This window comes from Telopea speciosissima, chromosome 7 (genome assembly GCF_018873765.1).
Source record: "Telopea speciosissima isolate NSW1024214 ecotype Mountain lineage chromosome 7, Tspe_v1, whole genome shotgun sequence".
NCBI lineage: Eukaryota > Viridiplantae > Streptophyta > Magnoliopsida > Proteales > Proteaceae > Telopea > Telopea speciosissima.
In genome coordinates, this window is record NC_057922.1 from 24,712,294 (window position 1) to 25,261,464 (window position 549,171).

Genomic DNA, 549,171 nt, shown 5'->3' on the forward strand with positions numbered 1-549,171 from the left:
GTGGAATAGTTGGGACAAGACGTGATTTCGTCATGAAAGATGCCAATGGCACACTTATTGGGAGAGCAACCAGGTATAGTTTCTTTGTTGCTCATTGTTTTCTTTCTTAATTGTTGAAACTGGAAATTTAAGCTTGACAATATAGGGAAACTGACTGAATTTACATGAATTATGAAATTGTCTTTGAGGGAAAGATCTATGTTATGTTATCTAGATCAAATTTGTGATACATATTTTTGTTGCAGCAAATGGGTGGCGATGAACAAACACACAAGACGACTCTCGAAAGTCACTGCTGAAGTGCTGGAAGAAATTCAGGATTTCTCTCCATTAACTCCACGGTAAGTTGTTATTTGTAATCTGGCCTCAAATTTGATATTATGCCTTGTTAGCCCCTTTTAAAGTCTGAAAACCTACAGCTGTGAGATCCATGAAGGTCCAAAGCAATGTTGGTTGATCATAGATTAAGATAATTGGATCCTAATTCCAGTTAGAATTAGGTTTTAAAGAAGAAAATGATATATTTTGATCTAATTAATTGTTTTGGTTGTGAATCCAGATTAGCTTTTCCAGAGGAGGATACCAGTAGCCTGAAGAAAATTCCCAAGCTTAAAGAACCTGCACAGTATTCTAGATTAGGGCTTAAGGTAAAAGATTTTTTACTACTCTTTAACATTAACCTTAAATTTCTAGAATCTGTGAAATCTTTTTCTTATAAGTTATCATTGCCTTGCCTTGGGAATTTGCAGGCTAGAAGAGCTGATTTGGACATGAACCAGCATGTGAACAATGTCACCTACATAGGATGGCTTCTTGAGGTTAGTAGAGATTCTCTGTACTTAAAGAAGAAGACCAACTCTTTCTCCTTTTGGTTTGATCTTCTGGTCTTGGTTTGTCTTAACTTTGTTAAGTATTTTAAATACCCTTTTTACTGAAATGTTATATTACCTCTTTGTCACAGAGCATGCCACAAGAAATTATTGACACCCATGAACTTCAAAAGGTTACACTGGATTACAGAAGAGAATGCCAACATGATGATGTGGTTGATTCCCTCACTAGTATGGAACTGATAGAGGATGCAGAAGCAATTGCAGAGCTTAATGGGACAAATGGATCTGCAATTGAGTGGAAAAACAAAGACGACTGCCGTCAGTTCTTGCATTTCTTGAGATTGCCCGGTGGTGGACTGGAAATAAATCGGGGTCGCACCGAGTGGAGAAGGAAATCATCAAGATAAGTTGTTGATAACTTGGTGTCCAGCTTACACTTTTTGTAACTGTGTGGGTGGAGAAAGGAATTGAACTAGATTGGTAAAGAGTTTTGTTCATTGATACTCTCATCAATGTTCTTTGCTCAGACTTGGAAGTTTTACTAGTCTTTAGTTGGGACTTCCCTCTGTTATTATGTAAAAAATATGTATTTTCTCTCATTGTGTAATATGACATTTTAGTATTTTAGGTTAGCAGTTTGTCATCTATCTGTGTATTGAATTCCAACTTTCATTGTATGGCACACCCCCTGAACTCAATAAAATCATTCTCTCAGTATTTGTTAATCTCTTACTTTCCAATCTATCATCTCTGTTTTCTAAGTGAAACCATTTAGTGATCTTTACTTGTTAATAACGGCATTTGTTGGGGAGAGAAAAGAAAACCCTTTCCCATTCATTTGCAAATTAATGAAGATACACAATAACCAAACGAGCGCAAAATTAATTTAACGTGGAAAATCCTTTTGTTCGAAAGAGAAAAACCACGGGACCTAGTCCAGGTAAAATCTTCCACTATAATCCATAATGATAATACAAATTTTCTCTAGCTAGACAATGCGAAGGTTACAAACATAAAGAGCAATACCCTTCTTGAATAACGACATCTCCATATCATTCTAGAGGTTAATAATCATTAAGAAAAAAAAAATTTGTTTAAAAAGATAACAAGATAATTTTCACCTTACAAGGTGGATTCACGAGAGCACAATACTCATAGAGGACTTGGTCTATATAGGTAGCCAGTCCATGGAGTCCGAAGTCAGAATTGAGCTCTAGCTGGTGCTCTTTACTTGCATATTTTCACACAATAGTACCCTACAAATGTTGAAATTGTATGTAAAAATAAAATGTGCTAGTAAAGAACATACCACAGATTTAAATTTAAGAGGTGTTAGGCTAGTGCATTTTCGGGCTCTACGGACCATGCATGTGTATTTTACTTAAATGTATGCATACTTACCAAATTTTGGATGGAGGGACTTACAAGTATATGAGGGGACAAAAAAGGTCCCAGGAGTAATCGATGTGGGATTATTCTCCCAACACTCCTCATGTTTGGCTTTTATGGAACTACGTACACGGGCATAGATGAACAGAGGCAGGTTCAGGTGACATCTGCAACAAGACTAGAGAAAATCCGCTCTGATACCATGTAAATATCCAACCCAAAAGCTCAAACGTTTGGGTGGAAAGACTCACAGGTATATGAGGAGGCAGAAGTTATCAAAGGTAACTAATGTGGGACTAAATTAATTAGCTTAAATCATTTTTTAAAGTAGTGGAATGTTCTGATTTTGGTTGTGTGGATGTTTTGAAAGTCTCGTTGTTCTAGCACTATCTTGATTTGGAAAATAGTGTTCCTTCGGATTGGGTTTATATGGAGTTGGAGAAGCTTGAGAAATATATCCAATGGTTTTTTGTTTTTTTTTTTTGGATAAGTAAATTATATTAAAATATATATATATACAAAAAAATAAAAAACCATCTAGAACCTCTTTAAAATATGCTTAAAGAGGGAAATGGGAGGCCCCTAACTAAAACGGGACAGGCCCCGTATCAACCAAAGTGCCAAAAACAAGGAAAAGACTGGATAGTAATCTCAATGGTTGAGAAATATATCCAATGGTTGTTAGATGCTAAAGATAATTTTTGGTTCCAAAAATATAGGCACCTCTATATTAGTGATGGAGATAGAAACACTCGGTCTTATCAGTATATTGCAAAGCATAATTGTAGACATCATTGGATTTCACATTTAATTGATTCCCAAGGGAATAAAATTCATTTTGTGGTTGAGATTGTTAATTTATTTTATAATCTTCTGTCTTCCATTTTTACCACTTCTAATCCCATCATTTGTTGAATCTCATTTTACTCCTATTATTAGGACTGAGTTTAATGCTTCCTTGACCGCAATCCTTGATGAGGAGATTAAATCTGTGGTGTTTAGTCTTGATGCATATAAAACACCAGTGTATGAAGGATTTCAAGCTACGTTTTCTCAGCACTGTTGGGAAGTTGTTAAGTCTAACGTTTATGGTTTTATTAGGGATTTTTTCTTGACTGGCACTTTAACTTTTGTAGTTAACTGTACTCTTATCACTTTAATTTCGAAGAAGGATAACTCTGATATGGTTAAAGATTTTGGGCCTAAAATTTTGTGCAATGTTTCTTATAAAACTGTGGCAAAAATCTTAGTTGTTGAATGTCTCAAGCCCCTTCTTGAGAGATTTATTTCTCCATTTCAAATTGTGTTTATTCCTAGGAGCAAATGTCCGATAATATTATCATTGCAAAGGAGATTTTTTATTTCTTAACTCATAAAAAAGTGAAAATTGGGATGTGTAGCTATTAAATTAGTTATGTCAAAGACTTATGATAGGTTGCAATGAGATTTTATTGAGGCTATTCTCGATTCAAACAAGTTTTCAAAGCGAGCTTGCCTGCATTACCAGTGAGTGGGTCAATGCCCGTCCTCCGTCGTAAGCGCGCATGCCTCTTCTTAGGCTATTTAGGCCGTCGGGTAGCTGCTCACAGGGTTCCGACCTCCGCTGACGCCTAGACCGGAACCATATCTCTTCCTTTGGCTTGATTCTTTGCTCTCCCGCCCGAGACCGTGCCAACCCCTTCTCGAGGGAAGAAGCCCTCCTACCTTTGAATTTGATTTTTTAATTGGGAGAGCGCAGTGGCCACACGCAATGCAGCCAGTGAGAGTGCACCTGTTGCGTCAAGAAATCATCGAGCGGTCCTGCGAGTGCCGTCACCTGCAAGTGGACCAAAGGGGTCAATCGAGAGAACCGGTGTGGTCCGGCCTAGGGCTCTCCGATGCCAAAGTTAGATCTCCTGGCGCAAGCAGATGAATAGTGATTATTCAGTATGAGTTTTGATGTCCTTTGATGGGGTTGCGTACCTTGCCTTTTATAGTAGCATATGGCGGTGTATGGCGGTGTGGAGAGTCCCCGTTTGAGGGCGATTGTCTTGTTGAGTGGATAGAGGCCCTGGGTAGCAGGACTCTATCACGATTGGCCATCTCCCGTGAGAGGGAGTGTCTGGTGGCATCGGGATCCTTGGTGGATAGATACCGCGTGTGGTGATAACGTCCTCGGTGCTTGAATCCGTCTAGATGACGTGACCTCTAGCGGCGGTCTAGAGTCCGGTAGTGACGTGAGTCTTAGCGTCTGAAGGGTCGTAGATGGGTGGCCCCCACCTCACGTGCCCACGATGCTTGCTTGGGTGCGAGGCCGCGCTGGGTGAGGCCGCGCTGGATGTGGGCTGCGTGGCCGGGCCGCGTCAAGTGGTGGCGCGCTGAGTGAGGCCGCGCCTGGTGAGGAGGCTGCGCTGGGTGAGGCAGCGCTCGGGTGAGGCCGCTCCTGGTGAGGAGGCCGCGCTGGGTGAGTGAGGAGTGAGGAGGCCGCGCACGATGCGGGCCGCGCCCGAGTGGTGGCGCGCCCGAGTGGTGTTGGGACCGGTTCGTTCCCCTTAGCTATGGAGCGGGTCGTGCGTGACACATGGCGGTCGTTGATTGGCCCGGTGAATATTGGGTGTATCATTTGCCCCCACTCTCTTGGGATAGGATGTCCAAGAGAGTAGGTGTCTTTGCATAGTGAGGGGTCCGCTGCGAATAAACTTTCTGTGGGGTTTGCTGTAAATCCAGCGATGAGGTAGGAGAGGTTGGGGTTCAAACCTTACCTCCTACACTTTTTCTTTTTGTTTTTGTAGGTATATGTTCCTTCCTCTCCCTTCTTCTTTCACTTCTCATTTCTAATTTCTTACTTTTTGTCTTTCCTTTTGCTCTCCTTTCTTCTTTTTGTCTTTTGTCCTCTTTTGGTGCCCTCCATGTGTTTGTTTTTGGGTCACCTCCACTAGTATCCACTTTGCTTGATTTTTGGGTCCTTGTGCTTGGGTGGTGTTCTCTTGGTGCCTTGGTTTGCTTGGAAAGCTTGAGTGCCTTGCCTCTTGTGACCTCTATTCCTTGGTTGTGCCTCGTGGTGTGGCTACGTCATTGCCTAGTGTGCTTGTCCTTCCGGCGCGATCACCTTTTTTCCGAGGTACATCGATTCCAACCCTTTTTTTTTTTTTTTTTTTTTTTTTTTGTGGGCGTCTCCTCGAGGCCGCTTGCGGGTGTGGCCACGGTGAGGCCATGCCTGCGGTGTGGCCGCGGTGAGGCCGCGCCGAGGCGTGGCCGCGCCCGCGGCAGGGGCCGCGCCCGTGGTGAGGCCGCGCCCGCGGCTGGGGCCGCGCCCGCGGTGAGGCTGCGCCCGAGGCTGTGGCCGCGCCCGCGGCGGGGGCCGCGCCTGAGGCTGTGGCCGCGCCCGAGGCTGTGGCCGCACCCGCGGCTGGGGCCGCGCCCGTGGTGAGGCCGGGCCCGTGGTGAGGCCGCTCCCGCGGTGAGGCCGCGCCCGCGGGTGAGGCGCGCTGCGGGTGTGGCCGCTGGCGGCCCAGGTGGCCATGCACGGGTGTGGTCCACGTCTTGCCGGTGATGCCGCGCCTAGGTGACCGCGGCGTGGACGTGATGGACCCTCGCTCTTCTTCCCTATTCCTCCTCTTGTATGTGATGGAGGCTGCTGTTTATATTTTGCGGGTGACATTCCTTTCCTTTTTCTTGCCAACTTCGAGGAGAATGCTTTCTCAAGTAAGTAGTTCGTTCCCCTCTTTTCCTTCATATCGTTCCGGGTGACCTTGGCCTGCTTGATCGGGGTTGGATCTTCGAAGGAGCGTTCCCGCGGATATTTTTCTTCTTTGCCTTCCCTGTTGGTAGTGAAGGGGAGGAGGAGGTTCTCGGAGATTCCACCCCTAGTAGGGGTCGTAGGGCCTCGGGCTTCTATTTCTGTTGGTGACCTTAGGAGTAAGTTGGCTTTCATTCCTAGCGTCTTGATTTCTTCGGACTTGGCGGTTCGCATCGGAGAAGACCCGTGATTATGACTTCTCAAGGTTCCACGAGGTCACTCTGTTGCTACACGAGACCGCTATAGTGGCTCGTGTCTCTCCCGAGGATGATGTTGTGGTGACAGAGGAGGGTGCGGTCTTACCGAGGAGAGTGTTGCTTGTCCCATTTGAGGTGATATGATGTCTCCTTCCGGATCGGAGGCTGCTCCTCCACTAGATGCCCCACGATTTTATAGATGTTCTTTCCGGGTGTTGACTTTTTGGATGATAACTTTTGGATTGTGATGCTTGCTTTTGTATGTACTTGACTCTTTCTTTAGATGTTGATATGATTTGATCCTTGTCGCTTTGATATTGATTACATTGTCTCCTGGTGATCGTTTGCGCGTTGATGCTCTCGACCCTTGATAGTCCTCGGGTTTTGGTAGTGACGTCGTGCCTTGGTGATCCTCCGACCTTGGGGTTAACGCCTTAGGCGTAGAGCCTCGCGGTGGCATGGCGCCTTAGGCATGAAGCCTTAGTGTTGGCATGTTGCCTTAGGCATGAAGCCTCGGTGTTGGCATGTTTGCCTTAGGCATAAAGCCTTAATGTTGGCATGTCGCCTTAGGCACGAAGCCTCGGTGTTGGCATATCGCCTTAGGCATAAAGCCTCGGTGTTGGCATGTCGCCTTAGGCACGAAGCCTCGGTGTTGGCATATCGCCTTAGGCACGAAGCCTCGGTGTTGGCATATCGCCTTAGGCATGAAGCCTCAATGTTGGCATATCGCCTTAGGCATAAAGCCTCAATATTGGCATGTCGCCTTAGGCACGAAGCCTCGGTGTTGGTATATCGCCTTAGGCATAAAGCCTCAATATTGGCATATCGCCTTAGGCACGAAGCCTCAATGTTGGCATGTCGCCTTAGGCATAAAGCCTCAATGTTGGCATGTCGCCTTAGGCACGAAGCCTCGGTGTTGGCATATCGCCTTAGGCATAAAGCCTCAATATTGGCATGTCGCCTAAGGCACGAAGCCTCGGTGTTGGCATATCGCCTTAGGCACGAAGCCTCGGTGTTGGCATATCGCCTTAGGCACGAAGCCTCGATGTTGGCATACCGCCTTAGGCACGAAGCCTCGATGTTGGCATACCGCCTTAGGCATAAAGCCTCAATATTGGCATGTCGCCTTAGGCACGAAGCCTCGGTTGAGTAGTAGAAGAAGCCGAGTATTCCCGATTTTTTTCAATTCATCTTTGAAGCGTAATGCCATCTACTGCTCTTGTTGGTGATGCCAAACTCATTGTTATCAACTGATAGTACTTCTTCAAGTATAGTGAGTTCCCAGTCGGTCTACCTTCTTGCCCCCTGGAGTCTTCAAGCGGTAGGTTTAGGCGTATCTGGCTTGGAGACTATGTAGGGTCCTTCCCGGTTGGGTGACTTCCGCCTTTTGTGGCGTGATGCACTTGCCCTCCGTAGTACTAAATCTCCCTGGTGGAATAGCCTTTCCTTGACCACAGCGTTATAGCACTGGCGATGCTGTGCGGTAGGCGGCGTTCCTTAGCGATGCTCTTCGCGGACCTCATCTATAAAGTCTAGGTTGCCGCCTGATCCGTCGGCATAGGTGCGTTCATTAAAGTGCGAACCCTATGGGACATAGCGCGAGACCTCTACCGATGCCAATGCTTGATGCCATATGCTAGGCGGAATGGGCTCTCTCCTGTGGGCGTCCGTCTTGTAGTTCGGTATGCCCACAGGGCGCTTGCAGCTCTTCTACCCACTTGCCTTTAGCTCCTTCTAGCCTTTTCTTGACTCCTTCCGGTAACATTACATTGGTGACCTCCACGACCATTGGCACGTGGGTATGCTACCGACACAGAGCGGATAGTCGATGTTGTATGTGAGAATGCTTGGAATTTAGGGTTGTTGAATTATTTTCCATTGTCTAAGACGAGGATCCGTGGCACCCGAACTGTAGATGACGTCGTCGCGGACGAACTTCTCCCTCTCTGTCTCGTTATCTTGGCCAAGGGTTTAGCTTCAACCTACTTGGTGAAGTAGTCGATCGCGACGACCGGTACTTTCTGTTTCTGGTGCTGCGGTGAAGTTGCCTAAGATGTCTAGTCCCCACATGGCAAAAGGTATGGGGTTGAGGATTGATGTCGCTTGGTGGCGGGTAGATGGAGTCGGGCGAACAACCCGACATTGCTCGCACTTCTTGGCATATTGGATGGCCTCCTCTTGCCTTCGTGGCGGTATAGTCCCGGCGGAGGATTTTGTAGGCTAGGGCTCGTCCCCCATGTGGCTTCCACATATCCCCTCATGGACTTCGGCTGGGCGTACTCGCCCCCTTAGGTCCTAGGCACCGGAGTAGTGGTCTTTGTTGCCCCCGCTTGTACAGACCCCGTCTAGGATGGTGTACTTGCGGCTCTCGTCCACGATCTTCCTTGCCTCGGCCTTGTCTTCGGTAAGGCGTCGTCTGTAGGTAGTTGAGTATAGGGTCCATCTAGCTAGGCCCCTCCTCAATCTCATTAACTTGCTTCTCCGGCATGTTAGCTCATGTAATATTTTCACGTACTTTTGCATTGGCCAGGTTTACGAGTTCATCATTGGCTAGCACTGGACGTTGCATCAACGTTGCATTCTCGATCCTTAGAACTCGAACCATCTCGAACTTCCGACCTCGGACCTCGAACCTCAAACCTTGAACCTTGAACTTCTACCATGGTTTGTCGATTGTGGCCCTTGGCCATGGCCAAAGACCCCCTTTTTATTTTCTTTCTTCTCTCTTTTCTTCTTTGCTTTTGGGCAGCGGCCTTTGACGGATGGCACCCAAAATTTATTTTTATTTTATTATTTTTTTCTCTCTTGATAGGTGACGACCATAGCCCTTTGGCCGTGGCCTCTTGGTCGTGTTCTTTTGGCCATGGCCTCTTGGCCGTGGCCTCTTGGTCATGGTCTTTTGGCCATGGCCTCTTGGCCGTGGCCTCTTGGTCATGGTCTTCGGCCATGGCCTCTTGGCCGTAGCCACTTGGCCTCTCTCTTTTGATAGGTGACATCCATTGATGCGACCATAGCCCTTTGCCCTTGGCCCCTTGGTCGTGGTCTTTTGGCCATGGCCTCTTGGCTGTAGCCACTTGGCCTCTTTCTCTTCCTTTTTTTTTTTTTTTTTTTAAGCTCTGTCTGCGGTAAGGTGCGTTCAACGACGAAGTCTGCCAAGGCTTGGCCTTTGATGGCCGTCCTTGGTTGGAACTTGATGTCATGCTCACTTAACTCCACCGCCCATGCTATCAATCGTCAGGAGGCGTCCGGCATGCAATATCTTCTTCAAGGGTAGGTGCGCGAGGGCTGCGATGGTATGGGCTTGGAAGTATGGTCGTAGCTTCTGGCTGCCATTACCAATGCATAGGCTATCTTCTCGATCCTAGTGTACCTGGTCTGCATCGATCGGGACATGGCGACGTAGTAGGTGGGCCTCTGGACTTTGTCTTCTTCCTTCGATCGGCCCTGACCGCGACAGGTGGCGGCGGTATAGCGCAACTCTTCGTTAGGTTCCGGTCGCCCAGCGGTGGGCTCTCTAGGTACTCCTTCAATTCTCCGAACGCCTTTTGGCACTCTTCCGTCCATGTGAAGTCCTTAGGGCTTCGGAGGTTCTTCAATGTTTTGAAGAATGGTAAGCACTTATCACCGATCGTGACACGAACCTGGAAAGGGCGGCGACCCTCCCATTCAACCTCTGCACTTCCCGACCGTTCGAGGAGGTGCCATCTCTTGGATGGCCTTGATCTTGGATGGGTTAGCTTCTATTCCACGGTGAGACCCGAACCCCAGGAATTTTCCCGACGTTACAGGCGCACTTTGCGGGTTTAGCTTCATCCGGTTCCTCCTCGATCGCGAAGGCTTCCTCTAGGTCGGTCGGTGTTGGTTGGTGTGGATGCTTTTCACAAGCATGTCATCCACATATACCTCCATGTTGCGCCCGATCCGCTCCTCGAACATCTTGTTGACCATTCTACGGTAGGTGGCCCTGCATTCTTTAACCCGAACGGCATGACGTTGTAGCGGTAGTTCTCTTTGTCCGTCCGAATGCGGTGTAAGACTCGTCATCCTCATACATGAGGATCTGGTTGTATCCGGAGTAGGCGTCCATGAAACTCAGCATCTCATGGCGGCGGTGGCGTCGATCGATAGGTCGATCCAAGGCGTGGGTACTCATCTTTTGGGCATGCCTTGTTCGAGGTCGGTGTAGTCGACACACATCCTCCACTTCCCACTTGGCTTTGGTACCATGACCACGTTGGCGAGCCATGTTGGGAACTTCTCCTTTCGATGAACCCCGATCGGCTTAACTTCTCGACCTCCTCCTTGATTTTGCTTGCCGGTCAAGGGCGAGATTACGCCGCACGTTGAATGGGCTTCTGGTTGGGTCGACATGTAGTCGGTGTTCCACTATGGAACGTGGTATTCCTGGCATGTCGGAGGTCGACCATGCGAAGACATCCATGTTCGCTTGGAGGAGGTGTCCAAGCCCTTCTTCTCGTTCCTTGCTTAGCGGCGAGCCGACCTGAACGACCTTGGAGGGGTCATCCTGGCTGAGGGGCCATGGGATGAGGTCTTCCACTGGCCTTCCCCTCTCTCTGTCAGTTCATCTCTCCGGTCACGATCATGCTTTCTAGGCAGAGTGCCATTCCACGGGTGTTGCCATTATTCTTTTTCATGAAGGTGGCGTAGCACTCCCTTGCTTTCTTCCGATCTCCTCGGACTTCGCCTACCCCATTCTTGGTGGGGAACTTCATCTTGGTGAAGTGGTGATATGACTCCTCTAAGGGTCGGTGATGGTCGCCCTAAGAGGCCGTTGAAGGACACCACGGACTTGACTACCATGAAATTTACCATGATGGTTACTTGTTGAGGTGTACCGAAGGTGACGGGTAGCTCTATGGTACCTCGATGGAGGCGGTGGCACTGAGAATCCATGGAGATAAGTGGGCTCGGTTTGAGCTGGTCGTCCCGAATCCGAGCTGCCGATAGGCGTCCAAGGAGAGTGCGTCAACGGACGCCCCTGTGTCTATCGGCCTGCGTGTACGGTCGATTGGCTACCTCCACCTGTACTACCAAGGCATCTTCATGCGGGAAGTTTAGTCCTTCCGAGGTCTTCATCGAGAAGGAGATCACCGCCTCGGCCTTGGCTATCTTCTTTGGGCTTCTCTGCCACTCCCACGAACCTGGCATGAGCTTTAGCTTTTACGGTGGACTCTTGCCCTGGTCCTCCAAGTATGGTGAGGATAGGAGGTCCCTTGGTGCCACTAGGTTACGTGGCATCTCTCCGCTCTTACGGGCGGTCTCTCTCTCGATCTGTTCTTCTTTCTTCTCGTCTCGGCTCCACTCTGTCTCCGTCGCGACCTCTATCTCCTTGGCACGAGCGGTTTTCACGTCTCCCCTTCACATACTTGTTCAAGCTTCCTGCTTTTACCAGTTGTTCTATCTCTCTCTTCAATTGATAGCACTCCTCCGTGTCGTGCCCATTCTCTTTGTGGAAGAGACAATATTTGTTAGGGTTTCGCTTCTCTGGCGCTGCTAGCATGGGTCGTGGCCAATGGAGTAGGTCACGGTCCTGGATCTGCATGAGTATCGGGACCTGGTGGTGTTGATGGTGTGAACTCGGGGTGCTTGCCCTCTCGCTTCTCTCGGCGGCGACGTCTGTCCTTCTAGATGGGCGGTCACTCTTCTCTTGTCGGCGCTCTGTCCTCGACCTCTTACCCTCGTTGCGGTCATCGGTGCTGACCTCTTGTTGTCTGTGGCTTGGCCTCGATTATTTTTGTTCTAGCTTGTAGTACCTCGGCCATATTTGCAAACTCGTTGCACCGCTCCGGAGCTCTTTCATAGTCCTGGTCTCATGGCGTGCCGAGGTCCTTGATCAAGTCCGGGTCCCTAATACCTCCTGCTAGGGCTGCATCTGTGTCCTGGTCATCCAAGTCTCGAACCTCCGGGACTCCTTGGTGAACTGGTAGCGTATTCCGAGAGATTCCCAGGGTTACGTACCACGTTTAGTAGATTGGCGGTGGTCTTCTTGCTTGCGCTGCTTTGGAAACGGGTGACGAGCTGTTCACATAGCTCGCAAGCGAGCATATAGATCTCGTCGTAGCCTGGAGAACCATGATGTGGTTTGCTCCTTAAGGGACGCGAGGAATGCCCGCAGGATACCACGTCCGACCCCCATACAGCGTCATCATGCCATTAAAGTAGTTGATGTGGTCATTAGGGTCGGTGGTACCTTTGTAGAGTTCAAAGGTGGGTAGTCGAAACTTGGAAGGTAATGTGGTGACATGATCTCTGCCGAGAAGGGGTGTTGTCCAGGTATGGAATGTGTCTCGCCTTTGGTTTGCTTCTTCAACCCTTCCGACTTCTCATCCAGGTCGTGGAGTCTTTGATCGAGCTCCTCGTCCCGTGTCTACGCCCCCACGCTGGCCGGACGTTCGCTGTGACCTCGTTCACGCTCTCTCTGGATGTCCCCCTCCCGCCTTGAGTGTTGGTGGGATGGGGAATGGTCACGCCGTGATGAATCCTGCCGTGAAGGTGAGGGGCTTTCCTCTCTGTAGGTCCGGCCGTCGTGGTAGGTGACTTTCTTCCGATTGTCCGTCGAACACGGACCTCCGGACCCGATCTCTGCGGGCTAGACACCCTCGCCCTGGGTGTTGGCGTCCTCCCACGTTCGACCGTGGTGAGAGGTCTCTTGTTCTCCTGGGATCTTGGGAAGGCTCCCCCCGCTGCGAAGTGGGGGTTGCTGTCGCGCAAGTCTCTCTCGATCTCGCCCCGGGAGATGATCTCCTAGGGTTTGGCTCTTGTTGAGGTATGGACTCCACCTCTTGCTTTGGTGAAGTCCTCCGACGGTGAGATGTCGCCTGACTGCGTCAGGTATTCTCGAAAGAGTCGTTGTTCATCGAGGATCTGTCGTTGCGGTCGTTGATCGACCCACGATGGGCTGGAGCATTGGGGTCGGTGTCACCTCCACCACCACATCGTTGGCCTCGTCATTGTTGGGGTCGGCGATCACGAATCGGTCATTAAGGGGGATCTCCTCCTCCGAGAGGGACATGGTCTGGTCGTTGGCTCGCGGCGAGAGCCCTCGGGGTGGTGATCCATTCCTTGCTCCGTTGTTGGTGGTGGTAGTCTTCCTTCGTGCCATTGAATGAGTATGGAAGCGAGTGGTAGTTGTAATGGCTAGCGTCGTTCCCCACGACGGCGCCAATGCATTGCGTCAAGAAATCGTCGAGCGGTCCTGCGAGTGCCGTCACCGCAAGTGGACCAAAGGGGTCAATCGGAGAGAACCGGTGTGGTCCCGGCCTAGGGCTCTCCGATGCCAAAGTTAGATCTCCTGGCGCAAGCAGATGAATAGTGATTATTCGTATGAGTTTTGATGTCCTTTGATGGGGTTGCGTACCTTGCCTTTTATAGTAGCATATGGCGGTGTATGGCGGTGTGGAGAGTCCCCGTTTGAGGGCGTTGTCTTTGTTGAGTGGATAGAGGCCCTGGGTAGCAGGACTCTATCCCGATTGGCCATCTCCCGTGAGAGGGAGTGTCCTGGTGGCATCGGGATCCTTGGTGGATAGATACCCGCGTGTGGTGATAACGTCCTCGGTGCTTGAATCCGTCTAGATGGCGTGACCTCTAAGCGGCGGTCTAGAGTCCTGGTAGTGACGTGAGTCTTAGCGATACGAAGGGTCGTAGATGGGTGGCCCCCACCTCACGTGCCCACGATGCTTGCTTGGGTGCAGGCGCGCTGGGTGAGGCCGCGCCTGGATGTGTGGCTCGGCCGAGGCCGCGTCAAGTGGTGGCGCGCTGAGTGAGGCCGCGCCCGGTGAGGAGGCTGCGCTGGGTGAGGCCGCGCTTTGGTGAGGCCGCTCCACAGTGAGGAGCGCGCTGGGTGAGTGAGAGTGAGGAGGCCGCCCTGATGCGGGGGCCGCGCCGAGTGGTGGCCGCGCCCGAGTGGTGCTTTGGGACCCGGTTCGTTCCCCTTAGCTATGGAGCGGGTCGTCAGTGACACATGGCGGTCGTTGATTGGCCCGGTGAATATTGGGTGTATCAGCACCCATTGGCATATTGGGGGCATAAGTTCCACTTTTCATTGGAGGGCGGGTTGATCATTTCGCAACCCCCCGCCCCCCATTGTGTCTGGGCATGGCTGCACCGCCCAACTAAGAACATTTTCCCTTTTTAATTTTTCAGGTTTTAGTCCTTTGTGGTGTGACCTAATTGGTCACCCTGATTTCTTCAGTATCTTAAACTAGAAGGCAATTATTTTGGTAATATTGACCCTTCAAGGGGCATTCATCAAAGTTGCCCTAATATCCAAGCTGATGGCATCCCAAATTTGTTGATACCTTCTTAACTTACCAGTCCTGACTTCTTTCCAAATGGAGCGAGAAAAGGGACATTGGAAAAACAAGTGATCCACTGTCTCAATGCCTTTCCAGCGGAGCCCAAATGCAGACGCCGACGACGAGTTGAGTGAATGGCAATGCAGCCTCATAGTTGTTAAAGGTAGATGAAGGGAAGAAATGAAGGACGAATATGAAGAGGTAAGTCCCAAGGTGGTGGAGATTGAAAGGAAGATGGTAAAGCTTGAGAAATCACAAGAAGGCGGCAAGAGGCTTTCAACAAGGACTGTTCAGGGCAGTGGAAATGGGATTCGCAGAGCTAACCGTATGGACAGATATTGGCAATTTAAGAGGATGGTTTGATACAGAGCAGTAGGTTCCATTGCTTTGGGAATTCTTCTCCACATCCCTTGTTTTATCCATTTTGAAACTTTTTAACTTCTTGTATATCTGTATCATTTCATGTTAAATAAGTACAATATTTATATGTAACTGTTGCTTGTTCTTCTTGTTCTAAAGGTCCAGTAAGTATGGTTATATCGGAGTCAAAGGGAAGGCCAAAGTGGAAGACCTACTTCAAGGAGACCGTACCCCTCCCTAGCGGGTTCGGTTCTTCCCTTCCCTTCCCTTCCACGGATCCGACTCCTCTCCAACACAGCATAGCATGCAGTACCCAGAGGCTTTGAACCACATGCCAACACACCGGGATGTGTGCTGGTGTGTGGATCAGGGATTCAGATCCTCTACTATCAACAATTTACCTGTCATCGTCCTGTTCTCAAAGCTGGGAGTGACACATGAATAAATACTGATCCAACAATCACTCTTAGGAGATTTCAAATCCCATATAAAATTTGGGTTATTTAGGTCCAACCCAATCTGACCGGTACCATCAAACCAAAACTCTCATCTCTTAACTTACTTCGCTCCACAAACCTCTGAAACTACAATGGCTCCCAGGAAATCAACAAGTTACCTCAAACCGCAGTTATCATTCCAATCTCCTTGTTAACTCATCCTGCAACGAGTGCTCGCCACTTTTAATTACCCAACTTGGAAACAGTTCAAAAATTCAAGGAGACCACCACCCCTGGCAAATAAGATTTCCGTGCTGGATGTAAAATCCAAGAAGAAAGGAATGGTAAGACGATCCCCTGAGACTGAGGTTTAAGGATTAGCAGTAAAAAAGAAAGAAGAAAAAGAAAATCCACATGTATGCAATATGTTATGTAAAGTAGGAAAAGGAAAACGAGAATTGATGTCATAGCAATCAAATCCCAAATCCCCCCTCCCCCCGGGCCTTCCCCAATTTGATTTTTACAGGAAAACAGAGGAATGAAGCCAAAAGGAAACAGAGCTCCACACTCAAAGCCAACAAGAAGAATACAAACTTCGTCACCATTTCGAAAATTACCGAAACAAATGAAAGGAAAAAAAGAACGAAATTTATCGGGTTTTATTAAAAAGAAAAAGGCACTGCAAAAACAAAAGGGACTCGTGAAAAAAAGCAGGAGTCTGATACTCTCTACAGTCGGAAAAACCCGTCGGGAAAACCAACAGGGACGCCACCATCACTGCGAGAAGGGTTGAAACATAAGCGTTTGTGGGCTTAATCATAGTAGTAATACCGTGGGTTCAAACTTGGCGAAGATGACAAAGATAAAGCTCACTACTTTTTCTTTTTCCCTCCCTTTTTTTTTGGTCATTGTGATGTGTTGGTGGGTTCCTCTGTTACAATGATTTTGACCCAAAACCCATGAACATTTTCTGAGTTAGATAACTTGGATTTGTAAATTTTTAACCTTGAGGAAAAATGTAAATTTTTAACCTTGAGATTTTCCTCATACTGGTGTGTGGTTGTGCCCTGTGAGAGAACTGATTAATGAAAGGAAAATGAATGTGATTTCCCTATTTTCAATCTCTCTCTCTGTGTTTCGCCTCAAATGGAGCCGCGGCCATGATTAGTGACTCTTAGAACGAGAGGACCAAGACGAAAGGAAGAAGAAACGACTTGGAAAACACATCGGATTCATTTTAGGGTTTTGTTTTGTTTTGTTTTGAACCCTAACGGTCGGGTCGATCTTAGTCTATTGGTATCGGTCGGATTGGGTTTGATCTATATAACCCAAATTTTAAATCAAATTTGAAATATCCTAAGAGTGGCCATTGGATCAATATAAATCCATGTGTCGCTCCCAACTTTGAAGGCAGGACGATGGCAGGTAGAGGATCAGGATTCGTGGATCAGGCCTTCGTACCACGTGGGAGAGGAGCTCAATCCTCCACCCCCTCTCCGAATTTTTATCCTCTCCTGTTATAGCACTGCACGGTGCTGTAACGCATCGTGTGGTGGCTACGGAGGTCATGTGCACCATGTGAGGCCCACTGTGCCACATGACCTCTGTAGCGTCGCACGATGCGTTACAACACCATGCTGTTACAAGAGAGGATAACGATTCCCCCCTCTGCACATCCAAAATACAAAAAGAAACAAAAAAATACTGATTGCAAAAGAGAGTGAAATTTCAAGATGAGAAAATATGAGGAAGTGTCCGAGAAGGTTAAATAGACAGAAAATAGAGAAAATCCAACTGTTGTATGGGATTGAATACTAAGGGACAGTAAATCCCAAGGAAAAGCTTGCAAGAGAGATTTAAGAGATACATATATTAGAATGCCCTTGGGAAGGCCTCGGGCTGCGCCATACTCTCCCCCGAATCGTTATCCTCTCCTGTTACAGCACGGTGCTGTAACGCATCGTGCGGCAGCTGCAAAGACCATGTGCACCATGTGAGACCCACTATGCCACATGGCCTCTGCAACACCGCACGATGTGTTATAGCACCATGTTATAACAAGAGAGGATAAAAATTCCTCTCCCCCCGCCAAAAAGAACTAAAAAATATAAACAAAACTGGACTGAGTTGTCAACTTTACCCAATGGTTCTCTCCATTCCAAGCTTTCAACCATTACAACGCGAGCTGTGGTGACTGTAGTCTGTTTTGAGCTGCACTCTTGGTGGGGGAGAGCGGACAGGGAAAGGAGAGAAGTAGGGGGACGGGGGAGATAGGTAGAGCACGGGGCATACAGCGAAAGGGAGAATTGGGGGCACGGCTATGGGCAGAGGGTGTGGCTGTGGGGAATCGTTATCACCTCCAATTCCTGCCCGCTCCAATTCCCTCCAATCCTTCAAATAGGAGCGAAAATGACCACCTTACCCACTGCCTGAACAGACTGCCCAAGGTGGGGTAGGGTGGTCATTTCTGCTCCTATGTGAGGGATTGGAGGGAATTGGAGTGGGCAGCAAATTGCAGGTGATAAAAATTCGGGAGGAGCAACCCTGAAATGGAGGGAGGGTAAAAATGTCTTTGATTTCTTTTATTACTATTACTTATTTTGACGATTCCATGCCTGATCCCAAAAGATGGATTCGGTGGACCAATGGACCGATTCTGGCCAAGGTAAATCAGAATCGGCATCCAATTCCATGCCCCAAATAAGATTTCTTGAACCCTGCTCACATGCCACATCCAACCCATCCAGATTATAGGAGTCTCAGTTTTGAACCCTGCTCCATGACCCATCTTCTACCCTAATAGCTCTATCCGTAAAACTGTAAAACAACCTTTTGCATTTGTCATCCATCAGACAACACTTCCTTGGCCGCTTACTCAGCTTCCCTTTGTCGCAACATTTATGACAAGCAGCAACCTTGGATGTTTTGTCCCAACAGCAAAACATGGCCTCTGCAGAACAAATTAAACCCAACCACAGAAACCACCAAATAGGTAACACAGAAGTAACAGAATAAAAAGAAAGAAAGTTCAACACTATAAATCTGAAGGGAAGGTTAGGCCATGTCCTAGACCAATCACAACCATTGGGATTTCGAACTTCTCAACCAAATAAAGTCAAATTCTAAATCTAGATTAAAAACCAAAAGAGATTGAGAGCTTCATGTCCATCCCTTGTTCCTTCCCCAAGCTGTGCAATGATTTCCCTTGTCTAAGCCCCCCTATATGCAAACCCACCTGTAACAGAATCGAAACATGAGCACAGAGAGAAGAGAAGACATTATTTTGAGAAAGAATGATCAATTTCCATCTAAACTAATAAATGATAGATGATCAGCAGAATACATCTGCAATCAACTGATACAAAAAGGAACAAGCAAGAAAAGAAACAGCCAGATCTTTTCGTATGTATGAAAACCTACCAAAGGGAAAAGAAAATGTAAGAAAGAACTCCTCCTTTCCCACCTTGTATAAATCTGATGGGCATGTATAAGCTTGGCTCAATTGGTAGCAGGCAGGTAGATCCTAATAACGTCTTTCATTGTCAGCCTTCGCCTACAGGTAGGACATTTATTCTGAGCTGTTATCGCAGCCTTGATGCACTTCTTGCAGAAGATGTGGCCACACTTGGTCGACATCTCCTCAACCAGTGGACCCATGCAAACAGGGCAGCTGAAGGTGGGCTCCTTGGGTGGTGGTGGTACGGGCGGTTGTGAAGGTTTTTTCTCATTCTGCAGCCATGGGAACAATTTAGTAGTCAGTCCAAAAAATATACTATGCCAAAGATGGATTTTCAGTAGGCACATCCACAAGCACCATCCATTACTTGTACAAACTAAGAATCACATTGCAGAATCACCACCAAAGATGTTAGAAAAAGCACTGGGCACGAAAACCATAGCAAATTTTCTCTCAACCATATAGCCACCCCCCCCCCCCTCTTTTCGTTTTGATATCAATCACCCACAACAATCCAAACCACATGGAAGCAAGTTTAGGCTTGGCGCAGTAATTATTTCAAGAAAGACAAATAATGCAATCAACCCATATTTTGACATGCCTTCCTAAATCCTGAACCTGTTCCATAACCCCTTCAAAACCACTAATTTCTGTCTTACATCAATGGGTCCCAAGGCTGCATTTCATTGAATTCATTAATCCTCTCAAGAAACATTTTAACAGCAAGAATCTTCACATGTATGCCAAATTTTACTTGCAAGTTCTGTATCTTAGCATTGTGATTTCAAGGTCAACAGAAAGTTCATAGACAACCAGTACTCCAATATATTCTGCCAACAGAAGGTACGGATAATTTTTGACAACGTGATCTTTATTGAGCTGCACACACTCGAGAAGTGAACTGAAACGACCGATTAAAGGATCCAAAAACATGTTTATCATATGCGACACAAGGAAATTCAAGAGTGATAATATAATAAACCTGAGGCAATCACAAAGCCATCTTATATATGCATCCATTGCCATACAATGAATAAAATACTCTTCTGGACACTCATTTTAGGGGATAAACGAGAAAAAAAATAAGAGGATGCAGAAGTACTTATTATTGTAATTGGTTATGAGGCAAAAAGAAGAAATAAAGTTGAAATCATAAATGCTTCACACAATTTGCAGCAGGTTAAATAATATAAAATATATATATATCGAGCCCACACAAGGTGTCTTGTCGGGTTGAAGTTTGTCAATTGATAGGAGGATCATATCTAGTATCTGCAGTTAAAAGTTTAGAGAAGTAGTTTTCTGCCCGGGAGTATGGCCTACCCACTCCTCCACAAAATAAGGGGCAGAGGCAGAGTTTAAAGTATTAGTGTGTATCGTACCGTATCGGCCGATACGTCTTGGTATCGGTTGGTGTCGATACAATACAATACCGATACGTATCTATTTTAAAAAAAACAATGTATCGACTATATTGATATGTATCAACCGATACATGTCGATCCAATACGATACAATATCATACAGTTGATACGTATCGATACAGCCGATACGTACTGTTATCAATTTTTTATTGTTTTTAAATGTATCGGTACGTGTCGATATTTATCAGTACGTATCGGTATGTATAGGTCGATACATATTGATACGTACCGATACATATCGATACGTATTGATACACATGCCTTTTTCATATTTTACACCAAACACAAACCAGAACCCCCAAAAATTAGGCCCACCCGTAGCAAGCAAACAAAATCTCAACTTTTTCTCCCTTCGGGTCGCGCCACAAAATATGTCGGGTCGGGTCGGATCCACATCGCACTCGAATCCTTGGAATTCAAGACATACTTAACACTTGAAAGGGAAAAGGTAGGTTTGCTTCAAATCTTGCATTTTTAGTTCTTTTTTTTTTTTGCTATGATTCAAGAAGAATAGGTTCAACTACCTATTAGATGCATGCTTTGTATATATTTGCAAAGATTTGAACTCAAATCCACCATTTTTCACTCAAAACTGAAAATGGCTTCCTTAAGGGTCAGTATTGTGCTTATGTTCGGTCAGTACACAACATCATCGTAGTTGCTCTTATTCTTGAAGACCCTTACAAACATGAGTTTGATCCACCCCGACATTCTTCATGGCAATAGAGTGACTCCGCATGTAAGAAATCTCATCTTTTGAAATCTCATCTTTTATAAAAATTTAGTAGTGCCGCACTTGTCTGGTTATACATTATTCACAATTCTTAGTGTATATGCATGATATATGACAAATATTGCTTGTTTATATTGTTTTTTGTGTCCAAAAATGTATTTCCATGTGTATTTTGATCATTTTCATGCGTTTCTGCACCGATCGATATGTATCTCCGATACAATACGATAGGTCTCTTAAAATCGCCCCGACCAATACGATATCAATACTTTAAACCTTGGACAGAGGTGTTTTTTATATTGGCGAGGAGAGAGATAGACTCATGGGAGTGCTGGTAGGCCACATTCCTAGACAGTTTTTTTTTCCCAAAAATTTATTTTAAGTTCAGTAAGCAGTTACTGTCCGCAAGGCCATTTGCTAAGGTTCTCATCTTTCAAGCATAGTCATCATGGCACCATGGCGAGCGAAGGTGCCCTCCTAGTGTTTTTTTTCCCTGTTGGGGAGGGGGGTTGGGATTAAGGGTTATAAATACGTCACTGTACACAACAGGCAATATAGGGATATAAATGCGCCCACCGATAAGTGGAATCCCATCAAGGACCAATGTGCTGGTTCATGTTGGGAACACGACTTACAGCAGAGACAGAGACGACTTCCTGCACCAGGTAACTCTTCTTCTTTTAGAAGTGACGGTGGCAGTAGGAACGGCAGCAGTGGCTGTGCATGCGACCAATGCTGATTTTTTTGGGGGGAAAATTACATCTACCATGGGGTTTCAAACAATTACGTCTACCATCCCTAGAGTTTCATCTATTTCATAAACTTCCCTTGTTTGAAAGATTCTTACAAACGTACCCCTACCGTTAGCTGAGAACAGTTAAGTGATGATGTCATCACCCAAATATTAACTAAATGCCCATAATACCCTTAATGAAGGTGCTTTTAAATCTTTTAGAAAAAAAAGGTGAGTTGACAATTTTATCCTCAATTGTTTTTGCTTCAAACTCATCACCAACCATCCTTTAATGTGCTTTTTTTTTTTTTTAATATAAAAAGGTGGGACCCACCACTTCTTCTTCTTCTTCATTTCCTTCGACCACCAACATCTGCAGTAGCTGTGATCTTCTTCGACGGCAACCTGCAGAGATATCCTTCTCAGCCAGAGGCAAAACCACCAAAGGTTAAACCGTGAAAGGGCCGGTGATCTTCTTCGACGGCAATCTGCAGAGATATCCCTCACAGCCAGACGCAAAACAATCAAAGGTGAAACCATGAACGGGCCACAAGGCCCACAGCTGCAAGACAGAGAGAGGTGTATGACCTATTGAGGGGTGCATTATGTAAACCCCAACCCCAATTAGGGTTTTTAGGCTCAAGGTGCTTGTAGCTGAAGAGGGCTGATTAGGGTTAGTTCTGGAGTACTGAAAATCCCGAACTGAAGATAATCAATGAATATAAACTGAGAAGTCAGAGATATGACGGAAACAAGGAAATTCTGAGAAATTGGAACTAAGGGCTTCGATGGAGCTGAAACTTCAGTCAAGTGGTGGTCTAGGAGGGGCCTAACTGTGGCTGAAATCTCAGGGATTTCTCTCAACTCTTTGGAGGTGCAATAGGATAAATGAAAAGCAGTGACCAGAACAGAGCAAGGTAATGAAATGGGTTGGAACAGGATCTTGCTGGTAGGATTTATGAGTATGTTCAAGCAGAGATCCTCTCCAAATCCTAACAAAGCCAAGCCGATTAGGTGGGAGATGGACAGATTCCTTTTTCAAAATTTTTTTTGGTAGACAATGTATTAGGGTTTTTTTTTCCCCCTGAATTCCGGTTACCCAAAACATGAAATTACACTGAAGCTGAGAAGTTTTCAAACTTGTATAAATGAAAGGGCTCCAAATATCATCTTGCGGGACTCTGATTTAGTTTTCAAACCGGAGATGCAAGGATGTCCGCCAGTGCAGCAATGGAAGGTCAACGGCATCGGAAAGTCCCAACCCTTATCGCACCAGGAACCTCAGGATATGCAATGGTAACAGGGGTGGGGAGGAGTGAGTTTACTTCTTATAAAAAATTAAAAGGGCAAAATTGTCATTTCTTACCAAAACTAACAAAGTTAGTACACAGGGGTACGGAAGTACTTTTTGAAACTCCATGGGTGGTAGATGTAATTGTTTGAAAAACAATTGCTAAAATGCAAAAAATAAATAAATAAGGGGAATATTCTATTTTAGTTTGAAAAATGAAGAAAATTAATGAAAACATAGGGAATATGTTTTCAGCTGTTTTTGATTAGTAATGAGATGTTCTTTAATTAATTGATGGTGACTATACACTTTGTTGTTGTTTAGGAGCCATATTTGAGGTGCACATGTTAATAATATTTGTATTCTTATTGCAACAGTGTACCAACTAGCGCTGCATAATGGCTGACCAAGGCCCCGGGGGGGGGGGGGGGACCCATGGCTGCATGGGAGACCCCTTCCAGTTGACAAGAAGAAATCTGAGTGCAATAATTGTAAGAAGAGAATTGGGGAATGTGGGGCACTAGACTGAAGCAGCATCTAGCTGGTTGGGACAGGAATGTCACGGGTTGCCCTAGTGTGCCAAGTGAGATAAAGAAGGCTATGGCAACGCATCTGAGGGGCGGGGTAGAAGCTAAGAGGGAGAAAGGGCAGTCAGGGATGAGTTTGATGATGCATGTCTAGACTCTAGAGAGGATGCCTGAGTTAGGGGAGTAGGATTATGACAGTGAGGAACCAGATTGGGATGATGTACGAACACAAGCAAAGGCTGCACAATTGAGGAGGGCAAGGTTAGAGAGCAGAGAGACTTTTAAGATGGACCAGGAGAGAATGATACAGATGGGCAGGGCCGCTGGTTCATCTAGACAGGCTAGAGATGAGCCAGAGCCACATTTACACCGGAGGAAGTTGAGACACGAAAAAGCACAAGATTCCATTCAGGAGGAGCCAGAGTGTGAGAGCCCGGGCCCCAGCCCCCACTCTCAGCCCGTGACCCAGATGTTTAGGCCCTTCAGTCGGATCCTTCCCTCTTCCAAGATAGGACAAAAAACAAAAGAAACTGAAACAGATGTGGACTAGTGCGAAGGAGAAAGTGGGGATTGCTTTCTCCAAGTGGGCTTTCAACTACAACATTCCAGCCAATGCCACTACATGGCCATACTATACAGGCTAGAGATGAGCTAGAGCCACATTTGCACCGGTGGAGGTTGAGACACAAAGAGCACAAGATTCCATTTAGGAGGAGCCAGAGTGTGAGAGCTTGGGCCCCAGCCCCCACTCTCAGCCAGTGAACCAGATGTTTAGGTCCTTCAGTCGGATCCTTCCCTCTTCCAAGGCAGGACCAAAAACAAAAGAAACTGAAACAGATGTGGACTGGTGTGAAGGAGAAAGTGGGGATTGCTTTCTCCAAGTGGGCTTTCAACTACAGCATTCCAACCAATGCCACTACATGGCCATACTATCAGAACGTGTTAGATGAGATAGTTAAGGCTAGCCCAGGAGTGAAGGGGCCCACAGCATGAGATGTATAATGTTTACTTGCCCCACCACAAGGCAAAGTTGATGGGTTATATTAAGGGGCTGACGAAGATGTGGGAGCATTATGGAGTGATTGTAATTGTGATGGTTGGACTGGACTCACTAGATCATCATCAGCTTCATGGTAAATTGTGATGGGAGGACCGTGTTCCTCAAGTCAGTTGATGCATACAAGGAAAAGAAGGATGCAAAGTACACAAGCAGTTGAAGGAGGTAATGAAGGAATTGGGGGTGGAGAATGTGGTACAGGTTGACACTGACAATGGGAGTAATTTTAAGAAGCCAGGGCAAAAATTGAAGAACAATCCCAGGTACAGACTCTTCTAGACTCCATGTGCAGCCCATCGCATCGATCTCATGTTGAAGGACATGGGAATCTGAAGATTGTGAAAGAGGTGATTGAGAGGACAAGACAAGTTATCACCTTCATCTACAAACATAGATTTTCCTTGCACTTGTTGAGGAGCAAGTGTGGTGGTGACTTGTTGAGGGTAGGGCTGACACAATTTTGCAACAAATTGGATCATTCTTCAGAGCTTTGAGTTGAAGAAGTCCAAACTTAGGTCCATGTTTGCTTTAGTGGTTTGACTGAGAGGGGTCTAGTTCTCGTCAAGGTTCTAAATCTCAGTGGCAAGGTTGGTTTCAACCAGCTAGGAAACCAAGATTTCTGAGGTTTCGACCTGGTTGTATTTTTCTGGGCAACATTCGACATGTCATGTGCTGCCAAACTCATCGAAACTATCGAAACTAGTCAAAATTAGTCAAAACTTGGTATTTTCGGTCGAAACTACTGAAATGTGTGAAATATGGTCGAAACCTGACTTGTACCAGGTTTCGTCTCGGTTTCTTGGGAAATAGAGATATCTTGGACAAAACCAATGGTTTCAACCAAGTTCTTGAACCATGATTCTCGAGGAGTTTGGGCAGCACAGGCCACCATTGCTAATGACAAGTCCTGGGATGACCTCAAAAAGGTTGTAAAGATCTTACGCCTGGTCATCACCGTGTTGGGAACGGTAGACTCACTAAAGAAGCACACCTTACCATACTTGTGGGAAGCTAAAGACATGATGTAGATGCAGGTAAAGACAATGTACAAACAAGTAACACAAGGTTCATTTCTATTATCAAGGATCGCTAGGAGAGGCAGTTCATGCATCCACTACATAAGGCTGGTTAGTTGTTACTTCATTGACCTCAATTTGTCATTTAGTTTCTTATTATTGTACTTTGCATTGTATTCAGCATAACATCTGGATCCTAAGTACCAATACAAGCATAGACTTGCAATGAGACAAGATCTGATTGAAGCAGTTCACATAGTGGTCAAGAGGTTTGAGCCAGATGCAACTTGCCATTCATTTATCAATCAAGAAGTGAGAGTAGGGCATTGTTTGGTGGTTAAGAACTTATGCAATTATAATTTTGGTATTGATGCTAACATTGGTACCAATAACTGAAATGGATGCAGATTAAAGGATCCAGGGATTACACTGGAAGTTTCAGCCGGTCAGTGGTTGTTGCGGCTCAAGATGGCGCCACTGCTGCTTGGTCCAATCACCTTAGTCTTTTCATTCATATTTAAATATGCATCATCATTTACTATTACCTAACAATTTTCTTTAATGCTCTTATGCAGCTGAATGGTGGTTGCAATATGGCAGAGACTCACCCAACGTAACCAAGATTAACAGTTAAAGTACTTTCCCAAACATGTTTTGCCACTGGGTGCAAGCACAACTGGAGTACGTTCAACCTCATACACTCCAAGAGGCGGAACCAATTGGGTGTTAAGCGGCTTGAGGACTTGGTCTATGTGCATTGTAATATGAGATTGAGAGAGGAGCACATACGCCTTTCCATGGAGAACAATATAAGCCCAATCGAGTTGGCCGAAATAATGTCATATATTCTGCCCATACATGACCTGCAATAGCTGTCAACAATCTTCAACTTTTACTTCAAAGAGCTTTCACGGAAAATATGTTTTCCAAATCACTTCCCCATTTCCCACTTCAGGTTATTGATTAAAGAACCCATCCAAAGGGCCACACCACACAACCTCAGAAACTGCTCACATAACAGTGCCCCCACCCCCCCCCCCCCCTCTTCACCACTTCTCTTCCATTCCACTCTCTCTATCACCCAACCTAAAAAGCTACAACAGATAGAAATCTCCGTGCACCTTCACATATGAAACCTTAAATTCGGTGGGATCCTGTCTACCCTCTGAATGGAGCTATACTTTCTTCACTGAACTTCTAAGGCATTACACAAGCAAACCCTTATCACCCTTCTCATGTCTCTAATACCCAAACTGCCCAATTTCCTAAGTTTTTGCACCTTTTTCCTCTTTACAAAGCGAAACGTTTCCCTTCTTTTCTCCCAGCACATTCACTCCATCCTGTTATTTGTTTTTTTTTTTTTTAAATCTCAATATGTTGGTACTGGAAGAATGGACATGAAATAACTGAGAGCGCTCCTCAAGGTAATTCTTTAATCTTCATTTCCAACAGGATAGTCTTCCTTCCATTATTTCAAGCACTGGATCCAACAGCAAAATCTCCCTATTCCCTGCCCAATAGGTCGACCCTAGTACAAGAAAGGAACAGACCCCACAACAAACCCAACTTCAAAACAGTCTCCCTTACGCTTTCATCAATATCACCCAATCCAAGACAACACAATTCTTCATATTTATTCTCCAACCCAAAGTTACCACTTCCAATAATGAAACTGTAAACAAAGCACCCCCATGCTTGATATTATCCGCAAGCGCCTCCAGCTCTGGAAAGGCAGACTCTTATCCTATGCGGGTAGGCTTGAATGTATCAGATCAGTCCTCCAATCTTCCTACATTTACTGGTGTGGCATCTTCGCCATCCCTAAAGCCATCATCAAAGATATTGAGAGCCTTTTCTGCGCTTTCCTCTGGAAAGGGAAAGAAACCTCCAAATTCCTGCATCCAATCAGCTGGAAATCCGTCTGTCTTCCCAAAGCTGAAGGTGGCCTTGGCATCCGCCGCATTCAGGACTCCAACATTGCCGAAATCCTCAAGCTCATCTGGAAAATCGCTTCCAAGCATGATTCCATCTGGGTCAACTGGGTCTACTCCCATCTTCTTAAGAATGACTCCATTTGGGCTGCTCCCCTCCGCCCCGGACGCGTCTTGGGTTTGGCGCAAGATCCTCCTTCTCCGGCCTCTTGCCCTTACAGCCATCTCCTCCGCCATTGTTAATGGCTCCTCTACCTCTCTCTGGCTTGACCCCTGGCATCCCTTAGGCATCCTTTACAATGTCTTTGGCCCTAGAGCTGTCTACAATTCTGGCATCCCCAAATCTGCCCCTCTGGCCATCATCATTTCGTCTGGTTCCTGGTCCCCTCCCTCTCCCCTTCCCCCTATCCTATCCCAAATTTGGCCTACCCTCCCCCCCCCCCCATTAACCTTCCCTCTCATGCCAATAGGGACAAGGCAATTTGGCTTCCCTCCCCCTCTGGTCGCTTTACCACTAGATCAGCTTGGAACCATGTCCGTAGCCCTTCCGCCCCCGTCCCCTGGCACAACCTAGTCTGGTTCAAAGGCTCCATCCCTCGCCATAGCCTTACAGCATGGAGGTCACTCCACCTTTGCCTTCCTACCCAAGCCTTTCTACTGCACCATCACATCCCCATCCATCCCTCTTGCACCTTTTGCTGGAACGGTTTTGAGGAGACTGCCCATCTCTTCTTCGCTTTCCCATTCTCTTCTACTATATGGAAAAAATCCCTTTCTTCCATCTGGTACCGAAGCAGGAGACACCTTCCATTTGACCGGGAATGCATCTGCTTGACCAACGCTTTTAAAGGCAGCACCATCTGTGATAGCATTGGCAAACTTGTTTTCGGCTCGGCTGTCCATCATATTTGGATGAAGAGGAATCTGAGGAGATGGACTTCCAAATCCAGATCTTTCGACTTGATTTGGAAAGACATCTCCTTCGAAGTTTCCTCTAAGATCAGCATTATCCCTCACCGTTCCTTCATGGATACCCCAAGGAACAGGCACATTGTTGTTACCTGGGGTCTGGATAGTAATTTGTTGCAGTCCCCTTCTAGTTTAAGGAGGACTTGACTTTCTTCTCTCCCCCCCCCCCTTCTTTTTCCCTTTTCCTCCTGCCCCTTCCTGGGGTTTGGTAATATATACTTATTCACCAAAAAAAAAAACTGTAAACAAAAAATACCATCCACATACCGCAAATGCAAGATCACTGGTAAGGTATTCCATGCGCTAAAGAATGGTAGGTCAATTGGAACAACAGCACCAGAGCGGTGGCCAGATAACAACAGATTCCTTTCCTTGGTTTCTGCTTTATTTATTTATTTTTTATAGGAAAAAGGGAAAAGGGCTATTAATCTTGGAAGTATGTATATCTATACATGATAACAAGTGCAGCTGTTGAAAAAAAAACAGAAACTGATCACATATATACCACATAATTGCCATGGTAAGGACCTAAATCCACCCTCAAAGACCTTATTGACCCCATTGAACTCTTTTCACGAGAAAGCACAATCCCTAAACATAGCTAAAATGAACTTTCATTGTCTTTAAATGTTAGATTCCATCTCAAAAGAACAGTCTGTTAAGTGGAGGTGCTCACAGGTAAATGAAGACAAGGATGATCCAACTCATAGCCGATGTGGAATCCAACACTCACCCTCACATGTAGGTGCGGAGGGCACGGAGGAATTGCCATATACGTGGAAGGACGGAATGGAATGGAATGGAATGGAATGAAATGGAAGCAAATCAGAAGCTGCTCTTACCATATTAGATTACATTTCAAAAGACCGGTTGGTTAACTTGAGGTACTCATAGCCAAGGTTACAAATTTGGTTTCAACCAGGATTTCAATCCTGGTCAAAACTGAAATATACCGTTGAAATCTGCGAAATGGGTCGAAATTTAGTCCATTTCATAGGTCAACTCAAAATGGTGGCCAAACGATGGAATTTTTCCTGAAATTTCTTGCAGTGCCTATTTAAGCATATGTTTACATATGTTTGAATCATTTATACTGGAGAAAAAACCCCTCAAAGTGGTAGTTTGGCTTCAGATCCTAATTTACTAATATATGTCGTAGGCTACTATATCCTTTCCCTTATATAGCCAAATCTACACATAATTTAGTCCTACAACATACAACATTCAATAAAAATTATTGAAATATGCAAATAGAAATGACGAACCATAAAATTGGAAAGCAGTACATAATTTCAACCATTTTGAGCAAAATCCCAACCGTTTGGTCATTTTGCCAAAATTTTGACTAAAACCTTGTAAACCTATCAAGTTGCTGGTTGCTTCTGGTAAAAACTGATTTAACTGTCGAATATTTCAATATTTTGACCAAAATTTTGAACTATAATCGTACGTATATGAAGACAAGGATGATCCCACTCACAGCTGATGTGGGATCCAACATTGACATCTTCTCCAGTCCATGAAAACACATTATCAAGTTCTAAAACTGCTTTAGGACCTCAGTCAATTTGAAACAATAAAAACTCTAAACCAAAAAGGTTCAAAACCCAACCAATGGAAGAGAATTCAGCTCATGCCAAACTACAGGAGCAAACCAAATACTGACATTATGTAACTTATGAAGATATAGGGATAATCCAAAGAAAAGATAACAAACTAAAGGTCATAAGATTAACACAAAGAACCATATATGCATAACTAAAATGATAAATGGTAGTTCAAGTAGTAGTAAAGTTGGATAAATATTACAGCTTACAGAGGTTTAAATAATTTCAACACTACTAAAATAGATGACCAATAAAAACGATAGAAAAAAAATCAATGAAGTACATGAAACTGCAACTAGAAACAAATATAATGCATAGAATATCCAAATAATTATTATTACCTTCGCACTGTTATTGCCTTCCAAGTTTATGTACATGTCACAGTTGATAACAGTCTGATTTGGCGGAACTCTTCTGCGCTTATTCTGACCATTTAACCTATTAATAGGGTCTCCTATAACACCAATACCAATTGAAAGATTACATATGTAAGGCCACAAACAAAATTTTGGACTGGCAAAAAAACAGATTCAAAATGGATTATAATATAAAAGAAAATTGTTGAATAAGTTAAAAGCAGCCGACAGCCTACAGCCTGAACAGCACAAACACTCTTTAGATGTATCAGAAACTCTCTGCCAGCAATAAAAGAGCACAAATGGATTCTGGTCAAAACCAATGGAAATTTTACACATAATTGAACATGTATGGATATAAAAAGTTCACCAATTGCATGCAGTCTATGTAAGGGCAAATCTTTAGTCATTTTCTAACTGTGTCCACACAAGTTCAAAACCAAGAGTCATGTCGACACTTATGGACACTTCCTCTATTCTTTTTACATGACAGTGGGGCACAAATGATACAGAGAGTGAGGGAGAGAGCATGCAAAAGAAAAACACAATGGTATGTATACTACTATCTGTTGGCATGAAGATGCAAAACAAAAATTCCGGTTAATAAAGCCTATAGTAATTCCGGGTTCAAAAACCCTATATAGGTTTGCTATGGGCCCACCCAGATACTACACAACTCAAATAATAAGCCGATGGCAGATCTGTAATTTAATGAAATTCAAGGCTAATAAGAGAAGGAACAAAATAGGCACTGTACGTAGGTGAAAGTAGAGTTATAAGTGAGGAGGTAATTGTGGAATAAAAAATAAAATAAGGAGAAAATGGAATAAGCAACAATGGGAGGGTGCTTTCGGTGGGGTTAAAGAAACAACCACGATAGGTTGTCTTCAACCTTTGAAAAAACAGACCAGCGGAAATGGTGGACTGGCTTAACGTTGAAAGCTCCCTCGCAAGAGACCCACTCGAAATATGACTAAACAGTATATGAAGAGAGGAGTTTCAGGACCTACAACTACACCTGGCGGAAGAACAGGGACCAAATGTGAGTTTCAGTTCGAAATTCTCAGTTCAGGAAGTCTGATAGTCTCGAAGTTCTCAGTCCAGGAAGTCTAGCATCTGTATGCTCAGCTGGAGAAAAAATGGAGTGGGAACTTGGAAGATAGCAGAAAGGAAAAATGATAGAATACTCAAACTAAGAAGTTGAACTAGAGCAGATCAACTCTCTCACATATAGTGGTCAGTTTTCAGAAGGAATGCGAACACCATAGAGTGTAGTGGGTGAAGTTAGCAAAACAAAAAAAGGGAGTCAATTTTAATTTGAAGTAATGTTACCCTGACGCTTCAAGATAGATGCATGTTTGTGTCTGACATGTGGACAAAGACTTAAAAACACAACACATGGACAAGACTACCACCAATTCCTTTATCAACCCCCCCATCCACTTCCATTGCCACTATCGTTACTGCACATACATAATTTCAAGGTTCTAAATCTAGGTGCCGACCTAGGTTTCGACCAGCCAGAAAACGAAATTTGGTCAAAACCAGGTATTTTTTTCCCAGCCAACTTGAGTTGGTGGTTTCAGGCCCAGAAATGCATTTTTTTGCTCTGGTTTTTTCTATACAGCCTGTTTTTGACATTCTAAACACAATACATGAACTATTTTTTTATTTTTTTTTAAAAAAACACTCAAAATGATATTTGTGGTTTTGACCCAAGTTTACTAGTGTACACTACTACACTGAAAGATCTTGTACAGTGTACACTACCCAGATTATAACTACTAAGTTCACATATAGTTAAACTACTAGAAAACTAAAAAAAATCATTTTAACCAAATAAAACATAAATTATACAACACACACCACTCAATTTGAAGTTGCGTGAAGAAATTCAACTTCTTGGCCTAAAACCTCCCTCCTTATGTCGAAACCAGCAGCTCTCGGTCAAAACTTGCTCAAAATGAGCAAGTGTCGATTGAGACTTGTGATTATAAATGGTTGGTTCGACCTGGTTCAACCATGTTTTGGTCGAAACCAGTCAAAACAGTGTATTTTTTATACTCCCTTAAAGTTTCGTCTTGGTCAGCTGCGATACCGAGATATAGTTCCATGCATAATTTATATGATAGCTTTCAAACTGCCCCATCCCACCCCCTCCAATATACAACCAGATACACACAATTGACATTTTCAACAAACACGAACAGAATTAAGAACATCAATAGATGATGAGATTTTAGTTTCAATATAATGTATGCCCTTATGGGGAAGGATGGTATCAGATCCAAGGATCAGATTAGTCTCTGCCGTTACAAGTGCAAACCAGCTGATAGACTAAATATTTGCCTGATTTATGAGAGGCGAGATTGGTCTTAATGTGAGTGTCAGCTGGATCAATCCCAACCAATCCTGATACAACTCCACTGATACGGCAATATGATCCCAATTCCTAAACCCTTGCCCGTGAGTCTCCAGATCTTTCTTTTTTTTTCAGGTTTGGTTAAAATCTGATACAACATGTCAATGTTGAATTCTGACCAAGTATTAAAAAACTTGAACTTGTAAACAGGATCGGCCTCTGTCCAATCAGAATCCAATTAGGATCAGCCAGAAATTGGCCGGAATCAGTCACATCAGAGGATAATGGGATCAGAGAGAAGTGTAGATTTCATTGGATCTCAGAATTTTTTGAGTTTTTAGCTCAAAACAGTAAGTTTCCTTCACTTGTCTGTGCTTTTGGTAATCAAAGAAAAAAAAGACAATGGCCCAAAAAATGAGATTTTCTTGCATTTTTTAACCGATTCAGATTCACTTGTAAAGAACCAGTGGAAATCGGAATCAGCCTCCATTGATTCCAACTCAAATCGGGCGACAACTGCAATTTCTGAAAAATTGATTCTGATGCCCATGCCTATCCAGAGGCAACAGATATTTGATGAGAGATGTTTGAACTATATCAATCACATTAATATGCAGGAAATGTAAGTCTTTAAAGAAACATCAAAGCAAATCACCAATAACTTTTAAAAAACTGTCAGCAAAGAGGAATAAGAGAATATGCTGAGATTTTCTTCAGCATTCTAAAATAGTAGTAAAATTTTTCACATAGGTGAGGAGAATTCCTTGAAAAAATAACCCTAGATGCATCCTGGATCGAGAGCACGATTCTCTCTCCCTCACCTCCCCCATCCCCAATTTTCTCTAACTCAACCCCCTCCCCATCCTCACACACCGGAACCCTATGTTTGGTGAATCTCTCTTGCACACTTTTCCTCATCCCTGATATTGGTCAATCATCAATGGAGGTTGCCTAAGTGCAGCCTAGATGCTTGGTGGACCTGTCCCGTGAAGCTCCTTGGCGGAAAGATTTCAGATCAGGTTTTCTCTCCCTATCCCCGATTCTCTCTTGCTCACAACTTCCCACCCCCAACTATCTCTCACTCGCCCCCCCATCCCCGACTATCTCTCACTCACCTCCCCCAACCCCGGCTCTCTCTTGAGCACTTTCCCCATCTGTGTTAACCATCATCTAAGGTTGCTTGAACGCAGCCTGGATCTTCGGTGGATCTGTCACATGAAGCTCCTTGGCGTCTATGAAGGATCTACATGCCTGCCAAGCTGGTCAGTTGGGTATGATATATTTCGTTGTTCTTTCTCAGAAAAAGGGGTCTAAGACTATAGACCGTACTATAGACCGTAGACCCCCTTGGAGAGTTCCCTCCTTAGAGAGGATTTCAGTGTTCAACTGCATCACTGCGGTAAGATCTTTTGGCACATTCTGGTGGAGGTCTAGTTTCTTCTGCAGTAAGATCTTTTTGCTCAATTTGGTGGAGACCCTCCGGTAACCATCTTTGGGTATTGTACTTTTGTAGATGGCAATCTTTTCACTTGGCATAGCATGAAGCAAAATGTGGTACCTCGTTCTAGTGCTGAGGCAGAATTTCGTGCTATGGCACAAGGTATTTGTGAATTACTATGGCTAAAGGGTTTATTGCAAAACCTTGGAGTTCCTGCCCGTCTCCCTATGATGTTGTATTGTGACACCAAGGCTGCAATCAGCATTGCACATAATCCAGTACAGCATGATCGTACCAAGCATATTGAAGTAGATAGGCATATTATCAAGGAAAAGTTGGAAGAATGACTGATTTGTATTCCCTTTGTGAAGTCTGCTGATCAACTAACTGATATTTTCACCAAGGGATTGTCTGGAAAGTTGTTTCATCCTACTTTAGTCAAGTTGGGCATGTTTGACATTTATGCTCCAACTTGAGGGTGAGTGTTGAATAATGTATACCAGAATACCGTGGGGGTATTCTGGTCTTTTTGGTATTTTATTTATGCTTTATTGATGTACTTTTGAGCAAGGGTAGAATTGTAATTAGGGTTGTGATACTGTTTACGTGAACAGTGCCATGAACATTTTTTCCCTTTGTAATCTCTTTCATTATTATAAATAGAGAGCTTGACTGATCTCATTGATCATTCAAGCATCCCATTCATTGTGTTCTGTTTACAATAACCCTAGTGAGAGGTGGTGGAAAGACATGCATAGCTTAAACCTTATACCAAGTTTGACTTTGAATAGAGCTGATTAGAGAGCAAGGATCCATGTAGCCAACCCCATTTAGTTGGGACAAGGCTATGACGTTGGTGTAGCTGTTTTCAGCACTCAAGCAAGCATGAGAAGAGGAAAAACAATTCTAGATGATAAAACACCAAAGTTCTAAGTGAACAATCGAATGCACGAGGGAAAAGGTAAAAGGCAAACCTGAGTTACCTTGATTAACATCAGACTCTTCATCAAGGAGCACAGGTACCCCATGGTTCCTCCTGGACTTGTTCCTAGCCTAAAAGGTTGCAAAGCCAATATCAGAAAACCAAGTCACTAAAAAGCAAGTCCATGTAAATGAAGAAACAGGGGCACAATTACTAAAGAAACCATACTTCAGCAAAACTCCTTGGAGATGAGATCACAACTTCATCATCAATGGCCTCCACATCAATTGTTGCAGCGGATGGCAATGTCCCTCCTTGGACACTACTCTGTGCTCCCTGAGACCCAATTCCAGTAAAGATCTCCTCCAGAGCTCTCCCCTCACCCGGAGGTGTATCATTGAGGTCCACGTCCAGTACCATCTTTCTCCTGCGAGAATCCCTCACATACCCTTTCAAAGGCCGCCTCGGACCACGAGTGCTCATGCTATTTAACGCTGCTACCGCTGTAGGGTCAGAGCCCACGAACCCTAAAATAGGAAAACAACCAATGCTTCTAAGTTCTAATGATTGAATGAATCTCTTAGATTGTACTTCCTCCAGAAATACGCCACCAAAAAGAAAATAACTTTATCTAAATTCCTCAAACTTTATCCCTATTTCCAACTTCCAAAACCCAGAAGAAGAAGAAAAATAATAATTTTTTTTGAGGGCACGAGTTCTAAACAAAACAAAAAAAAACAATCAAACCCAAGAATACATCGTTAACAACAGTAGAAGCAGAAGAATTACGACGCAAAAGGCCATAATTTCAGAAGGAGCATGAGAAAAAACCTAAACCCAAGCAAGGAATCCAAGGATAACCTTTAATCGCCTCCAACTATGGGCTTCGTTAGAAGAAAATTAGCTTTTCTTGCTTTGTTCTGAAACAAGGGGAAGAGGAGAGTTTCCTCTCTTCACCGTTAGGGAGTTATAAACGCTGAACAAGAAAAAATTTACGATCCTTCCTGTCTCTCTATCTATCAATCTCGCTTTCCGACGTCGTTTAAGTCTACTGGGACACGGAGGGTCGAAGATGGGAATAACTGAACCAGAAAACGGTCCACGTCTACTGGCACGCGTGAGAAGCGCCAATTGAACGTTGTGACAAACTCACGCGTGTGAATATATGATATGACAACAGAGTGGGTTCTTTTGTACGTTCATTCAACACACACCGCTTTGCTTTTGCTTCAACCGAGCAATCGGCGACTCGCGAGGGGAAGTCAATTTGCATACGCATGGGAGTGAAGTTTGGCCCTGACCATTCAAGTTCATCTTGGCCTACTTGGAGTTTGAATAGGGCCTATCAGAGAAATTGTTTGAACTAAAATAATATCGTAAGCATATGGATCAATCGTAACTATGAGTTAAACACGAAGAGATATACGTTACCATATTTTACTCACTTTAAAATAATATAAAATGAATCAAATTAAAGTGTTAAATTAAACTAATTAAACAAATAAATTAACACATTCAAACTCACAAGCATCTAACGAATTAAATTGACGTCCTAACACATATTCATCTAACCTATCAAACTAACGTGAATTGGAAAGAATAAATTACAGCCACACATTACAACCATATAAGAAAAATAAAAGAAATAAAGGGAGAAGAAAAAGAAGAATGAGATGGAAGAAGAGAGGGATAATGAGTTTAAAAGTTTAGAGAGTAAAAACCTGGATACTTGAACAAACCTTACATGGCTTCTTCTTCTAAATCTCCAAGTCTTGTCATCAACTTAGAAACTTATATTAGAAAGCTTGAAACTAAACTATAATTATTACAATCATATTGAAGATGTAAAATTAAAGCATGAATCAAAAGCATTACAACCATGGAATTGAAATAATGAAATCAAACTAGAGCGTAGAAAGTAAAAAACTAGAAGAAGATTATGAGAAATTTCACTAATTAATTGAACTAAAAACTGAATTAAAACTAAACTAACTTAAAAACTGAACTATAACTAACTTGTTACAACCCAAAGGTTTGGGCAAGGGGTATTTATAGGGGGAAGGGAGAAGAGAGAAGTGGGAACCGGTAGGAGAAATAATCCCTAAGAAAAAAGAATATTATCTTCTCCCTCTTCCTTTACATTGCCTTGAATCCCAAGAAAACATAAAAAAATAGAAAGAATGAGAGAAAAGAATCCTAGATACATAAACCTTCTATTTATTAAAAAGTAATTTTCTAATTCTAACTTATGCTTCATTTTCTTTGTAGGTGTCTTCTCCAAGTAATGAGATCAAGGCATCTTTGACTTTTCAACCTTCCATAGGTGATAATATTTTTCAAATTAAATCTATCCATAGTCAAATCCGAAAAATGCCCTTGAAAAGTTGGAGGAGAGAAAGAGCAAGGGTGATGATTAGGATTTCACTCACAATTAATGAAATGTCAAATCTATCTTTCAAAAAACGTGAAGCATGGGATGCTTATATGGGTCTCACTGTTGTATTCCTTACTAAAAATCACAAAAAATAGACCAAAATTTCATCCAATTTGGAGTTCGGGAGCCCAAGATATCTCAAGTTGAAGTTGGACTGCTCGAGAGCCTTCCAAATGGAATCTTTCGGCTGATAGAAAGATAACTTCTAATAACTGTGCTAAGGCCCCTAGAATCTGAACTTTCGCTTCACTTTGTCCCCGGTCGACTGTCAATAATTATAAATAGACTCCTGTTTACATAAACGACCGTAACTTCTTTGTTTTAACTAGGAATCAAGTGTCGTTTGAACAGTTGCGAAGCTGACTCGACGGGCTACGCATCCATACTATATACACCTCAAAATTATGCTAAGGGGGCCCACTATAATCACATTCAAATTTGATTGATTGGCGTGATTCTTTCAGTGCTCAATCCAAACTTGATTTTCTCGACTCCTGGGCGGTTCTGGCTATTCTTAGCATATTTTGCTCCATTTTCATAAGAATTCACCTAAAACCTGAAAAACATAAGAAAGCACCGAAGTAACTTTGTCCAATGTGGTGAAATGTATGTTTTATGTCCTAAGATTTCACACATAAATGTGCTCATCAGAAACCCTGGCTCTGAGTTAGGGCTGGGGTGGGCTAAGGTTTGAGGCCTAGTGTTGAGCCCAGCCCATCCCAGTCTGACCCTGTTTTCTTCTCCTTCTTCTTAATCTTCTTTCTTCTTCTCTCCAGCCTAGCCCAACCCCTGCATCTCCCTTCCCCTCCCCATGATCAGCGTCAATCAGGGTCAACTTGACTGACTCTGAGGGCGAGTCAAGGTTGGATTTTTTTTTACCCTAAGTCAGGGCCTGGGCCCACCTAAGTGGACTCATGGTTGGGTTGGGGTTTTAAAAGCCCAGCCCAACCTGACCATGTTGCAACCCTATTACAAGTATTAAATGGACTAGGTGTCAATAATATTTTTCAAAATTTTTCGGATAAAAAAGTGCATATAGTTATACTATAGTATGCGTCTTAGTTAGTAAGTTCGGGAACGGCAATTGAACGGGAACGGATACGTACGGCAGTTAAACGGATTAACTTTAAAAAAAATGGACATATATTCATTATATAACATGCATTCACCACCTAATAAACAAAATAATATCATGATTTTATTAACTAAAATAAACACAATAATATAATATGCTATATAACATCTCTAAGATTATCATTTAACATACCAAAATATCAATAATCTACAAGAAATGAATGTAGATTGTAAATGACATGAGCAAGTTGAAAGACCGAGAAACAAGAGGAGAGTACAAGACTTAAGTGCGCTTTGTTGAACGAGATGGCGAGGATGATTGGAGATGGAGGGCTACTTGCCCTACGTGGATGTTCAACGAAATCGAAGGGACGAAGGAAAGTGAAATCGTTCCTAAATTCTAATCTTTGATAATTTTTTAATAAAAACGTATATCGGTATTATTAGTATAATACGTGCTTGCTTAAAAACGCGTTTTTATTATAAAAATACGAAAATATGGGGACGGAGTATTACGTTAAAAGACGCGATATAATATGATCGCGACTTTACTAACTAAGGTATCTTAATACATGTTTATTACGTATCCTCCAAGAGTAAAAATGCAGGCATATTTTTACTATGCAACACCCATATAGTTTAGAACTTTGAAGAAGCGTAGTTGGGGATATCCGATGAGGAAGGAAACGTAGGTACATTGGTTTTTTCAGTGCCAATGAGCAAGGGAGATGTAGTAATCGTATCGACCACAGAAGAGACGAGCTACAGTAAGGTGGTATCGATCTTTATATTAATTAAATATGTATTTTTAAACGAAGTATACATATTATACGTGTAATAACAGTTTCATACGACCTATTATAAAAAAAACATGAGCTTTTCCGCATATTTGGAAAAATGCAAAAAAAATATGTTTTTAAGATTTATTCAGGTTGGAAGATGAGCAAAGTCTAAGATGATGGGAATCCTTTAGAGTTCACCTCCTGCAAGGAGGTCACTAGGAATGAGAGAGTTACATTGAAAAGGGTTGAAGTGGGAGGAAGATTGGGGAAAAAGGAAGATGAAATAAAATCTAATCAGATAAATAACAAGTGATTCACCACAAGATTCTACCTTGGGTGAGACACACAGAAAAGCCCATTCCTTAGACTTGTTAAAATTTGAAAGTTCTCAAAGCAAAACCATTTTTATAAGGAAGCATCATGCATTATGATTGTAATATTAGTATTTAGGTTTTTGCAAAGGATATATTCTCTTTTCCGTGTTCTTGTAAATATAAACTACTCTCCTTATGAACTAGCTAGAGATGTTAGCCCTGAATGGTTTACACTTTTAAAAATTGTATATCAGAAATCTAGGGATGTTATCTCTATAGCTCACAAGTGGGCATTTAAGGATAGAGTGGAGAAATTAGTTATTGTAATATCAGACGATGTTCCTAACTTCTTTTTAGTTAATTTCATTTTTTTTTTCAATAAAAAAAAAATCTGAATGCAGTTTATTCTTTATCATGATGGAAAAGGGAAAAGAAAAGTAATCAGCGGTGTTATTTATTTTCTTTCAATAAAAAAAAAATATCTGAATGCAGTTTATTCTTTGTTGTCATGGAAAAAGGGAAAAGAAAAGTAACCAGCACTGTTATTTTGATGTCTTAAGTGAAGTGAAGTTAGGGAGAGGAAGAAAAAAGGAAAATAAAAAAGGGGCTGTTCTGTCAATAGGAGTAGGAAAAGTTAGATTTTAGGATGTTATAGGTAAGGGTGTCAATCAGTTCGGTTTTAGTTATTCGGTTCAATTTCGGTTCGGTGCAAGATATATAATGGTGAAACCAAAACCAAACTGAACCAAGAACAGATAAGGCATTTCAAAACCAAAACCGAACTGACTTGGTTCGATTTAATTCCGGTTTTTTTAGTGTTCTGTATTTAATTTTAATCCAATACCTTTTTCAATTTAAGCCAATTTATAAGACATTTCCAACCTTGACACTCTAGACTCTCCAATCCCAACTCTTCCTTTCTAGTTCCTGTATAGCACATTGCACATTTATCAGTATATCATATCATATCATACTATCATATAAAAGCACGTTGTGGCAAATCTTTTAGTTACCTATTCTATCCTTCATTCTTATATAAAATTCCATTATTCAATTCTTAATCTTTATGTCATTCTTTCTTATAATTTCACAATCTTAGGTACTCTTAGTAATAATTAATATAATAATATTCATTATTATTTAAAGCAAATCTCTCCACAAAATTAGATTTATCAAAAGTAAATCGGTTAACAATTATGGAGAGAAAATCTCTCCAATTCTCTCTCATAAAATTAAGGTAATTAAAAAAATATCTAACTTTTTAAAAATAAAACAGGGGTAAACTTAACCTAACTTTTTTTTTCCTTTTTTTTTATTTAAATACCATCTTTTTCTTATTATTTCTTATCTAATTCCTTCTTTATTTTCTCCTTATTTTTTCAATACAACAGTACCTTACGCAGCCTCTTTTAAAATTTTTTTATTCTAAAATCGACCTCTTTCCTCTAAAACCCTTGGTACCTTCTTTTTTAATTTATTTTTGGAAAAATTTCACGAACACCCCCTAAAAATATCCAATATAGCCGAAACTTACCATATTTCGTAAAAAAGGCACAGACTATCCTTATTTTATGAAGAAATATGAACTCAATGGTCAAATTACCCTTAGAAAGATTAAAAGTACCATAATACCCCTTAAGGGTTTTATCCTCTTTTACCCAAAAAAAACAAAAAGCTTCATCGTTTTACTATAGCTGGGCTGAAGGAAGAAGACGATAGAACTCTGTACACAATGAGCTTCGACGCCATTGCTGGGAAGACGAAGAAGGATGAAAAACTGAGTGAAACCCTATTCAGCCAAATGCATTTTCCATTTTGGATGGAATTAATGTATTCGGAATTCCAGATGCAAAAGAAAAATTGAGTAAAATGAACCCAAAAATGAAGAACTAAACAAAATTAAAATAGAGGAATTAAGGAACCTGTCCTGCTAGTTATGGAGAGGATCTGGGCAAGTGGAAACTTTTCTATTGCTTTCTTCAAAAACATTTTGGGTTTTGTTAAAACCCATTGCTCTTCTATCACTGAAGAACTTATTGAACAAATCTTCATTCCTGCTCTTCTTCTTCTTCTCATTCATGTAGGGGGTGAACGATTCTTTTAACTATTGTAAGGTACGGGCCAAATCCAGAACGATTCTTTTAACTATATTATTACTTTTAACGGAAACCTCCTGCAACCCAAAACCCATCTCCATGAGCCCCACCTGAAGCACTCCCCTGTAAACCCATTATCTGCAAGCCCAAAGAGAACCAATTTACACAGCCAAAAAAAAAAAAAAAAATCTAAAAGAGACGCTCCCAAAGAGATCTCGAACAAACGGGAGGCGGTTGGGGAAAACTTGAACAAAAGGGCTGAGTTGCAGCGGAAATGTTCGATTATTCGATTAGATATTTTTGGGAGCTTCTAAACTCAGCCCTAGGGCGGTTTGAGATCTCGAACAAACGGACTGAGTTTCATAGATCTCTTCCACCTGTGTTGGTTGTCCTGCAATGAAATCTAAGAGAACTTCTCCGGGTTTCTCTACTGAAGCTTCTGGTTCAATCGGAGATATCAAAGCAAAGATGACAACAGTGGTTTCTCCCCCAAATCACCTGAAGCACTCCCCTGCAACGAAGAACAGGAAATAGCAGGTTTATGGCTTTTTTTTATTCAACGGCTACGATTAAAAGGTCAAAAAAATAAACTGTTCAGATTAAATTGTTGCGTTTAACGAAAATACCCCACTCATTCTTTCTAAATAACTAAGAGGGTAAAATCGACATTTTATCTTGGGGTGTCAATCTGCTTAACATTTGGGAGAAGTTTGCTATTTTGACGCAATATGGTAAGTTTCGGCTATATTGGATACTTTTAAGGGGTGTACGTGAAATTTTCCCTTTATTTTTTATTCTAAAATACGCTCTGCTTTCTCTCAAACCCGTCGCACGATCTTCCTCTCAAATCGCCCCCTTCTCAGTCCGATGTCCCTTTTTGGCAGCAGAACTGGTTCATCGTCTTCCTCTTATTCATGGCTGTCTCCTTCTTTGTTCTCGCTCTCTTTCTCTACCTCGGCCTTGACTTGGATCAGAGCGCTCCTTCCTCCGCTTCGGCCGCCGCCTTCAAAGGTTTGAGGTGAATCCCACGAATCTCCACTCTTTTTTTTTTTGTCAGAAAACTGATCGAATTCATTGGAAAAAGAGTTAAAACTTTCGTCAATTTCTTATCCTTGTTTATTAGATTACGTATGGGTCGGTGCTTAAGTTGATGCATGAGATGACAAATTTCCGGCTGCATTCACATGGTGTGCCTTACGGCTGCGGCAGTGGACAGCAGTCATTGACTGGTTTTCCCAACGTTGACGACTCTAATAGCTACTGGGTATCTTCTCACTTCCCCCCCCCCCCCTCTTTTGAGCGTTCTTGATTTGATGATGATAGGAATGTGAATGAAAATTTAAATTCCCCTCCTCCTGACCGTGTTTGGGGTTTAATTGGTTTTGGTTCTTGTGCAGATCGCTAAGCCAGTGCTGGACTCATCTGCTAAACAAAGTGATAGAATCAAAGGTGGAACTATTATCAGGTTCGGACTCGGAAATGGCTGCACAGCCACCTGCACGCATCTCCAATACCGGGCAACCTGGTGGTTGGTTGGTAATTTACTTCACAATTTTGACTATTTGAAGGCTTAATTGTAAGTAAAATTTGTGTGTGTTATTTTATGTTTCTAATGGGACTTTAGCATCCTATATAGTTTTTTGATGGTGAGAGAAAAGTAAGTGTAGCGTAATACCAACTTCCTAAATTATCACTTGGATTTTAGTGGACCATTTCCTTACATAGTAGTGTGATTGGGCAGTAGAAATGGAATTTACTATTAGAGGCACATTTCATGATTCTGTTAAAATCCCATTCTGGTTTTTGAACAGGAAGAAGGATTACAAGGATGTGAGGTACTCACAGGTAGTGTCTAATGCTTTGGATATGAAGATAGAGATGATTTGGTGTGATTAAAGAAGATTAAGTAATTTCTTATTTAGTTTGCATTGATTTTCTTTTGCATGTAGAATTTCCTGCACGATTGAAATGGGTTGCTTCCCCAGGATTCCTTAACTTATTGCATTTTTTGATGGTTTAATTTGGGAGCATTATAGTGTTTTTTTATTGACTCTTGCCTCTAAGAACAAAAATTGATATTATTGCATGGACGATTACATGAGTACTTTCTTAGTTCCCCTTGAAACGGAACATGTTGTATTCATTGTCAGTTAAATCTGTTTAGAGAATAGTTGATCAAATAGCATATGCACCAGTGGCTGTCTTAAGAAAACTGTGTATGCTATCCTTTTTGGATGTACTCTATGTTTAGCGGTTCATTAATTAAAATCTTAATATCAAGAATAAGAGTTGAGGATCATTGTAAGGTGAAGTTCTAATTAGTAATTACCAATTTGGGAAACTAAGAACTGAGAAAGTAAGGTTAGGCAATAAAAGTCAGCATTTGAGAATTCAAGAGGACAACACTAGAATCCCGTTTATTTGAACAAATGATTAGATCCACTTCTGGTCTTGATCAAGATATAGATCATAAATGTAATCAGAACCAATGCAAGAGTGAAGAACTGATGATTCTTTGTATGACTGAGTTGGACATAAAACTCAAAGCATGGCTGAGTGGGTACGTAGAACTCATAAGCACAAAATCAGGGATTGAAGAAGATTAACCACCAAAAACAGAGATAGAAATTTAATAACACCAACAGTAGCTTGATCCTCCAAGACACTGACCCTCCCCAAGATCTCCTGATTTCCTTCTGATACAGGAGGGGCCACCTCAACGAGACGTGGAAAAATATTACCTAATTGTCGGTAAGGAAGACAACATGGATGATATTGATCTGGTTATTGAACTTCTCAGTGTATCAGCACTAAATTAAAAGAAGAAGAAGAACAAGAAGAGAAGAAACAATTAGGTCTTATTTTTTCCATGGTGGATTTTATTCAAAGTTAGGGACCCAAATGTGAGAAAGAAATGGAGAGATTGGATTGATGGATTAAGTTCTTGTTAAATGATGGTGGGGATGGAAGGGGGGAGCCGTTGAGATTGGTTTACTTGCTTTTGGTTGATCTGCTTGTGCTTAGGAGGATAGTGATGGTCTTGGAGAGATTAATATCCCTGCAATAATACAAGAGAAAAATACTCATGTTAAATTCTATGTAGAGTTTTAACCAAAACTGTAGTTGTTGGTAACTTTTCTTATTCGTTAAAAGGTTGACCTTTGTTAACATTAAAGTATTCATAGTCACAACACATGCCTTTATTATGGCGAATGTTCAATAAATGCACTGAATCTTACATGTAACTTCTGCCTGAATCATTTAACTATGATAGAACTTCAAAGTGATTTACTTCTGATTTTCAGTGATTTGAAGACTTGGAATGGAGGGTTGATGTGTTCTGAATTTGGATAGGATCTTATAAGAAATTTAGTTTTTCTTTATAAAATATTCTTATTTTGAATGGTCTACTAATTTCTTTTGGGAGGTGGCTTCAAGCAATGTGCTTATGATGTTGGTTTGGTAGTTTAATAAATTAACTAATAAATTGAGGTTTAAACTTCTTGTAACAAATGATCTCTCTCTATCATGTATCCATGGACCAGACAGAGAGACAATCATGTTGTTAAATAATTCAACTTGTCATTAAGAATTTATTAACAAGAGTATTTTGGACCAGAAAATGCGCTGCAATTTCAAATAAAAAAGGATTGGGAAAATTAAGATAAAATCCTTTGAGCAAGAAACTTTTTCCGCCATTAATTTAACAAAAAAGTATCTTTTCTTATTTTTTTCTCGATCATTTTTTTTTTTTATAATTCTTTTATGTAAATTCTAAATTCTCCACGTGTTGGGGTGACCAAACATTTGTGGCAGTTGGGAATTTTATGGAGGAAAACACATGGACTTTGCTTTGGGCACTAAAGAACTTTCGGAGGAAGAACTTTTGCACTCTTCATGTTCACTACCAGCTTAGGGGATCCATGTCTGTAAGTTTCAAATTTCAAATTTTCCAAGGTTCGGTCTGAACCCCTTATAAAAGACTCACTTGCTTTGATGTATGATCTTGACTAAATAATGGATGCTTCTATTTTTATTCCTCTTTTACATTATATTTTCTCCAAGTAAGAATCTTTTGATTCATAGTTGGTTGACTGATGTCGCTACACCATACTCAGTAGTCAGTTCACTATGGACATGGTCTCTCAGTTGGACTCTGACTTAGTTACACAAAGACCATATCATCAAAAAATTTCATTTTAATAACATCTCATGGTAATATGTATCTTAGGGCTCGTGGATATAAGGATATCGTCATACTAACTCATTTGAGTGAATATCATTGCTTTAGAAAGCACTATTGATTTCTTTCTTCTTTTTGGAGCATAGTTGCTTGAGAAAACATTTTTCTAATTTGCCAAACAGAATTATATATTCCTTTCATGTTTTCTAATTAGTCGTTTACTCTCTTCTCCAATCTGTCCTTTATAGCTTTCATTTCTAATTAGGACAATTTCTAATGGTTTGTCTCGATTTTATTGTTTTCCCTAGATCTCAGTGGGTATGAAATTTCAGAGAGACTAGATTTGTGTTAAGTCAGGGCATACTGAGGAAAGGAAAAGAAAGAAATGCATGAAATTCTAAATGAGTACCTTGATATTTGTCTTCATGCAGCGGTAATGCTTCTTTTTCTTTTCCTTCAACTAATTTTGATGTTGATTTGCATTGCAAAAACAATTGATATTGTATGGTTAGATAAAGCGATGCCCATTTGTGAATTGACATTGTATTCTTATTCCCTAAATCCATTCTTTCTAATATGCAACCTGCTATTGTTTCATTACTTAACTGAATATGGATCGTCAATTGAACAATGACTCCCACTCTTACATGAATTGTAATTTTGGCATTAGGTTTGCATGATTTAATTCTCCTTGTTTTTAAAACCTTCTTGATTATTATTTCTTACGACTTCAATTTCTTCTAAATTCAAACACCCCCAAAATCCGTGCCCTTCATACTTTATTATGCAGAACAATTGCTATACCTATGTCCTTCATATCTGTAGCTGTGACATTAGATTTCTGTGAATTGACCTTACTGTTAATGTACACACATTTATTAATTCTTACAACATTTTTTTCTTCCAAATTTGACCACCCTCTCCTCGTCCACCTCCCCCTTTCTCTTTCGCATTGATCTCTTGCTTTTTCTCGATTTTTCTCTTATTTAGTACCCAAGATTAGCATGAATTTCTTGGCTTACTTTAACGAGAAAATTGTTCATTTTCTGGGCTTTGCTTCTCCATTAGTTTGATACCTTGACTTTTTCATAATTAACTACTGAGAGACCTTTTTGTGCTTGGCTTTAGTTTTTGATAAAGCTTACAGTTGGATGTTTGATGATCAACATTGATGGAATATTAATTATCTATTCTATATTCATGATTTTACTGTTAAGGAAGTGTTTGTTCTCCCTATTCTCAATACCATAAAAAGGCAAAAAGGGTGTTGTTCTCTTGGTTTTCTCCTGATCAATCTCCTCTCTTTACACTCTTGGGTTTTGTTAGGAACTTGGAGGCTTCAAATCTTAAATGAACTAATCAGCTAACGGAAAAGAGGGGTTTATAATGGGTAAAAAGCTTCAACACGAATTCTTCCATCCATGATTGTTATCATAGTTCTTGTATCTGTTATCTGATATAGCTTCCTTGAGTATCTGATATTTTGGGATGTGGGTCATCTGGTACCTCTCAGTGCTCTTCTCAACTCCACCCCCAATTATTGTTTTCTCCTCTTGTTTTCGATTCTATTCAAAGCTCTGTTCTTATAATTGTTAATACATGTCTCTGTTGGAGTTCTGAAGTTACTATTACCCTTTTGATTCTGCAATCTTATCCACACAAAATCCTGATGGGGAGAAGAGATAAGATGTATACCATGCGTTAGATGAATGGGTTGTCGGGATTCGCTAAACGCTCTGAGAGAGAATATGAGTGCTTCAGCACTGGTCACAGTTCAACCATCATCTCAGCTGCCTTGGGTATATCTCTACATACCTTCCTCTGCCTATATACATAACTCCTAATATATTGGAGATTTGATTAAAAAACATCGTCTTTCTCATTCCTTTAGGGAGGAGAGGTATGAGGAAAGGATGAGTCTCTCTATTTGTCTTTTTTACTTGAGGGGGGTCACCAAGTTATCAAGGAGTGGAAAAGAATGATTTAACAAATATTATTACATAAGAAGAGTATTAGTAGAGTTGTTTAGTCCATAACAATCATTTGGTGGTAGGTGTTATTGTTCAAAGACTGCGAAGGTTCTCTCACCAAATTGTTACTCCTTTTTTTAATGCAATAACGTGGTCGTCGAATGCTTCCCCACCTCTTTGCCTAAACCCATATCTATATGCGTGCATCTATTCTAATCATTGTTCAATTGTCAGAAAGTTCTTGTTTGATATTGGCCTTCATGAGAGCAAAGCAGAAGCTGCACTGAAGGAGGTGGTTCTTGGCCAAATGGATCAGGTGCAATAATATTTATATGTATTGGTATATATTATTTTACAGCTGAAATACCATTCACTGATTCGGAGTACTCACCCCCCCCCCAAAAAAAAATGTAGCTTTATATTCTACAACTCAGACATGAACGAATGAAGTCATAGACATCTTGACCCCCTTCCCCAAAAATAATGTGCTTCTGACAGTAGTTGGATAATGAAAACAATTGAATAAAAAAGATATTCAGGAGGTACACAAAGCTAATCAAAATTTGTGTAAAAAAGATACCTCTGTATAAGTATCATTTTATAAAAGTAGGTGTACTCATAAATTTCATACTCAAAAGGTTACGTGGGTTTAAAAAATGATCTGATTAGTTGATCTTCAACAAGATAAATGGCCTTTTATTGATTCTTATTTTCTTGGTATGAACATGGTACTGATAAATTTGTTTTAATTGAAGCTTCAAAAGAAGTATGTAGAAAAAACGTGTTTATGTGTAGATACATTGAATCAGGCCTGATTCTTCATTCAACATATATATTTTAGTAGGTCTTGGTGAATAAACTGCTAGGATGCACAAATATTGACCAGTTGCTCTCTCTCTCTCTCTCTCTCGCACACACTCACAAATTCTTGTCATTTACTAGTCATTACACAAACAAACATGATAACGATTGTTATACACTAAATTACTACCTAACTACAAAACCTAACATAATAAGAAATATAAAAGCAATGACCGGGATGATGTCTTTTAACTTTCATAAGTGATTGATATCATGGTTGGTCATGCCAATGTATCATATTCACCACCACAATTAAATAGAATGATAATTGGATTTCACATTAATATAATGTCCACATATATACATCATACAAATTAAACTTGTGAGTGTGGGATTTGGGTAGCAACTGGGCTACCATGTAGACATGTAGAATATTGCATTCAATATAAAAGGGCAAATTTCTTGGACTGTTGTGATTCATATTACACAACAGAGAAATGTCTTTTGGCTAATAAGGGAAATAACTCACCCATTATTTGATCCTAGTATACTAGATGTCCTCCACCAATGAGGATATCAGTTGGCAGACCAAATAAAAATAAGAGGAGGGGAAGGGATGAGGCAGCTAAGGGAGATGTTAGGAAGAGGTTCAGCAGTGTTAGATGTGGGAGATGTAAGACATTTGATCATAATATAAGGGCATGCAAAGGATGTCCAATAAAAGGAAAGGACATAGCTTCTTCTAGGAACATTGGGACCAAGGTAATACTCTACTCACAATTTAAATTTTTTAACATAAAACAATGTATGTTTATTTCCCTTTTTTCATATGGTTTTGTTGATGCAACTTTAGAGGAAGAGGAAGGACATGAGTACCACCTCCTCCCAGGGAGTAACTAGGTCCTCTCAAGCATCTTGTACAACTTCACAAACAAATGAACAAGATAAACTTTGGGAAAAAATGACATCCAAGGTTGCCAAAGAGAAGGCAAGGGGAGCTAGAAAATCTATCAAAGAACAAGCTGATTGTTGAATAGGTCTGAGAATAACTGCTTAAATATGGGAAGCTTTATTACAATTCTGTTTGTTCAATTCTTGATTGAGTTGAGTTGCTGATTTTCAGGTGCCACTGGTGATGAGTTACTGATTTTCTGAGTCGTACTACATATGTAGAGCTGGGTTGAGTTGATGTCAATAAAGCATATGATGTTGCTGTCTGTGTGGAGCTGAGTTGGTGGACAAGAGCTGATGAGGTTGGTGACGAGGAGCTGATGAGGTTGGTGACTAGGAGTTGATGAACTGCTTGAGTTGTTATCCTTGAGTCTGAGTTTATGAGTTGATGTTTGAAAATAATTATCTTGGTTTAAATTGTACTCTGTTTGAAAATAATTTAGGAATCTTAGTTTAATTTGTAATAGTCTTATATGGTGTGGATCTGAGTTGTTGATCATGACTCTATGTTGATGTTTGAAAACAAGTATTTTGGTTGAACAAAAGTTTTATTTTAATGGCCTACATGATCTTCTCATTGATGGAATCTTGGTTGAAATTAAGTTTTAATTTTATGGTTGCTATTTATATTTTTAACTTTAAAACTTCTCAGATAAGATTGTTGGGCTGGGGTGGGATCCAATGGTCAATGGATTTGGATGGATGTATTGATACCCTTAGAGAAATACAAAAGAACATAAACCCAACTGCCACACAGATAGAAACTAATCACCAGCTTTGGTATTTCGCTATACATAAACCCAGGTTTAGTTGGCCATTACTGCCAAAGAGAAGGCTGGGGTGGGGTCCAATGACCAATGGACTTGGATGCATCAACATGCTTGTATGCCATTGCCATTGCATCAATTCATTAAAAAACATGAAAATTTAATTGTGAAAGTCTGCATTACATCAATTCATTAAAAACCATAAAGTTGCATCATTCTAAGAGATCAAAAAGATGTGAAACAAAGGTCCTCTTCCCTTCCCCTTTCCTTTACATGTTTACATGTTCATAACACTTACAATTAAGTTCAAGACAAACAAAGCTACAATAATTTGACATTATCTTCATTATATTATATCAATTGACTTCTCCACAACCTTTATCAGACTATAGAACTCTTCACTCCTCTGTTGGTCTTCAGGAATAAATTCACTCACAGTATTTGGTGCATCATTGGTGTAACCACATTGTTCTGTTTCACCCATGACAGTATACCATTGGGTGAAGTTGCAACTACCATTGTTTTTGTCTGCATAGTTATAATAGAGTATATTTGGGTTGTCTATCGAGTTCGGAATCCTCACAACAGTTATTTTCTACAGAAACATAGCTTGTTCTCAAACTTCAAGTATCTTGAATTGCTCTCATTCACACTAACAGAAGACATCTTACCTGCAAAAATTCAAATTTGCATTTAAAATAGCTCTCTAGACCAAAAAGAAGCATTAAAAAAATTAGAAAATTTTCACATGACCTTCCTATTACCTATTCACATATTCACATATACACATTCTCCCTTCTTGAATCACATCAGATGATTATCACAGATGAGAATCACAACTGGAAAACAGAGTCCACAGAGTTTGGGTCTGGGTAAGACAACAGATGAGAATCATAGCTAGGATTCCTATGACTAAACTCATTATTAAGTCCCATCTTGAATCAAACAGGGCTTTGATTCCCTCTGCTCTGTTCTACTTCAACAACTCATTTTGGGCTAAGTTTGGGTCTGGGTTTGATAGGGTTTGCACAGTTTAGTGAGTTTTGATCTGGGTATGAGATGGTCTGATATGGGATGTGACTCCTATACAAAGAACTCCATATCATATCATTTTAGTCTATTGTAATGTTTTAATTTACAGTATAACATTCACATTATACCTAATCAAACTAATAAATGTCAAATTGATTATTCAATATCACACTGATTATTTCAGACAATGAGAAAAGTAAATTACTTACAACAAATAATCGATGTAGTTGTAGTAGACCTCAGCAAAAGACCTTAGTAGCAGCTCACTCAATCTGAGAGATAATGGAGTGCAAAGAAATAAGGTGGAATAGAGGTCGAAGGGGCAAATTCTCTACAAATCCAGGTCGATGGAAGCCTTTGGTGGCCGGATTAAACGTAGCGGCAACAATGTGCTCGCTTGAGAGGTGTAAGTGGTTGCCTGGGAGGTGTGGGGGTGGAGCTGTTAGGGCTTCCACTCTTCCTTCTTCTCCTTTCGATTTGGGGCAATGGTTCAAAGTATAAAAGAATGTCAGAGGTTTAGTTTACATTGAAGGGCAATATGGTCAGTTTAGTTAAAATTCTAATGTTTTTTGTTCAAAATTAACGGTCTGGATTAACTTATTAATTATTATGAAAAGTAGGACGGGGAGGTACATGTAAATAGTGTATAAAGATGGATGCATCGATAATAAATCCATACCTATGGGGAGGTATGCATAAATTTCCCTAATAGTAATAAATCAGTTTTCCCCCATCCTCCAAGGAAGCAATTATTGAGTGGCAAGAGCATGAACAACATTATTTGTCATTCAAAAAATATTTAAGTACACATAATAAAGTGGTGAAAGCTTGCTAATAATGTGATCAAGGTAAAGGTATCATGTATTTAGGGTGTCCTTGAAAATTGAAATGGATAATTTCTATTCGGGAGTATAGCTTTCACCCTCAAGAAGCAACCAATGAGTGCCCTCGAATGGAATCATTTATGGGGATGAAGAGGTCATTTCAAGAAAGAGGAGGAAAAAGATAGACACAAGGGAGTGCTAGTGTAGCTTAGCATAGGCTACACTTTTGGATAGAAGTCATTTCTCTTCTCCCCTGTTGTAAAAGACCCTCTTCCCCTCCGGCCGAGGTGCCCATTGTTTATTCATTCGAAAATAGAATACTCACATGAATTATGAAGAGGGTTTTCTTATAATGGTAGTGTAATAAGCAATCTGCACACTTCAACCACCGAGCAATTGAAAAATGATAGGAGAGAGAAATATCAATGTGTATCCCATTGTTTATTCATTCGAAAATAGAATACTCACATGACTTATGAAGAGGGTTTTCTTATAAGGGTAGTGTAAGAAGCAATCTGCACACTTCAACCAACGAGTGATTGAAAAATGATACCATCCATATAACCCACAAAATCAAAGTAGGAGAGAGAAATATCAATGTGTATCCCACTGTTTATTATTGTGAGGAAGGCAAAAAGAAATCTGTAAAATATCACTGTACCAATATTTTCCCCTATGAATTATTTGCAAATAGTGTACAAATTTAGGGTCGACATTCTCTATAGAATAGCGTGGCCCTTACACGTGTGCAGAGACCAATGAGAGCGCATGATTTGACATCATGGAGCTCTAAGTTCACCCTATGCCATATCTGATAGTTTATATTATTCTAACCTAAAATCTAATATAATTTTGCATTTTAGCTAACGAAATATTATTATATTTCAATTTAGTCAACCAAAGAAGATAGTGATCTTACTCAGCAAATAGAAGATAATGATCTTATCTTATTTTATGAGTGTTGGTCCCGCGAATAACTGGTGGAGATAACATTTGGATAAATGCAGATTAGTGTTTAAATTATTTATTTTCGGTTTGAAGAGTTGTATTAGCATAACCAATGGGAGGATGGTAATTTGATGTTGCCTTTGCATAAAGGCAAGGCGGGCATGCCTTATGTTCCTACTTCCTATACACCCATTTTTGAAAGAAAAAAAACATATTTATTATAACGATAATAATGGTCACATGGGTCCAAAATTTTTAGACCCATGTTTTTAAGGGTGTCAAAACTAAATTGAAACCGTTTATCAAAATCAAATCAAATAGTTTAAATTAAAACTGATAGATCGTTTAGTTAAAATGTCCGGTTATGGTTTTAGAAATGACACCATTTATTTAATCGATTTAGGTCGATTAATCCAATGGTTTCAAACCGTGTAATCCAATTAAAACTGATTATAACCACACCCTCTAACCGTTTAAAAACTTAACAAATTTTTTTTTTTTTTATAAACCAAAAATCAAAACTTAGCAAGTAGCAACTACTAAGCAGTCATGTTTCTTTATTAATGATTTAAAAAAAACTAATAACTTAGTAAGTAACAAGTAAAAACTATTAATTAATAACTAGTATTAATAAATAGAGTAGACAATGTGTATAGAACCGTCTAAAACCATATAGAACCATTTAATCGAAATCGTTTACTAAATGGCCTAGGTTTTGATTATGAGACCGTTTAGTTAAACGGTTTGATTACGGTTTCTACACTAAAGCAATCAAAAGCGAACTGAACTGAACCGTTTAACCGAAATCAGACCGTTTAACAACCTTACATGTTTTCAACATAATCACTTAATTTCAACATTTCGTTTTTGAGCAGAAGAGCCGTTTCAAGTAGTCTTCAATCCATTACATAACAATCATTATTCAATTGATTGGTTCAAGATCATTAACAAAGAAACATATTAATTCACTCATTTTGAATAATTATCACATCCAATTCGCTGCCCGCTCCAATTTTCTCCAATTCCTCACATAAGAGTGAAAATGACCACCGTACCCCACCTTGGGTAGTGTGTTTGGGCAAAGGTAGGGTGATTATTTCCACTCTTATGTGAAAAATTGGAGGAATTAAAAGAATTATACCGGACAGCGAATTAGCAGGGATAGCAGGGATAATGAGTGTATGGGGTGTAGCATGCTGTGGTGTGGTGGGGACAACAGGACAACTGAAAATTGAAAATTGAAAATTGAAAGCTGGAATATTTTTAGAAACCTTTCGTCTTTCTTTCCTGGTAAGCTGTCATAGTCGGTAAGCACTAACAGTCTAGCAGTAGCTTTTGAGTGTCTTGTAGGCAAGTCTTCCTCCAGTGAGGGGTTCACTCTTCAAATTATAAAAATAGGTTTTGCGTTTTGAGTGATTTGAGTTCCATCTCTCCTGCAAAATTTCTCGTTCTCAATCTACTTTCATGCGAATATGTTGAGTTCTCAGGCTGTGCTTCGATGTCTGGTTCTTGCATGGACGCTTCATCTCGCTTTCTCCTTGGAGTTCTTCAAGCCTTTCAATGTGAGTTACGATCACAGGGCTCTTGTCATCGATGGCAAGAGACGTATGCTTATCTCTGCTGGAATCCACTATCCTCGATCCACCCCTGAGGTACCCAATTCGTCTCACCAGTCTGTAATCTATTTCACGTTTCATTTTTAATTCAATATCATAAACTGAATCCTTTTATTTGCATAACTGGGTTTTTGTTTCTGTTTGGAGCAGAGTAGTTTACAGGAGTGATTCTGATGATTGACTATTGTTCTAATTTGGTTGCTATATCGATTGATCTTGTTTAGCTTCAGTTTTCCTTCTCGAGTTTGAATGTTCGTTGCAGTTACTTTGGGCTCGGCAACTGTTTGAATTAAATTTTATTGCATTTTAGTTATTGGATGATCCATAGTTTCTATGGTCTGATTGATATATACATGCCTGGGCGGTTGGAACTTGCAGTTTGATGAATATTCGTTTGGAAATGAATAAAGTAGTACGGACATGAAGGTGTTAGACTGTCTTGATTCCTGTTTCAGGGCAAATCTTAGTGGGGACATCTCAGTTACTTAGTTTATACTGGCATTTTAATTTTTGGCAATGCATTTTGTTTGGCTTTCAGTTGATGCTACAAGAGTATGAAGCTTCCAGTTGTTGAAATTCAATTCAGTTAAAACCATTGAATTCCAAATTTATGTTTTTGGATATCAACCAAACAGAAAGTCTTTTTGTTTGATGTGCATTGTCTTGCAGTTTATCGTTCCCTGAAAGTGGCAAATTTTGGGGTTATCTTAAGTGTGCATTATTTCTCGAATAAAGTATCTATAGTTGGAATTGGAAGGACACTGTGTTCATTCAATCATGGAGTTCTATTTTTTTTTGATACTCACGAACATGTTCAATTAATAGGCTTCTAGTAATTTCTCCTCCTCTCTTATATTTTTTAATAATGATTTTCTGTTGTTTATAGTTTAAACAATGTGTTCTTTCTTCTTCGAGTCATTTGACTTGATACATTTCGTATGATGTCAGATGTGGTCTGATCTGATTGTAAAAAGCAAGGAAGGTGGGGCAGATGTGATTCAAACTTACGTGTTCTGGAATGGGCATGAGCCAATCAGAGGACAGGTTCTGTAACTCTTCCTTTCTTGTTCTAACTTCGGTTTGCAGATGAACTTGGCAATGTATGCTTTGATCTACTTGTTTCCACTAAAATGTTCATTTTACCTTTGATGCTTTGTGCTCAGTATAATTTTGAAGGGAGATATGATCTCGTCAAATTTGTGAAGCTGATTGGGTCAAGTGGACTTTATCTCCATCTCCGCATAGGCCCTTATGCATGTGCAGAGTGGAATTTCGGGTGTTGTCTTCTTTCCATTGTTTTCTGTGTTTATTTGTATTATTCACTTGCACTTCTTGTTCCGTAAAACGCCAAACTGAAATGAAAACCTTAGATGTACTTTTGGCCAAAATTTAAAAGCATACTTCTATGCAGCATGGACCTAAATTAAAAGTACTGTTTAAGTACTGGAAAGAAGAAGGAAATAAAAAAATTGAAACACCCATCTCTGTGATTTGTCAAAGTGCCACTTAACTTCTGTTTTTTCTTTTATTTTTGGGGGTTTTGGAATCTCTTTCATTAGGTAGAGTAGGCTATTTATGTGAGGACTTCAAAATAAGAAAACGAAAAGCTATTTACACACATGCATATAAAATCTGACTATTTCACTCTTTTTTTTTTGGCATTATGAATTTGCAATTGCATGCAGTAACCTTATGCAATATGTCCTTGTTATTTTGATCTATAAGACGTCATTTTTTTGCATTGGAAAAGCTCATGAGTGTCCGTTTTGATAAACTTATCAAAGCAGTCCATCCTCATTGTGCCATTGGATAGATAGTAAATGGTCTGGATTAGTCAACTCTCAAATTGCAGAACTTAATTCAATACCCTCCCATGTATTGGCATGCATCCCCCATGTATGTTCATGCACGCCTATGGTTCTCAGACCACTACTGTACACTCTCCCATAGCCCTGAATTTTCAAACTTCTATTTTTGCAATTGGAAAACTCTGTTTGGGCTAAAATCTTACATGTTTGGAGGGGACCTTCAGATCTACCTGTCCACAAAATTTGGGACCTAACCCACTGCCATGTGTCATATATCTGGGCGACCTTGATGAGATTATCAAGGCAGTCCTCAAGCGAACATTTCAACTGACATCCAGTAGTTACTGTAAGATTAGAGATCTATAATTTCCACTTATTGTTTCAACATTTGTTTCCCACACCCAAGTATCGTTATATTTAACCTGGCAAAATGTATTGTATGCTTTTTGTATTCCTTTTTCTGATGAAGAAAGCCACCAATTTTGTTTTCTGGAGTTTTGGTAGGGATCTGAAAAAGGATAGAGTGTACAATATTTTTTTTTGGGTTGCTGCATAAAATAAGAAAAAAGGAAAACTGAAATACCCACTCATTTTATGGATTCAGCATTAAATATTTTATTTCTTGAATTACAAACATCAATGGCTTTGAAATCTTTGAGGAATTTATTTTCGGAACATTTTGGAAAATCTTGAAGAATATTGGAGATATTTGTGATGGAAGAATTCATTATGTTTTTGATACTTTGATGTGTCTAATAGAGGATACAGAAAACTGTCAGATCTCTCACCCAAATTTGGTTAATAATTTTACAGGGGATTTCCAGTTTGGCTGCGTGATCTTCCTGGTATTGAGTTCCGAACCAACAATTCAGTATTCAAGGTATTGCATGTTCATGTTTACATGTACTCAACATTCTGTATTGCATGTTTCATAGTGTCACCTCGAAGTTTGGATGTCGTCACTTCCAAATTACAAAGGGGAAGCAGAAGTTTTGTCAGACACTGGTCCTCATTACAAGCAGTATTTTACAGAATCACTGATCTACACTATTAATTCAGACTATCAGCTGAAAAGCATGAATGGTACCCTGTTTTCATGGCATATTCTGGTTGGATTGTTGGGCCGTGTGCTCAGACTTTTCTGATTGCCACCCCCCTCTGGTCCATACCTAAAAACATCAGTTATGAGATCCAACTAGAAGTGTTGGGCCACTTTACACACTGGTTTTCTGCACATTTGAGGTTTTAATTTTTTTTTGGGGTGGGGGAATGACGTTATACTTTTTAATTGGGTTTCAACTCTCAAGTTCCAAGAACTAGAGATTTGGTGCAACTTTTGATTCACTCTGTTGAGATGTTGGGAGTTGTAATCCCACATCGGTTTGTTCAGGTCCTTGGCGCCTTCATATACTTGAGAAGCTATCTCCACTTAATGCCTTAAGGTTTTGGATTGGAATCTTCAATATGATATTAGAGCATAGGTCCCTTTGTTGTCTGTCCACGTGTAGAGCGAGGTATGATGAAGCTACATGTGAGGGTGAGTGTTGAGATGTTGGGAGTTATAGAGTTATAATCCCACATCGGTATTTCAGGTTCTTGGTGCCTTCAAATACTTGAGAAGCTATCTCCACTTAATGGCTTAAGGTTTGGGGTTGGATCCTTCAACACACTCAATTAGGAATCTAAAACTGCTAAATAATGATTATATGTAGTTCACAAAGCAAATATGATCGTTTTTTCCCCTGGTTTTCTGCACCTTTGAGGTTTTAAATTTTTATTTATAGATATTTTTTTGGGGTGGGGGATGACTTTAAAATTTTTAAATGGGTTTCAACTCTCAAGTTTCAAGAACTGTAGATTTGGTGCAACTTTTGATTCACTCAATTAGGAATCTAATAGACAAAAACTGCTAAATAATGATTATATGTAGTACCCAAAGCAAATTTAGTGGTTTTTTTACGAAAAAAATTTGGTGTTTCTAATTGAAATCTTGATTGTCTTCACATTTTCCAGGATGAGATGCAGAGGTTTGTTAAAAAGATTGTAGATCTCATGAAGCAGGAGATGCTATTATCTTGGCAAGGTGGCCCCATCATAATGATGCAGGTTGTATGACGTTTACCATGTTCAGTCTACATATGAAATACATTTATTAGTAGGTCTAAATCTCATAATGTATTATTACCCTTTCATATCAATGGAAATCAACTAGCTAATTGAATTAGTAACAGGAACTATTCAATATTAAATACATTGCTTAATTTCATATCAACTAATGTGGGAATGGGTGTCGGTTTCCAGCCTGAATAGGGGATGCCTGATATAGAACCTACTATGAAAATTATATGTAGAGTAATATAGAAAGCAGAACCACTGGTTTCTGATATTTATATGGACATGGGTGTTCGATATGGCAGATTTTTGGAAAATGAAGTGTCCTTGTTATTTGAATGTGTGGGGGTGGGGGGGGGGGTGGGTGGGTCTGAATCATGAGCTATTTATCATGGCTTCTGAGTCCTTTAAAAGTAATATCCATTATCACTATAATTTTGTAATTGGAACCACATTTAACAGATCGAGAATGAATATGGAAATATTGAAGGATCATATGGTGAGGGAGGAAAGGAGTATGTTAAATGGGCTGCAAGCATGGCTCTTGGGCTTGGTGCTGGTGTCCCTTGGGTTATGTGCAGGCAAAATGACGCACCGGAAACTATGGTAAGGTCTTTGCACTCATAGATTCCTTTTATTTTTCGTTTCAGAAATTATTATCCGTCTTCAGTAATAAAAGAAACTGTTATGGAGTATGTGAAAATTGAGCATCCTAAATTGATTGATCGCTTGGTTAATTGCAGTCTATTAGTTTGATAGTTTTCAGATTTCTTTAAATGTGAACCCATTCAAGTTTTGGACTTTTTGAGGTCATTCCTCTTACTTTTTTATTTGCCTTCACAGATAGATTCCTGCAATGCATTTTACTGCGATGGTTTCAGGCCAAATTCTTACAAGAAACCAGCACTTTGGACAGAGGATTGGAATGGATGGTATGATGGCACCTTGACACATTGCAATTTCATGTGGTTATTGGTTAACTTTTTCCTTTTCATCTAAAATTATTCATGATGCATTCTAAACAAAGAAGGCACATCTCATTCTATCTCCTGGTAATGGTTGTATCAATTGGCAACTAAAAAAGTTGCTGATAGTGGTTGCAATTCCCATCCCCCCTTCTAATCTTAATGGTTTCTTAAGGGTGTTGTGAACTCTAGTGAGGTTATTTATAAGATCAAAGAGATCTCATGTTGTCTAATGAAAGGGTCATCAGTATCTTAGCAATATCAATTTCTGCTGGAGTAAGGTTCTACAAGTTCCCTTTTATTGTTGTTAATTGGCATGACTTTAACAAGTAAAAGCAAAGCTGTTTATACAATTTAAGTATTTAGTTTGTTCCGACTATTGAGTTGAAGAAGTTGGTGGGATGGTCTTCTCCAAAACTGTTAATAATTAAATGTTTTTCTTTTATTTCATAAATGATAATGTATAGAGAAGGGAGCCCCAGAGTAATTTCAAGAACCTGCTCGAAAATTACCAATTTCATTGGGTTTGGCCCAATATGCATCCTAGGCCTTATTGCCTTCCCAACATTGCTTTACTACTCAATTCACCATGGAACCGGCATCTAAGGCCACAAGATGTTTCTTGGATATGAGAAGGCATGGTCTTTCTAGATGAGCTGGGATACTTTCCATGAGCCTTAATAGCATGATCTGCCTCAAACTCTTCACTTCATCAGACTGTCAACCTGAGGGATGAGGTCATGACATAAGGATTGATGCTTTGGTTTCCTTTTATCAACATCATACTACCATGTTAATATCTGGCTCCACTTTCACATTCAGAGAGGTGTGATCTTGTTCAGTGGTAAGACATATCATCTGTCAAGCTAAAAGATGTTATTTTTACCAAAAAATAAGGTGGAAAAAGATCCCCATGCCGTCAGTGTGGGGATGCTTTCCTCACATCCCTAACACTCTCTCTTCTCCCTGACCAGATGGGCCCCCCAATTGACGAAACTGATTGGGGGATTCCCCCCCACAGTTGCGGCATCGGAAACCTTCTCCCAAAAAGATTTAGGATATTGTTACAATTTTTCTATGTACAACCCTGCATTTGTTGAAACCAAAGAGTGTACATTTAATTGGAGGAGAGTTTCTTAGTGTTCTAAGTTTGGCTATAATTAGGTTTTATGTGCAAAATGAGTACTAGTGTGAGTTGGTATGGGCTGTTATTGTTGAGGGACAGTTCCTTACCTACAGTTACTTCTCTTCCTAAAATGGGCTGTTACTTGGGGGGGCTGAACTGGAGCAGTGTCAAATGTTTTCCTTGCTACAAGAAAAAAAAAATGATAAAGGAAGTATGAAAGATCTGAGTGGTTTTATGTTGACTGCAATATTGAGTATTTACCCAGCCCTTTGGATTGTATAGTTGTGACATAGAATGCATATATATCACAAGGCATGGACTGATTAATGCTTTTCCTTTCCTTGTCTTTTTGATAATATGAATCTTCTCTCTCTCACTAGCTCACAAGCTTGCTCTAATTTTATATACATGTATATATGTCTACATTTATGGATAGATGTATGGCGATATGAGTGGCTCAGATGGTTTGTTCAATACTAATATCTATGGAATTTGAGAAGTTTATGTGGATTAACTTCACTTTTTTAAATTCATTTTTTGAAGGTATACATCTTGGGGGGAAAAATTGCCTCATAGACCAGTTGAAGACAATGCATTTGCTATAGCTCGTTTTTTCCAACGTGGTGGGAGCTTTCATAACTATTATATGGTAACAAAACTATCCAAGTTACATAAATCTAGCTGCTTTATTGCTAAATCGAAAAGAAATTCAAGCGTTAATTCTTAATAGAGCTAGATTATATTAGCAACTTGCCCATAGCAAGCTGAGTAAAGTGGTTCTTTATATTAGAAATTTAAATCATGGTTGAGAAATTTTGATATTAAATTAGCCAAGCCACGGAGTCAAGTTTCCCTTAAGACTTTTGAAGTTAAAGAGTTGTTTAACTGAGGTTTGAAAAAATGCCAAGACCTTGGCCAAGTGTTTCTAGTTATACCAAAGTGCATTGGAGCTTCAGAAGTTCATATTATTTTTTAAAGAAAGAGGAACCTAGACCTGTATCTGTCCCTCGGCAAATTGAGCAAATCGTGGTCAGCTTCTTTGGGGGAGAATATGGTGATAAACACCATTGGATCAGTTGGGAAAGCGTGTGCAGGCCAATTAAGGAGTGGTGGTGTGCTCAACTGTTGATTGGAGATCTCATTTGAGCAGTGGTGTCTGGAGAAGAACTGATTCTGTCTCGAGTGGATTTAGGTGGAATAAGGAGATCTTGATTCAACAAGTCATTTTATTGAATGTGAAAAGCTATGATTGGATCCAGGTGGAACTACCGTGGAAGTTTAGGTTTCTGTCACTTGGTAGATTCTTCTTTTTGCTCTTTGGTGAAAGAGGATAAAGGTGTCTAGGAGAAAGAATTATTAAAGGAGAGAAAATTTCGTCCACCAAGCAGGAAAGAGTGCGACCAAGGCTTTCTTAATGAAGTTTTCTGTTGTAAGTTAAAAAGGTTGAAGTGGCCCCTTAAAGATTGGAAAAAAAATAAAATTTGGTAAATATTTTCTACAAGGTGAAAGTTGCCGTAGCTAATCAATGGTTCTGAAACCCTAAAGGCAATCAATGGTTATGAAATCCTAAAGGCTGATTTTTTTTTGTCATTAAATGCTTTTAGCCATTATTTCCATGTTGAGTTTTAGTCTTTTAGACTTGTGGTACATTCCACTAGTACTACTACCATTGAATACTGGCTGTTGTCAACCAATCTCTCAATCCATCCCCAGTCCCATTCCCTTTCTCGTCAGCCTGGAAATCTAATGAAAAGACCTCTCCTAAGCACTATCCATCGCTAAACCAAGAAAGAAAAGATTCCTTATGTCTCAACCATATGCACTGAATGAGAAAAACTGATAAGAGCATTAGAGGGATATATAGTTCAGCATATTCTCTGTCTTTCCTAATTTGTTCTTCTGTACATTTTTAGTTGTATTACACCTGCCAATTGAAACTTTATATATACCAGCATAAAGCGTTAGTTGTCATGACTCCTGAATTTACTTAGTCATCTTTGAGGGATAGGGAAAATTTGTATCCAATGCCTGGGTTGCGAGTTGCAACAATGGCTAGAGTGTCTGAGTTCACAAGGAAATGTCCTGTGCAATCTCAAAACTGTAGGTGCTCAATGAACTCCATTTATTTAGGACAACAGTGGCCTTGTGTTTTAGCATGATCTATGCTCAAAAAAGATTATGCTCTCATATGACCCTAGGAAACTTCACCATTTTGTGATTTTTGAACACCCGTTATATAACAAGAAATATTTTTTTTTCTATTATATCGTGTCGGTGATTTGAATTTTGTGTGTAACATGTTTGTACTAATTAACACCTATATTTCCTGCTAAATGATTGCAGTATTTTGGAGGAACAAACTTTGGACGGTCATCAGGGGGACCGTTTGATATAACGAGTTATGACTATGATGCTCCCATTGATGAATATGGTAGGTAAATTCATCTGCGATAAAGAAAAATCTCATTTCTCATTCGGTATCCATTTGTGTTATCACATGCATTACCTCCACTCTCTTCCTGTTTCCCTCTCTTGGATCAATCTCTTTATTCTCTTCCTTTGGTCCATATTTTATCCAGTATTTAATTTGGTGATGGCTTGTTCTACTTAGGCCTGATAACACAACCTAAGTGGGGGCATTTGAAGGATCTCCATGCAGCGATAAAGCTTTGTGAGCCTGCTTTAGTTGCTGTTGATGATTCACCACAATATATGTGGTTGGGACCAAATCAGGAGGTTTGTGTTGATCTAAAGATTAAAATGAGATTCTTATTTGCATGAATATAAAGGGCGTACCCACTACCCAGTGCATGAGGCTCCTATTTGCATGAATATGTTGTCTAAAATATCATCACCGTAGGTTATATGCGCATGGAAAGAAAATTATTTAGGTCCTCAAATAGTCAAATTAGAAATATCTTAACCATTCAGTATTTGCTTCCTTACTTTTCCTCTTCCACAAATAGAGGATTTTATAAGCATTTTTCTGTCATCTTTTGCTTAGAATATGTCATATAGAAATGCATGTCCTGATAATAATTTTTTGAAGAACTTGCAGTTTTAGTTCAATTTATTCCCACATACTTCAACGTTGCAGTTTTAAATTTTCTTGACAGCAAAGACTGTTGTAATCACCTTTTCTCCTGACTATCTCTTTTAACAACTAATAGAAACTAGTTGCCATTTTCTGGTGAAGAACTTTGTTCTTTGCTAGCAATCCATTGTTGAGGAGTTGTTTCTTGTTCAAAATAAAATTTTCTTTTGTAAGTTTATTCATTTTTGTATTCTCTGTGGTCATGGCCATTTTCAGGCACATGTATATCGTCAACATGCTCATCATGAAGGCCTGAACCTAAGTCAGTCAGGAAACGGAATTGGGTGCTCAGCATTTCTTGCAAATATTGATTGGCATTGGTCAGCTACTGTGACATTCCTTGGTCGGCAATATACTTTACCACCTTGGTCGGTGAGTATATTACCAGACTGTAGGAACACGGCTTATAACACTGCCAAGGTCAGGTCACAACCATTTGCTTCACATTTCTACATTTGTTTTCATGGCTTAACAAATTTCCGTTGAAGTAATGATGGTTATCGGCTTATTTCTACATTTTCTCTTTAATTATGATATCTGTAGGCTTCTTGTGGAAATATTTTAACCATAATTTGAAATACTGGACATGAGAGAGAACTTGGAATCTTCACAGACTACTAAAATGTCTCATTCAGATTGCATCCTTCATGTTACTTGAGTAATGCAATATTACAATAATACCTTTGTTATCCAAAATTAAAAGAAAGAGAAAAGAAATAATTGAAAAAAAGTGTGCATTTCTCAATTTCCAGGTCCAGTCATCCTGATATACTGTTTTTCATAAGTGAGAGAAATAACATCATGTATTGTTATTCCAAAGAAAAGCATAAACCTTTTGGGTAGATTAAGTATGTTAACAAAACAACTTGGATAGATGATGTTATTTCACTCACTTGTGTTTATGTGGCCTTGATATTGCAGATTACCAACATAATCTGCAATTGATACGGGTGATACCCGTGGTACTTTTGTGAAATTTTCCTTATGTCAACATATATGTTAAACTCTGTTGGTATGCATATTATCATCCTTTACATAGCCTCTTCAAGTGTAAAGTTGAAGAAACCAAGTTGCAAACTCATCTTTCATAACATATACTCTGGAAGAAGCAAATATTTTGTTGATTTTAATCTATATAACTGAATAGAGATTCTGGATTTGAACTTCTAGTTATTCTTCGCAGTTGACCCTTAAATTCCAACTACGGAGATACATAGGCCTGTTTTTCTTCTCTCATAATCTAAATCCTGACCTCAGCTTGAAGCCCCCCCACTCCGATTCTCCAAGGGTGGGAAAGCTGAAGCCTTAAAACCTATTCTTCCTTAGGCACTATTCACATTTGATCTGCCAACATGTCCCTCTTCATAAGTTGAGTTTCACAGGGTAGTTTCATTTGCATCCATTTCATGGAACTTGCGTAAATGCTAAATTCATTTCTTAGTGTGATACATATAATGGATTAATCCATATCCATTAGAAAATGCTGTGATCTTAATAAATTGTACAAGCCGTCGGTTTTATCTCATCATGTTTTTGTCCAGAAGCTATTGTTACTTCCTTAGTATGCACTAAATCACTGATTAGGGTTGTTCCCAGGGCTTACAATTTTTTCCCAGGGTAAAATGTTGGAACAAGTGTAACCTTTCAATTTATGTGTAAAATTTGGTCGACTTATTCTTTCTTTGCATTTTATACCAGGTTGGGGCACAAATTTCCATCAAGACACTAGATTTTGGTTTTCCTCTGTCTTCTAATATAAAGGAACCTAAAGAATTTTTGCCTCATTCCGAAGTTCCCTTCGCTATCTCAGAAAACTGGAAGGCTCTTAAAGAGCCAGTTGGGGCGTGGGGCGATAATTTTACTGTTCAAGGCATATGGGAGCATTTAAATGTGACAAAGGACACATCTGATTACTTGTGGTATATAACCAGGTATGTCATTATCTGAAAATTCATGGTTGGAGACTCGTAGTCTTACCAGCCTGTTTAATATTCAATTGATTCTATTTTTAAACATTCTACGTAAGAAAATTGTTAAGAGATAAAACTTTATGTTATACCGTAGGGGTATTTTTGTAACGGCTTCTTATTATTTTGGTCTTGTGTGTAACATAAGCCAAGGATTTGATGTAAATTTTTTTATTTAGTGTTTGTGTATACATGACATCTATTAATTGGGCTGCTCTCTATTTTCTTTCAATCGGTTAGTATTCTTTCCCCCTATTCTCTTCCCTCTTTTCTTCTTCTTCTCCTTTGCAGATTTTCTTTATTTTGCTTTGTTACATGGTATCCAAGCAAGATAATCAGTAACTGTATACCCATTATTGCTGTTTTGAGAGTCTCTAAAGATCATTAACTGCTGCTTCTGTCCCTGATGGGTTCCTTTGTTTAATCACATATACAACAAGGGATTTCTATATGCTGATGAACGATATTCTGCTGTGGTTGAATACTCCTGCAATCAGGTCTAAAATAAGATCAGATAATGACCTGTGATTACTTTGTTTTTCAAGTTTCTTGATCTGAAAAAGGTTTTACGAGATCTAGTGACCCAATCACTAAACCATAGTGATATTTTGGTATCATGTTCTCTGCCCTAGGAGAGGAGTTTGACCAGAGTTTGGCCTTCATCTGGCTTACTGATCTTTGTTTTTTAGATTCCTATTTTTTAGGATCCAAGGTTTCTATTTGTGGCTTGTGTCTGCCGAGCCCCATCTATCCATTGGATTTATTCCATATTTTGGGGATGTTTTCTCTCTTCAAGGTCTATATTCAATCCACGTTGTAAGCAGATCCGAGCTCTTAAATTGTTGATGTTGAATTTCTCCTCTATTCTGCATTTCCTGCCCTGCAATATTGTAGAAACGAAACCTATAATGAGGCAGAAAAAATAGAAATTGCAAACAGACAATCACACAATGCACACAAGGATTTAGGTGGTTCGGCAAGATTGCCTATGTCCGTGGTGAGATGAGATCTGTATCAGTGTCAATAAAGAATAGGGTTACAGACGCTCGTCCAGACACCTCTCAGATTGCATTGCAGAGAAATAATCCTCGCTACAAATTTATAGCGAAACCCTATACAGGAATTTTGCTTGTGCTTCTACTAAAATTACAGTACATATATTTTGTGTTTAGTCCAGCCAATCTTAAAACCTTTTGATTTGCTGAAGGATTCCCCACAATTCTAACTTGGCATTGATTCCTTAAATCCCTATTCAGTCTTGTCGGTCAAAACTTTATCGTCCAAAGGCAGCTTACCTTGGGATTTTTATTTATCAGAAGGAAAAAAAAAGAAAGAAAAAGACTTCATTTATCCTGTGTGTGTCTAGTCTATTCATCAACAATTAATGCATAAAGATCTTCAATGCCAATCCTGGACTCTCCTTCAGGGGTAGATGTTGCTTCTGAATCATAGTTGTTAAGGCGCCTAGGCAAATCAAGGTGGTCGAGGGGGTTTAAAAACAAGGTGACACCAACAAGGCGGCAAGGCGACACCAGAAAGCAAGACGAGAATAAGGCGCCTGAACGCCAAGGCGTCGCCTTCACAACTATGTTCTGAATATTTGCTCTATGATGGAAAATGGGATAGCGATAATAACTTACCCCTCTGTTGTTCTCGACTTATGTAACTCAATTGAGCTCAGCTAAACCTTATCCAAACTACTTGGATTAGGCCACACGAACCCTTATCTGCCATTCTGATCTGTCAAGAGCATAATCCCATCTTAATCAACCTATATATATATTTAGTTACTTGGAGTGCTAAAAATTATAGCTTTGTTGCTTTCATTTTAGTTTAGTTACCAATAGGCTTAGACAATGATAAAGGGCAAAGTTAGAACTTAGAAGTTACGTGCTGTGAGATAGGCTGCCTAAATCTTTGTTGCTTCTTGTAAGTTAGTCATGATGTTGATTGGTCTTGTTATTCAATAGATTTATTTCTTATTACTCTCATAAAGAAAGTTTGTAACTGCTACAACTATCTGGGTCTCCCTTGAGTTTCTGTTCGAGCATAAAGTGTTCGTTACTGTTTCACCTAAAAGCTTGAATTGTTAGGGAAGGGCAGTGTCAATGTATACATCAACACTCCTTTGCACGTGCAGGCCAAGATCCCATGGTCCTTTCATGTGGAGCTCATGGTGGCATTTCCTTCGTGCGGCACCGAGGGAGAAAAAATGTCGGGAAAACTCTTCTGATGCACTTCCCTGGAGTCAAACACTTGACCTCCCTGCTCTGATACCATGTTCGCTTCCGTTTCACCTAAAAGCTCGAACTGTTAGGGAAGGGCAGCGGCAATGTATACATCAACATAAAGACAGCCTGCTGGTGCAACCATGACTTGTAGAATGCGTTCGCCACCATTTCACCTAAAAGCTCGAACTGTTAGGGAAGGGCAACGTCAATGTATACATCAACACTCCCCCGCATGTGCATGCTGTAGTCCCTTGCATGTGGAGGAGAAGAAATGTCGGGAAAACTCTTCTGATGCACTTCCCAAGAGTCGAACACTCGACCTCGCTGCTCTGGTACCATGTTCGCTAGCCTTTCACCTAAAAGTTCGAACTGTTAGGGAAGGGTAGCATCAATGTATAGATCAGCGGAATGGCTATCATCATCGTTGCAGTGTAGGTCTCCTAAATTAGCCTCTGAAACTGTATATCTTCTAGAGATTTCAGTATTCTCTCTAGATGTCTTTCGGATGCCTCAAGCATTGAAAATTAAGGAATCCAAGGTTCATGATATACTTTTTGTCTGCAGATTCATGGGGTCACTAGCAAAAATATATATGTTATACTGAATGAAAATGATTTCATGGGGTAGAATGTAGTTTTGGCTGCCAAAGAAGAAGCATTTCATTCAACCAGTCTTTCTATTTTAAGTCTGGAAGCATGGCATCGATTCAGTGACTTCATTTTTGCATTTCCCATATATATAGTCCGATCAGCTAATTGTGTACTAAGCAAAGAATCAATCTGTTATTATTATGATGTGAGTGCCAGGCATGCACCTTTTACACTTGGCACCACTACGCTAAGGCTGTATGCCTTTGTTCACCTTTTGTGCATTTCTGTGTCTTCATGTAACATTTTGGTTGTGCTGCTCTATTCAAGCAAACATAGCTCAGGTTCTCTTCATCCTACCAGCCATTGCAGCCCTAGTGGGTTTCTATGATTTGAGGGAATGGAGCATGCTCTATCATTTTGCAATTTAGTAAGGTTATAGATTATAGAACTTAGGTTTTGTGATCTTTCAAATTGCTCATGTACTTACTTCTGATTGCTTGTAATGCTGTATAATTCTGTGATGTTATTGTCATATTGTGTTAATGGTTCTAGGCCATTTACACTATGTTAGTTAGTTATCTGCATCGTACATTATTCTTTAGTGACAATATTTGTTATATTTCTTTTCTGAAAAATTGTGCCCTTTTTTTTTTGTTTGCCCGAAAATTATCTGGGACCCGGGCCAGCCCCTGCGATTTTATTAACAAAAGAAGAGAGCATAAGATACAATGGGGGGGGGGGGACTTAACCCACCTTACCCCAACCCGAGGAGCCTCACACTCTCACCCATACAGACTAAAGAAACCACCCAAGAACAATTTACATTCTGAAGACCGGAAGACCAGCCTTGTCCCCTTATTATCCTTCGTATGGCGGGGGGACCAGAAGAACATCGTGGAAAGTGGAACTAACCATAGCATCACAAGCTAAATTTGCCAAAAAATGCACTGCCCCGTTGCTTTCACTATAAGAAAACTGAACACTCACGCCTAAGACGTCAGCCAAAGAGAGCACCTCATGGAACTGAAAAATTGTGCCTCAGGCACAAGGGTGTTTTGGTGCTTCACATGCGCCACTTGCCTTAAATAACTCTGTGCCGAGAGGACCTTGTCAGTCATCTGAAGTTTTTAGTGTGATAATATTGATCTTCTTATCCTTGTGAACTTTGATCCTTTTTGTGCCATTTGGACCTTTAATATGTAGGTGGACTTATTTTCTTACAAACCATCAAGGATGATAATATTATGGATTCTCTAGCAGATTAATTTCAGTTAACACTTCCTGCACATGAGGAGCTGTTTTCTCTGAGTTGTTATATTCTTCATTAGCAATAAATTTTACTACTCTGCCTGTTTGCAACTTTCATGTGTATGCTCCTTTGCTGGTATTTACTCTATTAAGGTTGAGTTTCAGGAGTTAATTATTACCACTTCTTTAGTTTTAAATAATACTGCTCCCATTGTGTTAACTTTGTACCTGTTAAATTAATTGATTGATGATACCTCTATTTCTTTTTTTTTTTCTCTTTTGGGGGGGGGGGGATAACATCCTCTCTTTATCTCTAGGTTGGCTAAGGCACATTTTTATTGTCTACTAATTTCAATACAAAATCAATCAAACACAGGATACATATTTCTGATGACGACATTTCACATTGGGAGGAAACTGAAGTTAGTCCCAGCCTTAATATCGATAGAATGCGTGATGTAGTTCGCATTTTCATAAATGGCCAGCTTGCAGGTAATCGACTTTTCCCTTCAAAACTGATTTCAAATGAAACCTTTTGGAAATAATGTGTAATTAGGATATTTGTGCTAGCTGTCTGGCTTGGTGGAAGGCCACTAGTTAAACAATGCATTCAGAGCCTACCACTTAATCAGAGTGTGGTGATTATGCAAGGTGAAAATAGTGGTTCACAACGGCACTGCTCTTTCCTATATGTGGTATGCCAAAAGCCACAGCTGCAGCACATCCATAGCCTCAGTGGCTTACAAGATTGGTATGGTTAACTTAAACAACCCCCCCTCCCCCCCCCCCCAAAAAAAGAAAAGAAAAGAGGAAAGTGCGATGGGCCAGATGGTGATGAATCCCGTCAAGGAAATCACAAAAGAGGGGAAAAGAAAAAAGGCAGTTCACATATGAGAGGGTGTCATCTGTTCAGACAGATCTACAGAAGAGAGAGAGAGAGAGATTTATGCCGAAACCTCAAAGGGGATTGCTGGTATTGGCAGAATGATGCAGGACAAGCCCTAGAAGCTAAGGTATCCCGCAGTAGGACAGGACCACAGATCACTACACTCTAATATGGACTTGAGACAAGGGCTGGAGTTTGCATGACGCCACATTCCGCATTAGAAATAACAAAACAGAATTTACTAATTGCAATTATCAACAGAAATCAAATGAATAAACACTTTGGGTCTTAGGAATCAAGTCCAGCACCATATATGTTAGTTCCACACAGCTAAGCAAGAAGATTCATGGCATTGCATTCAAAGATTCAGTAGGCATGCATAACAGTCCATATAAGTTAATAAGCCACTGATTAGAAGTACTAGGAAAGTAGGAATATATGTAATGCCAAAACAATGCAGCCAATGCAAAATAAATACTGTTTCAGGTCTGAAAAGAGTGGGAATCATGCAAACATAATTAAAAAAAAAAAATTCTGTTTCAAGGTTTAAAGAAGGGATGGATTGTAGGGGTTGGTTTGGGGGTTAAGGTTACCAGATAAAACCTGGGAATGGGCTGGGGTGGTTAGTGACAGGATTAGGAAGGGGATGAAGGACTCTCAGTTGAGGGAGACGGAGAGAAAAGGGTTCGGCTGAGGGGAAGTGAAGGGAAAAAATGTTAATGGGACTGGGGGGGGGGGGTGTTTCGGTTAGAAGGACAGGGAGGGGAAAGGGGGTCACGACTGGGGAGATGGAGGTTGGGTTATTTCGGTTGCAAGGGAAGGAGGGGATGGGATTCTCGACAGCACCAGGGGGGAAGAAAGAAGTCACGACAGCAGCAGGGGGGGGGGGGAAGGGAGAAGAGGAAGGAGAGCCGTGGGGAAGGGGAAGAAAGAAAGAGAGAGAGATGAGGGAGAAAGAGAGAGATCGAGAATTACCTTGAGAGAGGGAGAAAATCGTAGAAGGGGAGGGGACTGCTCTTGCAGCAAGTCTTTTCAATATTCATTTATTCATTAATTTGATTCAATGTCTCAATACAACTTAAATAAAGACTAAACATGTAAATACCTGAAATACCCCTAACCTAATTTATAGCCAAAATAAACAACCAAAGTACCCAAAGTGCCCTCACATAAGTTATAAAGGCTGAAACTAAAGTGCAGAATTAAACAAATAAAAATACGAAAATGCCCTTCACTTATTCTCCTAAATACTAAAAGGAAAATGACAAAAATAGCCCTAGATGTCTAAACAGCCCCATGCTAGACTGTAGCCTCTGAAATCATAATCGAACCACAGCAACTGGTTCCGTGGGAGTAGTCTCCTACTCCTCTGGTAGTGGTGCACAAAGGGCCTCTGGTAATGGTGTGGCATGATGTCCCCATTACAGAAACCTTAGTTAGGTTCCTGCAATTTTTTTCAGTTTCCTAAGTCAGATGGTTATGGTTCTTAGAAGTTTGGATAACCAGACCAAGAGGAGGGCCCCAGGTTCAATCATCTAGATATGACCATCTGGTGCTCCTCCATGGAAGTATTATAATACACAGAAAGTTTTCTATTGTCAAGCATGAATTTTTCTCTTGTATTCCCTCTTTGTTTTGGCTTCTATTGTTTATGCATTCATGGATGCCTGCCATACATACTAAATAGCAACATCGATTCATTTATGTATTCATGTTTTAGTTTTTCATGCTTATGTAGTTTAGTTTGTCCATCTACCTGCTAATATGTGTTATGGAAGTGCAGGCAGTGCTGTTGGTAGTTGGGTCCGAGTTGTGCAGCCTGTTCATTTATTGAGGGGAGACAATGAGATAGCATTATTATCTGAAACAGTGGGTTTGCAGGTAATATATATGAAAGAACATTTTCATTTGCTTCCTGTTGTAACCTCACTGGAATTAGGTCCTTTTGATGATGGGATTAACTCCTCTGCTATTTGGAAGCTATAAAACCTTCTTTCTGTTGACAACAAAAGATTCCTATTGACAAGTAATGAAGTAACATGTACATGGGAAAAGATTTCCTATACATGAGATTTATGAATCAAGAGAACTAGGATCATCCTCATCACACATTCATGTTTCAAATTTTTAAGAGGAAAGTAAGACATGGATTCCCTATATACATGGAAATATATGTAATGTAGTCCTAGATAGGTAGGAGACCTACTAGGAGCCAGATAACAGGATCAATAGCAAAAGGGGTTGCTGGTTCGAATGGACAACACTAGGTTTTAGGTTAATTCTAGGGTTTAGGATGGGAATTTGGGAATGGGTCTTATATGGCTTTAATAGGCAGGTCTAGGGTGCTTTTATGGTATATAAATAATAGGATTTGGGAAGGTTTTAAAATTCTACAATTCTGTTGCAGGTTTTGGGCTTTAATGGAGTGAAGGAATGGAAGGGATAGAGTGGGAGTTATGAGCTGGATTTTGGATCAAGTGTGGGGAGAGGTGTGGGGGTTATAGGCTAGAAGTTTGGTTTGGAATTGATGGACAAATCTGAAATTATGAAGGAGTCCTAGTTAAGGTAGGAGTGCAGGTTTAATGGAGAATTAGGGTTTGATGGATGGAGGGGACTGTGGATTAGGTCTAAGGGAAGATGAAGGATGATAGAAGAAGGTTTAAAATAAGAAAACAGGTTCAAACTCACTGTATTGCAGGACAATGGCAGCAGCTTGATGATTTGAAAGAGCCTCCTGATCTTCACAATGCAAGGAGTCACAGGAGTCCACCTACCCTTTACCACCTTGAGATCCACAAGGATATACACTCACAAAGAGCAGCAACAATGGCAGCAAGCATAAAGCTAATTTTTATTAATCAAATTCGTCTCTAATGTTGGTCTCCCTTACAAACTTATATAGAAGACTCAAAAATAGACTTAGACATTAAAAATGAATGGCCTAACCCTATCCCTAACCTATTAGGTAACTTAAACTGACTAGGAAACTGGAATACTAAAGGAAATAGACTCAAAACATGGCTGGACTTATAGAGTTCTAATCCAGCCCAACTTACATCACATGACCAATTAAGTTGTCACATGACCACTTAACCAAGTCACATGATCACTTAAATTGAACTAATTGGATGCAACCAATTTGAACCGGTTCAATTAAAGAAAATAAAAATGAACAAAGTATTGGGCTAATCCCGTATGCAACCTATATACCCTTAGTTTAGGCTCATTAAGCGGCCTATTACTTAGAAAACCCTTGGGATCAAAGGCCCAACATATATATAACCCAACCCTAGGCCTATTTTAAAAGAAATAAACCAATTTCTATGATGAACCTGCATCAATATGTCAATGTATATGGGAAATAGTTCCTATATGGACAAGTGGTTTACTTGCGGTTTGTGTTTCCAGATTATTGGGATCGTCCTCCTCTCATGTTCATTTTTCATTGCTTTGAGAAGAATCCAAAATATGGATTTGTTTCTGATGAATTTTCTAGTTTTCAACTTGCCTTTTCCATTCCTTGAGTTAGTAGTATATCAATTAATAGACATGAGCTATTTTCTCTTGATGAGGTACAAGTTCTGACTGGTGTTCGTAAACTTTAAATAGATTAGTCATCTCCATAGTTTTTCCAGAATTTGTTCTTTCCATCCTTGACATTTACTTGGTGTCTGGTTTGATGTTAGTTCATTTCACTATTTCCATTATGCAAATCCATTCATTATGCAGAACTATGGTGCCTTCATTGAGAAAGATGGAGCAGGATTTGGAGGCAAAATTAGACTTACAGGTTTGAAAAATGGGGACATTGACCTCTTGACGTCATTTTGGACCTATCAGGTGATTTTTCTTCCTTTTTTTGTTGTAACATAATGTCTGTGAATCACGTGCTTGATTTGCATGGTTTTCAAGATTACTTGTTAATTTATGTCTATTGTCTATATCAGTTTCCATGTATTTAGCATATCATGCAATGTTTTGATATATTTATTATATTGTTGTTTTGAACATAAGGTGAAACTAGATTGTAAAATATCCTTTGCGCTGATACTTTTATTCCAAATTTTATGTGTGCCTTATTAAAACAATTCAGTCCATAAAAGATACTTGGGGAAAATTCTATCTTCCCCTACGTAAAACTGATTGGTAAATGGTTACCTAAATGATTCAGCTCTCTGCATTGACAACCTATTCAAAATTAGTAAATTGGTTCCAAGAGTCAGTGTCGATGATGCATAAGAACAGAAACCGCTATGTCTCTGGAATTGAGAGCATGTGAAATAGTGTGGCACAAATTCAGCTGACCATGAACCGATCCACACCCACCACCTTTTGGTGTGTTGAAGCCATACATGCCTATTCTTCAATTCATGAATGTTGATGGGTTGGATGGTTCAACAAACCAAATGATGGGTCGGTCATGCATGAGTTGCAGGTCCTATTAAGTTCCCAAATGCTGGCATTTATTCCTTTAGACACACATTCTCCGCCCCATCAAGTTCCTCTCTCTCTCTCTCTCTCTCTCTTTAATGCAATACTATAAATACGAGTTTATAACAGATGTATGAATGGTCCCTACTGATATGGCTCATCTTCTCCTTTAAACACATAAATGTAGTTCCTCTTTTGGACTGATTGTGTTGGTTCTGGTGGGTCAGCTGACCTTCCTGTGGGATGACTTGAATCAGGGTGGGGGTAGGCTAGTGGAAGGACAACATTTAACATGTTGTAACAGAAGAAGTTCAAAATATACCATTAAAATATTAAAGAAAACACTATGGGTCAATGGGTTTGGTTTGGGGTGTGTTGGATGGGATGATCTGGTTTGCCCTGATCTAGCTTAGGTTAATTGGGTTTGGCTGGGGGTAACTATGGGTGGGTGTTATCACAGTGGGAGTAGGCTGACACCTAGTACTGAGGGGCAATAACAAAGTATTTTGTGAAGAGAAATTTTACATAAATGCCCCAAATTGGTTTAATTAGGTTTGTGGGTTTGGATGCTCTAACCATTTATTAAGTAGTTAGGATTTGGATTGGGTGCTTTTAACTGGGTCAGAGGTCAGCCAATCCACCTAACTGCCACACCTAATTCAAAGATTAAATATAATTTTTACACTGGAAGAACATTGACTTCCTATATTCATTCTTCTTCATCAAAAGTTTCTTTTCAAATTTTATAATTTAGTAAAGCTCTGAATCTCTTTTTCCTTTGTTCCAGAATCTCAATTTATATTGGCCTTTTTCTTTAAATATCTCCCTCGTAGACTTTTGGTATTTTGTAACTTACCTGTTCTTCTGGACTACAGTGAGAACTGACTGGGAACTCAGCTGTTCTTTTTTTTTTTTTTTTTTTTTTTTCTTCTAATTGTTGGTGGGGCTGAAGGGTGAGTCATAATTTAGTAAAGCTCTGAGCCTCTTTTTCCTTTGTTCCAGAATCTCAATTTATGTTTGGCGTTTTTTCTCTTAGTTTCTACTTGTTTGTCTTCACATATCTCCCTCTTAGACTTTTGGTATTTCTTAACTTACCTGTTCTTCTGGACTACAGTGAGAACTGACTGGGAACTCAGCTGTTCTTTTATTTTATTTTTCTCCTAATTATAGGTGGGGCTGAAGGGTGAGTTTATGAGAATATATGGTCTAGATGAAAATGAGCAGGCAGATTGGATGGATTTGGCTCTGGATGCAACTCCGTCCACCTTAACATGGTACAAGGTAACTAACATCGGATCTTTTGTGGAATTTATTTTTAGATGCCTCTGTTGTCCCCCTTCCCCCCCCCCCCCCCCCGGCTCTTTCTTTCTGTTATCTGATAATATATTTGCGAACAGACATATTTTGATGCTCCCAAGGGAGTCGATCCTGTTTCACTCAATTTGGATAGCATGGGAAAGGGAGAGGCTTGGGTTAATGGCCACAGCATTGGAAGATTCTGGTCTTTAGTCGCCCCAAAAAATGGCTGTCCGAGTACTTGTGATTATCGTGGGACCTTTTATGATATGAAATGTGCCACAAACTGTGGGAAGCCTACCCAAAGCTGGTATGTTAATACCCTCTTAAGAATTTGAAGTGTTCATATATTGAGCTGCATTTATTATCACCTTATGCTAAACCTGGGACAAGGAGCTGGAATGTCAAGCATTTCTGTCTTTTGATCAAGATTTGCAAAATTGAGATTTTTGCATCTCTATATACTTTCTTAAAATGTGGGTAGACTCCCTTCTTTTCCCATTTTTTGGTAATATGAACAGTCAGAAACTCTCTCCTTGCAATCATTATATTTTTCATTTATCACGTGTTTCAACTAGTATTAATACTATAACAGTGTATAGCTGGAAATGTGTTCTCATTATGTTGGGGAAGCCTTTAACACATTTTTGTAACATTGCTAATACCCACTAATTTAGCCAACGCTCATGAGTGTCAAGCAGATAGGCAAACACATACGCTGGTAATAGCAGTGCTAGGGGGTGTTTCCACAACTTACAATTACAGAAAACCTGTCTTCTCTCTCTCTCCCCCCTCCAGCGCTGTTTATCCTCTTCGAAAATCATTTTATGTTCCACACAGATCCGCTCCCTCTCCTCTGCTTGGATGTTCTCACTTCTTATCCCCTCCCCTCCCCTCTCTCTCCATGGAACAATGGTGTCATAAACCTTCAAGGTGGAAGTTCCAGCAGCCTCATTTGCTGGTTGGGAGTCAAAAACTCAGATACTATCTGAATCTTTTTGATCAAAATGAAAAAGAGTAATGGGAGCGCCTGACTCTTGAGGGAAGCAAATCTCTATGGCTCCCCCTCAACCCCCAAAGGCAGAAATGCCATTTCCACATTCCACTACCATTATTTATTAATTTATGCTACGCTGGACAGACTCTATAGAAACTATGAAGAGCATATAGAGTTTTGTGTGTTACTAATGTTATTACCATCAGTAAAGGATCAGATGTTTGGTTCAAAAGTTGAGAAGCTTTTAGGCTTTCTGTTTACAATATTGTTTAGACACCAAATCTTAGTTCAAAAAAGCTTACAATCAAACAAAAGGGATTCTGGGTTGCACCAAATAAATGAATAAAATTTTACTGCGTATTCACTTTTGTGCAATGTCAGGACCTGCAAGACAGGAGGGTGCTCTTCTAGAATAAGATATTTAAGAGATTCATTAGAGAAAAATAATATTGTATATGACAGGAGGGCGGGCCTTGGTGCAACGGTAAAGGTTGCTCCATTGTGACCAAGTGGTCACGGGTTCGAGTCTGGAAACAGCCTCTCTGCGAAAGCAGGGGTAAGGCTGTGTAAATTATGACCCTCGGCAGCAGCCTTGTGCACTGGGTATGCCCTTTATGACAGAAGTAGGGGCATCAAAAGTACTTTTCGTAACCAAAGCATTAAAAACCCAAAAGTTTGGTCGACTTCCACTGTTGGAGTACGGACTTTAGATGTCTATTATGAAGATATTCAAATATATGTCAATTATAAGCATATGAGTGACCACAGAATCTTCCATGTTACAACTGAGTCGGCAGCCCAAAAAGGCTTTACTTGTCGGCTGTAAATACAAAATTCACAGGTTTTCAATATGAATTAATCTGGAGTGTTCATTACTCTTCTCTTTTTTTTTTTGGGGGGGGGGGGGACTAAGCTAGATAGATAGATAGTCATTGGATGTTTTTAAACCCCAGTTCAAATGGCATGTATGCCGTCTATATGGGATCCAATGCTGAAGGCTGATGTTCAAAATGGTCCTGAAGGCCAGGTTAGCATTTGAAATTCCTAGTTAAAAGTGGGTGGAATTCCGTCAATGTGTACTTCACAGTATCAAATTAGAGGTGAAGTTTGTAGCCAAAAAAAAAGATCCATTGATCATAGAGTTGCAAAATGGGTATGAAAAAATAACAAGTAGCAAGACTGAGAAACTAAAACACTATTATGAATTAGATTGGCCCTACTCCTTTATCACAAATTCCAAAGGCCCATCTGTTGTACTCCTTCAGTGAAGTTGCTGCTACTCTTCTTCTTGTGCTAAACTTGAATCACGAGTTATATGTTCAAAGGAACTCCAGTTAGACATCTCTCTCTCTCTCTCTCCAGAGCACCCTAAAACAGGTGTTCTGCTCTCCATTCTCTCTCTCTCTCTCTGTATTTGCTGGTTGGATTGCACTGGCTTATGCCTACAGTGCCTCTGCATAAAATGAGGTTCGATTGTTTGGTACTCTTAAGAAAAATGAACATCTTCTTGCATTGCAATGTATAGGCCAATTAAGAACAAAGCATGTTGAATATCATTGCTGAGATCTGCATGTCCAAGGATCAGGGAGAGTGTTGCGGAAGGATCACCATGTACCGTTCAAGGCCTTGAAGAAGTGGTTAAGACAGATCCTTAAGGGTGTGTAGTATCTTCACACCCACAAATCATGCAACATCTACAAATCTGAATGGCTGTAACATCATCAATGAAAATATCAGTCATCTCTTTTATCTTCACCTCAACTTCTTCATAATGACCCACATAAAGCTGCCCACTCACAAGCCTGTCATCAGAGAGACCTGGAGTTCGAGGTGGATCAAAGAGATCTGCAGGTTTTCTGGAAGGATGAGGAGTGGCAGTAGGTGCAGAAGGGCTTGGATGGTGGAGTTGGAGGAGGAAACAGGATGGTAAGATGTGCATAATAACATGGAAAGAAGGATATGGGTTTAAGAATTACCACAGGAAGTGGGGGGGGGGGGGGGCAATGAGGTCCTAAATTGAATGGTTATACTGATTTTGCTAATACAACTTCTAATTGTACTTTTGCATTTTTAATATTCAATAAATATTTACTAAAAGCTCAAAAATAATGAAAATTTGATTAGGATGATCTATTAAAGTTAGAATGGCTATACACTTATTGAGGAGGTTAGTGTACGTAAGCAGTTCTCATTTAGCTTGAACAGAAAGTACCATTTATTTTTTAATTGTAAAAAATTGATTGAGTGATAGTGTGTAGTTTCTTTTATCAGCGGAGTTTATTTGCTTTATCCCTACAGAAGGATACAAGGCCACTTTTTACATGGATAAAATCCAATATCACTGATTTTATTTGGTGGAAAATATGGATGCGTCACCCGACTAAATGATTTTGATGCTTAAATGTCAGCATTTCTAACACATCAAATATTGCTTTCCTCCAGGTACCATATCCCTCGATCATGGTTGCGGGCATCCAATAATCTTCTTGTCCTCTTCGAGGAAATAGGAGGAAACCCATTGCATATATCAATCAAGTCACGTATTACTGGAATTATCTGTGCTCAAGTATCAGAGTCCCATTATCCACCTCTTAGTGCCTGGTCACATCCAGCTATTATCCAGGGAAAAATCTCAATCGAGGATGTGCCACCAGAAATACATTTGCAGTGTGATGACGGACATGTCATCTCCAGCATAACATTTGCTAGTTATGGTACTCCTGGAGGCAGTTGTCAAAGTTTCTCAATGGGCAACTGCCACGCCCCTAGTTCAATGTCTATTGTAGTCGATGTAAGTATGATGCTTTTTTCTAGCATACATAGATGGGAGTAGTGGTGGCAGTAGGATACTAGGTTGGTAAGATAGGGTTGAACACCAAGCACAGTAACTGCTCAACTTGGACCTGACCTGGATTTGCACCCGATTGGAATTAGCCAAGCCATAACCTGGCTAGTTTTGTAGGTCCTTGTGTAACGATGGTTTGCATCAGATCTCTAACAGGTTAGGTGGCGAAACATCGGTGGACCTTTCTTCTCTATGCAAAGGTTTTATGCCCAAACTAGAATTATAGCATAAGACATCTAAAACTTGTTTGGTTGCTCCTATCAATCAAGTGGTTTGGAAGTGGGTCATTGAACTGGTCATCGATGGCTCTATTAAGTTTCTCTGATTTGATTATTCCTTCCATTGACAAATCCAAATTCTTACTGCAGGCATGCCAAGGAAGAAACAGCTGTTCCGTCAATGTTTCAAATGCAATTTTCGGAGACCCATGCCGAGCTGTCATTAAGACTTTAGCTGTGGAAGCAAGATGCACATCATCTCTTGGTATCAGTGATGCTTAGTTATGACACTTCAAGTAGCTGATGCACTGCAAAATAGAGCTGGTTGAGCCCCAGAATACAATTATGTGCTGCAATCCACTAATCGCTTGATGTATGAGATTTTGTTTATTATCATGTAATTTCCAGTGTTATCTTCTTTTGTTTATATTTAGGTACATACTCTAGTTTGTGCACTATGACTAGAATGTGTATACATGGAATAAGGATACATCTGTTTTTGGTAAGGTGTATCTGACAACTGGGTGCAAAATAAAACCCATTCACTATCTGCAGTCCAGATGACTTATACAGGAAAGATGAAAACTAACATTTAAGTGGGAAACATCTAGAGCAAAGCTAAATGCCGGTATATCAAATGGTTGCAGGCTTGCACACTGTGTAACTCTTCAACTGTTCTGTCATCTGTGGATGTCTACTTTTATAAGATAAGTTTACATTTGTTTTTGAGTCAACTTTTGATATTCTATATGGAACTTGGAATTATATGAAAAGATGAATTAAACACAATTTGTACTTAACAGTATCAGGATATGAGAGGAGAGGTGCCATACTTGGCTCTCTGTCCTTTCTAAGCAAGCGAATAGAGTGCTACTAAACAAGGAGGATCAATTCATTTGGACCAAGTATGGGCAGCTAGAAAATTTCTGCTGCTTGGTTTGTAGCAAAATTTTATCCCTCCCACTTTGCCATGCAACACTCACCTCTACTGTTCTGTGGTTAAAATTTTTTTAAATAGATGAGAAGATAACACGTGGCAAGCATGCATTCGGTAGAATCGAATTGGATTGGCTGATCCAAGGTTTGATCCACATCCGATTCCATGCCCAAGCTGCTACACTGCTCTACAACCGGAAAAGAATTCCTCCAATCGGCTTCCAATTCCTCAAATCATGATCTTAACTGTTCAAGTGATTAATTTATGGGTAGTTATTCATATAACAATGGAAGATGGTGTTTTCGAAAATCACAAGACAAAGTTATCTATGTTACAATAGAAGATGATGTTTTCGAAAATCATAAGACAAATCTGAGCTATCAATTTTAATATTTTTTTAAATTTAAATTGTTTGTTCTTGTTCAAAATTGGGAGACTGAATAGTAATATCTCGAGTATTAGTACACATGCATGGACATACACATGATGTGTCCTAAAAAATAAAAAGAGTATTAACTCTGAAATTTGACATATGACTAATTTGAATCATGTTCTTTCTATTCAACCGTTAGAATGGCCAGATCATCTGCCCACGTGACAAAATAAATACCTTGTGACATTTGGAAATAGCAAAGTATTGTGACAACAACAATTCACCTTTTTTTTCATTTAGGCTCTGTTGTTTCAGAGTAAAATTTTATTTAAATAATTTCATTTCAAAAAATTTCAAATGTAAAATTTTAAATGATTTTAAATGTTGAAAGGTGTTCCAATATTTGTGTACTTATGAAAGCAAACATTAGAAAAATTTTCAACATGTAACGGAATAAAATTTGCCAAATGGAGCCTCAATAAAACTAGTTTTTAAATCAATGAGAACAAAATATGAGCATAAGCATTAAGAATTGGTTTCTCCAACTGACCAATTTATCACGTGGCATATCATCATTATGCCAAAGCTCTTGCCACGTCAGAAGGATGCCACGTTATAGCAGAGAATCAGAACCATTTTAAGAGGCATTGACTGCCACGTGTCAGTATTCACGAAGTCCCAACACAATTAACAACGGCAACCCTTGTTGGCTTTTAGGAGCTTTCCGCTCGAGCATAGTTCGTTAACGGAAGCTCTTAACCGCCCTAAGAGGATTGGGATTTGGCGCCTCTGATCGGTTTGATCGTTTCTGCCATTTTCCCGCCAAGCCTTAGATGAGATTGTTAGTGCCAGCGGCAAAGATCCTCCGAAGAGGGTTTTGGAAGGGAAAACCCTTACCTTTTCATCTCTCATCTCCATTCTGTACGGACAACGCTGATAGCCTCCAGAGTTCCAAGGTCAAGATCTTCGATCGCGATCTTAAACGAATACAGGTAACCTCTCTCTCTCTCTCTCGTCCTCGTTCCTGCTATTCTATGTCCACACACCTTTCAGCAACGAAAGAACGACACTGAACTGCTATAAGAATGAACCAATGGGGCAGAAACCTTAATTATCAACTTTGTTTTTACTCGAATTCAATGTGGATCATTTTATAATTTCACCAGTTTAACAAAAGAACTTGAAGGTATTGGATATTTTTGCTTCTAATATAGAAAAGAGGAATAATTATTACTTGTTAACTTTAGATATTGTGAGAGAGGAATTGTGCAATGGAGGATGGGATTCTGTATATGATGGTAGAGTGTGGAAGCACTTCAAAGTTTGTGGGAGTGGTACAGAGATTGGAGTTATTGGGTAGGAGATGCGTGGTTCTTATTTAGTTACATGTTATTTACTTTTCTATGGGAAATGCATTTGAGGGGTTTGCCTCGGTTGATACACTTTTTGCTAAGAAATATGCTGAAGTATTCAAATTATATCTGAGAATTCTCTTAGACATTGCTATATGTTTTTTGCTACTGATGTGTTGTAAGAGAAAAGCTTATGGGCATTAGCATTAACCTCTAGCCTCTAGGTTTTCTGTTGCACTCCATTTTAGAACATAGCAAAGTGACGGACATGTGTGAGGATCCCAAGTTTGAGTTGATGGAGCTGTCATGTCGACCCCCCACATGGATTAAAGTTTTTGACTGATTTCTGTTTTGGGGTAAAAAAAATAGTATGTAATGTGCACCATGCAGCTAGGGTGTATTTGTTATTTTGGTATGGTTATTGGATATTTTATTGTAATTAATCTCATTAAGAGTGAGGTTACACAAGTACGAGGGTTACATTCTTTGATATTTTCTCTTTGAATTTTGTAAGTTTGAGTCATAGGTCAAACTTAGAATGTTCAGTAACCTAGATGTTTGGTGAGTATTGATGTTGACTAGGAATAAGAAATGGTGAGTTCACTTGGTTTCATAACATTATAAACATATGACAAAGTTACAAAATAAAAAATATACACTTTTTTCATTTCCCACACTAAGTAGAATTGAAGTATGGGTTGTTGCCCCAGTTTTCTTTTGTTGAAGAATAGCATTGATTGTTTTGCAAATTTCTGGAGCCCCTGGTTGTTGCTAAGAGATATTATATCATTCTACGTCATCTTCTAATGTTTCTAAACAAATATCTGTGGCAAATCAGATTAGCTCTATTACATCACTTGCTGCTTTACCATTTTAAGTTATACTACTGAAGTGCTTTAAGGTTTCAAGTTTTTGTAGTTTAGTGTCAATTTATTCATAAGGGATGTTTTATTTGAAAGGAGTTGCTCTTGAAAAGAAGGTTCTGGATTCTGTAGATCAGTAAATCTTTCACTTTCATATGATTTTTTTCGATGAAATTCTTGACAGATGATGCTTAGAAAGCCTTAATTTTGGTACTGGTGACAAAGGTTTGCTAGGCTTCTAAGTTTCTATCTTAGTCTATTTCTGGGAATGTTTATTAATCAGATATGAATTGGTAACTATTACCCTGTTTCTGATTTTATTTGCTTCTATTACTGAAATTCAAATGTTGTTTAATGCATAATTGGTTTGGTTTGGTCCATATCTGAACCTGTTTTCTGGTTCAAAACATGCTTCAATCAATTGGGTCACTTCCAGTGACCAGGTTCAATGAACCAGCTTTATCTATTAAAGTTGTGGGTCAAGTTTAGCAGTTTAATTTGATTATTTCATTATATTAGCTGGCTGGAATATAGGGATTAGATAAATCCAGTCCAGATTGTTTTTTTTTTTTTTTTTTTTAAATTATAGATTTTTAGTCAAGTAATGATTCTCCACGAGATGGAGGGATATAAGGTTCAGATAAATTTAGTTTTTTGAGTCAGTTGGGACTCCTCCAAAGCACCTGCGTATTGGGAGGGATTTCCTTCTCTGTTAAGATGCCTTTTTTTTTTTGGAAATTTACACATACCACCCCTGAGGTTTGACGAAAGGATATTTTCACCCCCCAGTTTTGGAAAATTCTGCGTACCCCCCTGAGGTTTGTAAACGGTAACAAATAAGTCCATTCCGTCAGTTCATGACTAACACTGTTAAAAATTAGACTTGAACTGACGGAATTGCCCTTCTAAGAAGAACCCAAAAAAAAAGAAACAAAACCTGCAACTCATCTTCCCCAATCGATTTTGGGGAAGATGAGTTGCAACCATCCCAGCTCCCATGTTTAAAACTCTTCCGACCTTGTGATTTTGGATATCTGCTTCAAACTGGTGGGAATTTTATCCGAATCTGATTGAAGGAACTCCTTCAAGTCCTTGGAAATGACTGAGATCGTCTCCGCGGAATCGGATACAGCTTCGGCCACAGAAATCAAGGCTTCAAGAAGCTTTAAAAACCTCTTCCTCTTCTTGACCACAGAAGGCAAATAATAGACCTTATAGGCACCATAACCAGTGAAGCCGAGCGCTGCTAGTAGCAAAATCCATTTCTTCTCCTCCGTGAGAAATTTAAACCCATTTGCACCAACTGCAGGTCCATGTAGAAGAAGAGCGAATAACCCTTTTGCACCAACTGCTGGTCCATGTTTGTGAATAACCCTCCGTGAGAAATCCAAACCCTTCCTGCTCTTGGGTCTCTGTTTTTCTTGGGTGCAAAGGACGACATTAAACCCATTCATCTGGAATGGCCCAAGATTTTTGACGGATTCAAAGTGAGCAGAAACCAAGTCTGTAGCTTCAGATGACAATGGTGAAAAATCTGCAGTTGGGCTGACACAGTAGGTTGAGTTGGATTTAAGAAGAAAACCTAACAGAGGATTGATAAGATTTGCGGTTAGTTCATCTCTAATTGTGTTGGAATTTAGATTTAAACAGTCACCAGAAAAGGAAGCCGACATCTTGATTTCTTTCTCCCAGCCCCATCTGACGAGGGAGTAGTAAATGTTCTTCAGAGATGGCAGAACCAAACCCCAATTCTCCTCATGATCTCTGTTGCAAAGGACAGCATTTCCCACCACAATGGTGCTGATTTTGGTCGAAGGGAAGTAGGTCAGAACATGGGTCCTGACCCAGCTTTCTGCCATTAAAATGCTCGAAGAAACCTCATAAAGATGGCGTTCACTCACGGAGACAGCAACTGAGACATCAGTGTGAGACAAGCTTTGAAGAATCATGGGAGATGGATCAAGGATGTTCAACGGTTTGATTGATTCTTGACCTGCATTTGCTAAAAATACAGAGAAATGAAACAAAATTTGAAACTAGAAAGAAAGCAATCCATCGGGCAATCCATCAATGGGGCGCTGGATGGTTGCAACTCATCTTCCCCAATCAATTTTGGGGAAGATGAGTTGCAGGTTTTGTTTTTTTTTTTTTTTTGGGTTTCTTCTTAGAAGGGCAATTCCGTCAGTTCAAGTCTAATTTTAACAGTGTTAGTTATGAACTGACGGAATGGACTTATTTGTTACCGTTTGCAAACCTCAGGGGGGTACGCAGAATTTTCCAAAACTGGGGGGTGAAAATATCCTTTCGTCAAACCTCAAGGGTGGTATGTGTAAATTTCCCCTTTTTTTTATTTATTATTTTATGCAGTTAAGACACTTCCAGCTCAATCCATTGACTGATTACGTTAGAGTCTTATTTTGTTTTAGTTTATACAGCTTCTATAAATAGTTGTAAGGCTTAACAGCCCCCATGAATTGAGTAATGGAATTTGTTTAGATTTAAATGGTGAGGTTGTTTCCTCTCTCCCCTCTCTCTTCCCCCCATGATTTGGGGTTCTCTCGCCTTCTCTCTCACCCCGCGACATCTCTCTTTCGTAATTCTTGCTGATTCACTTCTCCTACCCACCACAAGCAGATCTATCATTTTGATCTGCATCACTGTTTCAGTCCTTATGCTGAGGGGTAGATCTAAAATACACTTGGGATCTGTTTTGAAATCGGTCTGATTCATTCTTTGCATAGTACAATTCAGTATGTCTGGAATAGCTGGGATCAGTTATAACTCAGCCACTGAGTCTTTGAATTGCTTTACAACTTGGACAAATCGTATGATTCTTAAAGATAGTGGCTGAGTAAGCTCGCCGGATATTAGTCAATCTCAAACACTCAAACACTCAGTTTTTTGGTTTCTTTTTTTGGTTTTTTTTTTTTTTCTCAAAAATTTTCCTTCTCTTTAACCCCTCTCACACTTGTCAAAGGGTTTTAAATACCTGCTTTTGCTGTTTTGAGTTCCTTTGAGCATGAATTAGGGATTATCAATCTTTTTCTTCCCTATAATCCAATGCTCAAATATCTCCTTCAATATGTAATTGAATTTGATTCTTGTTGAGATTTGGAAGAAAACTGACTTGTGTCACTTTGACACTAGCCACATTTATTTGTAATGATGTGATAGAAGGTACAAGTACAATAATGCCCCTAGGGAAACAATATAGAAACTCTAATGACAGAAATACCCTTAAACCCATATTACAACACTCCCCCTCAAGCTGGTGCATGGATATCACACATGTTCAACTTGCATAAAATTGGGTGAAAAACCTTACGCTTAAAACCTTTGGTGAAGATATCTGCTAACTAATCACCTGCCTAAAAAGACTTTGCTCCAGCTTCTCCTTGATGAAATGTCTATCAATCTCTACATGTTTCGTCTGATCATGTTGAATTGGATTATGGGCAATGCTGATAGCAAATTTACTGTCGTAGTACAACATCATTGACATCTGAATGGATACACCCAAATCTTGGAGAAGACCCTGAAGCCATAGTAGCTCACAAATCTTGTGTGCCATGGCCCTGAATTCAGCTTCAGCAGTAGATCTTGCAACCACAACCTGTTTCTTGCTATGCCAGGTGACAAGATGGCCACCAACAAAAGTGTAGTACCCTGATGTGGAGTGCCGATCATCTGGTGAGCCAGCCTAGTCTACATCAATGAATGCCTCTACACGCATGTGATTATGAGGCGAAAAAAGGACACCCTTTCCTGGGGCTGACTTCAAGTATCGTAAAATACGGAACACAACCTCTATGTGAGAGGAATAGGGATCATGCATATACTGACTAACCAAACTAACCGCATAGGCTATGTCTGGGCGAGTATGGGATAGATAAATGAGACGACCAACCAACCTCTGGTATCTGCCCTTATCAATTGGTTCACCATTTTTGCCCTTGAGATGTGTATTGGCCTCAAGAGGGGTGTCAACAGGCTTACACCCTAACATCTCGGTCTCTGAAAGAAGGTCAATAGTGTACTTTCGTTGAGAAAAAAAGACACCCCTAGTGTATCGAGCCACTTCAATGCCAAGGAAGTACCGTAGCTTGCCCAGATCCTTAATCTCGAACTCCTTACCCAGGTATGCTTTCAGTCTAGTTATTTCAGTAGGATCACTCCTTGTGACCACAATATCGTCAATATATACTATGAGAATTGTGATATGATCACCGACACGTCTGATAAATAGAGTGTGATCAGCATTGCGCTGTTTGTATCCCACTGACACCATTGCCCTGTGAAAACGACCAAACCAGGCTCTAGGAGATTGCTTCAGCCCATACAATCCACGTTTCAGCTTGCAGACCTTTCCTTGATTTGCTTTACCAGAGTAACCAGGAGGAATATCCATATAGACTTCCTCCTCAAGCTCACCATGGAGGAAGACATTCTTAACATCTAGTTGTTGTAGCTCCCATCCTAGGTTAACCACACAAGAGATAATAACTTTGATGGTGTTCATCTTGGCAACTGGGTCAAAGCTCTCTTGGTAGTCGATCCCATAAGTTTGGGTGAATCCTTTGGCAACCATCCTTGCTTTGTACTTGTCCATTTGCAGCCAACTAGTTTCTTATGTGGTGGAAGGGTTACCAAATCCCACGTGTCATTCTTTCCAAGTGCCCTCATCTTCATTTATTGCCTCCTTCCATCGAGGATCTATTAAAGCCTCCTGGCAGTTCTAAGTGATAGAAACAGAGGACAAGGAAGACAAAAAAGCACGATAGGAAGGAGGTAAAGAGTTATATGACACGACATGAGAAATAAGATGTTGGGTACAGGTCCTATGTCCCTTGCGAACAGCAATGAGTAACTCGAGAGTAGGATCAAGAGAAGGAATACTATCACTAGGAGGGAGAGAATTACCTGGCTGAGTGTTGGATCCCAGATCAAGAGAAGACAACTGGCCAGGCATAGTGGTGGTAGTGGTGTCGACTTGCATAGGTGGTGTAGTGGTACCCTCATTACTATCAACTTGTCACCAAGAACGAGAATGAGAAAAAAACTTGAAAAGGTTTTGGCTCCCCCTGAACCGAAGAGTCAGTTCCAACCTTGTCTGTCATCCCCTCCTCAACCAAACTCTCCTCCTCCTGGAATATGGGGTTACTATTAAGAGAAACCACCAAAGGCACATCTTCCCTTAGAGCTGCAAACTCCCCTTGAAGAGGTGCTAACATAGGGTAATAAGCCTTTGTTTCATGAAAGACAACATCCATTGTTACAAGCACACGACGAGATGGTGGGTGGTAACACTTGTAACCCTCCTGTGTAGTGAAATACCGATGAAAATACACCGAAGACCATGTGGATCAAGTTTCCCATGAAGCTGATGGTTGCGAGCACAACAGACACAACCAAAAACTTTGGGGGGAAGTACAAAGGAATACGATCTAGTAAGCACCTCAATAGGGCAGCGAGAGTCTAGTACACTAGATGGCATCCTGTTGATGAGGTATGCTGCTGTAAGAACTGCTTCTCTCCAATACTGAGCTGGTACATGCATCTCAAACATAAGGGACTGGGTTACTTCCAGTAAGTGCCTATTTTTGCGTTCGACAACACCATTCTGTGCAGGAGTATCCACACAGCTGGTCTGATGGATAATGCCATGACCAACAAAATGCACCATCTACATACTCCTTCCCATTATCAATACGAAGGATCTTGATCTTGGCATCATACTGTGTCTGAACCAAATGGTGAAATAATTAAAAACAATGAAAGACTTCACTCTTATGACGCAACAGATATATCCATGTAAGTCTAGTGTGACAGTCAATAAAAGTAATGACATCAATATCCAGACACAGAAATACAATGGGCAGGGCCCCACACATCAGCATGAATTAATGCAAAAAGAACTGAACTTCTATTATCTAAAAGAGAATAAACACTTCTAGTTTGCTTGGTAAAGACATAAGCATCACAAAAGAAATTGTTTAGATTACACCGTTTAAACAAATCAGGAAAAACTCTAGCTAATGTGCCCAGTGGAGGATGTCTTAGACCCCTGTGCCACTGGTATAACTCAGACAATGCAGAAGTGGAATCAATGTGATGGGAGGAACTGCAGAAGAGGAACCACTGTCAAGCAAGTAGAGACCACCACTCACTTTACCACTGCCAATCATTGCCCCGTCACCAGGTCCTGAAAGACACAATATGAAGGAAAAAGATTGACTTTGCAATTCAGATTCCTAGTAATATGACTAATAGATAAAAGGTTAGTAGAGAAATTGGGAACATGTAATACTGATGATAGAGGCAGCAAGGAAGTACACTGAACAGTGTGCTTTCCTGAAACAGAGGAGAGGGAATCATCAACAACCCTAACCTTATCTTTACCTGGAGATGGAGAATACTGGAAAAAATGGTTTGAAGAACCAGTCATGTGGTTTGTTGCCCCTGAGTCAATTATCCAAGGGATGAAAACAACAGATGCACAATGACCACCAAAGAAGATACCTGAATTAGCAGAATGGGATTCAGATGGAACTGGCATAGAGGCAGCAGTGGCGGTGGAGGATGAGGACTCTAACTTGGTCATCAAACGACACAGTATGAGCAACTCCTCCTGTGAATCTGTGATAAAGAGGCACCAATAGGGGCAGTGGCATCAGAGCACTCAGTGTCATGTGCATGAGACTGATTGGACCGACCATGACCCCATCCATGAGGATTGTTGGGTCTCCCATGAAGTTTCCAGCAATACTCCTTAGTGTGACACTTCTTATCACAATAGTCACACTTCACAGGCTCCTTATCAGTAGTAGGGTGGTCACCTGATCGTGTAGAACTACCACGGGGCTGAGTGCCAGAACCAGAATAAAGAACAGATCGCTCCTGAGTGACAGGTTGTAGCATGGCAGAATAGCGGCTGTCTTCAGACTGAACCATCGAATAAGCTTGTTCAAATGATGGGAATGGATCACGGCTAAGGACATGTGCCCGTATCTGATCAAACTCCACATTCAGACCCGTTAGGAAATCTTATTTTTGAGCTTGTCTTCACTTTTCTTGAAAGCAGTAGCATCAGTAGAACAAACAGCCTGAAAGTCATCATAAAAAGCAGCTCTTGCCACATACCTCTTAACTCAGAATAATATTGAGAAAGTGACATCTCCTTCTGCTTGGTTTCATGGATCTTCTTTCTCAACTCAAAAACCGGCGCATCATTCCTTACCTGGGAATAGGTGTCCTTGGCTGCTGTGTCCATCAAGAGATATCCCTGTGCAATAGTAGGGGTCATCGAATTCAGTAGGAAAGACATAACTAGGTAGTTGTCAGAAATCCATTTCTTATGGGATGCACTAGCACTCACAGGATACTCAGATTCACCTGTAAGATACCCGGAAAAATCTCGGGAATCGATGGATAGAAAGCAAGATCTCGACCAATCTCAGGAAAATCACGGACACATGCTACGTCAACCGCAGCAACCAAAAACCAGATCTGAAACTGAAACACTGTAGATCTGATTTAGATCATGGGAAACAACCAAGAGAAAGACCCTTGGCGGGAAAAACCTCCACTGAGGGTGGGCAAACTGCAATCCTAAGAGGGGTCGCGGGAAGGAGGCGAGAGAGGTGAGAGAGGTGAGAGAAGCGAGAGAGACGAGGCACAAGAGTAGAAAGAGAGAGAGGGTTTTGGCATTAGGGCACAGATCCCATTTTGGATCTCCGCTCTGATACCATGTTGAGATTTGGAAGAAAATTGACTTGTGTCACTTTGACACTAGCCACCTTTATTTATAATAAAGTGATAGAAGGTACACGTACGGTAATGCCCCCCAGGGCAACAATTTAGAAACCCTAATGACATAAATACCCTTATACCTATATTACAACAATTCTGTGTGTTGACCTTTATTTACTTTGATTTAGAAGCTTAAGGTGGAGGTGATTTGAGGAGGTTTTGGCTGAGGATTTGATTTCTTGCTTTTTTGAATAGTTTGTGGTTGTTTCTCTTACTAATTTATAGGGATATTTATGTAGGACTATAATGTGAATCTTGTAACAATATTGGTATCGATGTATGAGCTTTCAAACCTCATTTATATGGTTTTCAATCAATGATTGTGCACAAAATTATGTGTATAATTAGTTCTTTATTTGTTTCAGATTTTTTCTACATATTTTCTGTAATTTTTTCCAATTTTGTGAGGAAATCATTTTTAATCCTATGATTCAAGATTCAAATTTTGATTTGATTCGATAACACCTCATTGGGATTCTACAATTGAGTTTGGTGTCGACAACTATGCACTTGCATCTTTCTTGTACTGTGGGCCATTTCCCACTGGGTTTTGAATCTGTCCTGTCTTTAGTCGTAATTGGTGTATGTGTTGAACAGATGAAATATATGGAAATAGTTTCCATATAGAAACACCCTCGTAATTCTTATGCCTTTCAACCTCCGTTTCCTCCTTGCACCCCCATCTCTCTCTCTCTCTCTTGGTAGGTACGTTATTTATTTATTTATTTTTCCTTCTTTGGTTCTAACATTGGTCGTTCTTCCTTGGCAGCGTAACCGAGCTGCATGGTTAATGCGTCCCAAGGATTCTTTAGTTGATACTGTTGCTGATAACCTATTGGACCGTTTGGAGGTTTGAGAGCTTCTCTAGATCTTTCTAGTACACTTTCTTTCTGTTCTGTTGGTTTCCATATACTGATGGCTAACTTGCTTGGTATAGACGCTATAAATTTTGATTTTGTTTCTAGTTGCCCTTAGTCAGATAAAATGCATCTTCTTACCCCTCCTAAATGAGTGTAAGTAATTATTAGAGAGGAGGAAGTAGAGAGGAGGAAGTGGAAGAAGTATAATGGAGGAGTAAAAAAGGCCCACAAGAGAAACAACACAATGCTACTCAAAATGATCTGATACCAAAGCAACCAAGATAAAACACCAGGACACTATATCTGGGCCATAAAACTCTCCAAGCACACCCTACTAGCCAAGTCATCAGATCCAAGGCAACCGAGAGAATGTTGACGGATGGTAAAGGTGTATCCCATGGATTACTGGAGAAAAAATATAGAATACTACGGGTGAAGCCGATTGAGTATGATTGTTAGTAAAATAGAGCTAAGCAATAGCTAGAACTGAATCCCTTCAACAATAAACTGATGATACCCCAGAACCTGGTGTCAGACAATACATTGTCTATCCAGCTTCAGCATATTGTCCCAAGAGGTGCTTCTGATGACTTCCTTAGTGATGAAATAGTGGAAGATATGGAGTCCGATTGATAAACTATTGAGCTGTTTGTCTTCTCTCCCTAAACATTCCATTGTATTCTCATCCCCAATGGACCAAATGGCCATGTGCCATGCTGAGCATCTGAAAGAGCCTACCCTTATCCCATTGTGAGTATATTGATGATATGTTTCTGGAAGAACTGTGCACAGATCAATGGATTTTGAAATTTGAGAATTATAAATGTTTATAATTTGTTCTTCCATTTTGCTCCATTTAAGTAGAAGTTTGTTTCAGAAAATGCCAAGACATTATACAAATTCGGTTCTAAAAAGTTTCAGGATCATAATATTTGTTGAAGTTCCATGGTGGAGGAATTACCTTTGCCATGTTTTTTACACCTTGCAGGACTGTACAAAAGCATTTCCAACAGCACTCTGTTTGGGGGGTTCGTTGGAAGCTATTAAGCGGTTGTTACGTGGGCGTGGTAAGAGCTTGTTAGATTTACGTCTTTTTTTCTCTGTTGCTATTCTGGCACTTAGAATTGCTATTTTCCTGAATATTTACTGTGACAAAGGACAAAAGAAAACAGCAAGAAAAATAAGAAGAATGATGCGATCCCGCGGTTTGAAAACCCTGTTTGGGTCTGCTGTGGGTCCACCCAAGTACACAATAGCCAATGGTAGGAGGGTAATGGTAGAACTGTAAATATATCAAAGTCAAAAGGGGGAGTGGCAGGGCCGTAATTAACCAAATAAGAGAGGGTCACTTGATAGAATAAAGGCAAGGACACGGGAAATTACTATTTATCGAGTAGGGGTGCACTTGGAAGGAAAACAAAAATAAGGATAGCAAAGAATAAGAGGAAAAGGCAAGGGCAATAGCGGAAATAAGAGTAAGAATGTAATATATCATTTGGGGATTTTGTCTTCGATCTCTCGATCAAAACAAGGAGGCAGAAGACCAGAACCAGCAAAGGAAGATAATTCCTTCAGTTGTTATCGATTGAGCCTGAAATTTCAGACGTAGAATCGCAACTCCAGGTTCTATTGATTCCCTCAAGCAACTACCCGAAATAGAGACCAAGGAATCAAGGAGAATGACCAGAAACAGAACCTGGCGGTAGGAATGAACCTAGGTGGAGTTGCAGATTTGGTCCTCACAACTCTTCCCCCTCTCGGTCAAAACTTGACCCACGGGCTTTCAAGTGTATCTTTTTGGGTATTCTGCTTCTCAAAAAGGTTAGAAGTGTTATCATCCTCCCTGCAAAAAATTGTTTGTTACGATGGACGTTACTTTTCACGAGGATGAACCTTATTATCAGTCTTCCCTTCAGGGGGAGACTCTAGAAGAAGAGAATTCACCTCCTTTTGTCATTGATATTGTTCATCTTCAGGGGGAGCAAGGTCTTCAGGGAGAGCAAGCTGATGAGATTGATGTTGTAGCTAAACAAAAGGATCTCATCACCTACTCTAGACAGAAGAAAAAGACTATCCCAAACATACCATATTCGTCTACGCCTCCCAAGCAAGTTGTACCAATCCAAGCAACTGGTAATGAATCTCCTCTTGATCATGATGATCACCCCCATTGCTCTTAGAAAAGGAGTACAGGCTTGCACCAAACGCCCTATTTCCAACTTTATATCTTATGAGTCATTGTCCCCCTCCTACTGTGCCTTTGTTTGTTCTCTATCTTCTCTGTCTGTTCCAAAGGGTTGGAAGAAAGCCATCACAGACCCAAAATGGAAGAATGCCATGGTAGAGGAAATGCTTGCCTTGAAGAAAAACGACACTTGGGAGCTTGTGCCTTGTCCTATTGGAAAGAAGGCAGTTGGATGGAAGTGGGTATTCACATTTCACAATAAAGCAAATTGCAGATTGTGGAATTTCGTGAATACTGGCTTGATCAATGTGATCACAGCCCAGCCTTTATTTATAATATTGAAATCATATGACAAAAATATAACTAAGCAATGTGGGACTAAAACCCACATACAAGAATACCCCCATGGACAGATTTACCCTTGGACCCATATTACAATACTCCCCCTCAAGTTGGTGCATACATATCAAACATGCCCAACTTGCTAACAGTAAGAAAGAACAATTTTGTACTGATTCCTTTGGTAAGGATATCAACCAACTGTTCACTAGACTGAATGAATGGAATACAAATAATTCCTTGTTCCAGCTTCTCTTTGATGAAGTGTCGGTCAATCTCAACATGTTTGGTCCGATCATGTTGGACTGGGTTGTGAGCAATGCTGATCGCTGACTTGCTGTCATAGTAGAGTCGCATAGGAAGATCAACACTCATCCCCAAGTCTTGAAGAAGCCCCTTGAGCCAAAGGAGCTCACAAATACCCTGTGTCATAGCTCGAATTCAGCAGACTAGATCGAGCCACAACACTTTTTTTTGCTTCTCCAAGTAGTTAGATTACCTCCAACAAATGTGCAATAGCCAGATGTGGACTTCCTATCATCAGGACTGCCAGCCCAATCTGCATCAGTGTACGCCTCTATCCGGAGATGGCCGTGTGGAGAGAACAATACTCCTTTCCTCGGAGCTGACTTGAGGTAACAGAGAATTCTGTATGCTGCTTCCAAGTGAGAAGAGTGAGGATCATGCATGTATTGGCTGACAAGGCTTACAGCAAAGGTGATATCTGGCCGTGTATGTGAGAGTTAAATCAATCGACCCACTAACCTCTGATAACTTCCTTTGTCCACTGGCTCACCTTCCTTACTCTTCAAATGTGTATTGGGCTCCAGAGGGGTATCTACTGGTTTACACCCAAGCATCCTTGTTTCTTTCAATAAATCCAAGGTATATTTCCTTTGAGAGAGAGATATGCCCTTAGCTGAATAGGCAACCTCAATCCCTATGAAGTACCTCAATTTGCCCAAATCCTTGACTTCAAACTCCGTGCCCGAATAAGCTTTCAGCTTCTGAATCTCATGTGCATCATTGCCTGTAATTACTATGTCATCAACATAGACAATCAAAAGGGTAACTTGCTGTCCCACTCTCTTAACAAACAATATGTGGTCTGCATTACTTTGCTTATACCCATATGCGATCATAGCCTTGTGGAATCGGCCAAACCAAGCCCTTGGGGACTGCTTCAGACCATACAGGGCTTTCTTTAACTTGCACACTTTCCCTCGAGTCTCTAAGGAGGTAAAACCCGGGGGTACCTCCATGTAGACATCTTCTTCCAAGTCTCCATGTAGGAAGGCATTCTTCACATCGAGTTGTTGAAGTTCCCATCCTTGATTTACAGCACAAGAAATGATGACCCGTACAGTATTCATCTTTGTTACAGGAGCAAAAGTCTCTTGATAATCGATTCCTTGGGTTTGAGTGAACCCTTTGGCGACTAATCTCGCCTTGTATCTTTCCACAGAACCATCAGCCTTGTGCTTCGCAACAAAGACCCATTTACAACCAACAGGCCTCTTCCCATGTGGAGAACTTACCAAATCCCAGGTCTGATTTTTTGCAAGGGCAAACATTTCTTCATTCATTGCCTCCTTCCATTTTGGTTCGGCTATTGCTTCCTGCCAAGTGTTAGGTATAGAGACAGAGGACAAAGAGGATATGAAAGCATGAAAGGCAGGAGTTAGAGAGTTGTAGGACACAAAGTTTGAGATAGGATGCTGAGTGCAACTTCTTTTTTGTTTGCGAACAGCAATGGGTAAATCAAGACTAGGATCAAGAGGGGACTTACCCGAAGTATGACTGGGAGCAAGATTTGGAGTAGGAACAGATGCCGATTGCGTAGGTGGTGCAGCAGTGGTGGTTTCTTTCTCTTTGTACCGAGGACCATCTGTAGGAAAATCAGTTCCCCGAGTGTATTTCTGTTTCACAAGTCTCTCCCCTTGCACCTGTTGCTCAATCTGTCCCACTTCTTGTTCTGGACTTGTAACTCCATCCTCTAGTTCAATAGAAACATCTTCAATGGTTGGTATCTCAACATGTAAAGGAGCAATCAGCGGGACTTCTTCATTACTTTGAGTCGCCCCCTGCAGAGGTACCGGCGGTGGAAAGTAAGCCTCCGACTCCCGAAAGACAACATCCATAGTAACCAACACCTTTCTGGTAGGAGGATGGTAGCATTTATAACCCTTCTGAGTCAGTGAGTAACCAAGAAAAATGCACCGTAATCCTCTGGGATCAAGCTTACCATAGACGTGGTGATTTCGTGCAAACACAACACAGCCAAACATTTTTAGGGGCACCACAAAGGTGGATTTGCCAACCAACATCTCCAAGGGACAGCGGTCACCCAAGACACGAGATGGAAGTCGATTGATTAGGTAAGTAGCTGTAAGCACGGCATCACCCCAGAAACGAGGAGGGACAGACATGGTGAACATAAGGGAACGAGCTACCTCCAGTAGATGTCTATTCTTGCGTTCAGCCACCCCATTTTGAGCGGGAGTGTCAACACAAGAAGTCTGGTGTATGATCCTATGGCCATCCAAATAGGAACGGAAAGCACCATCCATATATTCCTTGCCATTATCTGAGCGAAGAATCTTCACCTTGGCATCGAATTGGGTTTGGACCATTTTGTGGAATAACATAAAACAATTGAACACGTCACTCTTGCTATGCATCAAATATACCCAAGTCGTCCGGCTAAAACAATCGATAAATGTGACAAACCATCTAAACCCAGAGGGAGAAACACAACGGGCAGGGCCCTAAACATCAGAATGAATTAAACCAAAAGGATTCAAACTTCTGTTGTCTGAAATAGGAAAAATACTCCGAGTTTGCTTTGCCAAAGTGCAATCATCACAAGAAAAGTTGTGTTTATTACATTGTTTTACCAGACTAGGAAATAAAGTATATAAAACCCCAATCGGGGGATGGCCCAAACGACGATGCCAATTATTTAACTCAAGCAATGCAGAATCAAAACTAGAAGATGTTGGCTGTGATGTCAATGCTGTCCAGGAAGTTTCAAGCATGTACATACCACCAACTACCTTACCACATGCAATCATACTGTCCGTTTCCAAATCCTGAAATAAATAATGAGTTGGAAAAAATATTACTTTGCAGTTCAAATCCTTAGACTACTAATGGACAGCAAGTTAGTAGTAAACTTAGGAACATGTAAAACAGAGGAAAGAGTGAGAGAGGAGGAGCACTGATCGGATCCCTTCCCAGAAATAGAAGAAAGAGACCCATCAGCAACCCGAACCTTTGACTGTCCTGAAAGAGGAGTATATGTGGTAAAAACAGAGGAAGAACCTGTCATATGGTCGGTTGCGCTTGAGTCAATAACCCAAGAGTCAGGCATGACCGAGGTGCAATTCCCACCAAAAGAAATACCTGTGGAAGAAGGTGCATTGGAAGGAGCAGGTAGAGACAAAAGCCGAAGCCGCCATGGAAGGAGATACAGATGCCGAAGAAGATGTGTCCAAGCGATTCATCATATCCCGCAGATTGTGCAACTCAGCCATCACAGAAGAAAGAGACTGGTCAGATAGATCTTCCATGGTAACCTGATTAGCACGAGAGGAACTAGGCCAATTGGAACCCCCCCTTCCACGCCCACGAGTATCCGCAGGACAACCATGAAGCTTCCAACATCGGTCCTTAGTGTGCCAGTCCTTCCCAGAATGATCGCATTTAATAGGCGGGTGATCACTAGATGGCCGATCAGTAGGAGCAGGACGAGAGGAATTTCCACGGGAAGATTGAGAACCAGAAACAAGGGCTGACCGTTCCTGAGTGACAGGATGAACCATGGCAGTGCGCCTCGTGTCCTCAGCCGAAAGTATGGCATAGGCCTGCTCCAAAGAGGGAAGAGGATCCCGATTTAAAATATTGGACCTGATATTATCAAATTCAATGTTGAGGCCGGCCAAAAAATAAAACAGCCGTAGACCATCCTCCCACTTCCTGAAGGCCGTCGCATCAACATCTGTGGTAGCCTTAAATGTGCCAAAAAAATCCAATTCCTGCCATAGTGTGCACATGGTATTGTAATATTGGGACAGAGACAACTCCAGCTACTTGATAGTATGGAGCTTCTGACGGAGTTCATAGCATTGGGCTGCATTCCCAACCTGAGAGTATGTGTCATGAGCCATCTTCCAAATTTTCGCCGCGGTGTCAAGGAGCAGATAACGACCAGCAATGGTCTGGTCCATGGAATTAACCAAATAGGACATCACCAAAAAATTGAAATTCATCCATCGATCTTGAGCCGATCCAGCCTTTGTAGGCCTGACCTTAGTGCCCGTGATATAACTAGAGAGCCCACGAGAACCAATAGCAAATAAACAGGAATGAGACCACAGAAGATAATTGCTGCCATTCAACTTTATGGGATTCACCGGAAAGGGAACAAAGTCCCGCTGGTTGGAATCGTCAGAACCAGTTGAAGCAGTCGTGATCTCAGACTCATCAGGCATGGTGGCTGGAGAAAAATAGGCAGAGACAAATCCCCCCAAAAAAAAATCAGAACACGTATAGGGGGAAAAACGAACCCCTGGTGGGAGTCAACTCACCACCAAGGGACGGAAAAAAAATCGAACAAGGTGGAGGCCCTCCTGAGGTGTGTAGAGGTGGCGGAAAAGGAGGGAGGGACCTGCAGAGGTGGCGGGAGAAAGGGAGAGGGCCGGTGGTGGCTGGCGGAGGCGGTGGAGGGTTGGCAGTGGGTGCTGGTGGCTGGCGGATGTGTGGAGGGGCTGGCGGTAGGTGGCGGAAGTGGTGGAGGGGCTGGCGGTGGGTGGTTTTAGGGCAGAATGGCGGAAAAGAAAAAGAAGAAGAGAGAAAAAAACGAAAAAATTTTACTTCCCATATCCCCGGAATATTTTTGGCTCTGATACCATGTGGAGTTCCGTGAATACTAGCTTGATCAATGTGATCACAGCCCAGCCTTTATTTATAATATTGAAATCATATGACAAAAAATATAACTAAGCAATGTGGGACTAAAACCCACATACAAGAATACCCCCATGTACAGATTTACCCTTGGACCCATATTACAACACAGATGAAACCATTGCTTGCTATAAGGCCAGACTGGTTGCCAAAGGATTCACTCAAACCTATGGCATTGATTACCAGGAAACATTTGCCCCAGTGGCAAAAAGGAACTCTGTTTGAGCCCTGTTGTCTTGTGCTGCAAACATGGGATGGGATCTTCAGCAGTTGGATGTGAAGAATGCCTTCCTCAATGGTGATCTAGAAGTAGAAGTCTACATGGACATTCCTCCTGGTTTTGAATCATCAGCTACAATAGGGAAAGTGTGCAGACTCCGGAAATCACTCTATGGATTGAAACAATCTCCCCGCGCCTAGTTTGACAGATTCTGAATTCTATGCTGAAATTTGGCTTCAAACAAAGTAATGCGGATCATACCATGTTTATCAAGCACAAAATAGGCAATGTCACTGCACATATTGGTTATGTGGATGATATTAGTGATTACTGGAGATGATGAGGAAGAAATCTCCCTTCTAAAGACCCAACTGGCAACTGAGTTCGAAACTAAAGACCTAGGGCACCTCAAGTACTTCTTGGGAATCGAAGTGGCTAGATCCAACAAAGGAATCTTCATTTCTCAAACGTATGTTCTAGACCTTCTTGAAGAAACTGGGATGCTTGGTTGCAAGCGTGCGAATTCTCCCATTGAAGTTAACCACCAACTCAGCAGCACTGGTGGTAACTATGTAGAAAAGGAGCGATATCAACGTCTCTTCAGACTTATATATTTATCCTCCACTAGGCCGGACATCACCTATGCCGTAGGAGTTGTCAGTCACTTCCTATATGATCCGAAGGCTGTACATCTTGAGGCAGTTTACAGAATTCTTTGGTATTTAAAGCCAGCTCCTGGAAAGGGTATTTTGTTCTCAAATAATGAGAATATGATGTTAGAATCCTTTACTGATGCTGACTTGGCTGGCTCTGTTGATGACTGAAGATCCACTTCAGGCTACTGTACATTCCTTGGAGGAAATTTGGTAACTTGGAGGAGCAAGAAACAATCCGTGGTTTCAAAGTCCAGTGCTGAGGTATAATATAAGGCAATGACACAAAGGCTTTGTGAGCTCATTTGGTTGAAGAAACTTCTCCAAGATTTGGGAATAGCACCAAAAGGGCCTATGAGACTCTACTGTGATAATAAAGCTGCAATCAATGTAGCTCATAACCCTGTTCAGTATGATAGGACAAAACATGTTGAGATTGGTCGGAACTTCATCAAGGAGAAGATTGAAGGTCTGATTTGCACTCCATTTGTTACAACTGAGAACCAACTGGCTGATGTTTTCACTAAAGGCTTAAAGTTCAAATCCTTCCATCCGATTGTCTCCAAGTTGGGCATGCGAGATGTCTATGCACCAACTTGAGGGGGAGTATTGAAGGATGATTTGTTAACTCGTGACCCGGACTCGGATACACTAAAGTGTCCAGATTCATTATGTGTTAGTGTTAACAAAACCGAAATAATGGAATTGCTTGAATGATCTATGTGATCAGCCAAGCCATATATTTATAATCTAAAAAAATACAACTGAGGGACAATAATGACCCTGCCATAGCCGACATAGCTAGGCAGTGCATAATAATAAAAATAAAACACCAAAACTGGTGTACATTATTCAATACTCCCCCCTCAAGTTGGAGCAAATATGTCTATCATGCCCAACTTGACTAGATTAGGATGAAATAATTTCCCAGACAATCCCTTGGTGAAGATATCAGCAAGTTGATCAGCAGATGTCACAAAGGGAACACAAATCAGTCCTGCTTCTAATTTCTCCTTGATGAAATGCCTATCTACCTCAACATGCTTGGTACGATCATGCTGTACTGGGTTATGTGCTATGCTGATTGCAGCCTTGTTGTTACAGTACAACATCATAGGAAGACGAATAGGAACACCAAGATCCTGTAGCAAACCTTTGAGCTAAAGTAACTCACAAATGCCTTGTGCCATAGCTCGGAATTCAGCTTCGGCACTAGAACAAGCAACTACATTTTGCTTCTTGCTACGCCAAGTGACAAGATTTTCACCTACAAAGGAACAATACCCAGAGATAGACTTGTGATCTGCAGAACTGGCCCAATCGGCATCAGTGTATGCCTCTATCCGTAGGTGACCATGTGTAGACAGAAGAATGCCTTTTCCAGGAGCTGACTTCAGATAGTGAAGAATACGAAGAACAACCTCCATATGAGAAGAGTAGGGATCATGCATAAACTGACTCAGTACTCACGGCGACAACAATATTAGGACAAGTATGTGAGAGATAAATCAGCTTCCCTACAAGCCTTTGGTACCGGCCTTTATCAACAGGCTCACCCCCTTTTTCCTTGAGACGAATAGTAGGGTCCATAGGAGTATCTGAAGGGTGACAACCTAACAACCAGGTTTCGGCCAATAAGTCTAGGACATACTTCCTTTGGGAGAGAAAAATGCCCTTAGAGGATCTGGCAACCTCAATCCCAAGAAAGTATCGTAGTTTTCCTAGATCTTTGATCTCAAATTCTTGTCCAAGGAAGGTCTTCAACCGGCTGATCTCATCACCATCATTGCCAGTAACCACTATGTCATCAACGTAGACTATAAGAACAGTGAGTTTTTCACCAACCCTCTTTATAACGAGTGTGTGATCAGCATTACTCTGCTTATAGCCCACAGAAATCATGGCCTTGTGGAACCGGCCAAACCATGCTCGAGGTGACTGCTTCAGCCCATATAGTGCATGCTTCAGTTTACACACTTTACCTTTGTTTTTGTCACAGGAGAACCCTGGTGGAATGTCCATATACACCTCCTCATCCAGTTCTCCATTTAGGAAAGCATTTTTCACATCTAGCTGCTGCAAATCCCATCTAAGGTTGACTGCATAGGATAATAACACACGAACAGTATTTAGCTTTGCAACAAGTGCAAAGGTTTCCTGGTATTCTGTTAACATTATTAGGAGTTATTTTTTCTTTAGTTCAAGCTGGATCTTCTTTCTTTGCTTATTTGTATAATCCAGCTTGAGGGGGAGTGTTGGAATATGTAATCCAGAATACCATGGGGGTATTCTGGTCTTTTTAGGGTAGTTTTATTCTTCTTATGTTATTAAGTGTAAGTGGGCTATGTGGGTTTTAGTCCCACATTGCCTAGTTTAGTCTCTTTGTAATTTCCCCTCTATTATAAATAGAGGAGCTTACCTATCAATGAAGATAACACATTATTTTCTCTCATTCTCTCTTTCTAACCCACGATTCTGCCAACATGGTATCAGAGCTGGTCTGATCTCGGTTAGAAAAAGAGAAAAAACCCTACTCCATCTCTCCAATCGACCTCTCCTTCTTCTCTCTCTCCTCTCTCTCTTGGCTTCTCTTCGTCTGGTTTTCTTCTTCTTCTCCTTGTAAGGGGGCAGCACTAATGAGGTAAAATCCCTGACCAATGATTTAGTTGCTGCCCTCCTCCATTCTATCTATTTTTTTCATTAAAATTCTGCTGGAACCATCTCTGCGATTTGGAGTTTCTCTCTTCTTTGGAGATCAGATCTCTATCACCATGGAAGGCTGATCTTTCATTATTGGAGCCTCCTATGCACCCTTTTCCAGCACCTTTCATTCCATTGTCCTCTTTCCTTTTTTTCTTTTTCTCCATCTTTCATTATCCATTCCAGCCACCATACCCTAATCGATCTCAACTTGTCAAGGTTTTTCAAAACCCTAACTCCAATCGATTTTGGTGTTTCCTTTTTCATATGCAGCTAATCTTTTGGGGGTGATTCCCTATTACTACAAGCCCTACTCGACCGAAGTTTGGACCCTTTCTGATGGCTGGATTTGTTTCTACAGCAAAAATTCCTTAACCTGCCAATTTGGTTACCTACCAAAAACCCTGACTTTCAGGTTTCAGTTTTTGCTAATTTTTGGAGGGCTGATTACTCCCACTACAAGGACCAGCCGATCTTAATATTGCACCTTTCCAAGCTTTTTTGAAGACCCCTATCCTAATCGATCTCTATATTTCAGGGTTTTCCAAAACCCTGATACAAATCGATTTTTGGGATAGGGATGTTTGCTGCTGCTGTAGTGCTTTGGAGGTGGTTCTAACATTAAAATAGACACTCTACTTCATCAATTCATGGCTTGAAGAAGGTCTATTTACTGCAATAGCTGCTGCCCTAATTTTCTGCAAATTTTTGGTGTCTCTCCCTCTTGAAGATCAAGTCTCATTCTAACTGGAGATTGGTTGTTCGCATTGTAGGTCCCATTCAAGCAGCACTAATTAGCATCTGTTGCAAGTCTACATCAGCAATTGAAGCCCCATTTCTCTATATCGATCTCAATTTCAAGGTTTTCTAAAACCCTTACTAAAATTGATTTTATGGTTAAGGCTGTCTTATCAAGCTAATTTTTTTGAGGGGAGTCTTATACATACCAGAGGAGTATTCAACCCAAATTTCAGCATCATTCATGGAGTTTTTTTGACAAAACTCAGGTTTCTTCCTTATGGTCAATTTCTACAACTATCAACCTCTATTTTTTTGGTTTCTATGTGGTTGGCTGCATCAATTACTATTGGATCTGTCGAGATATTTATCTTATACTTGCTGGTTCTATTGAGCTTTACTACATCACTTGCTGGTTCTATTGCTTGGCTTCTGTAAGCATGACTGGTTAACATGTTACTGTTGCCTTTATGAGGACTATTGTTGCCCTGCTCTTGAGACCGAGTATCCTACTATTGGAGATCGAAGTTCTTCCACATGATTGAAGGTCGAATCTACTACTCTGGAGATCAGTTTCTATTTGGGATTACAACAGTTTGTTCCATGGTTATTGGTTGCGACTTCAAATCTATTCAGTTGTGAAGCTTTTCTCCAGGTTTATATCCGGCTTACTCTGGGAGACTGATCCAAGCATTATCATTAATCTAATTCATATTTGATCCAAGTTTTCTAGAATGTTATTACTTTGATTCAGCCCAGATATCTTTATCAGTTCTGTTCAGCATCTGGGAGCTTATAGATTGGAGTTTTTTGGACACTGGTTCTTCCTTGTGTGAAAATGGGTCAAGTTTTGAAGATTGGAACCTTTGCTTTATTCCAAATCAGATCTGATCATTGGAGTTTGGTGTTCGATTCTGCTCTGCAGGAGTTTCCATCTCAGAAGTTTGTTTGATCGATTGAAGAAGGTTGGAGATTGATGTTTTGTGTTACTCCATGACTCTTTATCCCATTGCTTCTTCAATTACCCATATCTTATACCATACCTTTGGCATTTACCCATAACCACTTTGGAAGTTTATGGTATACTCTACTTTGCCATTCCTTCCTTTTCCATTACCCTTAGCACCTCTTGGAAAATTCTGGAATATTATGTTTTTGCCCTATCTCTTACATCATCTCTGTTATGTCCACGTGTACTACAAGTGAGGGGGGGATTATGTACAGTACACCTGCAGACATTGTAGAAGCAAAACTTGCAGGAACACTTGGTGCAAAACATAGAAGATCAGAGTTTTCACCATTGCCAATGGGTATCTACTTTGTTATTGGGTTGAGTTTGCCGTAAGGGGGAGATTGAAGTATTAAAGTATTGAAGATGCTTGGTTATTGCCTGCTTATATAAGGTTCTACAGTTGGGTTGATTTTTTCCGTTGCTTGATCTTTTCAGCTGCTTGATTCATCTGCTTGCTGCCCTAGTTGCTTGTCTTCAAGATTATCAGTCAGAGATTCATCACTGGACAGCTGTTAAAGATTGGTGAAAGTTTGCTGCTCAAGTCTGCCCAGGTTTTGAAGATCTATTTTTTTCAAGTTCTTGAAGGTTTATTTGGGAGCTGCATTCATCTGTCAAGCTGGATTCTGCAACAACTTGATTTTTTTCCTTTTTTTGTTTAAGTTGGGCATTAGTACCTTGTATGCGCCAACTTAAGGGGGAGTGTTAGCATTATTAGGAGTTATTTTTTCTTTAGTTCAAACTGGATCTTCTTTCTTTGCTTATTTGTATAATCCAGTTTGAGGGGGAGTGTTGGAATATGTAATCCAGAATACCATGGGGGTATTCTGGTCTTTTTGTGGTAGTTTTATTTTTCTTATGTTATTAAGTGTAAGTGGGCTATGTGGGTTTTAGTCCCACATCGCCTAGTTTAGTCTCTTTGTAATTTCCCCTCTATTATAAAGAGGGGCTTACCTATCAATGAAGATAACACATTATTTTCTCTCATTCTCTCTTTCTAACCCACGATTCTGCCAACATAATCAATGCCGTATGTCTGAGTGAACCCCTTTGCCACGAGTCATGCCTTATACCTATCCACAGTGCCATCCACCTTTTGTTTCACTACAAACACCCACTTACATCCAACAGTTCTCTTCCCAGGTGGAAGAACCACAAGCTCCCATGTGTTATTTTTCTTCAAGGCCTCCATTTCTTCCATCATTGCTGCCTTCCACTTTCCATCTGATAGAGCTTCCTGCCATAGGAATACGAACAGAAGAAAGAGAATAAACAAAAGTACGAAAGGGAGTCATAAGACACAACATGAGATATGGGATGCTGAGTGTAAGTCCTGACACCTTTGCGAAAAGCAATAGGTAAACCAGGAGAAGGAACATTACCAGGTGGAGAGGCAGGTTCTGGATCCAGGTTCGGCAATTGGATGGGTACTGAAGCAACAGTTGATTGAACCTGCTTATGCTTCCTTGCATAGGTCTGCACATTACTGTCATCAATCCTCCTCTGAAATTCACAAATAGTTTTCTGGATAGGAGTCTGGACTGGGGTAGTTTGCTCCCCCTGAATAGGGATGGTCTCCTCTTGTATAGGGACCTCTCCCCTTGACTCAGAGGGAGGACTAGGAGCAGGCCGAACAGGAACAGACTCATTGTAAATAGACTGGAGTGGAGGTGGAGAGTCTATGGTCAGCACATCTTCAGTAACACTCTCCCCCTGAAGAGGTGGGGACACATAATGGGAAACATTCTTATGAAAGACAACATCCATACTGACCAAGGTACGTCTGGATGGAGGATAATAACACTTGTACCCCTTCTGAGTAGCGGATTAACCTAAGAAAATGCAGCGGAGACTACGAGGTTCAAGTTTACCAGGGGATCTTGTATCCCTGGCATAACAGACGCAGCCAAACACCTTAGGGGGGACAACAATGGAAGAGGAGCCAAGTAAGAGCTCGACAGGGGGTTTGGAATGAAGAACCCGACTGTGCAGCCTATTAATTAAATAGGCTGCAGTAAGGACAGCATCTCCCCAATAAAAGGAAGGTACATTGCGAGCAAATAGAAGTGCTCTAGCCACCTCCAAGAGGTGGCGGTTTTTTCTCTCAGCCACACCATTTTGGGCTGGAGTGTCAACACAATTGGTCTGATGGAGAATCCCATGGGCAGCAAGGTATTGTTGGAACTGACCTTCCATATACTTTGTCCCATTGTCACTCCTTAAAATTTTAAGAGTGGCATTGAATTGGGTCTTAACCAACTTGTGAAAATGCTGAAAACAGGAAAAGACTTCATTTTTTGTGTGCATGAGGTAGATCCAAGTAAATCTAGAGTAACAATCAATAAAAGTGACATACCACCGATGACCAGAAAGAGAAACTTTTCTACTAGGACCCCACACATCAGTATGAACAACATGAAATAAGGAAGAAGACCTATTATTAGAAATTGGATAACTTGAACGTGTCTGTTTGGCCAAGACACAAGGCTCACAAAAAAAATCTTCCTTATTACATTCTTTGACTAATGCTGGAAATAAAGAGGATAATGTTCCTAAAGGGGGATGTCCTAGTCTAGAATGCCATTTGTGTAATTCAGAAGAGAAAGATGCCGGGTGACAGAGCTGAGAAGGTAATGCCTGGGTAGATGCAGGTTCGCCATTAAGCAGGTACAATCCGCCATGCACTTTACCTGATCCAATCGTCTTCCCCGAGTCCAATTCCTGAAAAACACAATGAGTAGGAAAAAAAGTCACTTTACAATTCAGAGATTTGGTAATACTGCTAATAGAAAGAAGATTAGTTGCAAACTTGGGAATATGCAACACAGAAGACAAGGTAAGAGAAGGGGAACATCCAATGGATCCTTTCCTTGAAATGGAGGAGAGGGATCCATCAGCAATTTTGACTTTATCTTTGCCAGAAGCAGAGAAATATGTATTGAAGAGGCTAGAAGAACCTGTCATGTGATCAGTGGCACTAGAGTCTATAATCTAAGGAGTGGAGACAACCGATGCGCAATGACCAGCAAAGGGAATACCTGTACGGGCAAAGAAGGAACCTGAATTGGCAGCAGATGTAGTAGAGGCAGCGGAAGTGTGTAACAAACGCCGTAGAGCTTGGAATTCTTCCTGGGAGAAACCAACGTTAGTAGTGGGGCTTGGAGCTACTCTTTCAATGTGACTGGCTTTGTTTTTAGGCTTAGCACGACCACGTTTGGCCTCAAAATCAGTAGGCTTCCCATGTAATTTCCAACACTGGGCCTTAGTGTGATACGGTTTGTGGCAAAGATCACACTTCACAGGCTCTTTGGCTGTAGCAGCAGCAGCAATACTGTCAGAAGAAGGAATCTGGGTGGAGCCAGTAGCCTGTAAGGCTGATCTCTCAACTTTAGGAGTAACCATCATAGCAGCCCGACGTGTCTCTTCACTGTGAACATAAGAAAAAGTCTCCTCCAAAGTGGGGAAAGGAACCCGACCTAGAACTTGCACACGAATAGGATCATAATCATCATTAAGGCTAGCCAAAAATAGACCCGAAACTGGTCCACATAAGAGTGATAGGCAGTAATGTCGGCAGTAGTAGTGGGCTGAAAACGAGCATAGTAATCCAATTGCTGCCATAAACACTTGAGGGCAGCATAGTATTTAGTGACAGACAACTCCTTCTGAGTAGTGTTTTGGAGTGTCTTCCTAATCTCATAAACCTAAGCACCACTATCTGACCGACCATAGGTTCCCTTGACAGCAGTCCATATCTGTGTAGCAGTGTCAAGGAGGAGATACTGACTAGAGAGGTCAGTGTGCATAGAATTCAGAACAAAGGACATCACCATAGCATCATTGGCAGCCCATTTAGTACGAGCAGCACCTTCCTCAGTGGGCTGTTTGGTGGTGCCAGTAAGAGGGCCAGTAAGTCCCCTACCAGCCACGGTCAAGGAGACAGATCTGGCCCATATTAAATAGTTCGTACCATCAAGCTTAATGGCAGCAGCGTATGGAAGAAAGTCAATCCTAGTCTGACCATCGCTATCAGAAGTAGCCGTGGTAACATCAGAGTCCGGCATAATGATGACAAATATAAGGCAGAAATACCAGAAGAAGAAGCTGAATATGGGGTATGAAAACCCTCTTGGCAGCAGCAACACAAACAACCCTAACCCCGAAAATCGATAAAGTGCAGGGTTTTGAAAAAAACCCTGAAAGAGGTGATCAATTAGGGTTAGGGGTCTTCAAAAAATTCTGAAAAGGGCTGAGAATATTGTCGAGTGCTCTTTGTGGTTGGAGAAACACACCCTCCAAAAATTAGCAAGATCCGAAACCTAAAACCCCAAAATCGGTAAAAGTCAGGGTTTTGAAAAACCCTGAAATAGTGATCGATTGAGGGAAGATGGCTTCAATGGTGGATGTAGGGCTGCAGTAGGTGCTGTCCAATGTTGCGAGAGAGGAACCTTCAAAGGTGAACAATCAAACTCCAGGAATAAGTAGATCTGATCTTCAAGATGAGGGCTTCCAAATAATAGTAGAAGAGAACAGGGCAGCAGGTATCACAGATGAAAACCAAACTTGTATATCATTAATTGAGGTATGTAGAGGGCAGCAGCTAGATCATCTGATCACCTCATCAGTGCTGCCCTTAAGCAAAGAGAAAAAACAGAAAAAAAGAAGAAGAAGAAGCAAGGAGAAGGAGAAAAACGATGGAGGGGAAGGAGGGGGGAATGTTTTGTAACCTAGATCAGAGAAATTGGCTCTGATGCCATGTTAACAAAACCGAAATAATGGAATTGCTTGAATGATATATGTGATCAGCCAAGCCATATATTTATAATCTAAAAAAATACAACTTAGGGACAATAATGACCCTGCCATAGCCGACATAGCTAGGCAGTACATAATAATAAAAATAAAACACCAAAATGACCAGAATACCCCCACGGTATTCTGGTGTACATTATTCAACAGTTAGGGACTGGGGTCTCATCCATGGTACTAAATCTCATTTCGTTTCGGTGTTTCGGTCTGACTGAAATTTCCGAGATACCGAAATTTCGTCGAAATATGGTATTTTTCTGTGGGTGTAAAATGCCAAAAATGACTGAGATTTCTGAAAATTTTGAAACGAGATGTGACTGAAATTACCGAGATTTCCGAAACGAAATGATCGAAATTTCCAAAATTTCCGAAATATTCAAAATATTGCATTTTTTCATGTCGGACTTGCATTTCGTTTCGGACAGGTCGAGATACTCGAAATATTCAATATCTCGACCGAAATTTCGCGAGTTTTAGTACTATGGTCTCATCATCGAAAGCTAGCCGTTAAGGAGAGGGTGCCCAAGTACCTATTAGCTCACCCACATCCCCTTTCATATCCGATGTGGGACTATTCTTTTTAACTTATGCGTGGATATCCCAACAATCTCCCCCTCCACGTGGAGCCTGAGATCCCGATCTCCCCCTCCACGCGGGAGTTGACGTGGAGCCTGAGATCAAACCCCGAGAACCCTCGGCCAAACGGGAATTTCCACGCCCCGGCTCTGATACCACTTGTTGGGGATTTGGGTCTCATCCTCAAAATCTAGCCGTTAAGGAGAGGGTGCCCAAGTACCTATTAACCCACCCACATCCCCTTTCATATCTGATGTGGGACTATTCTTTTTGCCTTATGCATGGATATTCCAACATTATGCACATGTGATTCTGCTAGGATTTTATTTCCATTACTGTAATGGTCTCTAGTTATACATAAAGTGGTGACTTCTATCTTCTTGACAAGCCAAATCATTCTCTCTTTTCTCTCTTCTTCTCAACTAAGCCTAAGTACACAATGGAGTATGAAAGATGTGAGAATTGAGGGGCATTAACATTTTGTTAACCAAGCAATGATTACCACCCTTCAGTTAGAAGTTTCAGCTCTTTGAAGCAGGTGGATCTAAACAACTATCTTGGTTGGAATGATGTCTACCATTTCTTTGTTAGGTGGTATTGAAAAGCTCATTATGATGGATTCATCGCATGACATGATCAAATTGTGTAAAGATTCTGCACAAGATGCATCTAATAGCAATATTGAAACATCCTTTGTGGTTGGTGATGAGGAGTTCTTGCCCATAAAAGAAAGGTATGCCTACTCAGCAATCTGTAACAAATTATGTATTGAAAAGGGGTGGATTTGTCAGTAATTTTTTTTTCTCATTTCAGTTTTATAGATAATGTAATGGGAAGGAACCTTAATTTTTTATTACCTACTAAATATTTTTCTTCATGAAGCTCACTAGATCTGATTATCAGTTGTTTGGGACTACATTGGACAAATGATCTTCCAGGAGCAATGATTCAAGTAAGTGCTCCTCTCCCCTATAAGTCCATATGACCACTATTTTTATTTGTATATAGCTGGATAGATGAGTTCTTTTGTGGAACTGTTTTAGTAGTTAATGCTGACATTTTTTATTCAATTTTGGCAGAGTAGACTGGCGTTGAAACCTGATGGCCTATTTTTAGCAGCTATTCTTGGTGGAGAGACATTAAAGTTGTTTAATTCCATTCTTTGGGACAATAGTGGATTTTTAGTACATTCAGTAAATAACCATTTTTCCTTTGTCTTTTTTACTGGGAATTGGTCCCTAGGGAGCTAAGAATAGCATGCACTTTAGCACAGATGGAGCGTGAAGGTGGCATCAGTCCAAGAATATCTCCTCTGGCTCAAGTATGTAATCTGCTGCAGAATTCCCCTTAGGGATTATCAGAATCCGACATCTAATTCCATAGTCTCATTTCAAATTATTTTGGTATTCGTTCTTCAAGTAAGACATAGACATGTTTGTAGTGCATATATGTTCATAAGCATATGAATAGTTGAATTCACATAGATAGGAAAGTCCAGGTTATATAATGGATTTTTTCTTTTTGGAATGAAAAAAAAGGTATGGCAATGCGTTTGTCGGGAGTTAAACCCATGTCTATTACTTGGAAGGCAATTATCCTAACCATTGGGAATAATGGATTCAAATGCAATCATTTATGTAACATGTCTTCGTGCAAAGCACATTAATAACTTATCAAAGGTGCCGGAGCTAGAGTGCGATTATGGGACAATAGATGGTATGGAGAGGATCCGTTTAGTTCACGATTTCCAAGGCTGTATGCATTAGTAAGAGAGAAAGGAAGAATGAAATGGGACGGTATATCTTTAAATGATGGAGAAGTTTAAGGGTATTTTGGCTTTAGGGGGACTTTGAGGGAGGGGGAGATGGAGGACATTTTAAATCTTCCTGATCTTCATCAGATTTATATTGATGATGTCCGTGATGTTATTGTGTTTGGGGCTACATCCAGTGGTATTTTTGATAATAACAAAAATTTCTTTCCATGCTATCATTCTATCTCCTATGGGGAAGGCACCTTGAGGGATGGGGAGATGGAAGACATTTTAGGCCTTTTCCTATACCCACTTTTCCGTACAAATTGATTTGGAAATCCTTAACCCCACCAAATATAAGTTCTTATCATGGGAAATCTATTTTGAAAAAGTTAATGCATGTGATATGTTACAAAGAAGAAGAGCTAGTAGGTCTCTTTTACCCCAAAATTGTCAATTATGCAAGAAGGATGGGGACTTGTTTATTCATTATGACTTTGTTAGGGAACTAAGGATTCATTTCCTGGGTCTCTTTGGGGTCTGCTACATGGATCCTTGCCCTCCAATGGGCTCTATCCGAGGTCATACTTGGTACAAGACCTAGGCAATGCAAGTCCTTCCTCACAACTTCACCTATGGTCATTTTAGGCCTTCCCCTAGTTCTTTTAACCCCTTCAATTGGGATCATATCACTCTTCCTTACTGGGGCTCCCTAGGCCTCCGTTGAACATGACCATACCACGTCAAACGGCTCTCTCGGAGCTTGTCATTGATCGGGGCAACTCCTAGGTCAGCTCTAATCCGATCATTTCTTATTTTATCCTTCCTAGTTTTTCCACACATCCATCTTAACATCCTCATTTTTGCTACACATAGCTTCTCAATATGACACTTCTTAACTGCCTAACATTCTGCCCCATACCCATCATAGCCGGTCATACAACAATCCTATAGAACTTTCCTTTAAGCTTTAAAGGCATGGTTTAAAGTACCAGTACATATCGTACCGCATCAGCCGATACGTATCGGTATCGGTCGGTACCGATACGGTACATACCGATACGTCTCTTTTTAAAAAAATGGACTGTCGTGAATTGTACCGGCCGATATGGGCCGATACGATACCATCGATACGTCCAGTAAAGGGTTTTGTGAGTGGTTTAATACGTATCGATACGGCTCGATACATACCAATACGTACCGATACCATCGATACATTCCATAAAAAAGGCATTTTCACTAACAGACACGATACAACTCCTATTCTAACGGAAAAATGAATGAAAACTCTCAACCAAAAGTCTAAAATCTTACGTTTAATCTTGGTTTTTCATACTTTTAGAATAAAAAACGAATCAATGAGTTCAACAACATCATCCTTTGGATCATCCAATAGTCTTCATGGCTATAGATGATTACAACATGTAAGAAATCTTATCTTTTATAACAATTTCAATTTAATGCACTTGTTTGGTTAAACATTATTCTCCATTTTAGTGTTTATGCATGACACTTGTTATATATTGCTTATTTATATTGTTTTTGTTCCAAAAGTGTATTTCCATGTGTATCTTGACCATTTCTATAAAAAAGGTCGTACCCAGTGCACAAGGCTACCACGTTTAGCAGGGTCTGGGGAAGGTCCTTACCCCTGTTTCCAGGACTTAAACCCGTGACCAAGTGTTCAGCAAGTGAGCACTTGACCAACGCTCCAAGCACGACCTTCTATCTTGACCATTTCTATGCGTATTTGTGTTGTTCGATACGTATCTCCGATACGATACAATACGTCTCTTAAAATCACCCGATTGATATGATACCCGATACTGATACTTTAAACCTTGTTTAAAGGAATACAACGATCTCACAACACTCTGGACGCACCTCTCCACTTCAACCATCCCACTTTAATTCTCTGTGAAACATCATCCTCTATGTTCCCATCCTTACTTATGATTGCCCCAAATATCTAAAATAGTCACTTTGTGGAATCTCTCTTTCCATCTTCGTTCTACTAATCTTAAGGCCTCTTGTTTCCAAGGTTGGTCTCCAAAGCTTTAACTTAGCATTAATCCTTGTTTTTGTCTCATCCACCAAACGATATCATCGGCGAAGAGCATACACCACGGGACCTTGTCTTGAATGCTCTTAGTTAGGTCGTCTATGATGAGCGCAAAAAGGTAAGGAATTAAGGCTTATCCTTGATGTAACCCAATTGTAATTGCAAATTCCTTACCCTGACCTCCCACAGATCTCACACTAGTCACCATGCCCTCATATATATCTTTAATTACATCCACATATTTACTCAACACCCCTCTCTTCATTAGAACATGCCGCATTGTAGGATTTTTCCAGATCAATAAAGACCATATGGAGATCCTTCTTGCTATTTCTATATCTTTCCATGAGCCTCAATAAGTAGATAGCTTTTGTCGTGGATCTACCCGGGGCATAAAGCCAAATTGATTCTCTGATGTATGAGTCTCTCTATCTCTTTTGAAATTAGGGACAAATTTTTGTGGAGGTACACCATAACAGAGATCTTATGGAGTATATGGGAAGAAAGAAAAAACTGTGCAGGATTTGTGAATCCATTATGGTCCGGGCAGCTTAATGAACTAAGAACCAAGACAGATTTTGGGTGTCCCTTTCGATATTATTTGGAGTCGGGACAGGTGGTGAGGTCAGACCTACATAGAGAGTTGATTGTGCAAGAATGGTCCATCCCACCTGATTATGCTATGAAATTAAATTTTGATGGGAGTAGTTCTGGAAGCCCAAGATCAGCTGGGATTGATGGAGTGTTTAGGGGTCACTTGAGAAATATTCTTATGGGTTTTTAGGTTCTTATTGGAAATAAGGGTTCAAATATAGCAGAAATCAAAGAGATAATTCATAGTTATCTATTTATGCTACACAAATGTTGGACTCATGTTCTAGTGGAAAGGGCTCAACATTTAGTGATAAAGTAGTTTAACTCAAATCCTTGAAGATCCTGCAGAGATTGGCACATCTGATTAGTAGAGCAAAATCTCTATGCAACCAAGGGAACATCTTATTTTCTTGGAGAGGCCTTAATCGACTAACTCTTTAGCAGATGCCTTAGTCAAGGATGGCATGGGTAGAGAGGGCTTATACATAGATCCACATAGCATTGTATGAAGTGAGGTTTTTCGATAAGTATAAGGAATGTACAGGGGCAGTTTAGTAACTTTTCCTTGTAGACATTGTATAGTTATTTTCTAGCCAAAGGCCCAATAAAATTTCGTTATTCCATCAAATAAAAAATTAGTAACTTATCAAAAAAAAAAGTCTTAGGGATGCTATACTAGTTCGACTTGTTACCTGTATTGGATACCATGAATCATCAAATGACAAGAACGGACTGTCAGCATGGGGAGTTTTGAAACAGTAGTTTTCTTTTCCAGGTCATATGTACGTCAATCTTGTATATAACTTCATGTCTTAGACCCCAATCTCTATGACTCCTTATTCATCATTTCATCTGTTACAGACCTCCTTGTTGCGAGGCTTATGTTAGTGGAGAACTTCTCTTTATATGTAGATGTCGCATACTCGCATGTCACTTTGGGGCTGTCAAAGTAGTCAAAACAAGTCAATCAAGTTGAGGTATGATCAAGGTTTAAAGTATCGGTATCGGGTATGGTATCAGAAAGGTGATTTTAAGAGACGTATCGTATCGTATCGGAGAGTATTAACCATATCGGGTCACGTATCGACCCTATACAGTTGATACTTTTTAAGTATCGTATCGGTGACATATCGTATCGATACCCAAAAAATAAGATACGTATTGGTTAGTATTGGCAGATACGTTAAGATACTTAAAACCTTGGGTATGATCCCCTTGAATAGATTAGACTTGATTCAGTTGGTACCATATGCCAATTAAGACATCACATGGGAAGATGGTTTGTAGACTGCTTGAGGAAATTAGACTACTGGTTTGTTTGGGACCTTGAGTCTGTAAGCTTTTGCCTTTCCAACACTTTGCTCCTATGAGCTGTGTGAATTTGACTGTTTACCTCATTTCCGCACACTCTAGAGTTTAGTATCCTTAATTTGAATGGATTAGGATGTTCACCTGCAGTATGGGCCTAAGAATATTCTGGAGGAGATGAAGGGTTGAGCTTTTGCCCCACCATCTAGTATTTGTCTATTATTGTAAAGCTCATACAGAAAATTTATGGTGCATCTTTTCTTTTCACATGTATGATATGATTTCTAACTATATGCATCTTATTTCACTTCTATGTATTTATTTAAGATGTAATATAATTGAATTTCATACAGATAATGATAAAAAATTAATTAAGTGGATGTATGATTCTTTAGCAAGATAATTCAGTTACTGTCACATATGCTTTATTATTAGTGGATATCTCGTTTTAGTGTCTGAAAATGGCATTACTAGGATCATGTCATGTGGCTTGCTGTGGAAGCTTCTTTGGCCTTTTTCCTTGCTGCACCAAGCATAGGTTTTGATTGGTATGTGAATTGGCACCACTCCATGTTGTTGCCCACATATATCTTTGACCTTTAACAGTGAGTTTTTAAGGCCAGTGTTTTAGTTACAGTTCTAAATGCATTGTTTTTGCATTTAGGTGCGAGATGCCGGCAATCTTTTGACAAGGGCAGGCTTCACCATTCCAGGTGTTGATGTTGATGAATACACTGTTAGATATGACAGTGGTGAGTTCTTCTTTTACTTTTGGAGTTACCAGTTCCACCATGTGAGGCACATTGCATCTTAATGTTATAGGAGTCAAGATATCTGCTGTTGAAAACGATCTTAATGTTATAGGAGTCAATATATCTACAGTTGAAAATGTAGACTGCAAAATATGAAGTTTGTTCTAGTTCCAAATTCACAATGGGGGATTTTCCCTTTTTCTGTTCATTGATGTTGAAAAGATGTTCTCTCCCACACATGAGCTGCACTTGTTCTTTGTCCAATAAAACGGTCTTCTTTCCTCCCTTTCTTCTCCACCTATCTGTCTTCTACTTCCGTTGGAGAATGTACTTCAGATACCCTCCAGTTGTGCATTTCCTATGAACTGCAGATGTGTCTGTCATTCTCCATCTGGTGATTGGTACCAAATTCCCAAATTATTTGCCTTAGATCTTATTGCTTGGAATCTTGTTCCATCAGCTGATTTCTCAAGGTAGTTTTTAGTTTTTGTTTGTTTATTCCCCCCGCCCCCCCCCCCCCCCGCTGCGGTTGGATACAAGTAATGTGAACCCTGCTTGAAAACTGACTTTCAAATACTTCTGCCTTTTATCTTCAAATCTTTCAGAATTTTCTTACTGTAGTTAACATCTTATGTGAACCTACTTCCATTTTTAGTGTGTTAAAGGTTGGTTGTGCTGGTACTGTGGCCTGAAACGTAAAGTTCTTGATATCTTTACCATCATCAACATGGACTTCCACATGCAAGTGCATCCACTTCGAAAATTTTTTGTTGAAGGATGGAGTTCTGTTCCATGGAGAACAGCCTTCTTATGGGTACCTGGAACTTATCCATCAACTCATCAATGAATAAGATTATAAGAACATGTTTCTGGACTTGTGCTTTATGAACTGTCCATGGGGAAATCCAAATCCAATTCAAATTTTGTAGCTGAGTGCATCTAATGTGATTAACAGTTCACACTGATGTACCCTAATAATTGGTTGAACCTCCTTTCTGTTTCTCATGATTCAAGTTTACCGTTGACTTGTAGCTTTGGAGCTGATTGAACATTTACGTTCGATGGGTGAAACTAATGCTCTTCTGCAAAGGAATAAAGTAAGGCGTTTTTCAGAGAGAAGCAACCAATCTATGATAAAAAGTACATCTGTTATTGTTATTAAATGTCACAGGCTGATCTCTTAACTGTTCTCATTGGCTTGTATTTTGTGTTTCTGAATGTGGTCAAGATCTTAAAGAGGGATACTGCCTTGGCAACTGCTGCTGTATATCAGTCAATGTTTGCAGCAGAGGATGGAACTGTCCCTGCAACTTTTCAGGTAAGGGTTCCATTGCATAAATGATACTTACGAGACAAACTTATGTACTTAATGCTGAGAATCGATGTTCTAAAACTTGTCTTGGCCGGGTTTGATTTAAGTCAACTGGCTTCAATTGTTGAGTCAAGTGGATCCAAAAATTGACATCAGTAAATATGTATAGCATTTTGTTTTGATTTATAATATTTTGACCTGGTTGCAATATCATAATTTTCTTTTATCTTTGGTGATAAAAGTTAATTTAATTTCCTGGTAATGAGGATTAAGTTCCAAAACATTGAAACCTACACAAAGGAAATTAAATAATTAATGTATTTAATTACATTTATTTATTTTTTCTAATTAATAAAAGTTTAATTGGTGAGATTAAAATATTTGAATCAATCATAAAGTTAAAATCTAGTACTCCTATTAATAAAATTTGAATATACCAACAAGCAAATAACTCATACATTAATTATTAAAAAATTATTTAACATCATTCAGTTTTTTACATCATCCATCCCTACTTTTAATTTCTTTTGCCAAATTAACCTACTGTTCTTCCCTTTGTGTGGTCCATGCAACACCCCCCCTCCCCAAAAAAAAAAAAAAAGGAAGAAAAGAAGGGATGCTTCTTCTTCCTTGGTATGGTCCACACACTATGTTCTGTATGTGGAATTCCTCCAGCAACAACAACCCCCCCCCCTCCCTCCCCTCCAAAAAAAAAAGCAAGGGGTGGGGAGGTAGTGGAGGAAACAGGTAGGGTAGGATCAGGTAATGGTCTTAACCTTAAAATCTAAGGTAAGATGGGTGAAGCATCATCAATTGTAAACTTGGTTAGTGTTTTAGACTTTGGGTTTGGGGAATTGGGATTTCAAATGGGATGTGGTTACCTATTTGTCTGTACCTAGACGGGTAAATGGGGAGGTTTAGACCCCCTTACCCTGCCATTTCTTATACGGTAAGCATCCTTACCTTTACCTTCCAAACTAAGGTCAGGTAGGGTGGGTGGATAAAATGGGTAAAGGGATACCTTTTGCCAGCCCTTGTTGGGGGGGGGGGGGGGGACAGGTTCTAATTGTTTTGGAACTTGGTATTTAAAATGAAAAAGGCCGCGGAAAGAAATTTCCCCACACAGGATTACCACCCCTTCTTTATGGTTGGGGTTTCATTGTACAATACAGTTTTCTAAAACCAGACTGTTCAGACAGTGCAAATTGATTTGGATTAATATTCAGTGTGAATCAAAAGCATTCCAGTAGAGAGTTCTAGTGGTCCTCAGAATATTGTTGTGGATCATTGTTGATTACTTTGTTCAAGTGGTCTCATTTCAGATCAACACATTAACAGTGATGTTGGGTCCACCTAGTGGGTGGGATTTTTTCCAAACGAATTGATCAACTGAATTTCACCCTTAATTTGTCTGTTGTACTACATCTTAGGTAATTTAGGTCATGAGCCACATTTATGGATTAGAGAAGCGTAGTTGTGATGACATCACCTAGGCAACAAGGCACTCCTTGACCTCCAAGCCATGTGGTCACCACACTGTTAAGGTTCCTAGACTCATGGAAAGAAAGAAACAGAGGCTTCTTGAGATCCTCCATTTTCTGTAAATAAGAAGAAAGATAAGGGAAAAAACCCCTTGCAAGAAAAGGAGAAAAGGTTGCAGGAGAATGAAGTCACAGAAAAGAAGAAGAAGAAGAGGGAGAGGCTGAAGCTCATCTGGTTCTGTTGTCCCTCTCTCTCTCTCTCTCTCCTGGTGTCTTCTTCATTGGAACTGTGGAATAACTCCATGGCTCCACCATTTCCATGGTTCACCGTTGTCCATGTGGAGTTTGAACTTCAAAGTTATCTCTTCCTTCCATCCACCTCTTTGAATTTGATGCACTTACAGACCAACAATAGTACAATAAGAGAATAAGGTTTTAGATGATGGAAGAGAAGAGTAGAAAACTAGTTTCTAATTACCTTCCAGATGTAGAGGTCTGCTGACATTGTTAGGTTGATTCACCGGATCTGTTGCTGGTGCCACAAGTTACAGACGGGAGGGAGGGAGAGAGAGAGGGAGAGGGGAGAAGGAGCCATGGAGGGAGGGTTCATCAAAGACGAAGAGGTTCACGTTTTTGATATATATGATACATAAATCTCGGGAATGATGTAATGTATCCAGGTCTTTGGCCATATCTCTAGTCCCTGGCTAAAAATCACAATGGAATATATTCCTAGTATAAGAAAATTACAATTTACAAAACATACAATATCTTAAGGGTGGTCTCATTCAGCACAGAGTTGCCTAAGAGAACATCTGAGCGCCAAGGCGCCTGCCTTCCACCATGGCTCGCCTTGGTACATGATGTAGGACCTGTGGCAAGTGGCAACCCAAGAAAGGGTGAATTGGGTGATGCGGAATGATATGCCCAAATAAAAAAGCATTACTACTCAAATCAAAAGATGAGTGCAATTGTTGTAAGGAAATACACAGCACCATTGAGAGAAGGGGGGAAAGAGACAATGATAACCCAATAGATAAGAATGGTTCAGCCTCTTGCTTACGTCCACTACCAAGTAATATTCCCACACTTCGACTTTTCACTATGGATCAATTTCCAAATGGCATTGATCAAATCTTTTCAGAATTGTTTTCCCGAGCTCACAATTAACCCAAAGTGTTTCGGCTAATACTCAAACTCAAGTAGTTTTCTGGACTACTCACAACCTTTACAACAACAGAGATTCACCAATTTCCTACTTCAATGCTCTTTGAAGATTGAGTGTTTCGACTCAAATTTAAAAAGCCTCTCTAAGACAAGATAAACAAATGAAAGCACAAAGCTAAAACCTCTAGAAGATAGAATAAACAAGTTAGTAGCACAATACTATGTGTTACAATACCATCCATTGAATACCAGCAACCACAGAGAGAAAGAGAGACAAGAGAATGAGAGAAGAGGGTAATACTGCTGAGACCAGCACGCAGGCTCTATATCCCAGCAGCTCCCCCACCGATTGTATTTATAATAAAGAAAAAGAGTTTACAACTTAGATAGCTACTAGGAATCCAAACTTAGAGAACAAGTAGGAATCCTAGAGACAAAACAGTTCAAGCTACTTAGCTAAGAGAATAACAAACAAGAAAAGTCCTAATCTAACTAGGAAAACCTCAAACAGACCACCAAGCCACGATAGGGACACTCCCCCTTATTGTGGTACACTATAACACTGCTAACAATATGATTCTCAAAAACCCATAAACCAAGATTAAAAGATGTGCATAATGTGTGCAAGAGTCTTAGTTGAAACTCCCCTTAATCTCTCTTAAATAGAGGAGGAGGAATGGCCAAAAGAGACTCAAACGGCTCTATTTTTGGCAGAGCTGGTCGACCACGTGACAGGCCAGCTGACCTCCTTGGATTTAACTGTTGTAAATGTAAAAAGACCATTTTATAGAGGTTGGATCCAGCCGAATGATCGCCAGTCTAATGGGACATCATCCAGACACAGTCTGGGCTCCATCCAGCCACAAGCTGCATATCAGTCCATTTTAAGATGCTCTTGGGCAACTTCGTCCAGCTTCAAGCTAACCGGACTTCGTCTGGCTGGCCTTTTTTTGGGCCAGAGACCTATTATGACCTCCACAATGTGTTAGTCATCATGCCTAGCCTTATATACCAATTTAAGTCCAAATTGTTCCCTTATGGTCATAGGCAAAGTCCCCCAACTAAGGTTAAACCATTTAAGTCATGTTTGGGGGACTTAATAGGCAAAGTCCTATGGGTCTAAGAGATATGAGAATCAATTACAACTTAGAAAAGTTAAAACATTTACTAGTTAGAAACTAATACCTAAGTCTTCAATGCCAATGATGAACATCCTTGGAGATGTCTTAGCCACTTTAGCTTTGAGGCGCTTGATCTCCATGAAGTGGTTCTGAAAGCTTGATCTTCAATTGTAGTGCTTCAATCGTTCATTAATTTGGTCTTACTGAAGTAAAGCTTGAGTCTTCCAGTTGCCTTCCCAATGTCATCCAAGCTCAATCTCGATCTTCCAACTTGTGAAGTTTGCTTGACGACTTCATCTACTTGTTTGGGCTTGCCTTCCATGCAACTTCTTGATGCTTGAGAGGATATCAATTGACAATTCAAACTTAGGTTTTCCATCAACAAACACAAATTAGTAATCACCAAAAACATAGTCATAATATAAGGTCTCCACACATGACAACTATGTAGAAAAGGTTTATTAATCTCAGTGTTCACTACCGTTTCACCTAAAAGCTCGAATTGTTAGGGAAGGGCAATGTCAATGTATACATCATCACTCCCCTGCACGTGCAGGCCAAGATCCCATAGTCCTTGCACGTGAAGCTCACATGGCACTGAGGGAGAAGAAATGTCAGGAAAACTCTTGACCTTTCTGCTCTGATATCATGTTCGTTACCGTTTTACCTAAAAGCTCGAACTGTTAGGGAAGGACAGCGTTAATGTATACATCAACACTCAGATTTACAGTTGTAATAATATTTTATTTTTATTTTTATATGAAAATCATCTTGAAATTAAAGGAAATGAGTGGTCATATGTGGAAAAATGAAAAAAGAGATGAGCACCATTGTGCTAAGAAAATCCATGGACAATAATATTGAGTCCTAACGGGTTACAATTCTTTACCATCATAGGGTATTGCATCATATCCTAGTTCGTTTGTCAGTTTGTGTCATGCATATGTGACAATGACTAATATTTCCAAACAGAGTTTGTGGTTCCTGTGCCTGTTAATAACCTTGCTATCTTGAATAAAGCTCAAACACTTTCCTCCATATTTTCCCCTTAATTAGGCTCTGTGTGTTTCCAGGTAAAAACCATGTAAAAGGAAAAGTAAAATAGTATTTTTTTGGTACTAACCTGACCTGCAGATTTTCCTTTCACACTTTCCCCCCTGGAAATGAACGGAGCCTTAATGATTGTGTAACTGACTCGGAGACTTTCTAAATCTAGTAATTTAATTTTACTTCACTTTTCAACCAAATTCTTTGGAATTGAGTAGGAAAATAAGAACACATCTGCAGAGTTTAATTTTCCATTTTTGGAAAGATAATACATTATTTACACCATCATGATTACAAAATTTCTACTTTCTTTTTAATTTTCATTTCCCCTTGCAACCCAATGGAGCCTAAGGTAAAAGTCTTTACTCTATTTGGCTATTGCATCTGGTGACCAACGGCTGGTTGGACTGAATCAAAGTTCAAGAGTACTTGTTTCAGCTGGGCCTATTGCATTCATAGTCATGACTGAAGAAGCCACATTTCATTTTGTATTAGCTGAATATAACTTTTGAACTATTTCCATCATGTTGTGGCCATCATGTCACAATGGTTGCGCTATGTAACCAACATATCAGACTGTTAATAATGCATAGAGAATATGATGATATGTTTGGCCAAAAAAAGTGGTGAGGCCCCAACTGCACTTTCATGGTGTATGATTGTGCCTATTTAAGCTGTTGTTGTGGCTGTCATCTTTCACTGATGCAGTGTCTCTGAATTGTAGGTGATCTACATGACCGGCTGGAGGGAACACCCGTCACAGCAGAAGGCTAAAAAGAGGGGCTCTGCCAACATTTCATTTAAGGACATCCAGAAGCAATTTGCTACTCCAACCTAAGTCCATCTTCTCATTCTTCCTTTTCAATTTGTAACTTTTTATATATAAGAGAGCATGGGAAGAAGATCTCTTTGTATTCTTTCACTTGGCAATCTCGAATAAACAATCCATTCTTAGCGCCATTATGTGGCCCTTGGTCCTTGCTGTAGACAAATTGGATATATGATTTAATCTCATGTTTTGTAGCGATACTTATCCCATAAGATGTCTCTGATTCGAGTGTCGTTTTCATGTTTTTTTTTAGGGGGGGGGGGGGTGGAAGATGTATTGTGCCTGTGGATTCAAGCAGCAGGTTATGATCTTTTATTACTAAAAACATGCCCTGCACAGATAACTGCCAAATAGTTGGATGTTTAGGAATAACTTTTTTTTCTTCTTCTCAGAACGTAGTTTTTCTCATTAAACTGGTTCAGAAAAGATCTTCAGTCAACCGCAGGTCCTAACTGAAACGTTATTTCTAAAGGATTTCATGCTACACTTTGCCTTGATATTTACATCACTTGTGTGTGTCAAGACATCTATGGCCACGAGCACTAGAGTGCCTAAAAAGCATTTCAATTGTGTTTTAGGCTAAGTATCCTTACGACATTATTCACAGACATTGCCTTCCTCTAATGGCAAACGTAGCCTTCAAAGAATGAGTCAGAGAAGTTTACAATGCTAATTGCTCGTCAATTTTGTGACTGAAGAAGGATCTATTGGACCATGAATAAGTGAGAAAATAGGCTGTGAATACACCACTTAAAAAAAGAAGAGATAAAAGAGCTGTGATATAGAAATGGTTGTGACACAATTCATGTAGCTGGAAAGAGAACGCTATCTGGGTGTGTTGCTCCTGCACTCAGACACAGGGGTGTGTGAAATGACCGTCATGCTCCCAAGAATTTCTGCATTTTCATGGGAGTGTGACGGTCATTTTGCGAGTCCCTGTGTCTGGGCACAGGGGCAGCGCACCGCACATGCCCAGGTAGCTTTCTTTCTCCCTACAATTAATAAGATAAAATTGCAGTTACATAACCGCTAACCTACTAGCTACTGAAATTACATATTCTTATAAGTTAAACAAACTTTAAGGCAAGTCATTACTGATGAGACAGACGACAAAATACTGAATAATTCTGAAGGCCAGCCATCTTGGGTACCCTGCTATTAACGCACACTTTTACATCCTGGAATCCTTTTGCCATGACCTATTTCAGTACTTGTAAGATCCCTTTGGCTTTTGATATACTTCTGTGAAGATTGCCACCACCACCACCACCCCCTCCTCCACCCCTATCACAAGAAGATATACTTCTTTGAAGATGCAGTTCATACATGTTTCTGTTTTTCTGTAACAGTAGAAAGTAGAAACAGTTCCAAGTTTATCATACAACATTTGATGATACAGAATTACTCCAAAAAAAATTGGTTTGTTTTTGGAATGCAGAACAAACCGAACTGAAACCGATTGCAGAACCCAAAACAAAACCGAACTAAAACCGAATCTTTCCTTACTGGTTTGTTTTTTGATTCATCCAAATCGATTCAACCCGGACCAAAACTGGCCCGAACCGACCAATTGAACCACTAAGGAGTAAGGAGGGGCTTTATGATGATAAAGAGACTTATATATATGACATTTGGTATATGTTTGATCTCATATCATTATCGTCTTAAGATATAGCTAAGGGATCTGATCTGCTAGCTCCATATAAGCCTCTCATTTCATCTTTGGTAAGCTGCAAGAAATTATCAAATGTGGTAGTTGAGAAACCTCTTGTACTTAGCATTCCATTCCCATCTCAAGGCTATGTCAACCCCATAATGCAATTGGCAAAGCTTCTACACTCAAGGGGCTTTCATATCACCTTTGTCAATACTGAGTTCAATCAGAGACGCTTAATTCAGCCGAAAAATGGCGGCTTCGATGCAATAATCGAGGGCTTGACGACTGATTTCCGGTTCGAAAAGTTACCGGATGGATTACCACTGTCCAACCTTGATGCTACACAGGATGTTCCATCACTCTGCAACTCTGTCCAGAACAATTGCTTGGTACCTCTCATTGATCTCCTAAAGAAGCTCAGTTCCTCCTCTGATCTACCTCAAATCTCTTGTGTTGTCTATGTTGCAATGATGAGTTGTGGTTTACAAGCTTCTAAAGAACTTGATATCCTAGCAGTTGAGTTCTGGCCTGCTGCAGTTTGTGCCTTCATGGGATATCTCCATTTCCCTGAGCTTATCAAAAGAGGCATTGCACCATTGAAAGGTATGTTTAATTTGCTTATATGATAAAATTTTTGAGCTTTTTTAGTTAGAAAAGATGAATCCTTCCTTTTCAAGCAACCTGAAAAACATTCACATTTGTGGAATGGATTGAAAATGTTGCTTCGTCCACCACTGAATGCTTGGAATCATCGACATTTTTGCTCTGCTTCTATGTTTGACTGCTCTCAAGAAAACTAGAAACCAAAAAAAAAAAAAAAAGGCCAGAGTTGAAAAGCTAAAACCAATGCTTCTCTCTCTCTCTCTCTCTCTCTCTCTCTCATCTCTATCAAGTTCTCTTGATGCCATGAACAGCAACAGCAGCGACTTTTCTGCGGATGCTAAAGGCTCCAAAACAATTCCTTGATTTCGGTGCTTTGTAGAAATACAGAGAAGAAAAGAAAGGGATTGGTTTCTCTCTCTGTTTTTTTGCTTTTTCTTTCTTTGTTGGATTTCTTTCTCTCAATCTCTCTCCTCTCTTCCACTTTGTGCTTTGAAGTTTACTTCTTAGCTTTAGTTCCTTACAGCGATTTGGATTTCAGGAATAGAAACCTTGGACTGCAGAGTTCTCTGTTTCTTGTGGAAGTTTGGATTGTGCGGTTTTTAGTGGTGGGTTGGGGGAAGGTGGCTTGTTTTTTCCAGTTTAAGCGCTTCTGCTTTTTCTAGATTCGTGACTGAATTATTGGAGCTCAGGAGAAAGATTACGTAGCTTTTGGAAAGGGTGGTAGTTGGCGTAAAGGCTCCTGTCCTGCAGTGGCAGGAGCTGGAGCGTCCAGCCCAGCAAAACCACAGCAAAATCAGGGGTAGGGTGGTCATTTCACATGTGGGCCCATGTGGGCCATGTGAAATGACCACCCCACCCCCTGTTTTTGGGTGGTTTTGTTGGGCTGGACACTCCAGCTCCCGCGCCACAGCAGGACGGGAGCCAAATTCGGTAGTTGGGTGGTAGTGTTTTTCTTTTTGGGTAAATTATATGTCACCCCCCGGTTTTCAAACGAAACTTAAATCACTCCCTGATTTTTGAGAAAACTCAAATCATCCCCTGGTTTAGACCCCAATATGACAAATTAGTCCCTACCGTTAGTTTTATGCTGTTAAGTGATGATGTCAGTCAGTTAAATAAATTTAAATCTCTAAACTATCCTTGACCAATGTTGAAGATGAAGGAAGGGTATTGTAAATTTAATTCTAATGTTTTAGTACAAGGGTAATATAGTCTTTTCACATCAATAACTAATAGCAGACTAACACCGTTACTGTAGAGGGGGTGATTTGAGTTTTTTCAAAAACCAGGGGGTGATCTGAGTTTCGTTTGAAAACCAAGGGATGACGTGTAATTTACCCTTTCTTTTTCTATTGGAGCTCCAATGGCGAAGAGGCGGAAAAGGGGAGGATTCCAGTTTTCGGTTGAGGTAGAGTTCAACTAGAATATTTGTGTGAAGGGAAAAATGAGGGGAAGGATTTAAAAATTTTTGTTTGGTCATCCATGAGAAAGACGACTAAACAAGCTCAGGGTGGCCCAAGAATCATGATCGTGACTCTAATACCAGGAAGAAAAAGGCAAATTAAAGAAAATATTGATGTATTAATCTAACAGATCAACCCAATGGTTTTTTGAACCATGATCTTCCATACATCAATCATCTTTTCAGACCTCATTATATCGGCTTCTACGAATGTGTACAGATCCTTACCATATAGCAAAACTTCCATCTTTACTTTTTTCAAATCATTCAGTTGTTTCCATTCAAGGTGATCATTTGTGTTATAGTGTTTTCCTCAATCTTAAGCACACGATTCAAGAACCTTGCTATGATACCACTTGTTGAGAAAAATAATCCTTTAACACATGTGTGCGTAAGTTAACGGAGATCCACAACGATAATCGAATATTTAAAAAGTAAAAATTAGGGATGTAAATAGATAACAAAAAATTTGAATCCGATCCGCATCTGTACCCGCTTAGGGACATCCTTATTCGTTTAAAGATATTCGAAAAAAAAATCCAATTACTCCGATAAAAATCCGCCTAGAAAAAAAATCTGAATACTTAATAATAAAAAATTAAATAAATAATGATCTTGAGAGTTTTTGAAGATTCATCAAGTTCTAGAATATAGAGAAAAGTAGAATCATGTTCTAAGAGATATGGATTGAGAGTGAATTGTATCCGCTAGGGGGAGGAAGGTCGGGGTTACACAAGGCAAAGATGTAAACGGATAGTCAAAAATCTGAATTAGGTCCGAATTCGAATCCGAATCCATTTAGAGGTATCCGTATTCAACCAAGAAATATCCGGATCCGATCACGCCCGATTCGTATCCGAGCCGAATCTATTCCGTTTACATCCCTAGTAAAAACACACTGAAACAAATCAATTCAAACTACAAAAACACACGCTAATTTTAACGTGGAAGACTCTCTCAAGGAAAAGAAGAAAAAACCACAGGACCTTGTCTAGGTAAAACTTCCACTATGATAAATAATGAGATTACAATACTAAAGGCTACAAAAACATCTAGAACAAACTCTTCTTAGATTACAAAGCAACTCACCAAAAAAAGGTAGATTAAGAAGATCATAGTATTCTCATCTCAAACCCACTATGATAAAATAGTAAAAAGCCAAAATACCTCCCTTCTTCCCTTGATAGAGAAAACGCCGTCACGTCGCAACTAACTAGAGAGAGCACTTTCTCTTACCTCTTTCCTCTTCTCTTTCACCCTCAAGAAAAAGACAAAGCCAAAAAAGAGATTGCACAACAGAATTCTTCGTCTCACAAACTTAGAAACGGATCAGACATCTTCTCCCTCACCATAACTCATATATTTATATAATAATGAAGTTATTAAAGAACTCAAGTCCGTGATTTGAGAACAAAGTAAGGATGTCAACGGATATTCAAAAATCCGTATTTGATTTTGCATTCGTATTTGTTAGGAGAATTCGAATCCATCCGAAAACTAATCGGATACGAATATGATAATCCCCCTATCTGATCGATTATTATCCAATTCGTTTAGCAATCCTATAGTAATAAAATGTCTAAAATATATCGTTGTGTCCGTCTATCCAATTTTAAGTTACCTAATTGGATTTTATTTTCTTATTTTTGTAATTTATAAGTTAAGATAATGTAATTCTTTTTCTAGATTTTCTATTGATTTATATATATTATTTTATGCATTGTGATATATGGAATCACATATTTATTAAAATAAATACAAGATAAAATCAAAAGTAAAAAAATAAGGCAATCAAAGACTAACTGACTAAGGAGAGTAAAAGAAATGGTAGTTGCTAAACTCTCAACTCTCAACCCTAACCCTCTTACAATACGATAAAGATGTCAATGGATAGTCGAAAATTCGAATTCGATCCGTGTTCATATCCATTTAGTAGAATCCGTATTCCAAAAATCACTATCCGAAAACTATCTGAATCCGTCCGAAAACTAATAAGATATTATTCGAATCCGTTTGAATATAAACGGATACGAATATGATAATGCTACTATTTGACCGAATTCGATCAGTTTATATCCCTAGAACAAAGTCAGCAACCAAAGTTGAGTTGGTTACAGAAACCAATTCAACTTGGTAACAAGTGGGTCCCCTTAATTGGGATCCTCTCCATTGAGTGGAGAGTTGTCGGGATTTGTGCGGCACAATCCAGTCGTCGAATGTCTCATTGGGCACTCATTGAATGGGATGCTCATTGGAGAGGATCCAAATTCAGGTCCCCCTCTTCCATACATGAGGACCTTCACAACACGTTGATGCCTTTGCACACACTCTCATTGATCCCCACGTTGGTACAAGAGCCATGTGACTACAAAGATCTCTATTAACCCATTTCCTAACTAGTTTTTTTTTTTTTTTAATAATCTGGTTGATCAACACTCTCATTGGGCCCCACGTTGGTACAAGAGCCACGTGACTAGACAATGATTTCCAACCCATACTTCCTTTATGCTTAGAGTTTGCGGACCTTTCTTTCTGTAAATTTCACCACTTCTGTGTTCAAATACTCAGATGGTACTACTCTTTCCTCTATGTTATATTCTCTAGCTCTCAAGGTAGTATATGAACGTCGTGTAATCTCTCCTTGTATTTTGACTTAACTTTTAATATATTTTTTTTCTCATAAAAAAAAAAAAAAAACACTTTTGTTGGTGTCATGAAAGCCTTGTAATGTGGAGGCAGAATGATCGTACACGAAATTAATATATCATGTTGAATTTCAACTCAAAAGTTTCAAATGTTTGTTAGATGTTAGAAGGAACCAACCGATATAAATGCGTATAGAGATAGCCCTAATAATTGTTTACCAAAAAATAAGCCCTAATAATTTTAGAGGGTCCCTCCCTACTCCCTAGTGGGAAACAGATCCTCTATGGCGTGTTGTCCCGTCCTGTCTGTGCAGATACAGGGCCGTACGCAATGACCACCTTATCCCTATTCGAGTGCCTTGCCCAAACAGGGGTAAGGCAGTCATTACGCATGGCCTTGTGTCGACACAACATAGGCTGGATGGGTAGCTGCGCCGAAGTAGATCTGGATCCCTCCTGGTGAGGCCAAAATGATATAGAAGCTTCTTTACAAAGAATGGAGATTCTCACCTGTTCTTTGTTTGACATGACTTAAAATAAATCAGTGGAAAAGTGTTCTTTGTTTGGCCTAATTGTTCCTTTTTATGGCTCTGTTCTGAACAATATAGGTTCCTTCTCAATGACACTATATGGAAATGAATCAAGATTAATGGAAAGATATTTTAGGCAAACCCAATCCAACAGTCCTGATTGATTATAAAGAGACTCATATATGAGAAAAGACTGGGTATCGTAAGCTAGCACCTTATGGGATCTTTCTGCCCCTTCATTTTCTCCATTACATTTAATAAGGGGTGAAAATGACCACCCTACCCCCTGCCCGAACACACTGCTCGGGTGGGGTCCCCCCCCCCCTACTTCTCTTATTGACTTCTTAACATCTAGGTAAGGGATCTGCTAGCCCCCTTGGCTAACTCCATATAAGCCTCTCATTAATCCATCTTCTTTGGTAAGCAGCTAGAAATTATCAAACATGGTTGTTGAGAAGCCTCATGCAGTTTGCATTCCATTCCCATCACAAGGCCAAGTAAACCCTACTATGCAATTGGCAAAGCTTCTACACTCAAGGGGCTTTCATATCACCTTTGTCAACACTGAGTTCAATCAGAGACGCTTAATTCAGTCGAAAGATGGCGGCCCTGATGCAATAATCGAGGGCTTTACGACTGATTTCCGGTTCGAAAGGTTACCGGATGGATTATCACTGTCCAACCTTGATGCTACACAGGATGTTCCATCACTCTGCAACTCTGTTAAGAAGAACTGCTTAGCCCCTCTCCTTGATCTCTTAAGAAAGCTCAATTCTTCCACCGATCTACCTCGAGTCTCTTGTGTTGTCTATGATGTAATGATGAGTTGTGGTTTAAAAGCTGCCAAAGAACTTGGTATCCCAGCAGTTGAGTTCTGTCCTGCTTCTGCTTGTGGCTTTATGGGATTTCTCCATTTCCCTGAGATTATCAAAAGAGGCATTGCTCCATTGAAAGGTATCTTTAATTTTCTCATATGATAAAATTTTTGAGCTTTTTGGCTTTCTAGCTAGAAAGATGAATCCATCCTTTCCAAGCAAACCTGAAAAACTAGTATTGCCATGTAGATCATCAGAATTATATACTTTGCTTTAATTTCTGCTCTAAATGTTCTTTCATCATAATAAAATGGGGGGAAGTAGTTTTCTGTCCGGGAGTGTCGCCTACGCCAGCACTCCCATGTGTCTATCTCTCTCCTCCTCAAAACAAGGGGGCAAAGGTGTCTTTTCAAATGGGGAGGAGAGAGATAGACTCAATGGAGTGCTGGCAAAGGCCACACTCCCGGACAGAGAACTTTCTCCCTAAAATGGGGGAGGGTTCCCTCCGACGCTTGTGTGCAGTTTCGGGCGTTAGAAGGAGTAATTATGAAAAACCCCTTAACATAAGGGGTGTTTTGGGGATTTCAAAGGGGGTGCTACAGTAAAATGAGTGGGGGCATGCAAAAGGGGTTTGGATCTTTTCCCCATATAAAATAATCCTAATGTGTTTGTGTTTGTTTGCAGATGAGAATGACATTAGCAATGGATACCTAGACACTACCATTGATTGGATACCGGGCATGAAAGATTTCAGGCTCAAAGACTTACCCACTTTCTTAAGAACAACTGATCCCAATGACAAAATGCTAAACTTCTTCATTGAGGAAATTCAGAATTGGTTGAAGCCTTCTACAATCATATTTAACACATTTGATGAGTTAGAACATGAGGTTTTGGGTGCAATTGCTTGCTAGTTTCCTTCCATTTATACCATTGGCCCACTAATAATGCTTAGTAACCAGATACCAGAGAGTGAATTATCAAAATCTATGCCATCAACAAGCCTTTGGAAAGAAGACAAGGAATGCCTCAAATGGTTAGATAAAATGGAGGAAAACTCTGTTCTTTATGTGAATCTTGGAAGTATTGCTGTTATGACTGAGCAAAATTTGAGAGAGTTTTCGTGGGGCTTAGCAAATAGCAACCATCATTTCTTATGGGCCATTAGACCTGATTTAGTAATGGGTGAGTCTGCAATCTTGCAGAAAGAGTTCTTAGAAGAGATCAAAGATAGAAGCTTTATAGCAAGTTGGTGCCCACAACAAGAAGTGCTCTTGCACTCTTCTATAGGAGGGTTTCTTACACATTGTGGATGGAATTCTATTGTGGAAAGTATAAGTGGTGGAGTACCAATTTTATGTTGGCCTCCCTTTGCAGAGCAACCAACAAATTGTAGATATGCTTGTAGTATTTGGGAGATAGGTATGGAGATTGATAGTGATGTAAAGAGTGATGAGATTGAAACTCTTGTTAAAGAATTGATGGAAGGAGAGAAGGGGAGGAAGATGAGAAGTAAGGCTTTGGAATGGAAGGTGAAAGCAGATGAAGTTACCAAACAAGGATGATCTTCTTATAATAATTTTGATAGATTAATTAGTGAGGTTCTCCAGCCAAAAGAGTAGTTTCCAACCGAGTAGAATTGGGTTCAAAATTACTGTTGGGTTGTTTATGTCAGCTCATACAAGAAAACTATTAGTTATGTTGTCAAGTATGATCATGTATGTCCTTTTTCTTTTAATCCAAGACGATTATTAAAAAAAATAATTATCTAATATATATTTTATGGACAAGAGATCGTTGCTTGGTCGTGTAGCCCCTGCACTAGCGTAGGAGCCAATGAGACCATGCATAGGAGCATCATCAATACAAATTGGATTTTTTATTTCAAAAGGGGTGAGGTGGTAATTTCCCGCGCTCCTGTGTTTGGGCGCGAGAGCCACGTGATCAAGCAATATTCTTTTTCTCATATTTTATAAGGGAAAAGGTTGGGCATGCTGCCAAGATGCCTAGCATGTGTCATCCTCTCTCCTCCCCCTTGCCCTCTTGTGTCCAACCCTGTGATTGGTGTATGCCGATAGGTCACCGAAAGCTAGCGGCATGCTTAATCCTCTCTCATTTTATAATTAATTTGTTTTGTCTTCTTAATTAAAAAGTTGTACAATATTATATGGCCAAATGTTCTCTGTGCCAGGGGTGCAGGCTACGCTCGGACACATGGGGTTGGGCAAAATAACGACCCTACCCCCTGAATAGCAGGCCCATGTGTCTGGGCGCAGGCTGCGCTGCGGCACAGAGAACATCTGCCCATATTATATAATCAGTTTGTTTTGTCTTTTCACCTTTGACAATTTTATATAATCCATGGGAGAAGGATAGGCATATTGCCCATGTGTGGTAAAACTAGTGATGGCACCAATGTGGGCACGGGATGGAGTATCATACAAGAGGGACAAGGGATGATTAAAGAGGAGAAGAAAAGATAGACATGATCACAAGCTTATGGTACACCAGCAGTGTGCACAGCCTTTTTCTATAATTCATTTGTAATCTTTCATACATATAAAATCCTAATCATGGTAGGAGATTTTCACTTTGATTAGGTCAGTATGATGCTAGCGTGGGAGGTGTGAGGGATTCTATTCTATTCTGGGGCTCAGCAAACCTTTTCCTTAAACTTAAATATGAAATAAGGGGAAGAGACTGTTACCTGGTCGTGTGTGGCACATGGCTCCTGTGCCTAGACACAGGACAGTACGAAATGACCATTACGCTCCCATGGAAATGTGGAAATGTCTGAGGAAGTGGCAGACATTTCGCACGACCCTATATCTAAGCGCAGAAGTCGTGCACCGCACACGACAGTCAACGTTTTCTTTCCCTTATTTGTATTTTGAAACTCTATTTTCACCTTTTTAACCTTTCAAACATTTTCAAAAGACCCAGACTATGCACCATCCGATTAAGCTGATCTATGTTTGAGTTCAATCTCTAAAATTGGGATCTATAAATGGAATTTGATCCAATGTCAACTGGAAAAAACTCTCTAACCATGATTAAACTTTAAAACATTATACATTATATATAGCCGTCTTAGCTCAGCTGGTAGAGCGCATGGCTTTTAACCATGTGGTCGTGGGTTCGATTCCCACAGACGGCGCATTTTATAGTTTTGTAATCGATGGTACCTTTTGCACAAAAATCTGCCTACGGATGCCCATATGAGGAGGAGTAATCGGACGGTGGCAAGGCTTGTCAAATTGGTACCGTACCGTACCGTTTAAGAATATCATTTTCAATACCGATATCGTATCGAAATCGGTTTTGGTACGGTATGGAAAGCGGTATGGATTCGATATGGAAAACGGTATGGATTACGGTCTTGCTGTTTGTGGTGTGTGAAGTCTGAGAGTTGAATTATTATTTGTTATACCAAAAAACAAGGTGAAGTCTGAGGGTTGAATGCATAGGTATTTAATGACATGTGATAGTGACACAAAGCGTCTGACAGAAAAGTGAGAAAACATCTTCAGTCTTCAGTCTTAATAAGTTGGTTGCGTATAAATATAATAAAGGCCGGATATAATTTCTCGATCTGCACAATGGGTCGCCTGCCTTTACACCATGAATTGGTATTGCGTGTTGAACACTCGAACTATCATTTCAACTTTCATTTATTTAAGTTTACAATTATACCCTTAAAAACGGTACAATTTTGGTACATATCGATGGTATTGTATCGAATACCGATACCATACCATATCATGGTCAATACCGTTTGATCATATCGTATAGTATTTTTTTGCAATGGTACGATTTAATACGATTTTACACTGACAATTTTGATATCGATACATAGTTTCGGTACCAAATTGACACCCTTAGTTCATAGGTCTTTTGTGTTTGAGGGATCAAAAAGGTAAAAATAGAATTTCAAATTACAAATAAGCAATTGGAAAAATGGTGAGGAAGGACATGCATAGTCTAGGTCTTTTAGCTTAGTTTCTTCCAATGTATAGGGTTGTGCCTCTTTTCTCTTACTACCTATCTTTTTCGGATGGTGCATAGTCTAGGTCTTTAAAAAATGTTCGAAGGGTCAAAAAGGTGAAAATAAAGTTTTAAATTACAAATAAGGGCAGAGCCGATTGGAGAAGTGGTGAAGAAGGACATGCATAGTCTAGGTCTTGTAAGGATCCATGTTGCTGACCCCATTTAGCTGATTTTTTTCCAATGTGTTGGGTTGTGCCTCTTTTCTCTTACTATCTATCTTTTTTTGGATCCATGTTAGCTGACCCCATTAAGTTGGGATAAGGTTGAGTTTGTTGTTGTTGTTATTATATATGTACTTTTGTCTTCCGCATATTAAACATGTTCACATTCGTTTGAAACTATATAAATACATGTATCCTACGTAAGAGCTCAGCGAAATATGCTTTCATCAAGAAGTGAGGTTTTCAATTCAAAATGAACTTCTTGCCAATTCTGGAGAATCCTAAGTGAGGTGCCCAATTCTAAATGGACTAAAATTGTAATAGCATTGTTTTAATAAAATTTCCATTAAGAAGAAAAATAACATAGAAAAAATTAAAAACAAAAAAACAAATTCCTAAAGCAATTCACGTGTATAAAGTATATGCAAATAAGAGAGCGTAAGACTCGTACTTTCATATGACATGTGTCCTAATATAAATATAACCATATAGAATCAATTGCTTATACTTAAAAAGTTCTTATGCAAAACTACAACTCTTTCATCCTTCATTTCATGTTTATTTTTATCCTTTTATATTATTATTATTATTATTATTGAAACTTATAATGGGTTGTAGAATATAATATACATTAATGTTGGATGTTATAGTTTGTTTTGAACATTAGATTATTAGATGTAGGTATTCATGCAATAGTTCATCGCTTTATATGAGTATACTACCATTTTTTTGGTCCCCTTTTTTTTTTATTTTTTATCATACCATTCAAAGTTTTGCACCATTTAAAACTCGTACCGTAATTTTCCATTTTTTGTTGTTCCAGCTTTTGCTGTGGGTGGATAATCCAAAAAGCATTTAGTTGGGTATGAGGGTAATAATTATGAGATTACAGTAGTGGGTTTCTTTATAACTTCTGGTAAAACTATGTATCTTCCATTCATTTAGGGATTAAATACAAAATAATAAATATTTACTAGGTATGTATGTCTTTATAAGGGAAGAATTAAACAAGGTACAAGAATATAAATAATGGGAGAGGGTTGGGCATGCCGCCAGCTTTTGGTAAATTAGCGGCATGCACTAATTACAAGGCTAGACATGGGAGGCAAGGGGGTTGCTTCCAAAGAGGAAGGAAAGAGGATGACACATGTTGGGTACCTTGGCGGCGTGTCCAGCATTTTCTTACAAATAATATAAACAAAAGTTTTCCACCAATGAGATGGGAAGAATCCATTGTCCACTGATGATGTGACCATAAGATGGGACTCACGTCTCATCAATCAACTCCCACCCCCTGTTGACGAATTTAAAAATACCCTTCCCCTCGATCATCTACAGTATTGATGGCCATGGGCAAAGAATGACCATGGAGTGGGGAAACTCATTGTTATGGAATTATGTAGCTAACGCTTTTCAATGATGGTGAGGAACTTTATCCGCATAATAATGGTTGGTTTGAGTTGAAAAATATCTATTTTATTTATGTTTTAAGGCACACTTGGTTGCAAGGGAAGGAAAGAGAAGTGAAAATTTTCATCTAATAGAGAAACTTTTGTAATCATTACTTCACATTATTACATCACTAACTCCAAATCATTTTATATTTCGTTATTAAATTTCATTTTACTTTGCATCTAAACCCCTTGGATTTGATTTAAAAAAAAAAAGGATTAATTTCTAATGCCCCTTGAAAATGGCCAAACGTACGATTGCCCCTCCGAATTTTCACTAATACGTACCCCCCTGCTTTCCAAACTAAGTATCAATATAATCCCTGCCGTTAGACGTTATAACATAACCGATCCCAATTTTTGAACTTTGATGGACCATTCTACCCCTGGATAGGGTAAAACAACCAAAATGACCTTACCTAAAAAAACACCTGCAACTCATCCAAATCCAAACCCAAACCTAACCCAATTCACTTTCACCTACCTTCTTCATCCCTCGCTCTCTTTTTCCACCAATCTTCCGGAACACCATTGAAACCCTATCTCTAAACTTCCTCAAGTTTTGCTCTCTCTCTCTCTCTCTCTCTCTCTCAACCTTGTGTGTGGTTTGACACCATGCAGTTGGGTTTCTAAACCCAAAGCTGCAGAGCAGAAACTCAAAAAAGCAAGAAAACAGAGATTTCGTTCTCCTTTCCGTTTCAAAACCCCAAACGTGCAGACCACACCACCAGTGTTTTTCCGACAATGGCAAGGGGGTGGCCTCATCTGTCCTCAACGCGAACGAGAGAATAGCTCCATAGAAGAGATGACCATCATCTGATGTTATGGCAACAGAAAGGAGACAACAAACAGGTAAATTTACGGCTGGGAAATTGTACAAAATGTTAAGAGCCTCAAAGGAGAAGCCAAGGCAAGGAGGGGTTAATGATCCTTGTAAAGTTGAAAAGGGTTGAAGCTCAGCACCGATTCATTTCCCTCCTCTTACAAGTTACCACCTGTCTGCTCATTTAGCCATCATCTCTCATTAAAGACGGTGGTTGCAAAGAAAACAAAACCCACAAGTAAAAAAGAGAAAGAAATTAAAATCCATTAATAACTCTAAATAGCTGTAATTGATATCACAAATCTTCTCAAAAACCCAACACTTATTTCATCTGAGTTTCCCTAGAAAAAAATTAATGAGGAACAAAGAATTTAAACTGAGATTCTAATTTTAATTTATAGTTCAAGCCATGGCTGCTTCTTCTTCACTTCTTTGGCAGCTCCTTCTTCCTCAAGCTCGAACGCAAAGATAGGGGAATTTGAAGGAAGGAAGATGAATGGCTTGATAGGGTTTCTGAGGCTTGAACTATTTGGGGAATTGCGGAGATGAACGGAAGTCACCGTCGGAGGAGCAACGGCAGAGATGAACAACGCAGTGAAATGGTTTGGGTTTGGGTTTGGATGAGTTGCAGGTTTAATTCAAGGTGATACCTGTCTCTCACTCTTCAAATTTTCCGATTCTGCAAATTTCTTTGTAGACATTCATTTCAGATTCAAAAATTCATATTCCCTTTTTTTTTTGTTTTTTTTTCAAACAAGGGTATTTTTGTTATTCTATTCTATCAAAGAGCAGAATGATCCATAAGTTTTCAAAAACTAGATTACGTTATCACTTAACGTCTCAGACTAACGGGAGGGACTATATTGGTACTTAGTTTGAAAGGCAGGGGATACATTGCATTAGTGAAAGTTCAGGGAGACAACCATACGTTTGACCATTTTCAGGGGCATTTGGAATTAACCCAAAAAAAAAAAAAAAAAAATCCCTTGGATTTAAAGAGTAAAATAAAAATTACATAACAATGGGCAAGAGATCCAGTCAGGTCTTGTAGCGCCTAAAGGAACATGGGGTAGGGTTCTCAAACTTTTCCTGTATCAGCAAAAAACCGAACCAAACCGACTGAAAAGAAACCAAACTGAAACCAATATGATCTTATTGGATCATGTTCCAAATTGGGTTTTGTGACATTGAAACCAAATCAGACTACTGAAACTGATAAGACACCACAACGAACTTAAAAACCTGAAACCGATATAACACGATAAGAAACCAATACCAACCTGAATTTCATAAACAAACATACTTTTTTCATTTTTTTTTTTTGAATATATTTACATGGCAAACCCAAACCGATAGTAAACTGACAAGAGAAACCGTTACGAAACACGAACCCAAACCATGCCCCCTTATTGGATCATGTTTTGGACTCACTCATTGTCACACCAAAACGGGTGAAACCAAACTGAAACCTGTCCAAACTAACAAATTGACACCCCTAACACGGGGAACAATGAGAACGCACACAAATCATCAACATAGATGCGATTTTTTATTTCAGGGGGAATACTCTCACACGCTCCTGTGTCTAGACGTAGGAGCTATGCGACCAAGTAGCATTCCTTTTTCCTTAATTTACACAATCATGTTAGATAATGATTACAAAAATTTCTTTGTAAACCCCACAACCCACAGGGAGTTCTAGACTCCCTTTACTATAAGGTCTCAGAGGGCAAATCTATGCAACCTTACCTTGGCTTTTGGAAAGGCTATTTCCATGTTTCAAACCCTTGCAATATACTATGGCTCCCATGACCATTAAAAGTTAAGACCACCAAATTTGTATAAAGTCTATTTAAGGGTGTCAATTGATCCGGTTCCAGCCCTAAAGGGTCAAGCCCAGAACCGGACCAATAAGTTAATCGATTCCAAACTTGGGATCTAAGACCAGTAACTAATGGGTAGATCAGTTCCGGTTCCAATTTTTTTTTTTAAAAGAAATTCCATAACAAATGCTCCCTATATTCAGTAATATTATAATAACACAGTATGCAATCCATCATAATTTTTTTTTTCTCAAAGATTGGTGACCCTGACCAATTAGCACACACAGAGGCACACAGCACATCCATGATAATATGCAGCCATCCTAAGATGAGAATCACATATCCCGGTTAATATAAGTTCATGACATGGGGATTACCATACCAAGCATGCGTTATGTGACAGAATCCAGAACATCCAGTAAGATGAAATTACAGGTTTTATATGTTAAATAAGATTGAAGCCAAAAAGTTGTTTCACAAAAAACAACTCCTGTTCTCACTACAAATGCCAAATTTTGTGACAAAGTAAAAATGGGTTTCAACTTAGAAATGCTACAACTCTGTTCAGCAGATTTAAACCAAAAATGGTTTCTTCACAGTTGACTTTTACAGATACATTCAATTGTTCAGAACATTTACCTTTTACATTGAGAGTTATTAAGCAGGGAACAGAGTTGCTCAAGATCTCACAACTGAAACGCAAGCACAAACCTGATGCATCATCAAGATTAACAGCAACTGGCATATCCACAGAGACAAGGAAAAGATTTGCATTGCTGAGCATCTTTAAAGCTAGGCTCTGGCAAACTACCAGAAATCTGTCTTTTGTTAATGCACTGTGATCCTTCTCATGGTTTAGCTCCTCAATATGGTCAACAAAGGTGCACCTGTTTCAACACAAGGAATAACATCCCAGCATCTCCATTGTGAGTTTGCAACGTAAGGCGTCACTAGAAATATTTGAAATTACTTCTTTTTTTCTTTGCTTCTTGGGAGGGAGGGTCGGGAGCTTGGTACCAACAAAAAGCTTGCATATATTGCAATAGAAGGTCATTAATTTACATTGACCGATAATCATATACATGAAATACCAAAAATGCATCAATAAAGGAAATTAAGCCAGAATAATTGTCTCAATTATGCAGCACAAGGTGAGATCTCACACCCACAAACTCCTCCACTGACAAAACTCAACCTAAGCTACAGTGATGACTGGAAGAAAAAAAATCTGTACCATTTTCTTGGTTGAATTTTGGCAAGAATGAATGTAGGTCCTGAACAAGTATATCTAATATCCTCTTTTCCTCCCAGGACAGGAGGGGTCCAAGACTCGAAGGTATAATAAGCCAGAGTGCAGCATCACAGAGTACACCAAAGCATACCTTCCCACACCAACCCCCAGGAATAAAAAATACATTTTCGAGTTAAAAGGTCACAGGTAATGAATGCACTTTCAGGCATTTACATATTGGATTGCAAAAGAATTTCCTTCATAAAATCTAATGGATTCTAGACCTAGGAGAAGTGGATTTTGGTATAGAAGTCAAATCTTGTGGACAATTTCTCTATCCTTGATCTGATGGGGCATTCAGAAAAGCACAACTGAAGAATTCATCCATTTTGAGGCAAGATGAATTCCATGAAGTTGATTGGGTGTAGTCCTCTTGTCATATGCATGGTCCAGCTTGCCTAGAAAGGTAGAAGATCTCAAGTGGGACAAAATTTAGGAGTGGGGGGCATCATCTTGCAATTATAATGTAGTATAAGCTCCCATACTATATTATAGAGCCTTTTAAACATTCTAGTGCAAACTCTTGAGATCATAAAATGAGAAAAATCTTTAGGATTTCTATGCCAAAATTGTGAAAAGCAAGAAAAATTGACTTACCCCCGAGTGTATTCAAACATTCCACGAAGCTTAGACTCTTCACAAGTAAAGGCTTCAATCTCCATGGGAAGTGGTTTTACAAAATATCCAATATCAGGACGCAACTTAACAGGGTGCTTTTTCCCACAGCACCATATAACCAACTTGAGAGGTAAGAGGTGGTGATGAAAACGGACTTGGAGGACTTTTTTCTCCATTTGACCTGGTTGTAGACTTGTAATCTCTTCCATGGGAATTACTGTTGGCACGTCAGAAGGCATGGAAGAGCTGCAACATCACCAATGAAAATGTATCATATACAGGTAGCCGTTCTCCATGTGAAGCTACAATTTATCAAAGCATGTTAAACTACCAATTTATCAAACCAATGTGAAAATGGAGGCGCACTTCAACCACTGAATGAAACATATATCAAAATTCATGTCAACCTGAGAAGCTAAACCTTCCAAAACATTGACTTCCATTATGACCTTGTGGCATTTCTATATTTTTTGTGTCCAAGTTTCAGATCACCCAGAATTCACCTTTATGTTCACTTGAACGGTAATTCTAGGCTTCGGCCTGTCTGAATTGTATCATTTAAATTAACAATTTGGAACAGTGGGCCACATACATACAATAAAATGCACCATACACCAGTACAGAATTCCTCACAAGAAAAAAAGTAGTTTGAAGAAGCCAAGCAAAAACAGGGAGGGGGGAGACAGAAAATTAATGAATACATTAACCACCTTTCATGTTTTTCTGATGCTTGGTTAGCAGATTCTGGACTCTGATTAGATTCCTCATCAGTCAGGCTGATATTTTCCAAGGGTTCTGTTGAATGATTCTCAAAGAAAATTTCTACGCATAAAAGCAATTGGGATATGGTTGAAACCTCAGAAGAAAATAAATAATCCACCCTCAAGCCACTTGAAATTGCAGGATCTAAAAGAGTGTAGATTTTTGGCTTTACTCTATCAGCAATGTCCCTTAAAGATATTCTTGCATTAGACGGCACCTTTTGTATGGATGAGCTCACTTGTGACAAACCAGATGGTTCATTCAACCATGATTCTAGTGCTCTCTTAGACATCAATCCCCTCAATTCATCAGAGAAAGGCATCGAATCATCCTCCTCAGCAATTCCACTGGGTTTATTATGAGAAGAACAAGCATCTGACAATTGAATAAGGGAATCATTATTATCATCAACTTCACTCGCAGAACCAGAGTCTTCACTTTTATCTGAACTGGTAATAGAATATTGGGAACCATAACTAGAAGCACTTTCTTCATCCAAAGATCCAGATAGTGTATCAGGATCATTCATCCCAAAAGAATCATTATTGGTGGTTCCCTTGTCTGACCCTTTTATCCCTTGAACTATGTCTGTGTGCTGACCAAGGTCATCATAAAGAAGTGTACAAGGCTTCGGAAGAGGTTCATATCCTGGAGCAGCATGAAGAACTATCTGTGAAAGAGAACCAGGAAGATAAAACCGATCATTAATCGGCGTGGATGATGTTAATTTTGTCTTTCCACCAAATATGTGTTCCACAAGTAGATTTTGTGAATATGTATCGTGGGAATGACATGTTGTTCCTTTCTCGAGGACTTGTGAAGAGATGTAACAAGATAGCAATTTCTTCAGAACACGCGCTCGATCACGAATGTCGTAGTTTGGGTCATATTTAGCCAGTTCCAAAACATAAGTTAAGATTGTTTTGAACGTCCCTGTTTCTTCCCCTTGTGCAAATAAAACAACCTGAGAAGAAGTCATGGAGAGAATAATACACAATTCCCACATTTATCATATCAGAAAATGATCAATGGCAAAGAACAGGATAAACAGTCACATGTAAAATTTCATTACAAGAATAATGCAATCCCACATGGGGGTCTCTAAAGAAAGAAAAGGCATCTTAATAAAATGTTAAACAAAGCTGCTTCTTTTCTTTTTTGTCCCCCCCCCCCTCTCCACACCCCACCCAAAAATAAATAAATAAATAAATAATTCTAGTTACGTCCATAATTTTATGCCAACTCAAGTGAGGAATGATTTGTGGGAAAAAAAGTTTTAACTTAGCTCCTCCATCAATTTTGATTCTCCAGATACAACATACCTCAAATACAACTGGCACAAAAAAGATCCTACTGGTATCGGACACTGAAGCTAGTTGGAAGTTTTGAAGACAAAAACTCTTATTCTTTTGTCAGAAACCTGGTATGAACCCACTGAATCCATGGTTGTGGTGAAATAAGTTCCAATTGCCTAATTCAGATGTTAGATGCCTAAAAGTAAGAAAAACTCAAAAGAATTTACCAATAAAAGCCTATGGAGTGTGCTGCTCCAATTAAAAATATACTATTCAGCTCTGTGGTAATAAACAAGGCTGAACAACTATATGTAGCTTCCAAAACAAAATATGAGAGAGAGAGGTACCACACTTGAGTTGAGGTATAATTTATTAAGTCTTTAAGCATCCAATGGTTAAATTTAAACCACATCTTTTACTCAGCTCAAGCCCACGACTTTTTCATGCTTATATAATCAGAAACTAAACTCCTCAAAAGTCTTACTCGACAAACAGTCAAGAGACAACCAAAAGCCAAAACAAATGGTTTCTTACAACTGATTAGCTTTTCTTTTACTATCTGTGCTATTAATTGATTAGATAGATAAAAAAAGATTGAGAGGTAACAAAAATAAATTAGCTTAAGACTCAGAATACCTTAACAACAGTACTAAGAATCTGATGCTTTGTTTCCAACGCTTCTGTAGTAAAGCACCAAGCAAGGTACTTAAGTACAGTTGATAAGATCCTTGGGATTATCTGCCCGACGGAGTTGTACTCTCCCACTATCCAAATAATCATTGCACGGGCTGCAGGTACCTTAATCGAGTCCAAACTTCGAGCCAACTGAATAATCACCTTTATAAAATTTAAGGAAGTAGCAGCATCAGATGCAGCAACATCTTCAAAATCATAAATGCACATATAAAAACTAAGGCTTTGTTATGCCACATCCACAATACAGTATTCCATGATGTAGTGGGGCAAAAGCCACAGAAAAGCTTCTGAATGACTAACTAAAGAGCATCCCAGTGCACAAGGCTTCGGCTACTGCAGGTCTAGGAGGGGCAAATGTACGCAGCCTTACCCACTGCTTTGCAGGAGAGGCTGTTTCCAAGTTCTGAATGACTAACTAAATATGCAAACTATATAATATAGTACTTCCCAGTCGTACTGTACTGAACCATTTAACCACATTAGATGAAATTTCGCATGTAAAGTGGCAAATTTCAATACAATAAAATCTATGCTTGTTAAGAGTATTAATTGTTAGATGCTTTACAAAATAGAAGTAGCAGGAGCAAGTTGCATCATCCGAACCATCTTTCTATTTAGTGAATACTATCTGCATCAGATAATATTAGAAATTCACTAATTTGATGCTTCTGAATAATCTCAAACACTGCAGCACTTTTGTGCTTCACGATTGTCATGATATTATATGGTTAAACCATTTGATATCAGCTCCTAGGGTGGTAACTGATATTCAGGATACGACTGATCATATTAGCTGTCATCCATAATTGAAGTGTTCAAGTGAAGAAGACTTTAGCATAGTGGTGACCATGGTACAAAATTTCACGAAATTTTGCCGATATATCGGTGAATTTCAGAAATTTCGGTAGTGCCGAGACGAAATGTGAAAACGAAACAAAAAAAGTACATATTTCAACGATATTTTGGGACATTTCGGTATGTCACCGAAATATGGTATATGCCACTTAAAGGGTCAAGTGACCATGCTATAAATACCATATCTCGCAAGTCTCGGTCGAAATTTCAACCGAGACCTGCAGAGACCTCCATAACTCTATTTTGCTTCCGTTTTTGCTTTCTTCCACTCTTCCAACTTGGATCCAAGCATTGTTTTTCTTCATTTTCGACGGATTGTCGCCGGAAACACGTCGGAGCTTCATCCAAGCTCATCCTCCAAGGATTTTTCACTTCTTATGAGTTTTAATTAGTTTGTTTAACTTTCTTTTATGTTTTTGACTGCCTAATCAATGTGTATTTAACTATTTATACATTAGGGTCAGCGACCGTATATTGTCAATCAAGGGTGCATGCCCAAAACACCACTTTGAGTTCATTTTTTTGCAATATGAAGGTTTAAATGTGTTTATTTAGCTTAAATAAGGGTGTCCATGAAGTATCAGGCCTAGATCTGGCCAAAAACCCACCGAGATGGACTGCCGAAATATTGCAGAAAAAATGCAATATTTTGGCAAAATGTTGGCATATTTTGGATATCTCGGTAGGCCCGAGATACCGATATATCGCAAAATTTTATACCTTGGTGGTGACTTAAATTGAAAGGAGAGTCCTTCCCCAATCATAGGTATAAATATCCAAAGGCAGAGAGAGAGAGAGAGAGAGATGAAAAAATAAAATTAGAAAAACATATTACCAGATAAAATTTAAAAAAACAAAAAAGGAAATTGGAAAACCATCACAAGCTTAAACATAACAAAGTAGTTATTTGTACCCTTGACTAAGAATATGTGCTACACAACTTTCAGAAATCCATATAGAATAAGATAAGTGGCAAATACAGAAGAGATGTGTAAGGAGGCTAGCCAAGATACTTTAGCCACCAGCTTCTTTTTCAGCTGTTTACACATTCAAAATGTGAGAGATTATCGGTTCTGAAGTTTGCTTCTTTTTCCAAGTTCAGTCAAGTGCTGGTATAGCACTAAGTTCATCTTAATTAAGAGAATCACATGGAGGTTCTATTAGTTTTAGGAAATTTCATATTTTTAGATTAATTAGGATTTTTGCAGTACAAATCATCATAAGAGTCATATGGATCTTCATAAATATGAGTTTTATGATGTATGACAGAAGATTTTTCTGAAATGGAATAAATTTTGACTTGTATTGGGGTGGATGATAAGAAACTTCAACTATAGAAACCCTAGGATTATACCCAACTTAGCTGTCTCCGTCTTCTTTCTTAGATCTTCTGTATTCTTCTAGTTTGTTATTATCATAGCTGTCATGGTGCCAAGGCGATGGCCAGCAGCCTTGGGATCAGGCAAGGCCTCACCCAAAATGAGGCCTTAACTGCACATATTTTATGTCTTCCAATATTGTCTGCCAATTCCAGACATGAATTCTTCTTCTTTTTCTTCCCTTTTTCCCCTTAGTCTGGTATGGATGCCTTGGCGGTTAAGACAAACAGTTGCCTATGGTCCCCAAGACGACCTTGTGGCCTAGGTGAGGCCTTGACAACTATGGCTAATAGTCATTCTCCTATCAAGCGACCAGTAGCCTGGGGCACAGCAAGTCGCCTTGTGGCCTAGACAAACAGTTTTCTAGTGCATCCCAAGGAGACCTTGTGGCCTAGGTGAGGCCTTCACCACTATGACTAATAGTGGTTCTCTAATACTGTCCTGTTTTACTATATGACACTTCAAGTGAAGAGTTGCCTGGGGCATCCCGAGTCACCTTGGGGGCTAGGCAAGGCCCTGACAACTATTGTTACCATCCTATCTTTTATTTATTTTTTTGTTTTCCTATATTAAATTCAATAATCTACCATTTTCCATCAAATCTCTTTCAAAATCCCAATTCTAAAGTTTCAATTTTTTTTAATATGAAACAATAAAAATAGAATATATTAGAGGAAGCAGAGGAAAGAAAATAAACAATATGAAAGGCCCCAGAAGAAGGGAAACCCAGAAAGGCAAGCTCAAAAGAGAGTCAGCAACAAATCCAACCCAGAAAACTCCAAAAACCACATAACCATCACAGAGCAAACTCCCCACCCTGGTGGGGAACCCCTTCATTACCTTTGTCACATCAGATTCCCAGCACTAAAATCCCATAAGAACTTTAATTTTCTCCTTATTGTCTTATTTCTGGATACAAGGAACCAGCATTGCCTCATCCACCCAGTTGAGAACCCCTTCATTACCTTCGTCAGATCAGATTCCCAGCACTAAAATCCCATTAGAACGATAGTCAATGTGGTCCTATATAACTTGCATAAAGGGATATTTTCTTGTAACAGACAATAATGCAAGATAACTTAGTATCCTTTTGCATTGCAGCATCACAGCGCCTGTAATACCTCCAAGCTCTCTCAACCTAGGGGAGTCAAATTTACAGGTGACAGGTTAGTCAGTATACCTGCATTCGGGGTCTGTTTCATGCATGCAGAGAACTTGCAATAATCATGTTCTTATTTTTCCTTCGAGTTCTGTTTATCTAACTATTGAAGTGGTGAGCGGATGTGATGCAGATCCAAGCATGCGAAAGAAGAAGAGCCTTCACTAGGCTGATTTCGTTGGAGCCTTTAGTTTTTACCGTTTTAATTAGTAAGGTTAAAACAGTCTTTTTACTTTTATTTTCTTAGTTATTCCTCTCCACGATTTTAGAGGGATGAGTGTTTTATTTGTTTAAACTTATACTCCTATTTAGAGTATAAGTCTGCTATGTTTTTTTATGTTTTGTTATTAGGATTCAGGTTAGGAACCATTAGTCCTAATCTGACTAGGATTGGATTTAGGATTTGGGACTAGGATTCCTAGTTCAAATCTGGTTATTTGTGTAAGGCCTTTGGCCCTCTTTTTATTATAAATAGATGGATCGTGGGCAGGCTCCCCCACTAATTTTTGCATAAAAAAAACTCTTGTTTCAATCTGAAACTGCTGCCTGCGTGCTGCAGTCTCTGCTCCTCTGCGAGCTTGCATCCTTGTGGACTCAAGGTGGTGAAGGGTGGGTGGACTCCTGCGACTCCTTGCACTGTGAAGGTCAGGAGGCTCTATCAATCTTCAAGCTGCTGTCTTATTTCTGCATTACAGTAAGTGAACCTGCTGCCCTTTGTTTTCCTATATACAAACCTGATCTATTTCTCTTCTCCCATCACATTCGACCTCCATTAAACCTGCAACTTAATTCTGCCCCCTACAGCAGAATTTGAAAACCTATACAAACCCTAACTTCTTTACATCATTAGGATCCCCTAAACCTGCATATTAAAACCCTATAAACCCCTTTCCTAAAATCTGTCCCTAAACCCTAGTTCTCACAAACAGTCCATTTTCATAAGGCATCCTACCCGAAACCCTAGATTTCCAACCTCATCCAAATTCGATCCAACTTATACCATTAGACTTCTAGAAACCTGCACTTCAATACCAAATAAACCCTAGTTCGGAACCCTAACCCTAACCCTAGTTTTTGACCTAATTACCTAAATCTGTCCATTCGGCCAGCCCTATTACATAACCCTATTACCCTGGTTCCTAGTGGGACTTTTCCCACCTAGGACTACATTAGGATGTCTCCCCCTTTGAGCCACCCCCTTCTCTGTCGGGCTCCGGCAGGCCTAACCTGCTGTCTCCTTCCTTCCTCTCTCTCTCTGACTGTTCCCCCCCCTCTACTGGATGGAATGCCGTCCCCTCCACCATCGCCTCCCCCTGTTAGCCCTGCTCGCTCCCCGACTAGCCCTTTAGCCCCCCAGTTTGCTCCATGGAGCTCTCTGTTTGGGGAGGCCCCTGCTCCTTTGTCTGATGGGCTCCCTCTTCACTTTGTACCCCTACCATCGTTGGTTCTTCTAAACAAGCCTCCTGCCCTGCTGACATCCTGGAATCTGAAGCCCTGCTTAGGGAAAATTGTCTTGTGGGAAACTTTTTTGGCTCTAGGCCACCTTTTTTCCTTGTGAAGCAGTCCCTCTCCAAACAATGGCGACCTCAAGGTTCTTTGGACACTTACTTGTTGGACAACGGATTCTTTATCTTTAAGTTCTCCTCTCCTTTGGATAAGAATTGTGCTCTTGAAGGAGGTCCTTGGCTGGTAGGGAAGAAGCCAGTCTTCTTACGTCAATGGCATCGGCATCTGCAACTCCGGCGACTGGATCTCTCAACCATCCCTCTGTGGGTTTCCCTCCCTGGATTGCCTCTGCATTTTTGGTGCACTGAAGGACTAAGCACCATTGGTTCTGTCCTTGGTAAACCTCTGTTTACTGATGTGCGAACTAGACGCAAGGATCGGCTAGCCTTTGCAAGAATCTGTGTTGAAGTGTCGGCCATTGAAGATTTGCCTTCTTTTATCAAAGTCAATGGTGGAGACGATCACTCCTTTGAACAAGAAGTCCATTACGATTGGAAACCTCCACAGTGCCTGGTGTGCAAGGTTTTTGGTCACGACTTGCATCTGTGCTCCCCTCCAGCCAAACCGACTGATGCCCTTGCTCTCCCTGCTGACGTCGGTGTTGTTCCTCCTTGCGAAGTTGAGAAGGATGTCCCCGGAAAGCCTGTGACTCGATCTCAGTCTCGCGGCAAAGCGAGAACAAGATTCCGGCACCGGAAAAAGATTGGGCCGCAAAAGATCACCGCTGCTTCTTCCAAGGCTCAACCGCAATCCTCTCTGCCATCCTGGAATGATGATCAGAACCGCTTCAGCTCTTTGTCGCCTACTGAAGAAGACGACATCTACACTTGCCCTGAGAAACTCCAGTTTGATGTCTGTCCCAGAAGAAAATCTCATATGTCGGAAAAAGATTTTGAGGGTCTTTCCCCTTTGAGCTCTGGAAGCCCTGGCGATGCCACCAACTCTCTGGCAATGTCGACTTCAGAGTTGGAACCCTCTTTGCTCCCTGCTGCTAACGCCATAGTGCCTCCATCAACTTCTGAGGTTGCTTTTTATCCTTTGGTCAGCAATGACCCTGACGCTCCTCTGTTGGTGGGCCCCTCGTTGCCTAGTCAGCAACTCCCTCCTAACCCAATCTCCTCTGGCCCTTCCAGCCCTGGGTTGCACCCCCTCCCCCTTAACTCTTCCAACTCTTTACCCGAAGCCCCTTTTGGGTCGGGTATTCCAATCGTTTCAAGCCCGGATCTGGCCCACAAACATGACCCGCCTGGAAGTTCGTCTTCTTCACCCATTCCGAGTCCTTCTTCTTCTCTTTGAACTTCTAACAATGCCCGGCATGGCCCCTCATCTTTGGCTACCTCCCCTCTTCGAAGTTCTTACCACCGGTGTCACCACAGTGTTACCAGGTCAAAATCTGTTCTGGCTCGCCTTGACGTGCCTTTGCTGCCCCTTCTCCCCTCCCCCAAATGATGCTTGGTCTCATCTGGAATACTCGAGGCCTGAATTCAGCCTCGAAACATGCCGCTGTTCGCTCTCGCATTCGGTCCTCTCACTCCTGCTTCTGTTGCCTTTTAGAAACTCACATAAAAGAGCCTAACTCCTAAAAAATCCAATCCTCCATCACTCCGGGCTGGGCCTCCCTCTCCAACTATTCCCATCACCCGAATGGTCGCATCTGGGTTTTGTGGGATCCAAAAATTATCTCCATTACCTCCTTGTCTGCTTCTTCCCAGTTTATGTACCTGTCTATTTCAGATTGCCTGGGCCACTTTACTTGCTTCTTCTCTGTCATTTATGCCTCAAATTGCCCTTCCCAGCGTGCTTCCTTATGGTCTGACCTTTCCTCCATTGCTAGCCTTGCTGGCTCTCAGCCCTGGGGTTTAGCAGGGAACTTTAATGTCATCAGGTACTGGTCTGAAAAACAGGGGAGGTGATAATGTGGACTTGGAAGCTGTGGGTGCCTTCAATGATTGTCTTGAGAGCATTGGTGTAAATGACCTTCAATGGTCGGGGTTCCCCTTCACTTGGAGCAACAAAAGGGCTGGTTCAAACAAAATTGTTTGTAAGCTTGACCGTGTGTTAGTCAATGAGGACTGGCTAACCAACTTTCCTTCCTCTCATGCCACTTTTGAAAACCCGGATATCTCGAATCACTCCCCCATTTCCCTATCCATCCAACCTTCCATCTCTTTTGGTCCCAAACCCTTTAAGTTCTTTGACATGTGGACATCCCACCCAACTTTCTTGCCTCTAATCAAAGAAGCTTGGGATAAGCCTGTCTTTGCTTTTACCAACCCTATCATTGCTGTCTCAAGGAAGCTCAAAAATGTCAAAGTAGCTCTCAAGGATTGGAATCTTAAGACTTTTGGTAATATCACCATTCAAGTTGCAGAGTGCAAGGACAAGCTTGCAACAATTCAGGCTAGGCTCCAACTAGATATCCTAAACTGCCATCTAGTTGAAGAAGAGAAGGCTGCTTCTGAGGAACTCTCCTCCCTCCTGGCTCGTGAAGAAAGCTTTCTCAAACAAAAGTCTAGAATCAAATGGTTGGAGCTAGGGGACTCAAACACAGCCTATTTCCATCGCTCTGTGAAAGCTCGAGTGAATGCAAACTGCATTACTCATCTCACTCGCCCGGATGGTTCCATGGCTGAAAATGTGAAGGAAATCAAAGATCTAGCAGTGCAGCATTTTGAGGGTATTTTTGGGGGTACTCAAGGCCCTAATGGGAGTCTGCCGAGCCCTCTGCTCAACAAGTTCATTTCCCCTGATTATTTGGACTTCCTCAGCTCCATCCCTAAAGAAGAGGAGATTATAGCTGCAATCCATTCCCTCAAAGTGAATGGGGCTCCTGGGCCGGATGGTTTTAGCATGGGATTCTTCTTAGCTTCTTGGGACATCATCAAAAAGGATCTCATTGCTGCCATTGAGAGCTTCTTCTTCAACCCTAGTCAAATACAAGGTGTGAACCACACTTTTCTCTGTCTCATCCCCAAAAAGGAAGGAGCATCTACTATGAATGATTTCAGGCCCATTGCCCTCTGTAACCTTCTTTACAAGTTCATTGCAAAGATTTTGGCTCACAAACTCAAGAATGTGGTAGACATGGTGGTCAGCAACAACCAATCAGCCTTCATCCCGGGTAGGAATATATCTGACAATATTCTTCTCTGTCATGACATTGTCAGAGGCTTCGACAGAAAAAACCACTCCCCGGCTATCCTCCTGAAGATAGACATCCACAAGGCTTTTAACTGGTTGAGATGGGACTTCATTACCCAAGTTATGACAAAAATGGGTTTCCTTCCGGTCTTTATTAACTGGGTCAGCACCTGCATCTCTTCTCCAAAGTTCTCAATTCTGGTCAATGATAGCCCGTTTGGTTATTTTGGTGCTACTGTGGGGATTAGGCAAGGCTGCCCTCTTTCTCCTTACTTGTTCACTTTGGCAATGGAAGTCCTCTCTAGGAAAATCCAAATTTGTACTGACCGGCAGCTTATCTCTCCTATGCCCAAGTGTAAAGCTCTCAAGCTTACTCATTTGGCCTTTGCTGATGATTTGATGGCATTCTCCAGGGCTGCAATTGGTTCGCTTGAAGCTATCATGTCTTGTCTCCAGCATTTCCATGAGCTATCAGGTCTATGTACCAATCCCTTGAAGTCTCTCCTCTTCTTTGCGGGTGTTTCTGAACAAGACAAAAGGGCTTTCCTTGACAAATAGGGCTTCCTACAGGGTCAGCTGCCTGTCAAGTATTTGGGTCTTCCTTTGATCCCCGCTAGACTCTCTACCCACCATTGCACCCCAATGTTGGATCTTATCAGGAAAAGACTTCAACTGTGGAAAGGAAAGCTTCTCTCCTATGCAGGCAGGTTGGTTCTTATAAGATCAGTCTTGGAGGCTTCTTACATCCATTGGTCAGGCATCTATGGTTTACCTCAGTCTACTATCAAATCTCTGGAATCCCTCCTTGCCTCTTTCCTTTGGAAGGGGAATGATTCCTCCAGATTTCTTCGCCCTCTCAGTTGGGCTGCAGTGTGCCTCCCCAAGAAGGAAGGTGGGTTAGGCATCAGGAGAATCAAAGATGTCAACTCTGCGGGTATTATCAAGCTTCTCTGGAAGATTGTCTCTAAGAAGAAAACCATCTGGGTAGATTGGATATATTCAGGCGCCATGACTCTATTTGGATTGTCCCTGTCTCTTCAGATGCCTCTTGGGTCTGGAGAAATATCCTTGCTTGTCGGCAGCTGGCCCTTCAAGCCATCCGCACTCAGATTGGTAATGGGCTCTCCTCTTACCTTTGGTTGGACCACTGGCATCCTCAAGGAATCTTGCTTCCCTTGGTTACCCCTAGGGCTATTTATGCCTCCGGTCTTCACAGGCTTTCCTTGGTGGCAGATATTATGGATCACAATGGCTGGGCCCCTCCTATTTCCTCCGCCTCATTGGACCTTGTTTGGAATGATCTCCCCCTCATTTCTAGAAGGCCGTTGGCTAGAGGTGATCTTGTTACTTGGTCTTATTCCAACTGCAGCTCTTTCTCCTCCAAAGCAGCTTGGAACCTCACTCATACTAATGGCTCTGTGGTCCCTTGGAGGAAGCTCCTTTGGTTTAAGCATCACATTCCTAGGCACTGTTTCACAGCCTGGCGAGTCTTCACCAAATGCTTGCCCACGCAGGATTTTCTTCGCAGCCGGCACATCTCTGCTCCTTCAGCTTGCTGCCTTTGCTGGAGCAATGATGAAGATCTCAATCACCTATTCTTCGAATGCCCTATGTCTACTGCAATTTGGAAACTCAACAAATGTTGGCCTGTCCAAAGGAGAATTCTGCCCTTCTCTCGTGAGTGGATTTGGATCGATATGACCTTCGCCGGCTTTTCTATTTGTGACACAGTAGGCAAGATGGCTTTTTGTGCAGCCCTTTCTCATATTTGGATGGAGCACAATATTAGGAAATGGACCTCCAAATCTCGATCTTACAGTATGATTTGGGATTCCATTTCCTTTGAAATTAAAGCAAAATTATCTCTAGCTCCCCCTTCCTTTTGTATAGATTCCCCAAGGAACAGAATTATTGTTGATTCCTGGGGTCTCTCAAATGTTACTCTTGTTGCTACTGCCCCTTAGCCATTGCTTTGGCTGGTGGTTTCTCTTTTCTCTCCTCTTCTCCCTTCGGGGCTCTTTGTAATCTTTTCTCTTGGTAATATATATTTTTATTCACCCAAAAAAAAATCCCATTAGAACTTTAATTTTCTTCTTAGTGTCTTATTTCTGGATATAAGGAACCAGCATTGCCTCATCCTTCCTGTCCCCCCCCCCATGCTACATCAAGAAGACTTATTTCTTATCCAACTACAACCAAAGAAGAAGAAGAGAAAAGGTTGTAGGAGAATAGACAGAAGCAGTTCAATCGATTCCTTCGCAATAATGTTATTAATAAATTTAAAACTGAAGTTCCCAATAAACCCCTCACTTACAAATATATTCTCCCATAGAACACTCATAATTACAATTTCATATGTACCATTACAAACCCATACAAATTACCATTCCAATTTCCAATACTCCCCCTGAAGCTGGGGAATAGATGTCTTGCATGCCAGCTTGCCTAGAAGAGTATGAAATGGTTGAGAATTGATTCCTTTTATCAACACATCGGTTGATTGATCCCCAGCCTTTACAAATGGAGAACAGATACAACTAGATTCAATCTTTTCCTTTATGAAGTGACGATCAACTTCGAAGTGCTTTGTAACCAATCATAGGAAGGCCCTTATCATCCCCTAACAAGTGACTCTGGTCAATTGGAGAGTCAGCAAATTTACAACCTAGCATTCTAGTCTTCTTCCATAAATCCAGAACATACTTCTTCTGATAGATGTGAATTCCTATCTTCGATCTGAAATTGTTAGGCCAATTAGGTTTAAGTCTCTTCACCTCTTCTTGATCATTTCTTGTAACAATAATGTCATCCACATAGACAACCAGGTCTATGATTTTTCTCTTGTCATGTTTAGCTTGACTTTGAATGTACTTATTCTTCTGTATAGCTTGTCTAAATCTGTCAGACCAAGCCTTTGGTGACTATTTTTATCATAAAGAATCTTCCTAAATTGGCATACTTTACTTCCAGTTGTGGAGAACTTGAATCAGGTGGAGTTTGCATATATACCTCTTCTTCTAGGCCACTACGAAAAAAGGCATTCTTCACATCAAATTTATATAGAGGCCAGTCCTAATTCACTGCTAGGGATTAAAGCACTCTGATTGAGTTCAGTTTTGCCATCAGAGTGATGCTTAACTAAGAATACCCATCTGTAGCCTATTAGGTTTTGCCCTTTTAGAAGATCTACAAGTTCCCATGTACCATTCTTTTCAAGAGCCCTGAACTCTTCACACATAGCTGCCTTCCATTTAAGATTAGCCATTGCTACAAGCCTACAATAGCAGTTTGGGGAATGGTGATTGAGGATAAGGTAATTGAATAGGCACAACTTATATGAGAACTAGAGTTACAAACTTGGCTATAAGGTTAATACAGGCCCGTTAACCTTTCCTCGATGCAATTGGAAGATCTAACACAGGAGGATAGGTTAGAGTATTACCTGAATCAGGTCTAGAGAAGGACTCTTGGAAGGTCTTCTTTTCCTTCCATTTGTATATGAGTAACTTTTTTTTCTCAGTCCCTCCAAGGTTGTCTAGTTCCCTTGTGCCTCCATTCCATGCGACTCTCACTGCCTCACATTCCCGAGTAGTCACAACTTCTTTTACAACTCGTACATATGTAGCTTACCCATATCAAAAGAGAAGGATGCAACAATCATCTCTTCCCTTCAACTCTTCTACTGAAGTCTGAAGAGGTATCACGGATGAGTAAAAGAAAGGAGCAGATTCAAAAAAGGTGACATCCATAGAGACAAATCATTTGCGGGAGGGAGGACGATAACACTTGTATTCTTTTCTCAGTTGGAGAGTAACCCAAGAAAATATATTTGAGGGCCCAGGGATCAAGTTTGCTATGCTCAGATTTGCGAACATGAGCATATTAGGCACAACCAAACATTTTTGTAGGGATAGGAAAGGGCCGAAAGGCAAAGGAGTTAGAGAGTAAAACTTCTAATGGAAAGCAGAACCCAAGAATAGTAGAGGGACTACAGTTGCTGAGAAAGATAGCAGCTATAGCTTCAGACCAAAAAATTTTGGGGAGATGCACACTAAAAAATAAACTCCTACCGATTTCCAGCAAGTGGTGATTCTTCCTTTCAGCTGTCCCTTTTTATTGAGGGGTGTCAACACAAGAAAAGCTGATGAAGAATAGCATTATCACTAAAGATTTTTGCAGTCCCCCAAACATGTATTCACCCCCCGACCAGAAAGGGTATATTCAATGCACGAGGCTCCCACCACTGAGGGGTCTGGGGAGGGTCATAATGTACGCAGCCTTAACCCCAGCTTTGTGGTTCATGGAGAGACTGTTTCCTAACTCGAACCCGCGACCACTTAATCACAATGGAGCAACCTTACCATTGCACCAAGGTATGCCTCCTTACCAGATCGGGCAATATTTACCTTTGTTTTAAACCGAGTGAATACCATATGATAGAAATTCATGAAAGCAATGTACCCATCACTTTTATGTTTAAATAGATAAACCCAGATAGTACAAAAATAGCCATCAACAAATGTAACAAAATTGGTACATCCAAATAAAGAAGTAGCTGGAGCAAGTACCAAACATCAGAATGGAACATATGGAATAGAGTAGTAATTCTATTACTATGAAAAGGATAATGAGTTCTACAATGTTTCGCAAACTGACATGACTCACATATAAAAACATGGGTACTAGAAATATCATGAAAATAATGAGGTAACTGTTTTCTCATCACAACAAAATATGGGTGTCCCAAACATTGATGCCAGAACATGACATTGGCCACAAAGCTACCTTTTTTTTTTTTTTTGATAGTTAAGGGGGAGGTAAGATGTGAACCAGGAGGATTGAACCCAAGACCTCATGGTAGCAATGGGCTTTTACGCACCACAAGCTACCAAGTGCGCTACGCACTTGTTCACACCACGAAGCTACTTTCTCATCTTCTACACACAAAAGACTGTGCTTCCTCCACACCATGTAGATGGGTTGATGTTTAAACATATAGAATCCTTTCTTTTTACGTCCACTACCAATAATCCAAAGTGGAAGGCGAAGAACTCCACGGTTATGATATGGTTAATCTTTTCCATGCGATCCGAAATAGGCTAACATTTGATGCGTAAAAAAAATGACCAAGGAGATCTGAGACAGTGTCGCCTAAACTTTTGTACGTGTAGGGCACCTGCAAAAGTCTATCATCTCCTACTGAAGTGTTCGCTACCATTTCACCTAAAAGCTCGAATTATTAAGGAAGGGCAACGTCAATGTATACATCAACACTCCCCGCACATGCAGGCCAATAGGCGACATACATGGTCTTGTGTTTCATCTCCGATAGGTCTCTCAGATCAGAGAGAGAAGGAGAGATGCTTCGAGACCTGGCAGTAACACTGTTTGTCCCAAATCTTCCATCAATTCAACCCCACAGCTCCAAATTCCACCTGCTGTCCTCTTAAGTTAAAGTTTTTGGATTTCAGGTAGGATCCTTACATGTTCTAACTGCCTTTGGAACCTTCTGTAACTCTGCAGTTCCAAAACTTAAAAGGAGATTTTACACCCAGTCCCAGTTAGCTCTCAAAAAACCAGAAAGCTGGGTATGATACCAAGTTCAATCCCTGCTGGTTCTAGTACCAGACTGCAGGTCACAAGAGTGAGAAAAGAAGAAGCAGAGAAAGAGAACAGGATACGGGAGAATAGGGAGAAGTAATTCAATCAATCCATTCTCCTTAGTGATATTAACAAATTTAAAACTGGCGTTCCAATACACCCCTCACAAATATATTCTCCCATAAAACACCCATAAATACAATTCCATATGTACCCTTACAAACCCTTATCAGTTACCATTCCAACAGGCAGTCCATGTCACGCCAGCAGAACCCTTAGTCTGGAAACAGGTTTTAATACTAAATCCAAAAGGGGCAAGTACTCTTTGGCACATACAGTATGTGCCTCTTAGTCTTCTATTGGCTTTTCCCAACAAACAGGAGTAACAATTCTCCAACTCAAAACAGATAATGCATATTGAAAAGACCATATAATCACATTAAAATATGCAAATTTATGTCTCCAATCTGAAATAAATAAAACTAACAGACGAAAAATGCATTATCACATGATAAAATTAAACGAGAAGAGGAGAGGAAGACAAACAAGATGCACCTTTTCATGACTGGCTGGATCCTGCTTTATGATAGCTTTAATAGACATGATTGCTTGAGCCAAAACACATGCTTCTCCATCCATCAAGCACAAATCACTAGTCAAAGATTCTGCCACATATGGTGCAATTATAGATAATGAGCAAAACTTTCTAATTTGGGTACTCTAAAAAGAGGAATTGGTTGCAAACCCTGTCTAGTCAAAGCCAGAAGTCCTTCCAAGCAAGTGTTTGCAGTCATCGGAAGTCTTTGTGCACATAAGCCAATTGCAGCAATAGTAGCAGCGACAAATTTTCTATCTGGATCTTTAATGTAATCCTAGCGCACACTAAAAGATATGCATCAGTTCATTGTTTATAAATTCAATGCAAGTAATTGACAGGTAGCATTGAAAATTATTTGTGAGCAATAAGAATTACGTAAACTAGAAAACTTTCCATTGAAAAAGTAACATGGTTGCTTGATGGTGAGCAAATTTGAGAAGTAAATCAAATGCAACTCATCTTACTAAGCCTCTTCCCAAGTAAGTCAGATGGTATACTTAAAAACTTTCACGTGAAATCAGTGCAGAAGTGAACTGAGACCACAGTTTACTTAATTTCATTATGGGATTTGTATTACATTGAACCCTTGGGAACTCAATGTATTATACAAAGCGTAAACTAGAAGAAGTTGAGAAATAGAGTTCTTTATGCAGAATGACTTTCTATCTCAATACCATTGCAAGAAGTCCTAGGTACTCACCGAACTCTCTCAAACAATAATAGTGATGACAATGAACTCATCTAAGTCAATGAAAACTGCTACTAACTGGTGAGACCAAGCTCTATGCTAGAGCTTGAAATGCTTTTGTTCACCTGGGTCCTACTATAGCTCCATACTAAGGCAAAGGACTTTTCTTTCTACTACGTCAGACCTGGAATCAAAACCAAAGAACTCCTTCCCCAGAGAACATGAATGACGAAGACAGTACCAAGTACCAAACTTTAGCAACTTCCTGGACCGATCAGTTAGATACTTAGATGGGGATACCAACAGTCACTCTTGTCACCCTCCCCCCACCATCTACTCAAAAAATTTATCCCCTAATAACTTCAGCTTTATTGGGACTCATCTCCCCAGAATCACATGTAAACGTCCATCGATGGCAGATGGCCACAGAACACTTTGGGCAGCCCCCTCAAAGTTAAGCTTAATCAAACTAGGACCATTGACCACGCACCTAAAAAATAAATCGACTCTGACTTCTATTCTCAACATATTATATTATCCCCATCTGACTGTCCATTCAAAACAGCAGCCACTTCCATGACCAAATCATAGCAAATCTAGCAAAGCAGTTACAGCCTCTAGCTATCAAGCCTATCATGTTATTCCCATCAGATTATGAAAGGTACCATGAAGCACCAATCATGCAGAAAATTTCTGGTGAAGTAAACACTTCTGTTTTTCTATTATAATATTCAGCAGTGTCCACCTATGGAAAAAAACCTCCAGTATTTTTCCTTTTACAAGAATAGGGAGTTAATCTTCAAACCATTAATAACAACGATGTTCAGATTGACATCAAAAAAATCATCTCAGTTAACTCTCCACTGCTGCATAAGCTCATAGATATAAGACCAAATAATTTATAGCACTCTAGCAATAAAAGGGGGGAAAAACCTACAACTTCTGTGCCTAGTGTTCTTATATGAAATAACAAAACCATGCCTAGTGAATTTAACACTTCACAACTTGCCACATGACAGTAAATGATCGGTTCATGTGATAGAGGACCCATCACCCATCCCAATGGTTAAATTTCAGCCAAAAAAAGAGTAGATGAAGTGGCCCAAAATTACAAAGACATCATTTTGTATCTTTATATTTATTTTCCTCTTGTCCCAATTTTGTAATGTTCCTGAAACTTTGGATTAAACCTTGAACCACTTTCTTTACTCAGTTTGCACTGAAATGTTAACACTCAAATGGATATGGCATCCTCAATCACTTGGACCTACCCATGTACTGCCAAATGGTAGGTCATGAACTAAAATGCTTCACTAGTCGTAGCGAAGTGTGGAAGGACCCCATGAAGAAAATGTTGTGGTGTATTTTTACACAAAGATTAGAGCTCAAAAGGTGTCACAGTTTGAGAGAAAATGGGAGAAAGTAAAAAAAAAAAAAAAGAAGATTGTAATCCTGAGATGGTAATCCCCTTGTCATAAATATAAGAGCTCAAAAGGTGTCAGATGAAAAAAAAATAGTCTGAAGTGAAGGCTTACGGAAAAATAGACACAAAATATCCTGAGCTCTGACTGACAAAGCAGGCTTAAGTGGCCTCACAAGAACAAATCCATGAGTCAAAACTCAATTTTGGTCCTAACAAGAAGCCACAGTTGGTGTAAAGGTAGAATAGTAATCAATGGTCACCAGCAAAGGCTACATAATTATGGCCTTTCTAATCTTTTGAGATTTTGTTAATCAATGGTCAGAATAGTAATTTGTATTCTATTTTTAAGTCTGGTGTTGAGATTGGCAGTTGTATTAGTCCTTTTAATCATAGTTATCAAGGCGTCACCTAGGCATCGCCGCGTCGCCAAGGCGACACCATGGAGTCCAGGCTCCTTGGTTGCCTTGGACGCCTAGGCGGGAGCCTTGCCACCATGGCGGTGTTGCCTTGATTTTTTGACCCTCTAAAACACCATGGTCGTCTTCCCGCCTTGATAACTATGCTTTTAATCAGTTTACTAGGCCCGAGTCCAGCTCAACAAGTTAGAGTTAAAGTAGGCACTGAAAAGTCTAGTTGGAGTTGGGTTTTGAAATCCTTCATAACGAGGGAGCAGGTTTTCTTGGAAGCAATAAAGTTTTTTTTTTTTTTTTTTTTTTGGTGATTTGCTGCCCATTTGAACCCTTGAAGAGCTAGGTATCTATCTTATTTTCTTCACTCTTTTCTCTATTATTCCCCTACTAAACTCTAATGTGCTATGCTTGTTCATTCATTCTATTACATTGTTTACTGCAATTCTCTATTCTTCTTGACCCCTTGGCTGAATCTATTTTCTTTTCTCACAAATTAATTTCTATTACTCGTCTACCCGAATCTAGTTTTCTTCTCTCTCAATAGCAAAAGCGGATCTTCATAGGGAAATTCTCAATATTTCAAATTGTAAACTGGAAATGAACCATTTAGTAGCCACAGCCCTAGGAAATTGACTTCTCTCTATTCTGATTCATCTTTTCCTTCTTATTCTTTCTTAATTCTTGTATCCTCTTCATTAAACACCATATCACTCACCAATTATGTTTTCTATTAGATTTATTAATTCCATTTTATCTTAATTAAGATCTGTTCATTATGGTTTTCAATCCATCCATCTACTGTTCCTAAATAATATTGCTGTTTACTTGTAACTCAGATCAATTCCAGAAGCTATGAATGATCAGCATACTACATGTTTGTTGAAATTCCCCCATTGAACCAGTCCACTAACAGTTTAGGTTCAATTACCTTTCATGCATTTAACAGCACTGAGCCTTGACTAACTCTTTTTTTTTTCTTGACATGTAGATGACAAACTCTAAAAATTGACAAAATAAACAAGAACAACAGCTCCTCATTAACCAACTAGAATAAAATATATAATTTTAAAACAAAAGAAATACCTTGAACTCTTGAAAAATTAAGGAAATCGACGAATCTGTCGCAATTGTAGACAGTATTTCAAGCTTCAAAGATTTTATCTGATGCGAATCTGAAGAACTTATGAAGAAGTCTTCAAAGTGAGGTGCAAAAAGGGAAGGCATTGCCTTGGCAAACACTTGAACGTTGCAAAGAACCTGCAAAACATGAGAATCAAAACCAGCCTTCAACCCTCACTAACAGTAATCTGGACGGCAGATGAATATGAGGAGATTAATCGAAAACAAGTCAAAATAGAATTAGGGGAAACTCTATTGGAACCCCAAAGAAGAAACATGATTTTAAACTATCAATAATAAGGTCCACATAAAAAAATAAAATTAGCAGAAAGAAAACTGCAAATCCCACTACTTCCACATTAGGTCACAAAACTAAAAGGTTTTATATCTTATAAAACTTTGTTTCGTTCCACTCATTGTATGAATGAAGCCTCTCGTTTCATCATAAGAGTAAAGAAAATATCCATACAAAGATTTTGATCAGAAATTACTAAGTTGGTCTAACACTTTACGCAGGAAGAAATCCCAATCATTGTCCAAAAAACAGTAAATATCGTGTGGTTAAAATAAACACCCGCATCACCCTGATCATGCTATTCTGTGTGTTTTAGGAAGGCTTGGTAAGCTATGAGAGAGGTTAAAAAAATCACATTAAGGGCTAATCAGATACAATGAGTCAATCCAACAACAATAGTAGCAATACACATCCAGGTTAACTGATGGGGGAGTGGAGGAGAAGAAGAAGGAAGGAAAGAAAGAGTCATCCAACACCGTAGATGCTGCAAATATACATAAAAAGGGCGTACCAAGTGCACGAGGTTCCTGCCACTGCAGGGTCTGGGAAGGTTCATAATGTACGCAGCCTTCCCCTGCTTTCGCAATGAGGCTGTTTCCAGACTCGAACCCGTGACCACTTGGTCACAATGGAGCAACTTTTACCGTTGCACCAAGGCCCACCCTCATGATGCAAATATACGACACACAAAAGGAAATGCATTTCTAAACTTTCCAAAACATGTCAGAATTATTTAAAGTTTTGCAACTAGCTTCAGTAAAACAAATCTTCTAGAATGTCAGTGTTTCAAAAAAATCTTATGAAACTTAATATAAACACAAAAGTTATTTAGCTTTTGTAAATGGTTCTAGCTTACCTGCTGCATCAAATTTAAAAGTAAAAATTAACAATTTTCCTAAATAGAGAAAATGCTTCAAGTCTCGTAACCAGTTACAATGTGATAACAATGGATAGCATGAACAGTCATGAATGATGTGCAAACTCCAAAAGATATCCAGAACCAGAAGCAGATTTAAGGTAATATATGCAAGCAATAGCATTAATACCGTCCAGATTCAACTGGCTTACCAGTTTTTAGATTGTAATCTTTAAATTATCTTTGTTGGGTAGGTTTTTTTTGTTTTGGTTTGGTTTGAGTGAGAGTTTAGTTTGCTCTTTTGGACTGGAGTAAGGCGGGTTATGTCCCCCCCACCCCATTGTTTCTTGGTTTCATTTGATCATTAATAAAATTTAAGGGGCTTCCCCAGGTCCCAAATAATGTTCGGGTTAAAAAAAAAGGAGCATTAATACCGTCTTCACCAAACAAGGGGCATTACGCAGTGCTGGTCCCACCTATGCGAGATCCTGGGAAGGGTGAGTTTGGAGCCTGGTTCAGAATTTCGCGATATATCACCAATATATCGGCATATTTCGGAAATCTTGACACTAACGAGACGAGATGGCCTTCCAAAATCAAAAATGTTCAAATTTCGGTATATTTCAAAATTTTCGGTATATTTTGTGAAATTTCGGTATATTACTTAAACAATGTGTATTTAACTATTTATACACCAGGGTCCGACCGTATACTGTCAAGCAAGGGTGCAAACCCAAAACACCACTTTGAGTTCATTTTTTTGCAATATGAAGGTTTAAATGTGTTTATTTAGTTTAAATAAGGGTGTACATGAAGTATCAGGCCTTAATATGGCCAAAAATCCACCGAGATGGAGTGTCAAAATATGGTAGAAAAAATACCATATTTCGCCGAAATTTTGGCATATTTCGGAAATTTCGACCAGCCCGAAATGGCCAGACGAGATGAAATTTCGAACTATGGTTTGGAGTTGGTCCTAACCTTTGGCATATTTGCGCAAAGTGGCCACCCTTAAGACTCAAACTTGGGCATTTGCCCTGGCAGCCCAAACCTTTTACCATTGCTGTAAGCAATGGCCCCTAATAGCACCTTCACAAACAAGTTACAATAATTCAGAAGTTTGATATCAAATAAGGCTTAATTGAAATTTCATGAATGTAAAAGCAACATAAAGAAATCAAGAATCAAAGGAAACATATCAGACCGTTGTTATCAGACCATTGATATAGATATATAAAGAAAAACTTACCACATATTTTGAGGCACTGGACGATCTCAGAAGAAATAGAAGAGGTTTAACAATCCTATTCACGTCCTCCCTGGGCGTCATAATCCAGTGTACCCCAGCAGCTGCAAGTACCACTGCACTGTTATGACTCCATAACAAGGGTGATGTGGATTGCAGCAAAATCCTTACATCTTCATTATTTTTGCTGGATGTAAAATTTGCAGGATCCAATCCAGAGGCATCCATACTTGTTAAACCTGATCGTGACAAATATTCATCCGGTCCTTCAATGTAACATCTGGACAATAAAGTAGTTAATTCAGACTCATACGCCATGCCTCCTACATTGCCAGAGTCTTTCTCCGATGCAGCATGGTCCACACCATCCTCTTCAGAACAGGAACCCCGAGTAGAATGAGAAGAGAATAAAATGGATTCTCTTGGAAGCCCATGTCTTGCCACTACATACCGTAGTAGGATCCCGATCAAAACAATCTGACCCCACTCTTCAACATCAGGGAGAGTCTCACATAACCTTCTAAAGTTTCTTCCTAACAGTGATAACTTATTAGGACAGACACAGATAAATGCAGCAGCTGCAGCACCAACAACTCCAGGGGACTGGTCGCTCAGTAATATATTGACAATCTGCATAATATTTCATGTTATACAAAGGAAAAAATACGAAGAAACAATTGTGCATGAAAAAGGGAATATCAAACACAAGACACTCTTGATAATAGGTTAAACAACATCTGCAGCTCCTCTGATATGCACATGGAACACACACATTGGTACCAAAACCAACCATCAGACGTTCCAAGACTCCAACAATGGGATTTCATGGGTCAAGTATTAGCCCAACTGAATGACCATGACCATCCAAATAATACAATTATTTCTGAATGGTTAGTAATCATGTTGTTTTGGACTGTCAGGAAGATATGCAATGGAACACAATCAAATGTTTTACTCTAAATTCCCTCCATGCACTGCATACATGAACAGAGTCCAGATAGCTAGACAAAGCCATAAGGCCCATCGCCATAAAGGAAATTTATCCTAGTAATAGATATTATCTTCTTCTGGCTTCAGAAAAAGAAATTCTAAGCAGACCAGATGGGATTTCACATCCTTAGAGGGTGCAAAAGGTTTCATTTGTTTGAGGGACAATGCTAGATATTTGAAGTAAGCTGACCTCTTCAAGTGTAGAAGCATTTTCTTCCTGATGCAAATCATACAGCTTGGGAATAGCATTGGCAGCACATTTTCTAACATATACAGATGGGTCTCTGGCACATTTGCTCACAGCCATAAGAACTATGGGAGCAATTACGTGTAGACGTATTCCAGCCATGGCACGTAGGGCCCACGCTCGCACCAATGGATTTGGATCAGACAAATCCTTCTGGAAACAGTTAATTGATAGTAATGCTTCATTTGGACGCCTGAGATTAAAAGGAAAAACTGAAAATTAATAGACCGTAATACATCAATTCAAAGTTTAAAAAAATTACAAGAACTTCAGCATTTATCTCTGCATGACTGTGCTGAAAGCCTGAACCACACTACCACAGCAAAGGGGCTAGCATCAACATTATAAAATTTATTATTTGATCTCTGTTTCCTTTATGTCTAGTGTAAGTTAAGTTGGCATAACAGCAACCAAGGTTTTTCCAAAAGTGCTCTTTCTTCTTGACTTATCATGTGATTTAGGGATCGTTAAGCTTAGGTGGAAGATGGCTGAATGATTACAATCCACCAAACCAAAGAGGTAGTTAAGAGAAACACTAAAAAGCTAACCAAATCCACTCAGAGTTATACAGAAACAACCAAATGAAATTAGCGTATGACATACTTATCTGCGTAATGAAGCAAGTACAAGTAAACAAGCTTCTTTACTTCTAATGACTGAGATGCAACGTTCTTAACAACCTGCAGTTCAATGATCATAAAAGATGCATGAGATTAGAGGAATAGAGCACACAGAAATTGTTAAAACTGACACACACAACAGTTTCTTTTTTCTTTAAATTGCAGCTGTCACTAATTCTAATAGGTACTAAGAATTACCTATGAAAAATTACTAGTTAGTCTCAAGCTCTTCTCTTCTTTAGACTCTTTTTTTTTTTTTTTTTTCAATTTTTGAGATTGCCACTGCTTTGATTCAGTAACAAACATTTCATAGCATATCTATCTAAGGCCAAAATTGTTTATTAAAAAAAATAAATAAACCTTAACCAAAATGTGAACAAAAAATGGTAAAATTCACGCAATAACAGCACAAAATCTTACATTTAACGCATAAAAACAGCTTAATTTCTTCATTTCTTGTAACACAATTTGAAAGAGAACAAAAAAGGATCAATAACGCAAATAACAACATAAAATCATGCATTTAACACATTAAAAAAATCTCAATTCTGCATTTCGTACAACATTGGAACAGAAAAAGGATCAATTATGCGATAACAATACAAAATGAACACATAAAAAAAGCACAATTTCAATTGAAGATTATGCAGAATCAAGAATGAAACAGAACAGTTACCTGGGGAAAGAACCTGGACACATCGAAGCCCTGAGCGATGAAAGCGAGCAATCGCTTCAAAGCTTCACAAATCTCTGAGTCGTAACGGCTTTCAAGTGAGGGAGCGATATTGACGTCATCGGGATCGTCGTACAGGTGAGCATCAGTACCGATCCGAAACACCAAAGACGACGCTTTGCTCAGGCTCTCAGCTGTGGCACCGAATTGTGGAAACATCTCTGCTTTTCAATTTGATCGTTGGGGACCAAATTGCAAGAGAAAAAATGAGATCAACCTGGGTAGAGCAGCGTCCAGGAGCTCGACCCTCGCATCGTCTCTCTCTCTCTCTCTCTCTCTCTCTCTCTCTCTCTCTCTCGTATTCCGTCAGTGGCTGTGCAGACGCAAATATTGATGAAAGGATCTAACGGTTGAACAAACGACTGGCTCTCATAAAAGTTATGTTTGTTTGGCGAGAAACGAATTGAAAAGAAAAGGAAAAACATCTTTGTCTCTCTTAACTTTCCTTTACTTTCTCTTCTTTTGCTGTCAAAGTTCCACGCTTTCACCTCCCTTAAGCTGGCTTATAATAATCATGCATTGAGAATAAGAATAATATTTGGTTCGAAGATCCTGTAGTGGCGGGAGTCTTGTGCACAGGCCAATGGGTTCGTCTCTCCACCGTTTGAAATAATTACTTGAACACCCCCAACAGTTAACCATTTCTTTCAAGTAGGTCAAGTCCGTTAGTTTAGTGATGATGTCATCAGTTAAACTTTTTGTAATACCTAAATTACCCTTAAAAGGTATTGAAGTGATAGATTTACCCCTTCTTCTTCTTCTTCCTTCTGCAACAAATAAAACCGGAAAATAATGAGGAGCAAAACCATGAAGGGAGAGAAATAGAGAAAGCAAGGGAGATAGAGCAGAATCGGGTAAGAGTGAGGGAAAGGGAGTTGAAATATTGAAGAAAGGGTTTCAATCTTGTAGCAGCAGCTTGGATTCCAAGTTTTGGTTAATGCTTTGTCTTGGGTTCCTATTTGAGGTGGTGAAAAAAATCAAAGAAGAAAAAGGGAAAATTTTGTTTGGGTTCTCTGTTCTTTCCTGAAATGGTGAAATAAATAGAAGAAAATCGAGATGGATTCTCGCCTCCTCAATCTCTTGTCTAACCTAGTACTCTGGAAAAATCGCCACATCATTTGTAAGGTTTTCAAGAAGATAATCAAAAATAGTGAAGATAAGAACGAGTTCAGATCTGTCGAGATCCATGGTGGAAGTAGAGAGCCAGAAAACCCCAAGCCTAGCTGCGCAATACTCATTATTTCCATGGCGGAACGAGTTCAGATCTGTCGAGATCCATGGCGGAGGTTTGTGCTAGATTTTCAAGGCTGAATGTTGTGAGACTCTTGCCATTATTTCCAGGTCTTTTTTGAAATCGATTTGGGTTTGAAATCTATTAGGGTTTGAAATCAATAAGGGATAGGGGTGATGGGGTTGCATGAGGAAGAAGGAGGAGGAGGAGGAGGAGGAGAAGGGGGTAAATCTGTCAAATTTCATTGTTTCTATTGAATAGGTGATAAGGGTAAAATGGACATTTCCATTTCAACACTAACAGAAGACTAACACCGTCAAGTTTCAAGAGTGCCAAGTAATTGTTTCAAACGTTGGTAATCATAAGTAAAATGGCCATAGTACAGGGGGTGTCCAAATAATTTTCTCTTTTTAATAATATTTTATTCTCCCTCCCTTTCCCCTAAGGGTGTTAAATGATCCGGTTAGGTTTAAATCATTTAATTAAACGGTCTCAATTTTAAAACTATATATAACCGAAGCATTTATTAAACAGTTTCACAGTTTCATTTTAAATGGCTTGGCTTGGTTTCGGTAAACAATTTACATTTATGTACATCTAAGAATGTTAAACAGTTTGGTTCAATTTAAACCGTTTAATAAAATGGCCTCAGTATTGAAACCATTATAGAATTTTCTATTGAACGGTTTCGGTCCCATTTTGGTTTGATTTTGACATCCATTTTTCCATCTCGCTCTTCGATTTTTGTTGCTACAAAATTTGTTTTTATTTAAGGAAAATTACACTGCCGCCCCCTGAGGTTCGTACTAAATATAGAGTGACCCCCTATGTTTTTAAATTATATAGCCACACCCCCTGAGTTTTCACTCCGTTAGTTAGATGTTATGGTGTTGGTTAATTTTTCCTTCAAATGACTAATATACCCCTTTCAGGTTTTCATTCATCTCTCCTTAGATTGTCGACACGTGGCAGATAAAAATCCGACGATCAGATTTGGGTCATGACTTTCACCCACCAACCCTGACCTAACCCTAGTTACCCATCATCTCTCCTCCCTCCTTCTCGCTCTCTACTACAAATCCTTAGTTTTTCTATTTCTCTCTCCTCCTCTGCACAAAAAAAAAAGGGTAATTTACACATACCACCCCTGAGGTTTGACGAAAGGATATTTTTACCTCCCAGTTTTGGAAAATTCTGTGTACCCCCATGAGGTTTGCAAACGGTAACAAATAAGCCCATTCCGTCAGTTCATGACTAATAGTGTTAAAATTTATATTTGAACTGACGGAACTGCCCTTGGCAATTTAGGGTTTCAAATTAGGGAAAAACCCCAAATCTGAACCCTTAGCTCACCTGCCCCATTCCATTTCTGCGTCTACCCTAAATTAGGGTTTCGAAGAGAGATGTTTAAAAACTCAACTCAAACAATTCAATTATGCATAAAACTCTGGTTGATTGGTCGATCATGTAAGTAGAATATCTCAGCAAAATCAGAAATCTGAGACTAATAATTTGAGATATTGGAGAGTCCTGCTCTAGTTAGGAAACCAAATGATGCAGATAGGCGTTGGACAAATTAGATTTGAGAGTTTTTGGAATGAAATTTTGTTAGGTTAACCAATAGTTGCCATGATCCTTGTGTGCATCTCTTCCCTCCTTTGATTTCTACTTCTTCTTCTCTTCTTCTTCTTCTACTCAGCTACTGTTTGTGTCACTGTTGATAATACCTGACTGAGAAGGAAGTGATTGAACTCCTTGCTGCTCTTTGGTTTTGACCTGAGATCCTAATTGGAGGCAGTATCCATATAGGTAATCCTAATCCAAGGGTTCCACCACCCAAATCAACCCCTGTTTTGAAGATCAATCGTAACCTAAAACACGAACACTCCTAACGTAGTTTCTGGAAGTAGTGATGGGAATAACGAGACCCAAGTGTACCTGAATGTCTATGATCTCACCCCTATGAATAATTACATGTCCTGGTTTGGAGTAGGAATCTATCATTCGGAAATTGAAGGTATCACATCCCATTTCTACTTCTGCAATCAATTTTTAGTTTTTTTAAAGGGAAAAAATGGTATGATGGGTTTCATTTCTTTCCCCTTTGGAAGAAACTGCGTTTTTTTCAAGGTGTTGAAATTTCTTTTCTAAGGAGACGCGGGCGGAGAATGATGGGCAGGTGATGATGGAGCGCCAGAGCTTGCAGACTGCGCTAGCTCTAACAATGGATCGTATTGGAAGGTAGGAAAGGATCAGGCCTATTAAGTATGAACCCAGGGAAACCCAATCATATTGGACCGAACAAGCTCGAGTATCGTTTTCTTTCATTATTGACTACTGGAAGAGAATCAGAATAAAAAATCAAGAATCAAGAATTTGTTATTGATAGATAAAAATCAAACAAAAACCCAGAAAAGAAGAACAAATTAAAACTGAAAAAAGAAGAGGCTGATAGTGTAACAGTTGATTCAACTAATCCATTACAGTAACCATCCAATTTGATTGGTTTCTGGGTAGGTATGCTTGAGGATCGAGAGATGTGAGTCGCAGGTTTTTTTGGGGAAGATGAGTAGGTGCAGGTAATTTTATTTTTTTTTGGTAAGGGTAATTTTATCATTTCATCCCATGTTTTTAACATTGTTAGTTATGAACTGACGGAATTGACTTATTTGTTACCATTTGCAAACTTCAGGTATACAGAATTTTCCAAAACTAGGGGGTAAATATATTCTTTCACCAAACTTCAGGGGTGATATGTGTAAATTACCCCAAAAAAAAAAAAAAAAAAAAAAAAACAGGATGAAACAAATCCAGGAACGGTCTGACCCTCCGCCTCCTCTGCCCCTGCAGTTTCATGTTGCTGCGGTTGCTATTGGTATTAGCACTAGAAGCTCGGGAGAGCAGAGGTCTTTCTCAATGGCTTCTCGCCCCCAAACAACATCGAGGAGAGGAAAAGATAACGACCCTGATTACCACGTCCTCTAAATATCATTGACTTCATCCCCCTAGTGAACGAGATGGAAATCGATCAGAGAGGATCCGGGAAGGAGGTAGGAGGAGGAATTTGTTGTTACATGAAATGGGTTCGTTGAATTGCTCTGTTTTGTAATTGGGTTCGATTTGTTTGGTCAGAGGGAGAAGGGGGAGACAGAGAGGAGAAAGATAGCACATAATAGCACATTTCTTTATTTTATACTCAGAACTTTGATTTGAACAGAGAGAAGATTGCACTCATGAACTTCCTAGAGAGAGAGAGAGGTCTTGAATAACTTTGCAACTTCTATTATCTCTCATCATCCCTCTCCCTCCTTTAATTTAAGTATGCATATCCAATATATATTCTTCCCATTTCACATTTATTTATATATTCCACGGCCTTCCCAGGCAAGTGGGGAAGCTCGTCTTCACTGGTTCCAGATCGGAGGTGGTCCCGATCCCTCCGCCTCAGACAACGCCAGCGTTCGTGGACGTTTTCCGACGGCTTCGAAGGGTCCTTCGTACTCGGGCCGTTCCTGGATTTGTTTCATCCTCTTCTCTTTTTTCTTGTGCAGAGAAAGAGAGAGAAATAGAAACACTAAGAGAGGAGTTGCAGTAGAGAGAGAGAGTGAGAGGGAGGAGAGACGATGGGTAACTAGGGTTAGCTTAGGGTTGGATGGATAAAAATCATGATTCAAATCTGACTGTCGGATTTTTATCTGCCATGTGTCGATAATCTAAGGGGAAATGAACAAAAACCCTTAAAGGGGTGCATTAGTCATTTGAGGGAAAAATTAACCAGCACCGTAACACTTAACTAATGGAGTGGGACCTCAAGGGGTCTGGTTGTATAATTTAAAAATACAGGGGATCGTTCTGTATTTAATACAAACCTTAAGGGGTAGTAGTATAATTTTCCCTTTTATTTATTGAAAAGACTAGAAGGTAGCTATCCAAACAGTACCATTTATTATCTCTCCTACTCGGCTCCACTGAAAATAGATTGTGAAGCTCCCCACGAATTGAATCATCTTTACGATTTAGATCACCAACCACCTCATGGTTCCATTTCCAAAGAACCTTTGAAGGTCTTGGAGGATGGATTCAAATCATCTATTACCGAGTTGCTCAGTGGGACCATGTTGCCTAAACCAACATGGCGAGGCATGCAATGATCGTCTTACCTCCACTTGGGCAAGGTGCTTGAACAGGGGTAAGACGATCATTGCATGCTTCACCGTATCTAGGCAGCACGGTCTTGCAAGGCAGCTCGGCAGTAGAGGATCCAAATGGCTTGGAGGATACCCGCAGAATGTAAGCTACGCTTTAGTAGATGGACATGTAAACACAGAACACGCATGCGAAGAGATATCATTAAGGGGCAATTATTATCACTATTCTACACTTAGCCTATATTTAATAAAACTATTCTATCTTAAACTCTTTTTCTAATACTACTCTGCTTTTAAACTTTTACATCTCCTTCTACCCTCATATTTTTAAATATCCAGATTGCCCTTCCTTTTCACCTAGTGACTTGATAATCTATTTAACCTACCATTCTTCTTCTATTTTCTTTATTATTTTTGTCATTAAATAGTAAAAAATGAAAGCATCCACCTGCTTCTTCTCTCTCCCGTTTTTTACTCCATTTATTTCTTTTTCTTCAATTTTTTATTCAATATTTCATCCTCATCGTTCTTCTTCGAATAGATCATGGTTCTAAGTATCAGTATCGTATCGCCCGTATCGATTTTGCTAGTCATCGATACTGATACCGTATCAATAACACGGTACAAACAAGGGGTTAAATGGTCAGAAAACTCAATTTTTAAGGAAATTCATGGGTAATTTTGTCTGATACAGTTGATCTAGGCCGATACTGTGTTGGTAACATATTGGTTTTGCAAGTTACCAATACCGTTTCGATACCATGCACTAAAACCATGGAACTTATCGACTTTCTTCAAAGCACCCGACTTCTTCTCTCTCTTCCTCTTTTTATTCAATTTACCCTTTCGTGTTTTTTATTTTTTATTAACCTACACCATGATTCTCGAATCATCATTATTCTTCTCCCTCTTCATACTCGCAGAAGCAAAAGGCAACCCTCCCTCTTCATTACAATTGATCTCTACAAAACCATCTTCATCTCTCCTCAACCTCGTAGCTATGGGATAGAATGACACAAGATCAATCATCGGATTGTCTTTGCTTTATTGTCAATAAAAAAAATTAATTAAATAAAAAAATTGAAAAAAAAACCAAAAAACAATCGAATGGAGCAAAAAACGGGAGAGAGAAGTGGGTGGATGCTTCCAATTTTTACTATAAATGATAAAAATAGTCAAACATAGAAGAAGAATGATAGGTAAAATAGATTAGCGGGTAACTTAGGTGAAAAGGAAGGACAATCTAAGTATTAAAAAACATAAGGGTAGATGGAGATGTAAAAGTTTAAAAGTATTGGGGGCGATAAAGGTCGCCTGCATACTGAAGACGAAGAGTGATGCGGCACGAGCTCAAAACCCAAAACGCGTAACTTGCTTGGAAAAGGCAAATAATCTTCTCGATCAAAGAGATGAAACCTCGACTCCCACTTCTAATTAAGTACTTTTGCAGCTTAAATCTCTCAATCTTCCCAGGAAGGAGATCTGGGTAATCATATAAATGTCTTTGGACACACCAACGGTGCATTGGAGCCCAGTGATCTTCCATTGATATAGTCAGAAACTTTTGTATGTCGGGACAACAGTATGGTTGCAGATTAGAAAGAACCCATAGATCTGCCTTTCATAAAGAAGCCAGCAATCTCACAGAGTTTTCTTCAGAGAATGTCTTTGTTTTTCCTCTTTGGATTCTTATTTTAAGGCCTTTTTTCTCAAGGTGAAGAAGAGAACTCAAGGAAGAAGGAGAAGGAAGGCTTGGATCTGTTGACTCTCAACAAGGTTCTTCAAGAAGAAGGGTTTCTTGAAGGATTACTTTACTCTCTGCCATATTCTCAACCATTGTAACAGCTGGTTGTCTCACCACAAGTAGGCTTAATACTTGTATTTTCTCTATTGATAGTATTCCTCAAGCTTTGGACAAAAAGCTTCAGAGACTTTATTTTATGGGTTTTTCCATATTTGATACTGGAAGCTGCTGGTTTGATTTTGCTTAATGGTTTTTTCTTTTTCCCATTTGAGGGTTTTTGATGTATAATCTCTTCTTGCGATGTGTGTATTGTTCTTTTGGTGTTTGATTATCTACCTCACTTGGATTTCATTTATATTTATGTGGTCTGTAATAACCCAAACAGCTTTCTGGTGGTGGCTTAATGGAAAGGCTGTAGACCTGTATATGGATGGATGCCACTTTTCATATATGGATGAACATTCATCCTCATGGGATTATAATATATGTTGCTTTTGACTTGTGTTATTTTATTTTATTTTTTCATTTTATTTCTAGGTTTCTTTTTTAAAATTTCAATGGATCAGAGTTCAGAGGAAAAACCAAACATAAACGAAAGAAAGAGAAAGAGAGATTACATCCATAAGGAACTCTTGCAACATGCTACTGATTTGGTGATACAGCCCCAAAATTATATGTAGATATTACTCAACAGCTACAACAACGCATAGTTGAGCAAGAAGCTGAGGTGGCGCAAGCTGGGGAAGCTGAAGTGGCATTAGAAGCTACTAGACAAGCTGAGGTGGCATTGGAAGCTACTAGACAAAGAAGACCTCCCAGCTGGCTCAGGGATTATGTAGAGAGTTAATTTCCAAGTGGGTTACACAAGTTGTGATTCTGTTGGATTAGTTGTTACAATTGAGAATACCCTGTTACTCTCCAATTCTTGGTTACGTTACATTACAGTCTTTCATTGTAAAAGCTTTAAATAGCTGTTGTAAAAGGTTAGAAAACAACAACGAAATGATCAATTTCTTCTGTTCTCCTTTTCTCTCTCTCTCTCTCGCAATTCTAACCCTTCTATCTCCTTTGGGAGCTGAACCACTGTTCAGCTTGTTCTTATCTTCTCCTCTGTTCTCATCACTGGTGCTTTCATTGAGATTCTTCCATGGCTGAAGGTACTAGAACCCAGAGAATGGAGGATAACGTTCGTTCTCTTCTTGATTTCAAGAAGACTGCCGAGACACAACTACTGTTGTTGCAGCAGAGCAGTTTGGAGATCAATCAAAATCTCCAGCAATTCATGGCCACGGTAGAAACACAGCTCAATGATATCCATTTTCATCAAACTAACCAAGCCCCTCGTTCCAATACCGACATTCCACCATTGCAGCTTGCAATTTCGTCCTCTGCTCCACCGATGAAGCATATACGGCTGGATGTTCCTCGCTTTGACGGGTTGAACCCTGTAGATTGGGCCTTCAAAGCTGAGCAGTTCTTCCGTTATCACAATACACCTGAGGATCAACGTCTGGTCGTTGCTTCTTTCCATATGGATGGTGCTGCTTCATCTTGGTTTCAATGGATGCACAACAACAATCTTCTAGGCTCCTGGAAATCTTTTTTGGCAGCACTTCTTCAACGATTTGGTCCGACAGCTTTCGATGATCATAGGGGTGCCTTGTCTAAGCTCCAGCAGACTGGGGATGTTGCTGCATACCAGGCCCAGTTTGAACAATTATCCAATAAAGTTAGTGGCCTTTCAGAACAATTCCTCTTAAGCTTCTTCATTTCAGGATTAAAACCAGAGCTCAGGCGTGAGTTGTTAATCGCCCAGCCTACAACCCTCCTTCAAGCCATGGCTATGGCTCGGATGCAAGAAGAAAAATACCAAAAACTTCAATCTTTATGGCCCAAATCCAATTCCTCCACAGGTCTATTTCGATCTCCACACAACCAACCTGCTATATTACCAACACCCCCTGTCAATTTACCAACAACCCCAGCCATTTTACCAACACCAACCATCCATCATCCTTCTCAGATTCCCATTCGCAGGTTGAATTCCGCAGAAATGCAGGCCCGTAGGGAGAAGGGGCTCTGTTTCAATTGTGATGAGAGATATACTAAGGGACATAAATGTAAGCATCGTTTTTTATTACTGATAGCAGAGGACGATGTTGATCAGGAGCATATGAGCATTGTAGAGGAACTGATTACTGAGAAATCAAAAGTTAGTTTACATGCCTTGTCAGGGAAATTTGCTCCCTCTACAATAAGGTTAATGGGTACATATGCAGATAGGCAAATACAAGTGCTGATTGACAGTGGGAGCACCCACAATTTTGTACAAGCGCGGGTGGCACAACTACTGCAATTGCATATTGTTCCTATTAGAGAATTCAAGGTGCTGATAGGTAATGGTGATTACCTCCTTTGTTCAAAGAAATGCAAGCCAATTTCCTTACAATTGCAAGGCCATACTTTCACCATTGAGTTATACTTGTTGCCAATTGAAGGAGCCGAGATAGTTCTTGGGATTCAATGGCTGAGCATTGGGTCCTATCTTAACAGATTATAAGCATCTTACCATGAATTTTGAATGGGAGGGTCGCAAAGTTCGATTACAAGGAGAAATGGTCATCAGCATGACCTGTATCTCATCATCAATTGGCTAAAATGACAATACTGACAAATCGTAGCTTCATTTTATCATATGAAGATGGTATCTACAGACATTAATTTCGAGACAGAGCAAGAGGGGCAGCTACCGCCCTCTGTAGCACAAATCTTGGCAGAATTTGAGGTTGTGTTCAGAGAACCAACCCAACTACCTCCTACAAGGCAGTTTGACCATCGAATACACCTACAATCTGGGGCCAACTCAGTAAACGTTCGACCTTATAGATATCCTCAATTTCAGAAAGCGGAGATTGAAACTTTGGTACAACAAATGCTGACCAGTGGCATAATCAGAGTGTCCCACAACCCTTTCTCTTCTCCAGTGCTCTTGGTTAAAAAAAAAGATGGTTCATGGCGTTTTTGCATTGATTACAGGGCTCTCAATGCCATCACCATAAAGGATAAGTTTCCGATCCCTACTATAGATGAATTACTTGACGAACTCCATGGTGCTACTGTTTTTTCAAAAATTGATCTTAGATCTGGTTATCATCAAATTAGAGTTGTGGCAGAGGACATTCATAAAACCGCCTTTAGAACTCATGAAGGGCATTATGAGTTCCTAGTAATGCCTTTTGGCCTTACGAATGCACCTTCTACTTTCCAAGCACAGATGAATTCAATACTCAAACCATTTCTTCGAAAGTTTGTGGTTGTCTTCTTCGATGACATTCTTATATACAGCACTTCATTGATTCAACATGCACAACATTTACGGGAGGTAATGCAATGCTTGCAACAACATCAACTATATGCAAAAAGGTCTAAATGCAAGTTTGCTCAGGCCTCCATTGATTACCTGGGCCACATTGTTTCAGCTCAGGGGGTTGAACCAGATCCACAGAAAATTAAATGTATGATTGACTGGCCTATACCTGAAAATCTCAAAGCCTTGAGAGGTTTTCTTGGTCTTACAGGTTATTATAGGAAGTTTGTATTTCAGTATGCTAAGATTGCAGCCCCTCTAACCGACTTATTGAAGGCTAATTCCTTTCAATGGAGTGATAAGGCCTCTGCAGCCTTCAATGTTCTCAAACAGGCCATGGTTTCAGTCCCTGTCTTAGCTCTTCCGGATTTTACCAAATTATTTGTTGTAGAGACTGATGCTTCTCTTGTGGGAGTGGGGGCAGTATTAATGCAAGATACTCACCCCATTGCTTATTTCAGCAAAAAACTTAATAAACATTTACAGAATGCATCCACATATGTTCGAGAACTCTATGCTATTACCCAAGCTGTACAAAAGTGGAGGCAATATTTGCTTGGCAGGAAGTTCATTATTCAAACTGACCATAAGAGTCTTAAAGAGTTGATGACACAGGTAGTTCAGATCCCGGAGCAACAACACTACCTCAGTAAGCTAATGGGATTTGTTTACATCATCCTTTACAAGCCAGGCTATGACAATGGAGCTGCTGATGCACTATCTCGGTTACCAGGAGTGGCCAATCTTCCAGTTACTTGTGAGGACATGACTCCTACATCTGCCACTTTAACTGCTATCTCCTTTGTTACTTTTGATTTTATTGATCAGTTAATAGAAGCTAATCAGTCCCACCCTGAGCTATTAGCCATTCATGAGACCATTCAGCAGGATAGCAGAACTGAGGATGTTTATTCAGTTCGAGGTGGAATTTTATACTACAAGGACCGACTCAGAATTCCATCAGATTCACCCTTGAAACAACAACTCCTACATGAGTTCCATGATATTGCACTGGGGGGACATGGAGGTGTCAAGAAGACCTTAAAAAAATTGCAAGCAAAGTTTTATTGGCCAAACATGAGGACTGATGTTGAGAACCATATTCAGCATTGCTTAGTTTGTCAACAGGTTAAATACTCGACCCAAAGACCAGCTGGGACATTGCAGCCATTGAGTGTACCTCACCAAGTTTGGGATGAGATCACTATGGATTTTATTGTTGGTTTGCCACTATCTCATGGGTTTACGGCCATATTTGTGGTAGTTGATAGGCTCACAAAATACAGCCACTTTGCTGCACTTCCAACTCATTTTTCAGCTACTAAAGTAGCTGCTGTTTTTATCAACATGGTAGTAAAACTCCATGGGTTTCCAAGTTCAATTGTCACTGATAGGGACCGAATCTTCCTTAGTACTTTTTGGAAACATTTATTGATCCATAGTGGAACTACACTGAAGTACAGTACAGCCTATCATCCTCAAACTGATGGGCAAACTGAGGTGGTCAATAGATCCTTGGAACAGTACCTAAGGTGTTTTGCAGCGGATTACCCTAAGCAGTGGTACAAATGTTTGGCTTGGGCTGAGTTTTGGTACAACACTTCCTATCACACAAGTATCAAGATGACACCTTTTCAAGCATTGTATGGAAGAATTCCTCCCACGATTCCTTTTTATATTGAGGGTCACTCTTCAGTGGAGGCAGTGGATTCAGATTTATGTGATAGAGGGCTTTTATTACAACAGTTGAAGTCTAACTTACTCAAGACTCAGCAGCGGATGAAGGCTTATGCTGACATGCATAGGAGGGACTTAGAATTTGAAATTGGAGACTGGGTTTGGCTCAAGCTACAACCATATCGACAGCTCTCAGTGTCATCACGACCATCTCAAAAAATTGGCAAAAGATATTATGGTCCCTTTGAGGTTATAGGTAAAATAGGGGCAGTGGCTTATAAACTGCAGTTACCATCTCATTCACAAATCCATGATGTATTCCATGTTTCTCAATTAAAACCTTATCGCGGTCCTACTCCTCCGCTTGCTGTACTGCAATTACCCCCTGTCAATTTGGCTGCTCAACCAATAGTTGTTCCGATAGCCGTTGTGGGCCAACGACAGATTTGGCAACAGGGAAGGCTTGTACCTCAAGTCCTGGTACAGTGGGATGGGCTGTTACGGGAAGATGCCACTTGGGAAGATTTCTCTGGCTTTCAGGCCTTATACCCTCATCTCAACCTTGAGGACAAGGTTTGTTTCGATGGGGGTAAGGAGTGATACAGCCCCAAAATTATATGTAGATATTACTCAACAGCTACAACAACGCATAGTTGAGCAAGAAGCTGAGGTGGCGCAAGCTGGGGAAGCTGAGGTGGCGCAAGCTGGGGAAGCTGAAGTGGCATTAGAAGCTACTAGACAAGCTGAGGTGGCATTGGAAGCTACTAGACAAAGAAGACCTCCCAGCTGGCTCAGGGATTATGTAGAGAGTTAATTTCCAAGTGGGTTACACAAGTTGTGATTCTGTTGGATTAGTTGTTACAATTGAGAAGACCCTGTTACTCTCCAATTCTTGATTACGTTACATTACAGTCTTTCATTGTAAAAGCTTTAATAGCTGTTGTAAAAGGTTAGAAAACAACAACGAAATGATCAATTTCTTCTGTTCTCCTTTTCTCTCTCTCTCTCTCTCGCAATTCTAACCCTTCTATCTCCTTTGGGAGCTGAACCACTGTTCAGCTTGTTCTTATCTTCTCCTCTGTTCTCATCATTTGGCTAAATATCTGGAAAAAGATTTAGCCCCTGAAATTGAGCAGAGTTCAAGGGAAAAATCAGACCTAAGCGAAAGAAAGAGAAAGAGAGACTACATCCATAAGGAACTCTTGCAACATGCTACTGATTTGCTTAAATATCTGGAAAAAGATTTAGTCCCTCAAGAGGAGCCGACAGTATCTGAACCTCCTAGCAGATACTGTCATGACGATGACAAATTTAACGAAGGGTCCAGTATGTTTGGAAGGGTTTCTCATGAGGATGACTATAATTCTACAGGCAACCTTCTTCAAAAGATTGTAGATTTGAAAGCTATTTCTGATTTTATGGCAGAAATAGAATTGAAGAAGACCAACCTTCTCAACAGTTTGTTGGAAGATAGAGATCAAGTTCATCAAAGTACGTATCTCCATGAGGTTGTTGGTTATTTTATTACTTTTGTTTATATATGAGTTATGGTTTTAGCTACAAAATCTTACTTCATGGTTTTGTGTTATGTTTAATAGAGATACAAAAACTACATCAGGAAGAACAGAACCATATTCAGAGGATAATTCAATTAGAAAAACAATTAGATGCCAAAGATACTTTAATTGAGCAGTTAAAAGGAACATTAGAAGTGATGAGGAAACACATGAGAGATAAAGATGATGCTGATGCAGAAGTCCAGAAAAAGATGGAGTCAATGAAGCAAGAGCTGAACGATAAAAAAAAAGAGTTAGAGGGCTTTAAATCAGTCAACCAAACTCTTGAAAAGGAGAGAATAAGTTGTACTTTAGAGCTGCAGTTTGCTCGTTGGACATTAATTAATGTAAGTACTCTTAAGTGTCTACAATTTCTCATTCTTTACTGTTCATATCTTACCATGATATGTCTTTTACAGTACTACTAAACTATTGTTCATTAGCTTATGCTTTTACAAATTGGACATTTCATAATTTTTTTCATTTCTCATATGATCATCTTCCTCACTATTGCTGTTGTGAGACTAATTTCCTTCGTCATTCTTACAGGGTTGGAAACAAATATCAAGTGAAACGTCAGGTAGTTGTGCTCAAATTGGAGTCAAGAGAGTGGGAGTTCTGGACAACAAACCATTTCTTAATGCATGCAGATAGAAATATCCTGCTGAAGAAGCAGTTCAAAAGGCTGTAGATATGCATTTTGTGTGGGAGAACCACCTCAGAAGCGCAGGGTGGCACCCTTTCAAGATCATCTTTGTTGATGGGGAAAAACAGGTTGTTCATTTTAAATATGAATCTGTTATCTTCTCCTTCCATTGTCCTTAATTTTTTTTTTCCTATAGGATCTCGGAAAATCCACTACATCTTCCAGTTTATACATTGTTGTTATATCTCACCTGTTTAGTAACTAGCTCTTTCAAAATTATACAGAAATTAGAATAAAAATTATTGTATTATACTTTGGTACTCATATATTTTATATGTGCAGGAAATAATAAATGAAGAGGATGAAAAGCTGAAAAGCCTGAAGAATGATTTGGGTGGAGAAGTTTGCAGGGCAGTTACTACAGCCCTAAAGGAGATAAATGATTATAACTCAAGCCTGTGGTACATCAAATATGATCTATGGAACTTCAAAAAAGAAAGGAAAGCCACATTAACAGAAGGAGTTGCATTTATTCTGAAACAGCTTAAGCAAATGCGAAGGAGTTCATAGAAGCGGGCGTGATGGTTACAGATCTCCTTCCACATCTGGTGGAGCTCTTCATATCGTCCTTCTTACTTCTGGGAATGGAGTCCTTCGTTATAATCCTTTTGAATTTTCTTCTCCTTTTTTATGTTAGCCTGTGATTTTGTTCGGCCATGTTGATGATGAATGATGTAAAGCTACTTTTCCACCATATTTTTTAATCTTCTTTGTCTTGTTTTGTGTCTTTCCTTGCTGGTGTGGCATCATTGTAATTGACGATTGTGGGAGACTGGGAGTAGAGTGGGAAAATTATTTCCTCCAGTTCCCTGCCTGGCCCAGTTCCTCTAAAAAAGGGTGTACTAGAATGATCACCCTACCCCTGCCCGAACACGGAAAATTATCACTTCCAGTTTGCTGTTTGGCCCAGTTCCCCAATTCCTCTAATAGGGGGATGGTGGACCCCACCCGGGCAGAGTGTTTGGGCATGGGTAGAGAGGTTATTTCAGCCCCCCTTTGTTAGAGGAACTGGGGAACTGGGCTGGGCAGCCAACTGGAGGTGATAAAGATCCCCCGAACACAGCTTGGGAGGGGAGTAGACTTTTCTCTTGTGATGTGGGATTTTTTTCGCCCTAGTACTTGATCCCGTATTTCTCCTCAAGTGCTACTTGGGAGGTCGACACGTGGCTTATTCCAATCCAACGTTCACTGTGGAAAAATTATATTTTAAGCTCAAAAGATTAAGGCTACGTTTGGTAAATGTCTGAACAGTGTTCAAAACTGTTTTTTTTTAAAGAACAAAAAAACCATGAATTTACGTATGGTTTGACGATTTGTTTTTCTGTTCTTTTAGAACGAACCAAAAGAATCTTTCCATCAAAGAACGTTCTTTACAGACGGTCTGTAAAGAACAAGAACGACAAGTCGCGCATTATCCGGCAAAAAGCCTGTGACTCTTGAAAGGAAAGCTATCCTTGGGTAAAAAACGAAGGGGAAGAGAAGGAGAAGAGGAGGCGATCGAAAACCTGCAACTCCATAGGGCTTCAAGGTACGAACAACCTCTCGCATATCTCTCTCTCGCTCTCTCTCCCACTCTCTCTCTCTCTCTCTCTCTCTCTCTCTCTCTCTCTCTCGCACTCTTGGCAACTCGCTCTCGTTCTCTCTCTCGGTCGTCTGTATTTTGTGAAGTTTTTTTTATGGTTTTGAAAAGGTATGGATTTTAGGGATTTCTGAAGCAAAATTGATTTTTCCTTGCATGGATTTTAGGGATTTTACTGTTGCTAGATCGATCTGTAGTTTAGCCTGTGTTGGATTTTTATTTGGATTTTAATATCCTGAATCAGCCTCTCACCGTCTTCTCCTTCTTTTAACCTTCCTTTTTGTCTGGCTCTCTCTGTCTCGCTCTGTCCCTTACGCTCTCTCTGTCTCTCTCTCGGTCGTTGTTGTGTGAAGATCTGACTAGATCTGTAGTTTCTCTTTTCCCTCCTATTTGTTTTTTTGTCTATATATCGTTCATTTATAGGATGTACAAACCTGAAGATTTGCTCAGTTTGGATAGAGCAAAGTATAGTCAAGGAGGAGAGGGGAGAAAAGACGCACTAAGCAGGAATGGATGTTAGTCAGATGCAGAGACAGTTGAGGGAAATTACACAGCATCCTTGTTTCGTGAGGTTAGTCTTTGGTTTTTTTGTCCTTCTAATTCTCGGTAAATAGACTGAAATCTTAAATGGGTTCTTTTTGTTTGTTTGTTTGTTTGGGATTTTTGGATTTCTGTTCCGTTTTTTATCTGTTTGTTTTGGATGGTTTTATGGAACTACAGATGGGCAAATGACATCCAATGAGAAATAACTTTATGCAAAATATAGCAGCAACATTGCATAGGGGAAGAAATAGTGAATTCAGGAATATTTAAGGTTGTGCACCAGAAAATTTTCAAAGTTTGAACCACAAGGCTGGATTCTGCATTTGTCTTTTGGTGTTTCTCTGTATATAATTGATTTAATACAGAATTGTTTCTCTGTACTCTATGTTTTAAAACCCAAGATGAATAGAAATCGCAAAGATACATACAAGTGATATTTAGTTCCAACTTCCAATCTCAATCTTGATCTTCTTAGGCCAAGAGGGGAGAATTAAGGGGCTGGGGATACTGGTGTCAAGCTGTAATGTTCATATATGACCTAAGGGTGATTTACTAAAAGGAAAGGGGTCATGGTCTTGACCTTATAATGAGAGACCATTATTAATGGATCTTAATTAAAATTTTTTTCTTCTAATGTCATGTTTTGACCAATGGGTTGTAGATGTGTGAGAAAGCATATAAGAAGATCCAAAAAAAGGTAAGAATAAGTCACCCAGTACAGCCCATAAAGTCAGAATCAAGACAAAACCTATTGGAGATCTTTCTTTAGTTGGTTTTAAAACATATAAGAATCTGTGAATGGTTGGGATTTGGGAAAAAGTTCAAGAGTTGGAGGTAACAAGGAGAAGAGGGGAGATAAATCCATTAATGTCAGAAACTTAGAGCGGTGAATGAATATATGGAGAAAAGCAGCAAATTTAATAGCAAATCTGAGAAGTATCGAATATCAATCCCTTCCCCTGTTAAAATAGTTTTTTTAGGTCAATGTCCATCTCTACAATGAGAGGGAGTTAGAGATTGAGAGTAACAAATAGGGGAAGAAGATGTATGGGGGGGGGTGTTGAGATTAGAGAGTTGAGAATCTTTCATCATTTACTCCATTGCTTTCAAAATAACTGAGTCAGATAAAAGCTTCTATGAGGAAAGGAACTACTTTTGAATTTGAAGCAAACCCAGGAATCAGCAGCCCCTAGTTCCCTTTCTTTCATCATTATTTCATAAATGAAATGATTAGCAATATACTAGGACAACCAAAGACTATGAAAGTTTTTGTCTCCCTCTCCAATGGCCATTCTCCAACTCTCCAAAAAGTGAAAAAAGAAGACGAAGAAATTATAAGATTTTGAGTAAAGAAAAGGAAACACCAACAGGAAAAGCAAGAGAGGAAAAGGTAAAGAAGACTAAAGGAGAAAAGAAAGGAAGGATTTTTTCTTACTTCTTGTTTACTTGTCAAAATTCTCAATACATTTAACATTGGATTTGTCTCTAATGATTGGTTTTGTGACAATGTAATCAGAAGTCAAGAAGCTTCCTTTCCCTTTCTTTGATCCATAATTTTCAGTTCTCTGAGGCATGTATAAATCTGTTGATGATGATTTGGTTGGCATATCTTTGGATAGGCTAGGTTCATTTTGATAAGGTACGTGCAAAATTTGATAACTTGTCTCAGTCATGTTTTATCATGTATTGATTTTTCTAGTCATTTCAATGATTCTTTTTGAGTCCACGAGTTCTTATTGAGTAAATAGGAGGGCTTTAGGTGTTGATGTGAGAAAACTCCACTGCCCATACTTCAAGTATGGAAATCTTGCTTGTTAACTTTCTCATGCAAATATTCATTTCATTGCGACTCTCTTGATGTATTTCTGTTTTAGACCTTTGCTCATTACATTCCTCATGTAGAGATTCATGCTACTTCAATCTTTTTTGTTATATTTCGTTTTGGATCTCTACTTGATGGGTCTTTAGCTCAAATTGGTAGAGCACTTGGCACATGAGCATGTTCCAAGGGGATGGTGGTTCGAATCCACCAAGGCCCTTTTTAATGAGATATTTTAATTTTATGCTAAGGTTGGTTTGGTAATAGAAAAGGATTTTATAAGTATTTTTTTGGTAAAATTGACAAGGAAATGGCATTATTGTAATTAATATCAAATAGGAAAGAATAGGTTTTATCAAACACCATTTTCGTTCTGAACGGCATTCTTGAGACTGTTACCAAACGGTCATTTTCAGTCTCAGAACACCGTTCCAAATCAGAAACGCCAAAGAACGTTTCTAGTCAAGAACGGACGTTTTTTGTTCAGATATTTACCAAACGTAGCCTAAAGGCGCGTTTGGTAATGTTCAGAACGCCCTTTAGAACAGTTCTTTTGTTCTAAAAGAACAACAAAAGAACAAAAAAACATAAAAATGCGTTTGGTTGTGTTGTTCGTTTTTTCGTTCTTTTAGAACGAACCAGAGGTTTTTATCACCAAAAGAACGTTTACAGACCGTCTCGAACAAGAACGATAATTACATCGCGATATCGTGAAAACCCGTGATTTCGAGAAAAGAAGCCAACAACCTCCTTACGATAGATCTGGGGAAGAGAAGGGAATAGAAGGAGCAGAGGAAGAGAAGGTACCTGCAACTATGGCCAAGAAGGTAACCATGATCTTCTCTCGCTCTCTATCCCTCTCTCTCTCTCTCTCTCTCTCTCTCTCTCTCTCTCTCAATCTCTCTGTCTGGCTCTCTCTGTCCGCTCTCTCTCTCTCTGTGTGTCTAGGTTGTCCCTGTTGTGCGAAAATCAGCGGTTGATGGGGGGGGGTGGTTTTGTGTGTTATTGTGTCTCAGGAATTGGATCACCAACCCTATACTTGGAAGGATTCAGCCAAAAAGGTATGGGATTTTAGGAATTTTTTTGGTATGATTTGGGAATTTTGTATGATCTGTAATTTTAGGGATTTTTTTGGTATGATTTTGAGATTATGGAATATGAATTTTGAAGAAGCTGTGTGCTTGTCTACCATGTGAATTCAAGGGCATTATGAATTTGTTTCCTCATTTTTTTTTCAATTGCACAACACAGAACAGTCTGGTTAGTAATTGGGTCAGGTTCTAGTTGACCATTTGATCATTGGGTCATTCACTCAGACCTGATTCTCTGTCAATATGCTAGAATTTACTTATTCTTAAATGATTGTACTTGTCTGATTGTAAACCTGGCCATATAGTTCTAGTGGGGGTGGAGTTGTGCTGTAGTCCACACGGTGTAAGGATTATGCATTGAGGGAGAGGAGTTTAAAATGGAGTAAATGTAGTAGGTTATGTTATGACTTATGAGATTATATTTAATTTCAATTGATGTTTGTAATGTCTACTGTCTTTGAATGTGGAGATGGATGGTTAATCTGGGCACATGTGAAAAACATAACATGCCAAACTTTTCTGGTTATGTGATACTTTGAACAGGGGAGAGTCATAAAGGTTAGCATTTCATAATGCAATAGAAGATGTGAAAAGAGGAAATCCTGTTGATTATGTGATACTTTAAAAACCAAAAAAAAAAAAAAAAAACATACTATTTAACTGTTGGAGTACCCACTTGTTGAAGACTTCATTCTAAAACTTTCTGAATATGTGACTGCAGGACTCCAATTTGAGAACTCATGTGATGTTGGGGTTTTCTCTAAATTGACAAATGCATATTGCTCTTAATTATCTAGAAGTTTGAGAGAGAGAGATTTTTATGTTATACTAGACTGCTTCCAAGTTGGAGAACCTCTTGTGGATTTTGTAGCAGGTGGCCACTCATTTAATGTCCATGGAGAAGGATGATCCCAAAGGTCCTTTGCAGGCCTGCATTTCTCTACTAAAGACATGATATAATGGAAGGCTTTTGTGTCAGGGACTAATTTTCTTCAGCTTTCTCTGTGGAATTGGATCAGTTGGACAACGAAGTAACCACAGGAGCAATGCCTGCCTTTATATTTGTTATGATATAAACAATTGAATATGTTACTCCGGTTTTATTAGTAAATTTTAGATCTATAGTTCCTTGCTTCTAATGTCCTTAATCTTGTAAGATATTTTTTTTTCAGTTCTTTGCTTGTTTAAGGATCTCTCTCTCTCATAAGTTTTGTAATTCCCCCTCTTTGCTGTTCTGGTTTGTCTTTAATTCCCCCTCATTACTGCTTCTTTTAGTTGCTTGATAGGATGATTCAAACTTGATTTGGGGTCTACCACAATAATACACATTACATGGTTCAAATGAACCAGTTAGGACTATAGTCTTTGGCCTTTTAGTGAAGAATTCAATCTTGATATCTGAACTGCAGGGTAGAAATTAACAATGCTGTACACCAGTAAGTTGCATTATGATGATTCTATCAATTAATACAGTAAATTAATTAATAATACTCTAACCTGTGTCCCCTAATCAATGAGTACTTGATGGGTCTTTAGCTCAAATTGGTAGAGCACTTGGAACATGAGCATGTTCCAAGGGGATGGTGGTTTGAATCCACCAAGGTCTTTTTTATTCAATTGTTCATAGCATAGTCAGTTATGTCACTAATCCAATCAAGAACCCAATTTTAGTGGCATCTTTGAAATTTGATATATTTTTATAATTACTTTGGTTATGTTAATGAGATATTTTAATTTTATGCTAAGGTTGGTATGAGAAAATGATTTTACAAGTATTTTTGGTATAATTTACAAGGAAATAGAAATATTGTAATTAGTATCAAATAGGGAAGAACAGGTTTTACCAAACAGTATTTTCGTTCTGAACATGTTCTTGAGACTATAATCAAACGGTCATTTTCAATCATAGAACGCTGTTCCAGATCAGAAACATTAAAGAACGTTTCTAATCAAGAACGGGTGTTCTTTGTCCAGACCGTTACCAAACGAAGCCCAAATCTCATATTTTCCCTCCATTCTCTCATCTCTGTGAACGACTATAGAGTAAGGGTGTCAATCTGGAACCGTAACCGTATACCGAAACCGAAACCGAAACTACCTGTGTAAAACCGTACCAAATTGCACCGTTGCAAAAATGGTACGGTACGGTATGATCAAACGGTATTGACCATGGTACGGTACAGTAACGGTTTTTACGGTCATACCGTCGGTATGTACCAAAATCGTACTATTTTACCGTAACCGTACCGTTTTGGGGTGTAAACATGTAAAAATGAAACCGTACCGTTTTCGTGCCATATGTATACCATTTTTGTATCGTATATATACCGTTTTCATATACATACCATTTATAAAAATCAAATTTATACCGTTTTTGTATCGTATAGATATCATTTCGTACCGCACCAAAACCGTACCGTATATATATCATTTTCATATTATATAGAAACCGTACCATAGCGGTACGATTGCGATATTAAAAATAGGATTTTTAAATGATACGATACGATATCGGTATTGAGTACCTATTTTTGGTACCGTACCAAAACCGTACCGTTTGACATACTATAGAGTCCCACCATTCAACAAAAATCCTCTTCGTGAACGACGGTCAAACCAAAGTATCACGGCAGAGCCCCATCACGCGACGGAGCAGATCTATCACGGCGGAGCACCCTCACGCCGGCGCAATGTCTAACGGAGATGAGCTGCAATCGAACTTCTTGGGTTTGGAATCCCTAACTCCCTCCCTGCCAAACTCTGAGACGATCGTTCATCTTCCTGCAACTTCAATCACTCCAGGTATGCTCCATGGCTATCTCGCTCTCTCTTCCTCCTTCCTTTGCTCTATGCTTTATAATGGGATCCTGAGATCAGGGGATTAGGGATTTTCGGCGAGATTTGTGAGTTCTTCAAATCTCACAAATTGTTGTATATGATGATAGGGATTTATTAGGGATTTTTCATTCCTGCTAATGAGATTCTAAAAGCATAAGTTAGGGCTTTGTTGTATTTGGTTTTTTTTTTTATTATCATTTATTGTGTGGATTTGGTGTTAGGGATCGAACTTTTTTGATCATAAATCGAACTGCAATCGAACTTTTTTGATCATTTTTTTTTAATCATAAGTTAGGACTTTTTTGTGTGGATTTGTTAGGGATTTTTTTTTAAGTCATAAGTTTGGATGCAAATAAGTTTCTTTTTGATTTTCCGATCAGTTATGGCTTTCATTACTAGGGAGTAGGGGACAAGCATCTACTTACCTTGGAGTGTGTGTTTGGAACTGGTAAGCAGAACAAGAATGCCATTGTTAGTTGCATGATTTTGCCACGTATTTGTATGCAAATCTTTCTCTAAGACGTACTCTGCAATTGCAAACCAGTTGGAAGGTATAAGTGTTTGCAGGATTAGAAGCACAGGAAAGCAGGGATGCACATCACCATAACCATAGTCTATAAATGACAGAATTTAATGCCCTTGGTAGACTATCCTTGTCCATCCAATGACCTACGATTCACTTTCAATAGAAAGAGCTTGTAACCATTTTATGGTACACATACAAGGTGAAGAATGGTGGATCCGGCTCCTCTCCAGCGCACTTGTGCACCAAACGGTGTCCAGAGCACATTGTGCGGCTGAGGGGCTTCGATCCACATCACCGCACGCATCTCGGTGCAGTGGCGTGTGGATCGAGGCCTCCCCAGCCGAACGAGGGAGAGGAGCTCAATCCAAGAATGGTGCACATACAGTTAGAGCACTCTCAGTTTTTACTGAGCAATGAGCAGTTTTTTCTTCTGTTTTAGGCTTTGCCTAATTTTCCTCCTCGACATCTATAGCCACACTGCATGATGATCTATCTGCAATTTCCATCTGAAAATCGAAAGTAAATGGATAGGTCTTGGAAACAGAATACACTATTCCATTGTATTAAAGAATTGGCAATTATATTTCTTTGTTCATGCATGGGAAAAAGTTTTGAACTGAAAAGATTCGGTTCAGGTTTTCATTTAAGAACATCTACTTACCTTTCTCAAATGGCTTGCAACTCTCTATATTATTATATAATATTAACTAAGTGTCATGAACATGTAACTTTAATTGATTATTGGATTTTGCTTTCCATAATCTATAATTTAACACTTAATCCAAATCTTTGACCAGAAAAAATATCATTTGGAGTCAACCTCTTTGCAGAAGAGGGGAGAGAAACTTCTGGGTCTTGGACCGTAATCTAAGCAGCAACTCATTATTCCTTATCGTTAGAGTACTCCTCTCTAGATCTAAAGAGGACGGTGTGGGGGTAGATCCCCAAATCCCTTGTACCCAGAGTGGGAACTTCACCAAGGATAGTCAAACTTTAAAAAGTTACTCAACACTTTTATTTATGATAAGCATTCTCCATTATTTTTTAGGGGTGTTGTTCTCTGTGCCGCAGCGCAGGTTGCGCCCAGGCACATGGGGGTGGGCGCAATGACCATCTTGCTCCCAGAGTGGCAGGCCCATGTGCTTGGGTGCAGCTTGCGTTGCGACACAGAGAAAATTCTCCCTATTTTTTAATATTGATTGATTGTTATACAACTTTATATTTCTTGTTTCTTTGTGGACTAACTCTTTCATCACATAGCATACATTTTCATAGCACTTGTATTTTCAAACAACCACCCTTAATCCTGTTCACTTTTACACCCCCCCCCAAAAAAAAAATTCCTGTACACAAAGTGTATTCATAATGCATAGGTGGCTGATAGCTATATTTGGTGTTTTTTGTCAAGGGGGAATCTTATGTCTTAATCCACCATATGCATGCTTCATGTAGGGACATAATAAGTTCAGGGTTATTTCACCACTAATATAAATATTATTTGACACAAAAAATGCGTTAAAAAAATGTGCTTGTATGAGATTTTTAACGGAGATATATTTTTCCGCCGCTAAAGGTAGGTCTATAGGCTTAAAATATGGGTCTAACATCTTCTAAAGTAGTATACATTTAGTGCTACTAAAAACAACTTTTTAGAACTATAAGCCAACTTCTAGATTGGTTTTCTATGCCCACCTTTATACATAGCGCTTTTTAGTTAAAAAAATAAGAGGGCGGGTTATACACTCTTTAGAGGTGGTATTAAACAACCGCCGCTAAAAAAAGTCTCTACAGGAATGCTTTTGGAGCATCACTGTTATAAGTGAATATTCCCATTATTTTGACGATTCCATAACCATATATGTAGGTTGTACATGTGATGGAGGATACCACACACAACTTAGTGGTTGAATTTCAACCAAAAAGTGAAAGCTATATGAATCGAAAGTTGTGAAACTTGCAAAAATGCTATCAACTTCAAATATTGCACAACAAATCAAATGGGATCCAAATTTTGTAGATAGGTAGAATCCTAGGTCCCTTGCGCATGCATTCATGTTAAGTTTGGTCCTTGTCAAACTTTGCTTCTTTGTAAAATAGAGTTTCGAAATTTCAAGTGCATGAGAGTGCATAATAGTAGTTGGAATACTATAAATATGCATAGACATACAGATGCATGCCAATACACATGAAGGTATTTGATTGAATTGGGCTCTGAAATTTTGACACATGGCTATTCCAGACCATGATCTCTCTATCATGGTCTGGACCATTGAATACTATAAATATGCGTAGACATACAGATGCATGCCAATACACATGAAGGTATTTGATTGAATTGGGCTCTGAAATTTTGACACATGGCTATTCCAGACCATGATCTCTCTATCATCAGTTAGCATAGTCACATCATTTTTCCACACGATAATGTATTTAGAGTGAGCATGTCAAAATGGTTCATACCACAGGAGTATAGGAACTATTTTCCTTTTCCTTTTTATAAAGGGTGTGTGTTTTTGAGTTAATTGAATAGTTCACATTGTATAATATCTACAATGATGGGAGTATCATCAGTAACTTATGAAGTTTATGAACCATACTATGAAATTATGGGATAAGATAATTGAAACTTGAGAGATGAAACTAATATTTCAGATAACCAATTAGATTTTATGCCAGAAAGATCAACCACAGAAAGCTATTTATTTACTTAGGAGACTAATAGAAAGATTTAGAGAATATAAGAAATATATCCATATGGTTGTTTTTAACTTAGAAAAAGTGTCTGATAAAATCCTAGAAAATTAATTTAACAAATGTTAAAAAGAAAACTAATTTTAGTAAATATGTGGACATAGTTAAAAATATGTATAATAGTGATTGGTGTAAGAGCTGAAAGAGGGAAACTGTGTTTTACATTCTAGTCGGGTTAGGATGGATCCGATGAGTAAAACGGGCAGAGTTTCATGAAATAGTGCAAACCATTTTTGGCCATTAAATCTGTTTATGCCACGTGTCGTACAGTGAAGGTAGCATTGGCAGGTATTGCCAGATTGAAGAATCGGAGAGGAGTTTTTATCCTGAGTGAGTAGCCAAATGTGAAGGTTTATAAGAATTTGGACAGCCTTTTCTTAATGGCTAGTTTTTAAGGATGAATTCTATTTAAATCTCAACAACTACTAACAAGTAACAACACCCCGACCATCCATAAATGTACCACATGACCATGGACCATAGCGGCCTAAGAAACATTGATCATTTGGTTGGCCATCTATAATTAATGTTACTGTAGAAAACCTAGGACCTGCAACCAGTAACTTGAGAGAAGAGAAAAAAGAGAGAATGAGAGAATAATAACTTGTTTTTTTCATTGATAGGAAAGCCCCTCTATTTATAATAGAGGGGAAATTACAAATAGAAAGGGGAACTCCTAATGAGATTAGGAATTCCTAATCATGATAGGATTCCAAGTTACAATAGGAAAAGAACTAGAACTAACAACTCAAACTGAAACTAAGACTTGACATAATTAGAAACTAGGACTCCAACTAGGACTAGGAAAATAGAAGATACACATATCAACCAAATCACTGTTCACGTGAACAGTACTTCTCAACACTCCCCCTCAAGCTGGATTATACAAATAAGTAAAGAAAGAAGATCCAGCTTGAACTAAAGAAAAAAGAACTCCTAATAATGCTAACACTTCCCCTCAAGTTGGCGCATACAAGATACTAATGCCCAACTTGAACAAAATGAAAAAAACTAAGTTGTTGTAGAATCTAGCTTGACATATGAATGTAGCTCCTAAATAAACCTTCAAGAACTTGAAAAAATAGATCTTCAAAACTTGGACAGACATGATCAGCAAACCGGGACTGGAATGTCTTCCAAAAAAGGCAGCTTTCAACGATCTTCAATAGCTATCCAGTGATGAATCTCAGATTGTCATAGTGACTTAGAATCTTGAAGTGAAATAACTAGAGCAGCAAGTAGCGAAAACAAACTGAATCAGACAGCGGAAAAAAACTGTATCAACCCAATCGAAAGTCCTCAAATAGGCAACAACCAAATATCTTCAATATTTCAATACTTCAATCTCCCCCTTACGACAGACTCAACCCAATAACAAAGTAGATACCCATTGGCAATGGTGAAAACTCTGATCGTCTATGCTTTGCACCAAGTGTTCCTGCAAGTTCTGCTTCTACAATGTCTGCAGGTGTACTGTACATAATCCCCCCCTCACGTGTAGTACACGTGGACATAACAGAGATAATGTAAAAGATAGGGAAAAAACATAATATTCTAGAATTTTCTAAAAGTGCTATGGGTAATTAAAAAGGAAGGAATGGCAAAATTGTAATTTACTAGAAGTTTCCAAAGGTGTTATGGGTAAATGCCAAAGGTATGTTTTGGGATATGAAGGGAATTAGAATTATTGAAAGGGAACGGTGTTGGACAAAAAAAGGATGGCATGACTGTAATTTGGTGGAAATCCACTTTTAAATACAATCCAAGCCTAAGGGCAAACTGGTAATAAACCAGAATTTTCAAGGGTCAATTGGGTAGTCAAATAGGGGAATGTATTAAAAGGTAATGGCAGTTCCGTAAATAACCAAAATTTTGCACGGGCCTTTTTGGTAAACAAAAAGCAATGGGATGCAATAAGTAAAATAATGGCTATGGAGAGTGGCAATCTTGTAAATAACCAGAATTGTCAAGGGGCTCTTGGGTAGATAATTTAGATGAAATCTACTTACAAATACCACCCAAGGCAAAAGGGTAATGTTGGAATGAGCAGTAAAATAAGGACAAAGGTAGATAAGAAAAGATGATAAGGGCATAAAAGGGAACTTAAAGAATAAAATAAAACGCTAGGAATAAAGTAGAGTAACCAAAAAGGAAACCCACTTTGAGATATTGGATGTCTTCCTCATGCAACCAGCCAAAAACAATATAACGCTGTCTTCAACAGTTCAACCTCACGATGGGAGAAAGAACCAACCACAAGAGGAAAACGAGCCACAGAGGAAAACGAGAACCAGCAGCCAACTGATTCTTCGATCAGAAACAGCAGCAGCTCATGGAGAAAATTAATGTAATCTCCAAAAACTCAGATAAAAAAGCAGGGAAAGGAGGAGGCGGAACAAAAGCTGCAACTTCAACCTGCAACTCCAATCTGGCGGTAGGGGAACAGCAGCGATAAATATTTGACTCCGTGGAAGAACAGCTTCAATCGAACCAGCAGCGACAAAATACCAGCAAAGAATCGATACCACCAGAAATCAATAGCCAACATCAGAGAACAAGAGCCCATCCAACAACTAAGCCAAGCAACACTCAACAAGACGAAAACCAGAAAATCAGAGATCTTCCTCACGATAAGCAAAGAGAAACTGAGCAAAAATAGGGCAGGTCCTGAACTCCAGCCCCTCGATCACCGTAAAAAAAAGGATTGCACCTTCAACGAAAGCAGGTTCTTCAGAAGCATCTACAGCCCGGAACCAGGTTCATTAATCGATCAACAAATCAGTATTTATTTTGCAACTCATCTGAAGAGCAGAAATCAGATTCGAAATCTGATGTAGAGTTTTCAGAATCGAATAAATGAATTGAGTACATGAAACCCTAGTTCTTCTTTTTCTATGAACTAGGGTTTTCTTCTTCAAACCAGAAATTAAAATCGACTCTCAAAACAGCAATCTTGGAGAGATTCAATCACTGGTTGCCTAGCTCTGATACCATGTAGAAAACCTAGGACCTGTAACTAGTAACTTGAGAGAAGAGAAAAAAGAGAGAATGAGAGAATAATAACTTGTTTTTTTCATTGATAGGAAAGCCCCTCTATTTATAATAGAGGGGAAATTACAAATAGAAAGGGGAACTCCTAATGAGATTAGGAATTCCTAATCATGATAGGATTCCAAGTTACAATAGGAAAAGAACTAGAACTAACAGCTCAAACTGAATCAAAGACTTGACATAATTAGAAACTAGGACTCCAACTAGGACTAGGAAAATGGAAGATACACATATCAACCAAATCACTGTTCACGTGAACAGTGTCACGTGAACAGTACTTCTCAACAGTTACCAATATACTTAGATATTTATTTGTGTGTCTATGCATAGAGGCAGTGACAAGACTATGTATATTCCTCAGTTCATAAACCTGTAGAACCTAATATGATGCATAAAAGAATGGAAAAACGCAAAACAACAATCAAACAGTATGCATAAGGATTTACGTGGTTCGGCAAGGTTGCCTACGTCCATGGGGAAATGAGATCTGTTTCACTATCAATGGAGAATAAGATTACAATCGCTCGTCCTCACACCTCTCTCAGATTTTTTCATTACAGAGAAAGAATTCTCGCTTCATGTTTATAGCAAAAAATTTACCAAAATACCCATATAGTCCTTGCGGCCCACGGAAGCTCCACACAGCAGTCCAATCATCAAAAGTCAAGACACCAAACCTCAACAAAACCCAGTTAATTCCTCTAGAGTTTTGCAAAGCACCACAAAACCCCATTCACTAAAGTATGGAAGAACAGACACACCTGGGCTCAAATATGAAGAAGAGTAGAGAAGGAATCTCATAAAGAGAAGACGAAGAATGATGAGGCACGAGTCTGCGTGTAGTGTAGTTATCAGGACTCGGCTCCTGTCAATCCGGGCAACAGTGCTGCATGTGCAGCACCTGAGATGAGGCGGTGCACATTTACCGCCTTACCCCTGCCCAAACGCCTTGCCCGAGCAGGGGTAAAGCGGTAAATGCATATGCAGCACTGCTGCCCGGATTGACAGGATCTTTTTGTGTAGTTATCATGATAAGAAAACCCAAAACGCTTAACTTGCTTGGAAATAGGCAAATAATCTTCTCGATCACAGAGAGGAAATGTTTAATCCCACTTCCAATTTAGTTTTGCAGCTAAATCTCTCACTCAATCTTCCTAAGAAGGAGATCTGGATGGTCATATAAATGTATTTGAACACACCAACGGTCGCATCGGAGCCCAATGATCTTCCATGGATATAGTCAGAAACTTTTGTATATCGAGGCAACCGCAATGTCGCAGATTAGAAAGAACCCATAGATCTTCTTTTCATTAAGAAGCCAACAATCCTACATTCCTACCGATGACACGAACTTAGATTTGGGGAGAGAGAGAGAGAGAGTTTGTGTTTTTTTTAAAAATCTTTGGTTGCTCATACTTGGGGGTTTTCTTCAAAGAGTGTGTTTTTCTCAAGGTGTAGAAGAGAACTCAAGGAAGAAGGGAAAGGAAGGCTTCGGTCTTTTGGCTCTTAACAAAGTTGCTCAAGAATAAGGGTTTCTTAAAGGATTACTTTACTCTTTGTCATATCCTCAACCATTGTGAGAGCTGGTTGTCTCACCACAAGTAAGCTTCACACTTGTATTTTCTCTGTTGATTGTATTCCTCAAGCTTTGGACAAAAAGCTTCAGAGACTTTATTTTATTTTTCCATAATTGATAGTGGAAGCTGGTTTGATTTTGCTTAGTGGTTTTTTCCTTTTCTGTTAGAGGGTTTTTGATGCATAAACTCTTGTGTTGTGTGTAATTGTGTATTGTTCTTTTGGTGTTTGATTATTTACCTCAATTGGATTTCATTTATATTTTATATTGTGGGTAATAACACCAACAGCTTTCTGGTGGTGGTTTAATGGATAGGCTGTAGACCTGTATATGGATGCCACTTTTCACATTCCTCTCCCTTGAACATTCATCCTCATGGAATGATAATGCTACTTTTGACTTGTGTTATTTTTTTTTATCATTTTATTTCTAGGTCTCTTGTTTGAAATTTCAATGGACCAGAGTTCAGGGGAAAAATCAGACATAAGCAAAAGAAAGAGAAAGAGAGACTACATCCATAAGGAACTCTTGCAACATGCTACTGATTTGGCTAAATATCTGGAAAAAGATTTAGACCCTGGAATTGATCAGAGTTCAGGGGAAAAATCAGACCCAAGTGAAAGAAAGAGAAAGAGAGAATGCATCCATAAGGAACTCTTGCAACATGCTACTGATTTGGCTAAATATCTGGAAAAAGATTTAGCCCCTCAAGAGTTCCCATCGAAGCCTATGACAGTATCCGAACCTCCTAGATTCTGTCATGACAATGACAAATTTAACAAATTGTCCAGTATGTTTGGAAGGGTTTCTGGCGAGGAGGACTATAATTCTACAGGTCTTATAGGCAAGCTTCTCCAAAAGATTGTAGATTTGAAAGCCATTTCAGATTTTATGGCCGAAATAGAATTGAAGAAGAACGAACTTCTCAACAGTTTGTTGGAAGGTAAAGATGAAGTACATAAAATTATGCATCTCCATGAGGTTGGGCAAACAAGCATTCTTGTTGATTATTTTATTGCTTTTGTTTATATGTAAGTTTTGGTTTTAGCTACAAATTCTTACTTCATGATTTTGTGTTATGTTTAATAGGGATACAAAAACTGCACCAGGATGAACAGAACCATATCCAGAGAATAATTCAATTAGAAAAACTATTAGATGCTAATGATTCTTTAATTGAGCATTTAAAAGGAACATTAGAAGTGATGATGAAACACATGAGAGCTGATGCTGATGCAGAAATCTCGAAAGAGATGAAGTCAATGAAGCAAGAGTTGTACGACAAAGAAGGAGAGTTGGAGGACATTAAATCACTCAACCAAGCTCTTATAGTGAAGGAGCACAATAGCAATGATGAGTTGCAGGATGCTCGTAGGGAATTAATTCATGTAATTCCCATAGATTCATTCTTGGTCTACATTGTTAGATTTGTTCCTTTAGTTGGTTGTTTTATTTGTTTTGATCGGGTTCTTCCTCTTGACTAGTTGATTAGCTTATGCTGATACAAATTTTACATTTCATATTTTCTTTCCCAAACTCAATTTACCTCATGATTTTTCATCATCATCTTCCTCAATTTTGTTGGGGTGAGACTAATTTTCTTTGTTCTTACAGGGTTCGGGTAATATGTCGTATTTTGGTCGTGCTAAAATTGGAGTAAAGAGAATGGGAGTTCTGAACAATAAACCATTTCTTGATGTATGCAAACAGAAATATCCTGCTGAAGAAGCAGAGCAAAAGGCTCAAGATATGTGTTCAGTGTGGGATAAGCACCTCAGAAACCAAGGGTGGTACCCTTTCAAGATCATCATGGTTGATGGGAAAGAACAGGTTTTTCTTTTTTAAATATGAATCTGTTAGCTGCTCCTTCCATTATCTTAATTTTTATTTTCTTTAGGATCTCAGAAAATATAAGCTAAATCTTGCAGTTTATCCACTTTTGTTGTTTCTTTTTCTCACCTGTTTATTATCTAGCTCTTTCAAAATTATCCAATACTATAGTTCTTACATTAATTGTATTTTCATGTAACATGATCATGAGATGCAGGAAATAATAAATGAAGAGGATGAAAAGCTGAGAAGCCTGAAGAATGATTTGGGTGAAGAAGTTTGCAGGGCAGTTACTACAGCGTTAAAGGAGATAAATGATTATAATCCAAGCGGGCGGGACATCATATCTGAGCTATGGAACTTCAAAGAATCAAGGAAAGCTACATTAAAAGAAGGAGTTGAATTAATTCTGAAACAGTTACGAATATATAAGCGCAGAAAGTGATCTAAGACTTAAAGACTGAATAGAAAAGGTTCAGTTGTATGGATATGAAAAGAAAGCTTGGTCCTGTTGATATGTATGTAACTCAGGCCTCAAATGGTCAAATAGATAATCTATGTTAGCCAAATCTAACTCAGGTAGACATATATGATGTTAGATGTTATTATAAATAGCTCATTGTGAAAACCACTAGATTTGACCTAAGAAAAAATGGGCATCTTTAGTCATCTTCAGCTGCTCAATACAATGCTATGATTCAACTTTCAAGGATCTTGTTGATGATATAGTTCTGCTCCTTACATACCCCTGATCCATGGAAATAGCAATAAAAGATTTGGAAGTAGTTTTCTGTCTAGGAGTGTGGCCTACGCTGATACTCTTATGTGTCTATCTCTCTTCTCAAAACAAAGGGGCAATCGGAGCATAGGTGTCTTTTCATATGGAAAGAAGAAAGAGAGACTCATGGGAGTGCTGGCGTAGGCCACACTGACAAAGTTCTTTTTCCTTCAAAGATTTGTCATAAGCAATAACTGAGACCCGTCCTACTGCGCCTATATCTTAATAAAACTCTCATTACAAACAATAGTGTAAGATGCTCAAGGTATTCAACTAGTGTTAATGGTTTGGTAATCTTTTGAGTAATTTCTGGGGGGAAACAGAGAAGGTTGAAATCATGGACTCATTTATTGATATTTTCCGAAACAACTATTGGGTTAGGAGACGATTTGGAATACAATGCAAAAGTTCCTAGCATTCCAAATAAAATAACAAATAATGGAAAACATAGAAATGAAAAACAAAACAATTTTCCTAATAGGTCCTAGAGATGTAATGAACGATTCAATGAAATGAAACAAGGATTTTTTTTTTTTTTGGTAACGAATGAAACAAGGATTTAACATGGAGGTATTCAGTCCTTCCCAATAACCTTGTAACTCAAATTCTTTTTTAAAAAGCACTAGGAAGGAATAAATGCCAATTAGATTCTTTTTCAACCTTTGTTGAAAAATCAGGTTTTCTGACTCGACTCGTCTTCTAGAAAAACTTGATGACTCGGTCTTGTCAAACCCGGTCAAGATGAGTCACATTTTTTAATTTTATAATACAATAAATACGTATAAATTAGTAAAAAAATCATAAAAATACTGAAAAATATGGGAAAAAAAAGAATTCTAGTAATCACATATCAATGCATTTTGAGTTTATACCATTGAACAAGAGAAGGGAGTCGAGGAGTTGAGGCTTTCTTATTGTTTTAGATTATAGATTTACTATTTAGTTAACTCCGTTTCTAAGTGAACTAGTTATATAATTTTACTAAAAACGACTAAACTCGTCGATTTTGTCATGACTCGGGTAAAAAATACCGAGTCTTATTTGACTTGGACCATTTATGACCCAGTCTCATCATTTTTTACCTTCGCCTAGTCTACATGACTCTTGATCAGGTTTTCAAAATTTTGACTCAACTCGGGAGACTCGCCCCAGTCAAAACCCAGTTTTCCAACTATGTTTTCAACAGTACAAAACACAAAAGAATCATCAATACTAAGAAACTGACTCAACTAGTCTTTACTCTCTAGTTGTTAAACCATTATTTGATAATTTAAACAGAAAAATATGGAAGTTGGGATGTTAAGTTAGTTTTCCAAATGAGAGCCCACACAAATGAAGCACAAAGACTTGGGTTACCTACTAGATCAGCCTGACTACTAAAATGATGTGTTGAGCACATGATGCATTGTGTTTGTATTTTTTTTTGATGAGAGCATTGTGTTTGTATTGTCATTGTTGTCAACACACTCAGCCAAGAGCGGGCAGACTGTACATAGTTTGTCTAAACAAGTAGTGAAATAAGTTGGCCAAGCATGCAAGAGCATTGTGAGGATTACCCGTGTGAGGTGAGTAACATGATGAAGGTGAGTTGGTTAGTTGGAAGCTTCTCGGTTCAAGGAAAGACTATTGTGGAAGGAATTTTTATCCTCCCCTGTTACAGCACGGTGCCGTAATGCATCGTGCGGCAGCTGCAGAGGCCATGTGCACCATGTGGGGCCTGCTATGCCACATGGCCTTTGCAGCGTCGCACGATGCAGTACAACACCGTGCTGTAACAGGAGAGAATAACGATTCTTGAAGAGCAGAGCAGCGTAGATTAGATAATAAAACAATTGCAAAATTTTAGAATCAAATGTTGACTATTGCCATCACTATGTATTAATAATAGAGTGAAAAGTGGTTCAGTAGTCCCCATTTCAATTTGTATCTTAATTTCAATGCTTAAATTGCACGGCATAGACTAATTACAAGTCTATTCGCATCTATCAATCATCAATTTTTCATTAATTCTAAGCCTACCACTCATCCATATTGATTTGCCTCTTTTGTCCTAAAATTGCATGGCAATGACCAATTTACAAGTCCATCAATCTACCAATAATCCATTTGTATTAATTCTACCACTTACTACTCATCTATAAATATTTAATTCTTAATCTACATTGGATTCCCCGATGTGAATAAGGTTTATAAGAATTTGGACAACTTTTTCTTAATGGCTAGCTTTTAAGGTTGAATTCTACTTAAATCTCAACAACTACTACCAATACCTCGATCATCCATAAATGTACAACATGACCATGAACCTTAGCCGCCTAAGAAACATTGTCATTTGATTGGCCCTCTATAATTAATGTTACCAATATAAACTTAGATATTTTTTAGTGTGTTCAAGCATAGAGGCAGTGACAAGACTATATATACTCCTCAGTTCATAAACCCAGTTATTTCCTCCAGAGTTCTGCTTCCACCTCCTCTTCTCTTCCAAATTAACATTTTTGATTAATGGGTTATGCATTGTTGGTGTTTCTGTCCTTTTGGATTAATGCCGGCATTCTTTTTCTCTGCTGCAGCAGCTGCATCAGCTTGGCACAATATTCACCATCAAATGGAACAGATGATCTGCTAGCCTTGCTTGCTTTTAAGGCTCGCATAAGCCATGATCCCTTTCACCTTGTGATCAACTCTTGGAATGATTCCGTCTCCTATTGCGAGTGGCCAGGCGTTATATGCGGTGGTCGCCGGCATTCAAACAGAGTTAGAGCCTTGCGTTTATAGTCGAGTGGGTTGGTTGGTTCCAGGGCACCAGAAATTGGAAACCTCAGCTTCCTCCAAGAGATTTCACTCCAAAACAACAGCTTCCATGGTGTAATCCCTCATGAAGTAAGCTCTCTATCCAAGCTTCGTTATTTATTCCTACACAACAATTCTTTTGAAGGAAAAATCCCACCTAACATATCATGTTGCTCCAACCTCATAGTACTTGAGTTAAGTCGCAACAATATTGTGGGGAAAATTCTGGTACATCTCGGCACTTTGTCAAAGCTTCAAGTCCTTGCAATCAACGACAACAAATTGATGGGACAAATCCCACCTTCCTTTGATGGGAATCTGTCATCTCTTTACACCCTTGATGCAGGAAACAATGGTTTTAGTGGAAGTATTCCAAATTCCCTTGGCCAAATCAAAAGAATAGTGAATCTCAGACTTGGTGTAAATAAGTTGTCTGGTACTATACCTTCTGCTATATATAATCTTTCCTCACTCCGTGATTTTGTTGTCCAAGAAAACCAACTTCAGGGGAGTCTTCCACCAAATTTAGGTTTCAGCCTTCCTAATCTAAGGAAGCTTTCAATTGGACGAAACCAATTTCATGGACCACTTCCAATTTCAATTTCGAATCTTTCAAATCTTGTACAACTATATGCTCACAACAACAATTTTACTGGGAAAGTGGCTATTCATTTTGGAGGCTTATCAAAACTCACTGTGCTTACATTGGTCTATAATCATTTGGGAAGTGGAGAAGCTGATGACCTGAGTTTTATGAACACACTGACCAACTGTAGTAGTTTAGCACGTTTGTGGCTTGCTGTTAATCAGTTTGGTGGTGTGTTACCCAACTCCATAGCAAACTTGTCAACTCAACTCAGAGAGATTTCAATCAGACACAATAGAATATATGGAAATATCTCACCAGGGATAGGGAATCTTGTAAGCTTAAGTGTTTTAAGCCTAACTGATAACTTACTTGAAGGAAGTATTCCAACTTCAATTGGGAGACTTCAAATGCTAGTTATACTTTACTTGGCTGGGAATAAATTCACAGGACCAATCCCTTCTCTTGGAAACTTGACAATATTGAATGAGCTCCGTTTAGAAAATAACCATTTGCATGGGAAAATACCTTCAAGTCTTGGAAGATGTGAAAAATTGTTACGCTTGCATCTTTCTGGTAATAGTTTCAATGGTATCATCCCCAAAGAGATATTTGATATTTTCACATTATTTGAGCTAAAATTGAGTCGAAATGATTTCTTTGGTTCTCTACCTTCGGAAGTGGGTCGATTGACTAATCTTGAAATCTTAGATGTTTCTGAGAACATGTTGTCTGGTGAAATCCCTAGCACCTTTGGTACTTGTATTAGCCTAGAGCAACTTTTTATGGAGGGTAACTTATTTCAAGGATCTATACCATTGGCTCTGAGTTCTTTGCGAGGTCTTCAAGATTTAGATCTTTCATGCAATAACTTCTCTGGTTTTATCCCAATATATTTGGGAACGTTTCGAGTTTTACAAAATTTAAATTTATCATTTAATCATTTGGAAGGTGAGGTACCAACAGAAGGGGTCTTTGGAAATTTGAGTGTCGTTTCACTCATAGGAAACAATGAGCTTTGTGGAGGTATACCTGAACTTCATTTGCAAGCATGTCATACCAATAAGTCAAAAGAACATGGCAGGCCTAATGTTTTCAAGTTGATAGCCACCATATGTGGTTGTGGGGTCTTTCTGTGTTTGATTTTTATGACATTTTTTTTCATTATCTACCAGAGAAGAAAAGAAAGGAAAGAATCCATAACATTTTTGATAGGGGATCATCATTGTAAGATCTTTTATGCCCAACTTCTTAAAGCTACCAATGGTTTCTCTTCAACAAATTTGGTTGGCGTGGGGAGTTTTGGTTCTGTGTACAGAGGTGTTCTCAATCATGGGGAAACAATTGTTGCAGTAAAGGTACTCAACATTGAACAAAGTGGTGCTTCTAAGAGTTTCATGGCCGAATGTAAAGCCCTTAGAAACATTCGACATCGTAATCTTGTCAAAATCTTAACATCTTGCTCAAGTATAGATTTTGAAGGAAATGATTTTATGGCATTAGTATATGAATTCATGCCTGGTGGAAATTTGGAGGATTGGTTACATCCACATGCAAATAGCGTACAAGATGAAGAAAGGCATTTGAACCTTATTCAAAGATTGAATATTGCTATTGATATCGCAACAGCATTGGATTATCTTCACCATCATTGTCATGTGGAGATTATTCACTGTGATCTAAAGCCAAGCAATATTCTTCTAGATGATCATTTGACTGCACATTTGGGTGACTTTGGGATATCAAGAATTCTTTCAAAAGCTACAGGTAGATCTCAAAATCAAATTAGCTCAATCGAAATAAAGGGATCTATTGGATATATTGCACCAGGTAATGTATCTTTTTATTGATCTAGTATTATTGTTTTTCTCTTTTGTAAATTAGGAAGATGAATACAATTATTTGTCTCATCCACTTCACTACAAAGCTTGAGTCATTATTAGTGTTTCCTTAGTATAATCAAATCATACCTTGAATGTCATAGGATATACACTGTTATTTTATGAAGAATGCACTTAATTTGTGTAGGGGTTGCTAGTTTTTCTTTTATAGAGATTAATGTGTACACATGCCAAGTTAAAGTTGTGCAGCCAAATAACTTAGATATCATGCCATCAAATGATCTGTTGGATTCAGATCCACAACTATAGATCCTAGAGGCTACTATATTCCTTGTATGCACACTATAAGAACAGATTTGAAGATAGCCTAAGCTCTTTTGTGATGCAACTTATGACACTGGAAGCATATCTCATTGAAAACTCAAGATCCAAATAATTTGCTCTACAGCTCTGTCTAGTTGCAAGTAAAGGGAAGCGAAGTGATGAAATTAGTTTTGAAAAGATAAAGGAAAGTTATATAACTATGATTATGTAGTCTACCTAAAACTCTTAACATGTTTGATATTAAATTGTCTAGATGTAATCTCTATTTTAAATTTCAAATCAAAGGGATTTGGTTTCAAAGTAAAGTAAAATTAATAACCAGATTTGGAATGTTTTGGACATAGTTACACAATCATATGAGATAATGATTACAAAAGTTTTTACTTTAATATTGATTTGACTTCACTATCTTCCCTTTATTTCCTTTTCAAGCAGACGGAACAATGAGATTAATTTTCATATATGGTTCTACTTAATTTAACCCTTGAGTTCTACTGAGTAAGAAGAATAAGCTTCCTATGTTATTTTAATTTTTTAGTGGAGACCAATTGGATTTGCTCCTACTCTCACTTGTTATAAAAATACTAACCTATGATTAATAAATTATAGAGTATGGTGCAGGTGTTGACGTTTCCACGCGTGGTGATGTCTACAGTTATGGCATTTTCTTGTTAGAGATGTTCACAAGGAAGCGACCTACTGATGAAATGTTTAAGGATGACTTTAATCTTCATTGTTGGGCTGAGATGGCTTTGCATGATGGAGTGATGGCTATCGTCGACCCATCACTTCTCCCTATGGAAGAAGATGAAGAAGATGCAGCAAAAACTATAGCCAACATCACTACAAGTTGAAGATGCATGAAGGATAGAGTGCGAGAATGCCTTAATTCAATTATTAGAATTGGCATTACTTGCTCAGTTGAATCACCATGGGATAGAATGGACATGAATGATGTGGTCAAAGAGCTACATTTGATTAAGGACATTTATCTTCGAGCTGGCACCTGACAACAAAGCTGAACATTGGAAGGGAATGCCCATTGCTGATAGTATGTTAAACTGGTGTGTATTTGTATTTAAACATCATGTGGGTGACCTGTGTAGTACTAGTATGTGGCGTAATTTTTCTTGCATTTGGATATGAAATATATTATCTTACCCTAAAATAAATGTCAAGTTTCTTCATGCACCATCTTACTTGGACTGTTATCCTTACTTTTCGAAAAGAAAGAAAAAGGGCATATCTCAAATTACTATTGTTTCATTCACCACCAGGGTTCAAAGTTATTGGGCCTTTCTGAGTTGATTGATGGCCAAAATATCAGGTTTAATCTTTCCAAGATACACACTTTTTATCATCTTCTTTTTATAGAAATGAACTCAGTTTAGTGTTAATACATTGGTGTTAGAATTGGTTTTATTTCCCAAATCTGAATTGGTGAAATGGCCATGGGGATGTTTTAGAACATCATTTGAGATTCATTTCTGTAGTCTTAGGTTTCAAAAATGGAACATTAATATCTAATATAGTACCATGACAAGCTAGGATTCATAGGTCAAGTTTAGGTAGATTTTAATCAACACATTGACTTTGCAGTTAATTTTCTTTCATAATTTTATAGAATTTTTTATTTCAAAATTTTTATAAACTATTTATAAACATGTTATTGGATCCGGATTCGTCCAACCATGTATAGACACTCTTTTTGATATTTTCTATTAAAGGAAGAGGATTCCATGTTGAACAATTCTCTTGGTGGGGACCCCTCAACGATTTAGTACTATGTTGTCTCTTGGACGTCACAAAGAAACTCTCAATAAATCTTAACCATGGTTTGAGGAATCGATATTGTACTGGTTGATCCGGTCAATTTGTATCAGTATCAATGGAGACTCGATATCAATTTCTGGCCGATCCCATATTAGTGGATCGAAAACAGACAAGTATAAAATTGTAAACCTCATTGATCGAGACGGATATCGATTAAACCGTTTCCGATACTGATTACTAAAACCCTGATCTCAACCCAAAGGCCCCAACCACACTACAAGACAACTGTCTTATATTTGACTTGGACCAATAATCTCCCTCTGTCAACCATTTTATTGAATTGGAATTAAATGAAGAAAGCAATTGCAAGAAGGTAACAATCAAAAGAAGCTTTACATTGTTGACCATTGCCGTCAGTACTTATGTATGAAAGATTGGAGTGAATTAACGTTCATTCCCCGCCATTTCAATTTTCAAGTTTCTATTTAAAGCATTCCCATTATACATCCACACGGTGAAGACTGAAGACTCTTCTCTTCCACATGTCTACCTATCGGATTTGTATCGTCGGTCTGTGGCCTAGGGTTGAGCGGCAATCTTGCTGTGCTCAACTCACAAGCCATCACGTGGATTTCATATCGATTCAATGGTTGATAGATGAGATCAATTCAAAATTCAAAATTGCCGTTCAAATATCAAAATCTAAAAGGATCTCGTCTACCAACCATTGAACCTAGGGGTGCAAGTTTGGCCCTATCGGCCCGAACCCGCCTTGGCCCGCTCTGAGTCCGAACAGGGTCTAGGTTGAGATATTTGGCCCTGAGGGCGGGTCAGGACTGGAAATTTCTGACCCTGAGTCAGGGTTGGGTCGGGTCAAGGTTGAGGCCTCGAGCTAAGCTTCGCTCGGCCCAACTCAACCTTGTTTTAAGTTGTACTATAAAATATATATCAATATAATATATAAATTATAAACTTTAAACGTCACTCATATTTTGTTATATATGAAGATAATAAGTGATATAATATATTTTATTATAGTGTTATTTTATATAAAATTGATAGTTTTCTCCTCGGCCCATTCCAACCCATGCATTTCTTCCCCCTCCCCATGTTCAGGGCCAATCAGAATCAGCCCAACCTGACCCTAAGGGGAGGTCAATGTTGGAGTTTTCAGGCCCTGAGTCAGGGTCTGGTGGGGCCTGGGCCCAGCTAAGGGGTTGACGGTTGGGTTAGGGTTCTATAAAGCCTGGTCCAACCTGACCCTATTTCAGTCCTAATTGAACTGCCATGAAATCCATTGTGACGACCAATAACTTGAGTGTAGCATAATGGCCGCAGACGATCCAAATCCCTATCTACCTACGAATCTTCCATTTGTATGCATTAATTCTATTTCTACTAGCTACCCAATCTCCCATTTATAATATTCATTCAGTCTTTTTTTTTTTTTTTTCCGGTAATAATAATTGATTCAGTTATATGGTCAGAATCTATTGGGAATTTCTGACCACATTCTCCATAGGGGCCACCTTATCTCTTCCTTCTATTCGAAGCTGCTCGGGTCTTTCTTTAAGGACTTTGGCATCAAATGCTCCAAACATTCATGAGTGTGTCAACTTCTTCCATAGTTTCATACCAAATTGCTTCATAAAACCCAACTCTCCTCTTCCTCCTTCAAATTCAGTTTCAGTCATTGAGGGAGCTAGAGCTGCAACTACAAGTTAACTTCTGATTAATGGGTTTTCTAACATTGGTGTTTTTCTACATTTGCATGAGCTTGGCACAATATCCATCACCATCATCAGGATCTAATGGCGAAATGGATCGGCTAGCTTTACTGGCCTTCAAGACTCACATAACCCATGACCCCTTTCATGTTGTGAACTCTTGGAATGACTCTTTCCCCTATTGTGAGTGGTCAGGCATTTTTTGTAGTGGTAACCGACATCCAAACAGGGTCACAATCTTGGATTTACAGTCTAGTGGGTTGGTGGGTACCTTGGCACCAGAAATAGGAAACCTCAGCTTCCTTCAAGGGATATATCTCCAAAACAACAGCTTCAATGGTGAAATCCCTTCTGAAGTAAACTCTCTGTTCAGGCTTCGTTATTTATTCCTAAACAACAATTCTTTTGAAGGGGAAATTCCATCCAACATGTCACATTGGTCCAACCTTATACAACTCAATTTAGATCAAAACCATTTTGTGGGGAAAATTCCAGTAGAACTCGGCAGTTTGTCAGAGCTTCAAGTACTTTCTTTTCATAGCAACAGATTGACAGGACAGATCCCACCTTCAATTGGGAATCTTTCATCTCTTGAAGTCCTTGGTGGACGATTCAATGGTTTTACTGGAAGTATTCCAGATTCTCTTGGTGGATTGAGAAGATTAACTGTTCTTGCATTTGGTGTAAACAGCTTGTCTGGTATTATTCCTCCCTCTTTATATAATCTTTCTTCACTCAATTATTTTGATATTGGTGAAAATCAGCTTCAAGGGAGTCTTCCACCAAATTTAGGTTTCACTCTTCCTAATCTACAGTGGCTTTCAATTTCAAGAAATCAATTTGATGGACAAATTCCAATTTCTATTTCCAATCTTTCGAAATTGGAACAACTTTATGCTGTCCAATGCAATCTTACTGGGAAAGTGGGTATTAATTTTGGAAGCTTATCAAAACTCACTAGGCTTTCATTGGCCTCAAATCATTTCACAAGTGGAGAGGCTGATGGTTTGAGTTTTATCAACACATTGACCAATTGTAGTAGTTTAACCCATTTGTTTCTTGATAATAGTGGGTTTGGTTGTGTTCTCCCTAACTCCATAGCAAACTTGTCTACCCAACTCAGTATACTTAGACTTGAAAAAAATCAATTATCTGGTATGATACCAATAGGGATAGGGAACCTTATAAGCCTACAAGATTTGCGCCTATTTGGTAACTTACTAGAAGGAAGTATTCCTTCTTCAATTGGGAGATTTCAAATGCTTCATCTACTTTATTTACAAGGGAATGAATTCACAGGGTCAATCCCTTCTTCTTTTGAAAACTTGAGACTATTGATTGATCTTGCTCTAGATGACAATCACTTGCATGGAAAAATACCTTCAAGTCTTGGAAAATGCAAAAATTTGTTACGTTTGCGTCTTTCTGGAAATGGTTTCAATGGTATCATCCCCAAAGAGATATTTGATCTTTCCATGTTAATAGAGTTAAACTTGAGTAGAAATTATTTACATGATTCTATACCTTCGGAAGTGGGTCAACTGACCAAACTTGAAATCTTAGACGTTTCTGAGAACAAGTTGTCTGGTGAAATCCCTAGCATCCTTCGTGTTTGTACAAGTCTAACACACCTTTTTATGAAGGGTAACTTATTTCAAGGATCTATACAATTGTCTTTGAGTTCCCTAAGAGGCCTTCAAGATTTAGATCTTTCACACAATAACTTCTCCGGTATTATTCCAAAATATTTGGATACATTTTTGTTTTTACAGAATTTAAATTTAGCGTTTAACCATTTGGAGGGTGAGGTACCAACAGAAGGTGTCTTTGGAAATTTGAGTGCAATTTCAATCGTTGGAAACAATAAGCTTTCTGGAGGAATACCTGAACTTCGTTTGCCAGCATGCCAGACCCAAAAGTCAAAAGGGAGGCCTCATGTTTTCAAGCTGATAGTTATCATATGTGGTTGTGGGGCCTCTCTATGTTTGATCTTTATGATATTTTTTTTCATTATCTACCGGAGAAGAAAAGAAAGGAAAGAATCCACAACATCTTTGATAGATTATCATCATTTTATGATCTCTTATACCCAACTCCTTAAAGCAACCGATGGATTCTCCTCAGCAAATTTGATTGGAGTGGGGAGTTTTGGTTCTGTGTACAAAGGCGTTCTCAATCATGGTGAAAGAATTGTTGCAGTGAAGGTCCTCAATATTGAACAAAGAGGTGCTTCCAAGAGTTTCATGGCCGAATGTGAAGCCCTAAGAAACATCTGGCATCGCAATCTTGTCAAAATCTTAACATCTTGCTCAAGTGTAGATTTTGAAGGAAATGATTTTATGGCATTAGTATATGAGTACATGCCTTGTGGGAATTTGGAGGAGTGGTTACATCCACATTCAAATGGTGTACAACAAAGACATTTAAACCTTGTTCGAAGACTGAATATTGCCATTGATATTGCAACAGCATTGGATTATCTTCACCATTATTGTCACATGCAGATTATTCATTGTGATCTAAAGCCAAGCAATATTCTTCTTGATGATGATTTGACTGCACATTTGAGTGACTTCGGGATATCAAGGATTCTTTCAAAAGCCACAGGTAGATCTCAAAATCAAATTAGCTGCTCAATCGGATTAAAGGGTTCTATTGGATACATTCCACCAGGTAATCCACCTCTTTTATTGATCTAGTATATATGATTATTTTTTCTTTTTTTTTCAAAAATTGTGATTGACCGAACCTTAGTATGATGAATCTAATTTTTTGCCTCACCTACTTCACCACAAACCTTAAGTTGCAATTCCTGTTTTCAGTTACATTTTTTTTTAAAATATTTTTGGTCACTTTCTAAAAAAGAGAAAATTTAATATCTCATAACCATTGAAAAGTTGTACGTGAGAGAAAAATATTAATAAGTTATGTATGTTTCGATGATATTTGGAGTTTCTTTACATATGTATTAAAGTTTTGACTGCACCTTCCCTTACATCTTTCCTTACTATTAATCAAATCATACCTTGAATGTCATAGGCTACAAACTATGTTTTCGAATGAGGCATTTAGTATGTGTAGGGGTTGATAGTTTTTCTTATACATAGATTAATGTGGCTACATGTCACATCAAAGTTTGCAATCAGATTACTTGGATATTATGCCATTAGATATTTGTTGGATTTATAGATGATCCAAAACTATAGACCCTAGAGGAGAATATGTTCTTTGTGTACTCACTACAGAAACAAATTTGAAAATACTTTAACCTCTGTTGAGATGCAAATTGTGATACTGGATACACACCTCAACAAAACTCAAGACCCAAATAATTTGCTCTATAGGATTTTTGTCTATGTCCATGTCATGCTATTCTTCCAGTTACGACCAATAGACATTAGTTACAAAAGTACTAACCTAAGATGCATAAATTACAGAGTACGGTGCAGGTGTTGACGTTTCAACACATGGTGACGTATACAATTATGGAATTCTCTTGTTAGAAATGTTCACAAGGAAGCGACCTACTGATGAAATATTTAAGGATAACTTTAATCTTCACAGCTGGTCTGAGATGGCTTTGCATGATAGAGTGATGACTATCGTCGACCCATCTCTTCTCCCCATGGAAAGAGATGAAGAAGATTTAGAAACAACTGTAGCCAATACCACTGGAAGTCAAAGATGCATGAAGGGTAGAGTACAGGAATGCCTTAATTTAATTATAAGAATTGGAGTTACTTGCTCAGCTGAATCACCATGGGATCGACTGAACATGAATGATGTGGCCAAAGAGCTACATTTGATTAAGGACATTTATCTTGGAGTTGGCACTCAATGAGAAAGGTGATCAAACAAAATAGTAAGAGCAATGAAACTTGGTAAGTCATCATTTCCTTAAAAAATCGATTTTTCCATTTCTTTTGTATGAGCTAACCACACTTTTGAATTTATTAATTTGGGTAATGGAAGGGATTATGATTCTTTTATTATTATTATTATTATTACAGGGGCTGTGGAGGGGAGGAGCATCCCATATTGCCTTCATTTCAATATCCTCACTGGGCTTCAACAATGGTGAACGGCAAAGCAGGATTCAGGGAGAACTGCATTTTGATGGGATTGGGTAAACTTTATTAGGTTTTCATTTTGTTAGTAATACATTTCATGGCTTCTGAGCATGACAATTGAGGTCAGAAATCAAAATAGTTTTAACTTGTTATTGACATAAAGATATATGTTTCATGAATTAATAGTCTTGGTGGCTGGAGAAGTTGTTTCGCCTTGTTACACTCTTGAGTCTCACATCGGTTGCCTTGGTAACGATGTGTACTTATAAGACTTTGGGCTCTCCCTCCTCTCAAGCTAACTTTTGGGGCTGAGTTCTCCTGAAGTCTTGTAACACATCTTTTCTTTGGCCTCGCCCATCTTTCTTTCTTTTTTTCTTTTTAAACACACATGCAAATCCTTTGTGAACAGGATTAAAACTTGGGAACTAAACCCCAACAGTCACATAATGGATTAGGAAAAAGATTTACCGGAAGGGCTCCCCAATCATATAATTTCGAAGCAAATAATGAAACATGAATAGATCTAACCTTCCACATCTTTGTTCACCTAAAAGGTCTCACTAATTTGTGATTTTCTACTAAGAAAAATCACCTTATAAGCAGATTTCAATGTGACATTTCCATTCCTAGTAAAAGGCCATATTGGTTTATTAGCAATGCTTAGATTAGTAATATTAAAAAAGAGTAGAAGAAATTTCACACACCATTGGGATCAGTAAACAAATAGCTTTAATTTTGTTAATGTCCCAGCTTCCATCATCTTTCTTAAGATCCCTCACCTTAACATTGGGGTAATCTTTAAGTTCATTGGGGATGGGATCCAGTTATTGGTCCCCACTAAAATAGTACTTCAATCCCAAGTCATCCATCTTGTCTGATTCCTAATGAATAGTGAAGAAAAGGGCTTTAGAGAAACTTCTTTTTTGAGTGAATAAATAGGAGAGGGTTCCCTCTGATGCTCGTGTCAAATTTTGGGTGTTGGAGTAGGTAATTATGGGAAACCCTTAAATTGGGGGGGGGGGGGGGGAGGGAAGGATGTTTTACGGATTTCAAAGGGTGGGTGCTATGGTAAAATGGATGGGGGTGTGCAAAAGGGGTTAGGATATTGGCTTCATGGGGATACTTTCCCCCATAAATAATACATTAGAGAAAATAAAGGACAAAGAATGGAAGGTAAACCCCAACAACACAAGCCACCCAATAATCCAAAAACAACAAGAATTGAAGGACACCGGGCAGATCAAGGGAGAAGAACTACACAAACAACATTAAATAAAAATAAACCAACTTAGAGATATCCTTAGGTGGCCAACGGCTAGAGGGAGCTTGAGAATTGCATTGGAATATCCCAAGAAGAGGCAATAATTGGTTCCTTGGTGAACCTCTGCAAGGGGAATTGAGTGATTTGAAGTAGATGACTTTCTGACGGACGTTAAAGGAGATGGAGGCCCAGATCTGGGAAAATGAGCGAGAAAAGGTAGACCAACATCTCTTGTTCTATTCCCACAAAATATGATAAATTACAATACATAAGGTTAAATGGACAATGGAGTCACAGTCTGATTGTTGTTTGTGTAGTTTTGTCTGGGAGTGTGGCCTACACCAGCACTCCCATGTGTATATCCCTTAGATTCTTTGAGAGAAGATGATCATTGGTTCATTCTCTTTAATGTTGTTTGTGTAGTTCTATACCAGCACTTCCATGCTTATATTTCTTTCCTCTTCAAAACAAGAGGGCAGAGGTGTCTTTTCATATGGGTAGTGATCCACACAACCGTTTTTCTTTTTGATCCTTGCACACCGTTTGTTTCATAGATCTTCACATTCCACTTGTGACGATTTGCCAAACTCACTCTAATACCACTTGTCGGAGACGATTGCATAAATACGAGGAAGAAACCCAGAAAACAATCACATATAAACCCAAAAATTTAATGTGGTTAGGCACGAATGCCTGCATCCACTTTAAGAGAACCAGATAATTTTTCACTAAGCCTGAAAATCACTTGACACCATTCTCCACCTCATAATGCATGTGATCTTTCTTGCTTGCCTTCCAGAGTTTTTCCCCCCACCAAGATAATATATATAGAAAACCCTAAATACACTAATCCGCACACAATTACAATTTCATCTATATACTTATAATAATAGACCCAAATCTAACCCAAACATATATATAAGCCAAATACTAATTTTTATAGACCACTACAGTTTTAACGAAAGCAATTGTAGAAGGTAACAATCAAAAGAAGCTCTACATTGTTCTCTATTTCCATTTGCCGACACTGTGTATGACTGGAGTGAATCGACACATGGATTTAAGTGTAATCTAACGACACCCCCAAGTTACAAATGAGGATTTCAAATTAAGAAATCCTTCTATCACATATGCATCATGCTCAGATGTGCTTCATCCATCCTCGCCGGTTCGAATGACACCCTAGCCACGTGCCGACATCTCCCGTGCAAGGATGCGCCAGAGAGTAGCCGGACCCCAAGGTGAAGGACTCCTCTTCCTTGTTCCTTGGGACTTTCTTGCAGCACAATATGGTTGATTTGTCTCTTTCATGCCCAAGTTGCACGCCAAGTCAAGACGGCACTAACTACTGACACAAGTCTATCTATCTTCCATTTGCATTTAATTCGATCTCTATCTACAATTCTTCAGAATACATTAATTCTATATCTACCATTCCATTACCCCCAAAAACAAAATCTATATCTACCAACTATTTTGGTTAGAAACTATTATGAATCTCAGACCACAATCTCCATAGGCCCCTATTCTCTTCCTTCTCCTCAGAGCTGCTCTGTTCTTCGTTTTATAAGGACTTTAACATCAAATGCTCCAGACATTGATGATCGACTCTGTTTCTTCCATAGTATCATGCCCAAATTGCAATTTTGATGAGACCATACTCCTCTTCCTCCAGACATTTGATTGATGGGTTATGTGCTGTTGGTTCTTCTCTGGTGCAGCTGCATGAGCTGCTTCTCATTGGCCCAATATTCACCATCATCAGTATCACTTAATGGAACAAAAGATCGGCTGGCCTTGCTAGCCTTCCAGGCTCGCATAACCCATGATCCCTTTCAAGTTGTGAGCTCTTGGAATGACTCTGTCCCCTACTGCGAGTGGCAAGGCATTATATGTGGCGATCGCCGGCATCCAAACAGGGTCAGAGCTTTGCATTTACCATCTAGTGGATTGGTGGGTTCCATGGCACCAGAAATAGGAAACCTCAGCTTCCTTCGGAACATTTTGCTCCAAAACAACAGCTTCCACGGTGAAATCCCTCATCAACTAAGCTTTTTATTTAGGCTTCGTTATTTATATCTATTCGACAATTTGTTTGAAGGAGAAATCCCACCCAACATATCACGTTGCTCCAGCCTTATACAAATCGGTTTAGGTCACAACAATATTGTGGGTAAAATTCCAGTAGAACTTGGCACCATGTCAAAGCTTCAATTCCTTTCATTCCATGAAAACAACTTGACAGGACAGATTCCACCTTCCTTGGGGAACCTTTCATCCCTTGAATACCTTTCTGGAGAATTCAATGGTTTTACTGGAACTATTCCAAATTCCCTTGGCCAAATGACAAGATTATTGTTTCTCTCACTTGGTGAAAATAATTTGTTTGGTACTGTCCCTCCCTCTCTATATAATCTTTCTTCACTCGGTGTATTTCATGTCCAATATAACCAACTTCAGGGTAGCATTCCACCAAATTTAGGGTTCAGTCTTCCAAATCTAAGGTGGTTTTCGATTGGAGGAAACCAATTTCATGGATCAATTCCAATTTCAGTTTCCAATTTGTCGAATCTTGAACGATTTTGGACTGGCATAAACAATCTTACTGGGAAAGTGGATATAAATTTTGGAGGCCTATCAAAACTCAACATACTCTCATTGGACAACAATCATTTGGGAAGTGGAGAGGCAGAAGATCTGAGTTTTCTCAACTCATTAACCAACTGTAGTAGTTTAGAACAGTTGTGGCTTGGTTATAACCAGTTTGGTGGTGTACTTCCCAACTCCATAGCAAACTTGTCGACCCAACTCAGAAAGCTTCAACTGTCAGGCAATCGAATATCAGGAAACATTCCTGTAGGGATGGGGAACCTCTTAAGTTTACAACACTTAGGATTATTGGGTAACTTGCTAGAAGGAAGTATTTCTTCTTCAATTGGGAGACTTCAAATGCTTCGTCGGCTTTATTTAGAAGGGAATGAATTCACAGGGTCAATCCCTTCTTCTTTCGGAAACTTGACACAATTGATTGATCTTGCTCTAGATGATAATCACTTGCATGGAAAAATACCCACGAGTCTTGGAAAATGCAAAAATTTGTTACGCTTGGGCCTTTCTGGAAATCATTTCAATGGTATCATCCCCAAAGAGATATTTGATCTTTCTATGTTAATAGAGCTAAACATTAGTAGAAATTATTTCTTTGGGTTTCTACCTTCGGAAGTGGGTCAATTGAACAGTCTTGAAATCTTAGTAGTTTCTGAGAACATGTTGTCTGGTGAAATCCCTCACACCCTTGGTGCTTGTATGAGCCTACAACACCTTTATATGAAGAAAAACTTATTCCAAGGGTCTATACCATTCTCTCTGAGTTCCCTGAGAGGTCTTGAAGATTTAGATCTTTCACACAACAACTTCTCCGGCTTTATCCCAAAATATTTTGGAACATTTAAGTTTCTCCAAAATTTAAATCTATCATTTAATCTTTTGGAGGGTGAGGTACCAACAGAAGGAGTCTTTGGAAATTTGAGTGCAATTTCAGTCATTGAAAACAATAAGCTTTGTGGAGGAATACCAGAACTTCATTTGTCAGCATGCCAAACCCAAAAGTCAAAAGAAGATGGGAAGCCTCATCTTTTCAAGCTAATAGTCATCATATGTGGTTGTGGGGCCTTTCTATGTTTGATTTTTATGATATGTTTTTTCATTATCTGCCGGAGAAGAAAAGAAAGGAAAGAATCGACAACATTTTTTCTAGAAGATCATCATTTTATGGTCTCGTATGCCCAACTCCTTAAAGCTACCGATGGATTCTCCTCAACAAATTTGATTGGAGTGGGGAGTTTTGGGTCTGTGTACAAAGGTGTTCTCAATTATCATGGAGAAATAATTGTTGCAATAAAGGTCCTCAATACTGAACACAGAGGTGCTTCCAAGAGTTTCATCGCCGAATGTGAAGCCCTTAGAAACATCCGGCATCGCAATCTTGTCAAAGTCTTAACGTCTTGCTCAAGTGTAGATTTTGAAGGAAATGATTTTATGGCATTAGTATATGAATTCATGCCTTGTGGGAATTTGGAGGGGTGGTTACATCCACATGCAAATGGCGTACAAGATGAACAAAGACATTTAGACCTTGTTCAAAGACTGAATATTGCCATTGATATTGCAGCAGCATTGGATCATCTTCACAATTATTGTCATATGAAAATTATTCATTGTGATCTAAAGCCAAGCAATATTCTTCTTGATAATGACATGACTGCACATTTGGGTGATTTCGGGATATCAAGGATTCTTTCAAAAGCCACAGGTAGATCTCAAAATCAAACTAGGTCAATCGGATTAAAGGGATCCATTGGATATATCCCACCAGGTAAAATTTGTTCCTCTTTTATTGATCTAGTATGATTTTTTTTTTCTCATTTTTTGAAAATTTTTATTTGGGGCAAACCTTAGTACTTTTAATCTAATTATTTGTGTCACCTACTTCACCATAAACCGTAAGTTGCAATTATTGTTTTAATATAAATTTTGTGCATCTCTGGTCCATTTTTCAAAAAAGAAAAAATTTAATATTAAATATCCAATGAAAAGTTGTGAGAGGAAAATACTAATAAGGTTCGTATGCTTAGATTATGTTAGGAGTTTCTTTACATATGTATCAAAGTTTTGACTGCATCTTTTTTTACTATAATCAAATAATACCTTGAATGGCATGGGCTATAAACTATGGTTTCGAATGATGCATTTAGTTTGTGTAGGGGTTCGTAGTTTTTCCTGTACATAGATTAATATGATCACATGTCACATCAAAGTTGTGCAATCAAATTACTTGGATATTATGCCATTAGATTGTTTGTTGGATTTAGATCCAAAACTATAGACCCTAGAGGAGTGTATGTTCTTTGTATACTCACTACAAGAACAAATTTGAAAATATCTTAACTTCTCTTGAGATACAAATTGTGACACTGGATACACACTTCACCCAAATAATTTGCTTTATGGGATTTTTGTCTATATTCATGCCATGTTATTCTTCCAGTTAAGACCAATAGACTTTGATCCTATTCTTATTAGTTACAAAAGTACTAACCTAAGATGCATAAATTACAGAGTATGGTGCAGGTGCTGACGTTTCAACACATGGAGATGTATACAGTTATGGAATTTTCTTGTTAGAGATGTTCACAGGGAAGCGACCTACTAATGAAATGTTCAAGGATAACTTTTATCTTCACAGCTGGGCTAAGATGGCTTTGCATGATGGAGTGATGGCTATCATCCACCAATCCCTTCTACCCATGGAAAATGATGAAGAAGAATTAGAAACAACTAAAGGCAACATCACTGGAAGTCAAAGATGCATGAAGGATAGAGTACGTGAGTGTCTTAATTCAGTTATTAAAATTGGAGTTATATGCTCAGCTGAATCACCATGGGATCGAATGAACATGAATGATGTAGTCAAAGAGATGCATTTGATTAGGGACATTTATCTTGGAGTTGGCACTCAAATGAAGAAAGTGAACAATAGTAAGGGTTATGAAACTTGGTAAGTCATCATTTCCTTAAAAAAATTGATTTTTTCGTGCTTGTCGATAAAGATGAAACTTTTTGCTTGTGTAGTATTAGTTAACTACACTTTTGAATTTATTAATTTGGGTAACAGAAGGGATTATGACTCTTTTTTTTTTCTTTTACAGGGACAAGAGAGGGGACGAGCATCCCATATTGCCTTTAGTTCAATAATTTTTCTTGATGATGCTTTTGTAACTTTGCCGGCATGAAGTTATTTTTGATTAATAATATCCTCACTGGGCTTCAACAATGGTGAACATCAAAGCTGGATTCAGGGAGAACTGCATTTAAATGGGACAGTGTAATCTTTGTTAGGTTTTTATTTTGTTAGTAATGAATTCCATTCTGAGCATGACATTGGTCAGAAATCAAAATAGTTTCAATTTGTTATCAACATAGAGATATATGTTTCATCAATTAATAGTTTGGGTGGAGAAGTTGTTTCTTCTTTTATCTCCCCTCCCCCCTCTTTCTTTTTCTAAGTAGACAGCAAATCCTTTGCAAAACACATTTATAAAAAAGAATTTCTATGAAAAACAATCCGGAGAATCTCAAGCCGCATTTGGTATGTTGTTATAGATAATATAAAGGGGGACACATCAGCAGATAACGTGGCAAGGGATATTACGACCATTACAACACCTGTGGAAGCCACACGTCACTCTAGCTCTAGCAGGAGAACCAAGCTAGCTGCAGCCCTGCGTGACTATGTGATCCCACCAAACCGTTAGAGCAAGCACATCAGCCTGTAAAGCATGAATCGATAGAGGGCCCACATTAGGTTATTAATGATAGGCTAAGGAAGTTTGGAGAATTCTGAATAGGACTATATAATGTAATTTCCCACAGAGTGGAAGAATAGAAAAGTATTATCTCAAATCTCTCTTCCTCTTTCTCCGTTCTCATCTTCTTCTTCTCCTCCTTCCCTTCTTCTTCGTCTTCTTCCTCTGTCTCTGACTTCCCTCTTCCTCTATCCCAATCGAACACGTATCATTGGTCCGACCTGCTTTCGGATTGCTCTCCAATGGCCGAAGGTACTCGTCTTCGACAGTTGGATGAATTGGTTCGGGCCTTATCCGACAGATCTACAGCGCAGGATGCCGTGCTTCAGGAGATCCGTGCTGCCATGGCCGGTCAACAGGAATCGATAGCGGATCTGTCCATTCGCCTCACTGCCCTCGGCGGTCAGCTCGAACAATCCCTGCGCCTTGTCCCCCCTGACCCTCGCCCTGGAATCCTCGGTACCCCTGGTTCCTCCGGCAGTAACCCCCCACATCCCCCTGCCGCCATTCAAACCTGCACGATGCGTTTGGAGTTTCCTCGCTTCGCCGGCGTGGACCCAATGGGATGGGTGTTTAAGGCTGAGCGTTTTTTTGACTACCATAATACACCCGATGACCAACGCCTCTTGGTTTCGTCTTTCCACATGGATGGAGAGGCTCTGCAGTGGTACCAGTGGATGTACCGCTCCGCCATGTTCACGTCCTGGGCGACGTTCATCAGAGCGCTCGAAGTGCGCTTCGGCCCATCCGAGTTTGATGACCCCCAGGCGTCTCTCGCAAAGCTCTCCCAACTCACGACGGTCGCAGACTATCAGTCCCATTTTGAGGCATTGGCCAATCGCATTTTGGGACTTCCCCCGACTTTCTTAGTGAGCTACTTCATTTCCGGCCTGCGCTCTGATATTAAGAATGAGGTCCTGGCATTCCGTCCTAATACTATGTCCCAGGCAGTCAGTCTGGCTCGCCTGCAGGAGGCGAAGATTCTCGATATGCCGTGTTCTCACTTTTGTGCCTCGACTGTGCGTCACTCTACCGCTGCTCCCATTGCCGCTGTTCCACTCTCCACAGCCCCCCCTGCATTACCCGCACCTCCACCGCGAATCCCTATCCAACGGCTCACCTCGGCTGAGATGCAACAACGTCGGGATCGGGGCCTCTGTTACAATTGTGACGAACGATTTACCCCTGGCCATCGTTTCAAGAATTGCATCCTATTCCTCCTTGAGCCTGATGGGGACCCACCCCTGGATTTTCCCACCGAGGTTATCGACACGGAGCCTTTCCCTGCCTTGGATGTCGTTACAGAGCTCTCCTATAATTCTCTCATCGGCGGCATAGCCCCTACTACTCTTCGTTTTACAGGGTACGTCACGGGTTCCCCTATCCAAGTGCTGGTCGACGGTGGTAGCACCCATAACTTTATTCAAAGTCGAGTTGCGCGTCATCTGGGGTTATCTATTGAAGCCGCACCTCGCTTTAATGTTATGGTGGGCAGTGGGAATCGCCTACAGTGCGAGGGCAGGTCACTGGTTTACAGGTAACTGTTCCTCCTCATCTCTTTGTCCTTGATGCATATGTCCTTCCCTTATTTGGAGCAGACTTCGTCTTGGGCGTCCAATGGTTGGCCACCTTGGGTCCAGTTGTTTTTTATTACAGTAAACCCTCCTTGGAGTTTCACAGAGATGGGGAGCGAATATGTCTTACAGGGGATCCCACTCTAACCCCATCCCCACTACACTACCAGAGCATGCGTCGCTTGTTTCACACACACTCCGCGGTGATGTACTTTCGTTTGGAGGTTCAGCCTCTTTCATTGCCAACTTCACAGCCACTGTCTTCATGTGCGCAAGAGGCCATTAGCTCTCTATTACAGAGTCATGCATCTGTGTTCACCACTCCACATTCCCTGCCTCCCCCACGGCCACAAGACCATGCAATTCATCTCCTCCCTGGCACTCAACCTGTAAATGTCAGACCATATCGATACCCCCACTTTCAAAAAGAGGAAATAGAGCGTTTGGTCTCTGAGATGCTCTCTGATGGTATCATCCGACCAAGCACAAGCCCCTACTCGTCTCCAGTTCTGCTCGTCAAGAAGAAAGACAGTACTTGGTGGTTCTGTGTTGATTACAGGGCTTTGAACATGGTGACTGTGAAGGACCGCTTCCCAATTCCAACCGTCGATGAACTGCTCGATGAGCTCCATGGTGCAGTATTTTTTTCCAAATTGGATTTGCGCTCCGGTTACCATCAGATTCGCATTCGCGCAGGGGATGAACACAAGACTGCGTTTCGCACACACGATGGCCATTACGAATTCCTTGTAATGCCCTTCGGACTCACCAACGCGCCGTCTACTTTCCAATCCATGATGAACGATATCTTCAAACCATTCTTACGACGCTTCGTCCTTGTGTTTTTTGATGACCTGTTAATCTACAGCCCCTCTTGGGAAGCTCATCTACAACATCTACACAAGGTTCTGGAAACGTTGGGCACCCACCAACTGTATGCTAAGCAGTCGAAATGTGTCTTTGGGCAGTGTCAGGTGGAGTATTTGGGCCATATAGTCTCTGCCCATGGTGTACAGATGGACCCATCCAAAATTACAGCCATGCTCAATTGGCCTGTACCCAGTTCTCTCAGGGCGTTAAGGGGATTCCTCGGCTTGACAGGGTACTACCGACGGTTCATTCGAGGTTACGCCCAGATCGCCGCCCCCCTCACCTATTTACTCAAGCACGATGCATTTGGATGGAATGAGAAAACCCAACAATCTTTCGAAGCTCTGCAGGTGGCTATGACCAGCGCGCCGGTGTTGCGCCTTCCAGACTTTAGCCTTCCTTTCAATGTTGAAACGGATGCTTCAGGTGTCAGAATCGGCGCTGTACTCTCCCAAGATTCACACCCTGTGGCATTCTTCAGTAAGAAACTATCATCTCAGATGCAGGGAGCTTCCACGTACGTGCGTGAAATGTACGCCATCACTCAGGCGGTGATGAAATGGCGGCAATACCTGTTGGGCAGGAAATTCATCATCAAAATGGATCAGCGTAGCCTTAAAGAGGTCGCCAGTCAGGTCATCCAGACACCGGAACAACAGCATTGGTACGTTATCCAAGCTACTGGGGTTTATCTTTGACATCGTATACCAGCCAGGTAAGGAAAATAAAGCAGCTGATGCCCTTTCAAGGACCCCGGTCGAGTCCCCTTCTCTGTTGATTATTACAGGTCCTACCTTGGACTTCTTGGACCAACTCCGTTCTGAGGTTGCAACTAATCCTGAGCTACAACGCATTACAGAGGGCCTGACTACTACTCCCACATCCTTTCCAGCTTACTCTCTCCGGAATGGACTTCTTTTTTTCCACCATCGATTGGTTCTTGCCTCAGATTCCCCCCTTCGTGCCACATTCCTTCACGAGTTTCACTCTTCACCATTAGGGGGCCACGCCGGATTTCATCGCACCCACAGTAGGGTGGCTGCCAGCTTGTACTGGAAGGGCATGCGTGACTATGTCAAGCACTATGTCGCGTCCTATTCAATTTGCCAACACATGAAGACAATGACCACCTCCCCTGCTGGGCTTCTTCAACCCCTACCCATACCTGAGCAGATTTGGGAAGATTTATCGATGGATTTTATTACCGGACTGCCAACTTCAGCTGGGAAGACTGCCATATTAGTGGTGGTTGATCGATTGTCCAAATTTGCTCACTTCTGTGCTCTGCCCCCGAACTACACCAGCGCCAAAGTCGCTGAACTCTTTACAGTCCACATCACAAAGCTTCATGGCTTACCTCGGTCTATTGTAAGTGACCGCGATACGTTATTTTTGAGCAACTTTTGGAGGGAATTGTTTCGCCTCCAGGGCACCACTTTGGCCATGAGTACAACTTATCACCCTCAATCCGATGGCCAGACTGAAGTCTTGAATCGTTGCCTCGAGATGTATCTCCGGTGTTTTGTTTCAGATACTCCGAAATTATGGGTGAAATTTTTACATTGGGCGGAATATTGGTACAATACCGCCTTCCACACAGCTACAGAGATGATGCCATTTCAGGCTGTTTATGGTCGTCCACCCCCAACATTGCTTCGGTACATTCCCGGCGACTCCTTGAATCACGCGGTGGATCAGGAGTTGCATTCCAGAGATGAGGTCCTCCGTACCTTAAAGAACAATTTGATTCGCGCTCAGGCTCGCATGAAATCTCAGGCAGATAAGCACCGCGTAGAACGTGAGTTTACCACCGATGAATGGGTCCTAGTCAAGCTCCAACCGTATCGCCAGCAGTCTGTGGCCCATCGGATTCACCAAAAATTGGGCAAACGGTATTTTGGCCCATTTCGCATCCTTTCCCGTATTGGCAAGGTCGCATATAAGCTGGAACTGCCCCCTACGGCGCAAATCCACCCAGTTTTTCATGTTTCACTTCTGAAACGATTCCTGGGATTGCCGCCGGCCCAACCTGAGCCATTGCCTCTCAGTTTTTCGTCTCCTGATGGGCTCCTCAAACCTGTTGCAATTCTGGGTTTCCGTACGCTGCTGCGCCATGGCCAATCTATTCCCCAAGTTTTAGTTCAGTGGGAGGGTTTGGCTCTCGAGGACACTTCCTGGGAAGACGTCACCCCCCTTCGTCGCCGGTATCCCAGTTTAAACCTTGAGGACAAGGTTCCTCTGGAAGGGAATGGCAATGTTATAGATAATATAAAGGGGGACACATCAGCAGATAACGTGGCAAGGGATATTACGACCATTACAACACCTGTGGAAGCCACACGTCACTCTAGCAGGAGAACCAAGCTACCTGCAGCCCTGCGTGACTATGTGATCCCACCAAACCGTTAGAGCAAGCACATCAGCCTGTAAAGCATGAATAGATAGAGGGCCCACATTAGGTTATTAATGATAGGCTAAGGAAGTTTGGAGAATTCTGAATAGGACTATATAATGTAATTTCCCACAGAATGGAAGAATAGAAAAGTATTATCTCAAATCTCTCTTCCTCTTTCTCCGTTCTCATCTTCTTCTTCTCCTCCTTCCCTTCTTCTTCGTCTTCTCTTCCTCTGTCTCTGACTTCCCTCTTCCTCTATCCCAATCGAACACGTATCATATGCATTCTTAGAATGCATTGTAGGTTGATTTTGCATTCTTGGATGATAAAAATAATTGTTTTTATCGCACGAGAATGCGAAATCAACCTAAAATGCATTCCAAGAATGTTTGTGAACACTTTGTAGACCTGGCCATATGGTTGTGAGGTATGTGTTTGTATCTGAATGTGTTGTGGCCGTGTGCTTGAGAATTTGTGACACCAGCGAGTGAGTGGACAGAACGAAGGAGTTTGAACAGTTTTGAAAGATCATTGATTCAGCCCCCTCTCAGTGGGCTGTTGTGTTCAACAAACTCTTAAGGGGTTGAATAGCGAGATGGAGGATGAGAACGAGGATGATCCCAAAATCTTGAAGCTCAAGAACGCGAAGTTACAGAAATGCATCGATGACATCTCTTGCAACTAAGAATCTTGTTCAAGATCATACTCATGTCATGCAAGTTTACAACTGCATCATTTTTAATTAAATTTGCTAGATAGCATGCTTGGGCCTAACTATAAGAATTTCTGAAGCACTGATTGCGAAATAAAAGGAGCAACTTTACCCAGCTAGTTACTTCCCGACCCCACACAACTATCCAGTGAAGCAGAAAATGCTTCTCAGGGAAGGAGAACAAGCATCGATAGAGCGGTTATGTGGTGTGGTTGGGCCAGGGAACAGAGCATAATCCCAAACAAGTACTGAAACATTTTTCTTCTTTAGAGAACTTGCAGAAGCCAGCACCCATTATGAAGACGCCCACAAAGGTCATTTCGGTATATCTCAAGTCGAACAGTTTCATATTCCACCTCAGATTTTCAACTTCAAAAAAGAATTTCAGTCCCCTCTTTCATAACCATTGCAAGCACTAAAGGATTGTCTCAGTTCAATATCATCACTTCCATTAACCACATCACAGTTCTCTTGATAGCCATTGTTGGGCTTATCAAGGCTAACCATTCCAATTTCTCCAATTTCGCTCCCTTTGGTGTTCTTGGCATCTTCAAGGCCTCCCATTGAGTGACAAACATCCATCATTTTCTGCCCCATGCAAAGCAGCAAACAGCCTGAAAAAGGACGAGGAAAGAATCAAGTCTCGGCAGCAACTGAGCAAGAATATCAGGTAGCAGTGGCAAAATTGCACAGCAATTACTAATCATGAATGCTTGGCTGCAGCCTAAGAACACCTAACATTATACCAATGGGTGATTTGTTGAAGGAAAATAGGCCTGCCTTTAATGGTTTCATTGTCCTCCGGGGAGACATGATTCTTTTCAATTTCATGGATTTTAAGTCTGTCCCTACAACCCCATGGCTTCTTGTTTTTGCAGATCCCTACTTATTCCAATTCAGAGGGAAAAGATATAGCAAAAAGATATTAAATTGTTTATTTCATTGTAGTCATCAAACCCCATAAAAGCAGCAAGGAAAGAACAGTCTAAACTAAACAACCTGTTCCTTTTGTTTTTCTTTTTTCTTTTTTATATTTAATGAGATGACGAGGGTCAAGACCAAGAGGCATGCTTATGGATTGGGTTCTCACATCACTTCATGCCTTGATTATCCAAATAGTCTCTCTCTCTCTCTCTCTCTCTCTCTCTCTTTGTGGAGAGGGTTTAAGTACTGTGTACCATCTAACTACACAGGTCAGGGTTTTTGGCATTGTTGAGGGAACAAGAAATGGATATCAGGAGCAGAGTTCAATTAGTAACATGCATGCTTTGGACATGAGACGTACGAAGAGCCATGCATCTATATATATAGTTTCATTTCTTAAATGCCAACTTCACTATCAAATAGAGACATGAACGATTCACAAGCCTTGAGGCCCCCTTGCGTGTGTTTTGCTTACACCCATCGTAGACAGAAGTTAAGGTTTATATAAAAGGTACTTAGGTTTATACCTTCATCTATGGGGAGAGGGACAACGCCAGCTCAAAAGTGAACCCGCACACCCCCTCACATATCACTGTTCATGTGAGGGGTGGGTAGGGGTAGGGGTAGGGGCATTTATGATATATCACCCCCGGATATGAACAATTGAACAGTGATATGTGAGGAGTGTGCAATTTCACTTTTGAGCTGGCGTTGTGGTTTTTTTTTTTTTCTTTTCCATAATGTAATTTTCACTTATTGTGCTCATGTTGGATGAGCCATAGGAAGACACTGAATGGCTAGGATTAACAAATTGGCCTTAGTGAGCTCCCTTCTATATTTGGCTTGAGAAATCAAAATCTAATCACCCCTGGTTCGATTGATTAATACTTGATTTCTTGGGTTTAGGTTGATTCCGATCAATTTTGATTAATTCCGACTAATTTGGAATCAATTACATTCTTCCCCTTCCTTTCCTGTGTTTTTTTAACCCGAATATTATTTGGGACCAGGGTCTTCCCCTTCCTTTCCCCAAACAACAAAAAGAAAGGAAAAAAAAAAGGGGAGAGGGATGGGTATGCTAGCACCCTATGTGACCATCTCTCTCTTCTCTCCTTTGAAATGATTCCCTAACCTAAGAGTGTCAATTTAGAATCGAATCCCAAAACCAAAACGAAACCGGCTGTTTAAAACCGAACCGAACTAAATCGGTTTGGTTCGTTTCGATTCCATGACTAAAACCCTTCAATTGAACGAATTACCTATTTTCAAAATGAATAAAGAACTGTATAAAATTATATATATATATATTTTTATTTTTTAATTAATTGTGGATGATAAATTCTTTTCTATTCTAGTGTTTGGAAATTTTTGATGGACTATGATCTTAACAAATAAGGTTTTTTTTTTTATATTAGTGACGATGTAAAAAGTTGATCCAAACATTTTAAATAGGACCTAAATAGAATATAAAGGAGAAAATTACTTGGACACACCCTAGACTATGGCCATTTTGCTTACTATCACCAACGATTCAAACTCACTAAGAAATTGAATACAAAATCGAGTAAAAATCGAAACCGAAACTAAACAGAGTCGATTCGATTTTAGTTTTGAGAATGTATTCCTGTTCTCAGTTAGGTTTGGTTTTGGTTACTACATTTGTTTCTTAAACCAAATCGAATAATCAAAATTGAACCAATTGACACCGTTACCCTTACCCTTCAAAGGGTGAAAGAGAGAGATACACACATAAGGTGCTAGCATACTACCCAGCCTTTTCCCCAAAAAAAAAAAAAAAAACATTGAAAGGTTTACTCAGAAATCATAAAAAGCTTGATGGAGATTAGAAGAGGAAAATATTGACGTGCATCCATATGAACTCCCCATAGTTGCATAGTACTGTAGATGGTCTATGTCAGTCTCAGCTAATTGGAGAAGGAGAAGAAGGTGGAGGTTATTGATTCGTTCATGGGATTTGCCCTCATCTTCCCATTGGCAACTGTCTTCATCTTAAAAGAACTATCAATTGAATTGTACTCATGAGGTCGATCGATGTTAATTTTGTTTGCCACCCTTATGGAATCTCCTCCATACATACACACAACTCTCACTTTATTCATAGAAGCTTCAGAGAATTGCTCTTGGGTCTTGACTCTTGAGTAGTCTTTAATTTTTAGGGGTCCATGCAAATGTGTGTGTGTGCGAGAGAGAGAGAGAGAGAGAGAGAGAGAGAGAGAGAGAGACTTCAGTGTAAGATATTAGTTTTTTTTTGTTGGCTTAGATAGGTTAAATTATCTTTCCTAATTTCCAACAGGTGATGATATTTTTGTTGAACACACAATGCAGATGGCAATGACTGTGTGTTGGTTGTCATTGTTGTCAACACAGTGCATGTGTGTTGTTGTGGTCAACACAATGCATCTTGGTGCAGTTACAGCGCTCAGGCCAGTTCAAGCAGCATTCTGGTTGAGTAGACATGTTTATGGCAGTGCAGGCAGTGACTGGATAGTGCCCCAGCATCCCTAGTAGTTCTTAAAGTGTTTACAGTGGCAGTGACATCATTACAAGGGTTTAGCAGTGTATACAGAGGTCCCATAGTGTTTGGGAGTCATTCAGGGGCATTTATGTAATTTTAGGCATGGACAACATTCAGGGGTATTTATGTAATTTTACAAAGTACAAATGGCCTAGACAGGTGACAGAGAGCATCCAGTAGTATGTTGGTGATTTTGTCAGTCACAAAGGTCAATGGAGTGTTAACACAGCTCACAGGGGCATTTTGGTCATTTGATAGTGATGTGACATGTTAACAATGATGCTGGAGCATCTGAGGATTATGTGGTAGCACGAGATTGTTCATTACAGTGTTTGGAAGCCTTAAACAGCCTTGGGTGAATGCTAGGTGCATTAAGAAAACTATCTTTATAAGTGGAAAAGTAGACCCGTTGCTAAAAGTTTCAAACAAGCTTCTTTCTTCTTCTTTTTTTTTTCTTTACCAAAAGAAGATCCACACATTTTTCCTTTTGATCCTTGTGCACCGTTCATTTCCCAGATTTTCACATTCCACCTGTGGACGATTTGCCAAACTCGCTCTGATACGATTTGTTGGGGATGAATGTGAAAATACGAGAAGAAATCGAAAAAAAAAATCACATATAGAACGAAGATCTAACGTGGTTCGGTACGAATGCCTACATACACATGTGAGAATTAGATAATTTTTCACTAAGCTCGAAAAACACTTTACACCACTCTTCACCTCACAATGCAATTTCTTTTGCTTGCCTTCTAGGATTTTCCCATCCACAGAAAACCATAAAACTTTTTTCCTCACACAATTACAATTTTATCTATATACAGATAATAGACTCAAAATCGAATCCAAATATATGTACGTCCGATAATAATTATATAAACCAATACAATGTATGTACAAGACATAAAACTCACCAGTTTCGAAGTAAAAATTATTAATCTTAGGTCATAACAAGATTTTACTATCAACTTTCCTGTATTTGACTTGACCAACCAATCTCCTTCTCTAGCTACCATTTTATGACTCGGCAAGAAATGAAGAAACCAATTGTAGATCGAAGGTAACAATCAAAAGAAGCTCTACATTGTTCACTATTGCCGACACTGTGGAAGACTGGAGAATGAATCGAAGTTCAGTCCCCACTCCCTATATATTTCAATTTTCCATTTAATGGATTCCTATTCTAGTGGGTGAAGACTCCTCTTCCTTGGGACTCTCTTGCAGCACAATACGGTTGATTTGTCTCTTTCATGCCCAAATTGCATTAATTCTCTATCTACAACTCCTCCGTATACATTAATTCTATATCTACTTCCACCAATCTATTACTAATGTGGTTAGAAACTATTATGAATTTCAGACCCACATTGTCCATAGGACCCCTTACATCTCTTCCCTCTCCTCAGAGCTGTTTGGTTCTTCTTTTAAGGACTTTGGCATCAAATGCTGCGCTGAACATTCATGAATCTGTTAATTTCTTCCATAGTTTCATGCCCAAATTGCAATTGATAACACAGTTGCTCCCCAGTTCTAAAACCCAACTCCTCTTCCAAATTCATCAGTTCCATTCATTGGGTTGCAAGCCTTCAACAGCAAATTTACATTTGATTGATGGGTTATGTGTTGTTGGTGCTGTTGGTTCTTCTCTGGTGCGGCTGCATGAGCTGCTTCTCATTGGCCCAATATTCACCATCATCAGTATCACTTAATGGAACAGATGATCGGCTGGCCTTGCTAGCCTTCAAGGCTCGCATAACCCATGATCCCTTTCAAGTTGTGAGCTCTTGGAATGACTCTGTTCCCTACTGCGAGTGGCAAGGCATTATATGTGGCGATCGCCGGCATCCAAACAGGGTCAGAGCTTTGCGTTTACCATCAAGTGGATTGGTGGGTTCCATGGCACCAGAAATAGGAAACCTCAGCTTCCTTCGGAACATTTCACTCCAAAACAACAGCTTCCACGGTGAAATCCCTCATCAACTAAGCTTTTTATTCAGGCTTCGTTATTTATATCTATTCGACAATTTGTTTGAAAGAGAAATCCCACCCAACATATCACGTTGCTCCAACCTTATAAAACTCAGTTTAGGTCAAAACAATATTGTGGGTAAAATTCCAGTAGAACTTGGCACCATGTCAAAGCTTCAACTCCTTTCATTCCATCATAACAGCTTGACAGGACAGATTCCACCTTCCTTTGGGAACCTTTCATCCCTTGAATACCTTTCTGGAGGATTCAATGGTTTTACTGGAACTATTCCAAATTCCCTTGGCCAAATGACAAGATTATTGATTCTCTCGCTTGGTGAAAATAATTTGTTTGGTACTGTCCCTCCCTCTCTATATAATCTTTCTTCACTCGGTGTATTTCATGTCCAATATAACCAACTTCAGGGTAGTATTCCACCAAATTTAGGGTTCAGTCTTCCAAATCTAAGGTGGTTTTCAATTGGAGGAAACCAATTTCATGGATCAATTCCAATTTCAGTTTCCAATTTGTCGAATCTTGAACTATTTTGGACTGGCATAAACAATCTTACTGGGAAAGTGGATATAAATTTTGGTGGCCTATCAAAACTCAACATACTCTCATTGGACAACAATCATTTGGGAAGTGGAGAGACAGATGATCTGACTTTTCTCAACTCATTAACCAACTGTAGTAGTTTAGAACAGTTGTGGCTTGGTTATAACCACTTTGGTGGTGTACTTCCCAACTCCATAGCAAACTTGTCAACCCAACTCAGAAAGCTTCAACTGTCACGCAATCAAATATCTGGAAACATTCCAGTAGGGATGGGGAACCTCTTAAGTTTACAACACTTGGGCCTACTGGATAACTTTCTACAAGGAAGTATTCCTTCTTCAATTGGGAGACTTCAAATGCTTCATCGATTTTATTTATCTGGGAATGGATTCTCAGGGTCAATCCCTTCTTCTTTTGGAAACTTGACAGTATTGGATGATCTCTTTCTAGATGATAATCACTTGCATGGAAATATACCTTCAAGTCTTGGAAAATGCAAAAATTTGTTACGCTTGCGACTTTCAGGAAATCATTTCAATGATATCATCCCCAAAGAGATATTTGATCTTTCCATGTTAATAGAGCTAAACTTGAGTAAAAATTATTTCTTTGGGTTTCTACCTTCGGAAGTGGGTCAACTGACCAAACTTGAAATCTTAGACGTTTCTGAGAACATGTTGTCTGGTGAAATCCCTCACACCCTTGGTGCTTGTACAAGCCTGCAACATCTTTATATGAAGAGAAACTTATTCCAAGGCTCTATACCATTCTCTCTGAGTTCCCTAAGAGGTCTTGAAGATTTAGATCTTTCACACAACAACTTCTCCGGCTTTATCCCAAAATATTTTGAAACATTTAAGTTTTTCCAAAATTTAAATTTATCATTTAATCTTTTGGAGGGTGAGGTACCAACAGAAGGAGTCTTTGGAAACTTGAGTGCAATTTCAGTCATTCAAAACAATAAGCTTTGTGGAGGAATACCAGAACTTCATTTGTCAACATGCCAGGCCCAAAAGTCAAAAGAAGATGGGAAGCCTCGTCTTTTCAAGTTGATAGTCATCATATGTGGTTGTGGGGCCTCTCTATGTTTGATTTTTATGATATGTTTTTTCATTATCTGCCGGAAAAGAAAAGAAAGGAAAGAACCGACAACATGTTTTATAGAAGATCGTCATTTTATGATCTCTTATGCCCAACTCCTTAAAGCTACCGATGGATTCTCCTCAGCAAATTTGATTGGAGTGGGGAGTTTTGGGTCTGTGTACAAAGGTGTCCTCAATCATGGGGAACTAATTGTTGCAGTAAAGGTCCTCAATGTTGAACACAGAAGTGCTTCCAAGAGTTTCATGGCCGAATGTGAAGCTTTTAGAAACATCCGGCATCGTAATCTTGTCAAAATCTTAACGTCTTGCTCAAGTGTAGATTTTGAAGGAAATGATTTTATGGCATTAGTATACGAATTCATGCCTAGTGGGAATTTGGAGGGGTGGTTACATCCACATGCAAATGGCGTACAAGATGAACAAAGACATTTAGACCTTGTTCAAAGACTGAATATTGCCATTGATATTGCAACAGCACTGGATCATCTTCACAATTATTGTCATATGCAAATTATTCATTGTGATCTAAAGCCAAGCAATATTCTTCTTGATGATGATTTGACTGCACATTTGGGTGATTTTGGGATATCAAGGATTCTTTCAAAAGGCACAGGTAGAACTCAAAATCAAACTAGCTCAATCGGATTAAAGGGTTCTATTGGATACATTCCACCAGGTAATATTTATTCCTCTTTTATTGATCTAGTATGATTTTTTTTTCTAGTTTTTTTAAATTGTGATTGGGTAACTTCGTACACTAAATCACAAACCTTAAGTTGCAATTATTATTTTAATATACATTGTGTCTCAAAGCCACTTTCTCGAAAAGAAAAAAATTAAATATTTAATATCAATTGAAATGTTTTGAGATTCATCAACAAAAAAAAAAAGTTTTGAGAAAAAATACTAATAATGTCCATATGCTTGGATGATATTTGGAGTTTCTGATAAACTCAGGTTGACACTGAGAGGGGGGTGAATCAGGGTCACCAAAAACTTTCTTCCAATCTCTAACAGATACCACACTGGTGATGTGTTCTCAAGTACAATTCAAGATTGGCCGGGGCAGTCCCGTAATTACCAATCACACACAGACACGTCCACCACACACCACAACGTGGTTAGGTCTACCAAACAGTGTCCCTCCACTCTGCACAACACACACTTCAAATATATGTTGAAAAATAAGTGCAAGACAGAACACCAGATATACGTGGTTCGGCCAGAGTGCCTACGTCCACGGAGGAATACCCGTATAGGGTTTCGTATTCCCTCAATACACTACTCAAATTTTGATGGCTACAACCGCCCAGGAACTCTCAATCCCTGCTTCAGTTTATGCAAACACACAAACGAGGGCAACTGCCCCAATCTCTGTGCAAGCCCCCACTTGACAGAGTTATAATAATTAATTGCAAATAACATAACTAAATCCCCCAATACAATGGCCAATATTGGCTTACAATCAAACTAAGTTTTTTCAACTAAACATGCAACTTAGAAACTCACAATGGGGATTTACAATCGAAGATTACCTCTTGTAGAGTAATCCAACAATCATGAAGCCTCTGACGCATAGAAATCAAGTCTGTGTACGCTCGATTGCTCAAATCATCTTCAATACGGAGCCATCGAGCATAAACCAGTGATGTCGTCGATTTTCTGTGCTCAAACGGTTCTGCAACTCATTTCAATGGATTCCTCTATAAAAATCACCCAATTTCAAAAAAAAATCCGTCCCATTTGGACTTCGGATGACCAAGATATGGTTTTCCAAAGTTGGATGCTCCAAAACGGATAACTAGTGGTAGAATCATAAATAACTAGATTCTTCGTGACAAAACCATGCAAAACGAGGACACATGTCAAAGAAATTCACAAAGCTATCAACGTTAAAAATAGGAGGTGATGTCATGCTGATGTTACACTCCACTGCCAAATCCCTTATTTCCTTTCTCTCTCCCTTCTTTTTTAAAAAGAATCTTGCATCAATCTGTGGCGTCCAAAAGGAATCTTACACTAGATGCCGATCCGACGCCCGTGGTAATTCTGGATCTTTAACAAAACAATGGGAAACCTCTATCTTCAGTAGCACTTAAAAAAAAGGACCAAAAATTTTGGCTAAGTATAAAACTTTTTGCCTATTCCAGATTTGCTCTGTTTTTGCGCATCAACACGGAAATAACTGTAACTTTCTCGTCCAACACTGAAATGATGCGAGATCAGTTGCGTTGGAACCATCACTCGACGAACTTCATTTCTCATGAAGACTTATTCGCCCAGTTCAGCCATTAAGGCTTCCAAAAATAGATTCAAAGTGGATCCCACTCCGCGATCGTATGAAATCGCAGCTTTTGATGAACGAAACCTTCACCTGCTGCTTCGAGCCTTTGCCAAACACTTTTTAGGGACCAAAAATACTGCCAATATACATTCTTCATGCTTGGATGCCATTATAACCTTGCCAAATTATCAAATTGCCCTTGACACTGTGTAGAAGCTTGTTTGACCATTTCAACTCTTCCAACTCACCAAAAACCATTGCTGCACCATCAAAATGTCTAGAAACATTGCCAACAATGACAACACAACTCCAAAATGCTCCAATTGCCCAACACTTTACATATGCATCAAAGTTTTGACTGCATCTTTCCTTACTATAGTCAAATCATACCTTGAATGGCATAGCTTATAAACTATGGTATCGAATGATGCATTTAGTTTGTGTAGGGGTTCATAGTTTTTCCTGTACATAGATTAATATGATCACATGTCACATCAAAGTTGTGCAATCAAATTACTTGGATATTATGCCATTAGATTGTTTGTTGGATTTAGATCCAAAACTATAGACCCTAGAGGAGTGTATGTTCTTTGTATACTCACTACAAGAACAAATTTGAAAATATCTTAACTTCTCTTGAGATACAAATTGTGACACTAGATACACACTTCACCCAAATAATTTGCTTTATGGGATTTTTGTCTATATTCATGCCATGTTATTCTTCCAGTTGAGACCAATAGACTTTGATCGTATTCTTATTAGTTACAAAAGTACTAACCTAAGATGCATAAATTACAGAGTATGGTGCAGGTGTTGACGTTTCTACACATGGTGATGTATACAGTTATGGAATTTTCTTGTTAGAGATGTTCACAGGGAAGCGACCTACTGATGAAATGTTCAAGGATAACTTTTATCTTCATAGCTGGGCTAAGATGGCTTTGCATGATGGAGTGATGGCTATCATCCACCAATCCCTTCTACCCATGGAAAATGATGAAGAAGAATTAGAAACAACTAAAGGCAACATCACTGGAAGTCAAAGATGCACGAAGGATAGAGTACGGGTATGTCTTAATTCAGTTATTAAAATTGGAGTTATATGCTCAGCTGAATCACCATGGGATCGAATGAACATGAATGATGTAGTCAAAGAGATGCATTTGATTAGGGACATTTATCTTGGAGTTGGCACTCAAATGAAGAAAGTGAACAATAGTAAGGGTTATGAAACTTGGTAAGTCATCATTTCCTTAAAAAAATTGATTTTTTCGTGCTTGTCGATAAAGATGAAACTTTTTGCTTGTGTAGTATTAGTTAACTACACTTTTGAATTTATTAATTTGGGTAACAGAAGGGATTATGACTCTTTTTTTTTCTTTTACAGGGACAAGAGAGGGGACGAGCATCCCATATTGCCTTTAGTTCAATAATTTTTCTTGATGATGCTTTTGTAACTTTGCCGGCATGAAGTTATTTTTGATTAATAATATCCTCACTGGGCTTCAACAATGGTGAACATCAAAGCTGGATTCAGGGAGAACTGCATTTAAATGGGACAGTGTAATCTTTGTTAGGTTTTTATTTTGTTAGTAATGAATTCCATTCTGAGCATGACATTGGTCAGAAATCAAAATAGTTTCAATTTGTTATCAACATAGAGATATATGTTTCATCAATTAATAGTTTGGGTGGAGAAGTTGTTTCTTCTTTTATCTCCCCTCCCCCCTCTTTCTTTCTTTCTTTCTTTCTTTCTTTTTCTCAGTAGAGAGCAAATCCTTTGCAAAACACATTTATAAAAAAGAATTTCTATGAAAAACAATCCGGAGAATCTCAAGCAGCATTTGGTATGCATTCTTAGAATGCATTGTAGGTTGATTTCGCATAATTATTTTTATCATCCAAGAATGCGAAATCAACCTAAAATGCATTCCAAGAATGTTTGTGAGCACTTTGTAGACCTGGCCATATGGTTGTGAGGTATGTGTTCGTATCTGAATGTGTTGTGGCCGTGTGCTTGAGAATTTGTGACACCAACGAGTGAGTAAACAGAATTAAGGAGTTTAAAGAGTTTTGAAAGATCACTGATTCAGCCCCCTCTCAGTGAGCTGTTGTGTTCAACAAACTCTTAAGGAGTTGAATAGCAAGTTGATGAGAACGAGGATGATCCCAAAATCTAGAAGCTCAAGAACGCGAAGTTACAGAAATGCATCTATGACATCTTTTGCAACTAAGAATCTTGTTCAAGATCATACTCATATCATGCAAGTTTACAACTGCATCATTTTTAATTAAATTTGCTAGATAGCATGCTTGGGCTTAACTATAAGAATTTCTGAAGCACTGATTGCGAAATAAAAGGAGCAACTTTATCCAGCTAGTTACTTCCCGACCCTACGCAACTACCCAGTGAAGCAGAAAATACTTCTCAGGGAAGGAGAACAAGCATCAATAGAGCGGTTATGTGGTGTGGTTGAGCCAGGGAACAGAGCATAATCCCAAACAAGTAGTGAAACATTTTTCTTCTTTAGAGAACTTGCAGAAGCCAGCACCCATTATGAAGACGCCCACAAAGGTCATTTCGGTATATCTCAAGTCGAACAGTTTCATATTCCACCTCAGATTTTCAACTTCAAAAAAGAATTTCAGTCCCCTGTTTCATAACCATTGCAAGCACTAAAGGATTGTCTCAGTTCAATATCATCACTTCCATTAACCACATCACAGTTCTCTTGATAGCCATTGTTGGGCTTACCAAGGCCAACCATTCCAATTCGCCAACTGCGTCAAGCACGAGATTTCAGATGAGAGCTTTGGTTTTTGAGGACTCGAGGACCGTTGAGTGTGTCGAACAAATCCTAATATTTATGAGGCAACAATTTGCCTATAAATCTCGCGTCAAATTTACCAAAGCTAAAATGTGTGATCTTGAGTAAAATTTTCTCTCATGAAAAAATTCCATTTTATAAAAAGAAATTGGTGGAAAATCTAGTTTTACAGTAAAATTTGTTTTCAAGCCCCATAAAAATTTCATGTTTATCATCTCTCACACACACACACACACACACATTTTTAGTGAAAGAATGCACATGTAAACTCTATAGACAGCCTTCAGAGCAATTTACAGGTCCAAGCATGCTTATATTCATTGAGTGACAAACATCCATCATTTTCTGCCCCATGCAAAGCAGCAAACAGGCTGAAAAAGGACAAGGAAAGAATCAAGTTCAGAGGATCTACAAATAAGCAAATCCAAATAAAACTAGAAATATGGATAGAAAGAGAATAACGTACTGTAGAATCATCATTATTATTCTGCTGCTGACCATTGTGAGATGACTCAGTTGGCACGACTCGCACCTTTTGTGACCCACCCTGCTTCTCCTCCCTCACTTTATCGAAGACTTGAGTATAACCGCCAGCCGATGCTGGGTCCTTATTCCAGTCACCAAATTTTGGTACAGCAGCTCCTCTATCGTGCTGCCACAAGAGAGATCATAACATCACTACTATTGTATAAGTAGCTTGAAAAAAGTATGCAAATATCAGTGTTATCAACAGTGCAGGAACCAAAAACAATACATATGTGTTTCTCCCTTCAGCAATTTGACAAGTGACAGAAGTGATTGCTTTCTGATCACACATGCTCCAACCCCCTCCCCCCACCAAAAAAATAAACAAATGGGAAGTAGTTTTCTGTCCGGGAGTGTGGCCTACACCAGCGCTCCCATGTGTCTATCTCTCCTTTTCAAAACAAAGCGGCATAGGTGTCTTTTCATATGAGGCGGAGAGAGCTGGACTCATGGGAGTGCTGGCGTAGGCCACAGTCCTGGACACAGTTTTTTTTTCCCTAAATAAATACACAAACACACAGTCACAAGCATACACAGTTGATGGGAAATATTATAGAAATTACAGTTTCATCTGCTCGGGTTGCTGGTTTCTGTCGCGATGTTCCAGGGGTGGCGGGAGCTAAGCCATGGTTATGTTCAGATGAACCTTTTCTTTCCCAGGAGGGTGTGGAAACCCCACTGCCCTTGCCTGAAACTCTTGCCTGGTGGTGTGGATGGATTGGTGACTGTTCAACACTTGAACCACCATTTTGCTGGCCAGTCCTCCTGGAGTCACCATGACGTTGAAGAGGTGAATCAGTGCCAGTTTTCCGTACTACATTATCATAGCGAGCTGGAGAAACAGTTGATCGCCTAAGGTCACCATCTTCCCTGCTTGATCGGCGCTCGTGCTTTGACCTTGTGGCTCCTGGTATCACAGTTGCATCAGGTTCAGCTCCAGTCTTTACTGCAGCAGCTCGAACTGGGTGTTTATCATCAGAAGATGCATTTTTTTTAGGGTCATTTGGATTTATCATCTTTGCACCACTCCTGCTCTTGCTTGCCTTGTCAAAATAGGCTGTGTATGGGACATCTCCACTTTCCCAATTGCCGAACTTAGGAACATGTGAGCGTTGCTGCCAAAATAATTCGACCCTTATTATTTCAACCAAAAAAAATAAAATGATCATCACAAATTCAGGCTTAAACAAGATCACACCATCAGACAAACATATTGAAAAACAGAATAGTCAGTAGAAGAAATGCAAATGCAACGCATGTATGTGTGTGGTCGTATATTACTAATAAATAATAATACTATTAATAATGCTAGATTTATAGTCACAGTAATATTAATAATAATTATTTTTCACAAAAATAAATTATGTAGGACTATTATAGCCAGAAAAATCTTAGCAATGAAGTAAAAAAAGGGGGGGGGAGTTCATACTGGGTGTATACTGGGTGTGTATATAAGGGTGGGTGGGTATGTACAGAAACTAGCCACATCATCAGAGACAACAAACAATGGCCGTAAGCTCATCTTCACTTTCATTTGTGTTCGTCCTAATTAATGGTTAGACCAGCAGACCATGAGTATTCTGCACATCCTTGATTGGGGATTCTTTGACCCTATTTTCGCCATTTGCAACTCTACAATCAAATTTGGGCAGAAAAGATACAATTGGCCCTTCTCCACACAAAGTTAATTATCATTTTGTTTCATATCGTTCCAACCCTTCTTAACAGATGCATGACAAAATTCTAGGGGCTTAAAAGTTATATCTGAATGAAAGAAGGTTAGAAACAGGAAAATAGGAAATCCACTGTCCATCTGGCAGAGGCTAGGCAAGCATGGATGCCATGTAAATGATGTAATAGATGGAAACTGATCCTTTTACTATACCTATAAGATTGAATCAAATGCTGATCATCAGATTAGGTCATTTAGGTAAAAGAGATCCATCAGGTGGCACCCATCATAAGGTGTGCTATGACACCACAAAACATCATAGATTTTGCCATCTTAAAAGAATATTTATTTCACTATGCTACGGAACCTCAATTTAATTAATAGCACTTAACATCAAGTGAGTTTTTCAGCACATATAAGGAAAATTAGTGGATTTAGACTTTAGATAACTTGCTTAGGGTACATGATAGGAAAGATAATGATCAATAACCTTTGTGCAATAGGTTGCATAGAACCACAGGATTTCCGGGTTCAATGGGGTCAGTCCGGTGGAGCACATCCACAAATTCAATCCAACACATGGAACCAAAAGGTTTCACTCGGCTTCATAACTGTTTCCTAAAGCATACAATAGAATTACCTATAACCTAATCAAGCAGTAGTTCAATTTTAATTAATGTACCCATAGTTGTCAAGGTGACTAAGCAACCCAAGGCGTTGGGAGGGGCCTGGATGCCTAGGTGACCCAAGAAGCATGAACGCCTAGGAGACACCTTGACAACTATGATTGTGTCTATAAAGGCTCAATGTGATCTGCACAAAACCTCCCTACTTTACTATCCAAATGGAATCCACAGATACCTAAATGATGGAAATAGTCTTGCTAAGTGAACCCTGAACAGCTGAACTGACTTGTAAATTGGAGCATTCCCTCTCCATCAAAACCTTGAGGCTTTCGGTCTCCTCTCTCCTCACCAACTGAAAAAACAGAGGCCAGCCCATGGCTTGCATTTCTTGAATACAGTTGTACTTATATGCCTATGTCTGGTTTCAATTATTACTTCTGTTCTCCCTTCAATCTCATGGATTTTTCTTATTCTACTCAAAAAATAAAAAGTATAAGAACTACAAAGCCATGAAATAAGGACAACCTGAACTGTCAGCAAGGAAAATAATCTCCATAAAACATTCAACTAGTGTTGCTTCTACATGCAGAAAATACAATTAGTTATACGTTCACTATACAGTTCTGAAATTTGATAGTTTCTTAATAGACTTTTCTAATTCATCAAATCAAATAAAACTTCAGTACAAATTCTCACACACGAACATACATGTTATCCCCTCCACACCAGTGATCTCGAATGTTTCAAGCTTAAAAAATGGACTGACAAAATTAGAGATAATTATTGGCACCACAGTATATTTATGGTATGAACAGACTAAAAAAAAACTCATAAAAGCATGGATGGAGTAAACTTGGACCCCACCTCCGATGGTTTATGCATACACATTGTAACCATGTATCAATTCCTAATCCATTGAGTATGTTAAGCAAATTGAAAAGCATTGTGGAACTGCCCATGAAAACCACACCACACTTCCATCACTCATATTCATCACCATCCAATAAAAAAAAAAAGGGAAAGAAACCTTTTCTTGACCCACAGCATATGTCATTCCAAAACTTCACCTGAAGGAAAGGAAATGTCCACACCATATGTCATTCCAAAACCTCACACGCTTCTACTTCCCCATGATAAAAGCATTTGAATTCTTCTAGTGTCAAATGCCTTGAGAATGTCCACCAAACAATCTTCCATAACTTCATGCCACCTTCAAGTATTGAGGATTCCAATCATGGATTTTGTTGCTGATTTTCAGATATATGGTCAGGTTCTCACCACCTTACCAATATTTGTATCATCATTTGGGTTGTACCAAAGCAAGTACTGTAGACAAGTTCCTAGGCAAGCAGTACTTGAATAGGAATAATAAGAACCAGGCCCACACCACTTAGGCCCATAGTTCTTTTAACTGGCTTATGGGCCAGGCCAGTCCATCGGTCTCTGTGTTTTCTGGTTCACCCAAAACCAGAATCATGGGGGCTTATAATAGTAGTTTCTATTTTGTGATCTTAGGCTAGTTTCCACTATTTAGCTAAATGTCTTTCTTTTATTTCATTACTTTCTGTACAAGTCCTTTTTTTTCCATGTGGGGATTTTCTTTTTATTTATTTGTTTCCTTGTTTGTGTTACATACAACACATTATAAGCTGTAATTGGCCTTAGAGCCCTCCCCACCATTTTGAGATGAATAAAAAGCTTGGTTTTTATGCCATATTTCTGTGTGATGCAGTGGAGTGAGGTGAGAGGCCTTAGGTAAGTCAGAGACTGACCAAGGCCATAGGTGAGAGGCCTTGGTCGTATCTCCCCCCCCCCTCCCCCCTTTCTTTCTTCTTCCTCTTCTCTTCCATTTCCTCTTCAGTTTCTTTTTTATTACCACTGCAACTGAGGATCACAGAGTGATACTGAGACCTGCTGGAGAGTTTTATTTTACTGTTGCATGCTCCATCAGTTCTCTGTGGTGTACTGAAGACTTGGAGGCAGAGTACCCTCCTTCGGCACTGTGAATCTGTGTTCTTCTGGCAGCAACCTTCGAGGGTGTATAACTCCACATCCAGCCATCAACTCCATCCCTTCTTGTAGTATGTTAATCCTTCCTTCAATGGTTTCCTTCAACTGTAATTTCATAGCCATCCAATGGCTGTAAGTCCCTGAGGTAACAACCATCTAAATGTTGTTCCCTAGTTTCCAATTTTGAACCACTGCCATATCTCATGGTCTAGCCATTAGATGTGGCTGTAAATTTGAAGTGTTAATACTCTTCAATATTCCTACCTTCAACTGGAATGATAGCCCCATCAGTGTTGGTTAAAGTTATTTATTACTGTTATCTTGAGTTTCTATTTTGGCTTACTCTATTTTCTGAGTTTTGGAGGCCATTCTGTTGCCGAAAGGAGGTATTTACTCTGCTGTTACGTTTCCTGTTGGTGGGTATCAGTTACAGTACTATCTAAAATCAAGGAAGAAGAACTCAGTCGAACCTGCAGGTTTCGACCGAGTTGTCTCGGTTTCGCAGCCTACTAAGACGAGATGTGGGAAGTCGACCTGGTTTCGCATGGTTTCGACAGGTTTCGACCCTGTTTTGGCCATATTTCGGTAATTTCACAAGTTTCAATCTGAACACCTATATAAATTCACTTATCTCCATCAAAACTTGATGAAATGGCTCGAAACCAGGGCAGGCACTTATTTATACCAAATATCATTTAAGTAAATGTATTATATTTTTTATTTCATTTACTTAAGATATTATTCATAAATAAGCAATTACCCCCTATTTGAATCCAATAAAAACAGTTAAAAAAAAAATCAAATTCTAACAGGATAAAAAGTCAACCCCCCGCCCCCCAGTTAAAGAACAAAAACTAGATTTTCGGCGGTATGTGCAATTTTCAACTTTTAAATGCTGGGGTTCTTCTCAAATCTAAAAATTCTATAAATCTTAATATGATAAAAACATTGCTAAAAACCAAAAGTGAGGTAAAATATTCATTTGTTTTGATACCTAAAATTTATTTCCATTCAGAGTGATTTTAAACAGCATTCGCGCACACCAAATTGAGTTTGACCAGAACATAACTCCTTCGATATAATCAGATTTAAGCAATCTTGGATTTGTTGGAAAGCTTTCCAACAAATCCAAGATTAGCTTTCCAACAAATCCAAGATTGCTTAAATCAGATTTATATCGAAGGAGTTATGTTCCGGTCAAACCTTATTCGATACCATGTCTAAGAACAATATACACTCTCAAACTTGGGTCAAAACCACAAGTATTTTTTTGAGTATTCTCTATATGAAACTAATGCATGGATTGGGTTCAAATTGTCAAAAATAGGCAGCACAACAAGAATCAGGGCAAAAGAACAACTTCTGGGCCCCGAAACCAAGGTTTCAAGTTGGCTTGGAGAAAGTACCAGGTTTTAGTCGCAACCTGGGAAATCTCAGTTTCTGGCTGGTCGAAACCAGTGTCGACACCGAGTTATTGATCCTTGTCTACCATGCATCAGACCTGTGATTAATCTGATGTCGACAGACCCTGTTGTTAGGTTTCTGTTAGGTCTGAGTTGAGAAAGAAGGGAGAAGAGAATGATTTTGGCTTGTCAATGAGACAAGGCCATGCCTTTATTTATAACTTGAGAATAATACAAATATGGAATGATTGACTCAATCCTTATCTTGCACATTTAACATGTGCACAATGAACCTAGACGCTAAAATGAATCTAGTTACATTACAAACTCTAACAAGAGAACCAATAGGAGAACCGAACCGGTCTGCACTTCAACAGCCTGTTATTTGCCTTTCTATGACTGTAAGTGTCTAACCTGCTGTTTATCAGTTCTATCGATCCTAGTGTTGGGTTTGGTTGTTAGCTTGTTGTTAGTGACCTTGACCTTAGTCCAAAATTAGCAAGTCTCATTCAATCTTTTCAGTCCATTTCACTGCATTTGTTATCAATTCTCCACATGGATTCCAAGGGGTTTTCTAGCTCTCAAGAACAATTTTGACATGGAAGGTGTTCTGCATGAAATTGAATGTCTGGAATGTTTTTTTTTTTTTTTTTATAATATTCTTCTCATGTTTTTCTTTTGAATTTTGATAGGTGATTTCTAACAATTAGTGGACTTTTTTTAAGCAAAAAATAATTTCTTCTTAATCCCAAGAAAACTTCCTCATTTTCAAGGGATCATTTACAGTAAATATTGATCTATTAGAAGAATCAAAAGAAGTGCTTCCCAGAAAAATGACGCCTAAAGATCAGAGAATACTAAATGCCTGTAGAACATAGCTCTTGTTGTTGTGTGTTGATATAAAATGTCATCGCCCTTATGTAACAGCTCGAGCTTTTGAGATAAGCGGTTGTAACAGTTCTCAAATAGTAAAAGATCAAAACATGGTGAAGTTTAACCCTTTAGATTGATGTCTCTACTACAACGCCACTAGTTTCTCTCCTTTTATTTATTCATAGTTGTCATGGCATCTAGGCGACCCAAGGCATTGGAGGGGGCCTAGACACAAGGCACATCAAGAAGGTAACCAAGGCACCCGCCTGACGCCTTGACAACTATTTTTTTTGTTCTTTTTATCACTGTGTACCACATCCAATTATAATTTGCTTCAACCAGAACACCTAAGAAAGTGGTAGGGAAGATTCCTAGCATCAAAACTCCAACCTGTGGCTGGTGCTCCCAAGTCCTAAACTTCCCCAATAGCAACACCTTCCTTTTTGGCAAGTTTTCAGCCTGTATAAAATGTCAAAACATACCAAGATACACCTCAGGTATCTCCAGCATTCATGCTTTGCTCAGCAAGGAGATGGTACCTGCATAGCAGACACTTGCCCTACAGTTCCTGCCATAAACATCCTACACTCTTCTTTCTCCACCATTGCATAAATTTGACAAGAAAAGAAGCAGATCCTTTTAATTTTCCCATAAAGGGTCTTCAAATGGAGTACTGCATTCTAAGCTGGTTCTTCTATTGTAAATTGGAAGCATTATCCTTATGGTTCATAAATCTTTCCTAGTCCAATCATATTCACCTAGTTTATGCATGCTATACACCCTACAGTCACTTCAGTCAAGCATATCATTAACTTCTAGCATACAATCCTTGTATGGGAGTAACTCAGTAAGCAGCCACACAGCAACTTGGTGTATCATAGATGTGGAAGTCTCTTAACTGAGTATTCTAATATTGTCATCAATTTACAAATATTCCATAATGCAAGACTAATGCAATATTGTTATTGATTTAGATGTATACAATTATGCAAGTTTGCTTGGATGTCCATATCGTGGTCAATCTACAACCTCACTTTATCTCTCTCCTCGAACAAACATTGTTCAGTAGACTGCTAAAGGTAGCATGTTGTGCAATTGCTACCACAGCTGTAGACCTCTTGTGGTTGGTATTACTTCTTCGTATATATCATTCAATTATTAGGTAAAATAAGTGATACCTACATTGTGTGATCAAGGTTTTCTGAAAAACATACAGAGATTGAATATCCTATGCTCAAACAATATACTCACGGGAAACAGCCTCTCCACGAGTGGGAGTAAGGCTCTGTACATTATGACCCTCCCCAGGCCCCGCAGTGGCAGGAGCTTTGTGCACTGGGTATGCCCTTTTTAATCAATATACCAAATCTCTTGGATGGTCTCTATGTTTGGGAACAAGTAGCTTGTGGCGATCTTGATGTTTCCATTGTTCGGAATCAAAGAACAGATTACTAACCTTTTCTGTTACAAAAGTATATTAAGAAATTGTTTGTCCCAATTGAAAGGGATAACATATTAAGTACTCAAACCAGTGAAAGAATTGTTCATTTTATTTTCTTTCGTAAAAAAGATTAAATGAAGACAATGGTCCATGCAATAGTGACAAAATAGAAGGTTTATCTCTGGACTCAAAAATCAACTGCTGATAGGGGCATAGAAATAATTGTTTATGGAAAAGTCCAAAAATTTTGAAGACATTAGTCCATGCATGTATCTGCAAATAGTGTGTGTACGCATCTTAACACAAAAAATAGTGATAAAATGTAGAAGTCTCTCCCTGGGACTGGGGTTCAAACAGGATCAGCATGTCTGCTGGAAACCATTGCAACTAAGAGCCTGGAAATCAAACCTACTAGTTCCTGAGAAAGGTCAAAGAGCTCAAATCTAAACAGACAGGCACCACTGACCAATTATCTGAATATCCATCTACCATATGTCAGAAACAACAGGAGAAGCTGTTCAATCAAGTGCATTGATACACCCATACTCACACCAAGATTCATCCAAGGGAGAAAAGTAACAACATATGCATTTTTACTAATTAGAATTACGAACATGTGGATTTTTACTGATTAGAATTAGAATTAGAATTAGAATTAGAACTCTTCATCTATTGATGACAAGCACTCAGAAATCCAAATTTTACTCCAGAAACAAACTACAAATTAACAATGAAGTGAGGAGAACATGTATAAATTTATGGAACATTCAACTTCTGATCATCAAAAAAGCTGAATTTGAGATAAGTAAAGATATAAGGTGAATTTACTAGCCTAAACCCATATAGAGGAGATCCTATTAAGGCAAGTTCGTTAAGTTCCATAAAAATGAAGACTCAATCGATCAACAAAAAACCCATTTCCATCCCCCAACCAATAGACTAACCAACAAATAATCTACCTCACAGACAAAGATTTGAACTCCCTACCATCAAACAGACGAAAAACCCAGAGCATAATTCAACAAATATCTCTACTGGACAGCATCAAATGGAAGTCTCATCCCCAACAAAATCCCAACTGATCTTAACATTAAAAACCAGAGGGTAATGAGAAGCAAAAGACCACCAACACCTTGAACATTTTCCAGCTGAGCTTAACACCCCCCCCCCCCCCCCCAAACAACAAAAATTTAATAACGAACATAGACAAGTTGACCACCCAAATCCTTTTTTTCTAATTAATACCTCATAAAGGAATAAAAAGAAGTCCAAATGGCAAACTAGCAAAAAAAGCGAAAAAACAAAACCAAACTCAGATGCCCACACTACAATTTTTCCTTATCTAACCATAAGTAACACCTAAGTATCCAATATCCTCTGTTCTTCCGGATAAATAGGGATGTGGATTATGAAATGAACAACAACCGATCTAAGTTCCCTGCCAATCCCTCAAATCCAATTAAAATATAACACCTCGATTACCAAACCCCAAAATCCTTCCTAATTTTTATTCATTCAAAAGGTAACATAGCCCAAAACACCTAGTCAAAACAAACCATAAAAACGCTTCTTTAGCATGAAGAGACCCCAAGAGAAAGACTACAGAATCCAAGCATACCATTTCAGTTCATATCCACAATCATCAAAAACAAAAATTACGAGGGGTGGGGAACCCCACATGAAAGACTCAATTTTAACCAAAACAAGATCGAATAACGTAAAACTCACCGCCATTTTACTAGCACCAAGCTTTGAACTAAACCCAGAAATGGCAGCCAACAAATCCTTCAAAAGGTTCCTCTTTTCTCCTCGACCACTTTCACAAACTTAGCAAAAGATTCAGACAATCTAAGATCTTTCCTTCTAGCACCTTGGAATTGGAAGGTCCAACAAAAGAAATAGAACCCCTCACAGCCATTGACCGGCACTCCGTTAATGTCAATGGTTGACCTTTGAAACACCATAACCTCTTTCTCCTCTGTTTCACTAGTGACTCTCACCGTACGCAGACGCAGTAGTGCTGCTCCTCTCCCTTATTTTTTTCATTTTTTTTGTTTTTTGGGAGGGGGTGACCTTGTGTGTTGAGCGTGGACATGACTACAAAACATAGTTAGAAAACCAGGTTTTGATTAGATCGAGTTGTTCGAAAAACTTAATCAAGATTCATGTAGATTAGGTCACGGTAAAAAATGAGGAGACTTGATTCTAAATTGTTCAAGTTAAAATAAGATTCGGTATTTTTATTCGAACTATGATAGACTTGGTAAGTTTAGTCATTTTAAAAAAAAGCCAATTCTTTAAGAAATTGAGTAGTCAAGATTCAAATAGATTGGGTCAAGGTAAAAAATGACTAGACTTGGTTCTAAGTTGTTCCAATCAAAGTAAGATTCAGTATTTTTACTTGAGTCATGATCGATTAAGCAAGTTTAGTCATCTTTAAAACAAAAAAAACATAAAGTTGATTCATTTAGAAATTGAGTAGTCTAGATTCATGTAGATTGGGTCAAGGTAAAAAATGACGAGACTTCGTTCTAAATTGTTGGAGTCAAAATAAGACTTCGTATTTTTACTCAAGTAATGAGTCATGATAGACTTGGAGTTTTTTGGATCAAGATGTCTTAAATGTCAATAATATGAGAATTACCTTACAAGATATACATATTACAAACAGAAGATCCTAGGTCTAGAAATGTCTTCAGATATGGTCCCTAATGATAAGAGACCCAAAGTTTATGGACGATAGATCTCAAGGTGCCTTTGCTCATATGTCAAATCCAGGTATACATGATATAGAGAACTAATTTGATCATTCTAACTATTAGGAATATATGGTATCCGCTTAATAGCCCTCACATGTGAAATTTGGTGCACCATTTTAATCCTATAACCTATCATGTATGGAATTTTACCCTTTATATCTTCAATAGTCTAAATTTTTTCAATTACTCTCTTTAACTATTTTTTCACGAAACCTAATTAAATTAAAACTTGATGTATGAGTTAGAGGATGACCTAGAAAATGGTTGATAATGTACCTTATGGCATCATAAGGGTGTGTCCACAAGTTAAGAGATCCCAAACTCAATTAATTAATAAATTTTCACTACATATGAACAGAAGAAATGGCCTCAATTAATTTATATTTTTATATAAAAATAGGTTTAGTGGCAATTGCATAGTTTTTATATACTTCCAATTAAGCTTTCAAGCCACTTTATTTTACTCATTTGGAGCTCACAAAAGAAAACTTAAATAAAAAATAAAAAATATATATATTATCTGATACATATGACCTTAGTATTGTTGTTCTAGTCTTTTATGCCATGCAATGCGCTAAAACAATACAATTCCTATCTTTCTTTAATATAAAAACTTTAGTAAAAAATTTTAATTTAATGTCCCAAAACATTGAAAATCTCACAATGCTAAATCTACAGGCAGTCCAGATATGGACGTTCCAACCTCTAATTCTCTTGCCTTTTGAGGTCCTTTGAGGACGCGGACCTCTATCTCATGGAATTTTTATCCTCTCAATTACACTGTCTGTACTTGACCTCAAGTACATCTAATAGAGGGAGGTGGACCCCATCTCAGACAATGTGTTCGAGCAGGGGGTAGGATAGTCATTTTTGCCTCCTCTGTTAGATGTACTTTAGGTCAAGTACGGGCAATGTAATTGAGAGGATAAAGATCCCTACCTCATGTGAATAGTCCATACAAATAACAACAAAAATTTTGTCAAAAGAAATAATCGAGGCCGATCCTGCTTTCACTTGTATCGCAATCCCAAATCTCTTCATCACAAATGATTGTGTAATATCCTAATTTAAATAGTTCATGGTATTCAATTAGTGATAAAGGGTTGGTAATCTCTTTCTCTGCTCCGTTCACCATGATCCTTGGAACCGTCGGTGACGATGCCGACAATGATGATGACGAACCCACCCCTTTCTTCACGGTTCATCATCGCCCCGCCTTTTCCGTTTTCTTTGTTTGTCTGTTTGTAGGTGTTGCTGACCCTGGTGCTGGTGGCACTAAGTTTATCGTCGACTCAGAAACTTCAGCCGCCGTTCAACCTTCATCATACCTCTCCTGTCGCCGGCCGAATCTCCACTCTCCGATCCAACAGATCCTTGCAGATCTGTTCGAAAATAGGTTATGGCAACGTTTCAGATGGTTTTTTAACTGTCTATCGAAGCTCCACTAGTCGATCCAGCAAAACTCTGTCTTTCTAGCAAGTCTGTTTGAAAGTAGACTGTGGCAGTATGTCGGCACGCGTGGGAAGTCTGGTGTTTTTTGGTTTGTTCGGCACGTATGGACCCCCCTCTATTGGCACCTATGTGCATGCGCTTATCTTTAGCTGTGTCTACAGCTTTTTCTCTAGGGATATGATTGTAATCCATCCCCTACTCTGGATGATCCAGTCAATGGCATGTGAGACCGGGTCAATTTCCACTCCTTGGTTTTGGATACCGTATATCCATACCTTGTGTTTATCATGCTCTCTATCTATCTTATGTATTTTGTTTTCCTTTGTTTGGCGTTGGGCGCGCATGAATGAATAGCCTTCTTTTCTACCCAAAAAAAAAAGATAAAGGGTTGGTAACAGTTTCTTGGGGAATATAAAAAAAATATCATTGACCCATTTATTGATATTTTGCAAACAGTTTTTTTTTTAGGGGGGGTGGGGGGTGGGTATAAACAAATAATTATAGGTTAGAATCTGGAAACAGCCTCTCCACGAAAACAGGGGTAAGGTTACATACATTCTAATCCTCCCTAGACCCCGCAGTGGCAGGAGCCTCGTGCTGTAGGTACACCCTTTAAACACTTATAGGTTAGAACTCGTAGGAGATGATTTAAAAGTTATACGGAGGTTCCTAACATTCCAAATGAAATAGCAAATAATGGAAAACATAGATACGATATACAAAACATCTTCCTCAAAGTTGATTGAGATTCACATCGTACTAGTTTGATCCGAGTATTACATGGACCCACCATTTGCCCAAATGGTGACTATAACTTGAATTTTAAAAAATAATAATTATAAAAGGCTAATCCCAATTTTGGATTGGACTTTCCAATCCAAAATTGGGACCGATTCTAATAAATTGCAATCTGATCAAAATCAGCACTGACCGATTCGAACCCGATTTCTGATTTTCATAATCCTGCCGCAGATGTGGTTTCAAAATCATGGGGCCACATCCAACTAGGGGATTTTTTTTTATTTTTTTTAATGAAAATGTAATTACACAAATCACACACCAATCCTAAAAAATTAACCGAAATTTTTAGGACCGTAGAATGACAGATATACACAACACACACCACACTCACACACCCGATATGGGACTAAACCCACACAGATCATATCAATTTATGCCAATATCAATGGTTCAATGCCAAAATAACTACTGAAATGAGATCCCAGTCTACCGTATGCAGCCTGTTCGAGGCACCTCTCTCGAAGCTGCTTCTCTTTGCAGCTAACTTGTACCTACAACTATCATCCCTTGGGCTCCGGTTGGTTGCAATGGAACTGTAAATATTTTCTTGAAAAGTAAAATACATTTGATAAGAAAAGTAAATTTTGGTGTTTAATTGCATGGGAAATGCTAATATATACTCAGGAATGAAATACATATATTTCCCTTCACTTCCCTTCTTAGTGAAATACATTTTATGTGTTTGGTTACATGGGAAATGCTAAAATATCCTTAGGAAGTGAAATATATGTAGTTTTCCCTTCATTTCACTTCTTTTTTACTTTCCTTTCCCTATTTCCTTTGCAACCAAACAGAACCTTGATTGCAGCACAATCTCAATTCACCATGTTTTCAAGTGTCATGCTCGGTTCTCGAAACTCAGGATCATTGGAGACCAATCCACCAATTATATACTTATTCCACACCCGTCTAGGAAGGAAAAAAAATAAAAGGCATTCCAAGATCTAACATACCCAATGAACAAAGTAATTAGTCAAAAGCATACAATACTCTACAACATACAAGTCACGAATTGCCAGTCTCTTAGGCTGTGTTTGATATGCATTCTTGGAATAGATTTTGGGTCTAGAACATATTCTGAAACTCTATTTTTCTCTATTTTGTCGCTTCAGAATGCATCTAGACCCAGAATCTAGTCCGTGAATGCATACCAAACACAGCCTTAAATTGAAGTAACCATGAAAACATGCTTCTACATTTTCTTGAATATGATTTGGAAGTCTTACATGGGAAACTATGGTGGACAAAAGGCAAGCTACCAATCGAACATTATTATCCAAAGCCACAAAGCCGCATTTTCAGAATGAAAGTGATTTGAACAATCCCTCCTAGAAGCAAGTAGGATATACTCTTGAAAAAGGGAACCAAGTAATTGAAGAAACATTCGAAGATTACAAGGCCTTACTAAAGCTAACTGCAGGCTACTAAGCCAGGCAACAGTAACCCAAAATTAAACTCACCACTCCAAACCCCCCCCCTCTCTTCCTAACAGGCTAATCAATTCAAAATGATATATCAGGGGCATTCCTCAAAAGAGAGCTTTTCAAACCTCTCCAAATCCTGCAATTACTGAAGTATAGTGTGAAAAGAATAATAGAGCTTGCTTACCCTAGCAATACAATTTTCACTGATATCAACACCTTACGACGGCATATTATGAAGGACACAACTAAAAGCATAGCATTGAGCTTTTCGTGGAATGAAAAATAAGATTACTTTGTGGCTTGTGTTGAGGGGGGGGTCAATTTACCATTCTGAAGGCAAGCCCATCAGCTGAAGTAGTAAAGTGTAAAGGATCCTCATTCTCTTGACTGAAAAACACCCAGTTCATCATGTAATTCTGGGACTGCATTCAAATGGAGTAAATCTCGAAGTACAATTTTTGAATGATCTGCCCAAAATCAGCCAGAGCTGATCCAATCAACCATCTACAAAATCCCGGTAAAAGCCTGTTGCCCCTTCCCAAGTCAAACAGAAAAATCATTATCCTGGCAAAATTACCTCTTGAATATGGGGAGAATGCATTCCCTCTGTTCTCCCCCCCCCCCTTTCAGTCAGGAAACAATATAATCGCAAGTGTGCTCCATAAGGCCTTCGGTGAACAAATTCCACAGCTTGAATTACCAGCTCCACCAAGAATTCATCATACAGAAGCTCAACTTGTCACCACTTCACCCTACTTCATACATTTGATGTTCTTTGTTGTATCAATGATACTCTGACCTCTTTCTGGGTGAGTGAAATTTAAGAGCTTCTGAAGTTGAGAAGCAGCTTCAGGGTAGAATTCCTCCTTCACACATGTCTCCGTGGTAAGGGCAAAGAGAACCTCATTGACATCTTCCTCAAGCTGAAGGGAAAAGAGGTGAGTAAAGACCTGAAAAAAGTCAGATACACAAGTAAGATACAAAGCTGACACATACAAAGAATGATAATCCACATATGATCAAGTGAACCATAAGCCATACCAAATCATCTCCAAAGAATTAATTAGGTGTTTAATAATATCCGACGTATAAACTTTCTTCTTGTTATGTTTTTGACAGTCCAAAGTATGTGTTAAATTTATACCGCAGGAGGTATCTTGTAATGTTTCTTATATTTCAGAGGCTATGCGTAATTTACGCATATGCCAAGAGGTTTTTTGTAATTATATGCTATTATTATGTTATAAATATACCCTTGAGTTGTCGATTAGGGTAACACAACACCCTACTCGACCAGCTTCTGTATTCTCTCATATTTTCTCATCTTCTCCTTTTCCTTCTTTGTCTTCCTCTTCTCTTGATATGCACAGGTACTGGTTTGCTTTTTTTTTCTGATTCTGTCACATGGTATCAGAGCACCATTCAAGGAATTTTTTTGCGTGAATAAAGTCTTCTCTGCTGCGATCATGCATTAAAGGTTATTAGTCTTCAATCAACCCCCCGTTATATGATCTGATCAGTTTTCTGCTATTTTGGTTCGATTACATGAATCCTTGTGAGATTCCAATTCTTGAATAGGCATCTTCCCTTTGTTGGACTTGGTCCAAACTTTGTAGACTTGCTCTACTATCTCTAGTAGTCGATTGATCTCAATTTCAGGATCATCAGACCTCGTTTGTTGCAGTTCTTTATAAATCCTTGTTCAAGAAGAATTATTCAAGAAGTCCGCTTCCACTTGACATGAACCTTGAAATTTTGCAGGTATATTCTTCCTCATAAAGATACTCAACCAAAATTTCAGGCCAATCAGACAACTCTTGCCCCATGCAATTTCACAGCCTTCTTTGCGATTTGGGTATTTTCTGCTTCAATCTGTGATTTGTGTGGTTTGTTCTTCTACTCTGCAGCTTCTGGTTATGGCTTGTGTTTGACTCTAAGTTGATTTTCAATATTGCTGCCACTTCTGGCTGGTTATTGTAGCTGTTTATGGTCAGAGATATGGTCATGTCTGTTTACAATCTGCGATTGGGATCTGTCTGCTATTTTCTTGGTCTGCCTTGTGGTTTGACCTTATTCTGATCTATTCTTGGTGCTGAACCTACTCTGCTTTCCTATAATGGGTGATTCTAAACCCTCTATGGACTCTATTAATGTCTGAATTACTGCCATCAAGCTAAATGGTGCATCTAGTTATTTATTGTACACACAAGCTGTGAAAGTTTATATTAATGCCAAAGGCAAATTGAAGCATTCAACTTCAGCGCCTCCGACTGCTAATTCAAAAAATATGATGATTGGATGCGAGAGAATGATACATTTTTAGTCTGGTTACGAAATAGAATAAATTCATTTATTGCTGTGAATGTTCTGTTCCATATGACAGCCAAAGGAGTTTGGGATGATTTGAGTAAGTTTTTCTCGAGATAAAAAGGTCCCGAGTATATGATCTGTATTATAAAATCTTTAATTTCAAACAAGGTGACAAGTCTATGGGCGAATAATATACTGAACTTAAAGGCATATAGGAAGAACTGAATGTCAACCGGCCTCTTAGCTCTTACTACTGATTTGGGATTATTGAACACTCGTGCAGAATTTCAATCGGCTAAATTTTTATCAGGTTTGAATTCTGACTTGCAACACAATCAGAAGTCAACTTCTTGCGGGTGAAAAGGTTCCTTCAATGAATGAAGCATTTTTTCATATCTAGCGGATTGTCTCCCTCTCTCACCAGATCTAAATCATCTTCTTATTCCAAGGATATTCAACCTTAGTAGCTGGCAGCAGTGGTCGTGGTTCTGGATTCCCTGAAAAAGGTCGTAGCTCAGGGGGAGGTCGAGGACATGGTTCTGGAGGTCGTGGAGGACAACACCCCGACCAAGCTTTACATTAGTGTAGCATTATGGTAAAATTATCATATTGTTGACAACTGATTTGGAATTATTGAACACTCACGTGCAGAATTTCAATCGGTGTAGCAATATGCCAATAAATCAGTGGCTAATGAGAATTCTGAAGAATGCCATCAAATGATACTAATCTTGCTCCTTCATCTGGTTCTAGTTAATCAATTACTGTGTCTCATGATGACTATCAGCAGTTATTGAAAAGAGTTCAGCAGCTTGAGGCTTGGTCAGCCATCTCTTCATAAACTACTACATTAGCCCATACAGGTATTGTTGCACTTCTCGTTTCTTCATCTCCTGCCACTTGGGTTATTGATTCAGGTGCTTCCTCTCATATGAATGGTAATTCGAATGTGGTTGTTTATATTCCAAAAATCTTATCATCCATCTCAAGTCATCATTGCAAATGAGTCTTCTACCCAAGTCTGGTCAGTTTAATTTCTCCTATTTACTCCTTATTCTTATCATCTGTACTTCATATACCTCAATTACCTTTAAATCTTCTTTCCATTAGCCAACTTACAAAAGAACTAAGTTATTTTGTTACTTTCTATCCTTCTTATTGTGTCTTTCAGGCTCTCCAAACTAGGAAAATGATAAGTAGAGGGTGTGAGAAGGATGGTCTATGCTACTTTGATGGTGCTTCCTCCTCTAAAGCTGCTTCTCTTCATTGGCATTATTGGTTAGGACGCCTGTCATTCTCCAATCTTCAGCAAATGGTTCCCAGTTGCAAGTCTATTTGCGTATTGAATGTGAGGCTTGTGAGCTTAGCAAGCATCATCGCACCTCCTTTCCTTCTCGAGATGTCTCTAGGAGTCGGTCTTTGTTCTATTTAGTCCATTTTGTATTTGGGGTCAGTGTTGAATTAAGAGTACGTCTGGTTTTTTCTTATTTTGTTACCTTTGTAGACGATCATTCTCGATTAACGTGATTGTATTTGTTAAAAATCGTTTTTGACTTCTTACCTCTTTTCAAACAATTTTATAATGAAATAAAAACTCAGTTTGGTGTCTACTTCAATATTTTTCGTTCTGATAGTGCCTCAAGTTTACTCAATGTGAGATTTCCTTGTTTTATTCTGAGAATGGAATTATTCATCAAAAAATCAACATTTATTGGAGATTGCCTACTCATTACACATTCATATGTATGTTCCTACGTCTTTTAGGGGGGATGCTGTTTTAACTCTGCTTGTTATCTTATTAATCGCAAGCCCTCGACTGTTCTTCAAATCAATCTCCTATTTTTAATGTTTTTCCTACTTCTCCATTGTTTCCTTTATCACCTTGGATGTTCGGTTGCACTTGTTTTGTCTACTTTTAATCCCAGACGTTGATTAATTAAATCCAGAGTCCTTCAAATGTGTCTTTTTCGAGTATTTTCATGCTCAAAAAAGGAATCGCTGCTATGATCTTAGTTCACGGTAGCACTTTGTCAGTGCTGATGTCACGTTCTTTGAAAATACTCTGTATTTTTTCTGCTAAGGTCTTAGAAACTGATCTTTTGGTTATGCCATTTTTGCGTTGATTCCTCTTGCAGATCCTGCATCTACGTCTCGATCAGCACTACTCCAAGTGTACGGAAGGTAAGCACAGTCCCAAGCCATCTCCACTCAGTTGCAGTTGTTCCTTCTCTACCACCCTCTATACAGTCTGACTTATTGTCTGGGAATCTTTCTCCTCCACATCCGACCATTGACTTACCTATTGCCCTAAGGAAAGGTACTTACTCTTTCACTCAAAAATCCCTTATTATTTACCCTATTGCTCAGATTGTTTCTCTTTCATATCTTCCTTCTTCCCTTTGTACATTTGCCTTGCACTTGATTACACATTTTTTCAACTTATCAAGAAGAGTTGTCTCATTCTGGGTGAAAATCGGTATAGATGTGGAAGTGGATGCAGTGCATTATCGGTAGACATGGAATCTAGTTGAAGTACCTCTAGAGAAGGAATTGTTAAATGTCATTGGGTGTTTACTATTAAGTATAACCTTGATGGCTCTATTGAGTGGCTTAAAGGTCGTTTGGTTGCTAAAGAATACACTCAGACTTATGGGGTCGATTACTTTGAGACGTTTTTTCCCTATGGCCCATCTAAACTCTGTTCGCGTTCTAATTTCTCTCGTCGTTAATATTGACAGGTCTTTATTTCAGCTTTGCATAAAGAATGCATTTTTTGTATGTTGATTTACTCAAAGAGTCCATATGGAGGAACCTCCTTGGTATCTTGCTCAAGAGCAGAATACATAGAAAGTATGTAAGTTTCGCACAGCAATTAGTGGTTTGAAGCAGTCACCGAGAGCTTGGTTTGATAAATTAACATAGTTGTTACTAGTTACAAGTTCACCCAGTGCTACTTTGATCACTTTGTGTTTGTTCGTTGCTAGGGTTCCAAGGTGATACTGTTGATTGTTTATGTTGATGATATTATCATCTCTGATAACAAATTATCTGTGGTATTGAAGGTGTCCAAGCCTACTTAGTACTTACAGAAACACCTTCATATGAAAGACTTGGTGCTCTCTGATATTTCTAGGAATCGAGGTTGTTCGTAGCAAGAAGCGTGTTAGTCTCTAAGAGGAAATATGTGCCTGATCTTCTATCTGAGACTGGCATGTTAGGCTCTAAACCTGTTGATACCCCTATGGATCCTCATCAGAAACTTGGAGTTTGTGATAAAAAGGAGGGACAAGCATCAGTATAAAATATTGGTTGGTAAACTCATCTATCTTACCATGAGTAGGACTGACATAAGACTAGCAGTTGGTGCTATAAACCAGTTCATGGAGAAACCCAAGCATGCTCAGTGGGAGGCAGCATGTCGTATTTTGAGGTATCTTAAGGGTGCTCATGGAAAGGGTCTCATTTATAAACATCATAACCATATTGATCTTGTTGGTTATTCTGATGATAACTGGGCAGGCGTTGAAGGTGATAGGAGGTCAACCCACTGGTTATTGTACATTTGTTGGTGGTAATTGTGTTACTTGGAGTAAGAAAAAAACTACAGTTGCTAGGTCTAGCGTTGCAGCTGAGCATAGAGCCATGGCTGATACTGCAACTAGATTAATGTGATTAAATTCTAAAATTCACTTCTTCAGGAGCTCTGTTTTCCAATCAACAAGCCTATACACATGTATTGTGATAATCAGGTAGCTACCTACATCACTAATAATCTTGTCGTTCATGAATGTATCAAACATATTGAAGTTGACTGTCATTTTGTGAGATATGTTGTGATGCGGAAGTTGATCTCCACTCCATTTATCAGTTCTGCTAATCAACTTAATGACTTGTTTAACCAAAGCTCAGTTTTGAAATGTGTTTCTTCAAGGTTGTTCCAGCTAGGCATGGGAGTTATTTATGTTCCAGCTTGAGGGAGAGTATTAAAGTTGGTTTCTTGTAATAAGGGTAATACAACACTCTAATCGACCAGCTTCTGTTTTCACCCATTTTTCTATTCTCCTCCTCTTCCTTCTCTGTCATCCTCCTCTTCTCTTGATCTACGCAGGTACCGGTTAGTATTTTTCTGATTCTGTCACAGTAAGTATATATTTGTATGATTGAATCAGTTTCTTTAAGGGAGCTCTACTAGCTTGAGATGCAATAGAATTTCTTCCTCATAGAATTCATCATCTTCTGATCATGTTGCTTGTTTCAACAAGAGCTATAGGTTGGAATAATCACGTGATCATAAACTTCCACTTCCTATGATCAGAATTTAACATACCATGGAAACATTGCAATGGCCCAAGCCTAATATATCAGATGGTCACATAACACCCTATTATTTTTTTGACGTAAATGATCAGCTAGGTAGGTTCACTGAATGATAAGCCCAATCCTCCTGCATGTGCAGAAGTACTGCCAATCTGTTGGTGGATCATCTTTGGACTCTATCGAACTGAACCATAGTAAGGCTATGTGTAGTTAGTAGTGAATTAAATTGAAGCAAAATAACATTTCAAATGTTAAAGAAAATAAAATGAAATAAAGTGACTGAAAGTGATAAAATAGCTAAAACAGAAGTAAAATCAAATATAAATTCTACATTAGCTTGGGTGTAAAGCAGAATTCTGTGGGCCCTGCATTTTTCCCCCTCTTCCAGGGCAGTATACCTAAAAGTGACCAATTACTATTTCTGCTAAAATTCCAGTGACTTTTTCACCTTCTACCTTCTCATGTCATGGAGCCCACATGTTTTTTTTTTATCATTGCACCAACTCTTATTCCAACCATAAACCCACTGAAAAGTTTCCTTAATGTACTTTTTTTTATCTTCCAACTCACTTTACGAACAAAAAAATTATTTCAGCACTTCATTCCTAACCAAACAGAGCCTTATTATTTAACTGGGATGCCAGTAAATATATTACTATTTTCTTACCGCCCTCATCCTTGAAACTACCATCTCCCTGATAGATGGGGACCTTGAGACCAAATTAATAACAAAGAGACCACCTTCAGAAAGGGATTTCTTTACAGAAAATAGAAAAGACTCTTCCACGAAATTTGCAGGGGGGCAAGTCATTCCGGAGCTGAAGGAAAGCAACAAACAGCACATCAGAAACAAAATCTTTTTCAGAAAAAGTCAGTTGAATAACAGACTCAACAAACTACAGTCACCTCGGGTCAGAAGAGTCTGCATCGATAATAAGTATGTCAATTTTGGAAATTTCCTTGCCATCTTCAGGAATCTTGGAACTACTTCCATCTCCATGCTTAACAGCCACTTCTCGTACAAACTGGATTCCATCACCAATATGTACCTATGTCATGCGAGAATCAAATATGAATGTCAAAAAACTCATTGAATATATTATTAAAACAGAAAATGAGGATCAGAAAAAGTCCAGCCTCTCCCTGCTGTTCTGGACACATGATTGCACCAAAAAAATGAAGTATCAAAAGCCATGTGAATAATCCAATACTAGAAGATGCAGTAGATACTCATGGATACATTTAGGTGCCCAGATACGATAAGACACTATGATTTCCAGACCACAAATACACCAACACTAACTTTCTAGGGTAAAATATTCAAGATAAGTTGATGGATGTATATCTCAGGTCTGGGCAGCAACAAATGCATCTTCATTTTCGCTAGGTGATCTGATCCACTTGCTTTTCAGTTTCCATATTTACATAAGTTGAATTTGGGAGGGGAATAAAGCATGCAGAACCCAAGCAACTAACCTTCAAATGCTTATCTTCAATGAATCCAAAATAGTCCCTTGCTACATTAAGAATCATAGGATCTAACTCCACCACCTGTACAAGTTGCTATGTTTCGGTAAGTTAATATGCATAAAAGTATGTCACAAGGATAATATACAACCTCCAAATTACCTCAATGTCCAAAAATGGCATGCATCCACGGAGAAACATAGGAACAAGACCAGCTCCAAGACCAATTATAACTGTCCTAACCTATGAAATACAGCACAGAATATTCATATTTAGAAATACATACATCAAATAAATAACATATGGGATTTAACAAATTAACAATAATCCACCAAGTAAAACATAGGTCATGTTAATTGGACTCCTGACTAAGCCATCCCAACCTTTAGGTGAAGATGGGCTGCTAGCATCTTTAGACCTCAGGTTGGATTTGAGGTGATCAGGCAACCAAAACCCAACTTTGTATGTCATGTAATGTACTTCTTGAAAGTTTTGTGGTAGTTCAAAACATAATGATGCAGGAGCACTTCCTTGGACTGCACGGAACCTGTTTGAAAACCCAGACCAAGATGAACCGGGTCCCAACCTCGTTCTGGTTCAGTAGAATATTTTAAATTTATTTTATTTGGGAAAGATATATGTAATATTTTATTTTAGGATAGCTATTAGACATGTAGGGAAATTTCCAGTTTGAGTTCTATTGAGTTTCTATTTTGTTAGTTTATGTTTTAGGAAGTAATTAGGAGTCTTTGTTTTTTATTTTTATCAATAGAAATGTAACCCAACGATCGAAGTAGTTGATAAGAAATGAAAGTTTGAGTGGGTTACCTCCCAGTTGTGGAGTTCTGCAACCAGGTTGGTCAAATGCTATCTCTTCTTCCTTCATCTTTTTCCCTTCTTCCTATTCCTTGTGTGATTCCAGAACTGGCCGTGTGTTTCTCATTTCTACCCCTTATACACAGTACCTTGCCCTTGCTGTATTAACAGCCCCCCTTTTGTAGCAGGTCCATCTCCCTCATTACTTCTCCTCTTCCTGAATTTGGGGTGGGAATACCTCTGCTATAGGCAACCCAAACCCACCATTGTAGTTAGTTCCAGAGTGGAGTTTCAGTCTGAACCAGCAGGTATCGCCAGGATTAGTTTCAGAAGCTAATCTTGCCATTAGTATCAGGATATTTGGACTGCTGTTTGTTAGATTCAGTAGGGTTAGGTGAATTGATTCTCTACCTGGAATTTCAGGCCAAACCGTGGGCATAGGAGTGGATTCAAGCACCTGAACCTAAACCTGCCCTCCTCCCTTCTCTGCCCGATGCGAGGTTGTCTCAACCTTGCAATTGTTCTTTGATCTCCTTATATTATTTTGTTTTCCTAAGTTCCCCCGCCCAACAACAACAACAAACTCAGCCTTATCCCAACTTAATGGGGTCGGCTACATGGATCCAAACAAAATAAAGTAGGGAAAACTGATGCCTTAAAAAGGATGGGAAATGACATAAGAAATGAAAAATGGAAAATGCCAAATGAAAGATGGAAAATAAAAGGAAAAATGAAAGAGGAAAGTAAGAGGAAATAAACATTTTATTTTTATTCTTTGATCTCCTTATATTATTTTATTTTTACCCCAGCCCCTTCTCTCTTATTCCTTTATTTTTATTCTTGTCCAAAATGGTCCTTATTCTTTAAATCTTATTACCCATATTGTCCTTTTCTTTTAGCCTTCCTTAGTAATCCTCTCATAAACTGAAAGTTTACAGTTCTGCCACTCTTCTTATAGAACTCAAAATAATTACAATTTTACCACTAATCCTTGGATTTGAACCTTCTATTATTTGGGCGGGCCCATAGAGAACCCAAATAGGGTATTGTGGCCTGGGTTCCGCATTACATACATAGAATAAGTTCTTGGTTCAACGCTCTAAATTGCGAAAATCATTGAAAGCATTTTTTTTTCTTTTTCCATGATGAACTGAATCTCTGAAAATAAAGGACTATAATTCACGTTTCACGTCACTAATCAAGGGAATACTCAAGAACATATTAGTGCATGTGCTTTGACAGACAGAAAAGGGAGCCATATGAACATGAAGATGGACCTATAGCTCCAGTCAAAAGGAAATACACTGCTCCTTCATTCCAAACCAAGTCATTGGCATATAAGTAAAATGACAATTCATACAACAACTCACCCTTATCCCAACTAAATGGGTGGCTACATGGATCCTTACCCTCCAATCAGCTCTATTCGAAGTCATACTTGATACAAGGCCTAAGCTATGCATGCCTTTCCTCACAGCTTCTCCAAAGGTCATTTTAGGTCTGCCCCTGGCTCTTTTAGTTCCTTCAATCCGAATCACATCACTCCTCCATACTAGAGCATCCAAAGGTTTCCGTTGAACATGGACATGCCGCCTCAAACGACTTTCTCATAGCTTATCATGTATCGGAGCTACTCCCAAATCAGCTCTAATGTGATCATTCTTTACTTTATCCTTCCTAGTTTTGCCACACATCCATCTCAACATCTTCATTTCTGCTACATGAGTTTATCTACATGATGCTTCTTAACTACCAAACATTCCGCACCATACATCACATTTTGATTCCAAGGTTGACCACCATAACTCTAACTTGGTGTTAAGCCCTGCTTTTGTCTCATCCACCAATACAATATCATCAGCAAAAAGCATACACCAAGGAACCTCATCTTGAATGTCTCTGGTTAAATCATTCATGATAAGCGCAAACAAATAAGGGCTTAAAGCTGGTGTTTGATGTAACCTAATTGTAATTGGGAATTCACTACCTTGAACCCCCACAATTCTTACACTAATCACCACACAATCATACATATATTTAATTATGTCAACATATTTACTTCAAATGATAGTTCGTAAAAGAGTAAAATCAACAATAGTATTACTTACTGATCTTCCAGACAATGATGCACTTCCCAGATTGGGTGTAATCAACATAAATCCAGAAACGATCCCGGTATGGTAAGAACTAGCCAAATAGTTGTGGTCAACCTTCAGTTTGTTTCTGGATTCTAAAGCATTCAACCAAAAAAAAAAAGGTTAAGTTATCAAACCAGGGGACAAATAATATTTGAAGAAACAACCATCATCTATCACAACAAAAAAAGAAAGGTCAATCAAGATAAATGAACAGAGGACAGAATGTCCCTCTGATGCAGAATTCCAGCAAGAGAAGAAGAGGAGGTTGTTTTGGGTTTGGATCAGTTTTCTGGGTCAACCTGAACCTATGGTTCAATATTGGTCCAAGTTAGACTTAATTTTAGGTCCCCAATGGGTTATATGAGTCATTGACTCCGTATTTTCTATTGTAATGGGCCAATTCTATAAGCACAAGTATGAGGGATTTGAGGCCCATACGAAATTAGGTGTTTAGTTTCTAATTTCTAGTACTTTCTATTTTCTGTTTTGCTTTAATTTAGAGCACATTATATAAGCATGTAAGGGCCTCACAGCCTGGAACGAATTTATGAGTGAATGAAGATGGTTTTTACCCAATTGTTCTGTGGTGATCCAGAACTTGGTACTGCGGTGATTCAGTTCCAACCCCTACTGTGGTGATTCAGTAGGTTTGATTGGTGCTGATTGATGTAGATAAGTCACTTAGAGCTTATTTTAGTGAAAATAAGCTTAGGTTTGGGTCATATATGTATTGGGACTTTGATCCCATGGGTTTTATTTTGTAATTGGCCAATTTAATATGGGTAGAAAGTAGGAAAACGGGATTTACTTCCTCAGTTTAGTTAAGAGTCCTATTTTGAGTCTATTTTCTTTATTATTCACTTTCTTAGTCAATTTAAGCTAACTTATTAGTTAAGGATAGGATTAGGCCTTTCTTTTTAGTGTCTAAGTCTATTTTTGAATCTTCTATATAAGTTTGTAAGGGAGGCCAGCATTGTACACGAATTTGATTAATGAAATATTGGCTTTAGCCTTTGCGAAAATCCTGAGATAGGTTGGGTGAGATGCCCAGGCTGAGATAGCCATTCCCTTCCATCGGTTCTTGATTCCAACCTAATTTCAGTCAATTTGAGTTCAAGAGTGCTACAAGCTGCTGGGATTTCTTTCAACTGATTGTCACATCGATTTCTTGAAGAAGATTATCACATCAAGATTATTGCTGCTTCAACAGGTTATAAATTTGTGGTTTTTTTTATTTATTACTTCAACCAAGGAAATTGTTCCCTCATTTGAGTTTCCAGTGTTCTCTTGTTTCCCTTATTTTTAGTTCCCATTGTTCTCTTGGTTCCATCATATGATTTTAGTTCCCGTTCCTCTCTTTCTTGTTCTTTGGAGATTTTCTATTTGGTCCTGCCTGGGATTAGACCTATTCAGGTTCAAACTTACATTATTCCAAGGTCCTATCCTTTTTCTTTTTTTTATCTTTTTGCTTTCTTCTTCCCTTTCTTCTATTTGAACAAGGTTGGTTTTCTGATTTCTCCTTCCTTGCACATACAAGCTTCAGTTTCTGTTGAAGTTGTTATTCTGCTCACTAACTATTGTTAGTTTCCTTCTAAAGTGTTAACCAGATTTCTAGTGCTGATATACCAGTAACTCAAGCCCATCGAACTCAAGTTCTGTTGGCAGTTTGCTGCCTATGTCTGAGTTCTGTTACTCTGTCCACTTAAGTTTCCTAATCTAATCCACTTGAGATCTTACCTTTGGATTTGAATAAAATTTGGGTGTGTTGTTCCACACCCTTTCTATTCCAATCGACCAAGGTTTGGTTCAGATCAATTTAGTTTTGCTTCTAATATTTGGTTTTCTCCTGCTTGAACTATTCCTCCTTGCCTGCGGTTCTAGATTCCTCTCTTGGTTTCTAATCCCAGTGGGACTCAACCTTTATGTGATTGGTAAGCCATTACCCTCCTTCCCCATTAATATGAGAACCTTGGCTGGTACAATATGTATCATAGAAAACAAAAACCAGATTCTTCAGCACTTCAAGTTAACTACAAAATGAGGCAGATTTCTTTTATTTTTCTTTCTGGGTACACAAAGATGAAACATGGGTTACGATGTTACGATTTTACGAAGTCGGGTAATTGTGATGCTACGAATTAACTACCTTAAACTTTCACAAAGGCAATGCTTTCGGACACCTCAAGCATAATCGCTTAGGCAACAATTTTCAGCCCAACTCATGTGTAATTTAGAGAGAGAGACCCTTTTCACAGGGATTGAGCAGCTTGACGAAAGAAACCCCTTAGTAATAAAGGGCAAAGGGGTCTTAGTCAAGAGAAAGCAAACAAATATCACCTTAGTCGAATATCAAATTTCTTTCACCTTCTAGATGGAATGGAAAATCCTCCTTCGACACTTTTACTTCAATCAAGTGTTCCACCACTTGTTTGAGATTCCTTCCCCATTGATAAGCCCATCTCCTATAATAAGAAGGATGAAAGGCACCATTTGGTTGCTACACTGTGGTACGCAGTACTCCTTGGTGATCCCATGTGTGAGAATGCAATTAAAATGGAAGTTATCCCCAGCCAAAACTTAATGCATTTGGAGACAGCCCCAGCTGCGTACCACCCTTCAGGCCTTCAATAAGTAGCGAAGTACGGAAGCAGATTAGGAATCAAAGCTGCATCAGCATGCATAGACAGCATCGTGGAAATTTCTCTAGGAAGTAGAACCTAAATACCAGGCTGTTGGATAGGAGAAAACAGATATAAATCCATATGATGGGTAGATGAACGTAGTAATATATTCAAAATCAATGCTTGTTCCCCCCCCCCCCCTTCTTCCTCCCTTCTCCTTCTCTCATCCTCCCCACCTCTCGCCGTCCCTTTCTTCCTCCACCATTCTCTCCTCTTCTTCATCAGGTTTTGGAGTCTGGCCGTGAGGCCAGGCTGATCCTTCCCCCTTCTTCCTCCCTTCTCCTTCTCTCAAACCCCCCCCCCCCTCTCGCCCTCCCTTTCTTCCTCCACTTTCTCCTCTTCTACTTCAGGACTTGGAGTTTGGTCTTCTCTTGGATCAGTGTAGTGCTAATGGCCGCCATCCTTGCCCGGTCTGCAGTCGCGCTAGTTGACAACCCTCTTGGTTTGCCGTTTTCGTGGTCGTCTGCCATGCCTGGTCTGCTGCCTCGCAAGTCGCCCTCCCGCTAGGTATGTCTCCAGGCTCGTTGGGGTCTCTCTTGTCCAGTCGCGCTGCTTCGCTTGGTTTACGTCTCCGACAGCCGCTCACTTTGTTGGGTCACCTCCTTCGCTGGCTGCCTTCCTCGTTTGGCCTGCTGACCCGTCTCTTAGCCTCCAGCTCCGTTTGCCTGCTCCCTCGCCAGTCGTTGTCTTGCATCGCCGGTGCTCTCAGTTACTGCTTGGTTGCCAACCCGCTTGGACTGTAGCTGCTTGGTTGCCGGCCCCGCTCGGTCAGCCTTCTGTCTGATCCGCCTGGCTCGCTCGGCTAACACTGTGTTACTGCCAGCTATGCTCGGTCGGCAGCCGCTTCGCTGTTACCCTCTGCAAGGTTGGTACCCCTCTGACGTGGTTGTCACCTCCACTTGGTCGTGGCCCTCCGCAAGGCCAGCGCCCCTCAGCTGTGGCTGTTTGTTTGCCGATGTTAGCATTATGAGTTATTTTTTATTTAGTTCAAGCTGGATATTCCTTCTTTTCTTATTTGTATAATCCAGCTTGAGGGAGAGTGTTGGAATATGTAATCCAGAATACCGTGGGGGTATTCTGGTCCTTTTGGGGGAGTTTTTATGTTATTAAGTTTAAGTCGGCTATGTGGGTTTTAGTCCCACATCGCCTAGTTTAATCTCTTTGTAATTTCCCCTCTATTATAAATAGAGGGGCTTACCTATCAATGAAACTAAGCTATTCTGTTCTCTCAATAGTCTTCTTCCATCTTCTCTTCTCTCTTTTCTCCCCTCTGAAGTTACTGGTTACAGGTCCTAGGTTTTCTACATGGTATCAGAGCTAGGCAACCAGTGACTGATTCTCTCCAAGATTTACAGTTTTGAGAGTCGTTTCAAAGTTCTCTGATTTATGGAGAAACCCTAGTTCATAGAAAAAAAAAAAAGAACTAGGGTTTCTTGCTCATTTAATCTTTATCGATTTTTTTAATCTTCCACGGTCGTTTGTTGGTCTTTCCTGGTTCGAAGAATTGTTCGATGGAATCGATGGCTGCTACTGATTTGGATTTCTGGTTGAAGAATCCTGCTGCTGGTTTTTGATTCTTGTGGAATCGATTTCTGGTTCACACTGAAGATTTATTCAGTGGATACTTCTGGAATCCTTTCTGGTATCGCTACTGCTATCGTTTCTGGTTTTCTAGAGTCGATTGGATTCGTGGTATGATCGCTTGATCTGGAGGTGTTTACAAATAGGAATTCTGCCTCTGAAGACGACACTGCAGGTGGTGTGGAATTATTTTTCTCCTTATGTGATTCAGCAGATCTGTTCCAGCTATTGAGGCATCATTGCCCTCTATAAGAAAGTCACTCGACTGGTATTGGGGGTCCATCTGACCCCCTGATATTTGGTGGTGCGAAATCACTTATGTTTTTTACTCTCGGCTGGTGTTTTTGGAAGATTTTCTCTGGTTTGATGCCCATTGCTGCTGTATTTGTTGCTGGTATGCTGCTGGTTTATGGTTTATGATCTCCCTGGTCTTCGGGTTGCTACTATCTACTCAATCTACTGATAGATGGTATCTGCCCTAATCGATTTGCTGTTGGTATATGTCCTTGTCCATGAATCTATCGTGAGAATGGGTTTCTATGGTTCCACAATCACCGCCTGGTTTAGTAAGGAAGAAGAAATATTCTTCCCAATTCTCGTGCGCTGGTTGTTACAAGTTGCAGATCACTGCCTCCGCCTGATCTTTTTCTCGGTTGCAAGGAGGAGAGTTTTGGAGTTGTAGCTGGGTTTCGTACGGTTGAAGTCGATGAGCTGCCGCTGCCGCTGGTTCCTCTTCTTCCCTGGTTTCCGCTGTTGTTTGGAGCCTTGAGGTTGAAGACGATGGGCTTCTCCTTACTCAGGGTTCATTCTCCCCTATTAACCTATTTGGTATTTAATGCTCCTATTACCCTACCCTAATTATTACCCATCCTTTTCATGTCTATTTCCATCTTGCCATTAAGAGTTTGCTCCTTCCCAGTATGTCCCCCATCTATAAATCTAATTCCCTACATAACCCATTACTTTCTTATTTACCAAGGGCCCCTTGCAAAATTCTGGTTATTTACAGAACTGCCATTACTTTTTAATACATTCCCCTATTTGACTACCCTATTGACCCTTAAAAATTCTGGTTTATTACCAGTTTGCCCTTTGGCTTGGATTGTATTTAAAAGTGGATTTCCACTAAATTACAGCCATGCCATCCTTTTTTTCCAACACCTTTCCCTTTCAATGATTCTAATTCCCTTCATATTCCAAACCTTTGGTATTTACCCATAATACCTTTGGAAATTTCTGATAAATTACAATTTTACCATTCCTTCCTTTTTAATTACCCATAACACTTTTAGAAAATTCTGGAATATTATGTTTTTGCCCTATCTCTTACATTATCTCTGTTATGTCCACGTGTACTACACGTGAAGGGGGGGATTATGTGCAGTACACCTGCAAACATTGTAGAAGCAGAACTTGCAGGAACACTTGGTGCAAAACATAGAAGATCAGAGTTTTCACCATTGCCAATGGGTATCTACTTTGTTATTGGGTTGAGTTTGCCGTAAGGGGGAGATTGAAGTATTGAAGTATTGAAGATATTTGGTTGTTGCCTATTTGAGAACTTTCAATTGGGTTGATACAGTTTTTTTTTCCGCTACCTGATTCAGTTTGTTTTTGCTGCTTGCTGCTCTAGTTATTTAACTTCAAGATTTTATGTTACTATGACAATCTGAGATTCATCACTAGATAGCTATTGAAGATCGTTGAAAGCTGTCTTTTTTGGAAGACATTCCAGTCCCGGTTTGCTGATCATGTCTGTCCAGATTTTGAAGATCAATTATTTCAAATTCTTGAAGGTTTATTTGGGAGCTGCATTCATATGTCAAGCTGGATTCTGCTGCAACTATGTTTCTTCCCATTTTGTTCAAGTTGGGCATTAATACCTTGTATGCGCCAACTTGAGGGGGAGTGTTAACATTATGAGGAGTTATTTTTTATTTAGTTCAAGCTGGATATTCCTTCTTTTCTTATTTGTATAATCCAGCTTGAGGGGGAGTGTTGGAATATGTAATCCAGAATACTGTGGGGGTATTCTGGTCCTTTTGGGGAAATTTTTATGTTATTAAGTTTAAGTAGACTATGTGGGTTTTAGTCCCACATCGCCTAGTTTAGTCTCTTTGTAATTTCCCCTCTATTATAAATAGAGGGGCTTACCTATCAATGAAACTAAGCTATTCTGTTCTCTCAATAATCTTCTTCCATCTTCGCTTCTCTCTTTTCTCCTCTCTGAAGTTACTGGTTATAGGTCCTAGATTTTCTACAGCCGGCAATGCTCCAACTCTTGTCTTGGCGGCTGGATGATGTAGAGTTGAGATAATTTGTTTAGGGTTTGTGGTTCCTTACCTGGAATTGTCTTGGCTGCCGTTCTTCTTCTATTAGGCTTCCTTGCTCTTGTCTTTGTGCCCATGTGGGTGTTTGAATTTTGCAGGCCCTAGCCTCCTTTCAAGTAGGGCCTTGTAATTTAATTGCGGTTTGTATGCTCTTTGTGCCCATGTACGCTCTCTCCCCGCCCCCCCTTTTTCTTACCTTTGATAATGAATTTATTTATTCATCCAAAAAATATATATTCAAAACAAAAAGGCTTCCTCTTCGAGTTCATTAATATCTGAGAGAATGTTTGGTAAGTAAGGGCAGATTAAAATTTCATAATCTTCACAAACTATCGCATCAGAATAAACAGTGGCCAAGTCACTAGAGTTCAAAAATATATAGCCCAATGTGTAAATAATACCATCAGTTAATGACGTGAGAGAATCATTTCTTCTCTTGCTTCCTTTCTTCTTGGATTTCGACAAGGAGCTGGTTTTCTTCCGCTCTGTTTCAGCAAGTGCTTTCTCAGGACATACTTCTGTAATTACCAAAGCTTCCGATTGCACCAAACCCAGGCTTCTTTCAAAAGTAAGACGGCGGAACATCAAATCTTTGGATGAAAAAAGGCCACTGCCATCTGCACTGACATTTTCATATATCACATCTTCAACAACTATGGGTCCAGTCAGGGCTGATGTGACCTACAATAACATTACCGGCAAGCAAGTGAAGAACCGTAATAAAAAAGAACAAACTATGATTGAGTAATCGTCAATGGAGTTCTATTTAAGGCTCAAGAGGAGGTATCACTGACCCTAACAACAGAAGGTGATACTAGCAACAAGAGAATGAGTATCATATACACAAGTAGACAAAGACCATAATAAAAGCAAAAGAAAAAACAGAAAAGTTCAAGAATAAGACAGGCAAATAGAACTCAATGGATATCCATGTGATTTTCAATTTTGTAATCATGCCGACAACATAGTTGATTATGTCCAGCATGATTTTTAATTGGGCGAGTTCTTTTCTGAACATATGCTGTATTTTTGGGGAAAATCCTATCAGTTAACCTACTTTAAAAAGTGATATCAATGACCAGGGGCTGCAGCCTTCTGTTAATTCCTTCAAGATCCTTCATGCTGACTACCATGAACACGGCACAGACAGAAGGGTGTGGAGATTTGAAGGGTCTGGTGATTTCTCAATCAAGTCTTTTTATGCCATTCTCCCTTCTTCTGCTTCCTCCTAGCTAGAGTTCCATGAGAGATCCAATTCTACAGGTTGCTACTCCAGACAATTTGTTGGCTATAAACTACCTCTATCGAGGGACAGTATCCTTAGCATAAGTGAATGCATAGTTGTCAAGGTGGCAAGGCGACCCAAGGCGGTGGATAAGTGAGTAAGCACTTAGGCGACCAAGGCGCCCAAGTGTTAATTTTTTTTCCCCCTCTTTTCTAACATTATTTAGTATGCTACAATATATACCTTATATCATCATAAATCACCATTAAGCCATATCAAGCCATCAAAAATCCTAATAACATAGAGGCTCCTCTCCGATGACCAAGTTTGCACACACCTCCCCCTTGGCGATGGCCTAAACCTATCCTCTATGTCCGACCCTGGGGTGGTGCCGCCACCACTCAGGGCCTCCCTTCTCCCTACCCCTGAACCTAGACCTTGGTCCTCTCTCTTCTCTTCCCATAACCCCCCATCCCGTGATGGCTTCCCCCTGCACTTTGTCCCTCCCGAGTCCCGCCCTCATCAGTGGCTCCAAGACAGCCCCATTACAAAGCTGATCTCCTTCTCCATGAAGCAAAGAAATGGGATAACTGCTTAGTGGGGCACTTCATGGGAACCCGACCCCCCCCCCCTTCCCCCTTGTGAAAGCCTCTCATTCCAAGCAATGGAAAACTAAAGGCCGTTTTGAAACATACTTGCTCGACAATGGCTTCTTTATCTTCAAGTTTGCTGAAGACGAAGACAGAGGCAGAGTTATGGCTGGAGGTCCTTGGAATGTTGGAAGAAAACCACTCTTTCTCTAGTAATGGAACAGATAACTTCAGTTGCATAGTCTCGATCTCAGTTCACTTCCGCTCTGGATCTCTCTCCCTAGGCTCCCCCCCCCCCCTACACTTCTGGTGTAAGGAAGCTCTTAGCATAATTGCCTCAGTTCTTGGAAATCCTCTCTTTTCAGATGGCAGAACAAAACTCCCAGACCGCCTCACCTTCACCAGAATCTGTGTGGAAGTTCTAGCGGATTCTCCCCTGCCAGCCTCCGTTCTCGTTGTTGATGACGAAGGATTCTCCTTCAACCAGGCTGTTCACTACGATTGGACACCCCCCCTCAGTGCTTATCTTACAAAGTCTTTGGTCATTTGACCAAAGAATGCCCTGATGCTAGGAGAGAAGACATCGATGAAGTTTCCCCTGCTCTGCCCTCTTCTAGCGTAGGTCCCAACCCTACCTTGGAGCTAAGCAACCCCCCAGTCGAAGACCCTGCTTCTCTTCCAGCAGATTCTGGGCAGCTCATCTCAGTCGAAGCCTCCGCCTCTCTTCTGGTAGCCCCTGAGCAACGCAACCCAGTCAAAGCCTCTAACTCTCTTCCGGTAACCTCTGAGCAGCGCAGCCCTAGTCGTGGCCGGAGAAGAAACCGCCAACAGAAAAATTGCCAGAAGGATCTGCCGGCTTCGTCCTCTCCCTGTCGTCTTATCCCCTCTGAGCAAATGGTCCCCCCAACCATCGCTAGTTCAAATCGTTTCTCTCTCCTCTGCGATGATGCAGCTTTCCCCTCCCCTTATGAGCTGGTCTTTTGTCTTCTTCCTGAGTCAGACTCCTCTGTCCCTGCTCCAGTCGTGCCTGTTATGCCTGTCGTTACTCTGCAATCTTCCCCTAAGATGCTCCCCTCTCACCTCGGGATATTTTCTTTCCTCAAATCGGCAACTAAAAGCTTTTTTCCAAAGTCGCCTTCCCTCTCCTTGATTTCCCCTTCCAATGTGGTGGGTCCCCCCGTTATTGATTCCCTCTATAGCCCAGTCCAACCCTAGTCCCTATCTGGATGGCCCTTCTATTTCTAATGGGCCAGCTCCCTCTCCTATTCCCTCTTCTTCTCCGGCCAAGCCCACCCCTTATTCCTCTCTCACTGGCACATCTAGTTCTAATGGGCTAGTTCCCTCTTCACTCTCAACCATTAATTCTACCCGGCTTCCCCACCCTGCTAGCTCCCCTTCTCTTCACGTTTTCCGTCGCCGCAACCTCAACTCTCCTCCTTTCCCAAAAAAGCGACCCTACCTCTCTTACTCCCTGGCTGCCCCAGAGTTGCATTCACCGTTCAATTTAGATATTAGAATTTTTGCTCTAAGTGGTGAGCCGATTGACCCGAGTTAGTTAGCCCTTGGGATTGCCTGGTCAGTTTCCCTGCGCGAGCCGGGCTTGTTCTTTGGATTGCCTGGCGTGTTTCTCCTTTTGTGAGTTTTCTTGAGTTTTTTTATTATTTGGGTTGCGCTTTGGCCCATTGTATTGCCCCTGCTATTGGTAGGGCTTAGTGTCAGCTTTTGCTTGTATCCTTCCCCCCCCCCTTTTTCTCCCTTTGGTAATTGAATTATTTATTCATCCAAAAAAAAAGCCATCAAAAATCAATATTAAACCACATTAAGCCATCAAAAATCAACATAAAACTAGAAGACAGCAGAACCTGAAGAAGCACACTATTGGAAGTTTAAAACAATCAAAGCATACATTTGGTTTTATACTGTTCTTGGAATTGTTCATTGTACTAGTATACCTAGTCTCACAGTTGGTCTACACTTTATACTATTCTTAGAAAATATGGTCTTATCTATAAGTAATTAAACTTCTCTCAATTTAGAGAAATGTTCTTGTTCTCTAAGAAGTTTGACTGGTCAAATGATTTTATTTTTACATGAGACTTTTTGTATTAGGTGGAGCACAAAACCAGCTTTCCAACAAATCCAAGGTTGCTTAAATCTGATTTATATTGAAAGAGTTATGTTCTGGTCAAACCTTATTTGGTGTGTGCAATTGTTGTCAAAATCGCTCTGAATGAAAATATTTTTTTAAATATAAAAAAATGAATATCTACCACTCTTTTGGTTTTTAGCAATGTTTTACCATATTAAGATTTATGGAATTTTCAAATTTAAGCCAAATCCCAGCATTAGAAAGTTGAAAATTTCACCTACCGCTGAAAATCCAGTTTTTGTTCTTGAACTAGGGGGGTGACTTTTATCCTTTTGGAATTTTATTTTTTAACTATTTTTATTGGATTCAAATAGGGGGATACTTGCTTATTTATCAATAATATCTTAAGTGGCGAGGAAAGACATGCTTAGCTTAGGCCTTGTCTCAAGTATGATCTTGAATAGAGCTGATCGGAAGGCAAAGATCCATGTAGCTGATCCCATTTAGTAACATTTATGCTGAGTTGTGTCATTATTGCTGTTATTTTCTTTCCTTTTTACTTTTATCAATCTTATGTCGTTGCAAGGTTCCATGTAACAGACCCCATTTAGTTGGGATAAGGCTGAGTTGTTGTTGTATCTTAAGTAAATGTTTGATATTTGGCATAAATAATACCCACTAAGGCGACAGCCGCCTAGACCCCATAAAATCTGCCTGGATGACTTGCCGGCGCTTAAGCGACGCCTTGACAATTATGAGTGAATGAGTAGTGTATTGTGGGGACACCATGTCTGATCCACTTTAAGAAGAGACGACATCCTGTCTGGACTAAATAGCTTATTCAGTAATTTGGAAAAAATTATGTAAAAATTAACTTCAAGAATGGCATGCTGGAACAAAATCACATATATTTTAGGTGGCTGAATTTGAAATGAAATTTGGAACATACTAACATATATGAAATTTCCATTTATTTTGGAGTTTAGGCTGAATAAGCTTTTCTTCTCTTTTTAAATTTTTTTTTTTTACAGGATTTAAGTACATTATAATATTCATTTAACTACTGAATGTTTTCGAAGTTACAGGATTTAAGTACATTATAATATTCAATTAACCTAGACAAAGTTTATTATTTCCTTTATTATCCATTTAACTAAATACAATTATTCTATATTTATTCATAACCATCTCATCAAAAATGACTACATCATCATATTAATTAATTTCACGTAATCAATGTAGCCATATTAACATACACAACGTGTGTGCCTCCACCTAGGGCTCCAAGCCCTTTGCCAGCCCCGTGCTGATCGCCGGCCACCCTCCAGGCTCCCGCCTGGTCCTCCTGTCCCTACCAGCCTCGCCTGGCTCTGTCGCCCTATGCAAGCCCCGTGGGCCTCCTACCGCCTCTGCCTAGCCCCATAGTGGCCCCTGCAACCTCCGCCTAGCCCCCAATGGCACTTACCGCCTCTGCACGGCCCCCCAGTAGCCTTTGCCAATTATGTATGGCCCCCCAGTGGCCTCTACCTGGCACCAAATGCCCCTCTACCACCCTGTTTAGGAACCGTCGGCCCTCTGCCGCCTTGTCTAGGCCCCGCTGGACCTTCTACTGCCTTCGCAAACCCCATCAGGTCCTTCTGTCACCTTGAGCTTGGTTTTCATGAGTGCTACCACTGCTTAGTTGGCTATCTATTTGACTTTGTGAGGTACATCTCCTTCGACTTGCAGTGCTACTTTCCTTGCCCTATGACGGAAGATTTTGTTACTTCCCTTGATACTAGGAGTGGGCCTTTGGGCCGCCTTGGAACTCCCCATCTCCACTCTCTTCAGCCAAGTTCCACCAAGTTGAATGGCCTTACCTATCTCGCATTGTCACGTGCTTGTCTCCTTACCATCATAGAACTAAAACTCGGAACTCGACCAGGTTTCGACCCTGGGAAAAACTGAGTTGACTCGAGATATCTCGAGATCTCAGTTGAGTTGGTGCATTTTATTTTTTTTTCAACTCGAAACCTGGTTTCGGTGGGTTTTAGACCTAGTTTGGGTCTGAAACTTGGTACTCAACCTATTTTAGGCCATTTAAACACAATGGCACTATCAGATTTTGCAAAAACAAAATCCAAATAGGAGTTTCACTTAGTGGGAAACCAGGACAGACACTTATGCCAGGAACCAGGACCGACACAGGACAAACACTTATTTTTATGTCTAATACCATTTAAGTAAATGTTTTTGTATTTGTATACTTAAGATATTATTTATAAATAAGCAAATACCCCCTACTCGAATCCAATAGAAATAGTTAAAAATCAAATTCCAAAAAGAAAAACAAAAACTGGATTTTCGGCGATAGATGCAATTTTCAACTTTCTAATGTTGGGGTTTTTCTCAAATCTAAAAATTCCATAAATCTTAATATGGTAAAACATTGCTAAAAACCAAAAGTGCGGTAAAATATTCATTTGCTTCGATGTCCAAAAAAATATTTTCATTCAGAGCGATTTTGACAGCATTCGCACACACCAAATTAAGTTTTACCAGTACATAACTTCTTCAATATAAATCAGATTTAAGCAATCTTGGACTAGTTGGAAAGCTTTGTTGAAATTATTTCGGAAGGTCATTTCGTCTCGGTAGTGTCGAAATTACTGAAATTTCAGCAATATATCGCGAAATTTTGAACCATGCTTCTCACATGGTTCCAAATCTCGGTTTCCCAAGAAACCGAAACGAGATAAGCTTCGATTTTAAAAAATCCCATAACTCTGATGGTGGTGTTCTTGCTGCTATGGTATTTTGGGTTGCGGTTGGCATTCTCTGCCACTTATTTTGTTCTTATTCGACACAAAGATTTTTCTCTACAGTTGCTGGTGATTGGTGTGCTTATAATGGTGCTAAGAGCCTAAGACTGGAAGATGTTTTTCCTGCGGTTTGGTTGTTGCTGACCACTGGCTTCTATGATTGTGTCTCTTCAAGTTGAGTTCTACTGGTTGTGTCTGTTTCTGTTGTTCCAAGCACTAGCCTAGCATACATATTCTCCAGCTTGAGGGGGAGTGTTAAAGTTGCTAGGTGTTAGTTATGATCCTTGTTTATTAGTTATGGTTTTTGTTTATCAGTTATAGCTTTTGTTTCTTTGTAATTGTCTATTGTCATTTCTTAGTAAGGGCTTGTGTATAATAACATAAGTCAAAGTTGTCCTCAACTTGTAATTATGGATTCGGATTATTATAAATATATCATTAGCCCACAGAAGGAGAATAATGTAGAAGGGGTTCAAGTAAGAACCGCTATACAGTAAGATCGATGATAGGTTGCAGCAGAACATCAAATTAGAAACAAAATCAAAATTAGTAACTTAGTAAATAAGAACCAAACCAGCCATGGGAATGCAACCCAACTTGGATCGAGTGTAGATGATGTTAAAGGGATGCTTGACTCCCAATTTAGTTCAGTTCTAATGGTCTGATGTGGAGATATCAGTGAAACATTAAAATAGAAGGTTATGGAAAAACCTCCAAATAGTGCTGGATTTGATGCAGATCGAGTGAAAAAGAAATGGAGATAACCCTCTACTGAAAGTCTCAGCCAATTGTACTGGTTGAATTGTGAGATATGAGAGATTTCCCAAATTACAAGATTATGGCCTACAGGCCTAACCAGCCGGCAGAACCCTCTAAAACTGGGGTCGAATGGAGGAAGTGGTGGTGAGGTTGTGTGCTCCAAAAATCAACCAAAACTGATGGTTACTTGTTGAGATATGATCTCCACAAGTCACAGCACCAAATCTGGAATTGCAAGGGCAGCAGCAAAGTGATTCGATCCGCTTTACTGAAGAACAGTAGCAGCAGTCACACTCGATTGATCTTCCCAATGGATGGAACAGTAACAATATCACAGCAGCACTCAGAGATCGATGGAGAGACAAAACATGGAGAAGATAGAAAATAGAAGGTTGGAGGATAGATGGATTTGGCTCTCCCAACCAGGCTCCTTGAGCCCTTCAAGTAACACATACTTGAGAAACAATCATACTTCGCAGCAAGAAAATTCTCATTCAATCTATGTAAATCGTGGGGAGTGGCCTAACAGCATACAATAAATAGAGGGCAGGACTTGCACCTCAAGCAAAAGAAAAAATAGAAACTTAACCTAATGAGTTGTAACTTGAAAATAGAAACTACTCTAATTAACTAGGACTGAAATAAAAATAGAAACATCATAAAATCTTCTAAATCTTCTTAAGTCTTCAAATCTTCTTGAGGGACCCACTTGGATGACTTAATTGTTGCAGCCGAAATCTCCAGCCTGTAGTCCCCATCAGTTCAACTTATTAGCTTTTAAAGAATGACAAAATTGCCCTTCACTCAAGGACTTGAATCACTAATACTTAAAAGACTAATCTGCCCCACAATTCTTCAAGGAATATTCTCACCAAGCCAAAAATAAGGGGCTGTGACACTGTTCACGTGAACAGTGTTTTAGCCTCTTTTTCTTCATGTTTCGTCCTACATCAGAGAATCTAACAAGTTTCCCGTGAGCCAGCTCTCTCCCTACTTTCGCTCCTCTCTTTCTCTCACGTCTCTCTCTTCTCCTTCTCTTTCTTCTTCTCTTCTTCTCTTCTTCTTCTTCTACACGAACTTTGCTGTTAAGCTCTGATTCTATAACACCATTATCATACCTGTGTTTCTCTGTGAGGGGAGGACGAGGGCTCGCGATCAGGCTCGGGGTCGATTTGTGTGTTTTTGTAAATGTGTTCCAGAGTGTAGAGCAATTTTTTTTTGTTCTTGAATTCTTGCTCTCACAACAGTATTTGGACCAGTTCATTCTGTGGGAGCATAAAATCAATCCGGAATTGCCAACTGCAATTCCACTCCCAAACTGTTCCCGAAGAATACATGATCACCAAAATCACTCCAGTGGAATGCAACAAAACGGAGCCCAAATCATCAACTAAATAAAGAGTATTTAATCTCTGAAATCAGATCAGGCAGAAATCACAATTGCAGGTTTCTTCAAAAGGTCGGAACTCGGAACTCACTACTCACATGGGATAGTGATGCCAAACCTTCCAATTTAGGTGTCCCTCAGGTAAGGAATATATGTATAAAATTTAAGAATGGAAGGAAGAGATTTGGTAGGAATTGATCAAATATATTTAGACTGCAGGGACTATCCATAAACAGAAAAGAACCCACACAGCCAGAGGACGCAGCCAACTAAAGAAAAAGAAGGATGAAAATTAAACAAAAGCAGGAAAATAGGAAGAAAGAAGAGAGAAACTGAAAAGATAAATAGGGGAAAATTTAACCTGAGAAGGGAAGACCAGAGGATGGGACCAGTCGCACACAGCGGCACTTCGCATCATATGTAACCATAAAATTCCATTCAATGTTCAACTGTTTTCAATCTCAATCGATGGCTTACATATATAGACTCATTAACAAAAATCGACTCCAATAAGAAAACTACCTCAAACAAGGAAACTACTCAAGGACACCACTTCAAGACAGATCAATCTTAAGATCACTGCCCACTCCCCACTCCCCAGGAGCCCATATGAATCTGGTGACAATTGGTATGTCTAGTCAGGTGGCGGCCATTAGGTGACCTATTTTCAGTTATGGACACACAAGGCCAAAACATGTGTGCCAAGCGTGTCTGATAGCACCGCTCCCACAGAGATTTCTCGATTTCAAAATGTATCGAATCGTTGGGTAGTTTAAAAAAAGGGAGATGCTGTATTTCCAGGATTGAATTTCATATTCGAATGAACCTCGTAATCGCAGTTTTCTAGTAGCAAGATCTGGCTTTTGCTTCGAAGATTGAATCAGTGGTCAGCCTGTGCTTGAACAACGTATGCGCTAATGTAAAGTGCTGACTTCACTCCACAAACCCATAACAAATAAAATGAAAAATGCAACTTACAAAATAACCCTACCAACACCTATTGGACCAGAATCCCAATAATTCTACTGCATCAATCTGTCTAAGGGGTTGTCTAACCTGCTGAACAATGTTTCGTTCCTTGACACCATCATTGGCCATCATAAAACTGCAAAGAGAAACAAATTTATAAGTGTAAAGTGACTAATGCAAAAAGACATTGAGAAATTATAAATGTTCAGCATGAACAGATAGAGGTGCTTGGAAGTATAGCAGCGTGAGAACTGATTTCCACAATGGAATTTTTCTTTTTTCAAAGAATGCATAACAACCAAATTTTCTAGGACCAGATAAAGTTACAATTTGCATTCATCCCATCAGGGTTTGAAACAGGTGCAATCATGTATGTTTGAGTAATAACTTCACCTAATCCATGCATTCAGTTTCTCGCAATGAATAAAGAACTAATTTATGAAGAGAATGTCGACATGAAAGGCTAAAAATTGGCTTCAATAGATAAGCTCACAACATACATCCAAATTGGGTATATATCAAAACACAGATCATAGGATATTTAAAACCCATTGAGAACTAGCATTCAAGGAACAGGGTTATTTTTTGGGTCTCTGAATTTGAACAGCCTAAAGAAGATACAACAACAACAACAACTCAACCTTATACTTAATGGGATCGGCTACATGGATCCAAACAAAACAAAGTAGAGAAAATAGAGGTCAACACCAAAATAGGGATGGAAAAAGAGATGAGAAATGAAAAATGAAATATGGAAAATAAAAGAAAAAGAATGAAAGATGTAAGAGGAAAGAGGCACAGCCCAGTAAGTCAGGATAATCTCAGCTAAATGGGGTCTGCTACATGGATCTTTGCTCTCCAATAGGCTCTATCAGAGGGCATACTTGATACCAGACCTAGACTATGCATATCCTTCCTCACAACTTCTCCTATGGTCATTTTAGGCCTGCCCCTAGCTCTTTTAGCTCCTTCAATCGGGATCATATCACTCCTTACTAGGTGTCCCTAAGCCTCCGTTGAACATGACCATACCACCTCAAACGACTCTCACGGAGCTTGAACTATTAGGCATGTGTAGGAACTGGCTAGAACTTTTTTTTTTTTTTGCTTGATAGGTAACAAAGGATTTTATGGCAGAGCATGGAAAATAATGGTTTAGGTAAAACAACAAAATGATAGGCCAAAGCTCAACAGGGCTAGAAAACAGGTCATGAACCTATATAGAATGAATGCCTAATACCATTCCCTTTTGCTAACTCATCGGCGAGAAAGTTGACAGATCATGTTCTCCATGAGAAAAGTTTCCTTGAGAGCAACAACCCAGGCTTTCCTTACCAAGTGAGTAATCCCTAAACTATTTTTGTACAATTTCTTTCGCTGATGGTGCTAAAGTATCTTGCATAGCTCATTTTTGGATTTGGCGGACAACTTCTGCTGAAGGTGTCAGCTAGTGCAGCTGATTAGGGCAGTGGCCCGTTGTCGCCACATCTTGGGATCGAAGGGGTTGTGTTGGAGGATTAAGGGATGGCGGGTTTCCTACAAATTTTTTTTTATTAATACAAAGATATTTCTTATTCTCAACTATTATCTACAATCTACACAATTCCCAAAGTATCAGCACATCAAGCTAAATTCTTTCTGTATTAAATTTACACAACAGACTCTATATCACAAAAACCCGATTGTTCAAGGATATATCTCACAATGCCTGAGAATAGATTCTCCAGATATACCAGCATTTTGAATTTGGCTAGGTAAGTGTGACACTTCTCTCCATGCCTAACATCAACACTAAGTTACACAGGCCCCACATGCATTAAATAGTTCAAAGTGGTTGCTTATCCATCAAAAGAAAAATGGTGTTTATGATAAAATGAGCTTTCATTGTGCTTCCTGACCTGCTTGCTTTCTTTCCAAATATAAAAAATTAATGGAAGGAGTTATTGGATTGTGTTCTGGCCATGGTTTTCAAGGCAGTGCCTAGGCTAGGCGCCTTGTTGGTGTTGCCTTGATTTTTTTTCCTCCTCCAATGCCTAGGGTTGCCTAAACGCGTGACAAACATGGTTTTGATCTTTGGGGATTCGATTCCTTTAGGAGATGTAATCTTTCTTCTTTTTTCTTTGTTGTTCTCTGACTTGTTTTTGGGTGGAGCTAGGCTCCTTCCTTATGCATCCTTCATTCTTTTTCCGGGAGATAAAATTGTTGTTTGTCAGAAAAACAATATTAATGCAACCTTCTGAATATTCCCAGTCTCAAATGTTTCAGTTTTATAAAATTTCCGATTAAGTTTCAATAGTCTCAATGAGTTATTTTCATTGCCATATGGTGCGAACATACAAGGAGACCAACATTTAAAGCTTCGACTCAAGGAATGGCTCAACAGTGAAGAAGTGCAGAGACACATCTATGAAGGCATCCTAACACCAAGGACATACATTCTGAAATTTTCATGCAGTAAGAATTAGAATGCCTCAAAAATGTCATAGAATACAACGCATTAAAGGGAATGCTAAGACTGAAGGCAGAAGGAATGCATACGGGATTTGAGCTCCATTGTCATTTTTTGCAGGAGCCAAGCTTTTAACCAATGGTGACAGATCCTTCTGAAAAAGAAATCAGATGAATTTAATAAGCATTGCAATGATGTGACACATACGCTTGGCCTATGTATTATACTGAAGAAAAGGTTACCTGAATATCATCCATGCTGGCATGACTGTGACTGGAATCTAACAAAACCTTAGGCAAAACAAATTAATTAAAGGAAAAAAACCAAATTATCATAACAATGATGTCTTTGAGATGGTTAAGCTGTAGAAGAGGTACCATGATTAGACGTGCAGCTTTTGAGCTCTCAACAACCATCCACTGTCCTTCTTCCGAAGAGAAGAGCCAATCACGAGCTCGTGTCTGCAATCTAATAACTATATATCAAGTGGAAAACTACAAGCAAATGCTCCACAAGAAAAATAAATAATCACTAAAAACTACAGAAAAAAAAAAAAAGCACAAGATTAATGATTCTAAACAGAGAATAGAAGCAGACTACCAACATGTCAAAATGGTTTGTTGACAGAGCATCATCAATAAAATTATCAAACACAACCATTCACCTTCAAGGACAGTACATGTTCTCCAAGTACTAAATAAACATAAATAAAAAATAAAGAATGATAAAGTGAACTGTTAGTCTATTTTTGTGCTAGCAATGCTTGCCTTAACCAATTTGTTGAAATATAAGTCTAGGGGAAGTTAGGTCTATTTACTTTGGTTTGTTTTAGACCTTTATTATGTCGGTTTGATGTAGGGGCATTACTGTCCTAAAGTTTATTTGCTTTTTATTATAAATACTAAAGTGACAGGCCTGCGGGAGAACATTCTGTTCTACCCGCAGGTCCTCTCCTCTCTTGGGATTTGCGTGACTCCTCTCCATTCTTTTCTTCTTTCTTATTCTTCTTCCTCTCTTCCTCTGGTCTGATTATTAGTTCTTGATATTCGAACACTATTTAAGAGAATTCTTAAAACAGACTGCTTAATATATGCAATCCGATAAAATCGTCAAGAAAAAAGAGCCAAATACCTCCCATTAAGATATTTCCTCACAAGTGGTAGTCACTATCATAAAGACATAAACTACATTATGCATGCCTGGGGGATGGGGAAGCACAAGATTCCCATTAAAGCAAAAGAAAAAAGAAAAAAAAAATACAAACCTTAGGCACAAGGAAAACCCCACAATGATATAAGAATGGTTCAGGCAGTTGCTGAGCATCCAGAAAGACAACTTTGTAGCTGAAACGGGAAACCCCAACTTCACCCAAAGTACGCTGCAATCTTCGACCAGGTATAAGCTCCTTCAGATCACCTTTAACTCCTAGCTGCAGGTCTTCAAGAGAATATAAAATATCAGCATCTGTGGAGCATTCACTGCGCACTTTGTTCTCATTTTCAAGAGCTTCCAGAAGATCACGGCCCTGCACCAACACACATAAAAAGTGTCTGCACCTGTCAGTGAAGCTCTCAATATATTATTAGTGATGTATGATAAACACGTTCCATGACTAAGTACACTATTGGTAAATCTACACATTCGAACCCACACAGTGTGGGCACCTGGCAAGGATGGGTAGGTAATTGAACCTCAACCCAAGGCTCATAAGGGCCAACTCAAGCCCAACCTTAGTTAGTAAGTTCGGGAACGGCAATTGAACGGGAACGGATACGTACGGCAATTAAACGGACTAGACGGTAATAATACTTTTCAAAAATCCGGCTTCATAAAACGCATACGGTAATAATACGGTACGCGTTTAATACGGGTATAATACGGCATAGAGGGCAATAATACTTTTAAAAAAACGGACATATATTTATTATATAACATGCATTCATCACCTAATAAACAAAATAATATCATGATTTTATGAACTAAAATAAACACAATAATATAATATGCTATATAATGTCTCTAAGATTATCATTGAACATACCAAAATATCAATAATCTACAAGAAATGAATGTAGATTGTCTGAAAATGAGATGAGCAAGTTGATTACCTTATCATTAAATCATTCTTCCAACATTACATTTCTTATTATCTACAAGGAGATAACCAGATGTGTTCTTGTGAAGGGGGATGAGTTCCCACTTCCCACTAATTAACCAACACAAGACAAGAGGGAGAGTTCCAGATATGGATCTCCACTGTACACATTAGCTACAAGAGACAGAAAAACAAGAATAAAATAGAATAGAAATTGAGCCGTTCTCGCCAATATCACACCAGATTCATTTGCTTCACTACCACCATCAAAGTTCAAAGACCAGAGAAACAAGAGGAGAGTACAAGACTTAAGTGCCGCTTTGTTGAACGGAGATGGGGAGGATGATTGCAGACGGAGGGCGGCTACTGTTGCCTGCTACGGTTGGATGTTCAACGCAAATCGAAAGGGACGAAAGGGACGAAAGGGAAAGTGAAATCGTTTCCCTAAATTCTAATCTTTTGGGTATTTTTTTATATTTTAAAAACAACGTATAATATGTATAATACACGTATTATACGAGTATAATACTCGATCGATTAAAAAATGCATTTTTTTTATAAAAATACGGGAAAATACGGGGACGGAAGTATTATACGTTTAAAAATGCGGGTACGCGTATTTACTAACTAAGAGCCCAACCAAACCTGAACTCAAGACTTAGCTTTGTTCGGTTCAAGCTTATGCTCAGGTTGAGTGGGATTCCCAATTTTTTGGCTTTATGGTAGCCTAGGCACTTGTTTTAGCTATGGAACCCAAGCCTAGGGCTCAGTTTTAAGCATACGCAATTCAGGTCAACCAAGGGACTTCAGGTTTGCTATCTCTGAATCCAAGCTGATGTTTTGAGCTTACAGCATGTCCTTACAGGTGTCTTTCAACTCTGCTTGGTGGTCGCTCAGGTACATGAGGGGGCCTGTAAGGGCCGCTTAGAATCCATCCATGAAGGACATACGCTCAAACCCCGTGGTGTTATCGATCATCATCTCAGTGATCGGTAATGAAAAATCATCTTTGGGACAAGCCTGGTTGAGATCTCGAAAGTCAATACAGACTCGGATCTGCCCATTCTTTTTCTTTATGGGGACAATGTTGGCCAACCAGTCTGGATACTTTTCTTCTCGAATGAAGCCGGCATCCTTCAACTTCTGTACTTCTTCTTTTTTACGCTCCGCCAACTCAGGGTGGAACTTGCGCTGTGGCTTTTTGACTGGTAAAATGTCAGGAGATATTGCTAACTTGTGCATTGCCACATTGGGATCCAACCCAGGCATTTCGGGGAAGGCGCCAAGATAAAGAGACAAGTCCAACTGCATAGTCAGCACCGAGGGAAAGACGAAGCGAGCACCGGGACCATTACCGAGATAGGGCAAGAAGGGGTAGATCGCGGTTTGAGAGGAACTCTAATAAACAAAACAATTTTAGGGCTTGAAGTCTGATACTCTTTTGAACTATGACCCTAAGTTATTCTGTTATTAAAGCGACACAACGAGAAAACCTTCCTTTCCGTCAAGCGCTTTAGTCAAATCAATCTCTTGCGGATCTTTATTCAGTCATCTATCCGAATCCATCTTTGTGTATCTTATGATCACCCTATCTAGGTCAGTAACAGGAGTCACTATCGAACTAAACGTTGACCTATTTATTTTAGGCACTAATTCTATCTATTGGTGCGATCTGATCCATTATCGGGGATCAATCCTGAACCTACCCAAAAAAAAAACACTTATGCAAGGGCATTGATATCTAATTCCTAAACCCACTAAGTCACTCCAAGGGTTAAAAGGGAAAATTTCCCACCAAAAGCCAAGGTAATTTAATTCTAAGGAATCGAAGCCTGCTTCAAAGAAGTTTGTTCTCTTTGTCATGGGAAACGACCAAACCAGAAGAGATATGTAGTCCTCCCAATAAGCAAGGTTCTAAATCTCTTCACATGAAATTTCAAGTCAATAGCACTCTATCAAGTAGGACATCGAATACTATGAAGAAAGAGAAGGCAAACAAAGGAGCATAGAAGATTTAAAAATAAGAAGCAAGAAATCACTTGGACATATAGTTAGTTACTGGTATTTCATGACCACTTGGACATGCTAATGTAATACTGAATTTGAATGATTCAAATAGTACTAAAATAGGACCTCTTCTCAGAGAATAAAAATCCAGATTAAGAGAATAATTAATAGAAGCAAATCAGATGGTTAGATGATCACCAAACTCCAATCGAGTTTAGTAACCAAGGTAAAGATCAATGGTTGAAGTTCTGAAATCAATTCAAGGGTTGAATCTGAGAATATTAGTCGGTCCTACTAGCATTAGGACAAGGGTATAACAGTAATTTCACAGGTCATATTGAACCTCAGATAATAGGAATATGAAAACTGATTCTGAATACAATCTCAGCAAGAACAGATTAGTAAAACCAGTAAACCGATGCACTATTCAGAGAACAAAACTCAGCCTAAGAAATAAGGACAGAATGGGAAATTCAGTATAAGTCCTGATCAGCAAGTCAAAATCTTGACAAAATTTAATCGAGTTCTTTTGAGTTGAAGAACATTAGGTCAAAATATGGGCAAATTCTAACGACTGGACTCTTCTATTCATAATTCATGCAAAAAAAGCCTTGCATATGAATTCTGAGTAGAATAGAAGTTGCAAAAAATTCCAGAACTCAACTTACTTGTTAATGGCAGAATAATAAGTAGAAGAATAAATCTAACAACAGAACAATGAACAATCCACCCGGGCTTCACACGCAAGGTGCTCAATTGGATCAAACACAGGAGATCTTCAATGGAGAAGAAAGCAGCAAAAGCGTTTCATTAATCAAAATTTGTGTACAATGTTGGACTCCTTCACAAACTTAATTAGAAGACTCAAAAATAGATTTGAACCCTAAAAAGGAAAGGCCTAACAGCCCTAACCCAATCCTTAATTAATAAGGTAACCTAAACTGACTAGGAAAGTGGTATAATAAAGAAAACTAACTGAAAACAAGACTACACTTATGGAATCCTAATCCAGTCTAGCTAAAACACTTAATAAAATTAGGGAGAATGTTCTCTATGCCGGGGGCGCAGGCTGCGCCCAGACACATGGGGGTGGGCGCAATGACCACCCTGCCCCCCTGAGTGGCAGGCCCATGTGTCTGGGTGCAGCCTGCGCTGCGGCACAGAGAACATGAGCCCATAAAATTAAAATAAAGAAGGAAAATGGTTGAGCACACCGCCGGTGTACCGTAAGCTAGCGCCTACTGTGTCTCTCTCTCCCTTCCCCCTTTGAAATAACCCCCTGCCCCTTTGTATGACACCCCATCCCGCACCATCATTGGTGCCACCCGCTAGTTTAACACACACGGGCGGTGTGCCTATCCCTCTCCCAATAAAGAAATAAAATCACTTAACTAAGTAATCCTGTATGCTTAGCCTCTACCCATCTTGTAGGTTAGGGTATTAAACGGTCCAGTTTCGGTGTAAACGGTTTCTGTTTTAAATGGCTTTAAATGGTTCTAAATGGTTTCAAACGGATTTTTTAATTCTTTATTCATATGTCTTCTTTCTCTTTTAGTTTTTTATTCAAAAGGTTTGAATGTCTCAATTTTTTAGTGGGATTTTTTTTTTCTTAACATAATTGTTTATCTTAACCATGAATGACTTAACTTACTATGTATATATTAATCGGTTTTAAACGGTTTATCATTGGTTTAAGTGGTTTGGTTTAAACCATTTAACTAAACGGTCTCAAATTTGAAACCAAACCGAACCATATATCAAACGGTTTCACGTTTCGGTTTGGTTTTGACACCCTTAATTATAGGCCCATTAAAGTGGCTCATTACAATGAAAATCCATTGGACTAAAGGACCAACACATAAATGTGGCTGGTGTTTAACTATGAACTTGAGTTTTGGATAAAGGTATATTAGTTTCCTGAAGGAATTAATCTGTGCTGGCTAGTTTTAGTATAATAAGCCGTCATTTGCTTTCTTTAAATCCTAGTTGCTGCTGTTAAAGTAGTTCTGAGTCATTGTTCAGTATCTTCCCAATCAAAATTGCAGATCTTCAGTCAGAATTATAACAGCACGTGACAAATAACTACTAAAGACTGCACGTGTTCTGCATTATGCTGTCACTGTTTCATTGATTTTTCTTCTAGTTCTTTATAAATTTACATGATCAGCACTTTCTTCCTGTTTGCAACTAAAGTATTGCTTCATTCTTTGATCAGATTCTTGAATTGCTCAAGATTCATCACGATTTATTTTTTATTTTATTTTTTTAGGGGGGATACCTTCAATTATGCTCTATATGCAACTTAATCGATTTAGATTACTTTTTCACTAGCCTCTTGATCATTCGATGAATTGAGATCTCTTCAATCACCCCCCCCCCAAAGAGTTCAGAGAGGAATTGAATCAAGATTCATGAAATCCATATTACGCCATCTTTATTGAGTTTTTCCCCCAGATCTCAGTATCTCAACCTATGCTTTCTCAACAAGACTCTTCTTTCATCCTTAATTCTTCAATGAGAAATTTTAAATATCCAGAGGAAGTGTTTGTTAAAATTAGGACTTAGGGAGATTACCATAGATATTTATTTTTGGGCTAATTTTACATCATAGTCCAAAGCCAAAGCCCCAATAATGCAGCCCAATCTGGTATTTTTCCAGGTTGGACTATGGTAAAATTGGATAAAGATGGCCAAGTGCCCACACATAGCCACTTAATTTGCTGAATAGGACTCCAGCTGATTACCAAAGAGCATGAGGACCAGCTTTCCCTACCTGGTTCTCATTATAATTGAGAGAACATTGATCAAATGAAAATGCAATCTGGTGCACCACAGACGAACTCTCCTTCTCAATAACCACCATAAAGGTCAGAAGGCTGGGCTTGTTAGACGGCTTCTGCGGTATGGCATGAAGTGCAGTTTTCCACCCAAACCTGAACTTTGGGAAAAGCAAACCTGTAAAAAGGACATAAAAAGCCAAAGGATATATGTTCTTAGGTACAAAGATAAAGCGAGACTTATAACTTTCAAATGGCCACTTTGACAACTAAAAAAAATTGAATAATCCTCCACTCCATCTAAAAAAAATCATGAAATAAAAGAAGATTGGAGATTATTATTAGTTCAACAGAAAGCAGAATAAAAAGGATAAGCATCACATGTAAAGAGGTTTGTTGGATTTCAGTGCCCAAATAATGGTGAGATAGGACATACCTAAAACATGAGATTCCGCCAAGGTGAGACAAATAAACTTCCCACCTGACTTCAGAACTCTCTTCACCTGGGAAAAATGCAACCCACCGATGTAAATCCAATAAATAGTTGGCTGTATATGCAAGGAATCAAGTTCAAGATTCAAGTCCACGGCACCTCCGACAAATATTGACTGCCCAACTTAGGGCCAAGCTCCGGCTCCATCAATGCATCCAGTCCACCCTTATCAACAACAGCATCAAAGCTCTCATCCATGAACTGGTAAAGTAAAGAGGTTAAAACTTAGAAAAATAGAGACACAGACAAAACCATAACCAATTGACATAAAGATGATGATGAGGTATGGTAGGCTGAAACAAGTCAACACTGACAAACCTACAGAAAACAGAATCGTAGTGAACCTAAAACAAAGCAGAAACCTAGAGTGAACAGAACTCGCAAACAATGAACTCGATGAAGATAAAATTAATATATTGGAACTGACATGGACAGAAAATAGAAAATCACAAAAACAGCAAATTAGTAAGTCAAATAAACACTAACATAACTCACTAACCAGTCATCCGATAAACACAAGGTTTAGGTCAAACGGAATAGAGTAGGGATGGAGGAGGGTGGCAGAGTTGAACATCAGCCCAGATTGATGGTCAGATTCATAGAATCCATAGACTAAAGGTTAAGCTATGTTTCTGTCTAACAGTAGGTAACAGACACAAACAGATCTGGAAAAATAATAACAGAATATGAAAGAACTCAATAACAGTGTTAGGAACTAACGGCTGTTTTGGTATGATTTCTATTTCAATTTCATGGGGTCACAAATTGAAATTATGGTTTTGGTATATGATTGTTTCACCTTAATTATGAGAAATTGAAATCAATTCATCTGAAATAGTGAAATAGCTCAGGACCTGTTTCAATATTGAAACTGAAATTAATTTCAAGTCTATTATGTGCTACCTTTAATGAGCATGTGTAAATTTCAGGGGTAAATGTGTCATTTGACATGTTTAAAAAGAAATGAAAGCAAAATAACTCTATTTTGCCACCGCCACCACCACCACCTCCTCCCTTCCCAGCCCGGCCCCCGCCTCGACCATCACAACCACCACCCTCTCGCAAAGAAATATAGAGAATCTATTCTCAGAAATTGAACTACCAAATGGATTTCTTATTCTTGAAATATTTCAAATTAATGCAACCAAAACAATTTCAATTTCTTGGTTGACTATCTCATGAAATGATGAAATCAATTCAAAATTGAAATCGGAATCATACCAAATCAGCCCTAAGTAAGAACAAAGAGAACAATAGAAATCACCTAGAAGATGCCCACAGTAATAACTCTAGCTGCTGGAATATTGCTGGAACAGTCAATGACCAGAAAAAACACAAAAGACAATAGAGGGAAAAGAAAAAATATATGACCAATAGGTGTCACCGCCTATAGCCTGCGGTTGGGCATCACCACTCTCCCTCCAAGGCTTCACCACTTTGGTTGTGACTGATTCACCACTCTCACAGAGCAAAAAGAATTTCAACCAAAATCATGGGAGCCCTTCTTCCTCTTCTCTTTTATTTGTAAAAGCCATACGGCATTACATGAAATAAAAACTCTTAACATGGAAAGAAAATAAATGAGAGCTTAAGTCTTAATGCCTAAGTAGCTTATTACATAAATAGAAACTTCTAAATACCCGTCCTCCAACAAATAAACTACCCATTCACTTGGGCCCACAGAATCCTAAACAAATAAAACATAATAAGGCATAGCAAGGCTAGCAGCAGGCTCCTTATAGGCTTAAGTGATGACTTAAATAAATGGGTCTGATATAACACATATGGGCCCAAACCAGGCTGAAATAAAAGAACTTAAGGTTAAGGACCCATCGTGGAGCTGTATAAAGGCTGTTAAAACAGCTATTTGTGGGCTAGTTGGGCCAGCTCCTTCTCTAATGTAGCTGGTCTTGCACTGCATCAGATGTGGAGTACATTAAAAGGCAATCAATGTATCCAAATTCCAATTAAAATATCAAAAGAAAAAGAATAATGGGGATCTCCAACCCCCCCCCCCACCCCGACCCAAAAAAAAGAAGAGAGAAAATGTGGGATTTCAACAGGACTTCTTAATGTGAAACCATATTAATTAAATGACCAAAGCAACAGGAGTAAGGGAAAGGAAAGGGTAGGGAATCATCCTAAATAGAAGCATAAAATCCTTACATGAATCATATTGTGGTAAACTAATGAACTTATGAGTCAAAGAGACATCATGAAATGGAGCCATAGAGTAGCAAATACATGTATCAGCTGTATTGGCCCTGAATGATAACACTTATGTTTCTCTATTTCTCTGTTCTTTTTGTCCTTAGGAACAAAACAAGAATAAAATCCGTTTGTTACCGACAATTCATTTTTTTGTTCCTGAGAAAGAACCAGTTACAAAAAGTTGCTGAGAAATAGAGAAATAGAAGCTTTAATTTGGAACTTCTCAATTCCAGAAATAGAAATGAGATATAGGAGAGGGGGGGTTACTCTTCAATGAGCACATGGTTAATTTGACGGGCAAAGCAGTAATTTCATGTTCAGAATAAAACACCACCTCCGAATAAACTTCAATCACCACAACCACCTCCACCTCCACCACCACCGCCACTACCACCACCTCCACCAATTTTTTGGGGATTCAATGGCATTTTAGTAAATTTATAGAAGCTCCAAAAATTGAATTTACCATACGTTACCAAACACCTTTTTTGTCAAGAAAATTGGCCCAATAACAAAAATACAAAAAGTTATTTCCGAAATAGAAACATGGGGATTTCTGATTACCAAAGCACAGCGTACGTTGGCCCAGAACCAGAAGTGTGATCATGCAACGCCATTGTATCCCGGAAGGAACAGGACTGGGCTAGAAACTACTCGTTCGTATTGGGAACAACACAGAAAGCGTCACAACACCCGAAACTGCCTACTCCTATGAGAATGATGACACACTTGAAATGGTCAATTGTCGATAACTTGTCCTTATAAGCACACCAAAATAAAAGGAAACCTTAATGGGACGTTGGGCACATTAGGAGTTAGGATCATATCAATTGGTGACAGATTAAAAGTGCTTCCCACAAGAAAGAATTATCTCACCAACAAAAGAGAGGGTGCCTAGGCAAGACGAAGGCTCCAAAGCAAGCTCCATATATGAGGAAAATATCCTCCATTCCTCTTGCTGATTCCATTTACATGGAGCTTGTACCCCTTCTTCGATCCAACACCCAGTACAATCTACCTTTCAGCCTCAAAAGGTATGAACTCATTGAACTTCTGTACAACATTTGAAATGCATTTCCAAATGCGCACCACATAGGTACCTCTAGTGGGTGAAGGAGAATGAAGGCCAGGTCTGATGGACTGAGGGTAACGCTGGAACGGGATGCTGGGTACAAGGGCTAGGGAATTCCAAGAGAAAAGGAAATAAGAAGAATGGGAAAATAAGAAGGGAAGGAGGAAGAAGCAAATTGCCTCTGGTAAGAGAAAGTGTAACTAAGTGGAAGAGAACTGGTTCGAGGGAGAAGAAGAGAGAAAAGAGGAAGAGGAGGGGACGACAGCCAACAAGATGCCCATGCATGCACACTCAAAGCAAAAAACTCAAATGTCATTCCATTCTTCTGTCCATTACGTTAAGTTGCATACATATATTAAAGAAAAAGACTCCTACTATGGAAAGTAAATAGAATTAAAAAGCAAATTGGACTCAATCTAATCTCCTATTAATCTAATACCCAACCCAAAATAAAGGATTACATAACATTCTCCCAAAATATCCTACTGAACCAACATCCCGGTTTGGAATTAGTTCCTTGTAGTATAGGAATCCCAACGAGTCAAACCAGTCAAGCTAAGTATCTGCATCACCTCCTCCTCCAAAGCAACCCACCCCCAGTACGGTAACACTGTAGAATTTGCATAAAAGAGCCTCATTAAAGACCCAAATGCTTTTTGGGATCAGAAATTGAACTCCAAATAACAAGATTATACTTATTAGCATCATTTACTCCTGCCAATGAAAGCCAACACCATCTCTCTAGCACTGAAGCATGCCCAAGGAATGAGACATGTAATATATAGGGCGACTTGATGAAGCATACTGAAACAAGGAGTCTTGAACCCATAAGGATTTCCAGTAGATGAGGTTTACAGCTGGCTCCAACACCCTCTCATTTTTTGGCAAGAATGTTCAGATAGCAATGCAGAAAATATGTTTGAAGTGATTGAAAATTGATCAACGTGTAGGAGGAGTTTGTTAGGGGGGACAATGAAGGGCCATGCTTTCATAGACTTCTAAAGTGAATGAATGGTACTGTCAACACTTGGAGTACATGGTGTACCTTGTTTTTTATATCCCATGTACCAGTATATGAAAGCATCCACATTGAGTTAGAATCTTTGCTATCAGGTGTGATGATATTGCCCTCTGTTTCATTATGGTGGCCAGGGGGTCAAGTAAGGGTGCTCCATCTATCTCCGTCACCGTTAGCAATAAGTGGATGATAGAACTATCCTATCTAAGGCCTCATAGCTATTTTGGGTGCACTAATCTTCATTCTGAAGTTGTTAGTGGCTTGGACATTAATTTTAGTAACAGCACCAAATTTGGTACAGGGGAAGTGGTTAAGTTGGAGGAGTTTGCTGATATCTTGGGTTGTAGAGTGGGATCTCATGTTATCAATTTATCAAACACCCAAACTTGAAAGCAAAATTGGTGATACAGTAATACTGTTAAGTTATTGCAAATCTATTCATTTCTTATTATGTCATTTCCATTTTTGCTGCTCATCCATCTTAACGTCCTCGTCTCAGTTAAAATCGCATTACATATATGTAGTTTCTCTCCTGGCCAAAGCACTCAATCTCTTGACAACTAAGTGAAACCCCAGGCTGACATACGAATTGGTTCATGGAAGCTGGAATAGACAAAACGTCTACGTCCAAAGCCTAGGTATCTCAATTCACTTCCAATACAAGTCAATTCTTACTTCTAACAATAAAATGGCTGTCGCTAGATACAATCACTTACTGTCACTCGTCTAAACACCCACTGAAAATAACCTGATTTCTCTCTATCTGTTCCACAAAACTCAAACAGGTGTAGTATAAAGGCTTAGCAAATCCTTATAAAGCAAATGAGCAAACAGAACTGTCTCCACCTCTCTTTCAACCAGAACTCAATAAACATAACCAACAAATTTGAATCACGAAAATGCAGAGACAGTAAAACAGACCTGCATACTGGTCATGTCCATGACGCGCCACCGCATACCAGGCCGAGACCGGACGTTGCGGCGCAACATGTCGGAGATAACGACTTTTGAAAAATCGATGTTGGTGATACTGCGAAATCCAACGTCATAGATATGCTCTGAAAGTCTAGAATTGCCACAACCGGGCACCAGGATTTGCACCGAAGCTGCTGCAACTTCCGGTGCTGGAGCTCCGGCGTCGCCTGAGGGAGGGTGTAAGCAGGAGAGATGCGAGATGAGCTGGTCACGTAGACTCGGCCACTCGGCGTACCATTCGAAGGAATCGTCACTGCCTCTGATGCTGAAGAACTTGTCCCAGTTTTCTTTGCTGGTGAAGTCTTCCAATGTCTTCAGTAACTCTTCTGCTTTGTCCTTCTTCGCCATCTCTGTCTGGTCTAACTCTTCTGCTACTGCTACGCTTCGAGTTCAGGGTTTTAAGGGTCCTGGGGTACGACCCGGTTCGCATTATCGGCTCAACGGTAAACCTAGCCGACTCATTGAGACATTGAACCAGACCTGGCCAAGCGGTATTTGGCAGATATTCCCAATGCACCTTTAAAGTGTATCGAACGGTGGCCATTATACTTGAGATGATAAAAATCTAATGCACACATGAGGTACACCGTTCGATGCACTTTAAAGGTTCACTAGACAGTGCACCATACTTGATATAATAAAATTTTGTATTATGTTAGTTGTTAGATGATATCAATTTCTGACAGAGTTTTGGACTCTTGAAACACCACCAATTTGGCATCAAAATTGTCCAACGTATGTGCAATTTTTGCCACGATCGAATCAGATAATTTCTTGTATTCCTTCTCTTGGAAATAAATTTGTGAGATCGGTAGAGGATACTAAGGCTCTCTTTGGCTATAAACAATAATCGTTTGGTTACTACTAAACTTAATAGATTATATAATGAAAAATATATTTGGTATGCTTAAGTGAAGAGTATATTATAAGCGCAAGAGATTGTTATCTGGGCCTCTAGACCCTGCACACGCATGCTGGGTAATGGGAGCGCACGTGCAAGCATCACCTTGGGCAAGATTTTCGCCTTTTCATGGGGTAGCACGGTACTTTCACGCACTTATGTGTCTAGGCATAGGAGCCACATGGGCCACACGACCAGGTAGCATTATTTTCTCCATATTATTATTATATTATTCATATATATATTAAAAAAAACCTTCCTTTTATGTTATATAATACAATATTATAATATATAGTAGTGCATCTTCAGTCTTACAATATTCAAGAATCAGTCATGGGTGGATATGTCTATGGCCATGAGAATTGTGGAGGTTATTGATAAGATAGCGCACCTCTTGGCCATGGGACAAGTTCATGGTAACAAGGATAGAATCATCGATTCAATCACAATGTTGAGTTATTGAACCTATATTTCTTTAGAGAAGATAGTTCTTCAGTCGGAGGGCATGAAGTCTATGATCATCTATTGGGTTGCGTGGGAAATGCAATAGGGTTAGGATGGAAGCTAAGCCGGGGTATGCAGAGTTGGGGCTGGACAAATAGGAAGGCCTTAAGAGGGGACGTTGCGGGAAGAGTGAGGAGTTGGGATAGGGGGAGAGAGAGAGAGAGAGAGGATGCAGTGATGCTGGAGAGGTTGGGATTGCATCAGTTGGCAAAATTAATGGTTGAGAGGTAGGGAGGTGATTCCAACCGTCAATAAGATGCTAGCATGTAATATTTTATGAGAATAAAATAATAACCAAACATTAACTAAACAAAGAGAAACTACATCCAGTATCCACATGCAACCTAAGCTTCTCCAATCTAGCCTATTAATGGATAACCGATGAGCAACCGAAATATATATACGATACTATTTAACAAACATCATATTGTTAAAAGCATTCATACTAAAGTTGATATCTACCAAAACAGTAAAGATCTCCCAAGACCAACAATCCATCTTTTTATACAACAAATCGACCAGACTTTGATAATTTGTCCAAATGGTGGTAGAAGTGACTCTTAATTCTCTTACTTTTTGCAATCCCTCCAATATTACCCTTGCCTCCGACTCTTGTGCAATCCGAACATAACCATAGTTTGGAGTAGCACCCATAATAGCCTTATTAATTGCAATGACTGAAGCCTATCCAGCTTCACCAGTGTCAACCACAAAACCCCCATCATATATAATGATACCTAAGCTCGGTAGAACCTCATGATATGTCGATAGGGATAAAGAAGCAGAACCAGAATTCATAAAGAAAATTACGTAATTGGGAAGGAAAAGCTATAACTCATTTACCCATCTTGAAATATTAGTTAGGGAAAAAGATCTCTGTCCGGGAGTGTGGCCTACGCCAGCACTCCCATGAGTCTATCTCTCTTCTCCCCATGTGAAAAGACACCTATGTCCCTTTGTTTTAAGGAGGAGAAAGATAGACACATGGGAGTGCTTGCGTAGGCAACAGGCAACACTCACGTACAGAAAACTACTTCCCTATTAGTTAAAATACCAAAGAGGTTTGGAGGACTATTATAATAGTTTCTAGCAAGCCAGAGTAAATAACATGTAATCTAAAAAATATATAGAAAGAGAGCAAAATGTCGCCCATCATCTTTAACCATAAATACAGAAATACTAGTGTACGTATCAATTGGGGTAATGGTCATCAGGTAAGGGTTTTGCATGTTGCTTTGAAAGGCAAAGCAATGCTAAAAGCAAAAGCCAGAAAAAAAGAGCAAACTTTCCTTATCTCCAAACCAGCCATCATCCTCCCCTCTTCCTAAAACCCCAACAAAAAATGGCATTGTATGCATTGATATAAACAAATCATAATCCCTCTTCATAGTGTCATGTCCTTACACCTCCTTCTCACATTTTCTCACATTTTATGTTTCATTGCCTTCTGTCTCTCGGGTCTCAAACTCCGTTCCCTGAGGAGACAACATATGGAAGGGAGAGAATGAGAGATGCGTTTCTGCAAAAAAGCCTTTTTTATTTCCGATTTGTGATGAAATATGCAGATGCGCGTCCTTGAGACCTCATTCTTAGAGGACAAAAACAAAAAAAGCAGTTGTTGGGAAGTATCCTTGTTTCTTTTGTTCTTATCTTGGCCCTAATTGGAAATTTGGATTCTATGGGGATTAACCTTGGTTGGTAGGAAGGTTAAGTGATTTTTATCAATAGTAGTGAAGTGGGCTTTGTTGCAGTGATGATTCAGTTACTGTTCTTAGTTCTTTTTGCTGAAGGGGTCGTATCATTGCTTCTAATGGTGAAGATTGGGCCCTTGAGGGAGTTGGTGATGAAGAGCTTGGATCAGCTCAAAACAGGGAAAGGCCCAGCCACTGTAAAGACCATTGCTGGTACCATGTCCGTGATCCTTGCTTCGAACATAACTAGCATTCTCAAGATTCAGAACAAGGGAGCTAAGCTTGGGACTATGACACCCATGGATCAAGTCCTCTGGAGGACGCACCTGCTAGAGGCTTCGCTTATTGGTATGACAATGTCTATCTCTTTGCTTTCTACCTCGTTTTACCCTGTAAATGGACTTTTGGCTTTTCCCTGTTCTGTCTAGTTTTGAGGGGTGATTAAAAATTTGGCTTCCCGTTTGCATCTTTAGTTAGTTGTTTGTTTGCCTTCTCTGAACCCAAATCGTTCAAATTGCAATTTTGTAGTTAGTTTAAATTTTCTGAGCTTTATTCAACTCTCAGTTCAGGAATCTTTACAAGGAACACTGCATAGTGTGCAAGAGATTTTGTTTATCAATGTTTTGTAGCACTACTAATGGTAATTTTAGGGAAAGACAATGTGAAAACTATGGGAAATCCAGACTTTATCATGTTTGTTGGTGAGTGGATATTCTTTCGATATCAGATCTGATAAGTTGATACCACTGCCCAACTAGGCATTTTAGCAGGTGTTTTTGAGCAATAAATCTGCACCTTAGACCCTCATTGATTACACAAGGATCTGCCAAATACCCTTCAAACAATAAATAGAAAAGGAGAAAAAACAGAGGGAAGGGAATAAAGGGAAAAGAAGAAAACCTTAGGGGCAGTTTGCACCAGAAAAGGCTGTTCTTGTTATATTATGGTGATGCTGGTGACTGATAATAATGTATCTTTGTAAAATGCTGTCAGATGTTGATGTTTGCTTTGTACTTAGCTTAAGTAGAAGTAACTGCCATGGTAGAGGCTGGTACAACATTTACAGTTGTCACTGACTGGAATAACATAGGAAGTGTGAGAACTGTTATGGTGGATGTTGATACACACAAAAATGCATTGTAATGATGGATTTTTGAGGAGCTTCATTATGTTGTCTAAAATTTCAGTGTCTCTAACCTACCTCAGGTGCATGATAGTAAACAATACTAAGTTAAAACTGTCTTAAGCAATTTGGTGTGGTTTGTTTGGTAGTATTGTAATTCTTTACATTAGAAGAAGATGGATGTTGAGAGGGAGATAGGCAATGCAGTGTTTCTTTATTTTGACTACACCATGTGCCTAAGCAAGATCATCGATGCTATTCTTATTAGATTATTTATTAAACTATTTCACTTTCTAATACAAATTTTTTTGTAATTTTTTTGTTTATTATTAACCCTCAGAACATTGCAAGCCATCTGTGCCTGTTATTGATGGTTGTGGGATTTGAATTTCTCTCATGGATTGAAAAAATGTTTTAAGTCATTCCTTTGAAGGGCTCTCAGGAAGTACTTGTACTTGGGTCATTCCCTATTGTTTCGTCCCCTTACTGGGTAAACGGCTTTGGTCTATATCTGTTGTTGTTGTACTACATCCTCTGTATTTTACTTCTCTTTTCAGCAATTAAGTTCTTCGATCCTAATACAAAAGAATAAAAAAGGTTATCCATATCTTGTGAGAAATATTGGAGACTTGATGAGATAGGTATTCTATCCACAACATTGAGATGCAAAGTTAACGTTTTTTCTTTTGGAGATTGATTAGGATAAAGTTAAATTTATTAATCCCATAAGACTTTGTTGCTTGAAGTTGGATTTAGAGCTGAAGCATATTCTGGTCTGAGTGGGAAATGACTGTTAGAGATTCTAGAAAGCATTTGTATGGGATAATGATAATTAATGACCTAATCCGATAAAAATAATCTTATCTATTTATTGTCTACAAAATCGTGGAAGTATCTAAATATTAAATGAGGTGAATAATATATGTTGCAATATGTGGCACTTATAACTTGCCATATGTGCCAATTAAGGGTGTTGGGACCTATTGTTAGAAGGGCCCTCCTTAAGAGACTTAGCAGTCCCAAACATTACCTTGAACAGGTACTCCCAGAAAAACCATGTAAGTTTGCAGTTTTTATTTGGGGAACAATTAAAAAAATTTAAATTATACCTTCTTCTTCTTAGTGGTTGGTTGACAAGTAAAAGGTTTCGTCCTCTCTCTCTCTCTTTCTCTTTCTTTTATATATATAAGAAAAAATGTTATTGATAGTAAAACAATCAATATAGCTGTAAAACACATAGTAAAGTAGTCTTCTGACCACTGACAACCAAGTTGTAAGATTTTACTGATTGGGTATTAAAACCCTCAAAGACATAATGTAAAAGTGTAAAAGCCAAATGGCAAAGCAATCTAAAAATAGCTTTGCCAGTTAAAAGTATACTCCATCTACACTCGCATACATTTAGAAGTCCAAAACTATATTGTCCTTAGCCTCAAAAGTCAGAACCCACCCTGGGAGGGTTCCAAGTGACTCTCAAGTACCATACTATTCCTCTACTGCCAACTGGACCCTGGGGTTGTTGAGGGAAGATGGGTTAAGAACTTAAGATAGTAAATTATATATAAATAGTGAATAGTCATCTGATAAAGCTGACCCATTTTGTGACTATAATCTTTTTAGATGGGACCCTTTCATCAGTTGGTCATGATCCTCTAAAAATGATTCACATGAGCAGAACCATTATGGACCCAGTCTGTTTATGTTCAGGTCCTGTTGATTTAGACCCTAAATGTTCCCCAACATATAGTATGCATTTAATTGAGTTACAGGTGAAGTTAGCAAGGCTCTCACGTAGAGGCAAAGAAGGGCAAGTAGGAGTGACTGCGTATGGTTGGGAGTGAAACCATAGGAGATTATGAAGTGAAAGTAAAAAACAATGCTATGCTTCACCTTTGAAATCCTCTAAGTCATGTTGCTGGAGAGCAATTAAGCATTATTGTTCCTTCAAACTTGTCACGAGTAAATAACATGTCAAATGATGCTGGTGTGTAATTCCCCCTCCCCCCCTCCCACAGGCATTATCTAGTCCCTTGTTGCCACTAGTCCTCAATGCCCCTGGTGAGTTGTATTATTTCTAGTCTTTATCAGATGAGGTGTTTATTTATTAAAAAATGAAGGGTAAATTACACCTGGGGTACCTCACATTTCATAAATATTATGTTTGGGTAACCTGAGGTTTCTTATATGTTATGTTTGAGGTACCTTCTCTTTTCATAATTCCAATTTCACCCATATCCATGGAACAGAACTCACCGAGATCTCGGTAATATCTCGGTTTTTTGCAAAACCGGGATGAGATCAAAGGCGAAATGGGAGAAATAGTGAAATACACTGTCTTGGCCGAGATCTCGGTGGGAAACCTTGGTATACAAACACTTACTTAGGTGGTCTCGGTCATCTCGGTGGGAAACAAAGCTTTCAAAACAAGGGTGGTATGCGTAAATATCCAAGATTGCTTATTTATGCCAGAAACCAAGACAGACAATTATTTATGCCAAAACCAGGGCAAACACTTATTTATGCCTAACATCATTTTAGTAAATGTATTTATATTTGTTATTATCATTTACTTAAACGATATTAGGCATAAATAAGTGTATGTCCTGGTTTATAGCATAAATAACTGAATGTTCTAGTTTCCCACTAAGTCAAACTCCTATTTGGATTTTGATTTTGGAAAATTTGATAGTGCCATTGTGCTTAAATAGCCCAAAATAGGCTGTATACCAAGTTTCATGACCAAACTAGGTCAAAAACCCACCGAAACCATCAAATGAGTTCCAAAAAAAAAAAAGTGCACCAACTCGCCGAGATCTCGGCACAACTCGGTTGTTTGGCTGGGCGAAACCAGTACCGAAACTGAGTACTCAAACCATGCCCATATCCTCCACATCCCTTTCTCTCTCTCTCAGCTCTTACTACCATCAATAGCCGCACCAACATCATCAGCAACAACAGCACCACCACTGCCAACTCTATTACCCCAAATGGTATATTCTCCATTCCCCCCATAGTTTCACTTCATCATTCCATTTCTCCACTTAGATTCTACATCCCTAGGCCTGTCAAATGCTGTGAATGGAAGCTTGAGAAATCTAACAGCAAGAGCATAAGATTGACCTGAAACCATGCCTAGTGGTACTGCAGTAACCGGCTGTAGTTGCTGGCTTGTATCTCACAGAAGTGAGATTGGTTCGCGGCAAGACTCTAGGGCTTAGGTCTCCCTAAGGTAAGGACTCAACTACCAAAATATTAGGAAGAAAGGGGAAGGGATTAGAGGGATCGATGGATAACTAAGGTGGCTGGAATCTTGTTGGGCAGAGCAGGAAAATGAGAAAAGAAAAAACTAAGGAACCATGTAAAGGGAGTAAGGGAATAACAATTAGATGAGAATAGAAGCAACATAGATTGAAGGAAGGAAAGAAAGAAGGAACTTATCTGATGGGAAGGATAACCAGAAAGAAATAGAAGCGGAAGAAGAAGACTACGGCAGGTCTTTTAACAGGTTCTCACACACAGTTGTATCACAGTAACAATTCAAATCCATATTTATTCCTTCCCCTAATTATTATTTGCCGAGAGAGAGTTTGTTTTTTGGGTAGTATCTGCTCCTCTTGATTGGTCTAATTGAACAGACCATTCATTCCACCTGATACAGAACAAAAGACACAAAAACCTTGTTGATTAAACTGGCACCAAGTGATTTCAAAGCTAGAGCTAAAACCGGTGATCCTCTGAACTGGGCCTTTGATGGACCAATAATAATTGGCATAACACTCAAGGATATTGGTGCGGCCGTTGATGTAAAAACTTTCAATAGCTGTTATATTTCTAACCTTTTTCCATGTCCCTGTATATAATATTCCATTACTCTTACTGCCAGTACTTCAGTATCCCTTGGGACTCTATCATTTCGGGTTCTATTTCTAAGTTCTGATTGTGAAGCATGATAAATCTAGATCTTAACAATTTTCTTAACATAATAAACCCATTCTTTTGCTTGAAGTAACTGCATCTATATCCAAGTTCTGATTGTGATAGCGGGACAAATCTAGATCTTAACAATTTTTCTCAACATAATAAACCCATGCTTTTGCTTGAAGTAACTGCATCTTGGTGCTTGAACTTTTTTCCTTCTTAGCATGGTAAAGGAAAACATGAAAAGTACAATTATGGCACATTCAACAGAGCAATAAATTAACCAAGAACATCCAAGACGAGATACCGTGGTGTATGCTCTTTGCCGACGATTTCGTTTTGGTGGATGAGACCTAAGCAAGGATTAGCACTAAGTTAAAGATGTGGAGATCAACCTTGGAAACAAAAGGCTTTAAGATTAGTAGATCAAAGACGGAGTATATGAGGTGTAACTTTAGTTGCACTATGATGGATAATGACATGGTGAAAATTGAGGAGAGAGAGATACCGCCAAGTGACTATTTTAGATATCTGGGGTCTATCATAAACAAATAAAGTGACATAGATGATGATGTTTCACAAAGAATTAAAGTGGGATGGATGAACTGGAGAGGGGCGACCGGAGTACTGTCTGACTGCCACATTCCTTTAAAACTTAAAGGAAAGTTTTACAAGACTGTTGTCTGACCAAGTATGATGTATGAGGCGGAATGTTGGACAGTTAAAAAGTGCCATGTAGCGAAGCTATGATGGCAGAGATGAGGATGCTAAGATGGATGTGTCGCAAAAGTAGGATGGATAAAGTGAAAAACGAACGGATTAGAGCTGGTGTGGGAGTTGCCCCGATCAGCGACAAGCTCCGAGAATGTCGCCTAAGATGGTTTGGCCATGTACAATGGAGACCTGAGGATGCCTCAGTAAGGAGGAGTGATCTGATCCCGATTGAAGGAGCTAAAAGAGCTAGGGGCAGGCCTAAAATGACCATAGGTGAGGTAACGAAGAATGACATGCACAGCTTGGGGCTTGTGCCAAGTATGACCTAAGATAGAGCCTATTGGAGGGCAAAGATCCACGTTGTCGACACCATTTAGCTGAGTTTTTCCTGTTTTCCTGGTCTAGCCTCTTTCCTCTTACTCTCATTTTTCATCTTCTTTTTCTAACTTTTCTTATCTCATTTCTTAATTTCTAATCTTCATTTCTATTACTTCCCTTTCCCTTGTGGGGACCTCAGTTTTCCATACTTCTTCAAAGGATCCATGTAGCTTACCCCATTTAGTTGGGATAAGACTGAGTTGTTGTCAAAAGAGCAATAAATATAATCTTTCAGGTGCATGATGATGTACCTCATTTCCAGCCCTAGTAACATGTGTACACCATTGGTTTTGTACCAATTGTTGGGTGGATCCTCGCCAAAATTTTTGCAGATATTGCATTTTTAATTTTTTTTTGGGTAAGTAACAAAGAAACTTTATCGTGATTAAGAAACTAAGTACAACCAGATCATACAAGCTAATAGTACAACAACTAAAAAGCTGCCACCAAGGCTTGAAACTCACAAGAGAACTGAAAAATGGCCCAGGGATCCAAGTTCATTGAATGTCTATTAACACCTCCCTTGGCTCATTGTCTGCTAGTGAAATAACCGAGCACATTCTTTATAAGAAAACATAACTTCCGTAAGGACATTGCGATCTGGCTTTCCCTCCAATGACCTTCAGAACAAGTCGGAAAGACATATAATCGTCAACATGGAGTCTCTTTTGATGACTGTATTCCACCAACAGTTGTCCACTGAAATCTTCAGTCCTTTGATAACTGCCTTAAGTTCAGCTCTAATGGAATTGGCAGCCATCAACATTGAGCTTGATGGTGTTGGGTGGAAGGGGGGACATTGTGGTATTTAACCACCACAGTAATGACGAGAAAGGAATCTAGCAGTCATTTCATATGTTAGGATTTTATAAAGTAATAGCTATAGCTCACTCATATATGATTCATGAATTGGACAATGGTCTATCAGCGTATGCAGTAATTGTTATGTTTGGTTCTAACTTCTAAGGCCTGCAGCATTAGTCTATCATATTATTGAATTTTGATCATATACTGTCAAAAGAAAAGAAAACAATTAATAACACTCCCTTGTTATAATTAAGTGATTCGGTCTCCGCCCAAACAATTAGAAAATGAAATTTGTAAATGAAAAAAATAGTAGACTTCTGAAAGCTGAAGTATTTAAGCAAGCCAAATTAACTCACTCTGTTGAGAATGCTGATTACTTGTGCAGTTTAATTTCCTCGTGTCCTTTGATGTTTGTTGTTGCTATCGAGGAAGTTGGAGTGCCTAGTGGTTGGTCTTCTATGATCTGGATATTCTCCTTTTGTTCTGTCCTATCTTGTTCATGAAACTATAACTGCAGTATACCACTTGGCGCCAGAATTATGACTTTAGAAAAATTTATTCCTTACCTTTATGGTGATTGAAAATGCTTCGGATGTGGCTCAAGCTCGGGATATTAGCATGTAGAGAGAGACTCTTACAACTCATCTTAAAGACAAATGGGCAGTTGAATTTTTTTTTAAACCATTGATTGCTGGCCAGGTTTCTTTTAAGCTAATTCATTTCTTCCTAAATAATGTTTTATCTTGCAGGATACTCCTTATTTCTCGGATTTGTAATCGATCGTTTACACCACTATTTAGAAAAAGTAACTGGGTTGAGGACAGAGAACCAGCATCTCAGAAAGAAAGAAGAGAAAACTTCTAAGGAAATAAAATTGCTCCGGGAAGAGATCTCAAATTTGACAGAAAATCTGAAGAAGATGAAATTGACATGTGAGGAGAAGGATAAACAGGTGCTTTCTGCAGAAGCTCATGTTGCTGCCCTTCAGAAACAATCTGAGGATCTACTTCTTGAGTATGACCGCCTGTTGGAGGATAACCAAAATCTTCAGAGCCAGGCTATTGCATACAGGAATTGAGAGACTAGTGGAATGCCAACCATTTGGTCATTAGTATGCATTTGCATGGTGATATTATTTGGTCAAATGTCTCCTTGACCATACCGGAACTGATACAGATCAACAGCTTCTTTAGAAGGACTGTTGTGTTTGGAGTTGAAATGGGGAGGTTCCTTTGGGAAGATGCTGTTGAAAATTTTGTACCATCTCTATTTTTTTTTTGCTTCTCATTCTTCAGTTTTCTAGATTTTGCTGATACCGAGTCAGCTGAAGAGGTGAAACCAACATAGACTGTAAGAAATTCTGGTCCGTTTTCCTCAGAGGTCGAACATTGTTGGATCATCAATGTAATTGAAAAGTTGGAAGGATATTCATCTTTCTTCATGATGAGTTTTATTGGTTGAAATGGTTTTAGACATTTTATTGATCAGTTTCTATGTCATTTGATGTGGTTAATTAGATGGAAAATTATCAAGTTTATTCCTCTCATTCTTTTGAGGATATGGCGAGCTGTTTCATTCTTCACTGGCTTTGGATACTCTTGTCTAGGCTCAATTTTTTTAGACTAGAAGTGAAGCATAGTGACAGAAAAAAAAATTTCACTGGTAAAGTAAAATGAAATAATGGACAGTGAGTGAGGGAAAATAACTTAAAGTGAGGTAATATTGACAAGTTTTACATCACAAATTAATTTCCAGTGTCTGTGGAACTAATGCAAAGTTTTCCAAATCCCCTTATGTTTTTTCTTCTTGCTAATATTTTTCCTGAAATATTATTTTCCATTTTCTGCTGAAATAACACACTTTTTTCCACCTCTCCTACATTCTATGTTTGATGGGGCTTGTTTCTTGCTTTTCTACCAATCTACCAACGTTTGGAATAGAGAGTTCATGTTCTTTACTTGAATTAAAAGATCTTTAGCTTTTGGTGTTCATGGCACTAGTGATGTTCTATTCATTTCAATGGGAACTTGAAGAATACGACAACGAAAAGTAAGCAGCAATTTAGCTGAGTAGTTGTGTATATGGCCTGTGGAGATCAATTTCCAGACTGTTGTTTGTGGTTCCCAAGCAAGTGATCTGTGGAATCATCACTCATTTGACCATAAGCAATTTGATTCAGTTATTAGATGGTTAGCTCATGAAGACAGGCTTCAAGCCCACGCCCCCTGCCTGCATACAAGAAGTTCTGGAGCCTAAAATACTCAATAACTACAGTATCGAACTGAGGATGGGGAAAGGGAGCAGGGTTTCCTTTATCAATGTAATATTCAAAGATGCTGTCAACTTTTGCCTGACTGTGAGGTGAAGTAAACAGCCATGGTCCTGCTTTTTTCACAAATATTACTTTACTTTTGGCATCCAAACCTGTAATACTTTTAACTCTGCAAGTAATTCTCATAAGGCTAAGGCATGCATGTTCTGAAATAGGAATACATGGGTTTGCTCATTTCATTTTCCTCTGACATGTTCAAGACATGACACCATCTGATCCAACAAAGGTGGAGTTAAAATTCATCCTTCCTCTTCTAGGTTTGTATCAATGATGTCTAGAAGCATGCTGGAATGGATTGCAGGTCTGTCAATGAGCCAAGGTAGATCGGTTAGCATGAGCCATGCCCTGTGGCTCATGAATACTCAGCTTCCTCCTCAGGAGCAATCTTCAAGTATCAATGAAATAGCAGCTGAGTTGGCTAAATGCAAGCATTGGTGAGTATAGACAGTTTGGGCCGAAATGCAGCTGAGTTGTCAGCCAAAACTCTCTGTGAAGGTTAGTGCTGGAATTCCAAAAGAAGCATGAAAGAAATTTTGGGTTAGGTTCAAGTATTAATGTAGAGCTTTGCAAATTTTGAAAGGATCCATGCAGCCGACCCCATTTAGTTGGGATAAGGCTGAGTTGTTGTTGTAGAACTTTGCAAAATCATTTCACAGGTGAAAGTACTTGTGGGTATACCTTGGGGGAAAACAGTGAGATTTCCTTTGAGCATATGATTGCAAGTGAAGGGAAAGGAGTTCCTGCAAGAAATGGGTTTTGATGAGAAATGCAACCTTCAGTTTGATACTGCAGAGATCTATTCAAGTTATCTTCTCTTGCTATTTTGGGTGTTAATTGAACAAGTGAGCAATTAGTCTTCTCATGAAACATCAACCATGGAAAAATTATCCTCTCCAATTCCCTAAAGCTCGGCAGTGCGGCAGTGCTAGGTGGAGATGCTGACACATGGCAGCTCGGACATCCAACGGTCCGAGCTCAACATAGTCAATGAGCTCGGACTGTTGGATGTCCGAGCTGCCACGTGTTGGCATCTCCACCTAGCACTGCCGCACTGCCGAGCTTTAGGAATTGGAGAGGATAATAATCCTCAACCATATTACTGTACTGAGACAATCCAAACAAAAACATGGTACAGTACTTTTGTAAGATGACATGAATTTTAGGGACAAGGGTGGGTTGCTCTGCAATCAGTATCCTTAACCAATATCTGAGAATACATGTATCTCTGTAATGAATAAACCAGATCTTGACTGCAGCATTTTTTCTTCTTCTTCTTCCTCTCTCTCTCTCTCTCTCTCCATCTGTTGAAGTTGGCCTCTCTTGTGGGCCACAGACTACAGACACCCTAATAGCTGTCTCTAAGGCTTTTTCCCCTTGAAGTAGAAGAAATGTCTGCTAGCTCCCTGTATCTAGGATTGCCTCTGTTAATCTTTAGGGGCTAAAAGTAGACATTTGATTCATATTATTCATAGAGTCCAAACTAAACTTGCAAATTGGAAAATTGCTCTATTATCTTAAGCAGGACGGTTGGTTTTCATTAAATCAATAATAAACTCTATTCCAACCTATTTGATGTCCTGTTTTTTGTTCCCCAAATGCATTTGCTCCAGATTGGATGCAATTAATTCTAAATTTTGGAGAGGAGAAGCTGAGCATCGAAGGAAGATTTCCCTAATTCCTTAGATTGACTATTGTAAGTCTAAAATAAAGTGTCTTAGCTTTAGGTTGAGTTCCACACATAATGAAGCTCTTTTAATTCACCTTGGCTGGAGGCATTTGAAAAATCCCTCATCTTTTAGGAGTAGGCTTTTAAGGGCTAAATATTTCCCAAATAAAAGTATTTTTGCCTATGATTTCTCTCCTAAAAGGGGATCCTGGGTATGGAATAACATCTCTCATGTGTGTTTTGTTCTTTCTAAAGATAAGCTGATTGACATCTTTTTATTTTTTGTGGCTTCTCAAAAAGAATATGGGCAACAGGGTTATTGGGACTGAGATCTGAATATCTCCATGCTCGGTCATTATTTAAGAGAACATATTACAATCTCCTTCGATGAATAGAACTGATGCATCATTTTTCTTAACTGTGTTATCCATTACTTGCTATTTCTTATGGACTTCTAGGAACCATTGCATATTATCCAAAACCTAGCCTAGCCCTGTGATGATTACGAGAAACATTAATAAATGGATCTCTTCTCTGAATCTTGTTCAATTAAGGCTCAAGATCCTGTGGCTTCCCCAACTTTGATCCTATCTGAATACCATGAGCTGCTTAAATCTAGGAATTATACTATGAACTGAATTTCCCTCCACCCACGGTGAATGGGATCCCGAAGGGCGAGAGAGTGCATGGGTATCAGGAGGGTATTTGGAACAAACTAAAATCCTAGGAGGGGTTTGTGAACCTTAGGATGGTGGGTGAACCGTCCTCTATGGGTTTTAGTGCACAATATCAGAATGGGTATCGGCCAACCCAAAAATCGATATGGTATCACATCGGTATCGACATGGATCGGCTGTATCAGACAAATTTATCCCTGATTTTCCTTTTAAAAATAGGACTTTAACTATTTTACCCCTTGTCCATACTATCTCACCGATACTGTATTGGTAAGATACGTATCGCCCGTATTACGAAACCAATACCTCAAATAATGTCTGTAGAATCAGAATAATAAGAAAAGTCAACCAATCTAATCGATGTTATAGTGATTAGGAGGTTTTGATTATTGCAGAAAAAAGGGATCTTCACTAATTAATATGATCTTTAGACACTTGGTGGATCATGAGTATCTTGTGAGATGCAAGCAATACCACAGCTCTTGCATATCAATGAGGTTTCCATATCTCAGACAGGGTGATCATAAGTCACAATCGTTCATTTTGTGGACTTTTTAACTCAAATCTCACAAGACAAGGAGACTTGGTAAAATAAACGAGGAGAAAAAGGAACAGCGGTCAGATCGCATGGAGAATCGGGCAGAGCTTCAGGTGCAAAATGTGAAATGATTATTTTGGAGCCACACGCGTGTGAAAGATGCCCGTCTTATAAGAAGAGTGACACGTGTGAAAAACCAACTATTTCGTCACCACATGGCTCTCCCCGCGCGCCAACCTCGCCTTGCCCAGCTCAAACTCTTGCCGCTCTCTTCCTCTCTCGCTCCTCTCTTCCCTCACCATGCCTTTTCCAGGCTAATCACCTTCAATAAAATCTCTCTCTCTTAATCTCTTCCCAGCTCTGCAAAAATCAAGGCAAGCCTTTAGCGACATTCTTTACTCCATTTAGCTTAATCTCTCTCTCTCTCTCTCTCTCTCTCTCCGATGAAATAAGCATTTTCAGATTCAAGTCTACAGAAAAATAAATTTACAGATTTGAATTGGTTTTCTCTTCTTGTCTGTCTTTCTTTCTGCATATTAGAGACATACTTGGATATTTAAGCTCATGTAATATTTCGTGTTTTCTTCTGCAACCAGCATTTCCTGAATATAGTGACACTCACTACAGGTGAATTCTTTTTGGAAATAATTTGATTCTTTTGGGTTGTGGAAAATGGCTGGGAATGAGTGGATTAATGGGTACTTGGAAGCAATTCTCCATAGTGGGGCTTCGGCAATCGAGGAAAATAAGCCATCACAGGTTAACCTGCGTGAGAGAGGCCACTTCAACCCAACCAAGTACTTTGTGGAGGAAGTGGTCACAGGGGTCGATGAGACAGACCTCCATCGTACATGGATCAAGGTCGTTGCCACCCGCAACACTCATGAACGCAGCTCTAGGCTTGAGAACATGTGTTGGCGCATTTGGCATCTCGCCCGCAAGAAGAAACAGGTTCACAACTCTCCATTTCTATCTATTTATTAAATGATTAGAGATACTGTTCTTATTGTTTGTTCTTTTGAAAAAAAAATAAAAAAATTCAATCCAAGTCTGAGAATGCTTGTTTGTGGGGGTGATTGAATAGTTAGAATGGGAAGATTTACAACGAATAGCAAACAGGAGATTGGAGCGGGAGCAGGGACGGAGGGATGCTACGGAAGACATGTCTGAAGATTTGTCCGAGGGTGAGAAGGGGGATACCATGGGTGAGCTGGTGAGTTGTGAGACCCCAAGGAAAAAGTTCCAGAGAAACTTTTCCAACCTTGAAGTGTGGTCTGACGATAACAAGGGGAAGAGACTGTACATTGTCCTCATCAGGTAATCTTTTTTGCGAAACTGTGATACACGACATCTTGGATTCTTTGATTTAATTTCCAACATAGATTGAACTATATTGTTGCTCACTGATGGAGGTGCACCTACTCATCATGAATTTGGAAACTTAAAATATTCCTTTATGATGATTCCAAATTGTTCTGAACACCATTCAGGATTCATTGATTTAGTTTCCAATATTGTTTGTTGCTCACTGATTGAGGTGCACCTACTCATCATTAATTTGGAAACTTGAAATATCCTTATGATGATTCCAAACTGTTCAGAACATTCCATTCATACATTGTCACATAAGGAAACCCTGTAATTCAGTGTTTTGACTTTACCATTTTCTGTCACAACTTATTTTATGATCAGTTTGCATGGTTTGGTCCGAGGAGAAAACATGGAGCTTGGTTGTGATTCTGACACTGGTGGCCAGGTAACATAAGATATCCATCTGGGAAACAATTTTGAGACTATTGGATATGGGAAGTTGTTAATTTTGTTGAGGAAATCTCAGGTCAAATATGTTGTGGAGCTTGCTCGGGCACTTGCTATGATGCCAGGTGTATATAGGGTGGATCTATTCACTCGACAGATATGTTCACCAGAGGTTGATTGGAGTTATGGAGAACCCACAGAGATGCTAACCTCTGGCTCTGAAGATGCAGATGGAATTGATGTCGGTGAGAGCAGAGGTGCTTATATTATAAGGATACCATTTGGTCCACGGGACAAATATCTTAGCAAAGAGTTACTGTGGCCGCATATTCCAGAGTTTGTTGATGGAGCGCTTGCTCATGTTCTTAATATGTCGAAGGTATTGGGCGAACAAATTGGTGGGGGCCAACCTGTTTGGCCTTATGTCATTCACGGCCACTATGCAGATGCTGGGGATAGTGCTGCACTTCTTTCTGGTGCTTTGAATGTCCCAATGGTTCTTACTGGACATTCTCTTGGAAGGAACAAATTGGAACAACTTTTAAAGCAAGGACGCCAATCAAAGGAGGATATCAATTCAACATACAGGATAATGCGGAGGATAGAAGCAGAGGAGTTGTCCCTTGATGCAGCTGAACTTGTCGTCACCAGTACCAGGCAAGAGATTGAAGAGCAGTGGGGCTTATATGATGGCTTCGATGTGAAGCTGGATAAGGTCTTGCGTGCACGTGCCAGACGTGGGGTCAATTGCCATGGGCGGTACATGCCAAGGATGGTGGTAAGTGTGAACTGACGGTTGGTTCTTTTTTTTCAGTTATGCTATACTATTTTCGTTTGCCTAAAGAGGTGCTATTTCAAAAGGAGGAAAGATGCCTCGAGAGATATGTACGCTTTATAAAATTTACTAGTGCAACCAAACAAAATAAGGATGATAATGAAGGAGTATGAGGTTTGCAGGTTATTCCTCCAGGCATGGATTTCAGCAGCGTGGTAGTTCAAGAGGACACAACTGAAGTTGAAGGGGAGCTCACTGCACTTACAGGTGGCACTGATGGGTCTTCTCCTAGGGCAGTCGTCCCCCCTATTTGGTCTGAAGTAAGACATTTCTGAAATCATTATCTATCTTCAATATCATCATAGCTATCTTTTCCTTGATCAAAGGAAAGTGCCAATGCAGGTGATGCGCTTCCTCACGAATCCTCATAAACCAATGATCTTGGCCTTGTCAAGACCAGATCCAAAAAAGAACATCACCACCCTCTTGAAAGCCTTTGGGGAATGTCCTCCATTGAGAGAGCTTGCCAATCTTGTAAGGAACCAACCCCAATTTACTCAGGTTCACCCTAAGATAATATTCCTGATGCTTTTTTTGAACTCATATGCTTGTACAGACACTCATAATGGGGAATAGGGAGGATATAGATGGGTTGTCTGGTGGCAATGCAAGTGTGCTCACCACAGTATTGAAGCTGATCGACAAGTATGACCTCTATGGCCACGTGGCATATCCAAAACATCATAAGCAAACTGATGTACCTGACATCTACCGCCTTGCAGCAAAAACAAAGGTTTTTTAGACTGATCATTGTCTTTAACTAGATTTCTTTGGTTTTAAGAAGGCTGATCAGCTAGTGGTTGGGAATCATGGCAGGGAGTCTTCATAAATCCAGCATTAGTTGAGCCTTTTGGTCTTACTTTAATAGAGGTTAGATTCAATTATATCTCATGCATGTTTATATCATTCTCCTTGTTCGATAAACTAAATTCTGACTTTTACTTGACATTATGTAGGCTGCTGCACATGGTCTTCCGATGGTTGCAACCAAAAATGGTGGTCCAGTTGACATTCATCGGGTACGGATAGATCTAAATCTTGTTGGCTGATGACTACTTAAATGATATGATGTACAAAAACTGCGAAGAATGTTTAGAAATATAAAGAGAAAAACAATGTTTGTTTTGCATACTAGATATGTCCTTTATCAGCAACTATATATATTCATCAATATTTAAAGGTTCCAAGTATGGAATGACACATTTGGCCTGTCTAGATCATAAGGTTCTCAGAAAACTGGAATCTCTTTATATTGTAAGATCATGTCACCTTGTCCATAATTGAAATGGTTGAGCTTTCATCAACTGACTTCCAGTTGGAAGAGCATTGAGTGTACTATTAAGTTGGTAATTCTTGACGAATTTGGGAAAGTTTCTAATGAAGGGGTTCTACACCCCCCAGCTTTTTTTCTTCGTTAGCTTGGTGAAATATTTACTTGACTTCAACTCAGCTGTATCTGATTAGAAGCAATTTTCTAACAAAGTGTGTTCTAGCATTGCCTGTCCAAAAAGTTAAACGCAGAGTGTTTACTTCGTATTATATTTTCTTAAAGTTCTAGTATAACATTTTCCTTTTATCTCTTTGGATGACTTTTAGGCACTGAACAATGGGTTACTTGTGGACCCGCATGATCAACAAGCCATAGCTGATGCACTGCTTAAACTAGTTGCAGAAAAGAATCTGTGGCTTGATTGCAGAAAGAATGGATGGAAGAATATACACCTATTCTCTTGGCCTGAACACTGCCGCACATACTTGACGAGGGTGGCAGCATGCCGGATGAGGCATCCTCAATGGCAAACAGATACACCTGTAGATGACATGGCCTCAGACGAGTCCCTTGGTGACTCACTCAAGGACGTGCAGGACATGTCCCTGAGACTCTCATTTGATGTGGAGAAGTCACTTGATGGTTCCTTGGACAGTGCTGAATTACAGAAAGTGGCAGCAGCCAATGGTGATCCAGAGGTGCAAGACCAAGTGAAACGGATCCTAAGCAAGATAAAGAAACCAGCATCAGATCCCCAAGAAGACAAGGATGGAAAGAAACAGACTGAGAATGTGGTGAACAAGTATCCTGCCCTGAGAAGGCGTAAGAGACTGATTGTTATAGCACTTGATTTATATAACAACAATGGAGATCCAGACAGTAAGATGCTTCAGGTAATACAAGAGATATTCAAGGCTGTCCGATTAGATGCCCAAGCCTCTAGATTCTCAGGATTTGCTTTGTCAACAGCTATGCCAGTGTTTGAGATTCTAGAATTCTTGAAAACTGGAAAGATTGAAGCAACCGACTTTGATGCTTTGATATGTGGTTGTGGGAGTGAAATGTATTACCCAGGCATTTACACAGAAGAGAATGGGAAGCCCTATCCAGACCCAGACTACACAACACATATAGACTACCGTTGGGGTCATGAAGGCCTAAAGAAGACCATTTGGAATTCATTAATAAACTCACAGGATGGTGTAGGAGTTATCTCTAATGATTCTTCAAGCCCCATTCAGGAAGATGTAAAATCAGCAAATTCTCATTGTGTGTCGTATTTGGTCAAGGATCCCAGTAAGGTATATATAAATTTTTTAACTAATAATTTATGTTTTTAAATTGGCAGAGTGTAACTGATTATTTATGCTTCTAGATTGTCCTAATATCGTGATGGGCATTTTCTCAGGCAAAAAGAGTGGATGATCTGAGGCAGAAGCTAAGGATGCGTGGGCTACGTTGCCATCCAATGTACTGCAGGAATTCAACAAGAATGCAAGTTGTCCCATTCCTTGCCTCTCGAGCTCAGGCTCTCAGGTACAGATTGATTAATTATTTGTTTGTGTATATGGTATATCTGATGAGAAACTAAATCTTGTTGGTAGATTAGGCTTTCGAGACTTGGTGTGTGCAACAACAAAATGCTTGTTTGTGTCCTACACCAGAACAAGCATTTATCAATGAAAGATTCCAAACCCAATGATGGAAACTAGACATAAATTACAGTTAGTACCTCAAGTTTCCCGAAGAACTATGTAACTACCTACTTATCAGAGATACAGAGGAGTCTGGATGTCGAGTCCTGGATAACCTAAGACGTGACACTCAAATTTGAGACTAATTGTCATTCACCTCTTGGATGGAAATCTCACAAGAAGATATTCCTATTAAATAATCCTATGTATGTCCAATTTAGGCAAGAAAGTTTTGGTGGTAGTGGTTGGGAGGGGGGGAGGGGGATGGAGAGAGGATCCCAAATTGTTTGATGGTTGAACTGTAGTCACACTAGAACACATTTCCAGTGGCAGTTTCAAGCACAATTTAAACTTGATAAATTGCATGGTATTCAATGTTGGAGCTTGGAACTTGTGAACAACCAATATAGGATCTCATTCCTCTTTGTTCTTTTCTCTGTTATGTTTGTTAAGTTCATTAATCATCTGTATCACAACCTGTACTGGTGTCAATCACCCTCTAATCTATCAGATGGTTTGAAAATTTCCCCTTGTTTTGAGCTTTGAATGGTGTTTCTGCCTTCTCATGAACTGGCTGCTAGGTATCTTTATGTTCGCTGGGGACTGAATGTTGCAAATATGTATGTGATTCTGGGTGAGACGGGTGACGCAGATTATGAAGAAATGATTCCAGGAACCCACAAGACAATTATCATGAAAGGACTAGTGCAGAAAGGTTCTGAAGAGTTGCTCAGGACGTCAGGAAGCTATATGAGGGATGACATTGTTCCTGGGGAAAGCCCATTTGTGGCACACACTAATGGTGCAACTGCTGAGGAGATCTCAAATGCTCTTAAGGCACTATCCAAGTCTATTGCTTGAATATGAGAGGACAAAGCCTCTGTATCTTATATCAAGGTGGAGGTTTATGTAGTCTTCTTTTTGTTCCTTTTCTAATTAAGTGCAAATTTCTATTCCTCAGTTATTTGCAATATAGGTGTGAGTCAAAATGTAGCCAGTTGATGGCCACCATTGTTTCCTAAATTCTTTTGTTCAAATAATAGATAGCAGCACGCAAGTTACTATCAGTGTAATTACTTCATTAGGTCACATTGTCTTAATTTTTTTGTATGTTTCTCCATAGTCCTTGGCAAAGACAACTCTTGCTTTTAAAACAATCTTCCCAAAATTAACTTTCTAAAACTCCTTAAGAATATTATGTTAGGGAAAAGACTGGGTATGGTAGCACCCTATGTGTCTATCTCTCTCTTCCTCCCTTTGAGTGGTAAAGGAGTCATTTTAAAGTAGGAAAAGCGAAATAGACACATAGGGTGCTAGCATACCGTATACTGCTAGCATACCAATCTCTCTCCGTTATTTGACTTTCCTAAATTGAGCCAATCACAATATATTATATATATCTTGGATCATATCCAATTAAGTTATGATATCGTTGTAATTAGCAAAAAGAAAACTAAAATTGTAGAGAAAAGATTCTCTGCTACATCATCTCTCTTATCATGATGTGAGATCTTATCTCTCATTATAAGTCCATGGACTTATGTGTCTAACCCCTTCCTCGTACCGTAACATGACACGAACTTGACCCTTGGTTGGATCAGTTTAGAGTAGAGTCAATAGTTTTTTTTTTTTCTTCTTTATATGCATGGGTTCTTGACTCTAATCGAGGTGATGATTTTTTGTCAATTTTTGAGACCCAGACCCCTCGATGGACTCTCCCGGAGGGTCCTGCTCTGAGAGACCATCTCCCCGGATCCTCACAGTTACGAGCTCTCTTCCTCGTGCCTCTTTATGTTTACAAAGAATTCCCATAATCTTTTTTTGGTTAACTAATTCCCATAACCTTAAAAACCCCCAATAGCTAACAATTTAAAGGAAAAAAAAAATTATACAAATGTTCGTAATCACCCCCATATTAATCCTATATGATCACTGTTGATGTATACATTGATGCTGCCCTTCCTTGACCGTTTGAGCTTCTAGGTGAAACCACAGCGAACATGGTATCACGTGTGGGGGAATGTTGATGTTTACACGGATGCTATCTTTCCCTAATCGTTCGAGCTTTTAGGTGGAACAATAACAAACGACACTATCTGATCAGATATGAACCCTCCTTGTGTTTTTAATTTGCTTTCTTGGTTAATTTAGCTTGACTTCACTATCTATCCATCTATATAGGGTTAGATGACAAAAAAATATGTTGTTTTCTTTTTAACTCAAGAAAAGAAAAATCTTTAGCTGATTTCCATCCAATTAAATTTTAGCACAAAAAACATTAAAAAAAAAAGAAAGGAAATATAGTTGAGGAAACTCTTGAAGAATCTCTATTCGTCGTTAACTCTATATGGGCTTTTATCGACCCTTCGGAATTAGCCCACAACTACAATTATGTCATTCAAGACATCAACCCTCAACAAAGCCATCCAAAGATGTGTTTTTTTGAATTGCGTTCGGATTTTGTGGATATGTTTTTTCACATGTTAGAAGAATAAGATATGAAAATTGATTGTAATCGACCCTTAATAATTTGGATTTTTCTTGAAATGAGGAGAAGATTCCTATCAAGCATATGCAGGATTGTTAGACACGCTAAACTCAAAGTGGAATAACCTCATTTATTGATCTAATTATTCAAAATCCAATTATTCTTCCCATATACAGCAGGAAGACCATTACTCTCAAGCAGACTTCTCTTGATGATGGAGGCCTATGGAGAATTGCTATCAAGGATTTAGTTCATGGTATCAATTGTCGATGATGCTGATAATTAATAATACTGATACGGATCGACCACATCAAACGATCCATATCGATCAATAAACGGTTTTTATCATCCATTATGGTAGATCCAGATGACCCCTTACCAGCTTGATATGTAGATGAAAATTACAAGGTACTAAACTAAGAAAAGGAGAAAAGAAAAGAACTGAAAAACAGAAACAAATGCTTGGTCCGTATCTTCTTCTGCCTTAAGCATATATACTTGTATTGTTTAAGTCTTTTAACTGCACAAAAAATACCAGTTCAAGCAAAAATGGTAGTGACCCATTTTCATAAGGGAAAATTACAAAGCGACTCCCTGAGGTTTGCCCTAAATACAGTGCAACCTCCTATGTTTCTAAAATATATATTCGGATCCTTTAAGTGGCCGATATTAAGTATAAAATTTAAATAGCAATTTTCATTTCAATTAAAATAATCCTATTCTAACCCTTATTAAAAGAAGGCATTCGAACCTTCTTTAACGTTGCCATTTCCTTCTTCCTCGCGAGCTGCAACTGAACTTGTTCTCATCTCCACAAGAAGAGGATCTGCAACTCCTGCAACAGCCCAAAAGAAGAGGTAAAAGGACAGCATTTGCTCTGATGATCCATCAATGTCATCCTTTGATCGCCAAACATGACTTAGATTTTTTCAATTAATGCTAGAACAATATCAGGCGATCCGTGGAGCTTTTTTTTTCTTTCTAACCATTAATTAATTTCATTTACAAATGAGAACAGTAAAATATATCCCCAATTACTCAGATGAAACTGATGCAAAAAATTACAGGCTTCCCTGTAACAGGTTAAACAATTCAGATCGTCTACGGCGCAGCTGCCCGTAGCAGCCTATGCGACGCAGACTGGACCGCACGTGCAATGATCACCTTATCCCCCGCTCGGGCAAAGAGTTTGGACAGGGGTAAAGCGGTCTTTGCGTGCGACCCCCCTTTGGACGTTTGTTTGGAACCGATGATTAGCCTGGGCGAACCTGAGCTGCAATCCGAGCTTCACCAGAGGAAGCACCATATCTGCTGTGTTTGAAGGCTTTCGAATCAAAAGCGCACCAACTGTACGATCGTTGTGCGATCCGCGGAGCTTAGAAAGGGCATTAGAGATCACAGACGGAGTGAGATTTGGAGAGACCCGTTCGATTGAATGCCACTCAGAATCTAAAATTGCTTTTTCTATGAATTCTTTGAGCGTTCCTATCAACGTCTAGGAGAGCGATTGAGAGCTGATCTAGGGTTTGTGACGAACCTTCTAGGTGAGAGATTGAACAAATATGAGCAGAAATCTGACTTGTGCCTTTGTGCTTGCACCACCGCTGCACCCAAGTCCAGCCCCTTACCCCTGCAATCACCTTTCACCCAGCCGCAAACCCACTCCTTGTGCACCATTTAACCCAACCCATCGCTCATCCACACTTTAATCTTTCCTTAACCCATTTCTTACTCCCACTTCGTTATTTTGATTCTCTAAATTCTAAATTTTTGTAGGAGAGTAGAGCATCTGGAGGATTCTAAGCAATGAAGAACGAAAACGAAACCTCTGTTTTCCCATCGTTGCCTTCACTACTTTGCAGCTTCGGTAATCTGTAGACTATAAAATCAGATTCAGAAATCTCAGATTCGAACCCTAAAATCTAATTTGGTTGAGAAAAATAGCACCCTCATCGTCACAGGTCATCTCAGGTCGTCGATGGGTGTTGAAGATTGTCTCAGCAGATCGCCATAGCAAGAACCCTAAACCCCTTCTTCCTTACCCCACGAACGGTTCAAGTAGCAGGGGATGATGTTGAAGGGCCTCATCAGATCGCCATAGCAAGAACCCTAAACCCCATCTTCCTTATCCTGCGAAGGGTTCGAGTAGCAGAAAATGGAGTTGAAGATGGCCTCTAGATCGCTAGAACCTAAACCCGCGAATGCTTTGAGTAGCAGGGGAAGGGGGTGAAGTTTGGACTGTCCTATGGGCAAAATGGTAAGCTCATACTCCATTAGGGGTATATTTGTCATTTTAAGACATCAACGTTCAACACGTTAGCAACTAATAGGAATGATCTAACGGAGTGGAGTTGAGTGTAACAAGTACCTTAAATTCAAGGGGTTCAAGTGTATATGTTAAAGGGAGTTGTACTGTATTTAAGGCAAACCTCAGGGGATCACTGTGTAATTTTCCCTTTTAATAAACAGTTTCAAATTCCATTTGGTTTTGTTTCCTATAACAGCTTGAGCGATTCTGATGGATAACCAACATACATCAGGAAAAAAATCGAATTTCTGATAGGAGCGTTTGATAATTGAATCTTATTTTTCCCACAAGAACTGAAGCATGGGTAATACACTGGAAAGCATGAGAGAGACTCCTGATCAGAATTCCAAAGAGAAAGAAGAAGAGGATTCAAGATTTACTTGTGCGATATGCATAGAGCCTGTATCACAAAACAAGTTATTCAAGAATAAGAAGAGATGTACCCATCCATTTTGCTTGGATTGTATTGCTAAATACATTGAAGTTAAGGTTGAAGATCACATAACAGAGATGAAATGCCCTGGTTTAAACTGTGAGAAGCTATTGGACCCTCTTTCTTGCCGTCGGATCCTTTCTCCACAGGTGTTTGAGAAGTGGTGTGATGTGCTCTGTAATTCAGCTGTTCTAAGGTGTGAGAGAGTATACTGCCCTTTCAGTGATTGCTCAACATTGATCTTGAATGAATGCAAGGACAATGTCAGAAGAACAATGTGCCCCAACTGCAAGAACTTCTTTTGTTTCAACTGCAAGTGTCCATGGCATGCAGGTTTCCAATGCAATGAAAATGGAGAAGTGAGAGACAGGAATGATATCCTCTTTGCCAAGCTTGTTGAGAGAAAGAATTGGACAAGATGCCCAACCTGCAATCAATGTGTGGAGCTACATACAGGATGCCTGGTTGTTAAATGCAGGTATGCTTTTTTCTTCTTCTTCTTCTTCTTCATGGAATTGGGAATTGGGATCCTTATCAGATGAGCAAGAATGGTTTTTGTAGAATGGTCTTATTCATGGAATTGGGTTCATGTGTAGAAAGAACTGTGATGTATTGATGATGATATGATTTTGTGATGCAGATGTGGTACAAGCTTTTGTCATGGTTGTGGAAGGAAGCAATCTAACCATTTATGTTGGTGCAAGAGAAGTTTGAGCAACAATCTGCCTACAATTATTGTCTGTATCTTGCTCTTTCTCATTGTCCTTGTTCCAATGGTATTAATTTTTTCTGGTATTGCATAAATTTTGTAAATCTTGTCTAGTTTGAACAGCTACATAGTTGTTGGTTCTTAAGATATGATGTTATTATTTGGTTACAAGTGAGAATCTTATTAAAGAAAAGATGAGATTTCCAGGGTAAGGTGTTCTAGTATTCTGTACAAGATCACTTACCAGTTACCACATCATTGTAAAGAAGTCAGTTTAGTCCTTGTAACCCCCAGTGTCCAAAGCTCAAACTCCTTAACATTTGAAGCCCCAAAAATATGATATCCATTTTCACCACTACTGTGAATTGCATCTACTAGTTCCCAAAGGCTCTGCCATTTCAGCAATCCAAATGCTCCAGAAGGTGATTGCATACTTTAGCAAAATGATTTCAGGTACAAACCCATGAAAAAGCAGACAAGAACATCAAGAGAAATACCAAGCAAGGGAGGAAAATATCAACAGAGACAAATTCAAGTATATTCATCTGAAAAAGGGAAAAATAAAAGCGAAAAAACTAGGTTTTTGGTGCTACAAAGAGGATTCAAATGGAAGATCAATGCAAAAGGGGAAAAAAAAAATCAACATGAAATTGCATATCTGAACAAATCTCTTTGTGGTGAAGAAAACTCCAAAAAACGCAAGGAAATTTAAACTGTTTCTCAAAGGAACTGAAGCAATCAGAGAGAAAAACAATTTTAATCTTAAACCTGGTCTTAGAATCTGCTGCTCTTGTCCAGATCTATTTGGCAATCAAAATCCAGGTTTATTTGCATTAAATGTGAAAATCTTCTCCAATCAACCTGCAGGTGAATATGGTCCCAATCAAAACTCCGCAAATATTAAGGTTTACCACAGGAGATTGGGCTCATGGAGCCACCTCTAACCTCCATTAAAGAGAGGTGGGTTTCCTGGTATTAATGAAAATGGAGCCCAAACAAGGCACAGTAACCAGAATAACCTAGCCCAACAGATTATGGAACATTTGAACTTCAATGTTCTCTGTGCCACAGCGCAGGCTGCGCCAGGCACATGGGCCTGCGACTAAGGAGGCAGGATGATCATTGCGCCCACCCCCATGTGCCTGGGTGCAACCTGCACTGCGGCACAGAGAACAGTGCCCCAAGTTTTATTTAGGTAAAATCGAAATCGGTCACATGTTTAAACGAGATGGGGTATCATACAAGAGGGGTGAAGGAGTCATTTCAAAATGAGGGAAGAGACGATAAATGCAATTGGCGCTAGCTTACGGTACAACAACAGTACGTCCAACCTTTTCCCTTAACCAACATAGTTTTTCTATTTCTTTAAAGGAAAAAGTTTTCCTGTGCCATGGGTAAAGGAAAAATACATTCATTTAGGGTCATAAATGCTTTGCCCTTGCTATGTTAAGTAGACAATACTCTCATTGTTTCTTGATACCCTTTTGCACACCATTCGAATCCTCCTTTGACCTGGGTGAAGGAAATCTACCTCTTTTTTTATATAAATGAAAGAAAATACGAACTTAAGAGGCCTACCATAAAATGTCGATCATATGATAAATTGAATCTTAAAATTTGACATGTGACAAATCTAGAGATTTATTGATGCTTCCAAATTATGATTGGCCACATCAATCTTCCTCATAGTCAAAGTTAAACCTGATAAAAAGTTATACAAGGTTGAATGACATAGAGATCACCATTGTTAATATCTAGCTATGACTATTGCGTGGTTCCCAAGCAAATCCCAAGGAACAGTTGGTTGGGTCAACCAATTCCTAAGCAGAATATTTGAATCGCCTATCATCCGTGGAAGGTCCTATCCATATTATAACATCATCTTCATAGAGAATCTATTGGAATTTATTTTCTGCTGAAAAGGCAAGAAGCACTTGCTTATGAGCTCACCGCACCCAAGAATCCAAGATGATAACTTTGATTCCATAATTTCTTAAAAGTAAACTAGGGTTTTGCAAGTTGATCAGAGAATCATCTTAAAAGTATTCCTTGCAAAACAAGTAGAGAAACAAATATCAACTGGCCTTAGAGGCTACGTTTGGATACCGAGAAAAGAAAAAAAAAAATATTAAGACAAAAATTATGATCTCTCTTTAAAATCAAATTTTGGTTTTTTTCTTTTCTTGGCATCCAAACATAGCCAAATGCGCCACTTTTTAAAACTGGTAGAATATAGACAAGAGTTCCTCGGTCAAAGCTGGTTGTCTGGCTCTGACTTCTAACGAGCAGAATACTTAAAATCTTTTGTTCGAATCAATCCTAAATATTTTCTTCTATAAATACGAATCAAATTTACAGTTGTAGCAGCTTATTAAGCCTGTGTTGCTCTGGGTTTCTGGTGTTTGAGTTGATCTCTGCAGATAACATTAACATACACAGTTGATCACCTCAACTTCTTCTCTAAGCTTGCTATAATGGCTAATGCAACGGAAGCCAGCGGTGATCGGAAGAATCCCAAAATTCCGATCGAAGGCCGCAGGAACATATTGATTACAAGTGCGCTGCCTTACGTTAACAACGTTCCTCACCTCGGCAACATCATCGGCTGTAATATTTTTCTTTATCTCTGTTTCTGTATCTGTAAATTTAACTGTTGTTTATTTGTGAATTCATTTGCTCAATTGGGTTTCATTTTTTTTAGGTGTTTTAAGTGCTGATGTCTTCGCTCGCTACGGCCGTCTCAGAGGTTACAACGCTATATACATCTGTGGGACTGATGAGTATGGCACTGCCACTGAAACTAAAGCCATGGAAGAGAATTGCACTCCTCAGCAGATTTGTGATAAGTAAGTATTTACTTACTTGAATTAGAAATGTGGTCTCCTATGTTCATAATCTTTGAACAAATTATGGCCTTGATACCAAAATTTTGGGTTCACTTTTTAGGCTTCAAAACATGAAAATAGGAACCCAGTATGAAAGACATGAGAACGATTGACAGGATTGGAAATTTGGAATTGATTGTTGAAACTGAAATTGCTAATTGGGTTGTATGACACGAATCATATTGCAAACTTGTGTTTATGGCCTATGAAGGTACCATGAAATTCATAAGGAGGTCTACAAATGGTTTGACATAAGTTTTGATGAGTTTGGGCGCACGTCTACTCCGCAGCAGACTGAAATTTGCCAAGAGATTTTCAGGAAGTTGTTGGAAAACAATTGGCTTTCTGAAAACACTATGCAACAGGTTTGAATTTCTTGTGTGAATGCCTAAGTTAGTTTCATAGTCTTTTGCTAAGTAGCCCTGTGGTTGAGGTATTTGTTTCACACATGCCAGAACTGCTTTAGAAGCATTATTGACTGCTCTTTCAATTTGAATTTCAACTGCGATGCAGCTTTATTGTGATACTTGTAATCGTTTCTTAGCTGATCGTTTTGTGGAGGGAACCTGTCCCACACTAGATTGCAATTATGATTCTGCACGAGGAGATCAGTGTGAAAAGTGTGGGAAAATGTTGAATCCAACAGAACTAAAGGATCCTAGATGCAAGGTACATCATTTTGCCTTTTTTATTATGGTCTGGTTTTCTTGCTCTGTCTTTTCTTTTTCTAAGGAGTTCACATGGAGTAAACAAAGTGATAAATTCTATACTTTTGGAGCTAAAGCATACACTTCCTGCAATATTCTTTCTCATGTTGAAGCTTGTTTGTTTTGCAGCTATGTAAGACAAGTCCATGCATTCTTGAGACTGACCACCTGTTTCTAGAGCTCCCATTGCTGAAAGATAAGCTGGAGCAGTATATAAACAACACATCAGTGCCTGGATCATGGAGTCAGAATTCTATCCAAGCCACACATGCATGGCTAAAAGAAGGATTGAAACCGCGATGTATTACCAGGGACCTTAAGTGGGGGGTGCCTGTTCCACTTGAGAAATTTAAAGACAAGGTAAAATGTTAATGATGCAGTTTGTGCATTTTTTCCCTTAGATTTTCATATCTTCTTCTTTAGATCCACATGGTCTATTTGTTTGAACATATGTTGGACCTATCTTAATATAGTTTTAATTTTTTTCCTTTTAGTTCTCAAATTGATTGTCTACACCCCACTTGATGTTAGGTATTCTATGTGTGGTTTGATGCTCCAATCGGATATGTTTCAATCACAGCACGCTATACTAGTGATTGGAAGTTGTGGTGGCAGAATCCTGAAAATGTGGAACTATATCAGTTTATGGGCAAGGATAATGTGCCATTTCATACTGTAAGTTTGATAAATTTCTTGTTCCTTACATTTTTCTTGATGGCTTCTAGTAAAAGTTGAGGATGTTACATTGGTCAACCTCTTATGATAGGTGCATAGAGGACCTGCAATTATTTGGTGGTAATTTTCCTCTCTGTTGAGCTGTGTCAGTCATAATCTCAAAGGGATTGGGGGGTGGGGGGCATATTTTTCCTACCCAATCCTGATTTGGAATTTGGTGGAATATTTGATAAACTGATGTGTTTGGAAATCCAATGTTGATTCACTCAGATTTTGCGGGTTTAGATGATCCTATCCTCATGGGATTTATTGGGCCTGTTTGGCAGAACTGATCCTTCAGAACATGATGTCAGCTGGCAAGGATAATGTGCTGTTGTTTACTGTAGGAATGCTTTGTTTCTTGTATTTCACATTATCCTTAATGATGTTGAGGTCAAACCTATGCCTTGCAACCTTGATCAATTATAAGGGCAAAGCAGGTAATGTAATTATTTGGTCACACCATTCAAAAAAGTGGAGGCAATTAATTGTTTGTGTGGATGTGTTGGGGGCTAGTGTTTGGTAACTGTGAAATCACCTAGAGGGGGGGTGAATAGGTGATGCTAATAAAATAAAATCTTCTGCGGAAATATTGAGTTATTAACAAAACTTAAAATAATTGCACAAATAACACACAGATTTTATAGTGGTTCGGCCAAAACTTGACTACATCCACTCCTCTTAACTTAGAGAGAATTCCACTAAAAACAATCTTGAGAAAGAGCAAGAGAACTCGTACAAATCTTGATTTCGAACAAGAGGACTCAACACTACTCTTGATTCCGAGCAAGAGGACTCAACCAATCTTGATTCCGAGCAAGAGGACTCAATTAACACATATAGTAAAAACTCCTAAGTAAAGGGTTACCTCAACCTTAGTAGGAGTGTATGCTACCTTCCACCCTTGGAGTTTGAAGCTAGATGAGGTAGAGGAGCTTGAGTGTGTGAGCTTTATGATGACTTGATGCTTGAAATCAATGAATGCTCACTTGAGGCTATGGCACTTAGAGCTTGTATTGAAGTCTCTTAATGATGGTGATTAGTATTAATTAGAGCTTAAACAAGTGCCTATTTATAGGCTAGGTAGCTTAAATTAATTAGGAATCTGTCTTAAGATCGGATTCAAAAGACAGAGCTAATCCGGTATACCGTTTCCCAATCCGGTATGCCGGATCACCAAATTACTTAAAATATAGCCTTTGACTCAACGGTCAAGTCCCAACGGTCATAAATGAATTCGGTATGCTGGATCAATGTCTGTAGTGACATTTTTGATCTGGTATGCCGGATTCAAATCCGGAGCATTCCATTTGCTCTCTGTGACTTTATATCTGTGGGACAATGGGATCCGGTATGCCGTTTTCAGATCCGGTATACCGAATCAGCAGTTTTGCATGAATACTGCAAGTCCTTTAAAGGATTGATATAGGGTGACTTCCAATTGGTATGGGCACATGGAATTGGGTTATTTTTCACCTCCTAAGGTCTTTCTTCATGTATGCATGCGTGTGTGTGCGCGACACATTGATTTAGACCTTAATACATCTTTTACAACTTTATTACAATATCAACATTTCAAAAGTACTTCAAGTCTTGTGTGCTTCATGTCTTGGGTACTTCAAAGCTTAGCTAGAATTACTTCCATGAATTATTGAAGTGCTTGTGTATTGTACTCTTGAACTTAGGTGCTCCCCTCACTTGTTGCCATGCTCTTGTAAAGGGCTTCTTATGCATCTAGAACAAGAGTTAGTACACAAAGGTTTATTTGTTATCATCAAAACCATGATATGAAGGAGTGTGTGAGGTCCTTTCCTCAACAATAACCTAGACCATTTGAGTTTGGATCTTAGGATTTGAGGATTTGGCTAAATTGGGTCTGGCAATCCATGGTTGGGAATCATCCATCAATCAAGATTTTGGTGGTTTGGGTTTACTAAGCCTTTGGCTCTACACTGTAGGGTCAGTGTGTGTAACTAATTAACTATGTCACACATAATGAAGAGCAAGAAATAACAAATTTCTGCTGATTTTTGGGTAGAAATAGAATCATGCCAAATGCCACCATGCTTTAAACCCCAACACACACCCCTCCTCCCTGCAAAAGGCCACCGTGCAAACCATGTTCATGGTGAGAACATCATTGGTTATGAACCACTAATCAGGCTTAATTTTTGGATATGTTGGTTCACTAGGGTCTGGTCTTAATATACTTTTGAGTGAAGACATGTGTGACAGGATAAGAGACTCTGTCCACAGTCCTTACATTAACTGTATCCATTGTTGTTTTTTCACTTGTGTTGTCTTATGTTCATTTTTACTTGGTACTCTCAACTGTGTGATTGTTAATTCTTAGTCGGTATAATGGTCAATGTAGAAAACTGCTGTTTTCTCAGTAGTTTCAGTTATTTCCCATTTCAATTGGTTGGGACTTTTTTGTGCTCAATCATGTCAAACAAAGTGTAGCTTTAATCTAATCAATTTTCTTGTGATTATGGGGTTTCATGTACTATAACAAGGTTTTTTCTTCCTTCATGTTAATCTATCTTCAGGTAATGTTTCCATCTACGCTTCTTGGGACTGGTGAAAACTGGACACTGATGAAGACAATCAGTGTCACTGAGTACTTGAACTATGAAGCAGGTATCTAGTTAACCTTTTGTTTGTGGCTTCCCCTCATAAGTAGGGTACTTACAGTGAGAAGTTAAAGGTCGAGTTACATAACTTTGGAGTGTTTAGTGTTATATCTATGTTTTGAGTTTCATCTTTTGTATGCATTGCAGGAAAATTTTCCAAAAGTAAGGGAATTGGAGTTTTTGGTAATGATGCGAAGGATACAAATATTCCTGTTGATGTATGGCGATATTACTTGCTAACAAATAGGCCAGAGGTGAGTTTTGTTGCTACAGCATCTGGTTTGGTTCAATAATACTTGGTCAGAATTATTTATTTATTTCTGTATTTCCAGCTTATCAAATTCTTATGGGTTTGTGTGATATAGGTGTCAGACACCTTATTCACATGGTCTGATTTGCAAGCAAAACTGAATGCCGAATTGCTCAATAACTTGGGAAATTTTATTAATCGAGTGTTGAGCTTCATAGCGAAACCTGAAGGTTAGTAAATATTTTGCTTGTGGAATGAAAATAGTTGGCCCTTTTTTCCCCTGATGAAAAGTACTAAGCCTCTGAGGAAGATATGAGCAAGTCAGCTTGTCTTTTGCTCTACTAAAAGTTCTCTAGTCTATGTTTCATTCCATGGAAAAGGGTGAAAAGGGAAGCACAGTGGAAAACTCCTTCCCATTTTGCAGTTTTCATGTGTTTAGTTGGAGAGCAAGAGCATGCCTCAGTTTTTGTGTTTTCTGAGAAGTGCTTTACTTTTGCAATTTCATTTCCTCCCAAATTGAGAGGAAATATACCTCCATTCCAAGATATTCTGTCCAACCAAACAGATTATGGAGATTTTTTTTCCCTTAAATTTTCTTTATAATGCTTTACTGGTTTTCTCTACTTCACTGATCTTCCTTTCCTGGGAAAAAAAACAAAGTTGATCATTTTTTGTTGATTCTCATTTCTTGCTTGCTTTTTATTTATTCATCTTATTTCTTATATGATTGAAGCTGATGCAGCATCTACAATAAAAATGATCTCACATGCATTTGCATGCATCAAAATGAGAAGTTGGATACTCTCTTCGTAAAGTTGAATTTGATTCTGCCATTTTTGTGCGGATTTTATTCGTTTTTAAAATCTCTTTATGAAAATATATTTTTGAACAATTCTTTTCTGTCATATTTGTTTTCATGTACTTTTAAGGCCCATGTTGCCACAACAAACTGTATAATAATTCTTGGTATATCACTTAACTTCATATACCCATATTCAGTTTTTACAGCTAGTTTTATTTATGTAGGCCAAGGATATGCTTCTATCATTCCTGATGCTCCAGGTGCCGAATCACATCCCTTGACCAAGAAATTAGCAGAAAAAGTTAGTGATGCTGTTGATCAATATCTTGAAGCCATGGAGAAGGTGATTGGATGCACACAACCATTTCTTTTGGGTTTTACAAAATAGTTAAGCAGTAAATGACATTGTTATTTGCTTGTGTTCTTCATCTGATCAACATGTAGGTTAAATTAAAACAAGGATTAAAGACTGCAATGGCCATTTCTAGCGAGGGAAATGCATATTTGCAAGTAAGCTTGTTACATTTTCTATTATTTTCAGTTTGAAAAAGGTTGTTTATTTACACTGCTAATGGATTTTCTAATGGTATGCAGGACAGCCGATTCTGGAAGCTCTTTAAAGAAGATCTAGCTTCCTGCAACATCATTGTAAGAACTTCAGCTGGACTTGTATGTCTGCTTGCGACTTTGTTAGAACCTTTTATGCCATCTTTTACAGTTGAGGTAATACAACTTTTTTTTTAAATTGTAAATTAAATAATACTTATCGTATTCGTAAGGTTCATATGCTTCTACAGTGTACAAGGTTTATTATATTTTGCCATTCTGAGGCTTTTTTTTGTGACATTTAAGGTATTAAAGCAGCTAAATTTGCCTCGGTCACATCTATCGCTGTGTGATGAGAAAGGAGATATTGATAGGGCAAGAAGACTTTGGGAGGTTCTACCTATTGGTCATAAAATAGGCAAGCCTGAACCTTTATTTAAGGAACTGGTATACATGCTTTTCTGTTAGCCGACATTTATTCTTGTATTTTGTTTGTGTTTTGCATAGTGATGGGGTTTTCTCTTTTAGTATATATATGGTGGTGGTTCACTTATCCCTCCTTCCCCCAATAATTCATTGGTTGACTTGCATTTTATTGTACAGAAAGATGAAGATGTGGAGTTCTTTAGGGAGAAATTTGCTGGAAGTCAAGCTGATAGAATAGGGAAGGCAGATGCTGCAAATAAGGTTGTTGAGCAACTGAAGAAAACAAAAATTTAGTGTAATATTGGTTAAGAGTTACACAAGAGAAAGCTTTTATGAAGCATCTTATACAACCATAAGCTACATCATGACAAGATTCAATCCTAAGAGGTATCATGATGGAGTCTTGGAAAAAAAAAAAGGAGCAGATGAAGTTTTTGTAGCAAGTTTAAAACTTCATGATGTGTAAAATATCTCCCCAATACTCATGGTTGCGTAGATTTCGAGTCCCTTTTGTCTATATGTAAGTCTTTTGTAGAACATACATTTTGGATACAATGATGTAATTTGTACAGTTCTTTTCATTTCTCATGGTAAAAGTTTTTCTTTGCCCGTTAAAAAAATTCATGTAGTTGTTATATACTAACCTTTATCCTGTGTTTTGGAATTTTGCTTGATAATATGAAATCTAAGATTGGATTGCTTGATGGAGTTTTGTTTGGTTTGACAATCTAATTGGACAATTTGTTGACCAGTCAGTTGTAGGCAAGTCAAAATAACAATCTATCCATCCTTGTCGTTAGAGTTCTTGGCTCAAATGTTTCAATTGTTGGATGTAGCCAATTTGGTTTCAAAACATGAGGCAATTGAATGTTTGAAACAATCATTACAAAGGGGGGGGGGGGGGAGGGAATGAAGACAGCCATGCCAAAAAATGCTTTTATGCCATCCAAAGTGGTTTTAATGGAGTACAAGAAACCTATACATTATATGTATAGAAGGCTTTTGACAATGGGAAATGGTTGCTAGCTACATAGAAAAATCATATTATTCAACTATATGGTGAGGATCCAATTAAACTACTTGGTAATATCATGACTTTTCATTTTAATATATATATATATAATGACTTTGCGCACAAATACGAGTTCTCAAGCATTGTGAAGACCACATTTATTTGTAGTTGGACACATTTTCATAAGGCAAAAGTTTTTCGATATTATGGGTGCAGCCCGTTTTTCCTTCTCTATGGTATGAAGAAGTCGATAATACCTCACATTGTTCCTTTCTACTTAAGGACGCCATCCGAAACCCATCAATCAAGAGATATTCCCTTGATCGTGGGTGTGAGAAAACTGTCTTTGTTGGAATCTTTTTCAATAATTGTGTGGACGATTTTGGGTCATTCTTTGGTTTAATGTTGGCTTGATTTTTTGGTAATTTTGGGTCATTCTTTGGTTCAATGTTGACCTGTTTTTTTGGCCAAGGGACATGTATTTTCAAAGAGACATATCCATTTAGTATAGGTGCATTCATAGGACTTGGATTGGAATCTTTTAAATCTAATCCATTGAACCAAGAGACACACCTACACCATGGGGTATCTTCAAGAGACACACCTATACCATGGGGTATCTTCAAGAGACACTTACATATAAATGCTTGGATTAGAATCTTTTAATCCTAGCCATTCATGTCAATGGACACACCCATTCCATGAGGTGTCTTGAAGAGATACATGCACCACTATAAATAGAGGTGAAATGGATAGACCAATTATATTCAATTTTTGTGGTACGATTTTAGTCAGTCAGGCATTAACAAATTCTTAATTCTCTGATAGTTTCAAGTGATTACTGTCTCTGCAAATCAGTAATCAGTCCAGCCTGTTTTATCTTGTGAGGCAGATTTACTGCAACCCAGTGCAGTAATATGGTGCAAATATTGTCTTAAGGACAAAGCGTTCTCATTCGACTTAGGCTATCTTTTTGTCATCTTCTTTTGATATCAGTGTTTTTCAAATAGTCTTTTTCATAATTATGAGTTGTTTGGTTGAATTTCACAAATGAAGTGAAGGAAAGTGAGGACCTCACATGAACATGATGGGAGAAAAATGAAGGATTCAAAAAGTAAACACGATCATCAAAATTGGATCTATCAGCGGGATCTAGATTGGGATTGACGAACACATTCATCCATCCAATTACTTGCTCTTGTGAACATCTGATTGTTCAGTTGGTCAGTGGCTTGTCACCCGAGCGCATGCCCTCAAGAAGTCACTAGATTGACTCTCTTATTTTACGTTAGTGCCATAAGGCATTCCTCTCCCTCTCCTAAAGTGATCAAAACAACATCAAAATCATATTTTTATGGAAAATTATCACCTCAATTTGTCTGCCCGTCAATTTCCTAAATTCCCTCTAATAGAGGGAGGTGGATCCCACCCGATCAGTGTATTTGAGCAAGAATAGGGTGATCATTTTCCGCCCTCCTAGTAGATGAAATTGAGGAAGTTGAGGGACAGGTAAATTGAGGGGATAAAGAATATACTTTTATCGTGCAACCTCTTCCGTTTTTTAATAAAATATTAGTTTGATAAAAAATAAATAAGTAAAATAAGGTGACCAATACGTTTTCCAGCAAGACAGACATCCACGATGGATGGGCCACATTACCTACACAATCGATTAACATTTGGGATTTAAGAAAGTTTCATAATAAAGAAAAAGAAAATTCACAATTCATTGGCCTACGATCAAGGCTGTTAGATACCCTTATGGTGACTATTGATCATTATCGTAATTATATTGATTGAATGATGCTAACCATTAAATTAATTAGCTCACACCTTATTTTATACGCCAAATTATTTATTTCTCTCTCCTGAATCCTCTCAGAAGATGATTCACATAATTGGAATCGGATTGGCAGAATCGTTTGGATCAGATCGATGGAATTGCTCAATTCAAATTGGCATTGGCGTTTTTTATTCATACCAATTCTTTAGCACCCTTATAGTGATTTGATTCAAAATGATTCGGATCTACACCAAGACTTTTTTTAAAACTCAAGGGAAAAAGAACGTTGTCACTGATTGTATGGTTTCTATGCCTATTCACAAGAGCACATAAAACTACTCTCTCACATCTTGTGAAATAAAAATTATCGTCCATATTCATAGTTTTATACCCATACACGCTCTCCCAATGCGGGAGCCATGCGACAAAGGAGCGATCTCTTAACCTTAAGAATTTTATTACGAGACCATCATATACCTCCAATTTTTGGGTGTGCCATTGTAGCCTATAGGTTCTACCAATATGGACCTGCACAAGGAGGCATAAGAACCGAATATTTTTATGAATTGATCATGTCCTTGTCTTTCCTTCTCAAGAGGACATGTCCAAATTGTTAAAAGTGGTGCCCTTAAAAGCTGGTCTATACTAGTCTAGCTTTAGGCACAAGGGATCCTTAGTGAACTTTGATTATTTCATTTTTACCAAAAAAAATTTTTGATTATTTCACACAAAATTGAATAAACTGGTTGAACATGGCAACCATTTTTTTCATACATGGTGTTGCCCTAATTTGTCCAATTGACATGACACATGGCAAAATTTGAGGTGCAGGAATTGCTCTTCGTTTTTTTTTTTTTTTTTGAAAAGCTGAGTTGGGTAATGTAGATGTACATGAGAATTATATAAGATGGTAGAAACATTTCTTCTTTCTTAACTGAAAATGATATGAGTACACTCAAGCCAAATATACCAAATGATGCTTAGACATTATTGGTAGTATTTCGCTGGTGAAAATTACGAAGGTTATATATTGGTGACAATAAGTTTATTGAACCCTCCAGGGGTTTGAGGCAAATGTGTCATCTGAGTCTTTGTTATGGAAGGGTTGTCTAGATTAATTAATGTCTATAGCAATATGTTCCTATTTAGAGTAGTTCGTTTGAGGAGGGTTGATCTGGAAATTACTCACTTTCTATTTATGGATGATACATTTTATTTTTATTTTTTTAAAGTCTCTAAAAAAGATATTTACATTATGCTTGCAATTCTTAAGGATAATTATCTGCTCCATTTTCCCAAGTTCCTCTAATAGGGGATGAAAATGACCACCCTAACCCCTGCTCGAACACATTGCCCAAGTGGGATCCACCCCCTATTAGAGGGACTTGGGGAAATAGACCGGCAGGAAATGGAGTAGATAATTTTCCCAATTCTTAATCTTTTTCAAGATAGGCCAGGACAACAAATTAACTTTAGTAAAAGGGGGGTCGGTATCTCCTATTCAGAGTTTTGTTTATATAGGTGATTTGGTGTTAAGTCACTACGTGAAGATGTTCTCTATTTGGGTACTCCAGTTTTTTTTCCCCTAAGTGTAGATCAATGGCATGAAATAATATTATTAAGAGAGTTAAATCTAGATTAAGTCTTTGGAAAGCTGTTTTGATGTCTCAAGCCAGTAGGTCAGTGTTAACTAAATATGTATTAGTTTTACAAAAAAAAAGATTAAATATGTATTAGGTTCCATTCCTATGTATTGGATGTCGTGCTTTTTATTCCTTAAAAAAGTTTGTCAAATGCTTGACTCAATCAAATTGATTTTTCAAAAAAAGTGGAGCGTTGGAAGTAGGAAATAGTCTCCTTGGTCTTGTTCTAGGTTATGTATGCCAAAGGAAATGGGAGGAATTGGATTTCAGGTGGCCTATGGCCCTATATTCATAATATGGCATTGTTACTTAAATTAGCATGATGACTTTTAACTACTAAAGATGTTTTGTGGGTTAGTGTTTTGAAATTTAGATATTATTATCCTTATACTTTCTTATTGCATGATGTAGATCTCTTATATAGAATAGTATTGTTAAGATCTTACCATCTTTTCGTACTATAATGTGCTGACATGTTGGGAATGGGAGGGATATTTCTCTTTGGAATGATCCATGGATTCCATCGCTTGAAATTTTTATGGTTCCCAATAATATTAATAAAATCTCGTCTCTTTTTTCTGTTAGTGATCTGATTGTTAATAATAATTGGAATATAGCTATTTAGTAAACTCTATATTTCCTTCTCGAGTCTCTAGGGTAACAGTGATCTGTCATTGAATTCGAATTCTCTCTCTAATTTTTGGATTTGCCCCTTTACGAAAAATGGGAGAATTTTCACTAAAGTTAGTGCAAAGTTGTTTATGAAGAATTTTGTTTCACAACTGGAGATCTATGAGTTTTATGGTGTTTGGAGGATGGTGTGGTCATAAAAGATTCCTCCCAAATTTGTTTTATTTTTGTGGAAGTTGCTTGCTGGAGGTATTCCTACAAAAGTGGACAACAACAAGATGATTTGGTTTGTGTGTTTTGTAAGGCATTGAAACAGATAGACACTTGTTTCTTTCATGTGATTTTGCCAAATATCTCAATGCTGCAGGACCATTGGGGTTGAGGACTGTGGATTTTTAGGCTCCATCTATGATCCATCTTTTTCACCGGTTAATCTCTAGTTTTAATCCTTCAAAATATGAGTGTCAAACGGTCTTTTCCATCTTAGCTATTATCTCTTTCTTTGTATGGTTGCATTGGATTAGACTTATGTTTTCTGGTTCTAAACATGACCCATGTGCTTTGATCCGTATGATTTCCCATTTGTTCTATGATTCTGTTCTTGTCTCTATCCCCCTCCCGCGCCCCTGCGATTGTTCCTCTTATTGTAAAAGAGAGTGGTATGACTCTAATTGAATACCAAAGACTTTAGACTGGGGAAAGTGATGGTAGTTTAGACCCATGCACATGAAATGCATGATGAGCTTCCTTCTTGTTTCATAATTCTTGCTTCCTTGTGGCTTCTATGGATCATGGCATTGCAGGATGCGCATAGGAGTAGAAAGCCAGAGGTCTGTACCAAAGATTACAAAGAGCCAAAGATCCAAAGATCCAAAGAACAAGACTAGGAAGAAGTAGAGGTCTGGTCTAATTGTGATGTTTTAATAATTTGGTTTAAGATGATGGGCGACAGTTTTGCCATTGGGATCTTTTTAGCATTATGTATGATATGGGAAAAAGATGTATGTCTGATAGGTGTGGCCTATACCAGCACTCCCATGAGTCTATCTCTCTTTTCTATGTGAAAAGACACCTCTACCCCTTATTTTGAGAAAGAGAGAGATATATATATGAGACTGCTGGCATAGGCCACTACCGGATAGAAAATTGCTCCCCATATAATATATATATATGAGTCTTTGTTAGTAAGGATGGAAATTGGTGTAAATAACTGATAAATTAGCTACGCGAGCAAGAGTAGAAAACCTCGGGACATGCATCGATTTCTGAAACCTTTCCACGTGGCAGAATGTAATTAGTTCATGTGTAATTACTACCAGACCGGGGTTTGAGTCAGCAAAGCAATACCCTTCCTCCGTTGCCCTAAACAATACTCTCTCTCTCGTTGAGTCTGAAGCTCTTGCTCTGTTTCTCTGTGAGCGCCTCCCCATCTTCACTGTCAGAAGAAAGAAAACCAGAAACCTATATAGCAACTATTTCTATTTACTCCAAACACAAAACCCAGAAATTGCAGATGGAGAAAGCCACTCCCAAGGTTCCGATCGAAGGCCGTAGGAACATATTGATTACTAGTGCATTGCCTTACGTCAATAACGTCCCTCACCTCGGCAACATCATCGGCTGTAATATTCTTCTCTCTCTGTTTCTGTCTCTGTAAAATTTAACTGTTGTTTATTTGTGAATTCATTTGCTCAATTGGGTTTCATTTTTTTTTAGGTGTTTTAAGTGCTGATGTCTTCGCTCGCTACTGCCGTCTCAGAGGTTATAACGCTATATACATCTGCGGGACTGATGAGTATGGAACTGCAACGGAGACCAAAGCCATGGAAGAGAATTGCACCCCTCAGCAGATTTGTGATAAGTATGTGGGATTACTTACTTCGAATTTGGTCTCATACGTTTATATTATTCACAGAAAATCTAGTCTTTAAACCAGTGTAATCTTACAATATGGTAGAAATTTGCAGTTGACTAATTTCTGATTAGTATGCGGTTAATTACTTGATATATAAAAGGAACCCAGAATGAAAGACTTGAGAAAGATTGATGGGATTGGAATGGAATATTGAACTTACCTAATGGGCTATATAAAAGAAATAATATCTACAAATTCGTGTTTATTGGCCGTGTAGGTACCATGCAATTCACAGAGAGGTATACAAATGGTTTGACATTAGTTTCGATAAGTTTGGGCGCACATCTACTCCGCAGCAGACTGAAATTTGTCAAGCGATTTTCAATAAGTTATTGGAGAACAATTGGCTTTCTGAAAACACTATGCAGCAGGTTTGAATATATTTTTTTTTTTTGATTGAATGCTTAGTTCTTGTCAAAGTCTTCTGTTAGTTTGAATTTTTACCAGAACTGCTTAAGAAGTATTTTTGACTGGTCTTTGAACTGCAAATGCAGCTTTATTGTGATACTTGTAAACGTTTCTTAGCTGATCGTTTTGTGGAGGGTACCTGTCCCACACTAAATTGTAATTATGATTCTGCGCGAGGGGATCAGTGTGAAAAGTGTGGGAATATGTTGAATCCAACGGAACTAAAGGATCCTAAATGCAAGGTACATCATTTTGTCTTATTTACTGAGATTCGGTTTTTCTTGCTCATTCAATTTTCTAGAATTCACATGAAGTTAATGTAACTGAGATACTTTGAAATACAAGTGTACACTTCTTGCATTATCCCTTTTCATATTGAAGCTTGTCTGTTGTGCAGGTATGTAAGACAACTCCACGTATACGGGATACAGAGCATTTGTTTCTAGAGCTCCCGTTGCTGAAAGATAAGCTGGAGGAGTATATCAACAAAATGTCAGTGGCAGGATCTTGGAGTCAGAATGCTATTCAAGCCACAAATGCATGGCTAAAAGAAGGATTAAAACAACGATGTATTACCAGGGACCTCAAGTGGGGAGTTCCTGTTCCTCATGAGAAATTTAAGGAAAAGGTAAATAATAATGATGCAGTTTGTGTATTTTTTCTTCCTTGGATGTTTCATCACTTCTGCTTAAGGTCTACATCAATTGTTATCGTTTGAAAAACATGCTGGACCCCCTTTCCCCCCCTCTTTTTATGCTTTATGGTTACAGTTCACCCATTGATTGCCTGCATTCTATATGATTTTAGGTTTTCTATGTGTGGTATGACGCTCCAATCGGATATGTTTCAATTACTGCATGCTATACGAGTGATTGGAGCCAATGGTGGAAGAATCCTTCAAATGTGGAACTGTATCAGTTTATGGGCAAGGATAATGTGCCATTCCATACTGTAAGAGATACATTTCTTTTACCATAAATTTCCCTTGATAGCTTTTAGTCTAAGATGAGGAGGTTACATTGGACAACCTTTGGTGATAAGGGCACAATAGGATCTGTTATTTTTTTATGGTATTTTTTTCTTTCTGTTGAGCTGTGTCAGTCATGATTCCAAAGGGATTGGGGATCAGATTTTTCCTGGCAAATCCCGATCTGGATTGTGATGGGAAACTTGATGAACTGATGTGTTCAATGTTAATTCTCATAGAGATGTTTAAAGTTCAGCAGGTCCTACCTCATGTATTTGTGTTGACCCTGTTAGATGTGTTGATCCTTCAGACCGTGGTGTTAGTTTATGGGCAAGGACAATGTGCTGTTCTTTACTGTAACAGCTCTTTGTTTCTTTTATTTGACAATTCACTTTGTGACATTGAGGTCAAATGCTACACTTTGAAATCTTGGTCAATTGTAAATGCAGACCAGGGAATGCAATTGTTTGGTTGAACCATCCTCTTTCTTCTCTTCGGAGTAATGACCCTGATCTATGTACTAAAAATCCTCATGCCAGTGTGGGTTCAACAGCAACAACAACTCAGCTTTATCCCAGTGTGGGATCCCGATGCAAAATAAAAACTTGCTTATTTCTTTACTTGATATATAAAAACTAAGGGAGAGAGTTCCCTACAATGCTAGTGTGGGGGAGTGGGGTATGCACGACACACCCATGGCAGAATGTGATGCAGGTGCACTACATTGGACCGACCCAAGCCCGTTTGCATATCTAGATGGAGATGAACCGGGTCTTGTTTGAGTTTTGGATCTTGGATCTAGTAGGATTTTAGGAATTTATGTTATTTGGGGAAAATATTTTTGTACTTTATTTTGTTTTGTTTATTTTAGAAGTTAGCTACGTAGGTTATTTGGTTTCCCAATTGTTCTTAGTTTCCTTATTTGAATAAGTTTAGTTAGAGAGTTAGTCTTTATTTTTAGGAGTCTTTTATTTCTCTTTATATATGATGTAATCCCCATCGTTGGAGGTAGATTGAAAAGATGAATTGAGTTGGTTGTGTTTGAGAGCCTGTGTGCATGTGCAACTTCTCCCTCCCCCCTTTCTTCCTATGTGATTTTTCCCCATCCCCTGCAACTTTGAGACCCTTCTCAAGTTACTTCCTTCTTTTCTAACTGGCCCTCCACCAGAATGGTATCGTCCACATGGGGCCCACATGGTCAGAGAAGGAGAGAGAATAACAAAGAACCACATGTGAGATGGAAATAGTACCTTGGCATTGTCGGAAATTTTTTCCCAAAAACCAAATCTCCAACTGTAGTATTCTACTGGTTCTATTTGATGACTATTATGAACAAACATTTTTCCAAAAATAAACTTCTTCTTACATATAATTTTTGTTCAAATGCCATCATACGTTAAACTTTTTTAGAAAAAATATAGTAAAAAGTGAAATAAGGACTTCATTCCTTGCCAAATTGTGTGCCCCTTTCTTCGTTTCTGATGGGTGCTGCGCGGTTCTACTCCATCTCTTCCTCTGTATAACTCTTTCTTTCTATTCTTCTCTCTCCATCTTTCTTTCTCTAGACTGCTTCTACCCTCTCTCTCTGCCTGCGATTTCTATTCCTTCATCTCTCTATGTTGTTTCTTTTTTTCTCTGCATTTTCTTCATTGTAGCTTCCAAGCCTAACAATCTTTATTATCATTACAATGTCGTAAGATTTTCATTCATCCAAATTACAGGTCTTTTATTTGGTAGAAAGGGACGGCGTTGCAGTGGGATTTCCCTTTAAATTGCAATGGCTTTTCATTGCCAAAAATGGGGGGGAGATGAAGTATTGGCTGGCTCCCTTCAAACATGAAAAAGAATTGAAAGAAAAAACAATTGCGACTAATTTCTCTAATTCCAACTTATTTCGCCAATTTCGCCAATTGCGACTCATTTTGATTCAAATTTGTATTTTTATTTTATGGAATGTGACATTTCGATTATTTCAATTAAAAATTTTCCATTTAGCTAATTTTGATGAAACATTATATTCTCTCTATTTCACATGTGATCTCGTTTCGAAGGCCGTCGAAACTGAAATATTTTCCAAATTGTGACCATTTCAATCAAACTTTTTAACATTGATACGGGGCATTTATAAAACAAAGAAGTATAATAGTTAACATTGACAACTTTCTATAATGGAATTTGGTGATTTATTTTGAAAATTGGAGGGAGGGAGTGCTCCGGTCCTGGTATTATACTTTTTTATTATTTAGATCAGGGTCATTACAACTCCACCCCCCCCCCAAAAAAAAAAAAAAAAGAAAAAAAGAAAAAAAAAGAAGAGAAATGCAGTTGACATTTTGGTGAGATATCTTTTTCTACTTATTGTTCATTTGTTTGGTTGGATATGTTGTTAGGGAGACCATTTGATCCCGAATCTTTGGATTTGAGGAGTTGGCTAAATTGGGTCTGGCAATCAAGTGATTGGAACCCATCAAGTTTAATTTTTTGTGATTTGGGTTTTATCAAGGAGCTTAATCTACATTATGGGGGTGTTTTAGTGTATGCTCATTTTGTCACGCACAACGAACAGTGTGAAAACAGATTTCTGCTGATTTTAGGCTGAAGTAGAAGATGCCGAATGTCCATCGGTGAACCATGTTCATGTTCAGAAATGGCACGACATTAATAGTTATGATTCACCAATCAGGTTTAGTTTTTCTGGATGTCGGTCCTCTTTGGTCTGGCTAAGCATACATTGAGTGATTAAGCCCTAGATATTGTGCTTCTTCAGACTACATTTGACTGGGTAAGAGACCATGCACACCCGGTTTACATTAACCATAGTGGTTGTTGGTTTTATATTTATGCAGTCCTAGGTCCTTATTGCTTGTATTTAATTGTCTGATTGTTAATTCTTAGTTGGTAAGCTGTGTAGAACTGCTGTAACTGCTGTTTCCTCATTAGTTTTGGTTAGGAATTACTCATTTCCCTCTGGTGGGACTAATTTGTGCCCAGGACTAGTCATAGATTCTTGCATTTTTTGGTTATATTGCCATAAAATTCATGTATTAATCAAAGGTTTTTCCTTTTTCATGTTAATCTATTTTCAGGTAATGTTTCCATCTACGCTTATTGGGACTGAAGAAAACTGGACATTGATGAAGACTATCAGTGTGACTGAGTACCTAAACTATGAAGCAGGTATACATGTGGCCCCATGGAGGCCGTACCGTACAGATAATTAATCACTCCTGTTTATGAATCCCCCCACCCCACATAAGTCCATAAGTAAGTTGACTTAAAGTGAGGAGATAAAGGGAAAGTCACCTGATTTTAATGTTTTTTAATGTTATTTCTGCAGTTTTAGTTTAGATTTTCTGTGCATGTGCAGGTAAATTCTCCAAAAGTAAGGGAATTGGCGTCTTTGGTAATGATGCAAAAGATACAAACATCCCTGTTGAAGTATGGCGATATTACTTGTTAACAAATAGGCCCGAGGTGAGTTTTGTTGATACATTCTAGTTTGGTTCAATCATCTTCACTCAGTTGTATCTATTGTTCTCTATATTTATAGCTTGACAAATTCTTATGGGTATGAGTGATTTTAGGTGTCGGATACCTTATTCACATGGGCTGATCTGCAAGCAAAACTGAATTCTGAATTGCTCAATAACTTGGGAAATCTTATTAATCGAGTGTTGAGCTTTATAGCAAAACCTGAAGGTTAGTAAATATTCTGCTTGTGGAACAAATTCTTATGGGTATTAGCATGTCAGACTATCTTCTGTTTTAATAAAACTTCTTTAGTTATGTTGGTTGAATGGAATAAAGGGAAAGCAAAGAGTAAGTGCTAAATTCCTTTCTGTTTTACACTTTTCATGCATTTGGTTGGAGGGCAAGTATGTGCATCAGTTTTTTTTTTTTTTTTTGTCTGTGTGTTTTGTGTTTTGTGTGTGTGTGTGTGTGTGTTTGTGCTTTTGCGTGTCTTGGGTCATTTTACAAATGGGTCCGCCCGACCTGGTCACCCACAACTTTTCGTGTGCCTCATGTCAAAGAATCAGGACCTACCATTCAGCGGGTCCCTCCTTCAAGATTGGAGAAGATTTTCAACTGTCTGTAATGTAGTCCTAGGTAGGAGTAATCCCACTAGGAGCCAGGGTAATGGGGTCACACACAAAGGCTGGCCGATTGGGTTAGGGTTTACTAATTTAGGGCAAAACTAGGGTTAGGGTTGGATATTGGGAAAGGGGTTTATAGGGTATTAATGGGCAGGTCTAGAGGGCTATTATGGTATAAAAAGGTTAGGGTTTGGATGAGTTTTGAAATTCTGCGATTTTGGGCAGAATTGAATTTTAGGTCAAAATTAGGGTTAAGTTAGGTTTAGGTTAGGGTTGTCTTATATGGTAATGATAGGCTATAGGTTTTATGATGTTTGAGTGAATGGAAGTAGGTTAGATGAGTTGGACAGCAAGATAAGGTTATTGGAGACAATTCCTAATGGAGGTAGGAGTAGGGGATTCTAGGGTTTAGGGTGGTGGGGGTTTGATGAAACTTGGATCGAGTGTCAATAATGATGTAAGGGATGTATGCTGAAAGTTTGGTTTGAAACTAATGGATAGATTTGAAGTTATGGAGGAATCCTAGTTAGGGTAGGAGTGAGGGTATTATGGTAAATAGGGTATTGGAACTAGGGTTAAGAGATATGTTTAGTTTACTAATTTCAGAATTAACATGTCATGAAATCAACTGCTTATTCTGAGCATGAAATCAGAATCGATTATGGTTGAAGGTCTGAAACTGTCCTTTAATGGAGGTAGGGGCAGAATGGGAAATATGAGAATATATTCAAATCAGGCCACAGGAATTAGGTCAAATTTGAATCACTTCCCAAATTAGGGTTAATAGAGGTATGGTGAAAATCTGAGTTCAATCGGATGACTAGTTTGGTAGATCTCAAAAATCACCTTGTATGTGACCTTCTAGAAGGAAGAAGAATAGTTGCAGAACTTCTTACTTGTTGCAGGTTTAATTGGGGGGGGGGGGATAGAAGGCTGGTTTAATGATCTGAATGGTATTGATGGAAAGAGGGTAGGTCTAGGTTAGAGGGTAAGAAATAGAAGGTGTAAACAGAAACTTTGAATCAAACTTACTGGTTTGAAGAACTCAAAGGCAGCAGCTTTAAAATTGAAGAAACCTCCCGATCTTCTCGATGCAAGGAGTCGCAGGAGTCCACCCACCCTATCCACCTTGAGATCCACAAGGATATACACCCACAAAGAGCAGGCGAGCAGCAGCAGCTATGGCAGCAAAACAAAAGCTTTTTCATTAATCAAATTCGTATTCAATGCTGACCTCCCTTACAAACTTATATAGAAGACTCAAAAATAGACTTAGACACTAAAAAGGAATGGCCTAACCCAATCTTTAACCTATTAGCTAACTTAAACTGACTAGGAAACTGAAATAGACTCAAAATAGAGCCCTAATTCAGCCCAACTAAACAACTAAAAGAAAAACTAAGAAAATCACTTAAATTGAACCATTGGTTGAACTGGTTCAATTTAAAACACCAAATAAAAAGCTAAGTATGGAAATAAAACTAAGTATGGGAGCTAATCCCGTATGTAATCTATTTACCCATATTTTAGGCCCAAAAAAGTGGCCTATTACATTAGAAACCCATGGGATCAAAGGCCCAACATGTATGTAACCCAATCCTAGACTTATTCTTAAAGAAATAAGCCCATTTTGATGATGAATCTACATCAAATAGAGTCCTAATCCAGCCCAACTAAACAACTAAAAGAAAAACTAATAAAATCACTTAAATTGAACCATTGGTTGAACTGGTTCAATTTAAAACACCAAATAAAAAGCTAAGTATGGAAATAAAACTAAGTACTGGAGCTAATCCCGTATGCAACCTATTTACCCATATTTTAGGCCCATAAAAGTGGCCTATTACATTAGAAACCCATGGGATCAAAGGCCCAACATGTATGAAACCCAACCCTAGACTTATTCCTAAAGAAATAAGCCCATGTCGATGATGAATCTGCATCAGTCTGACCTCTGGGCCACTTTCAGAGATATGCTAAATTTTTGTCCCTGATCAAATAAATATAATTAAAATACATGGTCGTGGTTGCTGAGGGAAACTGATATTCTGTTTGGGCGCTCTCAGGATTGGAACTCTCCTTTTGAGTCCTTATCTAACTTAATTGAGCTGTGAAATGTGCCCCATACCAGTATATATGTCCTGAGATATCGCTTTCTCAATCATGGTTTGAGGATGAGGATTTCCTTTTCCTTCAAATGATATTATCATAATGTATTTAATGTAGCTCTAAATAGGAGAAGGATCCTATTAGAGGCCAAGCAACAGGATCTCAAAGGGGGCTGTTGGTTCGAATGGGCAGAATTAGGGTTAGGTTTATGAGACTGGAGTTAAATCTTATATGGTTTTAATAGGCAGGTCTTAAGTAGTGTAATGAGTTAGGTTTCACTAGGTTTAAACAAAATTTGAAAATCTGGAACTTCTAGGGTTAGGGTTTTGGGTTTTGGGTTTTGGGAAACAGGAAATATATGATTTTTAGAGTTCAGAGGGACTATTCTGTTAAGGGCTTCTGGTCGAATTTTCCAGGGGCAGAGAGGAAGACTCGGCCAAAGGGGAATGAGATTTTGATGGCTGGATATGTGGGATCTGCAATTTAGGGTTTTCTTGGTCTGGTAGAATTGAAGGGAACTAGGGTTTATGTGTTCAGATGGGGTTGGGAATGAGATCGAACAGAGGGAATGATCTAAAGGAGCTCAGGGAATTATGCTGGACAGGTCTAAGAATGAGCTAGGGTTTATGAACTTTAAACAAACAAAAAGGGGGATCTAATGGGGGAAGGGTTTAGAGGATTAGAAGAAGAATTTGGGTGTCAAACTTACTGGAGATTTCACTGGCAGCAAGCTTCAACAGGGTTGAAAGATAGAACCTGTTGAAAGATAGAACCACCTTCGGATAGGGATCCTCCTGGTCGTCACGGCGCAAGGAGTCACAGGAGATCTACCTGCCCTTCTTCCTTGATAGAACCACAAGGCAAACACTCTAATGAGCAGCAGCAACAATGGCAGCACTATTCACACACGATTTTGGGAGACTTCAAAACTATCTCTTCTGTTTTTCTTTATTCATATATATAAAGGGCCATCCACGATTCAGCCTTGGAATATGATTCCTTGGCTGAATCAAATTACAATTCTAAAGCCCTTCAAAAATCATGGAAGGGAGGAAATCCTAATTTAAAACAAAAAAACTTAAAAGATTCCTAAACTACCCTTCTAAAATCGTGGAAGGGAGAATTCTTACTTAAAACAGCTGATTTAAAAGAAGATTCCCTACTAGTCAATAGGATTTAAGAATCTATTAGCCAATAGGAGCACTTCACTTAAATTAGATCAATTGAACCAATTGAATGCAACCAATTTAAACCGGTTCAATTTAAAAAACAGGAAATAAAGCTAAAATATAGAAAATCTAAGTAAACTACTAAGTAATTAACTAAGTAATGGGGCCAAGGGCCAACCCTAACTAACTACTCAATGGGCCCCACATGGGAGTGGTGCTTGTTCCTCTTCTTCCTCTTGATGTGGCCCTCTGATGCTGCATCAGTATTTCACGTTAATTGGTGAAGTTTGGTAAAAAAAATTTAGAGATTTAAATTTTTAGATTGAAAGACTGGGTAGAATCATTCAAAGAAGGGAGCATAAGAATGGCTGGAGAAAAATTGGGCCAAACTGTAACGGTCCTGTTCTGAAAACTGTGGTCTATTGCAAAGATCAAGATCCACCACTGGGTTAGTCTAAAGCCATCGAATTATTGGGCTTGAAATCAGCTTGGTAGTGTGATTAATTAATTGATCACAACTATGTAAAAGTTAACTATATCTATCCGAGAATCAGATGGTAAAAACTAATAATATAAAAATAAGAATGAACCAGATTGTAAGACACATCTGATCATGTTGAGTTCTGGTCCAGACAATTTTTGAGGTGGACTTATTCGAAGTTAGGTGGGCCCTCTGGATATGAGATTGTTTGCAAGTTATGGGTGTCCAGACTGGTTCCATGAGGAGCAGAGGGCCCAAGACCCATAGAATGGCTGCTTGTTGTGCATGCCAAGTTATTTCGAAGATTTTCAGGTCAATACATTGCTTCTGTGCTGATAAAGATGACTTCTGGTTTATGTGAAATACAAATCATCATTCTGGGAAGCACATTCATTCTTGGAAGTTGATCTGTTTATTTTGGATGTAGAGGTAGTCATCAGAAGTTTCATGGTTTTACATTCAAAGAATTAGATTATTCCAGTAGAGCATGCATGAATGATCACATACTTCTGGTTCTCAAAGCCTGTGTTTTCCGTTTGAAAATTGATCACTCTTTTGGAACTCATCTGTATAAAGTTTGATTGGATTATGCCATTCTTTGCAGCTTCAATATAGTAACCCATTTAGAGTTATCCTTATCTGGAAATATATGTTTTTAACGATTCTTTTCCATCTTTTCATGTATTTTTTTTTTGAGTGTTGTTAGCATTACAAGCTGTACACTTATTCTTGGCTGTATCACAGTATCACTTCCTTTTTGTACTAGTTGTATTTGCATTCAGTGCTTACAGATAGCTTTTTTGTTATGTAGGCCAAGGATATGCTTCTATCATTCCTGATGCTCCAGGTGCAGAATCACATCCATTGACCAAGAAATTAGCAGAAAAAGTTGGTGATTATGTTGATCAATACATTGAGGCGATGGAGAAGGTGATTGGATGCAGACACAAGATCTTTTATTTTTTTGTTTGTTTGTCCCCTTTAATGACAGTTAGACAACAAATGACATTTTCATTTGTTTGTTTTCTTAATCTGATCTTAAATAGGTTAAACTAAAGCAAGGATTGAAGACTGCAATGGCAATTTCTAGTGAAGGGAATGCATATTTGCAAGTAAGCTTGTATAACTTTCTATTCTTTTCATTTTGATAGTGTTGTTTATTTACCTTTACTGTATTTGTATCTATAAGGCTTGTTTTTTCACACCATTAATGAATTTTCTAATGTATGCAGGACAGCCAATTTTGGAAGCTCTTTAAAGAAGATCCATCTTCCTGCAACATCATTATGAGAACTTCAGCTGGACTAGTATATCTGCTTGCAGCTTTGTTAGAACCTTTCATTCCATCTTTTTCTGTTGAGGTAATACATCTCCTACCTTATGTACATTGTAAATTAGGAAATACTTTAAGCTCATATGCTTTTATAGTATTACAAGGTTTACTAGATTTTGCATTCTGAGGCTTTTCTTTTGTGACGTTTTAGGTATTAAGGCAGTTAAATTTGCCAAGCCAACATCTATCACTGTGTGAAGGAGATATTGATAGGGCACGAAGACCTTGGGAGATTCTACCTTCTGGTCATAAAATAGGCAAGCCTGAACCTTTATTTAAGGAACTGGTATACTTGCTTTCTGTTAGTCCAAATTTATTTCTGTATTTCTGTTTGTTTTTTGCATAGCTATGGTGTTTTATTTTCTGGTGAATATATACTGATGGTTCATTTACCCCATCCAGTTAAGTGTTGTTTGACATTCATTTTGTTATACAGAAAGATGAAGAGGTAGAGTTCTACAGGGAAAAATTTGCTGGAAGTCAAGCTGATAGGATAGAGAAGGCAGATGCTACAAAGAAGGTTGCTGAGCAGCTGAAGAAAACAAAAATTTCAGGTAATGCTATTATATACTTATAAAATAGTAACTTGGATGCCTACTTTCAATTTAGTTCTTCTCAGATATCAGATCTTACGTGGATTGGCAATTATCTGATAAATCTTCTATTGTGGATATTTTTGGTGAGGGAACCTTTATTTTGTTCTTGGTAGAACATATATTATTTTTGTAAACTTAGGGACTATGGACCTAGGGTTTAGGTTGTCCTAGAGTGTGGAAGCAGACCCCCAAGTTTCAACCCAAAGTTTGAAGGAATCATGAGGTTCTAACAATCTGTTCCTCAAGCCCTCAGTACCGCTGACGACTGAGAATAGGGGAAAACAAAAAATGGAAAGGGAGTAGGGGAGATTATCACTGGGAAGAGCAGAGAGAAACGAACAGAGGATACTAACCTGAAGGAAGAAGATTCTGAATCCGACTGGAGACTGACTTTTTAATAAGGAAACCAATCCTCTATCGAAAAGTCCTGTATAAAAAGAAGGGGACAGTTTTCATACACGGCTGTGTAAACCGTGCATGTGAGAGGGAGGGAGTTTCGAGGCATTAAATATGGGTGGGGGTTTATGGCTTTTCCAACTCTTTGTGAGAGGGGACATGACCGTGCATGCTTGCACGGCCGTGTATGAAATCTTTGGCCTAAAAAGAATTAAAAATGTTCAAAATCACCCCAATTCCATGGCCTGATTTGGGTAAAAAATCGGTTCAATGATCAATCGGACATGTTAAGGGGAAACACCCTACACGCTCGAGTTTATGAAAATTGCCTGTTGCCTATGTTTTGTTCTGTGATGCTTCAGAACTTGGGACCGTGGTGATTCAGTTCCAGCCTTGTGGCGATTCAGCAGGTTGATTAGTGATTCCAATCAAGGGTGGTGATTCCAAGGTCATATCCCCTCTCTTCTCTTTATCTTCTTATTTTCTCTAACCAGAATCCAAGTAAAGACATCCTGCGCATGCTATTTTTCTTCAGAACTTGGGACCGTGGTGATTCAGTTCCAGCCTTGTGGCGGTTCAGCAGGCTGATTAGTGGTAATTCCAATCAAGTTTTTGGTGGTGATTCCAAGGTCATATCCCCTCTCTTCTCTTTAGGTTCTTATTTTCTCTAAACAGAATCCAAGTAAAGACATCCTGCGCATGCTATTTTTCTTCCAGTTTTCCAGTGGGTTGAAATTCTTTCTTGTCCTGTTGATGGAATCCTTGTGCATTCTTTTTCTGATTTTGTTCCAAGACCTCTCTGAGTACTGGTTTCTGGTTTTATACCGGATTCTAAACCTTATCCTTAGTTGATTTGGATCCGCAATTCCGCATTATATTGGCTCTCACCAATTTTTTTGGTCTCTTGCAACCAAGGAGTTTATTGTGTGTTACGGACTTATGGTAATGTTTTGCTTCCAATTGGTTTTCTTTGGTAGTAGATTGATTTTGTAATTTCTGTTTTTTTGGGAGGGTTCTTTCTGAAGAATCACATATATGTGTACATGTTGAGACAATTATGAATGAATATAAGTTTTTTGCTGTTGCTTTTAGAAAATTTAAGTATAGATAGGCTGCAAATCAGACTTGAGGCTTCTGAAAACAAAGAGAATAGATCAACTAATTCTTTGGTAGTTAATGCCCAGGAGAACTGATTGGATCTGCGCCTAGGTCATCAACCTAGAACCCATGCTATTGGATGTTTCATGTTTGGGGATTCTGCTCTTTGACTTTCTTTCCTAGTACCCCCCGTGTACTGTTGATGCTATTGCCAGCCGCAAAATATGGCGTTGCATGGAGCAGAGATGGGGTACACACAGTTGAGCTCCCAATATGACCTACACAATGCCCAATCCCGTTCCTCTTTCTGAAATATCGAAACCATCCGCTCCATTATCATCCTCTTGAAATATAAAAAGTTTTCATTCAATTGCTAAAGTCCGATTTGCCATCGGTTCTGGTTTGGGGTTTACCCTAAGAAGCAGACAACTCGAAGTCCTTTTTGTTCAAGACTAGACCAGTTGATTGGAGCTTCTAAACATTTTCTAAGTTCCTCTTATTTTTGCCAAACCACTTGTCTCACTGATTTTGATAACCTTTCTAGAAGTGTGGTTTATTTTAATCCCAATAGTAGTCTAGACCATCATAAAAAGTGAAAATGCATCTCAAATACTTAAACTGCATATAATATGCAAATTAGCCATGTCTCAATCACTTGGGTTTGGCAACTTATTGTCAGGATTTATGTTTTAATAGTTTGACTGAAGGTTTCATGCTGCTTGTAAGCTGATGCTGGTCAGGTTAAGAGTTCCTGCATTAGGCTAGTGGTTGAGGGGATTGAACTTAAAAGGGCTAGGTACTAGGTTACTCCGACATGTAGATGAAATTGTACCCAATACATTGGTAAAACAGTCAATTAAAGTCCATGAAGTTGTATCAACAGTCATGAATTATACTTCCTAGATGTTGAAGGTCTCTTTCTCTCTCTCATGCACTCGTGCACACACTTCCTATTGGGAGATTCAAAGCAGCCTAAGCTAGATTCTTCTGAGAAACTTTATTTTCAGCTGATGGAGATGGAAAAAATCAAAAGCCAAGTAAATCTACCGCTGATGGCAAATCAAAGGCAGCTGTTGAAGCAGAAATCACCATTTCAAGACTTGATATACGTGTTGGCCTAATTACGAAAGTTCAGAAGCATCCAGATGCTGATTCCCTTTACATTGAAGAGATAGATGTGGGTGAAGAAACACCTAGGACAGTCGTTAGTGGCCTTGTCAAGTATATTCCTCTTGAAGAAATGCAGGTTCAGTTTTTCAGGATTCCTTTGTTTTTTTTTTTGTATTGTCATCTCTTATTTATTTATTTATTTTTTATCAATGGTCATACTAATCTACTCTGGTGATCCATGGACAGAATCGGAAAGTTTGTGTTTTCTGCAACCTGAAGCCAGCAACCATGCGGGGTGTCAAATCACAAGCCATGGTTCTTGCGGCTTCGAATGGAGACCATACAAAAGTAAGCAATGGCAGCCTTTTAGTTAGTGAATGGATTTTATGTACTGGTAAATTTAATTTAAATATTTTAAGTTGATCTAATTTCCTTCCTATTCTTTTAAAAAGCAGTTTATGTGTCTCTGTGATGTGAGACAGGCTAAATGTTGAAGGTTTAAGGCTGAACTACTAGGAAGGGATGGCAGGAAAAGGGTTAAGGGTTTTATTTGGAAGGTCAAATGGTGATAATTCTTGGATTTTCTAATGAAAATTAATTGGACGGTAGCTTGTAGATTTTGGAAATGCAAGCAAGAGAAACAATTAATGGTTTAGAAGATTTTAGGAATTCAAATTTAGGAGAAAATAGTTTATGAGTAGGAAAAAATGAGAAGAATAAGAATAGGGTCAAAGTGGAACAAGAAGGCAATTAAAAAAAGAGCCATTACCCAGAGTTGGTCCCGCCTATGCACTATGCAGGGTACTGGGAGGGGTGAGTTTGTAGTCGGTCCTAACCTTTGCCATTTTTGTGCAAAGTGGCCGTGCTCAAGACTTGAACCTAGGCATTTGACCTGAATCTTTTACCACTGTTCTAAGCTATATGGTTCCTTCAAAGTAGAACAAGAAGAATAGTAACAAATACGATGAGGGGACTAGGTGTCGCAATTCTCATCTTAGCCTTGCCTAGTCCGCAGCAACCTGCTGGATTTATAAATTGGCTGTAATCATGTTGGCCCATTAGCCCAATTATGTCTTAACTTTTTATATGGACTGGCTTTGCCAATCCCCTGCCCCTTACAAAATAGAAAAGAAAATGGTATTATGTACATGTCATTCTTAGAAGGATTTAAAATTTTCCAAGTTAGTAAAATTCCTAAATGGCTCAAAATAGAAAAGGTGTAACCACACTTGCTAGTTGTTACAACAGTATTGAACTTACGATAGATGGTGCAGCCAGGTTCTCTGAGTATATTTTGCTATGTACTGAAGACAGTAGAAGTTAAATTAAATAAAATATAAACCCTGAACAATCCATCTATTGCACACGGTACGCCTAGTTGGGTTCATTGTCTCCTAGGCACTCCTCCAAAGCGTTGGGTCTCCTAGTCGCTGTGACAACTATGCCAGTCGCTGCTAAAATTAGCATAGCTGGCACCTTCAAGCATTACTTATTTTTTAATGTAACAACAGATCAAAGAACAATCCAAGGACAACCAAACCCTTTGCTATTCTGGTTCTACATCACTGGAAGTTGTACCCTTAATGTGACCAAAACTAATAATGGTTCTAAGAATGAAGGATGTAGTTCACTTCAACTCCAATCAATCGAGTTTAGTACTCATGCTTGTGCTGCCCCCACACTGCAAGAGACATATTTACGAGGAACCAGAGTAATATACACCAAATGATCTAAAATTTATCAATTAAAACTGCAAGTGCTGATCATGTCTGCTATGTTATATCTTATCAGGTTGAATTGGTTGATCCACCTGAATCTGCTACCGTGGGGGAGAGAGTTACATTTCCTGGATTTGTTGGTGAGCCCGACAGTGTTCTGAATCCCAAGAAGAAGGTTTGGGAAACACTGCAAGTGGATCTCCACACAGATTCAGAGTTGGTCGCCTACTATAAAGACATCCCCTTCACGACATCAGCAGGTGTTTGTAAGGTTGCATCCATCGCGGAAGGCACCATTCGGTAGTTCCTTTGTAAATGAAGGCTCCCCAAAAGTTTCCAAAAAAAATCTTATTTTGTTGTTATTTATCAGAAACTTGAGTGCCAAAAGGGAAAAAAATTAAATTTCCAATTACTTGTTTGTTATTTAAACAATTCCCCCCCCCCCCACCCCCCCTAAAAAAGAATTTTGTAAATGGTAATTGTATGAAGTGTGTTTCCAAAATAATTTCTTGTGCTGTGGGTGACCAGGCTCATGCTTCTCTCCATGTCTGTCGTGGTCAATCCTCAGTTTATTCTTTACATGTTAATTCATCTATAGTGAACCCTGTGCCTCCGTTGAATGGGGGAAACAGTTCTTCCTTGTCTGGTAAGATGTCCTTAGCCAGTAAGTAATTGCTGGTTTTTTGCTTGGATTTAAAAGAAAATCCATCATTTGTTTGGAGCTCTTTTATGCTTTGCTGAATGCAGAGAACTACATACCTTGTTTGTTACATTTGAAAGTCGAATTTTATTTGAGCGGTGGTCTACACTTATTCTCATGGTTGTGTGCTATATGTGAAGTGTTTCCTCATTTTCTTACTTTTAAAGAGTAACATGTCTATTTGACGGAATGTGATGTGCAAATCAACAATAAAATAGAAATTTTTTTAATCATTTAAAATGTTTGTTTGTAATTTCAAATATTTTTATTAAATTTTGGCATATTTAACACATTTCTGGGTTGAAAAAGTAAAATAAAGATGGGATAAAGTTCTCTACAGCGCAGGGTCCCCCAGGCACATTGGGGTGGGTGGAAAGACCGGCCCGCCTGCCTTGAATGATTCAAACCCCATCCCTGTCCTGCTCCATGTGTATGGGCGCAGCCGCACCCAGATGCGCTCCCGGTCAGAGAATGTCACATGTATAAAGATTTTTTTTGGAAAATATGATTATCAAATGTTTCAGGTAGTTAGGCAATCATGATAACAAAGGTTTCTATTTTTCTTTCTAGACGGATGCTTTCCTTCCCTTTACTTACAACCATACCAAACCTGAACTGAGAAGCAATCTTATCAAACAGACGATGAAGATGTGCTGTCCTTCAAATTCTTGACATCAGATTCAGATGGTCTATGTTAATTGAGTTTTGTGGGTGCTAATGTTGTTGGACCTCAGTGCACCTAAATCTAAATCCAATCCCGTGGCGGGGAGGCAATGACCCCTGTAGATACCAGATAGAAATCGGCCGATCTGATACCAATTCCTCAAACCATACTTGCAACCCTCATGCCCTTGCTGAGATAGTGATTGTGTCAACAACAACAACAACAACAACAACAACAACAACAACAACATCTACGTCTTATCCCAACTAAATGGGGTTGGCTATATGGATCCTTTCAAAACAAAGTAGGGAAAACTTAGATCCACGCAAAAGAAATGAAAGTAAGAGTAATGAAGAATAGCAATAAAGAAATGAGACGAGAAAAGTGAGAAATGAAAAATGAAAAATGAAAAAAGAAAAGTTAAAGAGGAAAGAGGATAGCCCAGGATATTAGGAAAAATTTCAGCTACATGGTGTCAATGACGTGGATCCTTGCCCTCCAATAGGTTCTATCTGAGGTCATTCTTCACAACCTCACCTATGGTCATTTTAGGCTTGTCCCTAGCTCTTTTAGCTCCTTCGATCGAATCAGATCACTCCTCCTTACTAGGGCGTCCCTAGGCCTTCGCTGCACATGGCCAAACCACATCAGACGACATTCTCGGAGCTTGCTACTAATCAGGGTGACTCCCACATCAGCTCTAATACGTTCGTTCTTCACTTTGACCTTCCTAGTTTTGTCGCACATCCATCTTGACATCCTCATCTCTGCAACACATAGCTTCGCTGTATGACACTTCTTAACTACCCAACATTCCGCCCCGTACATCAAGGTTGGACAATGGTCCTGTAGAACTTTCCTTTAAGCTTTAAAGGAATGTGTTGGTCACACAGTACTCCGGTTGTACCTCTCAATTTCATCCATCACACTTTAATTCTTTGTGAAACATCATCATCAATGTCACCTTCTTTGTGTATAATAGACCCCAAATATTTGAAATAGTCACTTGGCGATATCTCTCTCTTCTCAATTTTCACCATGTCGTCATCCATTACAGTGTGACCAAAGTTACACATCATATACTCCGTCTTTGATCTACTAATCTTAAAGCCTCTTGTTTCCAAGGTCGATCTTCACAGCTCTAATTTAGCGTTAATCCCTGCTTTTGTCTGATCCACCAAGACGATATCATTGCCGAAGAACATAGCGATTGTGATTGTGTGTTTACCAACCAGAAAAAAAAAATAAAAATCAAAGAGATAGTGATTGTGTGATTTGTCTTTGCCAAAACCTTTAGAACTTAAACTTCACTCAACAGAGCAAGCAAAGATTCATAGCACATGTAGTTCATTTAGTATATGTTTGGTATAATTTTTATAATTTTTTTCTCCTGAAGCTGGTTGTTGAATAATTAAGTGAGAGAGTTCTCTACCGCTCCATCTAGTTGCAAGAAAATAAAGATAACTGGAGTGAAATCAAATCAAAATTCAAATGGAAACTTTTGTAATTAGTATTTAAAATGATTGTTTAGCTAAGTTCAAAATATTTTACAATAGCATTTTGCAACCAAATTCCTTGGATTTAAGAAGAAAAATAAATATTTTATTTGAAATGTAATATTTCCATATTTGTTAAAAATTTACAAAAGTTTTTTTTTTTTTCTAGCAAAAGCTTCCATGGTTAATAGACCATGTAAAGGAGTCTCTAATCGGGAGACCTGATTATACTATCCAAAAGGATTAAGTCTGACCTCTAGTTATTGAGAAGATTCTCTAAATAAATCACATGTCAAATTTCATACTCCAATTAATCATTCATCCCTGCATGTATATCCATGTACCTGTAATTGCATTGAGACTTCTTCTTGTCGGCCAAAAAGGGTATCCCATGCCTCCTTGCTATGTCCCTGTCTTCCCCAGTCATTTGCACTTGTTGATACATTGTTGCAACAAGAACACAAAAATTATTAACATGTACACATCATTTAAGGCTCCTAAAATTGTAACAAATCTTATTCTAGATTTTCTCTCTAATATTTTTACCTAATTATTAATTAAAATATTTTTTATTTTTTTGTCAATTATTTAATAAAAAAAATTAAGGGAAATTTACACATACCACCCCTGAGGTTTGACTAAAGGATATTTTCACCCCCCAGTTTTGAAAAATTCTGCGTACCCCCCTGAGGTTTGCAAACACTGTTAAAAATTAGACTTGAACTGACGGAATTGCCCTTACAAGAAAAAAAGAAAAAAAGAAAAAAGAAAAAACACCTGCAACTCATCTTCCCCAATCGATTTTGGGGAAGATTGGGGAAGATGAGTTGCAGGCTGTAGATAGAAGGTCTGTCCATTAGAACAGCAAGCCTAGCTTTATCTCGACAAGGAAGCAACTTCAATCAGGGAGTTAGGTTCTCAGTAAAAACAACCTCCCGTGGCAGAACACCATATCTAAGGGTACTCGAGAATGGTCGAAAGCTCCAATGTGGAGAAGCATAAGCAGTAGATGATTCCAAGCCCAAAAGCAAATACATCTTCCATTTCCGAAACCCCATCACCGACCCTCTCTCAAAACCCATCTCTGCTAAAAACGCCATCATCTCCACTAACCCCTATTTCTCCTTTCATCCCTATTCTTTTCTCTTTATGTTTTTTTTATCATTTTCATTCTAAAAACCCTCATCCCACCATCACCGATTCCCCTCTCCATTACTTTTCACTTCTAATCTAACCCACATCCTTATCTAAACAAAACCCCAATCTGAATTCCAGCCATGACCACACCCTTCCTCAACGAATTTATCATTTTTGATCCCATCATGTCTTTGATTTCCTTTTCCATTTTCCCTCCCAATAACCATCGGATCCCTATTTCTTTTCTTTTATTCCCATTTTTTCAAACCCAACACAGAATCAGAATCCATTGGCTGCCATCATTTTTTTCAAGCTCTCTAGAATCCATTGTCGGCTGTGGTGCAAAGAAATGTGGAGCAGAAAAAATAGAAGATTAGGAAGAAGAAGAGGAAACCCGGGCGGAGAAGGAGATGGGGAGGAAATTGTGTGGACATAGAAGTTAATCGAAGCACAGAAGAGACCCGAGAAGGTGTGGGTCAGATTTTTCCAGGTTGAATCGACCTGATCTTGGGGACATCGAAGACAGCCCACAACTCAACTCTGGGAGGTTTCGCATTTGCGCTCGATACAGGATCAAATCCACCCCCATCGTAAGTAGTTCCAGCGACCTTGCGTGAATGACAACTCCAGCTCAAGAATCCAGAATTTTTAAACCTAATCAAAGCAGCATAAAATCCCATTAGTTATTACTCTTTGAACTTAAATTGCAGTTTTGAAGACGGTTACAATTAACAAACCCTAGATTTTGAACAAAAATAAAGTTGATCGTAGAGTTAAAAGCAAAAGCTAGAAACACAGATACAAATGGGTTAAAACCTAAAGCAAATGGAAGAGGGAAAGGAAAGAGAGTGAATCAGGATCGGTTCCATGGTGTTCCCTACAAGGATACCTGCAACTTATCTTCCCCAAATCGATTGGGGAAGATGAGTGGCAAGTGTTTTTTTTTTTTTTTTTTTTCTTGTAAGGGTAATTCCGTCAGTTCAAGTCTAATTTTTAACAGTGTTAGTCATGAACTGACGGAATGGGCTTATTTGTTACCGTTTGCAAACCTCAGGGGGGGTACGCAAAATTTTTCAAAACTAGGAGGGGTGAAAATATCCTTTCGTCAAACCTCAGGGGTGGTATGTGTAAATTTCCCAAAAATTAAAGAAAATCAAATTATTAATCAATTTCATATGAAATAATTTCACAAAATAATCTTGAAAAATATGAAAATTAAAAAAAAAAATTTAAAAAATCCAAGTTTGTCAAACCGTAGATCGATTAACGGTGTTTAACATATATTAATTTGAAGTCCATCCATCACATAATAACCCTATTTTTTAAAAAATATTTATAGCGAAAAAATCAGTTTTTTTTTTTTATAAAAAAAATTCACTAAATAATTTAACAACATAAAAAATATTTCGATTCCATTAAATTGTTGATCAGGCCATTCTATCTAACATATAAAAAATTGATACAAAACTACAATCTCTACTAGTATATTTTGTTTCTTTCTAAAAATTAGATTTGAAGTAACAAAACACATTACCTTCAAACTCCAATCAACAAATCCAAGATGTAGAAGAGTTGAATGCGTATACGAATAAAAAAAAATGATGATCAATGAAGTGATTTAGGTACAAAAAATCGAAGTCGAAAGTCGAAACAGATAGGTTTCATGCAATGTATGTCATTTTATATCCACGGTTTAACCAAGTTTCGATAAAAACCAAATCCATCTGAACCTAGTACAAACCATTTCGAACCATGGTTTCATCTTGGGCCTTGTCAAAACCGAGATATCTCGATCCAAACCATGGATCAAAAACTCAAACGAAACCTGTCAAAATCGTCGAGTTGTCTCGGTTCCGACAGGTTCCGAGATGAGTTACCGTGTAACTTTAAAAAATCCCAAAACTCGACATGGTTTCGACCATTTCGATCAAATTTTGACTGATACCGACAGTTTCGATCGAAACTTGATCGAAACCATAGCCTTTTGAATACCTTTTTCTTTGGCAGAACCTTATCTCCCTTACCTATATTCTTTTCCCATTCAAAGCAACGACATAAGCTCTTCTTTTCCTATCTTCTTTGGCATTCTTTAGGTGGATTTGCTTGGTTTGGCTGAAATTTCTTCATAAGCTTGCCATATCAAGGTTAATTTTTGCATATTTTTCTCCATTCAACTCATCTCTTCATAACCTTGCCATACACTTGCTTTTTGTTTTTTTTGGTAGAAATACACTAGTAAAAGGGGTGAAAAGGAAATGCAATATCCAAAGGACAAAGTGATTTTTCTGAAAGGTTTGGGAGAAGGTAACCTGTAATTCCTGCCATGTCGTGATAGTCCAAATTATGAGATCCACCCTCCATGCTGCTTAAATAAAGGATAACCTAAACAAGATTGATTGAATTCATTTAGAATGACCAAGGTTTGGTTCCAGGATCGGTCACCCTAGAAATTGATATGGGATTGGATAAAGATCAGTGTATAGGTCGGCATCAGAAGTTTTTTTATGGAAAGTTTTGGGTAAGGATTTGAGTATTAAGGTGAGAATTCTGGAATTTTAAAGCATATTGATACTTTGTGGCGTGTGAAAAAAAGGATTGACATATTGATACTTTGTGTCTGTATCGTATCAGTGCGTACGTTAGTAAATTTGGGTCAATAACCACAAGTACCATTTTCAGTGATTTTTTGATGAAAGTAATTCATGAATTCTGTTTAAAATGTAAAAAATAGACAACCCGCAAAAAATTTGACCTAAAAAATTTTGTTTTGGAATCGAAACCTTGGTTTTCCCATCAATGAAAAAAAAATTCGTGATTTCCATCGAAACCTACGAAAATTCGATTTTAACTAGATCAAAAAATCCTATCGAAACCCAAGTTTTTTTTCCTTGATTCAAACCGAATTTAAAACCATGGATAGTCTGACGAGGGAATTACTCCGATTTAGTCACCACTCACCATCGGGTTGAGGGTGGGGTTGTGATGCAAGGTGGGCGGAGGGTGTGATGGGGGGAGCTGTTGTGCTCAGCAGTTGGTTAGGTGGGTGGATGAGGAATACCATCGAACATTTGGTGGAGCGTGGCACCAGAACAAGGCCAGATCAAAAACCCGGGACAGACGTTATTCAAAAGTATGCCTTACCCCATTAATCCATCATGGTGGAATACACTTGGAGAGATTTTCCTATTTAGTCTTAAATACTTACCAAATAAGGGTAACATAGTTTGCCCTCAAAAGTGAAAAAGAGGTGTAATACGAGGATTTTCTAATAGTTATCCATCTTGATATTATTTTTGTCTATGCACGTATTTGCAGAGTTTTGATGGAATTCTGTGCAATAATACTGATATGATCGCCCTTTTCTTAGACCCCATCTCTCATACTCTCGTGCATTAGGTATGCCTTTTTAAGACTATAGGGAAACGTTCTCAAGTCACTATCAATTAATTATTTCCGTGACCAGATCAGTTTCATTAATTACTAAGGACTCTATATGAACTCGAACACTGCATTGTATTTTGAAATATAATCCCATCGATATCCCTTTTTGACCGTCAGATTTGTTCTACGGAGATACATATTCCAAATCCATTGTGAATGGTTCTAATCCGACGGTAAAGAATATAGATATATAATTTTCAATATTTGTTATTTCTATTTTTGACCTGACGTTGAAAATTTATAAATATATTTTACTAACAAAAATAAAAAAGAAAGAAAATCCATAAAGATATGGATAACTACTCTATTTAGGATTTTGAAATTTCTATAAATTGATCTCTCTTCCTTCCCAAACTTCCCATCTCAGTTTTTGCTACTCTCTCTGCGATTCTCTCTACTCTCCCTCTCATCTCCGTTTTTGCTACTCTCTCGTTGCTTCTCCACATCAATCCCGCAAGATGACGATCTCTGCAACCAATCCATCGATAGTCTCTTTTGGTGAGATGCTGATCGATTTCGTCCCCAATGTCAACGGAGTTTCCCTAGCAGAGTCCGACGGATTCATCAAAGCCCCCGGCGGCGCCCCCGCGAATGTCGCCTGCGCCATCACCAAACTCGGTGGCTCTTCCGCTTTCATCGGCAAGGTTAATTATCATCCAACATCCAATGCATGCAACATGCATAAGAGGTTTCTTTCAAAATTTTAAATCTTAAGATTTTTGTTTCTTTGCAGGTTGGAGACGATGAATTCGGGCATATGTTGGCTAATATCCTGAAGGAGAACGGCGTTAACAGTGATGGCGTGACATTCGATCCAGATGCGAGGACCGCATTGGCGTTCGTGACATTGAAGAAGAATGGAGAGAGGGAGTTTATGTTCTACAGAAACCCTAGCGCTGATATGCTTCTCAAGGAATCGGAGATTAACATGGAGATGATCAAGCAGGCGAAGATCTTCCACTATGGATCCATTAGTTTGATTGCTGAACCTTGCAGGTCTGCTCACTTGGCCGCCATGAAAGCTGCTAAGGAAGCTGGAGTCTTGCTTTCCTATGATCCTAATGTGAGATTGCCGCTTTGGCCATCGCCAGAAGCTGCTCGTGAAGGGATTAAGAGTATTTGGAAAGAAGCTGATTTCATTAAGGTCTCTGTTTCTCAGATTTCAAGTTTCTCGGAGTTCAATTTGGTTTTCAGAGAATGAATATGGTGTTGTTCCGGCTTATGTTAGAATTTCCATGGGAATGCATGCTATCGTGGACTCTGAACTAAACTCAACTTAAATGGTGCAGGTTAGCGACGAAGAGGTGGCTTTTCTGACACAAGGAGACCCTGCAGATGAGGAAGTGGTTTTATCTCTGTGGTATGAAGGTCTGAAGTTGCTTGTTGTTACTGATGGTGAAAAGGGTTGCAGATATTTCACTAAGGTTAATTAATCTCTTTTATCATCATATCCCTCTTTTTAAGTCTTAGATTAGAAAAAAAAAAATACCATTTTAGGTTGAATTGCTTTTCATTAAATTTTGAATTCCATTGACCTATTAGTAAGCAACAATAATGAGAGTATTTTAAATTCCTTTTTCTCTAAATTTTTGATTTTTTGTGGTGTATTTTAGGACTTCAAAGGCAAGGTGGATGGGTTTGCAGTGGATACAATTGACACTACTGGAGCTGGTGATGCTTTTGTTGGTTCATTCCTCCTTTCAGTTGCCCAAAATGCTTCCATCTTTCAGGTTTCCTTCTTATTTATAATCTCAATTTTTCATATTTAATGTTGGACAAAGTTTTCCTTCACCAATAGATTGATGGTTCACCCACCAGCCTAGCAAACGTTCATAAACCCCTCCTAGGGTTTTAGTATATTAAAGTAACGGTTAGATTGATGGTTCACCCACCACCCTAGCAAACGTTCACAAACCCCTCCTAGGGTTTTAGTATATTAAAGTAGCGGTTCAATGGTTGCCCAATCAGAATCAATCAGATAGACCGACAGATTACTGACAATTTATTTGTACTCTACCGCTTAAAGGTTAGTTAACCCTTTTGAGCTGACGTGTGGGGTAGACAAAAGAAAATTCCACATATACCTTTTACAGATATAATATCGATATTCGGTAAAGTATCGATATGGTATGATATATTTTTGTATCGATATCGTACCATATTGTATCGAATACCGATTCAATACAAATATCTCATATCGATACCATACGAATGAGATCTTTAACTTTTATATATATGGATGATTGTAAACAGGAAGAAGAGAAATTGAGAGAGGCACTTAAATTTGCAAACGCTTGTGGGGCGATATGTACAACCCAGAAAGGAGCGATTCCGGCACTTCCTACTACGGCACAAGCTCACGATCTCATCACCAAATCTTAAGGGGAAAAATAATTGAAGAAGTGGTTTCCCTCTTCAATTTGGACACTCTTCTTGTTTCTTTTGCATACATATGTTTCCCGGGCTCTCAATTTCTATCAAATGTAGTTTTGCTGATATTATGGAACTAAACGTAAAAGTTTTGTGTTGATGGGATGCTTTTTATTTCATTCTATAAATTAAGAAAAGGTGGACATCTCATACGATGAAAAATAATCTAAAACGCAGATCATGGAAGAAAAATTCGATCGAAACCTGTCGAAATCATCGAATTAACTCGGTTTCATACGTTTTCGAGACGAGTTGAAGGGGAATTTTATAAATTTTTTGGATTCAACCAGGTTTTGATGGTTTCGATTAGTTTCAACTAGTTTCGATCATATTTTAGTGATTTTGACACATATGCCCATCGAAACTTAGAGAAACTTGACTCAAAACTAAGACAGACAGGTATTTATGTTAGAAACTGCCACAAATCAGGACAGACACTTAGTTATGTGTAATATCATTTAAGTAAATGTTTTTGTATTTCATTTACTTAAGTTATTATTCATAAATAAGCAAATACCCCCTATTTGAATCTAATAAAAATAGTTTAAAAAAATAAGTTTCAAAAGGAAAAAAATCAACCTCCAGTTGAAGAATAAAAATTGGATTTTTAATAGTAGGTGTAATTTTCAACTTTTTAATGATGGGATTTTTCTCAAATCTAAAAATTTCATAAATCTTAATATGGTAAAACATTACTAAAAATCAAAAGTGCGATAAAATATTCATTTGTTTTGATGTCCAAAAAAATATTTTCATTCAGAGCGTATTTTACAGCATTCGCGTACGCCAAATTAAGTTTGACCAATACCTAATTCCTTCAATATAAATCCGATTTAAGTAATCTTGGATTTGTTGGTAGGAAAGCTATCAAAACAAAGCTTTATAACAAATCCAAGATTGCTTAAATCTCATTTTTATTGAAAGAGTTATGTTTCAATCCAAACTTATTCGATACCATGTCCAAGAATAATATACAGTATCAAACTTGGATCAAAACCACAAGTAATATTTTTAGTGTTCTTTGCGTGAAACTAATGCATGGATTGGGTTTAAAATATAAAAAAATAGGCAGCACAACAAGAATCAGGGCAAAAAAATAACTTTTGGGTTTCGAAACCAAGGTTCTTGTTAGCCTAGAGAAAGTCTCAGGTTTCGACCGAGATATGGTCGAAATCGAGACGAACTCGATTTCTGGCTGATCGAAACCTAATCGAAACCCGAGTGTTAGAACCTTGACTCAGATCACTGATTGAGGGATTGGTACCTAATTGCTCAAATTGAGCGATTTGTATATGAATTAGAGGAGGGCAATACTGATTCTGGGGTGATCTTGTATCGATAGATCGGTACGGACTAGGGACCAAAGATAAAAGAATTAAAAAAATGGTTTTTATTCAAAATCAGGTGCAATATAGGTCGATTTGAATACAAATCCGCATAGACCAATATCGATTACTAAAACCGTGACTAAGCCAACTGTTTAGAACCCTTATATTATCTCTCTAAATCCTAAATAATTATAGGCAAAGTCTTAAGGATCCTTTTGTATTTGTCGGTTCATACCCAACCTTTTTCCATATGTATATAATATGAGAAAAATAACTCTGTCCGGAGAGAAATAGACACATGTGAGTGTTGGCGTAGGCCCACTCCCGAACATAAAACTGCTTCCCAATATAATGTATATAATAAATTGACCGCACTTGTCTCGTTTTGTTCTCCTTTTTATACATTATATATTTTAGGTATAACTTATTATGTATTTTATACTTCAAAACAGTTTTACTGGGATGTGCTTTTTTGTTTTTCTCTCTTTCTATCTTTCATCTTTCATTTGCCAATTTTCATTTTTTCAGCTCTCATCTCTCTTCCATCTCTTCATTCCTCTTTTTTTGTTTAGACCTCAATTTTCCTTACTTTATTTTGTTTGAATCTATGTAGCCGATCCCATTAACTTGGGATAAATACAACTAATTCATAGTTCACAATATTGGATTTGGTATCGGTTGCGGTAAAAAATCGATACGATAATTCGATATCGATATGAAATGGCTAATACCAATCTAAAGTGGCCAAAAATTCAAAACCGAGTACCTTTTCATATGAAAATTCAAAAAAAAAAAAAAAGTAAGAGATTGTATGGGCCAATAAGAACGCACGCAAGGATATCAACATAGATGTGATTTCTGATTTCATGGGAGATAGGATGGTACTTTCCCATGCTACTATGTTTGGACCAATAAGAGCACACACAAGGACATCAAAATAGATCCTCATTAATTTTTCTAACCAAGAAATGACACTCAAGAATTGAAAATTTATACTCGTATGCTATTTTATCACCATCTGCAATACCTGATGCAAGGAAACCTGGTTTTCCAATGAGGCCTCAGAGTTCGGAGAAGAACAAAATGAACTCCAACAAGAAAATAAAATATCTTTTGTTTTGGGGAAAAAAAAGAAAATAAAATATCAAAGTATGGAAAGAAAGAATTGCTTCCACTGATACTAAAAAAATAATAATAAAGAAAAATTATTATCAAATGCTTTCATTGAGATTTGAACTCAAGACCTCCCGCTTACTAAACGGGTGCTCTAACCAACTGAGCTATGAAAGCTAAAGAAGAAACGTCGCCTGAGAGATTCGAACTCTCGCGGGGAAACCCCATGTACTTAGCAGGCACACGCCTTAACCACTCGGCCAAAGCGACTATTCATATGTAACTTTCAAGTTTTCGATATACAATCATGGTAGAAGCCCAGTTCGGTTCCAAGCCCCACCTGGATAAACCTGAAGCTCGGTTGGGCGAAGCCAGGCCAGGCCAGGCCAGGCCAGCTTAAGGTTGAGGTTTGTATTTGTACCCCTTGGACCAGCTATGGTAGACCCACTCCAGCCTGTGTTACTTCACTTGTACCCATGGTTCGTAATCTTGAGTTTTAAAACCTTGCATGTTGAAATTCAGTAGGGGAGGAGCCGGTGGGGTTGCATGAGGAGGAGAGGAGGAGAGGAGGAGAAGAGGAGGAAGAAGAAGAGGGCCGGTGATGTGGGTTCATTAGGTTTTCATATTAATAAATAAAATATGTTATTTATAAGGGTAAAACTGAAAATAGAAAAAAAATTGAGTAAATCAATTAATTATATGGGAAATTGTCGAGATCTATTAGATAAAAACATTAATTACAATCTAAGTAGGTTTAAAATATATTTTACATCCATTAGTTTTGGTTTTGAAAATATTTGCTTAATCCCCAAGGTTATTAATTGGTCATGGGTTCCCAGAACAAAACAAAATTGAACTTTCCAAAATACCCCAATATTTTATCTTCTCCTTTGTCTTTTTTCTTTCAATTCTTTCATTTTTTATCACATGTGGGACCCACCCCATCCTCCTCCTCCTCCTCCTCCGTGGAAGGCCGTTGCAACCTGGCACTCCAACCAGACCTGCTATCTCTTATTGTGCTTAGCTACTAAGCACAAAACCCCAGCTATCGTGCTTCAATTTCTCTCTGCCATTCAAAAAATCTGGGTTGTTGCTCCAAGTTTACTCGGAGGGTGAAAGGGTTTGAACGATTCAGGAGGTTCAATCATTGACTGTGATTTTACTCGGAAGAAGTCTTCTCTCATTTCTTGGGAGAAACTGTGTCGCCCTAAAGCCTATGGAGGGTTAGGCTTCAGAAAAGCTAACCATCACAATCAGGCTTTACTTCTAAAACTCGGGTGGAGATTACTCAATGACCCTTCTTCTTTATGGGTCAGGGTCTTAAAGGTCAAATATTTCCCCAAAACTAGTTTCTTTAACCCTAAGACTAGGGCTAAGAAAGGGTCCTGGACCTAGAATCGTATTACACATGTATCCTTTGTTCTGCAAAACATGCTATGCAGGCGGATCGGTGATGGACGCACTACTTCTCTCTGGTACGATAAATGGATTCCTTCCCTTTCTACTAACCTTGCCGGCTTGGCTTCTAACCCTATACCCATGAATTCCAAATTCTTAACTGTTAGCCATCTTAAGCACGGATCTAACTGGAACCTTGACTTTTTAACACAATATGTTCCTCATAATATTGTTCCTCTGGTCCAATCTATTACTTTTTCAAATTCTAGTGATCAATGGAATTGTTTGAACTCATCTACAAGGGTTTTCACCACGAAACTCGCTGTAAGACATTTACTTTCCTGCTCTGAAAAAAGATCTTATAATTCTGTTGGTTGGTGGAAATTTTTGTGGAAACTTCTAATTCATCTTAAGTTTAAAGTTTTCTTTTGGCGTTTGCTCAATGCAGGACTTCCTATAAAGGATATTCTATCGAAATGGAGCCGTTGTGAGGCGAACTGTGCTTTTTGTGGAATCAGTGTTGAATCACTTTGGCACCTTTTTCTTTCTTGTGATTGGGTCAAACATATCTGGGCAGTAGGACCACTTGGGCTAAGGACTGAATTTCTGGCCTTTGACAATTTCCATCACCTCTGTCGGTTTTTTTACTTGCATTTTAAGGCTAATAAATCCCTGTTGAAGTGGGTTTTTAGCACTTTCATTCTGACTTGCTATTTTATATGGAATTCTAGAAATAAATTATTAGCTGAATCCACTCAACCCAATCCCTTAAAGATCATACATGCGGTTTCACAGTGGCTGGCTGACTTAAACCTCACTAATTTTGGATCGGATTACCCTCATAATGTTTGTACCTCTGATATAGTTGTACCCCTCCAATTCCCTTTGTTGCCTTATTGTAATATGCCTGTCTTGATCTGTGCAGGATTCAGTTCACCTGGACTGACCAGGGCAGGGTGGGCCTACATCTTTTTGGTTGATGGCAGGGTTAAGTTTTTTGATGCAGGACAACTGCTTTGTACAGAGGGTGTAGATATCTATGTTTATGTGATCCTTAAAGGTCTCATCCATGCTGCCGGTATTGGGTTGCAGATTAAGGAAATTTGGTGTGACAATAGGTCGATCACTGAATATCTTCCATCTCCAACCAAATGCCCATGGCCATGGCACTTAGTTTCTAAGTTACTTCGTATTTTTTATCTCACCCAAAATGCAAATTTTCATCTTAATATGTGTACTTTTACGGCGGCCCCAGTTAAGATCTTGGCACGCAATGCTTGTATGGACATACTTATGGGTTAACCTTATATAATTTTCTGGTTTCATCAAAAAAAAAAAAAAAAAAAAATCTGTCTTCCATCGGTGCCGCACCATTTTCTCCCCAGATCTGAACCTTTTAATCCTGTTTCAGCTGAAATGAAAGATCATTTTCTTCTATGGTAAGAATAAAATAATTAAAAAGAAAATTTAAAATAAAGACAAAATTTAGGAACTTCCGAATGTCCCTCATTTTTTTTTCAGGGAACTTTCTGTCTTTTGGCTTGTTGTATCATTGGATCATGCATGAATTAAGAGGAAAATCAGAATAAAAAGAAATTCAGAATTAAAGTCCAGAATGGGTAAAAGGATTACTTTTTGAACACATTTTGAAGATGCCAACCCAACAAATTTCCCACTTCTGTAAGATCTCTCCTCCAATTATCCACTCTATCCATCTCTTCCTTGAATCACTCTTCGTGTCTAGCAAATGCCTCTGCTAAGCTCCAACTCTGTTTCCTAACATCAGAGGGATCCACATCATAGAAAACAGGAAGAACAGTCCAACCTATTTTTCTCCTGCAATCCATCATCTTCACCAGCTCATCGAGGCACCAACTTGAAGAAGCATAGTTGTTGGAGAAGACGATGATGGAAACCCTTGATTCTTCTATGGATTTCACCATGGCTGACTTCATACCCTCTGATTTTCTCCTTGAGTTCGTCATCATCGCAGGTCTGGTTGAAGTGCAAGGTTGCAGCAGCCATCCACATAGGAGAAGGAGGAAGAGGAGAGGGTGGGTCTCACATGTGATTAAAAATGAAACAATAGAAGGAGAAAAAAAAAAGGGAAAAGACAAAATATTAGGGTACTTTTGAAAGTTCAATTTTGTTTTGTTCTTGGAACCCGTGAGCAATTAATAACCTTGGGAATAAAGTAAATATTTTCAAAATCAAAACTAGTGGGTGTAAAACATATTTTTAACCTACTTAAGTTGTAATTAATATTTTTATCTAGTAGATCTGCGCAATTTCTCCTTAATTATAATCCAATTTAGGTATCTCAAACAATTTGTGAAAACTTTAGATACCCTAACTATCATTTCTGACCACGATCCTTCGGATTCGTTGTGACATAGATAGTAGAGGCTGTACACATGGTCACATCCTGACGCATGTGCACCGCACACCCGATGGTATCTGTAGAGGATTTTTATCCTGTCATTGACCCTAATAAAAATAATAAAGCAAAACAAATTACCATAAGATATAAAATTCTTTACTCTAATATGATTGACACTAGGATTCTGGACAACATACATACTAACTTCACTGATATGATGACTAGACTAATGGTCTTAAATCTGGACACTTGATATGGGACTAACAATTAATTAATGAAATACATATTTTCTTGAGAAAATTACATGCACCCCCTTATAGTTTGAAACAATATCAAAATGTCCGTCCTAGTTTTACTTTTACAAAAAAACCTCTAATGGCTCACGGTGTTTGTAAACTGTTAGTTTTGTAAGTAAAAAGATCGTTTTGCCCTTTTAGTTCAGTGGCCTATATTAAGTACCAATTTATTTTTTACCCTTCTTGACCTTCTCTCCCAAAACGAAAAACTCCCTAAATGTCACGCCCCCATCCCAACAAGGGATAAAATACATTATAAAGGGTGACTAGGACGACGCGTGTCATCCTACTAAACCGCCCGGATCATTGACACAGTGTCCCAACGCACAGTCAAATCAATATTAACACAATATAATATTAGAACTCGGAAAAAGGAATATTACATTCCAAGGATCAGTAGTATTGCGGAAGCGTATAAATCGAATAGTTACAAGATGTTCAAAGGCTAGATGATAAATACAGTAATTAGTTACATTTTCAATGACCATCTAATAACTATCAAAATGGTATAACAGTAAATATTTCAACATAGGCCTTAGTCCCAAAAGTAAATCAAAAGGGATCAAGTCCCGAATATCCTCACGGCCCGTAGGCACAATCATCGCAATTCACATAGTCCAATGATGCATGCACATGTTAAGTCCATTTTTCCACCTAACAAACAACTAAGTCAATGGCATATGCTATTGTGACAACTCGGGAGACACTGTGGGTCACTTAACTTATCGCCACAATGAAACCTCAATTGTCACGTGGGACCTACGCCGATCGAAGCCTCCAAGACCACTCAGTGGCAGACCCCTGATAACCAATACTACCATGACTGGCCTCTCCCACCTCCACAGAATCCGGTGTACTGATTACCCAACACCTAAACCCCTGTTGGTAAGGGTCATAGCATAAGGGTGTGAAATCCTAGCCACAAATATACTACATGCAAGTCCTATCGTCCCGAGAGGTAATCCGGGCGCATCAACTTTTCATCTGGTTTAGTGCCCGGTTACCAACACGCAGCGCGCATACTGATTCAACATGACATTCAACATAATTTCTTCATAAATATATATAGTATTCGGGGTTCCGGCACCGGTACCCACCGGCACCGAGACCCATCAAAGTACAACATCTCCCATCAACATTATAATAATCATACATAAAAGTATGCAATATGCGCAAACATGCTTAATAATTATAATGATTACATAATATATATAATACAATAATAATATCAAGCCCAAACAACCAAACCCACTCACAATGTATATGCCAAGCACTAAGATTATAAGTTGTCGCCTCGATCAAGCAATAAGCCACAAGATGGATATATTAACCTAAACAAAGAGTAAAATAAGGTTAAACGAGCGAAGGGAAAGGATCTCCAAAAGGTCTCCCATAATCACTTAAGTATAAGGTTTCAGAAACAGAGTGGTTGCAGGAGTGGTTTCATGCCCAAATTCTGCAACCACATGTAAATCCTAGGAAACCAGGGGTTCAGGACAGTTTCAGTCAAGGTCCGTTGCAGATGTGGTTTCATGCCCAAATTCTGCAACCACATGTAAATCCTAGGAAACCAGGGGCTCAGGACAGTTTCAGTCAAGGTCGGTTGCAGATGTGGTTTCTTAGAAAAATGAAACCGCCCATAAATCCGAGCTTTCCAGGGGCCTTCTCAGGGAGGTAATTTCAGGGTGGTTTCTTACAGGTCTGAAACCACATGTAAATCCTCACACCTGCAGGTCCAAAATCTGAAGGATCCCCCTCCAAGGGCTCCATTTTCAAGTGGTTTTAAAGCATAAGAACATCTAGGAAACTCCATCCTAAGCTCATTAGGGTCCTAAGACCTCTCTAGGTCCATTCAATCACAATAGGTTCAAGAGAAGGAACCGAGAAGAACCTAACCTAAAGCATAATAGGGTCCAACCTTAAATTTCTCAAATGGAAATGAGAACCCTTACATTAAAGCTCATAATGGAGTGAAATAACTCCACCATAGCTTAGGCTTTAAGGCTCCATCGACTTCTTAGGTTCCAAGAGAGCTCTAGGTCAATCTCTCCCATTACCCAACCCCTTTTAAAATCCGAAATAGAAGAAGGAAGAAGCTTCATTAGCTTACCTACCCCCAAGATGAGAGAGCTCCACGATTTATGGCTCCAAGAGATGGGGTCTCCACCTTCCACCAAGCTTCTCCACCTTCCTCCTCCTCTTTCTCTCCTCTTTCTCTCTTCCACGGTTTAGGGTAGATGAGAATGATGAAGGAGAAGTAAATGTTCTCTCTCTCCCTCTTGGACTTATTTATAATAAATGGGTATTTGGGGTACCTCTAGTCAAATGGGTCATGAGGCTTAATGGGTCGATCCATTAGTTCTATGTGGGTAAGTGAATGGAATAACCCATCATTGTGTCAATAGGTTAAATGGGCCCTTAGTGAAATGGGCCATACTAGTTAAATGGCTTCTTAAGTTAAATGGGCCTGCCCACAACTTTAATTAGGGAAAAGCCCATTTTTTAGATGGGTTCATATGAGATGGGTATAAGTCCCCAATGTACTCCCCAAAGGTAAGTGGGACCCGAACTTAAAATATTCCCTTCTCTTATGAAATAGCTCGAGCGGTTCGGGCCTGGACCCGCACTTCGAGGTCACCAAGGGAAGAATAAATAATAAGACTTGAGGGCTAGAACTTACTTTTCTCCTGTCATGGTTTATCACCCATGACCCCGAATAACTTCGCCACGGCAATGCCAAGATCATCACTAAACGAATTATCCAACTGAGGTGACGGTTCAGGATGCTCTCTCCTAAACTCCTCGCTTCCCGGGCTGGTACTTGGAGGATAGTCAACGAAGTTGCCGTCAACGAACTTTCCCCACTGACGGTTGAAGAATCTTTCCTCCACAGGCAAACCCGTACTGTGGTCAACGATTCTGTAGCTAGGTTTGACCATCATGGAGAACAGGTCACCAGCATACATGGCAGCGGTATCTACATGTCACGAGAAGAAATAATATTTAATTATATCCCGGGGTACGGGTATAACATCCCCCCCACCTTATAAGAAATTTCATCCTCAAAATTTGACGTACCTTGTAGATAGGCAAGAAAAGGGTATTTCGCCCGCATCTCTACCTCTGCCTCCCAAGAACCTTCCTCTTCCGGATGGTTGCACCATTTTATCTTCACATAATGGATGGGCCGGTTGCGAAGATGAACAACCTTGCTGTCCAAAATCTTTTCAGGCAGCTCTTTATAGGACATGTCGGCCGCAAGTTCTGGCGGTTCATGTGTCAATACATGGCTTGGATCATGGACATACTTCCTTAACATGGACATGTGGAAGACGTCATGCACACCTTCTAAAGATGGAGGGAGTGCTAACCGATATGCCACTGGTCCAATCCGTGCAAGGATCTCAAAAGGTCCTATAAATCTCAGACTCAGCTTGCCCTTCTTGCTGAAACGCATCACCCCTTTGGAGGGTGATACCTTAAGGAACACTTTATCGCCGATAGTGAACTCAAGGTCTTTTCGCCTCAAGTCTGCATAACCCTTCTGCCTGGACTGAGCCGCCTTGATCCGATCATGAATCAAGTCCACCTTCTCGCATGTTGCCTGAATCAACTCGGGTCCAAGAATACGCCATTCACCTACTTCGTCCCAATATAACGGTGTCCGACACTTCTTCCCATACTGAGCCTCAAACGGTGCCATGCCTATAGTAGCCTGGTAACTATTATTGTAAGCAAACTCAATAAGTGAGAGATGCTCGTCCCAGCTGCCCTGCATATTAATGGCACAAGCTCGGAGCATATCTTCCAATGTCGAATAGTCCTCTCCGATCGTCCGTCATCCGAGGGTGGAAGGCCGATCTGAAACTCAACAAGTGTACCCATTGCCTTCTGAAAACCACCCCAGAACTTAGATGTGAATCTGGGATCCCGATCGGAGATGATGCTGACAGGAACTCCGTGCAGACGAACTATATTATCAATGTACAAGCGAGCCAGCTTGTCCATCGAATAGGTAATCTTCATGGGGATGAAGTGAGCCGTCTTTGTCAATCTGTCAACGACAACCCATATGGTATCGACACCTCTAGGCGTGTGGGGTAACCCGGTGATGAAATCCATGGTAACATGCTCCCACTTCCACTCTGGAACAGGCAATGACTGTAAAAGGCCATGAGGTCGCTGTCTGTCCGCCTTCACCTGCTGACAAGTAAGACATTTTGCCACATACTCAGCCACCTCCCTCTTCATTCCACTCCACCAGTAATATTCCTTCAGATCTCTATACATCTTCGTACTACCTGGATGAATAGAATAAGGAGAGTCATGGGCTTCAGCTAACACTTCCTTCCTCAACTGAGGGTCACTAGAAACACATAAGCGATGTCTAAGCATGAGAACACCACTCTCTATTAAAGTAAAGTCCAGTTCCCGCTGCGTGTCTCCCTTGATAGCCTCAATAATCTGTTGAAACTCCTCATCAGAAGCCTGGGCTGATTGGATTCGCCCTACCAGCGTTGACTGTACTGATAAAGCTGACAGAGATAAGGTAACACCATCAACCAGTAATTCCAAGTCCATTCTTCTAGCTTCCTCAATGAGTTTCTCACTGACTGCTAGTGATGCCAGTGACAAGGACTGAGATTTTTGGCTCAGCGCATCAGCTACTACATTTGCCTTGCCGGGGTGGTAATGGATAGTACAATCATAATCTTTCAACAACTCCAACCACCGTCGCTGCCTCATATTGAGCTCCTTCTGTGTAAAGAAGTATTTAAGGCTCTTGTGATCACTGTATATTTCATTCTTCTCACCATATAAATAATGTCTCCAGATTTTTAGAGCAAAAACCACAGCTGCAAGTTCCAAATCATGGGTCGGGTAATTCTTCTTATAGTCCTTCAATTGCTGAGAAGCATAGGCCACTACCTTCCCATCTTGCATTAGAACACAACCCAAGCCCATTTTAGATGCATCACTGTAGACTACCATCCCTCCAGTACCATTGGGAATGGTAAGTACTGGAGTGGAAACCAGCCTCTGCTTGAGCTCTTGGAAGCTCTTTTCACAGCTATCAGACCACTCGAACTTCACTCCCTTTCGGGTCAGTCGTGTCATAGGAGCGGAGAGCCTTGAGAAGTTCTCAATAAATCTCCTGTAATAGCCAGCTAGTCCCAGGAAGCTGTAAATGTCTGCCACATTCTTGGGTGTCGCCCAGTCAACTACTGACTTCACCTTACTAAGGTCAACCTCTATACCCTTACCAGAAACAAGGTGTCCCCCACCTGTTGTAGCCAAAACTCACACTTACTGAATTTGGCGTACAACTGCTTCTCCCTTAAGCGTTGCAATACTAGGCGAAGATGGTCTGCATGCTCGTCCTCGCTCTTGGAATAGACCAAGATGTCATCAATGAAGACAATGACATACTTGTCTAGAACATCGTGGAACACCCGGTTCATCAACTCCATAAAGGCGGCCGGGGCGTTGGTCAACCTGAAGGACATGACCAAGAACTCATAATAACCATAGCGAGATCTGAATGCTGTCTTGCTGATATCACTATCTCTGATCTTCAACTGATGGTACCCTGACCGAAGATCAATCTTCGAGAACACCTTAGCACCCTGTAGTTGATCGAATAGGTCATCGATCCTAGGTAAAGGATACCGGTTCTTGATTGTCAATTTGTTTAACTCACGGTAGTCAATGCACAGACGCATACTACCGTCCTTCTTTTTCACAAACAACATAGGTGCTCCCCAAGGAGATACACTGGGTCTAATGAAACCCTTCCTCAACAAGTCATTCAACTGCTCTTGTAACTCCTTCAACTCAGTTGGGGCCATCCTGTAAGGTGCCTTGGATACTGGGGCTACACCAGGAATCAGATCTATCATGAACTCTGTCTCGCGATCTGGTGGCAACCGCGTTAGATCCTCAGGAAAGACATCTGGAAAGTCTTTCACTACACTCAACTCTTCCAAAGGCCTGACTTTGGCTTCAATGTCTATCACAGATGCCAGATAACACTGACATCCCTCTGCCAACAACTTCTGTACTTGGAGGGCAGAGATGATAACTTTCTTGGGTCTCTCCCGCCTAGTACCCATAAACACAAACTCTTCACCTTCAGCTGGTTTGAATAGAACCTTCCTCTCTGAACAGATTAGACTAGTCTTGTGAGTTGATAGCCAATCCATTCCCAAAATCACATCAAAGTCTTTCATATCCAGCAGTACTAAACTTGCTTCGAGTCCACGACCACATACACATACCAGGCAAGGACCATAAACCGAGTCAAGTTCAACCTTGCTTCCCATTGGTGTACTGACTATCAACTTCTGGGCCATTAGATTTGGTTCAATGGACATCTTCTTAGCAAAACTAGGGGACACAAAAGAATGTGATGCCCCCTAGTCAAATAAAGCATAAGCAGGTTGAGAGCAAACAAGAACCACACCTGACAAGCAACAGACAACCAATCATAGAAATAAAAGCTATAAATATGCACATCTTAAGAGTAGAGTGCATTACCTGTAATAACACTAGGATCGGCCTGGGCCTCTTCATTTGTCACAAAATACACCCGACCTTGAGATCTGTGGCCCAAAGTAGGAAGAAGAGAACGCACCACTGCCTTGGCTTGGGGTGCCTTTTGTGTAGCTGCACTTGGAGGACCTATCATCCGAGGATGAGGACAGTCTCGAACCATATGCCCTGACTCCTTGCAATTGTAACATATTAGAGTCTGGGAACCATAGTGAGGAGTTGATGTAGGCCTGGGTGCTTGCACCGCATCTGTCCTCCGGGACTGGACCGAAAAAGCAGTAATGTAGGGTCCTCACTTTTGGAATTTTGTGGATCCCCTAGGTTCATGAGAGGTCATGGGTCTTTTACCAGCCTGAATGGCCCTGTAGTTTTCTCTCTGTTGATCCTCAATTACCTTAGCGGCCTGGACCGTCTCAGCATAAGTAGGGTCCTTGTGAAGCACCACAGAAGTACTAATGCTAGGTCTAAGCCCCTTCTCATACTTCCTAGCCTTCACATCCTCGGCCTTCATGTGTATCGGGGCGAAGTAAAACAGCTCCTCAAAAGCTTGCTGGTACTCAAGGACCGATTTGGATCCTTGAAAGAAGCTCATAAACTCAGACTCCTTATCACGGAAGTTCTGAGGGAAGAAATTTTTGAAGAAAACTTCTTTGAATTGAGCCCAAGTTGCCTCTGGGTGGGTTGCCCAAAAATGGTCTTTGGAGGAGAGCCACCTCGCATCAGAATCACCCCGAAGCTGGTAGGTAGCACACCGAATCTTGTCCGTGTCATTGCACTGTATCACTTCAAAGATCCTCTCAAGATCCCTTATAAATGTTGCCGGGAAAAAGGAATCATGGGCCATCTTGTAGAAGGTTGGAGGACGATGTTTCTGAAATCTTCCCGATAGCCTAGCAGCATCTACCCAAGCCGGAGCCACTGGAGTGGGAGGTAGAGTAGGTGCTGACACCTCTTGTGTCAAAAGAATTTCGGTAGTAGCTTGAGCCAGAGGAACACTAGGTACGGCAGAACCCACAGGGGCAGGTGGGGGAGGATTAACTTGCATAGGAGGAGGCACTGGCTGCCTTTCCCTAACAAAGTCTTGGAACATAGCAGTCATGTTTTGCATAAATTGGCGTTGCTCTTGTTGCGCCTCCCTATGCTCTCGTTCCATGGATTGCAACCTATTGCTCAACAAAGCGGCGACATCCGCATTATTATTAATTGGCGGTGCTACCGGTAAAACCGTATTCGAAGCCTCACCGGCCTCTTCCCTAGCAGGGGAACGGTTGGCATTTGACCGTGTATTAACCATGGTTCACACCTGGTTACAGTCAACACCCACAATTATAGGCACAATAGCAATATTAAGCAAACCAACCAAAAATTGATTTACAAAGGTAAACACAGGCTACACAAGGGGTAAGGGAAGCAATAATGAGGGTAATAAGCATTATAAACAAGTCGGTTAAGCAAAATAGGGTCAAAAAACCCTTTCTGGCCGGGTCGATTTTAGGTGCGGTTTCACTAGGCTGCAACCACAGGTAAATCCGAGCTTCACAGAACCAAAGTTTGGTCTCAAGAAAACCGCGGATTCACAGTCGGTTTCATAATTTTGCAACCGAGTGTAAAACCGTATGGCCCAAAAATTAGAATCTCTAATTCAAAATTCTCTTAAACCCATTTCCTATTTCTAAAACACACCCTACGCTCTGGAGAAACCCAAAACCGCGATCATTCTTGCCCCATTTCCCTTCTTGGTGGATTTTTGGCACTCCAACTCACTCTTCAACAGATCCGATCGAGTCCAGGTATGGTTTCTTCCCTCTCTATCGATCTATCTCTTTCTCCCTTCGACTTTTCTTATGGAGAAACCCCAAAATCGATTTCGGGTTTACAAGGCTTGGGGTTTTTTTTTGTTTTCTCCTTGCTAATAGATGGGTTATTGTCCATTCTCCATTCGTTTCCCATCATATGCAACCTAGGTGAGGTATTTCCCCCAATTTTGCACCTTCATCATGGGCTTGGGTTGGATTTTGGAGAAATCCCAAAACCCTAACCGAAAATTTTATTTTATTTTATTTTATTTTATTTTTTTTGCCCAAATCAAGTTCGGTTTTGCTAGGTAGGCTTTGTGTATATAAATTTGGGTTGTCTCAAGCCATAACTAATTTACTTCTTGCATTTGGAACTTCAAGAATCACATCTGAAAATTTTCTTTTAGAGATTCAAGCATGCCTCATGATCGAATGCACCCCTTGTTTGTTTGTATTTATCATTTCATAAGAGGGCTTAATCCCAAACATAACATGGCTATGAATAGTTGTCCCTATGATTTAAAATCCATGCACCATATCTGAAATTTCTTTTCTTTGAAGTTCTAAGCATGATTCACTACCAATTAGCTCCATACATTGCTTGAACTAGGTATTTGGTATAAAACCTCTATGTTCTAGGTATAATATGGCCATGTATATATATTGTTTACTATGCCATTCAACTTCCAAATCCAAATCTGAAAATTTCCTCTTTGGATTTTTTAGCAAATTTTCTTATCAAATCAGTCCAATTTTGTTTGAACTAATTGCTTACATAATATAATGCTCTCCAAGCATAATGTGGCCATGCACATTTATTCTCTATGATTGCATCTACCTGGTGGCCACGTATTCCCCTTTTTCCTAACTCCTTAGACCATTGACCACAAAAATTTTCTAGTAAAATTCCCTGCTGTAATTTAATTAATTTGTTGTAGGAATCAAGGTCTAGGTTCTAATTCCTTATCTCTTTTCATTGAATATTTGCTTAGGCCTTAATATCCAAGCATTGACTTAATATGTTTCTATATTCTTGGCCTTCCTTCGTTGCAGGTTAGGGAAATCAATGGCTCCTAGAATAAGGCGTGCACGGGCCGAACAAGCTGCCCCAGCTGTTTTGGATGCACTATGGTTCCAAGACCTAGAGAAACAAGAGATGTGCCAAGACTACTTTCGCTTTAAGAGTATTTTGGAGGGAAGGGATGTAATACTGGAAGACCTCAAGGCCTACAAAGTAGGGCCGAGATTTGAAGCACTGGGGTGGTCCAACCTCCTCAACCTTCCAGAGCCATTTTATCCCAAGCTCATTCGTCACTTCTACTCCAACTTGCACACCGAGAACCTGGGCACACGAGATTATCGGATCATCTCATATGTCAAGGGAGTCACTATTTCGTTCACAGGGGCACAGTTGGCAGGCATCCTCAATGTAACTATTTGGGGAGAGAAGACCTACTGCGCACCATGGAAGAATCCCTACTCTTTTCTCAGGAGAGAAGCATACAGGGAATTATACAGGGAGCTTACATATGGGGCATTCGAGAAGAAGGTGCTTGAGACTTCTTTTGCTAAGTCTCCAAGGATATTGAGCCGAATTGTGCAGCATAACATCGTGCCTATAGCAGGTCACCGCACCATGCCTTCCATCTTTGTAGGTTATGTGGCATATCACCTCTACAAAGGCATTCCAATCTGCCTACCCTACATTATCATGCGGACCATGGATCATGCAGGATGAAATCCCAGGAAGAACTTAGATTTACCCTATGGGAGGCTGCTCACCACTATATTCCAGCATTTTGGAGTTGACTTGAGTGAGGAGGATCAAGACTTAACTGAAGATCCACCTCTAGATCGTAATGCAGTGGTGAGGATGCGAATTGTGATGGATGCATATAGTAATGGGGACCCAATGGTCCCAGCAGAGGGTTACGGGATTGAGCCTCAGGTACAGGAGCCTCCTCCTCAGTCGGCTGTACATGCGGCCTCTTCATCCGGCACTGCTCCTAGTGGGTCTGACATCGACAGGATTCTTGCAGCTTTGGCCCAGATGAGCACCAGCATGGCTCAGGGGTTTGAAGGAGTGAACACTAGGCTCGATGCATCAGACAAACGCATGGAGAGCTTCGAGCAGCAGATGGAGGACTTGCACTCCTACCTCCATGATGAGGGCACAGAGGATGAGCCCAGCAGTGATGATGAGATGGAGCAGTAGACCTCCTGTCCATTCCCACCATGCTCTCTATGGACTCTTAGTTATTTATCTTACCATTTAGTATTTTTCTTTTTCTTGGTTGTAAGAAATTAAAGTCTATAGTTCAGCTGAAATTTTTTTTGTAATCCCTCTTTTGGCTTATGGAAGATGTATTAACAGCTGAAACTAAGGAATATATATGTACATATATACACATGTCTTTCCTCCCACTGTTGTGCCTATTATTTGCTATTGTCTTCGGCTTTCTCTCTAAACTAGTTTTCTCCCGAGCATTCGCACACATTCCAATTATGCATTGTTAGAAGCTTTTAACTTAGCAACCTATTGTGTAGAGTAAATCACAATTCCGCTAGACTGTGGCTGGTGCAGAGCATCTCGCTCTAATACCACGCTGTCATGCCCCCATCCCAACAAGGGATAAAATACATTATAAAGGGTGACTAGGACGACGCGTGTCATCCTACTAAACCGCCCGGATCACTGACACAGTGTCCCAACGCACAGTCAAATTAATATTAACACAATATAATATTAGAACACGGAAAAAGGAATATTACATTCCAAGGATCAGTAGTATTGCGGAAACGTATAAATCAAATAGTTACAAGATGTTCAAAGGCTAGATGATAAATACAGTAATTAGTTACATTTTCAATGACCATCTAATAACTATCAAAATGGTATAACAGTAAATATTTCAACATAGGCCTTAGCCCCAAAAGTAAATCAAAAGGGATCAAGTCCCGAATATCCTCACGGCCCGTAGGCACAATAATCGCAATTCACATAGTCCAATGATGCATGCACATGTTAAGTCTATTTTTTCACCTAACAAAAACAACTAAGTCAATAGCATATGCTACTGTGACAACTCGGGAGACACTGTGGGTCACTTAACTTATCGCTACAATGAAACCTCAATTGTCACGTGTGACCTACGCCGATCGATGCCTCCAAGACTACTCAGTGGCAGACCCCTGATAACCAATACTACCATGACTGGCCTCTCCCACCTCCACGCAATTCGGTGTACTGATTACCCAACACCTAAACCCCTGTTGGTAAGGGTCGTAGCATAAGGGTGTGAAATCCTAGCCACAAATATACTACATGCAAGTCCTTTCGTCCCGAGAGGTAATCCGGGCGCATCAACTTTTCATCTGGTTTAGTGCCCGGTTACCAGCACGGCACGGCGCATACAGTTCAACATGGCATTCAACATAATTTCTTCATAAATGTATATAGTATTCGGGGTTCCGGCACCGGTACCCACCGGCACCGAGACCCATCAAAGTACAACATCTCCCATCAACATTATAATAATCATACATAAAAGTATGCAATATGCGCAAACATGCTTAATAATTATAATGATTACATAATATATATAATACAATAATAATATCAAGCCCAAACAACCAAACCCACTCACAATGTATATGCCAAGCACCACGATTATAAGTTGTCACCTCGATCAAGCAATAAGCCACAAGATGGATATATTAACCTAAACAAAGAGTAAAATAAGGTTAAACGAGCGAAGGGAAAGGATCCCCAAAAGGCCTCCCATAATCACTTAAGTATAAGGTTTTGAAAGCGAGTGGTTGCGGGAGTGGTTTCATGCCCAAATTCTGCAACCACATGTAAATCCTAGGAAACCAGGGGTTCGAGACGTTTGATCAAGGTCCAGTTGCGAGATGTGGTTTCATGCCCAAATTCTGCAACCACATGTAAATCCTAGGAAACCAGGGGCTCAGGACAGTTTCAGTCAAGGTCGGTTGCAGATGTGGTTTCTTAGAAAAATGAAACCGCCCATAAATCCGAGCTTTCCAGGGGCCTTCTCAGGGAGATAATTTCAGGGTGGTTTCTTACAGGTCTGAAACCACATGTAAATCCTCACACCTGCAGGTCCAAAATCTGAAGGATCCCCCTCCAAGGGCTCCATTTTCAAGTGGTTTTAAAGCATAAGAACATCTAGGAAACTCCATCCTAAGCTCATTAGGGTCCTAAGACCTCTCTAGGTCCATTCAATCACAATAGGTTCAAGAGAAGGAACCGAGAAGAACCTAACCTAAAGCATAATAGGGTCCAACCTTAAATTTCTCAAATGGAAATGAGAACCCTTACATTAGAGCTCATAATGGAGTGAAATAACTCCACCATAGCTTAGGCTTTAAGGCTCCATCGACTTCTTAGGTTCCAAGAGAGCTCTAGGTCAATCTCTCCCATTACCCAACCCCTTTTAAAATCCGAAATAGAAGAAGGAAGAAGCTTCATTAGCTTACCTACCCCCAAGATGAGAGAACTCCACGATTTATGGCTCCAAGAGATGGGGTCTCCACCTTCCACCAAGCTTCTCCACCTTCCTCCTCCTCTTTCTCTCCTCTTTCTCTCCTCCACGGTTTAGGGTAGATGAGAATGATGAAGGAGAAGTAAATGTTCTCTCTCTCCCTCTTGGACTTATTTATAATAAGTGGGTATTTGGATACCTCTAGTCAAATGGGTCATGAGGCTTAATGGGTCGACCCATTAGTTCTATGTGGGTAAGTGAATGGAATAACCCATCATTGTGTCAATAGGTTAAATGGGCTTAGGGAAAAGCCCATTTTTTAGATGGGTTCATATGAGATGGGTATAAGTCCCCAATGTACTCCCCAAAGGTAAGTGGGACCCGAACTTAAAATATTTCCTTCTCTTATGAAATAGCTCGAGCGGTTCGGGCCTAGACCCGCACTTCGAGGTCACCAAGGGAAGAATAAATAATAAGACTTGAGGGCTAGAACTTACTTTTCTCCTGTCATGGTTTATCACCCATGACCCCGAATAACTTCGCCACGGCAATGCCAAGATCATCACTGAACGAATTATCCAACTGAGGTGACGGTCCAGGATGCTCTCTCCTAAACTCCTTGCTTCCCGGGCTGGTACTTGGAGGATAGTCAACGAAGTCGCCGTCAATGAACTTTCCCCACTGACGGTTGAGGAATCTTTCTTCCACAGGCAAACCCGTACTGTGGTCAACGATTTTGTAGCTAGGTTTGACCATCATGGAGAACAGGTCACCAGCATACATGGCAGCGGTATCTCCACGTCACGAGAAGAAATAATATTTAATTATATCTCGGGGTACGGGTATAACACCAAATCTATTCAAGGTTTTGCCTTCACACCATCTCCGACGAAGGTTGCAGGCATCTCCGACAGACATCTTGGCCCAGCCACCCTCTGGCGAAGGTTAGTTTCTCCATCTTCCCTCTTTCTCTGAATGTTATTGTGAAGTTCAAACACCTGAACCGTCTTTCTGATTTTGTTGAGAAGGTTGATCCTGGAAAAGGGTTTATCGAAATTGATGGAACTACGACACCAACGAGGAGAAGTGAGCTAGAGGATTTGTTTTCCAGTGGAGATGTTGAGGAGGAAGAAACTAAGGACATGGGTTCCAGCAAATCAGGATTGGGAAGTTTCGGTACTAGTGGAAGTATAATGACCTCAAACCTAGAGAAAGGAAAGGGAAAATTGGATATTGACCTTAACTCGCCGGTCGTGGACCTAGTGTCGGAATATGGAAATGACAGGGAGTTCTTGAATTTGCCGTCAGGAGCAAGAATCGTCAGAAGGAAAATGGGAAAGACCAGTGTTGATTTTTACAAATTGAGAATGATGGTATCCAATTTTTCCTTCATCAAAGAGAGAGAGAGGGAACAACTAGAGAAAATTAGGGAAGATTGCCCAACCAAAGTGGACAGGGTGTTCATGTGGAGAATTTGGAGACATACTCAATTGATGGTGAAAGTAGTGGTGGCAAAAGATATAGTAGAGAAGAACAAAGGAAGGAGACATTGATTAAGGACACTCTAGTGGAGCAGGAATTATTCCCTGTGATAGAGTGTTTGATGAAGGATGTTGTTTCAGGTCTTAACCAGTAGCAGGAAATTTTATTGGTGATGGACCAAAGTGGAGAATTTGGAGACATACCCAATTGATGGTGAAAGTAGTGGTGGTAATGGTGGCAAAAGATATAGCAGAGAAGAAAAAGGGAAGGGGACATTGATTAAGGACACTCTAGTGGAGCTGAAATTATTCCCTGTGACAGAGTGTGTTTGATGAAGGATGTTGTTTCAGGTCTTAGCCAGTAGCAGGAAATTTTATTGGTGATGGAAAAAATGTAGAACATCATGAAGGAGCTTAAAAAGAGTAATCTGAGGTATAGAAATGAGAGTATAAAGATGGATATGAGGCATAGAAAGGAGAGCAAATCCGGCTGGAGTGAAAGGTTCCACCGTACAGCCAGGGCAAATGCTTCCCAGTTTGCACATTTTAGGCCTGAAAGAGGAAAACGTCCTTTTGCCAACGTGCCTGAGAGTTAAATGGTCAAACTGCCTTGCAGGTAGGTAGTATTGCAAAATATGAAATTGTCTTAATAGGAGCATAAGGGTTTGTCGGTTTGATCCAAGAATAAAAGGGAGAGAGATGCAGCGGATGAACACGTTGTTCCTCCATGGCTGGGCGGCCATGGCAGTCCATGAAATTAATTTTTTAAAAAACGTAATAGGAGTAGAAGGGTTTGATTCAAGAATAAGGGTAAAATGATCCATGGAAAAAATAGAATCATTGGAATTCATTTTCCAAATTTCAAATAACAAAAAATCAATCAAACATTGCTACAACAATCACCTTTATAATAGGATAATGACCCTCAGTCTTGGCTGTTCGAAAACCCTTTTTACTTGCCCCCGTCTTTCTCTGCAACTGTGAAGAGTAGAAAGAGAAATGCCTCCAAAACGCCCATCTCCCGTGGAAGACCCTCCAGCTTCTTCTTCATCTGAGGAGGAGGAGGAGGAGGACAATTAAGAAGAAGAAGAAGATGATGATGAAGAAGGAGAAGACGATAACAAGCAAGCTAAGGCTGCAACTCCGACATCTGTGGATAAAAGATCTTCTGTCAAGAAGCCTAGCCCATCATCCTCTGACGGTGAAGACGATGAAGAGTTTGGTACCAGCTCTGATTTTGAACCTTCTCCAGAATTCCCGATCCAAACATAAAACTCATTTCCTCCAAACCCATGGACGATGGCCCCAAGTCCAAGAAGTCTCCCATGAAGCCCTCCCTTACGTCAAACCCCCAGTCTAAGTCTGCTGTCCCGGTTAAGCGCCCTATCGAGTCAGACAAGGATGACAATAAGGATTCCAAGAGAAGGAAGAAGAAGGCCGTGGATGAGGAGGATGATGCTGAGAAGAAACCTGGTGACGATAAAAAGAAGCAGCTATTTCAGAGGCTATGGACCGATGATGATGAGCTTGTGATCTTGAAGGGCATGCTCGATTACTACTCTAAGAATGGCACGGACCCATTTATCGATATGAATGACTTTCATGATTTCATTAAGAAATCCCTCCATGTTGATGTCTCCTGGAATCAATTGTCTGATAAAATGAGAAGACTGAGGAAGAAGTATATAAATAATGCAGGTAGGGGAAGAGAGGGAGTGGATCCGTTTTTCTCAAAACCTCATGAACATAAGACTTTTGAGTTATTGAAGAAAATATGGGGTTCTGACGTTGCTAATGATGTTGTCAACAATCATACTTCCAGCAATGGAAAAAAGAAGGAAATATGGGGTTCTGACGCTGCTATTTTTGTAGAATTTGAGATTTAGAGAATGAATTCCATGCTCTCCAAAGGTACTAGCAAATGAAGGAAACTCTTGAGAGAGTTTCACCGGCTTTCCTCTTATCGTTCCGAAACATCTCGCCCAAACTCTGAATCCAATCCACAAGAGTTGGAATAGTATTACTTGGTGGAATAAACTGTAGTGGGCATCCGAACCACACACTCCTTGCGAATGGGCAACATAGCAAGATATGGTCTCCTGTTTCCATAACCGCTCCACACCTCAAGCAATTAGGATCCACCTGCACTTGCCAAGATAACAGTCCAGTACCCGTGGCGACAACCTCATTACAAGTCCTCCATAGGAAAGATTTTATTTTGGGTAACGTTTGGATTGACCAAATGCGATTCCAGATTGTGGTTGAAATCTGTTCCCACCTGTGTGGCTTAGATGTAGATGCTTTGGAACTCCTTTCTGCATCTTGCTCGCTGGCTAACATTCTATAGGTAGTCTTGACTGTGAATTTTCTGTCCTTCGAAATCCCCCAAATTCTCTTATCATTCATAGAAAATAGGCTAAGGGGGATTTGGATTATGGCACCAATATCAGAGGGATGAAGGAAAGCATGAAGTAAGCTCGTATTCCATCTTCTACATGTTGGGTCTATAAGGTCTGCCACCCTTGTAAGTGTACAATTCATTGGCTTTGGGTGTTGCAGTTTGTACTCAGGTAAGGCTGGAACCCAGCGATCCTCCCATATGTTAATGCATGATCCACTTCCCACCTTCCACCAGAACATCTCTGCCTTCTAACAAGCTCCTCCAACCCCAAGATGGGCGGTTTCCAATCTTTGCATTCAGGAAATCAGTGCGAGGGAAGTAAACAGCCTTTAAGAATTTGGCCCAGTGAGCATCCGGTGAAGTCCATAATCATCAAGCTGCCTTAGCCAGAAGGGCCCGATTTTGAAGTTTGGAGTCCTTTAGACCAAGACCACCTCTTGATTTAGGCTGACACAACCTGTCACGCCCCTATTCCAGCCAAGGAATATAATATCATATAAAGGGTGACTAGGACGACGCGTGTCATCCTACTAAATCGCCCGGATCACTGACGCAGTGTCCCAACGCACAGTCATGATCAATATTAACACAATATAACATTAGATCGTGGAAAAAGGAATATTACATTCTAAGGATCAGTAGTATTGCGGAAGCGTATAAATCGAATAGTTACAAGATGTTCAAAGGCTAGATGATAAATACAGAATTAGTTACATTTCCAATGACCATCTAATAACTATCAAAAATGGTATTACGAAGAAGTATTTCACCATAGGCCTTAGCCTCAAAAGTAATCAAAAAGGGATCGAGTCCCGAATATCCTCACAGCCGTAGGCACAATCATCGCAAGGACACCCGCCGCCATGTTCCTCAAACACGGCCTCTGGTTCCTCCTCACCGATCTCATCTTATCCCGAGGGCTGAACTCCAAGTCCCGCGAGATATCCGTCACCTGCATCATAATCTAAAAAAAGTGTGCGCACGAGGGGGTTAGCTCCACTGAGCCAGTGAGGGGATGGGGATGCACAAACACGCAATTCACATAGTCCAATGATGCATGCACATGTTAAGTCCATTTTTTCACCTAACAAACAACTAAGTCAATGGCATATGCTACTGTGACAACTCGGGAGACACTGTGGATCACTTAACTTATCGCCACAATGAAACCTCAATTGTCACGTGGGACCTACGCCGATCGAAGCCTCCAAGACCACTCAGTGGCAGACCCCTGATAACCAATACTACCATGACTGGCCTCTCCCACCTCCACAGAATCCGGTGTACTGATTACCCAACACCTAAACCCCTGTTGGTAAGGGTCGTAGCATAAGGGTGTGAAATCCTAGCCACAATATACTACATGCAAGTCCTATCGTCCCGAGAGGTAATCCGGGCGCATCAACTTTTCATCTGGTTTAGTGCCAGGTTACCAGCACGGCACGGCGCATACAGTTCAACATGACATTCAACAAAATTTCTTCATAAATGTATATAGTGTTCGGGGTTCCGGCACCGGTACCCACCGGCACCGAGACCCATCAAGGTACCACATTACCAATCAACATTATAACAATTGTATATAAGAGTATGCAATATGCACAAACATGCTTATTAATTATAATGATTACATAATATATAATGCAATAATAATAACAAGCCCAAACGACCAAACCCACTCACTACGTATACGCCAAGCACCAAGATTATCAGTTGTCGCCTCGATCAAGCAATAAGCCACAAAAATGAATATATTAACCTATACAAAGAGTGAAATAAGGTTAAACGAGCGAAGGGAAAGGATCCCCAAAAGGTCTCCCATAAACACTTAAGTATAAGGTTTTAGAAACAAAGTGGTTGCAGGAGTGGTTTCATGCCAAAATTCTGCAACCACATGTAAATCCTAGGAAACCGGGGGTTCGGGACAGTTTTAGTCAAGGTCGGATGCAGATGTGGTTTCAGAAAACTGAAACGAGTGTAAATCCGACCTTCACAGGGGCTCAGGACAATTTTGGTCAAGGTCGGATGCGGATGTGGTTTAAAACGAAACCGAGTGTAAATCCGACCTTCACAGGGGCTCAGGACAATTTTGGTCAAGGTCGGATGCAGATGTGGTTTCAGAAAACTGAAACTGAGTGTAAATCCGACCTTCACAGGGGCCTTCACGGGAAGGTAATTTCAGGGTGATTTCTTGCAGGTCTGAACCCACATGTAAACCCTCATACCTTCAGGTCCAAAATCCGAAGGATTCCCCTCCAAGGACCCCATTTCAAGTGGTTTTAAAGCACAAGGACTTCTAGGAAACTCCATCCTAAGCTCATTAGGGTCCAACCTTAAATCTCTCAAATGGCAATGAGAACCCTTACATTAGAGCTCATAATGGAGTGAAATAACTCCACCATAGCTTGGCTTTAATGCTCCATCGACTCCCTAGGTTCCAAGAGAGATCTAGGTCAATCTCTCCCATTACCCAACCCCTTTTAAAATCCAAAATAGAAGAAGGAAGAAGGTTCAATAGCTTACCTACCCCCAAGATGAGAGAGCTCCACGATTTATGGCCCAAGAGATGGGGTCTCCACCTTCCTCCAAGCCTCTCTCTCCTTCCTCTTTCTCTTTCTCTCCTCTTTCTCTCCTCTTTCTCTCCTCCACGATTTAGGGTAGAAGAGAATGATGAAGGAGAAGTAATGTTCTCTCTCTCCCTCTTGGACTCATTTATAATAAATGGGTATTTGGGGTACCTCTAGTCAAATGGGTCATGAGGCCTAATGGGTCAACCCATTAGTCTTATGTGGGTAAGTGGATGGAATAACCCATCATTGGGTCAATAGGTTAAATGGGCATGCCCACAACTTTAATTAGGGAAAAGCCCATTCTTAGATGGGTTCATATGAGATGGGTATAAGTCCCCAATGTACTTCCTAAAGGTACGTGGGACCCGAACTTAAATTATTCCCTTCTCTCATGAAATAGCTCGAGCGGTTCAAGCCCGGACCCGCACTTCGAGGTTACCAAGGGAAGAATAATTAATAAGTCTTGAGGCTAGAACTTACTTTTCCCCTGTCATGGTTTATTACCCATGACCCCGAACAACTTCGCCACGGCAATGCTAAGCTCATCACCGAACGAATTATCCAACTGAGGTGACGGTCCAGGATGCTCTCTCCTGAACTCCTCGCTTCTCGGGTTGGTACTTGGAGGGTAGTCGACGAAGTCGCCGTCAACGAACTTTCCCCACTGGCGGTTGAGGAATCTTTCCTCCACAGGCAAACCCGTGTTGTGGTCAACGATTTTGTAGCTAGGTTTGACCATCATGGAGAACAGGTCACCAGCATACATGACAGCGGTATCTACACGTCACGAGAAGAAATGATATTTAATTATATCCCGGGGTACGGGTATAACACAACCTTTGCCACGACATCCAATGGATTTTCTTGCTATCAGTGGAGTCTCCCCAATAGAAGTTGGATGAGGCCTTCCTTAGGGACTCATGAAGAGAAGTTGGTAGTTTAAAGTGAGAGCTTGCATAATTAGCCATAGGAGACACTGCCGTCTTTAATAGGACTTCCTTACCCGCATGAGAGAGCAACCTTTCTTTCCAACCCTGTAGTTTGTTTAGTGTTTTTTCTTTAATATCATTGAAGATATCCTTCTTTGAGACACCAAAGTGGGTGGGTAACCTAAGGTACTTTGAAGGTCCATCACCATACTGAACTTTGAGAATCCTGGAGAACCACCTCTTTATTTTGCTATGTGTATTAGGATTGAAAGTGAGGTTAGATTTTTGAAAATTATGACTTGTCCAAAAACTTGACAATACAGGTCCAGGCAATCCTTCAAGGAATTAATCTCCTGTAGGTTACACTTTGCAAATAAGAGGCAGTCATCCGCAAACAGTAGGCGAGTAATAGGATCACTTCTATGTCTCACTCGAATTCCTTTAAGAGAGCCCGTTGTCTCTGCCTGCCTGATAACATCAGTAAGTGCTTGGGAGCACAAAATAAAGATCGCAGGTGAAATGGGGTCACCTTGCCGAATCCCCCTGGATGGGGTAATAGCACCTTTAACACAACCATTTATGAGTAGGTTATAAGAAATAGTAGTAATACATGTCATAACAAGGTCAACCCAAAGGCGATTAAATCCCAACTTTAAAAGCATACCTTCAATGAAATTCCATTCTAGCCTATCATAAGCCTTACGCATGTCCAGTTTCAGGGCTAGGAATTTATCCTTACCTCTCTTTTGCTTCCAAATGTAGTGGAACATTTCGTGCGCAACCATAATGTTGTCTGAGATAAGCCGATTTGGAATAAAGGCCGATTGGGAGGAAGAAATAATCTGGTCCAGGGCCCCGTGAAGCCGATCTGCTACAAGCTTCGTAATGATTTTGAAAGCAATATTGCATAGACTAATAGGCCTAAATTGATTAGCAGATTCAGGTGCACTCACCTTTGGAATAAGACAGACATAAGTTTGATTAAGCTCTCTGGGAATATGGCCAGTCCGAACGAAATCAGCAACAATAGCAAATAAATCTTCTCTAACCCAAGTCCCGATACTTCTGAAAAAATAAAGGGGGTAACCCATCTGGTCCCAGTGCCTTCAGTGGTGCCATTGCAAACAGGGCCAATTGCATAGGGCCCTATCTAAACGGATTCTGATGTTTACTACAAGATATAAAATTCTTTACTCTAATATGATTGACACTAGGATTCTGGACAGCATACATACTAACTTCACTGATATGATGACTAATATAGAAAATCTACTAGACTAATGGTCTTAAATCTAGACTCTTGATATGGGACTCAAAGTTAATTACTGAAATACATATTTTCTTGAGCAAATTACATGCACTCCCAGTAGTTTGAAACAATATCAAAACACCCCCTAGTTTCACTTTTACAAAAATCCCCCTAATGGTTCACGATGTTAGTAAACTGTTAGTTTTATAAGTGAAAATACCATTTTACCCTTTTAGTTCAGTGACCTATACTAAATACCATTTTACATTTTTACCCTTCATGATCTTCTTCGCTTCCAAAACGAAAACTCCCTAAATCGATTTAGGGTTTTGCCTTCACACCATCTTCGGTGAAGGTTGCAGACATCCCCTGGCCCAGCTACCCTCTGACGAAGGTTAGTTTCTCCATTTCCCCTCTTTCTCTGTATGTTACTGTGAAGTTCAAACACCTGAACTGTCTTTCTAATTCTGTTGAGAAGGAGGATCCTAGAAAAGGGTTTACTGAAATTGATGGAACTACGACGCCAACAAGGAGAGTTGAGCTGGTGGATTTGTTTTCCAATGGAGATGTTGAGAAGGAAGAAACTAAGGACATGGGTTCTTGAATTTGCGGTCAAAATATGTGGACCTAGTGTCGGAATATGGAAATGACAGTGGGTTCTTGAATTTGCGGTCAGGAGCAAGAATCGTTAGAAGGAAAATGGAAGGGACCAGTGTTGATTTTTACAGAATTGAGAATGACAGTATCCAATTTTTTCCTTCATCAAAGAGAGGGAGAGGGAACTGATAGAGAAAATCAAGTAAGATTGCCCGACCAAAGTGGAGAGGGTGTTCATATGGAGAATTTGGAGACATACCCAATTGATGGTGAAAGTAGTGGTGGTAATGGTGGCTAAAGATACAACAAAGAAGAAGAAGGGAAGGGGACATTGATTAAGGACACTCTAGTGGAGCTGGAATTATTCCTTGTGACAAAGCGTTTGATGAAGGATGTTGTTTCATGTCTTAGCCAACAGCAGGAAATTTTATTGGCGATGGAAAAAATGGAGAACATCATGGAGGAGATTAAAAAGAGTAATCTGAGGTATAGAAAGGAGAGAATAAAGATGGATATGAGGCATAGAAAAGAGAGCAGATCTGGCTGGAATGAAAAGTTCCGCCGTACAGCCAGGGCAAATGCTTCTCGATTTGCACATTTTAGGCCTGAAGAGGAAAACTTCCTTTTGCCCAATGTGCCTAAGAGTTAAATGGTCAAACTGCCTTGCAGGTAGGTAGTATTGCAAAATATGAAATTGCCTTAATAGGAGCAGAAGGGTTTGATCTAAGAATAAAACGGATAGCGGATGAACACACTGTTCCTCCATGGCTGGGCGACCATGGCTGCCCATGAAATTAAATTTTTTTAAAACGTAATAGGAGCAAAAGGGTTTGATCCAAGAATAAGGGTAAAATGATCCATGGGAAAATTTTAAGGATAAAATAGGGTTTTTGAAAAGTTTAACCATAACTAACGGTTTACACTTGACGGTAAAGGCTTATTTGTAAGCCGTTCACAAATCCAGGGGGGTACATATAAATAGTGAAAGTAGGGGATGCATGTAATTTGCTCTATTTTCTTGCACCCTCTTTTCACTTAAGCCCAAACCAATATATTACTAAAACTATAGCTATATTTTCTAACCAGAACTGCATTATTCATGGGAGGATAAGGAGAAATAACGATAATTGCATTTATAAGTTATTTATAACTGTTGGACTACTTATTTCAAATCAACAAATAAAGGGTGAGGGTTCCTTACACTGCCCGAGAGTAGTTTCAGGCGAATGAGGGAACACCCCCCCCCTTTTGGAATTTGACAATTAGGGGAGGGGTATTGATGACATCACCCCCTCACTTGATAAGTGACATGTGAGGGAATGTGTAATTTCATTTTTGACGTAGTGTTGTGTTCAACTTTTTCCCACAAATAAATAAAGGAAAAAGAACACTAATTGCTCACATGATTCCTGCAACAAACATAGGACTACATGAATTTACCATTCAGCCCCCAATGAAATAAAAAAATCCACTCAAAGTGGATCCTCTTACGCTTGCTCTCAGCCTCACAACCATACAACGATCTCTTTCTCAAATAAATAAATAAATAAATCCAACGTGTGTCAAAGTCTTTGTTTCTTAGCCAAGCGTTGCTACTTGCTCCTATGCATCCCCGCTCTCTGATGGGTCATGGCGGATAAAAAAAGAGTTTGGCTACCTCGGTTCCAATAACAAATAAGAGATTGAGAAATATTATGATTGTTCAAGCACGATCTCTTTACCGCTCACTTCAAAACAATGCCGAAGTGCCGTAATTCACAAGTGCTAACCCCATTGTGTGATCATCCACTTGCAGTGTTAGCCAAAGCTGTGATCCTACGCTCAGAACACTCAGATCTACCGGTAATGATACAACCCCATTGCTAACCAGCAATCCCTGTTGCTCACTCTTCCAGATCTCTATTCTGATTTTAGAAGCATGATCCATAGTATAGGAGATACTAGTGTCCACCAATACAGGGTTGACAAGCAATATATGGCTTTCAAGAGATACAGAACTTTACAACTTGGGTTTTGAGTGTTCTAAATAAACCCCTGTTTCAACTATACATGATCAATCAGTAACCCACTTTCCAAATTACAAACGTCTACAATTTCTTGCATGAGATATTTCATCTTGGTAGGTTGCTCACAGTATGATTTTCTTGCCACAGCAGACAAGATTAGAAGGGCAAAAAAGTAAGGTCAGTGACAATTTCTCCCCCCATCCAGATCCTCTACTGCCGCCTACCCGTCCTGCGCAGACATGGTAAGACCTGCAATTACCACCTTACCCTTGCCCGAGTGGGGGTAAGGTGGCAATTGTGCAACTTGCTGTATCTACACGCGCAGAAAGGACAAGTAGCAGGTTGTAGTAGAGGATCTGGATCCGCCTCGTCACACAAATCTTGGTCACAACAAGATTTTCCATTTTTCTGGAAAATTTAGTAAAAATGCAGCGCTAGCTCAGTGGTTCTAAGTGCGATTTTCATTTTATTTTATTTGTTAAAAAATACAGCTGTCAGCATTCTAGGAACATTTTCATCCAACCAAGAAACAAGACAAAATAAAAATTGAAAAGGGACATTTATATTACACAAGAAAATTTTTATTCGGTTAAAAATTGAAAAGAGGCATTTATATTACACAAGCAATTTTTTATTCGGCTAAGCCTCTGCACCCACTAAAATAACTGATGAATCAAGGGATGCAAAAAAATGAGACCAGATTACATTTCTCAGTGCTGCTGAAGATCTGAGGTTTGTTATATCTCTTCCTCTGTTAATATTACCCTTTCCATATGGCACCTTGAGACATCAAGCAGAAACCCTCGAGGAATCTTATAAAATAATCAGAGCAATATCCATATGTTGCCTTAGGTCATCAAAGAAGAAACCCTCGAGGAATCTTATAAAATAATCAGAGCAATATCCATATGTTGCCTTAGGTCATCAAAGAAGAAACCCTCGAGGAATCTTATAAAATAATCAGAGCAATATCCATATGTTGCCTTAGGTCATCAAAGAAGAAACCCATTAGCTTTTTCCCTGCAGCTTTGGCATCAAAACAGCCAACTGAAGGACACCTTTCTTGCAAAGTTTTACAGGATTCTTAAAGATTGTAATCCTTGGGTTTTTTAAGCCCACCAGAGCAACATGCACAATGCTGAAAGAATCCTCTTTCTCAACTGCAAATTGCCATTCCCTGGTTGATATCTGGAACCAATCCTTGCTCTCAGATTTGGATGCCTTCACTTCAATATACTCTTTGGGCTGTCCATTCACCCCAATGACAAGGTCGTAGGGTAAACCTGTTTCGGCCTCTTTGTTAACCCACTCCACACCTGCCTCACCAAATTTTTCAGCAAAATACATGAAAGCCACAAGCTCGCCTTGCCTCCCAGTTATAGCTTTCTGTTTTTCATTAGGTGTGCCAAACAACAGCTGATCCCTCTCATTGAATGTTGATAGACCTACATTCTGGCCAGTGGGAATTGTAACTGAATCGGAAGATTTGTTTAAATCCTCCAAACTAGAATCAGTCTCCTTGAGAACAGGAACAGAACTGTCCATATAGGGTTGACCCTCCACAACGCTTGAATCTTGCAACAGTAGTGTTGCTGTAGTTGCTGATGCAACATCATGGGTGACCCAGTCAACGCTGACCCCATTCAGAATCTCATGATTTGTTGTTGTATGTGAAATGATCCCTTCAGGTTCATCCTCCTGTGAACTGCCATTATTCGGAGGTACTGATGGTTTTGTCTTAAAGTGATAGGCACGACGAGCAAAAGCAAAATCTGGTGCATTATTCCAATCAGCAGGTGGCCAGTTTGAGTTAATGCCTGGTTTCCGCTTGGATTTTGATGGGTTCGGCTCAGCAGCCATTGCAGAAGTACAAGTTAAATGGGAAGTCTCATCTTCCTGAAGTGAGGAAAGGAACCAGACAGGTTCTTCTTCAGGAATCTTAGGGACCTTCTGACTATTGAGAATAAAAAATTCCCTCTGCTCCTCCGTGGATCCTGACTCTGCCATAGTTGTGATCATGTGAAGGAAATTAGCAAAGTGTAGTTCAGGAGCTCCATCAAAGAAGAGCCGACCGAACTCCAAGAATATGGAGTGTGGGTCTGAATCTCGTCTCACATACAAAATGTTCGCCTGTAAAATGGAAAAACGAATAAAATACTACATGGGGGAAAAGGAAAGGAACAAAATAAGCTTTAAGATTAAAAAGGATGTAAAATGGAACTGGCATAGCCATGCTCAAACCATTAAAAGATAAGTACTAGGTTCTGCACATTAGCAATGGTATACGCCTCTCAAAATTAAAAGCTGGTTTTGGTTTCTTTCTCGCACCCCCAGGTTTAAGAACTAAAAATTAAGGTAGTTCTCGGTTTCAACAAAGGCCTTTTGAAACAACTATAGCATAACACTTAATTTATATATATATATATATATATATATATATATATATATATATATATATATATGTATATATGGGAAAAAGAACTCTGTCCGGGAGTGTGGCCTACGCCAGCACTCCCACGAGTATATCTCTCTCCTCCCATATGAAAGGACACCTCTATCCCCTTGTTTTGAGGAGGAGAGAGATAGGCACATGGGAGTGCTGGTGTAGGCCACACTCCATAGATAGATAGAGTACATCGGTGAGTGTACAGCGTTAGGCATCTGTCTTGTCTTGGGGCAAGGGCCGACTTTGGGGCATGCCTGGCACCACCTTGATCAACAGTGCTTGGTGAATGGTAGATGCCCGAATAAGAGTGAATTGAGGCATTATTCAATCTGCCTCTCGAACTTATGGAGTAGAACCAACCAACCTCGCTTGAATATCTCAGCCTTGCCTAGAAACAAGCATTTCTGAAGCAAGGTTGGGGCTAGGTCTAACCTTGATGAAAAATATAAGTAGTCCTTCTCTACTTCTTCGGAGCCTCAACTATCCATTTTCCATAGGGAAAGGAGAAAGGAGAGACCTTTTACCACTGCGCCACATTCCCGCCTTGACAAAAAGCGAAATGGGACTGAGTGTAAATCAAAAGCAGTCTCGGTTGCAAGCCTTACCCATCTCTAAAGGGCATCAAAACCGGAATCTCCTACTCCACTCTAGTTGAACTGAGCCATACATATTTATATATCAAATACTTCTAAGGATATGCATGCAAGCATATCTATTAATTTTAGCTAAAATGTAAACTTCCCACCCGAGTAATCAGTAAGGTGTTCTCTTTAATGTGGGATGCCCTCGATTAAAATATTGATTGTGTGAACTCTGTTATTATTATTACTATTATTATTATCATCATCATCATCGTCATTATTACTATCATTTTTTTTTTGGGTAAATAAATAATGGGTAGTAGTTTTCTGTCCAGGAGTGTGGCCTACACCAGCACTCCCATGTGCCTATCTCTCTCCTCAAAACAAGGGGGTAGAGGTGTCTTTTCATATGGGGAGGAGAGAGATAGATTCATAGGAGTGCTGGCGTAGGCCACACTCCCGGACAGAGAACTTTCTCTCATAAATAATTCATTACCAAAACACTTAAATGGGGACAAAAAGGATGGGGAATACACAGGGGAAGAAGGGGAAGCCTAAACACAGCTCTGGCCCTAAGAGGAAGGGATAAAAGACTGGATCAAGGACACAGGTAAACCCCAAGAAACAACAATACTTCCTTGGGGTATCAACAACAAAACGATGAGGCAACAAGTGAATCTTGGAGCTAACATCAAAAGTAGATGGCTTTCCAAATCATGTCAAAAGAAAAGGAGTTGGAGGTCCATCTTCGAAGATTCCACTCCATCCAGATATGAGAGATGGTGGCACCAAAAACAAGCTTACCTGCAGTACCACATATAGACCTACTTGAGAAGGTCATGTCCATCCAATGCCACTCCCTAGAGAAGGGTAGAATTCTTTTGTGATGAGGTCAGCAGCTGTCCAAGGCTTTTTTTTTTCCAAGCTGAGGCTGTGAGGGGGCAAGAGAGGAAAAGGTGGTCAATGTCCTCCTGACTACAGAGGAGGAAGGACTGGATGGGTAGGCAATGGGTAAGGGCTCTTCAAAATATGAAGCTGGGGCAACAAACAATCTTACGCCAAAGGACAGCTAAGAAGGATCTTAAGAGGCCATTAGAGGAGGGGAGCGAGGAAACAGAGTCGGACAAAGAGGAAAAAGGAGGGGGGGGGGGGGCTGGCCGGAAGGGGAGAAGGGAGGCCCAAACCGAGGAAAGGGAAGGGGGAGGGGTGAAGAACAGACCAAGTACCATGGGAGATGATGGAGGCAACATAGGAGAGCTTATCAATACTGGAGGAGTAAATCATCCTCGCATCAACAACAAAAAAGGGAACGCCCAAAGGGTGCCAATGATCTTGCCAAAGGGATGTAGAGGCCCCATTAGTGATCCTAGAGATGATGGCCCTAAGAGCAATGGGTCTGAGGAGGATGATTTTGCGCCAAACGGAGGAAGATCAGAATTAGAGATTAATAGAAAAGCAAGGATATGGGCTCGTGTGAGTAGGAAACAAAAAATATCTATTCTAGTTCCATCATCAGCTATGGGTCTGAATCTAAGAGAAATTCTAGATAATGTTTGCTACCTGTAGATGCTAATTCTAGTTGGTTATTTATATAGATGATTTTAATTTTATTAGATTTTTATTCTACTTAATTTTATTCTTTTATACTTATTCAATTTTCAATTCAACAAACTCAATAGATTGATATGAGTTGATTTTTTGTTTCAAAAAATTGACGAAACAATAGCTAACCCAATGGCCTCCTAGAGTAGCTGTTAATACGAATAATAGAGACTCTATTATAGCCATTTCTGTACATTCAATGTATTCTACGGATAGAGAAATACAGAGTTGAACATAGTAAAATAAGAAATTGAAAAGTTTCGTTGAAATTGTTCGTTTGGAAATTTCCAGAAAAGCTAATCATAGGTTCTTCTCTCCATCGGAACAATAGGGCCGTTATGCTCGTTACTTAACTTGTGGAAGAGATGAAATATAACCAAGGTATATTTTTTTCTATCAGAGGTTGAATCAATCATCAGAAGAATTAGACCAAATACTATCATGTTTGGTCGTGATTTTCTAAATCAGTTTAAGGATACCGCAATGTTGGAATCTTTGATCCTTCTCAAGCCAAGGCCTCCCTCATCTTTGAGAAGGCAAGTAGAAGCTCAGCTAAGAAGGTGGAGAAATCTGGAGGTTTTAGCACATTTCCAAAACAAAGCACACATCAAAGATTTAGGGCCTTGATGGTGGATTTAGGCAACCCATAGATACCACACCAACAAATGTAGGAGGATTGGAAAACAGATCTGATCAGCTCTAACCTCCTAGCATGAGAGAAGTTTTCCCTCTCAAAGTTAGAGCCTTTTGCGGATCAAGTCAAGCATCGCGGTATAGTGATGACCTGTCAGCTTGGCAAGAATCAAGGGGGAACCCTAGATATTCGACGAGAAGGCGACCAAGGGAGAAGCCGGTCAACCCAAAGAAAAAGGCCACCTCTGCTTCAAAGACACCAGAAAGGAAGAGGTGAGGTTTAAGGAGATTGATACAGAGACTAGAGAGACTCTTAAAGAGATGTGACGACATGACAGTCAAGATAGAGGAGTTGTTTTCCTTGGAGAAGATCATGAGGTCATCGGCAAAAGAGAGCTGGTGGAGCTTGAGGGATTTACATTTGAGAATGGGGGAGATGAGAAGCTGGTCAGTGTTGTATTGGATCCTGCGAGAGAGGACCTCAAGAACTAAGGAGAAGACGAAGGGCCAGCCCTGATGGATGCCTACAGAGGAAGAGAAGTAGCCGGTAGGACTAAGATTCAGAGGAACCGAGAAATAGGAGGAGGAAATATAAGAGTGGATCCAGTTTACAAAGAGGGGGGCAGGGAAGGACATTTTAGTCAGGACATTGCAAATGAAGTCCCAAAAGAGAGAGAAACGAAGACGTTGTGGACGTCAATTTTCATGAGAGCCGTCGGGGAGTGGGATTTCCTATCAAACCCACAGACAATTTCGGAACACAACAGATAGTAATCTAAGATACTCCTACCAGAAATGAAAGTTGATTGATTGAGGCTGATCAAAGAGTCCACAACCAACTGGAGGCGGTTAGCCAAGATTTCGGTAATGAACTTGTAGAGGAGATTGCACAAGGAAATGGGTATGAAATCAGACATGTAGGCAAGGTTCTAAAACTCGGTCTCGACCAAGTCGAGTTTTCCAAGATCTCGAGATCTCGGCGAGACATTGTATTTTTTTTTTTAAATGTTTCGGAATTATGTTTCGGTGGGCATATGACCATAGTTGGCTCTGAAACTTTAATAAACATATTTAAAGGTTCAAATGGAAGAAAAAAACACCCAATTTGGGTAGTAAGGTGTCTACAACTTATGAATAATACATAAGTCATAGACACCTTACTACCCTAGTCTTTCACGTATTAACTCCCAAGTCCCAACAATACAATACTATGACTCTATGAGTACTGAGGAGGTCGAGATTCTCAAAATTTTCGAGATTTCAACGAAATTTTTCAGAGATTCTCGATTTGACATTTTTAGTACCGTATCATATCTCGTCTCAACTAGCTCCAGTTTCCTGAGATTTCCAAGATCTCGACGAGATTTTGAACTATGCATGGAGGAGGCTCCTTCCTTCTTGGGGATGAGACGAAGGAAAGTGTGGTTGACCCTTTTGATTTGGCTGGGGTTGAAGAAGAAGCTCTTGAGAGCCATAATACGATCATCTTTGATGTTATCTCAATAGGAGGAGAAGAATCCCATACTGAACCCATCAGGACCAAGAGCTTTGTTGGACTTGTGAAACAAAAACATTCCGAATTTCATCATCTAAAGGGATGGCTTGAAGGGATTCAAAGAGGTGGATAGGAACAAGTTTGTTAAGAAGCCCTTCTGGGAGAAGGGGGAGGGGGACGAAATAGATCAAAGAAGAAAGAGACAGCTTCAGGCTTAATGTCTTGGACCGAGAGGAGGGGGGAACCATCTGTAGCAATGAGCATGGGAAAGGAGTTGGAGCGGGCTTTTAGGGATCGATGAAAGTATGTACTGTTAGAATCTCCAAGCTCTAGCCACTTGATCTAGATTTTTTACGGAGGAAATTCTCTTCTTGAGAGGCTAGGGAGGTGAGCTGAATGGAAAACAATAATTCTTCCTCAGCAAGAAGGGGGTTGAGCATGTTAGATTGGAGCCGAGCTTGAACAATCGACAGTTTAGTGCGACAAGTGGAAACCCAAGAGATGTTACCAAAGGAAGAAAAATTCCAACTCTTGAGAGCCCCTTTGACATTACGAAGATTTTTTGCAAATGCAAAGAGGGCCTAGGAATGGCCGTGTATAGTTGTCAAGGCGACCCAAGGGGGTGGAGGGGTGCCTAACCACTCAGGCGACAAGGCACCCGCCTAGGCAACGCCTAGGGGACCAAGTGTTATTTCTAATTTCCCCCATTTTCTAACATTATTTAGTATGCTACAATATATACCTTATATCATTAAAAATCAACATTAAGCAACATCAAGTCATCAAAAATCAACATTAAGCCACATCAAGTCATCAAAAATCAACATAAATCCACATCAAGTCATCAAAAATCAACATAGAACTAGAAAACAGTAGAACTGAATAAGCAAGCTATTAGAAGTTTGAAACAATCAAAATATACATTTGGTTTGTACTGTTCTTGAAATTGGTCATTGTCCTGGTATACCTAGTCTCACATTGGTTTATACTGTTCTTAGAAAATATGATCTTATCTATAAGTAATTAAGCTGCTCTTGATTTAGGGAAATGTTTTTGCTCTTTAAGAAGTTTGACTGGTCAAATGATTTTATTTTTACATGAGACCTTTTGAATTAAGTAGAGCACAAAACCAGCTTTTCAACAAATCCAAGATTGCTTAAATCTGATTTATATTAAAGGAGTTATGTTCCGGTCAAACCTTATTTGGTGTGCTCGAATGCTGTCAAAATCTCTCTGAATGAAAATATTTTTTTTTACCTATCATAACAAATGATTATTTTACCGCTCTTTTGATTTTTAGTAATGATGTACCATATTAAGATTTATGGAATTTTTAGATTTGAGAATAACCCCAGCATTAGAAAGTTGAAAATTTCACCTATCGCCAAAAATCCAATTTTTGTTCTTGAACTGGGGGTCGACTTTTTATCCTTTTAGAATTTGATTTTTTAACTATTTTTATTGGATTCAAATAGGGGGTAATTGCTTAATTATGAATAATATCTTAATTAAATGAAAACAATTACTTAAATGATATTTGAAAAAAAAAAATGGCCAAACCTGGGTCAATACCACTAAGACATTCGATACCAATACAGCGACAATCGCCTAGGCCCCCAAAATTCCTCCTAGATGCCCAAGCGACGCTTTGACAACTATGTGGCAGTAGATGGGTTTGTCCCACGCTTCACGGACAATTGATAGGAATTGAGGGTGGGAAGAATTACTATCATCATTATATCATCATCATCATCATCATTAGGGTAGTTATAAATGTAACGATAAGGTTGCTCCATTGCAACAAAGTTGTCAGGGTTCGAGTCAAGAAACAACCTCTCTGCGAAAGCAGGGGTAAGGCTGCGTATATTATGACCCTCCCCAGACCCTGCATTGGTGGGACCCTCGTGCACTGGGTACGCCCTTTTTTATACATGTAACAAATTAACAATGGAAGGTGATGTTTCCGAAAATCACTAGACATATACATCTAACAATGGAAGGTGATGTTTTTTAAAATCACAAGACAAATATGAGTCATCCATTTCTATGTGTTTAAAATCTAAACCGTCTGTCCCTACTCAAAGTTGAGAGAGTGCACATAACTGTCTAAAGTACCGGGACACATGCATAGACATACACGGGATGTGTGCCAATACAGGAGGGGGAATTTGATTGAATTAGACTCTGAGATTTGACATGTGGCTAATCTAGACATGTCCTCTCTATTCAACGGTCAGAATGGACATATCATCCGTCCACGTGGCACAATAGATGCTTTGTGACATTTGAAAAAATAAGACTTTTGAGATAATAATAATTCCCCCAGTATCATCATCTTCATTTTTATATTATTATTTATTATCATTAGGCAAAAGTTTTCATGCATGGCCAAACATGTACACAACCGACATTAAATGCGGTCAGATTTGCATAAATGCCCATACAAAATGACATAAAAACCCTGCCCCTATTTGATGAAGTCGATGGGAGAATCTCCCATGTACGAATACCTTCTCTTTATCATTATTATTATTATTATTATTATCATTATTGTTGTTGTTGTTGTTGTTGTCATTATCACTACTATTATCATCATCATTATTTTTGTGTCAGTAGGTCTAGGGCAACATGAGAAACTGATTCTCCAGCCAAGACCACTTCTAGGGCTGGGCCTTATGTTTTCAGATCAATGTAGTGACCCAGTCTCTTGGGCTTGCCAGGAATCCCCCTCTTGACCTGAATTGCAACAGCCCATCTAATTGCCATCCTGATTGTGACACTCGAGATGTAGTGAACTTTCTTAAGTCTCATCAGCTTATACATGTGTGGAGTTGGTACAATACATAATATTCAATAGAGAAGGATGCGTTTAGACAAACCTGTAGAAGACAGCTACACTCGAATCGCTTTTTGGATGCACTGTCACATCCCTTTATGGTATACCTATAAAACAACTTTTCAACGACAACAATTTGAAGACGACTCAGATTTTCGAAGTTAGACTGCTTGAATTCAAAATATCTTTCTGGGTGTAATTTGTAGATAAAGCGTTGTGCATAAGGAAGAACCCAGTCCACCAATGAGGCTTTCTCTCTGCAATCTTCCATACCATAAAATATTGCTTCACGAGCTACAACCTGCTTGAAAGCAATGGCAAAGTAATCAGGATAACAACACAAGATCACGAGTTATATCTTCCACTCAATCTAATCATCTAGCCCATACATCACTCAGACCTGGATCTTGAACAAGGTTTCTATCAGTTTCCTATACATCATACCTCTTTTCTACTATCTTTTCTTCTTTTAGGAGAATTAATGCTAAAATTATTACCTCTCAAGAATTACTACTAATATTAAATTTGACTAATTCCAAAAAACTGTTCTGGGATCAGAATCAAAACCTGTTAGCTATAAATCATGAACTCTAAGCAACTAGGTTATACTCCACACAAACTTAGACAACCCATTATCTTAGTATCTTTAACTTAGGCAAACAAGGTTGATTCATTCAAAATTGCCAAAACAGGACCTGACGCTGTTTAATTTTCGAAAGAAAGGTTCATGTTTGAACCCATATTTTGGACCGTTAAATTCAAGCTGCACAAAATTGGACAGACAGGTCAGATGAAATATCACCATCAATAACAAGGACATCACTTAGCCAGCCGTGATCAGCTGACAAAATAAATTGAAGCACAGATGACTTCCAAGAGATGACCACAAATCAGCTCTGCAAGTGCGTTATGCAACCCATTGTGCACAATACCTGATCTAGACCTCAGTTTTCCTCTTTGCCATGAACAGGAAGCTTACCTCCGAAAGAGAGGGAACGCCTATAGTTTGCATCAGCGGAGCAAGTTTTGCTGGAAGCATTTTTTTTTCTTCATCGCTAAGTTCACCAAAGTACAGAAAGTCAATATGGTCAGAATGCTTAAACTGCTTCTTTAATTCATCATTATCACACCAACATACAAAGCCATAACTCGCATGACGGGAAACCCATTTATCTTGCATGGTGGGAAGCACCGTGCTTTCCAATTTGAGGAGACATTCTTTCAAGTAAGAAACATCTCCTGGACCCAGTAATCCTGATTTGAGATCATCAGCCCACTTCAAAAGTATCCAGAAAACCTGAGAGATAAGAAAAAATACATGGGATTATTGTGAAGCCCTAAATTGATGGAAACCCAATCTCTTTTGTTATGACAACTTACTGCATTAGCCACTTGCGAAGGCAAAGCAACGCTTGACAACTGCAGCAAAATCTGAAGGTATCCATGGAAGGAAGGTGTTTCACAGACTCCACATTCATGGACAAAAAAATCATGCAGGTTTGGATAGAGATGAGATAGTGTCTTGCTTATGGGACAGTTAGTCCGAACTATTGAGCCATGCTGAAGCACCTCCTCTATTCGATTCACAGAACCAGTCAAGTCATGCCAATGTACTTCTTCAGGAGACAAAAACATACCACGGACAATATCGTCCTGCTTGCAGGGATAGACAAATGGAACAAATATAGAGGGTCCTGAAGAGAAGTTCCCAGCAATTTTTGCTTTTGATGTAGATATTTCATCCCAAATGAAGGAGTAAAATTTGGACATCTGTGAAATGCTGACAAGCAAAACAGTGTTCCTTAACGTGAATAACTAGTTCAGCGATAATTTACTAAAATAGGCAGAGACATCCACACACCCACCCACTCCCATACCTCCCGCCTCCCCCCCCCCCCCAAAAAAAAAAAAAAAATAGACACAGACGCACGCAGAGAGAGAGAGAGAGAGAGAGAGAGAGAGACCAAATGATTAATATAATGGAATTCCACATAGCATGATCAGCAAGAAACAGCACTAAAAAGCAATCATAGACAATACAGGGCGTACCCAGTGCACGAGGCTCCCGCCACTGTGGGGTCTGGGGAGGGTCATAATGTATGCAGCCTTACCCCTGATTTCGCAGAGAGGCTGCTTCCAGACTCGAACCCGTGACCACTTGGTCACAATGAAGCAACCTTACCATTGCACCAAGGCCCCTCTCTGAATAAAGCACATACAGCTAATACTACCCATTTGAATAAGATGCAGAACTTAAAACAGATTTTGGATCATACAACATTAAGACAATGAATAAGATGCAGAACTTAAGACAGATTTTGGATCATACAACATTAACAACAAAATTTCCTTCTCTAGAAGTACAGAAAAAAAACCCAAATGTGAATGCCCCCGCTAACTAAAATCAACAAATTTAGAGGCATGAAAGTAGCAAATTCTATCACAGAATCCATGAATTAAATGAGGTGATGATTGGGCAACCAAAAAAAATTGTTTACAGTCTAGAAATCCTCAATACTCATCCAGCCTAAGCTTCATTGTCACCCAAAAAGAGCACAATCTTGATTTGTAGGCACATTACTTACAACAGAAACCAGAAGTACTCAGTAATGGTCAGCATGAACTGCCTTCTTCCTAAAAAAAAAATGCATAAACTTGGCCAGATTAGTTACATAGGAAGATGTAATGAGCAACTAGCAGCATGGAACTATTTCAACACCAACCAGCTCTCTATATCCAATATAAACTATATTAACCACAAAACTAAGTTGCATATTGAACTAGGTGGCATATAGAAAGAAATGGCTGAAGAGTCGCTCTTTTGGCTGGGTCAACTTTTAGACCTGGAAGGAACAATTGCGTGAAATGATTGACCTTGTCAGAATGGGCTTGCTGGGGTGGGTTCTTGGTCACATTTGCAGGGCTGCACCAACATCCTCTTGAAACATGAAAGGCACTCAGAAGACTTGTAATAAATGAGAGCCAGACAAAACACACAAGTAGAGGGGAAACTAGAGACAAACTGTAAGTCTGTCACATTAGAAGTAGTGCCTAAGCTTTTTCTAACACATGGATGTTCTAGATCTCTAATACCATGTCAGCCCTCCACATGGCAAGACACTGGCAACAACAGGCTTTGAAGCCAACACCAACCGATACAGTCTGATGTCCAACTCTTGGATTTAACACTGCTTACATGCCCAAGGAAAAGAGCAGTTGTAGGAAAGAAGAGCCACAAATCAGGATTGTAGGGAGGGGAAATAGGAGAGAGAAGAGATCATGGGTGAGAAGGGAACGATCACAATCTCCCTAAGAAGTATTTTCTATTCCATTCCAAATCACCACCGTTAGGGGGCGGGGTGGGAGGGTTACATATTTACGAGGAAAGAATAAAACAAAATCCCATTACCTATCTAATAATGACTCTAAGAAGTAAACTTAATTTCAAATATTAGCACTCTAATAACCCATTACTTGGACATACCATATCTAAGGAAACTACTAACAAAATAAAACTAGAATACAATAAAACTAATATGGTAATACCACTCCCCTTATGCAATCATTGAGGCCCCACAAAGAAACCCAAAACTAAACTACTTCTAAGTTAAAAATTGTCATGTAGTCAAGGTTTGAAAACTCGGGTCTCGGAGCCATCTCGGCCCAGCCCAAAACCGAGTCGAGTCGAGATCTCGGCGAGTTTTTGTAATTTTTTTTTTTCGACTCGAAAGTCCATCTCGGTGGGTTTTAGACCTTTTTTGGGTCTTAAAGTTGGTATTCAGCCTATTTTAGGCCATTTAAACACAATGGCACTATCAGATTTTGCAAAAACAAAATCCAAATAGGAGTTTCAGTTAGTGGGAAAGCAGGACAGACACTTATGCTAGAAACCAGGACAAACAGATTTATTTATGCCTAATATCATTTAAGTAACTTACTTAAGATATTATTCATAAATAAGCAGATACCCCCCTATTTGAATCCAATAAAAATAGTTAAAAAATCAAATTCCAAAAGGAAAAAAAGTCAACCCCCCAGTTCAAGAACAAAAACTGGATTTTCGGCGGTAGGTGCAATTTTCAACTTTCTAATGCTGGGGTTTTTCTCAAATAAAAAAATTCCATAAATCTTAATATAGTAAAACATTGCTAAAAATCAAAAGTGCGGTAACATATTCATTTGTTTTGATGTTCAAAAATATATTTTCATTCATAGCGATTTTGACAGCATTCGCACACACCGAATTAAGTTTGACCGGTACATAACTCCTTCAATATAAATCAGATTTAAGCTTGGACTTGTTGGAAAGCTTTCAAAACAAAGCTTTCCAACAAGTCCAAGATTGCTAAAATCTGATTTATATTGAAAGAGTTATGTACTCGTCAAACTTAATTCTGTGAATGTCAAAATTGCTCAATGAAAATAGTTTTTGGACATCAAAACAAATGAATATTTTACCGCACTTTTGGTTTTTAGCAATGTTTTACCATAATAAGATTTATGGAATTTTTAGATTTGAGAAAAACCCTAGCATTAGAAAGTTGAAAATTGCACCTACGGAAAATCCAATTTTTGTTCTTGAACCGGGGTTGATTTTTCTTTATGGAATTTGATTTTTTAACTATTTTTATTGGATTCAAATAGGGGGGTATTTGCTTATTTATGAATAATATCTTCAGTAAATGAAATACAAATACAAAAACATTTACTTGAATGATATTAGGCATAAATAAGTGTCTGTCTTGTCTGTCTTGTCTGTCTTGATTCCTGGCATAGATACGTGTCTGTATACCAAGAATTTCCAGCAAGATCTCAAGATCTGGCACTCATATAAAGGACCTAGATGGACATTTACCTATGGCAAACCGAGATCTCGACTGAGATCCGAGATCTCGGCGAGATATTGTACTTTTGTGACTAGACCCCCATCTCATCTCGGATTTTCAAAACACCGAGAAACTCGGCAAGATCTCGCGAGTTCTCGAACTATGCATGTAGTTTGGGACCATGATATTACGTTTGATGCAATAACGCTCTCATGTTGCACCAGCTTGACCCAATCTAAAAACCCATTCCGAAAACCCTGGCCGAGAAGAACCAGGTTCAACGCTGGAATAAGATCCGGTAGGCGTAGTTTGAGTGTTTGGCATAGCATTTGAGGTTAGTATTGTAATTTTAAAGTTAAAACTTTATAAGAAAGAGGTCGATAGGTTGGAATCTAAGTAAATTTTAAGTTCTGTTTCAGTTTTAGAGTACGAAGAATGGTTCAGTAAGTCAAGTTCTATTTATCAGGATGTACCCTATTGAGTGAAGAGTCAAATTAATTGAATATAAAGCTGGTTTTGCCATTGAGCTGCTGTCCTGAGTGACCAGTTACCAGAGCTGATCGATGCTTCTGGTTCTTCTTCATCTTCCCTAAACCCTTCTTTCTTCAAGTGAGGACTTTCCAATTCCTCTTCATTCCATTCCTAGTCCTTCTTCAGTCTTCTTCCTTTCTTCCTACTTGTTTTCTCTTCTTACTGCCCGTACCCTATTTTCCTGACAACGTTCAGCAAGCTTAAAACCATCATATCCAATTAGCTACTGATCGGGTTAGATCCAAATTTCATAAATTTATTTGTTGTTGTTATTGTTTAGCTCTCTTAGATTCTGTCTTTGCTAATTTACGTAACCCGCTCTGTTTTATGGTTTTTCCCTGCAACTATCAATCGCACCATCTCAGCCTCCATTAAAGTAGAGTATTTTCTGGTTTGTGAGGTTCCAGCTTAATGTCATCTTCTCCCTCTAATTTTTGTATCATGAGGTAGTAGACTAAAGCCTTCTTATATGCAAGGCCACTTAAAGTAGTCCTAGGTTTGAATAGTCAAACTAGGAGTCAAGTAACCAGGATCTGATCTGAACAGTAATTCGGCCACATCAAAATAGGTGATTTTGATCAAATTAGGGTGAGGGTTCAGTGGGGTCTAGGGTTTGATGGTAGGGTTAGGTCAAATTGATGTTGGGAAGTCTCCAGTGAAGGTTACATTAAGAATAAATGGATGGAAGGGTTCTGGAATGAATCAGCAGCAAGGGAATGTGGTTAGGATTAGGGTTTTGAAAAGAAGGAAAATTGTGGTTTCTAGGGTTTGAGTGGGCAGGCTGGGACCAGCCTTGGATCAAGTTCTCTATGGGAGCAGAGGAGCACACGGTCCAAGTTTGGTAGGGTTCCTATGATGGGAAAGGGCTGTGGTGATGATTTTTGGGTTTGGGAAAATCAAGAAACAAAGGGGGAAATCTAGGGTTTGGATGTTTAGAGGATTAGAAGAAGAAAGGCTAGGGTTTGGGATGATTCAACTTACTAATTGTCGAAGCAGTACTTGGGAAGTAGCTTGTTTGAATGAAGATCCTTAAAAAAATCAAAACATGAACTAGAACTTGAAAGTAACAGCAATGGAGAAAACACATAACCAAATCAAACCCCTGGGTTTCCCACCGCAAGGTTTCAATCGGATCAAACACCGATTCTTTTAGCCTTGATCAAACACAAGACAAAAATCTTCAATAGAAAAGAAGAGCAACAAAAAGCTTTTCATTAAACAAAATTCGTGTTCAATGCTTGCACCCCTTACAACTTTAAATAAAAGACTCAAAAATAGACTCCTACACTAAACAGGAAAGGCCTAACCCAATCTTTAAACTATTAGGTAACCTAAAATGACAAGGAAACTGGAATACTGAAGGAAATAGACTCAAAACATGGCTGGACTTATAAAGTCCTAATCCAGCCCAACTTACAAAATAATTAAATAGTCACATGACCACCTAACCAAGTCACAAGATCACTTAAGTGATCACATGACCACTAATTACATAAAAATAAAACTAAGGAATTAAAACAGTTAATCCCGTATACAACCCTATAACATTGGAAACCCATGGGATGAAAGGCCCAACATGTATATAACCCAACCCTAGACTTATTCCCATTAAATAAGCCTTTGTTGGTGATGTATAACGTATCTGCATCACCAATACTTATACAAATTATTGAAAACCCCATTTCTTTCTGATTTTTGTTCTATTTCATCCCCTATCTTTCTGAAATTCCAGAAGAGCCAATATTCCCCTAACGTTTTCTGTTTGACCCCATCTTCCCTGAAATCCCAATTTCGTCCTTCCTCTTTAAATTTAATTACTTTTACATCCCAAATTCTATTTATTTCTTCCAAAAGAATCCTAAAATATTCCAAAATTTATAAAATTGTCATTGATCACGTTATTTTGAGTTGACAAGACTTTCTCACATCACCAACCCTGAGCTCCACAATCTGTGTAAGGAATTGTAGAAAACTAGAAGAGGACTCAAGTTAAACTTGACAAATTCATAGCAGAAACTCAGTCCGACTGGGAACATTTTCACAGAACTCTCGCTGAGATCCAATGGTACAAAATCAGTGACATGAAGATTGTTGTTGAAGTAGCAACTTGGAAGCACGAGCTCCACCGGCTCAATCAAAAGATCAGCCAATTTATGCTCCTCCATGTATTTCTCTTCAACACTAAACGGTGCCGCTTCGTCTTTCATCATCGGTGGCTCGTCTTCTTGCTTTTCCACCCACTGTTCAACGAGAGACATTAGCTTGTCGAAGGAATCTTCCGAATGCTCAGACGTGGGCAGCGCCATCTGACTTTGTAGTTGCTCCTGTCGTCAACACTTGTTAAGATATTCACTAGAAATTCTTGAAACAGCCCAAACCTCTCGTATGGCAACAGAACTATGGGAAGGGGAAAGAGGGAGAAGAGATCATGGGGGAGAGAAGGGAGAGAAGGGAGAGAAAGGAGAACACAATCTCACAAAAAAAAAGGTAATTTTCTATTCCATTCCAAATCACCACTGGGAGCCCTTTCACTCCATGATCTCTTCTCCCTCCTCTTTCCCCTTCACATAGTTCTGTTTTATGGTTCTTCTTCTTCCCTATGAATTCTATTATCCTTGGGCTCGTGAGTAGTGTGAAATCCAAGAGTTGGACATCAGAGTATCAGACTCTATCAACTTGGTACTAGACCCAAACGTGACCATGCATCCATACGAGAAGGGAGAAAAAGAAGATCACAATCTCACAAAAAAGCTAATTTTCTATTCCATTCCAAATCACCACTGGGAGGCATAGTTTGAAAACTCAGCGAAATCTCGCCGAAATTTCAGAAATTTCGGAGATTTTGAAGTGGCCGAATAGCAATACCATACGAAATCAGAGAATCAACAATGTTTCGGTCAAAATTTCGGTCTTCGCCGAAATTTTGACCCTATATCATATCGTTTCGGCGATACAGTTAATACCCTGTCTCGAATGTGCCTAGTCAAAATTTCAACCAAACTTGGGCTATTTCACCCCTTTTTTATATAGGAAGAAGGAAAGCCCAAATTTCGGCCTGATTTTTGTCAGCTCACCTCTACACAAATCGTTGGAATAGATATGCTTCTCTTCGAGAAAAGGATGACCAGGCAGAGGAGCAGGAGCTGGACCGGAAACTGATTCAATTCACTGGGGAGACCCAATTTCATCATGCCACACAGGATATGAACCGCGGGAGGGTGTAAGTCCATCCTCCTCCTGTGCAGGATACATGAGAGGGCCTTGTCACCAGTTCCCACCAGATGAGGAGGCTAATTGCAATAGCATGGACATTGACGTGGATAGCTTGTCTAGCACTCTTGGAGGATTGAGAATAGGGGACAGAACTGGATGTGGACAGTGGAGTGCCCCATCCTTTAAAACGCAGAGCACCATGTTGGAGTTCAGTGCATATGGTGGCGGCTATCGTGGTTTCACTAGTGTGGGGGAGTAATCTTCATTTGTTCCTAGTGCTTATGATCAAGACCTCCACTCACAGAATGGATCGTCCTTTGTGGATCTCTTCACCTACCCAGCTAGCCGTATGTGCTGGCAACACCATCAAGTAACGGTGGCTCAGTGGCAAGTTCTTCACAATATAGTGACCTACCCTAGGATAGGTTACCTCTAGTATGTAGATGAGGCCATTTACAGGGAAGCTGTGGAGCTCTCCGAGCGTTTCTTCCGGCACACTATGACAAAGCCTACGTTTGTCATGCAGTTGGAGGAAAACTGGCACTGAGACCATCAGTCCATGAGTGGGCTCGATCCTCCATGTAACTATATGTGGTATTAGCAATTAGGATCCAGGTTGTAAGTCTTGGTCTCGAGGCCGGTTTCGACCCTGGCCGAAACTAAGATTTCCCAGTTTTCAATCAAAACCTGGTATTTTTTTAGCCAAAACTCAAAATGTCATGGGCTGGTTGAAACTGGGTACGATCCAATATCGACCTTAGGTTTCGTTTTGGAAAGTATTGAAACCAAGCTATAGTTCCATGATTAGGACGGCCTGAGGGGGTCCACTTTGTACTCATGTATCACCACAGTGACCACACAGTATTGTATTGTTGGGACTAGGGTCTCAATGAGTCTATGCTACATGTACTTCGTACTATTTCATAATTAATCAATATCAAGTCTCTTCATTCATGGTGCATAATTTACTTGTTTTACTTGCCTTTTCTATCTTCTAATACTAAAACAATGTGTAGAATAGGCAATATTACACAAGGTATACAATAGGGTTCGGCATATACTGCCAATCAAAGATGTCCAAACGACCACTGTGTGTGACTTTTCTTGCAATATAAAGGTTTACATATGTTTATATAAGGATAAAATAAGGTTTCCCTGAAGTACCGGAGCTTAATATGGCCATTTGCCCCCAAAAATGGCCAACTGAAACTCACCGGCAAAGAATGCACTATTTCGGTGAAAATCTCAGCCATTCCGTCAGATTTTGGTCTGGCCGAAGCGAGACTGAAACCTGAGTTTAAAATCCTTGCTGGGAGGTTGATTACATACTTTTAAGGAAAGAAAGGAGTAAAACAACAAAGATTTTGTCCATTTACCAGTTCACCATTGAAAAACACTAATACCTTTATGACCATGACGTAAAAGAAAATCCCATTACCTAATTAATAAGGACTCTGAAAAGGAAGTTAACCTAACTTCTAACATTAGGACTCTTATAGCCCACGACTTGGACAGATCCTAGAACCAAAAAAAAAAAGAAGCAACCCATACATAATCAAAAGGTATTCTCGAAAACGAGTCAAAATGGCTCTTCCAAAATTATCTTTTTAATGTTACCATAAGTAACAGAGCTCAACAGTGGGAAAGTGAAAATAGGACTACTTAATATAATTTGATGGGTAAAAACCTGCCACTGTGCCAGCTACCATCCTCTAGCACTATAAGGCCTATCCTATCAAGTTCTACTGAAAAAGATTGATGCCTTTTGCTGGTATTTGACAACATTATGGTTAAAATGGTCGAAGTATTTTAATGTAGACTAAACTCAAACCAGCAAAATTCAGTTGGAATTTAGTTCAAACAGGATCAAATGATTAGGAAAAGAACCACAAAACAAAGAAATCAAATAACTTCAGCAAACAATAGGCCTGAGACTGCAATCGATGGGTTAATTCAGGGGGTAGAATAAACCTGCAAAGTTAGAATAAATTCTGGTAAAAATAAACAGTATTCTGAGAAATCCTACTTCCACAAGGAAGCTGAAAATAAAATAGAATAGTAGGAATCGATTAGCAGAACCAGAATTTATAACGGGACTTCAATATAACGAGATCCGAAAGTAAACTGAAATCAGATATAGCCATAGGGGCATATAGAAGAAATACGTAATCAAAACAGATCTGAGAGATTGAACAGAAACAGAAACTAGGAGCATATAGCAGAAACATGTAAACAAAACAAATATGAGAGATTGAACAGAAACAGAATAGCCTTGGGGCATGGAAAGTATTCAGATCGGACCTGTGTTCTGATTTAGGTGAGGAATCCCCCAAATCCTGTGAAGAGAATCCACTCTTCCACTAAGGAATCCACCTTAGTTTCACTTGAAATCCACCAAGTACACCCCAAATCCACCAGGTAGACACTCCTGAATCCACAGAACCAAATCAGAGAGCTGAACTAGTTAATCTTCCAAATCGTGTGAAGGGCTTATAGCCAATACATATATTTATAGCTTCTCTAGAATACTAGGAATCCTGTGATTGGCTAATTAGAGCTTACATCACTCAACCAATAGGAAATAAGAGTTTCCATCATTATTCACCCAAAAAAAAGAGTTTCCATCATTCATCCAATAAGAAAGCTCCAAACTAACCTAATAGGCTAATACATTAACATCCAATAAGAAAAAAGCAGCCAAATCAGACTGGAATAAAATAATCCCAATCCAAGATAAGCTTTACAATAAAAAGAAACGGAGAGAGAAAATAACTTCTGGAAAAACCCCACAATTGGATTTCTGACTAAGCAAGCCGATAACAGCTGGAGTCTTATAAGCAGAATCTGATAATGAACGGATCCGCAAACAGTGACATGACAGCCAAGTGGCTATCATGCTGGCTGTGATGACTGTGACAGCTTTTCTTTATTCTCTGGTATTGTCGCAGGGACTTGGTTTCTGCATCATAGTTCCACATTTCCATCTAGGTTTGGCAAGTTTAGTATCTAGGTTTTGACACGTTTGTATTGAAGATAAAAGGTTTTGTTTGAAGTTGAAAATGAAAGGTCCACATGTATCACAAGGAATAATAAAAAGAATATGACATCAGATCAACTTGGCCTCATCTGTTGATTTGAGTGGATAGACTCATAGACCAGACCCTCCCCCTTTGCCAATTCAAACCTCTGGTTCATTTTTCATAAAAATTGAAAATCTCAAGTGAAATGTTCACAGAACCATGGACTCTACCAGACTAAAAGGCTTATAAGGAATCAGAGAGTTGTTCACAACTGTATTGACAATATTCCACCCAATCACAATATTTTACCAAAGACCACCATAGTTTGCTTTTGATGCTAGATAACCTTGCTCTAATAGATTGACAGAATACTCTGGTTAAACAAGGATACTTAAGGGCACAAGATACATCTTTCACCAACATGTAAGGCACAAACCAACGGGTAAAATGATGCCCAGTCAGCTAAGGCACAACCCCATGGATAGAATGATTTATAATATGCTTCAAAATGCTCCAAAAAGCCACAAATGAAAAGATGGAGATCATATATTGGATCATAGATAACCAAATACAAAAGTTCCAAACAAGGTACTAAAACTCGGGTCTTGGTACCAACTCGGCTCTTGGAAAAACCGAGACGAGTCGAGATCTCACCGAGTTGGTGCAATTTTTTTTTCCAACTCGAAGCCTCAACTTTAGGTCAACCCGAGATCTGGACCCGAGATCCGAGATCTCGCCAAGATATGTCGAGTTTTGTCGAGTTAGGTAAGGTATTTAAGTGGTAGGTGGGTCATAAAAATGGGTCGAAACCGAGATCCGAGATATTGCACTTTTGAGACTCGCAGGCAATCTCGTCTTGGCTTTTCCAAAAACAGAGAAACTCGGCGAAATCTCGGCGAGATCTCGCAAGTTCTTGAACTTTGGTTCCAAACAACTACTGCCAGGTTGAACTTTGGAACTAATCCTAGGATATAGTATTGAAATCCGTATTTAGTTAGTTAATCCTAAAAAGCTTTCCTTATTAATTCTAAAAACCTCAGTTTACTATTTTATTGGCCCACACAGAGGGGAGTGGAGTCTTAACAAAGCAAAAGGCTTCTCTACATTAAATCTACAAAAGTGACTTCGGCATACAAAAACTACAACCAGATCATTTAGTTTTGGAAACAATTGCAGTGAACCAAACAGCAACTTCCTCATTACATCTTTGAATTGGTGAAATTGATTAACATGTAAAGAATCAATTTTGGTTGTGATCTAGTACTTTGCCTAAACTTGGCTCATTTAGTTACTTGCAAATTCAACAGAACAAATGGAACATCAATTACTTACAGCATTTTTTCAGTAAGAGGGGGAGGGGAAAAGGCAACACTTATTATGCAGAGAAGATTTTCCTTTTATAAAGAAAAAGGACAAACTAGTACCTGGCCATGAAAGGAGTAGCAGCTCTTGTCCAGACTTGAAGGACTGCCAATGCATCATTGAGGGTAACTTGAGTCTTAAATCCAATGTCACTTATGAGCTTTTTGCTCCTTACCTGCTTCAAAATGAAAAGTTGAGGCCCTAGACTGTCAAGAGAATCATAACACCACAATTTATCTGATACCCACAAGATTTGGTACAGTACTACATCACAACCAAAGTTTTACATTATGAACAATTTTAAAACATAGAAGACTAGGATATAAATATTACATAGTATAAGTAAAATATAAACTTTTTTCTAATAATATGATTGATACAACAACAACAACTAAGCCTTAACCCATCTAAAAGGGATCAGCTACATGGATCCTTGCAAGAGATGAGAAGTACAAAAAGAGAAATGAAAGTAAGAGGAAAGAAGCCCAGCCCAGGAAGTCGGGGAAATCTCAGCTATATGGGGGTCGGCAACATGGATCTTTGCTCTCCAAAAGATTCTGACAGCAGTCACACTTGTTTATAGAACCTTTTGTTTTGCAGTAGGAGTACCCTAAGATTTTGAGGCTTGAGTATATATAAATATATAAAGTATCAATATCGGGTATCGTATCGGAAGGGTATTTTAAGAGAAGTATCGTATCAGAGAGTCACAAGACCAAAGGAAATGCTTAGGGTTTAGATGCACACATCATTGCAACAGGGAAAAAAAAAAAACTAATTCGATGCAATCATTCAGGTTGTAATGTTGTCCTAGAATAGGAGACAATCCTACTAGGAGCCAGGTAAAAGAGGAACTCAAACAGTGCTGGCCGATTGGGTTAAGTATGGGTAAATTAGGGTAAAACTAGGGTATAAGTGAGATGCTGATGATGAGGATTATAGGGTTTTAATGGAATTAGGTTTAATGGAGTTCAAACACAAAAATAAAGGGGATCGATTTGGGGGGGGGGGGGAATTAGAGGATTAGAAGAAGAAATTGTTGAACAAGTTGCAGCAGAAATCCACTGACAGCAGCTTGAACAGGGTTGAAGGATAGAACCACCTTCAGAGAAGAACCTCCCAGCCGTCATGGCGTAAAGAGTCACAGGAGATCCACCTGCCCTTCTTCCTTGATAGAACCACAAGGCAAACACTCCAAAGAGCAGTAGAAGCAACAATTGGCAGCCAACAATTTTGTTTTTTCAAATATCAACTATGGGGGAGCCTCCCACGATTTAATTTTTTATAATAAAAGGTCATAGGCCAAATCCTAAAGCGATTACAACCTTCCTCTTTATAAATCGTGGAGAGGTATAATTAAACTACTTAAAATAATTTAAAACACTTAAACTAAGAAGATTCCTAAATAACCAATAGGATATAAGACCCTATCAGCCAATATGAACATTTCACTAAAATTGGACCAATGGTTCAACCGGTTCAATTTAAAACATGAAAAATAAACTAAGTATTGGGCTAATCCCGTATGCAACCTATGTACCCCTAGTTTAGGCTCATTAAAGTGGCCTATTACATAGAAAACCCTTGGGAACAAAAGCCGAACATATATATATCCCAACCCTAGACTTATTTCTAAAGAAATAAGCCCATTTCGATGATGAATCTGCATCAGGTTGTTTTTCACTAACTAGTGATCCATTGCAACAAACAACACTTAAAATAAATATTTGAACAAATCATGAAAAAACTCAAAAGTGTTGATAGATAACTATTCTTCCGCAAATCTGGTTTTGACCATGGATTGCGGGCTGTTTAATCCCCAAATGATGATGAAATCAACACTACTAGAGTCTCTTTTGCCAGTAGAGGCAAGGAATCAAGTAGATGTTTCCAATTACTCTCCAAGCCCCAATATATAGTTCCTGAAGGCACTGTCTACTTCCAACATAGAGTGCGAAGCTTGCGAATTTGGAAAACATCACAGTATCTCTTTTCATTCATATTTAACTAGGTTGTATTTTTTGAACAATCATTCAGAGTATTTATCTGTCTCTAAATCTTTATATAATGAAACAAAAAACGCAGTTTAATGCTTCTATTAAATTCTTTCGCTCAGATAATGCTTTAGAATACACTCAAGGTACTATAGCTTCTTTTTTCTCTGAACATGGCATGTTATATCAAACTAGTCGTTCCTATATGTTATACCCCTCAGCACTTCAGCAGAATGGTGTGGTTGAACGAAAGAACTGTCACTTGTTAGAGGTTGCTCTTTCTTTGTTATTTCATATGAATGTACCTAAAAGTTTTTGGGGGGATGTTGTGCTAACTGTTTGTTATTTGATTAATCGAATGCCTTTTTTTGTTCTTAAGAATAAGGCTCCCATGAGGGTTGTTTTTCCTAATTCTTCTCTGTTTTCTTTACCTCGGGTTATTGGTTGTATGTGTTTTGTTCATATTTTACGACCAGATTATGAAAAATTGTCTCCTCGGGCAACAAAGTGTGTTTTTTTCTTGGATACTCACGTACCCAAAAGGGTTATTGGCAAAAATTTGTAAGTGCAGACCTTAACTTCTTGTTAGCATACACCATATTATGCTGCTGAGGATAATAACCTGGCAACTAACATTTTCCAGTCTCCATCTCTACCTGCTTTATTCCCTCTTTCAAATTCTCTAACTACATCGGGGCCGGCTCCACTGCAAGTTTATCAATGACGTTCTAAAGTGCCTGCTCCTACTTCTCTGATGCCCCTCATTCGGTCAGATTCCCTGTATTCAATTCCTGGTCATGTTTCCCCTTCCACTAAATTTCCCATCACTATACATAAAAGTACACGTTCTCGTACACAATGGTCTATGGTTGCTTATCACATTGGTAAGTTAGTGTTTGTGTCTCACCTTCTATCTTCACTTCATACTTCTGATTTGTTCTTGTCTGCTCATCTTGTTCCTAAATCTCATCATGATGCCCTCTCTCAACCTAAGTGGAAATTGGCGATGGATGTGGAAATGGACGCTGCGCTCTCTCGCAAGACATGGACCTTGGTTGATCTTCCTCCAGGTAAGGAGGTTGTACAGTGGCATTGGGCGTGTACTATCAAGTATCATCCTGATGGTTCTGTAGAGCGGCTCAAGGCCAGGTTAGTCGCCAAAGGGTATACACAAACATATGGTGGTGATTACTTTGAAACCTTTTCTCTAGTTGCACGTTTGAATTCTGTTCGTGTGCTTATCTCTTGCCGTAAATCTTGATTGATCATTATATCAATTGGATATTGAAAATGCTTTCTTTATGGTGATTTGCTTGAGGAGGTATATATGGAGTAACCTCTTGGGTATGTTGCTCAGGGGGAGAGTGCTAGTAAGGTATTTAAACTTCATAAAGCAATCTATAGACTGAAACAATCCCCTAGTCCTTGGTTTGATTATTTCAGTATGGTGGATACAAAGTGTGGTTTTACTCAGTGTTACTCCGATCATTCGGTGTTTGTTCGTCGTCGGACTCCAGGATAGTTATATTGGTTATATATGTTTATGACATTATTATCCCCGGTAACGATTCCTCTAGTTTTACGGCATAGTTTTCAAAAGAAGGATTTAAGTGTCCTCATATATTTTCTGGGAATTGAATTTGAGAGTAGTAAAGTATTAGTCTTTCTCAGAGAAAGTATGTGTTGGATGTCTAAGATTGGTATGTAGGCTTCTAAGCCTATTGACACGCCTATGGACCCACAACAGAAATTTGGGGATAATAATGGTGAAGAACTGACAGATAAGCATCGGTATTGAGTCCACAGTCGGTTGGTTGGGAAGCTTATTTATCTTACTGTAACAAGACTAGATATCTCTTTTGCAATTGATGTTATTAGCCAGGTTATGGAAACACCTAAACAAGCTCACTAGAGGCAGCTTGCCAGATTCTATGTCATCTTAAAAGTGCTCCAGGAAAGGGCCTTGTATACAGATCTAATAAAAATATGGATCTTGTTTGACATTAAATGTTGATTGGGCAGGTGCTAAGAGTGAGAAGATCTACGACAGGCTATTGTATTTTTATTGGTGGGAACCTGGTTACTTGCAAGAGTAAGAAACATACTACTATTGTCAAATCTAGTGCAAAAGCTGAGTACAGAGCTATATGGCTCATAGTGCAGCCTAGTTACTGTGGTTGAAATCTCTTCTTCAAGAGTTTGGATTTCAAGTTACTAAGTTGATCAAAATGTTCCATGACAACCAGGAAGCTATTTCTATTGCCAGCAATCCTGTGTTTCATGAGCAGACCAAAGCACATTGAGGTGGATTGTCATTTTGTTAGAGACGTTATGAAAAAAATTGATAGCCACTCCGTTTGTTGGTTCTAGTAACTAGTTGGGAGATATGTTTACCAAGGCATTGTTTCGTCCGGAATTCTTGGTGGCTGTTCCAAGCTGAGCATAGGGGATACTTACGCTCCATCTTGAGGGGGAGTGTTAAAAGTGTTTTAAGTAATAGGCAGGGGGTATTCTTGTCTCTATATTTATGTTTACGTCTTTTCTTGTAATTTGGTTATTCTTTCCTTACCTGTAATCTCCGAGACTTTTATTATAAATATATGCTATTGCTCATGGTTCGCCTATTGAGTGATACTGTGAGTTTCCATTCTAACAGGATTTCTCCTCTCCCGACTTCTCTTCCCCTTTCTTCTTTTCTTTCTTCCTCTTCTCCTCCTCAGTTTGCCTCGAGGGAATGTCAAAAGAATGATCGGCCTAGTATCATGCTTACAGACTTCAATATCCATAATATTCCCACATTTACAGATAAGTGAAAAGCATAAATAGATTTCCAACAAGGGATACCCACATACAAATTTAGAGACAGATCCCCTGATGTAGGTACTAAAGATACAAATAGTCATTTATAGAAGTTCAGGACATGGAAAGGGGAATGGAAATCCCACGCAACATGCTGATAACATGCTTTTACTTCCAGTAATTTAAAGTGTGACTTTGAGTCCCTACAATGGACAAATTCAAACAAAAGTCTAATATTTACTCAAGTTTCCTATGGCAAGGCATGTTACATATTTCCTTCAAAAAGACGACCAACAAAATCGCGAGGAGTTAAGAGAGTAATACTCTCTATGGTATGGGAATTCTGGGTTATACTCGTATCACTTGTGATTTTGTAGTTTTCTAGAGTGATCCTTTATGAAGCACTACTTTGATTCTCAAATATGCCTACTCTAGAAGTATCCCTGCAGTAAATGAGGTCAGCAGTGGTATTATTTCATGTCAAACTATGTACTCTAAGCATGTTTACTGTTCAGGTATCTAGACATTCCCAGACGCTTATATAAACCAATCTTACACCATACCTATCAAGTGAAAAGAACACGTATAGTCAACAGAACAGACCATAATATTCAAAAAAAGTGCTGGATATTTCTTAGGCTCTCACTGTCTCACTGATGTAGATCACAAGTCCATATGTACCCACAGGAACAAGCCCCAAAAGCAGCCCAGCAAGGTTGTGGATTCGACTGCTGTTGAAGCAGCCTCAGCCCATGCCCAGAGTGAAGCATGAATGAAGTTAAAAGACCAAAATACTGTTCATGCACTGTTCATGTGAGCAGTGTCACAGTTCATATTTTCCTTGTGTGGAGTTATTTCTTTGAAGATTTTGTAGACCCATCAAGTGGAGAAAGATTTTCTCCTAATGCTGCCATAGTTTTGTTTCTATTTTCAGTTTTAGAAAGAATATTAGATAGCTTCTAATTTCAGTTTGTTTCTATTTGTGTTTCCTTGCTTGTTTAGAAGGCTGGATCTATAAAGCCTTAGTAGTTTCTAATTTTCATTAGTTGCTATTTTCCTATCTTCTATTTTGGTTTTAGGAAGTTTCTATTTTCTTCCATCTATTTTGTAAGCTTGCCTAAGCTATTAATAGGCCCCCTAGTGTAAGGAATGATCAGATTTGGAGAAAAGAATTTTCAGGCCTTGTTGCCATCGGTTATGGGAGAAGTTCCATGTTTCAACGGCTGGAATAGGTGTGGGTGAGAAACCCAGGCTGAGAAGGCCATTCCCCTAACCCCCCCCCCCCTTTCTTTCTATCTTCTCTATATCTTCTTCTTCTTATCCTTTTCTATGTTCTTCTTTCATATGTAAACAGAAAACAAAATGAAGTTTCAGTTATTCAATTTGTTCATCTTTATTGTGTTGATTCTGGCTGCAATGGATCGCCCGCTGGTTTCCCTGGTTCGAGGTCGAATCTTGCATTACTCACACAACTCTAAATAGGAATATTTGCACAGGTAGATATCTTGTCAGCAGTTCCAGCAATGGAATTCAGTAGTGGTTAAACTTACCATAGGAACAGCATACGGAGCACAAGCCCCCAGAATTGAACGTACTGCTTCACAATCATAGAATATATCTTTAGGATAATGAAGCTTTTCATTCATACTGGATACCACCCACTGAATATCACAAATGCTGTTCATGAATGAAGACTTGAAGGGTTTGCTCTCCTTGGTGGTTTTAAACATGCAGTGACCCATCACTTTGTCACTAAAACAATCATCCCACATGTCATCAAGAACTTCCAAGAGACATTTACACTTTTCTAGGTTATTATGTGATGACAGCATAGATAGTAAGTGGACCAGTTCAGGAGATTCCCAATCCTCAATTACTGACACACAGGAAATAAGGTCCCCATCACTCAGCATATTCATTAAAAATGAATGAGATATATCAGTAGCTTTCTTCACAACCTGAACTGTTTGCACAAAATCAGTAACACCTAATTCTTGAAGGAAGTCTCTCCACTTTGTCAGTCCAGATGATAACGATATGGTACTAGGATGTTTCAAATACATGATGTCAACCTCACACCAATTAAAATCTGAAGCACCAAACAACTTATTCATATCAACAGGATTCCCAAACTCTCTGCTGAAGTGAATTGATACATCAGTAGTCCGTTTATAGCCATGATGATTTGTCAAAACAAAAACTCTATTTTTTAATTCTGAGACTATGTTCTCCCTTTCAACACGACAGCTAAGGCAACCAGACTGAAGGTGGAGCATTACAAATGATAGGTATTCTGTCATCAAATTATTGTCTCTATCCATGATACCATCATCACATATGGCCGGTATGATATGCACTTTGATAATTTCATGTGCAGTTAACCTCTGGACACCAATTGTTTGAAGCATCCTCACAATATTGTCTACTGATATCTCTTCCAAGCTATAGGTATTTACACCAGCTGCACTCAGGAGACCAAGCCTCACAGTACGGAGTGCCGCATATAATCTTCCGAAAGTATCGATACAATGCTCACCTTCAAATCCATTGCTAAAAGCATCAGATGGTAACCAAATTGTACCTTTAGCCACTGAGCCATAGGTACCGTCTGAAAGCGGAATAAATGCAATTTCCCTCAGTCTTCTCATAAGATCTGATTCTACGACAACATTGAGAGAAGTTTGCACTGAAGACTGGACCAACATAGTATAAAGAGCATTTATCCATGATGATAACCAATTCAAGCCCAATGAATCAATTCCATTATCTGTTTGACAAATGGATGATATAATGTCAATTAAGACTTTGGCTCCATAGTCCTCAATACCTAAAGCCTTCGCTAAAGGATTGGACAAAGTTATGTCCTTATCTAAGAAACCCAGCCCAAGATGCTGCTGAAGCAAGGTTTGAGGTAAGATAGTATGAGCTAGTTCATTCCAGCCCCTTAGAACTTTGCAAGGAGGAACCCAATCCTTGGCATTTCCCTCCAGAAGCAAACAATTTGACAGGCGTAACTTGGAAATAATCATCCGAGGAAGATGACAGAAAAAACCATGAACCTCACCATCAAGCGGAACAAAACTCATATAAGCTGCAACAGCTTTTCCTGGACTCTCACAAAAACAAGGAAGGGCACAAAAAGACATCTCAGCACTAACAAACAAATGAGGAAACTCTGACAGCAACCACTGGTTCCAGGCACTATCTCCATCAACCTCTTCTCTAGACGAAGGCAGAACAAAATCACCTTGAAGAATAAATTTGAGACCGTAAGTTCTCAAGGGAAGAAAAGCAAAAACTGGTTGTTGTTCCAGTTTTGGCTTGTAATCTCCATTGTCTGATTCCTGCAAAGTGAAGGCTATGGCAATTTCCGTAGTTTGCACATCAGAGCGAAAAACATTAGCCTGCAACTTCTGAGTTGCTACAAACCAACACATGTTCTCTTTCCCATGAGAAACTTTGACTATGCCATTCCCTATAGTTTCTCTTCTCATGACTATGAGTGTATCATCAAGCATGTTCTTAAACTTTATACACTGAAGCCTGTGAAGAAATAACAGTAAGGACGGATGAAGATCTGAAAACATTGATATGATACTTCCCATACCCATTCCCTCTATCAGCGTTGACCTGAAAGGAAGAACAATGCAAGTGTTCCAGCTGGTAGTATTGGTTTCACAGCACAACAACCTACTAAACACATCAACATGACAAGGAGGAACAACCGTGGGCAAAACAAAACCAATCTGACCCTCACTAACATCAAACTTCACATGAAACCCATTTGAATGAATCTCAGGAGCATCAGTGACCTGCACAAAGGGAACCAATTACATCAGTTACCAACATAATATCAACATAGCCAACAAAGCAATGAAAGATGACACATAGGTGAGGAACAATCTTGCCTATATTTCATTCTTTTTCAATCTGTTCTCATTTTTTTTTGTGGGTGGGGGTGTTTCAGTTTCATCTTTCCCCTAAAATATACCAATAACTACAACAGCTCCCTATTAATATGCTCATGCTGTCTCTACCCAAACAACCAAATCTCCATCACCAATAAAATTACATGACAGTTTATGCCTACTTAATATTAACAGAGTATATTCAAAAAAAAAAATTATGCCCAACATCCCATATAATTAAATACTTCTGATAAAAAAAATTATCATCACCATTTTTAAGCAAAGTGAATTTGTAATTGCATGATATGTTGAACAAAGGTAAATAAAAAACAAGACTGTTGTATCTACGATGTCTTTTTTCATAAATTTTATTCAACATGTTGAACAAAGGTGAGGCAAAAAACAAGACTGTTGCATCTACAATGTCTTCTTCACAAATATTTACATGAATAAATAACAAAAAATATTAACCTACAGGATTTTTAATGATTGAAGACATGATCTAAATGGAAATACAAGGAAAACAGAAAAAAAAAATCAAGGGGTAAAGGGGGGGGTCACTTCATTCTAGATGCAGAACTAGAAATGAAGGAAGAGACCCCTTCACTATGCACTTATGCCCTATTTAGCAATTTTTGCAGGCTCAACATACCATAGTTGTCACGGCATCTAGGCGACATAAGGCATTAAAGGGGGCCTAGACGCAAGGCGAAACCAAGAAGGCGCATGGACGCCTTGACAACTGTGCAACAAACCAAGTACTTGTGATGCAGAGCTCAATAAGAGTGATCGATTCGAGTCTTAGTGTCCACTATGGTTGCTGTTTTGTTTTTCTATTATTTTTGTGCCCAAGCAGATCTTACATATTTTGGTCTGAAGTGTAATTTAGTACTGTAATAATGGTATTTTGGTTCCAAAAGTTGTGGAGATATGCTGATTTTAGTTTGTCAGGGGCGTTAAAGTAAGTTTTGTCATTTGGACATGTTCAGTTTGTTCAGGGTATTTAAGGTAGTACCGTAATATTTCAGTCTGTCTGAGGAAGTAAATTAAGTCATGGTTGTCTTCATCAATTGTTTGATTCTCTAAGTTCATAGTTACCCAATAGTTGTTCAGTTATTATTCTAGCTAAGTAATCAGATGATTGTTGCATTTCCACAAGTTCCTTTGCACATTTCAAGTTCTTCATAACCCAGACCCAACCCGAGTTCACTTATGCCAGCCCAAGCTCGGTCTGGCCCAATCTCAAGCAGGAAGATCCTAACCCTGGACCAACTCATCCGGGCTCAGCCAAGCCCCAACCATCCTGAATTTTTCTCAGTTTAATATGGATAAAATGTTTCGAAGGAAGAGCTAAAGCCATTGAACAGGGTTCGAAGCTAGGTACAGTCGACATGGACAGTGGTCTGCATGAGTTACCATACAACACTCAAGCTCCTGATACAAATCCATAATAATATATAATATACAATATATTTGCGTGGAAATTGGGTTGGATCCTGATGAATCAACCCTAACCCAGCTCGAGCCAACCTCTGGCTGGGATTTCTCAACCCTAGCTCAGCTCATGACTGAAAATCCCAGCCCAAGCCTAACAAAGGACATAACCAGTGCACGAGGCTCCCCCACTGCCGGTTTCTGGGGGGGGTCATAATGTACACAGCCATACCCCTGCTTTGCGGAGAGGCTGTTTCCCAACTCGAACCCACGACCATCCTCTAGGCACAGAAGAAAAACTTGTCTCGAGTACAGGTTTCGACCAAACAAAATAGCGAGTTGGGGTAAATTTTTTTTTTTCCAACTCGATGGCTGGTTTCAATGGGTTTTAGACCTATTTTGGGGCTGAAACTTGGTACTCGGCCCATATTAGGCCATTTAAACACAATGGCACTATCAGATTTGGCAAAAACAAAATCCAAATAGGAGAGTTTCACTTCAGACCCTAGGTTGGTAGGCGACGACTTACTAAAATACCCTACTCTACACATAATTTAGTAATAGAAAGCAATCAATTAATGTAAAGCAACTTAAATAAGCATTAGAAATGTTAAAGTGTACAATACATCAATCTGTTTAACATAGCACATCTATGATCGATCATCCCATAAAATGTGATGCATTCACTCATTCAGAATGGTTCAGTCCACATACTCTTCCCATGTAATAAAGTTGTTGTAGTGTTACACATAGTTTGCCACAGTACTCGGATAAGTGTTGTCATCAACATAGATTACCTTTAAAAAATTCTTCAAATTTGAGATGAAGAATCACAAATATGATGCAAATCCTTCAATTTGTAACTGAATGTAGTCTCCGGCAGATTGCACGTTGAAATCCAAGTGCAAAATGAGGCAGAAGCAGCTCACAGGGGGAAAAAAGGGTCGCAATCTGGAACTCGACAGAGAACTCGCGAGATCTATCGAGTTCTGGAAGTCTTTAAAGGATAAAAGGGTTGAAATCTGGGTCGGGTCGAGTCAAGATTTCGCCCGAGATGGTGTATTTTTTGAACTCGCCTAGCATCTCGTCTCGACCACTTCAAAAAGTGAGAAACTGGTCGAGATCTTGCGAGTTCTTCTTCCATGCCTCTAGGCTCTATCCCAGCTCAAGCCTAGGAAAGAAAAAGATAGGCAGGCTGAGCTCAGGCTCGGGTTTTTTCGGGTCCAAGTTGCACCCGTAGACCTAGCATTGTATTTAAGGAAACATGTAGAGGTGTCCATATTTGTACTTTAGGGTTGTAAGAATGTATTTAGTGTATTGAGTGTACACTGTACTAATGCAGTCCTATGAGGCTCTATAAACCCCTTCACCCATGTTGTTTTGAGATACAGCTATGTCAAATTACTCAAATCTGAATTGCATCTCATCTATGTTTTATAATGGATTTATTGTACAGAAGGTGGATTCTATGAGAACCAAGGACGTACTCTACATTATTTTTATTTTATTTTGTTTTTTCTTTCTCTTTGTTACAACCACATATCCCAAAAGCTCACACTGTTAGATAAGGGTCACAACAATGTATATCAATACATAACACCCCCCCCCCTCAGCACGTGCAGGCCCACACACACATGGCCCTGCACGTGGCACCAAGGGAGCACAACAACACATAACACAAACCCCTTGCACTTACCAAGGATCGAACACCCGACTCCTTGGCTCTGATACCATGTTGCAACTGCTTATCCCAAAATCTCTACCTGTTAAGTAAGGAACACAACAATGTATATCGACACATAACAATACTCTCCTTTTATTTTTTTTACATAACCTGCTACTATCTAACAACAAATCAATCTAAACATCTAAGACTCAAGATTTTATTGTCCCCTAATCATCTCCGAAGCCTACAGTCTTAATAACCCCAAATCACACTTATCAAGATGTCGCCTAGGCACCGCCTTGGCATCCAGGCACCTTGGTTGCCTTAGACGCCTTTGCCCTTGCCGCCATAGCGTTGTCGGCTTGCTTTTTGGCCCTCTAAAACGCCATGGTCGCCTTCCTGCCTTGATAACTATGCCCCAAATATCTAAAGTTGTTTCCTATTTCATTAAAAAATTTTAACTCTAAAGTCTAGAACTTTTCAAGATTTTAGTCAATGGTAGACCTCATATTTTTACCCACATAAATGGATCCTGAGATGCTTTGAGGTAATAAATAGATTAAAAGTTTTTTTTTTTTTTTGGAGGGGGGGCTGAATAAAAATTCATTACCAAAAGGAGGAGACAAATAAGGGAAACCCCCACACCTCCCCCCCCCCCCACCCAAAAAAAAATAATAGAGGGGAGTAGAAACAAGACAATACAAGCAAAACAACAGAACACAATCTCAGAACTTAAGAAGGGGGGACCAAGGGATGGAGCAGGGATGGGGAAGACCCTAGGAGGCAACAATATGCCTGCTGTTCCTGGGGAGCTATCACAACTAGAAGAGATCCTCGATACTTTTCTTTCGACATCAAAGACTATGGAGTCCCAAATCTAAAGGAAGGTTCTGGAATTAGAGGACCCTTTCCTACAGTTACGTTCCATCCAAATATGAGAGACGGCCGCTCCAAAAGCAAGCTTTCTCACCATATCACAGATAGACTTGGTGGAAAAATTCATTCCACCCAAATCCATTCCCTCTGAAAGGGAAGAATTTCTTCTTCTCCTTGGCCATCGCTTGGCTAGAATCCTGTACCAAATTGAAGAGGGGAAGGGACAAGCGAAGAAGAGATGATCAACGTCTTCAGTGGCATTCCAACAAAGACAACAGACAGGGGAAACTGGAATCTACTGGTGAATGAGAAAAGACTGCATTGGGAGGCAGTTAGAGAGGGCCCGCCAAACAGAGAACTTGTGGCGAGGGATGTGGCCCTTGAACCAAACCAACCTACGCCAAGGAGAGATAGGGGCACGAGATGTGATGAGGTCCCAAGCTGACTTAGAACTGAATAAGCCTGAAGAGGAAGGATACCAGGTAACAATATCGCTTGAACCTAGCGGTCTTTTTGGGATGGAAGGCAAGGAACTCCAAATATCGGTGAATTGGGGAGAATGGAGAGAGGCCCAAACATCATGGCAAATAATGTATGCAACCATAGACTACTTGTGAAGCCCCAAGCTGTAGATGACTATGGCACCAACTAAGGGAAGGACCACGCCCAAGGGATGCCAATGGTCAAGCCAAAAACAGGTGTAGGCACAATCCTCAATCTTAGCGATAATAACCCCAAGAGAGAGAGAGAGAGACCGACGATTGAGGATCTTCCTCCAAACCCAATAAGCTTTAGAACATAGAGCAATAGTCCAAATAAAGTCATCACGGAGCAAGCCAACGTATATCCAGTCAACCCAAATACTTTTCTTTTTAGCCACAAGCTTCCAGATCAATTTGAGGACGCCAACAGAATTGATCTCTTTAATTCTTTTCAAACCAAGACCCCCTGATAGGGCGAAGAAATCTAGAAGCTTCAAATCCTTTCAAGAGGAAGGCACACATAAGGGATTCAAGATCATTGATGGTGGACTGAGGTAGCCCAAAGATACTAGACCAACAGACGTAAGAGGATTGAAGGACAAATTTGAATAATTCTAGGCGACCGGCATAAGAGAGAAGCTTGCCCTTCTAGAGTTGGAGCCTCTTGCACATGAGATCTAAAATAGGAGTGCAATGGTGAGCAATCAACTTAGTAGGTATCAGAGGTAAACCCAAATATTTGACAGGAAGACGACCCAAAGTGAAGCCAGTCTTCTCTTGCTAAATAGACTTATCAACATCAGAGATCCTTGCCAAAAATAGAAAGGATTTTGAGAGATTGACCCGAAGGCCCGACATCCCTTCAAAATTGCTCAAGCACGACATAATAAATTTCAATCAAGAGAAGATTTACCTTGGAAAAGATCATGAGATCATCGGCAAAGGCCAGGTGGGAGATCTTGAGGTTCTTGCACTTGGGTATGGGGGAGATGAGCTGCTGGTCCGTTCTAGACTGGATGCTTCTGTATAGGACTTCAAGGGCCGGGGTGAAAATAAAAGGAGATACGGGGGAAGCCTTGACGAATACTAACCGAGAAAGGGCTACCAGTAACAAGAACCGAGAACTAGATTGCTGTCTCAGAGATTTTGACTCGAGTCAACTGTTCATCGTTCAACCTCCTTGATCCTCTCAAAATGGTGTCTTTTTAAGTAAAAGATTAGGCTACAGGGCTTAGTCCCAACGGTCAGGTGCTACATCCTCTCCAAGCCTTTCTTCGAAATTCTGTGTAGGACAAGCTGGTCTGCAGGGAATTCTGTTGGCCTTGTACAATCTTTTTTCTTTAATAAATAAGTGGGGGCAATGGATTTCCACAAACGTCTATCAGTTTCATACTTTCTCAGTCCATATGAATGTTTTAGGGCCTTTGCCTAGCTGTTTACCAGAAATCCACAACCACAAGGTTTTTACAAGTGTTATGACAAAAAAAAATTGAATCGCCCTGCCCATGTTTGTCTGATTGGAATTTAGGAAATGAATCGCTTGAAAACACCTCTTCAGTCTCCACAGTCTTGCAAAGGAGACCCTGTCATTCCCTAGCACCTTTCACTCGAGCTGGGCCTTTCTTCAGGACATAATTGGATTGACATATAGATGGCATTCTACTTCTTCAGATATCCCCTTATTTCAGTTCTGGCTTCTGAGGTCCTCCTGGGAAGGAAGAACGCCCATCAATCATGCAAAAAATTCTATCCATGAAGGAATTGAGAGAATGATCATTGAAGTTTCTGAGATAAGGAAGTTGAGATGGATGAGTGGACAAATTAGAAAAGACAATATAAGAAGTGAGACATATTCGAGATGATTTAGGAGCAGCTCCAACATAAGATAAGTTGAGAGATGCTTGATGTGGTACGGGCATTTGCAATGGAGGCCTTTGTAAACATTGACAATGAAGAGCGATATGACGAAGATTAGAGAAGTTAAAACCCCAAGGGATAAGCCAAAAATTGCTTGGGAATAGGACGTGATAAAACATATGAATGGCCTACAAACATGGCTTCAAACAGAATTGGATGGTGAAACAGGATCTGGGTGGCCAACCCCATTTAGTAGGAAGCACACCTAGTTGAGTTCAGATGAGTTCAGTTTAATGTAATGGTTGACCAGCGGGGTTTGCCACTGGGGATCCCAATCTGGCTTGGCTGGTCCAGCTAATCCAACTCTAATACTTGAGATATTTCTCTCAATACATTTCTTATGCAGTGAGTCTCTGTCTATTCCAGTACTCCCTCGGCCCAATTTTTGTCATTTTGCTACTGGAATCAGTGTTTAAAGTATCGGTCCGTCTCGTATCGTCTCGGCCGATACGTCTTGGTATCGATCGTGGTCGATACGATACATAACAAGACGTCTCTATTTTAAAAAAAATAGAATGTCTTGACTGTATCGATATGTATTGACCGATACATATCAATACGATACCCTATGGTTGATACGTATCGATACAGCCAAGATGTCCATTTTAACTTTTTTTTATTTTTTAACGTATCAGTACGTACCGATACATATCAATACGTCTCGATACGTCTTGACACACTTAAGCAGCACATGGGTTTTGTTCAGTTTTTCCAGCAGAACACGATACAGAGAGCCTCCAGGCGGAAAAAAAAGCCCTGTCCAGCCAAGGGAAAAACCCCAAAATCAAGGTTCAAACCCATTTTTTCGACCTGATTCTTTGAGGGCTTCAAATCCTTGGTAAAAACGATTCTAAAGGAGGTGGAATCACAGCTTTTTCTGCATCCAACAACCCAGATTCAAAATCAAAAGGTGTTCTTGAAGGTTTTGGTAAGTTATTTGAAAAAAACTTGATTTTTTTGTTCAAATCTTTGATTTTAGGTCTTTTTTTTGCTATGATTTAAAGAGAATAGGTTAAACTAAGTTAGCCATGCATTCTTTGTATACATTTGCAAAGATTTGAATTTTTCATCCAAAACCGAAAATTGTTTTTCATCCTAGTCGCTCCTATTCTTGAAGACCCTTACAGACATGACTTTGATCCATCCTGACATTCTTCATGGCAATAGAGTGACTCTACATATAAGAAATCTCATCTTTTAATCTTCTATAACAATTTCAAAGTGCCGCATTTGTCTGGTTATTGATTATTCACAATTCGCAGTGTTTATGCATGATATATGACATAAACTGATTATTTATACTGTTTTTTGTGTCCAAAAGTGTATTCCCATGTGTATTTTGATCATTATCATGCGTTTCTGCACTGATCAATATGTATCTCTGATACGATATGATACGATACGTCTCTTAAAATCGCTCGACCAATACGATACCCGATACCGATACTTTAAACCTTGACTGGAATCCTCAAAGTTGGATCTCTTCCTCTGTTGCACACTTGTTCTTTAATAAATTTCCATGTTGCCTTACTGCCCCCACCTTCCCTCCCCCAACCCCCCCCCCCCCAAAAAAACCTCAAAAAAAGGGGGAAGAATCAATGATATAGGGATTTCAAACACATACATGAAAGTAGAATTAAATGTGAAAATAATCCCCACTTCAAAGAGATAGATCTAGTACACCACTATTGGCTTACACAAAAAATCTCCTTCCCATATACCTCAGTTTTCTTATAATCAAAAATCCCATTCCATCCCCATATCAAAGAGATTCTGTACTCATACCACCTCTGGCTAATAAGTGCCTATCACTGTCAACAATTCTTATTATATATAAAAAAAAATTCTTTCCCATATACTTCAATTTTCCAATAACCAAAGGCCCATTCAGCAATTTGGTCAGGCATCTTAGCCAGCATCCAAGTCCTATGCAACTCTTAAAAATTAAGATCAACTTCCAACAAGTTCATCGACAACCCAAGAAAAAACAAGGACCTTTTATGGGTCACAACGAAGAACCATTAAGAAGAATATCCTAACTAATGAAGCAATGAGATTGATTATTAGAACAACAAACAACTAGCAAAAAGAAATAAGAAAGCCATTCATATTTTTTGACACATCAAGTTCAAAGCTAGAAGCTTTATTTACATTACCCGAAATACTGATTTGAATCCAATCCCTTTCTGCCCTATATATCCAGCATTTGATCCTTTTTTTGTCGAATTCCCAACATCACATAGTGCTTTGATGTTTTCAGCAGAAAATCCTTGCTCATTATTTAGAACAACAATGCCAGTAGCCTGAAGAATAAAAACTAGTGTTGGTTCCACATATTTGGGGTACATATTATCATCAGCATTCTGAACCTGCAGTGATGTGATGAAAAGTAAGATGTCTGGAGAAAACAAAATCAAATAACTTTATCAAAATATTCAAAAATTCCCATAAGAAACAAATAAGAAAAGTAACTATAGACTTCAAAAAACAACTACAGAAGCTCAAAAGAAAACCCATTTGCATATACTAGACACCATAGTAAATTCTAGATTATATCATGTATAGGCAAAAAATATTAAAAAAATAAGCAGCAGAAGGCAGGGCAAAAAAATGTAGATCATAATACAGGTGGCCATGGGCCGAATTTTAACACAGCTGACTTGTAAGTTATTTTTAATGAACATCCACAATGGAATTGATGAAAGGCAGGGTAAAGCTCGAGATAGTCCAACCTCTTGTTGATCAATTCAAAAAAAAAAAAGCTTGCTGCTTGGAAGGGGCATATCTTCTGTCCATGGCAGGGCGTATTGAATTAGTTCATTTAGTGATGGGAAGTATTCCAGTGCATAATTTGTCAGTTTATCTTTGGCCGGCGGGAACGATCGAGATTATGGAGAGATGGATTCGTAATTTCATCTGGTCAGGAGAGGCCGACCGTTCCAAGGCAATTACGGTGCGATGGGATAGTCTGTGTAAACCCAAAAAAGAGGGGAGTCCTGGAATCCGTCGTCTGCGGGACTTTAATTTGGCTCTGATCGCAAAGTTTGCTTGGGCTATTAAGATGGAAAACTCTGTTTTGCAGCTTTTTTGCGAGGGAGATTTGTGAAAGCAGATGGTTCGCTAAAAAAATCTTTTGTGACGTCCATGTTACTCCCAGGTCTCCGAAAGGTTTAGAGTTTGTCCAGTCTGCTGAGCGTTGGGTGGTTGGCAATGGCAGCTCCATCAGATTCTGGTTCGACAAATGGATTGGAAATCAAAGTATTGAGGATTTGCTCCACCCCGCCCAGATTCCTCACTCCCTATCTGCTTCTGTTTTGGATTTTATGGAGGGAATTTGGGTTTTTCCGGCAGTCAGAGATCCTGCTCTCCAGAATATTTTCAATAGGTCAAGGTATGGAAATTTCAATTTTTGATAGGACGGACAGGCGTTTTTGGGCTCATACAAAATCTGTTTTTTTTCTCTGTTAAGTCTGCCTGGGAAGTTCTGAGAGTGAAGGCGACCACTCCTGAATGGGGTTAGGCCATCTGGAATCGGGAACTTCAACCTCGCTCCTCAGTGATTGGTTGGCGGCTTGCGTATGGTGCGCTTCCAAGTTCCAACTGATGACAAGGTGTGTCGCAAGGCTGTGCCTATGGTGTCTAGATGTGATCTCTGCTTTGCTGCTAGCGATTCGGGTCATCATTTGTTTCTGGACTGCTTATTTTCGTGCCATGTTTGGAGGGAAGTTCTCTATTTCTTTAGTGAGAGTTGGTGTGGTTTCCCTTCTATAGAACTGTTTTTTTTTTTGGTGGCGTAGAAAGACCAAGGTGGTCATGGGGTGTCCTGCTTATTATTATTTGCCAGCAAATTTGGATGGAGCGCAACAGGCGACGCTATGATAACTTGAGAAGAACTCCAACGCAAGTGGTAAAATTATGCTTTAGAGAGGTCATGAACTGTACCCGTATATATGGGGTACAAATCAAATCGGTCCAGGAGCTGATTGTGGCTAGGAAATTGCAAGTTGTTATATCCAGATCGCCAAAAAATTAAAAAAAAAAAAAAAAAGTTGAGGTGAGGTGGAGGCAGCCCCCTGCAGGTTGGTGGAAATTAAACATCGATGAGTAATCTTTGGGCAATCCTGGATCATTAGGAGCAGGCGGGATTTTCCGTGACCATTTTGGATCAGCTATCAGATGTTTTGCAGCTTATCAGACAGTGGGATCTAATTTCATGGCGGAGATGGGAGCTTTCTTCCCTGGAATTAAACAAGCTCGGGATTTAAATATTGAAAAGCTTTGGATTGAGAGCGACTCGGCAGCAGTGGTCTCATCCATTCTATCTTGCACGATCCCATGGTGCTTCATGCAGACCTGGTGATCGGTCTCTATCTTTCTTGACTCTATACAGTGGCGCATCTCCCATTGTTTCCGAGAAGCAAATTTGGCTGCAAATGCTCTTGCAAATCATGCGGCAAAAGTGAAAATCACAACCACTTGGAATGTCACCCCGAACTTCATTGCTCACGCGGTCTCTTGGGATTTGGGAAGCGCTTGGGCGACCATACTACAGATTCACATAATTTACTTCTTTGTTTTTTGGGATTTTTCCTAATTCTTTGTAAAGATTACCAGGGTCTGCCTCTTTATTGATGGCAATGCCGAAGGTAAATTGGCAGATTTCTGAGTTTTTCTTTTGGTAGTTTTTCAGTCATTCCTGTAACTCTAATTTTTTCATTTTCTAATACACACTTTGCTGACCTTTAGCAAAAAAAAATCCACAATGGAGGATTTCCAAGTATGAAAAAATACTATTTCACTAGTGTTGGGGTTCCAAGTCCAATTATCCACATGACCTTGTTGCAGGCTTATTTGTACTTTTCTACGCTTCACACATTGTATGCAGGTGCACCAGTAAACTATGTAAATCCTTAATTTTTGTGTATCTGTTCTTCTCATATCTATTTCCTCTTTTTTGGAACTAACTAACTTTCATGTGGACATGTAATGTGCTCTCTGATTATCTCTACTTACGAAAGTAGGCACACTACTAAACCACGAGTCCTTTTGGGTGGAGGTAATAGTTAAAGGTGGAGGACCAGAGACGGCCATTTTCCAATTTTAACCCTAAAAGATTTGATCAACTGCAATAAGGTTCAGCATAAAAGCATACGATCACAGTCACCACACATGAGTTAAAAAAAATATATAAGTAAATAAAGAAAAGCCAAAATGGCACCCGCCTAGGTCAAAACCTAACCAAAGTGAAGCCTTGGCGATCAAGGCAAGACCTATGCAAAGCATCAATGAATAAGGCGAGGACCAAGTTTTCAAAACTAGCCAAGCACAGGCATACAACAATCCTATGGTATTAATCTAATCATGATCACATACCAGGGATCAATACTTCAAAATGCTATGGCAAAGCAGAATTAAACAATTGATGATATCTACAAAATATTCAACTCTCCCGAATACTTTACTTCTTTGATGATATGGAAAATAAACACCCAGCATCAAAACTTTTGCTTTGGTAATCGATATACCATGAACATGAAGACAAATTTTACTAGCATTCTTTTTTTGTGGAGGGAAAAAAACAAAGATGAGAAACTTGCCAGCTCAAGAATAAAATGTGAATCCTGCGAATATAACTCTTGTGAGAGACAATGGAGTGCTCTCCCTAGGCGAGCATGCTGCTTCTTTAGTATACTAATCTCAGAATGAGTAAGACATGGATCTAGCCCAAATTCCTCACACCTAATAGATTCAATAATAAGGTTGGCATCCTGGTCCTCGCAATGTTTTGATTGAAGTCGGGTGCAATCATCACTAGACTGCTCCAAGAACACCTTATGATCCATCGTATCATGAATTTGACTATCTGTCTCAGAAGTAACCATAATGTTCCTGCCATAAGGGGGCAGATTCCCTGAAACATCTGGTGTACACTTTAAATCTGTGCCAACTGCACCACCTACTGCTTTCAAGCTTGACGTACCAGAGGACATGACTAAATCAGTAGCAGCTGTAGAACAAAATGCATGGTAATCTTCAATCCATTGCACAATACCAAGAGATAACCCCAAATCATGAAGCATAAGACGCTGATCAGTATTGTTGCATTCGCGTAAAATGGCTATAGCAGCATCTTTAGTAACAGATTGAAGCGCGGAAAGCAATACGTCAGCAGCAAAACAGCGAAACTCTGAAGGTAGATAACCAAGACAATCAACGATAAACCTTGAAGCAACTGGAACTGCTTTGTTTACTCTTGACATGTCATCGAATAGTTCACTACCTGCCATAACATGTAGATTAGCACCTGGAGGCTCCACGACGAGTGGGTTACTGGTTGATTTTTCAGCAAGAATATGATGTCCTTCTAGAGCCTTTCCATGCATGAAAAAATCACCGCCATGTTTAACTTCTGGGGAATCTACATTATTTTTTACCATGACTTCCATTGCACGGCTTGCATAGCATTTTAACAGAGAACTGGGAATATGTCTCTCCCCACCATAGAAAGCAAATAGAGATACTAATTTCACTGCGGTTTGAAAAGAGGAACCTTTAAGTAAGGACTCCAAAAACCCATCCACAGTAGCTGAAGGATCAATACGTAGAACTTTCCCATCTCTAGTCACTAAACACAACAAATCTTTGTTATCACCTACAGTAAACAACCATTCCACGAGCGATCCAAGCATAGGAGCAAATACAAGGTCCCAATGTGACCATGACTGTACATCAGAAAGAAATGGTGCTTTAAGTAAGCATCTGACTGCATCCTTGGCTGTAACAGGTCCAAGAATGCCCACTCTCCAGCCCAAATCATCCATCATTCCAGCAGTTTCCTGCAACTGTTTCTCACTGTGAACCAATGGGTTTCCTATACAGCATGTCCCTGAGAGCGTTACAGAAAATACAACACAACTGGAAGCGGCACTGCTTTTCTGTTTTGTCATGCCTTCTAAAAGATCTTCTGTGGGTTCACCCCCTGTTATTTCAAAACTGATTAATGGAAATTGCCTCTTAAGAAGCACCGAAATCTGCTGCTTGGATATACTGTCATTTTCCCAAAAACAACTAGCAGCTTGTGACAGTAATACAGCCAACTGACGCTGAAGCATTGATACCTTCAAAGAGGATTCTTTGCTCAAGCCACCAGCAAAACTTTCATGTAATTCATTAGGTAACAGAGCAACATGTTTTTCTAAGAACATCAGAAACTCCCCATGACCAAGGGAACCAAATTCCTTAACAGAAAACTGCTCTGTTAACCATTTCTCACAACTAAGAAGTTTTCTCAACCATATTATTTGCATTTCAAGACCAGTTTTTCCCTCCCTTTGAATAGCTCCATTCAACTCATAATATGAAGCAATTTTCCTCACAATATCCTCAACATTGACACCTGCAGAATATATTAGTAAGTTGGAAATTGAAACATTATAGAGAATTTCTAATAAAGTATATCACTAGGTCTTATTATTACATACGTTGTAAATCAAAACACCACAAAGTAAGTCTAGCATAACATATAAATAGGTTTCAGTCAATTTCAAGAAACAGAATGTCTGAACAATATCACCCGGTCTGGATCATTTTAGAAAGAATTGAAATTTTACTGGCAAACTCTGTTCAGTTCTAATTCACATTATCCAACAGAAAAGATAAATCTATACATCATCAAGATTATGCTTCCTTGTTTTTCTCCTAACAGCATATCCCTTATCAAATGAAAACCTTTGGGTAGCTCGCCCTCCTATCTCTGAATGTTTCAGAAAAAGCTTGGAATTGATGTGGATCGCATTTTATGGTCCACAGTTTCCAAGGTACGAGTGAGTTTAGATGGCCTTGACATATTACATGCGACAGCTTAGGAGAATGCTCAAAGGATACCGCATACACACCACACCACGAAGCTACTTGTTCAGAAGGTTTCAATTGAAAACACCCTCCATTGCTTAGTGTCAGAAGATGAGAGAATAATATAGAGTTGAAAATAAGAGAATGGCTTGAGTGAGTCATTTGTTCACTCAGCTCCTTCATATATATCATTCAATAATAAGGCAAAATTACAATACTGTCCCTGTACAGCCGACTATGCTAATAACTGAGAATTAAAAAAATACAAATACCAAAAATACCCTTATCGGGTAACGCCGAGATCTCACCGAGTTTCTCGGTTTTGTGAGATCCCGAGATGAGATGCCATACGCATTCAAAAATTACACTTTCTCGGCAAGATCTCAGTATTGTCTCGGTACACATTTTTTCCAGTTTTTTTTTTAGTTTTAAAAGTTCAATATCTCGCCGAGATCTTGGTTTCGGGTTAGAACATGGTTTTTACCCATTTTAATTGCCCATTTGACCCATGTGCCCATTTTTATTAAAAGAGGGCAATGGACAGAACTCGGAAATGTCAATAGTTCTGTCCATAGCTCTCTAAACAAAGGGGAAAACACTCAAACAACTCTCTCCCTCAAATTTCTTCCTCTTTCTTTCAAATCTTGGGTGGATTGCATTGTTTGAAGTGAGAGTCAAGTGCTAAAGTAAAGATTCAACTCCAACAGTCCAAGAATCATCACCTATTTGTAGGATTCCGAAGTAAAACTCATATTTGGACTTGTTTTTTGGCAAATCTGGGCATGCCATTGTGTTTAAATGGCCTGAAATAGGCTGGATACCAAGTTTCAGACCCAAAATATGTGTAAAACCCACCGAGTTGGGGGTCGGAGTTTTAAAAAAAAAAAAATGCAGCAACACGCCGAGATCTCGACTCGACTCGATTTCTGACTTGGCCGAGATGCCACCGAGACCCGAGTCTTAGAACCTTGGATGTCACACATGCCCAACTTGACTAGACTAGAATGAAATAACTTTCCACTTAGCCCTTTAGTGAAGACATCAGCAAGTTGATCATCAGACTTCACAAAAGGTATACAAATCTGCCCACTTTCTAACTTCTCCTCGATGAAGTGTCTGTTGATCTCCACATGCTTGATACGATCATATTGCACTGGATTGTGGGCAATGTTGATTGCTGCTTTGTTGTCACAGTACAACATCATTGGACGATGAACAGAACCACTAATATCCTGAAATAACTATGATGCCACAATAACTCACATATGCCCTGAGCCATGGCACGAAATTCAACTTCAGCACTGGACCTTGCCACCACATCTTGCTTTTTACTTCGCCATGTGACAAGATTACCTCCTACAAAAGTACAATAGCCTGAAGTGGATTTCCTGTCAAGGTTACCACCCCAATCAGCATCTGTGCAAGCCTCAATGCAAAGATGATCATACAGAGACAGGAGAAACCCTTTTCCTGGAGCTGACTTCAAGTAATGGAGAATAAGAAGAACAGCAACCATATGAGTGGAGTAGGGATCATGCATGAACTGACTGACCAAGCTTACTGCAAATGCAATGTCCGGTCTAGTATGGGAGAGATAAATTAGTTTTCCCACCAACCATTGATATCGCCCCTTATCAACCGGATCACCATCCTTCTCTTGCAGACGAGTGGTTGCTTCCAAAGGAGTGTTACATGGATGACATCCTAACAAACCAGTCTCTGAGAGTAGGTCTAGAACATACTTCCTTTGGGAGAGAAAAATGCCATTGGGAGAACGGGCAACTTCAATCCCAAGGAAGTACCAGAGCTGTCCTAGATCTTTAATTTCAAATTCTCGTCCCAAGAAGGTCTTCAAATCGGAAACTTCCTCTGAATCATTACCAGTCACAATTAGGTCATTAGCATACACTATAAGAAGAGTGACTTTATCCCCATTTCGCTTGATGAACAAGGTGTGATCAGCATTACTTTATTTGTATCCGACAGAGATCATTGCTTTGTGGAACCTGCCAAACAAAGCTCTAGGAGATTGTTTCAGCCCATATAATGCCCTCTTCAGCCTGCAAACTTTCCCATGAGTGTTGTCACAAGAAAAACCTAAAGGAACATCCATATAAACCTCCTCCTCCAACTCTCCATAAAGGAATGCATTTTTCACATCCAATTGCTGCAAATCCCAGCCTAGATTGACAGCATATGACAGCAAAACCCGAACAGTGTTCAACTTTGCCACTGGGGCAAACGTCTCCTCATAGTTAATCCCACAGGTCTCAGTAAAGCCCTTGGCCGCAAGCCTGGCCTTATAGATGTTCATTGTTCCATCCGGCTTCTGCTTGATAACAAACACCCATTTGCAACCTACTGGTCCCTTGCCCAAAGGAAGAACCACCAACTCCCACATCTCATTTTTGGTTAAAGTTGTCTTCTCTTCCATCATGGTTGCTTTCCACTTTGGATCTGCAATTGCCTACTACCATTTTTAAGGAATCGAAACAAAGGAAGGAGAGGACACAAATGCATTATAGGAAGTAGACAAAGCATCATAGGAAACAAAATTGGAGATGGGATGTTGGGTGCAAGACCTAATGCCTTTGCGGACAGCAATAGGTAAATCAAGAGAGTGATCCTTACCAGGTAATGTACCAGAGTCTGGATCCGGATCAAGTTCTAACGGTTGGAGAAGTGGTATAGCAACGGTAGTCTCAACTTACTCTTTGTGCATCCGGGTATAGACTTTATCAACAGGAATCTGACTCACGGGTCTACGCTCCCCCTGAATAGAAATGGGGGCTGACATTGGAGGTTCTGGAGATGAAGGCTCCCCTTGAATAGGAGCCGGTAGAAGAGCAAACAAATCTTCAAGTACTGGATCATGCTTCCCTTAAAGAGGTGGCTGAAAATAATATGCCAGGGACTCATGGAAGACAATGTCCATGGTAACAAATATACGGCGAGAGGGTGGGTGATAACACTTGTATCCTTTCTGGGTGGCGGAGTAGCCCAAAAACATACACCGAATACACCGAGGATCGAGCTTGCCATGAAGGTCATGGTTGCAAGCATAGCAAACACAACCAAATATTTTTGGGGGGACCACAAAAGAAGAAGAACCCTGGAGAAGGTCAACAGGGGCACAACCATCAAGGACAAGGGTAGGCATACGGTTGATGAGGTAGGCAACAGTGAGGATAGCAACACTCCAATATGGGGAAGGAACCTGCCGTGCAAACATAATTGCCTGAGCCACTTCCAGAAGGTGCCGATTTTTTTCTTTTAACCACTCCATTCTGGGCCGGGGTGTCTAGACAGCTAGTCTGATGAAGGATGCCATTGTCAGCTAAGTACTTTTGGAACTGGCCTTCCATGTAATCCCTGCTATTATCACTCCGCAGAATTTTTAAGGTGGCAATGAATTGGGTCTGAACCATACGATGAAATAGTTGAAAACATCAAAAAACCTCACTTTTGTGCTACATCATATACACCCAATTGGTCCTAGTAAAGCAGTCAATAAAGGAAACAAACTCATTGAAATGAGGAAGAAGTACAAAATTTAGCAGCTGTTATTCATAGGGGACAAACTCCAAACAAAGTTGAACAAGGCTGAACTGGCAACAGATATTGTACGTATAGTCGATTTGAAATTGGAGCTGAAGTATTTGCAACGATATTTTCTGTAGAAAAAGGTGTTAGCATTGGAGCAATTGAAGAAAAAGGCTGATGCAGTTGCTCTATCCTGGCTGGACAGATATGACCCACTTTGGAGTCCCAAACCAAGAACCAGCCCTTAACCAGTTGATGAGGACATCATCCAGGATTTAGGACATATCGGAGGAGACGCCGATGTACACAGCAACAGATGACTTCATTGTAGCTAGATGACCCTTATTAACTTGTGTGGATGCATATTTCTGTTTACTTATGTGTAGCTTGTTTTATTTTGTTGTATTTTATTTTAAATGGTGTCAAAACTGTTATGTACTAATGTTGTAAGGGAAATTACTAGGGAGTAATTGCCAGAGTAGTAGTTATTAGGGAGTTCTTTCTCCCTTCTTTTCATTATGGATTTTAAAAGACTCTATTTTAAGATGTAAGCAATGAATGAAAGATGCTGGAACTTGTTATTCTCCCATTCTCTGCAGCATGAGTGATTGCCTGCAAACCTTGGAGTCAATCCAAGTTGTGGTGTGAAGCCAAAATCCCTTTCTCTTCCCTAACTCTTCTCTCTTAGGCTACCACGCTCTTCCTCTCCCCTATTTCTTTTCCACCAGTGCCAATTTTCCCATTTTTTTCGTTTAAATTATAGCCTAAATCACAATGGAGATACCCTCATACCCATGAGTTGGAATGCTGTGATCAAGCACTAAGTCACTACCAGCAAGTATGCACTAAGGGTACATTCTTGGAGTTTGGTAGTGACTTAGTACTTGATCACATTATTCCAACTCGTGGGACAGCAAAAGAAGGTACTGCCTATCATGTATCTTTTATTAATTTCCATGAATCCTAGAATGAATTTTCTGCACTTGTATTTTTTAAATATTTCATCATTTATGACTCTTGTTAAATCTGATTTTCGGCATGTATGTTGTTAGTTGTGTTAGTAGACCTTCCCATACCCAAATTCATTTAATCCTTAGACTTGTATTCGATTTCCCAAACATGTCCACCAATTTTGGTATCTGAGCAAGGTTCCAGCCCTGTGTCCTATTTATTTTTGAACTCATTTGACGGTTTCGGTGGGTTTTTTACCTAGTTTGGTGATGCAACTTGGTATACAGCCTATTTTGGACAATTTAAACACAATGGCACTATCAGATTTTCTAAAATCAAAATCCAAATAGGAGTTTGACTTGGGAAACTAGGACAAACAGTAATTTATGCCAGAAATCAGGACAGACATTTATTTAAGCCTAACATCATTTAAGTAAATGTTTTTATATTTACTTAAGATATTATTCATAAATAAGTAAACACCCCCTATTTGAATCCAATAAAAATAGTTAAAAAATAAAATTCCAAAAGGATAAAAAGTCAACCCCTCAGTTTAAGAACAAAAACTGGATTTTCAGCAGTAAGTGCAATTTTCAACTTTTAAATGCTGGGGCTTTTCTTAAATCTAAAAATTCTATAAATCTTAATAGGGTAAAACATTGCTAAAAACCAAAAATGTGGTAAAATATTCATTTGTTTTGATGTCTAAAAAAATATTTTCATTCAGAGCGATTTTGATGGCATTAGCGTACACCAAATTAAGTTTGACCGAAACAAAACTCCTTCAATATAAATAGGGGGTATTTGCTTATTTATGAATAATATCTTAAGTAAATAAAATAACAAATATAAAAACATTTACTTAAATGATGTTAGGCTACCTATCAATTAATTCATTCAAGTATTTTACAACTTCCACCTTCTCTTCTCTCTTTTCTTCTCTCTAGAGTTATTGGTTACAGATCATAGGTTTTCTACATGGTATCAGAGCTAGGCAATCAGTGACTGATTCTCTTCACAATTTGCAGTTTTGAGAGTCGTTTAAGTTTCTGGGTTGGATGAGAAAACCCTAGTTCATAAAAGGAGGAGGACTAGGGTTTAGTTTGTCAATCAAAGGAGTGTTCTTCTCGAGTGTTGTTGCTCTGGTTGGTTTCTTGCGATTACTGCTGCTATGAATCTGGTTTCTCGTAATATTGGTATTTCTGTTGGTTTTCTCGGTGAGTTTCTTCCTACCTCGATTCATTGGTTTCGCCTCTGGTTCACAGTGGAGTTTCACGCTGGAGGTCGGTGATGAGTTCTTCTGATCGACATAGAAGCAGGTTTCCGCTTTTGCTATTGGTGGATGTTGAATCGAGTGCCGCAGTTGAATTGTCTCCTGGTTTTCTTGGTTTGTCTCTTGATTCCTTTCATGCGGTTCCACCTCGTCGCATTGCTACGGTTTATGGTGTTTTCTAGTTCGAAGGATTGGTTGATGGCTACTACTGCTGATCCGAGTATCGATTAGTTGTTGTTGATTGCACTGTTATGCAATCTCTTGGTTAAGTGTCGCAGCTTCTTTTTGCCTCTGCTAATGTCATCGGCACGATTTTGCTTGATTTGAAGTAGATAGAAAGATCCTTCTTCGGTTTGCTATTGTTGGTGAGATCCCTTCTTCTCTGGTTTTCTCTCCCATGTTTATCGCCATGGTGTTACAAGGTTACCGCCCTGCCCCACCGTTGATTCTGGTTTCCGTTTTTTGTCTCCTACTTTATCGTTTTTGGTAAATCCTACTTTATTGCCTAGTGTTGCTCCTTTGTCAACAAGTTTTACTCCTAGTTTCAGAAACCGTAAGCAAGAAAGACACAATTTTTTGGTATTTACACTCAAGGCCAGCCCTTTAAAAATATACAAAAGTTGTTCTTTCCTGAAGTTATTTCTGATTTGCCCCTATATTCTCTAAAATCCCTATTCTGTCCTTCCCTCTTGAATTTAATGCCCATTATATCTTTGTTTTGTTACAATTTTCTTAATGGGTTTTTAAATTTATATTATTTACAAGATTGCCACTCTCCATAGCCATTATTTTACTTATTGCATCCCATTGCTTTTTGTTTACCAAAAAGAACCTCACAAAATTCTGATTATTTACGGAACTGCCATTACCTTTTAATATATTCCCCTATTTGACTACCCAATTGACCCTTGAAAATTCTCATTTATTACCAGTTTGCCCTTTGGCTTAGATTGTATTTAAAAGTGAATTTCCACCAAATTACAGCCATGCCATCCTTTTTACCAACACCATTCCCTTTCAATAATTCTAATTCCCTTCATATCCCATACCTTTGGTATTTACCCATAACACCTTTGGAAACTTCTGGTAAATTACAATTTTTCCATTCCTTCCTTTTTAATTACCCATAGCACTTTTAGAAAATTCTAGAATATTATGTTTTTGCCCTATCTTTTACATTATCTCTGTTATGTCCATAGTACACGTGAGGGGGGGATTATTTACAGTACACCTACAGACATTGTAGAAGCAGAACTTGCAGGAACACTTGGTGCAAAGCATAGACGATCAGAGTTTTCACCATTGCCAATGGGTATCTACTTTGTTATTGGGTTGAGTTTGCCGTAAGGGGGAGACTGAAGTATTAAAGTATTGAAGCTGTTTGGTTATTGCCTGCCTATATGAGGTTCTACAGTTGGGTTGATTTTTTCCGCTGCTAGATCTTTTTTGCTGCTTGATTCATCTGTTTGCTGCCCTAGTTGCTTATCTTCAAGATTACCAATCAGAGATTCATCACTGGGCAGCTGTGAAAGATTGGTGAACTTTTGCTGCTCAAGTCTGCCCAAGTTTTGAAGATCTATTTTTTCAAGTTCTTGAAGGTTTATTTGGGAGCTGCATTCATATGTCAAGCTGGATTCTGCTGCAACTTAGTTTTTTCTCTTTTTTGTTCAAGTTGGGCATTAGTACCTTGTATGCGTCAACTTGAGGGGGAGTGTTAGCATTATTACGGAGTTCTTGTTTTATTTAGTTCAAGCTGGATTTTCCCTTCTTCTCTTATTTGTATAATCCAGCTTGAGGGGGAGTGTTGGAATATGTACTCCAGAATACCGTGGGGGTATTTTGGTCTTTTTGGGGGTAGTTTTATTCTTGTGTTATTAAGTTTATGTCGGCTATGTGGGTTTTAGTCCCACATCGCCTAGTTTAGTCTATTTGTAATTTCCCAACTAGAGGGGCTTACCTATCAATTCATTCATTCAAGTATTTTACAACTTCCATCTTCTCTTCTCTCTTTTCTTCTCTCTGGAGTTACTGGTTACAGGTCCTAGGTTTTCTACACTAACGTTTATGGTTTAGAAAACCCAAGAAAACCAAAAATGCAAACAAGAGACCAAAACCCAGATTCAAGGAAACATTAATAACTTAATGAAAAAAAGTCAGATTGACAAGTAATTTTGGTTGAATGGTCAAAACAGCCAGAATTCAACGGAACCTTAAACAGAATTCAGAATTGATTCAGTGGGAAATTAAACCAATCAAAGAAACAGAACTAGCAGGGAAAACGGAAAGCAGTTTCTGTATTTCCAAAAATTGAAGAGTTTCAACAGAGTTCGAACTCTGAATCGATGGTGAAATCAGGCATTAAAATAAGATTTGCAATTATGGTCAGAATAATAGTAGCAGCAGGACAATAATAGGAAATCAGAATTACATCCAAAACTGAGATTTTTAAGAATTTGTACTCAAATAGGAAAGTTTAAATTGACCAGGAAAAAATATGATTTGAAACTGACCTGATTTAAAGAATAAAAAAGAAGAAAAGTAGAAAAAAGGATATGAATAAAGAATCCCAACTGATACTTAGGGTTAGCATCCCACCAAACCATAGTTGTCAAGGTGGGTGCCTTCTGGGTGTTGCCTTGCGTATAGGGCCCGGGCCCCCTCCAACACCTTGGGTTACCCAGATGCCATGACAACTATGCACCAAACCCCACCTTGGAATCATCCCATAGCTTTCTGAGAATCACTAACAGGTTTCTATTGAATCATCAAAGCAGAGAGAGCTCTAAATCTCAAAATACCAAAAGGCAAAAGCAAATTTCAATTCATTGAATTCATGTCCAGTGTAGAAGCCTTTTACAACCTTATATAAAAGACTCAAACTAAGCTTAAAACTCCTCCAGCCAATGGATTGCTATGAAGGTAGTCTTAGCTGACTGCATTCTGCATAAAATAAAGGAATACAACTTGAAATGAGGTTGGACTCATAGAGGCCTATTCCCGCCTGACTAAAACACTTTACTAACGATTATAAATAAAGAAATAGACTCTAAAAAGACTAACTGATAAAGTTAATCCTGTATTCCTACCCCTACCCATATTTTAGGCCGATTAAAATGCTCTATTAGAAGATAACGCATTGGATCAAAGGAAAATTTGGAAATGATCCGATGGTTAGATCAACTAATATGGGGGAATCCTAGTACAACTAGGAAAAGGGCAAAACAGTAATTTAACCAGGAAATTCAGAGATCAAAAATTAGGGTTATGTTCAGTAATCGAATGTAAATTTAGCCTATAAGAATCAGCAATAACAGATCAGCAGAATAGGTATTAATTGTGACCTCAAAAGAACAATATAACAATAAGGGCAGAATTGAAAATTCACAGCAGGAACAGATCTGCATGTCAGAATTGCACCAAACTGAAATCGAGTTAATGAATTAGGTTCAAGAACATTAGATCAAAACTTGAGATGATTCTAACGATTAGATTTGGCTGGGCAGAATTCTAGCGAAAATCACCTTGTATGTGACCTTCTAGAAGGAAAGAAGAATAGTTGTAGGTTTAGGGTTCTAATGGGAATTTGGGCTGAATCTGATGAAGGATGAAGGCTGTAGAGGATTAGGAGAGAAGGATAATTGCAGAAAATTAAACTAACTTACTGGATTGAGCACTGGAGAAGGATAGAACCACCTTCAATGGAGATCCTCCCAGCCGTCACGGCGTAAGGAGTCGTAAGAGATCCACCTACCCTTTCCACCTTGATAAACTCATAAACCAACAAGGATGCAATACTTTCAAGGAGCAGCAGCAGCAACCATGGCAGCAAGCAAAAGCTTTTTCATTAATCAAATTCGTATTCAATACTTGCCTCCCTTACAACCTTATATAAAAGATTCAAAATTAGACTCCTCCACTAAAAAGGAAAGGCCTAACCCATTCCTTAACCTACTAGATAACTTAAACTGACTAAGAAACTGAAATAGACTCAAAATAGAGTCCTAATCCAACCCAACTAAACAACTAAAAGAAAAACTAATAAAATCACTTAAATTGAACCACTAGTTCAAACCGGCTTTGGACCGGTTCAATTTAAAACATTAAGAAACATGAAAATAAACCAAGTATGGGGCTAATCCCGTATGCAACTCATGTACCCCAACTTTAGGCCCATAAAAGTGGCCTATTACATAGAAAACCCATAGGATCAAAGGCCTAACATGTATATAACCTAACCCTAGACTTATTCCAAATAAAAGAAGCCCAGTTTGGTGATAAATCTGCATCACCAAAGGCCCAATATATATGTAACCCAACCCAAGGGTTATTTCCACTAAATAAGCCCACTTGTGTTTTATCTGCATCACACATGTTTGATCGTAAGACTCAAAACTGGTTTCAGAACAGGTTCTAGCGAATGTTAATGATATATTATAAGCCTTCAAATCAAAATTGGCTCAATGTGTGCATGTGTGCATGGAGATGTGCACACGTTTTGCAGGTGCGTCCATGTATGTCTCTCTATGTGCATGTGTGATGGTGGTGAGGTGGTGGTGTTTATGCACATGCATATAAAGTACAAACAGAAACTCCCAACACAATGTTGATAAGGAACACATAAATCAGAGTTAAAAAATCATCAGCAAGTAACTTTCAATCTAAAACAAAGTTATAAAAGAAGAAGAATAGGGAGAACTTTCCCATTTATTCAAGACATGGTTTTGACATCTAAAGGAAGGATAATTTAATGAAAAACAATTCAAAGATGTGTATTTCTGGAGGAAATCAAGGGTAAGACAAGTTAATAGACAACAAATAAAAAGAAGAATGAAAATGAATACTGTTACAATCTGATTCATGTGGCAAGCATAACTTACTAACAAGTTCAGAAATATGGTTACTGCCAGATACAGCATCTTTTTCAGATGGCCCAAAATCTTCCGTTTCAAAGTCATTAAACTGATCAGAATCTGCTGTAATAAATCTCTGCTGACTGATGGATTGGAAAGTGTCATAGAGGCTATCCCACATTCCACTTTTAACAGATCTAATCTGCAATATCAATGAAAGCATAGTCTCAACAAAACAACAACAACACAGCCTTATCCCAACTAAATAGTATCAATAAAACGGATTGTAATAAAAATAAGGCCAAATGTTCTCTGTGCCGGGGGCGCAGAAAGCACCCAGAAACATGGAGGGTGGGCGAAATGACTGCCCCGGCCCCTTGAATGGCCAAAATGACCGCCCCATGTGTCTGGGCGCAGCCTGCGCTCCCAGCCAGAGAACAATCGCCCTAAAAATAATATACATAGGAGAAGGCCAAAGCAATTCCTTGGACTGGCCCAAACCCATTGGGGGATCCATATGAAGATGAAATGGATCAAATTAGGTTATTGGGTTTAATTTCAGTTTTGAGTTTTATTAGGAATCTTTATTTGCGTCGGATTGGTATGAATCAGGTCGTGTGACCATCTCTCATTTCAGTTGCCTTCAATCTATATTCTCACCTTCCCTCATCCTCTCACCTTCTGTCTCCTTTCATTGCTTCAGTTTCCTTGAAACTTATACTATTACTCTGTTTGCTGGGCTGCCGAACAATCCCATATAAGTTGATTGAATTCCTTGGCAAACCACCAATCAAACCTGAGGTTTTGGTTGAAAAAAACTCGTACATGAACATCTCAAACCCCCCCCAAACTCTGGCTCTGGAACTCCATCCTATCAGGCGATTAAACCAGTTGCAGGTCTGAACATAAAGTCACCGCAGGGCTCAGTTTCAGACCTCTAAAACTCTGGTTTTGCTTGCTGTTTTGGAAAACCACTCGTTGCCCTTAGAAATATTGTTAGTTGCAATGTTTTTCAAAGAATTTCAGATCATGTTGATCAAAACATGATCATATGTTGGGAGTCGAAGCCTCGCCATCAATCTGGTTTTTCCGCCTTGCTGATGGTAACCGTGGGTTGAAGAAAACCTTCACGATATATTGGTTTTAGCCCCTCTTAATGGTTGGGTTTCAACTCTACCCCTCCCTTTTATGTTAATAGTGTTTTGTCTCATACCTTATATTTGCTTCCAAGTTTGTCCCTAGTTAATAAATAGTACTCCCCTTTGCGTCCCTTCTTCTTTACTTCCCTAACAACCCCTTTAGAAAATTCTGGTTACTACAAGATTGTCATTGCCCTTCTATTGCTAGACTTATGTTCGATCGGGTGGGCCCATAAGCGATCCAATACGGGTCTTGTAACCTCGGATCCGTATCAGAGGAGTTGGGTTCCATTGGTTCCAGGCGGTTGGGCTAAAGAGGGAGGAGTGGTTGAGTGGATGGGCTGGTGCAAGGGGTTAGGATTGGGCCAAGAGATGGGATCAAGAGAGGAAGAGGTAGTTGAGGGGCTAAGGCGCAGTAAGTGAGAAGAAGGTTCTCGCGAAATCCAGATAGTGGGCCCCACGGGAGAAGATAAGATGGGAAGAGGTAAGAGAGGGGGAAGTGATGTAGTCCTAGATTGGTAGACATTCCAACTAGGAGCCAGTAACCAGGCTCTACCATGAACTGGGAAATTGGGTTGGTCAAAAATTGGGGTTTTGGTCAAAATACGGTTAGGGTTTGATGGTAGGGTTAAGCCAAGTCGATGTAGGGGAGTTTATCAGTGAAGGTTACATTAAGTTTTAATGAGAAGAATGTGTTGGAATTGAATTGCAGCAATTTAGGGTTAGGTTTCTGGGTTTCTGGAAAGAAAATAACGATGGAATTTAGGGTTTAGGGTTGTTTGTTGGGGTTCTAACCAAAATCGAGTTTCCCACCAGGTGTGAGGGAGATTCGGTCCAAGTTTGGGTGGATTTTGATGGTCTGATGTAAAGTTATGGTGAAATCACAGAATTAGAAAGTAGAAGAATGAAAATAGAAACTAGAGTTTCAGACAAACCCGTCACCAACTGAATATCAGATCTGGAACAAGAAGAGAAGATGATGCTTGCAGGGTGTGCTCCAAACCCAGAGTTAATAAATTGAAATAGAATACAGAAGTTGCAGTAGAAGAAGCTTGGAGATCAACTAACTCGAGTCTTCAATGGGAGAAATCGGATACCAACCAGATCTGTGACTTGATTCTTCACCAACATGGATCGAGTAGCCCTCTTGAGTGGTTAAAAACAATCACCAAATCTGTGATATAAGAAACCTCTTGAAATTGCAAAGGATCACCTTGAAGAACCAGCAGCAGAGATAAAAGAGTAGGAGAGAGGACAGAATTGAGTATGGGAGCCACACACTTCCATTCACAATTGCATTAAACAAAAATTCTGCATTCTTTAATTCGTGGGGGCTCGCTCTCAAGAACTCTTACATATTTATAGCATCATGGCTGAATAGAAAAACAGACTTAAACTAAGATTCAAAAGAGAACTAGGACTCCCAACAAAAATTAGAAACTAGGACTCAAACTAAAACTAGGATTCAAAGCTAAATCCCAATTAGGATTACAACTCCAAATTGAACTCAAATAAAAGACTAAATAAACTCTAAACCTAATCCCACAATTTAGTGCTGGAGTAGGGGAATCCCTACACCTACACTACTGCTGGTGTAGGGAAGAATCCCTACTTTTGTGGCTGGTTTTAGACAGCCGATTTACATCAGGAACAGAAGAAGCTGAGGTCGCAGAACATATGTGATTCGAAATGGCGGGCGTGAACAACAAGGAGAAGGAGATGGCGTTGAGGGAAACAACTGGCTGTGAAGACAAATCAGATGGGTGGATGACAGGCGTCCGCGGAGAGGTCAGCAAAGAAGGGGGAGATGGGCAGGGGGCAGAGGTGACCAAGGTCACAGAGGAAGGAGTATCGCCCACGCAACCCAAGGCGGAAAACCTGCTAATGTAGTCCTAGATGGCAAAGAGACCAGCTAGGAGCCAAAGCTTCAGGATCTGCTATGAACAGGCAGTCCGAATAGGGCAGAAATAGGTTTTAGGTCAAAATTAGGGTTAGGGTTAGGTTAGGGTTTGAGGGTATGGTTATGCTAGGCAGGTGTAAGGGAGTCTATCAGTATTGGTCCAGTGATGGTTTGATGAGTGGAAGTGTAAGAATTTAAATGCCAGCTAGTTAGGGTTTCGGGTTTTTGAAAAGATGGAAGTGATGGAATCTAGGGTTTAGAGATGGAATTAGGGCAGGGGGTTCAAGTTGAGTTCTCTAGGGGTAGAGAGTGACACTCGGCCAAGGTTTGAGTGGCAGGTGATGGCTGGATGTTGCTGGAATGAAAATTAGGGTTTTGGGTTTTAATGGGAATTGCTGGAAGTTAGGGTTTTGATGATGGAAAGGGGGAATGGTCAGGATAGAGTGGAGGGGGTGTTTTAAGGGTGTTGTGGTTTAAATTTGATTGGATTCTGATGGAGGGTTAGGTCTGTGAGTGAATTAGGTCTTGGGAAATTGAAGAAATAAAAGAGGAGAATTAGGATTGGGTTGTAGAAAGTTTAGAAGAAGAGATATGGGGTTGGGGATGGCTCAAACCTACTTGTAGATGCAGTGAACAATTGGCAGCAGCACAACCTTGAATAAAAATTGAATCTTGAAGAAGAGAACTTGAAGGAAAGCATGTTCGAACCACCCAAGCTTCACACCACATGGTGTCAATTGGATCACACACCAATCCACCTTGCTTTGATCACACACAAAGCAGTCTTCACAAAGAAGAGAAGCAGCAGCTTGCAAAACAGAGTTTAATTTTAAAAAAGTGGAGAATGAATGAGCTCCACAAATTTCATTAATTTAAATAGGCTTAATAGCCTTACTCCTACTCAGCTTAGGAGTCTAAAGGACCCCTAGCCGACTTAACTAAACCCAAACTCCTTTCTAATTCGTGGAAGTGTGGTGTGAACCCAAATAAAAGAAAAACATTACTTAATAAACTACAGGTGACTCAAGTCACTTAAATTGAACCGCTGGTTCAACCAGGTTGGGCTGGTTCAATTTAAAAACATAAAAAACACTAAAAAAAACCTATGGATCCACCACTAACAATAATGACACTACTACTTGGACAGCAGCTTCCTCCTTTTCTTCTTCTTGCGGATGTAGTGCTTCAGCTCTGCATCACCTGCTCTGCCCAACGATACGAAAGGAGGAAGGGACCAGCGGGAGAGAAGGGATGGCAGGCTCAATGCCGCAGGTGGAGGTGGAAGCGGATGCTTGCCGACGTTCAGAGATGTGCAGATGGCGGTGAAGAGAGAGAGAGAGAGAGGGGGGGAACCAGGATAGGGATCAACAGAGGGAGGAGGGGGGTACAGCCGTACAGGGAAGTGATATCCTTTTGGTTGCTAAAACCAGGGATACTAGAGGAGACAGGTATAATAGAACTATAGAAGAAGAGGTCAGGGTGGTCTAATGAGGTTCAGCAGTGGTAGCGGCAGGGACAACGGTCACCGCTAGGCTAGCTGGAAGCTGGGGAGGGTGCCCAGAGTTAACAGTAAGTTTGAGGGAGAATTTTCCTAGGAGATGGCCAAATACCTTGCAGATGGTACAATGGGGCGGATCCCAGTCAAAACTTCTGCTGCTTGAAGGAAAATCCATCATCGTCAATTACGAAGATGGAGGAAGGCAATAGGGCATCAGCATTGAACTCAACACAAATTCTTGCAAAGCAAGTCCATCTTTCTTCTTGGTCCTCCCATCTGAGTAGAGAGGCTTACTCAGTACTGAACCAGCAATGTTGAGTCCATCCTCACACCAGAAGTGCAACGGTAGACCAGTAAGAGATACCCAGAGAGTTATGTCGTTGAGATTGAGTCTGTTGAGTTGAAGTTACCAGTCCCATAATAGGACTGGCTTCCACTCGACATTCTATGGGTCTCCTCCAAGAGCTCGGAATGTAAAGAAACCATTGTCCAAGAGGTATGTCTTTATAGAACCATGCAGCTTCCATTGTTTAGAGAGGGAGGATTTGACAATGGGGAAGGGGTGTTTACTACCGATGAAGTGTCCCACAAGGTAAGATTCCCACTTCTTTGCCTCATTAATCAAAATGGCAGATTCATAGTGGGCAACTTTGGAGGTGTCAATGGTAGTAGGAGGCACAAAGCAAAGGGGGAGACCCTCCCTGATGCAGATCCCCCCATGCGGGATTAACCCTCAAAGTTGGTCCAAGCCCAGCCGCAGGCTGCCAAGACTAGGCCAAGACCAAGCACAGCAGTGGGTTAAGCTGGCCAAGCCTGGGCCTGCGACTTTCTTTACTGGTGAGGCCCTCGTAGGCTAGCCCAAGAAGCCACTATAATATTTTAATGTGTCTTAGTATTCGTAAGTCTTTATTTATTGTTAGTACTTGCCTTTTCAAATTCCTAGGCTTAGTTTTTGAGTTCTTTTGAGTTTCTAGATGCATTAAAGAGTCTTTTTCAGTTTTTTATGATAGTCAAAGAGTCTATGGCTAAGCAATTAATGTTTTCTTGTTTTTAGTTTCTAGTCCTTTATTACTTCAAGAGTTACGTTTTCTTTAAATACTACCTTTGTAGCCAACGAATGTAACATTGAGATTGAATTGAAGAAATGAAACTGAAGCCTTGCTGGCCCAAGTAATGAGTTGAGCATCCCCTCCCCCTCTCACATTTTGGTGAGTTCTTTCTCTCTCCTACCCTCTCTCTCTCTCTCTCTTCTCCCATGTTTTCTTCCCCTTATCTTCTTTAATTTTCAACCTATCATCTTCTTCTTCTCTTCTAGAATTTGACCCTTCAACTTCCACCTGACCCATCATCTTTCCTCATCCCTGCGGCACCCCTTTGCTACCCCTAAACCAGAACCTGATTTATTTCAGATCTTAGCATTCCAACCTGCGCCACTTCCCCAATGGAGACTTAGTCTATCCAAAGAAGACCAGGCCAGGCCTTCATGAGAGGGAGAGGGGCAGACTGAAGGGTAGTGATGGAGAGAGAGGGGGAAGAATCCCCAGGGGGCGGCGGCAGCACCACCCCAGGGCAGTCGAGCATGGGAGGGTCGAGGGAGAGGATCGAAAATTAAGAATAGAACTTACTAAAATAGAAATTAACACTGATCCTATAAAGGTCTTAAATCCCTAATATTTGGGCACAATTGGTCCACTACAATAAAAAAACACAAAAATAATAAGCTCAAGCTAAATTTGAACTACTGGGAATGGAAAATAGAACTAGACTATAAAAATTGTGCTCTTAACTACTACCCTCATAATATAGGCCCGCTAAATAATCCCATTATAATCCAATCCATTGGACCATAAGCCCAATATGTACATAGCTCATCCCAAGACTTATTTAGACTAAAAATAAGCCTTTTCTGTGATTTTCCTGTATCAGAAATGAAAATAAGAAAAAGCCCCAAGCAACTTAACATTTTTTTTTTTCAGAAAGAAACAGTGAGTAGTTTATAGTAAATTTTTTATCCTCTACTAGGATAGGATAATACATATTGTATAATCTGATCCTGTCAGTGGATCTGCTGATCCATCACGATCAGATCATGATCAGCTGGGACCATTTGGCCCCAATCCCAAACCTTTGAACATTGCCTCCCCAATTAGGTGAAGGTTCAAATAACCGACAAATTGAAATTAATGTAACAAAAAGTATCCTCACAATTAAATAAGGGCCCATTAACACTTCATATATATCCAGTCTCCATTACCACTTCTCCATTATGCATAGAACTAAAACTCATTTCGTCTCGGTCGAGATTTCGAGAATTTCAAGTATCTCGATCGAGTCGGAATGAAATGCAACATCGAATTGAAAAATGCAATATTTCGAATATTACGGAAATTTCGGTCATCTCATTACGGAAATTTTGGAAATCTCGGTCATTTTTGGCATTTTACACCCACAGAAAAAAAATATATATCATATTTCGACGAAATTTCATCGAACGGTCAGACTGAAACACCGAAACGAAACGAGATTTAATACTATGCCATTATGTACACAATAAGAATGTAGACACTGTACTGTGAACTTGAAGCTCTTGGGGAAATCAAAACCACCATATGACCATAGGCTAAAGTTGAATAGAATGCATAGAGAAAAGAATCTAAAGATGCATTAGATATCTGTCGGGTGTAATTTGATGCTGCAGCATTCTGCTCATTAATCATAATTCCAGACACTTAGCCATGCTACTAAATAAATGCCATAGACAATTGTATAATTTATTAATGTGGCAACAGAATGAAGACAATAAACTTACAGCTACATTCAGTAATCCAATAAATGGGTATGATGAGATCATCGATTTAGTTAACTTTCTTCGCCGGCCTGTTGAGTGATAGAAGTCCACCATCTTGTCTAAAACCTACAGAGGACAAAGTCTCCATTTGAGAACAGCATCAAATGTTTGAAAGAAAACAAATACAAAGACAGACAGATAGAAAGAGGGAGATGGACGGGGCAGACAGAGAGAGAGAGATTTTGTAATGAATTTCATATAATATTGTCACTCAGTTCCATTCATTCAATTGAAATAGGAAAAACAAAAAAAAATAATAATAACAAATGACAATGACATCACAGCAAAGGTGGTAAGACAAATTAAATAAATAAATAAAAAAGTGCGTATGAAGTGCACGAGGCTCCCACCACAACAGGGTCGGGGGAGGGTCATAATGTACGCAGCCTTACCCCTGCTTTCGCAGAGAGGCGGTTTCCAGACTCAAACCCGTGACCACTTGGTCACAATGGAGCAACCTTACCATTGGACCAACCTGTGACCAGTTGGTAACACAAATTATGCATTCAGGAATTAAGTGTTCAAAAAGTTTTCAAGCATGCAAATGACATTAGGAATAATGTAGGTACATAACTGTCCTTGTCACCAAAAGCAGGGAAATAGGGATCGTCGCATCATTACTCCAAAAGACAGGAAGACAGAAGAATAGAAGGAAAAAACCTAAAAATAGGGCTACACGTGGTTAAAATGATCCTCTTCACAATTGTATTTCTGCCATGTGAAACCAGTTCAGATGGAGTCGTTTTGGTCCATCTCACCATCCAAATCAGCAGCCAGGTCAGCTAGTTCAATTTGAAGATGAATCCGCAAGCTCTACTAATGTAGTCCTAGGTAGGTAGAAGACCCACTAAGGACCAGTACTACAGGATCTGCTATGAACAGGCAATTCGATTGGTGTAAAATATGGAATTAGGTCAAAATTAGGGCTAGGGTTTGAAGGGTTGGTTATGCTAGGCAGGTGTAGGGGAGTCTATCAGTGAAGGTCCAATGATGGATTGATGAGCGGAAAAGTGAAAACTTAAATGGCAGCAAGTTAGGGTTTCGGGCTTCGGGTTTCGGGTTTTTGAAAAGGGTGAAGTGAAGAAATCTAGGGATTATAAAGGGAATTAGGGAGGGAGCTTTGGATCAAGTTCTCCAGGGGTGGAGATGAGCACTCGGCCAAAGTAAGGAAGGATTTTAATGGCTGGAATTGTCTGGACAGTATTTTAGGGTTTTGGGGTTTAATGGGAGTTGAGGGAATTTAGGGTTTTGAGGACTGGATGGGGGCAAAGGTCTGGATCGAGTGGAGGGGGTGTACTGGGGATGGTGTGGTTTGAATTTGAAGTGATTCTGATGGTGGATTAGGACTGTGAGTGTTTTAGGTTATGGGAATTTGAAGAAAACAAAAGGCGGAAATTAGGGTTGGGCTGTAGAGGGTTTAGAAAAAAAAGTATGGGGTTGGGGATGGCTCAAACTTACTTGTAGTTGCAGAGAATAATCAGCAGCAGCAGAACCTTGAATAAAAATTGAAACTTGCAAAAGGAGAGCTTGTACAAACCGCCCGGGCTTCACACTGCAAGGTGTCGATTGGATCACACACCAATCCCACCTACTTTGATCAGACACAAAGCAACTTCACAGTGGAAGAGAAGTAGCAGCAGCTTGCAAAAGCAGAACTTTAATTTCAAAGTGGAGAGTAATGAGCTCCACGATTCTATTGCTTAAAATAATGGCTTATAGCCTTACACCTAATCCGCCTAGGAGTCTACAAGACCCCTAGCCGACTTAACTAGCCCACATTCTTCTCTATATCGTGGGAGGGTGGTGTGGACCCAAAAAAAGGAAAGATTAAATAATAAATAAAAGGGGTGACTCCGATCACTTAAATTGAGCCACTGGTTCAACCAGGTTGGGCCAGTTCAATTTAAAAACATAAAAAACACTTAAAAAAAACCTAAGTATGGATCCACTACTAATACTACTAACACTTCTAGTTGGGCAGCAGCTTCTTGTTCTTCTTCTTCTAGCAGATGTAGTGCTTCAGCTCTGCATCATCTACGCATGGTTCAAGAACTCGGTTGAACCACATGTTGCATGGTTTTGATAGGTTACGCATGGTTTCCACACTTTTTCAGCCATATTTCGGTAATGTTGCAAGTTTTGACCTGAACACCTATATAAATTCACTAAACCCCATCGAAACTTGAGGAAACCTGGCTTGAAACCAGGACAGGCACTTAGTTATGCCAAATATCATTTAAGTAAATGAAAATACCCTTATTTGGATCCAATAAAATAGTTAAAAAGTCAACCCCCAGTTCAAGAACAAAAATTGGATTTTCGGTCGTAGGTGCAATTTCCAACTTTTAAATGTTGAATTCCTTCAATATAAATCAGATTTAAGCAATCTTGGATTTGTTTGAAAACTTTGAGTTTTCCAACAAATCCAAGATTGCTTAAATCTGATTTATATTGAAGGAGTTATATTTTGGTCAAACCTTATTCGATATCATGTCTAGGAACAATATAGTGAATATACACTATCAAACTTAGGTCAAAATCAAAAGTATTAATTGAGTGTTCTCTATGTGAAACTAATGCATGGATTGGGTTCAAAATGTCAAAAATAGGCAGTACAACAAGAATCAAGGCGGAAAAAAAAAAATCTGGGCCTCGAAACCAAGTTTTCGAATTGGCCTAGAGAAAGTATCAGGTTTCGACCGAGATATGGTCGAAACCTGGGAAATCTCAGTTTCTGTCTGGTCAAAACCAGTGTCGGCACCGAGTCCTTGAACCTCAGCTCTACTTCAGCTATTGATTTATACCACCAACACTTGCAGCTTCGGATTCCTTGTCCAATTCTCTTCTTGTTGGTCTAAATAAAGTGTGTAACTCTTGTTTTGGTCACCTTTAGCCATTAGAGTCAGTTCCTAATTGTTTTAAGTTAGTTTGTTGTGTTAGCAACAAATCCTAGCAGAACTAGGAGTTCCACCAGTTTCAAGAACGAGTCAAGAGTTTCTATTTTTGCTTCAGTACTCTACTTGTTGCTATTAGGGATTGTTTGGTGTGTTTTTTAAAGTCTAAAAAGACCTTATTTCCAGTCAAATTAGGACTTCTAGGATTTCAGGTCTATAAATATGTATTTTAGCAGGATCCATAGTTTTCAGTTTCAGCAATTAATATAATTTCTGTGATCAATTCAGATCCAATTTTCTTCTCTTTTTTTCTAGTTTATCTTACGAGAAAACCCAGTATTTTCATCTCAGCCTTTGACAACATTAAGGAAGAAACAATTGTAAACATTTAACCATTTAAACTTATTTAATATCAAAAAGTACATAATAAAAAGTATAATTATAATAAATAAAAGTTTTAGACATTTGGTCTGGTGATGCTTCTTAGTTTGACTGGTTGTGACTTGAAAAGTGGGAAGGGTTAGTAACAGTTTCCACATATTTTGTAAGTGCATGTAAAGCTCCCTTCCCATTGGGGAATTTGTATCCCATCAGCATAGAAAAATTTTAAAGTTAAAACTCACTCAAAGATTCACTACCTGTCGAGAAGTAGGTTTTAATTCTATAAAGAGGTACAATAGTCACTTCCAGGTAAGAAGTGGAGCGTTATGAATAAAAGTTCTGGATGTTTGAAATTCAGTAGGCACTTAAGCAAGGACTTCTAAATATTTTTTACTATTCACATTTAAGTAGCAATTATCAAAAGAGAAAAGAGGTTACAGTCCCTTACTCCACAAATTCACCGAGTACAACTCTCGCATGACAGACTGAATGCAGTTTCTGAAGTACAAATTTATAACTCAGACTGCTCATGTTGGTGGACTTAGTTCCAACCTCCACAAGCCAATTAAATTGGTCCCGGTCCATATACAAGGCATCCATAACCCGATCACCCAATTTATCTCATATTCAATCATAAGCTCTGCATCAAGACAACGACATCCCATCAATACCTACCAAACAAAATCCCATTATTCTTAACCAAACAAAGATTGCCAAACAACAAAATTTCAAAGTTGCTTCAGTTCAGGCCATCTAAACAGGCAAGCAAGATTCCTTCCTCTCATACCAATTGACAAAATTGCCTCCCTCTCAACCATATTCCAGATTCAATGATGTATATTCCCTGGAACTCTTCCATAAGAGATACTGTTTGCTACCATTTTACCTAAAAGCTCAAACTGTTAGGGAAAAGCAGCATCAATGTATACATCAACACTCCCCCACACGAGCAAGCCAAGATCCCATGGTCCTTGACGTGGAGCTCACGCGGCATTTCCTTTGTGCAGCATTGAGGGAGAAGAAATATCAGGAAAACTCTTCTGATGCACTTCCCAGGAGTCGAACACTTGACCTCCCTGCTCTGATACCATGTTCGCTACCATTTCACCTAAAGCTCGAACTGTTAGGGAAGGGCAGTGTCAATGTAAACATCAACAGATACTAATTAGGTAACCATGGATTCAATACCAACAAAGACTTGAAAGAAGGATCACCAATTGACCCCAAAATCAGGGTACTTCTCTCTAACCAAATCACCAAACCTGCCAACAAAGGCAAATGTATTGATCCGGAACCAGGCCAGCAAAAGATCTAATAGTCATAGGTTTATTTTGGATTGCTCTCACTTGTCGAAATATGGATATGAATGCATTTATTTTCATGGGGTTAAATGGTATCTTTCCTACCACTCCTTTGGGGTAAGCTATGTTAATTAACTAGTCTAGCAAATACGGTTTTTACTATTTTCAATCATTAAGGTTTTGTTGCTATTTTAATAAGCCTCAACTTGGCTCTAAAGTCTAAAGTAGATTAAGACCCCCACCAAATAAAAAGTTAGATTAGGAAGTACAAGTTATAGTATGTGTTTTCTATTTTTATTAAGTCCACATTTTTAAGTCATATTAAAAGTCAAAGTTCTGAAGTCATGGTTTATTTTTCAGTTGGCGTTTGAGTACTAGGACACAATTGAAGATTTAAGAAAAATTAATTCATGTGACTACTGTTTTGCCCGAAACACCATAGGGACGCTATTATGGTTGGGAGTAAAATATATTTTTCAAAACAACAAGAAATCGTATTATCACCGGGAAAATTATCCTCTCCAATTCCCTATAGCTCGGCAGTGCGGCAGTGCTAGTATGGATGTCCGACACGTTGCAGCTCGGACATCCAACGGTCTGAGCTTATTGACTATGTTGAGCTCAGACCATTGGATGTCCGAGCTCCCACATGTCGGACATCCACACTAGCACTGCCGCACTGCCGAGCTATAGGGAATTGAAGAGGATAATAATCCATTATCCCGCACCCTCCTTAAAAAGAAAGGGAGAATTTCACAATCTCCACAAGAATTTACCTATGACATCAGATTGTCCCCTAAATAAACTCTCACTTGCACCTAAAAGTGATAGTGGTTGATGCAGATACATCATCAAATGAGGCTTATTTTGATGGGACTAAGTCTAGGGTTAGGTTATATACATGTTGGACCTTTGGTCCCATGGGTTCTCTATGTAATAGGCCATTTTTATGGACCTAAAGTAGGGGTACATATGTTGCATACGGGATTAACTCTATACTTAGTTTAATTTCATGTTTTAAATTAATTTCACGTTTTAAATTGAACCGGTCCAAAGCTGGTTTGAACCGGTGGTTCAATTTAAATGACTTACGTCACCACTTTAATTAATGTAATTTTTCTTTTTTTCTTTTGGGTCCACTCACACGAATTTAGAAGGGAGGAGGATAGTGTTAGCCAGCTACGAGTTTTCATACTCCAAGGCTGAATAGGAGTAAGGCCCTTGGGCCATTATATAAGCAACAGAAATCATGGAGCACCACACTCTCCACTTTTGAAAATTAATTCTGATTTGCAAGGTGCTGCAACTTATCTTCTTCTTGGAAGATTTTCTTGTGTTTGATCAAGGCTGGTGGGATTGGTGTTTGATCCAATCGACACCTTGCAGTGTGAAGCCCGGTTGGTCGTTGGTGGGATTGGAATTTGATCCAATTGACACCTTGCGGTGTGAATCCCGGGTGGTTCTCCTCAAATTCTACTTTCTAGTTTCAGTCAAAGATTCGATTGTTATTCAAGTTCCTCGATCAACAAGCTGCTGCCAATAACTTTCTGACATTACAAGTAAGTCTGAAACATTCCCCATCCCCCCGATTCTTCTTCTAATCCTCTATAGCCCCAAACCCTAGCTTTCCCCCTTTTTATTTTCCATTTCCCAGCAACCATAATTCTGTCCAGACCTAACCCACCATCAGAACTTCACCGAACTGCAGCCATAACACCCCCTGCCCATAACACACACTCGATCCATACTGCTTCCCATTCCCACCAATAAAACCCTAACTCCCTCCATCTCAAACCAAACCCCAGAAACACTAAAACCTACACAGCTCAATTCCACAATCAGAAACTGTCCATACTTGGACCGAACATCACTCATACACCCTATAGCACTCGATCCAAACCCTGGACCCCTCCCCTCATCCTAAACCCTAGATTTTCCTATTTTACACTTTTCAAAAACCCAAACCCTGACCCTATATTGCTGTTAATTCAAATCAGCATACTTCCATCCGTTAAAACATCTCAGGACCTTCACTAATAGACTCCCCTACCTTGACTTGACATAACTCATACATCAAACCCTAACCCTAATTTCACCAAAAACCCTATTTTGACCTAGCTGATTCACCTGTTCATAACAGATCCTGGTTTACTAGCTCCTAGTTGGCCCTCTACCAATCTAGGAGACTAGGACTACATTAGTGGTCTACACAAAAGTCCCATGACTATTGAAAATTAACAATTCTAACCTTGATTTGTTTTTCTTTTCAAGTTATGTTCATCTTCTCCAAACTGAGTGGGACCCACCCGATACCACACCAGTCCCTTTTCATCTTTCCCTTCACTCTTGCACTTGTTCCAAAGTCCAAACCCTACTTTCACATTTTACATGTTTGACCGGCAACAACCTACAGAATACCAAGACAGAGAGAAGATAACAGTAAGTTCTAAACAAAAAACAATATAATGCATGTCGCATGGTTATCTGGGCAGATTTTATCTATATGGCCGTGGAAACCTTGTTAGGCAGTATTACTGGCTCCCCATCCTGGTGATGGTAGCCAGAATATTCCCCGTCAATAGCCTCAACAATGAGGTGCATGTCATGTCCATGGTACAAAATTTCGCAAAATTTCGCCGATATATCGGTGAATTTCGTTAGTGCCGAGACGAAATGTGAAAACGAAACGAAAAAAGTACATATTTGGACAATATTTCGGGACATTTTGGAACATTTCGGTATGTCACAGAAATATCGCAAAATATGGTATATGCCACTTAAAGGGTCAAGTGACTCATGCTATAAATACCATATCTCGCAAGTCTCGGTCGAAATTTCGACCAAGACCTGCAGAGACCTCCATAACTCTATTTTGCTTCTGTTTTTGCTTTCTTCCACTCTTCCAACTTGGATCCAAGCATTGTTCTTCTTCATTTTCGACGGATTGTCGCCAGAAACACGTCGGAGCTTCATCCAAGCTCATCCTCCAAGGATTTTTCACTTCTTATGAGTTTTAATTAGTTTGTTTAAATTTCTTTTATGTCTTTGACTGCCTAATCAATGTGTATTTAACTATTTATACATTAGGGTCAGTGACCTTATATTGTCAATCAAGGGTGCAAGCCCAAAACACCACTTTGAGTTCATTTTTTTGCAACATGAAGGTTTAAATGAGTTTATTTAGCTTAAATAAGGGTGTCCATGAAGTATCAAGCCTAGATATGGCCAAAAACCCACAGAGATGGACTGCTGAAATATTGCAGAAAGAATGCAATATTTCTGCGAAATTTTGACATATTTCGGATATCTCGGTAGGCCTGAGATACCGATATATCGCGAAATTTTATACCTTGGTCATGTCCCCTCACAAAATCTTTACCTACATCTCTGCTCAAGGTTGTTGTACAGTGCATGCACCATAGCCTCATTCCTCTGCAACAGTCTCATGTATCTCATTCTCTAAGCATAGGCTTCCCACTCTTCCTCGAGAGAAGAATTCAATTTCCAAATTTTTTTGATCTCTTCTTTGGCTCTCTTATCTCTTCATGATTCCTATCTCTAGGGCCGCCCAGAGTCATCAAATGCTCTCTGACGCTATGCAAACTCTATTTTTACCATCCTTGTCTGCAAAACCCAAATGATCTGCTCAAGGTTATTGTACAGTGCATGCACCATAGCCTCATTCCTCTGCAACGGTCTCATGTATCTCATTCTCTAAGCACAGGCTTCTCACTCTTCCTCGAGAGAAGAATTCAATTTCCAAATTTTTTTGATCTCTTCTTTAGCTCTCTTATCTCTTCATGATTCCTATCTCTAGGGCCACCCAGAGTCATCAAATGCTCTCTGACGCTATGCAAACTCTATTTTTACCATCCTTGTCTGCAAAACCCAAATGATCTATAATCCATCCAGCAGAAACTCAAAACAGATGCTGCAGTTATCCTTTTGGGAATAGGAGACAATAATCAGTGTGTTGGTAGTCATTGAATCTTTGAACATTCTCTTTAGATGAAATGTCCTTTTAAGTGGCACCACCATCTGCCTCCACGGTTCTCAATCCAGGAACTCTGCCGTATATAAATAACCAGTTAACCACATAAAAGAAGACGCGCTCCAGTTGTGGTCGCTCCAGATAAAGGGACACCACCTAAGCCCATCTAGGTATTGTTGATATCAAGGTTATTTCCAATAACATTCATGATTTCTCAGCAAACCAACAAGACAAAAGACATTAAAGGACTTCATCGGCTCTTGAGAGCGGAGGAGAGGGGGCAGAGACGGATGTGATCAACAATTTCCAATGGTCTCTAGCATCGCCATTGGTGTGCTCTTGAGAGAGGAGGAGAGGGGGGAGAGAGATGTGGTCAACAATTTCCAATGGTCTCTAGCATCGCCATTGGTGTTGACGGTAACCACAACTCAATGTTTAGAGTTACCTCCGTTGCTGACCATATTGATGAGAACCAAAACAAAATAGTATATCCAATGGTCTTCAACGTCATCATTTATGTTAGGCACCAGTGACATAAAAGTGAGAAGATGAGTACAAGGAACAAGTTCACCTGTGTAAGGGAAGGGAAAAGGGTAAGGGGGAAGGAGATCTCAACTAGTCCCACTCAGGTTGGAGAAGATAAGAGAGAGAGAGAGAAGCAAAAAGGTAAATCAAGGTTAGAATGGTCATCTCCAGAAAGTCAAGGGAGTTTCTGATAGATCACTTTCACATTTTAGGGTACAATGAAAGAAGTTCATTTGGGGAGAACCTAATATTATAGGAAAGTGTAACGCCATCTGAAGATTTCTTCCATAGAATTACAAGGTTAAGGGGCAGTTTGAATCTCTATCAAATAAGAAACTAGTGAAATATAAATGAATTCCCTGCGCACACATTGTAAAGTAGTTCTAGATTGGAAGGGATCCAACTAGAAGCCAACAACCAGGATCTCATTTAAACAGGTAGTTTGGTTAGGTCAAATTAGGGTTAGGGTTTAATGGGACCTAGGGTTTGAAGGTAGGGTTATGCTAAGTTGATGTAGGGGAGTCTTCCAGTGAAGGTTTTGTTAAGTTTTAACAAGTCTAGGCCTTTTAACTAGAATCAGCAGCAAGGTTAGGGTTAGGGTTTAAGGTTTTTGAAAAGAGGAAAAGATGTATTTTATGTATTTTTAAGGTTTATGATGGTCAGATAAGGGAGCAACTTGGATAGAGTTTTCCCTAGTATGAGAGGAGAATTCGATCAAAGTTTGGTGTGATTTGGCTGACTGGTTTGGTCTGGGCAGAATTTAGGTATTGGGAAAGTTGAAAACAAAAAAGGGGAATCTTAGGGCTAGGACTGTGAGAGGATTAGAAGAAGAATTATTGGGGATGGGAATGATTCAAATTCACTATTGTTGCAAAAATTCCTTGGCAGCAGCTTGTTTGATGGTGAAAACTTGAATAAAAATCAGAACTTGAAAATAGAGCTTCAAAAGAACCACCCGAGCTTCATACCGCAAGGTGTCGATTGGATCAAACACCAATCCCACCAGCCTTGATCAAACACAAAACAAAAATCTTTAATGGAGAAGAAGAGCAGCAAAAGCTTTTCATTAATATCAAAATTCGTGTACAATACTTGCCTCCCTCCCCCCCTCCCTTTACACCTTATATAAAAGACTTAAAAATAGACTCCTACACTAAAAAAGAAAGGCCTAAGCCAATCCTGAACCTATTGGGTAACCTAAACTGACTAGGAAAATGAAATAACAAAGGAATTAGACTCAAAACATGGCTGGACTTATAGAGTCCTAATCCAACCCAACTTAAATAGTCACATTGATGCAGGTTCATCATAGAAATTGGCTTATTTCTTTAAAAATAGGCCTAGGGTTGGGTTATATACATGTTGGGCCTTTGTTCCTAAGGGTTTTCTATGTATTAGGCCACTTTAATGAGCCTAAACTAGGGGTATATAGGTTGCATACGGGATTAGCCCAATACTTAGTTTATTTTTATGTTTTTTAATTGAATCGGTTCAAATTGGTTGCATCCAATTAGTTCAATTTAAGTGATCATGTGACTTGGTTAAGTGGTCATATGATGTAAGTTGGGCTGGATTAGGACTCTATAAGTCCAGCCATGTTTTGAGTCTATTTCCTTTAGTATTCTGGTTTCCTAGTCAGTTTAAGTTACCTAATAGGTTAGGGATAGGGTTAGGCCTTTTCTTTTAAGTGTCTAAGTCTATTTTTGAGTCTTCTATATAAGTTTGTAAGGGAGGCCAGCATTGAATACGAATTTGATTAATAAAAATTAGCTTTATGCTTGCTTTGTTGCTGCTGTTGCTCCTTGTGAGTGTGCATCCTTGTGGATCTCAAGGTGGAAAGGGATCGGTGGACTCCGGTTGACTCCTTAAGCCGTGACGGCTGGGAGGATCTCTCACTGAAGGTGGTTCCATCCTTCTTTGTCCAAGCTGCTGCCGGTGGATTCCTGCTGTAAGTTTGAATTTTTAAATTCTGTTTTCATTCCTTTTCCTTCCCCCCAATCGATCCCCCTTTATTTTTATTTGGTTTTCCCCATAAACCCTAATCTAACATTGTCTCTGTGAAACCCTAGAACCTGTCCAGCCTTCATCCTACATCTGTTTTTCACCAAAATCAGATCACAGCCTCCCCATACCAATCCCTCCACTCGACCAGACCTGCAGCCCATTCTGATCAGTCCAAACCCTAGTTTTCAGCCTAGATTCTAAACCCTAAAACCCAAACCCTAACCCTAAAAATTCTGGAAATTAAATTTTGTTTCAAAACTTGTTAAAATCTGTTTTAATAGCTTCCCCTACGCCTGCCTATTAAAATCAGATATACATTACACCATTCCCCCATACCTAACCCTAGAATTTAACCTAAAAACCCTAATTCTGCCCAATCAAACCAGCAGCCTTTTTTTAGATCCTATTGCTTGGCCTCTAGTGGGATTTTTCTCCTATCTAGAGCTACATTACGCATGCCCACTAAAGGTGTCACACGACCACTTAACCAAGTCACATGATCACTTAAGTAATCACATGACCACTAATTTCATAAAAATAAAACTAAGTAAGGAATACCGTATGCAACCTAATTACCCATATTTTAGGCCCATAAAAGTGACTTACTACATTGGAAACCCATGGGATCAAAGGCCCAACATGTATATAACCCAACCCAAAGCATATTTCCAATTTAAAAAAAAAAGTACTTTAGGTGATTGATCTACATCACATTGCCCTACACCTTTTCTGGAAAGTGTAAGAGCTTAACATGATAACCTTAGAAACCTTATTAGTCTTATCATGTGCATATTAAGGCTTGTAAAGCAATTATAACAGGTGGAAGTTTGAAATATTCAAATTCAGGTTCCACATTGAAATATAAGGTAACACACAAACAGCCATAGCTAGATACAGAAACAAAACAAATAGATGCAGAACTGATGAATTTATATTACCACGTATGTATTATGTAAATTTTCATTCCTCAAGATTTTTCAACATCCGGCACAGAGACCTCTGTATCTGTGCCCAACACATTGACTTTTGCTTTTCATATAAGGTTCTATAACATTTGCACCAAAGAAACCCCACATCCATGTGACCATGTCCGGACACCAAACCAATCCAGTTAGTAAAATAACATAACATGATACTGAAGAAATAAAGTTCCCAAAGAAAGCTGACATACCTGAGAAACAGAAAGCTCCCGACAAGCCTCTTTCCAGGTAGTGATAAACATACGAACTGCATCATCAGGCAGCAAATGATTATCAACCTTATCCTCAATCACAAGGTCCTTTTTACTGCTGCTTTCTTGGATAGGAAGTTCCAGCTCGGACTCATCCAACTTCGCCTTTCCTCTTTTAGGTGGCTTTTGGGGCAAAGAGTTACTGACATTTTGTTTCCTTTTCCTTCCAGCTGACTTTTTACTCTCATCAGCAGCAAATGATTCACCATCCATTTCAGCTTTGAGACCAAGTCTTGTCATTTCTTCAGTTGCTGATGGGTAAGGACATCTGCTGGCACGCTGATCATTACATTGTCCACTTCGAGAAATCGAGCTCTGATTGCTCAGATTGTTCTCGTCCTCATCATCCTCAGTACTATTATCATCATCACTTTCATGTTCTGAACTAGATGAAACAAATGTAATGTGCTTGCCACGAAAATCCTTATTTACAGAGGAGAATGACTTCATACGCTGAGTTATAGCATTGAATCGTTTGTCAAAATCCTTCTTCTGAGAATGAGTAACGGAAATTTGTGGTATATCAACCTTGACCTTCCTGATTTGGTTTCCAGCAGTAGATTTCAACTCTTTATTAAATTTCGTAAGTGTGGCATCTTCTGCTTTCCTCGCTTCCCGAATGGAAATAATATGCATCCTAAGGTCAAAGATTTAGTGTATAGGTCAAAAAAAGTAGAGACAAGATCAATTCAGTATTGTTTTCCATTCACGAGAAATAATAAAGAAATCCCAATTCCCAGAAAATTACAATACCACCGGATAGATTAGAAATTTCCAACTAATATAACACAGGTTTGCTCCATCCATTTCTAACAAATATTACTGTCATCCTTTTCTATTCAGGAAAAAAAAAAAAGGACATAACATATAGATATCATAATGCATCCAGTATCTTAAATTTGCACTTTCTTCTGAGAAGAAATATCTCAATCATGGTACTAAATCTCACAGAGAATTCGGTGAGATTTCTTTAATTTCGGTACGGCCAAGACGAAATGGCATGTCAAAATAATAAAAAAAAAATGACCAAATTTCGGTCGAAATTTCGTCTGTTTATAGCATCCCGCCGAAATTTCGCTGACAAGTTACAAACCCAAGTTATAAAAAAGCAATGTCTCGTGACTCTCGGTCAAATTTTGACCAAGAGATCTCTCTACTGAGTGAAATTTCGTTCCTGGGTGTCAAATGAAATGGCATGTCGAAATTTTTTTAAAAAAATGACCAAATTGCGGTCGAAATTTCGTCTATTTGTAGCATCTCGCCAAAATTTCGCTGATATGTTACAAACCCAAGTTATAAAAAAGCAATGTCTCGTGACTCTCGGTCGAAATTTTGACCAATAGATCTCTCTACTGAGTGAAATTTCGTTCCTGGGTGCTGCTTCTTTGTGCTTTTTTTTTCGATTTTTCACCGCATTAACACCAGAATCACTCATTGGAGTTTGCTAGCACATCATTGAAGATTGCTCCACTGTCTCAGGTAAAACCCCTTTCTCCAAAATGTTTTTTTGCAAAACATATGGTCAATACATGTTTAGTGTTGAATTTATTATATGTCATACACCGGAGGCTGATCTACAACCTCACAGTGTCGAATATTTTCTGTATATAAATTATTTTTGTTTTTCTGCTTCAAAATTTTATTTTCCTACAACAAAATGCACGTCGCAGTAATTATTATTAGTAGACACTTGTATTAGGAAAGTTTGTTGACATCCAAATTATGTACTTGATTCTATGACTCAATGAATCTATGTTTGTATGATTTACTTGTTTTACTTGCCTATTCTGTCTTCTAGCACTTAGACAATGTGTAGGTATATATTAGGATTCGACCATATACTGCCAACCAAGGGTGCAAATCCAAAACACCACTTTGGGTGACTATTTTTGCAATATAAAAATTTAAAAATGTTTATATAGCCTAAAACAAGGTTTCCATGAAATATCTGACATCAATTTGACCTAAAACCCAACGAAACAGCCAACCGAAACCTCGCACGAAAAGAGAGAAAATTTCAGCGAAATCTCAGTATCTCAGAAATTTCGGCCAGGCCTAAATGACCCTCTGAGACAAGATTTAATACTATGATCTAAATCACAGACCTTGAATATAATTATCTAAGTCTTACTCATCATATCTTCGAAGGGGGTTAAGAGGAAATCGAATATAAGAGATTAGCAACCTCTCCTAGAGGTCTCAAATGGAAAGCGATATTACAGTCACCATATTGATGAACTTTTCAAACTAATGAAATTTTAAAAGAAGTGTAATCGGTCAGCTGACATTGACAATATATCTTCTCACCTAGCAACATACAGGAAGTCAGACCCCCCAAGTAGATGTTACACGGGTTTAGGCATGGGGATTGGTTACAGTAATGTGTAAAGGACTAGGAACCATAGAGCATTCCACAGAACTTAGGAGATGGAGATAAGACCCCAAATATGGGCATGGGGACAGGTATTCAGCTAAAATGTGTCAAAAAAAAAGGAGATTAATATGTCAAACTAAGGGGGATTAATCGTCTTCTTCATGGCCATGTCCAAGTATCAAACTTTTGGGTGTGCGTCAGATCCATACCCCTACCAACACCCATGATATGACGTGATATGTCGTGTCAACATGAGTACTTTAGGGATACATGAAACGTATGGTTACAAAGCCCCCAGCATTACATATATTATGAGCTCAAAGGAAGGGAAAAAGATATCTATAAGCTAGCTAAAATGAAGGAAAGGAAGAGTGGAGATTTCAACCATATTAGATGCATTAAAATGAAGATGATAAAGTAATAATAAATAATGAAGATATTAAGAGAGATGGAAAAATTATTTCTACAACTTACTAAATGAAAACGATAGAAAGTAGTAATGTTTAAAAATGTTGTAATAATCAACAAGAAACCACAAAACTTAGATATATACGAAAATTAGGGTGTCTACAGTAAAGGAAATTTTAAAGAAGATGAAAATAGGTAAAGCAATAGGTCAAGATGGTATTCCAATAACGGTGTGCAAGAGCTAAGGAATTTCTGGAATAACTTGGCCAAGTTATTTAATAAGATTATGAGCACAAGAAAAATGCCAAATTAATTGAGGAAAAACATTGAGGTTCCGATTTATAAAAATAAAGGTAATATTCAAAGCTGTAAACCTAAACATGAATGAATCATGCTATGAAATTATGGAAGAGAGTAATTGAAACCCACCTGAGATAAGAAACTAGTATTTCAGCTAACCAATTTGGTTTCATGCCAGAAAGATCAACCACAGAAGCTATTTATTTCCTTAGGAAACTAATGAAAAGATTTAGATAATGTAAGAAGGATCTCCATATGGTCTTTATTGACTTAGAATAAGCCAAAGTTCCAAATCTCCGTTCCGAGTCGAAACCGAGATTTCCTAGGTTTCAGTCAAAACCTAGTATTGTTTGGGCAAAACTTGACATGTCATGTGCTGGTCGAAACTGGGCTGGTTGAAATTGGTTAAAATAGGTCGAAACTTGGTGTGCTTTTTTTGGTCAAAATTATCAAAATTTCTGAAATATTGTCATAATATGTCAAAACCTGATCAATACAATATTACATAAGAGTTTCGTCTTAGAAACTTGGGAAACCAAGATCTTGAACCATGAAAAAAGCTTATGATAGAGTCCCTAAAGAGTTTATTTGGCAAGTATTAGAGAAGAAAAGTGTTTTGAGCTGTGGGCAGAGTTAAAGATATCTATAATGGTGTAGTAACCAGTGTATGAACCATGGGGGGCAGGTAGTGAATTCCCAATTACAATAGGGTCACATCAAAAATCGTATTTAAGCCCATATCTGTTTGCACTAATTATAGATGAGCAGACGAAAGACATTCAAGATCAGATCCCTTGGTGTATGTTTTTTGCTGATGATATTGTTTGGTGGATAAAACAAAAGTAGAGAGAAATGCAAAGTTAGAATTATGGAGATCAACTTTGGAATCAAAAGGTTTTAAGTTAAGTAGAAGAAAAACATAATATATGGTGTGCAACTTTAGTAAAAATAGGACTGAAAGGGACGTGGTGAAAAATGATAATAGAGAGATACTGCAAAGTAAAAATTTTAGGTACCTAGGTTCAATCATTAATAAAGGAGGAGAAATGGAGGATGATGTTGCACAGAATTAGAATAGGGTAGATGAAGTGGAAGGGTGCATTTGGAGTGTTGTGTGATCACGTATTCATTTGAAACTCAAAGTAAATTTTATAGGACAGTTATATGACCAGCAATGATGTATAGAGCTGACTGTAGCGAAGAAACAACATATAAACAAACTTAGTGTAATTGAAATGAGCATGTTGAGATGGAGTGGTATAACTTTTTAAAACAAATAAGTAATGAACAAATTAGAGCTAATTTAGGAGTAGCTCCGATACATGATAAGTTGAAAGAAAGTCATTTGAGGTGGCATGGACATGTGAAGTAGAGGCCTTTGAATGGTCCAATATGGAAGGGTGATTTGATCCAAATTGAAGGAGCTAAAGAAGGGAAAATAGAGAATGATGTGGCCAAAGAATTAGAATAGGGTGGATGAAGTGGAGGGGTGCATCTGGAGTGTTGTGTGATTTGATTCCGCTCCTCGAATTGAAAGTCGCATTATTCTAAGGAAAATATCTGAGAGAAGTCATTTTTTTTCCCGAGGAAATATCTGAGAAAGTCGTGATTTCCACTCCGCAGCTTTCTTATATTCTCATCTTTCCCAGGTAAAACAGTATGGAATAGACACATTCTAAGCCAGGTGTCATTTTTCTCATGGACAGCACTTTAAATGCACTATTTCCAATCTGACAGGAGGATGTAGATCACTTGTTGATTCATTGGTAGTCACGAGTGGGTTTCTTGTGATTTTCCAAGGTAATGGATTTACTGCATTGATCAAACAATCACGTTCATCTCCTATTAGGGAAGCATAACATGAAATTTGCCATCCCTATCATCTGTGAGATCTAATGGACCAAAAGAATGAGATGAATTTTCAGGCATATCAAGCCCCTTTGGACAGGATATCTTTTCCCGAGCTTCCTGGGATTTATTCTATATTTGTAATGGGGACAGCCATGTACAATTTGCACCTATACAATATTCTGGTTTTTCTACTTTCTGTCTATTTTAATAAAACATTTATCTGGTTCAAGACAACAACAAAAAACAAAATCAACAGGAAGGAACGGAGAGAAAAAAGGATGTCAACTTCGAAAGGGTACCACTTAGTTCTATGTAAAATCTCACTCAAATATGTATTAAACACATTATTCAATGTTAAAATTGCATGAGTACCACATAGTGCATACCTCAAGCTCTGAATCCGCACACCAAGCTTTTCCCTAGGGGTAATCGATTTTTTTGTAGCAATGAAGTCCAGGAACTCCTCGGCCCCAATATCTTTATCCTTGCAAGTATCCATAAACTCCACAAGGTACAATATCATTTCCTCACTAGTTATTTTAGCAATCTCCGTTGCATCTGAAGGAACTAGAAAGTAATGCACCACAAGTGGGTGTCGCAACAAAGGACCCATCTCAAGTTCTTCAAAACATTCAACACCCTCATTCTTGCAAATCGCAGCTTTCAAATCATACAGCGACGTAATTCTCCGAACCCCAACGAAGCAATGAATAAAAGCGTTGACCTACACAACAGAAAATAATAAACCAATACGAAAACATTAACAAACCAGACAAGGCCAACAAAAGAACTCCGTTAACTAAAAATAATTGTAAAGTTACTACCTTTCCTTCGGTCACCATAAGGCGATTCAGTGAAGGAATTTCCTGCATCTGAAACCCCAGAGAGCTCCATGAATCGACTTGGAGAAATAACAGCGCAGACTGGGAGACTTTCCATGCCGAGACGCTTTCACCAACGGCTAGAAGATTGCGATGAGCCTTTACTACAGCACAGTCGATCCTCTCGCGGGCTTCGCTTGGTTTCGAAGTGGAACTTTGAGGTTGGAAGCAAGAGTTGGGGAACTGTTGGAGAGGTAAAGTTGGGTTTTGAAGGTGAGAAACCTGAGAGGAGAAGTTAGGGTTTTGGAGGTAGGGATTAGGGTTTTGGAGTGGAAAGGTGGGGTTTTGGAGGTGAGAAGACTGAGATGATTGGAAGTTAGGGTTTTGGAGGAAGGGGTTAGTGTTTTGGGTGTAAGGGATTGGGTTTTGGATGTAAGGGTTGGGGTTTAGGGGAAAGTACTGAGGAAGTGGTGGTGCTGGTGGTTGCGCCGGCCCACGAGGGCCGCCGGAGGGACGGGGGCGGTAGTGCTGGCCGTACATGGAGTAGAGTTTGCAAAAGCCGCAAACACGCGGGAAAAAGAGAAAGAGGGTTCGGAACAACGGCTTTTGTAATTGATGCAGGTTAGTTTGTTCTTGATGGTGCAGGCTTTTCTCCCTGTAGCGCGTGTTGCATACATGTGATCTACTGCATAGTCAATCTTGATCGTCCATAATTTATTACAGCCACTTGATCCAAACTGAATATTAACTCCCTCCGAAGAATCTAATGAGTAGCCTTCGGGCTTAGTTTAATACTTTTAAATTGAAGGGAAAAAATCCTCTCCAATTCCCCAATGGTCCAGTTCAGGGTAGAGAGGTTGATAGTTGGTAGGCACAACATCCAACGGAGTCAAATTCGAGAAAAAAAAAAAATGGATCAATGAGCTCGGACTGTTGGATGTCGTGCCTACCAAGTGTCGACCTCTCCACACCTTTGGGAAATTGAAGATGATTTAAATCCGAAAAATTGGCCCCCTCTAGTGTGGTTTTCCCTACATGTCTCCATGCGAAGATTTATTATGATTTTATTGGTTATGAACAATTTTTTTTTTTTTTTTTGGGGATGGGGGGGGGGGGGAGGGGGTATGCACAATTAAGGATGTTAATTGGTCTGGTTTTTATTTTTTGATTTGGTTTCGATTCGACTCAGAATACAATGTGTACCAAACCAAAGCTGAATTGAAACCTAATAATTATCATAACCTCATTCGTAATCGTACCGCATTATTTCTGATTTTATTTGGCTCCTATTTTATTTATGTATTCATTTTCATTCGGTTCATATGTGTTGAATAGAAGCTGTCAGTCAAAAGGGGGTGAATTAGTGACAAAGTTCTCACAAAGATATCATCGATTTGACACATGACTTCTGTGCTTCCTTATGTGGGTATCGCAACCTGACCCCCTCGCGGAGTTTTGGGATATGAGGAAGAAAACCTCCTCAGTCTCCGCTCTTTCACCTCTGCCCCCTATGATTGGGGGTGGTTTATTTACGGTCTAGGTTATGGGGTTCACTTTTAGAGCTCATTGTCATAAATGGGGGATTGGGGTCATGCTTCATATATGTTAATAGTAGTTGCCACCTAGGGTTTGGACTAGGTGAGTAGTAGCCCAACCCATAGGGAAAGAAAAGGCTACCTAATTTTGTTTGGCTTGGTCAGAGATCTTAGGTAAGCGGTCAGATTACGAGAGTGGGAAGGTAATAGCAACTCATCTTGTGCGGTTATATCAATCTTCCCACTAGATGCTAGGTTTCGAATATTCTTCCATGATAATAAATCTTATATCCAATATGCAAGGCTAACTTGAAATGCAATAATTATGAAATAAAAGTAAACATGTTATCCTAAGAGTATTATGTACACTAAAACAAATAACTTTAATGGCCTACATTGCACTAACTAAGAAAAAGTGAGTATGTACACTTGCATGCAAAACTGACAAATGCTATAATTGTTGGTTGATGTTTACATCAATTTGCAACTTTTTTTGGCCTAGCATGTACACTTTTAAAATGACAACCTTCAGTGGCAAATTGAAAATTGCAAATTCGTCAACAATCTAGGTGCAAGCCTCGATGAATTTAGGAACCAGTCCTTAACGGCAAGGTTTGAGTTGCTGAGAAAAATGCCTCCATGGCCCCATTAAATATTTCTTACCAGAAGAGCCAAGTCTAATTCTAATATTTGGAGGTAAAACAGGGATTTGTCATGATTGCAAAATTAAAGTCCTTTACCTCATCTGAAATTTTTTAATATGCATTTGCTTCCTTCTGCACATAAGGCAGGGAAGAAGGATTTGAATCTGTAAATGTCAGGGTACGAGTTCGATCAGTTGGCAATTCTTTAGCTAAATCTAAACAGCCCAACAAACAGAACCTTAAGATTTAGAACTTTTCGTTCGGATGAAGAATATAAATTCATTATAAAAATGGTAAATAATTTTAAGAACTGAGTTCCTGAGATACATGCACATGTGTTAGTCCTCTTCATAGCTACAGCTGCTACATTGTTCTCACCCTAAAGAACATCATTGCAAATGACCATTTTTTAAGTATCAGATGAACTGCTTCAAGAACTCTGTCGCCACAAGTCTTCCCCGTGTATTGACAGACATTTTCAATTCACTAATCTCTTTATCAATATCCTGAAATTTTGAGACATGTAAGTTTAAAACTATTCCAGCTCAGAAACAAAAATAGCAACATTAATGGCATTATTGCCTATCACTTCATACGAAAAAAAAAATTTTATTAGAAAAGAATCAAGATACTGTACAACAACAATGGGGCAACTCCCCAAAAACCCAAACAGAAAGCATGACTAGACACGCCTGATACATCCAATATTCACCAGGCCAATCAACGACCGCCACGTGTCACAGACGACCCGCTCCATAGCCAAGGGGAACGAGCCGGGGTCCCAGCACCAGGGCGCGGCCAGCACCCAGGCGCGGCCTCACCCAGGCACGGCCTCACCCAGGCGCGGCCTCACCCAGGCACGGCCACCACTCAGGCGCGGCCTCACCTAGGCGCAGCCACACATCAAGGCGCGGCCTCACCCAGGCGCGGCCACCCCTCGGGCGCGGCCACACATCAAGGGGTGCGGCCTCACCCAAGCGACAGCATCGTGGGTACGTGAGGTGGGGCCTACCCACCTATGACCCGATCGTATCGCTAAGACTCATGTCACCACCAGGACTCTAGACCGCCGCGAGGTCACGTCACCCAGACGGATTCAAGCACCAAGGACGTTATCACCACACGCGGGTATCTATCCACCAAGGATCTTGATACCACCAGGACACTCCCTCCCACGGGGAGATGGTCAATCAGGATAGAGCCCTGTTACCCAGGGCCTCTATCCACTCAACGGCACAATCGTCATCAAACTGGGACTCTCCACACCGCCATACACTACTATAAAAGGCAAGGTACACAACCCCATCAAGGGACATCAAAACTCATACTGAATAATCACTATTCATCTATTTGCGCCAGATCTAACTTTGGCATCGGAGAGCCCTAGGCCGGAACCACACCGGTTCTCTCTGTTGACCCCTTGGTCCACTTGCAGGTGACGGCACTCGCAGGACCGCTCGACGATTTCTTGACGCAACAACGCCCAAGCACAAAATAAAAGACTCACGGTTCAAACTTATGGTAATAGTTTGATTCTAAGCTTCAGGAACTTTGGACAAAACAAATGAGGGCCCCTAAGTTCAAAATTCTGGGGTAAAGAGGAAGCATGATGGTAACAACTCATACATCACGACAGCATGGAGAATACATGACTAAATTGATAGTTTTGCTTTGGGTGTTTTCAGGAGACTATGTGAACTGCATCCCATCCTAATAGCAGGTGATTTTCTATGTGAGGATGAACAAAAAAGAACCTCCTAAATGAAATCCCCTAGTACACAGAATATGGTACCTAGATAGTGAGGATATCAAGTCTGACTGCCAACTTTGTTGAATACTTGCTTTCCTAATGAAAAGCCCCCTAACTATATGTCAGGAGAGACAAACTAGGAGCATGACCCCATTGGTTAAAAGGCATGTTTTTCAAGTCAAAATGAGTTATGAAGGTTGTTTGCTATGAAAATGACCACATCCTGAAATAGACCTTGCAACCTAAGTAGCCTTGCGTCTGAAGTAGCACTTAATCCAACATAGCTTATGAATTCTGTTCTTGTATTTTTGTTTATCTATTTATCCATTAAGGGTTTTGGAGTTGGACAGTGGGGACTGTGCTTTGGAGGGATACTGTACAACTGGGAGCATACCAATGCATGTAGCACCACAGCTAAGTGGTGATTGGAGAGTTTTGGTTTAATTATCAGAACCAAGTGACTGCCAGACAATAAGATTATCACAGTTAATCTACACCAAGGAGCACCATGTCAAAGGCAAAAGATCAAATAAAGATTAATAGACTATACAAATATAGTGTTCAAGATTAATACACGGTAGAAGATAACAACAGCTTAGTATTGCATAGCATTGACCAATTCGTTAAGGAACCCCATGTAACTATGTAAGTAATGTGGGTGTCATGAAAGGAGAACCATTACAATGAAAGTGATAATGGGTACAAGGGTAGACTAAATAGACCTCCACACCCAACTCTTGGCACTCCCCTCCACACTATCAGAAAATGATGTTCTCCAACATAGTGTTTGGGCATCTCTTCCTGTGTACATCAACTACGAAATTTTGAAGAAAATGGCACACAAAATTGGGTAAGGGGGGAGGGTAAAATTATTTCAACAATTTTTCTCTTGCAATATCTTCCTCCATTTTTCCCTAATTAAGACCCTTCTGCATCTCTTCCTTTGTTTAATTGGATCCATGTAGCCGACCCCATTAAGTTGGGAGAAGGCTGAGTTTGTTGTTGTTTAAGATCCTTCTGCATCTTACTATTTTCGGTTTATTTTTCTTCTCCTTTTTTTTTGGTGTGTGTATGTGTGTGTGTGTGAGAGAGAGAGAGAGAATTCATATTTTGTACTTATCCAAAGCCATAAAGATGATGGAGCTAGGTTCTCTTATAGGGTGAGTTCAAACAAAATAACACCCACTAAGTCCAAGTAGGAAGCACAAACAAAAAATCTGAAAATTGTACAACAGTTGTTAGCAGCTTCAACTAGTAAAATCAGGAAAACCAGAGGAAATATGGTTCAGCTATTTCAATGGTATGATTATTTGTTTTGCTTAACAAAATTGCCAAGTTGCATTAACCAAAGTTTAAAGTGGATAACGAAACAAGTCTCCGAAACATAGAACGCAATTGCAGAGAGCCAGTCCATGGTTACAAGATAATTTCATCCACTGACCCACATAGAATTAGGAAAACAAGTAGCAAGAAAAAGATTTAGATATTAAAAGTCCATCGAAGTCTTGCCTCCATGAACTGCACAATAAAATCTATAAGTTTGTGCTTTTGCATGTCCTCGCAATGATAGTTGGTGATAAGAAAGCTAATGTCATAACCCTGCAATGATAGTTTGTGATAAGAAAGCTAATGTCATAACCCTGCAAAGGAAATATGATTATAATCCAGACACATGATTTCGTTGCATTTCAAACAATGATTTAGGTATAGAAATTTTGATCGGATGGGTCTTGGCCAGTAACAGTCCAGACCAAATACAGATACAGATTGACCGACCTGAATAAACTACCAGTCCAGACCAAATACAGATATGGGTCTCTCTCTCTCTCTCTCTCTGTGTGTGATAAATTTACTATTATTCCACAAAAAGAATCATTTGAGCTTAAACATGAAGTTGCTCCTATTCCGACTTCTGATAGTCAACAAACAAGTATGCCATTTTATCGCAAGTTTACGAAAGACACCAGCATTGGTATCTTCCATAAGGTATCTTAACGAACTATATGAGATGAATTACATACTGTTACTTCAAAATCACAATGAATAGGTCAATCAGGAAAAAAAAAATACAGGGAAAAGTACTAAACATAGCTGAGTCAGAGAAGACAACACATACCTGAACTGGTTTTCTCCTCAATACCTGGAATGCCTCTGCCCTCATTGACAAAAATCTAAGGAATTTTCTGGTTAGTATATTTTCAAGTTCATCTGCCTGCTTTACCTATACAAGAAGGAATTCATACGACTTATGAGAAGTAGAAAACAAACTGCAAGGCAAAAAGGATAAATCTTAAAATTTTAAAATAAAACATGTAGAAAGAAAACCTCCTGTGAGAGAGATGCAATCCCAGTTGACAAGAATAAGAGGAAATGGTGTACATTTACTGCAACTTGCTTGACAAACACCAGTACAGCTCTTGTTTATCGTGTAAAAAAAGAAAAGGCATACCCAGTGCACGAGGCTCCCACCACTGCGGGGTCTGGGTAGGGTCATAATGTCTTGTATTATCGTGTATTAGCTAATAATAAAATAATGTACTACACTTGTATTTAATGCCCATTTAAAAGTTCCAAGAATCTTATAACCAGACATCATAGTGCAAAATCATTGTTTAGTCTCCATCTTGGTGCACCAACTCTGGACCCCAGCCTAAGCTACAAGATGGAAAATTATGAAATCATCATGAATAACAAAGAGAATGCATACACATGGTAATACAATTTTGTTTTTAAAGTCCCAGTCAAGGAAGGCATCTTGAAATGATGGAATTCCACATAGATTATCCTCTTAAGTCATGGAAATTCCAGTTTCACAGACCATCTTGCTTAGCTCATCATGAACACCCACAAAGCAATACTGATACCCACTGCAAGGTTTGAATTAAATCATCCTCGTTCCACTCAGGAACAACTCAAAAGACCAGAAGCCAGTAAATAGCTGACAGAGAACCTGCTCCCCGTCAATGACCCTTCTTTAGAAGAAGAAATTTGTGGTTAACAGTTCCACTTGGTGAAATAAAGCAAATCTTTATGCCAGTCTAGCAGGATGACTTAGTTTCTACACAAAATAGAACATCATATCCTCATGACATCAAAACAGTCTTGCACCAAAAATATTGGCAGAAACAACCACCAATAGTACAATTAATGACAACGATCATGGTCTTTTACTGTGAGCATGCACTAGAAAAGATTAGGTTTATCAACAAAAACTCAAAACACACCATAACCACTTCATATTAACAGACAATATTTATGAAATATAATGTATTTTTATCTTCTAAAAAACTTGATTTGTGGTCATTAAGTATATCATAAAGTATCTGAAACATAGACCGTTCAGTTTCACCTTAATGCTTATGCGAAGGGAATTGATGGATGTCTCTATCAAGCATTTCTCAGCCTCGTTACGACAGATCAATACCTGAGACAGAATTTCAAAATTTAAAGCTACATTATTGACTAGAATCATAAAAAAGGACAAACGAATGGGCGATATGAAGAGAAACCCATTGCCTCTGTTGAAAGAAATTATCATTAACATAAAATTACTATGTATTTCACTCAAAAAAATCCCTTAAAATTACTGAGTAGGAAGTAGATTTAGGCAATGGCTGTAATATACAAGATTTTTTTTCCATTTTTCTTGAAAGAAGGTAAATGAAGGGATGCAAGAAGTTGTTACTATACAAATTTTGATGAACACATTGCAGAAAAAAGAAGATAATTAGAAAGAAAAGAGATACATTAGAAAAGAGATACATTAGAAATAAAGAAACTCTTAGTGAACATTATGTGCGTTAGAAATTACACAAATGATAGATGAGTTGGTTTCAAATTATACTTAAATTCATGTTAACCCAACACCCCATTCAAAACCCCAGGGGGTATCATGCCTACTGCTAAGAAGGTTCTTACAGGATTCAGCAAAAGTTCCGGGCTGGTCCTGGAAAAAATAAAAGGATATAATTAGAAGCTCCTCCAAGAAGCAACAAAATATTGATACATAAACTGTGCAACTGAAAATGAATTCAGCAACATCAAGTATAACTTTCATATCTTTTGTGGAATAAATATCTAATATACCAGCATGCACGCGCCCTCACGCTCACACAACACAAAAGCCTTAATAGATGAAAGCAAGTAAATAAATACATTGTCTGAGTAGGGATATTTATGTTTCCATGACACGAAGCAAGGTTTTAAAAACAGGTTCACTCGTGAGAGACTACAACAGACTAGAATGATTATGAAACACAAGCCAACCAAATATTATTAGAAGCTTGCCACTAATCTGAAGAACAATCAACGTCCATTGGGAACAAAAATGATCATGGACCATGACATGCTCTTTTATAGTAACAAAAAAATTGGTAATGAAGAAAAGAGGCAAAGCAGATGGACATGAGAATTTGAAATGACAACTTCCCATGATATATGAAACATACCCTGTCAGTGCCCCATCTCAACTTTGGCCATCTAACAATGTTTTAAGAGACAAAAAGAAGGCTGGGACCTCTTTGGATATGTGAAAAAATACCTCTAAAGAACATTTCATATTTCTTCCCAACTAAACTCATTACCAGAATCACACCTTCAATTAGCACCTTAATCAACCAAGCCTTCAGGCAAAAATGGAAAGCCGCCAGCTTGCAGCAGTAATTGGCAACTATTGGGGGAAAAAACCAATACTAAAGGGCCTGAGTTTTGAAGGAAGCCCATCATAATTGAGTTCCATCAACCAATGTTCATGAAGTAGGTAAATTTGGTAATGTTAACTAACTGCCATGTGGCAAACTGTCATAGTCTATCCACCAACGTTTATGAAGTTGGTAATCTGGCATCATTCAGAAACTGCCATGTGGTAAACATTGATAGGTTTTATGTAATTGAGAACCCTACACTCACCTCATCAGTCAAGTTTCAGCTTTGAGCAAACGTGTGACATGGACATGCCTTAGAATGCGGCAATTTTTCGTTACAATTTTCACTATCTTTTGAGGTTTTTTTTTTTTTTTTGGTAGAAACTCTCTTTTGAGGTTGAAACTTGAACCATGGGGTAGATATGGGGTTCTTTATAACATGAAGATACTCCTTTTTCCCATAGGTTAATTAGTGAATCCTCATAAATATCAACACTCAGACATACTTTTCACTCTCTTTTGAGGCATAACATGCTCATTTGAGGTTGAAACTTGAACCATGGGGTAGATGTGGGATTCTTTATAACATGAAGATACTCATTTCTCCCATAGGTTAATTAGTGAATCCTCATAAATATTAACACCCCCCCTATATTTGTTGCGGATTTTATTACATGGACATAATATAGCTTTACAAAATTTTATTTTTATTTTTTTTAGCATAGCATTACAATTTATATGTCAAGAAGTTAAGCTAAACCACAAAGCATCTTCAACTAATTTGCATTGCCAAGTGTTTCCATCTATTTCTTTACCCTTCAGGCCTTCATCGAATGACCACCTTCTCCTTAATCCTTCAATCAACCAACATATGCTTAAGACTAAATATTAAAAATACTAAAATTAAGCAGTGCAATTAGCAAACTTACTTCAGCTCAACTTCTGGCTTGTTGTGCCTTTCAACTTCTTGACAGGGAAAGTTCTGCAAGAGCACAGCATACAGAAACATGAGGATTGTCTCACAACCTGTATTATCTATTTGTTTTATAGTTATCACAAGAGATACTAGGTAGAATGTAAGAGCATTATGTAGGTCAGTCAGAGAGCCAAGACCAAACTCAACTTTCTACTTTGAGCCTGCCCACCTTGAGTGATGGTGCTCAGCTCATTGTATGTCATATAATGCCACATTTTATTTTATAATGTGATATTGTTATATTATGCTATATTATCCTATATTATATTTCTCTTGTTTGCGGTTAAAAAATTTATATCGTGATGTTAAATATAATAAACCTCAATCTCAGATTCAATTATCAATTTCAATTTCTATTGTACTAATTTCTCGTCATGGGCTCTTGATGAGTTTTTTTAAGGCTCGCACACTTGGGTCAATCGGCCATTATATAAAAACAGGACTGAAGTGAACCAAGACTGCTCTTGGCAAAGCCCACCAAGACTAAAAACCAATGCTGAGCTGGGGAAGCTCATCTCAGCTCAGCAAAGTTCTTTGATGACCTATATATGCCGGATCACTAACAATAACTCAATTGCACATTCTTACAAACCACCAGACAAGCTAAACTTCAATGTGTATTAACATTAAGTGATCATAACAACATGACAGACACACACCTGCAAGCACATGGCAGCCTCTAGAGTGTTTCTTATACATGCCAAGTACGATCTCAATGTGTTCGCCTGAAAATGGTCACCAAAAAAGAATTTCCTTCAGGCACAATGGAATCTACAGGACTATCGTTATCATTCTAAAATGTACAAATATGGAAAAGAGCACTGTGGTATTGAACAATACAAAGTAGCACGTAAAAATTAATCTATTTTTGCCTACCAGCTCCATAATTTAATCATTAACTGTGTCGGTTACCAATCGTCCATAAATAATCTTCTACATTGTGGTCAAGTGCCTAGTGCACTTGGTAGCTAGTGGTGCGTAAAGGTCCATTGCTACCAGGAGGTCTTGAGTTCAAGTCTCCTGGTGTACATCCTACATCCCCCCTTACCTATCAACAAAAACAAAAAAAATCTTCTACATTTACTTTATTAAAAAGAAAAAAAAATTTCCAAATTCAAAGAAACAATTACACTAATTCAACTGAATCAAAGCAATGTTCAAGGGACAAAATTTACAAAACTTTGTCGCAAATTCAAAATTTCAGTTGAGAACTCAATGTTAAAGTGATTAAATCGAAAAATGTAAAGACTCAATGACCATGCAAATCACTTATCTCAAAAAAATGCGATCTACACATACCATAAAACTAAACAAAGCCAAAACAGCCATACAAATTTGCTAGAATTATACACGAAATGCAGAAAACCCTAGATCGCGGAGTCTGATCGTGCAAATTTTCTATGAAATAAGTTGAAAGCATCCGAAGTTGGCGTGTTAACTTTCATTTTTACCATTTAAGGAGGAATTTGAGAAAGTTCGACAATAGCGTACAGTGCTGTAGAAGTGAAGCCGACTTCGCTTTCCAATCTGCGAGCAGTTACAATTCCCGCTTTTCTGCACTATGGGAACTGGTATAGTTTAGTTTTAGAAGCGTTTTAATTTAACTGTCAGATCAACCCAATGGGGGAGAAAAGAAAAGCGCAAGGAAGAATAACCGCAAAATGTAAATAAAAAAATATATAATCTGACCTGCCGGATTCGAACCAGCAACCTAAGGGCGTGTTTGGTTGCAAAGGAAATAGGAAGGGAAAATTATCACCTCCAGTTTGCTGACCGGCCCAGTTCCCCAGTTCCTCTAATAGGGGGATGGTGGACCACACCCGAGCAGGGTGTTTGGACATGGGTAGAGAGGTCATTTCAGCCCCCCTTTGTTAGAGGAACTGGGGAACTGGGCCGGTCAACAAACTGGAGGTGATAAAGATCCAATAGGAAAGAGAAGGGAAGTGAAGGGAATTTTTTTTCCCTTTTAAGTCGTTTGATTGCAAAGGAAGTAAAGTGAAATTAATTTTACAAAGTTGTTTGGTTGTTTGTAAAATTGATGTAAAATCAATGTAAAAAGTTTTTAAAATTTGTAATCCAACCTATTATACTAACTTTCACTTATTAAGGCTCTTTCTTTACAACTTATGAAAAAAGGAATGCTAACCCGTGTTGTAGTGCGGTGCGTACCTACGCTTAGGCATTGCCATGCAAAATGGCCGGTGCACCCCTGGAAAGGCAAAAAGGACTAGGGGTGCGCCGATCATTTCAAACTTTTGTAATATATAACAAAATTTTAATGAATTTGAAATTCTATTTGAAAACACATCATATCCACCCCATTGAGACCCATAACATTTACACACAAATGTGCATGGGCAATTAGAGAGCCTCTAAATTCTAACAATTTGGATGGTCAGGAAAGGGTATCGCACATCAATGGGGGGATATTATCAGACATTCATAAATAAATGGGTAGACATTTATAGTCATTAATGACCATTGAAGCAAAACCAAATTATAAATTCGGGCCTAATGATTCAAAATGCAAACATTCAATAAGCCTCTTCTGCATTTCACCTAAGCAGGGAAGCTACAGGCACTACACCTTCTCTCTCTCATGTCATCACATGAGGTCATGGACAAGCCCTCGAGTCCTATTCTTGTGTCCACATCTTTCTCCAATTTTTTTCAGAGGTGATGGTGTAATTGAGATTCTTCTTCTTCTCTTCCATATCACCACCATAAAGGCCCAAAAGATGGTTTGCCCAAGTAAAAAACTGCAACCTTTTTAGCCTTTGATTGATTAGTGCTTGATGAGCACAGTCTATGTAAAAATGCAGGCATTCGAAGCAAAAATTTTACTAGAAAGCATGACCAAACTGTTCATGTTTAATGATTTTAATCTGGTTTTGCTAGATCACTTCTTGATCATCATAGAGATATCATTTTCTAAGGCTTCCTCATAATATTTATTGGATTTTGTTGAAATCTAAAACAAAAACGTAAAATGATTAGAAAGAGAGGAAAATATTTTACTGAAATATTCCCAAATCAATGGCCTACTAGAAACCAGAATTGCAATGAACCAGAAACTATGAATATGCAGAGACTAAATGTGATTAGAACTTGCAAATCCCAAATCTAATGGGGCTGAAACTAACATATATTAGAGGTCCTAATGGGTTGAGTAAGAAAAAACAGAAAATAGCAAGCAAGATGATGGCTAGATTAGTCATAGTTGTTTTGTATTTATCTTACCACATCAATGGCCTTGATCAAGAAACCTATCCACCTCTTCCGTTGCTCCACACCCCTAACTAAAAATGTCTTTGCTTGAGTTTCATTTGTCATGAGGAACTCAAAGATGTGGTCAAGCGTATCTTCACTAAGACCATCTACTTCTTTATGTCCCTATGCCCTTTTAAATGGTGTCAAGAGTGAATCAAAACCAAAAACCACCATTTAAAGTTGAATCCAATCAAATAAGAGGGTTCAAGTTAGGTTTTAATTTCCCCTTTTGTTGTTTGTAATTGATATCAAAATTAAGGGAGAAAAAATGTCACCTCGGATCCCAGACACAAGGGCGTGCAAAATGGCCGCTACATCCCTGATCATTTCCAGGGTTCCAAGGGGTGCAACAGCTATTTTGCGCGACCCTATATCAGGGCAACGTACGTTATGCAACTGGATGACATTCTTTTTCCCCAAAATTAAATAAATTGCAACGGATAAACCAATAAAATCTTGACTGCCCCAATTTAAAACTACTACTACACCCTAAAGTAGTAAAATCTCTTCGATTTCGAGAGTGATTCTTTTTCATTCTTTCATCTCTTTGGTTCTCCATTCTTCAACTATGAGTTGAGATGGTTGTATAATTTATGAATATTTAGATTTTTTTTTTTTTTTTTGGTAAACAATTTTTAGATTTTATTGATTGATGGGGTTTTACATAATGAATTTGTTTAATAGTTCAAAATATTTTAAATTTTATATTTATACTCATTTGAATATATTTATTTGATCCACATAAATTCATATTTCTGATGTGTTCATATGGTGTTCAATATGTCAATTGTAGTTTAAAGCTTTAAGGTTTCCTAATGATTTTGTAAATTTCATCTTCCTCAATGCTATTATAAAACTTATAGAACCAGATTCAAATTGATACAATCAAACAGAAATCAAATCAGACAACGGAAACCGAATAAAATTTGTATCATCAAAACTAAATATAAATCAGTTTAGGTTTATACCTATTTACATCATGGACTAGATTGGAAGTAAACCATTTAGGTGGAAATGAACCGATGAACATACGGAACGTGTCCCCACCCTTTCTTGCACTCCCATTGATTGGATGTGGGGATTCCATCACATGCAGGCTCTTAAATTTTAAAGTGACAAAAATATTTTGAAAATGATAGAGATTATGGTATAATAGGCAAGATGACGGTACCTGGTCGCATGGCCCATGCACTAGTGCGGGGGCCAATGGTAATCTGTGCAGAAGCATCACAGGAGACGGGATTCCCACCTTTCCATGGAGGTGGTGCTCATGTCCACCTGTGTCTACCAGTGTCTAGGCACGAGACCACACAACCAAGTAGCGTTATTTTTCCCTAGTAAAAATACTAGCTTTATGTGTGTGTGTGTGTGTGAGAGAGAGAGAGAGAGAGAGAGAGAGAGAGAGAATCCCACCCACATTGTTTGGACTTACTAGCTTTAGGGGTGTGGGGATACGTTCCGACACCGTCTTACACTCTCAAGTCTCCCTATCTATTGTCCCTGACAATGTGAGCCTTTGTATTGATGAAATCATTCCCCGTGCACCTCATTTGGTGGGCATGGGCATGGTTTTAGGATCGGTATCGGATCGGTGGAATCGCCCGGTTTGTATTGGTATCGACAGTTTTTTATGTTGATCCAATAGCGATCTAGCATCGATGGATCAGAACAGACTAAGGATAAAAATGTAAAAAATACTGATTTTTAAGTTGAAACCATGAGTAAATCTGTCCGATCCAGACAAATTAATGTAGTCCTAGATAGGTAGGAGACCTACTAGGGCAAACAACCGGATCAAATAACAAAAGGGCCTGCTGGTTCGAATGGACAGCACTAGGATTTAAGTCAATTCCTAGAGTTTGGGTTGGATATTGGGAAAGGGATTTATAGGGAATTAATGGGCAGCTCTAGGGGGTCAATATGGTATAAAAAGGTTAGGGTTTGGATGAGTTTTGAAATTCTGTAAATCTGGACAAAATTGAGTTGCAGGTTTTGGGCTTTAATGGAGTTTGGGTTTATGGGATTCAAACAAAAAATAAAGGGGATCAATTGGACAAAAGGAATAGAGGATTAGAAGAAGAATTTTGGCGTTAAACTTACTGGAGATTCCATTGGCAGCAAGCTTCGACAGTTGTGAAGGATAAAGCCACCTTCGAATTTGAAGAAGATCCTCCCAACCGTCACGGCGTAAGGAGTCAACCGGATTCCACCAGTCCTTTTCCACCTTGATAGAACCACAAGGATGCACACTCACAAAGAGCACATGAGCAGCAACAATGGCAGCCAACAAGCAAAAACTTTTTTCATTAATCAAATTCGTGTACAATGCTGGCCTCCTTTACAAACTTATATAGAAGACTCAAAAATAGACTTAGACACTAAAAACGAATAGCCTAATCCTATCCCTAACATATTAGGTAATTTAAATTGACTAGGAAACTAAAATACTAAAATAAATAAACTCAAAACATGGCTAGACTTATAGAGTCCTAATCCAGCCCAGCTTACATCACATGAAAACTTAACCAAGTCACATGATCACTTAAATTGAACCAATTGGATGCAACCAATTTGAACCGGTTCAATTAGAAAACATAAAAATAAACTAAGTATTGGGCTAATCCCGTATGCAACCTATGTACCCCTAGTTTAGGCTCATTAAAGTGACCTAATACATAGAAAACCCTTGGGAACAAAGGCCCAACATGTATATAACCCAACCCTAGGCCTATTTCTAAAGAAATAAGCCAATATCTAAGATGAACCTGCATCACTAATACGGTCAACCTGGATCAGCATCGGTAGTGATCGAGGAGTGCACACAAGGGGCATTGACAAGGAGATTTTTTCATTTTGTAGGAAGGCAGGGTGGTCAATTTAGGCAGGGCTATGTCTAGGCGCAAGATCCACGTGACTAGTCAGTGTTCTTTTTCCCAAATTTTTTATGATTTATTGAGACATGTGATAAAGGGAAGGTTAGTCTTTCTTTAAACAGACGGTGATGATGAGTTTCCAACATGTGTCAACATTGGATGACTTAACTATAAAATTTTAGGGAAGGGAATTGTTGCCAAAACTGTGGGGCCCCTGCACCATCCTAAGGGCAATGCAAGCATGTAGAGGCATTCAATAGGGGTGGGATTTTTCATTTCACAGGGGTGGTCATTTCGCTCTTTTTGTGCCTTGGCCCAAGCATCACACAACCTGTCAGCCTTCTTTTTACCAAAATTTTATTAATAAAACTATAGGATAATAAAAACTCTAGGGGAGGGTTTCCCACGATACCAATGTAAGTAGAATTTGCACGCTAACCTATGAGTGTTTGGAAAACGGTATCATTTAGGTGAGGTCCACATCAGCCCACATGGTCAGAATAGGAGAGAGAATGTCAGTATGGGTCCTACTGCTTATTATGTAAGATGTGTGTATTGGAATCTGTCCAAGGGCGGTGCATGCTTCCTTTCGCCTGTAACTCATTCATAAAAGCATGAGCTCATTGTAAAGGAGTGAGAAGATCTATTGAAGTTGAAAAGTTCGTAATGCGCTATGCTAAGGGTGTCAAAGTTTAGTCCAAAGCAATTGAATTGATCAAAATGAAGCGGTTTAGTTCGGACCAAACCAAATCGGACCAATCAAATGCATCAACCGAAATAGAATAGTAGACCAAAACCCGATAAAAACGAGATCTAACTCGATAGTAACCCGATAAGAACCCCCTGTAGAGATAACAGGGGTCTCTCGGGTCTGGGATGGTTGGACCGGGATCGAACCACATGGTCATACGCGGTGTATAAATGGGATGGCCTAGGTAATGAGTCACACTGATGCCATAAGAGGACTCATCAAACCAAACGGGGAAGTCGCCACCTAGGTGAATGGGCCTAGGACCCAAAAAGTATTCCTCCTCTTTTAGAGGAGAGAATGTCATAACTTCAATCATTTGGATAAGGCATCTGACTATTCCCAGAATTATAAGTGGGTGTCAATTTACAGATCGGGAAGGTGTGAAGCACCCAATCTGCCCGATCGAGAGATCGGTCTCCCTGTTATACTAAACCCTAAACAATTCTCTACAATGGTCACTTTTCTACGCTAGGCATACACTACGGTACATGTTGTCCTAAACCAGATTTCTATGTTTGCTTTTTGAGGATAATGATATATTCAATCAAGTGGAAATAGATGAACAAATAAAACAAATGATGATGGGCAATTCACATTCAAGAAAAGATAATATATGACTAGAATAATCAAATAATGGTAAATAGATGACAAGGACTAAGTAATTAGGATACGAAAACATAAGCCGGACGCATCGGTCAAAGGGTCCATTTTAATTGGTTCGGAGGAATTGATCAAAAGATGTCTAATGTAGTCCTAGGTAGGAGTAATCCCATTAGGAGCCAGGGTAATGGGTTCACCTAACAAGGCTGGCCGATTGGGCAGCTTAGGCTAAATAGGACAGAAATTAGGGTTAGGGTTGAATAATAATAATAGGGTTTATAGGGTTTTAATATGCAGGTCTAGGAGGCTTTAATGGCATAAGAATATTAAGGTTTGGAAGGGTTCTATTCTGCCGTTGGGCAAAATCGAGTTGCAGGTTTTTTAGGTCTAATGGAATGGGGGAATGGAAGGATTAAAGTAGAGACTAAAGGCTAGGGTTAAGGTCGAGTGTGGGGAGTGGTATAGGAAATGTAGGCTAGAAGTAGGGTTCGAAATTGATGGCTAAATCTGGAGTTATGAAGGAGTCCTAGTTGAGGTAGGAGTTGCAGGTTTAATGGAGATTAGGGCTTGATGGATGGAGGGGAATGTGGATTAGGTCTAAGGGAAGATAAAGGCTGGTAGAAGAAGGTTTAAAAACAAATAGCAGTTCAAACTTACTGGATTGCAGAGAACAATGGCAGCAGCTTGATAACTTGAAGAAACCTCCCGATCTTCCCAATGCAAGGAGTCGTAGGAGTCCACCTACCCTTCACCACCTTGAGATCCACAAGGATATACACTCACAAAGAGCAGCAGCAATGGCAGCAAGCATAAAGCTAATTTTTATTAATCAAATTCATTTATAATGCTAGCCTCCCTTACAAACTTATATAGAAGATTTAAAGATAGACTTAGACACTAAAAAGGAATGATCTAACCCTATCCATAACCTATTAGGTAACTTAAACTGACTAGGAAACTAGAATACTAAAAGGAAATAGACTCAAAACATGGCTGGACTTATATAGTCCTAATCCAGCCCAACTTACATCACATGACCACTTAAGTTGTCACATGACAACTTAACCAAGTCACATGATCACTTAAATTGAACCAATTCGATGCAACCAATTTCAACCGGTTCAATTAAAAAACATAAAAATAAACTAAGTATTGGGCTAATCCCGTATGCAACCTATATACCCATATTTTAGGGCCCATAAAAGTAGCCTAGTACATTAGAAACCCATGGGATCAAAGGCCCAACATGTATGTAACCCAACCCTAGACTTATTTCCAATGAAACAAGCCTTATTTGGTGATGAATCTGCATCAACTCTCCCCAACTTGAAAAAATTCGTCCTCGAATTTTGTAGTGATGAGGGGGAATCAAAATGTGATCAGCAGCTTTAACCATCTCCAAACAGAATTCCAGTGAAGCAGGAATATTGGGGATAAAATCTCCAAGGCATGGAGCTTTCTCTTCGAAGAACCATGGTGGCATAACAAACTCTATGTGTTCGTTTTCTGAATCAGCAGCAACTATGAATGTTCTGTCCATAGAATCTTCAGTGTAAGCAACCTTCGCATCTTATACTTGAGACACAAGCTCCACCTCTTCAAAAACAACATCTTGAAGGTCATTGCTCTCCTGTGGAATCACCTCTTCATTTCCCGTTGTATCAGCACAAGGACTTAGGCTCTCTTGAATGAAACCCTTTTGGAGCAGCTCTCCGACATGCTTCTTGAGTTCATCATGCTCTGTAGGATTCATTCGGTAGGCTGGCAGATTTGGTAAAGTAGAACCAAGCACCAAATCAATTACATGCTGAATATTTCTTAGTGGGGGTAACTTGTTTGGCAGCTCCTTTGACTCTACATCAGAAAAATCATGTAATAACTCCTTGATGGGCTGTGCTAACTTGACCTCAGGCTGGGCAGCAACTTGTTGTGTAACCACGTCTAGGATCAGACCTGAATCATGGCTGGTCTGCTCAAATTCCTTCTGTGGTACAGCTAAGACTTTACTCTCACAATTTGTCCCCTTCTACTGAGGGTAGATTAGGAGGATTTAGAATGATCTGTTGTCCCTTGTGTTGAAACACACACTGATTTTTTCTTCCATAAATAGCAACATCGTTGTCATATAACCAGGGTCTTCCCAATAACACAACAGTCATTTGCATTGGGATGATGTTGCACCAAACCTCTTCAACATAGTGTTAGACTTGTAAAGGAACATAACACCTTTCATTTACCTCTAATTTGTTGCCATTCAGCAGAGCAACCTTGTAAGGTAGAGGATGTTTTTCACGCTTCAGATTGGCCTTCCGCACGTATCTTTCAGAAACCATATTAACACAACTGCCACTATCAACAATAATCTGAGCAGTGCGTTCTCCAGCCTTCATATGAGTATAGAATATGCAGCAACGTCGCCAATCTTCACCTTCAGTTTCAACCATCATTATACATGCTACAACATGTACTCCTCGGGTATCTTCATAATCTTCACCCAAGTCTTCATAGTAATCAGCCCCATCATCACTATCATATGAGGGTAGGGCAAATAAACCTTGTTCATCTGGTGGAGGTGGCAGAACTGGAATGCCATATACATCCATGGCTTTGATACCAATTTGATGCAGTCCTAGATAGGTAGGAGACCTACTAGGAGCCAGTTCAACCAGGATCTATAGAACTGCTGGTTCGATGGAGGCAGAATTGAGGTTTTAGGTCAAAATTAGGGTTAAAGCTAGGTTTAGGTTAGAGTTGTCTTATATGGTAATGATAGGTAGGTGTCGGGAAGTCTAATGGTATAGGTTTTATGATGTTTGAGTGAATGGAAATATGTTAGATGAGTTGGACAGCAAGATAAGGTTATTGGAGACAATTCCTAATGGAGGTAGGAGTAAGGGATTCTAGGGTTTAGGGTGGTGGGGGTTTGATGAAACTTGGATCGAGTATCAATAATGATGTAAGGGATGTATGCTAAAAGTTTGGTTTAAAACTAATGGACAGATTTGAAACTATGGAGGAATCCTAGTTAGGGTAGGAGTGAGAAGAAGAAGGTTTAAACAAAGTTCAAATTCAAACTTACTGGATTTGAAGAGATCTTCAATGGCAATAGCTTTAAAGATGAACAATGGGGTCCCCCGATCTACAAGATGCAAGGAGATAAGTAGCAGTCCTCTCGATCTTCACAATGCAAAGAGTCGATTGGAGATCCACCAATCCCTTCACCTTGTTATTACTCACAAGGCAACCTTGATATTACTCACAAGGCACACTCACGATGGAGCAAAGGAAGCAACAAAGGCAGCAAGCATAAAGCTGAGTTTTTATTAATCAAAATTCGTATTCAATGCTGGCTTCCCTTACAAACTTATATAGAAGACTAAAAAATAGACTTAGACACTAAAAAGGAATGGCCTAATCCTATCCCTAACCTATTATGTAACTTAAGCTGACTAGGAAACTAGAATACTAAAGGAAATAGACTCAAAACATGGCTGGACTTATAGAGTCCTAATCCAACCCAACCTACATCACATGACCACTTAACCAAATCACATGATCACTTAAATTGAACCAATTGGATGCAACCAATTTCAACCGGTTCAATTAAAAAACATAAAAATAAACTAAGTATTGGGCTAATCCCGTATGCAACCTATATACCCATATTTTAGGCCCATAAAAGTGATCTATTACATTGGAAACCCATGGGATCAAAGGCCCAACATGTATGTAACCCAACCCTAGACTTATTCTCAATGAAACAAGCCCTATTTGGTGATGAATCTGCATCAACCCTCCCCAACTTGAAAAAAATCGTCCTCAAATTTTGTAGTGATGAGGAGGAATCAACATGTGATCACCAGCTTTAACCATCCCCAAACAGAATTCCAGTGAAGCAGGAACATTGGGGTTAAAATCTCTGAGGCGTGGAGCTTTCTCTTCGAAGAACCATGGTGGCATAACAAACTCTATGTGTTCGTTTTCTGAATCAGCAGCAACTGTGAATGTCCTATCCATAGAGTCTTCAATGTTAGCAACCTTCGCATCTAATACTTGAGACACAAGCTCCACCTCTTCAAAAACAGCATCTTGAATGCCAATAATTTCTTGTGGAGTGTTCTCAACCACCACTTCATCTTCCATGTCCTCAGCCTTGTATACTTTGCTCTCTTCAGTAGTTTCTGACTTTCTTCTACCATTGTGTTTTGGACCTCCACATCAATTTGATGGCTGAACTTCTCAACCATGATCTTAATTACTGGTGTAGCTTGGTCTACTTGAGTTTCTTTAGCTATAGGTTCTTGAATCTCTTCAACACAAACTGCCTTAGTAGAATCTTCTGTTGGTGCATCCACCATTGGTGAAACTTCAAACACAGTCGATGCCACTTGTGTTTGAGTTGACATGTTCGGCAGTCCCTGTGACTGTACAGTCGATGTGGTCACCTTTGGTTGTAACCCTTTTAGAATAAAATAATGGTATAGACGGTGTCGATCAGGTAAGACACACGATTTGTTTTCAGGTTCAATTCAACCTTGTCGCGTGTCTAACCAATCACCACCTACTGCAATAAAACTCTTTGAATGTGATACCGGTTGACACCAAGCACCATCATGATATGAAGAACACCCAAATTCAACAAAGACTTTACCTGTAGGCATGATGTAAATCTCTCCCGATTGGGACAACATATCCACCACGGATTGTGAAATAATGTTGATACGTCGCCTTTCATCAACAACTAATATGGTTGTGCTCCCATTGGGTAGACAAACTCAGGTCTTGAAAATGAATGGAGGTGGGTCTTTTGAGGCTTGGTTGGAGCTTCCCTCCGCCATAGCTTTGATACCAATTTGATGTAGTCCTAGATAGGTAGGAGACCTACTAGGAGCCACTTCAACCAGGATCTATAGAACTGCTGGTTCGATGAAGGCAAAATTGAGGTTTTAGGTCAAAATTAGGATTAAAGTTAGGTTTAGGTTAGGGTTGTCTTATATGGTAATGATAGGCAGGTGTAGGGAAGTCTAATGGTATAGGTTTTATGATGTTTGAGTGAATGGAAGTAGGTTAGATGAGTTGGACAGCAAGATAATGCTATTGGAGATAATTCCTAATGGAGGTAGGAGTAAGGGATTCTAGGGTTTAGGGTGGTGGGGGTTTGATGAAACTTGGATCGAGTGTCAACAATGATGTAAAGGATGTATACTGAAAGTTTGGTTTAAAACTAATGGACAGATTTGAAGTTATGGAGGAATCCTAGTTAGGGTAGGAGTGAGAAGAAAAAGGTTTAAACAAAGTTCAGATTCAAACTTACTGGATTTTAAGAGATCTTCAATGGCAGTAGCTTTGAAAATGAACAATGGGGTCTCCCGATCTACAAGATGCAAGGAGATAAGTAGCAACCCTCTCGATCTTCACGATGCAAAGAGTCGATTGGAGATCCACCAATCCCTTCACCTTGATATTACTCGCAAGGCAACCTTGATATTACTCACAAGGCACACTCACGATGAAGCAAAGGCAACAACAAAGGCAGTAAGCATAAAGCTGAGTTTTTATTAATCAAAATTCATATTCAATGCTGGCCTCCCTTACAAACTTATATAAAAAACTCAAAAATAAACTTAGACACTAAAAAGAAATGGCCTAACCCTATCCCTAACCTATTAGGTAACTTTAACTGACTAGGAAACTAGAATACCAATTTAATGTAGTCCTAGATAGGAGTAATCCCATTAGGAGCCAGGGTAATGGGTTCACCTAACAAGGCTGGCCGATTGGGCAGCTTAGGCTAAATAGGACAGAAATTAGGGTTAGGGTTGAATAATAATAATAGGGTTTATAGGGTTTTAATATGCAGGTCTAGGAGGCTTTACTGGCATAAGAATATTAAGGTTTGGAAGGGTTCTATTCTGCCGTTGGGCAAAATCGAGTTGTAGGTTTTTTAGGTCTAATGGAATGAGGGAATGGAAGGATTAAAGTAGAGACTAAAGGCTAGGGTTAAGGTCGAGTGTGGGGAGTGGTATAGGAAATGTAGGCTGGAAGTAGGGTTCAAAATTGATGGCTAAATCTGGAGTTATGAAGGAGTCCTAGTTGAGGTAGGAGTTACAGGTTTAATGGAGATTAGGGCTTGATGGATGGAGGGGAATGTGGATTAGGTCTAAGGGAAGATAAAGGCTGGTAGAAGAAGGTTTAAAAACAAATAGCAGTTCAAACTTACTGGATTGCAGAGAACAATGGCAGCAGCTTGATAACTTGAAGAAACCTCCCGATCTTCCCAATGTAAGGAGTCGTAGGAGTCCACCAACCCTTCACCACCTTGAGATCCACAAGGATATACACTCACAAAGAACAGCAGCAATGGCAGCAAGCATAAAGCTAATTTTTATTAATCAAATTCATTTATAATGCTGGCCTCCCTTACAAACTTATATAGAAGACTCAAAAATAGACTTAGACACTAAAAAGAAATGGCCTAACCCTATCCATAATTTATTAGGTAACTTAAACTGACTAAGAAACTAAAATACTAAAAGGAAATAGACTCAAAACATGGCTGGACTTATAGAGTCCTAATCTTGCCCAACTTACATCACATGACAATTTAACCAAGTCACATGATCACTTAAATTGAACCAATTGGATGCAACCAATTTCAACCGATTCAATTAAAAAACATAAAAATAAACTAAATATTGGACTAATCCCGTATGCAACCTATATACCCATATTTTAGGCCCATAAAAGTAGTCTATTACATTAGAAACCCATGAGATCAAAGGCCCAACATGTATGTAACCCAATCCTAGACTTATTCCCAATGAAACAAGCCCTATTTGGTGATGAATCTGCAGCAATGTCCTATACCTAAATGATCATATCCCATTACGATTCCCGATATTGGATCATAAATCTGTGCCTAAGGTCTTATTTTAAAAGGCTATGATTATTTATTTTTATCTTTTAAATGTCTTGAATTAGACCCAAAGGAAAAGGACAAGGCTAAAAGATCTTAGATTCAAATATAAAATACAAAATAGACTCGAAAAGAGAAAACCCAACTCATATTGATAAATTAGGAATGTTCGGCCCTGGAGGTACCCGTTTACTAGACTGACCAATATAGGATATTTCGGATGCAGAAAACGACACAACCATAACGCAGCTCATCACATAGACCGACACCAAATGATATGCTTTAAAGGGGTTAGAAATGAAAACCCGATTGGGTTCGGGCTTGAACCCAATTGTTTGGCTAGCTTGTTCGTAAGCCTAAAAAGTTAGATAAGGACTCGGATGATTTATTGATGACAGGTTTGATTGAAACCTGTATGCATGTCCAAGGGATATGGCATCCCAAGGTCCGATGAGCTTGACCCAAGATGTAGTCGATTAAAAATGATTTCCCAGGGCCGGTTGATGTATGCCGATTGACTTAGGCCAAAGATCATGATTAGATCCAAGCCGTCCGTCTATGGCAATGAAAAATCATTTCGAAATCAAATGGAAAAACGTTTTAGAAAATCCAATGTAAAAGAAAAATAAAGGAATCAAAGACGAAATCCACAAGTTTTATTTTTCAAAGTGGGCAAGACTAGGCCTGGACTAGCATAGGAATAGATTTAGGGAATGATCACAAATGAATCCAATATGGGCCTGACTAGGCCTCACTGGACATTATAAAATGGCGTGGAAATTGCAATGATTCATAATGGGCCTAAAATTAAGCCTCAGACTGAATGAAGGTAAGGCCGATTTGGGGGACGACCCAAATACGAACAGGATAAAACGGGTTCAAAGCCCAAACAGTAAAATTGGAAAATTAAGATATTCATGTACTTTAATCGCATAGACCTATTAAAATCTAATATGGGCTCAAGGCCCAATTAAATGAAATTAAAGATAGGGTGGATCAGTTCAAATTGGCTAACACGGACCTAGAAATGGGCTAAAATTGAATCTTGATTCATCGGTGGGTTAAATTTGATTTTTAGGATTGAATCTAAATGGGCTATGATGGATTTTTATAGTCTTGATGGTTTATGATGAATCCGATCAAATTGGATCAACGTGATACGTGGGATCATAGAAATTCGAAATGGGCCATAGCATTTTATTAATGGACTTAAGTAAAATGAACCAGATGTAATGTCACCAAAGAATTATGTATGTGAAAATGACCCATTCCTAGATATTATAAATTTCATTTTTTCCAATGGACCTGATATCTAGATGGGATAATACCATTCGTTTAAAATCATGAATTTAAAGACGTCATCCTCTTGAGAAAAATTTTCATACCAAAAGAAAATTCAAGTTTGATTTGATGATTGTGACATATCATATCAATCATAGGCCATGAAAAGAATAGGAATCATGCTTATATACCATGCAAGGAAATGATAATAGAACTGGCATCATTCCCATCATAAGATGCAAATCAAGAATCAACAATTATGTAAACATGCATCTAGAAATCGCACCACAAAATATAGATAGACATAAAAGATATAAAGGCTGTAACAGAATCGGTTATGTAGAAATGGTCTTAATGACATAAAAGGAATAGATCAAGATATGGGGGATGTAAACTCAGATCTAAAGCTAATCAGAGACCGAACAGAAATGCAAGTTAAAGAGATGTATAATCTTGCATCTGACATCATTCATAGAGACTGGTAATGTCATATTTAAGTCACTCACACAGACTGATTTCAACACATTGTTATATCTACTATTGATCACAGAGAAAGGATCGAAACAGAAATCACAATGTCATGCACTTAAGATCTGATGTTAATCACAGAGAGCAAGATAATGGAAATCACATACTAACTATAAGAATGAACCATGAATCTAAGGAACACAGGGATCAATCATCAAGATCATAAAGAAACAGAGAATTATAGAGGATACCAATGGGGATCGGGTCATGCTCACTATCCATAGCGATATACGATCAGAGGATTAAGGAAAATGCAATCTCATAACAATAGAGGACAGAGGTCATAGAAATCGCACATCCATCTTAGATTCAAGAGATTAATCAAGGAATACATGAGAAACGAACAACTGAGATCAGTATCCATCTTAAGCCTAAGAGATAAATACAGAAATGAAAGGAAGAAATTGCAGATTCAGATCTGAAATATTAAATCTAAGAAAGATAGTGGGAAGTGGTGTTTACCTGGACCAGAAGCTTGCACGGAGTAGATATTCTTGCAGCAATGCCGCAACTCAGGGGTAGGGGATTATTACAGATCCAAGAAATTACAGAGAAAAAATGCAAGAACAACAAAAAAATAAGAGCATGAATCTCCAAAAGCCTGCAACGATCTTCTCTGGCTCAAGAAAAGCTTTGATCTCCAGTGACGTTCGAATTCGGCAGAAGGAACCACCAGTCGAACCAATCTGAGGTGAGAAACTTCGAAAAAAACTGTGAGAATCCTCTGAGGATCTCCGAAAATTAGAACCAAAAGAGATCCCAACACCTGAACTTCCTCCCTTCTCTCTCCCAAGAACGAAGAAGAACGAAGAGAATCTAAAATCTGAAACCCCCCTTTTCTCTCTTTCTCTCTCCGTTTTCTCACCCTTTTTAAAATAAAAAATCTGAGGGAAAATATCTACCCCTCCCCTATAAGTTTGCCTAATATCAATTCAGTACCTAAGTTTTGAAAAATATCTATTTCTTCCCTACTTTATAAAGATTATATCAACCGTATCCAAACCGTTAAAAATGACCATTAACTGATGACGTGGACAGGTCTAATTTAACTAAAACCCCAAATTACCCTTTTTCATCGTTTTCATACCCTTTACTGTAGTGACTATTTTTAGGACCATTTTACCCTTATTCCCATTCTTCTCCTTCAATCGAAGCTGGTGTTCTTCTCTTCAGATGGTCAAGTCGTTTGCATCTCCACATTATCGGCGGTTGTCACCTTGAGCTCCGACGGGCATGCCCTGTTGATGTTTACCATGCACCCCGTAACGCTGCAATTCCCACTGGTGCCGTGCTGGGGTTGTTTTAGCATAGGCAGATTGTAGCTATCAACCAAACTCACGTTGTAGAAATCGAGCCCTCCTGCGCCGTCGACTGTGAACTCCACCAGGGTTGCTGGTGGCGCAGCGCCTCCCCCAACGTACTCTATATTCCCAGACCCACAGTCACCGGTGACACATTAAAAACACTTATAGTGTGAATGAAAATACATCCCTGCAGAACCAAAAACAAAGAAACAAATTTCTATGTGAAGTTGGGAAAAAGAAAAGGAATTCGATGGTAGGAAAAACAGAGGATCTAATTGCTAATCTTTACCTGATACGAATAAAAGAATAAGTGAAGAAACGAGGGAGATGGATGAGGAAATTCTGGACATTGGCAGAGGAGAATGGGAAGAAGGAAGATCAGTATAGAAAAAGAAGAAGAGAAGAAGCTGGGTTTGAAGCTCCCAAACCCTTTTTTTTTTAGATAGGTGCTCCCAAACCCTTATTCCAATCCAGAGAAACAAAAGGGAATTGATAGGTACCCACCTCGTTCTTCTATTAAAACTGCAATAGATTGGTACCCACCTTATTCTTCTATTAAATTTCTGATCAATTCCCTACGTGGAGACACCTGCTTCTTCTATTAAATTTCTGATCAATTCCCTATGTGGAGAGGGTGAAACTGTTCCACAAAACTGGGTTTGAAGCTCCCAAACCCTTACTCCAATCTATAGCAGTTTAAATTTCTCAATGGTACCCACCGAGGATCTTTCAGTGCTTCAGCCAGACCAGAGTCCATCGATTTCTAGGCAGAACACTACCGAGTCTTTGGTTTCAATTGAAGCACAGTGAGGAGGTTCGCCATGGGGGCGGGATGGCCTTGCAGCAATGGATGCGTGGAAAGGGGAGAGAGACCCCGACGGCAGGGAGAGAGGGAGGGAATAGAGGGCGGGGAACTAGGAGGGATCAGACCATCTTTGTTTCTGGAAAAAGATGACTGCGGTATGCTACTGGGAGAAAGGGAGAGAGAGAAGGCGGCTCCGGCGAGCCGGCGTAAAAATCGGATTGGACGGCTACGGGAGGGTGGTAGTGGTTCTGGACGTCGTGAGGGCGGCGGCGGTGGTGGATACAGCCGTGGTGGTGACGGTGGCTACGGGAAGTAGAAAGAATTGAGGTTTGAGACGAGGGTAATATCGTCTTTTCATTTGCTATTTTAACAGAATTAGTCACTTAGAGTACGATTGATATAATCTTTAAAAAATATGGGAAGGGATAAATATTTTTCAAAACTTGGGTACTGATATATATCAATCCAAACTTAGAGGGGAGGGGTAGATATTTTCTCAAAATCTGAAAAAATGAGAGAAATCCCTGCCACTTACGGTTTTGATTTCCTTTTATATATTTTTATCCTCTTTTGTCTTTGCCTTTTTTTTTTTCTGATTTTTCCCCAAAATACCCCTTTTAAGTACCTAAAATTATTCTCTTTGTTTTTTTGGTTTTTTGTTCCTAAACTACCCCTCTTTTCTAAGAAAATGATTTTCTCCTTTAATTCCTGAAATACCCTTTTGATTAGAAAAATGACTTTCCTTCTATTTTCTTTTGTTTGGACAAAAATTGATTTTCTTTTTTAATTCCTAAGATATCTTTCTAATTGGCCTCAATAAAAATGGTTTGAGCACCAGACCGATTTGGATATGGGCTGACTCGGCCTAGACTGGTTAGGCTTTGGACTGATCCCATTTTGTGTTAACTTTTGACCCTTTTATTATTATTTTTTGAAATGTTTTGCGAGCAATTTTAGGGTGTCTACACCCTCCCCGCCCACAAAAAAAAAAATCTCATTGATTTCCTTATGTATACATGTAAAACTGAAACCAGCCGAATCCCACCCAAAACTAGCCCAATTAAAATCCGATAAAAAAAAACAATAAAGAAACCAAACCGAATCAAACTCAAAACCAATGTTTATTTAACGGTTTTATTTTGGATTGGCCCAATAACATATCAAAACCAATTCAACCCGATCAAAATCAAACCGAACCAACCTACTGACACGCTATGCTACCATCCAACTACCTTGTGAGAGGTATGCACAAATCCCTCGTTAGTTTTACTTTCATTCTTTGTTTGAACTTTGAAGTAGAGAAATGCATCTGGAGTACTCTATGATTAACATATTCCTTTAAATCTTAGCAAAAAAATCTATAGGAATGTCCTATGTCCAGCTATGATGTGTGGGGTAGAATGTTGGATAGTTAAAAAACGTCATATAAATAAACTAAGTGTAGTAGAAATGAAAATGTTGAGATTGGTGTCCAGTAAAACTATGAAGGATAAAGTGAAGAATGAACATATTAAAGCGGATTTGGGAGTTGCCCTAATACAGGATAAGTTCTATGAAAGTCACTTGAGGTGCCATGGCCTTGGGATGCATCAACAAGAAGTGATTCGATTAAGAATGACAAATCTAAAAGATATAGGGGTAGACCTAAAATGATCATAGGAGAAGTTGTGAGGAAAGACATGCATTGTCTAGGCCTTATTTCAAGTATGACAATGATGGAGCTTCTTGTCGTAGAACACATACTAGATTGATGTGGATGAATACATTTGCAAGACTATAGGACAAAGGGCATAAGAGAGAACCGGAGGATACTTCAGGGGGAATTCTCCGATGCTTAAGTTAGTTCTCCAAGCAACAATATGAATTTGTAGAGCAATTGCACAAGAGAGTAAAAGATTGATTGATCCCCTTACATGAGGGCTAACATTTGTATTTATAAGATGGAATGGTTTGGCCATACTGAGAGTCAACGTTGGATGTCCAATATTAGCAGTTAACCTCCAAAAGGAAGCTGAACCTTCATGGGAGTCTGATATACATGGATATCATCATTGAGATTCCTAGAGGGAAAGTCTTGATATGACATGAGTCCTTGATGAGGCAGAAGGAGAGTCCCTAACTGGGCAACCTACCATGCTTAGGGATTTGCGAGAGATATTGGATATGTGTCTCAAGCCACATGTCACCTACCTATTGGTAGGTGATATTTTATCAATATCAGAGTTAATTGGAGGGCTAGGATCCATGTGGTCGACTCCATTTAGGTGTGCTACCATTCATGAGTTGTTGTACTCTACATGTTTTACTTCTTTTTTTGTGTCTTTATAAGGATCCATGTAACTGATCCCATTTAGTTGGAATAAAGCTCAGATGTTGCCTGATTGAATTATGCATCTTTCTTTTGTACCTAGTTAGACTATAGCCTTGATGTTAGTGGCCACTTGATCATATAGTGAGTGAAATTTCTTCAGTACCAACCATCACAAACTCTTCAAAACTTATGTCTGCGCTTCACAAACAGATGTTTCGTTAAACTTTATTGCAACTTGCAACTAATGTTTGAACTAATTTTTTACAAAAAAAAAAAGTTTGTAGTAAATTAAAAAAACCATCAGTTATTCATTCCCGACCTTAGCTCAGTTGGTAGAGCGGAGGACTGTAGTAGGTTAATCACCATCAGCAAATCCTTAGGTCGCTTGTTCGAATCCGGCAGGTCGGAATATATATTTTTTATTTACATTTTGCGGTTATTCTTCCTTGCGCTTTTCTTTTCTCCCCCATTGGGTTGATCCAAATTAAAACGCTTCTGAAACTAAACTATACCAGTTCCCATAGTGCAGAAAAGCGGGAATTGTAACTGCTCGCAGATTGGAAAGAGAACGTCGGCTTCACTTCTACATCACTGTACGCTATTGTCGGACTTTCTCAAATTCCTCCTTAAATGGTAAAAATGAAAGTTAACACGCCAACTTCGGATGCTTTCAACTTATTTCATAGAAAATTTGAGCGATCAGACTCCGAGATCTAGGGTTTTCTGCATTTTGTGTGTAATTCTACCAAATTTGTATGGCTGTTTTGGCTTTGTTTAGTTTTATGGTATCTGTAGATCGCATTTTTTTGAGATAAGTGATTTGCATGGTCATTGAGTCTTTACATTTTTTGATTTAATCACTTTAACATTGAGTTCTCAACTGAAATTTTGAATTTGCGACAAAGTTTTGTAAATTTTGTCCCTTGAGCATTGCTTTGATTCAGTTGAATTAGTGTAATTGTTTCTTTGAATTTGGAATTATTTTTTTCTTTTTAATAAAGTAAATGTAGAAGATTATTCATGGACGATTGGCTTTGTTTAGTGTTATGGTATCTGTAGATCGCATTTTTTTGAGACAAGTGATTTGCATGGTCATTGAGTCTTTACATTTTTCGATTTAATCACTTTAACATTGAGTTCTCAATTGAAATTTTGAAAAAATGTAAAGACCTAATCGGGAGTGGGACTAGGGACAAAAAGAGAAATAATGCGAGACACTACTTATGGATGGGATTTTTTATTTCTAGGGGGTGGGATTGTAATTTTTCACGCTCCTATGTCTAAGAGTAGAACCACGTGATCAAGTAAGTTTCTTTTTCCTTGCTGCTTATATGCATTGGGAAAAAAAATGCTACCTGATCGCGGGGCCATGTGGCTCTTACGCCTAGGCATAGAAACGTATAAAAGAACTATGCTAACCCCATAAAAAGACAGAAATCCTACCCAAGGCAATGCTTATACGCGTACTCCCGTTGACCAGCACGCATGCAGGCTATATAGGCTAGGCAACGGTCTCTTTTCCATGTCATTCTATGAGAAGAGTATCACGTGAGCCAGTGATCATATCCAATTTTTCTTAATTGCCCCTTTTTTTTTTTCTTCTATTGGGTTTTATTCCTTTAAGCATTTCTCTTGCCAACTCGCTCAGGATTCCTAGCTTTTTTTCAAGCAGGAAGAAGCCTCACACACGCACGCCCCACACACGATTTTTATTTTTTGGTTAAGTACCGAGGCGCACGGATATTCTTCATCAAAACTGACAGTCTGACAGAACGTTCTAACATTCTGAGAGGCACATTTCCAACATTACTTCAGAGACTTGAATTCTGCAAAGTCATCAGATCAAATCAAAGCTTTTATTGGAATTTCGAAGTAATCAAGGAAATGAGGAGGTGGGATCTCTCTTTCTCTCCATGTACTGTAATATTTGCTTGAGGGATTGTTAGTTATAGAGCTTGTTTTGGATTTCTCATTGCAGACCTGGGGATTTATTGGGAAGGAGAGGGGGCCATAGGCAGCTGAAGCAACTTAGTGGAGGATTGAAAGGACTTCTAGGGCAGTTATCGGTTGCAGTTCTCGTTCTGTTGATATGTACTATATCTCTTTTCTCAACGATGAAAGGAACAAATCGAGCGGAGGTTGGATTCTTCATTTCCACTGAGTTTCTAGACTTTATACTCGGTCCTAATTTGTTCGTATGAACTGCTATTAGTTGTTCCGTACTGCGGATCTTGTTGTTTTTGGGATTTGTGCCGTTAAGGTTGATACTCTATGACTAGTTTCGCTGAATTACGAGCGCATGTGGGATATGTGTTCGAGTCGAATAGAAACTAAATTAGATAAGTTATGTTTTTTATGTGTCTGCAAATTATCGATACAAAATTGATGAACTTTCCCCCCCCCCCCCCTCCCCCCCGGGAGCTTTACCAAACAAATAGACGGGATGGGCATTGAAATGTACACTCAGAAAGTGGTGCCGTGGAAGCGGCCAACAAGAACGTGAAGGCAATCCTGCAACAAGGTTCCTGCTACTGCAGGGTCTGGGGAGAGGCATATCTACGCATCCTTACCCCCACTTTTTGTGGAGCACTATTTCCTTGTATGAACCCGTAACGACCAGGTTGCATACTTGCAATAGAGCAACCTCAGTACCTTACCGTTGCACTGAGGCCAGCCTCTATGTTTTATTGTACAGTATAAGCACAAAAAAGGATACAGTCTTTCACATTCATCAATTGTTCTATGCTCTCAAGAAGTCATATTTTATAGGTCTCCAAATGGATGATTCATGTATCTGATTTACCTGTTCAGTCTTATAACTATGTACTGTAGTGAGATCACGACGGGGAAATATATTGGCCAGATCCAACCAGTTATTTATGCTAATGATGCCACAATCTAGACTCAGGAGCTGGGGAGTTTTGACCTAAAACATTGGTTGGTTGCTTATATTTAGTACATGAAAACCAACTCGATATTGTCAGATTCTTTCCACCGTGTGAATAATCACAGAAGCCTTTCTGGCTTTTAATTTTTTTTGGTATATCAGACAATCACACAGAACCCATTTAGGCTATCCCACTTCAACAATTGGTATTTGGGGGCTCTGTAGTTGTCATTTGGTTTATTTTCTTGCAGCCACCAGATGTTTGGAACTTCTTGTATCCTCAGTTTCTCTACTGTTATTAGAATTGATGCCTCTACCTATGTTCATAGCCAGATAACCTGGATATTAAAGGTTATAATTACTTGCTCTGTGTATCACCATAAAGTTATCCATAAGATCATAAGCTGGTAAGCCAGTTAGAAATTGAATTTAAGAGGTTATCTAGGCATCTGACATACTACAACAGAATTGCTCTATTATATTTTTCTCCTATCAAGTATGCAATCAAATTTTTGTTGATTGATCTTTGATGCTATGGACCATGTGAATGTACATTACTCATCAGGATCTCTCAATTTTCTCACAACTTAAAAACAAAGGAAAGAAAAATCTTATGTCCTGATTTGATCCTGCTGATGGCTCTGATTTAATCTTGTACCTTACTTTCTAGAGCTGACCCCTTCTTTGTTATATCTTCAGCAAGTCAATGTAGATGAACTTTGGGAACGTGTTGCTTCAGGTGGTTGGAGGCCATCATCTGCTCCACGGTCTGACTGGCCCTGTATGTAGTTTCCCATTGTTTCCTCCTATTCGATGGGAATATTTTTGCATGCTTAAATCTATTTTTCTTGGTGGATATCAATCTTGAAGTTTGTTTATGCTTGTTCTCTTGGCAGCTCCTCCAAATGAGAGCAATGGTTACTTAACTGTTCGTTGCAATGGCGGTCTTAATCAACAGCGTAGTGCGGTTTGTATTAGCTTCTTGTTATGATTTACATTACATTGATACTTATATTATATATATGGGCCCTGGAATCTTTGGGTGTTAATCTAACAAAATGCTTTAAATTCTACCTTGTATTAAAATCTAGGGGGAAATAAAACAGGACATTTTTCCCCCGCTGTAGGGATTTTTTTTTTGAATATTGTACCGGCACAAACCTCATTTGCAAATTTATGTGGTCAGTAAGATATGGATCATGTTAATAAGTAGCATAAATGTTGGACTAGAAGTTCCCATGTTTCTCTTCTTTTGACTCTTCTACGTGTGACATGTTCCTTTATTTAAGAATAGACAAAATTGAATTTAAATTACTATTACTACTACAACTGCAATGAATAAATAAATAAAAACTCATATGAAAATTTGATACCCAGAGGTGAGCCTCTTGTCATCGGCTTGCATTTTGCCCTTTAGAGGCAGCAGACAGTTACCAAGGATTCTTTTAATTTTATAAATTTCTTCCAAATAATGGTGGAATCTGATGGCCCCATAGCCTGACATCAAATTCTTAAGGTGAGAAAAATAGAATAAGAAACTTACTTTTTCAATCCAATCATTGGAAGGATGCAAAGGTGGTTGGCTAATTGGAGAAGAAGATTCCTATCTGTAGGTGTTAAAATCATTTTAATGGGCAGTGAAATAGTTAGCATTCCAATCTATTGAATTTCCTTAAGAAAGCTGCTGGGCTTGGTACAAAGAGGGTCAAGAAAATACAAAGAATTTTTATTTTTGGAGCTTTGGAATGAGAAGTGGGGCCTTTTCTTTGTAAAATGGAAGTAAAGGTGTGGTAGGCGAATACCCATTGGTTTGGGGAAATATAATCAGCGAAATCAGTGTTAATGATGGCTGTCAAAGGGGCAATGCCCTTGCCTAACTGCTTTCTTCCGTTATTGGTATTCTCATAATCTTTGGCCAGGGGTGATATACTGATATGGTGCTGCAGGGTATCTGGTGTTTAGCCTTGTGTTCCTTGTTGAGTGCATTTGGGTGGTCTGTGCAGAGTTCGTTTTCTTTTTCAGTGTTTTCTCTATATATTCTTTTGGCTTGGATGTTAGTGGGGCCTTCATCCCCATCTATGTTCCTTTTCCTTTCTCCCTCCTCCCACCTTTTCTTTAATAAAATTTCTCGTTCATAACCAATAAGCTCCCAAAAGAGTATATCCAGGCAGGTGAGGCAGTGTAGTTGTGAGGAATCAGGAATGTGAAGAAAATGAATGAGGTGCTATTAGGGAAATCGTCGTGGACACTTGATAAAGAATAAGAGGTATTCTTGATTACGGAATATAGAATAATTTATTTTATTTTATTGATAGGTAGGAATATAGAACACCTAATTGGGAGTGGGACTAGAGGAGTGTGAGATCCTCATTTGGAGGGCGGGCCTAATAAACTGCAAGGTTGCTCCATTGCGACCTAATGGTTATGGGTTCGAATCGGGAAATGGCCTCTCCATGAAGTGGGGGTAAGGCGGCGTACATTATGACTCTCCCCAGACCCCACAGTGGCGGGAGCCTCATGCACTGGGTACCCCATTTTTATTATGTGTTTGGGTGTTATGTATGCATATAATAAAGCTAATTTGTTTTGAGCAAAATTTTGAGGCAAGAAATAGGGATGGGGATCATGGGGTAACTGTTAGGGATGTCGAAGATGACTGCTGTGGGAGGGAAAATTTATGCAAAGCTTTTGCCAGGATACTACAGATTGCTCACAGTTAAGGAGCTTCCAGTTTTCCATTTGTTCAACAAAGATGAGAGGCTGGTTTTCTTAATGGGAGAGAAATGGAAAATTATCTCGTTTTATCTAACATTATGGAAGAAAATGCTCGTGTTAACAGGAAAGTATATAAATGATAGGAAAAGGTTCTTTGAGCCACTGGGTAGGGTATGCTAGCACCTCTGTGTCTATATCTCTCCTCCTCACATGAAATTACCTTGCTGCCCTCCTATGGTTGAACTGTTTTGTCGCAACTCATTAGTGCGCTCCCCTATGCCTCTTGCTCAGAGAATCCTCTCCCATTAAAGATTAACTGTGAAGATTCGCTCTGCATTCTTAGCCCACTTCCTGCATCTGCACCTTCACCAACAGGTCAGGTTAGTGCTAGGGATGAGGCCTCTTTGTTTGGATACTAGTACTAGATAAACTATTGACCATTTATAAATAGCGAATTAGAGGTTTTCACTGTGCAAACAAATGCTTGGTGCGTGAACCAGAAGAAGAAATTGCCAACCCGTAGAATGTTTGGCTACGAAGGCTATTTGGTGGTTCTTTCTATGAGATTTATGAGCACCTAGCATAGTTGTCAAGGCTTTGCCAAAATGACGAGTTACCTCTTGAGGTCCAAGGTGACTTGCCAAATGTGCCAAGGCACCTACACCTTAAACTTGATAATGTTTACTTGCACTTGTTATAAATTTTAATAAATTCTTGTTTCATTGAGATTGCGTTGGGCCCAAGGCATTGTCTAGGCACCTGGCCACTGCTGGACTTACCTTTGCGCCATAACAACTATGGTTCTTTGGGTAGGGTGTGAGAAATCGAAGATATATTTACTTGCTGGCCATTTATTGAAGATTGTTTCTTCAGATATCTATTGTGGGCAGTTGAAGGGAAGAAATAGAGGAGTATTTGAGGGTAAAAGGTAGCCCTGGAAGTTGTCCTATGTGATATCGTGGGTACTTGATTGAAAAATAGCAATGCAAATAGTTTATTGAGCTGCCGAGAGAAGTTCCAGAGAATATTTCCCGCCGTCAATTTTGGAGCTTACATGAATGGGATTTACGTAAACTGTGCGGTGGAGGCTGTTTCGCCTCATTGTTTGTTGGTTCCCAGCCTTTGTAAACATGCCATCCTAGTTATCATCTAATCATATGTTAATTTTTAGTTCAATCCATCATTTCTCACTTGTTAGAGTCATGCTCAGAGAATTGTTTGAAAAACTGAACTTTTTTTTTCTGAAAGTAGAGACTGTTGAAAAAACCAGGGGAAGCCCCATATTTGCTGGGTGAAATGGTCTTGATAAGGCCACCAAAATTGACTTGTGCCTATCCTGGGAACTCTTCATCCATCCAATTTTCAGAATAAACAAAGCATCACTGCCATGTGGCAGATATAGGGGCGTTCGCTTTGTGCGATGGTGAAGAACTCAGGCTGCCAGCATGAAGATGCGGGTTTGAGACTTTGATTGGACCTCATCTAATCCTCCTCTCATGGGACCCTGCAAAAGCATTAGTGGCATCAGGTTACAACCCTTTTCGCTACCACATGGCAGATAGGGGTAACGTGGGTTATCTTGGAGGTTACAACCATTACTCCATCATAATTTCATTTTGTTCTTTAATAAATTTTTTTTTTTTAAAGTTCATACATCATATGGTTCCATGCACTATAAATGTTGTCATCCTATGGTGAATTGTACATAATTCGTGTGGTTATCTTCACTGAAGTAAAATTAAAGATAGTGCTGCCTTTTCCATGCATGTCAGAGTATGAGCTAATAACTTCTATATGCTGGGCTTTCTAGATTTGTAATGCTGTTCTCGCGGCTCGAATCATGAATGCTACACTAGTGCTGCCTGAGTTGGATGCAAACTCCTTCTGGCATGATGATAGGTGATCATTTTCTACGCTCATGTAATTGTATGCGTCTTTTGGACAATGCATCAGTTCCTTAATCAGATTAGTAAAGCCAAGTAATGGCCATTTTCACATTATTTGTGTTTTCTATGGATTATAATGTTTTTGTGAAATGTTTTGCGTATAGACATTCATTAGTAGCTTGGATTAACTTCCGATAAACATCTAAAAGAGGCAGTCACGTAGGTACAGTAAACTTATTAGTCTAGCTTTAAATCATTCTAATGAATGTTGCTAATTTTTTTACTTCTTTTAGATCAGAAAACATATATGTGTGCTATGCTAGTGGATGGGTGCGGGCCTTCCTAAATAAATCTTTCAAATTCATTATTATCTATGCTATAGGCAACTAAACAGTCACTAGAATTTTCTATTACATGAACTTGGTAACCTTGTACCAGCATCGATTCATTGAGCCATCTCATTGCAATAGCAGTTTTAATTGATTTGCTATTTTGCTCTTATAGTGATGCGAGCCTAAGTTCTCACCGATTCATGTCTGACCTCTTCCTTCTTGGAAGGTTGATTTGTGGAATTTAATCAGCATCCTATTTGTTATTCATATTCTTTTTTTCCCCCTTCTGAATTTGGTGATTCTTCTCTTCATAATGCCTAATTCCAGTGGCAGTATTTATTCTGCTGCTCTTATCTTGCAAATCTTTGTTCTCTGGCAGTCCATAAAAAAAGTTTACCACATTCATTTAAGAAGGTTGACAGTGTAGACTCTAAGCTGCATCTGACTTTGTTGTTCGTGTTCGTTTCTTTCTCTGAGTTTTGGTTATTCATCACTCTTTTTTCCTTCTCCTTTTTAGCACTTTTTACTCTGGGATTTTGTCATACTAACTTTCCCTCTTTATGTTTCTGTATATGTTACTTGGTACTCATTTCTTATCATATAAAATGTACACTGCTCACTGATATGAAACTGTCCTAATTGTTTTTCTTTCAGGCTATCAAACACTTCTGGTTGTTGTTTTGTATTCTGCTTTATGGGCAAATTTTTCCCCCAGTTATTTTTCCTTTACTTTTTGGTTGTCCTGAAATAGCAGTTGACAATAAACTCATCTGCTTTGTACAATTGTCATCCTGCTCCAATTTTCCATGTTGGTAAAATCTCATGTTTTATCTGCTTTTGGGTACAAAGCTACTTGTACTAGCTAGAGAAGACAGGTGATTTATTATAGAAAGGGCCATTATCCAGTGCTGGTCCTGCCAATGCGGGGTCCTGGGAGGGGCAAGTTTGGACTTGATCCTTAACAGTGATTAATTATATCTTACATAAATTTTACACCATTCAGATCTTTTCCTTTTACATATCCATGGGATTCAATGTAATGGTAACTTACTGTGCTACATCCAGTGGTTTCCGCGGTATCTATGATGTTGAGCATTTCATCAAGTCACTTAGATTTGATGTACGGATTGTGGAAAGACTTCCTGAAATTCATAAAAATGGGAAGACTAAGAAGATGAAAGCTTATCAGGTTAGATAGTATTTGGTTTGATTTCATTTCTATGATGGTTACTTTTGTTTTTGGTTTTCAATAGATTGTTGATCTATCCTATTTTCTTCTTGTTTCAGATTCGTCCCCCAAGAGATGCTCCCATTAGTTGGTATACAAAAGATGCTCTGGAGAAGATGAGGGAACATGGTGCTATATATCTGACTCCCTTTTCACATCGTTTGGCTGAAGAGATTGACAACCCGGAATACCAGCGGTTGAGATGTAGAGTGAATTACCATGCCCTTAGGTTTAAGCCAAATATTATGAAATTAGGCACTGCAATAGTCAATAAACTTCGTGCACAAGGCCATTTCATGGCAATACATCTTCGGTTTGAGATGGATATGCTTGCATTTGCTGGGTATGTTATCCTTGTGAACCATCTTTTTAAAAAAAAAAAAACAAATTTATATGAAGGAATTTCTGTGTTCTAAATTCAGTAATTGGGTGATGCCATGTTTTGATTCTAAAATCTTACTTACAATTTCTTATTGTTTGAAAGTAAATGTTCACAATATAAAGGAGAAGAAATATGGTTATTTCAGCGAATGTGTGAGAATAATTCTCTGCTACCTCTTGAAAAAAGGACCATTTCATAGAGTTTCTTGGGATCTAGATTTTCCTTAGGTTTGTTGGATTTTGAGGGTGACATCTCATTTATAGAATTCTTAGAGGTTGCCGTTTTTTCCTCCTATCAGCAGGATTACAGGATATGGTATCTTGAATCTTATGGTACTTTGTTAACCAAATGTTTGTTTTCTGGTCATTTGAGAGAAGCTTTTGATCTTGCATCTTTTAATTATCTCCAAATTAAAATCAATAGATATGCTTCTGACTATGTCGGGGATGGAACCCTAATGTGCTAATCTAGTACCCATATAAATTGGGTGCTAGAGTGTCTCTTATCATGGAAGGTCTTGCAGTTTTTGTTTTCCAAATCCCAAGTACGCAATGCTTTTGCCATCAACTCTCCAACCTTCTGAAGAAGTTTGGCCCCTTTTCCCAGAAGAAGGTGCATGATACCAATGAGGTCAAAGATCTCGCTTGGGAGAGTCCGCTTTGTGAAGAGATTCATAAAATGGTACTCGGTTCAGTAGCAAATTGATTCTCTAGTAGAAGCATGGATTGAAACTTTGCCATTCACATAACTATCCAAGCCAATCATCCTGGTTTCTTCTGTGATTGAATTATTCTCTAATTGTTTCTCTCTATTTCTCATTCACTGTCAGTATCAACCCAACAATTTATGTTTGCTTGACAAAGTAAAGTATGTTTTGAGTCACATATGGATCCATCTGTTTTTCCATGGCTTTGGATACTTCAAATCCGAGCTTAACATATGGTATGCTTGATTTTCCTGTTTGAAGAATAATTTCAACTATAGTTGTAAAAAAGGATTTTGTTTAGTGAAATCCTGAACAGAAAGAATTACTTTCCTTGTGTGTGTATGTGTGTTTTGATGAACACTTTCTGTTCTCCCAGTTTGACATGAAAAACTTACAGGTGCTTCGATATATTTACCCCTGGACAACAGAAAATATTGAAGAAGTACCGGAAGGAAAATTTTGCAGAGAAAAGACTTGTTTATAGTGAAAGAAGAGCTATTGGAAAATGCCCATTAACTCCGGAAGAGGTAAATCTTCTTCTTTATCATCCTGCAATTTTTGTTCCGGAATTTCATTAGATCACCAGAGAGGCCAACAGGGGCTATGAATGTTCTTTAAGTTTAAAGCATTTTCTCTGTTGTATAATTGGGTTTATATTCAGTTAGCTGCTTCATAGTGTATATCTCCTTAACCTGTGTTTGGTTAACTATTATAGCTGGCCTTTAATGAGCTGTACACCACACATTACTAGCCCATGCACATTAACCCACTAATCTCAGTTCCCTCCCCGATTTAATCAACTGGTGTATTCCATGTCTGAATGTGAAAGTCAGCCTAGCAATATAGCATCTGATGATGTGCTACCCCTTCCTCTTCCCACCCAGCCACCCTCTCCCCCACCCCCACCTTCTCCCCACCCCCCCCCCCCCCAAAAAAAAAAAAAAAGAAGAGGAGGAAACCAACAGCCTGAAGTATATCATACCCATTACTAATTTGTTTCAATAATAAAAATCGATTTTGTCTTCTTGCTAGTAGTTTCATCCCATCAAAGTTGCCTACCAGCCATGGCTTCAGAAGGTCCAATCTCGCTTGGAATCCCCATCTTCCTGATGCAGTAGCACTCGAATGGTTGGACACTTGGACCAGCACGATCAGGTTTGGAAATTCAAACCCAGACGGAACCGGCCCAACCCAGTTTTTTGGTCCAATAAGGGCTGGTAGTAGTTAGTTGTTTATTTGGGTTCAACTTGTAGTTTTTATTTCTTTATTGTATCATGTTGAGTAGATTACATAGGAATAGGAGGTAGAGAATGGAGTTGTTTCAAACTCTATAGGTGCAAGTTAGTTTCAGTTTTACATTCCAGTTAGGAGTCTGTTTTTTCTCTTTATATGCTTGCATGTACCCAAAGAAAAGGACAGAATTGAAATAGAAAGTTGATTGGGTTTGCTAAACGTGAGGCGTGATTGTGTGATTCTCTTTCTCCCCTACAACTCTGAGATTTCATCTCAGATATCTTTCTGTTCTCTCATTGGCCCTCCACCAATTTAGTATCAGAGCCGAAGTTCCTCCGTGTTGCTCCCCATTAAAATCTCTCTTTCCTCCGCTAAGGTACGATCTCTACTTATCTCTCCCTGCTCTTTCCTTTTTCCTCTTCTGTTCGTTACTTTCTTCCCTGTCGTATTTCTCTTCTTTCTAACTGCTGAAACCAAGCATGACCGAGGGTACCGTGTTGATTGATTTCGTGAGGCCCCCTTAAGATAACCTAGGCCGCTCAGTGAACCAAGGTTGAATCGCCTCTCCAAGGTGGCTCTAATCCTAGGTCGCTTGTAATACCCAAAAAAAAAAAAGAAGAGAAGATTTGGTTGAAGATTGAGTTTGTCCATCCCTGGATTTCAGGAACCTTTGTTGTGGTTCGATCCCCATCCTCCTGTGTGTCAGACTTCTTGAATCGAACCTGTTCTCTGTTGGACTCGAACTCTCCTCCCTTCTTTTTGGTTCGTTGGATAGAGGTTGAAGACAACCCCGTCTTCCACCCCTTCCCATGATATATCCCTTTGACCCTTTTTTAACCCCAATTCCCAATATTCCCCCCCCCCCTTTTTAAGTCTTATTTCTTTTTATTTCCAGAATTACCCCTTCTTATATAACTCTATCGTCACCCACGATAGTGCATTTAAAGGGTTATTTTCCATTTATATCCCTTCTCCCGTTTACTCCTTAATAGGCATTTAAGATTCCTTATATTTACAGTTGTGCCATTCTCTCATGAACTTCAATTATTTACTGTTTTGCCACTACACTTTGATTTGAGCTTTCTAATCTTCGTGTGGGCCCCTAGTGATTCCGAATAGGGTTTTCGAACCCCGGGATTGTCATCAAATTGGAGATTCTAACTACATCCTAACAACCTAACCATGGTGGTCAGTAGTGAGATTCTCCACCAGCTAATTCCTATAAAGATGAGTGCAGGATGGAGATTGACAACCTCACAGATTGTGTTGATACCCTCAACATAGCTGTCAATCCCATCCAGACTATGATGGCATCTATGCAAGCTCCTATTGACCGATTGGTGGCTTCAGATAAAGGAAAGAATCCCATGCAGTCTGGGGATTCTTCCAACTTCATCCCACATGGCCCATCTCATGTTACACCACCGCCACATCAACCGCCACCACCACCATATGGAGTTGGTCGATATGATGATCCTCTTTATGGAGCTGAAAGAGGAGTGAAGCTGGACTTCCTCAATTTTTATGGGGATAACAACCCAAAGCAGTATCTTGATTGGGTCACTGTTTGGAGATATTTTTCAGATGGTACGGGTTAGCTGAGGCCAGGAATTTGCAGGGCTGAGCTGAAGGGCACAACTCGAGTATGGTAGATCAAACACCAACAACAAAATTGGACTCGAGGCATTGGGTTAGTCACTACTTGGGCTGAGATAAGTGAAGCCATGAACCAAAGATTCTTATCTATCACTACAAGCAACGCATGCAGCCATGCACCTCAACTCTATACATTGAGACAAAAAGCCTCACAGTTGAAGAGTATGTGGCCAAATATTATTATTTAGGTACTCGATCTGATTTTAAATGGGATGAGGAGGTAATGGTGGCATAGTTCCGCAATGGTTTGCACACTTAGATCAGTGCTGCACAAACATCCAGTTGACTGCCTAAAATGGAGGATGTTGTACAAGTGGCATATCAGGTAGAAGAAAATCTGAAGCGGTCATGCACTTGGGATACTTTTATAGATACTTTCTCTAAGGGTGATAATTTCAGTCAACAGTCTTCTTCCCAAGGAAAATCATTCAACAAGCTACAGGTTAGCAGTTCATCTATGGCATCTTCAAGGCCAAACCTGATGTCGATCAAAGCATGGAGATGTTATGTGCCTAGTGGGGCCCACTCTAGTGTATGGGCACTAGATTGGGCCAGCCTAGTATGGGATAGGTTAAAGGGCTTGATTTAACGCATTCCATCAGCTTAGGAGCTTTTGGCATATCGGTAAAGTACCTAACAGGAGAAGAGACAAAAACACTGTTCATGTTACTGTTCACGTGAACAGTATCACGGCCCCATATTTAACTTGGTGGGAATATTCCTAGAAGACCGTGGGGGCCAGAATTGTCTTTTAATTATGGGAAAATTTCACGGACCTCCCCTGAGGTATGACTTAATTACACTTCCACCCATGAGGTTTGGAAAAGTTCACGTACCTCCCTTGCTTTCCAAACCAAGTAACAAAAACACCCAGTTCATTAACTGTAGATGTTAAACGTTAAAATTGTGTTTTAATTGACCAAAATGCCCTCATCTTCCCGAATAGTATTTTCCAGATCAAGATGAGATACAACAACAATCTATGCACTATGGTAAACGACAGTGGTAGTTGTACCTATGCCGTCTCTGAAGACACAGTTCGTAAGCTCGGATTAAAGACAGAGACGCATACTAACCCCTACAAAGTTTCGTGGGTGAACAATACTAATCTCAAGATCAATGATTGATGTTTGCTCACGTACTCTATTGGTGGGTTGATCGACATCGTGCAATATGATGTCTTACCCTTAAAGGTATGTTACATCCTCGTGGGATGACCATGGTTGTTTGATAAGAAGGCTCAACATTATGGGTATGAAAACACTTATTCTTTCAAACACGCTGGACTTGAGGTGAAGTTTCTTCCAACTAAGGACCTTCCGACAATCAAGCTTCAGTGGACAGCGGGATCTTTTTTCCTCCAGTGTGTTAACTCAGATGGTCTTCTCGGTCCCTCCGTGTTCAAACTCAATGGAGTTGTGTCCTTTTCAAAGGAGGAGAATTGATGCAGTAACACTCGAATAGTTGGATCAGCATGATCGGGTTTGGAAAATCAAACCCAAACGGAACCGGCGTAACCTAGGTTTTGGTTCACTAAGGGCTGGTAGTAGTTTACACTGTTGTTGCAATAAACCACCCAAACAAGGAAGCACTCAAGTCCAAAGTTAAGTGGTAAAACAGTAAATAAATCAATGTTTACAAAGAGGGTGGCAATTCTGTAAATACTATGAAGTATGAACACTATAGGATCTTTGTTGGCATAAAAACAGATTAAACTCAACTGTAAACAAGTGTTAATTAGAGGTGCATTTCTGGAATTAGAATACTGAAAGAAAGTAATTTAATAAAGAAGTGGATGGGTGGTACTTAGGGAATAGCAATAAGAAAACAATTTATTGAGATAGAAGGGGAAGAAGGCAGTTCGTCTCCTACCTCTGGAAAACGGAACAGCGGCAAAGGAAACAGGTTTCTGCAATGAGAACTCCCTAATGAGAGATCCATTAGCAGCAGGCCTTTGAGTTCGAATCACCACAGTAGATCATCTATAGATTCGGCACCAACAAGCTCTAACAGTTCAAGGCGGTAGAAATTTCAGGACCTGCAACTATATCTAGTGGAAATCTGAAGTCCAGGTCTACATAAGAGATCGATTCTCAGCAAGGGAAACCTTTCGAACTGAAGTTTAAGGTTCAACTATCAACCAAGGCTCTCTGATCTCAGGTAACAACAAACCTTCGCCAGATTTCAGTCAATAAAATAAAGGTGGAAAACAGTAGTGGCTTGATTGCAGTGGTCGCCTTAGGGCCTTTTTGGTATCATTTTTCATTTTCATTTTGGCCTATTTTTAAAAAATCATTACTAAAAACCATTTTGATAAAAAAAATGAAAAACTGTTTGGTAACTACTAAAAAAAATAGATTGCAGAATGAAAACTAAATTTGGTAACTACCCATGTGTAAATAATTTTTATAACATTTTTGAACAAATGGGCCCAAGTCAAGAAATTTGAGCATTGAAATTAGGCTTTTTTTAGAGAAATTGGCCCAAAGCTCATATATATTTTAGTGGTAGGTGAAGAAATTCTTCCATCAACCATCTTCTTTTCCAAATCAACTCTAAACCGTGAGGGATGGGGAAGAATATAATTCAACAGTAACAACTAGTATGCTAAGCCTTATCCTAAGTGAAGAAGATTACAACAATTTCAATATTAATAGCATATATAAAGCTAAAATATCCAAATCACGATTAAACAAGCAGACTTTGTTGAAAACCATCAAATGGAGAAAACAGACAGAATCAAAATCAAGAAAGGAAATCGGTTGAAAACAGCTAATTATGGGTGGATATTAACAATGAAGCTGAGAGAAGGAAATCGGTTGAATACATCATTCCCAGAACTCAAAGTTTCCACAAAGAGAAGAAGAAATTCCAGTCCCCAGTTCTCAACCCCATGAATCCCTAAAAAAAGACAGAATCAAAATAAAAAAGGGCAAGTAAACACTCTAGCTCCAACAAAACTGCGATTTCCTCCTAATTACAACCAAAATTAAATTAACAAAAAAAAAAAAGGGACACTAGTTCAAGTTCAACAAAGAGAACCCAAATCAATATATTCAGCTGGAAACCCAGAGAACCAGCAAGAAAGAGCTTTGAGGACTAAATCTGAAAATAGAAGAAATCACGTCGCAGAGAGGGAAAAACGAACCTCCCTAGGTTAGGAAGTGGGAACAGACGAAGCTCATGAATATCGAAGTAATCAAACAGCATAACAGAGAGAAGAAAACCTAGAAAAAGGGCACAAGTTTCTCATTATTACATCTCAGATACTTCAAGAGCTTCCCAAACTGCTACTACTTTTTCTTCCTTCTCCTCCTTATATAACCATTCCAGAGGTCTTGAAGAAATCATATTAAAATCTCCTTCGGAAGACAACGATTATTCACCGTTTTACAGGACAAGAGAGAGGTAAGCAGCGATAAAAGAATAAGGAGGAAGAGATCCGAGGATCCTCCAAGCTGAAACCCTAGCAAGGGAAACAAAGAATCGAAGGTGAGAGAAGGAGGTCGCAGGGTTTGCAGGTAGAAGAAGAAGAAGAAAAGAGGGGGTGGGAGCATGACTTTCTAATGATAAAGGTAAATGACGTTTTGCGATTTTGAGGGCTTAAGAGCACGTGTCATTAAACTAGCGAAAAAATGAAGGAAAAACAGATTTTGGCCATATTCCATAATAGACTCTTGAGTCTATTATTATTTTGGGGGATTATTATCCTCTCCAATTCCTAAAGCTTGGCAGTGCTAGGTGGAGATGCGGACACATGGCAGCTCAGACATCCAAGCATTGCCATGTGTCGGCATCTCCACCTAGCACTGCCGCACTGTCGAGCTTTAAGGAATTGGAGAGGATAATTTTCCCATTTTGGGGGTGTTTTCATTTATTTTAAATAAAAACAAGTTTCAAAAGTGATACCAAACACATGAAAAAATGAAAAATTGTCAGAAAATGAAAATGAAAAGTGATACCAAAAAGGCCCTTACAACAGGGGAGTTGTTAAGGCTTGAGTTCATAGGGTTTCACTCGACTTAAAGGTATGACCCCGTCCCTGGAATGTTGGGTCCTCTTGGGTTGTTAATTGAGAATTTGAGATCCAACGAACCCAACCAAAGCTGGAAACTGTTGGTACTGGAACCAGTTATGACCACTGTCAAGTTAACAGGGTGAAGAGGAAAAGGAACTTAGGAAAAAGAAGGGAAAGGAGGGAGGATTAACTGGGATGGGGAGAGAGATTAGGAAGAGAGAAGTCAAAGAAAGAAGAGCAATTTGTACCTGTGGGTGGGAAGAGAAGAGAGGTAAGAGAGAGAACATACACCAAAATCAACTCAAATCACTCTTTGGTGTTCATTCAATTCCATTCTAATCTCTTCTACCGTATTACATTGGCTACATAACGAAAATACACGATATAGCAATGGAAACCCAACTAAAATAGAAACTAAACAAATTAGGCACTGCTTGAAATAAAGAAACTACCAAAACACTAACTACGTAATCTACCCCCCCGTATAAAATAAAAAGATTATACCCTATATCAACTACCAACTCTTTTAGATCAGAAAACCGGGTTGGGCCGGTTGCATCTCGACTTAGGCCTCCAAAGAGGATCATACCGGTCCAGCTAAGACAAGGCAACTGCATCAGCTGTCTTTGGTATCATTTATGTTTTTATTTTTCTGATACATTTTCATTTTTGCAGGTGCTTGGTATCATTTATGGACCTTGTTTTTATTTAAAATAAATTAGAATAACACAAAAACCATGTAGGGTTCAGGGAAAAAATCATTTTACTCTATTTATGTGCTCAAGTGTTCTGACAGCTCAAAAATGGGGTTAAATAGTAAAAACACATTTTTCCTCATCTCTGTTTCATCCCTATCCACAACCCCCTGCCAGACTCCATAACCCTCCCTGTGCACAACACCACCCACCAACAGCCCAGATCACCATCATCGTAGCAGAGCACCCGCGCTGCTGCACACCATCAACCTTGCTACCCGTTGACACCCTCTTGTTCAGAACTCCATATCCACACACCTCCCCTGCGCACCATTGCTGCACACAATCCGTGCACCCCCTGCACCACCGTTGCACACCATCCCCACACCGCCGCTGTGGCCAATCCATGAACCCCTCGCAAGCACCTCACACTCCCTGCAACGCACCCCTTCCGCATGAACCCCACACTCCCTCCAAGCCACCGCCTCTGCAAGAAACACCAATCGTCCCTCCCTGAATGGGGTGTAGAACATCTACCTGACCTTGGGGTGCTGAAATAATTTTCTGAGAAGAAATTCACTTGAGAAAGATGTGAAAATATTTTCATTGATTAACTAGCGAGGCAATGAAGTAGGTTTGGCATCATTTCCTTGATCATTTCAGGATCACTTCGGTCTTCCATTATGACATCTCAAAAGAAGTGCTTCAAGAAGTCTCCTTTCGGACCAGATTGAGTATCTCTGTAGAAAAGGGGAGTATATTCGATTGGCCATGTATGTCAAGGTTCCTTATGCGGGGTTTCCTGCCATCTTCATTTTAATCGTAAATAAATTTTTTGGGAAAAGAAAAATGCATATCAGATTTTTGAACAATTTCAAGTGTATGCTGAAGAACCTGTGCTGCACTAAAATTACTTCTCGGTATAATGAGGGCACTGATGTGTAAATGTGTAATACACACAGCTAAAAAAGTAACTGCAATTTGGATATAAGTCCAGATGTCCAGTAAATATTCTTATGTGCTTATTCTAGGTAAAGGTGTTTGGACTCCAGGGTATCTATTTTCACTTGGTTCACATAAATGCCAATCCCGTGCTCCAATATTGCTTAGCTGTTTACTTGATCAAGGGACTGTTCTGAAGAGCTTCTCTGTGCAGGTTGGTCTAGTCTTGCGTGCTATGGGATTTGACAATTCCACCCGCATATACCTTGCAGCAGGTGAGCTCTTTGGGGGAGAACGCTTCATGAAACCTTTCAGGGCCCTATTTCCTCGCCTTGAGAACCACAGCACAGTAGGTCCTGCAGAGGTGATGGCAGAGAACACCCAAGGTCTGCTGGGCTCTGCTGTGGATTACATGGTTTGTCTTCTCTCTGACATTTTCATGCCCACATACGACGGCCCAAGCAACTTTGCAAATAACCTCATGGGTCACCGGCTCTACTATGGCTTCCGGACCACAATCCAACCTGACAGGAAAGCTCTTGCCCCAGTCTTTATTGATCGAGAAAATGGCAAGATAGCTGGTTTTGAAGAAGCTGTTCGGCGTGTGATGTTGAAATCCAAATTTGGGGGCCCACACAACCGTGTCCGACCTGAGTCTTTCTACACGAATTCATGGCCTGAGTGTTTCTGCCAAACATCACCACAGAACCCTTCTGACAAGTGCCCACCTGATAATGTCTTGGAAGTTCTAGATAAGCGGTTGCAAAGTGAAGGTACTGATGATGCCGAACCCATGAATACATCCAAGTTGACAGATTCTATGGCTGTAAAATAAGTTGGGAATTCATGGTATTCGTCATTCTTTTCCATGGGGAGGCAATCTTTTCAGAACAAATGCTGAATGGCATTCTTTTCAGATCAACTGCTGAATTATTGACAGGTTTCTACCATAAGTTTCAGCATCGCAGGAATCTTTTATCTGGGGATCATATCATGCAGAAGAGCATTTGAGGTGATGTAGGATTTTGAAATCTTGAAAGAGCTGATGCGTGAATTGTTTGAATTCTGTAACATAAGAGAAAGTTGACAGTGTACCTCATTCTTTTATCCAATAGGAGTTCCATACCTTGCAAAGCCTGTGTATACGGGCGGACATTAGTGTAAGAAATGTACCTATGCTATGGTTCGGGTTACGAAATCAATCAATGGAGTAAAATTGATGCATATAAATCATCAAAATATTTAGTTTGTAGTTCTGTTGCTTCTTGTGCTTGTCATGAGACCTTTTGCCGTCTTGCAGAGGGCTTCTTTGTGGTGCTCCAGATACACAATGTTGTACCTTTAAGGGGGTTGAACTACCAATGAAGCAAGGGCATTTGCAGTAAGGGTGTTTCCCAACTCGAATGCACAACCATTAAGTTGCAATGGAGCAACTTTACCATTGCACTGAGGTCTGCCGTCTGATCTAAGCCTATTGAGAAAATTAACAAATCATAAGATTCTCTGGAAAGAGGTGTCTCTGGCCGGCACGGTTGTGCTTTATTGTGGAGCAAAATTAGGAATTTTCTTTTCCTTCTTTGATCGAAGCAAAAGAGTAAGTTGATGACAATAATTTGGCTACGTTAGTCCTCAGGTAAGACGATTGAATACACCAAAAGGGATAGGAATAGTGAACTTCTATTGAAATGTTAGTCTTCCAATGCATCAGCAGGTGCACACCCTTGCCTTCGGGCAAAGGTGCCTAAAGTTGAAGGCATGCACATCTTCCTCCTCTACGATTCTCATTATCTGATAAGTTATATGACCTCATGGGTACAAAGTATAAATGAACAGCTCATCTGATATTACAGGTTCAACTTCCCACATTGTTGGAAGGACCGAGATTCCCTCCACCCACGGTGAATGGGATCCTATTCACCAATGGGTGGGAGAGAACAGGAATGGGTATCGGGAGGGTATTTTAGAATATACTAAAACCTTAGGAGGGGTTTGTGAACCCTCGGATGGTGGGTGAACCGGCCTCTATAGGTATACTTGACTTTTATCAAAGTAAAGTGCAGCAATTAGTGTGAAAGGGTATCTATCATTCTGAATCTATGTATAGGGGACTGTCTAAATGACACCTCTGTAGGTATATTTAAAAATTGACACCTTCTTTTAAATGTCTGTTCGTTTATTTGTAAAAGTAAAAATTATATAAAAATGACATATCATTATGTCATTACAAAGGCTGTTATTGAATTGCAAATTTTCCAAGTACACATTAAGGAGTGTCAACAAAAAAATCACTATGGGATCTTCAAACCATGTTCATTACTTGGTAACTTTTCTCTGTCAAACTAGGTTTTATTAAGACAAGTGTCACACCCTCATGGTGCCTCCAGATGATCCGGACTCGAAGACAAGAAAGAGTCCTTTCAACCAGAGAGTTTAGTCTGGACTCGTTTCTACAATATTGGCAAAAGGGGTTCGTTTGATCCTACCGAACCCAGTGAGTAATTCTAGGTATTTCTCATGGTTGAGACTTGAGATCGCCTGAAAGCCAGTGACGAAATATTTCTAGACAGACGAGGTTAAGGGTATAATGTCAAGATAGATGATATCATTTGAAGACGCAGACAATCCAAGGAGTGTTTTCTCTATTCAATGGTCGGATAAGAGACATCAGCCAACCACACGGTAGAAAGAGATATCCTTACAAGGTCATCTCGCAGTCTTTACCTACATTGCATTCTTCAGATGGCGTGGAAGAGGGTATCAGGAAGGTATTTTTGGACTTATACTGAAGCCCTATAGAGGTTTCAGGTTTGTGAACCCTAGGATTCATCGCAAAGTTGAGGAAAATTTTGTCCTCAGAAGTAAACACAATTACCACATTTCCTTGCTTCAACACAAAGCCAAACGACAAGATAAGCTCTTATCTAAGACCAGGGCATAAGCATCCAATAACATGATCCTGCAGCTTTCGTAAGATTTTGTAACATAGGATTCTGCAAACAGTTTCACTGTCGCTGCTCTGACGGTTTTGGGGAGTTTAGCCTAATGCTTTAAATCAATGACATTTGGGTTCATCTTCATCATACTGCTCAAAGGTGTTCAAACACAACCTCATTAAAACACGCAGCAAAATTGATAGTTTGTTTTGTGACATTTAGAGAAGAAAGGGAATGAAAACACTATGGCAAACCATTTTCTCTCAACCTTAAGTGGATAATTTAAACCTGTTTACAGATAGTGAATTTTACAGACATCAAATTTAGAATACAGAAAAGATGGGTGGGAGTTAAAAATTAACTTGACAAATAAAAATGGTTATAGAAATTATTCAACAGATCGTGCACGCAACTTGTCAGCAACATAGAGGAGATGACCGATATTTGTGGATGGGTAGTTCTGGAGAAGCTTGAGATTTGAAGTGAAATCACCCGCAACTAGACGCCTCCGGATGAGAATCAGCATGGCACAACATACTCTGAGCAGGGTTTCCTACATGTGCAAAAGTCGGTCTTTAACATTTTCACAAAGTCTCAAATGCTACAGGTATTAAATCCTGGAAAGAATGAAATCGCAAGTATAGGGCCATTTGTTAATTAAATTCAATCCTTTACGTGTAGGAATCAACTGTGCCTCCAATTTTTATCAGCTACTTGACAGGGGTATCAAAAAACAAAAAAAGAAAGACTTATTTGTGGCATCATCCATCAAATGATGCATGCATGTAATCCAATGCAGTTCAGGAAGAGGTAGATCAGAATCCTAAAGTTTCTCCTGTGCAACCCAACTTTCCTTGGAGACATATTTAAAAATCATGGGGACAGGTTATATTGTTTTTCTCTAGGCACATTGGCTGATATGATTCTGCTAGTGCAAAGGTGAAGCTGTTATTAAGGGCATAGACCACTAGACCTTGCATCCAATAATGGCTGGGTGCCAAATAATTGAAGGTGAGATGGCTTCAACCCACTCTGCTGGTCCCTGGCACTATTGCACCACACATTACTCTGCTGGTGATGTGGCTGCTATGCTTTCAAGGGGATTTTTTGCTTTCTTGGAGGCTATGTTCTGACCGGACCAATGTAATTTTGACTGCCTGGTTACCAACCTAGGAGATTTTGTTCTGCTAACTCCCTAGAAAATGACTCAGCCAAGGCTGGGATGACTAGGCACTCTTTGTACATTGGTCTGTCCACATCATGTATCTTCTTGTTGCTGTTGCTGCATTTTATGCATTGTGTCGTACTTGCACTCTAGCTATTTTCTTTGCCATAAAATCTTTGTTACCTATCCTGAAGAAAGAAAAAAAAAAGGGGGGGGGGGGTTTGAAAGATGGCCACTTACCTGAGGACCCTCAGGGTCACTCAAAAGTGTGTCCCAAATATGAAGGCTGTCTGCGAAATTGAATTCCTGAGTCAACAGGAGAGTTATCCATCTAAATGCATAGAATTGTGGATTGATCTGCATGACCGAATAAAGAACAGTAAGGCATTTGGTCAAACAAGGTCAAGCCACCTTATTATTTACTTTTGTTTTTGCAATACATGTTGCACATCACAAACAACTACGCAGAATATGGTTAGAGCTTCAATGGCATGGACGATACTAACCAGTGCTTAAATATTGTCAACATGAAGAATCAATCAAAGGATGTATTGATCATGCCAAGTATTGTTAAACACCATTCACTCTGGGTTTAGTATAGCATATACCTTTCCTGAAGCTCTATTGATCATGCCAAGTATTGTTAAACACCATTCACTCTGGGTTTAGTATAGCATATACCTTTCCTGAAGCTCTCCAAATCCATTATCTAACCCTTCAGGGAAATTTAATCAAACTGTTTACCAATGCAATCAATCTTACATAAAGTAGGTTTGAACTCAATAAATAAATAAATAATTTATATGTACATATATATATATATATATATATAGAGAGAGAGAGAGAGAGAGAGAGAGAGAGAGAGACCTGGATGAATGCAACAACCAAACTGATGCAGGTTTATCACCAAACTGGGCTTCTTTCCTTAGAAATAAGTCTAGGGTTGGGTTATAGACAAGTTGGGCCTTTGGTCCCATGGGTTTTAAATGTAATAGGTTGCTTTTATGGACCTAAAATAGGGATACATAAGTTGCATACGAGATTAGCCCTATACTTAGTTTATTTTCATGTTTTAGTGTTTTAAATTGAATTGGTTGAACCACTGTCCAATTTAAGTGATTTTAGAATATTCCTTTAGAATAGAATCTTTTTAACTTAAGTTATATTTTAGGGTCCACACCTCTACACGAATTTTATAGAGGGAGTGTTCTGTATTTAGACTCAGCCTGGGATTTCCTATTCCTAGGCTGCATAGGAATTTAGGCCTTTGGCCAATATAAATAAAGAACAACCGTGGGGCTCCTCTTTACCTCACTGTTTTAGAAAATTCTGCTCAAGCTACTCTGCAACTTTGTTCTCTCCCTTGGAGATTGTCTTATGTTTGAATGTTTGATCAAGGTTGGTGGGATTGGTGTTTGATCCAATTGACACTTTGCGGTGTGAAGCCCGGGTGGTTCATTGGTGGGATTGGTGTTTGATCCAATTGACACCTTGCGGTGTGAAGCCCGGATGGTTCATTGGTGGGATTGGTGTTTGATCCAATCGACACTCTGCGGTGTGAAGCCCGAGTGGTTCCGCTCAAGTTCTACTTTCAAGTTTCTGTCCAAGATTCAATTTTATTTAACTTTTGCATCCAAACAAGCTGCTGCCAAGGATTCCCTGCACAAGAGTAAGTTTGAAACATTCCCCATCCCCACACTTCTTCTTCTAAACCTTCCACAGCCCAACCCTAAATTTCCCCCTTTGTTTTCTTCAAATTCCCATAACCTAAATCACTCACAGACCAATCCACCCATCCATTCCTGCCCAAACTTTGATCGAGTGCTCCTCTGGCCCATTGGTACACTCAATCCCCTTTGCTGCCCTAACCTACCATCCAAACCCTAATATCCATGACTTCCTTCAAAACCCAAAACCTCCATTATTCTGTCCAGCTACTTCCAACCATCACCAGACCACCAAACCCTGGCCCAGTGACCCTCTCTACACTTGCAGAACTCGACCTGAAGCCTTTGCCCTAATTCCCCCTCTAAATCCTAGATCCCTTCACTTTACACTTCTCAAAAACCCGAAAACCAAAACCCTAACCTGCTGCCATATTAGTTTTCACACTTCCGCTTATCAAACCATCTCAGGATCTTCACAAATAGACTCCCCTACACCTGCCTAGCATAACCAACCCCTCAAACCCAAACCCTAACCCTAATTTTGATTTAAACCTAGTTTCTGCCCCAATCGGCTTACCAGTTCATAGCAGATCCTTTTGTACTGGCTCCTAGTTGGTCCCTAACCAATCTAGGACTACATTACAAACTACTCGCATTTTCTAAATTCTATGGTATATCCAAGGAAGTTCACATTACAATCAAGGATTGGGTAAGAATTACCATGGGAAATGGAATGTAGCCTCTCATCTCTTGCATTTGTGCAGCTAGAAGTGGAAAGCCATCCAAAATGATGCCCTTACTGAAGCTCACGCATCCATGTCACATTCTATGTTACCACAGGGACCACAAGAAGGATGACCAAAGCAAATTCCTAGTAAACCAACAATATGATATGCCATGTGAAAAGCCACCAGAATGAACATATTTCTAACCAATTGGACTCCTCCCCACCCTTACATCAGATTGTTGGCTCATTATTAATTCTAACCATGACAAAGAATAAAATGCTGGCCAGTGAAAGTCCATCTGGTAGTGGCCTTTAAAATAGAAAATAGAAAGCGCCTGCTGAATGGTGTCTTAATCCAATCAAATTATCACAAAAACAAATACAGGGAACGTAAGTCACAATATAGGAGATTAAAATACTAGGAAGGTTAAGCATTTCAACTGTCTTACTTTGGTTGTGATCTCAAGATGACGCCAAAGCTCTTCGTCGTGCTCCTTCAAAAGCTTTGACAGCTTTGTAATTGTGGAACGGATACCAACAACACTGTTGTCAAGTTGCTGACAAAAATTGTCACGGAACCCACTTAACAACTCAACGAAACAAAAAAATGTGTCTTCTTCTGCATAGACCTGCAGAAAATAGTATAAAGTACAAATCAAGTCACTCTAGAAGGGAAAACAGAGCATCATAACAGATATTCTTCTCGCCCCCACCCTCAGCACCCTCCCAAAGCCAATCAATCTTCAAGAAATTACATAAAGCATGCATTTCTTGCCCCTTTATCATCAATAGGAAGATAATATTGTCAAGAAGTTACTAGATGATTAGGAAATAAGTCTCTCCTTTTTTATCAGAAAAGGATGAATGTTTCCTGGTTGGCCCACCTAGAGATTCGTATCTAATAGGCCCATAATATCTGTCATGTGACATGTCAGGTGACGCCCAAATTTTGTGGACAGGCCAACCTCAAGGTCCCCTGATCACATGTCAAGTCTCAGCCAACTAGGAAAAGAACGTGATGCAATTATGATCAGATCTGATGGATCCTCATTGGCCTGTGAGTAATGGGCCAACTATTGAATGGAAGAGATCCCAATCTAACGGCTAGGTATGGGCCAAATCTGAATCTAAGATCTAACAGTCAGATTTAAAAGAATAACTACCAAATGTCAGAAATTAATTTTCAGAATAAAGAACAGAAATAAAACATCTCAAAAAAAGAAATTGATGAGGTGAAAAGGTGAAGAGAGAAATGATCCATCAATGGTCAAAAGAGAGAGACGATAATGTAGATTCTAACAACCTAAAGAGAGGGTTTAGAATACCAAGGTTTAGGAACCAGATCTAAGGAAAATTCAATAGCACAGAATCAAAAGCTCAAATGTGATAGAAATTTTGGTCAAATATAGTTCTGATATAGGAGGACAACATATAAAATTCTCAAAATAATCAAATGGTCTGATTCTGAAATCTAATAGAATCCTACTCAGTCAAGGAAACTCATAACAGAATTAGAGAACCATGATGGGAGAATATTGATAACTCAACAACCAAAGGTGAGATCTAAACCCAAAGCCGGTCAAAGGCTTACAATATTTAGGGGAATATTATATCAGAAAATCAAGCCCATCCAATGGTTGGATCATCAGTTAATGAAGAATCCTAGTAGTGACAGGATATGTCAATAACTGATAATCCATAGCAGAAGGAAGAAACTAAAAACCAGCAACCAGTTAATACTCAGAATCAGAAAGTAGGCAACCAAAGGAACTCACTAGCAGAGAATCAGAATCATGAAACTGAAATTTTAAGATTAGAAGTCAAAATTCAAATACAGAAGAACTGAAAGTCCAATAATGACCTAAGTTTTAGCAACTTAGAAAAGAAGAAGAAGATAGAAAAGAAAGAAGATAATGACATGGTAATCACCACCCAAGGCCTAGGCTGGAATTACCACCAATCCCCACCTGTTGAATCACCACACAACTTGAGGAAGCAAAACTTTCTTTAATTGATAAAACAATGGGGGCTCTATCCAAAGCAGGAATAAGAGTTCTATTCATATAAGACTATCCAATCCTTAACAACCAAGGAAAATAACTACTTAATGAAATTAAAAAAAAAAAAACATTATCTGTGATTTATCCGCATCAGAGGGTACATGCCTATATTGGGGTATATGAGATAATTTGGTTCTGGATTTGACAAGCGGCCAATCCAGACATAGACCCATCTGTCCAATGGTTGGAATTGCCACATCCTGCCATGCGGCAGAAATAAGTGGATCACAAATAGAAGCTTTTCTACACTAGACCGTCAAAAGGCAATTTTCCCATTAAAAAATAAGTCGCTTTCTACAATAGAATCTTGGACCGAAATTATCATGATCATAGTTATCAAGGCAACGCCTAGGCGGCTGCCTTGTTGGTGTCGGTTTGAATTTTAGACCCTTTCCAACGCCATGGTCGCCTTGCTAACTATGATCAACTATGATCATGATGATCTCATCAGGGCAGTTTATTTAATATAAAAGACACACCTTGAAATGAAATACTATAAGCTACACATTGTGTTATATATATATAGGCACTATAAATAGAAAATAAAAAAATGCCATCCTCACCGCATTTTCCTCATCTGGGTCATTCTTGAATACATAGAACAAAGGTGCCAAAACTTCATTCATCCCCTGTACATATCTTATACCTGGATTCAACTTGGCAAACACTATCAATATGATTCTTAGAGCTTCCTGAAAAAAATGAGAACACATTATTAACTTGGCCAAACCAATCATGTCAATACCTGATCTTGTGCCGAATAACTAGACGCTCACCTGATTTGACCTTGCAAAGGAAGAGTCCCCTGAGAAAAAGTGCATGTCTGGATGAGTGCGCTTCACATCACGGTCAATTTGCTCTATGATCTCTGTGTCCTGCGCAATACAATTGTTGACAATGACAATTAGTATAAAAAGGACAATGAAAACAGCATACATGCAATAGACACTGGTCCCAGTGTCTCTGTGTCTAGATTGAATAGAATGCACACCATATATAGCAATAAACAAATGACATCCAAAACATAAAGAACCTGGAAGAATTGATTCCAAATGCTGGTCTTTCCAAGGCTTAATGGATGCTCTCCTTGAGGAATTTCAGATCTCGGAAGCAGGCCTCTACGTTCACATTTTGAATCATCACTTTCAAGACCAGCAGATTTGTCCAACATCCTTGTGATATCTGACTGACTAGCCACAGAAACATTCAGAAAACAAAAACCACAACTCTATAAAGAAAAATGAATACAACTAGACCTATGCAAATGAGCAAAGTTCTATCCTCACATTTAGTTCCTACATGCATTGAACTTCTCTATGGGTCGGTTATTAACAAGAGGATAAGAATATAAACAAAATGGAGATAATTCCACCATTTGCAGTAAGGAACTTGGTAATCATGCAGCCATCCAAGGTATAAACCAGGATGATTCAATTAAAGTGCACCTCCATTATATGTTCTACCAGAGCCTCATACAGATGGTGATACCATATCTGTTCAATCAGGATGAATGTTTACATGCTAGAAGGTCAGGATCATTGAAAATAATGGATTGTGGGGGCTAGGGCTAAAAAGTGAACCAACAACTTACAGGACCTTATTCATGTCCAAGTCGTTCATGTTAAGATCATTTCAATAATCATATTCGTTTAAAACATGTTTCCATGGACCAAAACTAAATAAGTGAATTAATGTTTCCATTATTGTTAAAACAATCGATGAAATCAGATCTTCAGACTGGTAGCAATAACTATGACCGTCAAGATTACTTACAGGATTCACCAGAAGTTCTTCTTTGAAATGCTTGTACTGAGAGCGCTTCTTAGACAGCTCTGTTGCCCACAAGCTGCGATCACACGGCAAATACCCCAGTAGGATCTACCCACCACAAGAAAGCATGGTTATAACCCAAACTTCCTACTTCAACGAAGAAAAAATTGTCCTTTCATTCTGCTTCCTTTCACATTTAAGGCCAATTTCTCTTCCGATCAATTCAAACGTCCGAATCAAACTCAAAATAAAATAATCAATTCAAACGTCCGAATCAAACTCAAAACAAGCGAATCAATTCAAAGTCTGAATCAGATTCCATAAATCAAAACCAAAGAGAAACAATGTTTGAAGAAAAAATGAATACCTTCCAAACAGTAGGACGGATTCCAGCCCCATCAGGTATCCCCTGCGATGACAATCTCCGCAACTCGCGCAAATTAATAATCTTCCTCGAGAGCTGATCAAAATCCAAAACCAATCAATAAAGTTGAAACACAGATAAAAATTTAAATTAAACACCCAAAAGAAAGAATCAAACCTCGGCTAAGAGCTGGGACTGGCGAGAAATATCCTCCGCTGAGACACTCGGAGAGCTGCGTTCATCGTCGCGTGCAGAATCTCTAGTTTCCCGGGCAGGCGGTTTTTCTTCTTCTACTTCTTGGGGTTTGGGAGGAGGCTCTGGAATCGGTGGTTCGATGGATGGTTCGGGAACGGTGGAAGGTTTGGCAGAGTATCGGAGGAGACGATCGTCGTTAGCTGGAAGATTTGAAGACCACAGAGAGTTGTTGAGCCACTCTGGTACGCGCTCCTTCACCATTGCCAATTGGTTTGGTTCGTTCTTCACCACTACTCTCTCCATAGCACGAGCATTTCTGAGTCTTCTGACACTCCCTCTGCAATATCTCTAGGGTTTCAGAGTTGCAAGTGTTTCTCAAACTCCGTGTCACCAAACGGGCGACAACATATGAGAGAGAGTGAAAGAGGGAGGGAGGAAATTTTCCTTCTTAATCCATTTTTGTCAATAACCGAGACAGTGAACCAAACAGTTCCCAAGCTCTTAAGAAGAAATGGAGGTGGACTCGAGAACCGGGTTAGACCGGAGTCTGGACGATCTTCTTAATCCTCTTTAAATGATGTTGGTCAAAGTCATCAGACAATTCAACTGGTCCAATTGGTTGGATATATAGACCATTAACTGCTACTACTGGGCAACTGGTCCAACCAGGTGGTCTGATTTGGGCTCTCCATGTCATTGATTAATTATAAAGGGACCCAAGAACCCAACTGTTGTTTAATGAAAGCCCATGGAAGCCTTGTAATGTATTGGATTAGCTAGCGCGGTCCATGTATCCAGATTCGGGTCCTCTCCTGCGAACCCAGCACCCAGGGAGTGTCCATGGAGGCATCCGACTGTGCTGGGCAGTTGGGCACGCCAGGCTCCATGCAAGCACACATCTCCGAGCACTGTTGGATGCCTCCTTGGACACTCCCAGGAAAGGAACCCGATCACATGTATCCATGGTTTAAAGTATAGATATTGGATCATCCGATACGATCGATATTGCACGGGTTTGAAGGTGATCGATACCAATACCTAGCCATATCGGTTTTGAAAATGACCAATACCCAATTAAACTCCGTACACTAGAACCTTGCATGTATGTGTTGGAAAGAGATTGTTGTTGGTAGGCTCGGGACTCCGAGGGGGAGGCAATCTAGATTATTTATTATTATTGCTTTTGTTTTTTTTCTTTCTTTTTTAATAATAATATGAAAGAGGTCAACTGAATTGTTCTTGTTGCTGTTAGTATTGTTTTGAATTTAAGAGATCAGATGTGAATTAGAATTATTTTTTTTCAACATTATGTTACATAACATAATGCATTCTATCATAATTTAAAACATAGTGTGATATCATCCACAAATTCAAAGTATTTTTCTTTGTAAATTTAATTTTTTAATTAAAGAAAAACCATAAATTTGATATGATTCATGTCATTTTTCATAAATAAATGCAAAGTTACAAACAATAAATAAAATTATGTCATACTCACATGATTTCATTATAAACGTAAGGTTTATCATAAATAATAATAATAATAATAATAATTCAATTAGAGAAAAATACCAGCAAATTTTATGATTTGAGAAAGCCATCGGAGATAAGGTCTAACTTGCAAAATCCAGTTACTTAGTTGACAATCCGCATCGTTGGATTTGAAGAATTCAAAACGGAATCATCTTAAAAGTTTCATGAAAAAGCTTATTAGAGATGAGAGAAAAGAAATCCGGAATCATGTTTATTAAGGGTTGATTTGTAACAATTATGCTCTCAATTCCTTGATTTTAGATGGAATAACTATTTTATTTTTTATTTTATGATTTTTTAGAGCAAAATCATTGATAGGTAAACTTTCGTTGGAATTGATCTCAAAGTACATTGAGAACAAACTCACCACTTAGTACTCAATTGATAAAAGCACTCAAACTTTTCCAAGTTTAATAACATAAATGCCATTTTCAATCGTTTAAACTTTTTTTTTTAATTCTTCAAATTTCTTAACCTTAGATAATGGAAAAACAAAAATGTAAATGATACATCCAATATTCAACCATCAAAACACACGACCAGCCACACAACCCAGCCCCCCCCCCCCGGCCCATTACCGATCCCCCCCCCCCCCCCCCCCCCCCCCCCCCCCCCCCCCCCCCCCCCCCCCCCCCCCAGCCGGCCGTCGTGCCCCCCCCCCCCCCCCCCCCCCCCCGAACCACGCCTAACCCACACCGCCATACACAGGGGCACCCCCCGGCGGGGATCACCCCCCCCGCAGGCCTCCGGCGGACCGCCACGACCGCTCGCCTCGGAGGGGCCCCTTAACGAGCGGCCCCCCCCCCCCCCCCCCCCAGACCCCCCCCCCACCCCCAACCCCCCCCACCCCCCCCCCTCGAGACAGCCTTTCGAACCCGCGGCTCGCGTCTCGCCCCCGCCGGGGGCCCCCGGCCGCAACCCCCCCCCCCCCCCCCCACCCCCACAGCCACCAGGGCAGGCGCGCCCCCCCACCCTCCCAACCCCCCCCCCCCCCCCCCCCCCCACGACCGTCTCCCCCTCCCGCCCGGGGCGGGCGCGGACTCCCGCGCGCGCCCGTGCCGCCCGCGCCGACCCCGCCCCGGGCCCCCCCCCGGCCCCCCCCCCCCCACCCCCCCCCCCCCAAACCCCCCCCCCCCCCCCCAGAGAACCCCACCCGCAGCCCGACCACCCCCCCCCCCCCCATGACACTCGACAAAAACAACCCCCCCCCCCCCCCCCCCCCCCCCCGCCTCCCCCCCCCCCCAAGCCCACCCGAAAAAAACCGGACAAGAAAGCACAGGCGCACATTCCTACGACCACGCTCAACCCCCCCCCCCCCCCCCCCCCGTGACCACCCTTGTTCCGCCCCCCCCCCCAACCCCCCATTCGTACCCCACCCCCCCCCAACCCCCTAATGACCACACACATTAGGCAGACTCCCCCCCCCCCCCCCCCCCCCCCCCCCCCCGACCCCCCCCCACCTCGCTTCGGCACCCCCGGCCCCAGGGCCCCCCCCCCCCCCCCACCCCCCCCCCCCCCCCCCCCCCCCCCCCCCCCCCCCCCCCCCCCCCCCCTATGCCTTGTCCTCGAGCGCCCCCCCCCCACCCCCCCCCGCACAGTCAAACAACAACACCACCAAAAAAACAAACACAAAAAACCCCCCCCCCCCCACCAAACCCCCCCCCCCCCCCCCCCCCCCCCCCCGTTCACCAGGAGTCCTCGGAGGCGGACGATGACCACCGCAGCCCCACAACAAAAACTGACCGGGACTGAGACCCGGCAAGACCAGGACAGAAGAACTCTAGCCCCCCCCCCACCACCCCCTCCCAAAACTAACAAAATCGAGGCCAGCCCGGACAGAAAAAACCAAAAACGAACCCCCCCCCCCCCCCCCCCCACCCCCCCCCCCCGCGGGGAAAGGCCCCCCCCCCCCCCCCCCCCCCCCCCCCCCCCCCAACCCCCCCCAACCCCCCCACAAACCCCCCCCCCCCCCCCCCCCCCCCCCCCCCCCCCCCCCCCCCCCCCCCCCCCCCCCCCCCCCCCCCCCCCCCCCCCCCCCCCCCCCCCCCCCCCAAGCCACGAACTTAACCTAAATATTGTCTCTTCCACAAAGAGAATGGGCACGACAGAGGAGTGCTATCATTGAAGAAAGAGATAGAACGCGGTAAAAGCAGGGAAGCTTGAACAAGTATGTGAAGGGGAGACGTGACAACCGCCTGGGCCAAGGAGATAGAGGTCGCGACGAGACAAGAGTGGAGCCGAGACGAGAAGAAAGAAGAACAGACGAGAGAGAGACCGCCGTAAGAGCGGAGATGCCACAGAACCTAGTGGCACCAAGGGGACCTCCTATCCTCACCATACTTGGAGGACCAGGGCAAGAGTCCACCGAAAAGCTAAAGCCCATGCCAGTTCGTGAGTGGCGAGAAGCCCAAAGAAGATAGCCAAGATCGAGGCGTGATCTCCTTCTCTGATGAAGACCGGAAGGACTAAACTTCCCGCATGAAGATGCCCTGGTAGTGGCTGTGGAGGTAGCCAACCGACCTGCATAGTCTGTGGTAATCGATAGACAGGGCGTCCGGCCCGTACTCTCCTTGGACGCCTATCGACAACCGGTTCGGGACACCAGCTCAAACCAGAGCCCACTTATCTCCATGGATTCTCAGTGCCACCGCCTCCATCGAGGTACCATAGAGCTACTCCGTCACCTTCGGGATACACCCTCAACAAGTAACCATCATGGTAAATTTCATGGTAGTCAAGTCCGTGGTGTCCTTCAACGGCCTCTTAGGGCGACCATCACCGACATGCCCTTAGAGGAGTCATATCACCACTTCCTGAAGATGAAGTTCCCCACCGAGAACGGGGTAGGCGAAGTCCGAGGAGATCGAAGAGCAAGGGAGTGCTACGCCACCTTCATGAAAAGAATAATGGCAACACCCGTGGAATGGCACTGCCTAGAGAGCATGATCGGTGACGAGAGAGATGAACCGCGAGAGAAGGGGAAAGCAGTGGAAGACCTCATCCCATGGCCCTCGCCCTGTGGGATGACCCCTCCAAGCGTCGCTCAGGGTCGGCCTACCGCTAAGCGAGGAGCGTAAAAGAAGGGCTTGGACACCTCCTCCAAGCAACATGGATGTCTTCGCATGGTCGACCCCCGACATGCCAGAATACCACGCTCCATAGCGGAACACCGACTACATGTCGACCCTACCAGAAGCCCGTTCAATGTGGCGGCGTACCCTTCGCCTCTACCGACAAGCAAGCAATCAAGGAGGAGGTCGAGAAGTTAAGCCATCAGGGTTCATCGGGAAAGGAGAAGTTCCCAACCCGCTCGCCAACGTGGTCATGGTACCAAAGCCAAGTGGGAAGTGGAGGATGTGTGTCGACTACACCGACCGAACAAGGCATGCCCAAAAGATGAGTACCCACCGCCCGGATCAACCTCGATCGACGCCACCGCCGCCACGAGATGCCGAGTTTCATGGACGCCTAATCCGGATACAACCAGATCCTCATGTATGAGGATGATGAGTCTTACACCGCATTCCAGGACGGACAAAGAGAACTACGCTACAACGTCATGCCGTTCGGGTTAAAGAATGCAGGGCCACCTACCGTAGAATGGTCAACAAGATGTTCGAGGAGCAGATCGGGCGCAACATGGAGGTATACGTGGATGACATGCTCGTGAAAAGTGTCCACGCCAACCAACACCTGACCGACCTAGAGGAAGCATTCACAGATCGAGGGAGGAACCAGATGAAGCTAAACCCGCAGTGCGCCTTGTAACGTCGGGGAAAATTCATGGGGTTCATGGTCTCGGTCCCTGTGGAATAGAAGCCAACCCATCCAAGATCAAGGCCATCCAAGAGATGGCACCTCCTCGAACGGTCGGGGAAGTGCGAGAGGTTAAATGGAAGGGTTCAGCGCCTTTCCAGGTTCGTGTCACGATCGGGTGATAAGTGCTTACCATTCTTTAAAACATTGAAGAACCTCCGAAGCCCTAAGGACTTCACATGGACGGAAGAAGTGCCAAAAGGCGTTCTGAGAATTGAAGGAGTACCTAGAGAGCCCACCCCAGCAGGCGGCCAGGAACCTAACGAAGAGTTGCGGCTCTACCTCGGCCGCCACCCCTGTCGCGATCAAAGCACGATGCTGGCCAAGGAAGAGGACAAAGTCCAGAGGCCCATCTACTACGTGACCATGTCCCGATCGATGCGGAGACCAGGCACACTAGGATCGAGAAGGTAGCCTATGCATTGGTAATGGCACCAGGAAGCTACGACCATACTTCCAAGCCCATACCATCATAGTCCTCCTGAGACCTACCAAGAAGAAGATCTTGCACAAGCGGACGTCTCGAGAGATTGATAGCATGGCGGTGGAGTTAAGTGAGCATGACATCGGTTCCAACCCAGACTTGCCATCAAAGGCCAAGCCTTGAGGAGACTTCGTCGTTGAATGCACCTTACCGAGAGAGCAGAGCTGGAGAAAAAAAGAAGAGAGAGAGGCCAAGTGGCTACGGCCAAGAGGCAGGCCAAAAGACCACGACCAAGGGGCCACGCCAAAGGGCTATGGTCGTCATCAATGGACGTCACCTATAAAAAGAGAGAGGCCAAGTAGCTACGGCCAAGAGGCCACGGCCAAAAGACCACGACCAAGAGGCCCAGACAAAGGGCTATGGTCGTCACCTATCAAGAGAAAAAAAAATATAAAATTTTTGGGTGCCATCCTTCAAAGGCCGCCCAAAAGCAAAGAAGAAAAGAGAGAAGAAAGAAAAATAAAAGGGGGTCTTTGGCCATGGCCAAGGACCACAATCGACAAAACCATGGTAGAAGTTTAAGGTTCGAGGTTCGAGGTCCGAGGTCGGAAGTTCGAGATGGTTCGAGTTCTAAGGATCGAGAATGCAATCGTTGATGCAATCGTCCGGGCTAGCCAATGATGAACTCGAAACCTGGCCAATGTGTGCGTGGAAATATTACATGAGCTAACATGCGGAGAAGCAAGTTAATGAGATTGAGGAGGGGCCTAGCTAGATGGACCCTATACTCAACTACCTACAGACGACGTCTTACCGAAGACAAGGCCGAGGCAAGGAAGATCAGGATGAGAGCGCAAGTACACCGCCCTAGATGGGGTATCGTATAAGTTGGGGCAACAACACCACTCCGGTGCCTAGGACCCAAGGGGGCGAGTACGCCCTAGTCGAAGTCCATGAGGGGATATGTGGAAGCCATATGGGGACGAGCCCTAGCCTACAAAATCCTCCGCTTGGGACTATACGGCCACGAATGCAAGAGGAGGCCATCCAATATGCCAAGAAGTGCGAGCAATGTTAGTTGTTCGCCCCAGCACCCATCTACCCGCCACCAAGCCGACATCAATCCTCAACCCCATACCTTTTGCCACGTGGGGACTAGACATCTTAGGCAACTTCCTCACCGCAGACCAGGAAACGTAAAGTACCTGGTCGTTGCGATCGACTACTTCACCAAGTGGGTTGAAGCTAAACCCTGGCCAAGATAAGAGACAGAGATGGAGAAGTTCGTCATGCGACGACGCCATCTACGGTTCGGGGTACCACGGATCCTCGTCTCTGCATACAAAGGAAAACAATTCAACAACCCTAAATTCCAAGCATTCGTCACGCTACAACATCGACTATCGGCCGTGTGCCTGTAGCATACCCACAGCCCAATGGTCGGTGGAGGTCACCAATAACGCCATCGGAAGGAGTCAAGAAAAGGCTAGAAGGAGCCAAAGGCAAGTGGGCAAAAGAGCTACCAAGCGCCCCGTGGGCATACCAACTACAAGACGGACGCCACAGGAGAGAGCCCATTCCGCCTAGCATATGGCATCAAGCATTGGTGCGGTGAGAGGTTCTGCGCTATGTCCCATAGGGTTCGCACTTCAATGAACGCACCTATGTCGACGCGGATGCGGGCTAACCTAGACTTTATAGATGAGGTCCGCGAAAAGAGCACTACTAAGGAACGTCGCCTACCAAAGAACGCATCGCCAGGTACTATAATGCCAGTGGTCAAGGAAAGGCTATTCCACCGGGGGAGATTTAGTACTACGGAGAGCAAGTGCATCACACCACAAAAGGCAGGAAGTCACCCAACCTGGGAAGGACCCTACATAGTCTCCAAGCGAGATACGCCAGGGACCTACCGCTTGAAGACTCTGAGGGGCCAAGAAGGTAGACCGCACCAGAACTCACTATACTTAAGGAAGTACTATCGCAGTATAAATAACAATGAGTTTGGCACCACCAACAAGAGTAGATGGCATTACGCTTTCAAAAATGAATTGAAAAAATTCGGGAATACTCGCTTCTTCTACTACTTAATCGAGGCTTTATGCCTAAGGCGATATGCCAACACCGAGGCTTCATGCCTAAGGCGATATGCCAACATTGAGGCTTCGTGCCTAAGGCGACATGCCAATATTGAGGCTTTATGCCTAAGGCGATATGCCAACACCGAGGCTTCATGCCTAAGACGATATGCCAACATCGAGGCTTCGTGCCTAAGGCGATATGCCAACACCGAGGCTTCGTGCCTAAGGCGATATGCCAACATCGAGGCTTCGTGCCTAAGGCGATATGACAACATTGAGGCTTTATGTCTAAGGCGATATGCCAACACCGAGGCTTCGTGCCTAAGGCGATATGCCAACACCGAGGCTTTATGCCTAGGGCGATATGCCAACACGGAGGCTTCGTGCCTAAGGCGATATGCCAACACCGAGGCTTTCGTGCCTAAGGCAACATGCCAACATTGAGGCTTTATGCCTAAGGCGACATGCCAACATTGAGGCTTCATGCCTAAGGCGACATACCAACACCGAGGCTTCAAGCCTAAGGCAACATGCCAACACTGAGGCTTCATGCCTAAGGCGCCATACCACCATTGAGGCTTACGCCTAAGGCGTTAACTATCAAGGGTCGAGAGCATCAACGCGCAAATAATCACCAAGAGACAAGGCAATCAAAGAAAAGCAAAAACGATCACATAGAAAAGTCATAGTAGTTACAACTCAAGTTCAAAAAAAAAAAAAAAAAAGGAAAAAGGTTGAGACGTCTACAGATCGGGACGACCGTAAGGTCAAGGGATCATAGAGTGGTGGGTCACCTCAGAGCCAGCCTAAAGACATCATGTCCGCCTCAGGAGGACGCGCAGCAGCACCTCGGGCAGGCAGCCTCCACCTCTAACACGGAGCGCTCTCCACCACAACTACACCGGAAGCGCCACACCCAGCGCGCTCCGAAGTCCGGACGCGTATCCACCGCATAGATCGACCACCAATCGATGACACATACATTCAAATACCAACATGCCAATCAAGTACAAAAGACAATACTCTTACCAGGACTCGGCTTCGGAGAGAGACAGGAAGGCCTCCGAGTCCAACTCCTAGACGTGGAACGGATCGCGACCCGAGGCACGGAGGGAGTCACCCTCAAAATCACTCACTCAAGCCCCCGATTGACCCTCTTGAGGTCGATAACTTCCCTAACATCCGTAATGGGCACGGGGACCGTGGCAAAAAAGAAGCGATCCCTTCAATACTTCACGTGACTAGTGATCCCCGTGAGAAGCTCCACAGAGGCATAGGACCCCTTGAGCACGCCATGAGCAAAGTGATAGCATCCATGGTTCCCCTTCTTCAATGGATAAAAGTGGGAGAAAAGGGGAACAGTGTGACGCCCAGTAGCGAAGAAGACATAGAAACCCAAGATCACCCTCCAAGAGTTGGGCAACACCCGGGGGTGAGGTGCTAATGCTCTAACACTAACTCGACGAAGCGAGGGATAGGAAGGCGAAGGCCCTGGAGGAAAATGAACTAGAGAGACAGATCTCCCCGCACGATGAGAGAAGGCATACTCGCTAGGCCCAGAGCACGCAACATGACCTCGGCGGGAATATGGAACTCCTCACGGAGGGAAACCAAGTCGAAGGTGACAAGATGCTAGCAATGGGGCCTAACCTATCGCAGGACCGGCGGCCGAGGATGCCGCCCGGAGGGTGACGATCCTATGGGGACCGGAGACACTAGAAGGTCCCACTCCTCCATCGCATCACTAGGGGAGGGTATAGAGGAGGAGTACCCACTGAAGAAGGCGATCCGGGAACGCTCCTTCCAAGATCCAACCCCGACTGGAGCAGGCCAAGGTCACCGGAACGACATGAAGGACAAGAGGGAGCAAACTACTTACTCGAGAAAGCAATCTCCTGAAGCTGGCAAGAAAATGAAAAGAATGCCACCCGCGAAATATAAACAAGCAGATCCATCACATACAAGAGGAAGAACAGAAGAAGAGCGAGGGTCCATCACACCCACGCCACGGCCACCATAGGCGGGGCATCACAAAAAGCGCCACACACCTAGCGCGGCCAGGTGGGGCCACCCCTGCGCGCCACATCCGCAGGCGCGGCCACACCCGCGGCAGCGGCCTCACCGCAGCCCACATCCGCGGGCGCGGCCTCACCGCGGCCACACTGCAGCGCCGCTCACCGCGGCTACACCGCGAGGCGCGCCACCGCGCCACACCTCAGCGCGGCCACACCAACAGCGCGGCTCACCGCGGCTACATCCGCAGTGGCGCGCCTCATCGCGGCCACACCCGCAGCACGGCCTCACCGAGACCGAGGAGACACCATACAAAAAAAAAAAAAAAAGGTGGGGATCGATTTACCTCGAAAAAAAGGTGACCGCGCGGAAGGGCAAGCACACAGCGATGGCGTAGCCACACCACTAGGCACAATCAAGGGATAGAGGTCACAAGAGGCAAGGCACTCAAGCCAAGCACCACTAAGCCTTCCAAGCAAACCAAGGCACCAAGATAACACAACCCCAACACAAGGACCCAAAATCAAGCAAAATGGATACTAGTGGAGGTGACCCAAAAACAAGCACATGGTGGGCACCAAAAAGAGGACAAAAGACAAAAGGGGGAATTAAAGGAGAACAAAAGGGGAGACAAAAAGTAAGAAAGAGAAATGAGAAGTGAAAGAAGAAGGGAGAGGAAGGAACATATACCCACAAAAACAAAACGAAAAAGTGTAGGAGGTAAGGTTTGAACCCCAACCTCTCCTACCTCATTAGTGGATTTACGGGCAAACCCCACAGAAAGTTTATTCGCGCGGACCCCTCACTATGCAAAGACACCTACTCTCTTGGACATCCTATCCCAAGAGAGTGGGGGCAAATGATACATCCAATATTCACGGGGCCAATCAACGACCGCCACGTGTCATAGACGACCCGCCCCATAGCCAAGGGGAACGAACCGAGTCCCAAGACCATTCGGGCGGCCACTCCGGGCGCGGCCACACATCCGGGCGCGGCCTCACCCAGCGGCCTCCTCACCAGGGCGGCCTCCTCACAGCCTCACCCGGCGCGGCCTCACCCAGCGCGCTGCCTCCTCACGGCCTCACCTAGGCGCGGCCTCCTCACGGCCTCACCTAGGCGCTGCCTCACCCAGCGAGGCCTCCTCACCGGGCGCGGCCTCACCCAGCGCGCCTCCTCACGGCCTACTCACCCGAGCGCGGCCTCACCCGAGCGCGGCCTCCTCACGGCCTCACCTAGGGCGGCCTCACCAGCGCGGCCTCCTCACCGGGCGGCCTCACCCAGCGGCCTCCTCACAGCCTCACCGTGCGGCCTCACCCAGCGCGGCCTCCTCACTGGGGCGCGGCCTCACCCAGCGCAGACATCATGGGCACCGAGGTGGGGCCACCCATCTACGACCCCGATCGTATCGCTAAGACTCATGTCACTACCAGGACTCTAGACCCTTAGAGGTCACGTCATCCAGGACCGGATTCAAGCACCAAGGACGTTATCACCACACGCGGATATCTATCCACAAGGATCCTGATGCCACCAGGACACTCCCTCCCGCGGGAGATGGCCAATCAGGATAGAGCCCCGCTACCCAGGGCCTCTATCCACTCAACGGCACAATCGTCAATCAAACGGGGACTCTCCACACCGCCATATGCTACTATAAAAGGCAAGGTACACAACCCCATGGGGACATCTAAACTCATATCGAATAATCACTATTCATCTATTTGCGTCGGGAGATCTAACTTTGGCATCGGAGAGCCCTAGGCGGACCACACCGGTTCTCTCTGATTGACCCCTTTGGTCCACTTGCAGGTGACGGCACTCGCAGGACCGCTCGACGATTTCTTGACGCAACAACCATAAACCAAACTCTTTCAAAATCACTGCTTACTATGACATCATTTTCAAAATTCAGATCTACATTAAATACAATCATCTCAAGCATGTCATAAATATAGCGAAACATGTTATAAGAAAAGACTATATATACCCATGAAAGATTGTTCGGCCATAGTAGTGGTCTAACAGTTGTCGATCAACTAGAACTTCACGGTGCACTTGTCCAGTGACTATTGTTTCATTGACACTAAATTGCAAATAAGCCGTTTGATTCATCTTCTCTTCATAAATATCGACCCACGTAAATGAACATGAGTGTTTTGTCCCTACTGGACATGTGTAAAATTGCTAATTTGAATTGTTTTTTGTTCAGGAAGTCCGCAATATTATACGCCCATGACCACATTGAATAAGTATATTTATGAATTAAAAAAAAAACAAAAAAAAACAAAAGAATTAAAAAAAATTTAAACTGATATTGCAATTGTTCATGACAAATTGCATACATAAATTAAGTCAATAAATCAATAATGTTGTTCAATTATGGAAGTTGTTGCATCTTGTAATGGACTAC

At 39.8% G+C, this 549,171-nt stretch overlaps 19 protein-coding genes, 3 long non-coding RNA genes, 4 other non-coding genes and 3 pseudogenes across 37 annotated transcripts in view; 18 read left to right on the top strand and 11 right to left on the bottom strand.

Moving 5' to 3' along the window:
- The window catches only part of LOC122670118 (oleoyl-acyl carrier protein thioesterase 1, chloroplastic-like), a 2,732-nt gene extending 1,174 nt beyond the window's left edge, over positions 1 to 1,558 (top strand). Inside the window, exons 3-7 of the mRNA XM_043867082.1 lie at positions 1 to 73; positions 246 to 341; positions 560 to 647; positions 750 to 818; positions 962 to 1,558. The exon at positions 1 to 73 is cut by the window's left edge and continues 35 nt beyond it. Coding sequence (XP_043723017.1) covers positions 1 to 73; positions 246 to 341; positions 560 to 647; positions 750 to 818; positions 962 to 1,240 — 605 coding nt within the window. The 3' untranslated portion in view covers positions 1,241 to 1,558. The remainder of the gene's footprint in view (positions 74 to 245; positions 342 to 559; positions 648 to 749; positions 819 to 961) is intronic.
- Positions 1,559 to 18,327: 16,769 nt separating this feature from the next.
- On the bottom strand, positions 18,328 to 36,144 carry LOC122669434 (E3 ubiquitin-protein ligase RNF4-like). 2 transcript variants are annotated; one of them, XM_043866192.1, is made up of 6 exons: positions 35,994 to 36,144; positions 35,361 to 35,659; positions 35,194 to 35,263; positions 30,396 to 30,508; positions 18,773 to 19,038; positions 18,328 to 18,544 (listed from the first exon to the last, which is right to left on the bottom strand). In XM_043866192.1, the coding sequence occupies exons 2-5, from the start codon at positions 35,613 to 35,615 to the stop codon at positions 18,808 to 18,810; spliced, it is 669 nt and encodes a 222-aa protein (XP_043722127.1). In that variant the 5' UTR covers positions 35,616 to 35,659; positions 35,994 to 36,144; the 3' UTR covers positions 18,328 to 18,544; positions 18,773 to 18,807. The 2 variants fall into 2 exon arrangements, with proteins under 2 accessions (XP_043722127.1, XP_043722126.1); XM_043866191.1 differs by having other exon boundaries at positions 35,185 to 35,263.
- Positions 36,145 to 42,674: 6,530 nt separating this feature from the next.
- On the top strand, positions 42,675 to 43,387 carry LOC122669435 (annotated as a pseudogene).
- An 11,277-nt stretch (positions 43,388 to 54,664) lies between these two features.
- LOC122669402 (beta-galactosidase 9) lies at positions 54,665 to 81,303 on the top strand. Of its 3 annotated transcripts, XM_043866163.1 has the most exons (20): positions 54,674 to 54,960; positions 55,873 to 55,968; positions 56,088 to 56,200; positions 57,546 to 57,612; positions 58,746 to 58,838; positions 59,307 to 59,450; positions 59,688 to 59,776; positions 61,479 to 61,584; positions 63,279 to 63,366; positions 63,547 to 63,671; positions 64,246 to 64,256; positions 64,293 to 64,449; positions 65,728 to 65,960; positions 70,442 to 70,557; positions 72,735 to 72,832; positions 74,681 to 74,791; positions 76,553 to 76,663; positions 76,780 to 76,988; positions 80,118 to 80,466; positions 80,889 to 81,303. In XM_043866163.1, the coding sequence occupies exons 1-20, from the start codon at positions 54,781 to 54,783 to the stop codon at positions 81,018 to 81,020; spliced, it is 2,628 nt and encodes an 875-aa protein (XP_043722098.1). In that variant the 5' UTR covers positions 54,674 to 54,780; the 3' UTR covers positions 81,021 to 81,303. The 3 variants fall into 3 exon arrangements, with proteins under 3 accessions (XP_043722099.1, XP_043722098.1, XP_043722097.1); XM_043866162.1 differs by having other exon boundaries at positions 54,675 to 54,960; positions 64,246 to 64,449; XM_043866164.1 differs by lacking the exon at positions 80,118 to 80,466 and having other exon boundaries at positions 54,665 to 54,960; positions 64,246 to 64,449.
- A 1,458-nt stretch (positions 81,304 to 82,761) lies between these two features.
- On the top strand, positions 82,762 to 124,788 carry LOC122669403 (putative methyltransferase At1g22800, mitochondrial). Of its 2 annotated transcripts, XM_043866166.1 has the most exons (11): positions 82,763 to 83,040; positions 92,842 to 92,922; positions 93,921 to 93,999; positions 111,721 to 111,862; positions 112,012 to 112,081; positions 112,209 to 112,273; positions 112,372 to 112,450; positions 117,511 to 117,598; positions 118,631 to 118,695; positions 118,827 to 118,916; positions 124,451 to 124,788. In XM_043866166.1, the coding sequence occupies exons 1-11, from the start codon at positions 82,882 to 82,884 to the stop codon at positions 124,562 to 124,564; spliced, it is 1,032 nt and encodes a 343-aa protein (XP_043722101.1). In that variant the 5' UTR covers positions 82,763 to 82,881; the 3' UTR covers positions 124,565 to 124,788. The 2 variants fall into 2 exon arrangements, with proteins under 2 accessions (XP_043722102.1, XP_043722101.1); XM_043866167.1 differs by lacking the exons at positions 112,209 to 112,273; positions 112,372 to 112,450 and having other exon boundaries at positions 82,762 to 83,040.
- Positions 124,789 to 126,667: 1,879 nt separating this feature from the next.
- On the top strand, positions 126,668 to 133,912 carry LOC122669404 (annotated as a pseudogene).
- Positions 133,913 to 135,351: 1,439 nt separating this feature from the next.
- TRNAK-UUU lies at positions 135,352 to 135,424 on the top strand. Its single transcript has one exon. It is a non-coding gene; the product is annotated as a tRNA-Lys (tRNA).
- A 5,627-nt stretch (positions 135,425 to 141,051) lies between these two features.
- LOC122667635 (AP3-complex subunit beta-A) lies at positions 141,052 to 168,457 on the bottom strand. Its single transcript, XM_043863999.1, has 11 exons — positions 168,044 to 168,457; positions 167,351 to 167,427; positions 166,691 to 166,940; positions 165,514 to 166,140; positions 163,078 to 163,251; positions 159,621 to 159,747; positions 159,431 to 159,540; positions 145,175 to 145,375; positions 143,192 to 144,207; positions 142,461 to 142,727; positions 141,052 to 141,459 (listed from the first exon to the last, which is right to left on the bottom strand). Exons 1-11 carry the CDS (start codon positions 168,257 to 168,259, stop codon positions 141,111 to 141,113), a joined length of 3,414 nt encoding a protein of 1,137 aa, XP_043719934.1. The 5' UTR covers positions 168,260 to 168,457; the 3' UTR covers positions 141,052 to 141,110.
- Positions 168,458 to 190,251: 21,794 nt separating this feature from the next.
- On the top strand, positions 190,252 to 200,590 carry LOC122668383 (factor of DNA methylation 1-like). Its single transcript, XM_043864959.1, has 5 exons — positions 190,252 to 190,363; positions 198,737 to 199,246; positions 199,393 to 199,691; positions 199,918 to 200,133; positions 200,351 to 200,590. Exons 1-5 carry the CDS (start codon positions 190,252 to 190,254, stop codon positions 200,576 to 200,578), a joined length of 1,365 nt encoding a protein of 454 aa, XP_043720894.1. The 3' UTR covers positions 200,579 to 200,590.
- A 2,899-nt stretch (positions 200,591 to 203,489) lies between these two features.
- On the top strand, positions 203,490 to 237,637 carry LOC122668384 (probable LRR receptor-like serine/threonine-protein kinase At3g47570; the record flags this gene model as incomplete). Its single annotated transcript, XM_043864960.1, has 5 exons — positions 203,490 to 206,120; positions 220,405 to 220,754; positions 228,684 to 228,690; positions 233,772 to 234,968; positions 237,378 to 237,637. Coding segments are annotated over exons 1-5 (3,945 nt in total), but the record flags the coding sequence as incomplete, so codon positions are not given.
- On the bottom strand, positions 206,828 to 219,341 carry LOC122669535. Its single transcript, XR_006334037.1, has 3 exons — positions 219,208 to 219,341; positions 217,999 to 218,009; positions 206,828 to 206,838 (listed from the first exon to the last, which is right to left on the bottom strand). It is a non-coding gene; the product is annotated as an uncharacterized LOC122669535 (long non-coding RNA).
- Positions 237,638 to 237,643: 6 nt separating the features above from the next.
- Positions 237,644 to 256,344, top strand: LOC122669534. The gene is made up of 3 exons (XR_006334036.1): positions 237,644 to 237,766; positions 248,759 to 248,762; positions 256,332 to 256,344. It is a non-coding gene; the product is annotated as an uncharacterized LOC122669534 (long non-coding RNA).
- LOC122669533 (RPM1-interacting protein 4-like) lies at positions 239,653 to 249,960 on the bottom strand. Its single transcript, XM_043866310.1, has 4 exons — positions 249,686 to 249,960; positions 240,496 to 241,047; positions 239,874 to 240,059; positions 239,653 to 239,778 (listed from the first exon to the last, which is right to left on the bottom strand). Exons 1-4 carry the CDS (start codon positions 249,689 to 249,691, stop codon positions 239,746 to 239,748), a joined length of 777 nt encoding a protein of 258 aa, XP_043722245.1. The 5' UTR covers positions 249,692 to 249,960; the 3' UTR covers positions 239,653 to 239,745.
- LOC122669532 (eEF1A lysine and N-terminal methyltransferase) lies at positions 254,802 to 297,408 on the bottom strand. 2 transcript variants are annotated; one of them, XM_043866309.1, is made up of 16 exons: positions 296,897 to 297,408; positions 291,774 to 291,875; positions 291,618 to 291,684; positions 291,178 to 291,359; positions 285,567 to 285,827; positions 284,680 to 284,763; positions 284,545 to 284,592; positions 284,392 to 284,456; positions 281,941 to 281,989; positions 272,474 to 272,714; positions 265,412 to 265,533; positions 262,650 to 262,730; positions 262,497 to 262,571; positions 261,927 to 262,069; positions 261,688 to 261,838; positions 254,802 to 255,343 (listed from the first exon to the last, which is right to left on the bottom strand). In XM_043866309.1, the coding sequence occupies exons 1-16, from the start codon at positions 297,296 to 297,298 to the stop codon at positions 255,146 to 255,148; spliced, it is 2,271 nt and encodes a 756-aa protein (XP_043722244.1). In that variant the 5' UTR covers positions 297,299 to 297,408; the 3' UTR covers positions 254,802 to 255,145. The 2 variants fall into 2 exon arrangements, with proteins under 2 accessions (XP_043722244.1, XP_043722243.1); XM_043866308.1 differs by having other exon boundaries at positions 272,435 to 272,714.
- A 2,444-nt stretch (positions 297,409 to 299,852) lies between these two features.
- LOC122666723 (B-cell receptor-associated protein 31-like) lies at positions 299,853 to 308,473 on the top strand. The gene is made up of 3 exons (XM_043862781.1): positions 299,853 to 299,988; positions 300,028 to 300,394; positions 307,736 to 308,473. Exons 2-3 carry the CDS (start codon positions 300,109 to 300,111, stop codon positions 308,062 to 308,064), a joined length of 615 nt encoding a protein of 204 aa, XP_043718716.1. The 5' UTR covers positions 299,853 to 299,988; positions 300,028 to 300,108; the 3' UTR covers positions 308,065 to 308,473.
- A 4,268-nt stretch (positions 308,474 to 312,741) lies between these two features.
- On the top strand, positions 312,742 to 318,819 carry LOC122669730 (probable sucrose-phosphate synthase 3). Of its 3 annotated transcripts, XM_043866572.1 has the most exons (13): positions 312,742 to 313,150; positions 313,284 to 313,516; positions 313,892 to 313,955; positions 314,037 to 314,735; positions 314,915 to 315,052; positions 315,135 to 315,266; positions 315,349 to 315,525; positions 315,609 to 315,662; positions 315,749 to 315,811; positions 316,389 to 316,714; positions 316,745 to 317,363; positions 317,471 to 317,598; positions 318,338 to 318,819. In XM_043866572.1, the coding sequence occupies exons 1-13, from the start codon at positions 312,872 to 312,874 to the stop codon at positions 318,615 to 318,617; spliced, it is 3,192 nt and encodes a 1,063-aa protein (XP_043722507.1). In that variant the 5' UTR covers positions 312,742 to 312,871; the 3' UTR covers positions 318,618 to 318,819. The 3 variants fall into 3 exon arrangements, with proteins under 3 accessions (XP_043722507.1, XP_043722506.1, XP_043722508.1); XM_043866571.1 differs by having other exon boundaries at positions 312,743 to 313,150; positions 316,389 to 317,363; XM_043866573.1 differs by lacking the exon at positions 315,749 to 315,811 and having other exon boundaries at positions 312,743 to 313,150; positions 316,389 to 317,363.
- Positions 318,820 to 322,836: 4,017 nt separating this feature from the next.
- On the top strand, positions 322,837 to 323,788 carry LOC122668385 (probable E3 ubiquitin-protein ligase RNF217). Its single transcript, XM_043864962.1, has 2 exons — positions 322,837 to 323,463; positions 323,626 to 323,788. The coding sequence occupies exons 1-2, from the start codon at positions 322,853 to 322,855 to the stop codon at positions 323,786 to 323,788; spliced, it is 774 nt and encodes a 257-aa protein (XP_043720897.1). The 5' UTR covers positions 322,837 to 322,852.
- A 2,285-nt stretch (positions 323,789 to 326,073) lies between these two features.
- Positions 326,074 to 332,951, top strand: LOC122667434 (probable methionine--tRNA ligase). Of its 2 annotated transcripts, XM_043863703.1 has the most exons (14): positions 326,074 to 326,301; positions 326,396 to 326,540; positions 326,791 to 326,944; positions 327,093 to 327,248; positions 327,416 to 327,646; positions 327,818 to 327,961; positions 330,550 to 330,640; positions 330,781 to 330,887; positions 330,999 to 331,113; positions 331,910 to 332,028; positions 332,130 to 332,195; positions 332,280 to 332,408; positions 332,538 to 332,678; positions 332,835 to 332,951. In XM_043863703.1, the coding sequence occupies exons 1-14, from the start codon at positions 326,169 to 326,171 to the stop codon at positions 332,949 to 332,951; spliced, it is 1,848 nt and encodes a 615-aa protein (XP_043719638.1). In that variant the 5' UTR covers positions 326,074 to 326,168. The 2 variants fall into 2 exon arrangements, 1 of the variants encoding a protein (XP_043719638.1); XR_006333796.1 differs by lacking the exon at positions 332,835 to 332,951 and having other exon boundaries at positions 332,285 to 332,408; positions 332,538 to 332,671.
- A 2,020-nt stretch (positions 332,952 to 334,971) lies between these two features.
- Positions 334,972 to 355,636, bottom strand: LOC122667436. The gene is made up of 3 exons (XR_006333797.1): positions 355,568 to 355,636; positions 348,314 to 348,320; positions 334,972 to 334,984 (listed from the first exon to the last, which is right to left on the bottom strand). It is a non-coding gene; the product is annotated as an uncharacterized LOC122667436 (long non-coding RNA).
- Positions 339,110 to 355,721, top strand: LOC122667433 (probable methionine--tRNA ligase). The gene is made up of 17 exons (XM_043863701.1): positions 339,110 to 339,347; positions 339,442 to 339,586; positions 339,858 to 340,011; positions 340,135 to 340,290; positions 340,446 to 340,676; positions 340,856 to 340,999; positions 344,102 to 344,192; positions 344,383 to 344,489; positions 344,600 to 344,714; positions 349,680 to 349,798; positions 349,915 to 349,980; positions 350,101 to 350,229; positions 350,353 to 350,487; positions 350,638 to 350,755; positions 353,299 to 353,537; positions 353,648 to 353,749; positions 355,193 to 355,721. Exons 1-17 carry the CDS (start codon positions 339,239 to 339,241, stop codon positions 355,421 to 355,423), a joined length of 2,391 nt encoding a protein of 796 aa, XP_043719636.1. The 5' UTR covers positions 339,110 to 339,238; the 3' UTR covers positions 355,424 to 355,721.
- Positions 355,722 to 362,906: 7,185 nt separating this feature from the next.
- On the top strand, positions 362,907 to 365,005 carry LOC122667435 (fructokinase-2-like). Its single transcript, XM_043863704.1, has 6 exons — positions 362,907 to 362,943; positions 362,992 to 363,201; positions 363,291 to 363,701; positions 363,847 to 363,981; positions 364,171 to 364,287; positions 364,811 to 365,005. Exons 2-6 carry the CDS (start codon positions 363,016 to 363,018, stop codon positions 364,937 to 364,939), a joined length of 978 nt encoding a protein of 325 aa, XP_043719639.1. The 5' UTR covers positions 362,907 to 362,943; positions 362,992 to 363,015; the 3' UTR covers positions 364,940 to 365,005.
- Positions 365,006 to 367,531: 2,526 nt separating this feature from the next.
- Positions 367,532 to 367,605, bottom strand: TRNAT-AGU. The gene has a single exon. It is a non-coding gene; the product is annotated as a tRNA-Thr (tRNA).
- An 11-nt stretch (positions 367,606 to 367,616) lies between these two features.
- Positions 367,617 to 367,698, bottom strand: TRNAS-GCU. Its single transcript has one exon. It is a non-coding gene; the product is annotated as a tRNA-Ser (tRNA).
- A 19,096-nt stretch (positions 367,699 to 386,794) lies between these two features.
- LOC122668386 lies at positions 386,795 to 387,722 on the top strand (annotated as a pseudogene).
- Positions 387,723 to 396,588: 8,866 nt separating this feature from the next.
- Positions 396,589 to 477,723, bottom strand: LOC122667521 (protein NO VEIN). 2 transcript variants are annotated; one of them, XM_043863812.1, is made up of 14 exons: positions 477,147 to 477,723; positions 476,709 to 477,046; positions 471,330 to 472,026; positions 459,024 to 459,128; positions 451,709 to 451,879; positions 442,286 to 442,292; positions 438,807 to 440,605; positions 435,366 to 435,578; positions 424,477 to 426,738; positions 418,196 to 418,308; positions 406,562 to 406,961; positions 406,161 to 406,478; positions 405,225 to 405,482; positions 396,589 to 397,718 (listed from the first exon to the last, which is right to left on the bottom strand). In XM_043863812.1, exons 1-14 carry the CDS (start codon positions 477,681 to 477,683, stop codon positions 396,597 to 396,599), a joined length of 8,340 nt encoding a protein of 2,779 aa, XP_043719747.1. In that variant the 5' UTR covers positions 477,684 to 477,723; the 3' UTR covers positions 396,589 to 396,596. The 2 variants fall into 2 exon arrangements, with proteins under 2 accessions (XP_043719747.1, XP_043719749.1); XM_043863814.1 differs by lacking the exon at positions 442,286 to 442,292 and having other exon boundaries at positions 451,705 to 451,879.
- Positions 477,724 to 479,584: 1,861 nt separating this feature from the next.
- On the bottom strand, positions 479,585 to 488,205 carry LOC122670146 (actin-related protein 2/3 complex subunit 4). Of its 2 annotated transcripts, XM_043867124.1 has the most exons (8): positions 488,143 to 488,205; positions 487,351 to 487,416; positions 486,645 to 486,697; positions 484,991 to 485,018; positions 484,422 to 484,496; positions 483,189 to 483,293; positions 482,582 to 482,671; positions 479,585 to 479,828 (listed from the first exon to the last, which is right to left on the bottom strand). In XM_043867124.1, the coding sequence occupies exons 1-8, from the start codon at positions 488,143 to 488,145 to the stop codon at positions 479,739 to 479,741; spliced, it is 510 nt and encodes a 169-aa protein (XP_043723059.1). In that variant the 5' UTR covers positions 488,146 to 488,205; the 3' UTR covers positions 479,585 to 479,738. The 2 variants fall into 2 exon arrangements, with proteins under 2 accessions (XP_043723059.1, XP_043723060.1); XM_043867125.1 differs by lacking the exon at positions 484,422 to 484,496 and having other exon boundaries at positions 488,143 to 488,175.
- Positions 488,206 to 507,644: 19,439 nt separating this feature from the next.
- TRNAY-GUA lies at positions 507,645 to 507,738 on the top strand. The gene is made up of 2 exons: positions 507,645 to 507,681; positions 507,703 to 507,738. It is a non-coding gene; the product is annotated as a tRNA-Tyr (tRNA).
- A 1,434-nt stretch (positions 507,739 to 509,172) lies between these two features.
- LOC122669763 (O-fucosyltransferase 1-like) lies at positions 509,173 to 527,128 on the top strand. Of its 2 annotated transcripts, none has more exons than XM_043866612.1 (9): positions 509,173 to 509,222; positions 509,309 to 509,469; positions 510,921 to 510,998; positions 511,114 to 511,184; positions 514,743 to 514,831; positions 516,216 to 516,339; positions 516,438 to 516,721; positions 517,864 to 517,993; positions 526,225 to 527,128. In XM_043866612.1, the coding sequence occupies exons 1-9, from the start codon at positions 509,215 to 509,217 to the stop codon at positions 526,843 to 526,845; spliced, it is 1,566 nt and encodes a 521-aa protein (XP_043722547.1). In that variant the 5' UTR covers positions 509,173 to 509,214; the 3' UTR covers positions 526,846 to 527,128. The 2 variants fall into 2 exon arrangements, with proteins under 2 accessions (XP_043722547.1, XP_043722546.1); XM_043866611.1 differs by having other exon boundaries at positions 509,309 to 509,468; positions 510,917 to 510,998.
- Positions 527,129 to 529,151: 2,023 nt separating this feature from the next.
- Positions 529,152 to 537,299, bottom strand: LOC122669530 (TBC1 domain family member 13-like). The gene is made up of 9 exons (XM_043866306.1): positions 536,874 to 537,299; positions 536,700 to 536,792; positions 536,336 to 536,440; positions 535,596 to 535,748; positions 535,339 to 535,437; positions 535,126 to 535,254; positions 532,952 to 533,131; positions 530,349 to 530,465; positions 529,152 to 529,496 (listed from the first exon to the last, which is right to left on the bottom strand). The coding sequence occupies exons 1-9, from the start codon at positions 537,192 to 537,194 to the stop codon at positions 529,332 to 529,334; spliced, it is 1,362 nt and encodes a 453-aa protein (XP_043722241.1). The 5' UTR covers positions 537,195 to 537,299; the 3' UTR covers positions 529,152 to 529,331.
- Between the last annotated feature and the right edge of the window lie 11,872 nt (positions 537,300 to 549,171).

What these genes read in the sequence shown, in the direction of transcription:
- LOC122669434 (XM_043866191.1), bottom strand. Translation starts at nt 35,615, where the DNA reads ATGAGCACTCGTGGTCCGAGGCGGCCTTTGAAAGGGTATGTGAGGGAT. An exon ending in CTCCAAGGAGTTTTGCTGAA is followed by an intron (nt 35,264 to 35,360) that starts GTATGGTTTCTT and finishes GCAACCTTTTAG; the next exon opens with GCTAGGAACAAGTCCAGGAG. An exon ending in AAGGCAATAACAGTGCGAAG is followed by an intron (nt 19,039 to 30,395) that starts GTAATAATAATT and finishes CCATGGCTGCAG; the next exon opens with AATGAGAAAAAACCTTCACA.
- LOC122669402 (XM_043866162.1), top strand. Translation starts at nt 54,781, where the DNA reads ATGTTGAGTTCTCAGGCTGTGCTTCGATGTCTGGTTCTTGCATGGACG. An exon ending in ATGAGCCAATCAGAGGACAG is followed by an intron (nt 55,969 to 56,087) that starts GTTCTGTAACTC and finishes CTTTGTGCTCAG; the next exon opens with TATAATTTTGAAGGGAGATA. An exon ending in GGGAAGCCTACCCAAAGCTG is followed by an intron (nt 76,989 to 80,117) that starts GTATGTTAATAC and finishes GCTTTCCTCCAG; the next exon opens with GTACCATATCCCTCGATCAT.
- LOC122669403 (XM_043866166.1), top strand. Translation starts at nt 82,882, where the DNA reads ATGAGATTGTTAGTGCCAGCGGCAAAGATCCTCCGAAGAGGGTTTTGG. An exon ending in ACCTATTGGACCGTTTGGAG is followed by an intron (nt 92,923 to 93,920) that starts GTTTGAGAGCTT and finishes TACACCTTGCAG; the next exon opens with GACTGTACAAAAGCATTTCC. An exon ending in TTCTTGCCCATAAAAGAAAG is followed by an intron (nt 111,863 to 112,011) that starts GTATGCCTACTC and finishes TTCTTCATGAAG; the next exon opens with CTCACTAGATCTGATTATCA.
- LOC122667635 (XM_043863999.1), bottom strand. Translation starts at nt 168,259, where the DNA reads ATGTTTCCACAATTCGGTGCCACAGCTGAGAGCCTGAGCAAAGCGTCG. An exon ending in TTGCTTCATTACGCAGATAA is followed by an intron (nt 166,941 to 167,350) that starts GTATGTCATACG and finishes TTTTAATCTCAG; the next exon opens with GCGTCCAAATGAAGCATTAC. An exon ending in TTCTTAGTACTGTTGTTAAG is followed by an intron (nt 144,208 to 145,174) that starts GTATTCTGAGTC and finishes ACTTCTTCTCAG; the next exon opens with GTTGTTTTATTTGCACAAGG.
- LOC122668383 (XM_043864959.1), top strand. Translation starts at nt 190,252, where the DNA reads ATGTCTAACGGAGATGAGCTGCAATCGAACTTCTTGGGTTTGGAATCC. An exon ending in TGCAACTTCAATCACTCCAG is followed by an intron (nt 190,364 to 198,736) that starts GTATGCTCCATG and finishes TTTTATTTCTAG; the next exon opens with GTCTCTTGTTTGAAATTTCA. An exon ending in TCTCAACAGTTTGTTGGAAG is followed by an intron (nt 199,247 to 199,392) that starts GTAAAGATGAAG and finishes TATGTTTAATAG; the next exon opens with GGATACAAAAACTGCACCAG.
- LOC122669533 (XM_043866310.1), bottom strand. An exon ending in CAACCCGAGCAGATGAAACT is followed by an intron (nt 240,060 to 240,495) that starts GTAATTTCTATA and finishes CTCTTGTGGCAG; the next exon opens with CACGATAGAGGAGCTGCTGT. An exon ending in ATAATAATGATGATTCTACA is followed by an intron (nt 239,779 to 239,873) that starts GTACGTTATTCT and finishes GTCCTTTTTCAG; the next exon opens with CCTGTTTGCTGCTTTGCATG.
- LOC122669532 (XM_043866308.1), bottom strand. Translation starts at nt 297,298, where the DNA reads ATGGCGAAGAAGGACAAAGCAGAAGAGTTACTGAAGACATTGGAAGAC. An exon ending in AACGAAACATTGTTCAGCAG is followed by an intron (nt 272,715 to 281,940) that starts GTTAGACAACCC and finishes ATGTTATTGTAG; the next exon opens with GTCACATCAGCCCTGACTGG. An exon ending in CATCATTGTCTGGAAGATCA is followed by an intron (nt 262,731 to 265,411) that starts GTAAGTAATACT and finishes TGTATTTCATAG; the next exon opens with GTTAGGACAGTTATAATTGG.
- LOC122666723 (XM_043862781.1), top strand. Translation starts at nt 300,109, where the DNA reads ATGATTCAGTTACTGTTCTTAGTTCTTTTTGCTGAAGGGGTCGTATCA. An exon ending in GCTAGAGGCTTCGCTTATTG is followed by an intron (nt 300,395 to 307,735) that starts GTATGACAATGT and finishes TTTATCTTGCAG; the next exon opens with GATACTCCTTATTTCTCGGA.
- LOC122669730 (XM_043866571.1), top strand. Translation starts at nt 312,872, where the DNA reads ATGGCTGGGAATGAGTGGATTAATGGGTACTTGGAAGCAATTCTCCAT. An exon ending in TCGCCCGCAAGAAGAAACAG is followed by an intron (nt 313,151 to 313,283) that starts GTTCACAACTCT and finishes GTGATTGAATAG; the next exon opens with TTAGAATGGGAAGATTTACA. An exon ending in TCTCGAGCTCAGGCTCTCAG is followed by an intron (nt 317,599 to 318,337) that starts GTACAGATTGAT and finishes ACTGGCTGCTAG; the next exon opens with GTATCTTTATGTTCGCTGGG.
- LOC122668385 (XM_043864962.1), top strand. Translation starts at nt 322,853, where the DNA reads ATGGGTAATACACTGGAAAGCATGAGAGAGACTCCTGATCAGAATTCC. An exon ending in TGCCTGGTTGTTAAATGCAG is followed by an intron (nt 323,464 to 323,625) that starts GTATGCTTTTTT and finishes TTTGTGATGCAG; the next exon opens with ATGTGGTACAAGCTTTTGTC.
- LOC122667434 (XM_043863703.1), top strand. Translation starts at nt 326,169, where the DNA reads ATGGCTAATGCAACGGAAGCCAGCGGTGATCGGAAGAATCCCAAAATT. An exon ending in CCTCGGCAACATCATCGGCT is followed by an intron (nt 326,302 to 326,395) that starts GTAATATTTTTC and finishes CATTTTTTTTAG; the next exon opens with GTGTTTTAAGTGCTGATGTC. An exon ending in TAAAGGATCCTAGATGCAAG is followed by an intron (nt 327,249 to 327,415) that starts GTACATCATTTT and finishes TTTGTTTTGCAG; the next exon opens with CTATGTAAGACAAGTCCATG.
- LOC122667433 (XM_043863701.1), top strand. Translation starts at nt 339,239, where the DNA reads ATGGAGAAAGCCACTCCCAAGGTTCCGATCGAAGGCCGTAGGAACATA. An exon ending in CCTCGGCAACATCATCGGCT is followed by an intron (nt 339,348 to 339,441) that starts GTAATATTCTTC and finishes ATTTTTTTTTAG; the next exon opens with GTGTTTTAAGTGCTGATGTC. An exon ending in CCTCAGCAGATTTGTGATAA is followed by an intron (nt 339,587 to 339,857) that starts GTATGTGGGATT and finishes TTGGCCGTGTAG; the next exon opens with GTACCATGCAATTCACAGAG.
- LOC122667435 (XM_043863704.1), top strand. Translation starts at nt 363,016, where the DNA reads ATGACGATCTCTGCAACCAATCCATCGATAGTCTCTTTTGGTGAGATG. An exon ending in CTTCCGCTTTCATCGGCAAG is followed by an intron (nt 363,202 to 363,290) that starts GTTAATTATCAT and finishes GTTTCTTTGCAG; the next exon opens with GTTGGAGACGATGAATTCGG. An exon ending in AAAATGCTTCCATCTTTCAG is followed by an intron (nt 364,288 to 364,810) that starts GTTTCCTTCTTA and finishes GATTGTAAACAG; the next exon opens with GAAGAAGAGAAATTGAGAGA.
- LOC122667521 (XM_043863812.1), bottom strand. Translation starts at nt 477,683, where the DNA reads ATGTACGGCCAGCACTACCGCCCCCGTCCCTCCGGCGGCCCTCGTGGG. An exon ending in GGGAGCTTTCTGTTTCTCAG is followed by an intron (nt 459,129 to 471,329) that starts GTATGTCAGCTT and finishes TGTCCTCTGTAG; the next exon opens with GTTTTAGACAAGATGGTGGA. An exon ending in GCTACTCCTTTCATGGCCAG is followed by an intron (nt 406,962 to 418,195) that starts GTACTAGTTTGT and finishes TTTGCTTGTCAG; the next exon opens with CATTTCACAGATGTCCAAAT.
- LOC122670146 (XM_043867124.1), bottom strand. An exon ending in CCCTTCGCATAAGCATTAAG is followed by an intron (nt 483,294 to 484,421) that starts GTGAAACTGAAC and finishes CTTCTTGTATAG; the next exon opens with GTAAAGCAGGCAGATGAACT. An exon ending in TGAGGAGAAAACCAGTTCAG is followed by an intron (nt 482,672 to 483,188) that starts GTATGTGTTGTC and finishes CTATCATTGCAG; the next exon opens with GGTTATGACATTAGCTTTCT.
- LOC122669763 (XM_043866611.1), top strand. An exon ending in TTAATCAACAGCGTAGTGCG is followed by an intron (nt 511,185 to 514,742) that starts GTTTGTATTAGC and finishes TGGGCTTTCTAG; the next exon opens with ATTTGTAATGCTGTTCTCGC. An exon ending in GCCCATTAACTCCGGAAGAG is followed by an intron (nt 517,994 to 526,224) that starts GTAAATCTTCTT and finishes TTCTCTGTGCAG; the next exon opens with GTTGGTCTAGTCTTGCGTGC.
- LOC122669530 (XM_043866306.1), bottom strand. Translation starts at nt 537,194, where the DNA reads ATGGAGAGAGTAGTGGTGAAGAACGAACCAAACCAATTGGCAATGGTG. An exon ending in TTTGGAATCAATTCTTCCAG is followed by an intron (nt 535,438 to 535,595) that starts GTTCTTTATGTT and finishes TGTATTGCGCAG; the next exon opens with GACACAGAGATCATAGAGCA. An exon ending in GTGACCCTGAGGGTCCTCAG is followed by an intron (nt 529,497 to 530,348) that starts GTAAGTGGCCAT and finishes TTGCACATGTAG; the next exon opens with GAAACCCTGCTCAGAGTATG.